This window comes from Pantherophis guttatus, chromosome 3, assembly GCF_059756535.1.
Source record: "Pantherophis guttatus breed Tessera chromosome 3, ASM5975653v1, whole genome shotgun sequence".
NCBI lineage: Eukaryota > Metazoa > Chordata > Lepidosauria > Squamata > Colubridae > Pantherophis > Pantherophis guttatus.
The window spans coordinates 37222199-37709785 of NC_142065.1; the positions used below are offsets into that span (position 1 = coordinate 37222199).

Genomic DNA, 487587 nt, shown 5'->3' on the forward strand with positions numbered 1-487587 from the left:
TGCTATAGTTAACCTTGTAAGACAACATAAGCAATAAAATCTGACAATTACAAAAATACAGTTTTCCATAAAATATAAAATCCATAAGCAACAATAATAAAACATTAGCAAGAAAAAAATCCAAAAGCACCAATCGTAAAACCAGAATCTTAACAGGAGTTATTTCAGGATAAAAATAAGTGTTTAGTCTCTTCCTGAAGCAGAGATGAGAAGAACTGACCTGCATTTCAAGGGAGAGGGAATTCCACCAAGAAGTATTCTTACTCTTGTATATTCCAACAGACTCAAGGTCAGACTTCATAATAACTCCTTTGAGGAACACTAGAGCTCCTGATTTGTAGCATGGAGAAAATAGCTTCAAATAGGTAGGACTAAATCCATGGGATAGTGCAACTATTATACATGCCAGTTGCCAAGCACCCGAATTTTGATCATGTGACCATGGAGATATTACAACAGTCGTGTGAGAACTGGTCATAAGTCACTTTTACAGCGCCATTGTAATGGTCCCTAAACGAATGGTTGTAAATCAAGGACTACCTTTAGAATCTTTCAACCATTGTACGTAGTTAATAAGGATATTGTGGTTGGGGGCATAGTAATGCTTCTGTGTTGGAAGCACCCAAATGCTTCTGTGGTGAAAGGATTTACCAGTTGCCCAGGGGACGCCCAGTTGGGGATGCCTTTTGTGTTCCTGTGAAATTGTCCACCAAAGTAGTACCTATTTATCTGTTTGCGGTCGTCTGCTTTTGAACTGCTAGGTTGGCAGAAGCTGGAGCGTGTGACGGGAGCTCACCCCACTCCGCGGCAGCAACAGGTCTCGAACTCAAGGCTGCCGATTGTTAGCCTAGCATTCTAACCTCATGAGCCACTGTGCCCCCTCGAGAGTATAGTACTAAAGACTTCTGAGAGATCTAGAGGACAGGGATTGTCACATTTCCCATATTTAAATCCCACCACGTACCATTCATGAGAGCAATGAATGCAGTATTTGTGCTCTATCTAGATCCAGATCTGAATCCTGACAGTGGGGTTGTGTCTGTGTGTGTATCCAGACAATCTGCTTTTCCCAAGGTTCTTTGTAATTACCATCTCACTAGCTTCTCTACCATCTTCCTGCAAAAGAGAAGGTTGATGATAGGGCAACAAGAATCCCAACTGTTGAGTCCTTGAGAGGTAAGGGATGAACTCAGTAGCTTCTCCAAGACAGCTGGCATTTCCGTCCTGCAATAAAGCAATGACCATTTCAAGGCCCTAGTTCTTTGCCTCCTCATCAGCCGCCTGCAGTGGTGGGATTGAAATAATTTAACAACCGGTTCTCTGCCCTAATGATTTCTTCCAACAACCAGTTCACCAAACTGCTCAGAAAGTTAACCACCGGTTCTCCCGAAGTGGTGCGAACTGCCTGAATCCCACCACTGGTGGCCTGTACTTACCAAGTGGGACACAAACGAAGCTCCAAACTGGCATCTGCAATATATTTATTTTATTTTTTACTCTCATGGTTACCACAGGGACATTTCTCTGAATCAGAAACGGATTTTTGTGCAACAATCCCGAGCCTTAGCGAGTGCTGCCCGAATGGCTGTGTTTTTGCCCAACAGATTTGCCCTTGATTATTTTAACCGTGATTTCTTCAATTAACCTAATTTCCGAAGGTTCCCCCTACGCCCGGTAAACCATAAATTAATCACACGGTCGGCTTCACACAACCCTCTGAAACGTGACTCGCTGGCGTGTGTCAGACGAACGGCAGCCTGGCTCAGCCATTGGCTCGGGCGGATCTTCAGCTTCTACCGCAAAGCAAAGTAGATCTGACGTCCGACTGCGTCCTAGGCCTCGGCAGAAGGAATCGAGGTTCTCGCCTCGGCGCGGAGTCCTCCGCTTCTCTAGAGGCCACTGCTGGGTTGGGCGCCAGAGACCGTCGATATCAGCGGCTCCACCCCGGCCGGAGAGCTGCTGACTGACCCCACCCATCAGCGCTGCTGAGCGACTGGAGCGAGGCGAGCTATAGACCCCGGCGGCTGTAGCGGCAAGGCCGGATCGTTCCGGGGGGAAAGAATAAAGGCGCTGGGCCTGGCTGCGCTGAACGATCGGGGCCGGGAGTCGAAGGCAGGATGCTGGCGCTCTTCACGAAGCTGCTGGACTGGTTCCGGGCGCTCTTCTGGAAGGAGGAGATGGAGCTGACCCTGGTGGGGCTGCAGTATTCGGGCAAGACCACCTTCGTCAACGTGATCGCGGTAAGATGCCCGGTGACGAGCATCACGGCGGGGCCCGGGGTGGGGTGGGGTGGGGGGAGGTAGCACCGAGCATTCGTCCCCAGGCCGCCCAGATGTGAATAGGTGTAATTGGGACTGCAGCTCCCAAGATTGCCAGCTAGGCCTTCGGATGCCTTGGCTCACAGTGCTGGTGCCGTAATCCCGGGGAGTATTGGGTGGTGGGCACCTCGTTGGGGAACGTCGGTCCCGATGAAGGCAGCTGCCACCTTCTCATGCTTGGGCATCTCTCAGTCTTAGCAGGAGGGAGGCCTCCCTCCGCCCAGGGAAAGAGAAAAGCCCCCTCCCCTCCCCCTCCATCAGCAGATCATATTCTTTCAAGGAAAGCCATCTACCCACTTGTCTAATAAGGGGGACATTACTGCTTTCCTTTCCTCTTCCCAGTGGTGAAATCCTCCCTTTTTCTCTTTCTGCAAAAAAAAAAAAAGGGGGGGGTAGTTGCTCTCCTTTCACGCTATTCTGTCCTTCCAGGATATCAATGGAAATAGCGTATTCAACATGAGCAAAGCCTTTCAGGTCACATTATCCACCACCCCACCCCGCCGTTCACATAGGTGGTGGTCCTGAGATGCGAAAGAGATCACAAAAAGGAAAAAAAAAAATTTGCATTTTGTTTTTATCCTAATACCTCAGTTCCGAATGTTCCCTCTGCATTTGATCTGTTTGATAGTCTTCTGCTTTTGTGGTGCCTGAAATGTATGTTTGAGTAGGTCCCAGAGGGGGGCGGGGGGTGGGGGGTGGCGGCGGCAGAAGGATGCTGTTTCATCTTCTGTGGTGAATGGTAATTTTATCTCCATCTTTCCAAATCAATATGTCAGTTAACACTATGTATGTGCATGCATCTGTGTGTGAGTGATTTTTTATTTTAAGTGAATTTAACATTACAGTAGGATTTGCTGTTGAAATATCTTGGAGGAATACATTTTAAGAAGCTGCTTTGAGGAACCATAACTGTACAGCTGCAGAAAATATCCTTACTCTGGATATTTTGACTTAGTCTGCCTTGCAGGTTTTTTTTCTCCTGCCTCCCTTCTATGCATCTGCAGTAATGGCTTCAAAGTATGCATTTATGGAAAGGGCCAAGGAAGACATTAGAGAGCATATGGGATGGAGAACATTGACCATTGGGAATACTGATAGCAATCCAAAGCTTTCCGTCCTCAGGGCCTCACACATAGCTGGCCCTGCATATTTATTCCTGCATATTTACACTGTTGTCTGTCAATTGTAAAACTGAACTTCTTTGATCTTATCCTGTTCCTGGGAAGAAAATTAAAGCATGGATCAGATCAGATTCACGTGGCAGCTTTCTCTGAATACTGAGCATTTTAGTTGGTAGAAGTCAGTAGACATGAAGATTGCACTAATATATGTTCCTATTATATTTTCCCATTACTATAGTTTTAATGGAGCCATTTTAAGATGCAGTAGTAGAGACAAGCTTATTGTGCTTTCTTTATTTAAAAAAAATCATGACTGGCATTTTTCTGTTTTGGGGCACAATATTTTAAGTTATATTGTAAATAATTTATTGTAGCTAATACTGGAAACTCAAATTTAACATGTTTCTAAATTAAAAGTTATATTTTCAGATACTTGATTTTGAATAAAATCTGTGCTCTAGAGTTTATGCTAACTGGGATTCTCTCTTTTGTTACTATTTTGTTTGTTGTGGAAGAATTTGTAGTTATTGATACATAATTTCCCAAGATGTTTGATGTTGTTTTTTGAATACTGGAGACCTGAGTGAATAAATTGATAATATGCTAAATAGGAAATTCTGCGAAACATGATGTGCTTTGTTACTGCTCACTGATTCAGCACTGGCTACTGGACAAACCACGGATATGGCAAATAATTAGTGAAGGTCCCTGCCATTGCTTGTTTTGAAGATAGAAACTTGTACCTGCATTTTCTAATGTGCTTGATATTAATTTTCTTTCCTACACTGTCCCAGGCATTAAAAGTCTTATTTTCTTTGAACTTGAAGTTGTGATTCTTGGTGACTTCATGAATATGTCCATGTAGTTTTCTTGTTAATCATATAGAGATGGCTTGCCATTACAATACTTTCTTGAGGAATTTTCTTCATTATCCAATCTACCCTGCAGCTCTGGATTTTCTGATAATGTACCATCCAAGTATTTTGGATATCAAGTTGGATAAGTAATACTATCTATCTGACACCTTAGGATAAGTAAAATACTCATCTCCTTTTATCTCTAAGATAATGAAGAGAAAGAGACAAGTAGTCCTTGACTTATGACACATTATTTTATGACTATTCAGAGTTATGACGGCCTTGGAATGGGTACTTTACATCTTATAAAGCACTTCTGCCCTTCATAAAATGTCACATACCCACATGCACAATCATATGACCAGATTTTTGGCATTTGGCAATTGACTCACCTTTACGACTGGCTGTGATTTGCATCGCTTTTTCTAGCAAAAAAATCCCCACCCATTCAAGACAATGGATTTGCTTAATAATCACACTGTTCACTTAATGACCATGTTAACAACTGTTGTTATTTGTTTAACGATTGCCCAATGTGGGTGTCTCAATTTAGGACTGCAAAAGAACTTACGATTTCCAGTCCCAATTGTAGTTGTAAATTGAGCATCTTAGTGGATCTTAGAATAATTTTAGTGATTATTCTTGGTATAACCAAGTGAATATCTCTGTCCATTAATAGCTTGATTTAAAGAAAGTGAAGAATATTTCCAGGCCTTGTTTGAGATAGATTTGAGCAAAGTCTTTTACTGTCAAGATAAACCCTTTCTAACCAGTTCCTGCAACTTGTCAATTCTTTATATTTTGCCCAGTTATATCAAAGTCAATTCTTAATATTTCCCCAAAACACTTTATTCTTTTCAACCACAGTTAAATCTGTTTATTATGAACCAAGACTTTATCAGTTTGTATTCTGAAATCCTACAATTTTTTTACCTTCTCATTTGTAACCAGTTTTTCATCTCTGTGTTCCCACCAATTTCTCATTACTGGCACGTAATACTTTTTACATATGTTTTACATATATTCCAGTGAATCATTTTGACTGTTTTATTTTGTTCATTACACTCAATTTGTATAATCGTCTTGCATGAACTGAGTTTATGATCTATTGTTTCTTCTGCTTCTTTGCACAATCTGCACTTTGAATCATTTGATTATTTTTCAATTCCGACCTATTTTATTACCCCCTTTTTAATATACAATTTAAGGCAGTGAACATATTTAATACTCTTGCCTCCTATTTCCTCATATGCTAATTCTGTGAGATAGCTTGGGCTGAGAGAGAGTGACAAGATCTCTAATATATATACTAGAACACCTGGTATTTTAACATTTGTTAAATACGTAACTAGTAATAATTTGATTGGAATGTATATCCAGTTGTCTTTAAAAATCTGATGTGGGTATAATGTGAAATTTCATGTCTTTGTAAGAGGGAACTCATTCATCCCATATGTGAAAGTGTGGATTGAGAAATCTTTGATTCAAGGCACTCCTCCATTAATGTATTGCATAATGTGGCCTTAGTCACATTAGTCTGACTATGTCTCCACCCATATTGTACCAATATTATACTGATACTGATCCACCTTACAGATTTATTGTACAGATTATAAAGAGAATGTATACTAAATGTTTAAAATATTTGTTGTCCAGTAATTTTCTTCCTTGCAAGCAGGTAAGAAAAACAACAGACTGTTGCATTGTATGTCATAGTTATAGTCGTGTTAATTTGTGTTAGAGTTACTACTACTACTACTACTATTATCATCATCCATCATCATCATCATCTTATCAGGCAAGCTAGAGCACATTTGCATCTTAGAGTAGCATGATTTTTCTAAACATCATCACCAATACAATAGCCATTTTGCAAATCAGGCTGACTGTCCTTGGACACATGCTCTCTCAAAGTCTTTATCGCAATAGTAACAGACACTTGAGAGCTGCAGACTCTTAAGTGATGCTATATAGAATTTTCCTTTCAATGTATACAATTGCTCTATATATACTTGTGTAAGGGGGGGGGTTAAGGTTAGAGGTTTGTTTAGAAAAAAAAGGAAGTTGTTTCTGAGAGTGTTTTATATTCCAGGGAAATGTAACTGAAAGCATATTATTTGTGAACATTGTGGCTAGAAAGCAGTCTTTAGGCTGTGTATTGTAGAATTTTAAAAAAATGTTATAAGTAGGACATGAGGATTTTGAGTAGAATTTTAAAATGTTAATTATGATATTAGTAAGGCACTTATAAGTGTATTTTAAGCAAACTTGTTCTGTCTTTTAAAAAGTAGCAAATAAATTATTTTTACAAATAAAAAGAACCTTCATTTTCAGCAAGTCAGGTTTTGCTCATTGAACATCTGATGTCATTGTGTTTGCTCTCTGATTGTTCAAAGTTTTCCAGGAAAACAGACCGAACATGTCTTGAATGTCGAATGAGCAGGGAGCTCATTGGTAGAGGGGAAAATTACAGGCTGATTTTTAGGCTAATCTTAAAAATAGTCACATCTGGAAGCACCAGTGTAAAGAAATCCCCCCTTTTCTTTTTTAAAGCAATGCATCCTTGACCTAGGACAGAGTTGGAGCCTGACAGATGTTCAGCTAAGGCAGTGTTTCCCAAACTTGGCTATTTTAAGATGCATGGACTTCAATTCCCAGAATTCCCCAACCAGTATGCCTGGTTGAGGAATTCTGGGAGTTGAAGTCCATACATCTTCAAAGGGTCAAGTTTGGGAAACACTGAGCTAAGGCAATATCAAATAGGTCTTAGGATAGCTATCATGCACAATACCATATAGGGGCTAAAAGCTTGTGGTGGAAAGTAGATGGTGAAGCTTTTCATAATTATAACCCCTTTCTCTGTGGCTATTTTTGGGGAATAGATGTAACAAACTGGAGAGTCAATTCTGGTTAGGGTAAAAGAGAAGACAGTGAGTTCCAGTAACGTCTTAGCCATGAAAGATAGTTAGATGACTTTGGGCCAGTCACTCTCTCTCAGTCCCAGCCACCTCACAGGGTTGTTATTGTGGTAAAAACAGGAGAAGGAAGTTGTGTTGGATATGTTCACCACCTTGAATTATTTGTAAAAATAATGTCAGGATACAAATAAAATAAATATTTTATTTATCACATTTGTATCATACGTTACCTTCAAAAAGTAACTAAAGCATCTGTGCCATCCAGAATCTTGAGATAGAATGATATACAAATTCTATAAATAAATGTTTTTGACTGTCGCTTTATCCTCATAATCCTTGGAAGTAAGTTAAATTGAAGGACAGTGATTGACCTGGCATGTTATACTGTACGTTAGCTATAGTTTTTCAGAATTGCCTGAGAACTAAGGAGTAACTTTAAGTTCCTGAAATTTTAAGATGCCTTTTGTCAGAGGCTTACTTTAAAAAATATATCCCTCAAGTGAAGTTTAATTTCATGTGAACAGGTTTTTTTCCCCTCGTGAATGATTACTTTGTCTTCTTGTAGTTTCACTGAAACCTGGAAGACCCTTCAACCAGCGGGAGCAATCTGCTTATTTATTTTGGCTTTTGTGCTCCTCTATTTCTGAAGACTCAGCTGCAGATTGGGGATAATAAGGAATAAGGGAAATCTCTTTTGGTCATTGTTGCTATTTCAGTGTCAGGTAAAAAATCATTGGCTACACCCATTTTGCTTTTTTATTTTATTTCCTCTCCTGTTGTGAAGATAGCAGGAGCAAGAGACAGAAGTACTGTCTGAGAATGGATAGAAGCTCACAAATTTGTTTTTCTTTGAATTAGAGCTTTATTTGGGGTAGGAGGAGCTATGTAGATTTTACCTCATGAAAGGCCTGTGTAGGTATGGAAGACTGAAAAATGAGCTTTGCACAGTATCAGTCTTATCAAGTAGGCCGGATAGGAAACATGACCAGATAGCCTAATTCTACTTTATTGTAAAGTTACATTAACAGAATCTTGCAAATCTGAAAAGTACAGTTCTGTCAATTTCCTTTACAGCCTCAGAAACTAAGGAGGATCCCTTCTGAGCCTCTTGCCCTGCCCACTATCCAGCTGTGGGCAGTGCTGTCTCTTACCTGACCCTTCCCTAGACAGCATCTCTTTGCCCCAGCTCCCAGGGTTTTTCTCATATACCATTACAAAAAGGCAGTTTGGCACAGAAATGATGAAAGTATGAAATAGGGGAAAGATTCAGTTTTGAGAAAATGGGACTAATGGTCAGGGTATGGAGAGAAGAATGGAGATAAGAGACAAAGATGAGTGAATATTGCCGGATATATTTACCACCATGAGTTACTTATAAATATGATAAAGCTGGGATAAGAAATCAAAATAAAGCAGGGATAAGGGGAAAGTGTGAAGCCCAGTTTGACTGAAAAACACTGTTTTGAATCATGTAATTTCTTGTCTGAATCATGGTGTCAGCACAGGCATGATACAATTTAGGTCAGTCCATGATCCATTATGGATGCTGTGCCTTGTGAATTGGAATGAAATTTGAAGGAAATTGAAAGATGGTTTAAATTTCTACATGGACTTGAAATCATAAGGGTCTTCAACAGTGATTGACATGAAGTTAAAGTGGAATTGTTCCATCCCCTTTATGTTGCTATGATTTCACTGGACGAATTGTTGGGATGCAAATGATACAGTGTTGATAATGGTGGTGAAATCAACGTTATGTCTCTAAAAACAGATTTGCTATAGTGGGGATATGTGCTAATCTGCACATAACAAACCTAATACAACCTATAACCTTGTTGAAGAAACAGTCATTTGATACATAGTAACATTTTAGGTGACTTGCATTGGACAAAATACAGATTTGTAAAATCTAAATCCCAAGATCAGAACTTGGCGTAGAAGATACAGGCTCAAACAAAGAATGTTAAGCTCTAGGATGTTTTACTCCTAAAAGCATTTGAGAAAATTAGCTCTTTTATTTGTGGTAATTATGATCAGTTGCTGAAAGGAGAAAAAAATTGGTATTAAATAGTTTTAATTTAATCTTAGATCATGTTCTTTAATTGTAATATGTAATTTGGGATGGATGTAAATGGCAAAAACATGCACTCTTCTCAGTGACGTTGGTGTCATACTGGGGTATAATGTTGCGTTTTGGTTAATGTAACCATCTGATGAAAAAGGGGCAAAATTAGTATTGCTAATGTGCTCATGGAAGAATGCCTGATCTAGATTTTAAATAAATATGTTTAAATGGAATGGAAAATTATTCTATTTTATATATAAATGACCAGTTGGCATATGAAAAATAATAGTAAAGGGAGCTCAGCAGGAAATCCAAGTCTATGCAAGACAAAAAAAATCAGTAGTCACTCTTGTATGCAGATTTTTTCAATATTGAGGACTACGTCCTCGATATTTTTAAAATTAAATGGAACTTTTAGAATAACATTTCAAGATAAATGTGAAATTCTGTCTATGCAGTTTAGGCAGAGGGGCCTTAAAGAAAAGAATGATGGTGAGGAGAAAAATGTGTGTCAGTGTTGTTTTGATATAGTACAGTAATGGTAGATTTTCATGTTTTCTTTCAAGTCATTATTTTAATTATTTTTCAGGTCCTTGTATTATCACTACAATAATTCAAGCAGAAGTTTATGTCAGGATGTTCCGCATTATGAAGTGGGAAATGATTTCAACATCATTATGCAAGATGTAACAGTTTCTTTGCTTTAACTGACAGGCAACAGATTCTTACTACTTTTTCCAGTATTTTCCAGTATTTAAACTGATTCTTTAGAATGGCAGCAAATACAATTTAGCTTGATCCAAAATGATCACATTTTAAATACCAAATATATAATATAGCATTAGAAATAAATAAAAAGTTTCCATGTTTTTAAAATTCTAATTTATGGTCATGCTTTCATTTTCTTGTAGAAGAGTCTCTTGCTTGCCTAGTCATTTGAACAAGTTGTACATATTAAGATGGATGATCACAAACCTGACTCCTCTCTCTTGCATTACAGGTAGTCCTCATTTAGCAACCACTGTTGGAATCTACAACATGGTCATTAAGTAAAGCGGTTGCAAAGTGAAACCACAACTGTGCTTATGATCTTACTGCAGCTTTCCTTTGTTTTATAAATCTGCAGAGTTTGTAAATGAGAGGATTAGTCATAAAGTTACTTCATCACTGTCATAACTATACATAGCTGCTAAACAAGACAATCAACCTTGCAACTCTCTTTTACCTCAAGTGTAGAGCAGTATTGGCAGAATAATTACACCTCTGGCCAGTGGTGAAATCCTCAAATCGCCACCAGTTCACTGCCTGCGTATGTGTGGTGTGCGCCAAAAGCACACTGTGCGAGCATGCACAGTGTGCACCAAAAGCACACTGCACGCATGCAGTGCGCACCAAAAGCACACTGTGTGTGCATGTGCAATGTGCACCAAAGGCAGGCTGCATGCGGAAAAAGAAGATTTCCCCAGGTAAGTAGAACGAGGGAGGGAAACAGCTGTGCCGCACGATTTAGCTTCGTGAGAAAGCAGGATTTCCTGCTTTCTAGCAGAGCTAAACCGCGCGGCACAGCTGATCACCAGAAATACCAGGGTTTTTTTTTTACTGCCGGTTTGCCCAAACTGGTAGTTTTTATCACTATTGGTTTGTCCGAACTGGAGCGAACTGGTAGCATTTCACCCATGCCTCTGGCCCTTTAAGATAAGGAAATGTAGCATTTTTATCTTATAAAACTCTTTTTTTTTACATAGAGACAAGGCCATGAGGGACTATCCCAAGTCCTAGGATAGCTGTGGATAAGAGGTATTTTCAGCCTAGGAAAACCTGCATGCAGGAACGTGTGTCAGAGCATTTTCTATGCTGACTCAGTCTAAAGCCATCAATCTTTTTGCAGAAGAAAAAATCAAAAAGCAAAGCTGAAGATAGCAAATGTAAGCAGACCGGAGGGGGGGGGAGATGTAAGGGTAGGAAAATAGTGGTTATGCTCAGTCAACTTAGATACTGACAAAGCTGTTTTAATGATCAACAGGAAACTGCACACAGGACTACATAAGCAGCAGCTTGAAAGTCTGCCATATCTTTACAGTAATTTCAATTGAACTCTGCACATATATGATCTCCCAAGTAATTTATTCATGAAGCTATTATTTATGTAAAGACCTCTTCCCCAACAGTGCTATAGCTACCAAAGGAAAGAGGACTTCTTTTTCAGTGAGGAAATTAAAGTGGACAACAATTCTAAATGATTCCACACAATGTTTGTAAGATCATACACATACCCCTCAATAAAATGGAGGGGTAAACTCGCGTTTAGTAATGTCTTAGAAAATACAAAGGAGTGTTCTTCAGCCAAATGAAATAACTGCAATCATTTGTTGGGCTTGACTGCGAAACTTAAAAGGTTGCTTTTGAAACTGTAATTTTAGCAGGCAGGACTATATCCTAAGGATATAGAAAATACTGTTGTAACATATAGACAGTCACAGCTATTGGTGGGGAATGAGAAGAAGGCTGCATCATGAGGGCATGTTCTTAACAAATGGTTAGCAAGGCATTTTAACTCTACATTGACAAGAAAATTATGTGTTACTTCTAGTACTGTCTCTCTTCAGTCATGTGTCTACTCATTCTTTTAGATCTGGCAGGAAGGGCATGCTCCAGGTGCTGTCTGTAAAGGAATGTCATTTGTCAGGACCCAGGAAGAGAGCTTTTTCTACCACCTTCTGGAACATCATCCCTTCAGAATTTGAACTTGCCCTGACATTGCTGGCCTTTCACAAGGCATTCAGAGGCTTTGTCCTTGAGCCTAGGGCTCTGATAGCATCAGGACACTCATGTCACGGCTTGTTAGGGTGGTTGCAAGTCTACTTGGCTGCTATTTTTATATCATTTTTGTTGTTTGTAACTTGCTGTTTTTATAGTTTTTATTCTGTTTTAATTGTGAGCCGCCTAGAGTCATGTAGTTGAGATGGAAATTTATAGATGAGCCTATAAATTCATTAACTAAATACATGGAGGGTAGTCTTTGACTTACTACAATTGAGCCTAGAATTACGATCGTACGTTGTTGCAGTCATTAAGTGAGGTGCTCACCTGATCACTTTGCTTAATGACTGCAGTCCTGGTTTTCCCTGTGGTTGTCATTAAGCTACCACTGGGTTGTTAAGTGAAATATGGGGTGCCTAAGAGGGAATAGGATGGCTCTGGGAGAGGTAGAGCAATCCCAGGCCTGTACTGCAGTATCTTCCTGGATCATTTATAGCCCTGCCAGGGCCTCCCTCAATCTCTGAGGAACCTTTGCTTTCTGGTCCACTGGGTCCCATATCCTTGAGCATCCTCCCCGTTGTGCCTCACTCCACTGAACTCTTCTTAAGATCATCTTTCCAAAGAGAGTATGGCCAATGCAATTCATGACTTGCCTGGAGAGGCAACTTTGCACCATTTAGAAGGTTGGCACCATTGGTGTGATCTCGTGCAAGAGAGATTCTGAGAGATCATGAGAACAGCAGTTGCAAGGTGGCCTCTCTAAAAGGCTGTATTGATTCTTTTGTTGATTCTCTTTCAGAAAAGCGATCATCAGAAATTACCTGTCCAAAAGAAAATCAGCTGATGCACTATGCAGCCACCTCATTCCATCTACTCCATTTTGGGAATGGCTGCAATGGATCCTGCTTCCAGGATGACAGGAAGTAGTTTTTGTATAGTAAGGCTGCTCACTACATCAACTGATTCTTTTTCAGAAAGGCACTTTCCAAAGATAATCTTTCTGAGAGAGAATTAGCTGATGCACTATATGGCCTTTTACAGAAGCTGTTTGTCCCATTCCAGAAGCAGGTGCCATTTTGGGAGTGGCTACAATTCATGCTTCACGAGAATTGTGGCTACTCCCAAAATGGTGTCCACTTTCAGGATGGCACAAAAGAAGGCAACCTGGCACACTGCCTGTTCTCTTTCAGAAAAGCAAGGCATGACCGGGAGTGGGGTGAGGGGTGGGCATATATGAATGTGGACCCAGAAGGATGGAAAGGAGGCCAAGGGATCCAGTGGTATGTGATGGAGGTGGAAGATAGGCAGATGGGGGCAGTTGAAGCATCCCTGCAGCTGGTTATAAGGGTGGGGGGGGGATTGCAAAGCACCCTAATTGTGATCACATAACTGCAGGGGTTTGCAGTGTCTGTAACTTCGGGTACAGGTCATAAGTCCCTTTGTTCACTGCTGTTAAGTTTTTTGCTGAACAAATGGTCTTAGTCAATGACTACCTGTAAATAAAATGTGGGTGTGCCCTATAGCTGCTTTTTGTTCCCAACTTTAATTTTCCCATATAAATTTTGGCAACCAAAAAATTGGAGTGAAATTCCATGTATGGAATGCACATACATTGAAAAAATGTATGGAATGCACAATGAAAACATAAGGAAATATTTAATGAATTAATCCTGACACTGCCAAGTCATATTTATTGCTAGGGTTTGTTTGGTTTTATTTATTTATTTTTTTGTATCCTAACCTTTAGAACTGGATACAGCAGTTTAGACATTTAGACAGATTTAGACATCAACTTACATAGCAGAAATCTTGCTTTGTCAGAGTTAATTCATGATTTGGATTATGGTTTGCAACTACTGTAGTATCTACTGTAGAATGTCATTTTGAATAGTGTACCAAGCAATAGTTAAGCTTTTTTTCTTCTTTGATATGACTAGGAAGTTTTAATATGGCAGAAATTAAATAATTGTTTTTTAAATGTAATTTTTATTAAATAACAAATTGGAAAGAAAAACTATCAAGAAATACAGGTAGTTCTCGATTTAAGATTGTTCGTTCAGAGACAATTTGAAATTACAACAGCACTGAATGAAGGGACTTATAATGTGTAACTGAAGTTATGGCCGCTATAGCACCTCCGCAATCGTGAACAAAATTTGGGCACTTGCAATCCACCTACCTTTATAAACAACCAAAGGCACCCCATCTTCTCTCCATCCCACCCTGCTGGGTTCCCCACAACAATCTCAAGGATTCTACCTGCTTCCAAACTGATGCCCACATCTGAGATGGCACCATGCGGCTTCCATGTAGGAAGGCTACACGGCAGATCGACTGTTTTTCAGAAGAGACTGCAGATCAGTACAAAGTTTCCATATTCTAGTGTGCTCTGTATGATGTTAAACTGCAGGTCAAGTGTGGCCTACAGTTTTATAATAAGTCCATCTCTTCCTTTAAAGATCAGTCACTTCCGGAATCATGTCACACAGCCATATGATGAAATGATCCATTCTGCTTCCCTAATCCAAGCTCTGGAGATCTTCAAAAGATAAATGAGGAGAAGGGTATGGAGTCTGGTGGGCTGGGAAGCAGGCTCAAGGCCTGCAGAGATCCGGTAGAGTAGGATGGTGGGGGAGATATTCAGTGGGGATTGGCAGTGTCCCTATGATCGGTTTTAAGTGTGAACAACTGTGGGCCACTGCAGCAGCTGTAACTTTGAGACCAGGTCAAAATTGGGGAGTCTACTGTAACTTTAAATGGCTGCTAAGTGACTGAAGACTACATGTACGTAGCTGCTTTGGATCCTATTTTATGCAAAATATGGTAGAAGTGGCTTGCTTCTATTTCCATAAATTTGATTAATTGCAGAATTATATCTGAAGCTGTTTTGCAGTTTGAGTTGATATGAAAAACAATTAATTTCCCTGCAGTCTTTCCCCTGCCTGCAGTAGCCTGAGAGGTGACAGAGCAGCCCTTTCTGTATATGTTCCTCTCTCACATGCTTGTCCTTAGACGACTGCTGTGTAGGATCAAAACAGTAGAATTATCATGGCTGTGCTATTAATTAAGCATTAATTAGACATTTATTGTTCAGTGACATTTCAGTGCCATTCTGTTTTTAATTGCACAGATAAATAATACTTGCTCCCTGTAATTTAAACTAGTACGATAGATATCCTAAGTGTATATTCCTAACATGTTAAACAGATACTTTGTATCTTTATGATTACTAAAGATAAGATTACAATACTATCAGCTAGTTGTAATCTAAGCGGTTGAATTTTCCAGCAACCAGCATTTACAAGTTCCTATCATTTTGGGGACATGTAAAAAAAGGGACAAATTTTCCTGGCCGGTACATAACAAATGGATAAAACTATGTATGAAAACAACACTATAAAAGATATCACTTTAAAAGGTAAATATTATTAAAGCAGAGATATGAGTCCTAAGCGATATCAAGGGCTTGAAAATCTTAGCTACTAAACAGAGAGAAATAGGCAGAGATGACATGAGAAATCTGATATTGTCGGTATCTTCAAGGCATCATTATATCAAGTATTATAAGCATTCTATCCAGATTTGCAAGCATCCTACCAGTACTGCTAAAAATTCCCAGTAACTGGGTATCTGTGAATCTGAAATTAACAGCTGTTAAATTTTTGCAGCTCTGGAAAATCTCAATTTGAGAATTCCATTAAGGGAAATCTATGTCACAGCATATATGGATTGTATAAAGCAGATTTGGGAATCCATTGTTGTCTGTTGTCACTGATTCTATGCTAGGATGGTTTTTGTTTATCCTCATGGTTTGATTGGTTATCCTAAATTATTTGTAAAATTATAGATATGTTGATAGGCTTTATATCCTATACTCCTGGAATTCTCATACATATTAAATAAATCTATACACTTTGGAACTATAATAGCATAAATTGATTTCTAAACTTTATTTAAGGTATAAATGAATAGAACAGAACAGAACAGAACAGAACAGAACTGGAAGGGCCTTGGTGGTCTTCTAGTCCAGCCCTCTGCTCAAGCAGGAGAACCTATGTATAGGTTAACCAGAGGACAACTGGTAAATTGTCCTCACTGTTAGGAAGTTCTCCTTAATTCCAGGTTGCTTAACGTGGAATTGATTAGTTGTCAACCATTGAATGAATATGAGGAAAACCATGAAGGTCTATCAGTGTCTTCACTCATTTGATCAAGTGCATGTAGATTAGATTAGAGGTCCCCAACCCCCAGGCTGCAGCCCACTACTGGGCCGTGGTCCATCCATTTTTCTAGGAAAGTGGGCACAGTTCCAGACAGCTAAACTGTGTGCTCATACCATCTGATGAATATATGACGCATGTGAATCCCACTGTTATATTTGGAAAAGATGATGATGGAAGCTGTGTCACATTTGTCACTATAGATAGCAAACCTCATTTTGGAAGTGTCCATTGTAATACATAGAAATAAAAATATGTTGCATTTCTGTAGCATGGCTGTATCTCTGTTACAGCTAGCTGCAGTTTTATTGAGCTTGCCAGTCTCCAGGTTTATTTTACTTCCGTACAATTTGCTGAGCATGCTTTTATTTTGGTATCATCTGCATGCCAAGGATAAATCATCAAGACATATGAATAGGTTGTGATAACTCTTGAATTATGGAAGTTGCTTTGCCTGATTAAATTTGGGGTATAATATACTGTATTTTTGGCTACTACTCAGTAACTCATGCAAGGAAGGCAGGCTAGTCCTTTGGCTTCCGATTCCCATAAACCTTAGCAATCTTGATGAATGAAAAAGGGCTGTGAAAATTGTAATCCAAAAAACTGGGCACAGGTGTCTTGACTCTTTCTAGTGCTGAAAGACAGTATACAATGTAATATTTTCATTTTCTTTTGTGTCCTGATTTAAGTGCTGTGGCATTTTGACATTTGGTTTTATATTCTTCTTTTATTTTCTGTGTGCTTTGAACCATTGGATTGGGCTGTAAAAATCAAACAACATATATTCATCATACATTTTTAAGTTTCTTTAAAATGGTCTTTGGCTAGAATTACAAATAAATGGTTCAAATGAATAGTTTTATATGACCTTAGGTTTCTAATTGGGCTAAACTGTATACGATACAATAGTTAGGCAGCTATTTTAAACATAAACAGTCATAAACAGTTGAATTGCTACTGGAATGTAGCAATACCTGCTGGTATAAAATTTTGTTATAGCTAATGCATAATGCTGTTGCCTTTGGGCAACAGAATTCACTGAATTAACCTGGACTATTAATTTTCTAAAAGCCTGAAACAATACCGAAATATTTAAAACATTTAATTTTTTCTAGTTTGTGGAAGTTAATTATGCACTTGTATTTTTGTCTTTTATTGGAAAAAACTAAAAGTTTGGATTTATTGTAATTAATGACCAGTTGTTCCTCTTTACAATAGGATGCCAAGGTTCTTAAATCTCTACTCTCAAATGTATGATAGACAATATTACATGGAATATACCCACACATTGAAATAATACATGATCTAAAATATATAAAATGTTTTGGTTCAGGATGGGTACTCCACTGCTTAGTTCTCCAGTGCTAATTGTGTGTGTGTATGTGTTTGCATACACTCCCCCTCCCTACTCACACACACACACTAAGAACTCAAGATCTCAAGAGGAATAGTGTCTAATTTTTTCCTTAAACCTTTCTCTATCTCTTATCCTTCCTCTGTTGGGGCTCTTCTTTGAGGGAGGCTGAAGTTTTGAACAATAGTACATTTAAATAATTGAGATGCAGATTTCTGTAAATTCAGGTCCCAGTGGTTATCTGTCATCTAATCATATTCTTAATCTCTCTTTTTCTCTTTTGCTGTCAGGTAAATTCTCAGTACTTACATAATTATTTAATAGCAAGAAAAATTGTCAGGTACTTTTTCCAATTCAGTGAAATGTTTCTAAGCTATTGCAAAACAAATGCTAGAGTCATTTTTTTTTTTTTTTTGTTTCTCTGATTTATGGAAGCCCCATGAATTCTGGCTCAAGGCTTTTGCATTATGATTAGCCTGGGAAACAAACTACCATAAATACATGTCAAGGATGAATGGATTTCAGTGGTGACTTTGTCACTATTGCTTGATTGGTTCAATCACTTTTTGAACTCTGAGCTGTGAAGGTGTCCTATGTGTTACAGTAAATTCAGTCACTGAACTCTTAACTGACTGAGTTAAATAACTATTTTCAATCATAATTATATAAATCACATATAAAGTAAACAATGCATTATTGCTTATAAACTAGAGAGTCTGAATTCACATGTTATACTAACCCAAAGAAAAATGCACACTACTTTATGATTAGCGAATGTGTGAATATGTCAGTCATATTCTACACTGTAACAATATACTAGAAAGGCAACTTTTTGGATATATCAAAAGATAGGAATGCAAGTGGTAATAGTGTTGCGTTAAAGCCTTCAGTAGTCAGCTACTGTACCTAGTCTAATTGTGTACATGTTGCTGATGCTGAAGGAAATCAGATTATGTTGAGGAAACATTCAAGTCTCTGATGAGACCATGGATCTTTTTATTATTAAGTCTTAGATTTTAAAGAGCCTTTCTTGCTTATCACATGTATTGTTCCTCCAAGAAATAGGGTTAATAGTGTTGTAAAGATCTAGTAGCTTCTCTTAAAAACAGTTTAAGAGCCCTGCTCTCCTCTAAACATCCTCAGGTTTGCTCCCAGCTCTATAGCCCAGTTTATTTATTAGATTGATATTCCTGCTTTCATTCAGGAGCTCAAGGCAATATACTGCTGATCCTTCTTTCAGTTTTACCACAAAGCAATAAACCTATGAGGAGGTAGGGTGGGTTGAGAGACAGTGACTGGTTCAAAGTCATCCAGTAACCTTCTCTAGCTAAGTTGTCTGAAATTTGAGTCTTCCATCTTCCTAGTTTAGCATTTCAACCATTGTAGCACACTGGATTGGGGAAGATAGTCTTAAATTTTCACTTAGTGTCTTTCAAATATATTTTGAATACTTGCTTATCTCCTCTGTTAGGAATATCATCATAATAAAAATTATCTAGTGTGCAGTATTGATTGTCTGTTTTAGAAAAAAAAACATTGGACAGAAAAACAAGGATATGTGAGTCTATTGCTTAAATAAAATCTTACCATTGTTGGAAAAACAAGGTCTAGAGTAGCATGTTGCATTAAATCCCAGTGCAGTGTGAGCTGGTTGGCCTATTGAAGCATGTAGCTTTTGAGCAGTCTATTATTATCTCTCTGGCAAGATCAGGATATGCCTTTTAAAATGAAAAGCTGAGGGAGAAAACACAGAGATTGAGAATCATGGAAGATTTGCTGATGTGCCAAATCTTTAAAAGCCAGAGGCTAAAAGCTCTCCATTTTAAAAATCAGAATTAGATAAATTCATTGCTGACACTTAGATATACTCGCAAGATTCTTAAATCTCTGCTGCCAAATTTAAAATGATAAATGTTTAAATGCTGGTCATTTTAAAATGGTAAATTATTGAAAGAAAAGAGCAATGGATAGATAAAATTAATTTCTAAGGTTATTCTGAGACAAATGTTGCAAGATATAGGGAACACAACAAATCCAGGACAACTGAAGATACAATAAGCGAAAAACCCTTATCTTTCATCTGAAATTGTTCAGTTTTCATACTTTGGGGATTCCAGTGTACATAATACATGTTTATATGCTTTTTTCCCTTTTGTCAAGATAAAATCACAATAATAAATAATAAGCAGATTGTAATAAATTCTATTCTACTTAACAAATGACAATTTACTATTACTAAAATACTATGTTTTGTGCTATATTTTATCTGTGGATTTGTTCAGTTGATTTCTATCGGATAAACAATTGAGATCCATAAAATACTTCCAGTTCTCATTTTCAAATAGGCTGCAGTCTGATACTGATTGTATTTTGTACACTTTCTAATATCCAACATGGAAATGAAAGTTAAGTTTACATTACTATACATCTTATGAGTATTAGTTGCAATTTTAATTATATTTGTATGCTTACTAGACTGTATAGCAGCAATAGCATAACAGTTATTTTTGTTAATTAAGGACACCAAGTGCTACATACTAGGTATTACAATGAACACCTGGGGTACCAATGGGATTCACTCAGTCTACTTGAGAATTGTCTATGGTCTATCCATATAGATAGGCGGTGTAGCTTTTACTTCAGGTCTTTGAGACTGCTTCTTCTCCTCTTTCTCCTCCCCATTACTTTATTTCCTGGATGGGATTGTTGTTTGATCAAGATGCTTGATTATCTGGAAAAAAAAGTAGCAGTCATTCTTATGCTATCTAGGAATTAAGATCCCTTCAGTCTCTGATTTCTATTATATCTTTCCGTGTTATAAGGATGAGGCTGCAGTAGCTAAATAGAAAGACACTTCTAACAATCTTTTTTAAAAATTTTATTTAGTCTGGACAGTTCAACGAAGATATGATCCCAACAGTGGGCTTCAACATGAGAAAAATCACCAAGGGAAATGTAACTATAAAGGTAAGATACAAAACATCTTAACTAAATTTCAGACATAGTGTTTGGGATACTCTAGATCAGCGGTCACCAACTGGTGGTCTGTGGACCACTGGTGGGCCGTGAGAAATTTTGGTGGTCCACAGAAAAATTATTTGCATTTTTAATATTGCATTAAATCAGGGGTTCTCAAACTAAGGCCCCTGGGACGAACACATGCAATGAATGTTTGTGTGGTGCAGAGAGTCCCCTTTGAGGTCTTTTTGTGTGGGTCGAAGGGGGGCAGAAATTCCGACTTGGGGTCTGCTTCGGCCTCCTGGTGTGGTGTTTTGACACCACACCAGGAGGGAAGTGCTGCTGATGGCGAAGAGCCGGAGGACCTTGTTTCAGTGGGATTGCATCATGGATGAAACTGGTTGACCATCTCAGCCTGCTGAACCTCCAGGTGCCGGTACCTGGCTTTGCACTCCTGCAGGTCTTCCCTCTGCTTGGAAAGCATATGCTTGTAGTCCTCAGTGAGGTGCTTCTGCTTAGCCTCCTCCTTGGTCAGATCCAATTTGAACTGAGTTGTTTTGCCAATTCTTTCTCATGGTGGCTGCTTAGTTCCAACAACTGCTTCCTGTTGGGGCCCTAAGGAGCCCGGGTGGGGAGGCAAGGAGTTGGCCATGCCCACCCAGTCACATGACCATGTAGCCACGTCCACCCAACTGGCCATTAGGCAGATCATATTAGTGGTCCATGGGATTTAAAATTATGAATTTAGTGGTCCCTAAGGTCTGAAGGGTTGGTGACCCCTGCTCTAGAGCACGGCTGTCACACTCACATCGTTACGGTGGCATCACGTGATGTATAGGGAGTGTTTTCCCCTTCGCTAAACCGGGCATGGGCATGGCCAGTGCGTGACGCATCTGGCCCACGGCCCGGGAGTTTGACAGCCCTGTTCTAGATTGTAGCCATCCAGGCAGATTAAGAAATTAAATTGAATTAACAGGAATTAAAATTTATCTTCTTTCAGTATGTAAAATCATACTGAAATAAGATGACTCTCTTGATGCTCTGATAGATGTTGATGAAAATTGATTTGGAGGAGATTGGGAGGTGTGTTATGAAGACGAAGCTGCATTTTTTAGAGGACTATACAACTGGAACCTTTCTGTAGATGAAGGCAGGTTGACTTCTTAAAGCTGGACAGGACCATAGGAGGGAACGTTACTAAAATGCTGGGCTACTTTCAGTTGGAGGAAGTGGGTTTTCAGAGCACGATGGTTTTAGTACTTGTTACAGATTATTTATGGTCCATATTAATCTCAGAGACTGCAGCATGAGTCCTGTATCCTGTTTTTGAGTTCCCAACTCTAGAGTACAGGGAGATCAGCTAAAATAAGGGCAGATTGATTGACATTTATTTATTAAGGCAAATTTTTCTGTAGATTATGTAGATTTTTTATCCAGCTTTTAAGGAAAAAAAAGGGATTTCAGTGGGAATTTGAAAAGGAGTGTCAGCAACATATCAATAGTTGGTATAGACTTATTACAATGATGAGAAAAAAATATGAGTGTGTTAATTTAGTGCACGTATCTCCTATCATTTCAATCTTTTTTGATATATATTTAATGCATATTAATAGTTTGAAGTATGAAGAGTTTTGCATGTTTTATGAATGTGAGAATGTTTCTTAGTAGGATGTAGAATTGCAGCTGAAGAATCCATTTTCTGGGCTATCTTGGTAATCCTCCAGCTTTATTTTGCTTAGCTATAAATGAATATGGTCGATGAAGTAAGTGGGGAGAATTGTATCATATAAATGCACTTAGGAAAATAGAATATGCATGTAGAGTATGGCGTATGCAAGTTATGGATAAATTAATTTGTAAAGCCTCATATCCTCCTCTTTTCTCATCCTTTTTGCTTCTCTCTCCGTATAGCTTTGGGACATTGGAGGTCAACCCCGTTTTCGTAGCATGTGGGAGAGGTATTGCCGTGGTGTCAGTGCAATAGTGTAAGTAATTCTTGTTTGCATACTAAGGGTATGGTAAGTAAGATGTGCTTGATGCTTCCCTATAGAGGGGCAGGAATAATACACAAAGAAGGATGGAAACCTGCAATTAGTTCTACCTCTTTAACAATAGTATGGCTAAGTGCAAGTTAGGCATCATAACAAACGTCTGCCTCCCCCTTTTCACAGCTGTGGATAGGGGACTTTCCCCTGATTTGTTCAATATGCTAGTTGTGCCCTTTCCTAGACCATGCATCTCTTCTCATAGTTACTCAGGTTGTCCCAAAGGTGCTTTTTCAAGAGGCAACTGGACTTTCTGGTTTTTCTTTGAAGACGTTTTGCTTCTTCATCTAAGAAGTGAAATCTTGGATGAGAAGCAAAATGTCTTGAAAGAAACACCAAAAAGTCAGTCAGTCAGTCAGTCAGTCAGTCAGTCAGTCAGTCAGTCAGTCAGTCAGTCAGTCAGTCAGTCAGTCAGTCAGTCAGTCTGTCTGTCTGTCTGTCTGTCTGTCTGTCTGTCTGTCTGTCTGTCTGTCTGTCTGTCTGTCTGTCTGTCTGTCTGTCTATCTATCTATCTATCTATCTATCTATCTATCTATCTATCTATCTATCTATCTATTTATTTGATTTATATGCTGCCTTTCTCCGGAGACTCAGAGCGGCTTACAATGCATTAAGCAATAGCCTTCATACTTTTGTATATACCTGCTTAGTAGGGCTTCCCCCCCGCCAAAGCGGTGTTCTTTTTTATACAAAGTCAGCTTATTGCCCCCACAAACCGGGTTCTCATTTTACCTACCTCGAAAGGATGGAAGGCTGAGTCAACCTTGAGCTTGGTGAGAATTGAACTTGCAGTAATTGCAGGCAGCTGGTGCTGTTTAACAGCACTTTAGTCTGCTGCGCCACCAAGGCTCTTGAAAAGCATCTTTGGGACAACCATGACCTGGATGACTGAGAATCTCCATAGACAGTCTCTCAGGTTCTAGTCACCTCACATGTAAACAATTGCAATGCATTCAATATGGCACCACCCCTGGAAGACAGCTTGGAAACTGCCGAATATGGTGGAGCAGATAGTTATGGAGGCATTTTTGTACATCTGTGTAATACCTTTGCTGCACAGACTGCACTGATTACCAGGAAACTTCTGGATACAATTCAAGGTACCTATAAAGAGGCTGAATGACAGATTGTGTCAGCGTGTTCAGGAAGATCTGACAAAATAGGCATGCTGCAAGACATTAAAATAATGTCTTAAACAGACTTAGGCATCATGCCCTTCAGGTTTAAATCATCTCAACCATGCCATTGTTTAAAACAGCCCTTGGAGATCTAGCCTTTCTTCTAAGCGCTAGGTCAGGAAATGTGTCTATTGTGGGAATTTAATGTATTGTTAAGTTTGGTTACCTTACCTGACCATGGATTGTAATATTCCGTTTGTATTGTATTAATTGTTTTATGTAATGTGTTGCACAGAGTTGCTATGAGTTAAGTGGCCTAGAAATCTGATTAATAAATGAGTACATAAATCAGAAACTCTGTTCAGAAGCAAAATTTGTCAGCTTGTGATTTATCTTCTGCTGTGTTTCACAGTTATAGCATGAGATCAATAACCAGGACTTGTTTCTTGATGCAAGGGTTTTCTTATGCTACAAGTGCTTTATTGGCCCACAACAACAGTCATCCAAAATAATTTAATCTTTGTCTTTAATTATTTTAAGCATTATTTATTGTGTTGCATCTATTTGTGAAACTAAGTTACATTGGCTATCATGTCCAGTGTAGCAGAAACTAGAGATCCATTCATCCAGAAATTCAGATGATTTTTTTTTCTGAAGAAAACACAAAATTGATTCAGACTTCACATGTATAGGTAGTTCTCAGGTGAAACCATTCATTCAGCTACCATTCAAACTTACAATGATGCTTAATGAATGGTAGTTATAACTGATCCTCAAAAGTTCTGGTCATTGCAGCACTGCGATCCTCTGATCAAAATTTGGGGTCACAAAAGTGTGGTGCTGTCAATGGCTGAGGCAGGAGAAGTGGCAGCGGCTCCCCAGGTGAAGGTGATGGCTATGCAGGAGATTCTGTTTGGAATTGTGGTAGTGGAGGGATGATGACTTCTAGGAGTCACAGTGTGCACTCTGCAGTTTTTGTTGTAAGAGCTTCTAGAGGACCAATTTACAGGCTTCAGTGAGGGAAAGAGCAAACCCAGCACTGATAAACCCTTTGCTCACTTTTGGCCCAGCACTTCTAGAGGACTGTTCTGCGGAGGCATCATGACTCCTCAGGGACACTGCCAGGGATGGCTGGCTGAGGGCAGGGCAACCAGAAGGCCTGAGATGGGAGAAGGTTGGCAAGAAGGAGAGTTGAAGCACACACTGTGGTTGTAAATGTGGATGGACTGCCAAGCACCTGAAGTTTGATCACGTGACAGTTCTCCCCTCCCTCCCCCCACATCAAGCTGTACAGGACAAGGTATACTGTATTTTTTGGAGTATAAGACACACCTTTTTCCCTCCTAAAAGGGGGTGAAAATTTAGGTGCGTCTTATACACCGAATGTAGCCCTGCCCATCCACTGGTCCCCACCCTTTGGCCTCTGCCTCACAGCAATTTACCTCCTTGCAGCAAGCAGCAAGAAGAAACAGCCCGTTTCAGCTTCAGCACAGCCTAATTAGCACAAACTGATTGTCCGTTGGATTGGCCTCCCGACTCAGCTGTTTCAGGCTGCAGCGATTGCCATTGCCTATTGCTGTGAGGGCCTCTGCTGCTTGCTTCAAGGAGGTAAATTTCTGGGAGCAGATTTTTTTTCCTTGTGTTAATCAAGCTATGCTGAAAATGAAAATGAAAGTAAAGCAGGCTGTTGGCTGCAACGAGGCAAAATTGCTGGGAGGCAGAGGCAGATTTCTTTTTCTTGTTTTCCTCACCAAAAAAGGTAGGTGCGTCTTATAGTCTGGAGCGTCTTATACTCCAAAAAATACGGTAACTGCTATTTGTCAAGCACCATCATAACTTCAAATGGTTGCTGAATGAGTGATCATTAAGTGAGGACTATTTACATTCCACCTCCCATATCAATTATTTTTAATGTCTTTTCTGCAAGCAAATTCTGTTTAATGTCGAGATATTTTGAGCGAATTAGATGATACTAATGTTGAAAATGTCCCTCTGTCCTTTGCACTAGTTGCATGCTTAATAATAATAGACTTTGGAATAATATAAGACTCTGTCCTTAAATCTTTCAAGTCTCATTCTGATAAAACTTTGGTGAATTTTTCTCATTTATATTCATAGTGATATCTATTGACACACCACAGAGGCATCAAGAAGTAGAATAAAGACATAACATTATAACATTGTGCATGTTATGGTGACATATATCACATATAGTGAATAATATTTTTGACATTACTTCCTCTACTTCATGGATACTTTGACACACCAATACAAAGGGGTGATTTGTGCTCTTTATAGGACAATATTTTTTATGGAATCGTAATATTGAACTCTTAAGCGCCCATAATTCAGAATATCCTTGTAACCATTGGATATATTTTCTCATCTTTACTGTTCTCATGTGTCATGCATAAAGAAACCACTTTTGTATTGGAATACTTTGACACAAAGAGTTGCGTATATACTTAATGTTGCAGAAGAGAAACTTCTTCAGGCTCCCATTTAATTCAAGATCTGATGGTAGGTTACAGGGCCAAGTTCTTACAGGCCACTGCAGATTTTACCATTTCAGAAAAGTTCTTTTGTTTTGTTCCTTTTAATGCTACTTTTCATAAAACCTCATTGATTCTTATGGTATGTGGGCAGAATCACTTTAATCTATTCTGCTTTTTTGGTGCAAGTAGCTAATGTTCTCCTTTTTGAGACTCAGAACAGTCAAAGCTTCTCAAATTCGTCACTTCAGACCACTCAAGCATTTCTGGAACTCTTTCCAGCCTACTTTTTTTTAACCGCGCTATAATCTCTATCAACACCAGCACTGTATTGTATTGTAATAATCAAAAATTGTATGGCAGAATAAATAGATCTTTCCTGTGACATGTTACCCAATGCCTTTAACTAGAAACACTGTGCCAGGGAGTTGTGATTCTTCTCCAGATTATATTTTCAAAAGGTATACTTTGCTCTAGTTTCTACATCATATGGGGAAATGTTCACACAGATATATACCCAGTTCAATAATATAAGTAGATTTAAAAAGACAGAATATGTGCTTGGGAGGTAAATGCTATTAGAGTTTGCATTTTTCAAAAACTTATTCTTACACTGAGCAACCTCAGCTCCAGAGACATATAATTTAGATGCTTGTTTCCTAATTCTTGGGATAACTCCTGGGGTTTTCATTAAAGAATTCATTAGGAAATAAGGATTGGCAAATGGGGAACAGTTGTTTCATGCTAAGGGTGAATCAAAGGGCCCTGAGATTTTGAAGAATTTTTGAAAACTTTGTTTTACACCGTACTTACTCCTCTCAATTTAGGAAAAAAAGTAATGGTTTCTAATTTTTGACAAAGACTGGAATTAGAGGAAAAGCTGGATTTTATTTGTTGAATCTCAATCTAGATAAAGCAGAATTGTGTGCACTTTATGTGTGAATGCTTCGCACGCACATGGAATTAGTCTTTTCAGAATAATACTATAGGAATGGTAAATTTATTACTAACCAGCTGTCTCTTCTGTTAGTCTGCTAGATAGAAAAGAGGGAGAGATATGGGAGAAAATGATGTAGTCTCATAAACAATTGGTATTTGTTTCTTCCCTGCATTCCCATGGATTACTTCAATTATCTCTAAAGGACTTCTTTGTTAGAAACATTCATCTCTGTTCATTCATGTAAAGTCTTATATCAATATTCCCTAATCATCCTTCACATATAACAAGTTTAATTCGCACAATTTTCAATTACAGTAATGCTGCCAGGAATTCTAGAAATTGAAATCCATATAATTGAACAATATCCAGTTCAAGACTACCCTTTTGTGAAGCTGCATCTTTATCCAGGGTCCTTCTGTTTCACCTATGGTTGTCTTTCCCCTTATCAGTGAGTGCAACCTCCAGTAGTGGCCAATCCCTCTATTACTTCTGCAGATGTACATGCTGAATTAGCTCTGTTTTGCTTGGGCCTCCCTTTCCATATAGGCAAGCCAGTAGGTAGTGTTCTGTGCCCTTGTTCACATATATTGGCAAATATTACAAAATAATCCACTCTCTCCTTGCTGTCAAGTAAATGAGCTGAATCTGGATTCTGGCCCAAATTGAGTTTTGGTCCCTGATGCAATGGATATTAATATACAGTATGTGGCACTGTATAAAATAGCATAATCAAAAAGGTACATTTCTGTGTGCTAAAAATTATAAGACTAGGTCTGGAGATACATTTGGCATCTAGCATGTTCTTTGATATTAATAGACTGATAGTTTGTATTTATTTATTTCTGAAAATGTCTTGGTTTCTATTTCCTGTAGACCAGATTTTGGGCTACTTCTCAACTGGGTTTGTAAAGACCAAACACAGTTGAATTCAGCTTTGTTGAAAATGTTGTACTGTATACTGTACTCCAGTTGGATTTTTATTTATTGAATTCTCCTTGAACACTCTATAACGTAATGTTTTCATGTTTTTCTATAACATAAAAAGTGAATCTAGAAAATTTGCAGACATTGTCCTATATTTTCTTCCTGCTGTTTTTTTTAAATGGAACTAGCCTAGCACATTTTGTCTAGTGAATAATTGAACATAGATGTAAGTTCGCCTGTGGTGAATGAAATTGCTGCGTGCAACCAACAGTTAGATTAACTGACTGTTGAATTACCCAATACCAGTTTCCTTTTGGGTGGTTGTTGGTGGTTGCAGTTCTGAAAAGGGTTGTGAATCAGGATGGTCCAATGAAGGTAGAAAGATGGGCAAATTCAGGAAACTGTTAAGATGAAGTAAGAGTAAAAGCCTAACTAATGGCAAAGGTTCTGTTTTCTTGGAAGTTTAAGAAGCTGATAAGAAATGACTCATAGAATACAAAATATCATCTATATTGAATGTATCTGTAAACAGAATCAGTAGTTTAATATACTGCCTTCATTCTCTGCTGTTATCTTTTTTTCTAACACTTAAGAACTTTAACATCTTTAGTAACTTCTTACTAAGATGTGGTTAAGAATATCTGACAAACATCCTGTCTACCCTATACAGCTCTTTTGTGTAATTTTACTTTTTAATGAAAGTAATCTTCAAATGAATATGAATGTAGATTGTACAAGTAGAATTGTGCATACTTTAGAAAAGATTGAGAAGGAAGTGCTTTCTGATCTTGAGCAATTACAACACTTCTCTATTATTCATTCAACAAGTTCTATTTTTTCCCCCTGTGGTGCTGTTTTAAGAACGGGCTTCTTAAAGCCGTGATGGAGACTGCCTGCTTTGAAAAATAGCAGAGAGGTGTTGTGTGAGGTCTCAAGCATGTCTAATACATTCTTTTCAAAGTATGTTCAGCCCTGCCTAAGCACTTCTATACACATATTTGTAGCACTAGAATCCCAGTGTAACTACCTCCTAAGGCTGTGATGGTGAACCTATGGCCAGAGGTGACACGCAGAGCCCTCTCTATGGGAACACGCACCGTCGCCAGCTGCTCTTTTGGTTTCCGGCCCGCACATGTGCACTGGCCAGCTGGTCTCTGCGGGTACCGGAGTGCCTGAAAATGGCCCTAAAAATGGCCAAAACCAGCCAAAAAACGGGGCATTTTTTGGGCTGTTTTCCGGCCTTTTCCAGGCCATTTTCCGGGTCAAAAACGGCCTGAAAAACGGCCTGAAAATGGCCCAAAAAACAGGCATGTGTGCGTTGGCCAACTGGTCTTCGGGTTTCTAGCGCTCTGGCGTGCAGACATGCATGCACATTATGTGTGTTCCGGTTTGGGCACTCAGTGCTGAAAAGGTTCGCTATCACTGTCCTAAGGTATGGACAGAAAAAAGTGAATAAAGATGCTGCCCAAATCCATAGGTTTGTAACCAGTCAGTTAATGAGACTAATAAAGTTTAATAATAATCTACTTTGTTTGCTGGAGGCTGGTTAGCTGAAGTTGTACTAAGCTCCTACATAGTACTTTAGGCTGCCACCTGCAACTGCTTCTATCACCTTTCCAGCTCAGTAGTAATGTGTTGTTTCATTCTAGATACATGGTAGATGCTGCAGATCAGGAGAAGATCGAAGCTTCAAAGAATGAACTACACAACCTGCTTGATAAACCACAACTCCAAGGCATTCCTGTAAGCTGATCCAATTCTGGAAAGGCTAAAATATATACAAATTAATTTATTTGATGGATTGAGTAAAAAAAAATAAATCATCTTAATATAATTTATTTTCAAAAACTACAGTCTAGAAGATTACGGAACCAACTACTTCTCATTTTCATGACTATTCCACATGGTGCTGAGATATTTCTTTCTAGGATGTGTAAGTTTTGATGGAAGGATTGTATTGAAAAAGTAAATAAAGGCAGTGGTGGGATTCAAAAATTTCAGCAACCGGTTCGCTGCCCGGTTGCTGGATGGGCGTGGCCATGAGGGCGTGGCCTACTCGACCTCCTGCACCATGGCAGGGGGGCCGTTTTCCCCCTCCCCAGGCTCCAGAGGCTTGAGCCTCCAGGAGGATGAAAACGGCCTCCCCCAGGCACCAGAAGCCAGGAATGGGCCTTTTTCTGGACTTCCGGTACTTCTAGTAGGCCCATTTTTGCCCTCCCCAGGCTTCGGAGGCTTTCCTGGAGTCTCCAGGAGAGCGAAAACGGCCTCCCCTGGGTACCGGAGGCCCTCCGGAGGCCAGAAACAAGCCTGTTTCCAGACTTCTGGTAGGCCCGTTTTTCGCCCTCCCAGAGCCTCCGCACACGCCCTGCACTTACCTGGCATCCAAAACAGGCCGTATGGAGACTCCTGGGAGGAGTGGGTGGGGTCAGCCAGTCCTTGGAACAACCGGTTCAGCGAACCAGATTAAAATTAACATCCGGTTTGCCTGAACCAGTCCGAACCAGCTGAATCCCACCCCTGAGTAAAGGGCAGAAACTACTTTTACAACATTGCAGGAGATAGGTGTGGCCCTCTTATTTGGAATGCAAAAAAGAAAAATATCACACAATTAGCTCCAAGAAAGTAAGGCTGAAGTTTACTAATGTAAATAATACTTAGTTTTTTAGGGCATCCACAGTTAAATATTTTCTCAGCTTCTGATGACTGCATGGATATAAAATCATGTAGTTTTCTTGGCAAACTTGGCTTGCTATCTTCTTCTTCCAGACTGTTTTTATTTTTAACACTTTAGTCTATAGCTCTGGAATGTTCTGATGGTCTCCCATCCAAGTACTAACAGAGCCTGACACAGAGCCAGAGTTGGGTAGGTGTTCCCAATGGCTACTGTTCAGAGAGAAAATAGAAGATAGAAATAACACACTGTATTACTGCACACACTGTAAAGATATATGTAAATCTAAGTGCAACTCTGAGTGTTTCTACCTTCTATGAATTAAAATCCTTTCCTTAGGGTTTTCATTTTTTTTTAGCTATAATAGCTTATTTGAGGCAAAAAATGTAAATATGTAACACATATTTGCAATTATATTAAATTATTATTATTATTATTATTATTATTTATTGAATTTCTATACCGCCCTACTCCCGAAGGACTCAGGGCGGTGCACAGCGCCCACAAATATACGGAGAAGGTCATTTCACTCCTTTCTTTAAACCAGCTGCTACACAGAAATGCACTATGTTGCCTTTTTAAAGATCTGTAATTTCCATTGCTTGCCAGATCCTTCAACTTTTACACCAGTGGAAGTATGGCCTTTAGCAAAATAAATGGGAGATAGATGTCTTTAGGAGAGAGTTTCATGGTCCAAATATTAATAAGAATAGCTCCTGAAAATTAGGAAGTCAAGAATTGTGTATGGTACAGATAAAACAGTTATCAATCAGGATGCTGCCATTTGAACTGGCCCATAGGGAGCATTGCCAAGGGTGAAGTAATTGCAGAGAAAAGAAGCAGATACTCTTTTGGGTAGCTAGGTTTTAATAGCATATCTGGACACTAGACAACTTTCTGTTTATTGGTTACAAAAGATGTATTGGCTGCCCCCAGGGAATACATTTAAAGGTTAATCAAATGCCCTCCCATGTGCATTTGATTTTTCCCATGAATGTCTTTCCAAGTGAACCACTTAAATTATTTTACATGGCTAATGTTATTATTCATATCTACATTTAGCCTTAAAACAATGCAATGTTTTGCTTTTTTTGTAAAGTCCATATAGCATTTTACAAATTGGTATTTTAAATATTTGTAGAGACAGCTTTCCTATTATCTTTTCCTCTTTCAAGCCAAGTTGTATTTTTTCCAGCTTCATGCTTGGCAGACTTTCCCTGGATTATAAAGGAAATTCTTGAATTCAGAAAGTGTATTGAAAACACTGGTGCACAAGATATATCTTGTTTGAACAATGGAGTCACTTCAGACTGTTCCATAGTTCTTTGTAGCTTGCACGTATCAAACTAAGAGCACTGCCCTATTCTGTTTTGCAGGTCTTAGTTCTTGGGAACAAGCGAGATCTGGCTGGTGCCTTGGATGAGAAAGAGCTCATTGAAAAAATGTAAGTGTTTATTGTTGTCTTCAGTATCTCCAGTTTGGCTGGAGTTGCATCAATTACTTGAGTTTAGTTTCTTGGAAATCACATCTGGATACATTCAGCATGATTATGCAGTATACAATTTTTATATAAAGGGCAGAATAAAAATATAATAATAATAAATGATAGTTATGGTATTATAAAATTGCACTGCTTATTTGCACAATCTAAAAGATATAAACAATATAAACATAAAATACTTGAGCTGGCTGCGTGACTTTGGGCCAGTCACTCTCTCTCAGCCCAACTTGCCTCAAAGGACTGCTGTTGTGAATAAAAATAGGAAGAAGGGAGACGTATTAAATATCCCAAAGGTGCTTTTTCAAAATGCAAATGGACTTTCTTGTTTTCCTTGAAGACATTTTGCTTCTCATCCAAGAAGCTTCTTCAGTTCTGACTGAAGAAGGAAAACATGAAAGTCCAGTTGCCTTTTGAAAAAGTACCTTTGGCACAACCATGGCTTGGATGACTGAGAATATCCATATAGTACTAGATACGTTCGCCACCTTGAGGTATTTACAAAAAATAATAAGGGCAGAAATTAAAACTAATAATAATAAAAATATCTAATACATCCAAGATTGAGCCACAGTGGCGCAGTGGTTAGAGTGCAGTACTACAGGCTACTTCTGCTGCCTGCTGGCTGCCTGCAGTTTGGCAGTTCAGATCTCACCAGGCTCAAGATTGACTCAGCCTTCCATCCTTCTGAGGTGGGTAAAATGAGGACCCAGATTGTTGGGAGAAATATGCTGACTCTGTAAACCGCTTAGAGAGGGCTGTAAAGCACTATGAAGCGGTATATAAGTCTAAGTGTTATTGCTATTCAGGTTACCCCAGCAAAGCCCTTCATGGCATAGGGCCAGATTATATGAAGGGCTATCTATCTCCAGTTGTTTCTGCCCAACTGTTAAGCTCCAGCAGAATGGGTATGCTTCGAGTTCCCTTGATTAAACAATGTTATCTGTTGGGGCCTTGGAAGCCTTCCTTCTGCATTGTTGTACCTGTGCTCTGGAATAGTATTTCCCAGAAATCTATATGGCTCCTGGTCCGATGATGTTCCATGACATCACTGAAAATTTGGCTTTTTGTAGATGTTGTGACAGGGTACTGTAAGTTTTTGCATGGCATGTATTATTTAGTTTTTTCTGAATGCATATCAGTTATTTCTTTTCATTGTTCTTTTGGACAGACCAGGATTTGAACTTTATATTTTTTCTTATGTATCTGGAGTCAGGTGTTCTTTAAATCAATGTAAGTAAGTAAATAGCATAAAATTAAAAATATCGACAGATACTTGCCAACAATCCCATGTTCTGGTCAGAGAGCACCCTCCTCTTCTGCAAGAATGAACAAGTAGGTCTTTCAAGCTTTCCTGAAGTCTAGAATGGATGAGGCTGATCAAATTCCTAAGTTCCTAAGATCAAGTTCCTTTGCAACTAAGAGTTGCAAAGAGTGGAGCTAACTACTGAGAATCTCTATTATGTGACAGTCCCATATAGACAGGATTTGGAGGAAATGGCCCTATTTGATCTGGTTGTATAGGCAATTTCCATCATGTCATCTGTTTGGCCTAGGGACATAATATATAGATATCTTCAGCATAATATTGATTCCAAACCCCATGACAGGAGATGACTTCCTTAAGCAATTTCATAGAGATGTTAAAAAGGAGTGGATAGAGGAGACATCCCTGAGACACTCCACAAAGAGTTCTATAGGTAGATCTCTCCCCTGCCACCAAATGGAACCAATCCTTCAAGAGGAGGAAGCACTGCAAAACAGAGATAATTCAGAAGGCTATCATTGTCAATGGTATCAAAAGATGCTGAGAATTCAAGGAGGATTATAAAGTCCAGATCCTGGTCTGTCCAAAAGTCATCCACAAGCCCAAAGTTTCCATGCTCTATTCTGGTTTGACAAATAAAGAGTCCATATCTATTGCCTCTAGGATCCTTTGCAGCTGTAGGATCACTACTTTTTCTACAATATTTCAGGTTGAAGAGAGGAAACAGATCTATAACTATCCAACATTGGATTGAGTAAAGCTTTCTGACTGGGGTCTGATTACTGCTCTTTCAGATATGAGAGAAACATATTCTCAGGCAAAAATTACACATACACACAAATTGCATGCGTCCACTCATGCACATGTAATAGATTTTAAACAACAAATCAAACCTTGTCTTCACAGAATCATTTTGAACAATCAGTATCTCCATTGTGTAAATAACAAACCAGTTCAAAGACCAAAAGTGAGCCATGTCTTCAGTCCAGATTTTAGTCTCTAGTAGCAGTTTCTTTCCAACAGAGCAAAATCATGTTTGACTCTAAGCTTGATGAATCCAAAGTTCTTCATAAACTAATAAATTCCAAGTTTTCAGTATATCACAGTTTCTTTAATTTTTTTTATGTTCACCAATCATTTTAACAACAGTTTGAGTAGGCCTTAAATCAGGACAACTGGAGTAGGCCACCCGGAGTCACTGTGTGTTGGGTAGACATAAATCTCCTTAATAAAAAAACAAAGCCCCAAATCTCTTCAAGCTTCACTTTTATTGGTGGGATTTTTGAAGAAATGTGGAGCATACCACAAATTGCTTCAGTCCTGTGTATTTTATTGCTGCAGTCTTGTGCATTTTATTGCTGCAGTCTTGTGCATTTTATTGCTGTATGTTTCTTCTTTTTCTCACACCAGAGCAATTTATTAAGCAGCATTTGCTTTGAGTTCCAGATTAATCAGTGCACTTGCTTGCTTGCTTATTGATTGATTGATTGATTGATTGGTTCGATTTATATGCCGCCCTTCTCCGGAGACTCAGGGTGGATTACAATGCGTTAAGCAATAGCCTTCATACTTTTGTATATACCTGCTTAGTAGGGCTTTCGACCCCCCCCAAGCGGTGTTCTTTTTTATACAAAGTCAGCTTATTGCCCCCACAATCCGGGTCCTCACACACTATTTTTTTCCCACACTATTGCAGTATCACCTTCTCCTGCTTTTTTAATCCAATTTGATACTCCCAGTTTCCTCTTTACCATCAATGTTCTCCCACCTAAAAAGGAAATATTTTCACTGCCAGAACCTTCCTGAACAATGACTCCTGAGATTTCTGAAAGAGGGAGATCTGCTTCTAAGGACATTCAGGCCTAATATCCAGGCAGTATTTCGGCAGACTTCTACCTAGTTGAACATCTGAAGTATAATACTGAAGCTTGCCAAGGCATTCATTCCTGAACTCGTACAAGTCTAACTAACTTGATTTATGGACTGTATTTTTTTCAGATGTACATTTGCTTTTTAGATTATTTGCCTTTCCAGCGCTGCTATGAATTAATGTCCGTCATTGTTGAGAATCTTGGTTATAAAATAAAACTTAATTCATTACATAGTTATATCTCATAATAGAAGTCCAAAGAGGAATCATTTTAATTTGTTGTAGAAAAGGCAGCATAGAAATTGGTGGCATTTTAAAGCTTGCCAGTTGTATTTGATATAATATTGTCATTTGCATTTGGTAGTAGTAATGAATAAATTGTGTAATAATTTTGTTTTAGTGAAGTTATTATATGAGTTTGCAAATCATCTGAGGCCTTGGAGAATAATATATTCAAGTATGGTGTAGTTTATTGATAATACATTGTAGGTTTTTTTCAAGCCAGGAAAGCAGGTAGCAGTCTTCGGAGATACTATCCCATGAATGCATATGATGATGGTGGTGGTGATGAATCTCAGAAAGAGCAAAAGACTTTGGGCAGAAGAGCCCAGAAGGCATTGCTCTGTATCAGCTATTTGCTTCAGAATTGAAATAATTGGAAAAGGGCACAATGACAAAACAGATTGCACACTACATGGTTTTAAGCGTTTAGAAAACATAGAGTACATAGAATCATAGGGCTAGAAGGGACCTTGGAAGTCTTCTAGTCCAGGAGTCTCCAACCTTCTAGTCCAGGGGTCTCCAACCTTGGCAACTTTAAGGCTTGTGGACTTCAACTCCCAGAGTTCCTCACCTGGCTGAGGAACTCTGGGAGTTGAAGTCCACAGGTCTTAAAGTTGCCAAAGTTGGAGACCCCTGTTCTAATCCAACTCCCTGTCTATGGCAGGAGACCTTGTACCATTTCGGACAAATGGATGTCCAATCTTCCGTTGAAAACCTCCAACAATGGAGCACCTCAACAACTCCAGGAGGCAAGCTGTTCTATTGATTAATTTTTCTTACTGTCAGAAAATTTCTCTTTAGTCCTTAGCATATTTCAAGACAAATTATAGGGCTAGAGCCATCCACAATTTTTATTTTCAACAGATGGTTTCACAACCCTATGGGACTAAAAGCCATCTTCAAAATCAAAATGCAACTGGATATCCCATTGTTTGAACACTGATAATAGGGTTTCTGGCCATGAAGCTCCTTCCTTAGATTGTGTGTTCTATTGTTATAGAACAAAACAGAGATACCACTTACTGAGAAAATTACAGTCCTGGGATAATCCTGGAAATAAAAGCACTATGAACCCAGATTGGGTCACAGAAATGCAATTTGCTGAAAGAAACCAACATACTCTTCAAGTTTTTCACTGCCTTTGCCACATGGTGGCACCATAGGCAGGCAAGTATTTCTCATTTCTCCTTTTTCCCAGATAGGCTGAACAATAGTTGGCAGGGTTCACATATTTGAGGAATTGTTTTTATGGTAATATTTTCTGCTAAAATAAGGAGAAGACTCAAGAAAGCAAGGACTCATTCAAAGTACGCAGCTTAAAAAAATAGAAGGGAATTGGGAGAGGGAAAGAAATATCCTTGGCCAAGTTCTGCCTATGAAGGAGCCAAGAAGGATTCTGCTATCCTTATTAGGTTCCACTTTCTTTGTAAGATTATGATTTTTGTTCCTTGGCACTTTTCAACACCCTGCAATAAGAAACTAATATTTTTCTGTAAAGGTGGTATAAACTAAGATAATTGTATCTGAAGGAGCCCATAATCTTATGCAGACCTTCTTAGGCAAGTGAGACACTGGAGTTACCAAATCTTCCCTAGTTGGTTTTTTCCCCTCTCTTGGCAAGTGAGTTTGGGCAGTGAATGATGAGCATTATCATGTGCCAGTGCCATTAATATTTTTGGTGGAAGTAGCAACCATTTTCCTTTGAGCTCTTCAGAAGATGCTGAGGTGAGAGAGGGTAACACGTACTATTTTATTTCGCTATTTCAGGGTATTTGGTGTGTTTTCTGTGAATGATGCCCAAGTCTGCTCATCCAGCAAAGTTACCCATCTGGGTTCGAATCGGGTGAAATCCAATTTTTTCCCCTACCGGTTCTGTGGGCGTGGCTGGGGAAGGATATTGCAAAATCTCCATTCCCACCCCACTCTGGGGCCAGCCAGAGGTGGTATTTGCGGTTCTCCAAACTACTCAAAATTTCCACTACCGGTTCTCCAGAATCTGTTAGAACCTGCTGGATTTCACCCCTGGTTTGAGTAGCCTGGATTTTGGGGGCATCTTGATCTCATAGATGTCAACAAATCCCAGCCTTTCTCAAGCTTTGAATATAGGCCACAATTGTTAACTGCCAGCTTTCACCCAACTTTGCAGCTTCAAAGTTAAGAGAGGGTTGACCACTCACTAGAAGGCAGTCTCATACTCGCTCTGCTATTCAAAATCTATGGATGCTTATTTATAAGAAGAAACTGTCATGTTGCTTCCCCACTCAAACTCATAGAATTTTCTGGAATAGCAGAGTTCATGTTAGTCCTATCTAATTGTTGGGTGGACTTTTCTACAGCATATTTTAATCAGATATGGCTGTCAGAGCTAATTTAGAAATCTGTTCCATATGCATACAGTAATGAAATCATGATTTTTTAACGATACCAACAGTGTGCAAATATGAAAACTTTCTCACATGTCTGCCTCTGGAACACATTGCCAGTTGGAATTTGGCAATCTTCAATATTTAAGAGCTTTCCTATTACTATTGTTATCCATTTATTGCACTTTAGTAATGGAAAGTTATATTTATTTTTATTATTTATTTTTCTCATACTTTATCCTGGAAATCAAGTTAAAATGGCTTTTATTTTTAAAGGTGGCAGGTTCTTATAAATGTTTCCGTGAAGCCTATGTGAATAATACTTAAATCAGTTGGCTGTGGGATAACATTCCCGAACTTATAGGAGACCCAGAGTGAATAGAGACGATAAATGTGGACAGCAGGGTCTCATGAGTAGTGAGGTCATCATTCAAAAGGAGATGTTCTGAACTCATCCTCTTGTCATTATTTTTGAAGATGCAGGTTGCTGGGACACATTTTATCACTCGTTTTGGCTGGCAATGATCATTTTATGTGAATTGTCCCTTTCTTTTCTAAGACCTCTGATCTTTCGTGCTGTTACTTCTTTTTTAGGAACTTGTCTGCCATCCAGGACCGAGAGATCTGTTGCTATTCAATCTCTTGCAAAGAAAAAGACAACATTGGTAAGCTGGAAAAGAAAAGGCTGGGAAAGATTAAAAGGTCAGAGTATGTAACAACTCAAAAGGTCCTGATGGGGGTTGAATCTGCAGCAAAATCTTAAGAGTTCCTTTGAGGAGACATCCAGTTGCTGGTTTTGCCCATAATGTGGACAGATTCAGCCAAGTCAGCTGAGTTCTATTTTAGAACCCTTTATTATGAGATTTCTGTACAGGGCTGTCTTAACAGCATTATGGGCCCCGAGCAAAGCAGTGTACTGGGGCCCCTACGACAACTACTCACAGGAATAAAAATGTAAATGGTCAATAAAATTAAACATATATTTATTTTATTGGCACTTTCAACAAAATCGGTGTTGAAACATTAAAAACATGCGGGTTTGTCTCATCATCTACGGAAAAAAAAAAGTGTTAATTTCTATTAATGCATGTTAATATTAATTTTAAAAATGCAGTGAAATGTAATAAATATGTTGCTGTATATATATGATAGAAGGTGCATTGAAGGGTTAACATACACAGATTAGTATGGGGCCCCTATGCTCGTGGAGCCCATGGGCAAGTGCCCACCAGGCCCATGCGTTAAGACAGTCCTGGTTCTGTATGCCTTTGGGGCTTCCATTCATTTCATAGTTGGAAGAGGGAAGATTTTGGTCACAGCGCCCTTTGCCTTCTATCAATTCTGTGGGTTGCAAGATTGAATTAGCCAACATTTGAGAAAAGATCTGGCTTTTAGCTGGGCAGACCTCTGCACATTTTATTTCACCACCAGGTAAGCAGAAGAAAGTTTAGCATATCTTTCTTTTCTTCTTGATGGTCATAAATTGTCACCTTCTCTTTGACAGATATCACCCTACAGTGGCTTATTCAGCATTCAAAGTCCCGGCGAAGCTGAGAGCTCTTTGTCCAAGTTTTGGATCGGGAAGATGCGATTGTAAAAGCCAGGCGCACCTCCTCCTTTCTCTTTCCCCATCTCCTGCTCTTTCCATCCCTCTTGCCCACCTCTTTTTCCCTAGATGGGTATTTTTAGGGGACACCAGAACCCTCTTCAGCTGAGATTGAACTCCTGTTTTTATTATAAAGAAACTGTCTGCCCCCCCTCCTCTCTTTTGCTCCTTACTCTGATTTTGGCACTGTTCTGTTGTTGTCAGTGTGTGTACAGTATATATATATATATAAATATATGTATATATATTTTAATTTTTTAATTTAAGCAATTATACTGTTACTAAATGGGGCCTGTCAGCTGTCAAGGGGGCAGCAGCTAATGGATGGGGTGGGAAAGTAACAAATGCAGTATTGGGGATGTCACAAGCAGCCACAGAACAAGTGGGATCTTGCTGGGTACAGAGCATAACTTTGGGTGATACTCTCCCTGCAAGATAGCTCTCTCCTTCCATCTTTAGCACCTCTTTTCTCCTTCTGTATATGGCATGATTATTGGGGGCGGGGGAGGCATCCCCAGGAGAGTCTCCTAGAGCAGTATTTGCATTTAATCGTCTGTGCAAGACTTTAGGGAAGAGCCAGTGCAGGTTTTTTTTTCCTTTGCCATTAAATCCTTAGAAACAATGGCCAGTTTGGTTCTTTTCCAGCAGGCAGGAGTGAAGCCCTTTGATCTGAGCTTTAAATCTCATTCACCTTGCACTTGAAGATACAGAACACCATCTCTTGTTGCTGCTGCTGTGTTTCAGAACCATACCTGATATATGCTGGATGCACTCCTTCTCTTTGAAAACCTGTAAGACAGCTTTCTTTGCAAGGATCAAGACATTTCCCTGAATGGAAGCAGGTAGTGCCTGATGTACATCCTGTGACTATGTAGATGACTTAGAATTCTGGTGTACTGCCAAAGTGACTAGGTTTGGATCGCCAGCATTCCCTGAGTCCATATTTTAGGCTGTCTCCTCCCTCAGACATTTGTGGATTGTTAAGGAACAGAATGACTTGTGTAAAGGTTCCATTCAAAAGCCTTTTGAGCAAGGCAGAGTTTATAGAATGGTTCACTCAAAGCACAGACCTTGTTTGAATTCTAGAGCAGGGAAGGAATGCAGAAGAGGCTGTCTTTGCCCAGAGCTCAAGATGAAGCTGTAAAAGCCAGGATTCTTTTCTCTGTATCCTTTAAGCTTAAATCCTTCCTCCTCCTTCCACCAATGCACAGAGAGCTATGGAAACTTTGCTTCTCAAACTCAAGGATGAAGTTTTAGGATAATCGAGTAGAAGAGGGAATTTCATTCTGTGAGTTTGTATAAGAAACCCCTTGGATTATAGCGTGCTTGAGTTTCTGGCAAAGGCCATGATATTCCTGGCTAAGGGAGGTCAGTCTAGGCTACTGCTTTCTATGTCTCCTTTTGACTCACTCTAGGACTTAAAGCAGAGAAGCTCAGGAAGTGAAGCTATGAAAATTATTTAAAGATGCGATAAGCTAATACTGTTTCTTGTAAAGATAGTTGATGCTGCTGGGTAGCTATATCTCTTTCTGTCCCATGTAAGCTATTGACAGGTATATAGTCGCAGGGCCCATCCTGCCATGAGCTGCTTCCCTCAAGAGGGGGAGGGTGCTTTCTAATTTCATTTTTTCTTTTCTCATCATTTTCACAGAACTGCACAAGGAAGCATTTTACTTTTTTAATTTAATCAATTGTATAGTGTCATTTATTCCTTTTTTAAAAATACATTTTTGGCTCATACTATGACCTCTGGAAAACAAATCTTGTAACAGTACTTTTTTTGGCTCAAAATAACAATAAATTAACAATTTTATGTTGGTGGTGGTTGCACTGTTACCTTTTTTCTTCAGGTGGTTTGTTCATACTTTCTTTCATGCTGTAGCCGAAGTTTTGATTCTTCTGAGGGTTTTTTTCTATTGTGGAAGAGCAAAAATCTCTCCATTGCCTTGAAAACAGAGACCACAATAATAAATAAAGGAATTTGTTCTTGAGAAGTTACAAATGTCATTCTAGAAAGGCTAGGAAGGAACCAAGCTAAATCTCTCCCAGTATTATTCTTCTGGTAAAGATGTGAGTCTCTTTGTGGGATAGCTTCAGTGAGATTTCTGCAACAGCATATTCTTCAGGTTGCTCAGACTACGATTCCCATTATTCTCAGCTAACATTCTCACTGACCATGGAAATAGTAGGCCAATAAAGGGAATAAATCTGGTGTTAAGAAACAGATGTTTAGGTCTGTTTCAGGGTGTTTTAGCCATTTTGCCAGAAATTTAGACAACACAGTAGTGTAGCTCCATTTCTAGAATGTAACATAACTCTTCTCTTATACCAAACTGACTGGAACCCACTAATAAAACTCAACATTTTGACTTTAATTTAAACTTATTTTTTCCAAGTTCTGATCCATGATAACTTCAGCATTATTTTAGAATCTGGTTAAGGATCAATCCAAGAAGCTATATTGTATAACTGATTGGGTGTCTCTGGAATAAAAACAGGAATGGTCTGAGCAAGTGCTAAAACAGCAGCTCAACTAAGTCTGGCCAAGTCATTATGAGAATTTTTGTGTAAAACAAGAATCTGGAGGGCTCCAGATTCTCCATATCCTAGGTCAGTCCCCATCCCCCCAACATAATGCTTTCCAGTTGTTTTGGATTTCTATAGATCTTCTGTAAGCATGATTGGCATGTTTCCCCTCGGGCCGTAAATAAATTTTGATTTGAATTGAGTATGATTAGCTGCTTTGAATTTGGATTAATTCCCCAGTCTAGTATGCTAATAGCCACTGAAAATCCCAGTGCATGACCTGTTTGCATTTTTAAATTAAACCTCCAAGGAATCTCCAAATTGGATTGTGTTGTTGAGGAAACTCCTACAACTTGCCATGGAAACCCTGCTTTCTGTGGTGGATAATGGGAAATATTTGACTATAAATTCTGTCTACATAGTTGTCAGAATTCACTGCCTCCTCCTATCGCCTATGTATATTCTAGCTCATGTCCTCTCCTGCAGTGCCATTTTTGCCCAACCGTGCATTGCAAAATAAAATTTTGGAGTGATCTATCAATTGAGTTGTAGGGCTGCCAGTAGAAACAATTTCCCTTTCCGTGATGATATACCTTGATTATGGAACCCTCTTCTATACTTGGTCTTGTTACAATCTTCACCTAGCAACTGCTCATGTCTTCCATACAGGTCCATAGTTAAAACTGCTCCACTGATATATTCTTACCCTTACGTACTGTACAGGCTGGGGCAAAATGACAGTACCTCAGATATTTTCCCTGATCTTGCGAACTATAGGAATATGACTGCTTTTTTTAAACCTTACATCAGCAACTATGCAAATCATGAAACAGTTTCTGCCATCTCATCCTTGTATACTAGGATCATTCGAGATTCTTTTTACAGTAACAAGTCTGAGCAATTGTCTTGGAAATAGCTGCCCTATGTATTTGCATGCTTTGGGGGTGGGGGCAAGGGCCGGTTGAATTGAATGAAGTTTACCCTTCCTGATTTCAATTTCTTTGAAATTCTCAACCCTTTCCTTTCTTTTCTTGCCCTCCCCCAGTTCTGCAATATTCCAGGAAGGCTTGATTGGTCTCTTTTTTTTTCCACCCTCCATTCCCCACCCCCAGTGTTCTGACCAACCAGGAGCTGTGACAACAAGCCTAGCATTGTTCTTGCTTGGCCCTTGCTCAGGGGAAGCCAGCAGGGAGAGCATAGTATGAATAGCAGCTTCCATCCATTCCCCTGTTATACTGCTAGATATTCAGGTCACACTAGTGCTTTGGCTACACACCCTTCAACCATCCTGGTAGGGCTTGGATCAAGAGTCATGAATCAAGACAGCAGCCTCCTCTCACTCTGTATCTCTGTCATAATTGTTCGGTCTGGCTTCAATCACTTGAGATTCCAGAACATTATCAGCTTCTTTGTTGGTAACAATTATATGTTAGCTTATATGTATGTGGTCTCCTGAGTTTTTTCTTAAAACTGGAGTGGCTGTCATTCCTACCATCCCAGCATCATCTCTACCACTGAACTACAAAGTGATGCAAATAAAAATGATTGAGTCATTTTTTTTTCCTGATACACTTTTATGTGAAGGCTACGTGGAGATCAGAAAGGATGTGTCTATGGTTGTATTGATGTTATGGCCAAAATTTGGAGAAGTGCAGAATTATCAAACCATTGCTGTTTCACTGTCTTCTGTGATATATGTACAGCTGCTGGTGCTGCTTCATCAACTCTAGCCCCGTAGACTTTGTTGAAGTGGGTGGAGTCTAAGTGATGTACATAAATAAATTAAATAAACAGCCCATTTCTGTGAACAATTTCTTCCTTCCCTCCCATTCCTTGGCTTTTGAGTATAAGCCAAAGAAGAGAGTGTAATAAATTAATACATTGTGGGACAAGGTTCTAGCAGCTTTTTGAGGATGGAGGAGGCGCACAAGAGGAATATTGGGGAAATCAGGCTGAGACTGTAGAGTTAGCCAAGTTGAGAGACATGCAAGGGGCAGGGTTTTTTTGTCCATGTGTGGCATCTTGTCATTGTATTCTCACAATTTTTGAAACTTCCAGGCTTTCTTGAAACAGATGTTTACTATGGCTCATCCAAAAAATTATTCCTCGTCTAGACTAGGGGTGTCCAACATGGGCAACTTTAAGCCTAGCGGACTTCAACTCCCAGAATTCCTCAGCTAGCAATTGAAGTACACCAGGCTTAAAGTTGCCCAGGTTGGAGACCCTTGGTCTAGACGAGCAAAGGGGTTTTTCCCTGTTTCTCAGGAGAGGGAGAATCGGGAGATAGAAAGGGAGAAAAGGCTGGTTGGCCGAAAAGAGATGATTCCTCAAAAGACAGAAAGCATGGCTGCCCCAGGCATTCTCCTGTTTGTTAATGGGGGCAGCAGTCCAAACATCACTTTCTTTGTACATAGACAGAGGCTTTGTCTCCATGGCAGCAGGCCCATGAAGGGACTGTGGGTGTCATTCCCTATACAAAGCCCTTACTGATCCCCTTGTGGCAGTTGCAGCCCATCCCTTAGCAACTGCCTCCCTCTCTCTGGGCGTTCCTCCTTTTTGAGGGTGCAATCCAAAGAAAGCAGAATACAGGGAGTTTCAACCCTCAGCAAACTGAGCTGGGAGTCTCTCTTCACAGGGAAATTAGGGGAGGAGCACCCCCGAACGCAACAAGAGCTGCAGGCCAAGCAAACACTCCTGAGAAGATGCTTGTTTTTTCTGCAACAATCCTTGAACAGAGAAAAACGTCTAGGCCAAGGAGGACTATTGAAGCTTTATGAAAATCTGAGCCTCTCCTCTCCCTGCTTGTTTGAAGGAGTTTAGCTATTCTGCAAAAAACCAGCACAGGGATGGCAGCTCCTTTTCTTGGGATGGAATTTGGATAATGGCCCCTTTAATGTTGGTCTCATTCACACATCAGAACATACCATACCAGCTGGTGGTGTAGTTAGATATTTGGCAGCTATTTTGCTTTGTAAATTTACCCTAGTTTAAAGCTTAATGGTTTTATTAACTATGTTAAGCAAGCTCTGATGTAATGTAAAGTAAGTACCCTGTCAAAAAGTCAGGCCATAAGAACATGACTACTTGAACAGCTTTCTCCACTGAGTCCTTTAGCACTATGGAAGGAACCGCTTAAATACTTATAATTCAGAAATGCACAGTGAATATTAGATTTGTTTTCCCTTCCCACATTCCTTCTGTTGTTCGCAGAGGTATTTCCCATCACTAAGTAGTTGACATCTATGAGTAAGAACTATATACAAACAAAACTCATAACAAAACATTCTGAACTAACTCACTCATCCTAGCTGTGTAACTAATTGCGGTTATTTGTCCCCACTACTTACGTCTAAAAATGAGGTAAAATTTATCCTTCTAAGAGAGATATTTCGTTCATGCGTAAGCTATAGTTGTAATGCTGTCACATTAATATTATGGCTTAGATTTATCTGCCTTTATTCTTCTTAAAAACTCATGATGGTGTGCCTGTTCCTCCCTTTTATCCTCACAACTCCGTGAACTAGGCTACTTTGAGATATACTAATGGAGCCCAATTTGCCACACGGTTGAACTGAACCTTGAACACAAGTTTCCTCAATACGCAGTCCACTATATCAGTTTTAACAAGTATAGTTTTTGCCTGGATGAAAATGCAGTTTGGGAAGAATCATATTGTTATCTGTTTAGATGTTACACAAATGCACATGATGGTAGACAGTGATTCCAATCAACTTTGGAATAATTACAAATCCAGTAATACTGGAGCATACCCAAACTAGCCATGCTTTATTTCAGTGAGTTAAAAGCAACCCAAGCAACGTGGTTAGTTTATGCTTCAGTATTGTACAGTCACAATGTTGTTGACTGGTTAAGTAACCCTTGAAAAGCTTGCCTTGCAAAGAGAGCTGCTGATAGTAAGAACATCACTAAAATGGATCCTCGGGCAGGTAAGTTCTTCCTCATTATAGATTTACAAGCAAAGTCTGGATAATCACTTCCTGCTTCCGACAGAGCATTAAATATTACATTGTATCTCTGCATAGCTCTTCCAATTCATACTCTGTGCAGAATGCGGACTTTATAGCATAAAAGCTATATCAACTATCAGGAATTCTGATGTGAAAGCTTTGCTTTAAGATACTGTATTGGAAGAAACTAATTGTGTTTCCTCTTGGACATATGACTGTACCTTTAAGACGGGGTGAAATAGATTCATTTTTCAAATATTAGACACTTAATTTCCATCAGCCCCATAATAATGATTAGATTGATTGGGTATTGTGGTTTAGTACTATCTGAAAAGTTCTCTACCTTTAAGAGCTGCATAACATTCAAGGATGTTGAGTATTTCCCATCTCTTCATCTCCATGGCAAGAACAATTTCACCTACTATTGCTCTAAATGTTAAAGTCACAAGATAGTCCAGAGCTAAAATTTAGTTTAGATTGAATTGCTCAATTCTATAATTATTTGATTGTATACCTGGAGTTAGACTTCTTTTCTTTTAGACACCAGTGTTACTAGTCTGACTTAACGATATTAAATCTCAGGAAATCAATAAAATAAATTTTGAACAGCAGCTAAGATACAGGAAAACTGTGTTCCTAGAAGGAGCAGGAGATCGATGCACTGCTATCCAGTGGGAGGGGTCACTAATACAGGGATGATCAATCTTTGGTCTAATTTAAAAAATATATATATTAAGAAAGGTTTAGTGGCTATTTGTTCTGTTTTCATAACCTAATGTTAGGGAGAGGGAAAAGAGCAGATCCAAAAAAACAAAACCAGAATTGATATCTCACTGTTTCCTTCAGACTTGTTCACAAAGTGATCTGAAACTGATGCCCTCAGTGGGAAGAAAAAATTGCCCTCCCTTGAATCAAGTGTAATAAACAGCCCACTTGTTTATTAGTTAAAGAATAATACATGGGCCTCTGTATAAAGTTGAATTCCAGTGTTCACAGTCCAAAATGGTGCTGGCAAGTCTGAAAAGAAGAGGAGCTCAACGCTGGAAGGCTCTATGTTGTCTACTGCCCCTGTAGTTTAAAACACAGCAATGGGTTTTTCCTTTAATGTGTTAAGTATTGTATACTCTGCTGGAAGGCTGATCAAGAGAAGGGCAAAATAGTAAGGCTGCACACCAGCAGATGCTACTCCATTAGGTGTTCCTTATTTATTTGTGGGGCTGCATTTATTGCATTCTTGCAGGGGAATGAGGGTTTCACTCAGGGGTGTCAAACTGAAGGCCCACAGGCTGAATCTGGCCCGCAGGGTGCTTAGATCTAGCCTGCGGGGCTGCGTTGGAAACAGCGAAGGACCAGCCTGTGGTGCCTCTGCCAGCAAAAGCTCCCTTTTCACTGGCAGAGCACTTGGGCCACCACAGATGCCCCCAACATGAGTGACATTGAGCTGGCCACACCCACCCCGGGCCCCCAAGGTCAAACACAACTGTGATGCGGCCCTCAATGAAATCAAGTTTTACACAGCTGGTTTAGAACATCCTTTGCCAACATATCAGGGGATTATAGTAGTTTTAATCCAAAATCTCTGACTGACTGTTAGTCACCCATAAAAAGCTGTGCAGTACCATATACCTGTTTCCCCAATTGGGCTTTTGAGCGCATGGAAATAAGGCCAAGCACTTACTCCAGGGTTCAAAAAAATATAAGACGGTCTTATTTTCGGGGAAACATAGTAGTGACAAAAATTCATCATTCTGGTAAACATTTCACATGCTACAAGAAATACTATGTATCAGACCTGCAACTGAATGCCAACAAGGCTTTCTAATAGGGTAAATTCTACATTTTTAATGCTACCTGAATATCCCAGTGTACATGAGAACTGGAAACCATATATTCACTACTATTAATCAATCTTCTACTTTGGATATCAGGGCTGTTGGTCTGATTTAGTCCTAAAGTTACTTAATGCTCTAAAAGAAGATAATTAAAATCTGAGAAAAAAATAAAAGTAAATCCCTGAGAACTACATACAGAGATTGGCGCAGGGAGTGTAAAAGCTCTTTAGATACAAAATGCCCCAAATATCATAATTTTGAATAAGTATCTTGGGCCTCTTAAGGACCTCTTGACCTACTACTAATTAAAAGTGAAACTTTAAACTGGAAGATCTTTGCAGTGCTGTTGAAATTGGCACAGTATTGACAGGTCACTTGTAATAGTTGGAATGAAGGTGGAGAGACATAATTGGGCTACATAGCCTAGGAAACAGAAATGAAGCAGAATGACTTTCAGGTAGTCTTTTAGTGATCATTTCTTCAGCAACCGTTTGAACTTGCAATGATGCTGAACAAGCAGTAGTTACTGTATGACTGGATCTCATACTTTTGACCATCCCTGCATTCTGGAGTCACATGACCTATCTGTCAGATTCCCACAACAGTCAGTGGAAAAGCTGACAGGAAGTAGAAAGTCATGGTGATGTGAGGTCATTGATTAATGAATGACACAATCATATGGTTTTTCAACTTACGATTGCATTGCTTAACAGAGTTTCCGATCCCAATTACTGTAGTAAAATTAGGACTGCCTATACCTGTTTCTGCCAATCTAATGTTTTCTTCATTGCTATTTCTTCACCGCTAATAGTTTTGCAGCAACCAAAACAACATACATCTATGTAGACATCACCAGATAGAGTTACAGAAATCAAATTGACTACAGGTAATCTTGACTTACAACCATTTGAAGTTATGATAGCACTGAGAAAATCGACTAACACTTATTGCACTTATGACCGTTGCACCATCTCCATGGTCACATGATTAAATGGCAACCAACATATATTTATGACAATTGTAGCACCCCAGAGTCACATGATCACCATTTACAACCTTCTCCGGGGGGGGGGGAGGTGTCCAAAAAGCAAAGTCAGTGAGGGAAACGATTTACTTAACAGTTGTGTTGATTTTCTTAACTAGTATGGCAGAAAAATGTCACAAAATTGGGCGTAACTTACTTAACAAAATCACATTGCTTAGTGACAGACGTTCCAGTCCCAATTTTGGTTATAAGTGAGGACTACTTTTATACTACTGTCACAAGGAGGTAGAAAATCTCAATTACAACAGCAAAGAGCCAGGAGATAACTGTGGAACAGATCATGTGCATGTGCCAAATGAAAGAACTAAAGCAGAAAAACAAAGCCACACAGTTCCTAGCGGTACAATCTTGACCCATCATTTTGAAGGAAAACATCAGCCTTCACTTTGAAATTCTGAGCCTCATTAATAGGAACCGGAGGAATTGTAGAATGAAATAAAGAAGTTGGTAAAAATGAGTGTGAAAAGAGACTGTCAAAGGTTAAGAAATGGAAGAAAACGAACTGGATGTCTGACAGAACAGAGAAAATTGCCAAGAAAGCTGCCATTGATGCCACAATGACTTAATTGATCTACACTAAAGTACAGCATGTGACGGTAGTCACCTGAAAGCATGGATAGATCAAAATACCCCAATCTGGGGCCTTTAGTGTGAATTTTTAAAAAATCCCTCTACTCCTTCTCCTACACACACACACAATACAAGGTACAGTGAAACCTGGTGGAAAATCCTAATTCCCTGGTTAGACAAGAATACTAGTTCATATAGTGTGGACAGATTCACTTTTTTGAGAAATACTGACAGAATGATCAATTGTCCTACCACATTTTGAATAAAGTGACTGGAACCTTTTTCTACTTAGTCTACTGGTTTATTGAGGCTAGGATAGTGCTGACTTTGTATACAAGGCTGTCTCTGGGGCAGACATGAAGAAGAGGACAGTAAGGTCCTGCATCAGTGCAGAATAGGTTAGTGTGTACTATGAACTCTTTTAAAACAGGTGATTTCTCCATTCTTGAAAGGGTTGCAAGTGGGCCTTTCCACAGCATCTTTCGCATTCAGAACAGCAGCCTTTCTAGTCGTGGTAGATCAGGGGAGTCAATGGCACCCTTGATAACTGTTCAGCAGAGAAGAGATAGCTATTGGTGATGCCTTGTTCATAAGTTCTTACAAGACAGCGCTGGAGCAAGCAGATGATAGACACCAGCTCCCACCTCCAGTGTTCAGCTATTTCACCAATTAATACTAAAAGAAAATCACAACTTTTGGTCTTGGGAAAAGGTAGTGGAAGAACTGCTGTTGGTCTACCACTAGGATGATTGAACTTAGCATGGAGTGCCAATGGCCCCTACAGGGGGAGGTGACTCTCGGGTCTTGTCAAAGAAAATATTTGAGGACATCTCGGTTTTGATTTTGCTTTCAGAACCACCATCACTGGAAGTAGTTTCTTGACCACATTCATCACAGCAGCAGCAGCAGCAGTCCATGAAGGCCTGCCCCAGGGGTTTGCAAAGGCATAGTAGAAGCACGGGAGTAACCGAACATTTGAAGAACAGGAAGAACTGGTTGACCAAGCTTAATAGGTCCAGGGTCTGTTTTGTCATGTCAGGAGACAGATAGGCCACAACAATATTACTGACATTTTCAGGAATGGTGCAGAGACCATAGATTACCGTCAGGCCAATCACTGTGCAGTTGAGTTGGCTCTCACACTGCCCATGCTTATTGCCACGGCATTCAGTCTTCTCTGTGCTGCTGATCCTTCTGGTGACCAGCTGGCAGCTGACGGTAAAGAGGATCGGCAGGCAGAAGTAGCATCCAAAATACCACCACATTCTAGCATTCTGATAAGTGAGAACCAGAGAATAAATGGACTCGGGCAGCTCCTGAAAAGGTTTCATTGTGCAGTAGTCAGACACTACACCAGAGACTAGTGAGGTATCCTGTGCCAGTTGCCAAAGAAGGAGTTCTGGGATTGAAAGGGTCATGGAACCCACCCAAATGACAGCCAGCTTGGCAATGATGGAATGGCAGTGTTCAATCGGGCGGAGCTTGGCTTGAGGGCTGGTAGCCGCATGGAATCTGTCAATACCCAAGGCACAGAGGCTGAAGGTGGTGATTCCCAGAGAAGTCACCTAGGAGCATAACAAAGAGAAGTGGTTGAACTGAGATTGCCAAAGAGAGAAATAAAACATTCGCCTCTCCTTAACTTTTAAGTTAGTGAGGAAATACAAACCTTTTTTTAATTTTGTGCAAAAGGATTTCAAAGAAAAAATAAACCCTGTCTCTAGCACAGAAAATTCATTTACCAACCAGAATGCAGATCCCAAATTATGCCAAAATAAAATGGGATGTACAAAACAGGGAAAGTCATTCCAGTCCCCAGCACTTTTTAAATGCTTTAAGAGCAACTATACACGTTTCTGCAATAATTCTCCAGAATAGAGATAGCAGCATGGGAGATGGCAAATACCCCCAAATGAAAAGATGCATATTTAAATATTAGAATATTTGTTATGAGAATTATGAGAATTGTTATGAGAATAATGATCCTATTTAATTCTGTAACCTGAACAGAATAAGTCACATTTGGGGGATCAGCTCTACTAAGGAATGTGTGTGACTTTCTGATATATCAGCTTTTATTCTTGAGCATTTCCATGTGGAGTTGATGCTGAAGTTGTATCATACACCATGTTTCCCAAAATGTTTCTCTACAAACATCATCATCCCATACTGATGTTTGTAACTACAAACATCAGTATGGGAGCTGCAACTTAGTAAAGATTGTTTTGTACAATTTTAAAACAAGTATATTGACTTTCCTTAACCATGAGGATATGAAAAAAAAGTTTCTAACTCTCTGTTTACTATCTTTCCTTAGCTACTTCGCAGTTCTTTGCAATGTATGAGGATACTTTGGATCCAACATTGTTTAACAAAACCAAATGTATGGACATTGATATGTAGTTGATTTTCTAATTCTTTATTTGATATTAAATTATTAAATATCCATTTAAGTAACACTCTTGCTTCCCTGCTCCATTTATTCCAATTGGTTTCCCCTCTTTTATATTTCTATTCTTATATTCAAACTGAGCAGAAGGAGACTTAGATCCTTGGTGGACCTTTGAATAATTGGCAGTAGGTCATGAAAGTTACTAACTCCTAACGATAAAACAATGCTAACAGCAGAAAGCCCATTCTCCACCTCAATTAGAGTCCTAAAATCAAGGGTGGGCTTGTAAAGAAAGAGAAGCATGTGAGAATTTCACTGTGAAAATAGGAACCATTTTGGGAGCTGGTACATTTTCAGATTGCTTTATACTCATTTCAGTTTCTACATCCCATAACTCCTGTTTGCAGCTGCCTTCATTTGGTTCACATGAAAATAGATCTTGCAGACTTAAAAACAATTTTGGCACTGTCAGCACTATTTGTACTTCTATTTTAATTTTAATCAACAAATGCAGAAGGGATGCACGTCTTATTCTTTACAAACATTCAATTTTAAAAACTATAATGTGAACATGGAACTAATTTCTGCTGACTATGACATCACTCTTTGTCTTTCTTCAGTATCCCTGTCTCAGCAGGTGCCAGCACATGGCTCAGAAGCTAAGCAGTTTCAAGCCTGGTTCGTTCTTGGATGGGAATCCACTTGTCAATAGAAAGTTTTAAAAAATCTCAGGAGAAAGCAATGGCAAACAGTTCCATATTACTGTCAAGAAAACTTCATAGATATATCCATGTGGTTGTTAGGAGTTGAACTGACTCAAAGACAGTCCCTAAATAATTACAGGATAAATGCTATGTTACTGTACAGTGACACAAAAATAAAGAGAATTGGAACATCTTTACTGACAAATATAATTAAAAAGGAGTAATATTCTCCCTCCCTCTCTTCCCAAGAATTATACATATAGTTGAATACATTGTAGAAGGACAAAGTCAAATTGAAAATGCACCCTTGCTTTAAAAACTTTTGGCCATCTGTGTAAATATTGTAGAAAATGTATATGGAAGTGAAAGAATAGATTAGAATTTTTCCCTTATAGTTTTTATGTTATTCTCTACTTCTAAAAAAAAATAATAATTCTACCAAAATGGATGTGTTTTCTAAAAGCTTTTTATCTCCCATCCCTTTATTCTGTTCCTTGTATATCATGCTTCCCTGATCTACAAGCTTCTTTTTACAGAGGGCAATTAATAAGGTAAAACCAATGGGAGAAACAGCTTAGAAGATCAGGAGAGATTCTTAGGTCATTACTTTGTGCTCCTTAAGCAACCTTTGGTCCTTTCCAAAAAAATCACTGTGTCAATGCATCTACTTTCTGAGCATCAAATGAGTTAAGTAAGTTTGTTGATGTCCCAAAGTAGCTTTTGTTAATTTCCGCTGCATTCAGAATCCCAGGAAAACATCCTTGTCTGCCAAAAGGGAAGATGGCAAAGCGTGGAGGAGAAAATGCCAAACACTGGGTGGGTTGGACAGACAATGTAGAACATGAATAAATATCAGCCGGGGGGTGGAGGAAGGGCTCGCCTCCTTGCACAACACTCTCCATTACAAATGCTGTGCTTTCCTTTGGTTCAGGAAATACTACGCCTCATTTGGACAGTTGTTCATAGACTGCTGAAGAGCTCTGGGCCCTAATTGCAGGCACCCGCTCACTTCTCAGAGGAAAAAGAGACATTCATTTAACACCGGAAGCTTTGGAAATTAAGCAAAGAGGCTTACTTTCTTTATTCTTCCTCCCCCTGCCCTCTTTCCCTGTCCCATGTCCTTTGAACTGTAGCCAAACCAGCACAAAAACAGAGCAAATCCAGGGTACAATCTCTCATGGTGTTTATTAAACTATGAGCTTTCAATGGATGCTTAAAAGAATTGAGGCAAGGCCATGTTCATATTTGTGGCCATCATCATACTGATGAATGCTAAAGAAAGATGGGGTTTATGGAGAACGTGTTTGAAAAACCAACCCAAATAAAGAATTTGATGTTCCAAGCAGTTACACTTATATGATTTGATGGACTTTGAGGAATACTGCGGAGGTTGCTTGGCTGCTTCTGCTGGATAGTACAACGATGTCTGAATGAATATCCAGTTAGTTTGTACCATCAACTTTCTAAAATATAAGTTAAGAGATTTCAAGATGTCTATGGAGATTCTCTGTCATCCAGGTCATGGTTGTCCCAAAGGTGCTTTTTCAAGATTCCCCACCATCCAGTCAGAGCCAAAGAAGCTTCTTGGATAAGAAGCGAAACGGCTTCAAAGAAAAACCAGAAAGTCCAGTTGCCTCTTGAAAAAGCTCCTTTGGGAAAGATTTCAAGATGGGTACCCATGTTAGCGTACTGCAGCCAAAACAGAAGGATGTCTTCAAAATGAATACATTTATTAAGCTGTAAATTGTTATTTGAAACTTGAGTTCTGCTGTTTTACTATAATACTATGATCTACTATAACACTGTGTGTGTGTAGCTGCCTTTGAGGAAGAGTTGACTTCTGGCAAATACCTGGACTAGTCCCTACAGTTTTCTTGATAAGGTTTTCCAGAAGTGGTTTGCCATTGCCTGCTTAGGCACACTAAAGAAAAAAAAAGCAGGACAAGTTCATGTTTGGTTGAAATTAAGAGGCATCTGGAGTAAAATTCGGGTATGAAAACCTTTGTGGAGAAAATACAAAGCTGTGTAAGATTCAGAGAATTGGTCTATAATGGAATTGCAAATTTGTAGCAGGGTTCCTTATGTGGCAGAGAGGGCTGGCATTAGCAAAGCAGCTGCAACAAAATCTAGTTCCATTTAAAATAACTGTCCTTAAATAGATGCTATCCAGATCTCTTAAAGTAGATCTCTACATTTTATCACATTTTACAGAATATTCCTATAGGGTTTCTTTTATGAAGAATAATCCAAACCTACAATCTTTCATCTACAACCTGAACAAGTCCCTGAGGAAAAAGGAAATGCAGCATGTGGTAATTTCTGCTTTGGTAGGAAGCTTTTTATATAACTGTGCTTAGAATCACAGCCATAAAGTTATTGGCATAACAGGAAAATATTAGAGTCTTTATGGCAGTTCTTGAATTAACAATTCAACTATCAATATTATAGGAGCAGCAGTGCAAATATAATCATCTGGGTTGATGTCATCAGGAGAATTTGGGTGATATTTCTATGTAGGTCTGCAAATTTGTACATTTAATTAACCAAGGACAAAAGTCAGTGAACAGTTGTTCCTATATGACCTAAATGTTTACTGTGACTCCACTGATTTGGATAGAACTATCTAGTGTTAATTTTAGACAATATTTAGTTATGAAGCTATGAGGATATAATTTATGAGTTATTCTGAGATAAATAAAACAGGTGCAAAAATAAAGACAAATATTCAATGAGATGACTGGAAGTCAATAGTGTTTACTTAAGAACCGTGGTGGCGCAGTGATTAGAATGCAGGATTGCAAGCTAACTCTGCACTCCATTGCCAAGAGTTCGATTCTCACTGACTCAAGGTTGACTCAGCCTTCTATCCTTCTAAGGTCAGTAAAATGAGGACCCAGATTGTTGGGGGCAATATGCTGATTCTGTAAACTGCTTAGAGAGGGCTGTAAAGCACTATAAAGCGGTATATAAGTGCTATTGATATTGCTAAGGCAATTTTCTGTGAATTCTATGAAACTATGAATCCTAAGGCAGCTCATAGTTTGAAGGGAGTATAGTATGGCAAAAGACATATCTGGTTTTGCCATTTTTCCACTGCAAATTATCCCTTTCAAGACACCTTTGCTATTTTACAAATATGGACAGCTGCATGTCTCTTAAATGCAAAACCAAACACAATGATACAGAACAGTTTTTGCAAAAGAGAAGCTATTGGTTCATATGTAGAATTCCATGCAGAATTACAGATGTCCTTTTTCCCTAGAAGATAAAAACTTGCCAAAATAAACAAATAACCAATACATCAGAGAATATCAGAATATGGTAGTTTAAATAAAAGAATGCTCTTCAACCTTTCGTAGAAACAAGATCAAATATCCTAATGCCCTATCTAACAGGAAAACCATCTGAATGAATAAATATGAATTTGGCCAGTGCTTAATGTTAGCAGGTCTGGACTGCAAAACCCCTTAAATTCACTAGATGGCAGCAAAGCATTAGATTATTCACTTCTCTTTGCCACCATCTACTGTCTACTTTTTTGCAGCCTAGATCTTGTAATTCCAATTTAACTTTCAACCTGATAGAATGACAGAAAACTGCATAGAAAACCTAAATCTGCCTAGATTTTTCACATTTAGCATGGTTTCTGGCAGTGATAGGATGTGTTGATTGCAAGAATAAGTACTTGACCTATGATTGTGTGTTCTTATTTTGCAATGGGCTTTTGATGTGTCCAACTGTTAGTGCCCTTGTCATATTACATCAAAGACTCATTGTCTTCCCTGCCTCCTTCATGTACTCTGCTGTCCCCTTAATCAAGCTCTGAATCATTCACAGATGTCCATCACCTGCTTTGCTCTCATATCCTCCTGCACTGAGCAGGGAAGCTATAGAAATTACGTTGAAATATTGCAGTTTCTAAGGATGGACAATCTATTCATTATGTTTGATAGAAAATAACTTGTGTGCAAAGGATCACATCTGTATGTTCACATCAGATATATACCATTACAGTCCATTTTCAGTCTAAACAAACTTTATTTTCAGTATGTCTAATCCAGTGGTTCCCAATGTGGGGCCCACGCCCCACAGGGGGGCAATTTGATTTTTAATGGGGACAATTTGGAACCTTGTTTAAACCAATTTAATGGCCTTTTAGGTTCCTCCATGTGTGTAGGAGTTTACTTTTTGAATAGTAAGAATTATATGTTCGGGGGGGGGGGGGACATCAGGATTTTAGAGATGCTTAGGTGGGGCATGGCTAAAAAAGGTTGGGAACCACTGGTCTAATCCTACCTCATTCCAGCTTAAGTATTATAGAAACACAGATGCACACCCCATTGTTTCTTGCTTTGTAAATGTTCCAGTTTTGCACATTAATAGGATGGCACTATCTTATAGTATCTTTTAAAGAACTCACAGTCCAAAATTCATTAAGAAGATTCAACAGAAAATGAGTGGAATGAATCAAAGATATAAATAATAATGAAAGGAGTAGAGCATTGTTTCAATTATTTTATTTTATTAAATGTGTATGCTGCTTTTTCATTTTCCCAGGATGGCTTACATAATATTAAATATTTAAAAAAACTTTTAAAATAGTCATTAAAAATTAACAATATCTATTTTCATATAGCACCCATAGCCAGTTTAGTTAAAGCCTACCATACGGCGTTCTAAACTTGGTTTCGGTTAGTTAATTTTGGTTTGGGGTTTTTAAATTATTGGCTAGCTGATAATTCAATGTATAAGTCAGAAAATATATTAAATCAATAATCAGGTTAAAAGCAACGTGTGAATCCAATGCATGTCCTTGAACACAATTGTACTCTAATTACAGTATGGTATAGGACCTAGTGTTGCTGTGTTCACAGAAAATGCCAACCCACGGTTAACTTTATTGAGTAAACCATGATGGATAGATTTTTCTACATGACAATCTGTTAGATGGAATGGTTAAATACTACTAAATAAACAGCCCACTTCTATCTTCTGTTGTCCCACATCCATTACACAATATTTTCTTTCCTGTATAATAGAGTATAAGATATTGAACCTATTCTCTATTTCCCTAGAGGACGGGACCGTAATCAATTAGTTAAAGCTGTAAGGATGTAGATTTAGGCCAGGTATCAGGAGGAATTTTCTGACTCTGTACACTATGCAGTAAACCAGTGGAATAGAAGACTGTCACTGGTGTATTCTCCTTTGTTTGATGTCCAGACAGAATATGGATAGTGGTGATCTCTCAGTGATGCTCTAATCCAGGAGTCTCCAACCTTGGCAACTTTAAGACTTGTAGACTTCAATTCCCAGAATTCCTCAGCAAAGCAAAGCTGGCTGAGGAATTCTGGGAATTGAAGTCAACAAGTCTTAAAGTTGCCAAGGTTGGAGACCCCTGCTCTAGTCTCCTGGATCTATGATACTGAGCTAGATGATTTCTGAGATCCCTTCCAATTTTGTAATTGTGTATATCAGGCCCAAGTCATTATTCCATATAGCCTAAACTAAATAGATATTTCCAAGTAAAGGTCACAACCTGATCAAAGGCTTGAGAATAATTGTGATGGTAGCACAGAGCCTGTAAATTAGTTGTAGGCCCAACCACTTCAGCAGGTTTTTATTGTTGCTGATCTCTGCCTAGGTTTTACTCCAGTGATGCTCACTTTTGGTGATAACCGTAGAAATGTAAGTCTGTTGGAAGAATGGCTAATAAATTTAAATAAATAAATAAACAAATAAACAAACAAATAAAAAAATAGCATCTAATGACAAGATTGTGGAAGGCTGAATTCAGTGTCTCCATCCTTGCAATCCTAAATGATATACTGAGATTTGGATTTATGGAAGTAAGGATGTTGCAATCATATCTAGTTAATTGTGTTTTTGTAAATCCCTAGTTCAGAGAAGTGAGGAAGAACCAAGAGAAGAAACAGTGTGCCTGATACCTTTTAAGTAAAATAAAATACACTGATTTTAAAGTATGCATCTTGGTTGCAGAATAATTTAATCTTGCCATAAGATGCTCCTTTATTTAAGAACACTGAAGTTGTTCTGAGAGTATTTTGGAGAATATTATCCAACAATCCTATGGCACCGTTGAAAGAAAATTAAAATGGCCTTTATCCTGCCCTTATTAACGAAGACTCCATGGTAATACATTTCAGCCAAATAGATTTTCCATGGAAACTTCACATCATTCAAAACACAACTCCACTTTTCGTCTCCTTTTCATCTTAGGAGAAACCCAACTCCTAGGGAATTCATGAGGGAAGACATGTAACCTTCATGAGTCGCAGAGCTGAAGTTTTGCACTACAGCAGGTTTTGTACAGATTTATGATCAGTTGTAAAGGTCACTTTGTTCAACATCTCCTTCTCTCAGCCTATCTTTATGAGACTAAGTTCAAGACTATGATATATACTCCAAACTCTCAATGGGTTTTGCTGGATATAATCAGGGATGCTGATAGCTGTAGTTCAGCAATATTCAGAGACCCATAAATTCTTCACCCTGGTTATATGTCTTCCAAATATTTGTCATTTACCTTGATTAAGGTAGTTATTAACACATTATTAATTTAAACAGTCTCTGGGATTTAAAAAAAAATTAGAATAATAACTATTGTTATCCCCTCAGAAGAAATCCAGCATTTTCAGGCAATGATAGCCTTTACTTGCTATCATTTTGTCCTAATAAAAGTAAAATTCTCTGGTTCAGAGAGAATAATTTAACGAAGACCATCCTTTCACAGTTAAATTATAACCAATTACAAGTGATAATCTTTTACTTCTAGAAAAAAAGCTTGACTTGTTTCCTTCTTCATCCTGGGTTCCTCTCCACTTCCTGCCTGTGCCTGTGGTGAGCAGGTATAATCTGAAATGCATTGTATCCATTGGGCAAGAATTTCTCTTAGTCTGGTTTCCTTTCAGAATTCTCAGGCTTGAATTAGAGAATAATTTTTACTCGGTGTAATTAAATGTGCATGATCTCCAAAGACTGATGACTTGAGTCTAGGTCTTGAAATATCAGGCTACAGGAGGCCTATATCTGCTAATTATAGATTAGATGCACTTGCTCTTTTTAATTAAGATTTTCTTTCTTGAGGTAATTTTAAAGCCCCACTTTTATAATCTTGATGTGAGAAGTACCTAGTTTTCATTTATTAATGCAGTATCCCCTAACCTGTTGTTCTCTATACGTTAGTCCTATCTACATGGAAGATATCAAGCTGCTGGACAGTCTATTAATAGTTAGAACATTAATATTAATGGTTGAATCATTAATATTAATTATTGATGATTGCATAAAAATTGCACATGATTATCTCCTGGAAATATAAGGCACAGCTTCCACTTTGTATGTCTGGGGTCAACACAGAAACATTCTTCTCATCAAATAATTGGCATTGAAATAAGCATAACTCTGCTTGCTTCCATTTTTCCCAAAGGCATTTTTGTCATCCTCTTTGAAACAGAGATGGTGTTTTCTATAGCTCTTCAATCAATCAATCAATCAATCAATCCTTAAATTTGATGTTAGGAAAGATCATCTTATTGTTTATTAGTAAGGCCAAATAACATGAGATTAAGTCAAATTCAAAACATAAAGCTGGCCAAGGACAAATAACATTATCCCTCTCTTCCCCAACTAAAGACACAAAGTTGTTGATGACACATACTAGAGGTTAGCAGAGGAAACTCTTACCTCCATGAAGGGCACAAGGCGACAGGAGAAGTTTCCCAGCAGTCTCTTCTTGGTAATTTCATTGAAGATGACCACAGGAAGGCAGAAGAAGAGGATGAGGAAATCCCAGAAAGCAAGACTGGCCAAAATGGAATTCCAGGCACTTTTCATATAGTAGTTATGCCAGACAATGCACATGACTGAGAGGTTCCCAACGATGCCCACAGCAAAGACAATGAGGGACAGGAACATGACAGCATAAGCGCTATAAGAGCTTTCTGTCACTGGATAGAGAGGGTTCTGTATCTGAAAACGCTTTCCTAGTGCCGCAGTTCTATTAACCTGGGCCTCTCTATTACCGTAGACAGCTGGGCTCTGTTGGTGGGGTTCAAAAGGATCTGTGCTGGATGGTGCTGGAGGCTTTGTTGGCTGTAAAGTGGCTGGTTTCGCAGGTCGAGGAAATTCTACTTTGACTCCTGGAATATATTGCTGAACTGACTTGGCATCATCATCTTTCGTTCCTCTACGTGTTCTTCTCCACCTCAGCTGTTCTTCTGAGAACTGTTGCTCTTCATGCTTGGCAGTTAGTCCTGAGTCTCTCATCCTGCCCAGTCCTCCAAGTAACTCCATCAGGATGCCTTGGGAGTTGATGTGTCTTTTTAAGTGATCTTCTCCAGCCTTTGCATCCATTCTGGAGGGTACACAGTTTTCTTCAATATACGGGACAGCTCCTTCTTTCATCAGGGTTTCCAGTGGCTGCAGAAAACTAAGCAAAAGCATACCTGTCCAAGGGAAAGACATCCTTCTTTCTGCACAACAAGAGGTAAAGAGAAGAGACGCAGAGAAAGCAATTCACCGAATGAACAGAGATGTCACTGCCCTCAGTGAAAAAAAGGAAAAAGTTTCTTCACTTTGACTTGTGGTCTTAAAAGAGGGCCGGGGGCATGGAAGAGAGTAAACGAGGAGATTGGAGTTTTAGTCCAGCTTGAGCGACGACAGAGAGACACTTTGGTCTGCTTTGCCAGCTCACTGCTGCTGTTTATTCCCTCAGATCTCTGGGCAGAATTAAAAAAGGAAAAAAAAAATCAGTAATTCATTTCAATCCCCTTTTGTTGGACCACAGGCCCCCTGGTGGCCGAGCTACAATGCCTACCAGGTCCTGTGAAAGGATGAAAAGCCTCACAGGCCTTGAGCCAGGGAAAAAACTGTGAAAAAAACCCACCTGCTTTAGCCATAGACCTTTGTGCAGACAATTCTATTTGTTTTTTGTTTTGTATATTTCCTTTTGTGGTAAAGAGGGTGTATTTCAGAAAGAATCAGCAGCCTCTCACTGAAATATTTCCCTTTGGCCAAACTCTAGGGAAATCCACATGGTAACCTCTAAAGTCAATTTATGGGTTTTTATAGAGATCCTAGAAAGATGCTTTGAACAAGGAGAAAATAAAAGAGACACTCATGTGACAGTGCAATAGGTTTCACAGCTGTCTGTGAGGGAACCAGAGGTGGGTTTCAGCAGTTTCTGATCAGTTCTGGAGAACCGGTAGTGGAAATTTTGAGTAGTTCGGAGAACCGGTAGTAAAACTTCTGACTGGTCCCACCCCCATTTATTCTCTGCCTCCCGAGTCCCAGCTGATTGGGAGGAAATGGGGATTTTGCAGTAACCTTCCCCCAGGAGTGGGGAGGGAATGGAGATTTTACAGTATTCTTCCCCTGGAGTGGGGTGGGGATGGAGATTTTACAGTATCCTACCCCTGCCATACCCACCAAGCCACACCCACCAAGCCACGCCCACAGAACCGGTAGTAAAAAAAATTGAAACCCACAACTGTTTCACATCTGTCTGTGAGGGAACAGTTCAGAAAATCAAGCAAACATGCCGGGACTGTTGGCTGAGTGAACCAAAGAACCTTTAGAAAACTTGTCTTTAAGCCACATGTTCCAAGAATATTTACTTTGTGTACATATTACAGCATTCTACCCTGTCACTTTTTCACAATGTTGGATCTTCAGTTTTTCTTACATTACTTTGCTTTCAAAGTAATGTAATAATTACAATTGGATTAAGATTGAGAATGACTCTGGTTTATATCCTGTTCCTGATGCTGCCATGAGAACTGAATTCTGTCTCTGGATAGGTTCAATCACTATCTGACAGCCTAAGCCATGGGTATCAAACTCGGGGTGTCACGTTGCTGTCACATGATGTTTCGTGATGTTTTTCCCATTTGCGGAGCTGGGGTGGGCGTGGCCTGCGCGTGACATATCCAGCCCATGGGCCACCAGTTTAACACAACCCAGAGAATTACTATGTGGATAACATTAGAGAAGCAAATATGGAACTAATGGTAGAAAGGTGAGATATAAATCCACACATAAAAAATATCAGCCTCCGTTGCTTGGTGTTATGGGTTTCTCTCTCTTGGCTTTACATATGGTAGTATAGCTAAACTATCGAAATGCAATTGAGATGCCTAATCTAATTGGGGAAAGATCGAGATGTGGTAGAGACAGTGAGCTCTCACTCTGTCGCAATAAGGCTTACTTTAACTTTCTAGATGTCTTAAGAAACTATTTACATCTATATGGCATTTTCATCTCTCCTTTTGTCATTTTGCTTCAAGAAATGTCATCCGTGTTCTGTATCCAGTCAATATGCTCTGTATTTTAAAACTGAATTATATGCTAAATATTTTCCTCTTCTGTTTAAATTACTTGCTTCTTAAAGAACCACACCAAGAAAAATTCTAGTTTTGTATTGTGATCCCCGAATATTGTTGTATCTGGCAGCTGAACCAGTGTGTTTTCAGCCCAGCTGTTGTGCAACCAGAAATAATGTAAGTGTGGTTTTCCAATTGAATCACTGGAACTTCTCACAGCTTGTGGATGAACCAATTTTCTGCATTAAATTATAGTTCTTGTCATTCCAACTAATGTTGCTATTGTCTGATCTGAATTTTTATGTGACACATCTGAAATGCAACAGGCTGGACAAAAGTGCTGTGAATAGAATAGACAGACATGGATTTTTCAAATTCTGTTCCTTCTTGCTGCGTAGCGTATAGAGCAATCAATGGAATTTTTTGTGTGTGTGTCACTTGCATGATTTCTTTCAGGAGGCAAAAGATTGCACTGGTTTCAAAGCTCTTTGATTCCCACAGTACAGAACTGGAAATGGCATAATAAACACACACAGAGAGACGGGGGGGGGGAGGGAGAAAGAAAGATCATTCCATGTGATCATTTAATTATATCATCATTTTTTTGGAAAATAGACTTAGTCTCTAGATAATGTCCAATTTGCTGGCTGGGCCCAGGACATCATAGATGCTGTATTATCCTCGATTGGACAAAACCAGTAAAATGTAGTCCAATCTACATTCTATAAAATTGGAGATAAGCAACAGAAAGCAACAAGGCAAGAAGAATAAGGATTAAGAAGGGTCTGCTTATAGACATTCAAGCACAAGACATAACGTCGTGTCAATCTCTTCTTGCAATGTACACACCTGAAACACAAAACCTTATTTACAGTGCTAATAATTACCTAGAATGACTGAATTGATTTTATTTGGAATGCTGTGTGTGTGCAATTGTTGCCTTTTCTCATTTTCCTACAACAAAGGTAAGGCATTTAATAGTTTTACCCATCAATGTTTTCATTTTATTGAATCCAACTGTAATTCAGCCCCTCTTTTAGTTCAGGGATCATGTATGATTGAACTTTCCCCCTTTTCCTTAGACTTTAGCAGGCACTCTGACCAGTATACTCCAGATAACAACTCACTGTCCATGATCATATCAAAGAGTTTCTCTGGTGGCTGGGCTTAAACAAGATGATTGCATCTCTCTGATTTGGCAAAAAAATATTCATTACCATGTTTTCCTCAGGGATACATGATCATGGTTACCAGCCATCTAGCCACAAGCCACATGCTGCTGATAGCCTTCAGAAATCCCACAGCTGCTTCACCATGGAGTCAGATCCCCCAGGCATTGAACAGGATGTAATCCAGCAGCATGGATGCCCAATCCCGGTTCCTCATTATTTTTTATTGGAACATCATTATGGTGGATCTGATTCAATGGCTCTTCCAAGTATGTGTCTATGGAGATTCTCAGTCATCCAAGTCATAGTTGTCCCAAAGATGCTTTTTTCAAGAGGCAACTGGACTTTCTGGTTTTTCCTTGAAGACGTTTTGCTTTTCACCCAAGAAGCTCAGAGCTGGAGAAGCTTCTTGTCGAAATGTCTTCAAAGAAAAACCAGAAAGTCCAGTTGCCTCCTGAAAAAAGCACCTTTGGGCTCTTCCAAGTACTCTCTCCCCCACTGCCCTATTCCATCCACAATTCTCTTAGCAGACATCCCTTTGGCAACTCTGCTTCTGGAAGTCAAAGGGAACAAAATTAAGGAGAATCATCTCAAACACCCAGAATGTTACAGTAACACAGAGTTCAGTTCACAAGAACACAGCTCTAGCCATAAGAATTTTTCTTGTTATATGTGTCTTCATCCACACTTCTGTTCTATGGCTCAACTAGCTAAACTCATTCTTCCTCAGCAGTGAATTCACCTATGACATGAGTAAACTAGCCTGGATAATGCTCCATTTTCATCCAGAGGTATAATAGCCAACATGCCCACTAAGAGACACTAAACTCTGCTTTTACTGGAACAAATCAAGTACAAGTACAAATCAAGGGTGGACATTTTTAGAAGAGGTTTTAGTTGATATCCTAATAGAACTAAAGGGCAAAAAGATACTATCTCTAAACAACAGAAAACATGAAGAATAGAGCTCCTCTCCTGTGAGGCTCTGGCAACCTTATTTATTCCTTTCATCCCCAAAGAGATTGTTGAGACACAACAAACATTTAACATCCTACAAAGGGGAGAAACCTTAAAACTACCTGTTAAGAAGATTGTATTTGAGATACGTATCAAAATCTTTTGTACCAAATCTAAGGCTCAAGTCAACAGTAATAAGATATGCTGTCCTGATTACTTTGAAGTCCTGTTTTCAACTGTATACATAGCCCAGATTATCTTCACCTTCCTTATGTTCACATCACCAACATACTCATGCAATCCCACTGTTTTCCTCCTATTTATTGATTGAAACTCTTGAAGGCATCATAATAAACATATCAAGATGGCATTTTGGACTGACTATGAAGCAATCATTCCCTAAGCAATACAATTCTACATGTTATTTAACCATTAACAAAAGCCTTAGGAGATATCAGTCCTTGTAAATGACAAGAGTTGATCATATGATCCAATCAGGCCATTTATGGAAGTGAGAAGGGCAGTTTTATTCTCCAAATAATATACCTTCCCGCATGGAAGAACCCTGGCATAATGGTTGCATTATGACAGATGTACAGTGACTTTTGCAGTTGCTCAACATTCAGATAATTAAAGCCTTGGTATTATCTCAGCTAAAGCCTCAGGCACTCCCTGTCCTAGCAAGAATCAGAGATGGAAATCAAACCTTAAATACATATGAATTACAAAACGGTTGTATCATGAAGATTAACTGAAGCTTTTAAAATGGCACTAACATGGAGTTTTACTTTGCCATCTGAATGAGGCAGCATTTTTATAAATTATATGTGGTATGGGGCCAGATTACTTGCAGGACTGCCTATCTTTAGTGATCTTTGTTTGTCCCACCAGATCTGGAACAGTAGACAAGCTCTGGGTTCCCTTGGTGAAGCAGGATCAGCTGCTAGGATTTAGGAAGCATACCTTCTCTGTCATGGCATTGCCTCATGGAAAAATCCTCCCTGGAAATTCAGGAGGTCCCACCCCGGCTCCCTTCTGCTCCTGCCCTCCACAGGCACCAGGAGCAGGATATTAGTGGAAGCCCAGTATGTGTGTCTGAGTACAGAGATTTTTTTTACAGGGGCTTTAACTTACAGTAGCTCATATAATTGATTCTAATTGTCTATTTTTATCTTCTGTTTGTCACCCAGAGAAGATAAGTTTTCCCCTTAGATTAAGGGGGGAGGGAGATTTATTTTACATTATTTTATACTGAAGTTTTGGAGGAGTTTTCCATCAGATAAATGATTACTTGCAGTCAGGTTTGTAGGAGAAAGGTTTGGGGCTGTGCACTGTACAGCTCTGCCTCATATTTACTTTATATATATATCTTTCAGGAAGAACTACTTGAACAGAATCAGTGGACAAGCCTCTGTTAAACACCTGCAATAAGACCGTTTGGCTACACCAGTTGCCTTGAGTTTGTATCTTTTCACTTCTGCTTTGAATATTCCAGGTTTGTCTACAGACCAGCAAGACTTGGAAATAATAAAAAAGAAAGCCTGAGGGCAGAGCTAGTATAGCTGGACTGGGAACACTCCCTAAATACCTTCCCTGCAAATGGCACAGTAATTCAGGGGTTTTCAAACAGATTCAAAAGCTATTACCGTACTTTTCGGAGTATAAAACACACTTCCCCCCCCCCAGAAAAAGTGGGTGGAAATATTTGTGTGTCTTATACAGCAAATGTTGCTGAAGCCCCGCCCCCACCTGCTGCCCCTCACACTTCGGCCTCTGCCTCCCAACAATTTACCACCTTGCAGCAAACAGCAAACAGCATGGGCAGCTTCAGCACAGCCTGATTTAGCACAATCAGCTGATTGGCGGTTGGATTGATCCCCGGAATACCGCCTATCAGCTGTTCCAGGCTGCGGGGATTGCCGCCACCCATTGGTGCCTTCGCTGCCCATCGCTTCTGTCTCCTATTGCCACCTCCATTTTCAGCCTCCGTGCATCCCATATTTGGTCTCCACGCACCCCATTTTCGGTCTCTGTGTGTCCCATTTTCAGCCTGTTCCAGGTGGTGGGGATAGACAATGGTGGCAGCGATCCCCACCGCCTGGAATGGGTTGAAATTGGGATGCATGGAGGCCAAAAATGGGGCATGCGGAGGCCAAAAACAAGATGCGCGGAGGCCAAAAATGGGCACGCAGAGGCGGCGATAGGTGACAGCAGCGATGGGCACCAACAGTTCTGATGGGTGCCAGCAGGAGTGAAATCCAGCAGGTTCTGAGGTTCTGGAGAACCAATAGCAGAAATTTTGAGTAGTTCGGAGAATCAGTAGTGGAAATTTTGAGTAACTCCTCTGGCTGGCCCCAGAGTGGGGTGGGAATGGAGATTTTGCAATATCCTTCCCCTGGATTGGGGTGGGAATGGAGATTTTGCAGTATCCTTCCCCTGCCACGTCCACCAAACCACACCCACCAAGCCACACCACTCCCACCAAGCCATGCCCACAGAACTAGTAGTAAAAAAATTTGGATTTCACCACTGGGCGGCGGCAATCCCCGCAGCCTGGAACAGCTGATAGGAGGTATTCTGGAAGGCGGATCCACAGCCAATCAACTGCTTGTGCTAAATCAGGCTATGCTGAAACTGACCACACTGTTTGCTGTTTGCTGCAAGGAGGCAAACTGGCAGAGGCAGATTTTTTTTTCTTGTTTTCCTCTCCAAAAACTAGGTGTGTCTTATACTTAAGAGCTGAAAAATACGGTTCTTAAAAACAGATCTGATCAAGAAGCAAAGCCCTGGTGATAGGGAATTGGCTGCTTTCAAATGAACTTGCGATTTTGGCTTTTTTGTCTTTCGTTTCTCATGTAACCCTAGAGAGGTTTATAGAAAATCTTCCCCATCTAACTCTGGATTGCCTATCCCGACTTGCAAAGTCTCTTGGGTAGCTTTGTAGAAGCCTTTCCCATCTATGATTACTGATCCTTTCCAAACAGCTTGTAAAGCAAGTTCAATAATTCAGGACTTTGAAGTGTTCAGAAATTGCAAGGAACATAAGAGCAGTTTCTCTTATTAGTGTTTGTCTTCTTTACAGTGACCTAGAAATTGAGCAATTTCACCAAGGCAATTTCCTGTCATAAAGAGAACTATTTTTAGTTCACAAAAAGGTTACACAACAGGGCTGATGTGTCATGGAATTTCTACAATGACAACAGCCACCTATTGTTTAAAGAAAGCTCCCAAAACTGACACTCCCACATGCATCTACAGAAGGTGGCGACATGGGACAGCTAGGACATAGCTAGACGAAGTCTTCAATCCAAATTGCATTTATATTAATCTGAGTATTAGATTCAGATCCTGACTCTAACCCCATAATTTTCTGATCACAGCCTAGTATTCCGAATTAATTTCAGTGTTTAAAATTCATTCCCTGTGGGTTTGAAGCCTTTGCTTAAAGAATTCTCAGCAACCAAGGGTCATTTGTTCACTGTGGCTCAAAGTATGTTTTGTAATTCAGAGCATTTGTGCTTAAGGACTAGAATGACTCACCTGAGTAATTCTATGCTTCTGATATTACAGGTGAGAAACATACAGCTAGGACATAGAAGTTGTATTCTATTATACTTAGCACTACTCTAGATGTATTAATGCAACTGTTATGTTGCTACAATGCCCAAGCAGGAGATACTTAGAGAATACAATTGGGGAAGGCATTGATACAGGAAGGGACACATGAAATGAACATCTTCCATCCCATCCCTGCAATATAATTTTATTTTCTTCTTCTATAATGTGAAAACCATTTTGTTAGACTAACTTTTGGGTATTTTTGTGCTTTTGACTTAAAGTTTAGTCCCTGCAATTTTCTTGGCAAGTTTTCTGAAGTGGTTTGCTGGTGTCTCCTTCCCAGGGCTGAGAGAGACCACGTGGCCAAGGTCACCCAACTGGCTTTGCACACTACATCAAACTGCTCTCTAACATATATTAATTACTGCAAAGTGTCTATCAAATTTTTTATAAGAACCAATTGATCAAATGATTATTCCTCAGCTCAGAACAGCACAATTTCCTTTGGTTTGAGGGCCACATAAGGTTTACATGGCACATTGAAGAACACACTTCAAAACATGGGCAGAGGCAGGACATTGTGTGCTAGGAGGAACAGGAGTTTTAAGGATGCAATATGTAGTTTGAACATTTTCAAGACTGAAGGCACCAGTTTTGTTCCTTAACTCCCGAATGCAAAAAAAAACAGCCCAAATGTTTTGCCCCATCAACTTTGAGATGCTTTGGGGATGCTGATGCTAGGCCCAAATCTAGCTCCTGGATTGCCCAGATTTTCCCAGAAGAGAATGACTAACCTTCTTATAGACAATTGCACCGGTGGTGTATTGCTAATACCTTAATCAGTCAGTTCTACTAAAATTGGCCCTTCCATTCTGGTCTTTTGGAAGGACCTGAAGACTTGGCTGTGGTGTGCCATCATGCCTGGGGCTTCAGTAGAAGCGATTAGCCTTGGCAATGGCTATATTAAATGGAATTATAATTTATATGATGATTTGTATGACTGTGTTTAATTGTGCTTTTTAAGTTAGTAGAATACTGTTTTATTTTATTTATTTTTTTATTCTTTTGGTTCTTGTTTTAATTATTGTGAGCCACCTAGAATTATATTTATGAGCTGGGTGGCTATACAAATTAAGTAAGTAAGTAAGTAAATAAATAAGCAAACAAACAAACAAATAAATAAATTTGCATGTTCATTTACTTTCTTTAGATCCAAACATACAGTATCTAGTTAGAATTTCTGATATCCATAGAGAAATGCTGATTGCAAACATTTCACCCCTGAATTTTTTCACTATTGAAATATTCTTAACATAACTCATATATCTTATGGTTTGTTGGTTTGTTGTCAATATTTTCATGCTGCCTTTTGATATTATTTTATGTTTTATCTTTAATATGCATTCTGAAAAGTCCTGCATGCTCTTTGGTCTAGTGGTTAAAGCACCTGGCTAGAAAGCAGGAGACTGTGAGTTCAAATTCTGCCTTAGCCATGAAAGCTATCTGGGTGACTTTGGGCCGTCACTCTCTCTCAGCCCAACCCACCTCCCAGGGTTGTTGTTGTTGGGAAAAATATGAGGAGGAAGGTATGTTGGACATGTTCGTCACCTTGAGTTATTTGTAAAAATAACAAGGGCGGGATACAAACAAATTAAATAAATAAATATAACACTTTGAAAAGATAACATCGTGGGGCTTGGTAACAGGCTCTAGTCTAGAAGAAAGAGCTGGTTCTGGGGGGAAAAATTCAGATATTCAGACCCAGTCATAGCTTGAATTTTTTGGTACTTTAAGATTACATGATGTTCTTCCTTCCCTCTAATCTCAGCAATTTGGATCCAGACCAAGTTGTTGAACTCAGACACAACTGATGATTTTGGAACAACTTAGCTATGATGTAAGTTCCTTAAATTAAAGTAACAATTTGGACTTAATCCAATGGGTTAATGACTCTGTTGTCTCAACAATATATCTCCACATATACTGGAGACAGATTAGCCTATTTATAAAAAGGCAATACTCCCTGTATTACAGGCATGAATGCTCTACTGGATCACATCCAAATGAATGTCTTTATAAGTATGCACAGTTAAACAACATTGCCTAACAGTCTCTTTGTTTTATCCAAAATGGCCCCCTATGCTAAACGTTTTATTTTCTCATTGCGTGTTGATCATGATGAGATACCAGATTCATCCTGTTTCGGTATTCCACCTAGAAGTGTACTTACTAGTTTATGCCATCCTCAATGCTATTGCACTGAGCTGCATGAACTGAAGCAGAGTTTGGATTTGGGGGTTGGCATCAGCATCTTCTTATGTGGGAATGAAATACCTTGTTCGGATCAGCATATGAACGCTTGAATAGTTTCTCTGCTTTTCCTTGTACTGGCATCAGATAGAATTGACTGTTCCAAAATACACACTGCTTTGTCCTATTATTTGTTTTGGCCCTCTAGGGTTATCTCTTTGCAGTGCTTTTATAGGCTTATTGCAGTTTGCTGTAGTGTTCATTTGTTCCCATCCTATCTTTGTCAAGGAGCAACAATGAACTCTGTCTACATCAATATTGCAGGAACTCTTGCCAAGGGAAGTTGACAGAGAAGAAATGGACTGGGTTTGGTTATAGTGAAGGCCATGTTATTACAGAGCAACCAGCTGAGTTGCAAGAAAGTTTTGTAACTTCTTCAACTCACAGGAGCCTGGGAATTTCTGTCTAAAAGCAATGGGAGCTTCCCCCAATCTGAAGTCTGTTTGTCTGAAGAACCTGACATCATATCATGTTCCTTTAATTGAGTTCTTGTCTACTTTCTCCTTCAGCAGAGATTCAGAAATAGTTTTGGAACTATGCAGCAAATGAGCATTCCCAGGATATCACAGAGAAGCCAATTCAAAGTGTTATTCCCAGAATACCCGTATTATGCACGTGGCTTCTTGTTATAGCTGATTGACATAGGATGCAAGCACAGAATGAAGAAATTCAAATTAACACCTGACTCTTCATAGCATTATTTCTTTAAACAACTTGACCCCAAATCAACTGATAGGGTATTATACAGAAGTCTATGACCTATTTTCTATTACCTCAGAGCACAGAAGGTGAAATAATAATCTTAAAGAAGTCAGATTTTGCCTTCTTTAGCAGAAGAAAGAATAATTAGGAATTTAGCTAAAAAAAACCCATACCATTTGCCAAGGATGCTTTGACCAGGCTTCCTGCATTGAGCAAGGGGCTGAACCCAGTGTCCTAAATAGACCCTTTTAAGCCTATGTTTTTTTTTATTAGGAATAGCAACCCACCAGATGACTTGGCCTCATATTGTTCAGGTTGTCCTTTTGGATCATGTCCTCTTCTATACAGTTGTCACAGTCTTACTATTGCATTCTTGGATAATTTTATTCCTTCCCTGGCCCAGCACACAGTTGCATTATTTGTATCTTACTCTTTTCCTATAAACAAGTGACCTTTTATGTTGCTCCAGGGAAGGATCATAACCATGAATGTGGGTATGGGTCAGTGGTGGAATTCAATTTTTTTTACTACTGGTTGTGTGAGCGTAGCTTGGTGGGCGTGGCAGGGGAAGGATACTGCAAAATCTCCATTCCCACCCCAATCTGGGGCCAGCCAGAGGTGATATTTGCCAGAGCCGGTAGTGGAAATTTTGAATAGTTCAGAGAACCGACAAATACCACCTCTGGCTGGCCCCAGAGTGGGGTGGGAATGGAGATTTTGCAATATTTTTCCCCTGGAGTGGGGTGGGAATGGAGATTTTGCAGTATCCTTCCTCTGCCATGCATACCATGCCACACCCACAGAACCGTTAATAAAAAAAATTGGATTTCACCACTGAATGTTACCCTCCCAAGGTTTTTATGAGGAGAGAGGTCTTATCTAAATTTACTTTGGATACTATTTTACCGATGAGCAAATAGATGTCATAGTGGATGGACATCCAAACAGACTCAACTTGTCATGGGCCAATGCTTGGCCCAAGCACTTTATGTATAAATGCGGTGTGCCAAAGATCATGCAGAAACTACTTTAGTTAAATCACCTTATCAGTGGAAATGATGGAAAGGACAGTTGGGCTTTGCTGTGATGGAGAATTGTCCCAATGCCATACTGTGTGAGGAAGACTTAGTGGAATACACATGGGAGGCCTTCCAACAAGGAGAGAAGAAATGATAATTAGCTAAGAAGGACTCCTGATTCTACAGTAAGGAATTATGCAATTTCACCTTTAGAAATTAGGGAGTCTCAGCTAGAATGAAAGATTCAAATTCAGGTTTGGGAGTCAAGAGAAGCATTGAAGTGGAACACCAGGTACCACTTTGGGACTTCTATTACACTAGATACCTAGTGTAATAGAAGGAAACTTCCCAGAGTTCCTACAACAGCCAGATCTTCTGGAATGAAAAAGACCCACAGAGAGGTTAGAAAAAGTTCTCAGGAAAGACTCCAGAACTAAAATTCTATTCTCTTAATTTTTGCAAAGGCTGTCCAGACCTGGCTCCCTCTTGCTCCCCACCCTGACCACTTTATTGCAAAGTTCCCCTGCCCTTGAATTTTTAAAATATATCTTTATGTGGCAAAGTAGGAACACTACTGCTTTGCTGCTAGGAAGCTGAACTATCAATTCTTCCTTGTTGCGATTCCCTGAATCTGCAGAACAAAAGAACAATCTTTTCCCCTGATGCTTTGATTGCTGTGGCATCAGAGCATCAATTCTGCAATGAGAAGGAAAAGGAAGAGAAAGAGTCTGCTTCTCTGTCAAAAGAGTTACTATGTGGAGGCACCCACGTGCCAATATCAAGAAAGCCAAGGCAAGCCACTGGGAATGGTGAGGCTAGTCCATATAGAAGCCAGCCAGAGAGACTTGCCTACTCTGCATGGACAGGAAGAACAAGAATCAGGGGTTCAACTAGTCAGGTCTTGCAGCGAATACAGTCCAGACTGAACATTAGCCTGTCCCAGTTGCCAGCTTGTTGCAATCTGGATTGGAATGTCTGAAGTTGGTTTAAGAAACAGGCAGGAGCCTCATGAGAGGCAAACAACTGAAGTTGCAGTAAGAATTGCCCTTAGTAGCTAGTTGACAATGATACAGAGGTTACCTCATGAGGGTATATAGTATTGGCAAAAGTAAGTGGGCTCTATTGTGTGGCGATAATGGTCATGTACATGGATTCAAGATGGTGCCTATAGACAGTAGTTTGTGCCCAGACTCTTTTATTATTTTTAAATTTAAAAAAGGAAAATACTATACTTCTAGAATCATATTTATTTTCAGACATGCTTTCAAATAAAAAACCGCCACCACTGGATCACTAAAAAAATATTCCCATGAGACTAGTCGATTTCCTGATAAATGCTTTTTTTTCCTGAAAGTGATCACCATGCAATTATTTTATTAATAGATCACTGCAGTACTGTATGCAAATATAATACAAAGATGGTCATGAAGATATTAGAAGCTTCTCGGGTTTCTTTTAAAGAAACTACAGTAGATTCATCAGCTTCACCACCAATTTGGAAAGAAAAAAAAAGTGAAGGCCTACATCGTAGTTTAGATACAATGCAACAAAATTCAGAAGTCTTTATTACAAACACGAGGGGTGTAGAGGGATGTGTGTGTGTGTGTGTGTGTGTGTGTTTGTGTGTATAATCATTTAAAACTTCCTTGGCGTCACTTCTTCCAAGGCTTCAGTAAAAAAAGAAATCTTCAGCAAGCTGCCATGAGTCAGTCTGAATCTCCTGCTGCTCTTCTCTGTCCAGCTGGAGAATTCTTCGTCCTTTCCCCCAGGGGTTCACCCTTCTACCAAGCTCTAGCAAATTAGAAAGAAAGATGCTTTGGATCTTCTTGCCCAAACCATGTGCCAAACCTGCAACAAAAGTTTTGCACACAGGGAAGATTTTGATTAGGTATTCTCTTCTAAGCAATGAAGCCAAATTTCTAGAAAGAAAATGACTTAATTGTGGGAAAGAAAGATACAGAGCAAGCAAAGAAAGGAAACAATCACACACAGAGAAAATTCCAAATGAAACCAATAGTCAACCTGTTTAAGTTAACTTAAGTTTAAGTTAATTACTTATTACCTCCTTGAATAAACTCTCTGGTTTCAGCATTCAACACACGGGATTTTTATTTTTATTTTGCAGAGATGACAGAGAAAGATCTTTTAGGCCACATGCTTGGATGTTCAGAATTAAGCTCTCTTTTTTTTGTCCTTCCAAGCACTTATTCCCAGCTTGATAGAATGTGGAAGATACATGAAAACCCCATTACCAAAGAATGTGGATTGTTTCTTTGCCCAAAGACTGTGCTCCATCTATGATGTTCCGGGTCTAGCTAGTAAATCAGAAATTATCTAGGAATTAAACCTAGCTTTCTAACAAGCTTTAATAGAATTAGCGATTAAAGGTGCAGAGGTTTTCAGTGGTTTTCCATTTCACTCTTGTGGGAAATAAACCTGGGATCCCATCTATTCAAGTCTGATGAAGAGGGTTCCAGATGCTCTAGAGGGCACTGTGATGCCATATCATGTCTTGGAATTTGTTCAGCTGCTCAGAGAACATGCTTGGTTCTTCAATCACATGCCTATTTTATAGACAGTAATGTGGTGTGTGTGTGTGTGTGTGTGTGAGAGAGAGAGAGAGAGAGAGATTATTCTAAAATCATGATTCCTTGACTGCTCCTTCTGCTTTCTTGTTTATTCTAAAGGGAGAGGCTCCCTTTTCTGCAATGTCTGATTAAGATAAAATAATTTACAGCCTGGCAACTTCCAGAGGTGCTTGGACTAGTCTTGAGAATTGCCAGGTAGTCGGCAGGGAACAGCCTCTAGCCAGATTACTGATTCAAGAGGAGAAACAAGAAAAGAAGGCACATCTGATTTTTTAAAGACACATTGCAGCTGCCAGCCACAGCAATTGACCTGCCCAGAACTTCTGGAAATTATAGTCACTAAAATATTTGGACAACCTCAGGCTGAAGAAGGCAAACATAGAATTGCTGTTCTGTATGAATAGATCAGGGGTGAAATCCAGCAGGTTCTGACAGGTTCTGGAGAACCGGTAGTGGAAATTTTGAGCAGTTTGGAGAACCGGCAAATACCACCTCTGGCTGGTTCCAGAGGAGGGAATGGGGATTTTGCAATATCCTTCCCCCAGGAGTGGGGAGGGAATGGGGTTTTTGCAGTATCCTCCCCTGCCACACGCACCAAGGCACACCCACCAAGCCACACCCACAGGACCAGTAGTAAAAAAATTTGGATTTCACCACTGGAATAGATGATAAAGGAAAACATATTATATAATTGTAAATCTTTATTAAAATAATCTGTGGTCCAACCAATGTTTCTGGGCTGTTGAATACATTTGGAATATTGAGTTACACTATATCAGTAGTCACATTACATAACTGCCACTTTCAGGGACCCAAGAAATACCACTTATTTACCATAATGCAAATTTGCAAGGTAACTTCATTTTAATTCCAGCCACCCAGAATGCAACTTCCATTTATGTGACTTTTGTCATGACAAAAGAACATATTTACTAAACACTGGGATGTACCACCCCGCTCAATAATATACACTGTCTGAATGGGACCCAGAGCAGTAGTGGGATTCAAAAACTTTTACTACCGGTTCTGTGGGTGTGGCTTGGTGGGTGTGGCATGGCTTGGTGGGCGTGGCAGGGGAAGGGTACTGTACAATCTCCATTCCCTTCCCACTCCAGGGGAATGTTACTGCAAAATCTCCATTTCTTCCCGATCAGCTGGGACTCGGGAGGCAGAGAATGGATGGAGGCGGGGCCAGTCAGAGGTAGTATTTACTGGTTCTCTGAACTACTCAAAACTTCTGCTCCCGGTTCTCCAGAACTGGTCAGAACCTGCTGAAACCCACCTCTGACCCAGAGATATTTTTGAAAATAAAAAAGATAACTACTGCTTTGTTTTGCATGTAATAAAAAAAATTTCAACATGTAAAAATGAAGAAAAAAGTCAAGGAAATCAATGGGAGAAGATGGCAAGGAGGTGAGAGGCAGTAGGGAGAAAGTGAGTCTGTTTGATTCATTCTTTGCATCTGTCTTTACACAAAAGGGAAAAAAAAATAGTCCAACCTGTCAAAAGCAGTACCGGAAAAGACCGATTAGGAATACAAGTCAAAATAGGCAAGAAAATGAGAAGACAACGGCTATCTACTTTCGACAAGTACAAATCACCAGGACCAGATGGGTTATATCTCAGAGTTCTGAAGGACCTGGCAGATGTGATTTTGGAACCACTGAACCAAAGCTTTCAAAGATCCTGGAGCACAAGGGAATTATCAGAGGACTGGAAAAAGACTGATGTGATTCCCATCTTCAAAAAAGGAAAAAAAATGGATCCAGGAAACTACAGACCAATCAGCTTGGCATCAATACCTGGGAAGATCCTGGAAAAGATAATCAAACAACGGATCTATGAACACCCAGAAACAAGTAAAGGTGTTACTAGAAGGCAACATAAATTTGTCAAAATCATGCCAGACAAATCTTATTGCTTTCTTTGACAAAGTGATTAAATTAGTAGACTAGGGAAATGCTGTGGACATAATATACTTCAGTAAGGCACTTGACAAAGTAGACCACAACCTACCTCTTGGTAAGGAAGGGATAGACAGCATCACCACCAGATGGATTCATAACTGGCTGACCAACCATACTCAATGTGTAGTCTTCAATGGCACTACATTTACATGGAGGGAAACATGCAGCGGAATACTCCAAGGTTCTGTTTTAGGCCCAGTTACATTTATTATTTTCTTTTTATTATGAAAAGGATTCTCCTTAATAGACACCAAGGAACATTCTGTAAGCACACAGGTACCACATTTGGAATTTCAGTCCTTGTAACAAACTAGGTTACAGAGTAGGTAAATAAAAATGTTTATCGAATCAAAAATCAAAAGCTTCAGGCTCTTTTCTTTGTACTCGTTTTTCATATTTCATATTAATTTAAAATTTAATGTTCCAGGCCATTTTATTTGCTACTGCATAGACATTTTATAGTCCAGATGCATGCATTCAACATTAGTGGAAGCCTTTTCATCTTTAGAACTTTGGACAAATATTAACCAGCCTTTAGGCATTGACTGTTCTTAGGTAACAAGAAACCCTTGTCCTCTAGATTCCAACCAAGTTAAAAATATGAGTGACTCACCCTCAAACAAATCCTTTGTTTCTCATCTGCATAAAAAAAGAAAAGAAAAAAAAAGAAAGAGATCAAAACAGTGGTCTTATTTACAAGCCCCAAAGAGCAGAAGGTATTAGTCTGTAATTAATAGCATGGCTGGTTGCATAAAGATAACTGCTAGAAGACCTATTTACTTGAAATCATTAGTACAGTATAGCCATTTCTAAATCTGGTGTGGAAGAGGGTGGTATAGTGCCTGTGTCCCTGTTGTAACCAACAAATGTAACAGAAACAATTTGAGCTGCAAATAATCTGTGTTTGCAAAATGGTAAAAATTGCTTCGTGAATCTTTTAATAGCTTGGAGATCGACCCTATCAGTCCTTAATATCTGCAGAGCAATTTATAGAAGATTACTGATAACTGAGTGACTGCTTCACTACGGTGGAGAACTGCTGCTTTTTATGCTGCAGAAACATACATTTCTGTAATAACATAACCAGGATACCTCCTACAAGAAATATTAATCCATGGATAATGGATTATTAAACATTATTATGGACATTTTTACACTTTAATCTTTTCCTCTCCCAAACCTGAAATAGTTTAGAACAAATTTGCCTCTGTTTTAAACTGCAGCCCTTGAAATGGTGAACCCCAAAAGCAAGGTTCCACCACATCTCCCATCAACCTTCATGTAAATCATCTGCCAGTTATAATAAACATCAACGCTTTATTCAGAATTGCTGTCAAGGCACCAAGATGCTGTCTTAACTGGTCAAGTAAACCAAACAATTAAATGCTAACTGTAAGAATAAATAGCTTAAGAGGAACTGGATGGGAAAGTGAAGTTGCATGGACAGAGGACTTGTGTGGCAGGACTTGAAATCATGAGTTTCTTTTAAAGTTCTAATCATGAACCTTCCTGTGGGTAGAATTTTTTAAAAAGCAGTTTGTGATTATCAGCCCTGACTAGCAGGGCAGGGCTGTTCATCCATCCCTTCATGTTTTGGGGAGAACTTGTGGTGACACAGAATCCATGTGCCGGGGGGGGGAGGACAATAGGGCATTCACCAGCCACAATCCCAAACTAATCATAAATTAAGATGTGTGAGGGCAGTTGCCAAGACACAATAAGGACAGCATTCTTTTTTTAATACCAACAAATTTTCTTCCAACCTCAAGGATAGGAGGAAAGCTGTGTAGATGAGCCATTGGACTTCAGAAATATAAAACAAAAAAGAATGGATCAAAGCACCAATAACAGAATTAAGTATTTTCCTGTCAGGGTCCGGAGGAATAGGGGTTGGGGGAGATCAAGGAAACAAAAATTACACACAATTCAGTAAAGAATGAACAAAAACTTGGAAACCACCAAAGGAATTTCCAAAATTTGTTTGTGTGTGTATATCAGTGGTGGGGTTCAAAAATTTTTACTACCGGTTCTGTGAGTGTGGGTTGGTGGGCGTGGCTTGGTGGGCGTGGCAGGGGAAGGATACTGTAAAATCTCCATCCCACTCCACTCGAGGGGAAGGTTACTGCAAAATCCCCATTTCCTCTCGATCAGCTGGGACTTGAGAGGCAGAGAATAGATGAGGGCAGGGCCAGTCAGAATTTTTACTACCGGTTCTCTGAACAACTCAAAATTTCACTACCAGTTCTCCAGAAAGACATTTTAAAACAATAAAAACAGTAAACAGTAAAAAACCCAGTAAAAACATCGAATTCAAAAAGCAAAACATTCAGCCAGTTAGCCATATAGCCAGGAAATGAGGCCCTTGACACAAGCAGCGCCCAGGCTTGGGAACATAGACAGGTTTTTAGGGCTTTGTGAAAGGCTTACAGGGTTGGGGCCATTCTGATCTCGGAAGGGAGGATGTTCCAAAGAGGAGGAGCCACTATGAAAAAACACTCGCCTTCTGGTCTTCACCAACCAAATTCTTTGGCTGATGGGATCTGCTTGACTTAGCTGGATGAATAGAGGCTATTGAAAAAAAGGTGATTCTTCAGGTACGTCTGTCCCAAGCCATGTAGGGCTTTATAGGTGACCACCAGCACCTTGAATTGCATCTGAAAACACACCAGTAACCAGTGCAGCTCATGCAGAAATGGTGCTATGTATTCTGTATATCTGGCGCCAACATTCTGTACCAGTTGGAGTTTCCAAATGGTCTTCAAGGACAGCCCCATATAGAGTGTGTTACAATAGTATAACCTGGAGGTTACAAGGGTGTGAATTACTATGAGCAGGACCTCCCAGTGCAGGTATAGGTGCAACTGATGGACCAACCGAGATGTGCAAAAGCCCTGCTGCTGCCACCTGCTCTTTGAGCAGGAGCCACAAATCCAGGAGGATCCCTGAGCTTGCACATTGGGTCTGTTTGGGACAGTGCAACCCCATGCGGGATCAGAAATGGAAGAACATTGACCGATTTATAGTGACTTCATTCACTCAGAATCTCTCTGAATGATTTGAAATGCTTGTTTATGGCTTTCTTGCCACCTGAGCCAAGTTGTCATTTATAAAATAAGCTCTCAGTGGAGTCCCTTTCTTTGTCTTTGTTTATGTCTAATGTCCCTTCCTTTACTTTCCCAGTCCCCCAACAATATCTCAGATTTATTTCTTTGTTAGAACAGGCCAATGTGATTTCAATCATATGTTAACAAAAGAAAAGTCTGATCTTGTCAGTTCTTCTACATCTCTTATGTTCCTTACCCATAATTCCATTTGCTTCTATCAAAACCAAGTTGGTGATGAATTTAAGCGTTTGTTTGCACAACAAACAGTGCAAAACTAGCCAGAACCTGTGCAAGTGATTCCAAGCCCTTTGCCTTCCATTTAGTAAATGGGAGAGATCAGGGGAACACATATATGAAGCAAGAATGAATATCACCACTATTCATGTGACCGTTAGTTGCTTTATATGTGTACTGTTAATATAAAGTTTAAAGACAGAGATTCTTCTGGATTGGCTGTGGATAAATCTGGCATATTCAACAGAAATAACCTTTACAAACTTATTATTTAACCACTGCATGATTTAATTGCTAGTCAGGTGAATTTAAACTATTGGTTGCTTAAGGTTTTGCACACAATGCCAGAGATGCAGCTTATCTCCATTTTTTAGAAGTAGAACTGTGCTCCTCCCTTTGGACTAACACTGGCACTACTGTAAGCATATTTAATAACTATAAAAAGATCAACTTTGTTTTAAAGTATAAGGTCATTCATAGCCCAGCATGTTTTAGAAATCCAATGTTTATTAAACTTTTATGGGCATAGAATATAAACAATACTTTTTTTTTTAATGAGGGACATTGGGTTGCCGCTCTAAGAAAAGGAGGGAGGAGATTTAGGGACTAATGAAAGACAACATGTTTTAATAATATCCTTGACTTTCTATAATATTTCTTAACAGAATGTATGAACCTTGCATACAATGGCATATTTCAGTACAGATATTCCTCAACTTTTGATTGAAATTTGTTAAAGAATGGCAATGTATTCAGGCTGTTTTGGTAGTTGCTGAAAATTCTTTTTCACAAAGATATGTTGAAGGAAAAAATAGTACCAGTAGGATCTACAATGCCTTTTCACCTGAATGGTTGCAGGAACTGGGTATGCGTAGTGTAACAAACAGAAGGTCTAGGAGTGACATGGTACATGGTAGCAGTCTTCCAATATTTGAGGGGCTGTCACAGAGAGGAGGTGGTCAATTCTCCAAAGCACCTGGGTCAGGACAAGAAGTAAGGGATGGAAATTTATCAAAGAGAAACCCAACCTCTCTTTGGATTAAGGACACATTTCATGTCAGTGAGAACAATTAATCAATGGAACTTCAGAAGTTGTGAGTGCTCCATCACTGGAGGTTTTTATGAAGAGGTTGGAGAAGCCTTTTGACTGAAATTTTATAGAGTCTGCTGTTTGTGCAAGGGGGTTGGACTAGAAGACCTCCAAGGTCTCTTCCAACTCTGTAATTCTGTAATCCCTGTGCACTTTCTTCAAAAGTTATTCTAGTGTTACTATTTCAATATACTTGCTTCAATATAATATGGGTAGGAAATTTGGTTGATAAGCAAATGAGAATGGGCTCAAACCAGTGGTGGGTTGCTCCTGGTTCACACCGGTTCTCAAGAACTGATAGTAAAAATTTGTAGTAGTTCCAAGAACCAGTAATAACTGGCCAGGTCACCGCTCGCTTAGCCCGCCCACCTCATCAGAGGCTTTTTTTTTACTTTTAAAAGCATTTTTTCTACAACCTCTTCGGCTGAAAAAAATGCTTTTAAAAGTAAAAAAAAAAAGCCTCTGATGATCCCGTGGCTCAGCTGGGATTGTCAGAGGCTTTTCAAAGCATTGTTTTCTGCAACCTCTTAAGGTTGTAGAAAAAATGCTTTTAAAACTAAAAAAAAAAAAAAGTTGGCCACGCCCACCCAGTCACTTTATCCCCACCAAGCCACACCCATAAAATAAGCCACGCCCACAGAACCGGTAGTAAAATAAATTAGAACCCACACCTGGCTCAAACCCCCTTCTCTTTAACTTTAGGAATAAATTTCTGGCACAAGTTTTTCTACTCATTCTGGGAGGTATCAGGAGTTGAACTTAGACCTTCTGCCCATAAAGCAACATGCTTTAATGTTGAGCTACAGCACCTCTGCTATTTCTGTCTCACTTTGTAGTCAGATTACTGATTACAGCTCAATGCAATAAACCAATTCCGTAGAAGTCTAGGATTGCCAAGTACAATTAAAGTGTTCTCAAGATTGAAAGTGGATTTCAGAGTAACTGTTTTTGCAGACTTAACTCGGAAATAAGCAATATTATCTTAAGATGGCTTTTTAAAAGTCAGCAAATATTAACCAACTGAATTGTTTAATCACTGCTGCATATGGTTTGTTGTGTCTGGACATTTAGGAAACAAAAAGTCTTCCTAGCATGTTTTCATTCAATTGGACATGGTATTACATAAGCAACATTTTAACATAGGATGAATATCATTGTGAAAGATTTTATCAAATGATATTTTAAAGAAAAGAGCTATTATTGAAGCAAATCTACAAATAACTACATCTTTTACCCTTTTAATTAAAAAAAAATCAAGAAAGATCTGATTAGGTCTTGTTCTTAGACCGAACCTAACATACACTCCAATTCAGAAGTAATCTGAGACTTAATCCATAGAGTAGAGTTGACACTTTATTCTGATTAAATTACTACTTAAACCAGAGTAGCTGCAATTAGGTTCATGTATGTTTATATCCAGAACATTAAAAATGGATAATTCATGGGAACATTAATTTCTATAAAAATTAACAAGGGTCAAGGCTGTTTTGTGGAAAAAGTAAAAAAAACAAAAAACCTTTTAGTTTTATGTTGATATGGAGGGAGGGGTCTTAAATATAAATTAGTGTTGTGAATTTACCATTTGCAGTCTTGTTAAAGATCTGCAAAATGACTTGTGCTTATTTATTTCTTGTATACTCTACTTTTCTACTCTGTTGAATGCTCAGGACAGTTTATACTTCTTTGACATGCACACATACCCTAATCACTTGATACCCTACTCACTCAGCATTGAGAAAAATCAGTAATTCATGACAAATATAATGAATTAATGATTTTTCTTAGTGCTGAATGAAGAGGGGCCAAAATAGAGGCATTGCAAATAGAAGAATAACCCCTCCCATACTGCAAAAGGAGTGTCTCTGATAGCAGAGGCATCTTTGAAGGAACTCTCCTACAGATCTGAACAACTGGGTTGGCCCACATGGATAAGGTGATCCCTTAGATGTCAGACTCTAATCCTTTTAGAGCTTTTTTGAGTTTTAACAGATAATATCAATTGTGCCCAGTAAGCAATTGGCAACTTGCGTAGATCTTCCAGTTTTGGCTTCATACAAACCTTGAACCTTGAAGCAGTTATCAGCCTAGCTGCAGATTATACCAAATGCAACTTCTGGTCATTTGTCAATGGTATCCACACTGACTAAGTTGCAGCTGACAAGATAGGATGTAAGTAAGGTGTGTTTTAAATGATACCTAATGACTCACTTAATCACATATGTGAGGTACTTAGAGGAAATACTAGTTGTGGGGAAAAAATAAATCTCCTTATCATGTAAGGAGGGGCACTATAAACAAATCTGATCGGTTTTAATAAAGAAAAGTATATTCTTTTGCTTTTTTTATGACATGCACTGTTATCTTTTTAATGATGTTGTATGACATAATTGCAGATTATGTCCAATACTTCATCCAACACATTTAACCAGTCTTAACCTCTTACTTTTGAATATGGGCATATAAACATAGTAATTGTTCAGAGGTGCCATCTTAGGAAATACAGAATGTGTGCCCAACATTTTTTACTTCTTGTTAGTATCCCAAGAGCCTTTGCTCCGGGAAAATAATGATAAGGTTGCATGACTAGTCCCATCCCCACTGGCCAGGCCATGGATCAGCTTCTACAGCAGCCAGTAAATATAAGTATCTGGGAGACATTGAAAATATACCTTGAACTCTGCCAATTTCTCTGTCAACTCTGTCCTGGTGTCATTTACTTGCTACTTTTTTTTTTTTTTTTTGCCTCAAATGGGCTCCTTATTCTATTAAGAGAACGAATTCCTTGTCATGTAGCTGCAGTAGCAACAAACCATGCAGTTAATACAAACAGCAAAATAAATTCATAACATCATCTATCGTTCAAACTACACAGCCACCCAAGCATTATTTCTTTTCAAATCTCCAAGGCACCATGGTACCCCCAGTGAAAAATAAGATGCTGCATTAAATGCTTTTAGTTTCATTCAGCAGTATCAGATTTTTCACAATACCACAAACACACCCTGGTGCCTTCTGTTTTGCAATATCCCCATGAAGTTGCCTTCATCGTGTCCCTAACCCAGGCATGAGACAGGCTTAAAAATCATACTTATTCTAATACCAGCCAAGGGCAGAATCTCTGGGTGTCAAGGCTGCTCAGATTTGCTACTCCTTACCTTAGGTGACTGTGACTAGGGACAGAAGTCTGTTGGTTGCTGTTGTTGTTTTGCAATGGGTGCCCCATGGGCCAGTTTCCTATTTTAAGACTGAGTAAGAATTCGAGGCTGTCAGAATGTCCTAAGGGGGGGTCAGTCATAATGTCCTTGTGGGAAATCTGGTTTATTTCAAGTATTGTGAGAACAATTGCCTTTGATCACTCCAGGTATTCCTTTGTAAGTCATGCCATGAAACATTGCCTAGCGGTTGTGAGGGAGGAGCCCCCTCAGGGAAGGATTGGCTTTTAAGCTGGAAATATTTACCCATTTCTAGTAATGGCTATTTGAAATCACTTACTGTAGTATGTAGTTTCTGTGCTGGTATGTCAATCCTTCTTCAAGCTTGGATGCAATTTGTTTTAGATGTGTCCTCACCTGTAATATTTTAAATGTATGCATTGTGCCTTTTCTCAGGGAACACATAAACAAATCAAAATAGGTTTTTAATATATTATGTAAACAGATAAATTAAGTCAGCCTTGTGGTTTGAGACCATTAGTTTTAAACCAAAACATTAGGTCTCTGTGATCTTTCTTTAACCCTATTTCCAGAGATTATTTTAGCTAGAAATAATCAGAGATAGAAACTGAAACTATAGTCATGCCAATCATGTGCAATTAAAATGGTCTTTTCCCAAATAAAGTTGCAGTTCTATTAGTTCAAGTAATGGGAGTGCATCTCATCATGCAGTGCTCGGGTCTTTCCAGCTGACAAGCTCAGCACCTGAACCATCATACCCGTCTATTAGCCCTACGTGACTTGTATCTGAGAAAACCTTGTTCAAATTGAGCTCTGCCTCTTTAGGAAGTTGTGTTGCAATGCATGGAGGAAAGAAAAAAGTAGAAATAGTTTAGCATATGAAGAAAGAGAAGGAGGGGGAGAAGTGATGGGTTGTTGTTGTTTTTTTAATAAAATCTCCTAGGAAGGATGCATTGTTACTAGTGAGTAAGTTTCATTATTCTTCTAAGAAAACATGCCTAGGATCAGGGTAGTCATGGATTAGAAAGAGCCAAATCTGTTTAACTCATGGTGTGTGTGTGTGTGTGTGTGTGTGTGTGTGTGTGTGTGTGTGTGTTAAAAATTACAAATCCCTTCTCATACTTGTAGGTGGTCTGTGTCTTTCTCAATCTTGAGGCCCCTTCTTGAGGCCCAGGAGTTTGAGGATTCTATGCAGGATCATAGTTTTTTTGGGTTTTTTTAAAATTTGATTTATATGCCGCCCTTCTCCGGAGACTCAGGGTGGCTTACAATGTGCTCAGCAATAGCCTTCATCCTTTTTGTATATTTATACAAAGTCAGCTTATTGCCCCCACAACTGGGTCCTCAATTTACCTACCTTAGAAAGGATGGAAGGCTGAGTCAACCTGGAGCCTTGGCGAGATTCGAACCTGCAGTAATTGCAGGCAGCTGGTCTTAATAACCAGCTTAATAACAGGGTGCCTTAGACCACTGTACTACCAAGGCTCTAGTTGTTGCTAGCACTGCACTCTTCTGGACAGAGAACACTGATGGTGTTTCTGGTACCTATTGCAGCCACTCTCCCAGCCTAGGAGTCACAGCCTCGAGTGCTTCTATCAATATTGGGACCACTTTTGCTTTTATTTTCCACATCCTCCTTCAGGCCCTGATACTTCTCCAGTTCCTCATGCTCCTTTTTCTTGATATTGCTGTCACTTGGCACCACTACACCTATTGTCACCACTGTCTTCTGATCTTTGTCTACTATCACAATATCTGGTTGATTGGCCAGTACTTGTCTGTCTGTCTGGATCTGGAAATCCCACAGGATCTTATCCTTGTTATTTTTCACAACCTTCTGTGGGATCTCCCACCTAGACTTAAGAGGGTCTAGCCCAGGCGTGAAATCTAAAATTTGTTACTATCGGCTTGGTGGGCGTGGCTTGGTGGTGGTGGGGTAATGTGACTGGGTGGGCGTGGCCAACTTTTTTTTTTTTAACTTTTAAAAGCATTTTTTCTACAACCTTAAGAGGTTGCAGAAAAAAATGCTTTTAGAAGCCTCTGACGATCAGGCAACTCAGCTGGGATCGCCAGAGGCTTTTAAAGGCATTTTTTTTCCTACAACCTCTTTGGCTGAATATAAGTGGGGGACGTGATGGCTCAGTGGTTAAAATGCTCAACATTAGCTGGAAAGTTGACAGTCCAGCTTCAAGAAATGAGTACTGCACAACAAAGTGAACTCCCATTACTTGCCCCAGCTCCTCCCCACCGAGCAGTATGAAACCATTCAAATGTGAGTAGATAAATAGGTACCACTTTGGTGGGAAAGTAGCAGTGTTCCATGCTCCTCAGTGTATAGTCCTGCTGGCCACATGACCATGGAAATGTCTTCGGATAACACTGGTCCCTCAGCTAAAAAAACGGAGATGAGCACTGCACCCAAGAGTTGGGCATGACCAGACATGCTTTATCTTAGCATGATATAAATATTTTAGAAACTCAGCAAAATTTTACTATGTTCTATGTTTGCTATGCACACACAGAAAGAAGCAGAAGAAAGTTTGAATATTAAGAAAGAGGAGTCAAGAAGACATTTTTATTGTTTAATTTTTTTTTAAATCTGAGAGATTGATAGTCTTATGTAGGGAAAAAAAAGAAAGGAAAAGAGGATTGAATTATTCTTGATTCTAGAGGAAAGAGGGAGTGTAAGTGATCCATGGGATCAAGTGGGTTGTGATGTAATTATCTGGATCAGAGGTATGTTAACATCAGTCCTTTGCCATGGTCCGATTATGCCCTCTTGACTCTGGTTTTTATTGTTCATCACACAGCCAGCCAGATGTTTAGACTGGATTTGGCATTTTTATCCACCTGTCCTATTGAGTCCCTCCCTCTGGGATATGCAGTTTTTGATGTTTATTTTTATTGCTTTTATTATTGTTTGAGAACTGCCCAAGTTTATATTGCATAAGATGAACAGCTATATAAATCTAATAAATGCATGTATGTATGGAGTTTTCTAACCATGTACTGCCATAATTTTGAGGAATTATTAGTAGTTTTTCCCCTATTTGGGAAATCCATCAGCTGATTCTAGAAACTATCCTGCACTAAATCTGCAAGGACAGTATCACTCCCTGGGCTCACTGCAAGTGGGGTTGGTGCAGCTTATAACTTTTCTGCCGACTCAAAGATCTGAACTATGTAGATTAATGCTGCCAAGAGAAAGTGCAAGTGCAACAGCCAAGATGTAAACAGAAGCAATATCATAATACTTTTTCCAAGCTATAAATAAATCAACTGAATTTATCAAAATTGAGCTATGTTACTGAATACTCCTGGAATCATTCAATACATTGTTCTTGACCTGCTCCATTGGAGTTTAATTTCTATAATTCTCAGCCAACTCTCTGATTGCTACAAAGCCTGCAGCCCCAACTCTCCCCCCTCCCCACAGCCATTATGTAGGTTAAGGGAATAGCAACATAGGAGTTGGTACTGTACATTGATTGGCATTACGTTGAAGTTCTTAGTAGGTGATTCAGATAAGTCCTTGCAAACTAAATACCGTAGGTTAATTTGTACCTACAGATTGCAAAAGATTGCCAATTACATCAAATCTTACTAGAACAGAGAAGCAGTGCTCTTATTTCTTAGCCTTTACTCATTTTCTTTAAACAAAGTGTAAGGTTTATTGTTAGTTGGGCAATCCCTTCATGAGGAACAAGTGACATTTCACAAAATAGTGAGCAAGTTACAGAATTCTTTGTTGCTCTTTCCCACAGTGACATTAAAAATGGATTTGATTTGGCAACCTTAAATCTTAAAATGAAATCACAGTTTAGTTTTGATTAATCTCTGCTTGCATTGCAATCTCAAGTTATGCATAAGACTTGAGTCAGAGCAGTAAAGGATGATGATCCTTATACGGTACCATTAGTATTTGAAAAACTCAAAAGTCTAACTTCTGCTGCAGTATTCCCTTTAATCCTTCTCTTTGTTATTTTCCCATTTCCCAGACAGGTGTGCAGAATGTTGAAGTTAGACGTTGAAGTTGAAATTCCTAATCTTTGAGGTACTACTAGGATCTTTGCTATTGGGATATAATAATTTCTCTGGAAATATACATATTTTGGTTGCTTTGGTTGCTTTTGGGTGCCCAACCAATATACATATTTTGGTTCTTTGGTTCTTTGGGTGCCCAACTATTTATTTCAGACTGTTTTCCCCAATGGATCATCACAGTTCCCTTTGTTTTGTATAGCATATTTCTCCATATGGAGGATATTCTCCTGACAGAAGTCTCCTTTTCTTAGCTATGTGGGTACTCAACCTAATTCCAATTGCAGCCTTTTGAAGGGTGTTTGCTCCAGGCAGGGGATATGTTCACTCTTTCATTGCAGAGAGAGCAAATTAGGTTCCATTGCCTAGGCAAAGATGTAGATATTCCATCAAAGCCCAGGACAATGTTTTCCTACCCAGGCTCTTTGACACTTCATTAAACTCCTGGCAGGATTCTTCCAGCTCCTGGCAGCTTCCTCAGTCTCCTTTTTGGTGCCTCATTAACAACCAACTACTCCCAGAAGTGCTCAGTAAATAACCTCTCAGAAAGAATGGCATTTATCATGACTTAGCTAGCAGATACTTCACAGAAACAGTGGTTTCCCAGGACCAGCTGATCCCTGTGAACAATAAAGCAAAAGTATGCACACTAGTTGTTTTTCTATTGTAAAGGGCATTAGTGCTGGCCAGAAATCCTAGAGCATGTAGAATTCTTTTCCTGCGGTGCCAGTAGGTACAAAGCAGATACAATTGGCATAAGGATGGAAGGGTAAGAAGTGGAAGAATCTCTGGGACCTTTTCTGGGGATTGAAAACGGTGTTTTAAGATGTAGGATTCTACATTCTACATTCCCCAACCTTTCAATTAGCTTTCCTCAACTGTTTTTGACTTTGACAATCCAGCAATGTAGGGTGACTGAAGTTTAACCCATTTTCATGACCTCTGTTTGATGAAGGTAGATCCAGATGCAATGAATTATTGCTCTATCAAATAAAAACTGTTGTTCAGAACATGTGACAGCACTGTACAATGAATGCATTATTTTATATTATTGATGCTGGCCCGCTATGTGCTGTATTCTTATTGCTTTATTTGTATTATGCTTAGGTGTAAAAGCAGACCAAATAAAAATACTAACTGCATTGATTTATTATGTGCCATCAAGTCACCGTACAGACATATTTTCTCCATGATGGTCTGTCCCTAGTCTGATCTTTCAGGTCTTCCAACAGTCCACTCTCACCTCTTGTTGTTGTTGTTGTTAGCTGCAAAGTCGTGTCCGACCCATCGCGACCCCATGGACAATGTTCCTCCAGGCCTTCCTGTCATCTTCCATCCTCTGGAATCCATTTAAGCTCACGCCTACTGCTTTGATGACTCCATCCAGGCACCTCACTCTCTGTCGTCCTCTTCTTCTCTTGCTCTCAATCTTTCCCAGCATTAGGCTCTTCTCCAGTGAGTCTTTCCTTCTCATTAGCTGGCTAAAGTATTTGAGTTTCATCTTCACCACTTAACTGTATCCAATTGCTGTTGATTGTCCTTTCTTTTCTTTTCTCCCATCTTTCCTAACATTAGAGCTTCTCTAGGGAAATTGATCTTTGTATAATATGTCCAAAGTAGGATAATTTGAGTCAGGTCATTTGAAAAATATTAAACACAGTGCTAAAATAAAAATAATGTAGGGTTCCCCACAAAAAAAATCACTGATGTTCACTGAAAACTATGCTACAGAATCATTTTCTAATAACCTTCCTAATAAGCACTAAAAGTCTTCTTAAAATATACAGATTTCCCATGCACTAGAAACAAAATTGGATATATATATCACATGAAAACTAGTAAAGGATTCTCAGACTTATAATGAACTTTTAACCTGGGGGAATCTACTCTACATAACATAACAAAGAATGCTAATAAATATACAGATAGATAGTCTTCAATTACCAATCCCAATTGGGACTGGCAATCCTGTTGCTAAGTGACACAGTTGTAAAGCAAATCCTCATGTGATCATGCTTGACTTATGTCAGTTTCAGCTTAGTCATTAAGCAAATGATTGCAGTTGTTAAGCATGATGCCATGTGAACAAGACTTGCAACTTCTTGTCAGCTTCCCCATTAACTTTGCTTGCTGGAAGTCAACTGTGAAGATTGCAAATGGTGATTACATAACCATGGGAGACTGTAAGCATTGTAAATGTGCATTTGTTGCTAAGCATCTGAATTGTGATCATATGACCATAGGGACTGATTGTAAATCTCCTTTTTCAGTGCCATTATAACTTTGAACAGTTGCTGAACATGTCAGTAATTGAGGACTACCTGTAGTCTGCATGCATTTAGAAATCCAGCAGAACGAAAATGGAGAAAATGCTTTCATTGTACATAGAACATGAGACAAGGAAAAAAAAATGTTTAAATACAGTAATTTAATAATAATAACTTTTATTTGCGGTCACAGACCAAAATACAAAATACAGTAATATCAAGCTTAAGAATAGGGCTTCAAAAATTTATGAGCATATAAATCAATGTGTTTGGAATATAAAATCTGACTCTATACCTCCTGCACTCTTTTTTCCCCATTGGTTCAGTACTGTGTATCATTTATACATTTTATGCAAATTTTTTGGAAATTATAATACTAACATAAAGTGAAAGTAGCCTGTATATTCTCAAGGCCAAATAGGAATATATCTAACTGAGTGGACATTCGAACAGTTAATTTACAAGTAGTGAGAAATGTTCATTTTTATTAGCCCCAAAGGAAAGAAAATGCAAATACTTATTAATTATTATTATTATTATTATTATTATTATTATTATTATTATTGTTGTTGTTGTTGTTGTTGTTGTTATTGTTATTGTTATTGTTGTTATTATTATTATTATTATTATTATTATTATTATTATTATTATTATTATTATTTAAATTAATAAGCTGCCTGACTTCCAGCGACTGCTTTATCATTTATACTGCTTTACAACAAATGATTTGAAAGTGGAAGGAATATAAATGGCAAGAAAAAGATCTCTGCCAAATTTTGTCTGATTTGTGTCATAATATGAATGATGGAAAAAGAAAGGACAAGAAAAGAAGAAAACGATTAGAGTCCTCACTGTCGTATATATGTGTAGAATTTAAAAAGTGTATGTAAAATTGCAATTACATTTCACTACTAACTAAGATGCTTGCTCCTGGGGAGGAAATCTAGACAGCATACTAAAAAGCAGAGACATCACCCTGCCAACAAAAGTGCGTATAGTCAAGGCTATGGTTTTCCCAGTTGCAATGTATGGCTGTGAAAATTGGACCATAAGAAAGAATTGCGACCTTTGAACTATGGTGCTGGAGAAGACTCCTGTGAGTCCCTTGGACTGCAAGGCAATCAAACTGGTCAGTCCTAGAGGAGATAAACCCTAACTGCTCTTTAGAAGGCCAGATCCTGAAAATAAAACTCAAATACTTTGGCCACCTAATGAGAAGGAAGGACTCTCCTGAGAAGAGCCTACTGCTGGGAATGATTGAGAGCAAAAGAAGAAGGGGACAACAGAGAATGAGGTGACTGGATGGAGTCATTGAAGCAGTTGGCGTGAGCTTAAATGGACTCTGGGGGATGATAGAGGACAGGAAGGCCTGGAGGAACGTTGTCCATGGGTCGGACACAACTTCACGACTAACAGCAACAACCAGCTAATAATTATAATAATAATATATTGAATGTGTATGCCATCCAACTTCCACTAATGGCAGTTCACAACAATCAAAGAAATTATAATAAAATCAAAAAAAATAAATAAAGATGATTAATAATTAAAAATGAAAGACAGATAAGCAAAAAGATTGTGTCTTTGTCGTGGATGTTGAACATGACATTCTTTTATCTGTTTAAAACAATCACTGTGTAGTACAAATGAACCAGGTTGTCAGTCCTAAATAATAAACACAAAATCTTTCTCTGAATATTTGGTTTGGGGGATGCTGAAGTTTTCTGATATTATGATGAAAATGCTTGTTTCTTCCTGGATTGATTCAGAGCATGGAATTATGCATGCAATCTGTTTGCCTTATTTATTGTACCAGATTCCAACAGTTACCACATAGTTGGCAAATGCTAGAAAATAAGTCAAATCTGAGTAAAGAATGGGGAAAAATACAACAGCTAGGGGGCAGTCACAGAATAGCTAAATTAAACAGAGAACACTAAACATTATAAAAGGGGCGATAAAGAGACTCTCTCTGTTGCTTATACAGTGCTATGGTAACAATGACAGGTTGTTATGTTCCAATTTACATCTGCAATAGGAACAGCTATGTTTTCAATGTTAGATCAAATATGGCAATTTTCTCTCTGATGTAATGTCATTGCATTCCCACTGGCATTATCCTAACTACACATCTTACTGTGGGAATGGGAAAATTGTGGCCTTCCAGTGGTGCTGAATTTCAACTCCCAGTAGCTTCCCGGAACATGGTCAATGGCAGCGTTGTTGAGAGTTGTAGTTCAACAATGTTTAAATAGCCTCAAGATCTTCACTTCTTTTTTTATAAGAAAATACCGTATTTTTAGGAGTATAAAACGCAGCTTTTCCCCCCAAAAAAGAGGGTGAAAATCTGGGTGCGTCTTATACTCCAAATATAGCTCCGCCCAGCTTCTCAAACGGAGGTTTCAGAAACGAAGCTTCAGAAAAAAGCCCCGAAACAGAGTTTAAGAGGCTTTTTTTCTGAAGCTCTGTTTCGGAGGCTTTCAGAGGCAGAAAAAAAAGCAAAAAAAAAAAAAAAAAAAAGCAAGGCACAGAGCAACCAAGGAACCTGTTGCTAAAATTCACCTCTGGGAACAGCTGATTGGGGGTATTCTGGGAGGGTGATCCATCTGCCAATCAGCTTTTTTCTTATTTTCCTCCCCAAAACTAAAGTACGTTTTATACTCCGAAAAATACGGTACTTTTTCTGAGAAAATTATGCTCCCATGCAATAAATACTTCAGTTTATGCTGTACAGGTAGTCCTCAACTTATGACCACAATTGCGCCTAGAATTTATGTTGCTAAGTGAGAAATTTGTTAAGTGGGTTGTGCTCCATTTTACGACTTTTCTTGCCACATTTGTTAAGTGAATCACTGCAGTTGTCAAATTACAACCATAGTAATATGGTTGCTAAGTAAATCTGGCTTCCCCATTGACTTTGCTTGTCAGAAGATCACAAAATATGATCACATGACCCCAGGACACTGCAACCCTCATAACGATGAACCAGTTGTCAAGCATCCGAATGTAAATCATGTGACCATGAGGATGCTGCAATAATCATAAATGTGAAAAATGGTCATAACCCACTCTTTTCAGTGCCGTTGTAACTTCAAATGGTCACTAAACAAAATGTTGTAAGTTGAGGACTATCTGTATACTCCTCATTGACTGGGCTTAAACATTGATTTCAATATAATTTGTTTGGCTTTATTTTATTGAGTTGTTTGAAATCAGCTATGGAAATCATGATATGTGTTTGAATACAGTTTGGGAACCCAGCAAATGATAGTCTTAAAATAGTATGCTATAATAGAGTTCCCAGCCTTTGAATCTTCTTCAGAGAACTAGATCTTTACTTAGTGAAGTGGCTGAAATAAGATAATTTGAACCTGGTCATTTGTATGTGAAGTGAGATTGGTGGGCTGATTTGTTTGATGATACGTTTGTTTGTTTATTTTTTGGTTTTCCATGATATTCTCAGGAGCTTTCCCCAAAACAAAAGTTCAGAAATGTCAATATTCTTCTTATCCTGCTTCTTCAATGTCCAACTTTCACAAAGGCTAAAACTAAGCTGCGATAGTTATGTGAAACTATCCTCTAGTCTTCCTTGCAACAGTTTTCAGAAACAGAAATGAAAATAAATTTGGTTAAATATTTCTATTACTTGAATGATTAATTTCATTTGGAGCCTGATCAATAGTTGTTCCTTGGCACTGATCAGATAACCTAAAATAAATAATAAAAAACAATGAAAGCTGTGCATAATTTACTAAGAGAAAACAAGAGGCATGACCCAATGAAAGAAAAATTTAAACTGGGGTAAAACTGTCATAAAAAAAAAGAAGTAAAATTGTGTAGATATAAAATCCCTAACATCAGTTCTTAAAATAACAAATCTTTTCCTGATCCCCAACTGCACACAGTAAGAGATGCCTATGATTTTTATCTGGGTTTATAGCAGGGGTGGGTTCTACTTAGCTTTACTAGCGGTTCACATCGCGGTAGTAAAGAAGTAAGTAAGAAGCTTCTGTGCATGCATAGATCACATACGATGATGTCCGGGTCAGTGGGCGGAGCCTCCTGCCAGTTTTACCACCAGTTCTTGCGAACCGGTCCAAACTGGAGACAACCCACCACTGGTTTATAGCAATAGCAATGGCACTTAGACTTATATACTGCTTAATAGTACTTACTTTACAGCAGGGGTTCCTAACCCATGATCTGTTGGGAACCCCTTCTGGTTCATTGGAAACTGAGCCACGCAAGTGGTGGGTAAGTGCACAAAGCCAAGAAAGTTGGGAACCTCTGCTTTTCAGCCCTCTCTAAGTGGTTTATAGAGTCAGTATTGTCCCCAACAATCTGGGTCTCCATTTTACCAACCTTGGAAGGATGGAAGGCTGAGTCAAGGATCTTGAGCCGGTCAGAATCAAACCACTGGCAGTCAGCAGAATTAGCCTGCAATACTGCGCCACCATGGCTCATCTTTTATCTCCAGTTGCAGAAGAAGAAATAGGTGATGTAAGAGATAATAGGATTGTAGTTCAACACATTTGAAAGGTGTTCAAGTAGGGATATAGCGTTTTAGTAGTGAAAATATTATTTTGATAAATTACAGCAAACCTGCGTATTTTACGGGAGGGGGAAAGGTCCAATTATTTTTTAATTGAAGAATTTTATCTTGTGCTTTTATTAACATTGTATATAGCAGAACTGAGAAAGCAATCAGTCAGGACTATTGTACATGTGAGCAGATGGGATCAACTGTCAGCAGTTTTTGGAGATCTCAGCATAGAAAAAAAATATTTCCACATCAGGTGGAAATATGGCCTTAATCCCCATAATCAAATGCCCCTGCAGTTATTTTTGCAGTTTTTTTAAAATCATAGAATGCCATATGACAGCATTTATGTAATATGTAGCCTGATGCTGAATATATGACCAATGTGAAGTTTAATCTCAGCCTCATTAACTACATTAACCCCAGCACAAATTCAGCTCAACATTCACCAGGTAATATTGGAACCAGACAATCCTCTGTTTCAAACTAATTATGAGTTTCACAACGCTTGACACTTGGCTTGTTCTTTGGTAACAGTCAGCATCTTTCCAATGTAGGGTATTGTTTCCATGTTGATCTTAAGAAAGAAAAGCGGTAAAAGAAGTAATGAGAAACTTCTTGTTGCACCAATTCCATTGTCAAGAATATTTAAGCTCTTTGGTTGCGCATAGCCACTGCAGTTAAATTAGGATATATGTCCCTATATGTCCCTATATGGAGGACATAAAAGGCATTTTTATTTTTTCATTAAGCTGTTAACTTTTTGGAGCAGACCTAAGGCAATGGACAAAATGCAAATATAAAGTAAATATAAAGTAAAATACCATATTAGTACTTACATTTTGAACAAGATCCATGAATATATTCATCATATAAAGGATCCTTAAATCAATAAAACTTCAACACAACAAAAGGATATAAATCCTTCCAGTCCCCACCAGTCAGTTAGAACTGAAGAAGCTTCTTGGATGAGAAGCAAATCATTTTCAAAGAAACCCCGCCCCCAAGAAAGTCCAGTTGCCTTTTGGAAAAAGCACCTCAGGTTCAGTACAACAGTAATGTCTAAATAACCATATTAAAAGTTAAAAGCCCTTTGAAACAGGATGGTTTCAAAAGATCTTTAAATTTCAAATGAGGAACTCACCTACACATTCCTTGAGAGAAAATCTTCCATAAGAAAGGGAATCCTAGAGAGAATGCCTTGGGGTGGGTTCTAAATTTTTTTACTACTAGTTCTGTGAGCGTGGCTTATTTTGTGGGCATGGTTTGATGGTCATGTGACAATTCCTTAGGATTTACCAGAGGTACTGGTCTACCAGGCTTGCTGGTCTAACTGCTTGCAGAGCCGTACCTGTCTTCCCATTTGTTTTTGGAGTGTTCCGGTCTACCTATTTGTTTTGGGAGCGCACCAGTCTACCCATTTGTTTTTGGAGTGCACTGGTCTACCACCACACTGCCTTTTACCACTGATCAGCTGTAGGGCGGCCCTTTGAAATGCTGTGGCAAGAGTTTAAACAGTTTTTTTTTCTTCTAGCCGATCAGCTGGGACTCGGGAGGCAGCGAATAGATTGGGGGGTGGTGGTAAATACCAGAGGTGGTATTTACCGGTTCTCCGAACTACTCAAAATTTCCACTACCGGTTCGCAAGAACAAGACACTACTGGTCTTGTTCCATCAAATATTTGGTCTTAAACATTCTCTGCTGGGTAGGGCTTCCTAAAACGGATTGTATGTGAGGGTGCACAGCAGTGGTGGATTGCTACCGGTTCTCCCCGGATCAGGCGAACTGGTAGCGGTGGCGGCAGGAGGCTCTGCCCACCTGCCCGGATGCTTCTGTGCATGTGCAGAAGCATCATGCGCACACGTGAGTGCACACGCACCCACGAGCAAACCGGTATAGCGATGGGTTTTGAAACCCACCCCGGTGCACAGTTACTTCCCCCCTCCTCTATTTTTCTCTGGATTCCTGTGGGATTCTTTCTCCCTCACTGCTTTCAGAATGACATTTATCAATCTTGAACCTTATTATATCCAGAGCTATTTTTTTTTATCAGTTACCCCATTGACATAGTGACATTCTGTTTTCCTTTGCTTATCAAATCCAGCCTATTTATAGTTCAGCTCTAGAGACCTTTGCTGAATTATTCACTTTCAGTTTTTACTTCAGATTACAAATGGGGTTCAGTCGGGTAAATACTCCAAGCCTGACTCTCTTGTAGGTATTGGACTCTATGTAGCCACCTTCTAGCATTTTGAAATGGTACAATCCTAAAACTTCAGATTACAAATGGGGTTAAATGGGGTGAATGTTCCAAGCCTGAACCTCTTGTAGGTGTATAGGACTATATGTTACCACCTCCTAGCATTTTGAAATGGTACAATCCTAGGCAGGTTTATTATCTCAGTAAGGATAATATCCTTAGAGTTATTCAAATGACCTTTCTTCCCAACCATAATAAATGAAAGGTATTGGGAACACATCCATGGTCTTCCTCAGAAGCTGTTTTTAGTTAAAAAAAAAAAAAGCTCTGTAATCCTGTCAGCAACTATTTTTTATAGTGATATACATAAAGTATCCTTTACAGTTCCTACAAAAATTGATAAATATACATAAGATCTGACATTGGAAATGGCAATATATTAAAAGTAGTGAGGAACACTTCAACTTGTCTAGGCATTTTTCAGGTGCCCACTAGAAAAACCTCATTTTCTTATGAAACAGCTGAAGTAGAATGTAAGAAACTCTGCTTCCTAAAGATTAAATAAACACTGCCAAGTTTTCTTACTACACTAAATGTGTTGAATTGATGATTAATAAAAGAATAACGTCATATCCACACAGTAATAGTTTTTGGAGTGCTGTTGTTGTTCTGTACCTTTTATATTTGCTTCTTCATTCACTCTTCCCCTTCCTATACACATCCAACTATACGTGTATAGATACTTCCCTCAAAATCATGCTTTACACATAATGATGAAATGGACTGTGCAATATGAAATATAATCTTTCAAGGTGCCTCAGGATTCTCTGTGACTCTGCTTATTGTTCTGATTTGACGGAGACCCCTGTGTGGCAGGGGTGGGTTGTAGTTATCTTTACTACTGGTTCGCAATGGGCCTCTGTGTGCGCATATGTGCAGAAACTTCCTGATGACATTGGGGTCAGTGGGCGGAGCCTCCCACCGGTTTTACTACCAGTTCTTGCGAACCAGTCCGAACCGGGGGCAACCTACCACTTCTGTGTGGAGAGTTTCTTTCCCACATAGTGGGAAAGTTCACACAGAGAGGAACTTTTGAGAGGCCAAGAGGGCAGCAGATAGTGCACCCCCACTATCGCTTTGCATTTTAATAGGACAGAAGGCAGAGTTCATGTAAAAATACCTTTTATTGTTCTGCTTTTAAAAATGCTCTAGAGAGAACTTCTCAGAGAGTTCAAAACATCTGCTGGCAAGTTGTTGGCCATCCCTGGGTGGGTTTGTAGCTGTTTTGGGCTCTCTCCCAAGGAATAGCTCTGTCGTGTGCCCATTCTCTTTCCCCTGAACCTGGGCATCATGCTATCTTGGATGAGGCCTTTCGTCCTTGGTTGTTTGTGAATTCTTGCCTACTTCTATAAACTATTGCTCAAGGGCTTTAGTTCTGCCTGAGGGCTGAAAAAAGGACACCCTTTCTCTCCCCCCTCCCCACCCCTCTCCTGCCCTCAACAAGCACCGGCCTAGAATGCCCCTTGATCAGTTTGCAGCCAACAGCTGTTTGGGGCTAAGCAAACAGTCAGATGAAAAGGACGTCTTCATTTGGCAGTTTGGAATGGCAACTAGCCAAGCATTGTTAGGGATGGAGGAGATAACTCCAGGGACTCTGCACATTGTGCTCTCTCCATTCGTGACCTCCCAAAGACCTGTGTATGTGTGCTTGCATCTGCAGATATAAAGGATTGGGAGATGGTGTAATGATTCCCTCCCAAGCAATGTTTACAGCACATTGGGTGGGGAAGTATCAATAGTCCACTTTCCGCTTCCATTCTGTTTGGCAAGGACTGGATCACAAACAAAGCAGATCAGAGTTGCATCAGAGCTTTTTAGAAAGGTAATGTCAGGCCAGCAACACCCCCAGGCAGCATTCTACCTCTTGGTGCCCACTACATACCTTGGACTTCACATTCCAATGTTCTTAGATATTTGGATCCAGAAAAGTTGGGGGAATCTGTATTTTGTTACTCATCTTTCCCACTGTTAGCCAGGTCTGCTATAATGCAACAATATCTATAAGATTATATCTACCCACCCATTGTCTCATTTCTACATACCCAAAGGCGACAAGAAAAGAAGATATTATATCAACATACAAATCAGAGATCTTTTAAAAAGATTCTAAGGAGACCAAGTGAATTACAGCAGAGCCCTCCAACTTTTTGGGCAGCAGGGACTGGTTTCATGGAAAGCGATTTTTCTGTGGACCAGAGGGTGGTTGGTTTCGTGTGCTGCCTGCATCCCGCAGATGGGGCTTCACTTGTTTCTACGGACTGGTTTCTGGCATGCAGGAAACCGGGAATTGGGGACCCCTGAACTACAGGGTCACTCCCTACCTATCTATATCAATGCCTGCCCATGTTAATACTGATAGTGGCCTCCCTCCCAGAAATTAATATATTACAGAGTCAGGATTTTACCTTACCAGTTCCTAGTTTCTTGTAGTTTTTTATCTTCAGGCAACTTTTTCTGTAGAGAAAATATCCAAAAAGCAGTCTTTTTCTTTTCCCAAAATGTAGTCAGAACGCCAAAGTGGAAAATATTACTGTATTTGTAGAAGGATTTCTATACTTCCTCTTTTCTGCTATAATTTTGTGATACACTGTCTATATCTGATCCAGGGCTTAAAGAAATTAGTATTTGCAGCATTATAGGAAGTGTCACTGATTATCATCCTCTGTGGACAAATTGATGGATGTTTTACCTTCTTTGAATACTGTCTGAACAATAAAACAGCATGGAAATTAAGTACTAAGTTTTACATATACACTATCTCTATTCATTTCAGTGGAAAACATTACAGTTAGACCCTTACTATTGTAGCTTGGCAAATGATAAATCATCCTTTGACAGGAAGGTAGAAGAATCTAGGGCTTGGAGGGCTTGCCTTCCAAGCCCTAGATTCACCTTAGATCACCATCTCTGATGCATATCTTTTAGTGCTTCCTATTGTCAATCATCAAAATGTTTGAATTCGACTAAGGTTTGTACATCCTAGCTGATATGTATCAATTTAATTGTAACTAGTACAAAAAGAGAAAGGGATGGGGTGGAAAGAGGAAAAATATAAATATAAATCGTATACCAAAATCTGTAGTCTGCCATAACGGCATGGTATTTCCCCCTTATTATGAAATTTATACGCCACGCAAGAGGTAACCCAAGGTGGCTTACAATAAGTAACGTTCTCTCTGCCTGTCTCCCTTTCTATATTTGTTGCATTTTTTCTTTCTGTTGTATTTGAAAAGGTAACATGTTATTTGAGTCATGCTCCACTCATGATGGTTTCATGTCCATGCAGTAGCAGCATGGAAGCGAGTTACCTTTACATTCTTCTAGGATGTTTTTCAGCTTCCCGATGGAGCCTATGGTCCTTGTATTCCCTAGAACAGGGATGTCAAACTCGCAGCCCGCAGGCTGGATGCATCACGTGCTGGCCATGCCCATGCCCAGTTTAGCGAAGGGGAAAAAAAGTCACGATATGTCACGTGATGACACTGTGACTACCCCTGCATTGTTTTCAAATTTGGCAGCTTTAAGATGTGCAACCTATTAATTGCATAGCTGGTGGCAAGGCCTCAATTCCCAGAATTAATAGCTGCTTGGGGAATTCTGATAGTTGAAGTCCACCTATGTTAAAGTTATCAAGTTTGAGATACACTTGCCCTAGAGGAATTCAAACAACTATCACCTAAAACTATGCCTGCTTAGTTTCTAAGCCAGACCAAGGTTATCCGTGTGCTGGTCCATTGCTGAGCCATGGTGATTCAAAAAATACAAAGAGTTCCTAAGTACGCTTTATGTACTCTTTATGGCTAGCAAGCTTTGTTCCTTGAGTGCCTTATGTGAAAATTCCTTTCACAAGCAATGATTGCTGCCTGCCTGACACAATCTGAAATTCTGCCAAGCCTCTGTGCTCATTAGTTTATAAGCAAAATTACCATAGTAATACTGCCACCCACTCTAGGGCCTTGGCACTGACACTCCCCCAAAGGTTGTGAAGGTCACCAGATCAAGTATCTGGGAAAACCGGGGAAATTCCCTGCTTTCTGAATATGTAAATGACTGAGAAAATGGAGTATGCATAGTCCTACCTGTGCCTGAAGCCTCTCATCCCTTTAATTAAATACCATCCTGTCTGTACTCTCCAGACCTTGCCACCAGCTATGCAGTTAGTATGTTGCAAAACCCAAAGTCAGGCTTATTCAGCAATCTTTTCATTGAAATACATTTTGAAGGATAAAAACCCTTTTTTCCAACACTCACAGATAAAGAATACAGCTTATATATCATCATAACATCGATGTGTGAATACCAATCTGTGTTCTCCAATGTTTTTGTGGTGGTGGTGGTGGGGCGGGGGGAGAAGGTCATTGGGCTACAATTTCCAGAATTTGTAGATTGTATGTTCATAACTCTTTTAAACTCTTGAAAATCCTTGGGTACAATTTCATTTAAATCCTCCTTTCTTATCATTGAATCTTCTTATCAATATAGTTTTTCTCTCCCTGTTCTCTTTGTCCACTGAAGTCAAGGGCTCAGTTAATAGAAGCAAGTGGGAAACCCAAACTACTGAAGTAACACTATTGAGAATATTTTACAGCCCTCTTTAAGCGCTTTACTGAGTCAGCATATTGCCCCCAACAATCTGGGCCCTCATTTTACTGACCTCGGAAGGATGGAAGACTGAGTCAGCCTTGAGCCACTGAGACTCGAACTGCCAAACTGCTGGCAGTCAGCAGAATTAGGCTGCAATGCTGCATGATAACCACTGCACTACCATGGCTCTTTTTATATGGTTCTCCCTTTTAATATATATATATATATTTTTAAAGAAACTTTATTGAGGTTTTTTACAAAACAGAAAAAATTAAAAAAATAAAAAAAAAGAGAAAAAGGAAAAACAAACATTCAAACAGAAACATAAAACACATAAGTATAATAACACTTTCAATTTGTATCGGATGTGCAGTGTTTTAACTATTTACATAAATAGTACTTGGTGACATTTCAACTCACTTTTAACCAATATTTAACACACCTTTAGATCTTTCTTTCATTTTGTCATGCAACCACTTGTACCACCTTTCCCATACCATATAGTAAACTGACTTCTCATCATTTAATTCATAAGTTAATTTAGTCATCTCTGCGCACTCGAGTATTTTCTTAATTGTAAGCTCTTCTGGTGGTTGAGTTTTCTCTTTCCAGTGCTGTGCGTATGCCAATCTAGCGGCTGTAATTATGTGGATCATTAAATGTGTCATTTCTTTTCTATATGACTTCTTTATTATTCCCAGGAGGAAAATCTCTGGTGTTAGTTCAATATCTTCGTCAATTATTTCTTGTAACCACCTCCTAATTTTACTCCAGTATCCTTTCGCTTCAGGGCATGTCCACCACATGTGAAAGAAGGTGCCTTGACCATGGCCACATTTCCAACAGTTGGGATGTATGTTGGGATATATTTTTGCAAGTCTGGCCGGGGCTAGGTACCATCTATGCAACATTTTGTAATGGTTTTCCTTATATGCCACCGCTCTAGTGAGTTTAAGATTTCTGTTCCATGCCTCCTCCCATTCCCCAAAATTTATATCGCGTCCTATATTTTTCTCCCATGCAATTATTTGGTTCTTTGTGACATCTTCGAACTTATCGTCGCCTAATAGATAATTGTATAGTTTTGCCAGAATCTTTTTATTTGTTCCCATCAGGACTTTATCCAATCCATTTGGTCCAAGTTCTAAACCGTATTGTTCTTTGTCTCTCTGATATCTGGATTTTACTTGTGAGTAGGTCCACCAATCTAAAATTATTCCTTGCTCTCGTAAGGTGTCATTTGGCTTAAGCCTCCCTCCTTCGTCCAAAATATCTTTGTATCTGCCCATTTTCTCCCTCTCCCACCTATTTGGGTGGGTTAGGGCCTCCATCGTTGAGAGCCAATTTGGAATTTTTTTGTAATATTTCTGCCTAATCTGAGTCCATGTTTGTATCAGGGAGTCTCTAATTTTATGTCTATGGAAATGTGTCTTCCTTTTCTTCTCCGTGTCCCAAATGTGGGCATGCCAGCCTTTTTGCAAGTCATGGCCTTCTAAAGTGAGAATCCTCTCATTTTCCAGGGTGATCCAGTCTCTTAACCAAACTAGCTTAGCTGCCCTGTAGTATGTTTCCCAATCCGGGAGTCCAAATCCGCCTATATCTCTTTTGCCCCTTAAAATTTTAATGGAAAATCTCAATTTTTTCCCCTCCCATATAAATTCCCTGATGATTTTGTCTAATTCTAAAAAAAAATTTTTATCTAAATTTATCGGTATATTTTGGAATAAGAATAATATTCTGGGGAGGATGTTCATCTTAATTGTGGCTATCTTGCCCAAGAGTGATAATCTTATTTTTTTCCAGCTATCTAGGTCTTGTTTCATTTTTCTAATTAAGGGAATATAATTGTCATCTTTCAGGGTCGAACATCTTGATGTAATCCAAATTCCTAGGTATTTAATTTTTTTGGCAACCTGTAATCCTAATACTTCTTCTATCTCGTTTTTCTGGCTCTCGGTTGTGTTCTTGATCAATACTTTGGTTTTAGTTTTGTTCAGTATAAAGCCTGCCACCTCTCCATATTTACTTAATTCCTCTAATACTTTAGGTCCTGATTCTATGGGGTCTTCAAGGATTAGAGCTACGTCGTCCGCAAATGCTTGCGTCTTGTAGGTCTCCTTCCTAATCTTCAATCCTTTTATTTCCTCGTTAGTTCTAATTTTCCGGAGAAGAACTTCTAGGGCCAAAATAAACAATAAGGGGGATAGGGGACAACCTTGCCTTACTCCCTTACTAATTTGGAATGTTTTGGTCCTATCCCCATTCACCAGGATGCTCGCCTTTTGGTTATTATAAATAGATTTAATCATCATTTCAAAATTTGTTCCGAATTTCATAATCTCAATTTGTTTAATCATAAATTTCCAGTTTAGATTGTCAAATGCTTTTTGAGCATCGACAAAGATCAGAGCCATCTGTTTTCCGGGGTGTTCTTCATAATACTCTAATGTATCTAGCACGATTCTCAAATTATCCCTAATTTGTCTCCCCGGTAAAAATCCGTTCTGGTCTTTGTATATCCAATTATTTAAAATCTTTTTCATTCTTTCTGCCATTATACCCATGAATAATTTGTAGTCAGTATTTAGGAGCGAAATTGGTCTATAATTTTGGATTTGTTTTAGGTCGGCACCTTCTTTCGGCACAAGTGTAACATGCGCCTCTTTCCATGACTCTGGAATTTTATGGTCTAGCAATGCGTCATTGAAAATTTCTACTAATTTCGGTTGGAGTGTTTCTTCTAATTTTTTATATATTTCCCCTGGGAATCCGTCAGGTCCTGGCGCTTTATTATTTTTCAATTTGGAGAGGGCTGTTTTTAATTCTTCAATTGTAATCTTTCTGTTGAGCATTTCTTTCTCATCATCAGTTATTTGTGGGAGCTCTGCTTTTATCAGATATTGTTCTATTTTATCATCCGGTATCTCCTCTTCTTTGTATAGGGATTCGTAGTATTCTCTCACCCTATCCCGTTTTCCTTCCTCGTTAGTCAATAATTCGCCCTTAGAGTCTTCTAAGGTATGAATTATTCCCCTTTCATTTTCCTTTTTTAATTTATAGGCCAGCCACCTGCCTGATTTGTTAGTATTCTCAAAAAGATATTGTTTCGTTCTTTTCATTCTTTGTGCCAGCTCTTCTTGCTCCATGATATTTACTTTATGCTTCCACATCATCCAATTTTCTTTGGCAGCTTCATCTTCTGGGTTATCTTGGAGTTTTCTTTCTGATTCTCCTATATGATTTAAATAGTCTTCCAGGATCTTCCTTTCTTCTTTATTTTTATGTGCAGTATATGAAATCGCGACTCCTCTCAGATAGGCCTTCATTGTATCCCACACTATTGCGCGGGATGTGCCTTTGTTTTCATTTTCCTTAAAAAAGAGGTTTATTTCTTCTTTGAATTTTTGTATACAGTCTTTGTCGCCCAATAATTTAGCATTTAACCTCCACCTCCGTTGGTATTTTCTCTGAACAAGCTTCCATCTAATTTCTAGTGGATTATGATCTGCCCAGTCATTTGGGTTAATTACAGCTGTTCCAATTTCTAACCCCAAATTCCTACTAACCCATGCCATGTCAATTCTGGACCATGACTTTTGTGCATTTGAAAAGAAGGTATATTGCCTATCGTTTGGATGCAAGGTACACCAAATGTCAATTAAATCTAATTCATCGACTAACTCGAAAAAGGCTCTCGGTAAATTTGTCCTTTTATTTTTTTTTTCTTTATTGCTCTTGTGGTCCTTCTCCGGATCCACAATGCCATTAAAATCCCCTATCATACAAATTTCGTTATATGCCATTTTCACTAATTGTTCATGGAGTTTCTTAAAAAATTCTCCCTGTTTTTTATTTGGGGCATAAATGCCCACTAATAATACCTTGGAATTCCCTCTCTTAATTTCAATCATGAGGATTCTACCTTTTGTATCTTTGAATTTCAATTCTGCTTCAATTCCTTTTTTTACGTAAATTACCACCCCCCTCTTCTTTTTCTCTGCTAGCGAATCAAATGTTTGACCGAATTTTTTATATTCTAAACATTTATTCTCTTCTTTTTTTATGTGTACCTCTTGTAAACACATTATATCAACATTTTGTTTGCCTAATTTTGTTAATATTCTTTTCCTCTTTTTGTAATCATTTAGTCCATTGACATTTACGGATATTAACTTCAGGTCATTCATCTCTATACCTCTATCTGATTATAGGTTCTTACGGCCCTTACTGGTCTTGTTTTCTTCTCTTTGGCTTCTTCTTCTTCTGTCTTCTCCTCTGCAGTTGCTTCGTTCGTATTCTGTTGGTGTGGGGCTTCCTCCTCCACTACTGCTGTTTCTAGTTCTTCCTTGCTACCCTGCTCTTCTTCCACACCTCTCAACTGATCAAGGAAATCTTGTGCTGTACTCAGGCTTTCTATTTTGATTTTTCTTCCTTGCCAGGTTATTAGCATCCCTTCTGGGAGAAGCCACCTGAATAGTATCTTTCTTTTATTCAACTGTATGGCTAGAAATCTGTATCCCTTCCTCATCTCCCGAACTCTTCTTGGTATCTGTTTTAGAATTATTATTTCTTTTCCTCGATATGTTATCTGTTCGTCTCTTGCCATGTTGTATAGAATATCTTTAACTTTTTTCCGTGCGAAGCGGATATGTACTTCTCTAGGGAGCTTGTTCCTTCTTGCGTAGTTGGTCTGGACCCTGTATACGTCGTCCAGTTCCCTGATTATCGCCTGTTTGTCTTGGTGAAGTGCATCCGCTATCAGCTCGGCCATCTTTTCACCTAGGTCTTCCTCTTTGTCCTCGACAACATTCTGAAATCGCAAATAGAAGGAAGCCTGGTCCATCTCCAATTGGATTATTGAGTCTTCTAACTCTTTATTTTGGCTTGTTAATGTTTGATCCACAATATCTAATTTCTTTTCAGTTTGGTCAATTCTTGTTTCAGCTAAAGACTTATGATCTGGAGCCACAGTTAAAACAAATACTGTATTTTTTCAAAAAATAAAAATATATTAAAAGGAAACAAGAATTGACCTTTTAATATATTTTTATTTTTTGAAAAAATACAGTATTGTTTTAACTGTGGCTCCAGATCATAAGTCTTTAGATCTGTTGTAACTTTGAGTAGTCACTAAGTGACCAATTGTAAGTCCCTGTATCTGATGGGGACTGCAAAAATGTGGATGATCACTAGATCAACACTGCTGCTTTCTCACAGTCTGTATTTTTGCAACCCAGATCTGGTAATCCTCACATAATGAGAGGCAATTGTTTTCAAAGCTGGAGAGAGACGTGAAGAAAAATGACCAAATTGTTCACAAAATCTGGGCGTGGTTCATGTACTGACTGTTACTGCTAAGGTGAGGAGCCCAAAGTACACAACTGTAAAATCCGGATTCAATAAGCTGCTATGTGGGGAGAAGGAAATTCCTTCATCTGTCTTGTTGTAGTAGTTTCCTTTTATTGTCTCTTATAATAATTTTCATGCTCATTAATATCCAGGAAAATACCTTGGATGTAGTTTTTTTAAAAAAAAAATTCTCTGGCAATCTTCCTCTTTTTCAAAATAAGGGGGAACAGATCATCATACTGTAGTTGCTGGCATCTCCCATTTAAAAAAGAACAACTACAATAGGAGATGTGTACCTGAGAGGTAATTTTCCTAAACCCCAAAGAGCTGTTGTCAGTCAGTCTTGACACTTGAGGCTGATTAATTTGCTGACCTAAGATAAAATGTTTTCCTCTCCTCCCACTTACACCAGTGGAAATGAAGCAGTTGAGGGATGTTTTGAGGACAGATACTGGAAAGTTTTACAAGAGCTCGGTAAAAGTTGCATACTGCTCAGCGTTAATCTTTTCCACCATGATAAAAGTGTGTCTCCCTGGCTTGTTTGTTGTGAAGGACAGGAAGCACGTGCTATTCCAAACACTCACCCCCAAAGCAAGTTGGCTAGAAAGGATGAAATCCTCCAGGCTGAAGGTCTTGGAAGGTATCCTTCTGGTATAAATGGAACACCTCTGCAGATATTCAAGAAGGAATATCTGTAAATTGGCTGACTTTGTATAAAATATACTAAAGTATGAAGACTATTGCTTAATGCCTTGTAAGCCGCCCTGAGTCTCCGGAGAAGGGCGGCATATAAATAAATAATAATAAAAAAAAATTCCAGAATAAGGTATTGAAGAATGTTCTTAGTTTTAGCAGTACAATTTCCCAAGAATTTGGTTGAAGAGGCACTTCAGCCTCCTAGGCTAAAATGGAAACATGTTTTTAATTAATGATGAATGGAGAACTGAAGGGAACTATTGACTCTAGCAGCACTATTTCTAAAAAAAATACTAAATTAGTAATACTAATAAAAGTAAATGGAAGACGGTTTGGGTCAATAGAAACAGTTAAAGATTATTGTTTGAGTCAATCAATACAGCAGCATTTGGGGTTTTATTCCATGTCTTTAAACAATGATAACTTCTACAGTAAGTGTAATTTAGTCTGTTAGAAACAATACACATTCTGTATTTTCTGAAAAATGAAAAATATCTTTTAACGGTCAAATATAAATCCGATAAAATATGTGAAAGGTTAAAAGGGACGTTGGTGTGTGTCTCAATTCACAGAATAGGTACATTGGGGCCATATTATAGACCCGTGATGGTGAACCTATGGCACGGGAGCCATATCGGTGGGCACGCGAGCTCAGCTCTGGCACGCATGCGTGTGCCAGCCAGCTGATTTTCGGGCCTTCTGGGCCCACCAGAAGTCAGGAAACACACTGTTTCCGGCCTCTGGAGAGCCTCTGGGGTGGGTGGGGAAGGTTGTTTTTACCCTCCCCAGGCTCCTAGAAAGGCTCTGGAACCTGGGGAGAGCAAAAAAACGGGCCTACCGGGCCCACTGTGCCAAAAGCAGGGGGAGCACGGGGGATGGGGCGCATAGAATTATGGATGTGGGCATGCTTGCATGTGACCCCCCCATGCTCCCCCTCGCTTTTGGCACGCGATGGCAAAAAGGTTAGCCATCACTGTTATAGACTGATTTTCCAGAATGCTATATGCCACATTTTTAGATTCTTCTCTTCCATCCCAATGGGATGGTCCCTATTACTCATATTTCCTTTTCCCCCCATTTTTTTGAAGACAGATAATCATCTTTCAAAACATGGAAATTTCAGCACCCATCTTTTTTATTTTTCCTTTTGGGCACCAGAAGCATTGTAATGCCAGAGGGCTAACCCTTAATTCTGGGGCTAGGAACTTACAATATATATCAGTGAACATTCAGGTGCTTACAGGGCTTACACTGAGGGTCCCAGAGCTACACATTCCCCCCCCCCCATAAAGGATTGTTGTGTATTCTGCAGGAAACACAGAAGATCTTTACTGTGAATAAATTTGAGGTGGACTTATTGTCTCTCTCCAGAGTGCCTGTAAAAGAATCCTGCTTTTTTCACAAACAGGTAGCTCAAGAGAAAAAGTTGGAAAAAAATGTTTCAATTAAACATCTAGTTACTCTTGGTAGTAATGTTGATTCAGATTGTGCTAAAGAGATAAATATTCCTATATCTGTAATGAAAGCCATAGGTACCTGTTACACATGGACTTTGATATTTAACTGTGCTTTAATATTTTTGTGCAGGTTAATTCCAAATCTTATTATATCTACTACTCTTAGGCTTTAACAACATGCAGAGAAGACAACTGGCCAGAAGCTTTTGGAGAACAATTCTGCAGGTATTCAGTAAAACCTCTCCCCTTTTCATCTTGAACCCTAACCTCAGAAGAAAGTTCATATGCACTTTGCTATGACTCAGGACACTAGCACTGCATTTAATCATCCTTGTACTGTACAGCCAGGTCTGTAGGACGGGAAGAGGTGGAACACAAATTCTTTTCCTACCAGCCAAACTAGGAAAATAGTCCCTTAGGCCTCCTGAGCCCAGCTCTTCATCTTACTACAGTCAATTTCTGTGACTCAGTGGATGATGGGAATTCACTAGACTCAGGCATGCCTATATCTATGAGATCGCTAAAGCAAATTAGGAAGCTTTAGTAACAATCTAAGGAGGCAACCAACACTATGGATGAATTGCAGCCAGGAAACCTGTAAATAAGTAGGAAGAAAAATTAAGAACCACACGGAGAATAATTCCTTCTTGAGTTATGAGCACCTTCAGAGCAAGAATAGATTGTCCCATTAGTTGGCTTTCAAACGGCTAAATAACTTCTTCCCCCAATGGGATGTGAATAAAGAAAGCAAAACCTACAAAGAAAAGTATTTGAAAAATGTGAATAATTTAGTTCCTTTTTTTTTTCCTTTTAATTTGATTTATATGCCGCCCTTCTCCGGAGACTCAGGGTGGCTTACAATGCGTTAAGCAATAGCCTTCATACTTTTGTATATTTATACAAAGTCAGCTTATTGCCCCCACAAACTGGGTCCTCAATTTACCTACCTTAGAAAGGATGGAAGGCTGAGTCAACCTTGAGCCTGGTGAGGTTCGAACTTACAGTAATTGCAGACAGTTGGTGTTAATCACAATGCTATCAGTCTGCTGAGCCACCAGGCCCTTCCACCTACCTCATGACATCATGGCAGCACTGCCATATCCACTGTTGTTCTTGGCTCTTTTTCTAAGTGCAACATTCGGCTGTCCCAAAGTTACCCCCTCTATCAAATGATTCTAGCATCCAGCCAATGTATTACAAAGAGTTTGGGGGGGGGGAACAAAATAGAGAAGAATCCCACCTGCTTTTAAAATGGATGGATATATATTTGCTTCTGACAGAAAATGCCTTGGGGGGGCGTTGGTTCTGTGCTTTTTGATGTGATGAGATGCATATGTTGCCTTGCCAAAGCTTATTGCTGTGAGTTAAATTCAAGCAATCTATTCTGTAGGGAAGGAAAATAAACATTCAACTGAACTCCTTTTGTATTGCAGAAGAACCATACAAAAGGAAAGATGATGCCCAGACTTACAGTCTCCATCTCCAGGGATAATTACATTGAAGTCCAAGTATAGAGAAAGCCAATTAGAGTTGAGGCCTTTGGTAGACTGGAGGTGTCAAAACCTTTCTAATACCAAATCTGAGAGAAAATGACTAGCCCACTTCCCCCATATCCAAGACTGGCCTAGGTAATAAGGCTACTTCTATTTCTGCATTAACAAAATTCTTCATGTGTTTAATTAATTAAGATTAATGATCTATGGAGCTACCTTTGCCAGCTACCTAAAGATAAACCTTGCCTTCAGGCTTGGAACTGATCCTGTTTTCAGTCTGTATGATCAAGTTATCTACTTGGCCTCAAGCAAAAAGCCGACACAGTTTTAATAAACATTGCCAGGAACCCCTGCCTATCTGCTGTGATTTCTCAAGAAAGATCATTTGGTGTGCACTCCAAAGTAAAGCTGATAACTAATTACAACACTGATGTTTAGCTGGAAAATCATTAAGGAAGAATTATGAGGCCAATGGTCACATTTCACCAAATGAGTTTGCTTAAGTCAGTCAACCTCAAGCCTGCGTCTCTCCAGATGAATTGGGTCACACAAAATGCCAAGTTGATGTAGCTGATGACCAATGAATAAGAGAATGAAAGGAGTTGTAAAATGCCAAAACATCTAGAGGGTATTGGTCAGGGAAAACTGTCTGGATTATAATGATGTTTCTATTCCAGTCAATACCTGTTTTGACAACTGATGCACCATTTAAAGAATGGTAAAATGATATGTCTAAATTTGTATGGCAGGGAAAATAAACCACAAATTAAATATAAGGTGTTACAAGATGCAAAAGAAAGAGGTGGATTGGGTCTATCTAAATTACATTTCGCAGCTTGCTGTTTGGTTTGAATGAAAGAGTGGGTGCTGCTCTTGAAGTTAGGAGGACATGACCTGGGATTTGGGTGGCCTAGATATTTTTTGATACAATAAAGTCTTGTTTAATGTGGGTTTTAAAGATCATTATGTTTGATGTGCCATACTGGGAATGTGGAATAGATACAAATCCATGTTGTACCAGAGAATACCTTTGTGGCTCTAAGCACAAGCATTTTATTAAATGTAGTAATAGTTTACTTCAAACTAACTGGAAAAATATACATGTCTGAATTAGCATAGAGGGACAATATATTGTTGCTGCTGGTGTTTACCTAATTCAGTGATAATTTTTCATGCAATTATTGAATTTGCTTGTAAATTCTTTTTACATCTTTTTTTTTAAATTGTGTTTGTTGGTGCTATGCAAGAAATGAAATATTCAATTACCCAAATGATAATTAGGATTCTTTTCTCAAAAGTCCCCCCAAATTTTAAAAATAGATCATTTCAAAGTATCTTTCCATGTCAAGCAAATATTGAAATTTCAACATTGGGAAGAATCCAAAATTATGACAATCAGCTGACAATCAATATTTTACATTTATAAAAAAACTGGTTCCTTATGATTACACAATTGCTATCTTTGGAACTAAAGAAAGCAAATAAAAATTTCCAAATAATTGCTTAACTATGAGATTGAATTTAACTAGGTGTGAATTTAGGGGAAATAGGAGAATTGGTATAAACCCAAAAGAAAAGCCTTGGTAGGTTTCTGCACCTGTGATCCTGGCACAGGCATATGAAACTCTTTTGAATGTTCATGTTAATATGATAGCATGCTGGGAGAAAGGAGGCAATCTCAAAGTGTCAATGCTGCCTATTGAGGATTGTTTCTATGGAAATGATCCACACCCACTTGCTAATGCCAAGTTATTCTAAATACACTCAGCTAGGGAAGAGTGACCAGCTGGCAGGTTTAAAACTGGCTTAGCAGGGTTTTAGGCTTCTTTCTTTCTTTCTTTCTTTCTTTCTTTCTTTCTTTCTTTCTTTCTTTCTTTCTTTCTTTCTTTCTTCCTTCCTTCCTTCCTTCCTTCCTTCCTTCCTTCCTTCCTTCCTTCCTTCCTTCCTTCCCTCTTTTCCCTCTCTTTCTCTCTCTTCCTTCCTTCCTCCCACCCCATAATATCCACAGCTTCTTGGATATATAGTAACCAATATATAGTTTCCCAATTTTTCTTCCTTGTGAATAGCATTACATGTAGCTGTATATGTGTAACCCATATAGGATTGTCTGGTTGTTGCTCAGAATACGATGAGTGTGCTGAAGTCAGTCAAGGCTTAATCAACAGAGCATAAAAATGCATAAGGAATTATGATGCAGGTGGACCTGACTTTCATTTGATTCATACTCTTTATCATGGGTTCAGGAATAAATATTACTGTAAAATGCATGTCATAAACTGAAATACATACCTACACATACACACGTGGCTGAACAAAGTAACATTGAAGTGAATCATGTGACAAGCATCATAAATAATTCTGTGGAAAATATATGAAATGACCTTTTCTAGCTGTGCTAAATCTGCTGCAGTGTGTCATCAGAACACACACACACACACACACACACACACAAAATGCAGCCATTCTAGCTATACACAAGAAAAGTATTAGTCCAGGAAGAGGAATCCAGACCTATATATGGTGGGAAAGAACTTTGAAGCCATGAAATGGCAACTTCTTCTTACCTATACTGAGATATAAATGACTTTCATAGGGGGGGGAAATGAAATATTGTTGGTTGGCATGCACCCAGGACTGGAACTTTCCACATCATAACATTTTATTCCTGATTCTTCTAGTTAATTTCTCCATTTTTTTAGTTGAAAACAAAACACTGTTTTATTCATATTCAGGAAGAAATAAACATTATCTATGTAAGGCAATATTTGATTCAACAAATTTAGCATCATACAAATAGTCTTTGAGTTACAACCATTCATTTAGTGATCATTTTAAGTAACAAGGACACTGAAAAAAATGACTTATGACTGGCATCCCAATGGTCATGAGATCAAAATTCAAATGCTTGGCATCTGGCATGTATTTACAATGGTTGCAATGTCCTGGGGTCATGTGATCATCTTTTCTAACTTTCTGACAAGTCAACGGGGAAGCCAGATTCATTTAACAACCCTGTTACTAACTTAAAACTGCAGCAATTCACTTGACAATGGTGGCAAGAAAGATTGTAAAATAGGGCAAAACTCACTTAACTGACTTGCTTAACAACTTTCTTTCTCTACATGCTCATGCTTTCTACATGGGGCTCCCCTTGAAAAGCACCCGGAGGCTCCAACTGGTCCAGAATGCGGCCGCGCGGGTGGTTATGGGTGCAACTCGTTGTGCCCATGTGACACCCCTCCTGCGCGAGCTGCACTGCTCCTAGTGGTCTTCTGGGTGCGATTCAAGGTGTTGGTTACCATCTTTAAAGTGCTCCATGGCATTGGACCTGGATACCTTCGAGACAGTCTTCTGCCACCAATAGCCTCCCACCCGCCAGTTCACTCCCACAGAGAGGGTCTCCTCAGGGTGCCATCAGCCAAATTATGTCAACTGGCGACACTCAGGGGGAGGGCCTTCTCTGTGGGAGCCCCTGCCCTTTGGAATGAACTGCCCCCAGAAATTTGTAAAATCTCTGATCTCCGTGTATTTCACTGTGCCCTCAAAACCATGTTGTTCCGCCAGGCTGGGCTATCAATGTAAAGATTTTAATTGGTTTTAAATGGGATTTTAAATTTGGGGTTTTATAAATTGGGCCTATTATTTAATAATTTTAATTATTTTTAAATTTTGTCTGTCTTTGTGTTTTTAATTAGGCTGTACACCACCCTGAGTCCTTCGGGAGAAGGGCGGTATAGAAATAAAATTAATAATAAATAATAAATAAATAAACTGTCTTGAAACAGAAATGTTGGGCTCAATTATGGTTGCAAGTAGAAGACTACCTGTATTATAATGTGCTATTTTATCCAAAGAATAGCTCAAGCAGTTATGAGAGAAGATGGATACATGCACGTATCTCTTTAATATTCCTCATTGTTGGTTTTGTTTGTTTGTTTATTAAAGTTCCAACAGCTTTAGAAGGTGTACAAGACAAGGAGATGTTTCATCAGTAGGCTTTTCACAATACCTGTTATGAAGGATGCGAAAACATCTTAAAAAAATGAAAAACATGAAGGAAACGTCATCATAACTCAGCAAGGAGACTTACTACATTTTGTATAAAAACAATGCTGTCACTTTGTCACAAACAATGCTGGGGGGCGGGGGAGAGATGAAACTTTTGGCAGAGAAAATGCCCATGCTCAGAAAATTCCAGCCTTTATCCAGTTATGGAAGAAAGGAGCTTAATCAAATGCACTAAGAAGTTGACAAGATGTTTCGTATGTGCTATACAGTTAAATAAAAATAAAACGCAAAATAAAAATAAAATGTTTGTGAAAATAATGGCCAGGTATAGGTGTTTAAAATTGCCATAAAATTAGCTTACATTCTTGTTAAGCAAATATTTGTTAAATTATGGTTTGTTGAATAAACCCTAATTGTCTGGGATCAGGTATATCATAAATTATAAACAAGTCATCAGAAATCCCAATGACTATAGTCACAGTAAGTCATACTTTAGCAAGATTTATTCTTACTTTGCCAGACATGCTTCTTAGATGTGATTTTGGATTCAGAAGTCATCTAGTTTTAGAGAAATACCATCTTTAGTTCTGAATGGGTTGTGTTACCTTGGATAAAACTGGCTTGTAACTTGGGGACATTCCTGAAGTCATAGACTCAAGAATGGGTCTTTATACAGCTCCATCTAATGTATCAGTTATAGTTCCTTCTGGAAGAGGAGGCCCTACTCATAGTTGTCCATCTCTTAATCTTCTCTTGATAAGGTTACTTCAATGTGTTTTACAGTACATGGGCCTAGCTTTGAATAATATTTGGAAGCTACAGTTGCTCCAGAATATGGCAGCTCAAGTAATTATGTGTGCCAATCTGATTTACTTATATAAAAGCAATACTTCAAGAGACGCATGGCTTGCTGGTTGACTTCTTGGTCAATTCAAAGTGCTAGCTGTCACCTATAAAGACCTTCATGGTTCAGAACCTGATATGCTATTGATTTTGTTCCCACTAATAGTGGGAGTCGTTTGATTTTTTTAATTATATAGGTTATTATTCCCAGAACGATATTGTTATCATTTTTTGATTGTATTATTTTAAACCTAGTATACAGAGATTGAGATTTATATCACTCAAAATCATTCACATCAGCCCAGTAAAATACATGCATACATACACAAATGTGCTCCGTTCCCACTGTATTCAATTTGCTTTTATGTTTCTCCTGACTGCACTATTTTTGTATAACAAAGTGGGCAGAAACATAGATTGCTTTCCGATAATCAGGCACAGCCATAAGCACACACCCACTAAACAAATTGCACAGCAACTCAGTAATAAAACCAGTCTGTTTTAATATTTCTCCATGTAACACCATGTACTATTGCAGTCTTTCGATATTTCAACATTTTATTTCTATTTGTGACTTCCTTTTGATTAATTTTTCTTGACGTTAAAATTTATAGCACTTATTTTATCTCCGTTTTTGAGATTATGCTGTCATTCACATACAGATCTTTAAATACTCCTCCCAGCATTTTCTCATTTCAGTTTCAACTCACAGCAAATCATTTCATTGGGTTTATTTATAATTTCTGTAGCTCTACTGCAAGCTCTTTGTTTAGTCTTCTTCACCCAATTCCAAAACAATGTTTTACTTCTACCAAAACCATGCAGCATTATGTCTGATGTTTTGAATGTTAACTTTTTTGACAGCATTCTTTGCAACTTTTTTTTTTCTGTGCAGACATTTGTTGCTCACCTTCATTTATTTTAGCACATATTCTTTAAACTCTTTCCTCATCTAGAGTCCTTTCCTTTATCATCTCACCAAGCATCCATTTTCACATTTCCATTAATATAACCTAAGACCCAGGGTGAAATCCAGCAGGTTTTCACAGGTTCTGGAGAACCAGTAGCGGAAATGTTGAGTAGTTCAGAGAACCAGTAGTGGAAATTTTGAGTAATTCAGAGAACCGACAAATATCACTTCTGGCTGGTCCCAGAGTGCGGTGGGAATGGAGATTTTGCAGTATCCTTTCCCTGCCACGCCCACCAAGCCACACTAAGCCACACCAAGCCCCTGCCAAGCCCACCAAGCCATGCCCACAGAATTATTAGTAAAAAAAAATTGAATTTCATCACTGCTAAGACCCTTCTATAAAATGTTATAACCAATTGCTGCTGCTGTTGTAGTTTTACTCTGTTCTAAGCAGCATGGGAAGCAACATCTTCTTTCCTTATATCCATTTCCATTCATTCTTTAGGGAGATTAATTTGTCTTCTAATACTTTTTCATACAGGACTCATACTTTCTCTTTCTAAACATTTATGTTTTTTTTCTTTAATTTCTTTCTTCCGTGTCCCTTTTATCATTTGACCCTATCAAAGAATGTTTAATTTCACATTCAGAACCTCTTCATTCTTATATTCTTTAATTATTCTCTATACCTTTTATTATAAGCAATCAAACCAATCATGTTTTTCAATTTAATTTCTGTGTATATGTATGAATAGCTTATGCTTAAACCACCTGTTCAAAATGGATTGCTTTTTTCAGTGGATATTCATCAAATGACATCTATTGTTGATTATATTGGGGTCTCCAAATGATTCCAAAATTACACTTTCCTGTAAGTGTTCATCTCATTCCCACTCATCGATGCATGTCACCACAATCTCTTCTTGATTTCACTTATTCAGAATGTTGTCCAATTTCCTCCAAAGCTTCTTGTATTATCATCACCCATTGAGGCATCTATCATCAATCTATGATAACAACTCCCAGATTCCCTTAAGACAACCTAGATCATACCATTCCATATTTTCTGGTGATACAAGATTAGGCACCTTCATTAAAATATATCAAATCCTTCCTTTTTTTTATTATACAACCCATTTTCTTTTCTCTTTTGAATCTTTCTACCACGTTTGGGTGTAAAAGAATCAAGGAGATTATTTCTGTTGGATTTTTCCAACAGAAGAAGAAATCCTCCAATAATTTCTCTGCCCTAAGGTGACAACTACCAATGAAAAAGCCCATTGAGAGGACTGTCCTCCAGAAGTCTTTTCTTCATATTTACTTGAAACATAGGGAAATAGACCTTTCATGATCAAACCATTAAAGGCCAAACATTGAAAAGCCATGATGGCACAGTGGTTAGAATGCAGTACTGCAAGCTATTTCTCCTGCCTGCCGGCTGCCTGCAATTTGGCAGTTCGAATCTCACCAGGCTCAAGGTTGACTCAGCCTTCCATTCTTCCGAGGTGGGTAAAATGAGGACCCAGATTCTTAGGGGCAATATGCTGACTTTGTAAACTGCTTAGAGAGGGCTGTAAAGCAGTATATAAGTCTAAGTTCTATTGTTATTGCTATTGACTGATTTATCAAAGCCATTTAGTAGCTAAAGAAGTGTGACCACCAAATTCAATTTGGAAAATTCTTAAATTCTCATTGGAAACAAACTTTGATTCAAATTATCTAAGTTAATGAAAACTTGGTGGAAAAAAATATTCAGAACTTCTCTGGTGGGTTGTTGTTACTTTGTTGATTTGATGTTGTTAATATGGACTAGCAATCTAGGCTGGAGGTCTCTGTGTTTAGCAACACTTAAATAAAAAGCAGAACTGAAACAACCTGAGAATTTTGAATACCAAAGGAGAACCTCAGAAATCCTTCCAGCCTATCATGACCAGAAAATTCTGTATGTTTTAAAAGGAAACATTAAAATGACAGAAAGTGTTTCTTTCCATGCTAGAATATCTGGGCTGAACTTCTCACCCTTCCTCCATTTGGTGTTATTGTTCTTAGATTAATATTTGAATAATTTGTCTTTCCCTTCTTCCTCGTGAGTTGTTTCTTTGGAATGTTTATCTGCTGTACTTTGATCTTTTATATTTCATTTACAATTTCTTTAATCCTCCTTGAATCCTTGGAATAAACATGTTATCAATCAAAATAAACAAATAAAATCATAGTGGGCAGCATAATTTATAGCATTTGCACAGAGGTCGTTATAACTGCTTTATTGATGTAGGTATTTTTGGATTCCTCTTTTTTTGTTTTTTTGTTTTACTATGCAGACTCTGGTTTTTTTTTATCTCATCGCTTCTCCAAGAGTGATTTACACAGAGCTTTATCATTTCATCTTCAGAATAACCTTAAGATAGATTGTTTTGAGACCAAGTTATTCTTATCACTAGGAACAATCAGAAAGCCTCTTTGGGTGGTAGACTGGATGTGTGCAAACTGGTCCAAGCTTTTACTTTTTGACCCACTGCCTAGAGCTGCTGCTTCATTGAGCCCAAGATTTTTAGAGAAATGTATTGTGAAGAAGCTGTGGGGAAAATGTGTATGGCTGCCATACCTATTTTACAGTGGGTTATTCTAGGGAGCTCTGATCCTGCTGATTATGGAGGCAGCTTGCTAGCTGGTCAAACAGCCAGTGAATGCCAAAGATCAGGAAAGGGATGCATGGAAGGGTATATGTATGAGTAGTCAATCCTCCGCAATCTCTTGCAGTAATACTTCTTATTTTTCATTGCTAGTTCAAGAAAGGGACATGTGCTAACTAGCTAATTGGTTTCTGCACTGAAGAAGTTCTTCATCTTAAGTCCAGCATTCTAGCTAATCTTCCCTTGGGGGGCATCGTCCAGATACTATATTGGACCAGGGGTGAAATCTAAAATTTGTTACTACCAGTTCTGTGGGAGTGGCTTGGCGGGAGGGGGGTAATGTGACAGGGTGGGCATAGCCAACTTTAAAAAAAAAAACTTTTAAAAGCATTTTTTCTACAACCTCTTCAGCCGAAGAGGTTGCAGAAAAAAATGCTTTTAGAAGCCTCTGACGATCAGGCAACTCAGCTGGGATCGCCAGAGGCTTTTAAAGGCATTTTTTTTTCTACAGCCTCTTCGGCTGAAGAGGTTATTAAAAAAAATGCATTTAAAAACCTCTGACAATCCCACCTGAGCCGTGCGATCATCAGAGGCTTTTTTTTTAACTTTTAAAAGCATTTTTATGGCTGAAGAGGTTGTAGAAAAAATGCTTTTAAAAGTAAAAAAACAGTCTCTGATGATCGCATGGCTCAGCTGGGCATGGGGGGGCCAGGGATTTTTGCTACTGGTTCTCCGAACCACCCGCCACCATCGCTACTGGATCAGGTGATCCGGTCCGAACCGGGAGAATTTCACCCCTGCATTGGACTACAACATACACAACCCCAGATTTATGCTGGCTCATAACACATAGCAGATAAATATATCTGGTTACAGTCCCACTTTGGAGGAGATTATTTGTCGAAAGCCAGGCTACCCATTATATCATACTGGCTCTCTTTCAGTTAATGGACCTCATCTTCATCTCAAATGTTATTGACCATAATTGCTCAGAGATGTGGGTGCTTTTAAAAGAAGTGTTTAATTGTAACAACCAACCAACTTCATTTTTAGAATCTAAAATTTAGCTGAAATGTCACTCTTTTTCATCCTCGGTATTTTCTTTTCAGGTATATGGTTCTTTTTCTCAAAGAAAATCCATTGAGGAGAAAAAGAGAATCATTACTTGTTGATTTTTAAAATTTTTATACTTTTTATTCCACCTTTATTATTTTATAGTTAGCTCATGGTGGTGAACATGCCTAATGCTCCTTTCTCTTATTTTTCCCACAACACTCTTGTAAGGTGACTGAGTGTGAATGACTGGCCAAAGTTGCCAAGATGGCTTTCATGCCTAAAGTGAGATTAGAACTCACAGTTTCCTGGTTTCTAGCCTGGTGCCTCAACTATTAGACCATCATCCATTTGAAAGCATCCATTGCTTCCCAAATCATCATTACCCCCACTTAAGGTAACCTTCAGCTGCCTAGACAAAGCTCAAGTGTACCCAATATAAAGTTTCAAGATAGGAATGTACCTACTGTCAAGGAGTGTAATTTGCCTAATAACTTTCTTGGTTTGTATTTATATAGCTCTTTGTTCAGCAGTATGTTAGGGACACGCCTCCCTGAAAGCTGGCACTAAGAACAGTTTTGCTGCACAAACCTTTCCCATACAATTATTGGGAAATCAAAGATATTGTCTAAGAATCTCTGGTTTGTAGCCAGATGTAATTTTCCACCTGTTTTGCTTTGTTCTCAAAGAAGCTGGAGCTGCCTCAGAAACAGGAGATTAGATCAAGAGATCTTAGACACACATTGCTTTAAAAAATTACTAGTACTGTCAGTGCTCTCCAAATGATGGATAGGTTGGCTTGTTCATTCAATATTTGCAATAGGTTTTTTGTATTAATACTCATGTCTGCACCTAAAAGATCTTTCCCTTATACATGAGCAAATGAGGACAAATGAACTTTCCAGAATGCAAAGGGACTCAACTAAGTTCACATCTCAAATGCTCAGGCCCACATAAATTAATAGATTTATGAACAAGCAAATGTCACAAATGTTATGAGTAATATGGGATCTGTGGTATGTATGGAAAAGAAAGAGATATGAGAGTAGGAGATATGGAAAAGGCAAAACACTATACTATTGGACGAGGGCAGATAATAATCTTATTTGCCCTCCCAAACAAAAGTTAAATTAATCAAATTCTGCATGTCATATAAATGTATCTATTTTATGAAAACAGGCAATTGGTTGACTAATTGATTATGAGCTATCATACCCTTAGTGATAGATAGATTTTCCTAGTTATGATCTTCCCCTAACCTGGACTTTCAGATATTTCATTGGTGCACTCATCACCACTGTACTTAAGTCCATCCAGCTTGCTTCTGGTTGTCCTCTTCTTCTCTTTCTTTCCCCCTTTTCCAACATTACAATCTTCCCCAGAGAGCTGAGTTTCTGCATAATGTGTCCAAAGAAAACAACCAATTTGTGGGATATTTCTAAAAGGGTTGGCCATTAATTAATAGCTGGGTCAACAGAGGGTGACTATTTGGATCAGCACAGTTTGACTTGTATCTGTGTAGTCACTCAGTGAACCAATTATATGAAGTACATCCTATAGAGAGTAAAGAGGATGATCTTGATGAAGAGAGGAAAGAACAGTTACCAAAGAAACAGGGAAACGTTGCTTGAGTCCAAACAATAAAGGAGAATTATTTAAAATATCTCAGATAGACACGTCCCCCTTAATTCACCTGAATATAAAAGAGGGAGGAAGGGAAGCACAACTAGGTTTACAAAACTGTGTTACTATAACCCTTTCTAAATAAAAGTATTTTAGTCAGTTTTTAGTCTGGTCTGCATTGTAGGGCTAATATTTGCTATGTTGTATATCAAGTTCTGTTACAAAACACTACCACATGTTAGATATCTTGTCTTGAGCCTTTCCAGTTAAGACATAATCTGTTCCAGAGGAGGAAGTATTAGAAGCTCAGTGCCATTCCCTACTTCTGATTGCTATAATCTTATTGAGCCAAGTAGCTGGACTACTGGGCTCCTTTGGCTCAGACTGATGTTGTTGAACATCAGCTCTGACTGTAGCAAATCCTTGTTCATAATGCAATCATAGATGAGAGGGTGGAGCTAGCATGCATTACCAGAACATGGCTAGATAATGAGGACGGGGAAGGAGTTTCCCGCTGGCCAGTTTTCACGTAGTATATAAGGCTTGACCTCAGGATAAGGGGAGTTTCTGTAAGAGATGAACAGGCTGAGCCTGAGGGAGGGATCAAACACGGCGTCAATCTTGAGTCCCTTTACACCCACAAGAGATCTAAGTGCAGCTCACCTTGAATTCCAGCTATTACCAATTTGTTTTGACTGTTAGTAGTTCAGATTCTTGTAGAGAACTCAAGCTGCCTAGACCCTGATTTCCCACACTTGACAGTTTCATTTATTTATATGTTATTTATCACATTTAGAAATAACCCATCTCCCTTACAGAGTGATTCTGGGCAGTGGAGTTGAAATGGTCATTGTCTACAGGGTTCTTAGAAGTTGTGAGAAGCACTGTTCCATAAATGGCTGGCGTACTGGCATTTACTGTCTTCCCAAGTGCATAATAATAGCCTTTCCAAATCTACTTGATCTCACTGCAGGATGATTATAGATTTTTCTGGGCTGCTTCTGAGTGATTTTTTAACCTCTCCTCTTTAGATCAGATGAACTGCAGGAACACATAGTTACCATAACAATCATGGGCTTCTCAGAGATCATATGGACCTGACCTGCATAATTGGCCACGGAGAAGAGATATGATCTGGTTTGAGGAACATTTCTATCAACCCTTATAATCAAGAGATCAGTTTCTCATGATTATGGGGCTAGCTAGAGTCATCAACCTCAGCAAGTGTATAGAAATGAAATGTGATTGGTTGCCTTCTTGAATGACTTGTGGTAAAATGTAGATGAAGGATAGAGGGAGGTCCTTATTCTGCTGGACTACTTGACAACTTTTGATGATGTTGACAACAGCAACTTTCAGACCTGCTTATGAAGCCTGGAAGTTAAAAGATATTTTATAGCAGTTCCACTCCTTTCTAAGTGGGTGGGTACAGTTGTTGGTGGAAATATATGACCTACAGAAGCTCTATTTTGATCTATGCAGGGCTTAGTTCTCTACCACCTGATATATACAGAATTTAGCAAACATAGTTCTCTACCAGGGGTGAAATGCTCCCGGACTGGACCAGATCGGCTGATCTGGTAGCGATGACGGCCGGTAGTTCGGAGAACCGGTAGCAATGGCAGCTGGAGGCTCTGCCCATCCACCCAGAAGTCATTACTTCCTGGTTTTAACCAGGAAGTAACCTGGTTTTTTGAGCCTCTGCGCATGCGCTCGGGCCAAGAGAGGCAGTGGCGGAGGCACTGCATGTGCAGCCCCAAGACATCTGCCCTCTCTCCTGGAGCGCCACTGCCACCCCAGAGCTTGCCTTAGCCTCTGCAGCCCACTGGCCCTTCTTGCCCTTCTCTTTCTGGGTGCAGTGCTTCTGCTTGTTGGGCCACTTCCCCGCAGCGCTACTGCTGGTGCCACCATGCTAGCCTCCCATGAGGAAAAAGAGGGAAAAAGCAAAGCAGCTGGCTGCAGAGCTGCCAGCTTCAGGAAGTGGCCCAACAGGCAGAAGCAACATGCCCAGAAAGAGACTTTGGCCTTCCCCCGCCCACTCATCACCTGCTCGCCCTTCGCTTTGGGTCAGGGTCTGGGGCCCAGACACACGCCATTCACCGAAGCCCCAGAGCTGCCGCCTGCTTACCGCCTGCCTCAACCGGGTCGGGGAATGCACCATTCCCCGACTCCAGCCTTGCCGCAGAGCCACAGCCCGCTCGCCCTTTGCCACGCAGCGTGTCCTACTCCTTACCTTTCTCCCGCAGCTGGTTGCCAAGGAAGGCAAGCACCCAAAAGTTACCGGAGCATGTGCCGGCTGCGCAAGCGCACACCATTTATTTCATTCATTCATCAGTGGCAGGTTGGGTGTGTGCTTGCACAGCCGGCGCATGGACCAGGGCGGCACATTCAAGAAGGAGAGCAGCTCCGGTAACTTTTGGGCACTTGCTTTCCCTGGCAGCCAGCCACGGGAGAAAGGTAAGGAGTAGGACACGCCGCATGGTGAAGGGCAAGCGGGCGGCGGCTCTGCAGCAAGGCTGGAGTCAGGGAATGGTGCATTCCCCGACCCATTTGAGGCAGGCGGTGAGCAGGCGGCAGCTCTGGGGCTTTGGTGAATGGCGCGTCTCTGGGCCCCAGACCCCGACCCAAAGCGAAGGGAGAGCGGGTGGTGAGTGGGCGGGGCAGCAGAATAGAAATTTAAAATGTTTTCCTACCAGGTTCTGTGGGTGTGGCTTGGTGGTGGGGGTCTTGTGACTGAGTGGGTGTGGCTGTGAGTGACATTGAGTTGGCCAGGCCCACTTAGTTACAGGAAACCCCTCCCACCAAGCCATGCTCACAGAACCGGTAAGGAAAAAATTTAGATTTCACCCCTGTTCTCTACCGTATATAGTTCTCTACAGGGTGAAATGCTACAGGTTTGCACCGATTCAGGTGAACTGGTAGTAATAAAAGCTACTGGTTCAGGCGAATTGGTAGTAAAAAGAAGCTACCGGTTTGTCCGAACTGGTATTCCCAATGATCAGCTGTGCTGCGCGATTTATATTTGCTAGAAAGGAGGAAATCCTGCTTTCTAGCAAATCTAAATCACGCTGCACAGCTGTTTCCCCCCCTCACTGTTCTACTTACCTTCTTAAGCCTCCTTTTTCCGTGTGCATTGTGCATTTGGTGTGCACTGCGCATGTGCGGGCAGCGAACTGGTGGCAAACCATGGAGGATTTCACCACTGGTTCTCTACCATCCAATATATATAACATATCCCAGCATTTAGGATAATGTATAATCAGAATCAGGCTGAAGCCAGTAGCATATCTCTACCCAGGATCAAATTGGTGATGAGGTAAAAATCTTGACATAGTGTTTAGAGGCTGTTGAAGTCTGGATGGAGAGAAACAGGTGTAGACCAGAGGTGAGTTTCAGCTGGTTGTGACCAGTTCTGGAGAACTGGTAGCGGAAATTTTAAGTAGTTCAGCGAACTGGTAGTAAAAATTCTGACTGGCCCTGCCCCCATCTATTCTCTGCCTCCCAAGTCCCAGCTGATTGGGAAGAAATGGGGATTTTGCAGTAACCTCCCTTGGATTGAGGAGGGAATGGAGATTTTACAGTATCCTTCCCCTGCCATGCCCACCAAGCCACATCCACAGAACTGATAGTAAAAAAATTTTGAAACCCACCACTGGTGCAGGCTCAAACAAAATAGGATGGCTAGTCATTCAGAAGCCTTCTGATTCTGGGATTATACTGTTCTATTGTTGATTTTCCGTGGGATTGCACTTCCTCCCAGACAGCAAACTTGCAATTTGGGGTCCTTCCTAAATTCATGATTTCTGGTGGAAAGGCAGATAGGACTTATGAGTAGGAGGGCCTTTGCCCACTTTGGCAGCTGTCTTAGAAGCATTGAAGATGATAATTAATGTCCTTACTCTGTCCTATTTTTTTTCTTCCATTCAATCTTGTCAGATTTTCCGAGATTGCCTGGACAAGTTCCTGCAGTTTTCTTGACAATATTTTTTAGAAGTGGCTTGCCATTGCCTCCTTCCTAGGACTGAGAGGAAGTGACTAGACCAAGATTATACAGTTAGCTTTATGTTTCAGGAAGGACTACCACTCACAGATTCTAACCTGATGCCTTAACTACTATTCCAAACTGTCTCGCTTGTCCCATATAGAGTATTGTAATACAATTATTTTAGTCTGCCTCTGAGAATCCAAAAACTTCAACTGATCATTGGTACAAAATGTAGTGATTTATATGTTCAAGGGACAAAACCGTTGCTGCAGGAGCTTCATGGGCAGTTGGTTTGTTTCATGTGCTGGTTATTGAGCTCATAGGCAATATTCTGTACCTGAAAACACACCTATATCCAATAACACTGATTATTGCTCATAAAGCTATGTAGCTCAGTACGTGACTGCCTATGATATCACCTTTCCCAGATAGATTCGGCCTGCCAATCTGAGTGAACAGAGAATGATTCCGAGTGACGAGAGAAGGTCAACTGATAATATAGTGGGAGGAGACACGAAAGAGAGCATTCTTTGTGGAGCTCCCCTTTGCTGAAACAGTCTACTCCCTAAGGCAAGGATGGCTCCTGCTCTATAGTTTTCTATATAACAATTAGTAAAAAATAACAATTGGTAAAAAGATGTATAATTGTTAGCTATAATACATAATGAAAATTTAGATTTACGTTATCTCTAAGCTAAGTTTAGTCCCATCAGATCTGGACTGCAAAATTCTAGATAGCTTTTAGATTTCAGCAAAGACAAAAACCTCTCATGTCTATTGGTGATTACAGCCCAGATCTGATAGTCCTAATAAACTCAGTGGTTGAACTCTGAAGGGCCTACTACTCCACATACTTACAGCAGGTATGAAATGACTAAATGTTTGAAATTTTGAAAGTGCATCATAGTTGTACGATGTGAAAATCCTTCTTGAACTGTATGAATTTTCCCAGATGTTCCAATAATAATAATAATAAAAGTTATCTTGAATATCTTCTTGTAAATTCCTTAATTTAAAGATTAGTACTAATACAGTCCATTTTTTTCCACTCACATACCTTTGCTATTAGCACACATGAATGTTGTCACCCCTTATTATCTATCAATGAATAGTCTTTATCTGCAGTATTCTTTATAACTGTTGTTATCTAACAATAACAGTAATCATGGCAATAAGGTTGGTGTGTTTGGTGCCTTACTAAAAGTTCTGAAAAAGCAGTCAACACAATAAGAATGGATAGAATATTGACTCGTCAATTGCAAAGTCAAATTACTTGGAACAACTCATATATTGGGATACAGTAGTATCTTTAACTATCTTAGATTCTTGGGAAGGATCCAATAAACAAAAATACCAAATCCAGGTGGAAATAATTTATCTTTTTTGTGCTTTCCCATTACTTAATGGGACTCAAAGTAATTCATTTATTTTATTAAGAAAAATAGTGCCTTGTCATTCTTTTGCAGCACCAATGCTCAAGGCAAGTAGCAATAGCACTTAAGACTTAGCTACTGCTTCACAGTGCTTTACAGCCCTCTCTAAGCAATTTATAGAGTCCCCAACAATTTAGGTCCTCATTTTACCAACCTCGGAAGAATGGAAGGCTGAGTCAACCATAAGCAGGTGGACTAATTCTGTCAGTCAGTAGAATTAGTCTGCAATACTGCATTCTAACCATTGTGCCATCATGGCTCTTAACAAACAAGTAACAAAATGTAAACATAGAACGTTATTAATACAATTACTTAATGTCCAAACTACAACATCTACCCAACATTTATTTCTTTTCAGATCTTGAAGGCATAATTGAAATGGACACTGTAAAAACTAAAATGGTACATTAGATGCCTTTAGATTAATCCAGCAGTGTCAGACTAAAAATCTTTATCCAGTTGTATCTAATAATGACTAAAGTATATAAAAGTACTTTAACCTCAGCCCATGACAGAGAGAAGCTTAAAAATCTTTAGCTGTAATATGGTTAAAGTAGTATTTCCCCCCTTTTTCCAATATAATCCTTGAGGTTTTAAAACCTATTGGACTTGGTTATCTTAAAACAGAGGTGCACTATATACTTATATTTATATTTCTTTTGCCCCACTGGCTTGATGTATAAAAAGTAAATAATTCTAAAAATGAACATTCCAGGAAACCTATTACTTGTTCTCAGTTCTGTACATATTGTCTTGGAAAAATGGGGCACAAACATCTTGAGAAGGCTGTCTTACTATAATGTACAAGAAGGCCTTACATACATTCCTGTAATATACAGAAATACTGTATGTTACAGGAATGTACTTGCTGTTGGAGGAGCCAAAGGATTCTTCCAGCAAATTTTTTCACAATAAAGATTAACAAGTTTAGACAGATTTGGGTTGGCCTGTTGATGACATATGTGGGAATTTACAGTATGACAAGTGAGAGATATCACTAACAGCACAAGGTAGGTGTGTGTGTGTGTGTGTGTGTGTGTGTGTGTGTGTGAGAGAGAGAGAGAGAGAGAGAGAGAGAGAGAGAGAGAACACACCATATTTGCTACCTCAGAAGGAAGAGGGCAGATAATGGTGATTACCCTGCAGCTTTTCTCTATCAGTGCAGTTTCTTTCTGACAACTAAATGCCCACTGTAGATTTACTGAGAAGTAAAGTACAGAAAGGGGTATGGGGTATGACCAATCATGGTCATTCACAACATTTTAAATGAAAGATTTAAAAGCATTTGGCTTTGTCCTCCAGATAACTTTAGTTTCATTGTGCCATGTGAAGTTTTAATGAACATTAGTCAGGCTATGGAATGTAAGATAGGTAGGGTTTTATTTGGTTTTTTTAATTGTATTTGCATATTTGTTCTTTGCTTCCAAGATGTCTGCAGTGTTGTAAAGGACACTATAAACTCACATTAGCTCACAACTGTACTCAGTAAATATGTTATAGATCAACTGCTTATTTTTCATTATTCATGTAGGATACTGTTAATCTTTCCTTAATGTTGAGACTTTTTAAATATATCATTTTTTTCCAATAGGTTTTCCACATGCATGCACATACCTGAGTTATAAGCAAATTCATTTTTGAAAGTATATTTATTAGAGAAATGAAGTTTGGAGAACAGTGGTAAGATGGCCAGTTTGGTTTCTTCTAATTAAGCAACCTACTACAAGCTGAAGGTTGTATTTTTCCTTTCAGTGGGCTATTGGGTATAGAGTTCTCAAAAGCAGGATGAACCAGGAAAACTAAAATTGACTTGTTTTAAAGCTGGAGTAGCAGCTAATATGAAGGTTTTTATTTATTTATTTATTTTATTTTTGGCCGTATTCAGAATTCCAGTTCAGCAAAACATCTGGAAAAAATCAAGCTGTACCATTCTTATTTTTATTTATTTATTTTGTCAAGCATGTATTTTGTGACAGATACAAGTGTAAACATAATTATAAATACATGAAAAGGATACGAATAAAAGAAAACATTAGGACAGATAGGCACGCTGGTGAGCTTATGCATGCCCCTTACAGACCTCTTAGAAATGGGGTGAGGTCTACAGTAGACAGTCTAAGGTTAAAGTTTTGGGGATTTGGGGAAGAAACCACAGAGTCATGTAGTGCATTCCAGGCGTTGACAACTCTACTGAAGTTGTATTTTCTGCAGTCTAGTTTGGATCGGTTTACCATGAGTTTGTATCTATTGTGTGCTCTTGTATTGTTTTGGTTGAAGCTGAAGCATTCATTGGCTGGTAGGACATTCTAGCAGATGATTTTATGTACTATGCTTAGACGTCAGACCGAAGACGGCGAAGTTCTTAGTTGTCTAAGCCCAAAATTTCGAGTCTGGTGAATTTTTTCTTCCACCTGAGCAGAATAGGGTCATTAGATTTTATCTGCAAAAATCCAGATGACCACTAGATTGGTACAAGCAGTCAGAAAAACTCAGCCTGTGTTAGTATTTGCAGAATATCTGCACCCCAGATATTTTAGCTGATCACAGGGGTTAGCGGAGAGTGTCTCTGGGAGGTCAGAGGAGGGTGTCTACTTGCTTGATTATGAACAAACAACATGAATTGGGAAATAAGTTGATGAGACCTTTTAAATGTGCAGGTCAAACACATGAATTATCATACCAGATGTTGGTTAAGCAATTGTCAATTTAGTATGCTGAAAAATAAACTTGTGTTTTGTAATAAAGTAACCAGCAGTAAAAGTTGAAAGAACGATAACATTTTGCTCTGCTTCTACTGGAAGCAGAACAAGACTGTTTATACCCAGAAATGTACACATAAAAAAAAATCAGTAAGCTATGGCACTGTTAATGGGCAGGACTGAGCAAGACCAGATTGGTATTTTTGGATGAGGAAAACCAAAAAATTCCCTGTGACCTTCCCACTTGCCAAAACCCATCTACTTTTTTCTCCTAGACAAAGTTGGCGTGGCCAACTCGATGTCACTCACGTCGAGGGGCACCTCACCAGCCTCTACTCGCCCCTCCCCTCCCAGCCACTACTCGCCTCCCCGCCCAGGCTCCTTAGGGCCTCAACAGGAAGCAGTTGTTGGAGCTAAGTAGCCACCCAAAAAAGAGTTGGCAAAACAGCTCAGTTCAAATTGGATCTGTCTGAGGAGGAGGCTCAGCAGAAGCACCTCACTGAGGACCATGAGCATAGGCTTTCCAAGCAGAGGGAAGACCTGCAGAAGTGCAAGGCCAGGTACTGCCACCTGGAGGCTCAGCAGGCTGAGATGGTCAGCCATTTCCAGGCCATGATGCAGTCCCACTGGAACAAGGTCATCCAGCTCTTCGCTATCAGTGGCACTTCCCTCCAGCCTTCGCCAAAGCCCCGCACCAGGAAGCTGAAGTCAGATCCCAATTCAGTATTTCTGCCTCCCTCCAACCCACACAAAAAGACCCCAAAAGGGGAGACTCTCTGCAGCAACACAAATGTTCATTGCACATATCCATCCCAGGGGCCATAGTTTGAGGACCTCTGATTTAGTGCAATATAAAAAATGCAAATAATTTTTCTGCGGACCACCAAAATTTTCTCGCAGACCACGAGTGGTCCATGGACCACCAGTTGGTGACCACTGGTCTATAGCAGAGGTCTTCAAGAGCTATGCTGGCTGGAAAATTCTGGGAGTTGAAGCCCAGAAGTCTTAAAGCTGCCAAGTTTGAAGACCTCTGGTCTATAGCATGCCACAAGAGACAAAACTGAGATCCGTCTATTTTAGCAGTTATAGCATTTATAACTGGAGGGCTCCAGGTTGCAAAAGGTTGCCATAGCCATTACTGGATTTCACTTCAAAAAATCATGGGAATTCAAGTTCTGCAAAGGATTTCCAAGAACTCTTGGTACCCTTATGAAGTTACAAACTATAATTCCTTGATTTGGGGATGGGGCCATGTTAATTTAAACTAAAGCAATATTAAAAAACGTTTGTAGTATAAACATGAGGCTAATGTTTGCTTTTCATTGTACCTTTTTAATTGATGATGCAATCAGAATAATGAGGTTAGTCAGTAATGGAAAGCTTGTTCTGTCTTCTTTTTTTGCGGGGGGGAAACAGGGCTGGTGAAGTTATCACACACCCCATGTACAAATGGGGCCTATTCTGCTATCAGAACAGACCAGCTTACTATCTAGTACAATAGAATACAATTCTGTTTGACAGTATGCCTAATCACAAATATAGTTAACATCTGTGTGCACGGTGGCATCCAGTGGTGGGTTGCTCCTGGTTCTGTCCGGTTCTTGCGAACCGGTAGTAAAAGCGGGAGGCTCCACCCACCCACCTAGACATCATAATGGATGATCTGCGCATCTGCAGAAGCGAGCATGCAAGAGCAAGCAAAGCGGGTGCACACACGTGCTCCCGTTGTGAACCGGTAGTAAAGGTAAGTAGAACCTACCCCTGGTGGCATCCTTCCATTCACTTAAATGCTTATTTAGCTAAGGTCAGGCTTATTGTTTCATTTGAACTTGATAAGGGGTTTATGAAATGTAGAATTGTTCTAGAGTAGAAATTCCAGTTTCCATATAACCCCCATAGGACTCACATTGTGTGGGGATGTTATAGTAAAATGAAGATTTTGGCTAAAGAGATGTGCCTGGCATAGGGTAGGATGGCAATGGATCAGGGACGGGTTTCAAAACCAGTCACTAGCGGTTCACTCATGGGTGCGTGGGTGCTCACGCGTGATGCTTCTGGCATGCACAGAAGTGTCTGGGCAGATGGGCGGGACTTCCGCCACGGCTGCTACCAGTTCCCCCGATCTGGAGTGAACCGGTAGCAATCCACCACTGCAATGGATGCACAAACCTTTTGGCTTTGCATTATGGCCCAGAATCTAAGAAACCTAAACCATAATATACAGGTTTGGGATTTTCTGCTTTGCAACTTTTGACTCACATGCATGAACTGGCTGGAAATTAAGTTGGTTTCAGATATCCTTTTCTAGATGTGTTCTGATTTGGCTATGATGATGGCCTAGAGCCCTTTCAGACACATATTTACTAAGATATGTAAATATGTGTCTGTTGGTTACTAGATAACCAATAACTTTTCTTTCCATGGGGTTTCCACTTTTATGTGATTCCTTTTGTGTGATCTGTGATGACTTCCCCTTGCCCTTGACAGTAATGGAGTAGTTAAGAGAGAGAGAGAGAGAGAGAGAGAGAGAGAGAGAGAGAGAGAGAGAGAGAGAGAGAGAGAGAGAGAGAGAGAAAACACCACTTTTTTTTACCACTTTGCTTAGAAGTTGGCAGAGTTATCAATTTCATCTTTAAAAAAATTCAATTTCAAATTCCATCAATAAGTTTATAAAACAAAAGCCATCAGCCTTCACCCGTTGGATGGTGAATTTATATATTTTTTTAAAGTTGTAAAGAACAGCAACTGGCTGGCAGGGTGGGTGGGTGGGTGGGGAATAGCCAACTGGAATGTCTGTGTTTTGCCTACAACAACATGACGTGAACAGCAGATGAGGTGAATAGCACTGCTTGAGTTATCACAAACTGGACAAAAGTGCTTTCAATGCACTAAATGGAACAATGAACAAAGATTGCATCCCCAATGGGATAGGGGAGGGAATGACATTGTGCATTCCCATCCTCAAGAAATAGTTATTGGTCTCTGCTCATGTTCAGGTACTCTGGTAGTGTTGATCAGCTGGTAGATTGATTCCAGATACACCACCAGAAAATAATGCTTATTTCCAAATAAACCAGGCAATAATTTTATTTTTATTTATTCATGGTGCTCATACTATTTTTCTTTTTTATTCTGCTGAAAAATCATTTCTGTGAGTGAGAACAAATTTAATGCTTTCCTTCTCTTCTATGATAAATTTACCTTTCTGAGACTGTAGAAGTACAAAGTAGTTTCCCTTATGTCACTTACCATATAATTTTTTGTTCAATAAGTGCAATCTTCGAGTCTTCCTTTTTCATCAGACTGTGAGTCAGTCCTGAAAATTAACACTAGTTGAAATACTCTAGCCTGGAGTACTTCAGCTACCTTTCTAGAAATCTAGAAAGAAAGGTTAGTGGGTCAACCTCGTTTGTAGTTGCTGTGCAGGATTGAGCTACTTGAATAGTACAGCTGTTGGGGCAATGCAAAGTGTCTATAGAACAATTGTGTTATGTAGGCTGAGGCTGAGGTGGCCTGAAACTCTGACATGACAGCAGGCTGAGTAAATGACTATATTGCAACTATAGAAGGTTTCACCGTCCTCCCACGTAGCAATTTAGTCAGCTGCTTCTTTTATTCTTTTGCTGTCTCTAAAGCAATTGTCAAAAGTTGATTCACTCATTATGATAAACTATTGTATAGTCTGCTTAGTTTTGGATTAGCATAATTTATGAACTCAGTCGCTATGGTTTGTAAACCAAGATTTAGGGTTAATGTGTTATGCCAAGGCTGTCAAACCCGTGGCCCGGGGGCTGGATGCGTAATACACTGGCCACGCCCACGCCCGGTTTAGCGAAGGGAAAAAAAGTCACGATACGTCACGTGATGCCGCCGTTATGCTGCGGGTTTGACATCACTGTGTTATGCGAACAGCAGCACCATGGCGTCGTTTAAAGCACAAACTCTTTCAAGTGATAATAACTCACAATAAAGGCTAAACTTCTTAAAATGCTGAGCATGGATGATGGGCCCAAGTCGTGTTGTTTCCTCCAATAAAATACAAAATTCCCCTTAAATATCAATCTGACATCAGTACAATATTAGTACATCTTCTTCCAATCTATAAAATTGGGCAGCAGAGTAAGTTGTGTGGCTCTTTCATAGTGAAATCTATCTTTAGTAACTCTTCAACTGCTAGATCTGGGATATAAAATTCCAGATAACCTCTAGATAGTAGGAAACATTCCATTTTCTATATATCTTTCCTTCCGTCCAGTGATAGTCTGGATTTTTTGATCTGGTAGCCCAAATTCTTCCCTACTTCTCAGTTACTATTGATCAAGTCTGGAACACATAATATCATCATTATATGCAATGCTTGTGGGCGAATGAGGCCCAGATTAGTTGGATCTTTGTCAGCAGCTCAAACACTGATGGGTTTTGTTGTTGTTATTGTTGTTAGCTGGGTTCACACATTGCCATAATATGGTTTATTGGGGTTTTGAGGGGTTAATGTGCCATTCATTAATGTTATGTGTAAACCTAAGCTCTTGTGGTATCTTCAGCAAACTGTTTTGAAAACCTGGTTTAGCATGAAATGTGAACTGAGGATAGGAGTAGGATCAAGTTGGAGGAATAGCCTGGCCAAATGCCAACAGGGTTTACACATTATGTTAACTATTCTTCATAATACTGTAGTTTGTTACGTAAGAGAAGATTGACCAACATAGGGAGCCATAAAACATAATTTAGAAACCCTAAATACTGGGTTAGCAAAAGACTAAAACAAATTGGAGCGAGTGGCTATATTAAATGTAATTATTAATAACAAAACACATTATTTTAAGTATAATGAATAAGACCAGCCAGGCAGAAATGTTAGGATCTTAATCTTTTCCTGAGAATGGTAAATAGCAATGTAGTAAAAAGCAATAAGAAGAACTAAAAGTTTAATCCCAGTTTTGAATCATATTATTAAAAAATAACATGAACAGGTGATCCAATTATGGGTTTTCCTATCATATCTGTTTTGATCCTCAAAACACTTTAGTTTCAAGATTTAACCTGAACCACAATGTTTTTCCTCAGCATTCTCCTTTCTCAGCCAAAAGAGACTGAAAGGTAGGTAGTTAGTGGTTTGAGAAGCTGAATAGTGGCATTCTAATGACTCTGTTACGTGACCTCAGGCAGGTCATAAAAACCTTGCATGCCTAAGTTATTGAATCACCAGTTCTATGTATCTGGTGGTAAGAAATGGAGCTAATCCATTATTATTGCTACACCAACAGGAACAAAGAGATCAGCTTACGTAAAAGAGGCAAGTTTGGGACAGTGGAATGACAACTCAGTAAGGCAGGTTGCTTTAAATGTGCCTCAACCCACTAGTTTGCAGATTGGCACACCCAGAATATAAATGCTTGATCATAAATCATGCATACTAATTTTGCTGGCAAATCTATTACTCTAAAGACTGACATATATACTTTCTACATTGGCTGTTTTCTTGCCCTCACACAGAACGTTCCACACCACTTTCCTTGTATTTATCTGTGCCTCTGATTTGTATGAATTTGTTGTTCATGAGCATGAGGTACTTCTCCACCCCCAAACATGTTTGGACCGTCCCTGATTTGAACTTATTTTTAAAAACCTGATCTTCAGCCTCTAGTTGGCTGCACAAAATGTTCCTCCTTTTTCTACCACATGACCTTATTCTTCTGCATATTTTTGAAATCAAAAGCCTTTCTACACTTTCAGAATTGTACTACTTGGAAACACCCAAAAGTGCTTTTTTCAAGAGGCAACTGGACTTTCTTGTTTTTTCTTTGAAGACATTTTGCTTCTCATCCAAGAAGCTTCTTCAGCTCTGACTGACCATCCAGTCAGAGCTAAAGAAGCTTCTTGGATGAGAAGCGAAACATCTTCAAAAAAACAACAACAAGGAAGTCCAGTTGCCTCCTGAAAAAAGCACCTTTGGGACAACCATGACCTGGATGACTGAGAATCCCCATATACTTTGAAACGGTAACTGCCTTTTCCAGGGAGCAAAGTACAGTACTGCAATGGGTTGAAAGTAATGTAAACTACAAATAAAAGCACTTTTGGTGTAATTAAATTGTATGACAATAGGAGTATTATGCAGATGTAGTTCAAGTGTAATGAAAGTGCTCACCAACTCAGGTGCTCACCTATTCGAAAATAAAACATCTTCAAGACATTACAAATTTGCCAGCCTTTTCTAATCTCACTGTGTCCAGATATATAAATAATAATAATAATTTTATTTCTATTTATTTTATTTTTTTATAAATAATATTTAATATTTATAATATTTTTATAAATATATTTAAGTTCAAATCCCATTATCCTTTTCAAGCATGGAGAAATTATCTATATGATAATTTCTGTAGAATACCATCCAAAAAATGTTAATCTTGATTATGGAAAGGTTTCTAACCTACATTTTTGAGAATCTACCCTGCAGCACAATCACTTCAACTAGCAATGGATTGCAAGGCCTTTCCCCACTCACTTCTAACTAAGGCATAAATATGCTCTGGCAACATTGCTTTTGTGTTCATACCCAGATTGTGGCCTTCATCTCATCCTTGACACAATTAAGTTGCCTTTTGCTGTACCAGTGTTTGTCCCTTTTTTGTGACATCATCAAAGTGCCAATTGTCAAACCACTTCATGGAAGGATTGTAGTGTTCAGGAAATCCCAAGGTTGGCTTAATGTAAATTTTTGTCATGTAAATTTAATGTAAATTTTTGTCATGCACATGATTGTGTTATCGGGCTGATTACTTGCATTTTTGCCCCATACAATGCAGATCTCATCTTTCCCCAAATTAAACACTGAATTGTGGACCATCTGTTAAATTAATATGTAAACCTTTCTGCAATTATATTCTGTACATCATTTCTCTACTGTTGCTCACAAATACTTCAACTGATCAGTCTGCTTTATTAAATATAAAAGTTTTAATCCTTCTAAAATTCAGAGCAGAATTCCAAAAGCAGGGACTCAGATCCTAAAATTCATTCAACTAAGATAGAGCAACATGCAAAAAGAAAAGGGGGGGAAAGCCCTTGCTCTAGGAGTGTGTTGTTTATACAAGATCATACTAAGACAAGAGTTGGGACAGTATTGGAGAATGGCTAACTACAAGATTTTATTGATATCTCATTTGCAGTTGGTAGTAATGCATTGCCAAAACAATACTATAAGTCATTTTGGGAAGTTCCTCCCAACATAGAATCCTTTCCCAGGATAATTGTATAGGATAGGTTAATTCAGATAAGAGAAAATGCTTCCATGAGTAACTCAATGCTAAGACATTTAGAGCCTAATAGGCCAAAGTTATCACTCTGACTAATAGCTAAATTCATCATCCAGAACACCTGAGTTATATGTAGTTGGCAACCAGTACTTGCCAGCAAGCTGGTTGCTGTATTTTGCCCCAATTGTAGTTTCCAAATGGTCTTCATAGATAGCATCATGTAGAACTTCCTGCTGTAGTCTGCAGATATAGTGAAATTAAACTTTAACAATATAGAGTTACTGTTGTTCGGATCATAGAAAAGTCTCCATAGAGATATTTGTCTATAGAAGAATCCGTTAGGATTTCAAAGAGAGGGAGGGAGGGAGGGAGGAAGAGAGAGAGAGAGAGAGAGAGAGAGAGAGAGAGAGAGAGAGAGAGAGGGATGCTTGCTTGGGGACATTGCCTCTCCTTAAAAGACAACTCTGAAGCAACCAGTAACTATTATGGACAAATAACTTTTCCATTTTGCTTGGGATCAATCTCATTGTATTATCCCATCCAGCCCCTCAGAACTCCAATCCAGGATAAGGCCTCCACAATATTCTCTGCCCTACTTGGGGTGCTAATGTACAGCTGGGTCTCATCAGCATACTGATGGGTACCACACCCTGAACCAAAGGATGATCTCTTCATATAGATGTTAAGCAACAGGGAAGAAAGGACAACCACAATGTCCTATGATGTTGAATGAATAGTTACTAGGTTGACCTCATATTCCCTATAACATTTGACTAGGACTAGCCCCTAAAGAAAGATGAAACCACTGTAGAACAATGCCCCAGCCCCCAATTTTTACAGGTATTTCAAAATAATACCATGATTGATGACACTGAAAGCCACTGAAAGACCTAATAGGACTAATAGGACCAGAAAGCATGCAATACTTGTATCAGCTCAGAAGTGGCCTTCTACAATGCAAAGTAATGTCCCTTTAGTTTCATGTACAGGCCTAAATCCAAGCTGAAAAGCACCCAGGAAATCTTCTTCTTTTAGAATACATGTAGCTGACTTCTCCTCCTCCTCCTAAAAGATGAGATAGTCAATAATTCCTGAGTATGGCAGGATAAAAAGAGGGTCTCTTAAGGAGGGAGTACTTTCAAGGCCTACGGCATCATCCCCTCCTTCAAAGAAGCATTGTTTATCAGTTGTGTTTAATCCCTGATCCAAATCATGCTGTTATGATACAAAGCATCCTATCCATATCATCAAGACATAGGTCAAAAGAACACTCAATTAAAATGGCAAGATATTACCCAGTTACTATCTGAGCAATTTTAGTGGCAAAACATAGGGAAAAGATATCACAGCCTTCAGATAGGTAATCTTCATGAACACACTTTCCTAAAATGGATTAGTAAGGCTACTGGTCAGCAACCTGTTTTTGCAGTGAGGAAGGAGAAATGAACACGATTTGCCCTGTAGAATAGAATAGAATAGAATTTTTTATTGGCCAAGTGTAATTGGACACACAAGGAATTTGTCTTGGTGCATATGCTCTCAGTGTGCATAAAAGAAAAGATAACATTCGTCAAGAATCATAAGGTACAACACTTAATGATAGTCATAGGGTACAAATAAGCAATCAAATCATATTAGGAAACAGTCAATATAAACCGTAAGGATACAAGCAACAAAGTTACAGTCATACATACAGTCATAAGTGAAAGGAGATGGGTAATGTAGTTGTTCTTGGTCAGATTCAGTTTGCAAATTCCTCCACGAGTACATCAAACACTGCACCTAGCTCTTCATAACTAAATATTCTTAGTAAATTAGGGAACCAACTGGGAATGGCACACAAAAAGAAACTACTCACAAAATTGTCATATTAAGAATGATGGTCACCTCCTGTTATCAGCAGTCAACCAGGCAATCATTGCACAGATCATTGCAAAAATCCTCCAGCGTCTACTGGAATTCATCCACAACTATAATTCATCAAGGGTGAACTGTTTTTATTCACTGCAAAGACCCAAGTGTCAGCAAATCTCATCTGGAAAGGAAAAGATCTGACCATAGAAAGAATTAAGAAAAATTCTCTCCATTTCCAGATCATCAAGCAGCCACTTTAAGGCAAATACAAGATCTAACATATCACTGCCAACATATGTCAGACCTAAGATTACTTGAGACAAGAAGGCTTGCCTTGGGGGCTATAAAATCCTAAGGCTTCCTACATCCTACCCCAGGGGTATGGAAGTTGAAGTCCTCCAAGAGCAGGAACTCGGATTCTTGACAGCAACACTGAAATCAATTTGAAGAGCTCAAGTAGAGGATGTATTAGATATTGTCCCTACAATTTAGTATGCAAGCACTCACACCATGCCACTTTTAGAACAACTCCCTTTCTCACTGGCAAGGTGGCCCAATAAATCAATATCACCCCCATTTGAGTCTGCCTGGTGGCTCAGCAGACTGATAGCATTGTGATTAATACCAGCTGTCTGCAATTACTGTAAGTTCGAATCTCACCAGGCTCAAGGTTAACTCAGCCTTCCATCCTTTCTAAGGTAGATAAATTGAGGACCCAGTTTGTGGGGGCAATAAGCTGACTTTGTATAAATATACAAAAGTATGAAGGCTATTGCTTAACGCATTGTAAGCCGCCCTGAGTCTCCGGAGAAGGGCGGCATATAAATCAATTTTTTTTAAAAAAATTGTCTCTCTGATATCCATGTTGAAGTACCTGGACACCTCCACCCAAGAGGGAAGATCTTGGGACATCACTACTCTTGCCCAAACTGGTTTTGGTAATACATGTCACATCTACCTGTTCATCCTACACCACATAATGGAGCAACAACACCTCATTAAAAATTACCTCATTTTTATCAACAGCAACTTATGTCTTAAGTATCTCTTGGACGTGCAGCATTGCATAATCACTGATGCTATCTATCTTTATAATGTAATGATAGAGGGATCTGTAGATGGTCACTGCCTCTGACAAACCATCAAGGTGATATTTATATGCCATAAAGGTGAAGGTCTCCTTCAGTTCTTGTTGTTTCTTTAGTCTATTCATGGTATCTGGATCAACCATATCTGCATATGTAAGATCACCTTTCTTATTATAGTTGTCTCCATCATAAAAAAACATTTAAAGGGAAGATTAAACATACAATTCTAGGACATTAATTTTTTGTAAGGTTCCATACTTTTATCAAATTTATAATAGGTCTTTTTAAATGTTTGTCGTATTTTGTGTTCCTAAACCTATATTCCTTCCGAAACATTCTAAAACCCATTAATTCCCAATATGGATGCTCTAGCTTTCAGGATTTTATCTATTCTATTAGCCATGACAGACAGTTTCCTCTTTATTAGAGGAACAAAATCTCTACGTTTGAGACTTGTAACATTTTGAATCAGTGGTGGGTTGTTCCCGGTTCGCACCGGTTCGCAAGAACTGGTAGTAAAAAATTGTAGTAGTTCAGAGAACCAGTAATAACATTGGCTGGCCACGCCCCTGAACCGGTCCCTGGCCCAGTCACCACTCGCTTACCCCACCCACCTCATCAGAGGCTTTTTTTTTTTTTTACTTTTAAAGCATTTTTTCTACAACCACTTCGGCCGAAAAAATGCTTTTAAAAGTAAAAAAAAAAAAAGCCTCTGATGATCCCGCGGCTCAGCTGGGATCTCAGAGGCTTTTCAAAGCATTTTTTCTACAACCTCTTCAGCCGAAGAGGTGGTAAAAAAAAATGCTTTGAAAAGCCTCTGACGATCCCAGCTGAGTTGCCTGATTGGCAGAGGCTTTTCAAAGCATTTTTTTCTGCAACCTCTTAAGGTTGTAGAAAAAATGCTTTTAAAAGTTAAAAAAAAAAAGTTGGCCACGCCCACCCTGTCACATTACCCCCCCACCAAGCCACGCCCACAAAATAAGCCACGCCCACAGAACCAGTAGTAAAAAAATTAGAACCCACCCCTGTTTTGAATGTTACTCTAGCTCTCCCCCCCCCCGCCTCTATATAAATTTATTCGGGTTTTTTTCCTATCCATGTAAAGGTTTCCCTGGAATTAGAATTGGCAATATTTAAAACCTGTAGTTTATATTGGATAACACATTAATCTTAATAGCTGCTATTGATCCTAAGCAAGGTGAAGGTATTAGAGACCAGTAATTAATACACCTATAGCTAAAAGATCAATGTTATCATTGTGAAATAGCCACAGCTGAAGTGAGTTACTGTGCCTTTGTGTGTGATTTTAAGATATGTCACTGAAAAATTGTGGGAAAATAGTACCGAGCTCTTCCTGTTCCCCAATTTTGAAATTGCAATATAAATAGTAAGTTCAGGTGCAATAAATAGTTAATGAGGGAGATGCAGGAGCAAAAGACATGCATTAGAAGTCTGCCAATATTTCTCTGTGCCAAATATTATGTGACTTTCTTCATCAGGATTAGCAGCTTCAGGGCATGGATCTAAATTCCCTGGCTGCTAGTTACATCTAGGCTTGCTTCCTAGGAAATTTCACTGACAAATTATATGAAGGTCTGCTCCCCAGCCTGAGGCCTCTCTTTTTTTTTTCCTGGCCTGGCAATCAAACCCACGTTTATTTGGCTTGCAAAAGACTGTTTCCTATTTTGAAAGTCAGTTTCATCGACAAAAATAAAGCTTTAGTAAAATTAATCAAGGATCTAGCCTGACAAGAATATAAACAGGGCAGCTGATTGTTCTCATCTGAATAATTTCTGAAGTCTTTCCAGAACTGCAAAAATATAGCCCTGATAGACAGACAGTCTAATGTTCCCATTCTAGCATTGTCCTTAATGAATATGCCTTGTCTGGTGGAGTCTCAGGGAACTGACTGGGTTGAGATTTGGTCTGGCCTTTAGGCAGAGTTGAAGCAGGCAGCTCAAGCAACTGATTTGGGTACCATGACATTCAATAGTTTAATTAATTTTGTATTTTGAGATATATTCTGCACAAATGCATGCCTGTTGCTTTTTCTGCATCAAGTACCAAAATATACCTTGGTAAACCTTGATTTGGGAAAGGAGATAATCTTTTACAACTTGGGCAGACTTTAAATATGCTTCTTCCATATAAAAAATGCATCTATGTGGTTGCCAGGAGTCAAAAAACAACTTGATGGCACATAATCAACCAATCAATCATATAGCATGACAGCAGCACCTAAACATGAAGTTCCTGGATCCTCATAGGTTTTCAAAAGTTGCCAAAAATTGTGATTTGTAATATGACTAAGAGGAATGTATTAAATACACGAACATTTAACCACACCTAATTCAATTCTGATTTTAATTTAATCATAAATGAAATTAAATAAGTATCTTTTTACATGCCTGCTTTTGGAATGTGACCTAAGCACATCATTTGAAGACTAAGTCAAAAATAAATGCTTACCCCTGGCCCATGGGTGGGTCTCATACTTGGGTGTGAGAAAGACTAGATTTTGTTGTAGGATGCTTTAGAATTGTCTACTCCTCCTCCTCTGTGACTCCGCCCCTGGTCTGACGGGTGGGTTCTACTTACCTTTAATATCGGTTTGCAAAGAGGGTGCGCATGCTTGCGTGGTTCTGCGCATGCACAGATCATCAAGTATAATATCCAGGTGGGTAGGCGGGCGGAGCCTCCTGCCACTTTTACTACCGGTTCTAAAGAACTGGACAGAACCAGGAGCAACCCACCTCTGATTCAGACATATTATCATGGTGGGTTGCTCCCGTTTCGGACCGGTTCTATAGAACCGATAATAAAACTGGAGGGAGGCTCCACCCACCGACCCCGATGTCATCAGAATGCTTCTGATGACGTCGGTGTTGCAGAAAAGCACGTGCGCATGCGAGCGAAGCGAGAGTGCGCACGTGGCCCCATTGCAAACAGGTAGTAAAGGTAAGTAGAACCCATCCCTGCATATTATCCTATCTTTATGTCAGGACTCAGGAGAACTGAGGCTGGTGCCTCTTTTAGGCCTTGATTAGGTTTTCAGCCTATAGTCCAATCTTGCTAAATGAACGTATATTTCACAGGAAGGGCTTTGTTTATAGTTGGATGGCCATCTACATGAAGTCTGCCTCCCTCAGATATATATGTTGCTGGGAAATCTTCAGTCACAAAGAGACTCGTTGTTCAGCCTGGGAAATTATTATCCTTGTGACTAGAAACTCGAGGATGTGGACTACTAATTCAGAGTGATAAGAGTTTCAAGGTTGACATCAAAGTCTTTCCAAAAACTCTGAACTAATCTGCCTTTCTGTAGCCTTTAATAAATGAAAATACCCTATAATCATTTCACTTATGGAGACCTCAGGGCTTCTTTAGTTCTATAAATTATAATCTCACTGAAAATAATTGTGTAAACTAGGAAAGTGATCTGTCTTGAAGTGGCACAAGGAGTTTTCTTTGGGAATTATCAAATCGTTTTTGCTATAACCAAATCTTATAATTAGAAGAATTTAATAATTATTTTCAAATGCACAATGAAAATGGAAATCTGAATTTAACATTGGTGTACTTGGAATTACATAGTAAAAACAATCAAAAATTTCTTGCACATAAAGCAGAAGGCCAAATGTTCAGGCCACAGGTCCTGGAGAGTATAATATTAGACAACTTGACCTCTAAATGTTGTTGGCTCCATGTGTAATAATATCCTCTTTTTTTACATAATTCTAGTAAGGAAGAATATGCATAACCAAGATTTGTTTGGGCAAAGATGGAAATACTACTACCAGTAGGTGTTCAGCAGCTATGATTTCATTGCCAGGAAGGGCAGATGAAAAGGATACTTCTGAACAGCTTTAGATGCAGGCAGATGCTCTGCTTCATTGATGACTAGATATAAAAGCTTATATTTGTTGTAAGGACAAATTGGAGGTGCTGCTGGTATGTGATGTGATTGCCTTCAAGTGGCTTTTTCTTGTTTGCTGATCCCAAAGGGCTTCATGATTTATTGAGGAATTTTCTAAGTCTCCAAAACAGGTACTTCAGTCCATATTTAATAATGATTGATTAATTCAAACTTAGCTTTCCATTGGCATTGTGAAATTTACAGCAGAATGATGACATGATTTAATTAATTAATTAATTAATTAATTTTATTTAACTTATATGCCGCCCTATCTCCAATGGACTCAGGGCGGCTCACAACAATAAAATCCACAGTAACCACAGTACAAAGTTAAAGTTCCCAATTAAACCAGATAAAAGTTAAAAACCCATATAAAACCCCATCAGTCCAGGCCAGGGGACTTATTTATCATGAATACAATAAATTTCTTTATTGATATTGTTCTTACTAATAAAAGGCTGTGTCTTATTATTAGCTACTAGCTTGCTAGAGAATACTAATGCCAAAAGTTGACAAGGAATAGAAGAGAGGTGCTTCAAATGTCATAGGTATCAGGGGTGGGATCCTACTGGTTTAACAACCGGTTCGCTGAGCACGCTCTCTTGCTTTGCTCTTGTGTGGGCCAGATGCGCGCTGCGCGCATGTGCACAGTTTGCAGAAAATTGGACTTCCGTGTTGCTGAGAGCAAGGAAAACAACTGAGGATCATCAATCTACTCTGCTACCCTGATCAGCTGGGCTTTGGAAGCAGAAATTTAGTTGAGTATGACACAGGGGCAGGCGGGCGGACCCACTTCAAAGAAAGAGAAAACCGGTTCGCTCACAGCTGAAAGTTCTCACAGTTCTCCCGAACTGGTCCAAACCGGTAGAATCCACCACTGATAGGTACTTAGGAACCATCTTTGCTTCTATCAAATCCATAAACAGCTACAGACATTGCTTTTTGTTCTTTACATTTTTGCTTCTCTGTTTTTGAAGATCTCATTGGCTCCATCCAACCATGCCTTTCTTAATCTTCTCGTCTCTGATGATCTACTTTTTCCTTCCTATATTTGTAATGCTAATTATAATACTCTTTACTCATATCTAACCTTATGGCTCTATATGGCTAAATCTATATGACTAAACCAACATAACATACTTGGGTTGAATAATATGCTCAACTCACATTTGTATTTAATCCAAATTCATTCAGCACACTTTTATTTATTACCTAATCTTTTCTTTATTGCATACATTTAAGTACCCAGTACATTCAATTTATTTTTATGTTTCTCTGGTTCTCTGTTTTTCATTTTTAACTGTATGCTTTTCATTTCCATGTAACAGAGTAAAAATATTTTGTTATGCAGACACTCACCACTCACCAATTCTTATTAATTTTTGTTTCTCTAAATGATGCAACCATTTTCTCTGTGTTCTTCACCTTGCTTCCACCCATTCATTATTATGAATCGCATTTATTCAGACTGTTGAAGATTTTCCCAAGCTTCATCTGTAGCTTCTTCCATTATCATTGAAATAGAAGATGCAACTATCACTTAACTTCCAAAGCACTGTTGAACCACACTATGATTAAATCCAGACAATATGGCTAAAAATCAGGGTTGATGAAATTTGTTTTCCATTTGGGCAGCTACTAGCTCCTAAACCATATATAAATATTTACCAAGTGATTCCATTCTACCCTCTGTTACTTGCAATATATTGTTCCTAGCAGTTTTCCTGCAAGTTCAGGTCTGCTTTTTCCAGATCACAAAGTATTGAACTATTGGTTATCTCAGATATTACCAACCAGCTTATTGCCCAAGCATGATGTCATGGGCTAAGAGGGAGAGACTAGGCCAAAGTCATCCAGTTGACTTTTATGTCTAAGGCAAGTCTAGAACTCATAGTCTCCTGGTTTCTAGCTTAGTACCTTAACCACTAGACAAATTTATTTATTTATTTATTTATTATTTAAATTTCTATACCGCCCTTCTCCAGAATAGGACTCAGGGCGGTGAACAGCCAGAATAAAAAACAATACATACAAAATTTAAAAACAATTTAAAATAATTAAATATTATTGGCCGTAAATTAAAATAGCCCAATTTAAAATCAATTTAAAATTAACTCAAGCCAGCCCCGCTAGTTGAAATAAATGGGTTTTCAGGGCCCGACGAAAAATCCGGAGGTCTGTTATTGTACGTATCTCTGGGGGGAGGTTGTTCCAGAGGGTGGGCGCCGCCACAGAGAAGGCTCTCCCCCTGGGGGTCGTCAGCCGACATTGTCTGGCGGACGGCACCCTGAGGAGGCCCACTCTGTGCGAGCATACTGGCCGGTGGGAGGCTATTGGTGGCAGAAGGCGGTCTCGTAAGTACCCTGGCCCTAAGCCATGGAGCGCTTTAAAGGTGATCACCAACACCTTGAAGCGCACCCGGAAGACCACCGGGAGCCAGTGCAGCTCGCGCAGGAGAGGTGTTACGTGGGAGTGCCTCGTCGCCCCCATAATCCCCCGCGCGGCCGCGTTCTGGACCAGCTGGAGCCTCCGGGTGCACCCCAGGGGGAGCCCCATGTAGAGAGCGTTGCAGTAGTCCAGGCGGGAAGTGACGAGTGCCTGAGTGACTGTGCGTAGGGAGTCCCGATCTAGAAAGGGGCGCAACTGGCGTATCAGGCGGACCTGATAAAAAGCTCCCCTGGCCACGGCCGTCAAATGATCTTCTAACGACAGCCGTGCATCCAGGAGGATGCCCAAGTTACGAGCCCTCTCCGTGGGGGCGAGTGATTCGCCCCCAATAGCCAGCGATGGCGTCAGCTGGCTATATCGGGACGCCGGAAGCCACAGCCACTCGGTCTTGGAGGGGTTGAGTCGGAGCCTGTTTCTCCCCATCCAGGCCCGCACGGCCTCCAGGCACTGGGACATCACTTCAAGGGCATCGTTGGGGTGGCCTGGGGTGGAGATGTACAGCTGGGTGTCATCAGCATACTGATGGAACTCCACCCCGAAGCCACGGATGATCTCACCCAGCGGCTTTACATAAATGTTGAACAGAAGGGGCGAGAGGACCGACCCTTGTGGCACCCCACAAGCAAGGTGCCTCGGGGTCGACCGCTGCCCCCCTGTCAACACAGATTGCGACCGGTCAGAGAGGTAGGAGGAGAACCACCGCAGAACGGTGCCCCCCACCCCCAACCCCGCCAACCGGTGCAACATGATACCATGGTCGATGGTATCAAAAGCCGCTGAGAGGTCTAACAGGACCAGGATAGAGGAGCAACCCCTATCCCGAGCCCTCCAGAGATCATCCACCAACGCGACCAATGCCGTTTCCGTGCTGTGCCCAGGCCGGAAGCCGGACTGGAGTGGGTCTAGATAGACAGCTTCATCCAGGTACCAGGGAAGCTGTTGCGCCACCACACTCTCAACAACCTTCGCAACAAAGCGAAGGTTGGAGACTGGATGATAGTTAGCCAAAACAGCCGGATCCAGAGAGGGCTTCTTGAGGAGGGGCCTCACAACCGCTTCTTTCAAAGCGGCCGGCAGGACCCCCTCACTCAAAGAAGCGTTAACAATCTTCTGGAGCCAGCCTCGTGTCACCTCCCGGGAAGCCAGTACCAACCAGGAGGGGCACGGGTCCAATAAACATGTGGTTGCGTTCAGCCGTCCCAGGACCCTGTCCATGTCCTCGGGAGCCACAGGATCGAACTCCCCCCAGATAACACTCTCAAGACCTGTCTCAGTCATCCCGTCCGGACATACCCAGTCAGAGGCCAGTCCTTCCCGAATCTGAGCGATTTTGTCATACAGATACTGCACAAAGTCCTCAGCTCGGCCCTGCAAGGGGTCATCCCGCACTTCCAGATGGAGGAGGGAGCGGGTCACCCTAAACAGGGCGGCCGGGCGATTATCTGATGACGCAATAAGAGCGGCAAAATAGCTAGATTTCACCGCTTTTATCGCCACTAGGTAGGTCTTAATATGAGACCTCACCAGTGTTCGGTCGGATTCGGAGCGGCTGGTCCTCCAACTACTCTCCAGGCATCTTTTCCGGCGCTTCATCTCCCTAAGCTCCTCGGAGAACCAAGGAGCTAGGTGAGTTCGGTGCCGGGTCAGAGGCCGCAAAGGCACGACACGGTCCAAGGCCCCGGCAGCCGCACTATCCCAGGTGGCCACCAGGTCTTCAGCCGAGTCATGAGCCAGAGTCTCAGGAAATGGCCCAAGCTCCATCTGGAACCTATCAGGGTCCATCAGGCGCCTGGGGCGGAACCACCTGGTCGGTTCCGCCTCCCTGCGGCGGGGTGCAGCGGTTAGAAAGTCCAGTCGAAGGACTCACTCCTATTTGTAACACATAACCCTATGAAAATGTCAAACAGCGGATGTTTGGAAGATAATTTCCAAATGGTATGTATTTCTAAAACTCTGCACATGTATTTGTGGAATTGGTTCATCGACAGTCTTACCCCATTAATCTTTATGTACACATGAGATATAAACAGATAATCTTGGTACTGGAGATTCTGGTGAATCTATGGTCTTGTTAAGAGCCAAAGCATTGCAAATTTTATTCTGGTTACAGGTACTAAAGTCATATAAATAAATGTCTCCATAAATATCAATGAATGTCAGCATATTTAATGAAGAAGCTGATATTCTATACTCATTCTGCACTCTGGTAAATTAGGTTTATTGTATATCTCCAGATATGTTGATGTTTTTGGAAAAAAAAATATTAGTAAAAGGTTTACCTATATAATCATTTAAACAAAGTATTCTCAACAGAGGAAAGATTTGTGGACTAAGATGGAGAAATGCATTTCCATCTTTGGTTTGTAATATGATTAGTGCCCTTATTGTATGCTGTTTTTATATAAGCATTGTATCCTAGTAAAAGGATAAAAGCTTAATTTACACAGCCCATGACCACATACTCAGACCTTCTGTTGGTTCCCTCCCCTCCTCTTTCAAAAATCCTTTATTCTTATGCTTTTGTGATAGAGCTTTAGGGCAATTCTGACTTCATTAAGGTGACAAGTACACTGTCTTTCAAAATTGTAGTTGTATCAGTTTTAATTGTGGGATGCTACTAAGGGTGTACGCTACAATCAACCTAGCATTGGGAAACTGAGAATTGCCTTAAGTTAAATGGATGTGGACCAACCTGTTTTTTCTTTTCTTCCAATGACTAATTGCTTGGCATTAGCCTTGGATGGTTATGGAAACCAAATGAACTCATCAGAGCAATGAGATAGTAGAGAGCATTGAATTGCTGGAAGAAAAAGATACCTCTACTCAGAGAAGCAGCTACTTGACCACAAAGCATGAAAGCCACCCTTATCTTGTCTCCTTTGTTGCCTGGAGATGGGTCTTATTTTCTTTGAAGACCAAAGTTCAGAATTATTCTTCTGAGTAGTTTGGAAAACTAAGGAAAGAAGAGCACTCTTTCTTAATAGATTCTTTTAAGGGTCTTGTTTGCTGAAGCAGCCCCCTTCTTTGTCATTCTTCTCATTGCTCACCTGTTTATTACCATCCAAGGAATATATTATGCTGCTTGATGAAATAAGATGACACATTTTCCATTCTAATCACAAAATCTGATCAAAGTGGTTAAGTGAATCTTACTTAATTTTGTTGATGAGAATAGAATGATTATTTTTTTTTTCACCGTGTCTGAAGAATGGCGTTAAGAGCAGAATTTTCCAACCATAAAATATTAGTAAAAGGTTTACTAATCATGGGTTGCTACTGAGTTAGGTTACCGATCATGGGTTGCTACCGAGTCCGTCACCTAAACCAGCTGACTTTCTCTATCCAGTAACAAAGCTATCCATTTTTTACTCTGAGTTTAATCTATAACATTTACAGAAGGAAAGATAAAGGCAGGTAAAGCTTCTTCTTCTTCTTCTTGCCTTTGTTACTATCCTAAAGAGCAAACTAAATAGACAGCAACAGTAAATGAGGAGAAACATCAGAAATAGTGTACTTTTATGGTTGCTAATTCCTATTGCTTTGCTGGTGTGAGTCTTGCCAGGCACCTGTTACTTACGTTTGAGAGCAACCTTGAAACTAATATTATTGGCTCCAGTTTAGAAGGACTTTGAACTTTTTGGATTATCTGTAGAGATTCCAGGCATTTGCTAGAAATCTGTTTCATTGTTTCAGAGTTTCATTTATTCTGATAGACTTGGTGTTCATATCAGCCCTAACTAGGATGACGAATATCAAAGCACTGTGTGAACTGCAATGCAAAATATTTACATGTAGACATATCCATAACATTATTCCTTTTACAGTAAGCAATAATACGTGAAGCACAGGAAAAAATAAGAAATGGTAAATCAAAGATATTAAAAGTGTGATTTCTTGTCGTGCCACAATCCTGTTAATATCACCTAACAGAATATTTTTTATAGGATAACATTTATTCAGAATCTTGCAAAATTTGTCCCTAAATTCATCCATTCTTTTTCCATTATCATCATTCACTGAAATTTAACATGCAACTATCAAAACCCTATATATTGCTCTTCTAATATGTGCCACAATGTAGGTACCTAGATGACACCAATTCAAACTTTTTGGTATCCATTTTAGCTTTTTTGTTCATACATCTACTTTTCTGCATGCATTCATCAGTTCTGTTCCACAAGATCAAACCACCCTCATTCAAATCTACAGTATTACATTCTCACCCTTTGTCTTGGTTTCACAAATACGCAATATACATTTCTTTCCTCCCTTTTCTTCCTTTTGCTAGTTCATGCTTTTTAAATCATTTATACCTCTTCTTACATTCCAATGTGCAGATTTTCATATACAATGGTTATAGTCAAAAGTATCAAGCATTGAAATCAGGAAATTCAGGCAGTTCAAATGAATATAAGGGTTTATTGCAAGTTTAAGCTCTCTACAAGAATCTGAACTACTAACAGTCAAAGCAAATTGAGGTAGATAAGAGTCAATGGAATTCAAGATGGGCTGGACTTAGATCTCTTGTGCGTATGAAGGGACTCGAGACTGATGACACATTTGACCACTCCCTTGGACTCAGCCTGGTCATCTCCTACAACAAGGCCCATAGATATTGACCTCTACCCCAATCATATCTTTGATCAATCATATGTTTAACCAGCTCAAATAAGTAAGGTTAGGAGTGGAGGAAAGCATCGCTGGAAAGCAACTGATTAAGTTGCGAACCAGCCCAAAAATAAATTCAGGAGGAAGTGGAGGAGACAATACTGGAGAATAGTTAAGCCAAACTGTGAACCAGTTAAATAAATAGAGATAGAAGTGGTGGAAAACACCGTTGGGAAATAGCTATTTAAATTATGAATCAGTTAAATATTAGACTTTAAAATTAAGTATTTTGGGAGTGACAAATTTTAGATGGAAATGTTGATTGATTTAGAAACAATTAAGAGAGGAGGAAAATATTCTTTGTTAAGATTATGGATATTAGTTGTCATTTAAAAGAGGTACAAACTCTATGTAATGGGTCTTAGAAATGAGGAATATATATGAAATATTGATTGTTAAAATGACAAAGATTTGGAATGATGTCTATTTGGAAATAATTGTTTAGAATTTAGGGTGACATAGTAGAATGTTTAAAATCTAAATGTTTAGAATAAGATTTCTTTTTCTTTTTTTCTTTTTTTTTTCTTTCTTTTTTTTAAAAGAGGTAAATGGATAAAATTTGGAACAAAATTGGTTGAGGGAATGTGAGTAATTGTATTTACTTTATACCGGATCAAATCCTTGCTCTAAAAAGATGTATTTTATGTTTCATGTTTAAAAAAAAAAAAAATCATATGTTTAACATAATACTGCTTAGTAAGATAAAATAAACTAGAATACCAGTTTTAAACATGCCCCTAACATACAAGTTTTAAACATGCCCCTGAACGTTGTGGCCATGTTGATGTATTCTAAGACAAGAATGGATATGGATGAAGGCTCATCTATGTTCTTCCAGACTTTCTTAGGTCTTCCTTTTGTCTTACAATTTTTCTTGATTAATCTTTAAAAGGTACATATTATCTATGTGGCTGTAACAAATCATTGCTGGTCTGAGTGCCCTTGTATTTCAAGCCTGAAATGGTGGCAGCGGAATTTTAAATGGGAAAGATCTTTGGTCTACAAAGCATGCTGCATATTTCTCAAAAGTGCACCCATCTTGGTAGAACTTGTGACATAAAGATATACATATTTCCAGTCCTGCCTTAAGGGCAAAGGTGAAGAGCTTTACAAACTTTTGGTGCCCAGTTTCTGTTTCTGTATGCTTGTTCCAGGAGACTTATCCTGTATCTGCTCTATTTATCTAAGTTCAGTAGGTACTTGTCTGTTTACAAATTCAGTTGCATGAAGAGTTGGCAGTGAATGACTGGTCAGGAAAACTATCTACAGACCTTCATTGAATTTTAGACTATATGTAGCTCTGAAAGCCAAGAACAACAGGGATGGGAAAGAAATCAATCAGGCAGGTTTTTCAACTAGCTCATTTACTGGAAGGAGGATTAGATTCGTAAATACCAAGCAGAGACTAAGCTTATGCCAAATTACTGGGTAGACTTGCCAGTTCACCGTACCCACCCAAATTTACACTTGAGCAAAGTACAAAGATCAAAATCTTCTGACTGAGGCAGGCTCTTTGACCTATGACCAAACCAAGGGGGGTTTAGCACCTGGCTTCTAAAGGAGAGGATATCAACTGGAAAATAGAGGGTGCAAGTGAAAGCCATGTTCTATTGTGACATAGGGATAGTAGGCAAAATGATGGTTTTGTCTTCGGAGATGCTTTTAGAAACTAGAGCAAGAGACATCTATTTTTGGAAATTAGACCAACATACAGGGAATTAGGCTGGGGTGGTTTCTTTTGAGCCTTAGAACGCTAATGTTGCTGTATTCAAATGTTGATGCTCTTCAGTTTCTTAGGAGTAAACTGTGTTCTGTAGAAACCAAACATAAATGAAATATATTTTCTTAACCCAGGGTCTGGATTTGTAATAATCAGGATGAACAACACTCTAGATTCAAAGTGAGATACTGAATTGCCTACATTAAAAAGAACTCCAATTTCAGGAGCTTGATGAATATAAGAAATCCACTTTAATGGGAGTCAGAAGGTTAAGAATATTAACAATTTCTGGTATTTTTTTTCCCAAAGAATACTTAAATTTAGAAGGGTTCCACTTAAGTTGTTATGCACAAATTGGAGTTTGAGATCTTGAGTATATATTTCTGCTTCAATCACTATTAACAGTAGTAGTATTTTAAGCTGTTTTTAAAAACATAAACCTCGTGTGAGACATAAGCATCTCTCTCTCTCTCTCTCTCTCTCTCTCTCTCTCTCTCTCCCTCCCTCCCTCCCTCTCTCTCTCCCTCCCTCTCTCTCTCCCTCCCTCCCTCTCTCTCTCTCTCTCTCCCTCCCTCCCTCCCTCTCTCTCTCTCTCCCTCCCTCCCCCCTCTCTCTCTCTCCCTCCCTCCCTCCCTCCCTCTCTCTCCCTCCCTCCCTCCCTCCCTCTCTCTCTCCCTCCCTCCCTCCCTCTCTCCCTCCCTCCCTCCCTCCCTCCCTCTCTCTCTCTCTCTCTCTCTCCCCGTGAAGTACGGGCCCATTAAACTATTATGAGGGTAAAGGTAGTGAACAGAACTGTTCCCCACTTATAGGTTCATTGAGAGTAGACTAAATCTGCCATCCTCAGTTCTATTTGGCCAAAAAATGAGGCTTCCAAAGAAAGTCTGAGCAACCAGGAGTGTGTGAGTGAAAACAGATTTTAAACTATCATTTGGGTGTTTAAAAAACAATTGCCAACTGTCAGATTTATTTATAGCATCTTTATTCTAAATTTCAGGTGGTTTTTGGCTTTTAAACAGAATTACATCATGTCGGAAAAAACATCTTGAATGCAACATTACAATTTACAAACTAAAAAAAAATGTTTTGTGCAAATCCACATATGCTGTATTTGTGCACATCACAATTAACCCATTTTCTGATGAATTATAAGCTAACTAAACCAGCAGGGCTCACCTTTTCAGGTAAGCCACAAAAAGCTAACCAAATCTAAACTAACCAAGCTCAGCATGTTGCGAAATGGAGCCTTAACTGATTCTATTCAATTTGTATGACCATAATGATAAGACACGGAATCCGGGAAATATGAGAGTGCAGAACTGAGTCTTTTAAGTCTAGAAGAAGTTGGCTCACTATAAAGTGGCATTTCTATCCCATTCAGGCTAAGCTGTTCTTCATTTGCTGGTTTCCCTGCCTAATCTTATTTATGTATTCATTCATCCAATTAATGTCTCACCTTTCCTTCGGGAGCTCAAGATTGCTTAGCTATCATTCTTCCTTCATTTTTTGTCTCATAAGAACATCCTTGAGATAGGTTGATCAAAGTGGCTGTGACAGATTGAAAGCTACCCATAATCTTCTATGGCTGAAGGTGGAGCTGAAGCAAAGTCTCCCTAGTCCCATTCCAGTATCTTAACCATTTTTTTTTCACACTGGTCCAGAGAGCAGGAGGTCATTGTGACTTTTCAGTCCTCTGGTCCCAAGACCATGTCAACAGAGCTGAGTCTTCTATCTGGCAGGAGGGACAAAGCACTCTCTTTATAGTCTTTCTTTTTCTGACCAAAGTTAAAGGCTAGGATGGCTCTCCCTTGGCCAAACTTCCTAAAAGCCAGTGCTTACCTAGGAGACCCTCATTACATTGGTGAAAAGAAGCAGCTGTTGAGCAGCAGCCATTCAGCCACTTTGTAAAGCACTCACCACAGACCTTGGTTCAAATGATCAAAAGTTAATATTGATAAATAATAATTTGTCATTTGGTGTGATAGAGAATTTAGAGACCTTCCTTTGCACCTCCCCATAACACAAACTTACCAGCAGCATCTTGTTTTTTAGCAAATGCTCACATTATTGTCTATATATGATCCACAGTCCATACCAGAGATACCTCTAAGTCATCCTTGGCTCCTCCAGGTAATGCAATAATTTTCCTCTTAGTACAATTTTTGCCGTGGATACAATTTGATATTCTTTACCAACTATCCAAGAGTCTTGAAGGAGCTTGTGGATGTCGTTCTGGACATTTTCTGTAGAGAAATCATGAAGGATAGATATAGTGTCAAAGAACTGAAGAAGAGTTCCTATCTTCAAAAATGTAGGAAAAATATGCAAAACATGGTTTCTGGAATTCTTTCGAAACCTTTTGCCATGTCTGAGGATTTCTGTCCACTAGGAAACATTGGGTGGTTGCATATGCTTTGCTCTGGGTCATGTGACTAGAATGGGGCCTTACAGTGGAGTCTTCCCCACCAGTCACCATTTTTTAACCTCTATCCACAGCCTCTCCATAGGGATATGAGGGTGGGGGATTAAGACATTAAATTGTAACTGTAACTATAACCATCATTCCTAGCTAGTTTGTGCTGTCCAGACTTCCACTGCATTCTCTAAGCTTCAGTACAACTCCCTATAGAGCTCATTAATTTCTTTTTCCTTTACTCCAAGATCACCCTACCTGTTAAACAAGTACATCTGGCTACTTGCCAGCTCTATCCAAATCATTTACAAGAAGAAAGGATGTAAATAGAGTAGAAAGTTCAGGCTTAATGCCAGGAAAAAGGGTTGGGGAAAAAAGGCTGAACTGCTTATGTTCAACACGGTGTTCATGTCTGAAAGGGAAACTCAGGTCCAAATCTTATTGTTCCATTGTATTTTTGCTAAAAACGTATGTTAAGAAATGGGATATATCACTACCTATTTTGAGGTCTTGTTTTCTTTCCAGTATATCCGTTACTATCTATTTACTAAAGGGAGAGGGGGGGAGAAGGGGAGGGATGGAGGAGGAAGGGGGGCGAGAGAGAGGACAGAGGAAGAGAGAGGGGGGAGAGAGAGGGAGAGACAACCTTAGGCAACCTGGTGGCCCTTGGCTCCTTGAGGATCACCATCTCCATTTTCCCTGAGTCTTCATGCCACCTGGTTTTGGGTCGACGTTCGGGGCTCAGGACCCCGGACAGCACCCCGGAGCCCGGGGAGCTGGTTGAACTTTTTAAGGGAGATTCGGGTTAATGTCAGGGTTCTAAGTAACACCCCCAATGAAAGAAGACTCTGAGGCTTGAAGTTCCTCAAAGTTCTATTTTATTAGAGATGTCATATTGGCACATCTGGGAAAACCCAACTCTGAAAACTTTCAGGTTTTCCCCACCCAAAGGAAAGTCCAAATCCCTGCCCAGCACCCACATATCTATCACATAGTCCAATCAAAGCACCATCCCAACTAGAGATGTGTCCCAGTTCCAGCCTGAGAGGAGGGAGGGAGGGAGGGAGGGAGGGAGGGAGAGAGAGAGAGAGAGAGAGAGAGAGAGAGAGAGAGAGAGAGAGAGAGAGAGATTGGTTTAGTGGTTAAGGCACCAGGCTACAAAACAAGAGGCTGTGAGTTCAAGTGCTGCCTTAGTCATGAAAGACAGCTGTATACTCTCAGCTCATCTCACAGGGTTGTTGTTATGGGAAAAATATGAGGAGAAAGGTGTGTTGGATATGTTTCCCAACTTCCTGTTATTTGTAAAAATAATAAAGGTGGGATATAGATATATAAATAAATAAACTATGTATTGGGGATGAGCTGATGACATTAATATTGTGGTGGATTACAAAACCTATTCATTAAAAGTTTAATAAGTAGTATATTTTGAAACAGGATTGCTGAAATAGGGAACTAAAATCTTGATGCTTTAAGATATGGATTTCAGAAGTGGGATCATAGTTTTCTGTAAGGCAAAGAATGAAAATATAAAGGCTAATTAACTAAGGCAGCAGTACAGTGTACATTAACTGAGTGCTAGTTACCCCTCTGGACACAGTGAAAATGTTACCAAAAGAAGAGAATATTTGTAGCTCGGGGTTGAACTTGGAATCCTTGGTGCTCTTTGAATTTGGTTATTTGCTTGAAGATGTTTTGTTATCAAACTAGGTAACATCTTCAATGCTAATAAATTACACCAATTATCTAAGAGTCTTGAAAGAGCTTGTAGATGGCAAGTGGCTTTAGACTAAACATACATGGGAACCATTGCACTACTGCTGTACTAAGAAACTTTTATAAAGAATTGCTTTATAACAGGGGTGAGTTCTACTTACCTTTACTATCAGTTCGCAATGGGAGCGTGTGCATTTCTGTGCATGTGCAGAAACTTCTGCACATGCGCAGATAATCAATTATGATGTCTGGGCGGGTGGGTGGAGCCTCCCAACCGCTTTTTCTACCAGTTCTAAAGAACCGGACAGAGCCAGGAGCAATCCACCACTGCTTTATAAGCAATCAGAAGTTGTTTCATCAGAAATTGATTACAGGATTACAAATAGTCGCACATACTTTCAGCTGTAGCTGGTAGCAAATTCCAATTGAGATTATTCCAATTCGAATTTCAGATAATTGGATTTTCCTTTGAGGCATTGGAGGTTAGCACAATTAGAAGCAGGATTTTCAACAGCATGACTCAGAAAGTCTCCTTTATTTTTCTTTCATTCCCTGAACATGACTGCTAAATTTAGGAGCAGGAAGGAATTTCCTTACCTCAGGTTGGCTCCTAGCCCATTCTAGTGGGTCTTTTCCCTTTGCTTGTGGCATGTGGGTTAGCTTTCTTGCTTCAGTAATTTGTAGTCATTTCCCACAGTGATTCAATATATTCCCTTGAGTCTCAGGTGGCAGCAATAGGGGGTCAACCTATTTTGCAAAGCACCAGAGGCATGACAAGAAGCAATGGATGGAAACTAATCAAGGAGAGAAGTAACCTAGAACTAAGGAGAAATTTCCTGACGTGAGATTGGAACAGGTTGCCTTCAGAAATTGTGGGTGCTACACTAGTGGAGGCTTTTAAAAAGTTATTGGACGGCCATTTGTCTGAAATAGTATAGGGTCTCCTGCTTGAGCAGGGGGTTAGACTAGAAGACCTCCAAAGTCCCTTCTAACGCTCTTATTCTGTATTCTATATTCTATTGGGGTCTTTGAAATTTTAAAAACTTCTAGAGTTCAGATATTGCTTGAGACACTACATGTAGGTGACTATAGGTAGGCAAATAGGCATTTTAAAAATATTTGCATATAAGGTATTAATTGTAAATACGCCACATACAGTACTTACACAAATAATAAAATATTAATCATGTAATATATAGACTTCTGAGTATTGGATAACTTGGAAATTATCCAATTGGATATTGTAAATTAATAAAAGAGCATGCAAAATTTAAAAAATTTGTAATTCTGTTGTCTAAAAAGTATGAAAAATTGCTCTGCTGTACATACAAAACATTTTTTCAGTTCATTGTTTACCTTCTGTAGTAAAAAATCTTCCATGCAAATGACAAATTAAAGACATCAAAATAGAAGTGGAATACATTTAGCAACCCTTGTGCCATATAGATAAGCCCAGTTCCATGTAACTGCCTTCACCAACCCAGTGAAGGTAATTTCAGCCACAAACTTACCGACCCAGCTAAAAATTCTGCGAATTAATTCCCCAACATTTTTTCAAGGTACCAAGAGGAAGGAAAACAATGTATATCATCAAACCCCACTTAAAAGTGACATCTCTGCTGCCATCATGTAGACAGAATATTAGTAGTATTTATTGATTTGAGAGATGAAATCAAAATCTGATCTATCTGTTCCACATGATAATCCTTTACCCAAAAATTCTCCCTGGAGATGGAAAACCATGAATACAGTGAACTATGAATGAATGCATACATTATCTTCATGTACACATACAATTATAACTGGTATACAATATTGAAGGTGATACAGGAATTATAGCCACAAAGCAATAATAAGAATAATATGAGTCCATATTCCTTTTGCATCATGGCTATGCTTGCTATACCAGAATGCAGAGAAAAATGGCCTATTGTGTCCTTTCCCTCTATTGACAATATATAATTACCTTCCACTGACCACATCCAAAACTGATATTTTTTTCTGTATCAAGAAGTTATGCAGATCCAGAGAAGAGGTTATCTACCAATTCTCTTTCTGGTGTGAGACAATCAGCAGTTGGGGAACTCCATTCTACTCTCATATAATTTTCTCATTGATTTTAGATTCATTTCATGTCTAGCTCTAGCTCCAATTCCTGCCTTGAGTCCTATTCTAAAAATGGATTAGAATGCTAAAGTTGCCCCACCACACTAAATCATAAATTAGCCAGTCAAATTTTAGCCTTATGGGGTTATATGCACCCAATCTGTGCAATCGTTTATGGTTTAATGTCTCATGCAAATGAAAAATATTAATTAAATAAGCCATTTAGCTGGTCACAAGTAAGCATGTCATGTAAACAGAGCCTTTGTGCCCAAGAGGCCATTAGCAGATGGCAGTGATGGTAAAGATTAGAAAGCCAGGAATCAATCAAAATGTGGTGATGAAAGAAGAAGGCGATGGGTGTCTAGCACCTGCCAAATGTTATTTTCTTTGCAGATCATGCATTGCCATCCCCCAGTAACCCAAACAACACAAGATTTGTTGAAGCACTATAGGCTTAATATTCCTTCCTGCTTGAAAGCCTGTATATGTAACCACCTCACTCATCCACCAAGGGCTCCCCCTCCCCCCTCTTTCTCTTTCTCCCAAATAATGTGGTCATATAATCCACATGGTTGAACAAATCTAACTCCACCTTTCATACTTAAGAGATCTAGTGACTCATTTGAAAAAAGCTGTTGGGGGGGGGGGGCAGGGCTGAAACAGAATAGAAACCAACGCTAAGTATCAGAGTTTGCTTTTATCCTCCATCTTATGTTCTATCACAAAAACAATCCTAAAGTTTGTGCAAGTGGAAGAAAAGCTACACAATGAATGGAGAAACCCTGAACTTTATTGTTACACGTCAAGCAGGGTGCCCTTGAGAAAGCCTGCCAAAGCCGTTTAACGTTTTATAGTGAAAAGTGACTGCAGTCGTGAATAGAAAGAGAAGGTAATATATATTACAGCAGGGAAGACTCCAAAAAAATAGAAGCAGAAGCTAGCAACGAAAACAACGTAGGAAAAGTATGCTAAAGATTGCAAGCAGTTTGTGTATTATTGTTATTTTCATAAACTAAGTATCTGTTTTTTAATTAAAAGCCTTAGGCCATTTTATAAAGGACAAATACTCTCTGTGTAAGTAAATCGTGAGAATAGGGATATGGCTCAGCATATTTGGAGGGTGAAAGAGAATAAATAACTATGGTTGTTTTCATTATTCAAATGCAATTTTCTTTGGTATTTATGACTCATTGGACATGCAACAAATGCCATAATCTGTGGGAAAATGATCCATATTGGGTAGTGTTTTCTACTGCCATATAGTATTTGTTTTATTATACAAGTATTTATAAATTGTCTTTCAGGACACCATCCTTACAAAACAGCTATCAGAAATATATTGTGTGTTTTTATTATTTCACATTGGAATAATGTAGTATGCGTAATCATACATGGGTAAATATTTCACCTAACAGTACTTGAATCATAGGAGTAGGTGAATAACAACTCATTTATTTCACAAGGAGCAGCACTCCGTAATCCTCACCAACTGTATTCAAACCCTAACTTCTGTAGTCTAAACTCAGTAAAAGCATGTGCCCACACAACAGGGAGCTGGGATACGTCTCTGCCCTGTATCCCCCAGAAACTGAACAGTATCATGAATCAGAATTTGCTTTCTACTGCTGTTCCTGGAAAAGTGTCTTTCATACGGCTTCCGCTTGTTGATGCATTTCTTACGAAACTGTAGCAGTTAAGGTGGTTTTTCAGATATGTTTACTCATTCATTTGAGAGAGAGATGGAGCAATTCAAAAAATCCTTTTATTGGACACACCCTAAATAGGGTCAGGTGCGGAACAGAGTACAGACTTGTCTGCCTTTAGCCTCCACTAGGATCAGGCTGTTCAGAAATTTTGTAAAATTCCATTTAGGTGCCCTGGAGCATTCATGATGAAGTGGAATCCAACAGTCGATAATTTGGCTTGGAAAGGCTAACTATACAGATAAACTTTCTCTGAAACAAATGAAATATTCACCTGTTTTAGAGCTGACGTCAGCACTAGGGCACCATTTTTAGACAGAAGTTCTCTAGAAAACTTCCCATAATACTTACTGTGTCATTAAAGAGCTTGTAGTACAGTGGACTAAAGCACTGTTATTAACATCTGCTGCTTGCAATTACTGCAAGTTCAAATCTCACCAGGCTCAAGGTTGACTCAGCCTTCCATCCTTTGAAAGGTAGGTAAAATGAGGACCCAGATTGTGGGGCAATAAACTGACTTTGTATAAATATACAAAAGTATAAAGGCTATTGCTTAACGCATCGTAAGCCGCCCTGAGTCTCCGGAGAAGGGCGGCATATAAATTAAAGCAAAAAAAAATAAATTAAAAAAAATGGATATTTAAAAGCAGTAAATGCTATTCATTTTTAATTTTTTTTTTTTTTTTTTTTTTTTTTTGCAAATGATCAAGGTTTCATTGTCTGGTGGGACTTTTATTTCCAAAGTATCCAATATAAGATTTTGTAACAGAGAATATATGGGACACAGTGGCTCAGTGGCTAAGACGCTGAGCTTGTCAATCAAAAGGTCAGCAGTTCAGCAGTTCGAATCCCTAGTGCCGCGTAATGGGGTGAGCTCCTGTTACTTGTCCAAGCTTCTGCCAACCAAGCAGTTCGAAAGCACGTAAAAAATGCAAGTGGAAAAATAGGGACAACCTTTGGTGGGAAGGTAACAGCTTTCCATGCGCCTTTGGCGTTTAGTCATGCCGGCCACATGACCATGGAGACGTCTTCGGACAGCGCTGGCTCTTCGGCTTTGAAATGGAGATGAGCACTGCCCCCTAGAGTCAGGAACAACCAGCACATATGCGCAAGGGGAATCGTTACCTTTAACAGAGAAAATAGGTTTCTTCTCTTAGAGATCCTACCTGGAAACATGTTTCTGTCACACTAATTTTTCTAGGAAGCATCCAGTCCCTGGAACAAATCTCCAGCATTTGCAATTCTTATTGGCACTTCTCGTTTAAAGCAGAAGATAGAAAGATAGAAAAATGAAAATTCCCTATCTTCCAAAGGAAAATATGTTGAATATTATACTAGATATGCCAGGAATAGATGTCTCTGCATCTGTGGAGAATAACTTAGCAGGAGCAAATACAGAGGCTGCAGCCTGCCTCAGCTCTTCTATTCAACTAAATCCCAGATGCCAAGAGCCAGTCAAAACAAAATTTAAAGTATTTTATAAAGGCTTTTGGGATAAAGAACTCTGCACTTGTGAGAATGTGTTTTTACATCCATTTGATATATCTATATTGGAATACAAAGCACCAACTCAGAGCAAATTACATACATTAAAGAAACGCTATGAATACGGGTTCTATATTTAATGTTAATTAACCTAGTTTGGAGACATCACTTGGATCACTGTTCATACCGAAAAGAGAAACCTAATGTCCAGTGATGGGCTGCAACCAGTTTAACAATTGGTTCTGTGAGCGCACACTTCACATGAGCGCCTAAACGCACTTGCGTGCAGCGTTCAAAATACAGCAATTTGAAGCTCAGCTACTTACCTTCTAAGGCAGCCCCGATAAGTAGAACAGTGGAGGCACGGAAATCAGCTGTGCCATGTGAATCAGCTGAGCTAGAAAGAAGGAAATATAGGACAGGATAGGGCGGGGGCAGGTGGGCGGGGCCAGCTGATCGTCAGAACTACAGGTTCGCCCGAACCGGTCTGCAGCAGCCCACCACTGCTAATGTCACATGGCGGACATGGTCAGTATAAAATACTCCTTTACAACCACTACCTGAACACCCAAGATATCCTTTACTTTGCCATTCTTTTTCTAATTAGGTAGACAGTATCCCTAGTTTTGGTTTCTAACAATTTTATAGTCCCTCATGTGGCTATTTTTGAACAAGGACTACCGGTATGAGGTCTATGTTGATCCCAATATATTCTTGGCATTAATGATGCAAGAAAATAACTCTTTCTTCGGCAGTGTTTTCTTTTGTTCTGTTTGTTTTCTACCTTTATTATTTTTTAGAAACAACTTAAGGTGGCGAACATATTGAACACACTTTATTCCTCCTATTTTCCCCACAACAGCCCTGTGAGGTGAGTTGGGCTGAGAGGGAGTGACTGAGCCAAGATCACCCATCTGGCTTCCATGGCTAAGGCAGGAGTAGAACTCACAGTCTCCTGATTTCTAGCCTGGTGCCCTAACAACTAGACCAAACTTGCAACTTCACTACTGTAATGTACATTAAAGAAATTTTAGGACAAATTTTAGGTCAGAGAGCTTAGAGAGCAGTGAGGGAATGATCCTCAGTGGTACCCATGGGTGGGCATCATTTTGACTATCTCACATTGTTGTTACTAGCAGTGGATCTTCAGCAGAAGCCTTTCACACTGCCCACTTCCTTTTAAACTTGAGATGCCAAGGAATTGATCTGCTACCATCTGCTTATAAAGTTCTTGCTGTACTGCAGTGCTATGATCCCTCCCTTTATGATGAAGTTTTGGGAAATGAGGCAGCCTCTATTATGATTCCAAAGCTATTATGCTAATAAGAAACATTTAACTATATGTAATATTACTAATATATCTTTGATATATCAGCTTCCAAAAATCAGTGCAGGATTAATGGATATCTAGATACTTAACTCTCTAGTTGTGCACTGATCATTGTTCACAACAGAATTGCCTGAAGAGACCAAAAAAAGCAGGGTCCTATGATTCTGGATTCAAATGTGATTTGGTCTTAAATACTTATGAGATGAATAGAGCTAGGCAACCATAATTTGGTATATTCTATAATGAAATCACTATACATGAATTTTCACACATGTATAAATTGTACAAATATCTCAGGTCCAAAGTATATAATTGTCAGCTTTCCAAGAAATGGTATTGCACTTATCTGTGGATGAGTTCTGCAAGTGTATTGGCAGGTGCCCTCATCAGCTTGCCCTCTAACAGTTACTAAACAACTGTTAAACAGTTGTCCATTATTGCATTGTAAAAGGCTTGCTTTCCTGGCATAAGAGCAAAACCCAACAGTTCACTGGAATCATGAAATGGGCACAGATAGTTTGTGAAAAGGGGGGGGGATTAAGTGCCCAAAGTACACTAGGTAGCCTAAATAAAGACTTTCCATAGCTATTTCCCTGTTTCCACTTAACTTTAACGCAACCAATTCTTGAAAATAACAAACTCATTCTTCTTTTCTCTTTCTTGTGGCCTTCAACTTGCCCCTTATCCTATCAGTGAGGCAGGCTTAGGTCATCTTTAAGAGCAGAGTGGCACATTAGTGTTTTAACTACTTTATTCCAGAATTGTCCAGCAACAGTCGATAAAATCGGATACTTTTCACTATTCCTGATGCTGGGAGCAAAATCAGGGAACCAGCAATCGGAATGAACAGAAAAGGATTTATCGGTTGTTTCAAACTATTTTAGGGACCTCCTCTCCCAGTCTCAGATCTGCCTCTTCTCCCTAAAGAGCCTCAGTCAGCCTTGCATGAAATGGTAAGAAATAAACATTAGAACATTGCCAGGGGCTGAAATTGCATAAGTGCAAGGCAACAGGGAAATAGCGTAAATTAAGCAATCCCCTCCTAGCTTTGCTTCTGAAACGCAGCACACAGGAATCTCAATGTGGCAGCTCATTACTTTGTAGAAAAGGGGAGAGAAGGGGAGAGAAATGTTAAGGTGTTCTCCCCATGAACCAGTGCCAACATCTTACTTCTAGGGTGACAAAAAAAGAAAAGTAAAGGCAGCAAAGCAGAGGACTCAAGCAATCACTTTTCCTAATAATCAGGGCAACACCATTCAGCCATGAGTTGGAACAGATGCTGTAGAGGTTTGATGCGGTCACAAACTGAGCCCTCACATCTTGCCTGATTACAATCAGAAGAACTTTAACTCTTCTTTACAAGTGAATCGGTACTACAATAACTAATTTATTCCTCCCGATATCAAAGGACGGTAGTTGAACTGCATGTGGAATGAGAGGCTATTATCCACCTCCTGAATTGTTGGCAGAGCTGACCGTATCCAGAGAGTATCAAACAACATCCATAGCTTGCCAGTGATTTCACACAGATTAAGTTGCTAACCATAGTTCAGAATATTCTTGAATAAATTACTCATCCCAGTATGGCTATTATATGTGCAGCCACTGGTTTCTACTGGCCCCTCAGGAGATATACCTTAGCATCAGATTGGTTGGGGAAGAGAGAATAGTTTGAATTCGTCAAGAAAATCCATTATACAGGACAGAATGGGATAGTTCCTTCTGTCTTTCCAAAGATATGAACATATGCAAAAAGATTCCATTAAAGCCTGCCTTAACAAACAAAAAGATTAAATGACCCAGAAGCTGTCCGTTATTGTGGAGACTCCTGAGCGATAAGACAAGGCTGCATGTGTAGGCTTGTCCCATAGCAATGATTGGCAACAAGCGTTCATGAAACAGCTGTCTTGATAGTTTCCATTCAGGATTGTATGCTGTGTACCTGAGCTTGCCTTTTGCCCTCAGCTTGACAACCATGCAGGCAGAGAAAATGGCTCCAAATGTGTTTATTGACCAAACAATGTAATGTTGCACTAGAGAAATCCTGACAGCAAGACCTCCTACTGAATAGAAATATGATGATACCTCTTGTGGTCTATTAAGTTACCCCTTAATTATCAAGGGCGTTGCTGCTGTGTGGGTAGAATCTGGGCCCGGCTCCATTAATAATGCAGTTAATGACAATACGAGATGATGAAAAAGAGAAAAGGGCTCAGTGACAGCCTTCGAAGAGGGCATAGCCAAGCTCAGGGTAGTTAAAGGATGATAAAATGGTGAATTGCTTGCTTTCTTTTAATGTGTTTGTACATGGGCAAATCATAGAACTGGGAGCTAATAACTACTTGTACACAATTCTTGCATTCTTCATTTATTGAACAACTTGACAACTTGAGTACAAAGCATAAGTTAGGAGAAAGAGGGCAAGATTGATTCTATAGAATTTGAACTTATAAAAGCTTCACTATCAGAAATGAACGATTCAATGCTGATGTTCAAAGAAGGAATTCTAGAAAGCTTTCCCCAAACTGGTGACCAGAAGATGTGTTAGACACCATCTACCATAATGTGTACGTATGTATGTATGTATGTATGTATGTATGTATGTATGTATGCATGCATGTATGTATGCATGGTATATATGTATGTATGTATGTATGCACGTATGCACATGCACACACACACTCATCTCACAACATGAATAAATCTATTAACAGACAAGTAACCTGCGTTGCCAAGTCAGTTTTTAAAAATCTAATTTCTGTTTGCTTGAAGAGAGCCCCTAAAATGCCCTAAAATCCTAGACCCAATCTTTCCACTGAAGTACTGCAAAACTGAGTTAAGTGAACAAAATTCACTGACAAGTCATCTCAAAGCCATGTAGCCCGTTTCCAGTGCTAATGCAGTGCTTTAAAAAAAATCTCCTCCAACATTGTCCAAATTATATTATGCCTTGCAAGCATAGGTGCCTGTAAGGCAAGAAAATCCAGAACTAAGTCCAGTTGGTTTGTGTAAGCTATAGTTTTATTTCCTGCAGCAATTTGAGAGTTCAGAGAAAACACCCAATTCTTCAGAGAAACTTGAAATATGCCAGTCAGACTTTGCGTGTAAAAGCAAAACCTGTTTTCTGAATGGGATTTAGCTTAGTTTTCTTCTTGCATAACAATTGACACCATAGGTGAGGTGTTTTTTCTCTCCAAATTTTGGTACCTGGGGCATGAATCCTCCCCTCCCCCTTGTACCTGCCTCACTCTGGCATTCAAAGAGTTTACCACTGAAAGTACAAAATGACTTATTTCAGGAAATGTAGAATCTATATTTCTTCACCTGTCAATCCAGTGTTTCTCAACCTCAACCACTTGAATATGGGTGGACTTCAGCACCTAACATTTCCCATTCAATGCTGGCTGGGGAATTCTGGGAAATGACGTCCACCCATCTTCAAGTGGCCGAGGTTGAGAAACACTGACTTAACCATTCACGGGAATAGTTATATAGTTCAGCAGCATCTGGATGGCTGATTTCAGTCTTGGTTTATTTAATTCAGTTTAACAACCATTTAAGTCATTTAACAATAGCGATTATTCAAAGTCATGATGGTGGTGAATGAGTAATGGTTATGACCAGTCGTCAAAGTTTCTGCCATCCCAGTAGTCCTGCAGTCACATAATGGCAATTTGAGCACTTGGCAACTGGCTGATACTTATGACAGTTGAAGTGTCCTGCAGTCACTTGATCCTGATTTCTGGTCTTCCTGGTTTTTCGAAACCAACAGGAAGTTGTGAGGAAGTGCTTGCTTAAGGACTCACAATCCTTGCTTAATGACAGCAATAGGGACTTTGTACCAGGGGTGAAATCCAGCAAGTTCTGACAGGTTCTGGAGAACCGGTAGCGAAAATTTTGAGCAGTTCAGAGAACTGGCAAATACCACCTCTGGCTGGCCCCAGAGTGGGGTGGGAATGGAGATTTTGCAGTATCCTTTGCCTGGATGGGGTGGGAATGGAGATTTTGCGGTATCCTTCCCCTGCCACGCCCACCAAGCCACGCCATACCACATCCACCAAGTCACACCCACAGAACCGGTAGTAAAAAAAATTGGATTTCACCACTGCTTTGCACCCACATCACTTATCAATGGAAATTCTGGTCCCAATTTCCATGGTAATTCATATATCACTGGTATTGTCTTCCAAACCCAGAGGCCCTCTCCATATACAGGGCTGGGTATTTTGAGGTGTCCATTGTACTTCAAAGGCCCATTTATACCAGACCAAGGCAGGGCTCCTCATGGAATTCCCGTTTGTCCTTACTTTTTCCCATGGAATGATTTTATTTTCTTAACAAAAGCAGAGATACAGGGAAATTATGTTTTGTGAGATGTTCTTTCTCCAGTGCATATACTAAGCTGTAAGCACTTCCTATGGTGGGTTTATTTTTCCAATGTACACTTAGGCATCTTTGGGGTCAGATAGGTAGGACACCGTACTGCATCTAGCTCAGAAATCACTTGCTTTGGGCCAAGGACGACCCATTAACATACCGTAAGTATACTGCTTAATTTTATTGATTTGTTTGTTTGTTTGTTTGTTTGTTTGTTTTTATTTATTATTTATTTATTTTATCAAGCATATAGAAGATAACAGATAAAAGTATAAACATGATTAAGAATACATGAAATGGGTTGCCTATGGTACTGAATTACTTAAAGCAGGATGACAGATTCTAATGTGAAAAAAAGGCTAAAACAAATTCTTTTGGTGGGGATAGGCCAGTGACTGCTTGATTTGTTACTTTGCTTCAGAAACTGAAGTACTGTAAGGAAGAACCAGATTATAAACCGAAAGAGTAAAAAGCCATAGAAGTACCATCTCATTCCTTAGCTAAGGCTCCAAAAAAAAGGCCAAAAAAAAAATCACATTGTCTTTGTGCAAGCTCTCTTCTTTAGGGTCCCCCAGGAACTATTTTCTAGGAATTGCTTTTAGGAACATCTACTATCCAGGTAGAGCTCATAGGAAAAGAGCTCTGAGCCAACCCGGCTTAGTACATTGAACAGGATAAAAGCAACCTGTTTTCTCTGAAATGCCTTCGTTCTCTTTTGACTCTCCTTGCAATCAATCTGCCACCTCGCTCCTGCTTCCCCTCCCCCCCTTCCAATTTGCAAATGTTGTACCAGAGCTGTGCTTATTCCCTGGTTCCGATCCCTGCCTCCTGCTCCACAGAAAGCCAGGGGATCAAAGATAATGACTGGAACAATTGCAGCAAGACGGAGCTCCTCTACTCCCTGGGTTGGTTAAACATTCTCCTGGCAGTATTGGGTAACAAGATCCACCACAGGATAGCCTTGGCAAACAGGAGACGCTTGCCAAGGAGCAGGATGCGTGACAAGCTGCTATTGCCTCCTTGCCAATCTCCTGCATTAGCTATTGACTGAAAATAAAACTTCACCCACTTCAGTCCCAATTGCCTCCCCCATCTGTTCTCAACTGAGTTTCATTATCTCACGTTGAAACTATGCTTCGTTCTCCCTGGCGTCCAGTTGGCCACAGTCTCATTGCCTTGAGGGCAAGCTAGTTGCTGGTGCCATAGAGACTCATGTCTCTATTTTATCTTATATGTTTATAGCTATAGCACCTCCAACATGCTGTATGCATCTCTCTCTCTCTCTCTCTCTCTCTCTCTCTCTCTCTCTCTCTCTCTCTCTCCCTCCCTCCCTCCCTCCCTCCCTCCCTCTCTTCCTCCCCCCTCTCTCTAATGAATACTTTTTCATTATGCTTTTTTGTGACTTGCTAATCATTTATCAAAACAAAATATTAATGTGTGTATGTGTGTGTGTGTGTGTCTAGGTGCAGGTGTATATATGTACGGATGGATGTGAGTAAGAGAAAACATAAGCATGTAGCAGGATCTACCAATTGTCTGGACTCAGAAGCAAAGCAGGTTGAACCAGTTTCTACTACTTAGATGGGAAGCCACTATAATAATAATAATAATAATAATAATAATAATAATAATGGTATATAATAATATTAATAATAAAGCATCCTGGAAAGACATAGAGGCAAATCATTCTTCATTGCTGCCAAAAATTAAATTTCTATGTCCATAAAGTCACCAGGGGTGAAGTTCAGTTTGAAGAAGAGTTTACTTTAGGTAATTTCTGCTTTGTAGTCAATAGAATAATTTATAATTTTCTGACTCGGAAACTTTCCCATATTTTTGATATGTCTAAGCAATGCTAATAGCAAATAGCATCTGGCTATATGCCATGACGGGTATGGTTGATGCACATAAAAACAGGTAGAATTTTTATTGCACTATCATGGCTGCCATCTTGTGTCTTTTATCCATACCCTGCAGTTGCCCTGTAGGACATCCCATTATTATATCTTTTTTTTCCCCCTTGCTGTCCATGTGATGGTCTAATGCAATGTAAACATTTTAGGAATAAGTCTGCAGGGAATTAGAAACATTCAAGAAAGAAGTTAAATCTTTATGTATTTGCAAGATAGAGGGAGGGAGGGAGGGAGGGAGAGACAGAGAGAGAGAGAGAGGGAGGGAGGGAGGGAGAGAGAGGTCTAGAATGATTCATCATACTGGCTTTTTAGAAGCAACCATTTAGTCAGGAGTTTTTGGCAACAGCCTACATATAAAATCTCACTTCAAAGTGAGTGTGCTGTGGAACTGCAATCACTCCATTTGGGGCAGATTAAAATAACTGCCTGGAGCAGCCCTGCCCAACCCAGCGCCTGCTTCCAGAATTTCTAGCCAAAGGCTGATCACTCTGAAGGAACCCAAGGAGGATCTAGTTTTGCCGAATGCTAAATGGCAGGTGGTTGTGGTCACTGTAAAGCAACAGACCTCTCACTTTCTTTTTCAAAAGTATGACAGTCCTGACATTTTTGATGTGTTGGAGAATAGGCCGATTATCTGGAGGGGGGAAAAAGGCCCCATACTCCATCTTCTCAAAGCAAGCAAAAACAAAATAAGTAAACAGATAAAAAGCAAAGATGTGCTGGGATGAATTTTACGTGTGTATTCCCACTCCTAAGAAAGGAAAAATGCATAGCTAAAACAGGACCAAGAGTGAATGAATACATGTTGGAATAAAATTTGCATATGGTAATCTGTATGCACAGTACCTTACATTTAGAACTATCTACTATGACTAAAGCAGAAATATACATTACATGAAAGCAGAGAGGATTGTGCCTTTCTATTCTCCTTCCCTTTTATACATTATGAGGAACAGTATAACAGTATAACTAACAAAACAAAGGATCTAAAAATGTCACAGATTTTTCCATTAATATATCATTAATGACTATGAAAGTATATTATGTCGCTTGTTAAAATTAAAAATCACTGAAGAACTTTGAGCCAATAATAAATATCAGAACCACACTCAACACAGTATAAACTACCAGCTGAAATTATGCACTATTTGAATTGATACTAAGAATCAATTCCAATTAAATATCCCATGGTTAAAACATAGATTATTTATATAGAGGAACCCAAATTGATGTATTAAGTTATTATCCAAGAAGTTTCTAATTTGAGCTGAAACTTATTGTCATATTTACTTTAAGGTACAGTTATTCTTGTAGCATAGTCCCACAACTTGGTTAACCATACTTCTGAGGAAAAAATCAAACAACTTTTCCAGGAAGAAGGATATAACATCCTTGTGACAGTTAGCATATACAAAGCTAACTTTGTAGACCAGATTTTCAAGAGCTGTGTGGTTTAGTAAAGTTTAATAAGTTGTAAGTTGAAATGGGTATTTAGCTTTTAAATTTTGTTTCATTCTAGTAATGTTGAATTTTACAAGGTCACTACCAAATGTTTAAGAAGATTCCACTTGCTCATTACATTATCATAATTCTTAGAGAAAGAACTTTATTTATTTATTAGAATTTGTCAAACAAAAATGAGAACAAGAATAAAAGAATAAAAATACAATGACAGGGACGATAGGCACAGTAGTGCACTTATGCACGCCCCCTCTACTGACCTCTTAAGTATGATGTAAGGTCCACAGAAGTCAATTTGTGACTGAAACTGTGAAAATTTGTAGCTGAAACAACTGGCTCAGGTAGAGCATTCCAGACTTTGATAACTCTATTGCAGAAATCATATTTTTACAGTAAATTTTAGAACAATTTACCCTGAGTTTAAGCAGTTGTAAGCACACATATTATTGCGATTAAAACAAAAAAAGTCAATTACAGGTAAAACATTACTACGTATAGTAGTAAAACTGTTCATTTTAGCAGTCAAAACTGGCTAATATACTAGTGATAAGACATTTTGTATAATGTTCCCCTTTCTTGCAGCATTTGATGCTTAAATGGACTGAGAAGCGACAGCGAGTGGAACAAAGAACCATCTTCAAAGAAAGGACTGTCCTTTTGTAGCCCTTCAAATAGACTAACAACTCTATAAAGTATGGGGACATATTCTCCCCTGCTTCTGAGAAAATCCAGAGCCAGAACCATTGATTGAGATTGCATAATATTTTCTTCCATTAAAGGGCCTCTCATTGTTCTGGTAATATCCTCTCACTGCTTAATTACCTGGGTTCCCTTCTACAATACAATACAATACTTATACTGGACTGGACTGAACAAACTCAGATTGCATTTTCCTAGCCTTGCATAAGAGTTGAACAGAAATTGCATGGTCGCTGTGTGATTTGCTTAACTGAGTATTGAACAAAGTCTGGCCTGATTAAAAACCCTGCCCCATCATAACATTCTCTGAATATGACTTTGGACTAGTCACTTTCGAATCTGGCCTACTTTTCATTGTTGGGAATAGGAAAAGGTGTGCCTATAGACTCGAAACACACATTAATTATAACAGGGCTGTCCTTTCCCAAATCTGGTCTCTGCAAGAATAGTTTATTCAGAAAGGGAAGCTCAGAAAGAATGGAAACCACAGTCTATGTGTAGAAGGAGAGGATTCAGCTCTGAAATCATTCTGCAAACATAGAACATGGTGTTTAGAGAAATTAGAGCACTTTTGAATGCAAATTTAGATGTGTCATTATTGTTGCTGGTGGAAAAACAGGATATTAATGAAACAAAAAAGGAATTGATTGTAAATTTGATAATGGCAGCTAGATTAGTGATGGCTAAATATTGGGGACAAAATTGGAATATTCAAAGAAATGAGTGGTATAATGAAATTTGGAGTATGGCAACAAATGATAAATTAACAACAGAAATTAAATTTTAAAAAGGGATGATTAAAGCAAACAATTATAATGAAATATGGGTGGATTTTATAAAAACAGTGTTGGTGGAAGGCAAAGGGAATAAACCTACTCAAGAATATATGTTTTTTTGGAGGGAATAAGGGCACAATTGGAATATACTGTATATCTTTTAGTTGTTATAAGAAGAAGAAATATAAGGGAAAAAATGGTCTCCTGGTGGGGTGCACTGTAATATTTGTATTTTTTTTCTTTTTTTAATTTAGATTTATATGTACTATGTTTGTATTATTTGTGTTTAAAATAAAAAATATTTTTTTAAAATCCTGCAAAAAAGACTTACAGCTCTTGCTAACGTAGCTCATAAATCCTGCTCAATCAATGCTAACTGGGTATAGAGAGACTTTGACAGTTTCATCTGTGTCTGTTTGTAGCTGCTAATCAAGCCCTGTAGAATCAGTTTGCCAATCCTTCTTTGGGAGTGATTTTCTGACTTCCGAGCCTAGCCTGAAGCTCTGGGAAGAGTGTTAGCCCCTCTCCCATACAGACTATGCCCCTACCCCATCCACTCAACCCAGGCTCTGGAAAGCCCTTAAGACCTGGCTCTCTTCCCAGGCTGGAAGGTTAATATGTTTGTTATGCAGTGTGGGGCTCCTGCCATATTTGTAGTTTATCGTTCTGATTGTTTTAATCTGGGCTGCTGGTGTGTTTTCACTGCTTTAATTGTTTCTTGAATTTTACCCAGAGTCTTACAGACTGGCTAGCCATAACAAATTGAGTACATTAAATTAAATGAAATAAATGAAATCTGTACTACCTCCCTCTGGTAGTCTTTCAATATTGGAAGATTGCTATCATGTGGCCCATTACTCTTCTCTTCTTTAGACTAAATAGCTCTTCTAATTGTTTTTTCATAGGATTTAGCCTTTAAGCCGCTCACCATCATTGTAGCTCTTTTCTGCACTCTTTCCAGGGCCTCAGCATTCTTCTTTCTTTTGTGGCAACCAAAGTTGGATACAGTGTTCCAGGTCCAATATAAGTGACCAGTGCATCAAAAAGCAGATCTATTGCTTTCTGGGATCTCAACATTGGTCCTCTATTGATGCAGCCAAAGATTGCATTGGCCCTTTTGGTGGCTGCATCCTCTTATCTGTGGCCTATCACGACATGCAATTCCCGCTCATGACTATCACTGCTAAGCCAATTATTGCCTATTTTGTGCCACTGCTTCCAGTTTTCCTACCAAAGTGCAGAAACGAACTTAGGCTAAACATACTCAGTTTTTGGAACACCAATGAACAAGGGCCTAATGTTCAAGTTTACAACATTAAAAGATCCTTTTGAAGCTTGGGTCTATCTTCTGACATATTATCAGTCTCCCTCACTTTGTATCATCTGCATATCTGATGAGCATCCTTTCTATTCCCTCATCTAAGTAAGTTTTTTAAATGTTGAAAAGCACTGGGCTTATTCCCCCCTTCTTTTTTTTTATAAAGAAAATAATGAAACAATGTTAGCTCTTCTTCAGTCTTCTGGCACTTTCCCTCTACTTCAAGACTTCTTAAAGATTACTGTGAGAGATTTTAGTCAGAGACTATGAAGAGAGACAGAATCAGAAAGATCCTTTAGCTTTTAGCCAGAAATTGTTTGGGTAGATTGCTTTATAATCTGCGGAAGAGGAATATTTTGATCCAAAATGGATTTTTAAAAATGAGCATGGCTTTACCCATATCCCAGTTTTAGGGCAGCTACATTTTTATTCTAATGAAGAGCATATAAAGCTCCTTTATATGGAACCACAGTTTCTCTGTTTTGATGGACAACATCTCTTCAGAAAGGGTCTTTTCAAGTTTGTTTGCCTTTTTTTAACTAGAAAGAATAACTGCACCTGGAAGCTTCTGTGTGCCAAGTTCTGTATAGCTGACTTGTATTATTATATATCAAAAAGTCTCTTTGGATATAATTTTAGAAGAGGGCTAAAGATTTCTCCCATACAGAAGAATCCTTTCATATTGTTTCTGAATGGACTATCGATACTGTTTGTTGTGACACTGGGGAAAAGAATTAGGTCATTGGAAACCAAACTGAAAGTTAATGGAACCTGAATTGTTTACCTTATTGTATACTTTATTCAGAAAACAAAAATTAATTATTGCAATATGAATGTGTCTCTCTACAGAACTAACTTTTCTCAAAGTGATGCCTTCCAGCTATGTTGGACTATAATGCCCATAGTTCCCAAGTAAATTGATCATTGTTTATGTTTGATGAAACTTCCTCAGGTTAAGAAAGGGTATTCTAGGATATCCAAAGAAATAAAGAATCCTTAAGTGGACATCTTTCTTAACTGTCAATAGTAAAAATAGGTTTTCCTTTTCCTTTCTATTCTATTCCCTCCCCAAAATCCAACCTCAGTTCTTCACTGCTCCCCCGGTGATGCACTTATATCAATTATCAAGCAGCACACAAGAATTAAAAACCAATGATTTATTGGTTAATTATTATTGAAAAGCAGGAGGCCTGTACATCACACAGGGCTCTCCTGTGGACACCAATGAACAGATGCAAACATCTTACAAACTCTTTTTGATTTCAAAATAAAGATTTTTTATTTGTTCAGCCCAGCTGAATATTAGCAACAATAATCATCAATTTTTTTAAAAAAAGCCCAGGGCTTCCTGATAAAATCACACAAACTTAGTTATGAAAAAAAATAGATATCTATGTACATTATATAAACATATATATATATATATAACATATAAATTAAGAGCAAGAAGAAGCTATTCATAGAGAAAGTTGTAGCACTTTCTAGGGAAAATGTTCTTCCTTTCTAGACACACATGTACTCAATCAACTGGCGAAGAGTCAGATCTGTGACTACTAAACCTTGCTCTTAGGATTGATGTGAAATCCATAATGATCTCAGGTTTGCTGTTGTCAATTTTCTGCCTGTTAAACAGGAGCATTTGCTGGTAAACAATCAGTTGCTGGATGGGAAGCTACATGTCCACCTGACTCTCCAAAGTGTCTATTAGGCTTATCAGCATTCCTAGGTTATGGTAGAACAGTGTCAGAACAGCATCTCAGTTTCCCGCAAATAGCTGACCACAGCATTCACCTTCAATCTGCAGATTACTTGATGTTTTGGGAATGGCCCTCCAGGAATAGCCAAGAACAGCATGTTCCTTCTGCCTCAATGAGCTTTGCGCACAGTCTTAGACAGCCGAAGGCATTGTAATCCTAATTCAGAGTTGGAGGCTGCCAAATTCCAATTGCAACAAAATAATAACGGTTCACAATAACCTACTTGAGCCAAAATATCAGCTGTAATTGGTTGAACTCCCTTCTGGGAGCCAGCATACACGCTTTGCCCCATGTAGGGCTGGAGTTTTAACACACTGCTTCAGATAGCAGTTTAATAGTTCTGGGCCCGTGACAATCCATTATCCTCAGAGGTGGGCCTCCAAGAAAGAGTGGGCCACTTCAAGTCCACATGAGGCTCTTGTAGCTGTTTAGCTCTGGTCTTGCACCTCTTCCTCCTTCCAACCACTGGAATTTTTCCCAAACTTGTACACAAGTCTCCGGCCATCCACACGTTCCAGAATTTCCCGTTTGTAGTAATACCTGAGAGAAGAGATAGTAAAGGCTTTAAAGAAGAGCCCCCTCCAAAAAAAAATCAAGGCCAAATATTTTTAAATGTTTCATGACGGATGTAGATTTGAGTCAGGTTTCCATAATACGAAGGTTTGGAACTTATTATTGCGTAAATTGCAATTTTTGGTGACCAGACTTATTTTCTTTCGTTTTGGCTGCGGAGGGGTAAGTGACTGAGACACTGCTGTAATTACACCAGCAGAGAACATAGGACCTCGATTTCTGTCCCTTTCCCCAAAGTTTGGGTTTATTTTTTTAAAATGGTAATAGATGTGCTCAGCTGATCTAAGATGTAGCTTTCCACCCCATTTTGAGGATCTGAATAGCTATAATCAAAGAGAGTCCCACCACAACAGCATCTGTTCATATGTTCACCCTGTTACCTCTTCATTTTATATCCTTACTAAGAATTGCAGTGCTTATTTTTGGCAACTTTGTTGATGTTTTTTCCTCAGGCAGACCATATTACAGGTAGTCCTCCACTTACAACAGTTCATTTAATGAACATTTAAAATTACAACGGCACTGAAAAAAAGTGACTTAATTATTTTTCACACTTATGACTGTTGCAGTATTCCCATGATCATGTGATCAAAATTCAGGTGCTTGGCCACTGATTCATATTTATGATGCTTACAATGTCCTAGGATCATGTGATCACCTTTCGGGACTTTCTGACAAGCAAAATCACTGGGGGTGCCAGATTCACTTAACAACTATGTTACCAACTTAACAACTGCAGTGATTTATTTAACAAATGTGGCAAGAAAGGTCGTAAAATGGGGGGGGGGGAATTCACTTAAGAACTGTCTCGTTTAGCAACAGAAATTTTGGGCTCAATTGTGGTTGTAAGTTGAGGACTATTTTGGTAGACCTTTTAACAAAATGTTAATGAGTTATTGATCTTTGAGTTTTAGGAAATTGTTTGCTTTTAATTTCTTGTGATTCTCTTTTAATTTTTTAATATAATTACTGTGTCCTTTGCAGAGTGACATGACCTTTTTACAATTATGAAGATTATTGATCAGTATATAAAAAAATAATGATAGATACCTCATGGCCCGGCTGAGTTTCTCATAGGTCATGCTACTATTTTTTTTCTTTTGTCCCCAGAGCTGAGCTACAGCCTCTGATCTCAGGAATTTGAAAATGCCTTCTCGACGGTCTTCCCACTTCAGCAAACCCTCATTTAGCTCAGGATGAATTAGGATGTCCCGAATAAATTCCCACAGGTGGATCCCTCTTGGTGCTGATTATGAAAAAGGAAACAAGACAGGTAAATCATTTGTCTGTCCAAATGACACTGCAAGCAGGAAAGGTTTCCAAACTGGGCATAAAAGATTAGGCACTAGGGCAGTGGTATCAAACTCAAGGCCCGGGGGCCAGATCCGGCCTACAGGTTGCTTAGATCTGGCCCACAGGGCTGCCCTGGAAACAGTGAAGGACTGGCCTCCAGTGCCTCTGCCAGTGAAAACAGACTCCTGGGCTCTGTTTTTGGCTGCAACAACCTCCTGCAACCCTCTGCCAACGAAAACAGAGCTCGGGACCAGTTTTCGTTAGCAGAGTGCTCGGGCTACCACAGGCGCCCCCGACACAAGTGATGTTGAGCTGGCCACGCCCACCCCAGCCACGCCCACCCGGCCCCCCGAGATCAAACACAACCCTGATGCGGCCCTCAATGAAATGGTATGGAATCATTGCATAAGAAAATGGAAAGTATGTGTCTGAGAAACCTCTATACCTCCAAGGAGACAAATAGTAATCAGATAACTGAGATGCTTTTAACCAGTTTGGAAGACAAGGAACTATAATGCAAAATGACATAATTCAAGCATTGTGCAGTTGATCAGTGTTTAAATTCCCTGTCCCGCTCTGGCATATCTGGCAAACATATGTTCATCAGTAAAGTTATTATGTTTCTGCATCTATCTTAATGGACCAAATAAGTGAGCCGCCTCGGAACCTAAAGTTGGCAGGCCAACATATGTAAGTCAAGCAAGATAGCAAGATTTTAAATATCATCTTCTTATTGCACCAAACAGCTATATTCTGAGCAAGAAGGGCATGGACAAATTTGGATTGCATTCACTAGCCAGATATCATGAAATCCTGCTCATGTATTGTATGATATCCACTTACAGTGTTTGTTTTTTTTAGTCTCCAGGCAGTCTCTGCTGTCTTTGCTGATCTTCCTTGGTCGTCCCCTTTTCCTTTTCTTGAGATCTTCTTTCTTATATTCTGGACAGCACCATGTAGGGGGGGAAAAAAAGATGCACTTGAAAACTTTTTGCCCCAATATTTTACATTCCTACAACTACCATATGTGGACTTGAAAGTCCAAGCATGTTCCCTAGAAGACAGTATGGTAAAGCAGAGCCAGAACCTGTACCCAATATAAATCAAGTCCTGATCCCTTACTCCATTATAACATCCTGGCCAACTGGTTTGTTTACCCTTGAGTAAATAGAATGTGTACATTTATGCACAGTCAACCTCTCAGCTACAATGTAAACAGAACTTATTTCTAGACAGAAGCAATGGGGGAGAGGAGGGGATAAAGTTAAGATGATGGTCACACATTTAAAAGGGATGTGGTTTTCATCATATGGTCATGGCCACCATCATTTTCTAAACCAACATTTTCCATCCACATAATATAAACATATGGGACAAGTGTCATTGCCTCTAGCAATCATGGTTTCCATTATTCTATTCTCTTTAACTGACAGGAAGGAGTTTGGTTAAGTTTTTGTGCTTTTTAAAAAAATTCTACTCTACATTTCTTTAAAATGGAATTGCAATAGAATCCTCCAAAATCAGAAAGCACTCGATCAGCTTCCAGGTCAATTGCTCTCCTACTCTGAGTAAACTATAACAGAACAGAATTGGAAGAGACAACATGAGAACAACTAGAAAGCAATTATATGTAACTTTCTCTTCAAACAGAAACCTTCCATAAAAAGCTACAGTCTTTGATGTTTCACAGGTTACAAATGAGGAAATTATATTTTTTTTCTCCTTTAGGCAAGTTTCCCATTTAAAATTAAACCACCATTCTCCATTCAAAGGGAGCAAGCTATGGACCTCCATATTGTTTTTCTCCAAAGAAAAAAGGGCCACCAGTGCCTCATTCTAAGCACAAAAACAAAACTAAGCAAATAGCCCTTACTCAGATCCTTAGAACTACAGTCTTCTATAACTTAAAAGAAAGGGGCTGGGATAGGAGAAAGATACAAAGAAGTTATATGTAGTTGCATTAATTTGAAGTGCAGAACAATTATTGGCTATTTGGATTTCTGAAGTCAATTCTATCTATGTATGTGACATCTCATTACATTGCTTCTGACTCCTTTTTCCTTTAGCAGTGTTATTAACATTTGATTTGGTCTCCTAATTGTATTTGTAGTAGTCATTTCCCAAAACTACAGACTACTGCTGTTGACTAGTTGAAGGGGGTTTGTATTATAAGAGAATATTTCTGGAATATTCAGAATTTGATTTTGATTTTAAATGCTTAGTGCTCAAAATTTATGAGGAAACCTTTTCTCATATCTAACTATAGCAATGGTATGTTATTCCTGCTCACACAATAATGAAAGAATAGGCTCTGAATATGCATTGATTACTCTGTTACTTTGGCCCGATATTCAACTCTAACATTTTATAGAATTAAGTTGTCGGACATCTATGATTCTATTCATTTTTTTCTCTTCATGTTTGTTCCCTTTTTATTTGTTTTTATGCCATCCTCTATCATCTACCCTTCCTGTCCTTTTGTCTTCCTCCTGTCTAGTTTGTCTTTGAAGATGCCAGCCATTCTACTGGCAAAATAGCTAGCAACAAAAGCATTTATGCAAGCATATCTGAAATCCTGTTGATCAGCTTGAGTCTTAACTCACCATCAGAAAAATTGCAGTGCTTTATGTCTATGGGATCAAGATCAAGATCACTTCCACCGGAGTCCTGAGATTGAGGGCTCTGAGACATTGTCCCTGGGGAGAAAGGAAAAGAAATTGAAAGCTCTACTCTAGACACTAGCTCTGGAAATCAAGCATGATTGTCAAATGTTCTGGATCCTGAGGATTCATTTATTTATTTATTCAAAAGACTTATATTTTACTATTGCTCCCCTTCTAGAACTTAGATATTTCTGGTATTAGGTACAAATATTCCCTCCCACCCCCATAAAGAAAATGGTTAATGGGTTGCAATCTGTTTATATGAGTGAATTTGATGAGAAGTTTGATCTATTAAGGCCAAAAGGCTTCCTGTGACAGCTAAGCTACACCCTGCAGGAGGCAAAGGACATTAGCAATTTGGGGAACATACAGTACCTGCTAGAGATGCAGAACTGTCTGGGGACATGGCTCCAGAGATGTAGCCAAGATCTGGCTGTGAAAAAATGGTCGCTAGTTTCATTTCCTCCAGATAGTCCTGACTGCATGAGTTCCCCAATTCTAAAGAGAGAGAGAGAGAGAAATCAAGGGTTAATCACATTCATAAAAACAGATGTAAACAGATGTAACAGGGAACCATTACAGGACAGAGCAGCCATTCATTATCCTCTCACCTAAAGAACTGGATTCCAGAAGGGCCTCCTGGGATACATCATCAGTCCTCAGCACTGACATGATCCAGCCAAGTTCATCTGAAACAGACACAATAAGGGTGTGGGAAAGAAAAATATGTTACTTCTGAATTAGAAACCAAGTACTTCTTCCTTGCATTGTTTTCCTTATAGGGAAGTGAAATAAAATAGGGGCAGTGTTTTTCTGGAAATTTATATTTGCTCCTAATAAATAATGATTAATCGGGGACAGGTACCAGACATTGTATTCTTGTAGATGACTAATTTCTGCTTTCTGGACTTTTCATTGTAATGCTCTGCTGTCACTTCATTTAGCACCTGAAGTTTCCCTCTCTCCTACTATGAATATCATGAAAAAGGTTTCATTGTATATATCTGAGGATGGGGATGAGGGCCAGACACCAGGGTGAAGCCAATAAGAAAAGGTAGCAATCGCTACTAGTCCAGAGTAAATTCACAGCCTCTTCTCTTCCTAAAAAATATCTTGCTTCGGGGAAATAGATTGGTTTAATACAGGACACTAATCCATTATGAGATTTTTTATGTTTTGTAAAGAATGGTTTATTGCTTAATGTGATGTTCAATCATGTGTTAAGAACCCATAATTCAGCAAATCTTTATTTACGATGAGGCGTGGACATTGTCATTTAATTTTACACTTTTACAATTTTACAACCCACCTCATTTTCTCAATTTTTGCATTTCTTCCTCACAAAGTGGGCAGTAGAGGGGGTAATCCCAATGCATTTCTGCCTTGAAAGGAGAGGGACACCAAGACTTACCAGTCTCATGCAGGCGGTCGTATAACTCATCCCCAAGGGGCCCAAAGATAAGTCCCAGCTGATCCCGTGTGTATTGGCAAAGGGTGTAGCCATCCATGTTGCAGCAAGAGAAATCTATGGCACTGGCATCATACTTGTTCTTCTCCACATGATAGCTGATCCACTCCAGCACCTGAGACCTGCTCCAGCTATGTGGCATTTCACCAAACCATGTTGGTTTGCCTGAGAATGGTAGAAGGGAGAAGCGGGGGAGGGGGAGGGAGGGAGAAGAGTGGGTTTAGTTGAGCAGGTGATTGCTTTGTTAGTGCCAGCCCAGCCCCTGGAACACTGTGCCTGAGCTGCACAGGGTGCGGCCAGTTCATTTACGCACAGGATTTATCTTGCTTAGTCACTGTGGTTGGGTTAACACGTACACCTGTCACCTGTTCCCTTATCTCTGAACGTGCCCCTCCCAGCTGGAATGAGGTCATTTAGGGCAGCAACTTCTCAGCTCTCTGTGCAGCCAGCCATGCCTCCATTAGAATACAGTACATAATCAACTGCCACAGTATTGGTGGCGCTGTTCAGTGCTCCAGTGGCCCTTGACTTATACAAGGCTATGTGTATAGCTTTTCACACGTAGGAAAAGCAGTACAGGTAGTCCTCGACTTACAACAGCTCATTTAGTGACCGTTCAAAGTTTACAACGGCACTGAAAAAAGTGACTTACGACCATTTTTCACAGTTACGGCCTTTGCAGCATCTCTATGATCAAAATTCAAATGCTTGGCAACTGGTTCATAATTACGACCATTGCTGTGTCCCAAGGTCATGTGATCCCCTTTTGCGACCTTCTGACAAGCAAAATCAATGGGGAAGCCAGATTCACTTAACAACCGGGTTACTAATTTATCAACTGCAGCAATTCACTTAACAACTGATGAAAGAAAGGTTGCAAAATGGGGCAAAACTCACTTAACAAATGTCTCAGCTAACAGCATAAATGTTGGGCTCAATTGTGGTCGTAAATCGAGGACTACCTGTATAGAGATATTACAACTGGCCTTTTGGCTCTGCAAGGTTTTAAGCCAGCCTTCCCCAATCTGTTGCCCTTCAAATCATCATCATAATTTGTATAGAATATGACTCTTTGAGAGCTGTATACAATGAAATTTCATTTTAATGTATGCCGATTAGAGTACATTTAAAGTGACAAATGTTCAAAGCATTTCAATGCATTAACCTAGCAATGGTTAAAGAGCTTATTCAAAGTCCCCAAGTATTTCATTGAAATCCATTGGCTACAGAAACTTAGGCTCCCAGGCCAATAAAGCAGAATTCCAAAATCCATTCTAGATATAAGATGCCCTCTTTTTAATGTTATTCAATTGCCTATTTGCCTTGCACCATCAGATTATGGACAGCTACCTGTTGTCTCAGTTGCCATGTTTGCGTTACTCAGAACAAGAGATAGGTTGTCATCTTCGACGAGGTGGGTTAGCAGATCAGGGTCTGGTGGGACCTCCTCTGGCTGGTACATGGCACTGATATAATTAGAGATGAGGTTGCTGATTTCACAAGATCCCGCCATGGAATTTTCTGTCAGAAAATTGAAACTGTTAGATTTCGACCAAAAGGGAGAGCACAATAAGCATGGGGGAACATGAATCACCTGCATTTTTTTCTTCTTTAACATTTTGCATATTTTTGTTTTGCAATAGTATCTCCTGGCTCCTAGTTCTTCATATTTTTCTGCAGCCTTTCAAGCCCTTGCATTGTCTCATCCAAACTAATGCCCTCTAGATAAGACTGGCCACCATGCCCATCGTACTCCATTCCAAATGAGTGGAATTGTAATCCAGTAATCTTAGAAATCACCAAGTACGGAACAGCTACCCTAATTGGTAAGATCTTTCCAGAAATATCCAAGACGAAGCCTTCTCACATAAGGACGATGTTCTAAACGAAGAGAACTGTCAACAAATCCAACTCTCATTTTACCAGTGTTTTAACTTTTTTGCTTGGAGAAGCCACAGAAATAACTTTACACTTGCAGTCCATCCCATTTCCATCCCTCTCCTTAAATTTGGTTAAGACAGCAACAACGTAAAAGAGGGGTGGGAAAACAATTATCACTTCAAAAGTTCTTTAATAATATGAACTTTCAGGGATTGGATTTTGAAGTTATTTTTCCTAGACAGAGATCCCGCTACCTTTATTTATATATACTGTATATATATATATGAATGTTTAGCCCACATTCCATGAAAAATAACCTCCAAGCATGGTCCCTGTTTTGTTATCAGACAGCATACATTCAACAAACCTCTTATCAAATTTAAATAATTCTCCATTTATCTGAGAAAAGGTTCTGATTTCTCAGAAATGAATTATTTCTTGAACTTTGCTCACTTCAATTTAAACTTTTCAGGCATTATCATTTATTACTTGCTAACCCCTCTCACCCTTCATCTTGCGCCCTATCTCTTTACAGCCATAGAGCAAAATAGAAAATATATCAAATATAGAAGAAAATTGCCAGAGAAATCAGCCACAGCCTATCCCCCCTTTGCCAGAAAATTGCAAATTGCTTGACAGTATAACATTAAACACAGTAGATATTTTTCTGGATGCTTCTCAACCTAACCATCCAAAGATATTATGCATCTATTCCATCACTGTTGTTCATTCACACACACACACACCAAAAAAAAATAGTGGGGAAACATAGGAGGGTTACCAGGCAAAGGTTCAAACTCTACCTCCCACTCCCTGTACATTTCCAGGAATCAAGAGAGACTGATAATGCGGAGGGGGGCGGGGGGCTAGCCAGAAAGCATCATCTGAGTCCATAGAAACAGAAACAGAAAAACTGACTGTCCGGAGCAGGACAAAAGCTTCTTTGATCAGGCATTTTGGTTCCACCACCAGGCAATCAGATACATTGGTAAGCTCATGAACTGCTCATACATTCAGTATCTTCTCTGAAGCTTGTGGAATAAATATATAAATAGGCATCAAATAAGGAACTAAATAAAATGCACTTCAGATGCTGCCACAACATCCCAAACAAGAACGGTGTTGAATACCGAGCAGACACAGCTATTCTACATCCATCCTTCTGCTCACTCACAAAACAAATACACCATCTTCCTTTTGTACCTACCAGGCAGGTGCTGCAGCAGCGGTTAATCCACACGGTTGTTGGCTAAAAAAGTAGCAGAGAGTGTTCAGTTGCTCCTGCTCACCTGTGCCCTGGTATTTGTGATCCCCTCCTGAGTATAACTCAGCCCCTCCCCATCGTTGGGCCTTTATAGGGCGCCTCTCCTGTAACATGATCTCCGCCTCTAGGGGAATTCCAAGCACAGGTACTCAACTCCCGCCTAGGGAATTTGCATATTGTGCCACCTGGGTCAATGCCAGCCTACCTTGCCGGGAAATCTGGGCAGATAGTTTAATCATTACCAGAGGAGCCCTGGCAGGGCCTATGCCAGTTTCACTCAGGACGATGTTTTTCTACCTTTCTTATCACTTGTGTTTGTTTGCTCATCAAAGCAGTAAACCACCCTGCTTTTTCCCTGCCCTGCTAAGAATAGAGCTATATAAATGGTTTGATAGGGGCAGCTACCTCCTGCCATTCCTGTGGAGGGTATCAGGTAGGGTTTGAAGGTGACAAACACACCATTATAGATCAGGAATGGCCAAATTCATAGATGAAGGTGGCTCACAAGGCTACTGTCTCCTGTGTAAGATTCCCTCGCAGTCAAATGCTGAAGTCAAAGTTTTCCCAGCACACTAAGCAACACTGCTTTCCACAACAAATTTGGCTTCTTGGTTAGGGACACAACAATACTTGTCAGTGTCAAGGATGCAATTATAGGTACATTTACCTGGAAATAATTCCAATGGAGTATGACTAAACTGATTTTATGTTAGCTATATATAGAATTAGGGCATGCTTTTTACTGGAAATCATGGGATTTCAGTAAGTTGAAACTAAGTCCCATTCCCATGCAATCAGTGGCATATTTACCCTTATGTTATGATTATTTAATGAGACTGCAAGTGCCAATGACCCCAAGAGGTCTTACTTCCTAATGAATGTTGTTACAAGTCTGAATTGAGTTCATACTGGATTTCTAACTCCTATATTGTCCCACCCCATTGTTCAAGAAGAAAAAGGGAAGTAGTTTAATATGGAAGACATTTGTGCCACTGTAAGAGATAAATCAAATATCTATATGAAGAGGCAAAATCCAGAGAGATAGGTTTGTGTAATTAGTTTTAATGTACATAAAAGCAACCCTTACTGCATTATAATATATGGCAGCATGGAGTTATTCCAAATTAAATGACTTTTCATCTGCTCTGAACTAACCAAGATTGGATCTAGTTAGTGTTTGACCAGAAGACTGTGGAGGTGAACAAAATGTCCTAAAGAAGGCAATTTCAAACCACTTCTACATTATTGTCAGCAAAATGATTGGATATGTCCATGAAGTCACCAGGTAGCAAGGTGAACTTGAGGAAGATCTTTATTCAATTAGAGCCATCTACGCTATTGAAAACCAAATAGAGGTGAGGTTTGTGGACTTCCCAGAGAGATTAGCTGCCCCCTACATGCTGGGAAACAGGAAGTAGGATTAAATGGGGGGGTGTTCTTTTCCCTGATTTAGCACAACTCGCCCCATAGACATAGGAAGACATAGACGTCGTTAGCTGGGAGAGTAACTTGGTGTTTATTCTTTGCTGTACCACTGCCCCCTTCTGTCATCACAGGCAAGACTGCAGAATGTTTTTCCAAGTGACGTAAGGAAGCTTTTAGCCCACACTGCCCTATGCAGTCAGGCTAGGAAATGTGGGAGAAGTTTTTTTAAATCAACAAAAACGCTTTCTAATCTATGTAGATTTCAAATTGACCCAACAAGTTAGAGATGGGCAAAAGGCAGTTAAGCATTCCTTGTAAAAACAGCCACAACTTCACTGAATTTCAGGGGATTAATATTCCCTTTGTACGTGGACTTCTCTTGCAGCTGGGTGAGATTGTGATAAGCCAGATAAACGTCTTGTCACTGAAAGCTGGTATTAATGGGTAAACTCTGCATTCATAGTAGCTACGGTTTAGTGGAAACTGAGACAGCCCACCAACTTGCCTAGCTGGCTGAGCCACTGGCAATGCACACGCCACACCCTATTGACGTCAAGTGGAGAATGTTGCTTGGCAAGAGGGTTGCCCCAGTGCTCTGGTGCCACTGCGCAGGCAACAGGTCAGACAGGGCAGTTCTTCCATCTGATTCTTAACAAAAACATTCTTCTTAACAAAAGTGATAAGTGATACAGGTATATCTCTGCTGATCTCTAGGCAGTTCCTTTGGATTCAAGGCAAGAAGATGTTAACTTCTGTATCACGTTAAATCTCACAACAGGATCACCAGTCGGTTATGGTTTACCTGGTGGGATGTGGGACTTTGGCAGCTCCATATAGTAAACAAACATTAATCACCTAGATAGTTTAACGCCATGAGGGGAAAAGCATAATCTCTTGATTTAGTCCAGAGGTCATGAGGATTGAGTCAAAAGAATCATATGGGTGAGCGGGAGGGGTTAATATCTTTTATACTAAATAGAGATAGTCCTTGACGTACAAGCACAATTGAACTCAAAATTTATGTTGCTAAGCGAGATAGTTGTTAAATGAGTTTGGCCCCATTTTACAACCTTTCTTACTATAGTTGTTAAGTGAATCACTTCAGTTGTTAGTAACATAGATGTTAAATGAGCCTGGCTTCCCCATTGACTTTGCTTGTCAGAAGGTCGCAAAAGGTGATCACATGACCCTGGGACACTGCAACCGATATAAATATGAGCCAGTTGCCAAGCATCTGAATTTGATCACAAGACCATGGGGATGTTGCAATGGTCATAAGTGTGAAAAGTGGTCATAAGTCCCTTTTTTTCAGTGCCATTGTAACTTCAAACGGTTACTAAACAAACTGTTGTAAGTCAAGGACTACCTGTATGATCTAGTGATATCCCTGCATACAGTATAAACCTAATTTTGGCTGATGGAAGATTTTACTAGTAATGAAGAAATCTTTGGATTTGCGGAAACTGTTAACTCCATCTCCTGCTTTATTTCTGCTTTCTTGGCAAGGAAAACAATCCACCTATGTCCATGCATACATATTGCTTGCAAGTTTTGTCAATTTCAGATTGAACTTGACCATAACAATTGTCAACTTCCTTTTCCTGGGCATCAGTGATTAGAGTATAAATTTGAGTTACCAGCATATTAAACGGTTGACTGCAAAGTCAAATTTAAATTATTTGGTCATTGATTGCATTGTAACAAAGTTTACCTTTACCAAAAGGTACCAATATACCTTTGCTATATCGTTTCTGAGTATGAAAGCGTGCTGTTCTTCATTTTCATGTCCCAATGTGACCTTCTGACTGAAAGTGTCCAATTCCAGGCCATCTCAATTTACTGGTGCCTATGATGTCAATCTATAGTTAATTCATTTCACCTTTCACTGTGTTGAGTTTTTCCATATTGCTTCTTATGTTCCATCTCCCTACTGTACTTCTGTCTTTGCAGCCTCACATTTTCTTTTCCTCCATGGCAAAATCAGCAACTAGATGTCCTGAGGGCCTTTATCTAACCACATCATAAACATGATTAGTACGCAAGACCCTCAGTTCTCTTTTAGCAGCATGTTGAATGCCACTCAAACTGATGGGCCCATTATTTAGCACTATATCTTCAATTGCTCTATACTGCCTATCTAGGTAGTCTTCTTGATAAAATATAGTTTATCACTGTTTTCTCCTGAGCAGTATGAAATGATGCTTTTAGTATTATCATTAAAATAATCATCCACCTCCAGCTGGTCCCCAAACAAGGTGCTTTTTTGCTTTAACTGGTCAGTTGGGATTTCCTTCACACCTTGGTTGACCCTGCTGGGAGCATATAATCTTGGTATGCATTTTATTCATCTCTTCCAGGAACACCCTCCTCCAGCCAAGATGAGGCAGTATAGCAGAACCTGGGTGCAGGAGGCCATTAAAGTACCTGACTTTTTCAGGCCTGTCGGGAAGCCTGAAAAAGATGTTCCAGTTTTAAGTTTAGAATAGAAGAGAATAGAATTTTGTATTGGCCAAATGTGATTGGACACACAGGGAATTTGTCTTGGTGCATATGCTCTCAGTGTACATAAAAGAAAAGATATGTTCATCGAGAATCATAAGGTACAACACTTAATGATAGTCTACAATAACTTTAATGAGTGATTTCCTTAAAGCAGTGGCATCTTTTTTAGGTTTGCTTGAAAAATGCCTGAAGATGTGGCTGTTTTAAATAAGTGCTATGCTTCTACTCATGAAAGACTGAAAACGCTTTCGAATATATTTTTTTTTATTATAGACAATTAGTAAATATAAAGAAGTGAGATCAACAAGGCACATTTGCTTTAAAGATGGCTCTGAAAATATTCTTAATATAAATAGATAACAGTTGCTCAGTGATATGACTCAGTATAACCCAACACTTTATGTAGTGCATCTCTCTTTGTGTGGATATTTTTTTTATTAACCCCCAAACCATTTCAATGTCAAATTATTAAATTCATATCATAATAAATTGCTTCTGTCTCTTTTGGACAAACATTGTCCAAAAGGTGTTGGAAATGTGACGTGTTCTAAAGACATTTCATTATGCCTGGTGGACGTGTAGAAAAACCAAAAAGTTCTGATTCAAATACATACAGTAACTGAGATTTTAAAGATGAATATAAAATTAAAAATAGAGGTTTTTCTTTTGGAACTGATAGACAAACAATTGAAAAAAAAGTGATAGAACTTTGTTTGTATATTTTTGGCTTATTCCCCCCCCCCCCCGCTTCTTTCTTTCCTTTATTCTATAGTGGTTTCTGTTAGTTTTTATAATTCTTTTAAAAAAATAATACAATTATATTTTTTAAAAAAATTAAATTGCCATGAGACTGCCTACATCCTGATTTATGATGGCTGCTGTTTTAGAAAAGAATTTTTGCCCTAACCATGGACAGTGCTGGGAAACAGGGATACCAGGCCAAGCAGGCCTTGCACCCTTTGGTGGCCTATTTTATACTAAGGCCTTCTTTGACCTTCGTATAAACCTTTACATGCTAATGAATCTTAGAAGAGCCCAGTTTTTGTTGCAGACAGCCAGTTTGGGCTAGTGGTTAAGGCACCAGGCTAGAAACCAGGAAACTGTGAATTCTAGTTCTGCCTTAGGCATGAAATCCAGCTGGGTGACTTTGTACCAGTTACTGTCTCTCAATCCAACTTATTTCACAGGGTTGATGTTGTGGAGAAAATAAGAGAAGTAAAGAATATTATGAATGTTTGTCACCTTGAGTTATTTATAAAAATAATAAAGATTAGTTTAAACAAGCTAAAAAAAAGAAAGCAGGAATACCCTGGTATCAGGGTAATTTATCTTGAATCTCTTAATTTTCCTTTGTTTTTAGTTGGCTGTGTTGGAATACAGGGAATGACAGGATTTGCTGTATAAATCATAACCCAGGAATAAGATTATGTGATATGGATACGGAACAAGGCCAGTGATATGAGGGGTTAGGAGTGGGAGGCACCGTGTTGTGGTGGTTCTCCTCCTTTCTCTCTGACCGGTCGCAGTTTGTGTTGATGGGAGGCCAGAGGTCAACCTCGGGGTGCCTCATGTGTGGGGTGCTGCAAGGGTCGGTCCTCTCGCCTCTTCTGTTCAACATTTATGTGAAGCTGCTGGGGGAGATCATCCGTGGTTTCGGGGTGCAGTTCCACCAGTACGCTGATGACACTCAGTTGTACATCTCCACCCCGGACCACCCCAATGATGCCCTTGATGTGATGTCCCAGTGTCTGGAGGACGTGCGGATCTGGATGGGGAGAAACAGGCTCAAGCTCAACCCGTCCAAGACTGAGTGATTGTGGCTTCCGGCGTCCCAATATAGTCGGGTGGTGCCATCCTTGACTATTGGGGGCGAGGCGTTGGCCCCCACGGAAAGGGCTCGCAACTTGGATGTCCTCCTGGATGCACGGCTGTCCTTAGAAGAACATGTGATGGCCATGGCCAGGGGGGCTTTTTATCAGGTTTGCCTGATCGGACAGTTGCGTCCCTTTCTGGATCGGGACTCCCTACGTACAGTCACTCATGCCCTCGTCACTTCCGCCTGGACTATTGTAATGCTCTCTACATGGAGCTCCCCCTGAAGAGCACCCGGAGGTTCCAACTGGTCCAGAATGCGGCCGCGCGGGTGGTTATGGGAACATCATGGCGCTCCCATGTAACACCTCTCCTGCGCGAGCTGCACTGGCTTCCAGTGGTCCTTCGGGTGCGATTCAAGGTATTGGTTACCACCTTTAGAGTGCTCCATGGCTTAGGACCTGGTTATTTAGAAGACCGCCTGCTGCTACAATAGCCTCCCACCGGCCAACTCGCTCCCACAGAGAGGGGCTCCTCCGGGTGCCATTGGCCAAGTAATGTCGGCTGGCGGCCCCCAGGGGGAGAGCCTTCTCTGTGGGGGCTCCTGCCCTCTGGAACAAATTGCCCCCCGAGATGCGGAGGATTCCTGACTTGCGCACCTTCCGCCGGGCCCTCAAGATGCTTTTATTTCAACAACCCAGGCTGGCCTAATTTTTAAATTTTAATTGTTAATTTTTTAAAACATTTAAATTGGGTTGTTTATTTTAATTATATGGGCCAAACTATTTAATATTTTTAAACTGTTTTTAAATTTCATATTTGTGGGTTTTATGTTGGCTGTACACCGCCCTGAGTCCCTTTGGGAGAAGGGTGGTATATTAAATAAATAAATAAATAAATAAATAAATAAATAAATAAATAAATAAATAAATAAATAAATAAATAAATAAATAAATAAATAAATAAATAAATAAATAAATAAATAAATAAATAAATAAATAAATATGGATAGAGTTTAAAAATGGGTTTGCCAGGCAATTCTGAAATTGTTATAAATAGTGTAGAAAGATTTTATGTTTTTTTTTTTAAGATCAACCAGCGATCAGAGTATACTGAGAATATATTAAAAACATAATTCTTCCCTATTTCTTAAGGTGGAGAGTATATGTTACAGTATATTGTAGAAATGTTTTTATTAAATTTCTAATCAGCATGATCCCAGTTAAACCAGCACATGATTTGTAAGTAGTTGCAAGGAAAGACAAAAGTAAAATCCTACAAGTCTTGCTAACCAGTTATCTGATGATGTATTTTTCCATTTATTTTTAAGTACAGCTGCCATCTTTGGCTGTGGAATCAGTTTTTGCAGTTCTATGAACTTCTGCAAAAATCCAATGCAAACTTGTCCTTTTTCAAAACAGGAACTAGCTTCCTGTTGCAATTACTGTAGTTGTACTTTTTCAGATTCATAAGCGGCCCTACAAAGACATCTTTCTGCATAAATATTACACTTCTCTATTTTAGGCTGGGAATAACATGAGTAATGGCACACAAATCTGATTGTTTTCTCATTAAACCTCTTCAAATTTACACTCTTACGACATGGAAGTTCTTTGTTCAACATAGATGACCAAATTACACTATTATGTAGAACCTCTGGTCCTTCCGAAGGTGCTTTACTACAAAGCCCAGCATTCCTCACTTCAAAGTTGCTGGATCTGTCAGCAGCTATAGTTAAAGGACATATGGGGTTTGAAATATATTGCACATTCACAATAGAACTAACTAAAAACTATGATATTAAAACCAAATAGCAATTTCAAGACAGTTGTAAATCAGTAGAACCTATTTCAGAGAAAAATATTTTGTAAACTGGGAGGATTATAATGAAATATACTAGTTTTTTTTTCTAAAATCAAAAGTATGATATTTGCATAAATACACAGACACTGCAGATTCACTTTTGTTATTGTTGAAGCTGCCATTGATGAGCTCAGCCTTACAGAAATAAATACCGTATATTCTGTGGAGTTACACTGTTATGGGAGAATCTGCAAAGCAACATTCTTGACTCAGAACTCGTATCAAATATCTTGTCAATCCTTGTTGATGGCGGCTTGGATTTTTTTACAAGTTGGCACCAAAGTTCAATTGCAAAATTAAGCAGTGTGTTTATTTTGTACACTTAACAGTTCCATAGGCTCACTGAACTGAGTGATTCTCAACATTTTTATTAAGTTACGTCAGTCACATCAGAGTCAAAACAAATCATACCTGCAGACAGAACCTGAATTACCACATCAGAAGACAAGCTGCCTTTCAACTCTGATATGACAAGGCAGATTTGGATCACTTATGCAGAATTATATATATATATATTTAAAAAGTGCGTAGGCCAAAACCAGGGCTATGGTTGGGCATGCTACATGTTCCCCTACTTCAGAATCTTACTTTGATTAATCATTTTTGTGTGTTAGTATCTAGTGTGCCTTCTAACTTATTACCATCTAATTTAAATATCTGATTTTTGGTTGGCTCATTACCAAATAAATATATGTGTGTATGTGTGTGTTTGTGATTTTAAGCTGCCCAGAGTTATCCTGTGGTAACATGGGCAACGAATAAATTTTATAAATAAATAAAATAACAGATTTTACTGCTCTGATTGCATTTTTGTATTACAAGAAAACTAGCCCATATCTTCCATTGCTGCTTGTATAGATAGAAGAACAAGCAATGAATTGGTGAAGTCATATATCCCTTTTTCCCATATATTTTTGTAGGATTGCCTCTACCATTGGATATGGCAAATCATCACCCTTTCATCATAGCGGTCATGCTGGAATGATTTTTAATCTTTCATAATGTCCTTAGTGATTCTTGCAAGACATATAGTTGTGAAATACGCTGAAATGTACCCAGCTTTGTTCCAGTAGCCCTATTTTTGTCTTGTTTTTTTTTTTTTTAAGAGCTCAAGGTTTTCTGTTCTCAGAATTTACTTACAGGCATATTTAAGGATCCGAGGACTTGAGGATTTAAGAAGGCCAATATTTTCACAGGGGCCAGTAAGCTTCAAATATCTGCATGTCAAAAATTCCATTTCTAAGAGCCACAATGTCATACTTATCATTTACTACTGTATGGGAACATTAAAGAAGGAAGTGACAGATAATCCTTGTCTCTAAAATCTGAAATCTTTAGCATTTAAATTTCAATATTTTGGAACTGACCAAAAATACTACTTTCACTTCAGTTGTCTACATTAGTCTTCAGTCCCACACAAAAAAAGAAAAAAGAAAAGAAAAAAAGAAAAAAGGAAGACCATCTACTTTGAAAGCATCTACTGCCACCTTCTGTACAATACGGAAAAAACAGGAAATGTCCATTTTGTGTGCTCACACATTGAACAGAACAATAGATATATAAAAGGCCCATTTTTAACCATGTTTAGCGTGACTGAAAATTCCCAGGTCCTAGAAACAGATACATACAGAGACTAAGCCATAATGATACACCTTTTGGTACTGTCACTGTACCAGTCACTGTGTTTTATGAAAAATATTTTCTGGTTTAACCTGTTGGGAAAATATACAGCCAATACAGCTTTTAAATAAACTATAATTAAAACAAAATGCCACATGCGCTCTTAGCCAGGCTTTTTTCCCTATCTGCATGCATAAGTGAGAGAGGGGGTGGGGGGAGGGGGAGAGAGAGGGAGGAAGGGAGGGAGGGAGGGAGAGAGAGAGAGAGAGAGAGAGGCAGAGCGACCTAGAGACCTTCCAAAGATGTTGCTGCCTAACAAAATACTATCATAGTAGCCAAGTCAGCCAAGTTCTTTTGGCAATGGATGGAGTATTTTGGGGTGATGAACCTATCCACAAATAGGTTTTCCCTACTTGGCAGGAAAAATATAATATTGACAAATCAAATAACAATTTGTTGCCCTTTAATGATGCCTCCAGTCTGTTGCCAAGGCAGCCTCCAGTAGCAGAGACGCCCTGAGAGATAAAAGTCATGTGAAGGGATAGCATACTAATCAGAAACAAATATTGAACCAAAGCATAGATGACTGCAGCTCCCTGGCAGCATAATGTCAGGGTAAATGATTGTTGATAGCTGCCTTGAAAGAGAGGTTTTAGCATACATGGTTAAGGAATGAGATTTGGATACAATTTTTTCTTCTTACCCGGGAATCTGTCTTCTTCTCCCCTGGGACTTCTCGCTGCTTCCATTTTGTCTGCCAACGGTTGTAGCTGGCAGATGGCGTCTGACCCTTTTCGAGAAAAACTTCTTTATAAACTTCAAGGAACTAAAATTAAGCAGAAACAAATGCAGCTCCTGGGGAATTAGTTCAGGCTTTGCTCGGTCACACAAGGGAGGTAATTTCCTGCCTCACCCCACAGGTAGTTGTGGTCACAACTACGAAAGAACAGCAGAGACTAGAGGAAAACCGCAAGAGGCACATGGCCTGCTCCATCGTGTGGTCACCAGTTCATGGCAGAGCTGGGTGGAGGGAGTGGTAGTGAGGAAGGAAATAAATAAACTGTATTTTAGAGCCTAGCCTTCTAATATATAGTTCCTCTAGTTAAAATGGGAAATGGTTGGTCCAATATCTGCAAAACAATGAAACAACTGACATTAAAGCAAATGCTGAATATGCCCTTGCAAAAATATTTTTAATGGGTGATAGCATACGATTTTATTCTTCTATTTTTACCATATTATATTGACACCTTCCAGATGAGTTGAATGAAATTTCCATTATTTGTAGCCAGCAGGTCCATAATGGAAGGTGGTTGCATTCTCAACCTTTTGGAGGACAGGAGCCCGCACTCTTTAAAGCAAATTAATTGTTTGATATTAGATAAAAACATTAATGTCTATAAATCATAAACAACATCCACAACAGTTAACAATTATGGATCAAATCCCTTAACTGAATACAGCTTGAAACCAACAAAGATTCACAGAGTCTCCGTCTCCACTTCAATTGAACTGCAGCGTAATCATGTGCTAACAACACTTAATATGTCCTTGTTCCCATAACTTCCTCAGCTTCACAAACATTAAAATACAATTTTCCCCCTTTATTTCATCAGTATCCTGTGGCAGCCTCAAGGTGTGCAAAATTTGTTTGGCTTTGCTGCCCATCACTTTGGAGAAAAGTCAGGAGATTCTGCAGTGAATAGGAATTGCAATGAGGGGACTTCTGGGGAAGAAATAGCAATCTAAAGATGGTACAGTGAGGAGCCAGTCAGTATAACAGCTCTTTATAATTCCTCTCTGGGCAAGGAGAAGACTTGAGATGGCCCACAAGTGCTCCAGATATTTGTTCCGTGCAAGAAGAATGAAAGACAGTGGTCTCTTGCAGGTTTAAAGCTCTGGGAGACAAGGAAACAAATCATCTTGCTGACCATTGTAGCATTTAAGAGAAGGTGATGAATTAATAAAAGTGTTATGATGAAGGGGAAATGACTTATTTACACTATATAGTTCTTTTTATTTAGGAACCCTGATGGTACAGTGGTTAGAATGCAGTATTGCAGGCTGACTCTTCCACAGCCTGGAATTCAATCCTGATGGGGCTTAAGGTTGACTCAGCCTTCCATCCTTCCAAGGTAGGTAAAATGAGGACCAGATTGTTGGGGGCAATATGCTGAGAGTGTAAACCACCCAGAGTGCTGTAAAGCACTATGGAACAGTATATACTGTAACTCTATTGCTATTTGCTATATTCTTATTTTTTTCTTTCTTTTTTGTTGTTGGGTTGAGGTCTGATCTTGGCGATTTGGTTGCAAACTTTTCATCCCCATTCGAGGAGACATCTTCAGTGCACTTTGGATTGTCCTTGTTTAGTTGCTGAGTCATAGTCCTTGGTTTTAAGTACCATCTGCAACTAGAGCCAGCCAATCCAGGGGTGAAATGCTCCAGGTTCGGATTGGATCACCTGATCCAGTAGGGATGGGGGCGGGTGGTTCGGAGAACCGGTAACAAAAATCCCTGCCCTCCCCCCCCATGCCCAGCTGAGCCACACAATCATCAGAGGCTTTTTTTTTTTTAATTTTTAAAAGCATTTTTTCTACAACCTCTTCGGCAGAAAAAATGCTTTTAAAAGTAAAAAAAAAAGTCTCTGATGTTCACGCGGCTCAGCTGGGATCGTCAAATGCTTTTAAAAGCCTCTGATGATCCCAGCTGAGTTGTCTAATCAGCAGAGGCTTTTTTTCTTTTAAATGTCTCTGACGATCCAAGCTGAGTTGTCTAATCAGCAGAGGCTTTTTTTCTTTTAAAAGCCTCTGACGATCCAAGCTGAGTTGTCTAATCAGCAGAGGCTTTTTTTCTTTTAAATGTCTCTGACGATCCAAGCTGAGTTGCCTGATCGGCAGAGGCTTTTAAAAAAAAAAAGCCTTTGATGATCAGGCAACTCAGCTGGGATCGTCAGAGCCTTTTGAAAGCATTTTTTTACAACCTCTTCACCGAAATGGTTGTAGAAAAAATGGTTTTAAAAGTTAAAAAAAAATTGGCCATGCCCACCCAGTCACATTACCCCTCCACTAAGCCACGCCCATGGAACTGGTAGTAACAAATTTTAGATTTCACCACTGAACCAATCACACAACCTGAAATCAGACCAGGACTCAGAAAGGTATTTAAAGGCCAGTGCTCCACCAAACAAGCACAATCCAAAGTGCACTGAAGAGGTCTCCTCAAATGGGGACGAAACATTTGCAACCAAATCGCCAAGCTCGGAGCCCAAACCAACAACATTAATATTCAAAGCTATTAATATTGAAAGATTTTCTTTCTTTTCTATTTTTCCTTTTCTGCACCTTCTATTTTTTCTTTTTATTCTTTTCTTTCTTTGTATTAATTTTGATTGTAAATTGAAATCCTTAAGTAAACTACTATAAAAAATAGGGGCATTTTTTTTAGGACTGCAAATTTTACATCAGTATGAACTGCCAATTCTAGAAAAGGTGACCTTAATAGTAAAGAAAATCTCCTAAATAGGGAATTAAATAAACATTTCCAGGTTTATTTAGATTTTGGTGGTCAAACGTAGGGCTAAAAAATGCACCTGATTGTGTGGATTTTTTTTAAAGAGCCAATAATATTGGTGGATAAGTACAATGTTGAGGAATGCATTGTGATCCTGCTTGGTAAGGATGTTCCCTGGACAAGATAGAAAGATATCACATTATCTTTTACTTGCTTCCATCATCTTCAGTTGTCATATCTGCTGCTTGTCTTTCCCAAAGTTTCCCAAAGTTTCAGGAGGCAACTGGACTGTTTTTTTCTTTGAAGCTGTTTCGCTTCTCATCTAAGAAGCTTCTTCAGCTCTGACCAGATAGTGGGAAATGGAAGGATTTATATTCCTTGCAGACATCTGGTCATTTGCATCCTTTTACAGGGTCATTGAAGCCCTTGGAGGTTTATCTGTATCCTCAGGGTCACCTGAGTAGTGCTCCTGGTTCCTGTAGTCTGCAATTCTTTTCTCTGGAAATCCATTCCTACTCCCACACCATTCAAAGGGTGTTCATCCCAAATTGTATAGCTAAAAGTCAAAGAAAAATGTCGAGTTGTCTCCTGAAAAAGTGCTTTTGGGATCTGGATGACTGAGTATCTCTACAGACTTTTAGCTATACAATGACCCTGAGGACACAGATAAACTTCCAAGTGCTTCAACGACAGTGGTGGGATTCAAATTTTTTTACTACCGGTTCTGTGGGCATGGTTTGGTGGGCATGGCTTGGTGGGTGTGGCAGGGGAAGTTTACTGTAAAATCTCCATTTCCACCCCACTACAAGGGAAGGATCCTGTAAAATCTCCATTCCCTCCCCACTCCAGAGGAAGGTTACTGCAAAGTCCCCATTTCCTTCTGATCAGCTGGGACTCGGAAGGCAGAGAATAGATGGTGGTGGGGCCAGTCAGAGGTGGTATTTATCTGTTCTTCGGACTACTCAAAATTTCCGCTACCGGTTCTCCAGAACTGGTCAGAACTTACTGAATACCACCTCTGTTCAACGACCCTCTAAAAGGATACAAATGACCAACTGCCTGCAAGGAATATAAATCCTTCCATTCCCCACTATCCTGTCAGAACTGAAGAAGCTTCTTGGATGAGAAGCAGGGGTGGGATCCTACCCTGGTTAATCCTACCCTGGTTTAACAACTGGTTCGCTGAGCGAACCAGTTCACTTTCTGCATTGTAGCCAGCAAGGAAAACAGCTGAGGCGTGGTAATCAGCTGGGCTTCGGAAATGGAAATATAGGTGAGTATAACACAGGGGCGGGCAGGCGGACCCACTTTAAAGACAGAGTGAACAGGTTCGCTCATGGCTGAAAGTTGGAGCTAATGGTTCACCCAAACCGGTCTAAACCCGTAGAATCAGTGGTGGGTTGACCCCGGTAAAACCAGCAGGAGGCTTTGCCCACTGACCCGGATGTCATCATAGGTGATCTGCGCATGCGCGGGCATGATGCGGACTGGTAGTAAAGGTAAGTAGAACCCACCCCTGGGTAGAATCTCTTTGAAACGTCTTCAAAGAAAAAACAAGAAAGTCATTGCCTCCTGAAAAAAGCACCTTTGGGACAACCATGACCTGGATGACTGAGAATCTTTACAGACTTTGCTGTTTGTCTTTTCATATTGTCTTTCTGCTTCTATAGGTCATTTCCTTAAAATTCCATTTTATATCCATATACAGTATACTGGACTGAAACTCCCAACACCCCATGATACTGACGGATGTAATTTATAGGTGAGTATCACATTAGATTTCACTTACAGTAACTTTCTTTCAGCAACCTATTCATTCTGCACTGCACTCTGTGGTTTACATTCCAAACTAATTTAATGGTTGTGGTTCATAATCTACTTTTTCTTTCTTCCTGTTGTTTTACTCCAGGGTTTTTTTTCAAAGTGCACTCTTCTTACTACAATGACTGATGTTATGTTGTGAATCCACATGAAAGAATTTTCTTTCCACAAACGATTGGAAAGAATCATAGTTATTTTAAAAGTCCCCCACTTATAAGAAAAAAGGGAAGAAAGTGGGGGAGGGGGTTTGGGTGAGAAAGATAGAGAAATAATGGAGCTGGGCCAGACAAAGAAACCAATTCCACCTATTTCCAAAGCTTTGTCAACTCATGTTGACAAAATTAGGCGATAGAAATTATCTTAACCTGTAGATATTTATCACTGAAGGGCCATGGGGAAGGGGAGAGGTACACAGAACTGAGGCATAGATTAAATTTAGAGCTAGAAGCAGACATTTAGAAAGTTAAATCCAAGATACTGTTCATGTAGGAAACCGAACTAAAGTATCAATCATGACACGATTGTCCAACCTCCACTTAAATGCATCCTGTGAAGAATACTGTATTTGCTTCTGCTGTTAAACTGTGTTTACTGTTTATTTTTTTTCTAGCATTCAACTGGATTATTATCTTGTGTCTTTTTCAGCAAAATAAAAGCGTCTCGGTCAAACATCTTTAAAACTATAGCCAACTAGGACTGTTTTAGAGTTTATTAGTGAGACCAGTACTAGCTGTTTCCAGGGGCATAAGTAAGTAAGGACTCCAGAAAACAAGGTGACCCTGCCAACTTCAGAGTTCCTTCATATTTGTGAGAGATGTTCCTCTGCACAGCAGTGTAACTGATGCAAGGAATAATGTATGTTAACTTAAAACTTGAAGCAAGAGACAAGAAAAAAAAATCTAGGAATGATCAGGGAGTGTACAAATGCTACAAAATAAATGAATTCTCACACAACTCAAAGAAGTGAAAAATTACAGATAAAAATTTATTAGAGCCAATATCAAATGATAGCTATTTTTAATTGAAATAAGCACATTGCTACTATCTTTTAATTTACTTAGAAATGTAATGTTTACATTTGTATTTTTTACATTTTCAAAGTTTACAAAGAAAAAAACTAAGTTCTTTTATCCAGCAGGTTACCCACGAGTAAAGATTACCTTTGGGGAGCTTTAATCTGAAATTTCCAGCATTAAATCAAAAGCAGATTGAAACCAGTCCTCTATACCAGCAAAAGTTTTGAAAATAGCCTTTATTTCTTCTACCCTTTAATCCCACAGATCACTCACAGCCATTCATACAAACTGATTTGTGTTTGCGTCTTTCTTCCTAGCTTTCTTCAGTGTTCAAACCTAAGATCTTTTTAACGTAGTTCTGAACATTAACATGGAGCTGTGAACCAGTGGACAAATATACTTCCATGGCCAATGCTTGAGCTGTTTCTGAGCCACTCATCATGGCCCGGTAGATGGGAAGGGTGTACTTCTGTTTTCCCTGGAATAAAAACAGAGTAACTTATTGATAAGCTAATAGCATCCTGCAATTTTTAGGAAAGTAACAATTATTGTAAGATATACTGGTGAGCCACATTTCTTTTCCAGTTACAGCAGTGTTTAGTATACTGAAAGACAGCTGGATGGTGATAACAAGGATTTTGTATCTAAGAAATAGACAAGACTGGGACTCTAATAATAACAAGACAGTTATCTGTTGCTAGATAGAAACTGAAAAAAAAAAAAAGATTCTGACAAAGCTACAGCAACTTTGTGTTTCTAGGAAATACAACAACATCAAGCACCAACCTGGCTGTGAAGAAAGTCTTTCACTTGATCAAAGCCTGCTTCGTGATTATTTCTGAGGACAATTTGGGACCAGCGAAGACGCAGCTCAGCATTCTTTGCTTTAGAGATCTTAGGATACAAGACACTCATCTTCTCAACATGCCCTTAATATGAAAGGACAATCAAGTTAATTTTTTTCCTCAGGAAAGAAATGACCATGGTGCTCTTTCAATTATTTTTAATAGTCACAGTGCTTGCCTTTTATACATATTTGATAGCACATGTCAGATTACTTATTACTTATTAAGCACTCCGGATTCCTGTTTCATCTCAATATACACATGCTTTCTGCTTTTTCAAGTACTTCTACTGATTTTTGAAGTGCCATAAGATTTTTGTATTTCTAATAACTAGCATGATTACCCGTTTGAATGCTATTTCTTTTATTTTTGTAATCACTGTCAAAGGAAAGACAAATTCCAAGATCTTTCTGTGCCTAAAAGCCCATCATACCCAGGCAATCTAGTTCCTGGAACCGCCCACTAGCACCCCATTATGTGAGCTTCCATAAAGCTTCCTTATAGAATCCTTCATTTTAGCAGAAAGTGTCTTACCATCTGGCAGAGGAGATTTCTTCAAGATATTATCTAGGAAATAAACCAGCTGGTAGGTCTTCCATGCAGAGATATCTAGTGCTCTAATTGCCTCCATATTGTGGTCAGGAGATGCCCAGAGTTCTGCCAGTTTCTCTGCTGGCTTCATCAACTCCTCTCCAGGTGAAAGGTCAGGAAGGTATGGTGGCCAGCCAGGTGTATTCAGCCATCGGTCAAATTCAAAACCTGCCACAGGAAGAAAGGGGAAGGGGGGGGGGAAATCTGCTTATTAGATATTGATATTGGAATCTATATCAGTAATGAAATTGCTACTAAAGGTTTCAGCAACACTGTTTAATTTCTGAAGTTCTTCAGAACCACAACAGTACATTATCCCAGTTCTTATTCCATCTGTGCCCAAGAGATATGTATTTTTTAGTAGCACAAAAAACAAACAAAAAACAAACAAACAAAAAACCCTATGGACATTCATGATGTCCCAGTAAGCAACTCACAATATCAGGCTTTTAGTTCCTCTGGGATACTCTGTCATGACAGAATAGACACACTGGGTCCAATTTCAAACAAAGCAACACATCAACAGCTGGAGTTCATGTACTCAAATATTCACATGCATTTACATTAATTTATTTTGATTCACACTGAAATTACCATATCCTGAAGAAGAATCAGTTGTCCCCTGAGGATTAGGCTTCTTTTAAGGATAAATGGCATGCCATATATTGGTCTAGACTTGTTAACAACATCTTGATGCCTTGTTGCTTTAAAATTCCAATCTATTTTCTGTGGTCTGCTACAGACTAAAGATAGATTCCTAAATAAATGTGCTTCCTGATGTCTTGTCTTTGGGCAAGATGCATGCTTCATTACACAGATTCGTAATCTGTGCATTCTATTTAAGAAACATTCAAGGTGGCATTACAAGCAAAATTGTTTAGCAGATTGCCAATGGCCAGTGTTTTTATAAATAACAGCATTTTGTGTATTTTTCCTTAGATAATAAGTAATGCAGATTGGTAGAATATATTCCCTACGTGCCATTTTGTTGATACCACCTTCTTATGCATTGCTTTAATGCAGGGATAAACTTGAAGCAGAAAAAGAGAAGATTTAATAGGCACTTAAAAGCCTCTCCTCCCTAATTAAACATGTTCTCCCAGGCTATTTTAATTTAGAAAGAAATGGGCATCGGGACTTTGTTTGTATGCAGTGTGTACATTTCCTTAAGGATGTTCTCTTCAACTGCCTTCCTCAAATGTGTAAGTTTTCAATTCTCATAATTTCCAATTTTGCATAAGTTTTAAACCAAATAAATAATTTGTGAGAAACTAAGTGATTAAGAAAGAACAAAGTTTTAAAAACAATCTGTTAACCTCTTCTTAGGGCTAAAGCTATATTTGTATGATTAAGAATGTTCCTGTTATCAGATATCAGAAACACTTAACATTTGGCACAATGACAATGTTCTGGACTGCAAGCCTTCTATATATGGTGGGAGCAGAGCACCTGCAACTATACACATAATTTGCAGAACTGAGGATAATCCTTCATGCATCATGTCTGCAAATTATTCCTCCCTCCAGTCTTGGAATTGCTGCTGACAGAGAGCAACTGTCTGACTTATTATAAGAGCATTTTCTATGAATGTTCACTATACAGCTGCTGCCGAGTTCAGCAGTATTGCCAGAAGGCCTTTTTCCAGGAACCAAGGCAGGATATTGTCCAACTGACTTCTTTATTTTGACTTGAACTGTTGTCAGGCAGAACCTTTAAAGAATGCATTTGCTGTTTTTAGTTTATGGGAACTAGCACACAATCTCCAATAAAAATACAACCAGATTGGGAGCAGAGGGCAAAAGAGTAGAATAACTCAGCAGAATTGAATTATTCTAGCAACTGGAGGCAGGAAAACATGAAGCTAATTGAGTTCAAAATGGTCTGGAGGACTCTGGAAGGAATTGCTACCTGGAATTAGGAAAAATTGAAAAATTTCTGCTAGTCAAAGCCTTGTGGCAATTCTGAATGATTTTTTTTTTAGCTATAACGTCTTTGCTGACCTGGAATGGTATCCACCCCTCGCTTCTTCAATTCTGGGAAATATTTCAAGTAGAAGTTGAGGGCGTCATCGGCTGTGATGCTCTGAAATTTGAACTGGTTCACATACGCCTGCCACAAAAAGAAACTAGCCTGAATTACTTTGAGACCTTCTGGTTCATCTCTGGGCTTTCAGCCCTTCTTTATCAATGTCTCACAAACGTTCTTTGCATATAAGACTACCCTGCCTAATTCAAGTTCAGCTTACTTTTACCTCTTTGGTTTTTATCTGAGAACTACATATCTTTAAAAGAAACTCCATCACCGTTTCAATTTCCCAAACCCTTCAAAACTTGAAAAGCCACCTTTCCACGTCATCTGGAAGACACACTTGCTTACTTTATTGGCTTGCCATTTCTTAAAACCAGGTAACACTGAAGACTTCCTATGCGTAATTTATGCAGCTGACTAGAATGACTTTTCCTGGAGAGGCATCTTAAAAAATTTAGCTTGCTCCCCTAGCATCTTAGCTTTGTTTCAATCCAAGCTGTATTATAACAGCAAAATGAACTCTGATTTGCTTGGGAATGGTTATTTAACTGAATGGCATGATGCAACTATGCTCCAAAAGCTGTTGGTTCAGTCAGAAATGAACGTAGACAGATATGCTGGATCCGACATTCTCTTCACAAATATGCCTGTGTGTGTTTGTAAAGAGCTGCTTAAGGAATTCCTACCACGGTATATGATTCTTATAGCACTCACTTCCTTGCCTATTTTTCTCAGCAACTGACACCAAAAGCAAATTGAACTTGGATCTGTCTAATTTCCTTTTAAAGCCATCAAATTGGTAACCATTGAGGTGACTGCAAATCTCATAGTGAACAATGTCTTTTACCCTCCTTCAATAGGGGAGAATAATCAGGCCGCTCATTGTCAAGCCAAATTTTTTTTAAAAAAAAATCCCCCCACCGTGCATAATTTTTTACACTTCTTTCATTTTCCTGGCACTATAATCATGTATCTCTAGCAAATTTTTCATCAGAACAGTTCTGATCTACAATAGTCTAATCAGAATATATGGTGAGATACAAAGATCTGAACTGTATACATCTTTCTAAACACAATACAAAGCAGCTTACTTTGAAAATACACACTGAGACATCTGCAAAGGAGAAACAAATTTCAGGCTAACACACAGTACCTGCAGAAAAGCATCAAACTTAGGTTGATCTCCCACAAGATGGGCAAGGTATGAGACAAAACAGTAGCCCTTTTCATAAGGAGTTTCATTATATGTATCTTCAGGATCAACACCTGAAAGGAACAAATATACAAGCTGAAAATAGCAAAACCAATCATCTTGTTAGTGAAATAATCAAATATAGAATTCAGCATGGCAAATACTTAAGAATTATCTCTCAATTAATATTCCCATAACTGATCCTCTTGAGAGAGAGATCAGGGGTGAAATGCTCCCGGTTCGGACCGGATCGCCCGATTCAGTGGGTGGTTCGGAGAACCGGTAACAAAAATCCCTGCCCCCACCCCCACCCACCATGCCCAGCTGAACCACACGATCATCAGAGGCTTTTTTTTTTTTTTACTTTTAAAAGCATTTTTTCTACAAACTCTTCCGATGAAAAAATGCTTTTAAAAGTAAAAAAAAAAGCCTCTGATGATGGTGTGGCTCAGCTAGGATCATCAGAGGCTTTTCAAAACATTTTTTTCTGCAACCTCTTGGTCAAAGAGGTGGTAAAAAAAATGCTTTGAAAAGTCTCTGACGATCCCAGCTGAATTCCCTAATCTGCAGAGAGGCATTTTTAAAAAAGCCTCTCTGACCATCCCAGCTGAGTCCCCGATCGGCAGAGAGGCTTTTCAAAGCATTAGAAAAAATGCTTGGAAAAGTTAAAAAAAAAAGAAAAAAGGTTGGCCATGCCCACTCAGTTACATTACCACTACCCCCACCAAACCACACCCACAGAACCAGTAGTAACAGATTTTACATTTCACCCCTGAGAGAGATGGTTAAGAGACAAAGGGTTGGCTACCTGCTAAAAGGATAAGTCACAAAGGCCTACAATCCAGAGTTAACTATGGAAGCTATGACTTCTGGGAGTTGTGGGTGTTGTAGTCCACACATATTAAAGTTGCCTAGTTTGCCTAGATTGCCACACATATCAAAGTTGCCTAGATCTAAACACTGCTTTAGATCAATACAGACCTGGTTCGATTTGCACCCTGAGCTTGTTGAGAGGATGCTCTTCCCCAACATTGTCCATGTGCTGACGAAGCAAAGCTCTCCCAGTAGCAGCTTCCAAGGAAGTATAAGCAGCACCTGATTTTAGGGGAAACCAACAGGAACAACTTAGGTTATGAAGCCTCTGGCAACTGCCAAGCCAATTAAACCAAAACTGCCACTTTAGTGCTCTGGAATCAACTGTCAAGCTGTATGGTCATTAGGAGAGCAGCCACAGGGACAAGAGAATGCACTGGTGCAACTTTGCCAGGCAAGGCAAATTCTATTGAAAATGCAATTAAAAACAAAAGCCCTAAACCCCCTTCTCTCAATAGGGGAATATATTGAACCATAATATAATTCAGGTTGCCAGTTCTCAAGATAGATATCTAAAAGTCCATTGGGTACATTTAAGAGGTATACAGCATCGTTCTTTTCAGTGGTGGGATTCAAGTAATTTAACAACCGGTTCTCTGCCCTAATGATTTCTTCCAACAACCAGTTTGCCAAACTGCTCAGAAAGTTAACAACCAGTTCTTCCGAAGTGGTGCGAACTGGCTCTATCCCACCACTGGTTTTTTTAGGCAGTTGAATTACTTAGATGCAGCTTGGTAACACTCCTTCTATTTAATGCAAAACAGAATTTAGATACTCTGGGAGCTCCCAGCCAAACATACTTGGAAGTTGCCAGGATGGAGAAGGTCAAACTATACCCACCACCCTGGACATTGATTATCGACCACTCACCATAGAGTGCTGCAGAAATCCTCCTTTGGGCATACATGGTGAAACCCTCGTTCAGCCAGAATTCCCCCCAATGGGCATTAGTGACCAGATTTCCAAACCAACTATGTGAGATTTCATGGATGATCACATCTGCCAGGGAACGATCGCCAGCCAAAAGACAGGGGGTCACAAAGGTGATACAGGGGTTTTCCATTCCCCCAAATGGGAATGAGGGAGGCATAAATAGGACATCGTATCTATCAAAAGCAAAAAAAAAAAAAAAAGCATTAGTCAGGAGAATAATATTCTGATATGTTCTTATATACAACATTGCAAGGTTGAGGTTATCCTGGACCTGCTGATTTCAGTTAGCAGAATCCAAATTCGAAGTAAATGTATACTAGGCTTCTCAGGCATTTCACTTTGCTAAGCTTCTGATGGTTGCACCAGTCCCAGTCTCTTAAATGAGAAATGACTCTGCTGCCTTTTTAAAATTCTTCTCCTAGTACTCTCTCTGGGTATTTACCCAATGTTGTTGCACTGAGCATTTTGGACCAGAGATTTATATTGAGGTAGAACTGTGCAGCTTTTCAGAGTCAAAGGCAAAAAAAGATATTGACAATACCTAAACTTATTAAACAAAACTTAACTTTTCGGCGAACTATGCTACAACTGAGTGCTATGTGAGCATCTCTGAGTGATGCAAAGCTTTTTTTCCCCCTTGAAAAGCAGCTGACAGATGAAACAAGAAGCTTGATTCAAGAGATGGACATACAAGGCATGGCTCTTTCCCAGATTCATCTATTCTTCACACCTCTTCAAGTGCCAATGGGTGGGAAGCACTGTTTTAAGGAGCTGCCCCAACACCGACTTGAGGATGCAAAGAGCCCCAGTTGTGTCCCCTTCCTTTTTTGGTGAAAAACAGACATATCTCTGTCTGTGCTTCTCCTTGGGAAGATGGATGTTTTCCTGGGAATATTTTCTTTTTTTGAAACAGGTTCAGTAATGAAAGGGTACCTTTCCCATACGTATGGTCCAAAAATCTTCTCTCCAGTGGTAAGAAATTCTTCAATCACACCGTCATACTCTTTCTTAGCAGCCTCAATCAGGCAGGGCTCAGCCCAGACGTGACTCCTGGGGGGAAAAGCAAAAATGGCAGGGAGATCAGCCTAAGAGGGATGAGAATATCCCTAACCCTGTAAACAGGGAGGCACAAAACACACTGTTGTGTACCCTTGGATGCCAGTGGAGTATATTCTGTATCAGACAAGAAGCAATGGAGCCATTCTAGCAGGAAACAGTCCCATTTTTAATCAGTTCCCACACAGAGTCAATATAAAAAATACAACTAAATGTAAAATGTGTCCAAAATTTCAGGGTCAGGCAGAAATGGGCAAAGTGCAACACGGCTTTTAGTTTGGAAACAGAAAACAATTATTAATTCTTCTTAAGTGTCGGCTGATCATATTTAGGGCCTGATGCAAATCTCAATTTGCGAGCACATGCACTCTTCCTCCTCCCAGTTAAAAAGGCTTGTACTGAATAATGCTGAAGAGCAAGATTATATTGCTGTTGCCACATGGTCCTGGGGAAAATGTGTGAATGTTTAAATGCTTTAAACAGCTGCACTCAGGAGCTGCATTTGTGCCTCTGAAAGCTTTGCAGCATCTATTCAGAATCGAATCTGAAGGGCTATCCAAATCTGTTAGAGAGGAGTGGAATAAGAAGCCACTTTGAGACACAAGGCCAATGGGGGTGGGGGGTGGGTGGGTATAAGGGCTTCTCCCTCTGCTCCACTACTCCCACCTGATCACAAGAACAGCATTTGCTCAACTATCCACCGGTCTCCAGGAAAGCTGGATTGCAGTTTCTTTCCTGGGATTCAACTGGAGAAAAGAGTGACCTCGATTATCCTCTTGGATTAAGATAACAGGTATGTTTGCAGCAGCCTTTTACCTTGGTCCCACTTCTGCTGAGACAATGTCCCCAACGACCAGGGCCACCAAATAAGAAGGGATAGGATGAGGCATCTCAAAGAGGAAAGTGTTCCCCTTCTGCTTCTCCCTGGTAACTGCACTCATCACAGCAGTGAAGCCTTCAGGGACCTAGAAAAAGGGAAAAAAAGAAAAACTGGGTAGTCTAGCTTTGGGAAGAAGGATTTTTGCTTTGGGAAAAACTGGCTAGTCTTGCTTTGGGAAGAAGGATTAACCTCTTTCATTTTCTTCTAGAAAGGAAAGAGTGATGATTTTTTGCCACAAAAGGACAGAATATGCAAATGCTATTCAGGATGTCCACACAAGTAAAATGCCATTGTGCAGAGGTCAGGATACATAGCAATGTGTACAAAGCAGTGGTGGGATTCAGCTGGTTCTGTCCGGATCGCGTGAACCAGTAGCGGTGACTGCGGGAGGCTCCGCCCACCCGCCCAGACATAATGCGCGACTACTGCACATGTGCAGTATTTGCGAACTGGTAGGTAAGGTAAATGAATTCCACCTTTGGTACAAAGCACAGGAGCTAGCATCCAGCAGTCACCCCCCCCCCCAACCTCTCAAAATCAAAAGTCCTCTTTTTGGAAAGTCCTCTTTTTGCAATGGAAGGTTCAAGAAGCAACAGTTATGCAAAAGAAAAGTGATAACTGCGGCAGTGAGTTCACACCAGGTTTTGAAAGCAAAATTAATATTATTTATGGTCTATGACACGGCTGTCAAACTCAATCATGTCACATGATGTATCGAAATGTTTTTTACCTTTGCAGAGCCAGGGTGGGTGTGGCCTGCGTGTGATGCCCATGGGCCGCCAGTTTGACAGGCCTGGTCTATACCACGGGAGATACATAGTAGAAAATATAGCTTTGAAAAACAATCATTGTTCCAGTCTCGTTAGCTTGGTTTTGCCTTATGTCTCCCAGCTATTGGGGCATATTCAAAGCAAACAAGATGAAACAGATTAATATGATGCATGGCCTCAGGCTTTGAAAGCCCTGAGGCAAACAAATGAGAGACAGCATTTAAAATATGTATATAATAATCTCTCCCGTAATGAATTCTAGGTTTTAAACACACTGAACTATGGGGTTTAAGCATGCTCTTCTCTTATACAGCTGGGGAGCTTCTTACCTTTATAATAGCTGAATATGAACTTTTAACTGCAGGAGTGTCAAAGCAGGGGAAAACAGATCTATTCAGAACAGCTTGGCCTTGAGTGTACATGTAGGGCTTCTGTTTCCCTGCAGTCTGCTCCGGCATAAGCCAATATACCTGTCAGGAAATAAAAAACAAGATTTCCATAAACAATGAGAATCTCTGAACATAAGCAGCATCTGCTTTCTTAGAAACTGGAGAAAAATTCTGGAAAGAGGGACTGGTTGAGCACACAAAAGCCAGAGGTGTAAAAAAAAACAAACCCAGCCTTATCTTCTGCGCAGGTTGATGAGAATCCAAACAGAAAATCAATAAAAGTGGGCACAGGATGAAACTGTTAGGCTCTCTTGATGCTACTCTGATTCCTACCAACCTTCCCAAAGAACTAACAAGTCTTCATTAGACACAGCCACCTCTTTGCCAAAGCAAGGATCATTTTAATATCACTCTCCACCTGATGCCAGTGTGAGCTGAGAATTATTTGAGGGATTTCCCCTTGCTGATTCCTTCTGTCCATCCTGTCAGGCTAGCAGAAGACACATGTTCCATGTCCATCTATTAAGGTAGGACCCAAGAGACGGGCCTTTTACTGCTGTGGCACCTGCCTTGTGAGACTGGACCTCTTCTTGATGTCCTTTGAGAAGTCCCTTAAAATCTGATTGCCAACAGGCTTGGGCGTCCCCCAGAAATGGGGATTTAATGAGATGAGTAAATTGTAACATCAATGCTCTTCCTACCCTTTTGAAGTTTTTAAAAATAATATTTGTTTTAATTTTAGAATATTTTTGTGATTGTTTTAATGGCTTTATTGAATGCTGCCCAATATCTGTGAGATGGGTGGCTTATAAATATGATACAGATTGATAGATTGATAGAAGATGGATGGATGGATGGATGGATGGATGGAGATAGATAGATAGACAGACAGACAGACAGACAGACAGACAGACAGACAGACAGACAGACAGACAGACAGACAGATAGATGATGGACAGAGATATTTACAAACACAGAAGTAAATGAAAATTAAAATTATTCAGGCTCTGGATTTGGAAATAAGGATTCTTTAAATACCCAAATCTTTTAGCTATGCAATCCAAATCTTCAGCTTTCCAGAACTGTTGCTGTGAACTATTTCTAACAGAATTAATCATCTGGGCTCACATGGTTCTCAATTTATTTTCACAAAGCATATTAATGCAAATCAATATTGCAAATGTTGGAGGTGTCAGGTTTAAAAAAGGTTACGGAAAAGATTTTTTTTCCCTATCTTACAGATGAGTAAATATGTAATGCAGCTGTAACTGATTTTTTTTTAAAATGAAACATTTATCAATATGAGCTTTGTCCAAAAAAATCTATGTTTTTTTCTTAATTCTAGTAACATTAAGGTATCTGCGTGCCAAATTACCAAATAAAGTATAAATACAGTGATTGGGGTGGGAGAAGACATAAGAACAGAAGCAGTGTCTTGTTAGATCAGACCCCTGGTCCATGTTTAAACAGTTTTTGAGTTAAGGCTGCAATTGGGACCAGAATTGCCTGTTATAAGTGATGTGGTCATAAAACATGATGTGATATGAGCACAATCCTTAGCGACAGCAATCCAAGCGGTTTTGGTTGTTTCATAGTAAGTGCACACAGAGTCATTAAGCAGGAATCCCCAGATAAAGAGTGTGAGATGCCACCAGGGCATGTGGGAGACCCTAGGAGGCCTGGCACAGGCCCTGCATGAGTTAGAAGATGTGGGTGTGTGTGGAATGTGGTCTGATGCAAGATCAGTAAGACCTGGGAAACAGCACTCAGGATGTGTGCATGTATGTGAGCACGGGGACACTGGGGAAAGAGGGCTTGGGGCAGATGTGAGTGAAGGAGGGAGAAGGAGAACATGGTGCGTGTGAGGAAAGAAAGACCAGGGATCTATAGAGATTCTTAATCATCCAGGCCATGGTTGTCTCAAAGATGCTAAGAGCTGAAGAAGCTTCTTGGATGAGAAACGTTTTCAAAGACAAACCCAAGGAAGTCCTGTTGCCTTTTGAAAAAAGCACCTTTGGGACAGCCAGGGATAGGGGAAACTTATCCGAGTGACTTGGGATCTTTCCTGCTGGCTTCCCCATTGATTTTATTTGTGGGAAGCTCACAGGTAAGGTTGCAAATAGTAATTACATGACTATGGGATGCTGCAAGCAAACTGATCAGTAAGTGCAACCTGATTGCCAAGGGCTTGAATTTTGTTCAGCAACGGCTGGAACTTCAAGGACCAGTTGCAAGTCCCTTTGTTCAGCACCACTGTAACTTTGAATAGTCAATGAATGAATGGTCATTACTCAAGGACAACCTATTGCTGTGATGGCGAACCTATGGCACGTGTGCCACAGATGGCACGCAGCGCCCTCTCTGTGGGCACGTGAGCTGTCGCCCCAGTTCAGCTCCGCTGCGCTTGTGCACGGGCCTCCCACTGGCCAGCTGGTCATTGGGTCTCTCCCGTGCATGTGTGAGGGTTGGGGAGTATGCGGGGGGCCAGGTGTGCATGTGTGGGGGGTGGGGCACATGCGCAGGGCCCATGTGCGCATTGCATTTTGGGGGTCCGGCCGCACTTTGGGCACTCAGTCCGGAAAAGGTTAACCACCACTGACCTATAGTCTAGCAGTCTGTTCTCACAATGGCCAACCAGCTACACAAGCAAGCCCAAATTTTTTGGAGTCTGGTGGCGCAGCAGACTAATAGCCTGTTATTAACATTCAGCTGCCTGCAATTACTGCAAGTTCGAATCTCCCCAGGCTCAAGGTTGACTCAGCCTTCCATCCTTTCTAAGGTAGGCAAATTGAGGACCCAGTTTGTGGGGGCAATAAACTGACTTTGTATAAATATACAAAAGGATGAAGGCTATTGCTTAACGCATTGTAAGCCGCCCTGAGTCTCCGGAGAAGGGCGGCATATAAATCAAATTTTTTTAAAAAAGTTTTCCAGTAGACAGCCTTTGGGCACAGTCATACTAACATCAAGGCTAACAGCCACTGATCCCAATGACTTCCATGAATTTGTTCATCCTTTTTCAAAGTCAGCCAAACTGATAGCACATCTCAAGGCAGCAAATTCCAAAGTTTAATTATGCATTGTGTAAAGCTAGATAGCACAAATCTCCTTAATGGGAGTCAATTCCACATGAATTGCATCATGTGTAGAGATATGGATGCCAATTTGTTCACACATACACCATCATGAAGCAATCAATTTTAGGGAAATAAAATATTCTGTTTAGGGAACATACAGTATCAACCTTTACAAGGAAGCCTTTCTATTGGATCTTTTTTCTGCAAACCGTCCTTAACACAAATCTCTTCCAATCCCAAATCCCCAGCAGTCATTAGATCACACTACCCATTATCCCTGATTAATGGTATTTGGGGATTATGCCATAAATGCTTTTATCATCATATAAATATATCATAATGGCCAGGTTTCAATCTCCCACAGCAGCTATGCGCTGGGATTTTGCTTTACAGAAATTTCCAAAGGCTTCCTGACTGGTAATTCCAGAAACTGTAATCTAAATCAGTGATCTCCAAACTTTTTCCTTCATTACCCAACACTGCTTATCAGAAAGTCCTTTTTATCGAATATAAGTAAAACACTTTAAATAAATTTAAACGTCCCTTTTGTGAATGGGTAGTGGCTTTGCCTGTCATTACCCAAAGAAAAACCACTTTTACCCAGTTTTAGGTAATTTACTCAGGTTTGGGGATGCGCTGGTCTAATCATAACTGGAGGACACCAGATTGGGAAAAGTGTCTTTATTTTTAAAGGAACACAGTCAGTACAGATTAAGTGGTATAGTGATGGTGTAGGGTTTCCTGCCTAAGCAGGGGGTTGGACTAGAAGACCTCCAAGGTCCCTTCCAACTCTGTTATTCTATTGTTATAAGTCAGCCAACATATCATAATTTTGAACCCATCTGTATTGTAGTCCCACTTTATTTAGAGGAATTGCACTAATCTGGGCCATTTTCATCTTGGCTTTGGAGTTTTCCCTAAATAGGACAAGAAGTGCCAAGATTAATTTCGCTCCCAGCAAAAATGGTAAAGGTTAAATAAGAGTACACAAGGGGAAGGCTGCCTCAGTTTTTGCTGCAGGTCTAGTTCACTCTTCCTCCCCATGGGTTGGACTACATCTCCTATCATTCCCAGCCAGTGTGTCCAAGAGAGGAAAGGGAATAACAGTTAGAACAGCCTCCAGGTGAGAGGTCTGCAACAGATCAAGGGAAGGGATGGCCTTACAACATGCTGATAATGATAATCCACACAGAGATAAAAAAGATTTGTGCTGCCTCTCTCCCTTCTTTGGCAAACAACTGAAATCACATCAAGGATCAGGATAATGAGAAGCAAATATTAAGAAGATGAAAGGCACTCAGGGTTAATACCATGATGACAACACTACAGGAAAGGTGATGGTCTCCCTTGAACTGAGCTGATGACACCCCCCTATTATTTTCTTGGCAGCAGGACAAGAGTTGTTCACTTTGTCTCCTTCGAAGAGGACTCTGGACTCTCTTCTAGTCTACAATTCTGGGGTTTCTTAGTGGTGTCTCAGCCTAATCATGTCTGAGCATGCTTACTCAAGGCCAGTTGAATTCAGCTAAGCATTGCCACGTATTAATTCATAATAGCAAGATAGGATGGCCATTTAAGCTTAAGAATCACGGCAGCTTCCCGTTTTCCTAGTCAGTTGAAAACACTTATTCACTGGGAATTTAAGACGGCACTCCTGAGCATGTGCAGAGTGCCTTTTTTTTTCCATTACGGAGCCATGATGCAGCAGCTCTACGGGCGAGTAATTAAGAGTCAAAGGGCAAGATTGAGCCTCGCTCACTCGAGAAGCGAAGGAACCGGGCGGAAAGCTCCTGAAAGCCAACCCCCTGTCCAGTCGCGCCGTCCGCCCCAGCCACTCACCCCGGGACCCCCTCCGGCCCGATAGGCGATCTCCAGCACCACCGCGTCACCGCAGGTCAGAGGTTCGGGCAGGGAGACATGCAAAGCTGAGCCGTAACTAGCGAACGGGCGGTTCTGGAAAGAGACGGGACGCAGCGCTCCCGGCTCTTGGCCCTTTTCTTCCCCTCGGCGGCTCTTCGGCGGTGCCAGACCCGCGCTTTCCACCTCCACGCTGGGATGCGAGTCCAAGACGATCTCGCTCACGCCATCCCGCAGGCACGTCAACTCCAGCCTCACCGAGCCTCGCAAATGCCCGGCACCCGCCGGCTCGAAATCGACGCGCAGGGATAAGTGCAGATGCCGCAGCTGGAAGGAGTCGGCGCTGCAAGCGGTCGCTGCGTCCCGGCCCGCCATGGTGAGCACAATCCGGAGGCCTGTAGCAGCAGCGGAGGCGGCGGCGGCGGTAGTGGTGGAGGCGTGTTGGTGGGGAGTGGCAAGACGCTGGGAGGCTCAACCCACGAGGAGGAGCAAGAGGAGGGTGTCGAGGCGTGGAGGAGGTTGCTGTGCGGACAAAGAAAAGCACAGAAAAAAAATGTTTTCTAATTCTGGGATATTCCGACTTTTAAGTGGCAATAGCAGAGATAGCTGGATTTGTTTGTTTGCTTGTTTGTTTGTTTGTTTATGGATGGATGGATGGATGGATGGATGGATGGATGGATGGATAGATGAATGGATGAATGAATGAAAATTTATATGGCTGCTCTGCTCACTTTCAGTGACTCCGGATGGCTAATAGCAATAGCACTTAGACTTATATACCACTTCATAGTGCTTTTACAGCCCTCCTCTAATATGGGTCCTCATTTTACCCACCTCGGAAGGATGGAAGGCTGAGTCAACCTTGACCCAGTGAGATTTGAACTGCCAAACTGCAGCTAGCAGTCAGCTGAAGTAGCCTGCAGTACTGCACTCTAACCACTATGCCACCTTGGTTCTTTATCGAAGAAAGATAAAAACCCAGTATAACAAATAGAAAGCAATACAAACCCCCCCTTCCCCCGACATCAATCAACTACTGTACAAGAGAGCCCTTGGCACTAACCCTTCTCTGGGGTTCAAGTGCTCTCTCTCTTAAACTCTTAGACTTTGCTGTGCAACATCTTCACTAACTGAAAAAGGCAGCTGACACCTTGATCCTGATTGCCAGTGCTCTTCAGTTTGGTGAACTTAGATTGCATGGCTGAGCAGCTCTTCTGGCAGAACATGGCCAGTGATGTTTTCCCTATAGATGGAAGCCATCCAGTGTATGGCCCAAGACCGCCAGCCAACTTTGAAGCAACAAATCCATCTACAGAGCAAAGCATGTGTAAAGCTCTGGAGAAAAGATGCTGCTTCTACCATGTTATCTGGGCACCGGAGGAACATGTATCCTGGTCTCTCTCCTGTTCCCCCAGAGATGGACCTACTGGTTGTCAGTCTTCAACACTCCCAGCAGAATCAACTGTGTAGCCTACACACCCATCCACAGTGCAGTGGTCTCTCCTGGATGTCATCACTGGTGAGAAGTCACTGGGGCTTTGTGGGACATGAGTTCTAGTGTGCTGACCTACTCTGAATTCCTGCTTAAGACATCCTGACCTGGCACCAGCTTTTGCTAATGACCTACTCCAACCTGTGGTTGATGACCCAACCCAACATCTGGCCTGCTCTTATTTTTTGCTGGAGACAGAGAATCCATCGATTCCAGGTGATTACCAACCCATCTTGATTACATCTACCATCCTTGGCATCCTCCATAAGATCCTGGCTAGGTGACTCCGGGATACACTCATATTCTCCCCCTTGCAACAAGCCTTCCTGAAGAAAGCCAACTCTCTTGAGGTGACAACTTTGTTCCTCTCCATCTTCCAAAGGGTCCACATTAGTCAAGTGTCTTGTGCAATGCTCTTCCCAGATGTTGCCAAGGTCTTCTGATAACTGATTTTCAGCAGATACTCCCTTGGGATACTTCCAATCCAACATCAAAGATTGAGGCTCAGGGGTTCCTTGCTTCTCCACTTTCATCCCACATTTGCAAAAGGACTAGCTTAGGAAGCTTGCATCAAATCGCACTGCACTATTCAACACTCTTCAATGTCAAGATGCCTTTCTCTCCCTGGGGTCACAGCTCATCTGTGTTAACAGGTTACAGCTGTGTAACCTGAATTCTCTAGTTGTTACTTCCAAAGCAGAAGTGTGGAAGAATCTACTCTTGCAATCCATCAACAATCATGAACTGAGTATCCCTAACATCGACGTAGTAACAAATGGCTGTTGTGCCCATCCTGGGTATTTCCTTAACTGTGCCTGTGGGGTATCTAATTGAAGGGTGGCCTACTCCCCACAAAATCCAGGGATGTGTGAGGCTGTAAGTCAGCTACAGAAATGTCTACTATGCCCTCAAAATGCTCAACTAGGATGAAGTCACCCAGTCATGTTCTTCAGCCCTTGGAACAACTTTTCTGGACTGAGACAGTGTCTGCTCCTAGATCAAGCCCATCATTCCATCCAGCCAGACGTGATTGTGCAGAGGATGCATCAACTGTGAATCCTTGACATTTCCATGGTCATTGCCTACCCAAATGAAAGAGTCCTGGGACTTTAAGATTGCAAAATATAGTCATCTTAATTGTGTCGCAGATCTTAGCTGGCCTGCTTCTTTGGTTCTAGTTCACCATCTGCCCATCATTTCCAACTGGGGGACAGCTCTACTGTCCATCAGTTAATGGGCTCCGTTCTTTGGGTTGGAATTGCTGGAACATTATGGACCTTTACTTACTTAGCATGAGTAGCTCGCTCAAATGTTATGATTTGGAATCAACACTGGCTGTTCCTGGACTTTTGAACAAAGCTGTCAAATCCCACTTTCTAAAATCTTTTACTTTCTAAAAGAACTCAGCCTGGACTTTAAGCAGACTTATTTCAAAGAAGTAATATAATTTTGCAACCCTGGGCTGCTATATCTGACATCAAAAATCAGAAAGAATTTGATAGAACTTTTTCAGGCTAACATATTTTATTAAAATTGGCAAATGGCCATAGCTAAGGTTTGCAGTGGTAGTATGAGGACAGAGTGGGAGGGGAAAGATCACCCAGAGGAGCAGGAGCAGGAAATCCAGGGTTTTAAATGTTGGGAGGGGAGTTTGATCAGCTCAGCTCTTTTGAGCCTGCTTTAAGGCATATGCACTACATTTTTACAGTGTTTCTGCCTTCAAATGATAGACTGGATTTTGAACGTAAGAGCTGAAAAAGGGAGCTTAGCTTCTGCACACAACCTTGTAACAATAGTACTTTTCCCATTACTGTTATATTCAGTTACTTAGGGGTAACCCGTTTAACTCGTCTTATGTTTGAACAGAAATGTAAGGTTGTCTTATTGGGTGGGATCTGATCATGTGACCTTTCAGGCATTCTTAAACTAAAGCCCCATTTAGCCTGAGCTTTAGCAACTTTGCCTGGAATTGATGAACGATGCAGTTCAACCACTTTCGAAGACCACTGCATTCCTGTTTCTGATTTATGACGTTGCTGCCTGCTGGCTTTATTTCCTCATACAATTAACTACAAAACAGTAACCCAGTCAGATGTAATGCCTTCCTCCTTGGTCAGATAGGCCGCAATCATCTAATGGCCGTAGGATATTTTTGTAGCCCTAATTTATACCTGTCAACTCAGTTAAGCAAAGACCTCAAACTCCGCCTTTCCCAGAGCCTTACTTCCTTCCCTTTCAAATTTGTGCTTGTTGCAAGGAGCACAAATTGCCACTAGGTGTCAGTGTACCTGAGCACTTTGCTCAGAGATGGTGCAATAGAGAAATGTCCAGCTACTTCTAGCATTTCGTTTTGTAAGAGGCTGCTGAACTATCATGATGAATGACACGCATCTGGTTTAGATATCCTAACTGCCTCCCACCCACCACCATACACACAGTGTTTATGGACATTCCTATTTTCCCCTGCCTTTTTTATTAAACTTATTTGGCAAGGGCAAGAAAATGTTTTTTTTTTTCCTTTCTGCATTTTAATTTTCTTGTAACCTTTAAAATCAGTATTATGCCTTCTTGTCTAGATGTCCTGATGATGACAATTCTAAGGATAATTAGCTGTTCTGGATGGAAAGGGGGAAATATCTTAATTATTTTATTTATTCAATAATATCTGGACTTTCCATTCAGAGAAAGGGCCCTCAGCATTTTTGAACTGTTTTAGAATAATAATAAAATTATGTTTATAATCATTTACATAATAATTGCATATCTCACATCTTCAGTAAATATACATCCCATAGAAGTCTGGAACAGGCTGTTAGTCATTGGTATAGGGTTTCCTGCCTAAGCAGGGGGTTGGACTAGAAGACCTCCAAGGTCCCATCTAACTCTGTTATTCTATTCTAATCCAAAAATTCCAGTGAAGCCCACTAAGAACAGAGATAGGTAAATTATTTTATTTATTTATTTTGATTTATATAGCCATCCATCTCACATGAATCTGGGCAGCTGAAAACAACTTATGCTTGAAAAGCAGGAAACTTAAAAGACCAGCCCAATAATATCCCAAGTTCCCATTTGCAGATACAGATCACAAAAAAAAAAGAAGACATTCTGGATTCACCTTAGCTAGTTCACTTGCTATAACATTCAACTTCTACAATACTGAGGTTGTTGCCCTAGATGGGTGCCCTCTAAATCGCTCTCTCTTTTTTTTTTTTTGGCCTCCTGAGATCTCTCTGTACATGATAGCTACATTATTTGAAGATAATAACCAAATGATAAATGGTTTCCTGCCATTTTCTGAAGGGGGAGATTGGCCAATATCCTGGAATCTGTAGATGGTTTGGCCAACATAGCCCCTAGGCTTGGAAACACTGAAACATTATTTAAAATAGGCATATTACAGGAATCATTCTCCAACTCTCCCCTTATATATCTGTCCTGTTTTCTGCCAGTGTAATATCGTCCTGGCTTGCTTTGTGATCCAGAAGTGCTTTAAATCCTTAAGTGTGGCCTCTAGGGAAGGCAGCCCACCCCTAACCTACATGGGGTTGAGTCCAATATGTTAAGGCAGCTTCCAGCATCCTTAGCCAGCAAGATCAATTGGCAAGTGCTTGCTAGGAATTCTGAATGAGGATGTATTTGCAATGCCAGGAAGGTACTAAGGAGGAAGCTGATTCTGCTTAAGTTTGAGCCAACACCTCCCTCGCCCCGTCCCGCCCCCAAGTGTGAAGCAGCTGGCTGAATCTGTGCAAAATGTACATTTACTTTTCCACTGAATATGTAGCAGCCAAGTTCCTGGATCAAAGGGCAGACATTCAGGAGAGCATATGCTTTGACATATCTCTTGTTAGAAACTGAAAACTGAACATGGTCGTATAGGGCTGAATAGGAACTGGAAAGGCTGAGCTTAATATTGTTCCAGGGCAGCTGCTTCTCTACTCAGGAGATGTGAGGCTATGGACCCTCCTGGACAGCTCATCCTAAACAAACCTTTTGAAATGGCCTGACCACCTATGGTTTCCAGGATGTTGGCCAAACAAGATGTTATGTTTTCTTCACTGGAGAAATGGACCCCTATTAACACCTGCTTGGTTCAGATGCAGAATTAGCTTGGCATATGTTCCAGCATAGATTCAGGATCCTGCAATGCAGCAGGGGGCATTTCTAGTAGATCACTGTGGTATAAAGGAAGTGTGCGCTGCGTAGTGAGTGAAAGTTTTTACTGAATTCTGATTTAATAGTGAGGACAGAGTTTCCTTGAGAGCAATTAGCACTGCTAATGGATAGTGGGTCACGCAAGGGCAGGGAAACATAAAAAAGAAAATGTGGCATTGTTTTCTTCATCCTCAACTCAAGGATTAAATTTATTAATACACGCCATGCAATGACTGATGCTGATGTCTTTTTTTCATAGCAATCCAGTGAGGTAAGAAAAGTAGTCAGCTTTCTCATGGGCCAACAGAGATGCTGGATAACAGAATACCAGAACAAAGATGCTTGCCGTCTTTCTGATCTTTTCTTGCAAATACATGGTTTCCAAATCGATTGGATTCTGCTGGCTTGAACTTGTATGAAAAGTATGCAACTGAGCATACTTAAAAAACATCAGATGAGGAAGATCACTTGTTTTATGAAGTGCATGAAGAGGAGTTTTGAAGCAGAATATGGATTCTAAATTATCAATGTACACGACAACAATATTGGGTTCTCAGGTATTATATTTTAATTTCCAGAGATTGCATTGTAACACCTGACTTTTGGATGTGCTGGTTTGCGCCAAAAATATAATCAGCATGGTCTACATGCATGTTTTCTTGAGTCAGTAGAACTTTTCATAGAATCATGTTTGAAGCTACCATCATCATCATCATCAATGTACCATACCACAGTTTTGGCAAATAAAGTTTCCTAATCATTCGGATGAGTTTATTAGGTATAATTTCCTCCAGCATAGGTCAAAGGTTGGGCTCCTCAATCAGTTTCCAAGATGAGGAACCTTTCCAGAGCAATTACAGTAGTCCTCAACTTAAGATCACCATTGAGCCCAAACTTTCTGTTGCTAAGCGAAACATTTGTTGAGTTTTGCCCAATTTTATGACTTTTCTTGCCACACGTATTAAGTGAATCACTGCAGTTCTTAAGTTAGTTAACACGGTTGTTAAGTGAATCTGGCTTCTCCATTGACTTTGCTTGTTGGAAGGTCTCAAAAGGGAGATCAAATGACCCTGGGACACTGTAACCATCATAAATATGAGTCAGTTGCCAAGTGTCTGAATTTTGATCACATGACCACGGGAATACTGGATTGGTTGTAAGTCTGAAAAACGTCCATAAGTCACTTTTTTCAGTGTCATCATAACTTCGATTGGTCACTAAATGAACTCTTGTAAGTCAAGGACTTCCTGTATTTGGTTAAAGTCTCAATTTCCATTGCTATACATCTTGTGCCTATACTTTATGTACATCCATGGGTAGAGAGTTGACATATTGGTAGATTCTTTAAAATTCGCCATACGTTTACTAAGGGTTTTGACTTTTTAACGTTGAACAATAGGGTTTTTTCCTTCTTTTTCATTTCTAAATTTATTTTACTTTATTCCAGTGGTAAAATCCAAATTGTTTTACTACCGGTTCTGTGGGCGTGGCTTGGTGGGCATGGTGTGGCTTGGTGGGCGTGGCAGGGGAAGGATACTGCAAAATGTCCATTCCCTCCCCACTCCTGGGGGAAGGACATTGCAAAATGTCCATTCTGACCCCACTCCAGGGGAAGGATACTGCAAAATCCCCATTCCCTCCCCACTCCTGGGAGAAGGATATTGCAAAATCTCCATTCCCACCCACTCTGGGACCAGCCAGAGGTGGTATTTGCCAGTTCTCCAAACTACTCAAAATTTCCACCACCGGTTCTCCAGAACCTGTCAGAACCTGCTGGATTTCACCCCTGCTTTATACCATCTGACTCTCCAAGAACTCCTAAAAGTTGCAACACATAATGCCAACATTTATGTGTCATATTTATGACAATACACTACAATGTTTATGATCCAATCTCTACCTTATAACCAGAGATATTAAAAACTCTTAGATAGTTCTGTTTTTATTGTCCTATTAGATGGGAGGGCATAATAGACAGACTATTCCAGAGGGCTGGTTCATTAGTGAAGAGCACTGGCTTCTGATTACTCCTCCCCCAAACTCCCCTTGCAGGGGAGAACCTTCCCTATCCTTACTTGGAATGCATGGACCAGATGGGTGGTTTGAAACAGATGCTCCTGCAGGCAAACCACACAGAGCCTTATAAGGCAAAACCAGCACTTTGAACTGTATATCCAGGCTATTGATACTTAATGCAGAGACCAGAGCAATAGTGTTACATGAAAACAAGTGACTCTCCACATACTCCCAAGAGGGCGATTGCATTTTGCACCAACTGTGGCTTCCAAGTAGTTTTTAAACAGCATTGCAAATTTGTACGCAAGAAGTGACGAGCATTAACATTACTGTTGCCAGAGCCTCTTTTTACTGGAAGGGCTGCAACCGGCATTTTCTTTTAGTATTTAAAATGAGAAAAATTGGGAGTGGGGAAAAAAAAGGAGTATTGAATTTTGTCTGAAAGGATTACCGGCCAAAAATTGATTACCCAATTGTGTTCCCAGTTACCCAACATACTGAAAGCATGAAATTCTAATAAAAATCAGAGTAATATCCTGAAGTTGCTCATTTTGTTTTTAAAAAATATGTGTCATTTTTGATGAATCCAGTTGATTCTACTAATCACGTTGTTGTCTTCAAAAATGGACTGATGGCATGTCAATTCTGATGATGCTGGCATCTGTCTAGTCAACAGAGTTTCAATCCTGCTCTCAAATGCCTTTTGATTCCCCTCTTCCTCTATCATTCTTTGACTAATTTGGTACAAATAATAACTCCATTACAATTTGTCTTTGGTGACTGAATTATGGCCACCCTTAATTCAAAAGCACACAAATTCAAGAGCTCACACATTATGTTCCTTTAAAAATGGCCTAAGGTATAAATCAAAAGCTGGTAGCTTCGTTGGCAATATAAGAGCTATATTACTGAGGCATGACATGTACAATCTACCAAGCTCTTTTTTTATTTGTTTTATGCTCCTTATCTCTATTATTTACAACCACTCTTATTAGGGACCTTTCTGTGACTGAAATCCTAGCTGCTGAACAAGGGTTTAGCTGGATGATAATCTTATCCTACTGTATTCATCACCTATTATTTTACTTTGATCAAGAAAATCATCAAATTAGGATTATAACTGAATGTGAAGACTGAATTACAGTTTGGACTTAATCTTGAGAAATAAGTACATTGCAATTGCACGTTGTCTTGATTTCCAGAAATGGATGGGATGATCAATATGAAGATAAGTGTGATCTAAACTTCTTGTCCCAAAACCAAGAAGCAAGTATATTAGGAGCCGTTGTGGTGCAGTGGTTAGAATGTAGTATTGCAGGCTAACTCTGCCCCACTGCCAGGAGTTCAATTCTGACCAGCTCAAGGTTAACTCAGCCTTCCATCCTTCCAAGATCAGGATAATGAGGACCCAGATTGTTAGGGGCAATATGCTGACTCTGTAAACCACTTAGAGAAGGCTGTAAAGAACTGTGAAGCGGTATATATCTTTAAATGCTATTGCTATACTCTGAGAAAATAAAAGCATTTCATACGGTAGGCAGTTTTCTTTTTCCAGTCATTTGCTTCTAATCAGATCTCCTTTATACTTCCTTGGTCCACTTGATCTCAAGCCGTTTTGTCCCTTCCAGATGTTTTGGACAATGTCTCCTTCCATCATTTTCTTGGGCTTAGCAGCAGCTAAACAAAACCAATACCTGAACCTGAATCCTTCTACATTAAAAATAAACCTATGATGATTAAAGAGTAGTCTCCCAACAATATTGCTTCCATTTAAGTGCTGGGTGAGAGCCAGTTTGGTGTAGTGCGTAAGGCAGTTGTCAAACTCGCAGCCCGCGGGCCAGATGCGCCACACACTGGCCACGCCCATGCCAGGTTTAGTGAAGGGGAAAAAAGTCACGATATGTCACTTGACGATGCGAGTTTGACATCCCTGGATTAAGGCATCAGGCTAGAAACCAGGAGACCATAAGTAAGTTCGAGTCCTACCTTATGCACAAAGCTGGCTTTATGATCTTGGGCCAGTCATTTTGTCTCAGCCCTAGGATCTTAAAAACTGAGGATCTTAATGTATTTTGTTTTAATTTATATTTTTAGTTTTACTTCATTTGCTTGATTTAAATTTATAAACAGGCTTCTTTAAAACACAAAGCAGCTTATGTGGCAGTGCTTGTTAAACCTGGGTAGATCCAAAATTGGGTAAAGGTGATTTTTCTTTGGATGACAACACGCAAATCCAATTACCCAATCACAACAGACACATTTCAGTTGAATTAAAATGTTTTACCTGCATTGGGTAAAGTGGTTTGGGATAAATGAAGGAAAATTTTGAGAAGCCATTATATGGAATTGCCAGATGGCAAGCAAAAGTAAACGTGCTTTGCTTTGAAAGTTAGCACAATCCATTACTATTATTATTGCAAAGAAAGAGCTGAATTGACAGGTAATGTCCGATGTAGAGAATGTGGCTTCAAAGAATGTGAAAGGTGATTGTCAGGTGAACCTACTCCACCTTCACTTTAAAATTCCACTTCCAGTGAGGAGGAGGAGGAGGAGGAGCCTATGGACTGGGTCTGACAGTTTTACCTGTGTATTATTAATCTGACAGTCCAGCAAGTCCATGGTTCAGCAACAGTCAAGATCAGTTAACCTCAGTTTCTTCAAAAATATATGCAGTCTTTTCTAAAAAAAAAAAAAAGGGGGAGAGGACTTCTGAAAACCCAAGAAACTCCTTTAAGATGAGAAAATGAAGATAAGGGGAAGAAGCAGGGATGAAATCCAACAGGTTCTGGAGAACCGGTAGCTGAAATTTTGAGCAGTTCAGAGAACCGGCAAATACCACCTCTGGCTGGCCCTAGAGAGGGATGGGAATGGGGATTTTGCAGTATCCTTCCCCGGGAGTGGGGTGGGAATGGAGATTTTGCAGTATCCTTCCCCTGCCACACCCACCAAGCCACGCCCACCAAGCCACACCACGCGCACAGAACCGTTAGTAACAAAATGTGGATTTCACCACATGTTGCAAGAGATATGCAACACTTCCCCCGCTGGAGTTTAATTTGGGGGTGGGTTGGGTGGCTAAGACCAGTCCCACAGCTGGACCTTTGAAGCAAAGCTGCCCCTCCCCCTTTTTCTCCGTCTTCTCCAACTGAAATTCCCCAGAGCGATCAGGCTGTCCGACTCCGTGCGCCGAGACACGCGGTCCTCCCCGTGAAGCTGGAAACCGCAGCTTCTCGGTGCGCCACGCCCGTCTCTGCCGGAAGATTGGCATTGTTGCCCCGAAGTGGAAACAACCGAAAGCTGGCGGAGAGGTTGCATCGGCGTGCCGTGCACGAGCAGACGCGCGCGCGGGCACACGCGCAACGCCTCGGCAAGAAAAAACGCGCTGGCTCCGTCGCTCTCTTCCCAAAGACTCTCGATCGGCGCTTTCTCAACCCGGCTCTCACACGCGGTCGTGGGAAGGAAGGGGTTACCCCTCCCCCCCCAACCCGGCTTCTCTCCGCCCTCCCTCCCTCCCCCCCCGAGAAAATCTGACACAAAGATAAACAGATTACCTCCCTCCTTCCTTCCCTCCCTCCCGCCAGCCACAATTTGTGAGACTTTCTGAAGAAAGGGTGTGTGTGCGCGTGCGTGTGTGTGTGTCGCGTGTGTTTGGAGGGAGCGAAGGAAGAAATCTGGGAAAGGGGGGAAAACCGGCCGCCAACGTGTGAGCGGCTGGGTGGGTGTCGCGTCACACTAGCCTGGCGTTCTCCCACCCACAGCAGCGTCCAACCCCGGCGTGTGCCGGCGGGGCCAACAGGTCCACGTAACCGCCCTTCCCAGCCGGCACCCCGAGACCGGCACCTCGTGCAGGAGGCGGCCACTTGGTGTCCCGGGGTGAACCGCGGAGCTGCACTTGCCAGCTTGCCAAGAACAGGAGAGGGAGGAGGAGGAGGAGGAGGAGGGAGCCCGCCTGCCTGCTTGCCTGCCTGCCTGACCGCCCGTCGGACAAGGAAGAAGCCTGGAGGCGTCAGCAACTACTACTACTCCAGCCCAGACCAGCCTTCGGGGGCAGCGCGGATTACCCCGCGAGGGAGAACTTCGGGGCAGAGGGCGGGCGCGGGGCGGGCTACGGGACGCCCCTTCGGGACCGGCAGCAACGACGCGCAGGACCACGGAAGAAGGGATGGCGGGCTCAGCGCAGACCGCCTAGCCGGGTGAGTGGCCGGGGTTGCCCTTCGGGCCTGGGCGGGGGCTTCGGCGGAGGGGATGCTGCTCTCCACGCGGCGGCCCGGAGGGTGGGGCGGGAGGGGCTGCCATATGGTCCTTTCCGCCTGCCAAGCGGCGAAGGTTCAGGCGGCGAGGCCGGGCGTCTTGCTGCCAAAGGCGAATGTGACTCAGCCGAAGGTCGGGGCGGCGGTGCTGGGAAGAAGCGGCCGGCAGAGAAGGCTCCCCCTGCACAGCCGGACTGGCGGAGGCCGAGGCCAGCAGCTCGTCAAGCCGGCCTGCCCGCCCCTGCAGACGGAAAGCAGCGCTGGGAAGAACCCAACTCGCTCCTTGGCTTCCTCCCGGCGCTCCCCGCCTGGACCCTCTCTCCAAAGAGGAGTTGTGACCCCCGCTCCCATGGTGCTCAGCCAGCATGGCAAACTGGGGGTGTCTTTAACTGTCTCCTTATTCTTGGGCAAGAACTCAAGGCTGCAGAGAGCCATGCTGGGCTCTAACAAGAGGGCTCCTCCCAGGCGTTTTTATTCTTGCCCTCCGCAGTTTTCCCTTGGACTGCTGAGTGGGAAGCCGACTTTTCCCAGGGGCGACCCAGCCCAGAGAAAGTCTGGGCCGGTTCTCTTCCACATCAGATACACTCCCCTCATCTCAGGCAGTGTGGGAGACTCGCTGGCTTTCAAAAGCTCCCCTTAGAGCAGCAGCCTTGATTTTTCATCATTAGGCTTTTCCCTACAATGCACAAAAGGGGAGTGGGTTGTTTCAATCAGCCAGTCTAGGGAAGAAGAAAGATGCTTTTCTTGTGGCTGCTTAATATCTAGAATTGCGGCAGTCGGAAGTGTCGCTAAGATCCAGTTATTCGGGAGCTGAACTGTTAGGCAGGCCAGTAGTTTTGAGGGGAATGCTCTTTTCAAGCCTCCCTCTTTTCACTGTGTCCTCTACCAGTGTAATTCCTTTCTCCATTGTTGCTGTTGCCCATTGAAGTCTCTGGCTGAGCAAAGAGGAGGAGGAGGAGGAAGAGTGTTATAACTCCTAGGAAATGGCATTTGAAATTATCCCTTTCTTTTCTGAATCAGAAAAATATTGATTCAAGAATTATAAAGATTAAATCATAATTTGGTGAGAACACACAACATCATGGGTCCTTTCCCAGAAAAAGCCAAGCCGAATCCTTTTTTCCTTAGACATGAACGTGTTTTTATTGTATGCCAAATATCTCTGGAGGTTTATATGTCTCAGGGAGAGGAGGTCCAGCCTCCTGGTCCAAAACACAAGGGCAGGGAGAAGGGCTTAGCATACAGTCTCCTTTTTCTCCCTATCCAAACTTAAGTCTTCCTCAGTGCACTTGGACGTCTGCTGAGAGCTTCTGAGCATGACACAAGGGTTAAGTCATTTCTGGTCATAGTGTGCCAGGAAATAGATCAAACTGATTCACATGAACTAAAAGGATGGTTGGGGGAAGGGAAGAAGGTATGTGATCATCAAAAGGCCTTCCAGTCTTTGAGGAAGCCGATAAATTCTAAGGAACATGCTTAGTGAACAATGAGCAGAATTCATCTGTTTGGAAAATCAAATGCCCCTTTGTTTTTCTTTTGCTGCAGTGTGTGTGTCCAGGGCACTTTATTGCTAGTTTGTTCTGAACTCTGTTCCTTTACGAAACGTATTGGTGTTTGTTGTTATGTACATAACAGACACATGCCAGGCTCATGATAAAAGACGCTTTGCCCACAGACTGAACAAGAGGCAGCCCAGACGCATAGCAGGCACAGACAAAGAGAAGTAAAACAGCAGGGAGAAGAAAACAATGTGTGTCAAAGGACCACCCATAGAAATGGATAAATAGGGGGTTTGAGAGGAAGTTGGCATACATTTTGATAACCCCACCTGCCAGACCAAAGACCAGATGCTCGGATCTTTTATGATCCTTACAAACTGCTAGAGGACTTTGATTTGTGATGATTGAAAAGTCTCTTCTAATTTTTGCAAGACGGCTAACATTTGTTCCTTAGACTGAGTTTATGAACACTCCAAGGTGACTATTTTTTTTTGTAAGGGATCCCATAAATCTGGGAGAAGGTACAGTATCATTTTCAGGGGTATGGGAAGAGGGGGGGGGAATCTGTCAGTCTGTGAAAAGTACATCAGACTGTAGCACACAATAGCCTCGTTTAGGGAGGAGGAAGCCAAAAGTGGCCACAGTTTGGAACAGACAAAGGTAGAATGTTTCTCCTTTCTGCTCCTAAGCCTGCTCACTTCTGTCACTTTTGTTTGCTTCCAACTGATTTCTTGCCTGTTACAGTTTCATCTCTCTGGTATCCAGGTTGGACATTCCAGGTGCCTTCACTTAAGGCAGAGAAGGAACTTGGGAAAACCTGGGAGCAGAGGGGTTGAAGAAAGCTGTCTCAGATTACAGTACAGGCAAAGGCAAGGAAGGTCAATATACTTCCATGTGATGCTTACCCATGTCCCAAGATTGGAAGTCCATTTACACAGCCATATTACCTCTGAAGTGCTGGAGAAACTGATTTGAACAGCAGCTGGCGTTGTGTTGAAGCAGCTTCCCCATATTCCCTGCTCATGACTTTGCTCACATCTGGTAATATTGCTGCTCCTGTGTGATTTGTGGAAGCTTTAAGATGGCAAAAGGTTTAAGTGAGTGCATCTGAAAGATACCAGACTGGGGAAATTGAAACAGAGTTTAAAATTGCAGGGCAAGGTTTTTGGATAAGGCTGTACAATCACCCTGTCTTGGTTCCTGGAAATTTTATAGATGTTCCAGATGACATCATCTCTTATTTGAAATCCTCTCTTGTTTTCTGTTTGCCTCCTTCTCTCTCTTTTTTGCCTTAGTGGACACAATGTTTATTAAGGGGAAACCCCCCCCCCAATAAGCCCATCTTATGATAATACTTGTCCTTCTGAAGGTGCCCCTTCAAAAAGATGAAGTGGTAAGAGCCTGATGGATGTTTCTGGGAGAAGGACCACTGTAATAAAGGCCCTCCCTGAACACTATTACCTAGAACGGGGGTGTCAAGCTCAAGGCCTGTGGGCGAGGGTGGGACCCATGGGGACACCCTGGAAACAGTGAAGGACTGGCCTGCGGTGCCTCTGCCAGTGAAAATGGAGCTTAGGAGGGCTGCACATGCCCCTCCCAAGCTCAGTTTTTGGCTGCGATGGCCTCCTGCAGCACTCTGCCAGCGAAAATGGAGCTCTCCCATGGCCACCCTGGCCACACCCACCTCCCCCCCAGGTCAAACACAACCCTAATGCGGCCCTCAATGAAATGGAGTTTGATACCCCGACCTAGAATAAAAGTTCCTATAAGTGAATGACATCTGTCAGCATTCTACCAGTATGATATGCCTTCTGTGTTGACTCCTAATGACTGCCTGGATTGGTTCCTGCAGTCTTCTTGATAACGTTTTTGGAAGTAGCTCACCATGCCTTCTTCCTAAGGCTGAGAGACAATGATTGGCCCAAGATGATTTCCTGCTTAAGGCAAGACTACAACTCAGTTTCCTGGTTTCTAACTTAGTGCCTTAACTACTTCACAATACTTTTTTTCCCTTTAATTTAGACCAAAGATTAAAGAGAAATATATAAAAATTGTCATGTATAAGATCGGGGGCTCCTGTTATCTCTCGCTAGAAAAAGCAGGATTAGATTCAATGGCACTTAATTGCAAGGGAAAAAAATCTAAATGTTATGAGAACCCTCCTTGTCATTGGAGTTATACTGGTGCACTTTTCTTCACCGAATTCTGTAAGCAGAATTTGAGTGGACATGAGTCGGGGGGGCTGTGGGTGTATCCTTTGTTACAAGTTCAAGCGAAAGGTAGATTATATTGCAGCCGAGGAAGCTGTATTCTAAAAGTCCCATGACAATAGCAGCAGGCCTGGACCCTCCCTTCAATTCCAAAATGCAGTTCCTGATCAAAGGATACAGACAGGTAGGCTGCCCATCCCTGCAACTGCCAGGGTCGAGGAATAGATAAGCAAAATACCATCTTGGGGAAGTAGAACTTCTGGGGTGTTCTTCCTCCCAACTGATCCTCACATTTTCCTTTTCAATATGCTCTTCCTTTTTTTCTCTTTCTCTCTCCTCACAGCACACTGTTCTTGCCTCTTCTCTCTTCTCATTAGCAACCATTACCAACTGATACTGTAGAGGAGTATGAGAATAATGTTGGGAGACAGGAAATGCCATAGCCATAGATAAAAGAAATCTGAGTCCAAAGGAGGGAATGGGGTGGATAGTACAATTTCTTTCTCTCTTGCCTTCAATTTTCAAAAGAGATTGCTTGCTTTTCTGGTGAAGTCTGTCAAGGAGGGAAGGAGGGAGGAAGGAAGTAGTATCCTCTCTGCCATATGTCCTTTCAGGAAGGAAAAAAGAGATGGCAAGAGTCCTCCGGGGTGCAGGGACTTGGAGCTTTGTCAAATAATCTGGCCAAAGAAATACTATCCAAATTAACCCCTACCAACTCTGCCTCCACTTGCCTTCAGCATGGTACAATCATAGCCTAACAAACCCTCATCTTTGTATCATCTTATTATACCAGCTCCCCTCCTTCTCGAGTTGTCTGGATTCAGTTTTTTTTTTGTTTGCTTATTTTTGTCATCCTTGTCATCATTTATTCTTCATTTTTTATCTTTTATTGTATACTTATTTTGATGTTTTGATTTGTGAACTGCCTAGAATTGTTGGGAGTTGGGTGGCATATAAATTTAAGTAAGTAGATTTTCCTGATTTTATCTTCAGCTCTATGAATGTTAAGTATTTATGGGCTATGCAAATGTAAAAACAGTTCCCCCCCCCCTTTCTCACTGCCAAGTAGCAGCTTAAATGAATGTAAAATCTGCTCCCCTTTGCTTTGGGAACAAAATCTGGAGACCTGTAGGGAGTGTGATTTGACACAGTTTGGGGAGGTGTGGTACCATCCCTTCTGGTGGTAACTAACATTAATCAAAGCCATTTTTCTCCAGGCCTTTGTCCTTTTCATCAGCACACTGTTTCATTACTTCCTTTCATCCAACTCTCTTCTCCAGTTTCTGTTTTGACACCAACTTCTCTCTCCATTCCCTCAAACTTAGAGGAGAAAACAGACCTCGGGTACTTTAGTTGGGGGAAAATTTTGCTGATTTGTTTTACAATTGTTTTGAAATGTCACTTGAATGACCAGTTAATAATAATAATAAGGAATGTCAAAGCTGGCTTTTGTTGCTTATTTCCCACTTTTCTTGTATTTGTCAATTCCAATTGCTTCCCTTCTCATTCTCCTTGAAGACTCCTTGACCATCAGCTAGTCAGGTTCAGTCCTCCCATTCTAGAGTGTCAGGGTTAGAGCACCTAACAGAAGTTATTTCTGACATGGTATCTTCCCATATTTCTTTATTTCATGGTGTTTCAGCATGAGAGATGCCCAAAAGGTTAAGAAGAATTTGCAAATGAGCCAGCCTAGAGAAGATAGCCAAAAATCTAGAGGAGACCCACCTCATCTCTGCTGCAGTGCAATAGATATTCTCTTGCCTAGCTGATGATATGCTGAAAAGGGATATAAAGCAAAGTCAGAAGATACAATCAATCACCATCTCTGTAATGGATTGGCACACTCACAAGTCAAGACAACATCTTTTGGCAGCAACTCAAAACTTGACCTAATAGAAGCAACATAGAGACTGAGTCACTTTAAGTGATTCTAGGATGGGTGAAGGACATTGATTCAATAGTAGAGAAAGACCCCCTTCCCCATGGATTGCACCGTGCCTCAGGGTATGCAATCCATTGGGCACAATTAGATGTATATTTTCACCAAATATTAAAGATGCTCCTTTCTGTGCATGTGTAAGATGAACATGATGTGGAACCATGGCAGGAATAGGAGTAGATTCATATAGAAAAACATTTTATAGATCCCCTCAATTCATTCACATACTTTTACTATCCCACCCATCCATTCACACACAATGCTTGCCATCCCATAGTCTGTTGTGAACAGCAGGACAGGAGAACGGAGGTTTTACAGACTTAAGAAAAATAGAAAACAGGGTGAGACAATTAGAACCTGAAAGCCAAGTACATTTAAATGTGTGTGAGGAAATGCCCTTCCATAAATCACTGCTCAAAGAAAGCTCCCGGCAGTGGTCTTAAATGGAATGAAAAGTTCTACTTCTTGGCATGATCATTTTCAGGCAGGACATCTATGGTATCTGTAGAATTCGTGTGGAAATTTTCTCCCTGGTCCTAAAGCCTTGTTTAGAAAACAACTGAGACTTGTGTACATCTGCTTGAGTTTACATAGTATGCTCTAATGCAGGGGTGTCAAACTCAATTTCATTGAGGGCCGCATCAGGGTTGTGTTTCACCTTAGGGGGCCAGGGTGGGCATGGCCAGGGTGGCGTGGCCAGCTTGACATCACTCGTGTCAGGGGCACCTGTGGTGACCCAAGCGCTCTGCCAGCAAAAATGTGCTCCCGAGCTCTGTTTCCAGCTGCAACTGCCTCATGCAACCCTCTGCCAGCAAAAATGGAGCGCGGCCCTCCCAAGCCCCGCGAAGGCCTCCTGCAACCCTCTGCCAGTGAAAACAGAGCTCGCGAGCGCTGCACACAACCCTCCCAAGCTCTGTTTTTGCTGGCAGAGGCACTGCAGGCCGGTCCTTTGCTGTTTCCAGGGCGGATGGAAACAGGCCAGATCTAAGCACCCTGCAGGCCAGATTTGGCCCGCGGGCCTTGAGTTTGACACCCTGCTCTAATGTCTTGGGAGAGGGAGATTGTGAGACCTCTAATCTCTGGCAAAATTGCTGCTCTGCAAGCTGCTTCTCCTATGATGGGTTTAATAACGGAACTGGCTTGCATGAAGTGGGACGTGTTATAGAACTCCCAACTGCAAAGGCTCAGATGTAGTCCTGGCTGGCATAGACGCTACAGGAGCTTTTTCCAGTCAAAAGGAGGGAGATGCAGGTAGCAGGACAAAACTTGCCGGTTCAGCTCAAAGAAGAGAGTAGCTCTTTGCAGCACACTTGCATCTAACAATCGATTATGCAGCTCGGCAGGGACGTTCGAAAGCTAAGCAAGCCGATTTGGCTTGGCCTGCACATCATGGAAAATGGTTTCTCTCTTTCGAGTTGGCAAGAGTCAGGAATAGATTCCTGGAAGTGGATCCTGAAAAAAAACTTAATAAGTTCCACAGATGATGGTTATTATTGGACCAGATCAGCACAAAAAGCCTTTTTAGCTTTCAGTTTTACTTAGACATCAATTCTTAAGTGGTGGGTCAGAGTTCATTGAAAGACTTCTGGAAGGGCAAGGAACTGTCAGCCAGGTCTGCCTTGAAGGGAAGGAAATGGTCTTAAAAGAAATGAAAAATAAGTCTTGATGGGGGAAATGTCTAACTGGTGGTCCTTAAACTGAGGCACAACTATATAAGTGCATTTTCTCATTTAACCATCTTGTCTTATTCAGTGTATATGTGTGTTGTTAGAGAGGGAGAGGGAGAGAGAGAGAATGTATGCCAGATAATACAGTTTTCCACTTCATCTTTTTCCACTGTTTTCATATTTTGTTTCCACACAAGATGTATTAAGGAATTCATAACAATATTATTTGGCACAACGTTTTTGATTGGCGGTAGCTGAAGCTCTTTTTTCTGGAAGGACTCGAGATTAGGTTTTAAGGAAACATGCATATACAAAGTGAAGGATTTGAATATCTCAGATAATCTTTATAATGCTTTGCCTTCTGCTACCATATTCTATAACCAAACTGCATGCAGGTCTTTGTGTTACTGGGAGGGGTGGTGGTGGTAGGCAAAGGAGGCAAGTGACAAAACTCTGCCTCTTACAAAAGGGTGGCATTTGTGTTGTGCTATGCATACTACAAGATATTGGCACCACGGTGCTTATTACTGAATGCCTATATCTGGGATTAAGTTACAGTAAAAGTTATTTTCTCCCAGATAAACCAAAGCACTTCTTTAGATCAACATTGCTTATCTGAAGATACCGAAACTGGCCAGCTAGTTCTGATGGTTTCAAAAACAGAGTCTCGAAGGATTTTGGCTTTGTCTTTTTGACAAGTAAATCTTGCGATCTGTATGATTGAGAGGGATGAGGCTTTAATATCCCTGGGTGGAATTCTTCCCTTTAATCCAGGGGTTTCCAGCCTTGGCAATTTTAAGACTTGTGGACTTCAACTCCCAGAGCTTTGCTGGCTGAGGAATTCTGGGAGTTGAAGTCCACAAGTCTTAAAGTTGCCAAGGTTGGAGACCCCTGCTTTAACAGATCACTCGGTGGAAAAGTAAGCAGGAGACTTTTCAGTGGCTGATTATAAGCTTTGGCCCTCCTATCAAGAGAGATCAAGGAAGCCCTTTCTCTTCTCTTCCACCAATAGGCAAAAACATTTAAAAAAAAACCAAAAAACAGATAGGCTGTTGGAAAATATCCAAGGGTACGGGATGGATACTCTTTGATTTATTTTTAATGATATTTTTGTTGATATTTTAATAGTGCTTTTTTAAATGTGTGTTTTAAAAACATGTATTACTGACAGCTGATTTTCACTCCATTTGATGTTGTAATCAACCAATAAATAATTTAAACTCCAAACTCTGAATAGTCCCTTGAATTGTGTTCAGGAGTCCATGTCTAGTTACACAGGTCGAGTTTGGTTGGTTCTTTTGCAATGAATTCATGGGTGTGGGTGGAAACCTTTTAGTCTCTGTGCAGCTTTCATCAGGAACCTCTGTGGTCAATCTCATCCAGGAAGTCCCGGGGCAAAACCAGCACCTGGCTGCCCAAATGTTATCTGGCTCTTTCCCACTGTCGGAAAAGCATGTTCCTGATGCAGGAGATAAATTTATAAATAGGCTGTTAGGATTCAGAATTTTTCCTGTTGAAAAAGCAACTGTTCCTGCTGTGGTAGCCAGAACAGGAAAAAGGTGCTTCCTCTTGCTGAAGTCTGTGGCATGGCAGATGGGATGTCCTTTGGGACAAGACTAGTGAAGCAGTGGAGATGAGGTTTCAACAGTGAAACTAGTCCCATCTGCTTTGGGCTTAACCGCATGCTGCTCAGCCCTGAGGGACAGACAAAGCCTTCTATGCCCACAAGAAGTGATAGTTCAGATGGGTTCTCTTCTGTCAGCCCTTGGGCCAAACCTATCCCAGAAGGCTACAGGAAGATTCTTGATGCTAATGTATCCCATTAACCTAGTGGCTGCAGAGGGAAAAGAACATGGACCATGGACCCTGAGCAGTGGTGGGTTTCAAAAATTTTTACTACTGGGTTCGGTGGGTGTGGCTTGTGGGTGTGGTGTGGAATGGGCGTGGCATGGTGGGCATGGCAGGGGAAGGTTACTGCAAAATCCCCATTTCCTCCCGATCAGGTGGGTCTTGGGAGGCAGAGAATAGATGGGGGTGGGGCCAGTCAGAATTTTTACTACAGGTGCTGCAAACTACTCAAAATTTCCACTACCGGTTCTCCAGAACTGGTCAGAACCTGCTGAAACCCACCTCTGATCTTGAGTCCTGCCAAGATGTTGTGAAGTCCCATAGATATTTCCCCTGCCTCCTCCTTGAATAGTCATCAGCTCAGAAAAGTTGGCTGTTTGATTTATAGATTAAACAAAGTTGACCAATTTGCTTATCCTGGCCTTTTAAGTATATATCTCCTATTTGGAGATATTGGAAAATTGGAGGAGAACTGCTCAGAAAACAGACTAGACAACATGGCAGAGAGTAGACAGAACAGACAACGTAGGTAGTGTAGAGGAAATGAATAGATTTCTCTTCAAACACTTGAACCCCAGTCCTTCATTGAAACTGAATGGTGAAAAGATTCAAGAAAGATAAAAGCAAGAATTTTCTCCCCTCCATCTAGAAGGGGGCATAGCTAACTTGTGGGTGCCATTATCCAAACATTGCAGCTGAAAGAATAAGGCTATCAAGGTTGTTTCTTCTGTTTTCTCAGTTTGCCATCTGTGTTACCTTTTAATGATAGGTGGGTGTTTTTTTCCTTGTTTAACATTTTGTCATGTTGGCTGAGTTAGGTACATGTAGCCATGTAAATACTTAAATAAATAAATAAATAGGGCCATGAATCTGCAAGATTTTATAAACCTGTTGAAATACAACTGCTGCTTTTCTCACATTTACAGAAGACTGAAACTAAAAGCCAATCTGTGGATTTATTAACATCTACAGTATATTTTACTCCAGCCTTTTTTCTTTTATAAAAACGTATCATCTTATTTGGATTGCTGAAAGCTTGCATGTTATTTTGACTTTGAATGGCATTTTGTTCAATATTCTTTTTTCTTGGTATGGAGAAATAGTGCAGCAGGATAACACAATGGAAAAGCATTCAGCCAAGCTTAAAAACTGCTTACTCATTAAGTGTTGCCTATCTGAAGTCAGTGAAAATACTTGCAAATGAGAAGCTTTAAGACTGAACTGTTCACTCTTTCTATCCATGTTGCTCTGTTTCTAATTTGTTACAGTTGTCAGAATTCCTGGAAACACATTTATTAGCTTATTTAAGCCATTATAATCCGATCGTAATGTTTTGATTAGATTCACTATCTGGATGTTTCAGCAATCTATTCAATCTGCTATGCTAGAGTTCTTTTGAGGATTAATTTACATTTAACAGGATTATGCTGTAATGCTTTACTTAGCTACCTGGAAGTAAGCCCAATTAACTTAATGGACCTCTGAGAAGACAGGTTTAAGTGAAGATTGTTCGAAGGATTTTACCCACATCACTTCCTGCCCCCCGCCCCCAGTATCTGGAAACCAACTTTACTAAACAGCTGTTTCTCTTACCTCTTGCTTATTGGACAATATTTCTCAATATGAAACCTCCAGTTTAGCAAGAATCCATATGCAGCCCTCCTACTTTAGCGACTGCCATAGCTTGTTCTCATCTAGTACCTCATCTAGAAGGGAGCAATAAGATAAAATGGCCTGTATCCATCTTTAAGCTAAAATGCTGCATTGGGTTGAAATGGGAATCTAAGCCAAAGAAATAAGGACTTGATCAGAGCCTCTGCTTCCACTACCAACAGAAGAGGCCACTGAATAAAGAAGGAACACTCTGAGCTTCCAGATGAACTACAAACTGAACTACAACTCCCAGCAGCTCTAATGAGCATAGCAAACAGTGAAGGATTATGGGAATTTTGCAGAGCTCCAAATATCAGCCTTTTTCATCATGTTCTTCTCCACAGGTCCATCTCCCATTTCCATTAACTCCAAGATACATGCCACATTATATGGGGATTATGGGAGTTGCAGTTCAACATATTTTGCATATTTGGCTGGAGAAATCTGGACTTTGATGTTTCTTTGAACAGAAATGCTTGAAAAAGGGACTTCCGGTTTGCGAGCTTCGGCGACGGCGGTGACTTTTTAAAGACCGCCAGCCCCGCCGCCTGTAGAGCCGCCCCGCGAACGAGGTGCGGCTCGAAAACTCCGAAATCTTGAAGATTGCAGGAGCAGAGACAGCAGGGTACAGGTTGAGCCCCTGTAACCCCCCCAGGGAATTGCTTCTGGGGGTGAAAACAGGTGTGGCTCCCTTCCAACCTGCGGAGACTCCGGGCGGCGTGGGACGATTCTGCCTTCAGCAGAACAAGCCGGCAGCAGCAAACTTTTAAAGTGAGAGGAATTAATTTTAACAAACAGCGGAAATATCAACTTGAATCCAGAAACTTGAAAACTGCAAGTATTGGTGCTTTGTTGACTTTTTAAATCAAAAGAGAAAGTGAGCGAGTGAAAGTGATTTGAAAAAAAATGGCGTCCAGCATTTGAGTTAACGAGCTAGTGAAAGTGGATTTGTGAAGCCTCCCTGCTTTGCTACAAAGTTGTAAAATTGCTACAAAGTTGCTCTATCTAAAGAAAAAATTTCTTTTGCTAAAATTTGACTTTGCTTTACTCTAGTTCCACCTGATTAAATCTGGGGGACTTCTTTAGAAGTTTCTGTGGAAGAGGGAAAGGAAAAAGAACTTCCCTCTTCAAAAAAACTAGCTTACGTGGCACGATGGCTTCAAAGAAGCAGGAAGGGAAGGCATCAGGGGGGGGATCCCCCACACATAAACATCAAACGCAACTTCCCCCTGCTCAACAGTTACAAACTCAGAAAAAAGAATTTGATGTGGCAGATTTAAAAGAATTTATTTCTAAAACTTTGGATGATAAATTTCAAGAATCACAACAGGAGATAGATGATAAACTTCAAAAATCACATCAGGAGATAGATGATAAACTTCAAAAATCACATCAGGAATTTTTGCAGGAAATTAATGAAGTTAAAGACATGGTGAAACAGAATCAAATTATGGTGACCAAAAAAATATCAGAAGTGGCGTCTGGCCTGGCAGATTTTATTGGGAAAGTTGATTTTAAAGTTGAAGAATTTAAATCAGAAGTTAATGTTAGGATGAAAGATAATGACTATAAAATTGATGAAGTTGACAATAAAATGCAGAGAATTGAAGATGAGATTGTTATGATACAATTCCGGGCGATGGAATTTGCCATACGGCTTCGGGGAATTCGAGAGGAGGAAAGACAGGACTTGAGACAAGTTTGCTCTGAAGCCCTGGCTAAGATTTTACAAGTTAATCCTGATTTGGTATTTCATAAAATAGATAAAATTTACAGAGTGAACTCTTGGGTGGCCAGGCAAAGACAATTACCCAGAGATGTGGTCATATACTTTACTGAGAGAGAAATTAGAAATGATATCCTGCAAAAATCTTTTCACACTTCTATACAAGTGGGGGGCTCACGGCTTGTAATTTTTAAAGAATTACCTCCTAAAATGCTGAAAGCTAGAAAAGAATTTGATTTTCTTGTTAAGGAATTGAAAAATTTACAGATACCCTTCCGGTGGGATGCACCAGCTGGGGTAATTTTCAGATATAAGGGAGAAGGATATCGGTTGAATACCGTGGAGAAGGCGCAACACTTTTACAGTACTATTCTTAAGGAAAGAACACCATCTCCACGTACATCTACAGTTTTGGAGATTAAGGAGAGTGAAGAGAGGCAATTGAAAGAACAGTCTAAGCAGGAATTAGAAAACGTGCAAGGTGCAGAAGGAGGTATTCTGAGTGAGCCATTGCTGGATTCTTCTCCAATTTTGGATTTGATTCAGTTGACTGAAGTTAAAGATCAACGTATAACTAGAGCTCAATCCAAGCTACTTAAACAAAAGCAACAACAACAACAGGAAAGACAAGATAAGAAGGCAGTTAAGAGTACTGCACAAGAGATTGGCGCTATGGGAGGAGCGAGATCGAAGCTCTCGGATGAACTTCAAGCATATTGCTCTGCGCTCCAGAAAGAGGCTAATGACCTTTAAGTGTTTATCTTGGAATGTCAATGGGTTGAATTCAGCACAGAAAAGGAAAAAATTATTTACATATTTGAAACAATTTAATAATGATATAATATGTTTACAAGAAACGCATATTACAACTCAAGATCAAAAATATTTGATAAACTCAAAACTAGGAGTACATTATATATCTTCAACTTCGCAGAAAAAGAATGGTGTGGTTATTTATGTAAATAAAAAATTAACAGCAAAAGTTATAGAAGTAGATCAAGATGGTAGATTTGTAGCAATTGAATTGTTTACAGCAAATGGGCAAATTCTTTTGATTGGAATTTATGCTCCCAACCAACAACAGGATTATTTTTACAAGATGTTACATACTAAAATATTGCAATGGGACTACAGATCTATTTTAATTATGGGAGATTGGAATGGAGTAATTGATTCTAAATTAGATAAAAAGAGCTTGGCAAAGTCTAGAATTAGATTACCACAGACCTTTTTTGATATGAAAGAAGATATGGAACTAAAAGATGTTTGGAGAATACATAATCCAAATGAATTGGATTACACTTTTTTTTCTGATAGACATAGATCCTTTTCTAGGATTGACTTTATCTTGTTGTCAAATGATCTACTTGTTAAGACAAAAAGAACAAAGATTTTTCCAAGAACTTTGACTGATCATAGTCCTGTATGGATAGAAATCGAGATGGATAAGGTTGAGAGACGTTCTTGGAGATTAAATGAGAACTTGTTTAGATATGAAAAAAATATAATAGAACTTAAAAAGCATTTGAAAGAATTTTTTGAAATAAATTTGAATAAAGGTACCCCAGTTGAAATTGTTTGGGATGCAAGTAAAGCTTATATGAGAGGGGTACTTATCTACATGAATTCTAAACATAGACTGTTCCGACAAAAGAAAAGATCTGAGTTGGAAATGGAAATAAAGAATAAAGAACAGCTACTTATTAAAAACCCAACAGATGAAAGAATACGAAGTGCTATAAAACTTTTGAAAGACCAATTCCAAATGCTTATGGCGGAACAAGTTGCAACAAGCTTACAATACGCGAAGCATAATACATTTTGCAATGCTAATAAACCGGGCAGATGGTTGGCCTACACATTGAGGAAAAAACAAAGTATGCGGACTATTGACAGTATCGATATTGGAGGGAAAGAAATTTTTCAACAAAAATTAATTAAAGAAGCTTTTGTGGATTATTATACTAAACTATATGCTAAAGAAGAGGTGCAGAATGGACTTATAGAAAAATATTTAAAGGATAAGAGAGTTACAAAAATTACTGATCAACAAAAGGAAAGAATGAATTATCTTATAACAGAGGAGGAGATAATAGTAGCAATTAAACAGCTAAAAACAGCTAAAGCTCCTGGCACGGATGGTTTGACTGCAGTGTATTACAAAACTTTACAAGCTGAAATGGTGGGACAACTTAGAGATTTATTTTGCAATATTCAACAAGGGGGTAAAATACCCCCATCCTGGACAACTGCTTATATATCTTTGATACCAAAGGAACAAGTTGGTCCTAAAAAACCAGAGAACTACAGACCAATATCTCTTTTGAACACAGACTATAAAATTTATGCGAAGGTATTAGCCAACAGGTTGATGCCAGTAATCCAAAAGGTGATTCATGAGGACCAAGCGGGATTTATTGAGGGCAGATACATGAAGGACAATGTAAGGCAAGTAATAGACTTATTGGAATATCTTGATAAGAATAAACAGATTTCTGCAGTGCTGGTCTTTTTGGATGCGGAGAAGGCCTTTGATAGAGTGGATTGGAATTTTCTACTAAAGACTTTAAAAAAGATGGGCTTTGGGGACCAATTTACACAGGCGATCTCAGCAATTTATCAAGAGCAAAAAGCACAGATTATTATTAATGGAAGTTTGACGACAGAGTTTAAAATTGAAAAAGGAACAAGACAGGGATGTCCGTTGTCCCCACTTTTATTTATTTTAACATTGGAAGTCTTGCTAAATACAATACGGGACTCAAAAATTTTGAAAGGTATAATGATAAGGCAAGAGGATTATAGAATAAAGGCATTTGCAGATGATCTGGTGGTTACCCTATCACAACCAATGGAATCAACAATCCTGATGAATGACATTATACAAGATTATGGTAGAGTTTCAGGTTTTAGACTGAATTCAAAAAAGACTAAAATGATAGTCAAAAATATGACACAAGATCGTAAACATGAGCTTGAAAGGAGGGCAGGTTTTGAAATTGTACCTAAGGTAAAATATCTTGGAGTTCAGGTTGCAGAATCAAATATGAAATTGTTTCAAAATAACTATGAGGTGTTGTGGCGAGAGGTTCAGAAAGACATGGAGACTTGGAAAAAGCTGCAACTGTCTTTACTTGGAAGAATAGCAGCAGTTAAGATGAACATGTTGCCAAGATTTCTGTTTTTGTTTCAAATGATTCCGGTGCTTAAAAGTGATAAACAACTGAAAGTTTGGCAAACTGGACTTAATAAGTTCGTCTGGAACGAGAAAAAGCCGAGAGTGAAATTGAAAATTATGCAAGATGTTCCAGAAAGAGGAGGCCTTAAACTTCCAAACCTACAGTTATATTATGATGCAGCAGCTTTAACTTTAACAAGTGATTGGTTTGGGGGTAAAAAGGCTGGAATATTGAATGCAGAAAGTTTTGATCTTGAATTTGGATGGCATGCTTACCTATTTTATGATGACAAAGTTGATAAAGTATTTAAAAGTCATATACTTAGAGACTCTTTGATGAGAGTTTGGAAGAAGCACCGACTCAAATGGGATTATAAAATACCGCTATGGCTGGATCTTGGTCATACCTTGTGGAATACAAATATAATGTCACTCCGGGGGTTTTTATACAAAGAGGTTCTTTTTACAGATGCGGGCAGATGGCAGCTGAAGACATTGCAGACACTGTTGGATGAAGGGATTAATTTAACCTGGTTACAATATAATCAATTACAATTGAGATGGAAAGAGGACCAAAAAACTGGTATTATGTTGCATGAGGAAGAATTGGTTAGACATATAAGAGAGAAAGGTCCAATGCATATTAAAAGGCTTTATAATGTTTTGCTAGAAAGGGATTCAGAAACGGAATTAGTTAAAGATTGCATGATTAAGTGGGCACAAAATTTTGAAGAACCAGTGATGTTGGAAACATGGGAAAAAATTTGGGTTCGGAATGTTAAATTTACACAGTCGCAGAATCTGAGGGAAAATTTTTATAAAATGTTTTATAGATGGCATTTAGATCCTAAAAAGTTGTCATGTATGTACCCTAATGTTCAGCCAAAATGTTGGAGATGTGAATGTTTGGATGCTACGTATTATCATGTTTGGTGGACCTGTAGGAAAGTTAAGGCTTTTTGGATAAAAATATGGTGGGTCATGCAGAATGTTTTGAAGAAAAAAATTCAATTTTCTCCACAATTGTTTTTATTGGGCATAGTTAAGGGTTTTACACGGGATGAAACAAAATTAATATTGTATATGATAACAGCAGCAAGATTGTTGATAGGTAAATATTGGAAGAATGAAGCTTTGCCTACTATCGAGGAATGGACTTCGAAGATGGCCAGTTTTGCAGAGATGGCGAAGATTTCAGCATATTTAAAAGATTGTTCACAAGAGACTTATGAATGGGAATGGAAAAGATGGATAGAATATGTTCAGAACAAATACCAAATTAGAAAGTATCAAATAGCTTTTATTTGAAAACAATGTATTAGAAATATTTTAATATAAAGAGACAAAGAGGGAAAATTATATAGGGGGAGGGATGGGTTCAGGTATATATATCAGTGTTATTAGTTATGAGTACATAATAGGGAAGTCTGGGGGGGGGAGGGTTAGGGAGGGTTAGGGAGGACGGGAAGTTTGGGGAGGGAGGTGGGGGGGTGAAAAAAGGGGTGAAAATGTAATTGTAAAACTTTTGCAATAAAAAAAAAAAAAAAGAAATGCTTGAAAAAGGATAGGCAGCAATCATCTCTTTGTATTTTTCTCCGGGATTCCCATGAGTTGCCAGGAGAGGGAGCAAATGCCTCACAGTATTTCCTCCAAGCATAGCCTTTTTTCTCTTCCCCTGATGAGTTAATTACAAGTCAAATCCTTTTTAGCCACTACTGTTAAATCACCCTCTATCCTTAGCAGCCAGTAAATTAATTGAAATCAGATCATGGGGGAGGGGGGTCTTCAAGTGATGGAAAACCCCTGAGACTCAGCAAATTAGGTGGATCAATAGATGACACTGCAGAGCTCGCATAATCACTCACATCTATTATGTTGAAAAACAGCACACATTCTTTAGGTCACGGGTGTCAAACTTGCCACGTCATGTTGCTGTCACGTGACATTTCGTGACTTTCCCCTTCACGGAGCTGAGGTGGGTGTGGCCTGCGCGTGACGGATCCAGCCCACAGGCCGCCAGTTTGACTACCCCTGCTTTAGGTCAAACAGGCAAAATACTCAGGTAGTGTATAGTATTTAGGGAGCTGTCTTGCTGCAGGGGTTAGAATGCAGTACTGTAGGCAAATTCTACCCACAGCCAGGAGTTCAATCCTGGCCAGCTCAGGATTGACTCAGCCTTCCATCCTTCCAAGATCGGTAAAATGAGGACGCAGATTGTTGGGGGCAATATGTTGATGTTGTAAACTGCTCAAAGAGTGCTTCTAAAGCCCTTTCTAATAGTATATAAGTCTAAGTGCTATCGCTATTAATACACCTGGATTGTTCCTTAAATTCCTAGGTAGAACAAGGTTTTAAAATGTGCTATAATATATATTAAAGTTATTTGCTCAAATTTAGTTTTGTAAGACTTGCAGCTACTAAAGGAAATCAGCCTCAATCTTATGGATGGGAGGGATCAACATTCTGCCATGACATGAGCCATATTTCATATCTTATGAAGACTTACCCAAGATCAAATTGCTTACTTCCTCTAAAATGTTAGTCTAGTGCTTGTTTAGTTAACCCATAGCATGGGTTCATGCTATGACAAATATGACTTGAAAATCAGAATATTAATCCAGGCATAAAGATTACATTTGTGGCCACTCTGTTGAATATATCCTGGTCAATTGATAATTGATAAATCATGATTAACATGTGCAACTACAAATTGGTGTAGTGATTAAAGGCACTGGATTAGAAAGCAGGAGACCAAATTCCAAGTCTGTTAGCTGAGTAACTTTGAATTGGCCACTTTCTCTCAGCCCCAGGAAGAAAGTACAGTAATAGTAACCTATTTCCAAAAATGTTGCCAAGAAAATTGAAGGGATTTGTCCAGGCAGTTGCCAAGAATCAAGATTCAAAGGCACCTAAAAAGCAAAAGAGAACAAAAACTCTTCATTAAAATGAATTCAGTTAAAATTACATACTCAACTGGGACTTCGTTCTTCTTGAGTAATATAAGACAGTGCAATAAATGTTTTGAGCATATGTAGCATATCCACCCAAAAGAATATATCAGACCTAGGGAAATCTACAATACAATATATCTTGCATAGAGTTAGCAAATTAAATGAACTATATGTCCTCTATATAATACCACATACACTTAGCTATTCTGCCTTTCCTCAAAGAAATGCAAGGCAGTTGTGTAGAAAGCTGGCACACAGGAAATTGGCAGTGAAGTCTGCCTACCCAATGTGATCCATGCTGGTTTAATCTTAAAATACACTCTGCTTAAAAGATTTAAATTTAAATAGATTTGCACTATACCCTTAGCTACGTCAAATAAATGTCTATAGAGATTCTCAGTCTTCCAGGTCATAGTTGTTCCAAAGGTACTTTTTCAAGAGGCAACTGAACTTTCTTGTTTTTCTTTGAAGACATTTCGCTTCTCATCCAAGAAGCTTTTTCAGCTCTGAATAGCTTCTTGGATGAGAAGCGGAAACATCTTCAAAGAAAAACAAGAAAGTTCAGTTGCCTCTTGAAAAAGCACCTTTGAGACTACATCAAATAATTGCTGAACTCAGATGTCAACATTACAGATTAACAGAGTTGGAAGGGACCTTGTAGGTCATCTAATCCAGCCCACCCCCCCAAGCAGGAGACCCTACACCATTTCTGACAAATGGCAGTCCAATCTCTTCTTGAAAGTCTCAAGTGATGAAGCTCCCACAACTTCCAAAGGCAACTTCTGTTCCACTGGTTGATTGTTCTCACTGTCAGAAAAGTTCTCCTTATTTCCTGGTTAAATCTCTCCTTGTTCAGTTTCCATTCATTATTCCTTGTCTGGCCTACAGGTGCTTTAGAAAATAGCTTGACATGAGCAGTTCTAAAAATGGTTAGTTGTCATTTACAGGTGTAAACCCAGCCTGTTTGGTTAGTTATGAGGATATGGCATGAATTCTTTTTATGCATACCCAAGTGTACGCCAAAACATAAGAGAGCCAACATAACAAACCAGGTGCCTAAGCAACAATCACAAGCACTCACAGGCTAGTACTGACTGCTCACTTCTCTCTTTCCTCACTCCTACTATATCTGCTACTGCTCCTCCAGCTACTACTCCTTGCAAGTCATACTGCTGGATAACAGTATCTTTTTTTATCTGTTTTAGGTTGCTTTATTTCCCCCAGATGACCACACCCAGGGGTGGGCTGCTGGGGGTTCACAGGGGTTGGGAGAACCTCAACTAAGATTCTGTGCAGTTTGGAAAACCCCCAAATCCCACTCCTGGCTGGCCCCTTCCATCCCACCCTGCCCTTCCCAGAAGTCCCCACGCAGCCTGTTTTGGATGCAGGTAAGTGCAGGGCATGCACGGAGGCTCATGGAGAGTGAAAAACAGGCCTACCTGAAGTTCAGGAAGGACTCCGGAGCCTGGGGAGGCTGTTTTTTGCCCTCCCAGAGGCTCGAGGAAAGCCTCCGGAGCCCGGAAAGGGCAAGAATGCCCCCTGCTGTGGTGCAGGAGGCTGACTAGGCCACTCCCACCATGGCCACTTCCACCCAGCAACCAGGCACAGAATCCCTTGCTAAAATTTTTGAAGTCCACCCTTGACCACACCCCAATGCCCCCTGTTGCCTTTCCACTCAGCTTTTATAACCAACAGTTGCTATGCTGCTTAGGGAGAGCCTTAAAGGGACACAGCAATAGCAGCACAGATGCTGGCCATTTTGTACACAGCCTGTCCTCTCACAGAATACAAGCCCAGAAAATGGGTTTATATATTTTATTCAATTTAACACCACCAAACTCCAGAGCAATTTTGGGTGGTTCAGAGTACAATGAGCAGAGTAAAAGTTATTAATGCCAGTTTCAGTGTTTGTATAATCTTTGCAAATGTATAAAAAGTAAGTCAGGTTAGAGGGGAAAGGAGAGAATTAAGGATTACGTCTCCTCCACTTTTGCTAATTTGCAGATATTTCAGAACAATAATAGGTGCATTTGCAAAACATAAGAAACCAGAAACTAGGCAGTTAAGTCTTACCCTAGTTATTGTTCACTGAATTAACTGCAGTTAGGTTAATCATGAGTAGCACCTTATGCACAATGCCAATCTCTTAGCAATGCAATACTGCTGCAGAAAATGACTCAATTCACATATTATGTTAAGCTAGAGGATTGCTGATTTTGTTTGGTTTACAATGTTGTGGGAAACCAGTGGCGGTTATGTAAGAATGTGTATTAAAATCTATTTCCTTTGAGCATCTGCTGGGTTCCTGAAGGAGAATGTTTGCATAGAATGGGCAATTGCAGCCTTCAACCCTCCTCCAGCAGGAAAAAAAAAAAATATGGCATTGCCAACATACAATCTTTCTGCATCCGTCCAGGTAGGTTTCAGCAACACCATTGGAGACTCTTTTTTCTGGAACAGCTGAGGAAGGGAAACCACACAGAGCAGAGAGAGAAGATGGAGGAGTGTATGAAGTCCAGATAAATCAACTCTATTTTTGGATCACCATAACTATACTAAAACCCCATTGTTCCAATAATAGATCAGTGGAATTGTGGTTAAAAACAACAAAACCATCCCGAATTATTCCCATCTTGCCTATTGTTTCTTCAATTTTATTATTACCATGATTATTCATATTACACGTAGTATATAGTTATGGTATACTTTTTAGATTATTTTTATTGAAACAGCATATAAACACTGATAATAAATAAAAGATCTAGATGTGGGGATAGAAGGAAAGCTCATCAAATGTGCAGACATCTGTGTCTTCTGTGAGGAATTGCTAATACTTTGGAGGATAGACTCAGAACTCAGAAGGATCTTACAGACTTGAGCATTGGACCCTACCTGACAAGATGCTATTCAGTGGTGAGAAAAGTAAGACTTTAGGCTGCATCAATGGAGGAATAGCATTAAGATCACAAGAAGTGATAATACTGCTTTACACTGCACAATTGAAGCCACACTTGGGATACTATCAGTGGTAGTTTGCCCCTGGTTCGCACCGGTTCTTTAGAACTGGTAGTAAAATGGTGCATGCGGCCCATTGCGAACCGGTAGTAAAGGTAAGTAGAATCCACCCCTGGATACTATGTCCAATTCTGGTCACCACAATACAAAAAGATTGTGAGATGCTGGAAAGAGAGCAAAGAAGAGCAACTAAAATGATAAGAGGTCTGCAGGATAAGTTGTATGAGGAGCGGTTAAGGGAACTAGGTATGTCTAACCTAATGAAGAGAAGAATTAGAAGTGACATGATAGCTATTTTTCATTAAATAAGGGGCTGCCACAGAGAGGTGGGGGTTGGCTTATTCTCCAAAGGTCCTGAGGGTAGGACAAGAAGCAATAGGTGGCAGCTCATTAAAGAGAGACCTGGATCCAACCGGGAACTAAGGAGAAACTTCTTGTCTCTGGAGACCTCCATCATTTTCAAGAAAAGATTGGACAACCATTTGTCCATGATGATATGAGGTCTTCTGCCATGGGCACTGGGCAGGGGGTTGCACTAGAAGACCTCCAAAGTCCCTTCCAACTTTATGATTCAAAGAGAATTTCCAGCAGTCCCAGACAGGACAGGATGGCTCCTGATAAAAAAAAATAATGTGATATAAATTCAGCAATTTCTGAAGGCTTGCATAATGTGATAATTAATCCCTGCTACTTTAGAATTAGTGATATGTGGGTGTAAAACAAATTGAAAAACATCAATATGCATTTTTTTTTAAAAAAAATAGCTATACATGGCAGCAAAGTTGTCTAATTATCAGGAATCTGCCAGGATCTTTTCCAACTAACCAATTTTATTAAACAGCATAAGTTTTCGCGAGCTGCTGCTTAATTCAGCAGATGCACAGAATGCTAGGTAGTATTTTCAGTTGACTTTGGCCAAAAAGTTAAATAGGGTCAGGTCTGATTAGTACTTGTATAAGAAACTGGCAGGAAACCTCAAGACTGTAGGCTAGACAGGGAAGTAAACAAATTTGAAGACGACAAACCACTTCCATATTATTGCTGAGAGTACAGTACTATATGACTGTCAATATTCAACCCAGGCATGGAACTGAATGAGATGGAAGTACATTGATGTACTTTTTGATAATTTAATGCTTATGAGTAAATTCATCCTCAAAAGAATTTTTTTAAGTAGACTCATCTGTGGTTACTGTACAGTATCAGTAAAATCAATTGTTGGTTTTCTTTGTTTGCTTTCTTCCTTTGAATCATCAGTGCCCCAGTAGGTGGCAGCATCATTTTAGAACAAATCCTCCTTAGGACAATGGGTGCCTAAATTGTTCTGAGCATTTTAAAGAAGCCTTGTAGCCAGTCTTTTGACTGTTTAGGTCAGGGGTGTCAAACTCAAGGCCCTATGCCTAGATCCAGCTTGTTGGGTACTTAGATCTGGCCCGCGGGGTTGCCCTGTAAACAGCAAAGGACCAGCCCGTGGTGCTTCTCCCAGCGAAAATCGGTGCCCAAGCTCTGATTTCAGCTGCCACGGCCTCCTGCAACCCTCTGCCAGTGAAAACGGAGCTCCGTTTTTACTGGCAGAGGGTTGCAGTAGGCCGTGGCAGTTGAAATGGAGCTCAGGAGCCTGTTTTTACTGGCAGAGCTTTTGCGCCATCCCCCGGGCGCCCCCGACAGGAGTGATGTTGAGCTGGCCGTGCCACCCTAGCCACACCCACCCCAGCCCAAGGTCAAACACAACCCTGATGCAGCCCTCAATGAAATCGAGTTTGACACCCCTGGTTCAGGTTCTTCTGAGTCATATAATTTAATGCCTCAAGAACATGTTTTTGAAATGTACGGATGTTGTTTTGCTGTCAACATTGGAGGTATTAACTGGACTTTATAAAGTTGTATAACATTTATGTTCAATAAGTGGCTGGGACGATATTTCTGGTAGTACAGTATGAATTTTTGGAGTACAGGATGAGATATTCTGAAGTTCTCCCCAAGGTTCCTGTTTTGCTTGGCATATTAAAAATGTTTTTAAGCTAGGCTGCTGGTCTAGACAAAGTCAGATGGGTCCTGCCCTTCATAAACTATGTGTGACTATCTAAGTAAGGTGTCTCCAACCTTGGCAACTTTAAGACTTGTGGACTTCAACTCCCAGAATTCCTCAGCCAGCTTTGCTGATCTAAATGATCTCTGATCTAAGTGACAATAAGTGTCACATTAGTTGGTAGACAGTAAATTTAGGTTTGATCTCATCTTTTCATACTTCACTTTTTCTGATAAAATCTGCAGCATATTTTTCCCTGGTATACGATCTCGGATGCTGTACATTCTAATTTTTTTAAGGCAATCTCTTCACTTGATTTATTTATTTATTTATTTATTATTCGAATTTCTATACCGCCCTTCTCCTTTCGGACTCAGGGCGGTGAACAGCCAAAATAAAAACATTTATACATAAATACGATTAAAAATAGATTTAAAATAATTAAATTTGGCCCATAGTTTAAAATTTATCAATTTAAAATCCATATCAAAATTTAAAACCAACCATAAAATCATAAAATCAAGAGAGACCGGCTAACTGAAAGAGATGAGTTTTTAGGGCCCGACGAAAGGTCCGGAGGTCGGAGATCACTCGTATCTCTGGGGGTAGATTGTTCCAAAGGGTAGGTGCCACCACAGAGAAGGCTCTCCTCCTGGGGGTCGCCAGCCGGCATTGTCTAGCCGATGGCACCCTGAGGAGGCCCTCTCTGTGGGAGCGAACTGGCCGGTGGGAGGCTATTGGTGGCAGAAGGCGGTCCTGTAAGTACCCTGGCCCTAAGCCTCCAGATTCCCTCCAGGTGAGTTGTATAACAATTCCCATACTTCCCACCATGTTTGGTGGGAGGGAACAGACCAACACGATTTGAAGGGTTTCAGGCTCAATAAGGCTGACCTAAGAAAAGAGTATCATGCTGCGTATATAAATCATTGAACAAATTTTGACGAATGCCACCTTCATAAAGTAGACTAAACCAGGTCATTTTGAATGTTAAGAAAAACTCTCTAGCAGTGAGAATAGGATGACGGTGGGTCAATTACCAAGGAAGATGCTGAGTTTCCCTTTGCTAGATGAGTTGGAGACATTTTAATTAGAACTCCTGCCCTTAAACAGAGGACTGGAATCAATGGCCCTAACTGCTTGTTCCAGTTCTATGAGTGAAATACCATTTTATTTTTTATCGTATTGGTGCAAATTGTGGTTAAGGTGCAGTGCTTTTAATCAAACTTGTACCATAGATATTTGTTAGTTTCTTAGGTTGTCTGTGTTTTTTGTATTATTCAAGCTCAGAAAAGAAGCTGAAGTTAATCCACTCATTCTGCTGACCTCCAAATACTGAGAGCAGAGACTACAGCAGTGCAAAAATGGAACTGTTTCAGCTACTCTGTTCTCTTTTTTCTTCTCCATGTGATTATAATGCCTGGTTTCAGATAGGGAAGTTGAAGTTTCAAAAGGGAACTTCAACAACTAATGAAATGCAGTATCCTGCTTTTCCTGCTGATCTCCATTATATCTACCCCAAGATGTAGACAATACATCAATATAATCTTTGGCCTTGAATATTTCAAGAGACATTTCTAAATTACTAATAATACTTCTGTATAGATATAAAGAGTGCAACAGTGCTCAAGGCACAGGTCCTGTAAGGTGTGTATCACCTTAGGTTCTAGCAAATTCCCAGGTGGGTCATTTTAATGTTTATATGTATATTTCTGATGTTAATGTTTGGCATTGTATCTTGTTTAGAACATCCTTGAAAGATTAAAACTCAATGAGGTATTAGGAAAAAAGTTAGGATTATTTAAAAGCTAAATGGCCCTTAGTGGCTTTAAAATGTTGGCTTTTCTTCTGAAACCAATCTGCAAGATTCCCATTGAATTACCTTTCAGTTTCTGATACTGTAAAATAAACAGTTTATAATAATCATTTTGGCATTTGTGATAGGTACATTGGAGTTTCCAAATAGAAAATTGTTTTTGTAGCTTTTCTCTGAAATGTTTATCATGCTACAGAGTCCACTACATTCCAGAACCATATCCCAGAACTAACTAATATATTCACCAGTAGATGAGAAAGAAGCTGTTATGCTTCTCATATCAAAAAGAAATTTATAAATGTAGATGGACTCCCAGAATTAAGGCTCTGCTGGTTGGGAATTGTGGGAGAGGAAGTGCAACATGATTGGAGAGGAGTAGATTGGGTAAGGCTAAAGATTTAGTTAGAAGGATTAAGATGTTGTTGGCTATACTTCCATCTTCTCTCCTTGAACTTTCTATCACTTTTAAGAAAAGTTCAGATATAACATTAAGAGCATCCTAGTTAACATTAACATGAATCTGAACGGTCTTCATCAATCTTATTTTTCTCCATCAACTACACTGCTCACAGCTACTTTGTAATGTAAGATTTCAGAGTGTCTATGGAAATTCTCAGTCATCCAGGTCAATGCTTGTCCCAAAGGTGCTTTTTCAAGATGCAACTGGACTTTCTTGGCTTTTCTCTGAAGATGTTTTGCTTCATATCCAAGAAGCTTCTTCAGCTCTGACTGGATAGTGATTCCAGAAGGAGTCAAGGAATATAGAGATGTTCTTGATGAAGCTATGGATGAGCTGTTAAGGGAGGAGAAATAGTAATTCAATCCTGAGAAAATAGAAAGGGTGTAAAAAAAACTCAAAATAAATCCACCTTGATTTTATTTGGTGTAAGATGGGGCAGAGAGAAACTTTGATAAACTTTCGATATTCTGTGGCTATACCTTACAACCAGTGGTGGGATTCAAATAATTTAACAACCGGTTCTCTGCCCTAATGACTGGCTGGGTGGGATGGCCATGGTGGGCGTGGCCAGGGGTGTCTGACAGGCAGCATTCATCCTTCTGCACCACCCTGGGAGCAAAAACGGGCCCCTTGTGGCCGGTTTTGGGCCTAGTAGGCCTCCCTGCAGCCTCTTAGGAGCAAAAATGGGCCGCGGGGTCACCCTGCCTCACCACAAGCTAAAATGGAGTGTGTGGGGACTCCTGGAAGGGGTGGGGAGGGAAGGGGTGGGGCCAATCAGCAATTTAACTACCAGTTCGCCCAAACTGGCCTGAACCAGCTAAATCCCACCACTGCTTACAACAATAAAGCAGCATGAAATCTTTGCAGTCTGTTTCCTTATTTGGCTTTCCTTAAAGGGCTGACATTTTAGCATTAGCTCTGTTATATATCCTTAACTTCAAACAATTCCTGAAATGGCTCTGAAGATTTTGAACTTGCTAGTAAGTTTCTTTTAAAAAAAAGAGTACATAGGTCTGCTTGCTAGATACATCTTCAGACCTGAACACCCCTTGGTATGCTGTCATTCACTAAAAAAAGTTGCTTTGTGTATACCTCGTATTTCACTGAAGTTAATCCAAATTTCTTGGTTTCTATGTATTTATGCTTGGGGGCAATACACTCTTCCCCCAAAATCCTTTCTTTTTCTACCTTCTTCTGTTATATTTTCATTGCAAGTGAAATAAGGTTTATAATAGCCTATTGTGTTTGTTTTATGTAAGGCTAGTTACTGATATTATTCAGCAAGTTCTGGTATCTCTTTCCATCTCTTCAGAAGTGATCTGCTACCTGCACTCTGTGTCCCCCATTAGGTTTTGTTTTCATTGCTCATTTCTGCTTGACAGCAATGTCATGCGCTCTGCTGCATTAAAAGTTGACCTGACATTTCTCTATAGTTTGCATTCAACAAAACCTTTATAATAAGAAGTTTTCTTGAGGATATGTGGCTAAAAAGAGAGTTAATCATTTAAGACAGGCAGAGATAGTTTGAGAGTGCCTGAATTGCCTAAGACAGCACACTGTTTCTCCTCTTACAGCCTGCGAAAAAATTGATAATGTAGGTCTTCAGCCTTGATCCAATTAAGACTAAAGAAATGCCAACAGTAATTGTATTGTAGTTGGAGTGGGAGTTCTGCTTTGCTGCTTATTTATAGACTTGTGTGTGGAATCCAATGCTTATTCAAAATAAAACCTGGCTGGGGAATTCTGGGAATTGAAGTCCTCCAGACTTAAAGTTGCCAAGGTTGGAGACCCCTGATCTGGAGGATGTTTGGACTGGAGAAGGCTTGCACAGCGATGATATTCTTTAGTGAGGTGTTGTTCTAAAAGAGACTATTAAAATTAACTGATAAATATCAGTATTTCCCTATTGTGGGGGAGTCAAGGCAGGGAGTTGCTGCCTTGACTCCCCCACAATATATGCTTTTTTTTTTTAGTTAGAACCCAATATAAGTAAAAGGCTGGTTTATCTACTGGACTGATTAGTTTGGAATGCCTGTAGGAAGGATACATTCTCTTTAAGAACTGAATGCATTGCATTAAACAGATCCTTGAGATTTTGAAAAACAGATAAAAAGCATTTGTGGTGCAGTTCATAATATCCACTCAGCTTTGCAAAAACAGATGTTTAGCATTCAGTGGCTGAATTCTGATTCATCTTTCCCTTTGTTGTTCATTAGCCATTCATTTCTTTGGGTTTTTGCAGAGGTTGACTTTGATTTTGTGCAAGCTGTTTGTTAACCATAACATGTGATGAAAGCAGAGGAACAATTCATTAATTCAGCTTTGGTTGGAAGTGATAAGAATTGAAGTCTAATATATCTGGAGAACAACTTGTTGGTGAGGAGTGAACTACTATTACTGAAAGCCGAAAAGGTAAATAGCAGAGACTCTAATCCAGCAAATTTGATTTTATTCTATTTGATATCTGAACCTGGTATCTGAAAATGGATCACAAACATGGAATTCAGTTCAGAAATATGTATTCCGGCTCTACTCTCTCTGAAAAAATTAAAAATACTATGACACATTTCTTGGGTGGCCTCTAGAGAAACAACTGGTATCCTCCTTTTGTGATATGCTTTGTCATATGGTATATGTAATCATAGGCTTATGAAAGGAGAAACAATTCTGGTTGCTAAAATCACTAGAATCGCACAGCTTACATAGTTGGTTTGCTATATAAATAATATATTTTATGCAATTAAATTCAATTGCACATGTTTTATGCAATTGAATTAATATGTATATGTTGTGTCAGACATGTTGCTGCCCCTCCCTCATTAACTGGTATGAGGGTATGAGACAGTGGTGGAATTCACATTTTTTTACTACCGGTTCTCGGGGCGTGGCTTGGTGGGTGTAGTTTGGTGGGCGTGGCAGAGGGAGAATACTGCAAAAACTCCATTCCCACCACACACCAGGGGAAAGATACTGCAAAATCCCCATTCCCACCCCACTAGGGGGCCAGCCAGAGGTGGTGTTTGCCAGTTCTCCGAACTACTCAAAATTTCCACTACCGGTTCTCCAGAACCCGTCAGAACCTGCTGAATTTCACCCCTGGTATGAGGGTCTTGATAACACACACACACACAAACACACACACAGATGAATATGTAATATTGGGAAAAATACAAATTGATTAAGTTTTAAATGCAGTTTCTGCCTAATTGCTGCCTACTAGATTTTTTTTCTTTATATATAGTATTATTAATGTGTATCAAATTTCAACACTTTCCTTACTGAGGTGTTTTCCAGATGTACTGGATCAAAACTTCCACATTTCTTGTATCTTGGATAAAAATGATGGAAGATGTAATTCATCACATCTGAATGAATTTGATTGCAAAAGCTTGCTTTCCAAGGGATGCCCTTAGAAATTAAATTTTAAAATTTAATGCAAGGTAAAATAACAAAAACAAATGAGACAGACATAGGATAAAATGCGCCATCAATATGTCTTTGAATATGTCTTTGAACTCAGTTTTGTGCTGTTAATCTTACTTACAGAATAAAAAATGATGAGATGTGGGACAGAAGGGGTATTAAGGAGATAGGGAGAGTAATAACGTGTTATATTCTAGGCAACATTTCCAATTATATAAAGTACAAAGAAAGGAAGACCAAAATGACTTGAAGAATGATGTAGCTGAACTAATAATTCATTTCTAACATGCTGATAACATCTTTCTAAGAGTTGGAACTATGCAGAATTTTTTGTGATATAACTGAGATGTTTTTCAACACATAAGGTATTTTGATATTAATATGGCATGATTTTTAAGTGAGTTTTAATTAGGCATCAATCCTGTTGTACAAACTTGGAGGAAAATAAGATTAGGTAAAAAAAGAGAAAGAGCTTAATATATACAGGTATGGCCACCAAAACATGATGGATGGAATATTATAGCACAGCTACATCATCTTCTCTGTGGTATCATGTAGGCAGTGGTGAAATTCTACTGGTTCACACTGGTTCAGGCGAACCCGTAGTAAAAAAAAGCTACCGGTGGGTCCGAACCGATATTTCCGACGATCAGCTGTGCCACGCGATTTAAAATCACTAGAAAGCAGGAAATCCTGCTTTCTAGTGAATCTAAATCGCGCGGCACAGCTGTTTCCCCCCCCCCGCTGTTCTACTTACCTTCCCAACCCTCCTTTTTGATTGGCACGTACTGCACATGCACACACACACACAGCGTGTATTTGGTGTGCATTGTGCATGCGCGGGCAGCAATCCAGTAGCAAATCGGGAAGGACTTTACCACAGCATGTAAGGATGTATACATATAAGCATGCATGCAAACACTATGAATTGATGGCTCAAACAGGTTTTTTGTTTCTTGTCAAGTCTTTGCAAGATCTAAATCTTGTTTAAGAGGGAGGTCTCTTTCCCTTCATCCTTTGAAGCCTAATCCAACCACACTGAAAGTAGCAGTGCCTTCTTAGAACGGGGTATGTTGTTTACATTCACTTTACAAAATTTGAGGAACCCTATTAGGCCAGATTCTGTGGTTAAGCATTTGGGCAGTTCTGAAGAAATAAGCAAATGACTCACTGGTAGCTCCTCAGAGCATTTCCGTAACAATTTATTATCTCTTGTTTCGGTTCACATGAATTTATCTACATTGACTTTGCTGCTGCTTGTGAGGCTGTTAAAACAACATAGAAAAAGGGAGTTATTTTTGAAAGTTGGATTTTAACATGACAATGTGGTTTATGTGATCTTGGTGCAGTTGCAGTTTTTTCAATAAATCGTGATTATTTTTTAATGCTAACATGTCATTCCAACCACTGAGTAGTATTATACAATATAGGAAATATCCTGTAATAAATGTGGTGATGTCCACCAATTTAGTTTAAAAATTACGTCTGGATTTCACCGCTGAAGTAGACTGTTTATTTGACCACATCTCACTGATATTACTGCAAAATAATTTGTGTAATGGAAAGTTTGGATGACCTTGAGGAACAAGGGGAGGAGGTGCTGCCAGGAAACAATCGGACATAAAAGGCAGGCGTTAACAGTCACAGAAGAAACTTAGAAGGACTGCCCTAATAGATGAAGCAGTTAAAACTTGTGGTGGGAATATTGTAATTTCAGACTTGCAAGACTTTGTTAATGTAACTTTACATTAAAGTAGATTTACTTCATCATGTTGCATCTTGTTTGAGAGAACTGACAACAATCTGCAAGTCCCAATACACCTATACTGTACAATCCATACATACTGTTTACATTTTGTCACACCTTAGCTATCTTTCATGGACTCTAGAACATGAAAACTATTTCTCTACATAATAATATATTCAACATTTTGCAGTAAGAAATGTTTCCCGCATAAAATGAAATAGATTAAATATTTCCTGCAAAATTCAGGGAACATTTAGGATCAATGACTGCAAATGAGAAAATATATGGCATATATTTTCAGGTCTATTGGTTTTCAAGTGGAGGGAGATTTCGATGAGTACTTTGATGATGTGTGTTTCAAATTTTGGAGGACTGTATAATGTGCTTGCCTGCACATTTAAATTAGTTTTGGTAGTTATTTGGCAGAAAAATAATTTAAATTTAATTAATTAAATAACATGGTTGATTTAATGGCTAATGTTGAAAAATATGCCTTGCATTAATCTAACTTTGTGCTTGATAAAATATGAGGCTACTTCACATATCTTATTACAACATAATGACTGATTTTGAACTGGCAGAGATAGCATGCTGATAAGCTAGAAACTTATGCCCCCTTCTTCTTTCAAAGAAGGTCATTATTAAAAGACTCTGATTCTACAAACATGGATTGAAATATTTCTTTATAATCACCAGTCTTTTCAATACACTAGGTATTACTGCCCTGTACAAGTTTTAGCCTGCAGATCCCACAAATATTTGCCATTTGGCATAAAGACTAAGGCTGAGAAGTGCTAAAATCCAGAATATCTGAATTGCATTATCCCTGAATTACTCTTATGAGGTGGAGAGCCTATAGCAATGACAGAATAATAGATAAACCCTCCATAATCATGAAATTTAGAATTTTTTTTCCTCAGTCAGAGAGATGGGGACTTCTGTAATTCCCCCCCCCCAATACTGTTTGTACAAATGGGGAGGAGAGTTATTTTAATTGATTGGCTATTTGTTGCAGATTGCTTAGGGATTGTTCTTTAAGATTGTGGTTTAGAGCAGGGGTCTCCAACCTTGGCAACTTTAAGACTTTGGACTTCAACTCCCAGAATTCCTCTGGGAGTCCACAAGTCTTAAAATTGCCAAGGTTGGAGACCCCTGGTTTAGAGAATATGACATCGCCATTTTTCAGCAATGCTGTTTCTTGGATTTGGGGAATCTAGTCTGATGAAGAGTCTGGAGAAGTAGGAACTTGCACATACCTGGGTAGAATTATGAACAGATGAGGATATTGCTCAGTTGTAATTTTTTTAAAAAAAATCAGACTTAGTATAGGAATAATCATGAAGAGGGCTATAAAAACTTGTGAATATACAGTACTAAACACCACCAAATGCTAAAAGATGATAGGATTTGAAATCAGTCTTTAGTAGCAATGTAAACCTAGTTTCCACCGATGGAAGTATATGAAATTTCTCTTTTGCTGTTTATGCATTTTCACATATGAAGCACTATTGGTAAAACCTGGTGTGAAAAACACACTTAAATACAGCTCTGCAGGCTTTTGTGTTTGTTCAGTGATCCTATAAAACCTTTATGGCACACAGCAATGTCTCCAGAGAGCTGTCCAACACCAAAACCTCCTGAAGAGCAGATCACCTCTTTGGGGAAACAGGTGCTACCTATTTGCTAGCGGTGGGTATTTTGGAGAAAATGGCATGCCTTGCCCTGCAGTTCCAGCTGATTCATATTAGTGGGCTCAAGGCTTTGTTGGGCTTTCTTGCACAGCCACTTGAGTGGGGGAAGATTTCACTCTCACTTCTGGCAGTCATGAAGCTGGGTCTGTGCATCCCAGCTGAGGCTTAACTAGAATGCAGCAGAACTTCTGTCACATTCCTTCATGTGATCCTTCAAACTCTTAGGCGTTTTGGATTCTAATTCCATTGTTATTAGAGATCTAACTTAGACTTCTTCCTCTACTCCTAATTAGGATAAGCCCCACCTTGGCTCTGCTTTTAATCCGTGATTTACATGTGCTTAACATTGTTCATCCTCTTGCTTGTTTATATCTTGCATTTCTGTTCCAAATAAGGAAACAGAAGCTGTTGCTGAAGAACTTGGGGCTTCAGATAAGGAATTACCCCAGCCTCACCCAACTAGTGCACTCAGGTTGTTAGGCAACCAATGCCCAGAACAGAATGGCCACATTGGCTAGGAATGATGAGAGTTGTATCCTAACAGGTCTGGAAAATAGCAGGTTGGAGAAGCCAAACTATTTTAATGTGATGCAATAATAAAAAATTGAAAACTTTAGAAAAACGGGTTTTGCTGCTGATATATATATATATATATATATATATATATATATATCATATATATAAAATTTGATTTATATTCCGCCCTTCTCTGGAGATTCAGGGCAGCTTACAATGCATTAAGCAATAGCCTTCATACTTTTGTATATTTATACAAAGTCAGCTGATTGCCCCCACAATCTGGGTCCTCATTTTACCTACCTTAGAAAGGATGGAAGGCTGAGTCAACCTTGAGCCTGGTGAGATTTGAACTTGCAGTAATTGCAGGCAGCAGATGTAAGTGGATGTTAATTAGTCTGCTGAGCCACCAGAGCTCCTTAGCCAGTAATGTGATATTACACATTACTTTGATTATTATTTTCAGGGACTCTGATGCAAGCTGGGTTTTAAGAGGCCATTCTCTCTTCGGAACATAATTATGCATGTACTGCATGTACTTGCTTTTAAAAAAGGTCTTTGGACTCCATACTTTGAATTTCTGAAGAAAGAGTGTTAGCTCTTTCTTCAGGGAAAGAACAGAGGGAGAGGAGGGAAGAACAGTCAATGTCTATTGGACTGAATGTCACTTGTCAGGGTTTAAGGCAGAGGTCTTCAAACTTGGCAGCTTTAAGACTTGTGGACTTCAACTCCCAGAATTCTCCAGCCAATTCTGGGACTTGAAGTCCACAAGTCTTAAAGCTGCCAAGTTTGAAGACCTCTGGTTTAAGGAGTGCTTAAGCCTCACTCAGATGTTCCCGAGGGGCAATGTCCATAAAGAGCTGCCAAAGTCCGTCTCGGTGTTGCTGTGTGAAAACAACAGCAGCTGCGTTTCTCTCTAGCTGGTCCTAGCTTCCAGACGCTCCCTTGGGAGTGTCTACTTTGGACGGCAGGCGAGGCTGCCGTGTGAGTGAAGGAACCCCCTGACTCACGATTCCTCGTGCCCCACCATGCCCTGAGGGAGAGTGTGAACTGGGGCGAAGGGAAAGGGCCCCATAGTGGCTTGGGGAGACGGGAAGGGGATCTTGAGGCATCCTCCCCTTGGCTCCAATTCAGTGGGGGTAGTTGATGGGGATCAGGTGTCAGACGGGGCTTGCTGCCTAACTTTCCCCACCTGAGGGCCTTCCATCCCCCCAGATATAAAGTGGACTTCGTCTCCCCTAATTCATAGCCAGCAGATGCTGGAAAGAGCCCAACGGAAAGAAAGAAGACAGCCAGATCCTCCCTCGCCCACCAAAGTGGGTTGCCCAAGTAATTTGTAGAGTGGCTGCAGGTGAGATGTTTTCTGTGCTGAAATTAGACAGCTGAAAGTGCAAGACGAGCCAGGTCTGAACTGTTCCAAATGAAAGTTTATGATGCCCCAGTTCAGTTGAGCGATTCCCTGGAGTATCATTAACATTGATTCTCCAAAATCTTCCCTAACTGCTTTTGTCCAAATGTTTCTGTCTTATGTATTCACAGCTCCTAGAATTTCACCGCTTTTATGATCGTGCTTTTGTTGCTTCATATAGAACAGAACATGATCTTCCAGCAGGGTTTTCTATTATTTATAGCATGCGTAAACTGTTATACAGTAGCATAAGATATATGAAAAGTTTCTAAGCAAGTCGTCACTATTTTCAATTAAAAGACTTTAAGAAACACACTGAGTCTATTTGCTGTGGAAAGTGATGGTTTGTTGCACCATAGACTAATTCTGGTTTTGCACAACAGGCTCACCTGTAAACTACTCCAACATTTATAAACTTAGTAACAAAGTTAGTTACTTAGTAACAAAGTTTATAATGTGGTTTCACACAACATGTTCCATGTTCTAAATCATGTTTTGCTTACAACCACAGAGTCACCATTCTAGATTTAGTAATAGTTAATTTGCAAAGCAGAGTGAAACTGGGAAAATGATCCTAAAGTCAGTGTTCAGAGACAAATAAATTCAAGGATAACTTAATCTAGATATTGCTGAAAGATGCTAATCGAGACTTCCTGGATCTGGTGTCCTTCAATGTATTGGAGTACTTTTAATGAGTATATCTGAAGAATACCAGGGTGCAGGGGGCATTGCTGACTGACAAAATATTCTGAGGTAAACTATTTCTTGTGCAAATTTAGTCTTGCCCCAGATACCATCTCTATAAATTGTACTATTCTAATACCCTCCTAAATTCTGCTCTGTCATTTTGAATCTCCTGTATGATTAGTGGAGTTAACCAGGATAGATATGTTAAGCAGACCAATTTGGCTTGTTTCTAAAACTTTACCAAACTCCATCTTCTGTTCAGTTTCTGGCATGTTGAAAGTCTTCAATATTTCATATTTTTATTAAAAGTTTTAATCATAATAGTAAAAGATAATGTAAACTAAAAAAAAGAAAGCAATAAACAGTGCAAGAAAAAAAATAAAGGAAAAAAACCTTAAGAAAGCAACTTCCCACCCTCAAGAAAAAGATAAACAACATCACTATCTTTATATCTCCTTTTAATTAACAAATATAAAATTCTTCATCTCATAACTTAACTTTATGGAAATCCAATGAGTAATATCTTCTTCAATCCAACTGTCAGCAAAAAGTTCAAAGAGAGTCCTAAAATAACATTAAAAATTGTAGAATTCGTCAACCCATATCTCAACTCTTAACCATAAGCAAATCCACATTTAGAAAGCATAGTATAGTTGCAGCATCCATGTATCAAAAGGCTGAAACTTAACATGACAAAGATGGACATTATCTCTTTTTAAGAGAACAAGCTCACAGATATTCCTTAAAGTAGAAAGACAATTAGATATTAAGCCAATTTAGATGCTGTCACATTAAGATATATAAAGTAGCTGTAGAGGAAGATTTAAACACCATATTACAGTAACTGTAAGCAAATCCAATACCATATTTTTCCAGTGCAGATGTCAGCAAGTACAAAATGAATCATACAAAATAACAAATACCATTTTAACACTGATCAAATAAACTAATTTTGTATTCTTTCTTTTTTAAAAATCTTGCTTTTTAATCTATTTAAATGATTATTGGTTCTTGTCTCCAATTTCTTCAAAACTTTAAGAAGCCTCAAGCCCAGAAAGAAGAAATTATTCCAATTACTCTCTGGAAATGGCATTCTTATTTCCTTTTTAATTTTTAGACCCTCATCCAACTTGTTTTTGTATGTCTACTGACTAATTCTTGTTCACATCCTTGAATTTTATTTGAAAGTACAATTCCTCCAAAATGTCTCTGAATGCCATTATAAAGTTGCATATCTTGTTATTTCTTTTTTTATATCTGTAATATCAGAAATAATGTTTCTTTCTCACCAAAATAGTTTATTCTTTAGAATCAATTTCAAAATTGTAATATTCAAAATAAAATATTTCAACATTTTTAGAGGCCGTAATCTGTTTAAAAATTCTATTGCCAATATCTTGCTTTGTTTTTTGCTGTGTATTTTAAATTATTAGAATAGAATAGAATAGAATAGAATAGAATAGAATAGAATAGAATAGAATAGAATAGAATAAAATAGAATAGAATTTTTTATTGGCCAAGTGTGATTGGTGCATATGCTCTCGGTGTACATAAAAGATACGTTCATCAAGAATCATAAGGTACAACACTTAATGATAGTCATAGGGTACAAATAAGCAATCAGGAAACAATATCAATATAAATCGTAAGGATACAAGCAACAAAGTTACAGTCATACAGTCATAAGTGGAAGGAGATGGGTGGTGGGAACGATGAGAAGACTAATAGCAGTACAGACTTAGTAAGTAGTTTGACAGTGTTGAGGGAATTATTTGTTTAGCAGAGTGATGGTGTTCGGGAAAAAACTGTTCTTGTGTCTAGTTGTTCTGGTGTTCAGTGCTCTATAGCGTCATTTTGAGTGTAGGAGTTGAAACAGTTTATGGATGTGAGCGGTCTGTAAATATTTTCACAGCCCTCTTTTTGACTCATGCAGTATACAGGTCCTCAATGGAAGGCAGGTTGGTAGCAATTGTTTTTTCTGCAGTTCTAATTATCCTCTGAAGTCTGTGTCTGTTTTGTTGGGTTGCAGAGCCAAACCAGACAGTAATAGAGGTGCAGATGATAGACTCAGTAATTCCTCTGTAGAACTGTATCAGCAGCTATATTAGAGCTTTTTCATATATATTAAGAATCAAAGACACTCACCTGGTGTTTCCAGTCTTGTTATTTTGAAGGCATCTGCCCATTTCAAGTAGTTAATAGGTAATTTCTGAAAAGTCATTAGTAAAGGAAGTGTCAACTTAATGTTCTTTGAAGCCTCCAATTACAGCTGGAGCAACCATGGCATATTACCTTGGCTCTTGCTTCTTCCACCCTTCAGAAACGGCTGCTTTGCAGTCTCCTCCTGAGAAGCAACCATATGGAGCACAGCTTGAGTGATCTCACAACCTCTCTTTGTCTAGAGAGAGCCTAAGAAGCTAATCTACTCATCGTTCCTTGTTCTTAGCCGCAGTTGTTGGCTCTACATCTTTAGTCTGTATTCTTCCCTGGAAGTCAAAAATTTTCAGTGATTTCTGATTGATCCAAAGGCTTTCTTCTTGCTGGTTCAAATATCACCATACCAGGGTTTGATTCTTTCACACACTTGATCCTTGGTGGAAGAATCCACTCATCTAAGTACTAGATTGTTTTGCTTTGGCTTCTGCTACGATTCTGACAAATTATTGCTAATCTTTTTATAAAAATTGACTGCTTTAGGAGCCTCCAAAGGATCTTCATTCCTTCCATATTTGGCCATTATCTTTTAGCTTCAATTTTAAACATCAGGAGCACATTTCTCTTAGTCCAGCAGGCACTTGCATAGGGTACAATGATAGTTAATGTTCTGGGCCCAATTCTTCCTTTGTTCAAGATGACCTTGATTGACCTTGTAAAACTGGTTCATTTTGCATTTCTTGTCCACCTTTGGGAATCATGCACAGCCTCCAGACTTGATTAAACTGCCTTTCCCAAAAAAGATATGCTGCCTGAATCTGACTGAAATTAAAAACAAATAAATTTTCGGGGGCCAATCAAGTGCTGAGTAGATTGTTATAAGTGGAAGGTGACAAGTAGGTTTACTGAATTTATAGTGAATATATATTGAAACTTTAATTTTTAACAAGTCTAAACCTGGGTTGAATTAGTAGTGATGTTTCCTGAAACTCATCAGAAATGTAATACCTGCGGATTGGTTTACAAACTTGGAGCAGGCTTTTTTTTAACATACGGTAACAATATCCCCATCTCATACAGTGCATGAAAGAACTGTTAAGAAAATCATTCACAGCAATTTGTGTGGATTGTTAGTAAACAATCTTGGTACCAGGGAACATCCTTGAAAGACCAAGAGGGCAGCATGGGGTTTGTGGTTTATAAAACTGAATATCAGGGTTGTTGCCTAGGCAAGGACTGAATTAGAAGTTTGTTCTCCTTCAAAAGCTGCTTTCCCCCTTGATCACATCTGTGTTTATGAAATACATTATGCCAGTTGCACAACAACAGCTTTTTCTTGAGTAATTTATATTTCCTGTTGCGAGCAGGCTGGTGTGACAGAAGAGATGTCAAGGGAGTGAAAAGCCACTCTGTGCACATGGTTCGGTATCTGGAAGTCCAGATTAAGCCAAATTCTGATTTTGTTACCCACAGGAAATTGCATCAGGATTTGGGCCCTTGCTCCACCATCTTAATGCTTTTTCCAAGTTTGAAATCAGAACTGGTTTGGATCTGCTGTGCAACAAATATTAATGTGCCAGGAGATAAAAGGGAAAGTTGAGCCTTGATATATTATTTGTCTCCTGTGGTTTTTAGGAATGCTATTTGTTTGCTCCTAATCCCCGAGTGTGTATTTTAAAATGATTTTTTAACTAGAAGGGAAATATTTTTAAGGTTTGTCTGGAAGTATAGTTACTCCAAGGCTGCTTTTCCATCCTACTCTTAGAAAAAGTATCAACAGTAGCTTTCCTGCCTTTCTGCTCCATGACATCACAAGAACCTGAGGCAAATGGTTTATTTCCAAGCCCATAAAGAGGAATTGAAGTTTGGATGTGAAAGAGAGCCAGGTATAAAGACAGGTTCATCATGAAGTCCCATTGACCAAATCATTCCTAGCCTAAGTAGATTCCCAGGGATACTATGAATAGAAGTTGAGGATACATTGTGTAACTCATACACCCAATACGATAAATGTCTGTGGTTATCCTAATTTGAATTTGGAACAGACCTTCCTTTGCTGAGAGCACCCTGCTCTTCATTTTGAGCTCACTCACCTTCCTGTCCTTTGTTTGTCATCATTGTTTTACAGCTTTCAGAAAAAGGATGCACTCTTAAATTAGAAGGACGCTATGGGCTCCTCCTCATTACAAAATAAAGAGAGTATATTATATATTATATTATATACCCAGTGGATTACATTGGATTACTTGTGACCAGATGGGCCTGTGATGAATTTTGAGGTATGATGGTCAGAACAATCCTTCCTATGTCCAGCATTTCACATTGTTGGTATGAATTGTATATGCATATATGAAATGCCTTAAGCCACCACTCATGAACTTGGCAACTTGGTTCCAGTTTTGGTGTTTGTGTGGCAGTGAGGGGGAGGGGATGATCCAACATGGCCAAATGGCAGAGGATAGTGGAAGGCTGTTGTAATTTCTTCTCTCTGTTGATATTGAAATAAGATTGAGCATTGGTAGAAATCTTTTCCATAGTTCAGCTTCAGAGATCCTTCCTGATCTGTATTCTATGAATGTTTCTCAGGGTTTGAAAAAGCAATAATAACCACCTGGGCCATGAGAAAAATATATATATCTACAATCCATATGATACGATCCCTTTATTAGGCCAAATGAAATTTTACAGAAGCAAGAGAGAGAGCGAGAGAGAGAGAGAGAGAGAGAGAGAGAGAGCGAGAGAGCTTTGAGTTTCCAAGAACTCTTATCATAGCAAGATAAGATTCTGTAGAAAAGCCAGAATTTGGGCCAAGGGTGAAACGATGTAACTGATTTTTGAGCCATGCTTATATACTTTACGGTTTTTAGCTGAAGTGAGGGAGAGTTTCCAGACTGAAAATCTACATAGTAGAAGTATATTGTACTGCAGAAAAGGTAGGAAATCTTTCTGGTTTGAAGATCAACTTTTTTGAATAGGACCTGGGATACAGTGAGTGGGATGACAATTCTTAAATGAGTGGAGTCATGAGTGAGATGGCTAGGATTTTCTGTATTTTCTTGTGTTTTGGAGGGTTGCATGAGCAGATTTATTTTTTTAACTAGTTAATGTTACAACATATAAAATACTTTTTGTGTGTCTTCTGCTTTAAAGTAATGGACAACTAGGTCACCAGTTAGCAATAGCTATATTCCAAGAGGCCTCTGTAAAAATGTTTCAGGGGTGCCCAAGGCTCTGGGCTTTCAATGTTGATCTCTGAAAAGTAGGGGGTCTAAATGTCTAAATCTACTATGTTTATAAAATAAAAATGTATATTATGAATTACAGAAATCCACTGGCTTAAAATTCAGCTAGACATACAGTTCGAGATATTTTAAGCTGTGTATGAAAGGCTGGCCTCTTTCCTTTGCCATAATCTCTGCAAGCACCATCCTTCTGCTCTATCATACCCTTTCTGGGTTTCCTCGGTTGTCCTTTGTTCCAGATGCCTATGACATTCTCTGATTTATAGCTAGCTGCAAAAGGATATGGGTCCTAGCTCCATTCATAGAATTAGTGGTTGCTGTGGTGATAGCAGTCTCCCTTGGGAAAATAGCTGAAGCTCCTTGGCACTTGCCCATTTGGCTAGGCCAGAAAACAGACCAGTTCCTAATTGGCACTGTAGCTAAGTGGGCCAAAGCAGCACACCCAGTGCTGCCCACAACGGAAGAGATGGAAAAAGAAGATTGCTGACTTAGCAGCCTGCAGATTGTTCTGATCATGGCATAGCTACAAAAAGCAGCAAAGAAACCACTTCCTTTTGACTTTACAGCATTGTCTTAGGATTCAGAGGACAGAAAACATCACATAACACACCCCAAAAAGGAAATAAAATTTGCCCTTGGCAAATATCAGAAAGTTAAAAAAAAAAGTTTTGATTAGTATCTAGATGTTTACTATCTGGAAATTACAGAGATGTTGGTTAAACTAGAAAATGGAATGGAGGATCCTGAAAAAAAGCAATGACAAACCATTTCTAGAATTGCATATACAGTACATACATACATACTGTACATACATACACACATACATACATACATACATACGGCTCAGCCTCCAGGAAAAGTTCAGTTTGACTTTCCAAATTTCATGTCCTCTTTTTGCTGGTGATGCTGCCACCAGCTGAGATTTGATTAAAGGCTACAAATCATCTTTGATATTAAAGCATCTCTTTTTGTGTGTGTCTAATAGCCACTAGGAGAGCTATTTCTACTATTGAAGCATAGTAAAGTTGTTGGAAGGACAAATGTTACATGTTGGTCTTGGGAATAGGTAAGAAAGCAAGTTTCAGTTGGTGTGACTATATTTTTACTGCAATTATTGCAATACAGAAATCTTCCCTTATTGTATAATATTGGTCTTTATTTACACTGGAGCTTTCTGGTTTCTGAAGCTTAACCATTTATCTGTTATCTAAACCAGGAAAGTATACTTGCAGAACCTGAAAACTCTAATACTCATTGAAAGGAAAACACTACTCAAGAAATCAAGTAGACAAATGTAAGAATTAAGTTCATTATAAAGTATGTTAAACAGAGAGTTCATAATATGAAAATAAATTTAATATAAAACTCATTAGGAAAACTAATTTTTAAACAAAAAAAAATTCAGATAAACCCACAAGTGGTCTCAACCTCAGAAACCTAATGACGAACCCTCAGAGTGCTAATAACCAGATGACTGCAAAGAATATAAATTCCATTCCCCACCAGTTAGAACTGAAAAAGCTTTCTTGGATGAGAAGTGTAAAAAACAAGAAAGTCCAGATCCCTTTTGGAAAAAGCACCTTTGGGACAACAGAACTGAAAGGTTTTTTGAATGATGTATGTAAGTTATGCAATAAATACATAAGAGGAAATCAAGATTATTTTAGTAAAAATATCTAAAGTTGTCAGGCAATAACTCCTGAGCAATACTACAAGCGCTAAAGCCTTATTAAGAAAATGAAGAGCAACTGGCAGCAAACAGGGCTGCCTTGTTGGAATTTCATAAATCCCACAAATATGCAAAAGTTAGCTTTTACAAATGGAACATTTCTTTGAATGTATCTGGTCCTCTTTCTCCAAATTGAGTTGAAGTTACTGGAAACTTCTTTTCCTTTAAATTGTTTGTCTTATCAAATCGTGGTCTGTGTTCATAGCTATTGTTTATATGGTGCTTCTGCAAAGTAAAATTTGAATATTGTGCTTATTTAAGTTGTCTTTCTTATGCTAGAGAAAATTAGGGTCTATTATGTGAAGATTGTACCTCCTACCCTCTGGTTTTAGCAAGAAATTTAAAACAATATTTTTGTATTTTTTGAAAACAAAATGTTGTATAAAAATACTGGAAAAAATTGGATTGTGGATTTGCTCTATCTTATTCTCCATGAACTGTCTACCAGCAATGTAGGCCATGCAATTAGTGAATGACATTTTCAAACAGAACAGCAAAGCAAAGACTTGCTGTGCAAGAGTCCCTATTAGTGCTGGGTCACACTTTTCTAGGAGAATGAAATCTAATTTGCTAAGCCTCCCCCAATACAGACTTGACCTAGATAATTGGCTCCATGCTTTGATTTTACTTGGTCCCCTTCCAATTAAGTAAAAGAAAGCAATTGCACTGTGTTAATGAAAATAAATAGATCACAGCTGTCCCACAAACCAAGGGCTGGAGGTGAAGATATGAAACGATAGATATGCCAAGTTTAGTCCAAGATGCTGAAAACTTGGCACAGCACACTGATGTATTAGGTGTGATCAAACTCACTGAGATTGTTGAGTTATCCTACGGACGGAGGTTGGTGAGAATAGGAATATTTGAGAAATATGACTCACTTTTTGCTCACCTGATGTTGAGCCACAATTGCAATAATTCCCAATCGGATCACAGGAAATTACAGGACTGCAGTTCAACATATTCACCAAGACACGAACAGCTGCTGTTGAGTTTGCCAAGATTGCACTTTTTCATTTGGAGCTTACTAATGCAGCTATAGGGAAAAATTAAATGATTGGATTGTGTGAACAAGGAGATTCTTTGTAGCTTCATTCTGCTTCCAAATCACTAAACTCCAGAGAATGTGAACATGAGGAATTATCTCATCCCCATCTCTTAAAAATCCTAGATAAGATATAAAATTATTTTTGTCCCATATACCCTTGCTTTCCAAATTAACCCCTTTATCAGAGGCAGCTTTTAAGGCAGTGATGCAGCTGACACTCAGTCCTGATATATTCTGACTTGTAAAGCTGACCATTATGCTGAAATTAGGATTTCCTGTTGTTTTAATGGTTATTTAATATTTCAAAATTTGCTTTAAAAATTAGGTAATTGTTAGTATACTCTGAGAAACTTTTTTTTTAAAAAAATTGGAACATCATCAAAAAAGTTATGCAATATGAATCTATCTCTTGTGGTTGTGACAGCTGCCCCACCAGAGTGTGAACCAAGTCAAGGAAAGATTTATTGCCTGTTGTCTTAAAGGATGGGATGGGGCATGCTGGAGATATCTGTAGTGGTGGTCTCATTGGCCCTATTCAGTTAACACACCTGGCCAGATCACCTAGTGACCCCGTCAGCTCTATTTGTACTTCTGGCATCATTCAATCATATTCTATAAAATTTGCTATTTGGGGAATAGAGAGGCTTCATCCGTTTTGTCCTGGAAGTATCTAATATACCACATGTATTTCATGATATGCCAGCTCTTCCCAATGGGCCAAGCAAGCATCAGTAAGTATACTTTGGTCACTGCAATAAGTTAATCTTTTGGTTTTGTGCTGTTAAAGAAAATATGCTTTTTCAGCCACTCTATTTCTTCATTTTATTTTATTTTTTTGCCTTGATGAGTAGGGAAGGGTTAGCTGGACAGGTTTTGGTTTTCCAGATCTGATGGTGCATTACTGACTTCTTTGGGGTTAAATTCCTCTCCCAATTAGTTGCTTAGGTCAACTAACCCTTTTCTGCTGTTCCCACAACATACCTTTGTATGTTGTGGGAACAGCAACATATGAATATTGTGGTAACAGGCCTATCATGTGACTAGTTGCAAGAACTGAGTAGATAAGACACAGTGAAGAAACAAAGGCAGATAAATGCAGAATAAAGAGTTACTTCAGTTCTTTCCTTCCTGCTCAAATTCAGAGGCCCAAAAGTGCATTTCTAGATCTTACATATATTTAGTAAAGTTGCCTTGGGTGTTTTACTGCTTCTATGCGAGTTCTGTCCAGGTCCCTGAAGTAGCCATTTGCCCAAGGCCAGTACTAAATATATATGGAAGATCATTGTGCATCACAGAACACAACTCAATAAACTTCAAATTAATATAAATATAAAATATACATTTTTTGAGGCAGCTTCTGCAAAGCAGTGTGTCTCATTGCTTTGGATAGCCATGCTGGATGTAACAACTTTTTAAAAACTCAGTATGTTACAGCAACATATATTGCTTCTGTTGTGCTGATGCTTTTAATGCAATGAAGATCTGGCATAAATAGCAAAAGTAGTTCTATTTTCTCTCCTCCTCCTTGGATTAAGGAGCAGAATGAGCCAAACCGATTCTCTTAAAATGATGGTCATAAATGTATTTCATCTGCATTTGCCTTGTCTGAAGAAATAGTCTGCAATTTAAAAACATACAGTATACTTATCAAGAGAAAGAATTATCACTGGAACCAAATGTGGATTTTCATTTTGGGTCTGAGCTCTTTATAGTTTGGTCTCTAAATGTCTTTATGGAGTTTTCTCTTACTTCGTATCATTCTGCAAATGGATTACAGGACTTTTATGATGCTGCAGCTACTAACATGATTAACACACTAGAAATCAAATAATGATGATTTCTAGTGCACCTTTCCAAAGCATGATTTCTTCACCCTTTATATGCCTATTTTAGCTATTTTTTTTACCTTGATTTTTTTTATAGCTATTTAAACCAATTTAGATCTTTCATGAGCAAGAAAATAAGAGTCTTAAAATGCAAAGCAAATGGAAAATATCTGTATTCTTGCTTGAGTTACATGAGATGCTGCCTGATATAATTATAATTGTATAATCTGAGTCTCTTTTCCTGATCACTGTCTTAAACTCTGATTTCATAGAGTAAGATCTAGAGTTAATGATTATTGGAATAGCATCATCCAAATCAGTAGATTTAAGTTTATGATTAGCTGCCCTGTCAATTCATTGGGTTAATTGTAAGCATGACTAAGACTGGATCTAATTTATTACTTTTAATTCTATGACTCTTCTAACATTAGAAAGACAATGTACAGAATACAGCCAGATTATTCTGTATATTTAAATTTTCTTTATATAATAAGATAGTGGATCATCTGAAATAATATTGATTTCAGCATTATTTATTTATTAAATTTATAGGGCTACCCAACTCACAAATAGGGCTTTGGGTGGTGTCCAATAAAACAGAATAATTAAAAATAACACTTAAAAATAAAACATAAATATAATTAAAAGCATTGAAGAGTGTATTCATGATCTTACATATAATAAAGCCATTTCATGGTCTCCCCACTTTTCACAAGCCTGCTGATCAAGCTATGTCTTAAGGGATTTCTGGAAAATCGTTAGGGTCAGAGCCAGTCTCATTTAGAGTGGATGATATTCCACAGGGCAGGTGTCACCACAGAGAAGGCTTACCTCCTGGATACCATCAGATGAAGCTGCTTAGTAGACATAAACTATAACATGTTTGGCCTCCTGACTTGATGGGCCAAATACATGTAAGGGGGAGGGGAAATAACCCCTCCAATAACCCAGCCTTGTTCCATGTATGATTAAAGGTCAAAACCAGCATCTTGAATTGAACCTGGAAACAAACTGGCAACCATTATAGTTCATGAAGCAGACGTGCAGTTGTAGGAGCAGACATAATTGTCCATGCAACCACATTTTGAAGCATCTGGAGCTTCTGGATAATCTTCAAGGGCAGTTCCATGTACAGCGCATTACAGTAGTCAATTGGGCGAGTACCAGTGCAAGGATAAGTGAGAGTAGTGCTTCCTGACCCAGGTATTGGTGCAAGTGCCACCTCCTCTCAACAGGAGTCATGACTCCAAAACATTCCCCAGATTGCACACAGATCTATTTGGATCAATGCAACTCCATCCAGCAGCAATCATGGTCAATTCCCAGATCCAGAAGCCCCTAAAACACAAACCAATCAGGCCTGCCAGGGTTCAGCTAAAGTCTCAGTTCCCCATCCAGATTCCAACAGCTTCCAAGTATTGTTTTGATGTTATAGCTGCCTTAATGCCTGTAATTAAGAATGGGGAAAGAGTAACATCATTTGGAAAATACATCATCATACAAATCTTCAGAAAATACAGGTGTTTAGTAAAACTATTAGAAACCTTGTCATAAGAATGGAGAGATTCTTTGTCCAGAAGGCATTTGCATTCATTTTAATATACATAAATCAATTTTTATGAACCTGTGATTGTGGACACAGTAATGGCAAACAACCTGGAAGGATGGCAAATGCTGCAGCTATCATATTCCTAAAAGCTATTCACTCATATGTCATATGTCTAGTTTTTTTTTTACAAAGTTTATTAGAATTCAGTGGTCATGAGTCAGTCCCAGTCCATTATCTTTTGCTGCTTATTTCATTATTGAAATTATTATGATAAATGAAAGCTTTTAAAATTATATTTCAGTTTTGTCAATAATTTTAGTTTCTTTTTTCCCTTGGTTACGTAAGCAGGTTCTGAGTAACAGAATTACTTCCTCAATCATTACAGGGAATAAAAAAGGTTCAAATCTATGAAATATAAGGCTGGAAAATATCAGCAGGTATTTCATACAGCAAATTGCTTGGATTTTTTTTAAAAAAACCCTTTAACTGTTGGAATGAAGTCTTAAAAATACCCCACAGGAGCTGTTCTTTCAGCACTACCAATATAGGTGACTGAAAACTCGGGGCTCTTGAAAATGAAAAGCTCACCCATTTTTTTTTGAACTTTCTGACAACTGAATTTTTATTAGAATTTAGCCCATGCCTGCCACTTCTCTCTGCTTCTTTTGCCAGATGAGAAGAAAATAGAGTGTTGATTACTGTTATTTGTGATTCTTTGGAAATGATGCGATGTTGACTGCAGGCAGCACATGTATCCACAGTTCTTTGTTTGTTTGCTGCCTTTTCTTTCAGTATTTTAACAGCTGTGTGTCACCTTTAAAATATTCAAAATATCTCCACATTTGCATCCTACGCATTCTCAATTTGGGTCTCATTTCACACATTTTGTCTGTGGAAAAATCATAATAACCCTTAACTATTTGTGCTCCAAAGAGATCAAATGGTTGGTAAAAAAAAAAAAAAGCATTTGTCTAGTCTGCACAGAACCCCCGTTTGTTATATACTTATTTAAAATAATGTCACTTTGATAGACAAGATTACTTTCAATGTTTGTAAACTCCAATACAGAGCATTCAGTGATACACAGAAGGGGAGGCAATAGGGTTAATGTAACGAGCAAATAAATTAGTCATCACCTCTTTTCACAACACTTTATATAAATAGTTGCGCTATAAAAAGTACTTATTCATGTCTCTTGCTGGCTCTTTTTCAGTAGATCGATGGGGGAAGGTACTTAACAAGCTTAGGCTTGTTGTTGCTTTGGACAGAATGTTACCCAATGTCATTTGTTATTAGCATCAACGTTGCTCTAGAGATTTGCTCTCCCTTCATGTTGTGAGACTGTTCATTCAAGATTAAGACATCTGGGTAGGGAGTGGGGTAAAAAAAATAAGCATCCAGGCTGTAGAGCTTGAAACCCCTTCACAGCCACAACCAACCAATAACAATTGGTATGTTCTATTTGTGCAAGAAGACCAAGGCATGTTTGGATTGTAGCATGGTATAGATTCATTAGTTTTTTTAAAAAAAAAATGGACAAAGCATAATACTAAAAACTATGTAAAAGCTTTGTTTTTGTTTCTTTAAAATTAACTTTGTTACTCACTTGGAGCATTCAAGAGAATTTATGCCTATAAAGGCATATTTGTAAGGGAAAATATATATCATCCAATTTAGGAAGATTTTTGCCATTTCTTTTGACTGAGAACTAACAAGAATATCTGGAAGTGTGTCAGTGGTGAAATCCAATTTTTTTTACTACTGGTTCTGTGGGCGTGGCTTGGTGGGCATGGTGTGGCTTGGTGGGTGTGGCAGGGGAAGAATACTGCAAAATCTCCATTCCCACCCCATTCTGGGACCAGCCAGAGTTGGTATTTGCTGGTTCTCTGAACTACTCACAATTTCTGCTACTGGTTCTCCAGAACCTGTCAGAACCTGCTGGATTTCACCCCTGAAGTGTGTGGATGCTTTTGACTGAAATTTAGAAATTTAAAAGTTCTATTTTCACTTTATTCTTTATTTCAGATTGAATTGAAGCTTATCTCTTTGAAAAATCTCACTCAGATCTACAGTAATGGTGTAAATGAAGTATAGAGTCAGATATTTAACCATGTTTTGGAACAAGGCAACATTCTTTTGTCAGGACCTGCTCATTTATAGATTTTTCTCAAAAATATTCTAAGGGCACAATTGCTCCCTTGTCATTGTCAAAGCTTGTATTTAGATGGAGATAAAGAGAAAAATGAATATTAAACAGCAGGAAGAGATGTCAAAAATTAGGGTACAGAGGAGGTCTATTTCAGGGAAAGAGTGGTAAATGGGGCCATTTTTCATTTCTTTTGGAGAAAGAGAAAAAATGAGGGAATTCTTAGACTCTTAGAAGAGATTCTTCTATGTGCATTATATCCCTCTCAAATCCTACTATGCTGCCTTATTTTGGCTGGGGTATTCCTGAGTGGCATGAGCAAGGAATGTACTGGCAGTGCCTGCCAAGAGTATATGTTTCCACTCAGTACACCAATGTTTGAAGGTCGTCCCAACTGCCCAGTTAAAACACACAAAACCCTCTTTTGGGCATCAGTGATGCTGGAGGTGGATGATTACTTTTGTGGCCACAGAAAAGGCATCATTTCTTTTCTTTTTTTTAAAAGAGTTTTTATTGAATAAACAAGATTATTACAATTCAACGTTTTCAGTTTGGCTTTGTGCAATTAGGCATCATTTCATACTATGTGGGAGAAAGTTAACATAATAAATTCCTGAATTTTATCAAGAAAACCCACATGAAGAAAAAATATTTGAGTATATAGTGCCAGATAATGGACTCATCACATGAGATGAGACCCAATATGCTATTGAGGAAGAACTCAATATAAAGTTTGGAGCATAAAATGGTGTTCATTACACAGCTAGATTAAACAAACAAATAAGTTGAAGTATGCTATTTTGCTATTATAACCAATGTTTCATAGAGTATTAAGTAATATATTAATGTTATTTCTGTGGGAATCTTGATGCTGACTGAATAAGCACCAGTCAAACAAAACCTGCTGAAGAAACTTTTCCATGAGTCTGAAAATGGCATCAATCCTTTGGAACACAATCCATCGATATTAGATCAGTGCTGGGGCCCTGCTGGCATTACATAAGGACTTAAAGATGTGGCTCTGTTATCGGGCTTGCTTGGGAATCTGGATGTATAGCAAAGCTGGTTCAATATTTATGTTAAATTTGTTGTTAGAGAATATTAGAGAACTTATGTAGTTCAGGGTTGAACAGTGAGACTTTCGGCTGATGTCGCAGTGAGATCGGACACAGAGAGCAGGTCTCTGTACTCCCATGCTGAGTTCTCCCCATTGGTGGGCTCCAAAAGAAGCCAAAGCCACCTTGGAGGGGCAGTGAAGCAAAAAGGGATGCCCTGCAAGGTCTCGCTCCGTAACCCCGGGTTACAGCTCTTCTGCTTAACCCGGGGCTCATTTTCCTTCTCAGCCAGAATGAGGAGAAGGGACAGCCTAAGACGGCTGCCATGAAGCTGGGACAGCCAATGACCACCTAAGCTTTGAGCTGGAGTGGATTTTGGTGAACAGTGTGGAACTGGATGAGAGGGATTTTTTTTTTTTACCCAAAAGGGAAATTTAGGATTTACTCAGAACTATTGAAAGTGCTGATCAGACACTTTGAGAAAATTACCAGACCAGAAGGAAAGAATTAAAGAGAGGGGGGAAAAAGGAGGACCCAGATGTCACACTGTTCACACATTGATATGTATATGTAATATAAAATAAAAAACTTGATACAAAAAAAAAAGGATTGAACTGTGGAGTCCTTTGTGTTCTCTGAACTTGGTTGTTTTTCTATAGACAATTCATTACCCAAGTAGGTAAAATTTTCAGTGCTAGCCTGAGTCATGGATTTGAAGTGGGTCACCATATAAATTGAAATAATAAATACATTACCCTGAATCATCAAGACACAACAATTTTAAGGCCTATCAAAATGACTACTTTACATTTAGATTAGGCAGAGCTGCATTCATCCACTTTAGCTAGAATTACCTTTCTGCGGTGATTACATCTTTTCTGTGCTGGCTTCTTCCTTGTGCCACATTTATCCTATGAACTAGGTACAATCTTTTTTCTACGGAGGGTAGAAATTTGGTACAATCTTTTTTTCTCTGTTCTTCCTGAATGCCTACCGTCCCTACCTACCATTCTGAACAGAGGGAATAGGAAAGATACCTTCAACCATTTGTCTCTGTTAGAAGACAGAAATGTGTTTAGTTGACTTGGCTTACATTTCCAAAAATAATCTTTGGGTGCAGAGGACAATACTGTCCTATTATCGTTATTAAAATAAGTTTTTAACTGTCCATCAATTTTCTTTAATATTAGGGAAGATGCAACTTGTTCTTTGTGTAGACGGCAAAATATCTTAGGCTACCTATGAGGGAAATATGTTATTCTCTGTAATATAATATATTCTATAATATAATACTCTATAATCTATAATATAATATTCTATAATCTATAATATAATATTCTATAATATAAGCTATAATATAATATTCTATAATATAATATCTTTATAATATAATATAATATCTTTATAATATAATATCATAGTATAATAATACAATATAATCTCTATAATATAATAATATATTGTTCTCTACAAGACCAATGAATGTAGAGAAAATTCTGATATTTAGTTCTGAAAAGTATAAATCCTCTTTGTTAGATATGTAGTTGCAGTGACATAAAAGGTACTTCTTTCACCATGATCTATGAAAGATTTCACTGAATACAGATGGGTCATATGAATTGGATCTGTAGTTGGGAATAAGGTCAGTTATAAATCATGTGTCTTAATGTAGAATATTATCACCTAAAGTTTTCAGCTTTGTATTTCATGTAATTATGTCACTGGGAATAGTTGCAGAAATAAGTGACTGGGACATAGTGTGGCCAGTTGACATTTGGAAAATCGAATTTCTGTAGTATGTATCTTTTCCAGAATTGTACTTCCAAGGTGGTGGCAGCTTCCCACGGAAATGAGCTACTGAGAATAGTGTCCTTGAAGTATCATGGGAAAAAACATTAAAATAAAATCCAGAGCAAACTTCCTCTGAGGAATTAACTCTCTTTCCTGCCCTTCCAGATGGAGCCAGCTGAGAGCCAAGATAGCAGCTGGAGGAATAGTCTGAAATAGTGATAAGGGGAAATTAAGATCAATGTCGAAAATACTTCTTTTCTTTTTCTTTTTTTCTCTCAGTATGATTTGGTTGTTAGGGGGCCATTGATAAATTCCTTACACTCTGAGAAGTTTAATAGGGTGGAGAAGGTTTAATTACCAGAAAAGTTTAAATGCTTAGTGACATAAATAAGCATAGTTTTGGTGAGTCTGCCTTCCAGCTCCGGAGTAACAGTTTGGCAGGCAATACAGGATCTTGTGTATGAAAGAAGGATGTTTTAGTCAGCAAACATCTGGTGAGAAATACAACTTGAATTTTGAATTCCTGCACGTACAGAATTGTAACCTATGAGGAGTGATAGTTGTATAGGTTAAGGGTGAGGTGAATCTATTGTTCCCCCAGTAATTTTGGCCTAATTTTCTCCCACTTTCATAAAAGATTTTTAATTTTAAATATCTTTTAGTATTTTATACATTCAATTTTAAAATTGGTTTTAAATAGTTCGGGGTTTTAAATTTGTCGGAGCCAAAATTATTTAATTTGATTTTATTTTACTTTTAAATTTTGTATGGATGTGTTTTATTGTTTGGCTGTGCACCGCCCTGAGTCCTTCGGGAGTAGGGCGGTATAGAAATCAAATCAAATAAATAAATAAATAAATAAATTTCCTCTATTTTACATTCACGCTGGGTTGAAATATGGAAAATTTTATTAGAATGAGTGGCAGGACAGATATTCCAGAGGGAAGCCATGTTGACATAACACAACACAACAAAACAAAAACTAGTGTCTAGTGGCAGCTTAAATTCTCCGATTCAAGTACAGCAAGATACCTGGCTGCACTGAAAAAATGACGCTTCTGCTGATAATTATTTACTGAATATAGGGTTAGATTTAGGAGAATTGATACTTTTTGCTGTGCTTAACATAAAATCTAATCCACCATCCATTTGAAAAATTCTAGTTAGTGGATTCTACCGTTGTCAGAGGCAGATTATTCTGCTGCTCGCCTGCTTTACTCTCTGAAATTCTATCTAATATTCACCCTGAATTATCTTTTAATGTTGACCTCTTGCTCCTTGCCCTGATTACAGTTTTAAAGGAGAATGAGATTACTCGGTCCTGTACTGTTATTTCTTTTCTCACATTTCTCTTTTGCAAATTAGGTGTAACAATTCTTTTAATTGTTCCATATTGGACTTAGCTTTACTGATAACATATCACTCTGGTAGCTCTTTTTTGAACTTGCTTTTTGTCCCTTGTAAAAATATGATTTTCAAAACTGGGCACAATGCTCCAGCTGTAAATTGGTTGGAATAAAATGGCATAGGAATGTTAATTATAAAATAATAAATAACATATACCTTATTTCTCTCAAAACACGACCCACTCCAATAATAAGCCCAACCTTAATTTTCAGGGGTGGGTGGGTCTAATATTACCCCTACCCTGAAAATAAGCCTGGGGAATGGGTGTGGCCAACACGAGTGGCAGCGTGGGCATGGGGGGTGGCAACTGTCCGACTGCAGCTGCAGCCCTCTGGCCCCTTGGGGCAGCGCAAATACCGCTTTTGTCCTTCTCTTTCTAGGCGCAGCGCTTCTGCTTGTTGGACTGCTTCCCTGAAGCCGGCAGCTCCGTGGCCAGCTGCTTTGCTTTTTCCTCTTTTTGGGAGGCTCACTGGAGGCTTTTTGGCAAACAGGAGGAAAATGGAGAGGAGGATTTTGCTCCAGTTCACCAAAAAGCCTCCATTCCAAACGCTGAAGGTTTGGAATGGAGACGACGGTGCATCCAGCTCACCGAGTCTGGTCTGCTGCACTTCAAAAAAAGTAAGACCGCCTCAAAAATAAGCCCAAGTGCTTATTTTCAAGTCTAAAATAAAAGAAGACTCGGTCTTATTTTCTCAGAAACACGGGTACATACTGATATACCTTCTGTCATTGGAATACAATGCTTCATGCTCTAAAGCATCTAGTTTCTTTTCAAATCATATACTGTAAATTCCATTATTCTGTTAATGCAGACCAAGATTGCATAGTCCTATTTGCTGCAACTCTATATTGCTTGTTCATATTCAGGTGGTAGTCTACTAAAACTCCTAGAATTTTTGTGCATATGCTACTATAACATTATATTATAATTCTATTACGTTATATATATTATAAAATATAACATGTGTTCAATAGAACCTTGAACAGAATTTTGATCCTGTAAGGTCAAGAAGCTGGAGATTCAATTTCACCTTGGGAGGCTCTGAGTTACTTGGGGCTCTCCCTCCCTCCCTCCCTCCCTCCCTCCCTCCCTCCCTCTCTCTCTCTCTCAACCCAACCATCCTCATATGGTTTTTATCAAAGAGAAAATGGGAAAAGGAATCATTTTGTATTTTGCTTTAAGCTCATAGAGAAAAAGTGGTATATAAAACAAATATTTGTAATATATTTGTTTTTCAGAACATTCGGAACATCTCCTTATTAGCGATGCCACTCAGAAACACAGATTATTTTTCCCTCCTCCTATAAGTGTTTCCAAAACATGTTATAAATAAACTTATTTCCTTCCTTTAGTTTGAAAGTAGTTCCTTCCTGTATGTAGAATGTAAAAGACTCACAATCTGAGATATGTTTGCCAAATTCTTTTGTATCTTAAGACTAAATTCTTTCTTTCACACTTCTGTTGTTTGGGGACAACTTATTTTCTTTCCCTGTTGCAAGTTTGACAGCAGTACATTTGCAGTTATTTTTCTTGTAAAGAATGATTAGACTTTTATGATCCTTTGCTAATTCAAAAACAGCTGGGAAACAAATCAAGTTATGTACAGATTTGAGGCTGTTAATCTCTGCTGGCCACCCATTGACGCTCAGCAGCAGCAACAGAGCCAGTCTAGTTCTCTCTTTTATGCAATGAAAGAAAAAAGAAGCTGTAAAAACATACAACTATTATATAATAATAAAATGTGTAGTAATATTGTATTATATAATTAAATTTTAAATAGTGGAATCAGTTTACAGAACAAAAAGAAAAATGGGAAATTAAACATAAACTATTGTGCCTCGTCCAAATTTATAAATGGTTCTCCAGTCAGGACTTCCACTGATAAATTGCTGGTTAAAATATTTTCAAACATAGAAAGAGATAAAAACAAAATCAAGGCCATTACATAATTAATGGAGAAGAGGCATTCTTCAAACTTTGTAGCGGAATCTTTTGTGTGCTATCATAAAAGTATGCAGTATCCATTTCCTTTGCCAACTCTTAATTTTTAAAATACACGTACTTATGTACAATATCTTCTGCCTGGATGAGATCTGTCACCGTGCATGACTACAACATATGAATCAGTCCTGCATATTGATTATAACAATTACTGAACCTATTTCAATTCTGTAACAGATTGAAAAGAAGAAAAAGTAGATAAATGGTGTGGCAGCAGAAGGAGATAGGAGAATAGGAGAAGGTTACAAGTATCAAGATCTGAAAACTGAAACTCAGAGATGAGGGCATAAGTTCACCATAGTTGTCCCAGTGGTTATCAGCACAATGGGTGCCATGCCAAAATAATCCTGTATGGCACCTATAAAATCTGCACATTGACAAATTTTCTGTCTGCCATTGTACAGGCCACACTGCTTGGATCTGCAAATATATTATACCAATATATGACAACATTCTAGGTTCTTGGGAAGAACATGATGTAAATGAAGGCCAACACCAGCTAAAGACTTGGCAGTTGTGATCTCACATTGTTGTGAGCAGATAATTCCTTAATAATTCATAGGTCCTTGGTTAGGACTTGAATTATTAAGTTACAACAAGTGTTAGACTATGAATCTAATTGTAAATTATCTACACATAGTAATAGTCTATTTTCAAATATTGATTCCCTCATGTTAATTTAGTATGATCATAAAGAAACCAGATTTAGCATGCTGTTACCCAAATGGAATATTACTTCTTTACATAATGCAGTTCAGTTTATAAACCACTGGAGCAGTTTACCAATAGTTGCATAGAAAAGTGTTAGTTTCTTATATCTTCCTTCTATCTATCATGCTAAATTACATAGTAACTAGGTTTGATTTGTTTTTCAGTAAACCAAATAGGAGTAAATCTATTATATTAATTTGATTAACTGTATAAATGTGAAGAAAAGGTTGATACGTTTATAAAATTGAAGAATAGTGGAACTGACAGTTTGAGATACATCAATAAGCCATATTTGATTTGATTTAAATGACCTTTGTTTATTGAAATAATTCAAATTCAAATATTTATTAGCAATTCATCCTTTATGGAAAAGCTTAATTTTTTTAAAAAGCTATGTTTAAGCTATTTTTATAGTTTAAAAACATACTTTCTACTTAATATTGTTTAAATGATAAATAAAAGCACCAAAGCTAAATTTAGCATATCCCAGAAACTATTTTTATTATCTTAGATGGTGAGCTTGATTTCAATATTATGTAGGCAGAAAACAGCAATTTCAGTGTTACACAGCTGGCAATCTCTTGTCTTATTGGTAAGTAATATTAAAACTAAATTATAAAAAAAATAAAACTAAATTTTAAAAGGTTGGAAAGTTTTTCACTTGCAGATGTACACATCCTTGTGCTGAACAGGTTTGGCTTTGAAGCTCCAGACTTAATATGCTTTGATTTGTGTTTTCTCAGATTGACCTTCCTCCATCCAAGTTTTGCTGATGATGAATGGAACAGCCAATGTGAATGCAGCTGGACGCAGCCATTATGCCTCCTCTATACCTATTCCCAGAGCTGCATCTCATAGCAAGATACATACTCTGGCAGCATCTCCTAAACTGCCCCCTAAACAGAACTGTGTGGGAGCATATTCCTCACCAAGAATATCATCTCCCAGGATAGGGAAGGCACAGGGAAGTTCAACCTGTGGAGCTCCTAAAGGACCGAAGCAGAAGCTAGTGGTTAAGGCTCCAGCTGCTGCAAGTCCTAGACCGGAGAAAACAGACATATCTGGGAGCCATGGTGAGACTGAGGATATGGACTCTAGCCTTATTTCAGGTTTGGTGTCTGGCTACAGTAATCCCTGTGGTTTACCAAAAGCCAATTCCAGACCCACCAAGATAGTGAAGAAAGCTGTTATTCAGACAACTGACAAAGTAAAGAACACCTCTAAACAAGGTGAAAGTAATAGCAGCCTTTTTGCTGTGAAGGTCCTCGGAAAGCCCAGCACAATTGCTGAACCGGCAAAGAGCACTCATCTGCCAGGAAAGAGCCCTTCATATCTCAACCTGTATAATGAGACATTAATGTCAAAGACTTCAGAGGGATCTACTACAAAGAGGCCTCAGAGCTGTCCAGCAAAAGGTCAATCAGCCTCAGAAGTCAACTGGAAGGAAAATGGAACACCCAAGCAAGAAGATAATCCTCAGACAATCTCTCTGGATACAAGCAACCTTAATAAGGGACCTGTGTTACATACAGCACCCATCAGTTTTTCTTCTGTGCCACAGCACAACCATCCCATTATGGCCGCTGTCGCCCCTTTTCATTATCGGTAAGTGTCACTGAGTATGTATTCCTAGATATAGCTTTCTTAGGATATATCTTCTTATTTATTTGATTTTTATCCTGCCTTTATTATTTGAATAAAGTAAAGATGAATAGAAAAAAAATCTAAATCTAGCTCTGCTTTCCATTATCCAAATATTACTAAATAAGATGTATTGTAGGAAATATACCATCCTTTTAGCCCTAGTTTTCTTGAGAAAGTTTAGCATTTGCATGCTACAAAAAAAATTATGAGCCAAGGTGGGAGAAGAGCAACTCCATTTTTAGACTCTAGCACTAAAAACAAGCTATCACTTAGGGCCAAATTCATTAACACAGTGAGACTTGTTAAGAATTTGATTTGAATAGATCTACATAGACAAGTGCTTGTAGCAAAATTGTTTTATTGCTTCCCAAGGTTCTCAGATAGCATTATTGCCTGACCACTGTAGATAGCTTGCTGTGGCATCCTGATGGCATATTGGATTATATGCTCATGGAGATATATATGTATCATAACAATTTCAGAATTGCTCTGACATATGCCAACCGCTGTCATATGCTAGTGCTGGTTCATTCAACTAAAATATTTACTGCACTCATTACATGTGATATGTGAGTCTGGGACTTGGCACCTTAGGTCAAAGAAATTGGTTCCTCCTAGAAGAACCTGCCCTTTGCTTTATATCAGGCAAGAGACAGAATTATGGTTTAATAATTCTAGCCCTTCTGTGCATTATGTTAAGATAGTTGGAGATATACAGTATAATAGGCCTATGCAAATTGGGTCCACTCCCATTTGAATTGTTGATTTAGGTTGGCAAGTTGATCTGACTGAAATTAACAATTTGATCTGGAAAATTAGTCTAATTCAACTTGGATCAGAATCTTAATAATTTGATTTGAACCCGTGTGCGCATATATAAAAAGGGCCTGAATTGGTCTGGATTGAATTGATTAAGAGGTGTCTGTTTTGATTTGAAATAAATCATTACTTCAGTTTGAAAATTTGATTTGATGACTCAGTGAATGGCCTTCAGACTGTTTACAAATTAAGTATTTGCACAGCCTTGATACATTATGGATACGAAGAGAAATTGATTGGTTGTGCTTTTTCTGCCTACCAGGTGGCAGGGTGAGAAAGAGAAGAGCAGCCTTCCTCAGAAGGAAGAGATGGGGGATGTGCAGCAGCCCAGCCCTCCCGAAGGGCCTGAACTCACCCTGAGAGGCATGAGTAAGTAAGAAGATGGGATCACTACCTCTTTAGTGGGGCCAGGGGCTCAGAATCCATAACACATGGATGCGAAAGAAAGTGGATCTGCTTTGGAGTGCTGCATGTATGATGCAACTACCTGTCTTAAAGCAGTAACCACATGCATGATTCTTCTTGGACACTGACATTTGTGAACTGATTAGTGGGGGAGAATTTCTAATCGTCATTTTCCATTGTCCAATACTGTTCTTCCTTCGGTTTTGAACTGAGGCTTTGAATGCAAAGCATGAGACCTCAGACCCGCCAACTGTATTGATTACAGTATAATGGTAGTCTATTATAACCATCAAAGTAGCTGATTGATTAGTCTTGATTAGGTTAGCAGAATGACCTTGAAACTTCCTGAATTGAGCTTAAAATACTTGACTAAACCAGAATAGGTTATTCATTTTGTATGGCATATTCATGCTGCTTTTTCTTGCTGGGAGATCCTTCTGAGGCCCAGTAGCCAGAATGTGTAAATTATTTAGTTGTGACAAAGTTGTCTGGGATGCATCACGAGGAGCAGAGGTGGGTTTCAGCAGGTTCTGACCAGTTCTGGAGAACCGGTAGCGGAAAATTTGAGTAGTTCAGAGAACTGGTAAATACCACCTCTGACTGGCCCCACCCCCATCTATTCTCTGCCTTTCGAGTCCCAGCTGATTGGGAGGAAATGTGGATTTTGCAGTAACCTTCCTCTGAAGTGGGGTAGGAATGGAGATTTTACAGTATCCTTCCCCTGCCACGCCCACCAAACCATGCCATGCCCACCAAGCCATGCCACGCCCACCAAGCCACACCCACAGAACCGGTAGTAAAAAAATTTGAAACCCACCACTGACGAGGAGGTTAGTCTACCTACAGAATAGGTTCCACAGAGTGAAAGAAGAGGGATTGGTGTTTTCAGAAATAGAATTCAGAGTTTGGGATTCTCTGCATAGTGCCTGAATGCATACAGGCAGTCCTCACCTAGTGATCACAACAGGGACCAGCAACTCTGTCACCAACCACAGCAGTCACTAAGCAGAAATCACATGACTGCAAGAGGCTTATGACCTCACTCCCATTTGGTCATTAAGCAAGTCACTGCAGTCGTTAAGTGAAAGATCATATGACTGCAACTTATGATTTTACTTCTACTTTCTCTACTTAACTCCGCTTGCTGCAAGCAAGTTGCAAAGCACAGAAATGGCAATCACATCACCATGGGACACTGCAGTAGTCATAAATGCAAGGATTGGTCATAAAGCTATTTTTTTCTTTTGCATCATTGTAATTTTGAATGGTCACTAAACAACAGAGTTGATAAGCAAAAACTACCAATAAATATTTTGCTCATTGTGATTTTTCAGTTTTAAGTAAGACTAATATTCAAATACATCAAACATCTATCTCCTGATGTATCAAGTGTTACAGATACTGTATGACAATTTCTCTTTGAAAATCTTTACAAAAATGTAAAAGGATTATGATTATCACCTCTTGTTTTAAGTAGTTTGCTATATAAAGAGTAGGTCATGCATTTTGGAAGTAGTTATTAAATAAAGTGGAATTAGGAATGAGATTTCAGAAGATCAGATGAGAGAAAAGAATCTGAGATTGCAAATCTACATTTTTGGGAGATGAGTGGGAAACAACTGTTAAACCCAGTGGGGGTGGGGGTGGGGTTACTTCTGCATAGCTGGAAATGTGATAACATATTTGACAAATACCCTTTTTATGACTGTGCTTGGCACTCTTACAGAAAAGTATTATATCCGGTGTTTAAGATCAAGTCTGAAAATATGATCAGAATTGTAAGACAGCATTTTAATAATCAAATGAAGGCTTAACTACACATAAATGCTGCAATATATATTCCCTTCTTCCGAAGAGAATTTTACTTTTAAAGCTGAAAGCAGCTATGAGCTTGCATACTTGCAGAGAACTGGTGAGAAGAAAGATTCTTTAACTCTTTCACCTGATGGCTCAAAATATTCCTTTCCCATCTGACAAACTCTTTTTCCAATTTTATTGGTAAATCGAGAAATGTATTTTAAAGAGACAGTGTTCTGATCACATTGCAAATTAAGTTCCATTTTTTAAAATTATGTGGAATGAACGGCACTTTTAAACTCTAGGCTATTCAGCAGAAAAATGTGTGATTCGTTTAATATATGGAACTGAAATACATTTTCGTTTTCATAGTAATTGTAGTTGAAGTCTTGAAATAATCCTGTAAGAACTGATTCTAAACATCTACCAAGGAGCATATTTCTTAGCGGAGGAGTCATTCTTGAATCTTAAATCCAACATTAGTCAGATAACTTAATATTATAGGTAGTCCTCAATTTACAACAGTTCATTTAGTGACTGTTTAAAGTTACAAAGGCACTGAAAAAATTATTATGACCATTTTTCACACTTATGACTGTTGCAGAATCCCCATGCTCAAGGGATCAAAATTCAGATGCTTGATAACTGGCATGTATTTAGAAAGGTTTCAATGTCCTGCGGTCATGTGATCACCTTTGGCGAACTTCTGACAAGCAAAGTCAGTGGGAAGCCAAATTTAACAACTGTGTTCCTAATTTAAGGCTACAATGATTCACTTAACAACTGTGGCAAGAAAGGTCGTAAAATGGGGCAAAGGTCACTTAACAACTGTCTTGCTTAGCAACATAAATTTTGGTCTCAGTTGTAGTTGTAAGTCGAGGACTACCTGTATTAGATTCACATGTTGACTGCCTTTTAAAAAGTCAAGTATGTTGGAGAAAGACATTACCTATGATAGGAGAATAGATAAAGTGTATTCAGGAATGGATATTTTGAGTTCCAGTATCGTTAGCTAAGCTTTTGAAGCAGAATTTACAAACCTGGTTGTGTGGAGTCCTTAATGATCTCTAAGTTTAGTCGTTTTCCTGCAGATGTGTACGGAAGAAGTTACCTAACTGTGTAATGAAATGTTTGCAAGAAAATAACAAAGCTCAGAGAGCGCCATAATTTAATCTTGAGCTACAAATATTCTCTTCTATTGAAACCTGGTTGTGAACAACACTTATATTTATGGGTATGAAATAACCTGTGTATACATAGGACATTTAAATCACTAATAATGGCTAATAATAATGTAAAGTGCTATATCACATCAGAAAAAATGCATAGGGTAGTCACTGATGCACCAGTTTCTTGGCATCTTCTGTCATTTCTACGTTCTATACAGCTGTATTTTTCAACAAATATATCTAGCTATATGCTGATATAGTTTAAACTGTTAAAAACCTGATCTGTGGGTAGAAATGTCTATGGAGGTTGTTAAATTAACGATGCTCTGAGTCACACTGGGTGCTAGAAATAATCTTAATCAATCAGTGACATCAATACTGTGCATTAAAATGGAATAAGATAGCAGGTTGCTTCAAAATTCCCTTTTATGTTAACAAATAATGCTTTGAATTTCAGGGTCTATTAGTAGGATAGAGGAAAAAAGAGCTATGTTTAACTTTCATATATAAGACTTGAATTTAAATGAATAAGGCTAATCAATATTTTGCTTTTTTACTCAAATTATGGATTTGGGGAGTCATATGCCACTCAGAGCCAGTATGGTGTAGCAGATAAGACATTGGGCTAGAAACTGGGAGACAGTGTTGTAGTCCCACTTTAGGCACAAAACCAACTAGGTGATCTTGTGCTAGTCACTCTCCTGATAAACTGAAAAGTAGTATCGTGGATGAATGCCTTTGTGTGTTTATGTAAGATCTATATTCATCAATGCGCTTCCCTACTTGGCTTATTTCATTTGGTGTTTCTATACCATGACATTAAGGTGCAGATATACAGATAGAGGAATGGATATTTTAAATGTGCTACTGTAAATAAAAAGAGCCAATCTGATATAATAGTTAAGGCATTAGGCTAGAAACTGGAAGACGGTGCATTCTAGTCCTGGCTTAACCACAAAGCCAGCTGGGTGACTTTGGACCAGCCATCTCTCTCAACCCTAGGATGCAAATCACTTCTGAAAAATCTTGTTAAGAAAACTGCATGGACTTTTCCAGGCAGTCTCTGAAAATTGGACACAATGGAGCAGAAGAAAAAAAAAAAAGCCATTCAGAACGAGTGTGATTAGAGTGGTACACAGGCCTTATACATAAAAATAAAATGTCCTTATTTGTTTCCCAAATGTTCTGCAGGATTAGTAAGTGATGTGATTTTCCTTTCTTTCGCTCATCCAAGTTTAGCTTTCGTTTCGGTTTTTGTATAGTCTCCCTTTTATGTTTTATAATACAAATTCCAATTCTGTTCAATTACAGCTGAAGGCTCTTAAGTTCATGACATCTTAGCCTCAATCAGTGGTTACGTTCATTGAGTTTTAAGCCATAGAATGGATTATCCAAAGGAAGACATGTTCTAGTCATGTGGTTAACATTATAGGTTAATATCCCATGCATACAAGTGCTTTAATAAATAAATAAATCATCTGAGGCTAATCAGCTAGTGGAGCTAATCATAAGTAGATCTTTGAAACCTGATGAAAATTCTCTGGAAATTCCTGAGAAGCTGATTCAGATAGATCATTACTAAAAAAAAATAGAAATAGAAATAAGTAGTATGGACCCATCCTAACTTCTTTGCGGACATTCCCCCAAATTGTGCACTTCATTGGGTTATTATAAGAGTAACCAAAGTTAGAACCTTGGTATTGTGAGCACAGGATATGTAATCTTTCTCTAACTTTTCTTCTAACAGAATCCCAAGTTGTTCCATGAGTAGCAATTGATAGCATTTTGATTTACCCTGTTTTCCCCAAAATAAGACATCCCCTGATAATATGCCGAATCAGGCTTTTGAGTGCATGGCAATAAGACCAAGCGCTTATTTCAGGGTTCAAAAAAATAAAAGACAAGGTCTTATTTTCAGGGAAACACTGTATATACCTCTTCACAGTGCTTTACTAAGCAGTTTACAAAGTCAGCATATTACCCCCAACAATCTGGGTTCTCATTTTACCAACCTTGAAAAGATGGAAGGCTGAGTCAATCTTGAGCCGGTCAGGATCAAACTCCAGACTGTTGGCAGTGAGTTAGCCTGCAATGCTGCATTCTAACCACTGCACCACCATGGCTCCTGTGTCATGAAAGGAAGTTACTCCTGCATTCATGTAATCACCAAACTACATGCAATTCACTTTGTGACCTTTCTTGTAGTCTTCAGGGTTTCTTATTTTTCTGTTAATAAAAATCACTGTGATATTTACTTTACTGTCATTCTGAAGCAGGAAATACTTGAATTTTCTACCTTAGGGTGGGAGGATCAGGTGGTATTAAAATCCCCAGGGAATATCAGGACCGTAAACTATATTGAGAAGTTGAAGAATATTCCAGAAGAAGGGAATTTCTGTTCACTTCCATATTGCTGTAAACTTCATGGATGCATCCAGAAAGGAGTCAAGCTCACCTTAAAGGAGAGATTACATTTTATACAGCATCACAAAATTGTAAATGAATATTCTAGTTTGGGATTTCCAATTGGGAAGTCCCCAAATCCAACCTAATTTATATTAAGGCAAAGAACTATTCTAGCCTTTGCTTCAATACATCTGATGAAAAAGAGCCAAACCTCTCTTTGGATAATCACTCCCACTGCCAGAGGGTTCTAATTATTAAGTTTAACATAATTTAAAAATGAATAAACCTTCAACACCCCAAACCTTATGATAAAAATTAAAATTGTGTTATAGTTATGTTTATGGTTTCACTAATTGATTCCTGCCTCCCCCACCAACCCCAAATCTGCAGCCACTGGATCTAAACCAAAGATGCTGGGAACCGAAATTCAGAAAAATTCTGAAGAATAGGACTTTCTTGTAAGATCTAGCCAAATCATTTTGTTTGGGAACAGGGAACAGTTTCCTATTAAATTTTGGATTGCTTTGCAGAAAAAGTCATTGGGCGGGAAGGTCATTCAGATCACCCTAAATCCATAGTAATCTAAACTTGGCAAGAGATTGTTGTCCTAATTGCAAATCAACCTCTCTCAACCAAACTGAAAATAGCTAAAATAAAGGGGTAGGAATATAGGTGGTTTGATTACACTTAAATAAAATGAAGTTTTCACTTCTACTTACTTTTAATTGGCATATTTTTGTAGGTTTAATTTTTGTGGTGTAATCTAAAGTTTGAAATCAGGCTATTTGGATGTAATATAGTTCAATCTATTGAACAAATCTTTAAAACGGGTTAATTCAGCAATAATTAATGTATTATATGAAGAGGGCCAATTAACCCCCTATAGTTCAAACAACAGACTAAGAGTCAATAGAATTAATTCATTTTGGATAAGAGTATTATATGAGCCCAGCCTTTAAGATTTATAAACTATAATGTACTGGAGAAATAAGCAATGTGCACTCTCCAATTATTGCTGGATTATGATATAGCATTCTTTACTATTGAACATGTTTTCTAAAGTTCTAAAGAGTTTTTAAAGTCCTCAACTTTTCTAAAGTTCTCCCTTCTATAAGAGTTGTATTTCAGCAACATCTGGAATAGTCCACTTTTTCGATGTCTAGTTGATGGCTTAGTGTGTAGTGTGAAAACAACCAATGCTGTTCTGAAATCTGCTTGGTATTTTCTCAAGTTTTCCTCACCTGTGAAAGAAACTTCTATTTTTCTGAATTTCTTGCATTTTTCCTCTCTAGTTTTTAAATTGAAGGTGGCAGGTAGTGCTACAATTGGTGCTGTTGTTTTCTGTTACACCTCATTTCCTCTCCCTGATAGCTGTGCAGATTTCTTAATCTGAAAATTCTCCCTAAGAGGACTTCGGTCATGAGTTGATGCTTTAGAGTTAAACTAAAATGTGAAAGTCCTTAGACTTAGATTGCTTGAGAGATGGCTGTTGAGTGAAAATCAGGACATGACTTTCAATGAGATAATTATATAATGAAAGATGACCGCCTTGGTCATTCTTTACTAATTACACACAAGAACACCATGAGTGTTTCATCAAAGTTCTCTTCTACTGTGATAACATTTTAATCCCATCAAATTGATTAAGAACTACTAAAAATGCAGAAGAACTTTCTGCACAAAAAATGCTTTTTCTGTTGGTAATTAACAGTATTTCAAAGTTTCTTCCTTACTTGTGATAGCTGCAATGATGTAAATGGGGGAGGACAAAGTGGAAAAGGAAACAGACTGGATACATCAAAAAGTTAAGAAAGAAACAGGATCAGCACATGCAACTGCCATATTTCAACGGACTTAGTGATTTACTGGAATAGTATTCATTACTAGATAAGCCCTTTGTGGCTTGACAGCAGTGGTGTGCAAGCTTTATGTCCTGGGGCACATTTTTAATTTTTTAAACATGCTTTTGACCTCTACATGTCCCCCGGGAATACTGCCAGTGAAACAGTGATGTCACTGTTCTGAAAAAGTCCCGGCTGTTCATTTGCAAGGAATATTTTTGAGGTTGAAGAGCACAAAATAAGTGTTAAATCTTAACATGCAAATTTTGCAAATCATGCAGCCAAAAATTGGTAATTTCAGTGGCATGGCTTGGGAATGCGCTGAATGCCTCCAAAATAGGATGTGGAAGGGGTTGTTGTTCATAGGTTGTGAGAGTCTGTGTTGGACAGAGAGGAAATGCATTTCCAGGACCAAACTGTCTTTCTCCATCTATTGTTGGCTCTGTGAAGAAGGATGGTGTGTGTCCAAATCCACAGAGGCAGATGGATTGTCAGCCGTTTATCTAGTGTTACTTGTAACCTGACTGCTTTGACAGATGGGAGGTCCATAGTCAGTTCTGAGATGATGGTTCATATCATGAGGGTGGGGGTGAAGGCAGAGAGAACACAATCATTATTGAGGAGGAGGTGGGGACTGCAATATGCCTAATAGCATGAAATGGGATGGAGGTGAACAAAAGGGCAGGCAGTGGCTTCCAGGAGTTATAAGTTATGTGCACTGTACGAGAAAAAAATTGCTCAAAATCTCCTGACCTTTTGGGAAGGTGGTTTGGTTACATCTCATCATTCCTTGTCTATTGTTCTCTGCTGCTTTTCTACATAGGCTTCCAGGTGGAAAAAAGGCAATCTTCACAATTTGGGGGGAGGGGGGGGGCTTTCTTGATATCCTGATGTATGGATTGATTTCTGGTTGCAAGATGCCTTTAATATTTTATAGCAAAACCAGGTATAAATGGCAGAGAAACAGATATTTCTGATGTCACTTGGGAATAAATACCATTTTCTCTTTCTTCTTGATAGCAGAGAATCCTACTTTGTTACAGAAGAATAAAGGCAATGTAATGAGAATTTATGAAGGTGTATATGCCTCAGCAACTCTTCCTTGAAAAGAAAAGGTGCTTTAAAAATAATCAGAAAGAAGGAATGCTGCATGAGCAAAATCAGTTCCAGCAGACCTTGACAGGCTGAGACTGGCTGTTGCCATGACACCTACCACTTGCACAGGAGGGTCATTGGACTTCAGCTTCAAATACTGTCTTATATTAACTGCTGGGGATTATCACTATATATTTCTCATTGCTAAATACATTTCATTGCTCTCTAAACCAACCTCAATCCTGGCCAATTTACGCTGCTACCAGTACTCATCTTCCTGGACGATTATTGCTAGACATTATCACTATCATTGATGACTATACATCCCACTGGCTGCTTCTATGCGACTGAGAGTAAAATAACCTTTTAGACTATGCAAAACTGAAGGTTTGTGGTTCAATAGTTAGTTGGTTTTGTGCCTTCAAGTCAGTGTTGAATTCTGGTGACTGCCTGGACAAGTTCCTTCAGTTTTCTTGGCAGAAGCAGTTGGTCATTGCCTCTTTTCTGGGCTGAGAGAGAATGACTGGCTCAAAGTCACTCTGTTGGCTTCATGCCTAAGGTAGGACTAGGGTCTCTTGGTTTCTACCCTGAACCTTAGTCACTATACCAAACTGAAGTTCAATATTCACATTTTTTCTTAGTGTCAGAAAACCAGATTTTGGGTGAAGCATGTTATGGAAGGTCAGCTATTGGATCATCGTATGGATGTCCCTGGGCTTCAGTATGCATATCTATTCCACTGAGGATTATTCCTTCTTTCCTCATTGCTATCAGACCTAAGTATCCTCATATAACACCATTAGAATGTTTTTTTTGGGGGGGGACTTTTAGTTAGTGCCCATGGGGATGTTTTCAAAAACCATTCTTTATATACACTATTTGGGCAATTTTAGTTTGATCATTCCGGTAAAAAAAAAGAAAGAAGTTTACTTCTCCAAAGCTTCTCAAGGATTGTGTGCCTGAATGAGGTACAATCTGTGCTCCATCCCTCAGAAGTCAAGCAGGCAATGCACAGTTGAGAAGCTGTGTAAAAACATGATACATGAAAATGAATAAGAGAAGTAGAAATTGAGTAGAGAATAGATTGTGAAAACATGGGAAGTAATGAAGTTCATTACGGAACCAAATGGGCCAAGGGAGGCTATGGATAATCGTAAAGAAGACAATTTTTTTGGATACATATTTTCTAGGCCACAGTGAGCCTTTTTATTGTTCCACATAAATTAAGTCCTAGAATATAGATTTATTCTAGACAGTTTTGTTTTGTCAGTTGTGTGAGAGGATGAACTTCTGATCAAGTAGCATGTAAAATGCAGAGGTCAGTGATTGGATTTATGACTCTATTTTGGGAATTAACAGTAACAGAGTTGGAAGGGACCTTGGCAGTCATCTAGTCCAACCCCCTGCTCACGCAGGAGACTTGTACTAGGGATTCAAACCACCGAACTGCCGACTTTCTGATCGACAAGCTCAGTGTCTTAGCCACTGAGCCACCTAGTCGGGCTGTTATTTTGCAGTTCCTTAGGATTTTGCAGACCCTAAGCATTGCAGATCCTAAGCAGTTACTTATAACTAAGTTATAGCACGGTGCTGAAAAAAGTGACGTATGACTGGTGTTTGCACTTATGATGGTTGCAGCATCCCCATGGTCACATGATCAAAATTTGGGTGCTTAGCAACCAGCATGTATTTACAGAGTTGAAAAAGACATACCCTTGCCATTGTGCCTCTGCCAGTAGCTTCCATAAGGTGGAGGGGAATAGCTTTTGAGGGAGGAACCTATACATAGACTCTCCATGTGATTTAGAATACTGTACACCATTTCTATCCAGGCTATCACTTAAAAGCAGTGTTGGAAATATGCAAAGAAGATGTGACTAACGCCCGTGATCCAAGTATTTCTATTGGCATGATTATAATTGTGGTAGAAAGTTTTGCTGAATATACCTATTTAAGAAATAGGATATTCACTTTATACTCAAGATTTTGCTTATTATTAATTTCTTTTGGAAACTGTTGATTGTCTTTCCATCTATTTTCTGAATTTCTGCCAGGCTTTGGCAACAAAGCAATCTATCATTGGCTGTAGTTAGAGTTGAATAGATAAATTTGTCTTGGAAGGGAGGGAAGGATGAGGTTTCCTAGGGCAGAGGTAACGATAGTTTTGGACAAGAGTCATATGATGAGAGGATTGAAAATCAATTCCCCTTTAATAGAGAATGAGTTACCCCAGTAACACAGCTCTCCCTCTTGCCACATGCAAAATAGGCCATTCCTAACATATTGAGAAATTTGACCTATTCAGACATCAACTCTATCATTTTCTTGTATTTGCCCTTCAAGTAATAAATTCCCCGTGCTCTTAAAAATAAGAGACTGCTCTGGAAGGGAAAGAATCTGAATCTTCCCACTGCAAGACAATCTGATCAATGTGGGAGTACTGTATTGTGTCAAATTTGTTTTTTCCACTCTCATGAGGACATATGATCCCTATGAGCCTAGGCTCAGCTGGGAACAGCTGTTTTGGACTGTAACCTTCCTGGGAGAATAGAAATCTGGGGTTCAGTGCCACGTCTCTACTGCAGCCTTTTTATAAGTTCCTGCTGTTTAATTTACTATGGCTGGAAATTGTAGCACTTGGTTATGTAATAGTCTCTGCTTGGCCCTGTGGGTGAAATATTATCTAGCATGACCAAGCTGGAAGGATGGGTGAATACTGATTTGGTATGGGAACTAGTTCCCAGTCCTCCTTGCTTCAGCTGCTGGAGGGAGAAGTATGAGATATGTGCCTCTCCCTTCCCATTTATGACGGTGGAAGGAACTTGGCAAGGACTGGGGCAGCTGATGCCTTGTCTAGTGGTGGTAATGTAGTTCCTTTCCCAAGCATTTAAAATTGACTGTGTTGTTTGCAAATGATATGGAATTCTACATGGCTCTTTTTTTTTCCATCTAGACTTTATAGCCCAAACATACATAATACCTGTTCAGCTAGGGGATACTTTTAGAGACAGCTTTTAGAGTCTCAAAAGTGTTTAGACATTGCTAACTTCTTCACATTACAAGGTTACGATGAGGAAGGAAAGGAACTCAAAAACTGATAAGAAAACAAGATTAACACAACTCCAACCCGTTGCCTATAACTGAATTACTTTGGGCATCAAAGACTTTGGAAAATTAAAGCAGTGTTTCTTATCCTGGGCAAGTTTAAAATAGGTGGACTTCAACTTCCAAAATTCTTAGAGTCTTAAGGCTGCATCAACTATAGTGTACTGGTTGTGTCAAGTGTTATCTTCAGTTGGTCTTCAGTTTTGTGAATATATAGATTCTATATATATGATTCATATATAGAATCATATGAGAATTTGAGAATATATATATCTAGATAATGCAAATTACATAATATATAATCATATGATTTTACACACACACACAGAGGACAATATATATGAGCATATATTGAATCCCTCAGGAAAAATCAATTTGGGAGAACGTGAAGCACGGAAAGAACCAGCAACTGCTGTAGCTGTTTTGCTGTTTAAAATCACAGCATAACAATGTATCTCTGTGTGCTCCAAACACATCTTTATGTAATAATTCTGTGTTTCTCTAGATATTAACATGGGTTTCTTATTTTATTAAAATATATAAATTACATGAAAACATCTCCTAAATAAGTCCACATTTATAATAACTATTTTCCCTTAAAGTATTTTAAGGATTTTTTGTGAAAATAATTTATTCCTCTCATGTAGAAAAATAAAATCATAATTGGGAGCCCATTCTGTGGACTACTTACACCTATGAACATAGAAGAATGCGAATGATGTCTTAAACTTTTTTGTGTAGTTAAATTTACAATTATGAGGAACTATGCAGGTATTTTGGGCTTCTCTTCTATTGGAGGACTTGATAGGAGTTTTGTAGTAAGATAGGATGGAGCAACTGTTTTGAATCCAAGCAACAATATAGTGTAGTTTGCCAAGTGTTACTCTTGGGAGGAAAGCACGGTGGATGGAAGTAAAGAGGATGGGATCAGCCAAGCTCATAGAATTGCTGGGGGATGAAATAAAGGAAAATCCATGTATATTTTGCTTCATAGAATAAAAGCAGGAAATAATGGTAAGAAAATAAATAAAGGGGAAGTTATTGAGGTCAGAGCAGAGCAAAAGGGTGGAGTTTCTTCCTCCAAGTATTTTTAGAATATAAAGATTTATTATCAATCATATGTATATAGCCAACAAGAGCAAACAGGAATCAATAAGAACAGGTTATCCATTGCCTATCCTTGTGGTGTGACCATTGTTTTACCTACAAGGCCAGGTATGTTTGCTGGTTTTTGTTTTTGTTTCGCCCTTCTCCGGAGACTCAGGGCGGCTTACAATGTGTTAAGCAATAGCCTTCATACTTTTGTATATTTATACAAAGTCAGCTTATTGCCCCCACAATCCGGGTCCTCATTTTACCTATCTTAGAAAGGATGGAAAGCTGAGTCAACCTTGAGCCTGGTGAGATTTGAACTTGCAGTAATTGCAGGCAGCAATTTAATTGATTTAGGTTTAATTGATTAAGTAGTCCTTTTGCTGGTTGTGTGGCATAGCTGTGCTTGGATGAGATGCTTAATCTGGTGAGTTAAAAAAAAACCCAATGGCCACATACAACATGTAAAACCTGGACAATTGGACGTCAACTAACCAAGGAGAGAACCAACTTAGAACTAAGGAGAAATTTCCTGACAGAATAATTAATCAGTGGAATGACTTGCCTCTAGAAATTGTGGATGCTCCAACAGTGGAGGTTTTAAGGAAGAGATTGGACAACCATTTGTCAGAAATGATATAAGGTTTCCTACTTGATCAGGGGGTTGGATTAGAAGACAGTCAAGGTCCCTTCCAAATCTGTTATTTTGTTATTATGGCTGTTGTTATTGTTTTAGTAGCAAAGCCTTTTGTGTGAACTCAGTCCAAGTGGGCAATTTATGTTTCAGCGCTTTGTACAAATGGGTTTACTCAGTAACCAGGTTAAGCATATTGTACCAATACAGTAACTGATTTTAAAGGGGCCTTGAGGCCATCCCGTTTAAGCCATTCACCCAGTCCCATTGCTACAGTATTTGACTGGAGCTCAGAGTGAGATATTTTAATGCTTACACCATAACTGTTTTCCCTCTGGAAACGTACATGCTCATTTTGTAGGAATATTTCCCATGAAATGTTGCCCAGATGAAATAGGGGAAACAGATTTCATTGATTTCTTGAGAGAAGGCCAGGTCCTTTCCTCAAGTTGTGTCTCACCAGGAAGTTGGGACTGAAAGTAAGCCCCAGCTCCAAATGGCAAGCATATAGCAGTGCGGTTTGTCCTCTAATTGTTTAACTTTCAATTATCTTTACTCATAGACTGCACAACTCTGCTTTCTTTTGCCACCACCCCTTTGAAGTCCATTTTAAGGATTTTTTTTAAAAAAATGTGAATGAGCCTGGAATTTGTAATAAAAGTGAAACATATTAGTTGAGCTCAGTGGCAGATGCACCATGACACAAAGATAATTGAGAAATAAAGCCCTTTTCTTCCTAGAAGCTGATGCCTGATGTTTCCCATTTACACAGATATTTTACTCCACCCCCACCAGGCTAATAGCTGAATCCACATTTATACTCTTAAAGCCGTTTTTTAAATAAACAGAAGAAATTCAGAAGCATTTCATCCATCTCAGATGTGTTTGTAGGCTACATGTCACTTTTCTCAACCATTGATATAGGGATGAGTGTTAAGCGACAAAAGTAGGAAAGGAGAAAATTGGGTTACCTTATTCTTTATCAGAATAATTAAGTAACAGAAAGAAATTCCCTTGTGTAATCTTGTTTTGTAAATTCAACTTCTGTTTTTCTTATTCTTTCTTTTTGTTTCAAATCGATGGCTGGCTGTTGGGATGGCTGTTGCCAAGGTAGCAAAGGAGCTGGCTCTGAAGAAAAGATAGAGGGATGTGCAGAGAATATAAAATCAGTGAGCATGTATGACAGAGAATAAAAAGAGATGATTATGGATAATTTTCACTTTATAACATCCATTAGCTGTTTTTGAGTGCTATTTTCATTTTATGATTTGAGATGCAGTGTTTACTGAATTTTGTTAGGTTAGCATGTATAAACATAAAAATGTTTATAGGAAGTCCTAAACTTCCTTTCAGCTGGTATGATTTGAGGGAGCATTTTATTCTATTATATATTGTCATGTATTCTATAATATATGTACAATGATGAGAAAGGAAATTTCTAAATAAAAAGATAAGTGTGTTGCTGTTTTTGCTATTTAAATGCATGCTTGGAACTGGAATACTTACATACCTACATAATTCTTGTGTGCACAATTAACTTTTTACAGAAGTTTCTTAATTTGTGATGGTTATATGAGGAAGGGAATATGCATTACAAATATGACAGGGAGTTCTGATTTTAGTTTGGCTTCCTTATAGGTTGGAGATGAATAACAAATCCCACAACAATCTGCAAGAAAGATTGTCGCTCTAAACTAATTCCATTTTCATGGCTGGCAAATATGTTCACCCTGGTTTAAAAGCCCTGCAAGAATTCTTTGATTATGGGTTATAGTAACAAAAAAATATGAAAACTATTCTGTATTCTCTTTTAAGAATTTTGCTGTCCTCCATCTTTATACTGTAATCAATATGTAGAATGGATGCTATTTAGGTTGTTCAGTGAAGCTATAGTTATATCTTTTCATTCAATCAGGACTTGAAGTAAATTTTTGGTTGTATTGGCCATTCATGCCTATGGTGTTATGTATAAGAGTTTTTAATTTTTTAAAAAACGTATTTTTTTACTTAAAAACAAAAGTGAGACTTCCGACATTCAAAATTGTCCAGGCTATCATAAATTCCTCCAATATAAACCCCATAAAGTCTGTGTCCTGGTCGTAACCTCCAGGAATTTGAAAGGGGAAAGAGATATCGTATGTTTCATGGTAAACAACTGAATGATTAATTGTGTACTATCAAATCAGTGCTTGTTTTATCAGCCACGTGGATAGGCCAGCGTGATCTGTCTGCAGCATAGCCCTTCGGATTTTCCAATGGTATATCATTGGAGAATAATATAGTAATCAGGTCCATCCATCTTGCTGCTCTTTTGATCCTTTTCTCTTTCATTCTACCTTTCCCAGTATTACAGATTTCTCAAGGGAGCTGTATCTTTGCATAATGTACGCAAAATGTGGTAATTTCAACTGGTCAATTGTATCTTGAATGAAAACTCTGGATTGATTTGTTTATGATTCATTTGTTTGTTTTCTTGGCTATTCATAGTATTGTTAGGAGTTTTATCCAATCCCAAAACTCAAAACCATCAAAACTCTTTTGATCTTGTTTCTTCAGAGTCTAATTTTCACTTCCCTATAGTGTCACAGGAAAACCACCATTTCCACATTTCTGATTTTTTGGCAGTATAGACAGATAACAGCATTCAAATATCTTTTCCAGAGTCATCATTACTGTATTACAAAGTGCTAATCCATGGTTATATTTCTTGGCTGCTGGTTTCTTTAGTGTTGGTGACTGATTCTAAAAGGCAAAAGCTATTCACCACTTCTATATATTCATTGTCAATTCTGAAGTTAATTTCTTTACCTGTTGTCATTATTTTGGTTTTCTCTGCATTTAAAGTTGTCCCACTTTTTCACTCTGGTTTTTGGTTTTCATTGCTAGATTTTTCTGATCATTTCCATTTTCCGCTATTATAACAGGGTCATTAACATAAAGAAGAATATTGATGTTTCTTCTTCCAATTTAAAACTACTCTCATCGTCTTCCAATCTAGCTCCCCATATTCAGCATACAGGTTAAATTCACTAGGAATTGTTTCATTCCTTTGCTAAACTGGAGCCAGTCTATTTCACCATGTTCCATCCAGACGATAGATGCTGCCTGTGTATGGATTTCTCAAGAGTGCAGTGAAATGTTCTGGGATTCCCATTTTTCTAAAGACATTCACACTTTGACATGGTTGATTCAATCAAAGCTCTTTATACAATGCATGAAGCATATTGACTTTTCTTTTTTAGAACATTCTTTGGTTTTCTTAATTATCCCCAGGGGTGGGATTCAGCCAGTTTGGACTGATTCGGGCAAACGGATGTTAATTTTAATCTGGTTTGCCAAACTGATTGTTCCAAGGACTGGCTGACCACGCCCACCTTACCCCACCCCTCCCAGGAGTCTCCACGCAGCCTGTTTTGGATGCCAGGTAAGTGCAGAGTACGCATGGAGACTCTGGGAGGGTGAAAAACGGGCCTTGTTCCTTGACCTTTTCTATCTAGATGTCTAATCTTTGCTTGGATGATCCTAATCATTATTTTGCTAATATGCAAAATTAAGGATTTATAGGTAGTCCTTGACTTACAACCATTTGTTTAGTGACCAGAGTTAGAATGGAGCTGAAAAGAACTGACTTATGACCGTTTTCACACTTACAACTGTTGCAACATTCCCATGGTTATGTGAACAAAATTCGGATTCTTGGCAACTGGCATGTATTTATGACAATTGCAGTATCCCAGGGTCATGTGATCACCTTTGTGACCTACTTCCATACTTTTTGCAATATCACATATACATATGAAAGGAGGGATATTTGCACAATAATATTGCAATGCAAGTTTCATCCATGCCCTCCCCAGGAAACTATACTGGTATAAGACCTATTTTTTCCCATATGCTGCTTTTCAACCTAAAGCTGTTTGCATTTGCCATGGATAGTGGTTCCAGTTAACTTATTCTGCAACGTTTCTCATGACTTAATTTGGCAATTTAATTGCATAACATACCCTTGCAAAACCTGAGGTCTCTGATGAGGTCAACAACTAATGAAGAACTTCCACTTGCAGATTTAAGTCAATTAAAAATTAAAATATATGTCAGTGTTTAAATTATATATAATTAAAATGCCTAATCTAAATTCATAGCCAGTATTTTCACCCCTGGTTGGTAGGTTGGTGTTTTAGACAGACCAAGAAGAGAGTTTAAGTCAGCCTTGCCAGGCACATGCTCTTTAGATCGGCTAAAGTGGAAATTCTCATAGTCTCCAGCTGCATGGACAATTCACAATAGATGTATTTGGAAGTTATATGTAATTCATTCTAAAATATTGGCAGCCGATTTATTGACTCTTTCCCAAAGTCTTTGTAGTGTTATATAAGAATCTTATCATATTCTCCAGATGTGTTGGACTGTAATTCTTGTTACCCTTAATGATGTGTCCAGCTGGGAATTATGATAGTTGTTGTCTAAAACATCTGGGGTATATTTAGTTATGGAATACTGTCCTGTTGGCTCTGCTGTGGTTTGAAAAAGCCGATGCTTGAATTCTCTCCTGTTCATTTCCATCGCCCCTCTTTTTCTTCTCCATTCTACATAGTAATGCTCTCTAATGTGATATATCCTGTCCGTTGCCATGGCATCCTTTGTGAGGTCACCAGATAAAGCTAATTGTCCCCTCCCACAGGAAGAATAATTAGTGAAGAGAGAGAGAGAGAGAGAGGATTGTAATCAAAGCCCACTTCCCTTAGTTTGATTTAGATAAAGGAAAAGCATACAGATAGGCTCCTGTCCTTTAACTGGGAAAGAGGCAGGGAAGGCTGGTTCAGACAATTAGCCTCAGGTGGGTGGTGTGCCATTTATCCGTTGCTTATTGGCTTCAATCCAGGAGTAGCTATGGACAGATTTCTTAAAATTATCTCTTAGCCGAACAGCATGTTTACTGAATTCATCCTGATTACACTCAAAAAAATGTTTTGAGAATCTGCACATAAAGAACAATGCTTTTGGAAAAGTGGAAAGTGACAGGGAGGCTCCTGCAGCTGCTTAAAAAGGAGATGGCCCCACATACTATCCATGAGCTACAGATATAAGTAGTTGTTTTGAAGCTGGACAGCAAGTGGCCCCATCCGCTTTTTAGGCAGCTGCAAGAGCATCCCAAGGGCATGCCGTCAGTTTATCACTGAAAATCAGTGACAGGATTTGCTCTTAATGTTTAGTTGGGAAATAAGTGTTTTAAAAATATTTATTAACAACATTTACGGTATATATCAGTAAAATGTATCTGCCCTAAACATTCTATTAGTGCACCATCTAGTGGTGTCAATTTGTGATCATCCTTTCTCCTGCAGTCCCTTCTTTAGGAAACCCCTTAACTTCCATCCATAGCTGGGTCCCTATATTATGCCACCAGGAATTAGATGAGCTGTCCTAAGAGCAGATTTGACAGATTAACAGAGTTGGAAGGGACCTTAGAGGTCAACTAGCTCAAGCAGGAGACCCTACACCATTTCTGACAAATGGCAGTCCAATCTTTTCTTGAAAGTCTCAACTGATGAAGCTCAAGTGATGAAGAGCAGCAGCAGCAGCAGCAACAGACCCTGACTTCCTAGATCAAGGGTCTCAAACTCACGTCGTCACGGCAGCATCACATGACGTATCGGGACTTTCCTCCCTTCGCTAAACCAGGCGTGGGCATGGCCAGCATGTGATGCATCTGGCCTACGGGCCAGGAGTTTGACAGCCCTATCCTAGATCTTTCATTGACTATCTGGTTTCTCCATATGGATTAATCTATAGATCCCATTATAACAATAGAAGAGAATAGATCAGGGTTGAACTGTGGAGTCCTTGGTGCCCCCTGAGTTTGGAGAGCATTAAGGACTCCACTGATACCTTTATCTGCAGCAAGTGCCCTCATTGATCACCTCCAACTAACACAAACTTCGCTGCCTGAGAATGATGGCATGTATAGTCTAAAACTTTTAGAGGGTATAATGTTGGAAGAAGGTGATGGCAACACTATCAGGTCAATTAGAAACAAAACCAAAAGCATTATCTTATATTGTAGGAAATTTTTAGTGATAAAGTGTCATGAAATGTCTGACAGCAGGGTGAACTACAGTGAACTTTCGGTCCCTGCAGGTTACTGACCATTAGACCTCAGTGTCACCCCAGTGACTCATAAATGCATTCATCACTCTCAGGTGACTAGACAAAAAGTTGAGCAGGGATTTTGAGGCTGCTTGAGAAAAACATATTTAGCTGAGTTTTCTTGTTTGTTTTGTGACTCATTGAATCTGAATCTGTGTCTGGCTCATCCATCCACTATGTTAGACCAGGTGTAATAGCAAAAACAGCCAAAGCAGCAGCATAAGTTTACTTTCTGCAGCCATGTCATTTTAATCAATTTTCTTGGCATTTAGATCAAGGTCCCTAATCAATATTAGACCTGATATTGCTTGTGAAGTTTTAAGAAGCCTAAGTGCAAAAGTTACAAAATAGAAAATCATTAAGGTACTTTTTGTGCAGACGAATTTCTGTTCAAAATATAGCACAGAATTGTGCCATACTAATTAACACGTAAACAGCTTCATCCTTCAATCCTTACCTGCCTGCCCACCTGCCTGTCTGTTTGCTTGCTTGCAAAGTCAATCTTGTTTCAAAACAGCATTGAAGCAGCTTTCCTTTTTCACATTTCTCTATAAGTATTACATATGGTTTATCCTTCCATGGCATTGCATTACATGTATCCCTGCCTCCAACTTTGTATAATTGGATGCTAATAGTGGAGGTATGGAAGTATTTAATATACAGACATCTCAATAAAATATTAAGATTGAATCCACATTTAAGGGGGAGTAGAGGAACCCAAGATGGGACTACTGTCAATTTCCATGCTGTATAGTGTCATACGTATTGGACAAGAAAATAAAGTGTAGAAAAGTTTATTTTTATAGTATATAGCTCTGTTCTAAATACTATTCCCTGCCATCTAACGAATGATAGTCCTTTACTCTGTCTTCAAAATCTTCAGTGTTTGCCAAGAAAATTGCAGCATCTGCAAATAGTGATTATTCCATTGTTCAATCTGTATATTATAATCAAAGATTTTAGCATCTTTGCTAAACATCCATTTAGCACAAATATCCACCTCACCCAAATCTCAGGTTGTATCTTTCTAACCCTGAGATCCTTCTATTTCTTAGAAGCACCCATTCACACATCCAAACCAAACAACATGCTGCAAAATACAATTTCAAATAAGATAGACCAGCGGCAGAGCGGATTGCTGAGTCTCAATACACTGAGCTTGCATGAAGCGAACTGGTGGTAACACTGGTCAAAACTCACCACTGATACAGTTGTCCTCCACTTACAACAAGTCACTGAGCGTATATTCAGTTACAAAAGATCCTGAAAAAAATCACTCAGATTTGAAGTTCCAGCCTCTGCTTCCTTGCCATCTATGGTCACGTGACTACATTTTGGGTGCTCAGCATTTATGCACATTTGCTACATCTTGAAGTCATGAGATCACAATTTAGGATATTTAGGACATTATTGCCAGAAAGTAGTTTCCGGCAAAAAAAACCATCCCATAGCGAACAATAGGTTCACTTAATGACCTCATTAAGGTCACTTTATGACCACTGTGTTCTCTTAACTACCCTGGTAAAAAAGATCATAAAATTGGATGTAGTCATGTGGTGACCTGTTTAATGACTGTCATGACTTACAATTGAAATTGTGGGCTCAATTTTAGTCATAAGGACTACCTTAAGAACTACCAGTTATTTTTAAAATCTTTATTCCCACAATTGTTCCATCTTGTCTCTTACCTCACTGCAATATTTCAAAGACTAAAATAAACAAGAGAGGAGAGAGTGGGCATTTCTGTCTTCTTCTTTTTGTATCTCATGGGGTTTTGTTAGATCTCTATTAACAATTATTTGTGCTTTCTGTGAACTATAAATTGATCTTACCCATTGTATAATTTCATTCCAAAATTCACATTTACCAAAAGCTTGAATAAGAAAGCCCAGTTCAAGTTGCCAGAGGCCTTCTCTGTAAGAAAATCAATACAGCTTCTTTTATATTATGTAGCTCCCAATATTCTAAAATGTCCAACAATCGTAGTTTTCAGCGGTTATGCAAATTTATGAAGTATTTTTTTGTTTTGCATTGTGTATGTAAGGGTGCTTTTATGGATTTATTGGCCTAAAATTATTTTCGGTCCTGGATAAAGGAAGTTCTCCACTTCCGTTGTTGGGTTGTATATTTGTTAATGGAGCCAAAGCCTTACACTTTGCTGTGTGAACTTTTGGAGAAAGGAATAACCCACTATCTGTTTCTTACATTATAACTTGCATGAAATCTAGTGGTTTTAAACAGGTCTGGGAAGAAGTGAAACACACTTTGTGGGGAGGGGATTTAAAAGCAAAATCATCTCTCTTTCTCTCCTCTCCCCCAGCCTATATTCTTTTTCTGAACATTTAAAATTTTGTCCCTGGCCTTTATTGTCACGTTATTGGAGTGACTTCAAAAAGGAAACTGAAAACCTTCTAATCTATAGGACAGGCAGAGCATTCTGTTCTGATTTGCCAAGTGAAAAAGTTCTGCTTCTGAAGGACTCTTAGAAAGAAAAGCCAAATTGCACGTATCTTGTTACTATATTTCACAGTTTAGAAAAAGCTGGCATCAAATACTTCACACAGAGAGACAAGTATTAATCTAGAACAGACATTTTATGCCCTGTTCTGCCCTAGAGATAGTATTTGAGATCAAGATGAGACATTGCATTTAGAGTTGCTGAGCGTCAGGCAGCATATAAATTTAATAAATTAAATTAAATTGCTTCAGGCATGAAAAAATTCCAATAAAAGATTCTTTTTTAGGGTTTGGGGTGAAAAAAAGTAGACACGAGGACACCTTTACAGGCCTCCTAAATTATTTCTAGAATTTCTCTAGGCAGGAATGTTGACCATTCTTCCTTATTGAATTAAAGTGCTACCTATATATCCTACAGTTGGCAAAAAACAATGTTGCCAAAAATATTGCTGTCCTTGTTGCAGGTCTTACTTTGTATCCTTTGTCTCTCTTCTGAAGATCTCACAACTAATTGTGTCACAAACATGCCCTGGTAACATATCTCTCTCTCTCTCTCTCTCTCTCTCTCTCTCTCTCTCTCTCTCTCTCTCTCTCTCTCTCTCTCTCTCTCTCTCTCTCTCTCTCTCTCTCTCTCTCTCTCTCTCTCTCTCTCTATATATATATATATATATATATATATTTATAATATATATATTTCTGTGATGACACTATGATATTCTCATCTTGTCCCCAGCCCATGAGTGAGACTGGTTGGTGTTAACAAGTTGTAACTAGTGTTAAAGTATTATTTCCTCTCTTGTTTCAAAATCACCCAAGGTCACCAGCAAGGTGTGTAAAAAAAAACCAAACACTTGCAGGCAAGTGAGGTAGATGGCAGTGACCGGAAATAGAGGCAGGAATGACAAATTTCATGCTGATGTAGGATTTTTTTATTTTTTTATTTTTTTTGCTGATTCAAAGATGGTGAAACTCCATAACGGAGAAAGAACCTGAATCACTAACTAACTAATATGAGGAGAGTCATATTTCTCAGCTAGTTACTTCTCTCTGCCAATCCTCCAACTCCATTCCAAGGTAAAACAATAAAAAAAATATATAAAGAGGGATAGAGGAATACTCTCAGATACAAATTCCTCAGAGCAGGGGTCTCCAACCTTGGCAACTTTACGACTTGTGGACTTCAACTCCCAGAATTCCTCAGCCAGCTTTGCTAAAATGGTCTAAACAGATTTAAGGCAGTCTATCAAAGATGCTTTAATAACTCATTGGTTTTTCAAGTCCATAAAACACATTATTTTAGAACTCTTCTTTTAGTGCAGGTTATTGTGGAATCCACTGTTTCCAAAGCTACAGTGTATAATAAATCTTCATTTCTCTTGGAGAGAAATGTGAGATTAGAATTCTCTTAAATACTGAGGTAATCAAGTTCTTGTACAATGCCTGAACAATGGCAGCTATAAGAATAATTTTGAAATTATCTTTTTTCTATAGAACTAGTACCTCTGCAACAGCCTTCTCCTGCCAGGTGTCTCTATCTTCTTTCTGTGTGGTCATTTGATAGGCTCTCTGGGGAAAAAGGGAATTGCAGTCTAATGTATCTAGAGGACATTTAGTGGGGAAGCCTCTAAACCCACCAATTGCCCTCGTATTATAGCTATATCCTTGGTAACCCCAAAAGGTAGGGATATTATGCAGAACATGAATCCTGGAACTCTTCCCAATATAGCTTTAATAATAGCTGTGGTATGATTCAATTGACCTCAGTGGAGGAGGAAGTGGGTTTACAGTAGAGGACTTAGTAAGATTTTTACCCAATCTCTCCAGGGGTGAAATCCATTTTTTTTTACTACCGGTTCTGTGGGCATGGCTTGGTGGGTGTGGTGTGGCTTGGTGGACATGGCAGGGGAAGGATACTGCAAAATCTCCATTCCCTCCCCACTCCTGGGGCCAGCCAGAGGTGGTATTTGCCAGTTCTCCGAACTACTCAAAATTTCTGCTACCAGTTCTCCAGAACCTGTCAGAACCTGCTGGATTTCACCCCTGAATCTCTCATAGGGAAGCTTTAGTCTGGATTTTTTTTTCTTTGCAGCTCCTGATTAGATATGGCCCATTTTTGTATTAAAACTCTCTCTTCCCAGCTTTTATGCCCCCTCATGCCCCCTCTCCAGAACCTGTCAGAACCTGCTGGATTTCACCCCTGAATCTCTCATAGGGAAGCTTTAGTCTGGATTTTTTTTTTCTTTGCAGCTCCTGATTAGATATGGCCCATTTTTGTATTAAAACTCTCTCTTCCCAGCTTTTATGCCCCCTCATTCTGTTCGGGTTTTGGACAGAGTTCTGATTTATGTATTACATATTTTCCATCCAACTTTCTATTTGCTTATGATATATGTGTTAAGGTTATGATGATGGTGATATAAATCCAAGGATCAGTAAGAAAACAATAGAAATATTCCCTTTTAAGCCTTCACTTGTAGTCTTAGTCCTAGGAGCACATTCATTCTATAGAAATGTACTGTACATATACCCAATATTTACTTACTTTTAATTTGATTATTTTTTATCCCATTCTCTCATATCTAACAGAACTCACATTAACATATACACTATTAACATATAACATATCCAAATGTAAAATATAAAGTTATCTAGCCTAATCTGAATCTTGTTTTTATCCCCGTAGTTATTGCTTCTGATCTGCTATATCTGTTCCTCCTTCTGTGATATTCTCTAGACACTTCTCTTCGAAATGTGAATTTTTGTTTATCTCTCAAGTTAGTTCAGATCAACTCTCTCCAGAACCATATTCAGAGGCCCATCTGTAATGATTCTGCACTTTTTCCCCATGTACAACAGACCAATATCAGATTTGTCTTGAAGATAATTTCATCAGATGAGACACTGGTTAAACTGCCCATTAGTGAGTTGGGATAAATTAATGAAAACAGGGATATTAGGAGATAAGGTGTATCTGTAAAATTAACTTCATACTATGGCTCCCTAACAGTTTAGACAGAGTGTACAAAGTGGCTGTTCACGATTCCTACTCAGACTGATAAGGAATGCATGTCCCAAACGTAAAGTATTCTGAACACCGAGAGCAGAAATGAAACCCAGAACAGCCTATGAGTAACATGGATGAGACATTAAAAGCCCCAAGTCACTGTCTATCCATGCAGAGATAAGAAGCCTACCTCATGTTATGTTAGTTGTTTTGGGATTTGAGGGCAGGCTTTGGTTGACCAATAACGCAGCAGTGACTCAGGACTGAGCAATTACTTCCTTTCCTAGTATTTTGTTTGATAGATATCTAAGTTGATCTGTTGAGTCTTGCCTGGGTTTATGTCATCAGATTGAGCTGTTTACTTAATAGCAGGATTCCTGAGGGTATTCCTTTCTTAAAATGGATAGCCGACTTTGAGTATTTCTTTTTCTGCCAATCCAAGAGAAAATACAGGAATTGTCTTGAAAAACCAATACAATTATGTTTTGTTGTAAATTTTGCAGCTTTTGCAATTGTTCTTTCTTCAGGTCAGTATTGCTAGAAGAGTTGTGTGTACAAAAATTGCAAACTTGTGAGTATTGATTTGCAAAGGTGCTTCATTGAAATCAATGACTTTACCAAATAAATATTTTTAAAGCAGTATTCTACCATAAACAGTTAAAGACAAACTTTTATCATATTTATTAATTTTTATTGTTAAAATAATACTGCTACCATCACTTTTAAAGTCACCTCACATTGACTACTTATAATACTTGGCAGTTATGTAGGCCTTTGGAGTAGTCAAAATATTTCACATAGATCATCTCACAAGAAATCTAGGAGACCGATATCTTTATCTATCATTGGAGAAGGTTCTTTGCCCAAGTCCAAGTGTCTGTTTCTTTGTTCTCTGACAGAACAAGATTTGAACTGCAGACTTGAGTTTTCAGTCTCTTTGTCACTAGGACACCTGCAGTTCTTAGTATGTGTGGAATATTTGTTAGACAATCAATCACTTCTCCTTTTATTATCAGTAACTAATGGCCTATTTCAATTGAAATTCTGCTTATTACTGGTTAACATCTAGCAGTATGAAATCAAGTTGGTTCGTGGATCTTCTCCTTCTTCAGGAATCTGCCAACCATTGAGCTCAGCAGGAGAATCTTTTCTGAATATTGTTGTTCTGTGTGGAATATGGACTTTATGACCATGGAGAAGAACCTTCTGGCCCTTTCTTAAATGACTTAATTGGTTTTCTGTCATTGGTTTTGTTTTGATTGGCATTTGCTTATCTTTTGAATCATTTTCTTCATTGATTCTGTATTTCTTTAAACATCACTGTTTTTAAATCGCCTTGTTGAATAAAATGTTTAACAGTAGCTGCTTCGAGACAGTATACAGCAAAATATTAATTATTGAATGAATGAATGAGCAAACTGATTCAGCACACACAATACCTGCAAACTACCCATCATAGACTTTACTCATAATTTCCATTTAGCTGACGAGGGGGGAAACTGTGGATTAGTGCAGACTGTACATTTTCCTTGGGTAAATTATATTCCAAATTGTTTGCAGTATGCTGCCATTTTTCTACACATGCTTCACATTCAACCTGAATATGGAACCTAACATACACGGCAAACTGCTGTCCAGTGTGAGATATTCATTAGCAAAAATTATAATCTTTTACACAGGTCTTTCAGAAATGAGTTTAATTGGAATCACCATACTATTAGAGCAGCAGCCTGAAGCCATATAGAGAAAGATTATGTAATTACATGGGAAAGGCAGTTTTTCTCCAAGTTAGGCACTGAGGAGTTTGCATTTGTGCATTCTTTTTCTCAACTTGCCACTGAATGTTTCTGGTTATCTTTTTATTTATTTATATCCACCCTTTATTATTTTTTTACAAGGCATATCAACACGTCTTGCTCCTCCTACTTTCCCCATAACAACAACCCTGTGAGGTGGGTTGGGCTGAGAGTGAGAGTGACAGGCCCAAAGTCACCTAGTTGGCTTTGGTGGCTATAAGACAGAACTTGAATTCACCATCTCCTACTTTTTAGCCTGATGCCTTAACCACTAAACCAAACCGACTCCATCATTGAGCCTTTCATACATAGCTTGTAAGGCCTTAGTAGGCATGTAAAATATTATTCAAATTTGAACATATAAGTGCATCAGGATTAGATCAGATCCAGCTGATCTAAGGAATATAAGAAGGAACCATAAAATATATGGAAAGGCGTTGGTTTCTAGTAAGGCGAATGGATATTCTGAAGGTGGCCTAAATTACTTTAAACAAACCTTTCTATTAGTGCCAAATGCTAAGATTCTTTCTTGGAAAGGGCCATTTGCCACTGGAAGGGGTGGAAAAGAAGACAGAGGAGGAGGCCCTAAATGGCTTCAGGGCACGAGCCTGTTTTGCACGGCTCGCTTCTCCGACAACGGCCCGTTCACCGCGTACGCCCGATGAGGATTCGCCGAGCCCACCCCCCCTACCCCCTTGCAGCGAGTCCTTTCTACCGCAGGCAGCTAGCTCTCGTTAGTGCGCGCGCACGCGTACTTATTCCTATGTGGACACACACGCGCACACCCCCTCACGCACAATTACCCACGCCTCCTTTTCGCAGAACCAAAAATAGCCTCGCGCGCTTATTTCGCCCACTCCCCCCCAGCCACCCACTCCCCGCTCCATTCTCTTTCTCTTCCCAGCCAGCCAGGAGCATCTTGCGGGCGGGCAGGAAAGGCCTTTTTGTGTGTGTGTGTGTGCGTGCGCGTGTGTGCCTTCGTCCCCTTCCTTCTCTTCGGCGGCGCTGGAAGAGAGAGAGAGAGAGAAAGGAGGGGCCGTGCGCTCTTGCGCCTCTGTGAGCGCGCCGGGGCGGGGAAGGTGGCACCGGCTGCTTTGATAGCGTGTCTCTTTTTCTGTTTTATCCTACCACTACCACCACCTCCTCCTCTTCCTCCTCCTCCTCCTCTTCCTCCTCCTCCCGTCTTTCCTTTCTTTCGCCTTCCTCCCCACCCGTTTTCTCCCTCCTTCCCGTTCCTCCCCTTCTTTCATTCTTTCTTCTCCCTCCGTGCTTCAGAAGCTGGGCTTTTAAATGGTTTCCTCGCGGCGGGCGGGAAGAAGATGCTCGGTAGCAGCGGCGGCGGAGGCAACCACCACGTCAGGAGTCTGCAGCAGGACGCGGAGCTGAACGGCGAGGAAGGGCCGGAGGAGCTGAAGGGCTTCAAGAAGGCGGCGTCCGAGGGGAGCAAGGCCATGATGCAGAAGCGCGCCAACCCCAAAGGCCCCGCCGGGGTGGCGCCCAAGACGGCTGAGCTGAAGGTCTTCAAGTCGGACAGCGTGGAGGCTCGGCTGCCGGTGGCCTCGAACCTGCGCAAGCAGAAGTCCCTCACCAACCTGTCCTTCCTGACCGACAGCGAGAAGAAGATGCAGCTCTACGAGCCCAAGTGGAGCGACGACATGGCCAAGGCGGCCAAAGGCTTCGGGGGCCGCAGCCTCAAAGGCGGCAAGCAGGCGCCCTCGCTCATGTCCAAGAACCTCTCCCGGTCCGAGCACTCGCTCTTTCAGGCTAAGTTGGCCCCGGCCACCAGCAACAAACCGCCGCTGGCGCCGCTGCCTTCCAACCTGGGCAAGCCCAGCCGCATCCCGCGGGGGCCTTACGCCGAAGTCAAACCGCTCAGCAAAGCCCCCGAGGCCGGCAGCGGCGACGACCCCAAGTCGGACGACGAGATCCTCTCCAATAAGGGCAAGACGGCGCAGCAGAAGCAGCCCCAGCAGCCGCCGCAAACGGCCACTCAGCCGGCCGGGAAGGGGGCACCGACGGAGGAGAAGGCTTTCCTGAAGGTGGATCCCGAACTGGTAGTCACCGTGCTGGGCGACCTGGAGCAGCTGCTCTTCAGCCAGATGCTCGGTGAGTCAGCCCGTCCCCTTCCTTCCCGTGGGGATCTCCCTTGCTGGTGAAGGTTATTGGGGCTTTTGAGCAAGGGAGGCACCGCTCCTTCGGAAGGCGAGGCTGTATGGGGGAGCCTGCGGGACTTCGGAGGTGAACTCCCCCATTGGTTTCCTACTCTCGGTATACACCGCAGCTGTTTGGTGCCCGGTGGCATTGAGTCTTCCAGGGAGCCAGGGACTTTGAGGCTTAGAAAGAGCAAGTACCACTCCAAAGAAAGGGATATCCTGGGTATGCCATTTCAGTTTGGTCATTTTCCAGCTGTCAGCACTCTTGGCTGGTTTCCTGCCATCTTCATTATGCATTCATTCTTGTTTTGTTCCTGGAGAGTGGATGCTTTTTCCAGGGGAAAGTGGAATCATTTCTAACCTGACCTCATTGGCAGGTTTGAGCTAAAATGTGTTGGGTTTTTTTTTTTTTTTTAGGCAAAAATGTAAAACGGGTAGTTGAAATGGCCGTAAAGAATATAAATTATTTTGACACCCCCCCCCACCCCCTCATGGTTCAGACAAGTCAAGGAAAGGATAAGAGGCAGAAACCGTGTTTCCTCTTTCAGGCAATTAAGCAGAGCAGGGTGAACAAGCAAAGAAAAATGGTAAAAAATGGGGCAAATCTAGACCCAGAGTTTAGCAGAACGGGGTATATTTGAGTAGAGAGGGATTAGTTTGCAGGGGCAAGGCAGATAGAACCCATGCTAAAATGGATGGCTCCCCATTTGTTCAGCTGGGTAGAAAGGGCCCTTCTCTGTGTTTGCAATTATGTCATGGTAGCATTCTAATCGTTCTGCAGGCAGTTTATGGGCACGTTCTATGGGAAGGGGGGAGAGAGGTACAGCTACTGTGACTGCTATATGAGCAACCATTCACAACGCTGGAAAAGCACAAATGGTGAGATGCAGCAGGCTGTTTTTTGTAATTTCCTATAGACAAATGTGCCCCTACGGTTTAGCAGATGTGCTTGGACGTTCTGTAAGTCATTACTGCTCTCTGATTGAGGCTGGTGGCAGAGGGGAGTGGTCACTAGCATCTCTACACCAGCTGCAGTTGAAAGTGGGGGCACACGGCTGAAGGGAGGGAGGGATGGGCTGATGCATCCTTGAACAGACTGAGAAGAATGGACTCTTGTTTGGTTACTAAGGTGATCTGCAAAGGAACAGTGTTGCTGCCGTTGCTACTTTCTCCACCTGGAATTTCTCTGAGACATCCGCCCAGGAATGGCTGCTTTGCAAATGCTGTACGCTTAGCATAGAGAGAGAATAAATAGCAGTACTGCCTAAGTACCAACAGTTTGGTTTCTATGCAACGGCTTGGCTCATAATGATCCATCACTAAGGAATACAAAATTCTCTTCTCCCCACCCCATAAATACTGTTGTCTAACTGATCTGTATGCAGAAGGGAGAGAATACAAACAGGGACATCTACATTTAGGAGCAGGAGATTTGGGAGGATGTCTAAAATACTGGGATTGGTGCTCTTAAACTGCAATCCTGCATACTTAGTTTTCCATAAGCGTATGGAATCCTGCTGTAAAAAATTTAGGATTATCTGTCTGCATTCTCCTGGGTCATGTGCTGTCTGTATCTTAAAAAATTACCACACCCTTTGGATTGACTAGCAACTGTTGCTACTATTTGAACTATTCAGAGAACACGATTTGTGGTATCAATAGCATTAGAATTTGGGGTAATAGACTAGGACCAGGAGTAGGAGGAAAAAAGACTGCAGTAGCCCAACTAGAAATATCTATATGAGAAAGGAATCTGGAATTAGGAGCAAGCTATGAAAGTTGAGAAGTCTATTGCTGGAATAACTGAAAAACACAGATTTAGGATTCTTATGTTACGGTATGTTATAATGTGAAAAGGATATGTCTGGGACACTAGCATTTTGGCAGAGGCTGTTTCTGAAAACAGAATAATAAAAGATGACATAAAATAAGTGTTATTAGAAAGAGTCCTAATTTGAGGGCCTAGCTAGCACATAAGTTTGCATGGAAAAAGTCCTGAGGTCAGTCTTTCAAATTCTTTAAAATTAGGACAAATCTACTGGAAACTCTGGAGTGCTGCTGCCTCAGTATAGGTAGTTCAGAGCCAGTTAGCTTGGTATTCAAGATCCATTCTCCCTCATTCCAGAGTAAGGAGAGACTGAGTAAGGAATGTAAGGTGTAGTACTTAAGGAAACTGTGAGTTGTTCCCTCTCAACCTAACCCACCTCACAAAATAGGGAAAAATAGGATGAGGAAGGATTATTACATATGTTTGCTACCTTGAATTACTTATAAGTAATAAAGGTGGGATAAAAATAAAAAAAGTGAAATAATGGATTTAAGTTACTGGAAGGCCACTTCTGACTGAATGTTAGAAAAAATGTCTACCACTTTGGCTATTTTAATGAAGGAGTCAGTTATATCGAGTGATGGTATATTTGTCTTTACTGGATGTGTTAAGCAGATGGTACACAGCCTTCTCTGAGGGATGCTTTAAGATGAATTATTATACTGAGAAAGGAATTGGATGATGGCCTAAGTGGCACCTTCTAGTCTTGCATTTCTGTGAGTATGGAAAGGATGTCTGATTTTTCAATTTGATACTATGTGATGTGGCTATCAATTTGGTTGGCTTCAAAAAAAAAAGGGTTGGACCAATTCATGGAAGTCGTGGGAATCCATGGCTATTAGCCTTGATGGCAGTATGATTGCCTCTGAACGCCATCTGCTGAGAAACTGTTGGGTTTCCTTGTGCAGCTTGTTGGCTACTGTGAGAATAGACTGCAGGATTAGATGGACCAGGAGTTTGATCCAGAAGAGCACAGCTTATGTTGTTCTAAACAAAGATCGTTATGTAGAAAAACAATGAGTACATTGGATATATTCTGTTATGTTTGAAGATGATATGAACTCAATAATGGCAATTCAAGTGCTTCTGAATCATTGTATTTATGTAGAAAAAACTGTACAAAATAACATTGAATATTCAAGAATGTTACTAAAGATGGGTAACATTGCAGAGCTATCACAGAGCTCTGAAGGATTCCGACCACAATTATTGGGCACTGGCAGAACTGAGAGAAAATACAGAAAACAGACTGAGATGAAAAAGATGATTTGTGTCAGAAGAGGAAGTTGTTGACAGAGCCACTGAACAAATAAGACAAAAAAACAAACAACAAACTTATTTGAAAATTATAAGTCTACAGAATATGGACAATATAGATAGATTAAACTTTTGCACACTGCCTCTTTCTGTTGCCTGTAGGAGTGTCTAAGTTCTCTAGTTTGCAGATTGTTATATGAGGGGAAAAATCCTTCCAAAATGTGAAAAGTGGTCAGTTTGTCATAATAGCTATTAGCCTCTATTATGAGTATGGATAAAGCAAATTGCCCATGAGTTTATTTTGTATTTTGAAATTAAATTCTTGTTTTCCACTTTCCTCAAGCACTTTCCTCTTAGGACATTTCCTTTGCATCTTTGGTGCCAAGGAATATCCTAACCTAGAATGATAGATGCTTATCATAGAATCATGGTGCTGGAGAGGACATTTAAGTCATCAAGGTTAATACTACGTTCTATGCAGGAATACAAATGAAAGGATCCAAAATAGATCAGCTTCTATTTATATGTCTAGGATAGGAGAATTCACTATCTTCCAAAATGACTTGTTAGGAACGACAGTTTAAACAGATTCCATGCCTTTATTCTGGGATAATATACAACAGGTCATGTTTTTCTTCAGGGTCATCCCATTTCAAGTATATGGAGAGATTCTTGTTGCATAACAATTGTCTTTTCTTCTCAAGGCTAAATGTGCTATTTACACACGCTCTTCTTGTACACACATTTCTAATCCCCTTTCATCTTTGTAACTCCTCTTTATATCAGTTTTGAGTTCTCCAATTTAACATGTGGTATCTTGAGCTGGGGTGTGACCAGTGCAGAAGAGTGGAAGCATTACTTTCTATGATTTGAAAATTATACTTCTACTGATGCACCCTGAAATTGTGTTTGTCTTTTTGGCAAGCACATCACAACTTGTGATTAAATATAATTCCAAGTTTTCTTTCATACATATTATTGCCTAGCCATGTATGTATCTATAAGTGTATAGTTGTAGAACTGTACATTTTATAAGTGTATATTTACATTCTTTTCTTTAGATGGAGAACTTTGCATTTGTTTCTGTTGAACTTCATTCTGTCACTTTGAGTATATCTCTCTAATTTATCAAAATAAATTGAATTCCTTGTGAACTTGATTTTGTTTATTCTGCTCACTTTTTATATATTTCCCAGGTAGTCTTTGTAATATATGTGTGCATACATACCCACACATATATGGTATTTTCTGCTATTTTGTGTATACATTTGAACCAATTGGTTATTGTGCATGTTTGTCACAAGATATTTTCAGGAATGGCTTAATTAATGTAGTACATGGAGTAATGACGAGCAATTATAAGGGAATAATCAGTTTCTTGCAGTTGACTTTGGTCTGCAGCCTTCAAACCTTGACTCAAGAGACACACTTAATTTGAATCATCCAGTCTTTCTTCAGTTTTTTTTTTTTTTTTTGCATCTTGAATTTAATTATACTTCACTGGAGAAGATAGGCAAGTGTCTCAAGCTTGATTTTGCCTAGTTTCTCATATTTTAATATTATCAATCTGTATTATTTCCACAGCTGATATATTTGTTGTTTTTTTAAAAAAAAAACTACAGAAATATATATGCATATGTTTTCTCTAGTGTATATACCTTTGTGCATATCCAGCTTGGATGCTTTTATTAATGTTTTCCAAATATACATGATTCTGAATGCAATGTCACCTGTTATACATGCTTTTATGTGCATGCTTTGTAAATTGCATAGCAAAGTGTGATAAAATGTAATTTTAGATGTATAAATTGTATATCAGTTTGTATATAAAATAGAATATGTATATAGTAAATATTTGTAACCCAAACAGATTTCTTCACTATCACTGTTTTTATTGAGAAGTGAATCTGTACCTGATCTGCTTATTAGAACAATAGAAAATCTCTTAATTTCTATTTCAATTGCATTGCATATTTATTGATTCCTTCTCAGCAATCTTTTCTCTGGGTTGGAGATCTGATATGAATTTTTCTTTTTCTTTTTAAAAAAGCATTAAGTTTATGTGCACTTCTATTCCTCTTTTGTCTTTCCCAATGTTTACATATATTTATGACACCCTAGTGATAATATTGTACTCCTTTAAAAACATTCATTCTATTCTGCTTTGTATCTATAACTTACCTAGAATCTGGTAAGCATCCTTGATGGTTTGGTGAGCAATTAAACACTATGTTGGGGTATTTACAACTTAGCTAATGTTAACTAAGAATTTCATTTATCATTTTATTGTTCATCCCTGTAAAACCACAAGAGTTTTGGAAGATTTTATGATATGCTTCTTATTCAAATGCTTTACATTATTTTACATCATCTACAAATTTGTCCACACCTTTTCTCAGGTTGTTAATTATTCTATTAACAAGAACAATTTCTATACACATCATAGGAGGCAACTTATTTTGCACCTATTTTACTGTAATGATACAATAGCTCATAAATTTCCTTTCCCTCATTCTTGTATGATTAATTTAGTTGTAATTTATTCTAGTCCCTTACTATTTATTTTTGTGGGGAGATTTTTGTGAAAGTCACTATCATACACTTTCTTGAACTATAAGAAACCAACATGGAATAGCCTAATATATTTTAAAATATGGCCTCAATTTGTAGTTGTTTATGCCAGAAGCTATAAATGAGGTTTCTCCTGCAAATGCCCAGAGATGTGGCATGAAAATAAGCCATCCATTACATGATGTGGACATTTCAATTTACAGAAATAAAAATTCATGAAAGTGAAATATTAATCTTTTAATACACCTCACTTTTTTGTACTACTTTGTTTCAGTATTGTATGGTGCTTACATATTATAACCATATTACTTCCCTTTTAGACAAAATATGCTAGCCATGGCATCCTAATTTGGATAGGTTGTGGTTAATTTTTGATAGAAGTGAGCAAGGGTATGAAGCTGATTATTTAGTTATATAGTAAATCTTCAGTTTAATTTTGGACAACATCCTAAATTTGGTTACTGTAAAATCAAAGTGGAAAATTTTGACCTCCTTACAATCATACCAGAGAGAAGAGAAAAGGGGGAATGTAGAAGCTAGGAACATATTCTTGTAACATTAAACCATGATTTAGGTTTTGACTGAATAGATATACTCCTTTGGGATGTATCAACAGATCAAACTATGAAAATAACCAATCCCCTTTTTTGTAAAAGAAATGGAGTTTCAGGTTTCTTTTATTAATTAATTAATAAAAGAAACCTGAAATTCCCTTTCTTTTTAATTAATTAATTAGCCTATAGGCCATATCAACGTACAGGTTCAAACACATATTACCAATAAAATTCTAAACAATTTAAAATGAGAGTAGGATAAAATACAATAATTTAATACATAAATATGTAAAATAGAATAAAATGACATAAAATTATGTTTCTGTATCACCTCTGCAATCTACCCCAACAGCCCCACATATGCTGATCTTAATTGGACCATTTTAGTCAGAAATTTTGCTGTATTAAATGACGTTTTCAGATTCTGGCCACACATGAGGTATGTTGTTTTTAATATGGGCCTCCCACTGGGCCATACATTTAATATGTGGATCAAGGAGGTTTCTTGTAAATTACTCCATAACTGATATACAATGTCAAACTAGTAGAAGAAGTTGGAGTAGAGATGTCCTGGGATATTTACTTTAACTAAAACTGGAGTAATGTATAATGTAAATATCTATTCAGTAAAGTTATATCTTTGCTAAGAAATCTAGAAATGGCTAACAAATGAGTGAGAGAACTGAAGACAAAGTACAGATTGCATCATCTGAATTGAGGTACATCCTGGACTAAATATAGATTGGCAGATGTATCCTTGGCATTAATTAGCCAGTATGTTATGTAGCGTAGAGCAAGTTGCTGTAAGTTATATATATTTGTTTTGGAAAGTGTCAGAATATATGATTGGTTATATGGCAATATGAATAGTACCAGGAACTGTTTAATTATATCAGTGGCTTGCATCAATTCTTGATCTCACTTTTTCACTGGTTCCTCAGCATCTAAATTACATAATTAAGGTACATGCTAAGCATACCATCCCAGTAGGTTTCAAATCTGTTAACAAGAAGCTGCCAGAAATAAAATACCTCTCTTAATTCACGGGGACTGCAAAAAACTACATGGGAAGATTCAAAAGCAGAAAATATAACTCCCAATCTGTAGTAAACTTGAAGTCAGTACAGTGATTACTTTAAGCCAGCCCAGGTTTTTCAAGGGTTAACTTTGTTATTTTGATTTTGGTGAGAAAGTGGATACAATGTATCTCATTCTCAGCAAAACATTTGATAAAATATACCATACAATTTGTACTTGGGCCCAGAATTCTTTAACATTTTTATTAATGATTTGGATAACAAGAAGGAAGGCAAGCTCATTAAATTAGTATATGACACAGAATTGAATGAAAGAGCTAAAATGAGCATGTTTTGGAAATAAGAGTTGAAAACCATAGTTTTCCTATTTGGGTGTAATAAGAAACTTTATTCAGTTCATACAGGACCTTCAGTGTCACAGCAATAAGAATGGAGGATGGAAACATTGCTAGGAAAATGAGTAGAAAGCTTATGAAAATCTCACCTAAATAAGGTGATGTCTAAATGGGAGAACTAGACAATACAGTGGATGGCAAGATGAATTTGATCTGAGACATCACCTATTACTGTACATCTCATCCTCCATGAATTTTATGAAGATTAAAAATAAGATAATCCTTAATCTCATTCTAGGAAGGGGAGGATTTTATGCATATATATACCCAGAGGTGATAGATGTAGTTTGACTTATATTTCTATCCGGGGTGAAATCCAGCAGGTTCTGACAGGTTCTGGAGAACCAGTAGCGGAAATTTTGAGCAGTTCGGAAAACCAGCAAATAGTCATTCTCTTGGCTGGCCCCAGAGTGGGGTGGGAATGGAGATTTTGCAATATCCTTTCCCCAGGAGTGGGGAGGGAATGGGATTTTGCAGTATCCTTCCCCTGGAGTGGGATGGGAATGGAGATTTTGCAGTATCCTTCCCCTGCCACACCCATCAAGCCACACCACGCCCACCAATCCATGCCCACAAAACCGGTAGTAGAAAAATTTGGATTTCACCACTTGACCTTTAGACTTCTCTTTTCCATAGTGAGAAATCTATAATGGTAGAACTCTGCTGTTTTGGAAAATCCTACAGTCACCTGTGATTAATATCCTCTTGACACTTGATGAGGTTGAATGGCATACACAATCCAAAGAGAGTATAGCATGAACCAAAAGCAACATCATAATAGTTTATTTTGAAACTTGTTATGTCTCTCGACCAAAATGCCCCAAGAGGAAAAGTGAAGAGGGAAGCAAGCTAAAAATTCATCTTAGTAAGTCAGAAGAATGGAATTCACCACTAACGGTTTGAATTAACTCTGGTAGCTGATGTCCCATACCGTAGATCCCTTGTTAAAGCAGCCTGAACATTGCTGACACTCCAGTTCCCCTTTCCAGGTTCTGTTTCTGCTTTGAACTAAGTTCATTAGTTCATTTCTCAGGCTGAGTCATATGACAGAGGAATTGTTTAAATTTATGTGTATAAACATTAGGCTTGGCATTTGTATATATTGGAACATGTATTATTTTAAACATGACCTATATCTAAAAATGCATTTTTAGTCTGTGCCTTGATTGTCTCAGGGTGATTATATATCTTCCTTTGTTTTTTTGGCCTTGCTTCATCTAGCCACAAATAGTGTTCTGAAGTAGTCCCTAAATTCTGGAAGACTGCCAATTTCTGTGGTTTGTGTGATAAAGTTAAAAAAACAGATATCAGTGTAGAAATTCTGCATTAAATTGCATGAGCATGCAGAGGCGGGCATGGGCAATGGGGAGACCTTAGTTACAGAGGAACAACTGATTAATTTATAGTGGATCATATAGAAACTGAAAATTGATGGATTTCTTGCAAAATGCCAGAGAAGATGGATCACAGTCAAGGACTAATATAATAAACTTTGTTTGTGGTTAAGCATGCATACAAAGGATTTCTTAAAGAGATTAAGATATTTATTGGAGAGGAATGGTTTTGAATTAACCATTATATGCTCACATTTGCAAAGCAGAAAGGAAAAATAAATAAGATAAACCTTCAATGTAAGGAACTGTCTGGTCATAGGGAATCTCCATTAAATCCAAATGTCTGTTAAATCTGAATATAAGCCATTTGTGCCATCTGCATCAATTTATGTCATTTGCATTTTTTATTTATTGATGCTAGCCAAAACCCCTTGGAATCTAGGTGGTTTATAGATATTAAAAGAACAAGAGTAACTAGTACATTATAATAGAATGTTAGAGGTAAAGGTAAAGATCAATATGAATAAATAACAAATAATTGTACAGGCTCCTCTGGTCTACAGGGAGACCCCAAAAGCTTTCTAGCAAAGCATTGACCATGATGATGGGGCCATTCTTACCATAGGGAGCATGAGAGGAATACCCACCATCTCCTCTTGAAATTTCTAGTAGATGTTTTCTGGGTACCTGGATCACATAAGCAGATTCTATCTGGGAAAGGAAGTCCCTTAGACACTGAGGCCCTGCTCCTTATAAAACTTTATAGGTAGTGACTAGCATTTTAAATTCACTGTAGCTCTCACAGTAGCAGTATAACATGGCAGTACAGTAGTGTGACTGGCCAGTAAGCACATGGGCCACACAATCAGAACCAATTGAAGTTTCTTGATGTCACATATAGACTAAGTTAGAATAATCTAGTTGGAAGATAGGCATGAGTGACCAACCCAATCTTCCAGGTAATATTGCATATGGCATATTAGTCCTTGGAGGCACACAGGCACACATCCTCCTGGCCTCAGTTTCTACCAGAAGTCCTGAGCCCAGAAAGACTCAAAATGAAACCTCTCTCCGGAGGAGCCCAACCCTAAAAAGAATCAAAGATGACAGAATCTTGAAATCAGAAGACTTCTGAAATAATCATTCTGTTTTCCCTTTTCTCTATTCAGAACCTGGCAGTCTCAGGCACAGAGTTAGAAATTCTGATTCTCCCATTAGGTCTGGGAAGGTGATGTGCAACGTGGTATTTCAGTAATATAATAGAAGTAAATGACATCACTGAAGTAACATTAAAATTAATTTTTTGAGACATATTATCCCAGGTGTTTTGTTTTGTTCCTTTTTTTCTTTTTTCTTTTCCGTGGCTCAGTGGTTGTGCCTTTTCTTTTTTCAGTCTCTTTTATAACATGACACCACTTTATTGATATTCTTATAACCAGATTCTCAGTTTATTTCATCAGAAGTCACTTTAATAGAGTTTATAAGTTTGCAAGGTCTATTTACCAACAGTAGCTTTACAGAGCATACAGGTTTAGCACATTTATCTTAATATAACCTGAAAGGTATTTCCTAGATATTTGAAAAGAATTTATGCCTATGTAATGGAACCATGGCTGTGTATTAACAATGCTGCAGTTTTGTTAAAAGATAGTCTTCCATGTTGAGATGAATTGAATCACGGCCCTGTTTAAAGGGGCAGGACTTTGACTGTGTAGTCCAGAATATCATCTTGACTTTTTTTTTCTTTGTCTCTTTATCAAAAACTGGGACATTAATTTAATAATGTTGAAATACTGTATAAAGTGAACTTATTACTTTAAGAGCAAAGAAATTCCAACAAGAGGCAAAGACCAAATAAAGACAATTGGGAATTGTAACTGTGTATATTATTGAGGTTTGGCTGGAGAGGTTTTGCATTTTCTCTTCCAAATATATTAATCATCTTGAGACAGGAAGAAGGGGGTATTTCAGCCAATAAAGTATTTATGTTAAAGGAGTATTAATATTTCCAAACCATATAAAAGAGTTTGCAAATAATATGCACAGAGTTTGGAACAGAAAAGTATCATGCATTGGGAGGAAACTGAACAGAATATTGCAGCAGAAACAACTACTTTTATAATGGCTATTTTCATTGTACAAATTATACATTTTTTGTAAATTAAAGGCTAAGGTTAGTTATGAAAGCTTGTGGGTTGTGGCTTTGGTTGTTATATGGACAACAGACTATTTAAGAAAAGCCAATAATACAAGGGAACTAAACATAAAAGCAAAAATCCTATCCATGTAACTTTCAGCAGGTCCACAAATATGTGTTCATTTATATTGGCAAAATGGATTGAAAATGTGAGAACCAATGTAATACAGTTTTATTAAAATTGCAATAACCAATTGGTAGAAAATCCCAAGGTGACCATGTAACCGTATTTCACTATTTGAACTAAATATTGTCTCTATGTTTAGAAAATAAATGAACCACCGAATAACAGTTGTTTAGGGCTATAGATTGGCCATACATTAAACTTTCAGCCTTCTGGAAGTATGAAATCACTAGCAGGAGAATTAATGACTTAAGTGTGCTTGGGAGGGGAACAAAGCAACAAATAATAACATGAACAAACTCGCATTAGACATTATGACACAAGTACGCCATGACCCACAAGTCATTAGTGTAATGTCATCGTGGCTTATTATAGATGCTATTCTCATGCCTGATGGTTTGTTGGTCTGGCATAATTTCTGTGTTATTTCAGTATTGGGGATTGTCCTTGATAGAAACTCAAGTCATGGTTTAAATGATTTGTTAATTTCAGTCACACAATTGCTTTACATAAATTGAATCAATGTGGCTGGATACTCTGCGTTCACGTAAACCTAGACTTCAGAACAGCCTTCCTGTCCAAAATCATTCTTGCCAGATTTGTTGGTTTTAAATACTCCCACCAGGTATGGGCCATGCTAATGAGACCATATTTAACACATCTGGTGGACCACAAGTTAGAGGAGGGATTCTAAAGTTTCACCAATTCAGTTAATATTATTCTTTCTTCATTTCTTACAATGCAAAAACCAAAGTGAAACAAAATGTTTAGAGATTTAGAACCAACAAAAGGGAATAATTTTTTGTACAAATCTGTATAACTTTAAAAGGGGCTTAGTAAATTCATGGAGAATGATTGATACTATTGATAGTCATAATGCTGTACTAGATCTTTGGAAGTTAGAATACTGTAGGCTACTTTTGTGTATAAATACAGTATTGTATTTATTTTATGTTTGTGTTTCACATTGCTACTTAGTCTGATATATGTTTTTTGCACTGTGTATTGTGTGCATTGATGATATTACCTAGTTGGGGTAATGAAACATCTGCAAGAAAACAACTAAGCTCAGAGAGCACCAAGGACTCTTCATATGTTTCAAGTGAATATTATATTCTTATAGAATTTCTCTTATTGCAACATTTTCCCCCATTTTTTTCTCATAATAAAATTTGCTCCATTTTTACCTCCACGGTCATGAAATGACAGATCAGGATTGACTAAGAGAACCTAGTCAACTGAATGATTAGGTGAGGTCTTTAAACTATTTTTTGTGTGTGTCTAACTCAGTTTTCTATCTATTACACTGCCCTGATTCTCTTCCCCCTCCATCGTGTCTAGGACAAGGACTTTATTCAATTATTTTCTTCCCTGATATTTTCATGTGAAGTGATTTGAAATGAATATTTATCTCAGATTTCATTATTGACACCTATAGAAACATCGGAGTGGAGCTGAGAATCTTATTATTTTGGCAGATTTATTCCAGGTCACTGCAGGGCTGAGAGCTTCCTCTTTTGAGAAGCAGTTGTTTGATTAGAGCTGTCATTTCACCCTTAAAGATGTTTAACCTCCTGTTATGCTTGCCACTAATATTTTTAGTTTCATCTCCCCAGTTTTTTTTTGTGATGTTTCCAGCTTCTTATTCCAAACAATATTTCCAAACGTGTGTATTTCTTCCCCCCTCCCTTTTTAAGTCAAAGTATATTTTATAGTATAATTTCTCTGATAGCTTTATTTACATATAAATCTACCAAGAGCCTTTACATACATGTGAGATTAAAAATTGGCTACACAATAATTTATTCTTTATGCATTTATGCATCCTATGTTTTAAAACCCATTTCATGGGGTTGTTAGTGGAAAAAGGAGGAGGATATGAAGCATTATGTACACAGAGTTAAATGATTCTTTGATCATGAAAGCAGGAGATAAGTAAATATAAATAAATAAATAGCGTGTATTGTATTTTATCATAGCTAATTGCATCCGAGCATTTCTATTTATATATAAATCAATATAAACCTATTAAGGAAGTTAAAGTTAGTAAATAACACTAAAAGATAACTAACACTGTAGGAGCAAGTGAGAATAAAAGACAATTTCGGAAAGGACTGCATCTGATTTTTACTACGCAGCTTCAATTCTGTTAATACAGTATCAAAACCTTCTTAGTCACATTGTTATTGCAATTTACTTTTGAGATTTCTATGTTGAGTGATAACATTTGCTTGTAATCCTGATAAGCATTTGCAGTAAGCAATATTACTGGGAAAATTATGATGCACAAGTTAATGTTGTGATAAAACCCTGTTTCTATGTTCTTGCATCCTTATGTTGCGTGCAAGTATGGAAATCATCAGGTTTGTATCATCATGTACATCTCCTGGCAGATACCTATACTTTCCCAATCCACATTGTTCTTTTTCTATTTCTGCTTGGTACAAGTTGTAGAATACAAGCATCATCAAATATTCCAGGCAAAAGCTCAGGATATAAGCATCATTTTCTTGGCAAGCTGGGATACGTTTGGGTGGACAAGTTAGGAGGTGACACCAAAAATATGTACATCTGGAGTTTGGCCACCCAGAAAGTGCAGCTGGTATAGAAAGTGGTATTAACAGGAATGTCCAGATAGTTCTGGTCCTAACACATAATGCCTGTACTGTGGGGCTGCTTTGGTTACCAATTTGTTTTGAGATGCAATTCAGGGTGATGATAATACACCATAAAGACCTATATGGTTTAGGATTATGGTTAAGGCGGAAGGTGGAACTAGTCAAGGAGAAGGGATGAGTTTTGCTGCCCTCTCCTGCTGGGCAAAGAATGAGAAAGCCAGCAAAGAAAGGAAGAAAGGATTATTTCAAGCAAGAAGAGAGAAGAGAATGAAAACTGAATGAGAAAAAGACCAAAAGAACGATCTCTGAGCTCACCAAATTAGAAGAAAAGGAAAAACAGAATTTGGGCAGCTCTTAGATGAGTTTCCTGTATGATATTTTCCTACACACGATCTTGAAACATCCACTCAGTAATAAGACCAAATATTGGCAATCTGGTTAATGAAGACAGCGGCAGTTAAGGAGCACAGCAAATATTTAAACAGACTAGAAATAAGTAAATGTTCAATAAAATCTTCATTTTCAATTCACTATCAATGTATGAGAAGGTATTGATGTTGCAGTCCTTGGGCTAATAAATTAGGCTAGATTTATTGCTAAGATGTGTGAAGTCTGACTGGTCAGTGGCAGTATCCAGTATTTCATATTCCCCAAACCTACAGCTTCACCTTTTATATATACTTTACAGAAAGCAGGCTGATAAATTTTTGAAAGTGCAAGCATGGGTGAAAAAATTAGTTTGTGTAGGTTAAATTTTGCCAAGGAAAACAAGGAAAGATTGGAAGACACTCACTGGGAAGATAGGATGGCAAGGAACTGGGTCAGAAGGGATAAAAAAACAAGATAAATAGCAGGATAAGTGTAAAAGTTGCACTGAGGAGCAAAAGTCAGAATGGGTATCATAACAATTGAGAGATGTAGAAGAGCAGATTATTTCTTCTTTCCACAAATTAAGATGTCTGTTTACCCACAGATCCTGATTGCAGCTTTATAATGCATAGCAAATCTATTCAGTACAAAATATGACTGCTTCGGTCACAGCTGAGATGCTTGTTCAAACGGTTTCTTTTCTTGGTGAAATGCTTGGAAGTAACATCCATGTCCTTTCACAGTGATTTCTGTATATTTTACCAAGGAAGGCAGAGGTTTGAACTAAGGAATCTGGAGTATTTTTGCTTAACGTGAACCAGGAGTATTTATATGTTTGCTTGTACTTTTTTTCTTCCTAGCATTTTCCCACAAGTGCAGGGTCCAGTGTTTTTTTTTTCCCAGATCAACTGATTTTGTATACATTAATTGTGATAGGATGCAAAATCACCCAGCTGGCTTTCATGCCTAAAATCGCCTAGAACTCACAGTCTTCGGGTTTCTAACTACTACACCAAATAGGGTCTCTATTTGTACTCCTGTACATGTATCAAAATATAAAAGTTATAAGTCTTTAGGCATGAAGTACAGAAGTTTTGCCTTTCCCATTTATTTATTTACTTACAATTATTTGTATGCTGCCAACTTTATCTTGCTGAACTATAACTCCAGCATTTTTCAGTTCAGCAATATCTGAAAGGTACTATTAGTTCCTCATCTTTTCCTTAGGCTTTTATTTAAACAATTCATTTTAAAATGCAATGCTGAAACATAGAGGAAGGGTTAGGAATGTTATTGACTCCACAATAGGAAAAGAAATTAGTAGGCAGAAATCTGAGAAGGCACCAAGTTTGTATCAAGCTGTCTTGGTGTATATATGTGGTTTTGGGTTTTCATCCTTTCATTTATTTCCAGAGAGAATCATTACTGTTGGCAGCTTCATTTGGGGATTCAAGAGATGAAAGTGCCTGTGTGGATAATGGCTGTAAAATGACGTTTTTAGAAAATACATGGCTTTGTCATGCATCTGTGGTGACCCAAGAAATCAGAAAGCATTGGATGATAGTTACACACTTCATCTATGTTTATTCAATCCAGTTATAAATCTTTGGAAAATAGATTGTGTGATAATTTTCATAATTAGATTTGCTAATATGAACTATCAGTGCAGACAAATATATCATTTGCAAAGCAATAAAATCAAGAAAGTATTTTGTCTCCAAAATAAATTCAGCTATAAAAAGAAGTAAGGTAAATTGATTCTACCACTGTAAACTTGGACTGTATATTTTCACATGATGGTTTAGGAAGAATAGCAATAAGTCCAAATGTTGCAGTGGCAAATATCAGCAATATCACCAAGATACTGTGGGAGATAACTTGAATCTTGTGAGATTTTGGCAGGATACCATGGGATACCATGGGATCTTCTTACACAAGATCTTGTGAGACATCTGTGTTTTTACATATGATATTATGCAAGATGTTCTGAATTCTGAGTTGTCCAGAATAATTTGTTAAGATGGGAAGTCATATAACTTTAGTCAATTAAATCAATATCATTAAGATCTCACTATTATCATCCACTATTCATTATTTCATAACCCAATTCAGTGTTTCATAACTTAATTCACTATTTCATAAGATTTCAGGTGTTTTTTTTTCTGGGTCTGGCAAATAACCTTGATCCAACAGGCACAAAATGGCTGATTCCCTTTTTCATTAGGCAAGTGAAGTGAGTTCTAATGAAGTAAGAACGGGACTGAATGAAAAATAAAGTTTTAACAAGCAAAATGCAATATTGCTGGCAGAGCTTTTTTCCATCTTGATCAGGTTACAATTATGTGATAAATCTTCCAGTAGGAACAAAGTAGGAAAACTCTTAGATGCGTGCTCTGAAAGGCTTCAGAAGATTTTTTGAATGTGGAAAGAAGGGGTGAAGCAATGAGGGTTCCAAGGAGAGGTTTCTCAAGTATTGGTGCTTACTTCATTCATTCCATTTAAGTGAACTTAAAATTCCCTGAGTCTTGGACAGGCAATGCTCTTATAGGATATTGCCTCCCTATACAAATGAAGGGAGGGACAATCGTCTGTTATAGAATCTTTGGCACATGGCAGATAGTCATACAATTTAACTTTAGAGTAATTTAGGAGTCATCTGATGTTCTGCTCCCCCAGTTAATGAGCCCTGGGGCTATGCAACCACTCAATGCTTCAATACAACAGCTCTTTGAAAACACTGTGAATACATGTATGATTATCCATTAGGCGATCATGTGGTTGAAAATAGTTTGCTAATTTTCTACAAAGCTCTATTCTAATAAAATTTGTGTGGCCTAGTTGGAATGTTTGTGAGCTGCTCCATGGCTGAAAAAGTTCTATAGCTATAAATAACAGCAAGAATGGCTACTATCTATTCACTGTATGCTGTTTGAATTAAGAACAGAATTGACCAATTTAATGGCAGTCTTCGTTCTTAAGTGTGTCCAACAAAGGAAATCTAGTGTATATGCATAGTTCCAGCTGGCAATTTCCTTTCAGCTGAAATAAGTATTGTAAATATGGAAGATTCAAGACTTCGTGGTTTTCAGTTCAATTTTTAATTCATTTTTACATACTTTCTAATTCAGTTTCAATTGAAAACTACAAAATATTCACAAAGAGTTTCCTATTTATGATTGGCTCAATTCCATATTCAGAAACCAGTCTCAGAAGCTGGTTCACATTTCCAGATCTGCTCTCTTTGTCTGAGTCACTTCCCCTCTTTGTATTTGCCTTTCCATTTCTGTATCACGAAGGAGATAATGTACTCTGCTTAGCTGTAGAGATTTCACAATGGAAACACCAGGCCAGTCTTAAGTAGGTTGATCAGCATCCCATTTTCTTTAATACTTTCATTAAGCAAAGTATATGATGAAATCAATACTGGCTATTGGGGGCAAATCACTGGCCCCCACGGAGAGGGCTCGCAACTTAGGCGTCCTCCTGGACGCACGGCTGTCTTTAGAAGAGCATATGACGGCCGTGGCCAGGGGGGCTTTTTATCAGGTTCGCCTGATACGCCAGTTGCGTCCCTTTCTGGATCGGGACTCCCTACGCACGGTCACTCAAGCACTCGTCACTTCCCGCCTGGACTACTGCAATGCTCTCTACATGGGGCTCCCCCTTGGGGTGCACCCAGAGGCTGCAGTTGGTCTAGAACGCGGCCGCGCGGGGGATTATGGGAGCGACGGGGCGTTCACATATAACACCTCTCCTGCACTGGCTTCCTGCTGTCTTCCGGGTGCGCTTCAAAGTGTTGGTGACCACCTTTAAAGCACTCCATGGCTTAGGGCCGGGGTATTTGCGAGACCGCCTTCTGCCGCCGATAGCCTCCCACCGACCGGTTCGCTCACACAGAGAGGGCCTCCTCAGGGTGCTGTCGGCCAGGCAGTGCCGGCTGGCGACGCCCAGGGGGAGAGCTTTCTCTGTGGCAGCGCCTGCCCTCTGAAATGACCTGCCCCCTGAGATACGCACGATATCAGACCTCCGGACTTTTCGTCGGGCCCTGAAGACACACTTGTTCCATCTAGCTGGGCTGGCTTGATCCCATCCTCTTAGTTTTTTAATCGAATTTCGGTTTTAATTGGGTTGTTTTAAATTCGGGCCAAAATTATTTAATTGTTTTTTTAAATGTTTTTAAATTTTATGTGCTATGTTTTATCCTGCCTGTACACTGCCCTGAGTCCCGCAGGAGAAGGGCGGTATAGAAATATAATAAAATAAATAAATAAATAATAATCTAGAATATAAATAAGAGACATACGGAACTGTTTATTGCATTAAGTTTACATTTTTTATATTATATTGTTGGATTAAGTCAAGGTTCTTGTATTTCAGTTTCTTATAATAATCACCTTGACTCTTTAAAGTAATCTGCAGTTAAAACATAGATGTGGTAGAATTTCTGTACTCCAACATCCAGGTGATTAGTATACACTTGTCCACCATCTCTTCATACTGAAGCTTCATTTAGCTATTGTATCTAATTACTTGCTAGTTCTAACTTTATCTTGGTCAACCTGGTACCTTTTAGTAATGCTGTTTATTTTTGTATTCTGTATTACTTATATAATCTTAGTTGAGTTTGCCTTTTGCTTGGTGAGCATTTTTAATGGTACAAATATCAAAGAACGGCGATGTTATGATGCTGGAGATTGAAGAAGGTTGAGAAGGCTTGGGCCTTCCTTAAAAATATTTAATACTGCAGAGGTGGGCTGCACTTACTTTAACAAAGGGTTTGCTGGTTGTGAGCATGCAGCACCCTCTTGGGAGAGAAATGGAGCTTCAAACATACTCCTAATCAACTCAGGCAGCTCCGTTGAGTACAGCAAGGGTGGCATGGATCACAGCTGGGCCAGCCAACGAGCCTGAAAGTTAGTTATAAATGGAAAGCATAGCACAGGGGCAGGTGGGCAGGCCCAGCCAGCGATTAGAGCTAAGAGTTCGCCCAAACCCTTGTGACCATGCAGCAGCCCACCACTGAATATTTGGTATATTTAGTCTATTTTGCACTTTACTTTGGCTAATCAATGAAAAAAGTGCCACCAAAGTTTAGTGTTTTTCTGTGATATAAATGCAGGGACTGGAGACTATAAGTAATCTTTTCTCCAAGAATGGGGAACCACAGGTTCAGTATATGAGTGAAATGTGATTTACATTTTCTTTCTCCCTTCTAATTGGTAGGAACAATATTAGCAGAAGTGCATCCAAAATAACCTACGACATCTATGCTTGATTTAGAGTGGTGCAGTGCCTAGAGGTGGAGCTCTCGCCTCACAATCAGGAGGCTATGAGTTCAATCCTAGATAGCAGCAGATACTTCTCTCTCTGGGCACAATGTGAAGATATCTGCTGCAAACTCCGCATTGGCGACAGGAAGGGCATCCAGCCAGTAAACACTCAGCTCCATTCAGTTGCCCTGACTCCACCCCAATACAAGGGATTACAGGGTCATTAAAAGACAAAAAAAATCTATGCTTGATTTAGTTCTATAGCTCTTTGTGCAAATCCAGACACTGCTCTTCTATTTTTTGCTTTCCTTCTAAATTCTTATGGTTATATAATATTAACAAAACCAAAAGGCAACTAGAAAATATAATTAATGCCATAAAGCAATTCATTGAAGAACAGCAACATATAGTAGATGCCATCCTATGAAAAAAGAACTCTTTTTTCAAGATCTTTTCATAACGTATGGGAGAATCCTGATAGGTAATAAAATTCTGTACCCTGAGATGCATACGTAAAAGGAAATGTGAACATATATGTCTTTTCCATGAAATATCCTGTCAGATGAAATAATGTTGATTGAAACATCAGTTCACGTTTACCTCATCATTTTTTAAAATTATCATTTGAAAAATAAATTGCAAGAATATTGTGTCCTGGGAGTAATTGTTCATAGCACTAGACTTTGGAAGTGCAAACCATTTACTAGCTTAATTGAGGAATCATAATGATTTGTTTAATAATGATTTATAAGCCATTACTCTTGCAGAGGATTTCCGGAGCCTGGTAATCTTGCAATCTAGGGATTCTAGAATTTGCCTTTTTCAAAAAATAAATGCAGATTATTCAGTCAGGATCAGTTCAGTAATACTATAGCTAAGTATAGGCCAAACTGTGCATTTGTGTATATCCCTTATGTAAATATTCCACAATTAATTTTCAATTAGGAAATATTCAGGAGCAATATCATAATGACAGAGAATGTATATCATATTATCTCCATGTTTAACTGGAAAAATGTCTGTAAACCTGGACAACTGCTGTTTGTTCATGTAATCTAGATGGACCAATAGTCTCAAACCATTTAATCAGTAAATCCCTACATTCTGGTCCTGCTTTCAAATGTGTAATTTTCATATTTTCTTGTGTGCATATTTTCCCACATTATTTTTATGAAGAATTTCATATAATTTTATATAATTTTTCTTGCTTGGAATCCAGTCATACACTTTAGCAGCTTATATTTACTAGGGACACTAGATATAATTGGACTGCTATATTATGCTTTAAGTGGGGCTTTACTTTAAGATGATTCAGAAGCTTCCATGGCTCGTCTATTAACAAAGAGTAACAGATTTAGCAGGGCTACCTGGTTTACCAGGACATGGCATTGGTTCCTAGTCTCTAACTCAAAATGCTGGTTATCACTTTTAAAGCCACAAATGGTTTGGCATCCAGATACCTACAGAACCACCTTTCCCATTCAGGTTTGACTCCATGTGTGATCTCTGAGAGAAGGAATGCTAAGGTGATGAATTGGACAACTTAATGTTTTCTCAATAGCTAACCTGAGCTACTGAGGAATACTTGAAATCATAAAATGAGGAATACCTCCAGTGTAGGTATTCTTAAAACTACTTTATTCCACCAAATACAATATTTGTATTTCCTTACTTAGATTAGATGGTCTGATTGATTTTTATTAATTGTAAACCATCTTGAGTCCTTTTTTGAAGTGGGCTTCTATACATTGTAGAACTACGTAAATTTTAAATTGAGACTATTCTGTCCTGATTTATCTCTTAGTATTATTTTCCTCACCATCAAAGCTGACACAGCCAGAACATAGAAAAACTCAAAGAAGTAGTGCAAGATCAGAAAATGCAGAAATACCTACCTGGCCCATTGTATCACCAAGAGTAAGACACGACTGAATGAATATCATCATTATTTTCTTCCTAATTAAAAAAGATAAAAATAATTTTTATTGGAAACGGAAAATATTTTTTCCTTCAGAGACTAAATCTTAAAACTACACAGCTGAGGAGTTGAATTTGGCTTTGGAACTATATAACAGTACTGCAGATGGTTATGATAGTAGCACAGGATGTGTTTGATGGAAGAATGTTTTTCCTATGATAAAACAAACTGTTCACATGAATATAAGTCATGTTTTGTGACTTACTGGGTAAAAGTGTGGAGTTCTGTGACATTTATATGCTGCTTTTCCTGCAATAGGTTTGTGGCCATTTGACAAACAGTTCTCACGGGTACTGGTATCAAAGAAATTAGATAAATATATGGAATATTTGGCTAAATCAGTGGTGATGGCATCAGATAGCTTTTTTTCCCTCAACATAAAGTTTTAGAAAATCAGACTATTTGTAAGTTAGGATTAGAATCCAGACCAAAATACCACATTCACATCTGGGAATTAAAAGACATTTGAAACCATTATCGCCTGGGTGTTTTTCGTGGACATGGAGACTTGCAGCAGCTCCTTCGCAAATGGGCTCGGTCCCTATCGGTTGCCTTCCTGAGCCAGGTCATCTGTGGTCTCAAGCCATTGGGATTGTGGGTGCAGACTTCAAGGATTTACAACTTGCCCAAGAAAGAAGATCAAGAAACATCGCAGCGACTACTACCAAAGATGTTTGGGTTCCACCTCCACCATCCAGGTCTTCCCAAGTCTGATCCTGGACACTGGTGGGCTAGTTTTTTCTTTGGAAAACACACCCATCCAGTGATCCACTGTGTCGGAATCTCCAGAGAACTCAGGAACCTTCCAGGTAGCCAATGGCATGATCACCTGTGACCTGGCCCAGGAAGTCATGAGGAAGCGCCACGCCAGCAAACCCAGCAAGTCCAGTGCGGGTTCCACAGCGTGAGGAAGGCCGGCATTCAACAGCTGCCGCTTCTGATTTGACCGCTAGGGGCTATAGCCCATTTTCCACTCCCCTTCCCTTTAGACTAGTTTAGGCTGCTTCTGAGTACTGAATTTAGACATAGGGTTTTTATAAAAACGAAAACGACAACTATATATATATAAAATCCACACGCACCATTCTTTTCTACTCACTTGAGGATCAACACAACTAGGTCATTTTTCCCACCACCTTGATAACACGTTTTTCTTTCGTTGAATGGGAACTAATAAAATCTGAGCAGCCTTTTAAACAAAAAAACAAAAAAACAAAAAAACAAAAAGACAGCTATACTTTTTGCAAAAGTGGGATATTTTAATGATTATACTATAAATTCTGAAAATAGGGAATTGAGGGAAAGAGATTGATTGTTTAATGATTTAGAAAGATTATGTTTCTTTGACATTACAGTGATACCCTCAGAGATGTAAAGGATAAGAATGGAAACTGTTCAGTATCTGGTCTTCTATTCTTTACCTATTTCTCATGTTCTGCTTAACAGATCAGAATACACATTAAATGTTTATTGCATCGATTCCTGAAATGGCTCATTGTGACCTGACTATCAGTACATAAATTTGTCTGACATTGTGCTTGTGTGTTAATTATAGTTCTGAACCTGAAGTCATATTTTTGAGTTTCCTTATAGACTGCTCCTGAATCTAAATCCATGTTTAGATATACATGTAGAAAATAGTATAACAATTTGTTTTTTAAGAGAGATTTTATTGCTTGAAACATTTCTTCCTTGTGTCCTTTCCATGTGGCCTAAAATAGAGAAGAAATAAAGAAGAAGCTGTTAATTAAACAATAATGGATTTCAGTACTGTACTGCAGGATTCTTCAAATGAATAAAATCACTTCAATATATCAGTTTCTTTCACTTCTTTAAGTAAACACTGTAGGAAAAAAAGATTATGAAATTGTTTAAAAAACATGAGAGGAAAGCAGCAACCAGCTCTACATTATTTGATTAATATTATATTTCAGATGAGTCAATTTTAGAGACAGAAAATATTGTGTGTGTGCATGTATGCACATATGATATCAAGTTGCATTATCTATGCACACATACATATATGCAGAGATCTCGAGTAAATGAAATACTATTTTCCATATAATTGAGACTGTATATAAGGATTAATTAATGATTAGAGGGCCATCTGAATAAAATATTCTTGGCAATGATTATATTTCATGTAATCAGTAGAAAACAATAAAAAAACAGCAACCTGATGTTTCTATTTGTCATAATGATTTAGGCTACAGAGTAGAAGTCACTTTTGGTTGGAGATGAAGGCTTCAGTTTTCTCTCATTCTTTAAAAGAAATTGTTATATTTATTTAAGACAAGGAAAGGCAAATGCCTACTAGTTTTCATTTGTAGTCATTTCAGCATCCTGAAACAAGATGTTAAAAAATTATTTTTATCTGCTTTAAGAATATGTATTGATAAAGAGATATATAAAATGAATTGTTAACGAAGAGTACTTATTCTATGGAGGCCAGTTCTTTTGTTATTTTACCAGCTGCTATCAAAACCTGAATCATAATAATTTCCATTAACCTGATATTCTTACAATGTGAGCCACACACAGATTTTGCCATATGTGTCAAAACACATTCCCTCAATTCTCAATTCCCTGAATTAGGCAGAATCATCAATGCAATAACTACCTGTCATCACATAACCTTGCTGCACCAAGAACTAGCAATGTTCATGCTGTCTTGGATAAAGGAAATTTCCAAGTATGAACAATGCCATCTCTTCTGTTACTTTGTTTTAATGAGAACAATGACAATGCCATTAAATAGAAACAAATGTAAATATATTACATTGATGTTCCTAATATTATAACTGCCCTCTAAATTCAAAATATTTATTTTTGGGTGATACTTTCCCCATGTTTGACGTATAAGGAACACCCTTCTGAATTACACCTAAATATTATGCTGTATTCATAAATCCAATAATAATGTATAACAAGAATGTCTTTAAGTTATTTCCCTAGTATTTTGACATTAATCTCTAGACTAAGAGTGCTTCTTCACTGAAAAGGGACAAACTTTGCAGAAACACAAATGAATAGCTTACTTTGAGGACGTATTATTTGGTGCAATACTGAAAAGTAGAAGAATTTCCATCATCAAAGTACGGTAATTGAAAGCCGAGGAGTAAGGCCACTAAATAAGAACACTTCTGTAAATGGGGGCTCATAAGAACTCATAAATCAGTGTTATTTATTTTAGTGTGAAAAAGTTATCTTGGTGCAAATACTGTGTTTTATTCAGAATTTGGAAATTACTATTTTAGAATTGACAACACACAATTCTGGAAAAATAGCCAGTACACAGTTCTGAAGTTTTAGTCCTGTGTGCGTAAATGAAACTCTGATACACAATTCCTTATTAAGGAGAATGAGAAGAAGGAGGAGAGGGAGAAGGAGGAGGGAAAGGAAAAAGGGAAAGGGAAAAAAAAAAGAAAACATTATTATGTTCAGATATCACACTTTGGAGGATTGAGGGCATTAAAGGCTAGGATGTGTTCCAGTTGGAACAGACCATTTTCCTACTCGCCGTTCAGACACTCCTTAGTCTGGGATACGATCACTCCTATTTGCTCAGCTGAGTGTCAATCAAATCCCTCTGGAGCTGCATCCTCCTCACTTCCTGCTTCCTCCTCAGACTTTTTCACTCAGCCTTTGCTATAGCATCGAGTGTCTGTTCTCTTAATTACATTTCGTTCTAAATTGAGTTATTTCCTCTCTGAATTGGCTAAATATCTTTTATTTACTGTTGAAAGAGCTGCGCTTCGTTTCCCTTCGTTTGGAGAAGGTTTAAGCGCGTAGCGGCGGTTCGGGGCTCCGGCCGCCGCTTGCGGCTTGGCTTGGCTGGCGCTGTGTTTCTAACGTTTTTCCCGCCATTGCCGCCATTGCCGCCATTTTGCTGCCAGTCACTTTGCGAGGCTCCGGTTTGCCTTAGTGGCCACTTGATCGAGCAGCTTGAGTCCCTGCCGGCTGGCATACTCATCAGCTGCCTTTGAAAGTTGTGACTGCTTTTTGGCTGCAGCTTCAGTCCGGCCGCAGGCGCTGTGTTTCGCCTGGCTTAGGACTTTTGGAACTTTCCCTCGCGGGCCGCCATTTTGAGCCCTGACCATTGGCACAGTTTTTGGAGCTCCGTGGCCATAGCGACCTGGGCTTTGGTTTCCAGGGTCGCTAGGTTGCTGGCAGGTGGGGACGCTGTCCTGATCGTACCTGCAATTCACAACGGCCTGCAGAGGGGTGCCTGAAAGTTCAGGGAAGTACACATTGCTTAAATTAATTCACATTCTTATTTAAAAAAAAAAAAAAAAAAAAAAAAAAAGGGGGGGCTGTTGCTTTGTTATATTGATAAGCTGGTTGTGATTGTTCATAATTATTGCATTTATTACAATTAATAGATATTTTTAAAAAAAAAAAAAAAAAAAAAAAAATTAATAATAATATATTACTGATTACAATAATAACGGAGCATATAGATATATATTTTACAATTTATATTGCTAATATTCCATTATATATTTAGAATTGATAAGTTCTAGTTCTAATTAATTAATTACTAATTAATAATTCATTGGGGTGATTGATCATGGAGGACAGGGAGGAAGGTGTCCTTTCTTCTGATATGGATAGGAGTCCCTCCCCCTCCCCAGTACCTTCCCCTAAACAGCTCAGGGGGAAGAAATCTAAGGCTTCTAGGCAGGCAAAGTCCTCCAAATCTGCCACAGCAGATAAAGATGCCCAAAGGAGGCATAAGGCATTAGAAAAGCAGTTTGCTAAGGCTAAGCAACGGGCCCAGGACCCTGGTCAAGGACCAATTCCTGAAGGCTTGAGCCATGAGGTGACCTGTGAGCCCTCGGCCTCTCATAATGTAGAATTGTTGGCCAGTGGTCTGAGGGAGGAAGGCCCATCAACTTCTCAGGAGGCTCCAATGTCTGCAACTAATCAGGCAAGGGCCAGTGTTAGGTCCCGTTCCTCTAGTTTTGCAAGCCATTTTTCTCAAGCTTCTAGGCCAGGCCCTGAAGCTACCTTTACACCCACTGCAGCCGGCCTCCGCCCTGAAGCGGGCCCAGGGTTCCCTCAGCCTGTGGATTTTCAGTCCTTTTTTACTCAGGCCATGTCCCATATGTATCAAATGGGGTTGCAACAAGCCACTGGTGCCTTCCCTGCTCCTACGTGCCCTACCACTTCAGCCTTTTCCATGCATCCCCCTGGTGCACAACATCAGCAGAGGTCTGTTGACTGTAGCCTTGTGCCTGAATCAGCCCGGGAGGACGATTTCCTGGAAGATTTTGAGATGTCGGAGGATGAAGAAGAGATTCAGGACAAGCCGGCATTTCCCGGTCTATTTAAGCCTTCCTTGTTTCGCTCTCTCCTACGCAAGGCAAAAGCTGCCACTAATATGGATTCCACACCTCTTCAGGGCTCCTCTTCTTCTAATCCATCTGGTCCCAACAGTAACCTGTTCAATCTGCCTCAACCTGATGAGGACTTTGTTCCATGTCCAGATCTTTTCTGCCAGGTTGTTCAAAAGCCTTGGGACCGCCCCGCCTCGTTGTCGGGTCCGAATTCATTTGATCGTAAGCTCTATGCCTCGGCCCCTGCGCTGGATGCCCTCCTGCAGTTACCTTCAATTGATGATCCGGTGGCGAGTCTTACATCGTCTTCCATCCTGGTAGGTGAGGCTGGGGATGGTCTCAAGTTTGAGGACAAACGAGCCGAGATGGGTTTTCGCAAAACACACCAAGCGGCGGCTTGGGCCATTCGTGCTGCAACCTCCTCATCATTCTTTAATCGGGCATCGCTGGTGTGGTTACGTCAATTGAAGGACAGGCTTCCCCCTGAGGACGCACGATTACAGCAGGACCTGGCCAAACTGGTCGCAGCTGCTGAATATTCGGCTGACGCGTCCTTAGACGCAGCTAAGTTTGCTTCCAGGGCATTAGCTTCAACTGTATCTTCAAGACGTCTCCTGTGGCTCCGTAACTGGAGAGCTGACGCCAAGTCCAAATGGCGCTTGACTGCTGCCCCTTACAAGGGCCCTGCCTTATTTGGCTCATCCCTGGACTCGGTGCTGGTCGAGAATAGGGATAAGAAGAAGGTGTTACCCACGTCCTTCCGGCGGCAGGACAGACGCTATGTTCCTTATAATCGACAGCCCTTTCGACAAGACCACGGCGCCGGGGGCGCCTCTTATTACAGATCTTCGCAGTCCCAGTACCAGTCAACTTCGGACAGGGCGCCCTTTCGTGACCGCGGTCGCCGACAATCCAACTTCAGGCGACCTTTCAGACAGTCAGCGGGCCGTTTTTCCAGGCGCGGTAAGTGACTCACCGCCTCTGGTCCCAATCGGGGGCAGGCTCCAGGCATTCTCTCACCTGTGGCCATCTACCACCTCGGATGCCTGGATTGTCCAAACTGTCACCGAAGGGTTACGTTTGGAATTCACCACCATGCCACAGGACTTTTACCTTCAATGCCCTTGGCCACTTCAGCCGGAGAAGCGTTCTCTTCTGTTGCTGGAAATTCACCATCTCTTGCAAATCCAGGCCATAGAACAGGTTCCATTGCATCAACTCAAGACCGGCTTTTATTCAACACTATTCCTGGTACCGAAATCCTCGGGCGATTGGAGAGGCATTTTGAACCTTCGACGTCTCAATCAACACATCTTGTACCGTCGGTTCAAGATGCATTCCCTCAAGTCTCTGCTGGGTTGCATTCGTCCGGGAGATCTGATGCAATCTGTAGATCTAAAGGAAGCGTACCTGCACGTCCCTATTCATCAGTCGCACAGGAAGTTCCTCCGGTTTGCGTTTGGAGACCACCATTTTCAATATCGGGCGATGCCTTTCGGCCTTTCGTCCGCTCCGAGGACGTTTACAAAGTTACTAGCGGCAGTAGCGGCGTCGCTCAGAAAGGTTCCTGTTCGTCTGGCGTGCTACCTCGACGATATTTTGATCCTGTCGTCTTCTCCCGAACAGGCGACCCAGGACCGGGAGCTAGTACTTCAGTCCCTTCAAAACCACGGGTTCACTTTGAATCTTGCCAAAAGCCATCTTGTTCCCACATCGAGTATCCTACATCTCGGAGCAACAATAGATTCAACACTGTGTGTGGTCTCCCTATCTCCCGACAGACAAGCCAGCATTCGGGAACTGACATCTCAAGTCTTACTACACCGGACTGTGACCTTACTGTCTCTCTCCCAGCTTCTGGGGAAGCTGATATCTTGCATAGACATTGTTCCGTGGGCGCGTTTCCATCTTCGTCGCCTCCAATGGTTCCTACTCCCTTACCAGAGACAAGGTCGAGCGGAGTCTCTTCTCAAGGTAAAGGTTCCAGCTCCAGTTCGCCTTTCCCTGAGGTGGTGGCTGTCTCCAGCCCTCAACAAGGGTTCTCCCTTTCTCGAACCAGCTCGGATGGTGTTGACTACAGATGCAAGTCTGCGAGGCTGGGGGGCTCACCTCGACCGTCAGCTAGCCCAAGGTGCCTGGTCATCGGCGGAAAAGCTGCACAATATAAATTGGCTAGAGCTCAGAGCGGTCCGTCTCGCCCTGATACACTTCAAACGCCTTGTATATCGCCAGGACCTTCTGATTCTAACGGACAATGTGGCCACCAAGGCCCATATCAACAAACAAGGGGGGACCCGCTCCTGGGCACTGATGCAGGAGACGGAGCGTCTTCTGTCATGGGCAGAGCTCCACCTCTCGTCGATAAAAGCCGAACACATCTCGGGGACTCTCAATCGAGAAGCAGATTGGCTCAGCAGAGACCAAATAGATCATGCCGAGTGGAGGTTGGACCCCGGCTTGTTCCAGGACCTGTCCAGGAGGTTCGGCCTTCCCCTAGTGGACCTGTTTGCGACGGCAAAGAACACCCAATTGCCGAGATTCTTTTCCCGCTATCCATGTCCAGCAGCGGAGGGGCTGGATGCTCTTCGGAGTCAGTGGCCCAGGGGCCTTCTTTATGCCTTCCCTCCCCTTCCTGTCATCTCCAAGGTAGTGCGGAAGGTCATTCACGAACGGGCGAACCTTCTACTAGTAGCACCATATTGGCCCCGTCGAGAGTGGTTCGCCGATCTCAAGAACTTATCAGTCGAACCACCGTGGAGGATTCCACCAGACAGGGTAGTACTAACTCAAGGAGCCATCCGTCATCCGGAACCAGAATGGCTTCAATTAGCCGTGTGGCATTTGAGCGCATAAAGCTCATTAAGGACAATTTGTCGGACGATGTTATCTCCATCATTCAGGCAGCTCGAAGGCCATCAACAATTCGTATTTATAATGCCTCATGGACTGCCTTCACGAGATGGTGCGGAGATCATCACGTAGACCCCACAACTGCTTCTGTTCCGGACATCTTATGTTTTCTGCATGCGGGTTTCTCCAAAGGCTTGGCCCCCGCAACTCTACGCCGACAGGTGGCGGCTCTAGCCACTGTCCTGTCAGGAGAATCTCGTGTTCCTCTGTCTCAGGACCCCAGGATCCGTTCCTTCCTCCAAGGGGTCTCAAACTTACGGCCTCCACCGATTCATCGCTACCCCACTTGGGACCTTACCTTGGTGTTGCAGGCCTTGACGGGTCCTCCGTTCGAACCCCTCGCTTCGTCCAGTCTACGCTATTTGTCTTTAAAGATGGCCTTTTTGTTAGCAATAACTTCGGCGCGCAGAGTATCCGAAATTGCGGCCTTGTCCATGAGAAGTGATCTCTGCATCTTCTATCCTGACCGGGTTGTTCTACGCCTCGACCCGGCTTTTGTTCCCAAAGTGAATACTCGTTTTCATCGAGCCCAAGAACTTGTCTTGCCTAACTTTTGCCCGAACCCGCGTCATCCGGCTGAGAAGCGGTGGCATACTCTAGATGTGAGACGGGCATTGAGAAGATATCTTAAAAGGACTGCCCCTTTTCGAAAGACTGAGGCTCTGTTGGTATCCTTCCTTCCCTCTTCCCTGGGTCAGAAGGTTTCTTCAACCACAGTAGGGAGGTGGCTCAAGGCCTGTATTTCTAAGGCATATGACTTAAGAGGGGCCCCTGTCCCGGGTGGTATATTGCCCCATTCTACCCGTAGCGCCGCAACCTCTGCGGCTTGGGCTACCCAGGCTTCGGTAGATGATATTTGCCGGGCGGCCACATGGTCTTCCCTTTCATCTTTTGTAAGTCACTATAGGTTAGATAAGTTTGCTTCTGCAGATGCTGCCTTTGGCAGAAGGGTATTACAGGCTGTAATCTCTCCACAAGGCCAGTCTACGGCTTAATTCCCTCCCTTTTCCTTCTAACTTGGGTATATCCCAGACTAAGGAGTGTCTGAACGGCGAGTAGGAAAATGGTCGTTGCTTACCTGAACGACCCTTTTGTACTCGACGTTCAGACACTCCGTCCCTCCCTTTCTTGGCCGTGCCTGGCTTTGGTGGAGGTCTGCTTTTTCTCCCTCTGTAGCTGTCTGCTTCCTGTGTGTCTACCTGATGGAGTTTCTAATGGTCGATTCTGCTGCTATTGAGCCAAGTTGTCTTCGTGAAAAGTCTGAGGAGGAAGCAGGAAGTGAGGAGGATGCAGCTCCAGAGGGATTTGATTGACACTCAGCTGAGCAAATAGGAGTGATCGTATCCCAGACTAAGGAGTGTCTGAACGTCGAGTACAAAAGGGTCGTTCAGGTAAGCAACGACCATTATTTCCAGTTAAGAAATATGCCTGATAAGAACAAACTTACCATATTGATGTGGAGAAATAATCTGGTGTCAGGCATTGCTCACCAATACTGAAAGAAATGGTACCAAGTCAGGGCCTGTTTGCCTTTCAGCCCAGCAGGGATGCAAGTATTGGGCTAAAAGTAATGTGTGAGATCTGAAGCCAGCTCTTAATTGCAATTCTAAAATAAACCACACAGATAAACTAATCTTACTTTTTAATATAATTTTGGGAGTTTTGTCCTTAGCCTGGCAGAGAATAACAAAGCTGAATGTAAAATTTTCAGGAACAGTCCTAATGAACAATGACAACTAATGACACCGTAGATTTTTGCCTCTCCAAATTAGCTTCCTTGTGATTCAGGGGACAGCTCATTTTGGACTCTTGTCTTCTTTTGTTACAATGTTAGCCTAGAACTCAAGTGTTGTATCCAAAGCTGCCCCCAAAGTAAAAGAATAGTGCTCATTTTCTAAATAAAATCCAACGTTCATTTATTTCCAACTTTGCACTGTTTTGACTGATTATGTGCCATCAAGTCATTCTTAACTTTTACAACTACATAGATCGATTTTCTCTATGATGATCTATCCCTAACCTGGATAGATTTTCTACTCATCGCTACAGTAACCTAGTCTACACACCCTCTTCTCTTTCCTTCTATCTTTCCCAGAATTACAGCCTTTTCTGGAGAGCTAAGTCTTCACATAATGTGACTGAAGTAGTCATTTGTGCCTCAAGTGAGAACTTTGGGTTAATTTGTTCAGTGATCCATCAGTTTATTTTCTTCGCTGTCCAGCATATTCTCTTCAACACCAAATTCAAACAGGTTAAAAACTCTTCTTATTCTGCTTCTTCAAAGTCCAAGTTTCACTTCCATAGAATGTCATGGAAAATACCATGATCTGCAAAATTTTGATCTTTGTAAATATAAACATGTTACAGCATTTGAATATCTTATATCCAAGTATTTCTGCGTCTACGAAGTACCGGTCTGTAGTGTATTTCAACCTTTAATCTTGATGATTGATGCTAAAAGGAAGAAGCTACCCACCATTTTAATATCTTTATTGTCAATTCTGAAGCTAGTTTATTCCAGTTGTTGTCATTTGTTTGGTTTTCTTTATATTTAATTTTAGTTCAATTTTTTCTCTGTGCTCCTTGACTATTAGAATTCATTCATTCATTCATTCATTCATTCATTCATTCATTCATTCATTCATTCATTCAATTTCTATAGCCAACTCAACCAACTGACTGTTTTGCATTTTGGCTATTAGAATAGTGCTATTAGCATAGCACAGGTTATTTTTTCTTCCTCTATTTTAAAATTACACTTATTTTCTTCCAATCCAGCTTCCTTTAATATATGTTCAGCATATATTAAATAAATAAGGTACACAATGCTGTAAACAGTGAGTTTCACCATGTTCTGAGCATACTGTAGCTTCCTAACCTGTATATACAGTAAGCTTCTAATAAAGACAATGAGATATTCCGACACTACATCCATCACCATGTCCATCATTTTATAATTTCTAACCATGTGGTTTTCTTGGTAAAATATAGTAATGGTTTATTTCTGCCTTCTCCTATGCAGTATGCCTTTAGCTAGGTAGCTAGGATGACTGTCACATCTTGGGTGACCCTGCTAGGAATATATATTTTTGGAATACACTTCTGACATTCTTCCTCATCCCTGCCAGGTTGAGCACACCATGCCATGATGAAGTGGCACAACAGGACTTCGAGGAAGTAGGTTTCTTTATCCACAATTAAATACTATTTAAATTGCTAAGTGGTGTATTTTGGTCAAGAAGTAGCTTTATATTAAGGATTCTCTTCCAATATTATTATTTGATGAAAGGTTTTCTATGAATAGGAAAGAATGATGACTGGAACTATTTGCTAGTTGTGGGAAAATATTGTTCTTGGTTCCTGTGATGGAGTGTACATTTTTTCAGAAAAATGCACAGTGAGTGTTTTATTCATTTAGTTCCACAATATACTTAATTCCATCAGTCAGAAAGGACATCTCGCTTGCTTGTCACCCTGAATAAAATGCACTCCTAGTTGTCTTTATTCTGCAGAACAGAGCTTGGCGCTAGTAATGCAGAACTTCTATGGCTTGAGCTGCTAAAACCTTCTTGTAACAATCAAAACATGAATGCCAAAGCTGCTGGATAGCTGGGTCTGTGTTCTCTGGGTGCTCAAAGGGAGATTGTGAATAATTACATCTAGAACAGATTTGCTTGCACGTACTTAGACAGCTTTTTAAAATCTTTCTCCAATCTTTTTCAATAGTTTTGCTTCCCAAGAGCATAATAAATTTTGATGATTATGCAGATTGATATTTTTCTTTCTTTCTTACTGAAGGTCAGTAGGATGTTAAAAAAATGTGGTAGACTGAGGCAATTACAATGTCAGTACTCTCTGAATACTCCTTTGAGACAAATTTACTTGACATTTATTTTTGCATTTGAGTTCCCAAATCTCCTGTAATGTCTCTTCTTCCTTGCAGGTATGGTCCTGAGTGGGTTCAGTGGATAAAGTTTGTTACCAAAATAATAGATCTTGATTTTAGTAAAACATTTGACAACTTTCCTATTACATTCTAATTAATTAGTAAATGTGAACTAAATGTTATGATTATTATTTAGCTTCAGAGAAGATACCTAAAAGGAAAGTTAGTTTTCTGGAACAATTTTCTCAGCAAAGGATGAAGTTGTAAAAATTCTAACAACTGAATTAGTTCCTGTTTAGAATCAGTACATCACTATCCACATAAGGCAAGATTTTCTAGCAGCCTTTCTGGCAAGAAAACAGGTCTCTTCATTGATACCAAGAAGCTTGCAACTGGCTGCTTTACATATGTCTCTTGTGGGTTTATGAATCTGAGACCTAACTATTATACCTGCCTAGAAACCTGTATTTAAGAATTTATTAATAGTTCCTCAATAAAAGCTAGCAATGCCATAATCAGTAATCTGCTGTAATGGCTAGCAATGACACAATCCCTTTTAAAAACTCTTCAGCTTTCTCAGTAAAAATGTGAGTAAGACGATGGAGGTAATGCTTATGTATTTGTTTCTCGTTCTTTTGATCAGGGCACTCAAACCTAAATCCCATAAAGATGATACAAAGGAACTGATCACATATAGCCTTGAGAAGAACAAACTGAAGGGGATAAAGATAGTGCTGTTTAAGTATTTTGTCAAAGAAAAAAGCAAAACAAGATCTAGTCTCTATCATCACAGAGGGCAGATTGTGGTATAATAGATTTAGGCTATAGAAAGACCAATACCAGGTGTACATCAGAGCAGTTTGACAATGAAACCAATTATATAGAATGGTGGAGTCTTCTTCACCCAATAAGCTTAGATAGAGGCTAGACAATTTTAATTTAAATTGGATTGCATAAAGATGGAGTTAACTCAAATGACCCATTCTGCTTCTATAATTCTGTGATTCTAAATGTTGTTCACTGAGTCTGTTCAGAAACTTTTAACAGTGTAAATTATACATGGTGGTTTGTGGGATGTAGCTACTTCCAAAGGTCCAATATCGTGTGCATCTCAAGGTGGGAAATGTATGGACATTATAGCAGGGGTGAAATCTACTTACCTTTCTTACCGGTTCGGAAGCGCACGCATGCAGACCTGTGCTTGCGCAGAAAGTAAAAAACCACATTACTTCTTGGTTTACTTCCTGGTTAAAACCAGGAAGTAATGACACCCGGGTGGGTGGGTGGGTAGAGCTTTGGTCCACCATCGCTACCGGATCACCGAACCACCGGCCAAGATCGCTACCAGACCGGATGATCCAGCCCGATCCAAGAGCATTTCACCCCTGCATTATAGCCTTTTGTGTTGTATCAACTTTAGTCTTTGTAAAGAATGTCAGATTTAGTTAAGAAATGTGGGAGGGCACTGAATCCAGCTAATCTGTTAATTTCTGATTGTGTATCTGGAACACTATTTTGGAGGAAGGGTTGTAGGCAAAATTGAAACTGTCAGGATAAATTTCCAACTACTGCTACATTTGATTCCTTCTCCACCTCCAAGCAATCCTTGGAAATTTAAAGCAAAAGGAGTATTTTGCTAGTTAGTGAATATATATATAGAAAACCCTTATTATGAACATAATTACCACTTCCTTTCCATTGTTAACCAAGGCAATTGTTAAGTGAAACATGCCTGATTTTATGATTCCCCCCCCTGCAATTGTTAAGTGAATTATCAGTCGTTAAGAGAATTTCCCCATTGATCTTGCTTGTTAGAAGCCAGGTGGGAAAGTCACAAATGATGGTCACATCACCCTGGGACTCTGCAACCATCATACATACATGTCAATTGCACTGTAACTGAATTTTGGTCACATGACCATGGGGAAGCTGCAAAAGTTGTAAATGTGACAACCAGCTATATGTCACTTTTTTCAGTGCCATTGTAACTTTGAACAGTTGCTAAACCATTGTAAGTTGAGGACCACCATTAAAGGTAGCCCATCATTGTTCTAAGCTGTTTGATATTTAATAACTATCAACATCAACAAAATTAAAATATTCCTTTCTATGATTTGGATACAATGTACCTCCAGATTCCTAAGACATTTTGGCTGTGGCATCACATCACATATTCATGTTGACATGTTAGTACACTATGAACTAATAGGAAAAATCATGATTCAAAATCATCTTAATACATTTAAGCACTAGGCCAAATCCAATGGGGTAATGGTCAAGAGTAAGAAGGGTTAAGTCATGTGAGCTGAAAAAGGGACAGGATTAGTGAGACTCTTCTGGCCACAGTCTATGTGAGAAGGATATGATCCCTGTATCCTTCTCACATACTGTGTCCAGAAGAGTTTCTTTAATCCTGTCTCTTTTCCAACTCACATGACTTAATCCTTCTTACTCTTGAACATTTTTCCTATTAGCCAATTCTCTTTTGGTTGGTTTCATCTGTAAATTTAATAAGCAAATTATCCTCTAGATAATAAAGATACTGAATAATACCGGACAGAGGAAGAAATCATGTGGGACTCTATCCAATATTTCTTTCTAAGTTAATGCAAAACCATTTGGAAACATTCTTTTGAGTGTGGTTGCGGAATCAGAGACCAGATGGGAGATCTGCTATAACAGTGACAGTCCAGCCACATGCTGCTTTGTGTTCTAAGTGAATTGATGCTGGGTTGTGATAAGCAGGAGCCACATTGGTGATGTCCTTGTGTGCAATTTTAGAAATCTTACTGTACAATAGTAAAATACTACAGTATAGGGAAAACTCACACATTGCAGCTCTTTTCATTCTGTGGAGCTAGCATTAAAAATAGCTCTTTATCTTGGAATATACTATATTGCAATAGCGTTGTGAAAAATGCAACAATACATGTTAAAATAAAAGCTTTATATGAAGAAACAATACATTTGTTGGTTGGAGATGAAAATAGATATGCCACAAATGGGTTTCCTAGGATATCCATTCCTAAGCAAGGCGGTTGGATATCTTGGGCTGATACTTGTTATGAGGAACATACAAGATGGTGCAGCTGAGAATTAATTTAATTCCTTTTCTAGACATAAACCAATGCCCTATCATGAAATAAGAACTCTCTTCATTCACCACTTTACAAGTGTAACACAGCAAATTGTTGTCACAGGAGCATACTAGTAGTAGTGTCTAAATAGGATCATCCACTCGCAATGCTCTTTTGTGCCCTTTTGTTTTTTAGTTTGCAAACATTTGCTCTCCACATCACTGTCCATCCCTGGATTAGCCTTAGGGACTGAATAGTACATGCCAGTGCCAGATAACTTGTGGAGAAAGCCATTTGGGGCAAGTCATTTCTTTGGAATCTTCATTGCTCTGACTTGGTGAATCTCACACAAAGCTGCTATTGTATGTGCAGTTCTGTTTCCTTCTCACATGGCATGCAATCAGGATTTCAGTAAAAAGAGATTCCACCCTGCCTGCGAATAAAATTCCCGTTGAAGATCAGCCATAAACAGCCTGTGTGGCAAGAACTAGCCAGTGACAAGGAATTCATTAACCTCAGGCAGCTAAAGGAGCCAGAGGTACAAGTATACCAAGTGGAAGGCAACAGAAAACTAGAGTCAGCATTGTTAACGATTGGCACTGTAGATACAAAAAAACTCAACAACCCCTTGATTAGTGCAAATGAAAGCATTCATTTTAGTTCATAATGATTCCTTGTAGTGTGTTAATCATTATTACTTGTGCGTACTTGGGCAGCTGATTGAAGGAAACATTTGTAGATTCTGACAACTCTGGAAGTCTTGGCACCAGCAATTTGTTCCTAGTAGAAAAATCCAGTACATTATCTGCAATTGTATTGGTACGTGTGTAAACTGTTGCAGTGATTTCCTATTTGGATTTGTTCTGTCTGTTCCATAATTGTGAGCTATTTCTGTCTCTCATGATTATCTCTTGGTCTATTAATTGAACCCTATTATGTCATCATTGTATTTAAATGGGAAAACTAGGAGTAAAATAATTCATATAAAATCTAGTAAATATTACATTTTCCAAAACTGTTTTTATCAAACAATATAATAAGGGATGTTTAGTAATCAGTTTACATATATAATTTCACTTCTGCTCTTCTACCCTTATATCTCTTAGGAGGCATTAAGAACTTTTTGTTTTAAAGGTTCAGTATTATATATTTTAGAAATAGGATCCACTGAGATTAAAACAAATCTGACACTATTATATGCTACTTAAAACAAAAGCAAATGAACTGGATAAATATTTGTCTTTTGGAAGCTGTAATTAGGTTAGATGGCAGGTTGGGGAATACTTCATTACATTTTTTGCTAACTAAACTCATGATTTTGGCTGCAGCAAGGTAACCAAACTGGTCTTTTAGAATTCATAGAAAGCATCTGATTGAGTAAGCCAGAGAATGAAGGCCCTGGAGAGTCTCGCTGGCTCCTTGTGAATTATTCACTTCCAGCTTGGCAGCTGCTAATCAATGCGCTTCACCTACTTCCCTTTTCACAATGGGATACTCAGTTTTTATGTTTCTTTACTCAGTTGTGCTTTGTTTTAGGACCACAGAGCACCATGTAAGAACAGGGGCCGTCCGGAGAGCTTGGCTAATTTAACCCCACATGAATCTGTCCTCACTCCCTCTCTCTCCCTTCCCCCCCCTCTCTCACACACACTCACAGCATACGTACATATTGTAGCTTAGACCACAGTTGGAGAAACTAAGTTCAAATGGACTTTTGAATATATTTTGCATTGATTTCTAATTTTGTTTCCTGCTGTGGAGAAATTCTTCAATCAGGCTGCATATCTCAAAGTGTACTACTTAAGCCTGATTACGCATATAAATAAGACAAAAGTAAATTAAGATATGCTTACTTTGTAAATTGCTCATTCAAGGAGCTTGGTAAACTGAAAAGTAGTAGCTTGGATAAATGGCTTTGTAATTAGCTAATGGGTTTATGTAGGATCTAATTTCATCAATGCATTTCCATATTTGGTTTATTTTATTTGGTTTTTCAATACCATGAAGTATTGAGCTGCAGATATACAAAAAGAGGAATGACAATTTTAAATGCATTATTGTACAGTAAATAAAGAGAGCCAGATTGATGTAATAGTTAAGGCATTGAGCTGAGAAGTGAACTGAGAGATCATGAGTTCTAGTCCTATTTTAGGCATGAAGCCACCCATGATGTTGGGCCAATCATTTATTCTCAGTCCTAGAAAGAAGACAATTACAAATCACTTCTGAAATTCTTGTCAGGAAAATGCAGGGACTAGTTAACACATATGTAGGGTTCCCTCCTCCCACCAATAAAAAATGATAGAAAACTGTTTTGAAGAGAACTTACCAATGACTTATTTATTACATAAATTTAACAAAGTCATCCCAAATACTTATAAAACCTAAAGATTATTGATAAAAGAGGACATTTCTCAGTGCAGCAAAGTAGCTGCCAATCTGTTCTATTTACAGTCAAGTACTCATACATGCATGGCATGTAGTTGGATCTTTGGATCTTTGATTTCCTGAATTGAATTATTGGGGATCTTATATTTCCTCAAAAAGTCTGGGAAAATTAAGTCTGATTGTATTAAGTAATTTTCTGATTCAATAGAGACATGGTTTTGACTATACTTTTGTTTTGATTTTTGCTGCACTAACCATATGATTCCATCCAACTTGCCCAAAATGGTGTTCTTTTAAGTGAGATTCCAACACTACTCAGACAGGCATTCATTCTTAACCTAACCTCCACTATCTATCTAGCTCTTACCTGCTCCTTAGTTTTATTGTACCTTGGAAGGATATTTTAAATAATGCATTTTAGGGTTTAAGAATTCCTTTCTTTTCATCTGCATTCCTTTCATTTCCTTCCAAATGAAAGACCTGCAGTGTTTGTTACAAGAAGCTTGGGACCATTAACAATTAAACAGTTTGGTTTCAGGAAAAAAATTGTCATGTAATCTACAACTCCTACACTGCAGAAACATTTGGACTACACAACTTGACCAGGGTAAAGCAATAGACGCAATTTACATAGACTTCTGCAAAGCCTTTGATTCAGTGGTACATGACAAACTACTGTTAAAACTACACTCTTACAGCATTTCTGGATCACTGCACAAATGGATAGCTGCATTCCTGTCAAACAGGCAACAAGTAGTCAAAATAAGGAGTGCCCTATCAAACCCTGCACCAGTTAACAGCGGTATCCCCCAAGGCAGCATTCTGAGACCCACTCTCTTTCTAATTTACATAAATGACCTTTGCGATCATATTATAAGCAACTGTGTCCTCTTCACTGATGACATAAAACTATTTAACACCACTGACAATACTGCTGCCCTGCAAAGGGACCTTGACTATGTGTCTGAATGGTCGAACAATTGGCAACTTCAAATCTCAATCAACAAATGCACTGTTTTACACATTGGCAACAAAAATCAGAATACTAAATACAAACTGGGTGGATATGACCTCGTCGACGACCCTCACTCTGTCAAGGACCTAGGAGTATACTCATTTCAAAAGATCTAAGCCCCAGAGTTCACTGTAACAGCATTACCAAAAATGCATTAAGAGTTGTTAAACCAATTTTGCAAAGCTTTTTCTCTGGTAACATTGTACTGCAAACCAGGGCATACAAAACCTTTGCCAGACCAATTCTCGAAAACAACTCATCTGCCTGTAATCCACACTGTATAACGGACATTAATTCAATTGAGCGAATATTTCAGAGGTATTTCAGGAAAAGAGTCCTCCACTCCTCTGTTCACAATAGAATACCTTGTGCCACCAGGTATATTTTGGACCTGGACAACCTAGAACTACACAGCCTACGGTCTGATCTAAGCTTAGTACAAAAAATTGTCTGCTATAACATCCTACCTGTCAATGACTACTTCAACTTCAACCGCAATAATACATGGGCAAACAATAGATACAAACTCAAAGTAAACTACTCCAAACTTGATTGCAGAAAATATGACTTCAGCAACAGAGTGGTCAATGCCTGGAATGCACTACCTGACTGTTGTTACATCCTCAAACCCCAAAACTTTAACCTTAGACTGTCTACTGTTGACCTCACCCCATTCCTAAGAGGTCTGTAAGGGGTGTGCTTAAGCGCACCAGCGTGCCTACCATTCCTGTCCTGCTGTTCCCATTTATTATTACTCATTTAATATGTATATACTTATATCTTATAATTATATGTTTATATGTTATGTTCATACTTATACTTGTTTTTCATACATGCTTGACAAACTAAATAAATAAAAATAAATGAATAAAATTAAATAAACTTTTCACTGGACTTCCAGTGCTATAGCAAACTGAAGACATCTCTACAAAAGTAGAGTCAAAGATCATGGCAAAGACAGAAGAACTGGTGAGTAGACAGGTTCTTTGGATCCTCTGGATAAGTAGAGGATGGGAGATCACTTACATGTGCTCCAGATGGTTGTTCCTCAATAGGAGACCACAGAGCAGTGATCTTCCAGGAGTTTGAGTGCTAGGAGACAAAGGGATTAGCCATGTTGTTTGCAACCATGGAGTAAGCCTTATAAAGGGCACTAACTCTTGTTATATGGATTTGTGTATAGATAAGGAATAGGATTTGGTGTGAGAGAGATCTATTTGAAACTTTATAGGTGGTGAAGGGTTACTGAATTGGTCTATACTTGTAATGAAGATTAGAAATAACTTCTTTATATATTTCTTTTCTTTTTTGTTATCCTATTCATTCTTTCCTCTTTTTTCATTTTGTTTGCACTTTTTCTTTCTTACTATTCTTTTTCCTTTCTAAGTTTACTTTATATTAGCTGTTATTATTATAATTTCCCTTTTGGGAAATTAGGGGATCTGTGTCACAAGGATTGACTATATATTCCTCCTTCCTCTTAAAACTGAATGACTAAATTTTAAAAATATTCTAATTTCAAAATTCATTTAAAATGTGATATCAATTATACAACTAAATAACCATATTATGGTTATATAAAATTATAGCAATAGCATTTAGACTTACATACCACTCCCCAGTGCTTTACAGCACTCTCTGAGCAGTTTATTAATGTCAGCATATTGCCCCCAACAAAAGCTCCTCATTTTACTAACCTTGAAAGAATGGAAGGCTGAGTCAACCTTAAAGCCAGACAGGATCGAACTCCAGGCTATGGGCAAAGTTAGCCTGCAATACTGCCTTTTAATGACTGTACCACTTATACATGCACACAGAGAGAGACAGATACACACACCACTATATGGTTAAAAAAAAAAAATCTGCCCCTAACAAACTACTTAAGAATGGGAGAGGGGGAAAGACAAGCTACCTGCAGGAAAGGTTCATTCCAATATACTTTATTTTCAGATAACTAGTAATGGGGCATTAATTTTAGGGCAAAGGTAGAGAGGTTACAACCTTGTAATCCTTGTTATCATGGCCCCCAAACATGTTTTTAGTGATTGCCAGCAGGTTTGACTGCACTGCCAAATTTGGTTAAATACTATTGCTGTTAAATCTCATTCAAGTTGAGCTTTAACTCTCATGACTTTATAGATTCATCCATATAGAAACATATAGCCGTCCTTGGCTAATTTCTGACAAGGTCAATAGGTTTGCAACGTGGATGACAAACTTCCAGGAAAGATACTAGACTGCTCAGTTGAAGGCACCTCTGAGAAGAACAAAAAGTCAACAAAACCAGCTACATAGAGTCTTTAGTTTTGCCTTTATGATGTAAATTAGCAACACTCTTTCCTACTGTTTTTAGGTGGCATATATTTAAATCATTTAAAAATGAGAGCTCAAAAGAAAGTAAAAGAGGACACACAGGAAATCATATACCAAACATAATCATCATTTTACTATTGTTAGTATCCCATTCACTGCATCATTTGTCCTTTGAATAAAACATTAAATGCAGCACTACCCAAAGCTTGTCCTCTTCTGCTTTGGTGCATGAGGAGATCTTCCTCTTGTATTACTTAATCTGAGTGAAATTAAAATAGTTGATTGAGAAATCGTATTGGTAGCTGAGTCCTTTCTTTTGGATCTTCTGAATCAATTGCATTTCTCATGTCCCCCAGGATTTTAATCTATAAAGCCAGGAGCTCTATGGCAGCAAAGGGAGTTGCCTTGCTTTATCTCCCAATATGCTGCTCAACCAGAATCAGGTGAAATTGCTATGGCAACTAGCAGATGACATTGAGTCTTGTTGCCTTGGAAACAAGGACAAAAGTCCAAGAAAAGGCCCATCTGTAATTTCATATTTCCATATGCCTATTTAAACTACTTTATTTTATTTTTACAAGAGAGACAGGTGATACGTACTTGTTGTTTAATATGGCCCCATCTGTGTGAAAAAATTGTTAGTGAAATTTTAGTAAAGCTGAGTGTTCAACTTCTCCTCTTTGCTTTGTTCCTTTTTAAAAATAAAAACAGTATTTTTTAAAGAATGGTTAGATATGTATGGAGGTCTGTGTGAATTCAGATTTCCGTCTTATATTTCTAAATACTAAATAATTTCTTTTAATCATTTGGTCTTCTTACATATTTTTTATTTGGGCTGTTTTATTGGGTTCTACCTGGCTCAGCATGAGACTTAGCTACAGTATTATGTGTTATTTTGCAGTTGGTTCCAAGGGGAATCTTGGTAGCAGTTACCTGGGCAAAGTAACTTAGCATAGTGATAAAGAAGAGGAGAAACCAACATTGAAAAGTGAGACTAGAATCCCTGCAGTCAACAACTGCAGTCAACAATTGTTAAGAACAGAATACTTACATTAGAGGCCTACTGCACAGGTTAAACCATGTATTTGTGATTGTGTATGATAATAGAGCATTTTATAACAGGTGAGGATTAGACCTGTTCCCAATATCTCCAGTGTGCCTTTGCTCTACTGCAGGGCTATCAAACTCATGGCCTGCGGGACGAATGCGTCACGTGCTGGCCATGCCTGGTTTAGCAAAGGGAAAAAAAGTTATGATATGTCTCATGACGCCGCCGCGAATTTGACACCCTTGCTCTACTGCATTGAGACTTGGATTACTTTTGGGTCCTACTCAGCCCATTCCCTCCCCTTTCCATTTTAGGCTGGTTCTTCCCCTCTTCCTTTTTTCAAGTTCTGATTTTTTTACAATACAGATTGAATCTACTGGTTGCTGGGAACATGCAGTAAATGTCCCATTTATCTACTAAATGGTTTTGGGGGAGGACTGTTTTTGCATTTGTAGTCCACACAAGAGCTGATATGCTTAAGGAGGTTCTGGTTGCAGAGAGAAGAGCTGACAGGCTGTATCCTAGTACAGTCTGCTAAATGGAGAACTTACTTGAGATTCTGTAGATGTGTGAAAACCTAATTAATTAGATTTATAGACTTTCTTCCCTGAGAAACTTTGAATCCCTTTTAAAAGTCTGGCTTGCTTAAGCCTGGGGATGTTCAAGTTTCAGGTTTCTTAACTCCTTTCCATTTATTAAGAGAGATTCACATGGATTAGCAGAAGCTAGCTTGGAAATGCTGATCTGGCTGAAATGAAAATTTCTGTCCATTGGTAATTGGTGAAGATACCCTTCTGTGCTGTCTTGCAGTCACTTGAATGATGAATTAAACCTTCCATGTCAGCACAATGTTCTGAATAAGTATGAAAAAGTAATGCGAACTGGGAACCACTTGGTAGCCGTTGGATTATGATTAGAATTTTTAAGTGGGAGTGGTGATTTCATCTTCACAAGCTCTATGTTTATAGCTTTCATATATTTTCTTTCTTTTTTCTTTTTTTAAGACAAGGAAGAATCATGTATTTCAACAATATGAACTGAAGACAGGGTTAGAATTTAAAAGAAAGCCAATGGAACTTTTAAAGGGCCAAGCCTTTTATTTAACTTTTGGTTTTCAGAGAGATTAAAAGGAAATATACAATACTTTTAGAATTAATTTGCAAAGAATCACCCATATATGATGAGCAAGTAACATGTCAGAGTTACCAAGAAAAGGCAATTGAATTGTAATTGGGAAACTGCTGAATTTACCATTTTGGGTGGGATAAGTGGCAGAGAAGATATTAAAAGCATTGTGGATTATTAATGGATGGATTTGTTTCCAGAATGGCTTTAGTTCTCCATTATCTTAATTTCTCAGAAATGAGGCCTGATCTCTCTTTTAAGTGTATACCCATGGGAAATGCTATCTCCCTCATTTAACAGTTCCAATTGTGTGCACTCTTTTAACTGGAAAGGCTGTTAGATCCTTCTCAAGTTACCAGCTCCAAGAAAATTATACAGCATGGAAACAGCTTCAGTGCAAAAAAGTCTGAAAAAAACTTTGTGAACATCTAATAGTGTTATATTTTAAAAACATTATTAGGGTTGTACTGCTGAATTGTTTGAAATGAACAAAATATACTGTATCTTACAGTAATTATGAAAAATTCAAATAGCAAGCAGTTGTTCTATACTGTGTGTTTTTTTCTGCATACATTTAAAATAAAACAAGATAAATTGAACTCAGTTATAGCAGTTTTTGGAGGTTGCATAAATTTTGACCTAAACAAACATTTAGACTTAAGAATCTATAATTAAATCTTTACTCTCTTCAGTACAACCTTCTGGCCTTTTCTTAATATACATTTATTATGGAACCTTTTGATTTTTTTCTGGCCAGATTTAGAGAAAATACCACAAGAGAAAGTTTTGCTGTAATGGGTCTAATTAATTCATAGTATCAAGCCATTCATTCAATTGCATGATAATCTGAAATATAACTGATGCCTACTGTAAACTGACTGCTGAGGTTTACCCCATAATCTGCACATCCCACAAATGCAGCAATTTAGCATTAGGTTTTATATTTCAGTTAAAAGTTGGAGACTGTTGTTGATTTGCTTTTAATTTGCATTCCCTCTATTCTCAGCTTTATCAGGTATATACAAATGATTTTGAGTTTTATTTTTGAATAATAATTATTGAGGTGCCTGTCTGTCAATATGGTACCTGGCTTAATTATTTATCTAAAACAGATGGTGTCTTTTGTGCACAGCCAACCCAATTATCATTTTTAAGATTCCCATTGGGCCTTAACCGTCTTTCTTTTCCTGATCTTCATCCATCTGGAGAGGGGGAAAAAATAGGCTTTTACCACAGAAAGAGTTTGGGGAAGAACACTGACTGAAGTAAAGAAAGATGGAGCTACAAATCATAGCAGTTTTGATTGGAAAACTTGATGGGTTTGGATAAAGCAGGGGGGCTGTGCAGGCATAAGAAACTCATCTTTTGAGAAAATCAGGTTACTGTAAGAACAGCTAAAGTAGATACTTTTCCATCATCAAAAGAAGGTAGAGATATATTAAGGACAATGGTGCTTCAGAATTGGTGTGAGTGGCACCTGCCCACTTCCTTTAAAAACCTGCATTTTTTTCCAGGAAAGGCTGTAGCTATGAGCCACCAGAAAAAGCCTTTTTGAAGAAGCTGTTTAGAAAAGTAGTTTAGTTCATGCTGGTGAAAAAAGCAAAGGGTAAGAAAAAAGTTCTTGCCTGTAGCCCTGAAGAAGAAAGAAAACAGACGGAAGAACTTCTGCATAGTCTTTTCAGATTAAATTGCGAAAGTACAATGTGCTTTTGGACCAGAAGTAAACATGGAAAGGATGTACTTGGGTTGTCAGCCTCAGCAATCCAATAGTTTGGCAAAGGCAGTAAGAACAAAGATAAATATCCCTCGTAATTTTCAAATGTTAATCTACTCTAACACATCTAGAAACACACCTGCAACAATAGATGGGTGCTAGAAGACAGTCTGCAGGAGATGCTTTAGAATTCATTAAAATTTGTCCTAGAATTCATAAAGAAGTTGAAAGATAGGTTTCTACTCTCGCAGTATCCAGAAACAAGGAGAAATATCTCAGATTGAAGCAGTCTGTAAAATACTTGCTGGATAGAGGCCCTAAGGGCATGGAGAATAAAGAACCATCCTGAATGTCAAGTCCTGGATTAGTTTATCAGGCACTGAATCTTAGGATGAAGACATTAAAGTTAATAGCAGAAATTCTACAAGATAACTTTCTATGTTTATCAAACCCATTTGCCCAGCATGAACCCTTCCATCAAAGGTTCCTTAGGTTTTCATACAGATATGGTTTCACCTGAATGCACTCTCTTTCAGTTTAATATCAACGTCCCTGGGGGAGGAGGAGTTCTGTGGGTACTAGGAACATAGATATACCATTTATCTAGGTGCCAGCAGTAAATACAGGAATGCCTACCTAACATTTCAGTAATATAGCCTTGTGGCGAACCTGGTAAGCTGGTACCACCCAAGGAGGAGCTACATCTGAGTCAATAACCACATAAAGACAAGGATGCTATTCCTGTTCTAGGAACTCCCAAGCTTTGAAATAAATCGTAGTATTCAGAAGGCTGATCCTTATCAAGTTGGAAAAGTTAAGGGCATTATTATAGCACTCCTGAAGTTGGTTCCATGGATTTATTTCTCCTGCAAGTTACTATGGTGGTTTTCTGTCCAATTTCAGGATCAGATCAGCAACTTTCTTTATGTATAATGGTACCACACAAGAATTTCCATCTCTGCATTAGCAGCTGCATGGTTCCGTTATAAGTTATCATTGTTGATCAACAATGGAAGTAGAGAACAGTATGACTGACCTGAAAGCATTCTCAATTAGATGAAAAGATCCATTGACTGGTATGACCAGACAAGATTCTAATAGAAACCTAATGAAAGAATTGAGGTGGACACAGGTCAAAGGGCTTTTAAAGAAAATTCACAGGTTCAATGATATAGAAGGAGAAACTTCTATTAATTGAAAACACATCGGTGACTGCTGACTGCTATGGCAAGCTACTTAAGGAACTACATCCAGAGATTTCAATAAGTCATGGATGCATCTCTGTCAGCCTCTTTACAAAAGTAAACAACAGTTATTAGTTGAAGTGCTTCTGATAACAGAACAAGATTGATAGCCAATTTGGACCTTGGCTATTACTACCATGTTTCCCCGAAAATAACACCCTGTCTTATATTTTTTTTGAACTCTGAAATAAGCACTTGTCCTTATTGCCATGAGTTCGTGAGCCACCTTGCTCTTTGGACCTTGGCTGAAATAATTATTTTATGTATTCCTATCCTTTGCAGCATTAGCCATGATGTGCAAGATAACCTAGTTGAGTAATTCTATTCATTACATTCTGGCCCAGGAGGCCACTTCTTGCCCTCATGGAGTTGAGTGAAGCACCTTCTGAAATGTCTGGGTATCTTGTCTAAAGATACAGTTCTACATGTAGGCTCAAAAGTAATTACCAATATATACTTAGCTACTCAATGGAGTAATCCTTGAACATGTATATCCTGCATTTGGTTGCAGAGAACACTTTGAGCCCTGGGAAAACAGATTCATCAATGGACTTGAGATAGTTTAAAGGGTGGCACAAAAGACTTTTGGCATAGTAATTACTGGACTTCCTGCAAATAAGGCTGCAGTGCAGGGGTGGGTTCTACTTACCTTTACTATCAGTTCGCAGTGGGGCCGAGCGAGCTCTTCTGCACATGCGCAGAAGCGTTTTGATGACGTTGGGGTTGATGAGCCTCCCATCAGTTTTACTACCGGTTCTAATACCGGTTCTACTGCATAAATAGGCAGCCCTTTAGGCCCTGTTTCTGCTAGATAAGCAAGGGTCACTGCTTTCAGAGTATTCCGTAGGGTACATTCCTTATCTTGCCCAATGATTTATTTTTTTACCCTATGGATCTTTTGTGACTCAAAGTTTTGGTAACTATCCTGTTTCTTAGATAGATTCCTATTAATATTTCTATCTGAAGGACAGCTTTTTCAGTTGTTCTAAAAATGGCTTGGAAGGTTAGTCAGATAGAAGCACTTTCAATTATCTTCCTGGGCATTGCTGCATTCTGTCCACTAAGTGATGGATGGATTAACTCTTTATATCATAAACCCTGGGAGTTACATGTTTGCATAAATTGCATAAATTATGCATGAGTTCACTGCATAAAAATGTGGCTAGAAGTTTTATTAAATTTTTCAGTAATTGATGAAGAACCAAAAATAGTTCAATTGTCATTCTTAATTGATAATTTATTCCTTTATAATAGCTGTTGAGGTTGGAGTGTAGAAGTGAATTAATTTAACAGGAGATATCAGCAAGTTGCTTTTTGCCTCTAGGACCAGTTGTGCAGAAAAATAGTTCAGATACAGATTTTGTGTTATTGATTCCAAACCATTTAGATGAGTTTGTGAAGGCATTGCAAAAGTTAAATATTAATAATCAGCATATGGAGGATGACAATGTATACATTTAAAAAATCATGAAAGCTTTTTATTTTTTCTCTATTGCTTATATTGTAGTAGAAATGATTTTATACTTTCACCATTAAAGTAGGACATGATAACTTTTCTCGTTCCCTTCAAATATAATAGTCAACTGACATAAATTTTATATCCATTATAGCATTTGGCAAATCTCCTTTCAGCTGCTTTGCAACAAATAATAATAACATATTCAGTTGATAAGGCACTGCCTTTGTAGGCATGTGTTTAATCATTCCAGTGTCCTTCAAGTTGGATTGATTGATTGATTGATTATATGCAATCAAGTTCTTTTTGGCTCCTGGTGACTATATAGCTTCTTCAAGAAGCTTACAATTACAGAGCTTATGATCTACAATCAGCTACCAAAATCAGGATTCTGTAAAACAAGCTTCCCTAACTTAGTGACTTTCTGATATATTGGATCAGAACTGCCCTAACTTCCAATCAGCTAGATTATTCGGGAATTGTGGAAGTTGTGGTCCACCCATTTCAGAGGATATAAAGAAAGGGAAGTCTGCTATAGGAAGAAGAGGTTTCTAAATGAAATTCTATCCAAATCCTAGTTTTTGGACTTTTTGAAGGAAGGAAGAAAGAATTGGGAAATATGAGATTGATTTAGCATCTGCAGCCATATAGTATACAAATAGCACTGAAGTACAGCACTCAGATTTATTTCTTGAATTATCAAACTTGCTTAGGATAAATGTAACTCTCGACACAGCCAAGAACTTTGTTTTGTTATAGGGATTTGGTATAAATGTCATCAGTTTATTACAGTATCTCTTCAGCTCTGTTTATAGGACTACCCATATTGGAACTAGTTGCTTCTACTGCCAATACTAGAAGTCACTTGCATCTCTAAAAAGACTAAGTAATTAGGAATCTGGAACTACTACCAGATCTAGGCCAGACAGATATGAATGATCACCAACCCCTTCCTGCCATCTAATCATCTTGATATTTGTACCTAAAAATAAGGATGGAAAAGAAATGTGTTTGGGATTATTTTTACAAACCAGCAGGCACTCCTGAAATAGACATGCAAATCAGAACACATGTACATGTTAAGTGCTGAAATGTGAGTTTTTCAGAATTAGGAAATGCAGTTTGTAATTCCCAAAATGCATGCCAAAAAAAAAAAAATACATTGAGGATATATAGACAAAACAACACATATTAGACTAGTAAAGTATTTTATATTAAGGAAAAGCATAAAACACTTTATATTAGAGGAAAACTATTTTCATATGAATTTTATATGTTGTTTTTTTTTTGTTCAGTTTGCTAACTCATGTAAAAATGGGAATAAAATAACTGAGCAAACTGGTTGGCCAATTCAGCCATCTGGTCTGAACATATACTGTCGCAAGAGAGAAAATCCTGTACAGGCAATTAAATAAAACCAACACAAATGCCTTTAATAAGCATTTGAGTATCAAGTGCCATTCTGGCCTATTGATGCTGCTTGGCAGTTCCTTCCTTTGATGTGAGCCTGTTGGTGGGAGAGAAGCAGACTCCATCTCTCTTTCATCCCTTTGTAGCCAACTGGTCCCAGTTTAGCTTCTATACTGGTTAGGGGCTCCTTCTTTTGCTCAAGGTTCAGATATATTTTTATGCTGTACAGTGACAACTCTCTGAAACTTTTATGATATCTGTTTAGTATATGCGCTGCTGCTATTCCCATAGCAACCAGGGAGTTCAGGAATAAGGGCATCAGCTGGCCATATTGTTGTAATTGTGGAAAGCACCTAAGGGTTTCATAAGGCAAAGAATTGATTTCTAAGGGGCAAAAATGTGAGACCTGATGAAACTAATTCATTTGTTTGATAGGACATAAAGCCAAGAGAAATGGAATTTTAAAGACCTCGTGTAAGATGTTAATACAAAATTCATTTGCTCTTATGAGAGATTTCTTTTTCGCAATGCAAAGAGAAGAATGTCCTCAAATGTGTAACCTACCCAGTTACTAGAAAATAAATGTATTTATATTTTTTCTTCTAAAGTAGGAGACTTGATATGCTGCTTCAAATATGTTCACACATAGTCAGATACCACATGATAAGTTCAAACATCAGATTGGTTTCTACTCTAGGGAATTCTGTAATCTTGTGGTATCTGGGTAGTTAGAGTTATACATACATCCCAAGGCACACCGTTGTCTCTTAGCAAAGAGCTTGTCACAAGTTGTTACCACACATGTTTAAATGAAATCAGGACATTTTCAAGTTGTCTTCATCTTTTTCAGATCTGTGCTGACATCTGTCCTATTATTATCTTCATGTCTATAATTTTGTGCATCTAATATTAGGAGACGCAAATTAGCCAGAATTTGCTTTTGCTGCATCCAGTCCCTTCAACAGCCGAGTATTCTTTGTACCCAGCTGTCTATTTCACCACCCCTTGCCTGTATGTAGCAAACATATTTTCACCTCCTCAAAGTGGGAGAGTGTTTGATGAAAAGGCCCTCCCATGGAACAAATTGCCCTCTTGGGCTACAGATGTGTAAGTGAGGTTCCTGGTGTTAGAATAGGGATGTTAAATTTTCAGATTTAAAAGGTGGGGGAAGGGGGGATATTCTCTTTGTTAGGGAAAGTGATAAGGGGGAAATAATGTATTGGATTGTTAGGTACATTAGATATAGCAGTCTTAAAGCTTTCAGTGGATAGTACATTGTTTCTGAACAAAAAAAAGTCTCTAAACTAAGACAACAGTGGGATTTGTTGGGAGAATTATTTTTTGCATAATAGAGATTTGGCTATGAAGGACACCGTTCTACATAATTCTGTTGTCCTTCAATAGGCTAAGTCTTTAGAAACAGCAGGAAGAAGAAAAGAAATAGTTGAATGGGTTGGATCACTTTGTGGAAAGTGCCATTTCTGGATGACTTAAACAGAGGATGGGTTTAAACATTAAACAAAACCATAATGTGTCCTGTTCAGCTTCATTTATTTATTTGATTTGTTGGTTTGATTTATATGCCATCTTTCTTTTCAAAAGGTTTTGGCTGAATATGTTCTGTGAACTGAGCCAATATAGTTTGCAAATCATAGTTTGTAGTTCAGCACAATATGTCAATCTGGTCATAAATGTCCCTGAAAATAGGGAGTTGAGATTTGAAGGACAAAGAGTCTTTCTCTACCTTTTGCTGTGCTCGTTTTCTTTTGCCAGACAATTTCAGGCAGAGGTCACTTACATCTAAACATCAGAAATTACACAGCCTGATGTGATGATCTCCATGTATTGAATTAGAAAGAAACCCCTTTCCAATAATAAGAGTATTTCAGTTTGGAAAGCTATCAGATTGCACACCTTCGCAAATGGTTCACAGAGCCTCTACGCTTTACTCTCTTTTTCCTTCTGCTATTGTTTCCAGGGTGCTATTTCTAAATAACCCACTGGGAAAATCTTGCCCAACCTGCAACCCAGAAATATTTATTATAATTTTTAGACTACAAGCCCTCTTAACAAATAAAATAACCAGGGTGAAATCTAAGAAAGCTACTTCTCTTTTCAAAGTTTCAAGTTAATTAAGATCTTTGAAGTCTCTCAGATGAAAAGAAAAAAGTTCATGGACCAGACCAACAAAAATAGACTTTTTCTTATCATTTAGGAGGAAGGAGATGAAACTCATGCTTTTCATGAGCATTGATGAATAAATAATGTCAACAGGAAATGCTAGTAATTATTTGGCACCACAACCAGGAAATCGTAGGGCTTTGGACAAGTTTGAAAAATAAATAAGAAAAATTCCTGAAAGAAGTCTGCCATATTATTGCCAAGAGGGCATATCCTTAACTGGTACTGTAAAATCTGCTCATCATTTTCCATACAAGTACCTGATTTGGAAGGTTCCAGACAGGTATAAGCTATGATGGCCTGCATTGTTACAGTATTTATTGGTTGTCCTTAGATAGCTCAAGGTGCTTATAATCATCTAGAGACATGATGGCCCAGTGATTAGAATGCAGTATTGCAGCCTAATTCTGCTGACTGCTAAGAGTTCAATTTTGACTGGCTCAAGGTTGACTCAGCCATCCATCCTTCCAAGGTCAGTAAAATGAGACCCAGATTGTTGGGGGCAATGTGCTGATTCTGTAAACCACTTAGAGAGTGCTGTAAAGCAGTGGTGGTATTCAGCAGGTTCTATCCGGTTTGGGCGAACTGGTAGGTGCGGCTGCGGGAGGCTCTGCCCACCCACCCGGATGTCATCATGTCCCATTTTTGATGCTCTGCACACGTGCAGAAAGTCCCGAGCATGCGCAGAGGTGTCGTGCGAGTGAAGTGCGAGTGCGCTCACATTTGCAAACCGGTAGCGAAGGTAAATCAATACCACCCCTGCTGTAAAGCACAATGAAGTGGTATATAAGTCTAAGTGTTACTGCTATTTCTATCTGTGAAGCCCATCATGGGGCTGGGTTACTGATGGGACCATCTCTCTCTAGTTGTTTCTTTCTGTCCCATCTGGTCCAGCAGGAGGGGCATGTTCCAGGGCTTGACTGTTAGGGAGTGTCAGCTGGTGGGGCCCAGGAGAAGAGCTTTTCCTGCCCTCTGAAATATCATCTTTCCAGAGAGCAGATTGGCCCCAACCCTGCTGACCTTTCATAAAGCCTCAAAGATTTGGTTCTATGCTCAAGCCTGGGGCCCTGGTCGTGAGATGGAGCCTGTTTCCTGGTTGTGTTGACTGATGTTTTGTAATTGTTCTCAGCTGCTGTTTTGTGTATGTTTTTATTATTTTTAATATTGTTAGCCACTCAGAGACATGTATCTGAGATGGGCAGCCATGTAAATTAAATAAATAAATAAATAAATAAAATGATTAAAAATATAACAAAATATAGTATAAGATGTGTGTGCGTGTGTGCGTGTCCATAACTACTGTGAAAATTGTGGCTTAAGATTTGTGCTTTTCCATAATTTTTTACATTAGCATTGCTACCAAATTCAGCATTCTAATACTGATCTAGTGACCTCAATTCTTTATCCTAAGAGGAACAAGAACTGATACTCACTGCATCATCCTTTTACAATAAGAATCTGACACAAGTTAGATTTTGGTGCAGTACTAAACTGTAATGTGTTTGAGATCTAGTGTTATAGATAAATCTGGCTATTATGTTTAATTATTGGAGCAATTTGTGAATCCAACAGATACTGCAGTACTAAACTTAGACTGAAGTCTCTTTTCTTCAGGCCAGGGATATCAAACTTGATTTCATTGAGCGCCGCATCAGGGTTGTGTTTGACTTCGTGGGGCCAGGATGGGCGTGGCCAGCTCGATGTCATTTGTGTTGGGGGCACCTGTGGTGGCCTGAGTGCTCTGCCAGTGAAAATGGGCTCCCAAGCTCCGTTTTCAGCTGTGATGGCCTCCTGCAACCTTCTGCCAGTGAAAACAGATCTTGGGAGGGCCCTCACGAACTCCATTTCCTCTGGCAGAGGCACCGTGGGCTGGTCCTTTGCTGTTTCCAGGGCAGTTCCGCGGATGCAGATCTAAGCATTCCGTGGGCCTTGAGTTTGACACCCCTGCCTTAGGCTTTCCATAGCATAGGCATTTGCATGTTGACAAGTATATAGCAAAGTGTGTCCTGAATTTGGCATTTGTATTAAATGAATAAAATTACAGGGAAAGAGAAAAAAAAAATAGGCTGGTCCGTGGTGAAACTTGCAGATGTGCATATGGTATGTTTACAAATATGCCTATACAGTACATGATGTTGTAGAGCAGGGGGCAGAACTCTAAAAAGAACTAAGCAGCATAATTTATCACATGAATAATCTCTAAGGATTTTTTTTTCTGAAGGCAGTAAAATGAAATGAAAGAAACATATATATGATTCACTTTGGCCCTGACAGCTATTGTCTGGGTCTGGAAGAGTGAGCTCTCAGAAGGAAAAACTATGTAAACGAGGAAATGCATAACAGAATAAATAGCCTCAGGCAGCTGTCAGAATTGATATTTTGGGGGATTTCATATCATTTGGAAAATGAAAATTTAGACTGGGCCAAGAATAAACATAGGTATAAAACTGAATCTCCCAAAGGAAATAGCCATTATAACTTTTGGAAAGCCTCCCTGAGTCTCCGGAGAAAGGCGGCATATGAACTGAACTAATAAATAAATGTACAGAATTGGTGATAATTAGGAAACAAGAAAGAGGAGAGCTGTATTACCATAGTCACTGGTGGCTCAAAGTCCACCTTTTTCAACTAATGAATTTTGATAAAAGGCATAAACTTTGGGGCTTCTGGAATGAGTCACAACTGACTAAAGATGTTTCTGAGAATGAGACATATGATGATCACTGCGAAGAACAAAAGACAAGTATGTAGACTGATCCTTAAATTATCTCCTGAGAAGGAGAGATAAGAATATTGTATACAAGTAGTCTGAATGGGAATTTCTCATGAGGAGACCATAAAACAGTGGTCTCCTGAAGGTTTTCCAGGAGCTGAAGGAGACAATATGTTGTTCTCAGCAGTAGCAGAGCCTTTCATAAGTAAAGCCAGCCAAACGCACTTTCTAATCACATTTGTTTAGAATGTTCAATTCAGGGGTAGGCTTCAAAAATTTTAGCAAGGGATTCTCTGCCTGGTTGCTGGGTGGGTGTGGCCATGGTGGGCGTGGCCTAGTGGGTCTCCTGCACTATGGCGCGCGGGGGGGGGGTATTTTTCCCGTCCCTGGGCTCCAGAGGCTTTCCTTGAGTCTCTGGGAGGGCAAAAATGGCCTCCCAGGCTTTGGAGGCTTCTGGAAGCCGAAAACAGGCCTGTTTTTCCTGAACTTCTGGTAGGCCATTTTCACCCTCCCTGAGCCTCCACGCACGCCCTGCACTTACCTGCATCCAAAATGGGCCACATGGGACTCCTGGGTGGGGTGGGGCAGGGTGGGTGGGGCCAGCCAGGAGTGGGATTTAGGGGTTCTCCGAACTGCACAGAATCTTAACTAGAGGTTCTCCCGAACCCCTGCAAACCCTCAGCAGCTCACCCCTGGTTCAGTTTCAACAACTTTAGAGACCTTCAAAACTGTGAGCTTAATTTGATATCTGCTGAGTTTTACCATTTTCAAATTTAAGAAATTTTAAATAGAGCATTAACAATTTAAAATAATATACAATTGGGAAAAATAAAAAAGGATTTTGATTTAAGAAAGTTTTAAACAAATTGGGAGACCAGAGACGTTTGGAATATTGGTTATTTTTTCATAATATATATAATTTCCCACAAGTATATAATTATATAATATTCATGGGAAATGATATATTGGAAACTGATGCTTGAGGCTTAAGATTGCAAATAGACACTGGGGGGAACTAAAGGAGCAAGTAGAAGAGTTAAAAGGCTAAGCAGACTGTAACATTTTCTTACCTCAAAGAGTTTTTTTAAAAAACAGAGCAGAAATATTAATAACTAATACTTCAGAAAGGACACACATTTCAACGGAGAAATTTTTAAAAGCAAAGAAAAACTTTAATAAACTTCTACCTAATATAAACATTATAGTAGGAGCCTTGGTGGCACAGCGGACTAAAAGTGCTGTTAAAGTAGCACTTAGCTTCCAGCTGCCTGTAATTACTGCGAGTTCAAATCTCACCAGGCTCAAGGTTGACTTAGCCTTCCATCCTTTCGAGGTAGGTAAAATGAGGACCTGGATTATGGGGGCAATAAGCTGACTTTGTATAAAAAAGAACACCACTTAGGGGGGGCCAAAAGCCCTACTAAGCAAGTATATACAAAAGTATGAAGGCTATTGCTTAACGCATTGTAAGCGGCCCTGAATCTCTGGAGAAGGGCGGCATATAAATTGAACCAATCAATCAATCAATAATAAATAAATAAATAAATAAAGTTTGAAGGCAAGAAAGACAACAAATCTGAGATTACCAAAATGGGAATACAAAAGACAATAAATATGGACATGGAATATTTGTGACAAGAAATTGTGGCTGATGCCTCTTTATGGGATTTACAAAGTAAGCCAACAAAAGCTTAGAAGACTCCTTTTAAAGGCCAAAGAGCGGTGAAAGATCAAATCCTTTGATTTAAAAGTCGAGATTCTACATAGCAAAAGGAAGAACTATAAAGCTGGACTCTTTGACCAAGGAAAAACTATTTGTTTGATATTTCTGGTAACCTTTAAAGGACTTTCTTCTGAACTAGGATTGAAAAGATGATGATTTCTGAATTGCATATAGATTAAAAGTTAGGCTATGAGGAGATGAGATCTTTATAATTTAACTTTAATAGAGGGTGAAAAGTCAGCACATTCGCTTATGTTTGGTGTTATTTATTGTTTATTGTTTTGTTTGTTGCTTTTTTCTTTTTTCTGCACCTTCTAAACTTTTCTTTTTCTTTTTTTCCTAGTGTAGTTTATTTTAGTTTATCAAAAATTTCAATAAAATGACTAATAAAAGGCATAAGCTTTTGTGAATTACATCAATTTCATCAGAAAGAGTAGACTATGTAGGATTTCATTGAAGTGAGGCACTGGTAGATTGGGAAGAGAAGACAGATTGGTTATGTAGATACAGATTACATGTTAAACAGAATACACATTTTTTATATATATATATATATATATATATATATATATATATATATATATATATATATATATATATATATATATATATATATATATATAATGTATGCATATATATATATATATATATATATATATATATATATATATATATATAATGTATGCATATATATATATATATATATATATATATATATATATATATATATATATATATATATAAAATGTATATATATATAATTTTTATATAATAAAAGACAAACCAAAAGAAAAAGAGAAAAAATGAAAGTGCAGGAAAAAGAAAAGAAAACCAAAGTTAAGGAATGACTTCTGACCTTCTTTTCAATGGATAATTACAACCTTCTTTTTCTTCCTCTCTCTTTGCAAATCCCCTCATCTTCTCATTGAATTTGCATCTTTTTAAATTTTCAAATACATACATCATCAATTTCATTTTTGTTCTTTCAACAAAAAATCCACATTAGGTTTCCAGTCTTTCAATACAAGTACATTATCAATAAACAATTGTAATGTGTTAAAACCAATTGTGATCGTTATGCCTGTCTGTAATTGAAATGTTTGATGTGTGGAGGTTTAGAAATTTCTTGGTCAATGGTGCTGTTAAAGTCCTTTCTTTCTAAAACAATCACTTTAAGGTCTGCCATAAAATGTCCTGGGAGGTTAAAATGGTTTGAATTCATTTTGTTGTTGTTTTAAGCCCTGATGTAGAACTTGGGTCTATTAATTCTTTTAGATTGTTTGTTCTGTTGATCTCAAATAGAATACATTGAAAGCACAGCAGTGCAATTATGCAAGAGTTCCAGCATGGACACATATGAACCAAACCTACCTTCTTCTCTCACGCACACAGGCTGGGTCATAGTGATATATTTACAACTTGTCTCAACATGTCCAGAGTTGGCTTTTAGGAGATGAGTTTTTAGCAGGGATATATTCAGACTTAAAAGTTTCAGCTAAAGACAATTTAGCTAGAAGCAGCCTACTTTGACTTGGACCAAGTCAGAGGTTTCCTGTTTTGACTTTAAGGTCTAGACTAAGAGAAACTTCATGCCTTCCATTGATCAGCATAAATAAAAAAGACAAACAATAGTAACTTTTTGTATGTATTTCAACCAAATGGGATGAGATTGGCCGGAGAGAAGAATTCTGGGGGTGGCATTTGTTTTTTCCCTTGAATAAACTGTGCACAATTTCAAACAGATTTAAGGGTTTCTTTCCCTTTACAGTATAGTCTCTTTCCCAATGATCTTATTTGAATAGAACTGGAAGACTTTGGGAAACTGATGAAAATGCATCACTTTTTTTTTTTTTTGCTTTCATTTATATGCCGCCCTTCTCCGGAGATTCAGGGCGGCTTACAATGCGTTAAGCAATAGCCTTCATACTTTCGTATATTTATACAAAGTCAGTTTATTGCTTCCACAATCTGGGTCCTCATTTCACCTACCTTTGAAAGGATGGAAGGCTGAGTCAACCTTGAGCCTGGTGAGATTTGAACTTGCAGTAATTGCAAGCAGCAGATGTTAATAACAGTGCTTTAGTCCACTGTACTACAGGCTCTTATTAGTCCACTTACTTGGCAGGTATTCCTCTTTCTGCTCCTTCTTACCATCCTGTCGCTTTACAGATGATTGGAACATAAAGATCTCTGGCTTTTTGTCAATTCAAGACCTCATTTCAGAAGTGCTCAAGAATACTGAATGATTCATGAATCTTAAATTCAGGTTGATTGCTAGATAGAGACCCTGTTTAACTTTGTATATTCAGTCTGAAGCTGCTCTTTTCAAGTTGTTATTCCAGTTTCTGCCAGATCTGATTTATAATTTTTAGCCAAGAATTCTCTCTAATGTGTTATATTTAAATGAGGAAGAATATTTTTATGTGGAAATACTGATATATGTGTTAATAATGTGTTTTGAGATGTGAGTTTCCCTCAGAATTCGAATAGGCTTGAATGTGAACTCAAGCATAGCCTTTAAAAAACATAGCCTTGTTCTATGGGATCAAATTTTGTCTCTTTGGCTTTAGCTATATAAACATTTCTTGGCATGTGACAGAGTTCCTAGTAATAAGAAAAGACATTTCCTATCGATTGTTCACCCCTGTAGATCCTTGAGCTTTGGGAACAGGTCCAAATATTATTGAATAATGGGTTCCAGAAGATATTCTCAGATTATGGATTGCTGCTTACAGGCAGACGAATTGGAAGGCTATATTTTCCCATGCTAAATTTTGTTAAGAATCTTTCTAAACTATTTTCTTATATCTTAGGCCTGTTACTGCCATCTTGTGGTTATATGTGGGACATACCAGAGTGGTTGATAATAGCTGCAGAAAAGGGTTGAAACAGGAAGCTGGAATTGCGATTTGTATTTAAAGTGCACATTCAGTTTTATCACATTCTTTATTAATTGTTTTATCACCTACCAATTTGTCAGAGAAAGATTGACCTCATTCTTTATAAATACTTTCTCTGTGAGTCCCTGCAGTAGAAACATCATATTATTATACCACTTTTTGTATTTTATTATAACCCTTTTACTGTAACAAGGCTATATAAGCCATTCAGAGTGCTGGTTTATTGGAGTTGAATATAAGTTTATTTTTATTTTTATTTATTTATCATATTTAGGGAGAGTCTATTTCCCCCACAAAGGGACTCCAGGCGGTGCACAATAAAAGCTGCAATAAGCAAATAAATAACCACTGCAAATATTCCTCAAGTCTCTGAAATGTTAGTGACATTGATAAATATTGAATAATGTCTGCCTTAGTGGTTACTCTGAATCTTCCATATCATTATTAATTTATCAGAATGATTTTCTTTCCAAAATATTTAATGCTTTCTCAAAGTTGGCAAGTGAATTCCTTAAAATACATTTATTCCATATATTTTTTATCTCATTTTCCTCCAGGGAGCCAAGAATGTGGATTCCAAGTTGCATCGTTTACCTAGTCTCACAAGTGACAAATATTATAAGAAATGTTTATCTTGGCTACATTGATACATATCATGCCAGCTTTTTCTTCCCTTATTTTGTTCTCATACACTCTTCTTCAAACTATAGCAATTTTGTATCTCTCCCAGTAAGCACAATGCTGGAGAATTTCATTAGAAGCTCTTACAGAAGACTCTAGTTAGAGTTTGTAGAAGGAGTGGCAGAACCTGGGGGGTGGAGTTAAACTAGGGATCAGCCTAGAATCCATATGTATATGGATGCATATTAAATCTGACTTCCTTTGAATTCCATTGACCCTTATCTAACCCCAAACAGGTGTTAACTGTTAATTGAGAAGTTTTTTGTGGATAGGCACGATAAGCAATAAATCAGTTTATTTGGACCATCAATGTGGACCTGATCCTTTGTGCCTGACAGAGTTGAAGCATGGACTAGCCAAGGAAAAATATTGAAGTGTTTTAAATTCAACTCTCATTTAATCTTAAAATGAGACGATTCACCTCTGGAACAGTCCAACCTGTGGTAAATGGTCCTCTTGACAAGAATGGAAACTAATCAAAGAATGTTCAATTGTATCAATTTTTTGAGCAATTATAACTTATAAAATCTATAAATGTAAATAATACCAGTTTTAAACAGCTTTAACCATACATTCCCATAGATGATAAAATATCTGTAGAGACATCTCACCTGTTACAAATTATTATGTTATGCTGTAAAGCAGGGGTCTCCAACCTTGGCAACGTTAAGCCTGGAGGACTTCAACTGGGAAGCCTTAAGCCTGGAGGAATTCTGGGAGTTGAAGTCCTCCAGGCTTAACATTGCCCCTGCTGTAAAGCACACATGAAAATGAAATTGAAATCCAAACCAGGAAGTATTTTTTTCTGATTTTTCTGATGCCTCTATGGCAGGGGTGGGCAATTGTGGCCCTTTTACAACCTGTGGACTTCAACTCCCAGAATTCCTGAGACAGCCAAGCTGGCTCAGGAATTCTGGGAGTTGAAGTCCACAGGTCATAAAGGGGCCATATTTGCCCACCCCTGCTCTATGGGTCTCAGGAGTTGTACTGGTGATAGAAATTGCTGGAGCTTTCCTTTGCAGCATACTAGTTTGCCATTCATTATTTAATTTTTTTAAAATGCAACAGTTGTACATTTGAGTTACTCTTCGTCTTCTAAGCAGCATGTATTGTTAATCTGCTTGCTACTGGAAATATCCATTTAGCCCTGTATAGACCATTGAGTGCTGCCTTTTAAGGCATAGATAATAAGAGATTGCATACATGGATCCTTACCCTATAAAGCAGTCTTTGCAGACCTTGAGTCATCTAAGTAGGGCCTTTCTGAATCCTAGCTAATGGCATAATAAACACAGCAACACATAGAAATATACACAAACACTGATAAATACACCCACTCACCCTACTAATAAGCCAGTACAGGATAAGTAAACAGAGACTTTGTTTAATTCTGATTTCCTCAAACAGTGAGCTATTTTGTATTAACTACCCACAGAAATCTTTGCAGGGAATCTACTGTGTTGGATGCTGCCTACCTTCTGTTCATTTCTGCAGCCCCATATACAAACAAGCATTGTCTACCAACAAGCCATGCTATAGGCCAGGGGTGAAATCCAGAAATCCAAAAGGTTCTGGAGAACCGGTAGTGGAAATTTTGAGTAGTTCAGAGAACTGGCAACTACCACCTCTGGCTGGCCCCAGCAGTGGGGAGGGAGGGGGATTTTGCAGTATCTTTCTGTTCTGGAAGCTACGGACCCCAAAGAACTCAGCACACACAAAGTCCGTACAAACCTTAGTTTACTAATTAAGGATTACTAATAAGTTTTTCTTAGTAGTTGTTCGAACACAAGTACAGTTTATATCAGTCTTTTCTGAACAAGGACTGTTAATTTAACTTCATTAACAGCTGACAAGAATCCAAAGAATAATAACTCAATTCTGAAACACGGTATTTCAGATAACCGTAATCTTATTGCGGTTGGCAGAATGCCCAGAAGCAATTTGCAGGAAAACTGACAAGAAAGGAGCAAGAGCCGATCAGATGTTTCTGGAATCAAGACGCAAAGGAATATGAACGAAGTTGTTTCCTGCAAATTGCCTCAGTCATTGTTCTTCCTTAAATAGTCTAGGGGAGTGGCCAATTAGCCCCAAGCCTTACTCTTGAGGAGACCTCCTCCTGAGGAGCCACTCCTGCCTTTTGGCAGCTCTGTGCGCTCGTGCATCAAGAAGAGGCTCCTCCTCTTCTTCCTCTTCACTTATGGGAGCTTCTGGAGGTTCTGAAGGCCCTGGCTGAATCCCCGCCTCTGGCACCACATCTTTCCAGCCTCCTCATTGTCTGACTCAAGTGCCAGCTGCACAGGCTGCTGGCGCATCACCACACCAGCCTCCTCGCTGTCTGAATCAGCTACTAGCTGCACAGGCCGCTGACGGGCCACAACACCTTCCCCTGGAGTGGGGTGGGAATGGAGATTTTGCAATATCCTTCCCCTACCATGCCCACCCAGAACCGGTAGAGAAAAATTTTGGATTTCACCCCTACCATAGGCTCAACAGTTCTGAAGCATGCAATTCTTCATCATGAGGACCAAATATCTCCTTAAAACCAATAGATCCACATTCAACATAGATATATAGAGTGAGGACAATTCTGGTTTGGATGGAATTATTTCCCTACACTTTAAACCCAACTTCAAGCCACTTGTTGATATTGAATCCTAGCATGAGGATAAAATAATTTCTTAAAACTAGCGGTTTTTAGCTATTTGTTAAAAGTTGCTATGCAAAGTGTATGATCTTTCTTGAGAGCCATGCTTCAGTTTTTGATTGAAGCGGCTCCTAGTTTTTGCAGGACTTTTTCTCCAAAAATTTGATAACCTGGAATTGAGATAAATATTGACAGTGAAAATTTCTGAAGTATCTATGTACAGTACTATAAGCAGTCTATAAGGTGCTGGTTTTCAGTATCCTTTCTATATTCTATTGTAATGCAAATCAGTATCTCTAGAAGGAAGGCAGCAGCCTTTACATTAAGCTACACATCATTACAGCTATGTCTGTTTAAGAAAAGAGGAAAATAAAAGTAATGTGCAGGCATTAGGTGAGGCTTTAGATAAACCAAATTCTGATTTGCTTTTACAAAATTAGAACAAACTGCTCAGCCTTCTCTGATAGTATTCTGCTCTTTGAAGATGAAAGGAAATCCTATTTTTGCATTATCTGAACTAGTTATCTGCTTGGACACTCCTTTTTTTTGTCAAATGATCTGGCTCTTTTTTAGGACAAAATAAGATATCAGATTGTCAAAATTTGTGAAACTTGAATGTTCTGCTTGGTTTTCCTTGCAACTATCTTCAATATAGAGAATATTTATAATCTGTCTACAACTAAATAATTGGCATCGGAACATAGATTGGGGAGGTAGATTGTGGAGTTTTTGAACAATAGCCAATTAAGGTCCATAAGTGCTGAACTGCTCTTTACATTGAAAGAAAATGCATGTTGATTTAATTTACGAGGCTCAGTATACTACTTTTCTTCATGGCCGAGTTAAGATGCGTTCCTCCTTGAATTGACAGGGGGGGGAAAGTATCAGTATAATTTGCTCTGCCCAGACCATCAAGCTTTCATCTACCCCAATAATGGTTGTGAATTATTTGGTGCTTTCAGCTTTACTTGGGAGAATTTAACAGCACAGCAATTGTGGTCGTCTCTGACCTTTGTCTCCCTCTGATTCATGGTTACCAGCTGTTGGGGGAGGGGAAGCCGCAAATTGCTTTCATTAAGGCAAGGTAGAGTAGGTTTGGGTGAAGGTAGGCAAGCGCATCACCTTGCAAGTTGCTTTGTCACTAGTATGGAGATGCTCCATGCTAGTACTTCTCACTGGATGTTTTTGAACATGTGTCTAAAAACAGAAAACCTCTGTCCAAAAATAGCCAAGCAGACATATTGGTAATGTGGGTGGAAGATGAACCAGGATGAAATGAGAGGTGCCTTACTGGGCTGGAAGGGAAAACTGAAACTTTGTAAATATAAGACCTATATAATAAATTTCACTCCAGCTCCCAAATATCCAAAATCATTAAGTGCTGCAAAAGGATGCCAGTGTTGGCAGTGATTAGCTAGTCTGATGTAAAGATGGGAAAATGCTGGGAATCTCATATGCATTTCTACATGGTGTTAAAAGTTGATTCCACTGCTCTAATTTATTCATTGCAGGCTGTAAAAAAATAAACAGATTTTTTTTTTTACAATTACATTTTTCATATGGCTAATTTCATACATTACTCCAACAAAATGAAACATTTCAGGTTGCAATCCTGAAGCTACCTTAGATCTTTTTCCATGAGAATAAATGGAAAAGTCCACCCATAAGTCCACCCTGCTTTGGATTTACATTCCTAGCCACAGCAAAAACATCCACAAACAATTTTACTCTAGTGCTAGAATTTTAACGTCAACTTTTTCAGATCAGAGAGGAAGAATAGGAGTTATTCCAATACTACTCACCTTATCAAAAAATAAAAGCCAAAACAGTTTCCTTTGTCCCACCCCATCCCATAGGAAAACAGCAGGGCATGGAAAGAGATCTGCAAAAGATAGCAGAGAAGCCTGTTGCACCAAAAAGCATTTATTTAAAAATCAAGGGGAGGGTAGAAAGCAGCATGTCTTATGCTCCTTAAAAGTGGAAGCAGCTCTTTCCAACAGTTTTCTCTTGGACCCACCACGTAGCTATGGTGCTCCCAGATTTCCCTCTACACTCTTCAGTATTTTCTCTTGCATATGCCAAGATGCAATCATTGTGTTTGTTGATACTTCCATGTACTTTGTTATAATCTACTCACAAACACAGCTGTCTCATCCTAATGATATAATCCATCTGGGCAGAAGAGTATTTATTTCTATTACAATACATACATACAATGTACACACAAACATATTGTTCACTAGCAGTTTATCAGTATGTCCTGCAAAGCCAAATTCTAGCCTCTGTCAAATTATCTGAAGTGTTATTTATTCATTGCTTGCTTTTGTATTACACACACAGACAGACACAAACACAATTCTGCCCTGTTTAATGTGTTACAAGATTTGTCCATCCATTCGTACTGTAAAGGATGCTTCATAAGGTTGGACATATATGTTGACATGCAGTTGCCACTTTCATTTAAGTCCCAAGATAGATTTGAAGAAACATCCACTTAAATAACCATGAACAAGCCAATAGAGAAAGAAAAACTGGTGATAAATTGGCATAGAATGGGATAAGAAAGAGGCTAATTTTAGGCTAACATCTCCACTTGTTGCTCTCTTTGCACTGCTCAAATCACTTTAAACATTCATTGGGGACATATTTTGTGAAATTTGGTAGCCTCATCTTGAACCATGATGACAACTTGATCATAAACACCAAAGTCTCACAATGTGTTACTGCTCTTGAATGGGGAAGATTTCCATGTTCTCACATGAGACTTCAGAGATCACTAGAGGGTTACTATTTAAAATAAATACAGATTTGGAATAGCTTTTGTGGGACTGCAGGCATGGTTTAAGGAAGGAATAGATATTTGACATCCCAAAGCTGCAGATTGTTAAGTGAATGAGCAGTAATTCGAAAAAGAAACACAATTCCAATTCATAATCCATTGTGTGCGTGGAGACTAGAAGTAAAATTAAAACCTGTATTTCAAAGCCAGAAATCCAGTCTTGTCCTGTCCCATTGTTCATCTCCTAAAACCTAACATTTATTGCTTATATAGGGAAATGCTAAACTAAGTTGGTTAAAAATTTTCTAATAACATTACCAAAAATATTTCTGGAGCAGCTTTTATTTGCTCTTGAGTCCCTATCATGGGACTTCCCCTCCCCCCCTAAAAGTGATTCAAGTGTTACAACCCCCTCAGATCCTACAGCTTGAAATAGCAAGGTAGTTGATTAAAGTCAATAATAAAATGACTGCTTTAGTAGTAGCAGTGTAGAAACCTGAGGTGAAAGTTTGATTGACACACATATTACATAGAAACCAAAATGATTAGAGTCCACTTCCAATCTATATCCACATACTTAATAAATCTCAGCTATATATAAAGACACTATGCTAAGCAAACTATCTACTTTCAGTAAGTTATTATAGTAAAACAAAAGAAGTTGTTGATAAGTGGTTGTGATGATCACCTCAATAGGAATTGTGCTTAAGCAGAGCATTTCCACTTATAGCTTGCAGTCATATCCTCAGTATACTTTGCCCAATTCTGGGTTGAAAGATACCTATCCCTATTCTAGGTTCTGCGTAGGCGAAGCTGTGGGGCAAACCAGCCATTTTTACTATCTTCCAGCAACTATCATCTAAGCCACAGGTGTCAAACTCACTGTGTCATGTTGCTGTCATGTGACGTATCACAATGTTTTTTTCCCTTTGCGGAGCTGGAGTGGGCGTGGTCTACGCATGACACATCCAGTCTGTGGGCCACCAGTTTGACACCCTGATCTAAGCCTTCCTTACCCCATTAATTAAATTAATCATTTTCTCCATATTTATACATATGGATTGTACTGTTGTCTCTAAGTAAACAGGAAGTTATTCTTTATCAGGGCATTTGAAAAATTCCTTTTTTCTTCCTGGATCCTTTGGTTCCATAACTATATAAATGGGGTGCCCTGCTCTGCTTCTCTGGGCAGCAAAACTTCACATTCCTGCATGCAAAGTCAGATTGAAATTCTTTAAAGCAATTCATATCCCAAATAAGGAGTTTACCTGATGCTGAGAAAACCAGCTTCAGCCACTCATTCCATCTGAAGTCAGCTGGCTGCTTTCCCGGAGTTCCCATTATGACTGCTGTTTTATTACTTTTTTTTTTTTAATTCTCACTCTTCTTTATTGCTTCTTTTCTTCCACAGTTACAACTTCAGATTTTCTAACCAGGTTGAGTATTGCTTTTAAAAACCTTTCGAGGGTGGCATATGATTGTACCCCTATCCACACAGTTTACAAGCAAATATGTGTAGGTTGTGTGTTGGGTTTCAAATTTGATTGTCTCAGGCCAGATAAGATAATGCAGAGTTGAATTGGAGTGAAAGGATTATTAGTATTAGCTATGTGGTCACTAAGACTTGAAAATGACTTGATGGCACACAATCAAATTATAGCGAGGAAAAGTGCAACTGTCTAGCAGTGTTTGATTCTTGTTCCCCTATTACAAAATATGTAAAGGAAGTATCTACTATAATATTTAGATTACTAAATCAAAAGATTAGTAATTTTCATTAAGTAATAGTCAAATCTACTCTATAGATGCCTTTCTATGGATCAGCCTATTTTGTAAGCTAATATAATGGCTGCCTATCACTGGGCAGAAGTATGGTGCTGTTACCAGAATAAAACTTGGATAGGAAAGATGATCAGGATTACAGCTGGCAAAGACTTGGACTATATCTTGAAATTTCCCTGTCTGTCTAGTTCTGAATGTGTGTGGTCTATATATCAAGCAGGAAACTTGGTGTATACTGGAATGGGAACTAATTCAGGAGTGATTCATAGAATATTTTATGAGTTGGTTTCATAACCTGCTGTGATATGCAGTCCACTTTTAAAAAATCGTGTATGTTCATATCAAATCTTGAATGTATTGCAAAGACATAGAGCTCAGGGGGATATGTTCCAATTTAAGGAAAAAAGGAGAAATCCATATAAAGGGTCAGTTATACCACTGAGTCCAAATGCTAGTTTGTGGACATCCAAATCAGTGCACCTCAGGCAAATGTCAGTTGAGCTTCCAATTAAACATAACCAGGTTCACTAAACCTTTGGCTAATTGGTTACATTTTCAAATTGCTATTTTTGTTAGGAAGATTTTTGTAATATGAAGTGTGACTTTGTCTCTGTGCAACTTAAATCTGTAATGAGAGAGAGCAGACCTTAAGCTTTTCTGTCTGACATCCCTTCAGATGTTTGAAATGTTGGCATGTCTCCTCTCAGACATCTTTCTGTGCCAAACATATTACTCCACAATAGCTGAATTTGCACCACACAGTTCAGTGTCTTTTTGAATTAATTCATTTTTGGGGATTGCAGAATATATAATGGGAAGCAACTAATTTAATCCAAATTTACATAAAACACTAAAGTACCAACAAAATTCAAGTTAATTTAGCTTAGCATGTTGTGCAAATGCAAGCATGCTTTAATTAAGCATATTATTATTATTATTCATATTTCTATGCCGCCCACTCTCCTAAGACTGTGGGCGGCTTACACCAAAGACAGTATGCTAAATAGCATATTGCCCCCAACAATCTGGGTCCTCATTTTACCCACCTCAGAAGGATGGAAGGCTGAGTCAACCTTGAGCCGGTGAGATTTGATCCGCTGATCTGCTGAACTAGCAGTCAGCTGAAGTAGCTGCAGTACTGCACTCTAATCACTGCGCCACCTCAGTTCTTTGTACAAACCTATCTCTCAATTCCTTGATAACTGTCTTCACTCAACTGTCTTCCTTTACTGGAAAAAAGACAATTCTGGAGTGAGTGACAAAATGGAAGATATGGTAGAAAATAAGGAAATTCCGGTAGTTGCTTGTCATGTGCTTCTTTGTTAATAGACTCCAGTATCTGGTTTCTGTGTGACATGTCTGCATTTGGGCCATTGCCTCTGTATTTAGTTTGGCTTTTGCAGAAGAGTTTTGAGCTTGTTTCTGATTTCCTCAATTATATTTTCTCAAGTAATTTTATTTTGTAAGGTATGTTAACATCAGTATAATAATAGAGGATAACAAGCCATGATAGTTTCTATGGAATGTAGTTCCATCAGCTGGATCACATGACAGGCTATTCAGAGTTTACAGAAGATCTGCTTCTGATGCCTCAGTAGGAGACCAGTAGTGATGTGTAAGTTAGTTGTTTTAAGAAATGGTTTTGTTTGCAAATAAGGTAATTCAAAGGCAGATATTTCAAGACCCATACATATAATGCTATAGAAGAGACTATAATGTAATTAGTGTTCATGAATGCTTGATCTAGATCAGGGGTGTCAAACTCGTGGCCCACAGGCTGGATGCGTCACGCACTGGCCATGCCCACGTCCGGTTTAGCGAAGGGGGAAAGTTGTGATACATCACGTGATGACACCATGATGATGTGAGTTTGACGCACTGATCTAGATTAAGCCTGTGGAACAGAAAGATTTTTTAAAAAATGTAACAGAAAATATAGCTCTCTTTTCATTGTCTGTCTGTCTGTCTGTCTGTTTGTCTATCATCTATCTATCTATCATCTATATCTATCAAAACAGGAATATTTTTACTAAACAAGAGTTAATTAGGACTTGCAAATTTCTGTATTGAATCTGAAACTTGATCGAACTTAACTTGGTGAACGGATGCAAACACATATATGCCATCATCTGAAATGGAATATGAACAAGTGAAATAGGTAAATACTATATTTGTGAAAAGCTGGGCATGAGTATGGTTGTAGCAGATGATAAGTAGTTCATGAATGGAGAGATGAAAGCCATGGATATGTGGAAAAGTTGCAGCTGCCATTCACTGTCTGAGTGATATAATGTTCTTTCAACATAATATCAACCTTGAACATACTATCCATTTTCCCAACAGACCCTGAATCCCAGAGAAAGAGGACAGTACAAAATGTGCTCGATCTGCGGCAGAACCTTGAAGAGACCATGTCCAGTTTACGGGGCTCCCAAGTAACTCACAGGTGAGATCTCTGCTCTTGGTTCCCTCTGCTCTTGGCTAAAGCACTGAAGTGACATTTTGGCGGATTAATATAAATCAGTTGGCCAATTTCTGTTTGACCTTTTATTAAATCAAAGGGCAAAAGCGCTAGCATGGCTCATCTAGTAAAAAGCAAAAAGCACCTCTATCCTAAAGGATTAGGATTTTGAAAAGCTGGCATTAGAAAGGCGGCCGTCCTATTTTCCATATACACTCTTCTTTTCTGCAGACCCTGCAGATGCTGATTTTATAAAATTATTCAGTTCTTTTAATTAAGTCAGTTCTGTTCTTTAATCTTGGGCCTCCTCTTTTCTGCATGCTGTGATCTGTGTTAATGGTATTAGGATGTATTTTGATGTTGACAGCAGTGCGATTAGCCTGTGTTTTGATTCAGAAAGTCAAGGCACATTTATTCAAAAACACCAAATACTGTATAGTGCTTCTAAATATAGAAGATTATTTTACATCAAACTCTACCCCTAATATATTAGGCTTGTTTTGATTTAACCTAATGTTTGAACCCAACTGTTACAACTTAGCCTTACACGTGAACCAACTGATATGGCTTAATCAACAAATCATGGTTAAAATATTTGGTTTCATCAATAATCTCTATAATCTTAAGGATGATGGAATTGTGACATTAGCACACAAAGCTGGAATCGTAGCGCTCCCATTCCTCAGACCTGAGCTTTGGCAGCAGCCTCTGGATAGTAAAACTTTCCCTTGGCTCCCTATTGTCCAAATGAGCTAATGCAGTGACAGCAGCTTTTTTAGACCTCCAGTGAGCAAACCACAGCTATGTATCAATGTAATTTGGTGGAAAAAAGGCAAGGAATTGGCTGGCAAGGTGATCATTCTCCAAGCACATGGAAATGGTGATCAGATTATTTTTACCATGTTAGGGAATGAGGAGAAAACACGGTTACTATCAGCTCACTTTTCTGCTCAGTTCTATAGTTTAACTCTCTGGCATCCCAAATTACATTCTGAGCTTTGCACCAGAGTGTGGAAACTGACTTTGCACCAGCATGAAAAGAAATGCTTAACCATAAAGCTTTAGTGTCTGACAGTGTGAATTTAGCTTCTTTTCTCAAGGAGCTTGGTAGCCCCAGGTTGAGTTTGAAATTACTAAAAGGCAGCTGGAATCATTTGAATATACTCTGCACATAAATCCAGAGATTAATGCAGGTCATAGATTTTGTGTGTCTGTGCGTGTATTTGAGTGAACTTCAAGTAATAACTGACTGCTTCTCTAAATGCAGTGCTCCCTCAGTGTTGCTCAGTTGGTGTCTTAGTTTCTGTCTTGTTTTTAATACCCCACACCACAAAAAGGCTCACAATGCAAAATAGAAGTCTCACACTGACTGCCTCACTCCATGTAGGGTGGGAACTGGCAGATGAACTCCACCCAGATGACTCACTGCAGCATGAGATCCAGCAAGGGAGGACTGCTGGGCTGCTTCCAGTTGATTTGTTTAGCTAAATGTGCTGGAGGTTGGATCAAGGGAGATTGCTTCATGGAAGAAATCCAAAGCATTTGTTACTTCTATAGAAGGCTAGTTTTGAGAGAGCTCGGCTAGGCAAGAGGGAAAGCATATGGATCTTGAGAGATGAGAAGATGCCAGTATAACAGAATCTCTGTGCATATCATTGGCTGCACATGTGCTTTCTGCCAGATACCGATTCAAGGCAATCAGTTTCTTTAAGGATGTTTAACAGCTGCATTTATGCTTATGCCCACCAGAAAGCCAATCATTCATCCATTCATTGCTTGTGATGTGTGCAAGAACTAGGAAGAAGCAGGTTCTAAAGAGTAGCTATTTTAGTCTCTTGAAGTTGAACCAAGAAGAGTCTTGTGACACTTTTTGGTCTAACAACATAGGTATTCATAGACTGTAATCTCTTCTTCAGATGCAGGGCAGGGATAGTCACTGACTGTGAAAAAAAGCATTTTAAAGACATACCATTATCTTTAGAATAAAAAGATATGCACAGGCAGCACTACGTGTACATAAGCCTGTGACTTGAGAAGCATGTCATTCTTTGATGAAATGACTTGCAGTCCACAAATCGTAAATTAGTCTTTAAGGCCCACAATGCTTTTCTTTTTGTTTCGGAAGGCAAGATTAAAGTAATCTTAAATCCAATGTTATAACTCAATGATTAAAGGACATACAGCAGTAAAAGACATTGTCTCACATTCAAATTATAACTTATATTCTTTCACAGTGGATTTCATTGTTCTAAATTCATTTAGCTATAATCACATAGCGGTTTCTGTGTATTTTTTCTGTGTGTCGACTAGTCTTTAGATGACAGGTCAATGAATAGTGGTGTCTATTGCTTTCTTTTCTGTTTTCATTGTAGGTATTAAGAGTTCTTAGATCTAAAATCAGTGTACTACACCCTAAACAATCATTTTTCTTCTCTCTTTGGATGCGTTAGGAAATAGCATCTTGACATTCAATTAGTCACAAGAAATAATAGTTAAAATTGAGTATGGTGACTCTTTCTCCCAGAATAATGAGCAAATAGTCAAGATTATTCATTTAGAAATGCTCATATATTGAATATAAAAGAAATGTCAACACTAAACCGCATGAATGTTGAGGTTCCTATTCTAGTTTGCCTTTTGCATTGGAACTCTCAAAGCTTTTCCTGAATAAAGTGTAAAGCAGGGATGCCAAACTCACAGCTCACAGGCTGGATGTGTCAAGCGCTGACCATGCCCACACCTGGTTTAGCAAAGGGGGAGGAAATTTGTGATATGTCACATGATGACACTGTGACAACGCGAGTTTGACACACCTGGTCTTTACTAGGCTTCCACAAGCACAGCAGGAGTATGGTAAAAACTCTCTTTGAACATTATTTCTTCTCTGCTTACACCAGTATGCTTCCATATATAAAGAAACTGTATTAGAGGGGAATACCCATTGATAAACTCATTTTTTTTGTATCGACATTTTATTTATCTGAAAAGTGTTCAGTGTGAAGTACACAAATTGATCATGTTCTCCTAAAAAATAGGTGTAATAAGTAGGGAAGAGATGTAGCAGCCTTTGCTACCTGGCAAGCTGGAGATACTATTATATTGGATATATTGTTTGAATGAACAGTAATTTCTTTGCCAATTTAAATTACTTACTTGAGAAATTAGTGCAGTTGAAGCATTCAAATAATAAATTCCTGTTTAAAATGTTCTAATAGATTTTTGTCAAGGCTGATGTGCTTGCCTAGAAAAGTCTGATGTTTAATCTAAACTAACCTTAAGCTAGGGATATAACATTTCATTATATGTTGCCAGGAAATATTGAGGAAGTTCTTTTGGGGGAAAAAATGAATATCTGGGGGTGTGTACATCAGTACATTGTACAAAATAATATATTGCTTTGAGCCAGGAGTTGGCACACCCATGCTTTTGTTGAAGGATTAAACCATTTAACAGAAGAATATAGCCCATGATCAAAATAATAGTGTGCCAAAAAGTAGGCAAATATCAGTTGGTTCTAAAGAATAGGGATATTTAGTAATATAACACTCATATTATTCCAATTTTGCCCTTTATTTCAAGTTTTAATGTGTCTGCAAAATTAAGCCGTTAATTAAGTCATTAAAAAAATTGAATCTTGAATTAAACCCACACACTCAACCACAATAGATGATAAGATGCTCCTTAATTGTGCACACTTTAGGGTGCATGGGACTAAATCACATTTTGAATGTGCCCTTAAGTAAAATATTCCCTGCAGATAAAATGTTTACCTATGCTACCATAGCGTCAGGTGGGAAGACTAGGACCAAATGTAAAGTTTTCATGCGTACATACAGGAATTTACTCAACTAAATTGTTAAACTACTTTTACTGAAGAGCGGTTGCAGTTAGTACATTTGTGGCTACATAGAGACTCTAAGCCCACAGGTGGCACACGTAGCCATATCAGTGGGCACGCGAGCTCAGCTCCTGTGCATGCGCGTGCCAGCCAGTTGATTTTCAGGCCTTCTGGGCCTACCAGAAGTAGGGAAACAGGCTGTTTCCTGCCTCCGGAGAGCCTCGGGGATGGTGGTGGGGAAGGCCCGTTTTGCTCTCTCACTTGGCTCCAGGGCCTCTCTGGGACCCACCCCCCCAGAGATCTTCCAGAGGCTGAAAACGGCCCATTTGACAACTTCCGGTCCTCCCGGAAGTTGACAAAAGGGTCGTTTCTGGCATTTGGAGGACCTCCGGGGGGGGGAGGCCGTTTTCGCCCTCCCCAGACTCCTAGAGAGGCCCTGGAGGTTGGGGACAGCAAAAAATAGGCCTTCCAGTCCCACCGGAAGTTGTCAACAGACTGTTTTCGTCCTCTGGAGGACCTCCGGGCGGCGGGGAGGCCGTTTTCATCCTCCCCAGACTCCTAGAGATCCCCTGGAGCCAGGTGAGAGAGAAGAACGGGCCTACCGGGCCATCACGTGCCAGGAGCGGAGCGAGCAGGGGGGGTCACATGCTCATGCATGGGGGTGGGTGCATAGAATTATGGGTGTGGGCATGTGCGCGCGACTCTCTCTCCTGGCACACAATGGCAAAAAGGTTAGCCATCACTGCTCTAAGCTGATTCCTAGTTTGACTTCAACCCAGATTCTGCCATTTCTTCTTACAGCCATCTAAAATTATATAACAGATGTAGTTGTCAGAACTGCTCCTTAATGCCTTTAGTTTCTTCTCTGTTTAGTGCTACTGAAAATTGTAATCGATACCCTAAATAGGTTTTACAGGGATTTTTTTAAAAAAATCAAGAAAAAATTCAGACTCCCTTTAACAAGTGAAATTCCAGACCTTGACCACATGATAGAATCATCCCTGTTTTGCGTTACTGCTCACCGTCTTCAGTTCTTCACTCCCCAGGCAATAACTTGTCCATTCCTGTCACTAGAGCTTCAGGACAGCTTCTTGTGTTCTAAATAAAACTCATACAAAGTAGCCTAATTATTCCCCTCCACCTCTTATATACCCAGCCTCACTTTCCATGAGATGGGTGGCCATATAAATGAAGGAATAAATAAATATAATAATTGTTATTAATTTTTGCTAAAGTAACTTTTGGTCATTGAAGGAACACATATAGTAAATAGATTTTGAAAATGGTGATTAATATTCTATCTTCTTTTTTAAAAAAAGAGTTATACTTTTCTGCTTAAAAACACGTTATGTATGAAATCTAGATATGCTAATTTTATTTTCCTGCTATTAAAATTGTTTCACGAAGCTTCTGCCATTTGAAGGCAAGTAATCAACCAGATAGAAGAACCAATTTTATACACAACATGATGCTGCAAAGGCTTATGATATCCTTGTGGTGCTGCCTTGCTAAAATCAGAAGACAGATGGAAAATGAAGGGATTCTCCTATTGAGAATTTGGAAGGTGTGAACTTTACTGCCTGGCCATGAGACTGAGCTAAAAGACAGGGTTTCAGAATGGAAACCACTGAGGTAGAATTGGCAGTGGATACTCGTGGTGTGAATTTTTGCCAGCAGGAGGCTCCCTTTTAAAGCTGGAAGTGTAAAAAAAAACAATTTATAATACCTCTAAGATATTATTTTAGGTAGCTATAGGAGCTGTTCTCATTTCTGGGAAAATATAATGGTTTCAATAGTTTGGGGGAAAATATAGAAACAATTATTTAGATCTAAATGCAAGGTCAGAAGTTGTGGAGAAACCTAGCCCATAGAATCACCAAGAGTCGGACACCTGACTGAATGGATAATATCATCATCATTTAGATATGTCTTCAGCTTTAATAAGAGTACATGTACCACCTGAGGAGCATGGATAGAAATTTATTTTTAAATGTGATATATTTTTATTAGCATTTAATTTCAGTTCAGTCATCTAAGCTCTGTTATTAATGTAATTACTGAAACTGTACATGCAGGCTTTGTGGCCTGACTCCATTCTCTCCCCATGTTGTGAATCCACTCCAGATATGGTTTCAGTTATCAATTTGTATTCTATGTCTGGTGATGGGTTTATTGAATCTAAATGAAATGCATGCCTGGGAGCTAGAATATCAGCAGGGCCCATTAACTCTAATGTTTGCCCTTATTTGTAATGGAAACGTAACGTTATCAGCTGGCTTGATCAGTCTTTCCTACATTTTACACACTAGTTCCAAGGCCTAGTTTTTATATCACTGTCCATGGTATGCCATGAATTAAGAGGAGTACTTAAACTGTAAGTTGTTATTCATCTGCATTTGTGCCACGGCTATTTAAAGCCTGTGATTAATAGTTATTCAAGTGCTCACTAAGAGATAATGATCTGCACTGGTTCTATTCAGAAGGCATAATGGTTTTACTGACAGTGTGGGTGAAAGAATAGCTTAGCTTGCTCCTTTGTAAAAGAATAATGTCAACGTGAAAATGCATTTCAGTACTAAGGAAAAAGAATACTCGTACTTTATTCCAATAATATAAAAGAAAAAGGTTCAAGAAAGGCAAAAAAGAAAAGGCAACTGTGTGTGAGTATGGTGGCTATATAAATTTGTTTGATAAATAAAAACAAACAAATGTGTGCTTATTATTCTTCCCAAAAATCGTAGATCCATATATAGAGGATTCTTCAATTGAACGATAAAGAGTTATCTTATCAGTGAGATGTGTGGCATATAAATTTAATGCATAAATCAAAAGTGGGTCCGACAACTGCTTAGTATGGGGAAGTTGCACTCTCATATTTCATTTGGGATGAAAATTTTGGGGTTTTGGTACCTTCTGATGAAATAACTGATTTTCTTTGGCCAATTAACAAGTTGGATGGCTGAATTGTAGTGCCCAACAATAAGTTTCCCAACTCTGTATATGTAAAGGAATTATCAGCAAAATACAATATCACAAAGGAGTGCGCAAGCAGTGGCAGGAATATTTGATGCATTTGAGAAGTCAGTTTCATTTCTCTAGATATAAACTATAACAAATCTATAAAAGGAGAGATGTATTATCACATTCATAACTCTAATATTATCATATCAGCAGCAGCAGTTACATTTATAAGCCCAAGAAATCCTATGTCTGCTTTAAAGACAGGCACTGTATTCAAACCCCCATTCTTTCTAAAGCACCAAATACTTTATAGTGCTAGAAAAAGCCCTAGAAAATATACCCATAATTAGACACAGAAATATGAACAGTTTGCAAGACTGTTGTATTTTGCTGATAATTACAGCATCCATTGCGAAGTTGAGCTTCACCGGGCAGTTGAACATTTGAAGCTGAAGATAAAGATATAAGAAAAGCTTTACTAAATTAGACCAATGGTCTATCTAATACATTGTCCTGCTTTCCTCAGTAGCAAACCAGACAATTTATGAGCAAGTCAGAGTTTTATCAGGATAATACTCCAACAGTTAAGCTCTGCAGGTTGGAAATGTTGGGAATTTTAGTCCCAATAAATATGGAGATACAAGATTGGGGAATGCTATTGTGCAGGAGAGATTTTTAAGTTTATTACGTGACATTGCAGTTCTTGTTGCAGTTCTAAAATGTCTGTGAAATTCTCCACTGACATTTCCTTCCTTCCTTCCTTCCTTCCTTCCTTCCTTCCTTCCTTCCTTCCTTCCTTCCTTCCTTCCTTCCTTCCTTCCTTCCTTCCTTCCTTCCTTCCTTCCTTCCTCTGGATTAAATAGTTTAAGTACTTGTCTGATTAGGTTGCTAAATTGGGACAGCGGACTGAAATCCAGGCAATCACTAGAGGGCAGTGAAGCGTTATCCTGCTGCCATCTACAATAATGGACATCTGGATTTTTGGAGTTTAAATCTGATATCTTTCAGCCTGCATATAAAGTGCTATGATTTTGTGCGCATATAGCTCTTAGTTGGTGGTGTAAATGCAATCAAATTACTAACTTAAAAATCTTTAGGCACAGGTAGCCCCCACCAGACTTTTATCAATAAAAAGAAATCAAATCTGGTTGGTGGCCTGCTACAGGGCTTAGTACTACCGATGTGACATTGGTCAAAGACGGCACCTGGGAGAAAATGAAATGGTAGAGAGAAACAGACTATGGGTTAGTGCAGGAGACAGTTTCGGTGTTTACTGATCTGTGTGAGCAATACAGTAGAAAAGAGCCAGGTAGAAAAACAGGTAACCTACAAATCGCACGACAGGGCTTTGAGTTGCTACTGTTGTCCTTTTCTTGAACAGTGGCTTTGAAAGAAAATCTTGGGCAGGAGAGCAGGACTGCTCCTTTCAAGGTAACCCCTAACTCTTTAACCTAGTATTTCTCAACCTTGACATGGTTAAGTGGGGAATTCTGGACATTGAAATCACATGTCTTGACCATATGAAACCACATGTGGTCAAGATTGAGAAACACAGTTTCAACCAAAAACTAAGGTCTGGAAAAAGGCCCTATCTGAGAGGTTTGCCTTGCAACTCAGATAAGTCTACTCTGGATTTTGAGAAATGTCTTGCTGAATCTCATCCCTCGTTGGTCTAATTTTCCACCTTTTTTTCTTCTCTCTTCTTGCAGCTCGTTGGAGATGACGTGCTATGATAGCGATGAAGCCAATCCCCGCAGTGTATCTAGCCTGTCCAACCGTTCGTCCCCTCTCTCATGGCGGTATGGTCAGTCCAGCCCACGCCTGCAAGCCGGAGATGCTCCTTCGGTCGGTGGGGGGTGTCGCTCAGAAGGCACTCCTAGCTGGTACATGCATGGGGAACGAGCTCATTATTCCCACACCATGCCCATGCGCAGTCCCAGCAAGCTCAGCCACATTTCCCGTTTGGAGCTGGTGGAATCCCTTGATGCTGATGATGTTGATCTTAAATCTGGGTACATGAGTGACAGTGACTTAATGGGCAAGACAATGACTGAAGACGATGATATCACCACAGGGTGAGTACCTTAGCCCTCTAGAAACATCAGCTGGCTATTTAAAATTAGGCTTGATGTTCTGTATATAGCAATATCCAAGGCAGATAACAGCCATGTTAATAGGTTATATTTCTGTATTTTTTTCTTCCCTTTGCTATGCAACTATTTCCTTGGCAGGTTAGTGATAAATACCCAAGACATGCAATAGAGCCGGATACATTTGTTGAAAATGTTTTTTGGTAGACAGGGATTTAGATAAGGACATTTATTGGATTATTATTTCCAAAGGAAAAAAGGAGCTTGTCCAATGTGATATTATTAGAGCTGATTCATCCAGATGGATAAAGCCCAGTGATCATATGGAACACATGTTTCTAGTCAAATGTTTCACTGACAAATGATATTTTCAAGCCTAAATGCCTTATTTGAAGAAGAAATGTCTATGCAATACTTTAGGACAAGTTGTTTAGCAGCTAACCATTCTGGAAAACACAGTTTTACTAAGTGAGCATTTTTAAAAGGATGAGTAACACATGATCTGTCTTGCACCATGTGGTAACCAAACTGTGGCTTATTAAACTGTGACTGGGTTAACTCAACCTATTGATCCATAAACAGTAAGCTAAAAACAAAGAAACCATATTATATAGCTCGGTATGATGTATGAACCAAGATGTGTAAATATTTTATAACTGAAATGCTACCTTTTCTGTCCGAAATTTGCTTGCATTGTTATATCATTTCTTTTCTCCACGCTCTATATTTCTTACCTTTAAAGAATGACAATGGATGGAGGAATTTGGGTAAAATGGGACGAAAGACTCAATATTTACTGTTTTTAACTTTTAAACTCATAACATGATCTCTAGGGTTGTCTCATGGGTACAGTATGTGTCATAAAAATACTATATAAAAATGCTATATATAAACTGTATGAAGTCAAACATAAAGATTTAACTGATGTTGCATCCTATCACTTTTAGCATCTCGTATCTGGAAAAACATATCCTAAATCATAATCTGAAATAAGCAAACTTTAAAGGGGGTATTAATAGTACTTTGAATTTTGAATAAATTATATTTTGATCCATTGCATCCTATGATTTTATTATATTTGGTAACATTTGTTAATACAGTGTTGAGCGCAATAAAAACTATGTGTTGATTTTAATATTGTGCTCAGCGTTGGGTTGCTTGGAAATGAAGGGTCTTTGTTTTTCTTTGGCTGATACCTCCAGCCAAAGAGAGGTCAGAGAGAGATGGATACTGACATAGTGAAATATTATGTCATACATTTTCCATTTTAAAAGTTCCAGAGCTCCATCAAGGGAAGGGATGTAGACATGGTCCTAAAATATATATATTATAGGAAATTGTGCTGAAGAATCCTTGTTGATCACAGAACTTTCGTCTACAGATGTGATTGTGACAAGTTTTGAATCAATTATGAAGCCTCTTAACATTGCTATTATTAGAATATAGAATAAACAAGGTAATCACTAATACAGATCAGGCAGAAATAGGCACTATGTGACTGAAGTGTGGTTTCCCTATGGAATATCAAGACTTCTTGTGAAGTGATGAGTAGCTTTGAGTTGCCAACAGATCTTTCTCTTGATCTTTGCTTGGTAAGTTTTTCCTCTCTATGAGAAAAAAATGCCATCTCTAAATTTTGGGGCAAATTAAGTGATAGATAACATAGTTTTAATCTAAACATTCTTGCTAGGAAAAAGATAATCAGTGTTTTTGGAATCAGACTATGATATCATCAGTTCATGGTACTGATTATCACATTTAAAGTCCTGAATGGATGGTGCCTGTTTATCTCTGGGAGTACCTCTCCTTGAGGATATCTGTCCAGCTCACCAGCTTGAACAAGATGAGTATGCATCAGGTCCCTTTCCTTAAATGTTGTCACCTGGTGAGACCTTGGAGATATCCCTCCCCTCTAGGTGTCCCGGCCCTTTGGAACTCAAGCCCTCTTTAGATCTGGAAAGCATCTACCCTTTTAGTAATCTGGAAGATTGTGAAGCCCTGACTGTTCCCCCAAGTAGTGGAGTTGATAAGTGTTATGGCACTGTAATGAGAAATGTGCTTCTTTGTGCATAAGTGATGTGATTGGTTTATTGTTTTTATTGGTTTGGTTGTGAGGCAACTGGTAGTATTACATATACAATAAGATAAGCAGCCATATAAGTATTAAAATAAATAAATTACTCTTTTATTGTATTATAAACTACCATATATATAGATTATATAGAGTATATATAAAATACTCTTTTTATAACTATTGCTTTTGTTTTCTTTTTTCTTCTCTTTTCCCTTTTTTGTATTTGTTTTTTTAAAAACAAAACAAAAGAATAAACTAACTAAACTTCCAGAGCAATGTTTTTTTAAAAATCCATTTTTTTAAACAGCTGCAACTTTTTAAATTAACAATCATAGAAATGTGGATTTGGAGTAATTACTGCTGTATTCTTCTGTGTTCTGAATTAAGGGACATTCTCTTCAAATAAAAGACAGCAGCCCACATGTCTATTGTAACCTAATTATTTAATTACTTGCAGAGGAAATGTCTCATTGAACATGGGATAGTGGCATGGGACAGAAAAGTTATGTGATGTCACCATTGATATGAAACAGGGGATTGGCATAATCAATATGCTGATGATGTGCAACTATACATTTCAACCCCAGGCTGCACAGGTGAAGCTGTCAGTGTACTAACCCAGAGTCTAAGGGCTATTTGGGTCTGGTTGGGCAGGAAGAGATCAGCTCAATCCTCAAAAATTGAATGGCTTGGCTGTTTGGGCTTCCTGAGTTAGGGATATTTTCAGCATTAGTCATGGATTTTGAGACTGGTATGCAATTTGGGGCACTTCTGGACATGCAGCAATTCCTCAATAGTTAGGCAGTAGCTGTGGCCAGGAGAGCATTTGCAGAGATTCATCTGGAGGCTGTTTGGGTTTGAATGGGATGGAACAGACTTTGGCTCAATACTAACAAGACAGAGTGGCTATGGCTGTGGTTGTTTGGACCCCAATGTCAGGGATATTACCATTGAGTCATGGTAGCGCAGTGGTTAGAATGCTGTACTGCAGCTACTTCTGCTGCCTGCTGCCTGCAGTTTGGCAGTTCGAGTCTCACTGGCTCATGGTTGACGCAGCCTACCATCCTTCCAAGGTGGGTAAAATGAGGACCCAGATTGTTGGGGGTAATATGCTGACTCTGTAAATCACTTAAAGAAGGCTTTAAAGGCTTTTTAAGTCTAAGTACTATTGCTATTGTTGGTCTTGAATGAGGATGCATTTCCCCATTCAAGACTGGCACACAACTTGGGGGTCCTTCTTCAGTTACAGCTGTGGGCAGGAACATCTTTGCACAGGTTCATCTTGTATGCCAGTTGTACCTTTTCCTAAAGGCTCTTCAGACAGTTGCTTATGCTCTGATCACCTTATGATTGGATTATTGCAATGTGGTCTACATGGGGTGCACTTACAGATGACCTGCAAGATATAGCTGGTTAAAAATGCAACCACATGAGCAATAATGGGCATTTCTTGGTGTATCCATGTGTTATCATTGCTATACTGCATTGTCATTTTATAGGACCAAGGAAGAAGTTTGCCTTTCTGTTGTGTCTCCCACCCTGTAACAGCATCTTCCCTGAGACAGAGACAGGTTTCTAGCAAGTTTGAAGTATGAAGTCCTGGCAACTTTCTTGAAGTTTTCTTGGTAAGATTTTAGAAATGGCTTGCCATGGCCTTCTTCCTATGGCTGAGAGAGAATATTCCAGGGTCACCCAGCTGTCTTTGTGCCCAAGGCAAGATTAGAAGAGTCTCTGGGTTTCTAGCTTGGTTTCTTAACCACTACATCAAAATTCCTCTCAGTCCCTATAGTTTTCTTGACAAGATATCGGAACTGGTTTGTCATTGCCTTTTTCCTGAGGCTGAGGATTCATATTTTAATTTCTACTGAGAATTGAAATGCAAGCATCTTAAAGTTGTCAGGTTTGAGAAACCCTGATCTAGAGGGCAGTTCTCAATTCACTTTATTTTTTCTCCCTGTTTAAATCTACTGCAGCTGCCTCTAAAGGCACCTGCAGCACCAAAGACATCTCTCTCAGTCAGAGACTTAGGTCATTTTTAAATAACTAAAACTTTGACAATTACCCAACTCTTCTCATTGCACAGTTAAAAGGCAACCAAGATCGAGAGGACTGTTCAGCCTAAATCAGTATATTAAAAACACAACTCAAATGGGCCAATTTATTTGTTTGCAAGTCTACAAGGCTTGCAGAAAATTGGCAGACATTCAGGACTTGTTGTTCCCGCCAGTGGATGAGCACAGAAATGTTTCAGTCTAAACTTGTCTGTGCGCCAGTAAGAAGTGTTTCTCCTGCCCTCTCAGTTTTGAGCTAAAAAAATTCTTTTCTCCTGTCAAAAATGAAAAAAGCCCACATATTTGATAGGCTTACATTAACGGAAGGCATTGAGCCACTGAGGTACTGTAACTATATCTGAGTCCATTTGCACAGACCCAATATCCAACTCAGTTTTCAGCTTTTCCCCAAAAATGTCATAGTTCCCTTGTTTTACCTTTTATTCTTGATATAACAAACAAAGAAAAGTTGCATTTAACCAGAACAAAAATAATTATGTCTTTATATTTTTAAAAAATGATTCATTGGGAGAAACAGAAGCCAAGATATAAGCCCTATGATAAAGCTACAAACCTAAAAAAACTAAAAGTTGTGGTTTTGAAAAAGGAAAAGTTGAGAATGTATTCATCCAGAACACAAGGCTGAGAAATATCTCTTTACTGCCAAGAGTAAGGCTACACTGTTGGCAGTAATATTGATTTAACAATTATTAGTGTAATTAAATTTATCTTTCATTTCTCCCCAAGTATTAGGAATTACTAATTAGAGTTATACATAAAACAAAACTGCATATGTATCATTAATATTTATGTTATTTATCAAATTTATTTGCCGGCCATCTCTTAGTTCCAGCAACTCTTAGTAGAGTCATTTGTCCTATAAAGTGGCAAATGAATGAGAGACCATTGAATCGTTTCCCATATTCTTTTTTTCTTTTTACTAATACTATATTATTATATTTTTAAAAAATCCTCTCAAAATTTTTATTCATACAACAATGTCATGAAGTTTGTTAAGGTAAAAAAAGTGAGTTTCATGGTCAGTGAATCTCATTACTATTGTGTCTTCTATTTAATATTAACTATATGGTTCTTTTTATTTTATTCTCTATAGTTTTTCCTTTTTTATTATTTATTTATTTATTTAGCAAATGATGAGAATATGACAGAAGAAAAGCAAACATTTTTCCTGTTAGTGATGCTTTTAATGCTTTTATCCTCACTTATATGCTGAAGCTAAGGTTAAAGTAGGGGTCTGCAACCTTAAACACTCAAAGAGCCATTTGGACCCATTTCCCATAGAAAAGAAAACACCGGGAGCCACAAAACCTGGGTGGGCGTTGCCAACTCAACATCACTCACTTCCACCAGTCACATGACCTCCCTAGCCACGCCTACCCAGTCGATCATTAGGGCAGAGAACCGGTTGTTAAAAAACGCCGAGAACCACAAAACCCTTTTGACATCTCTCGCTCCTTCCCTCCCCTCTCTCTCCCTCTCTCCTCACCTCTCACTCTTTATCTCTCTATGTCTCTCTGTCGTCCCCTCTCTCTGTATCTCTCTGTCTCTGCCCCGGCCACTTCTCCATCACCTGCTGTCGCCCTTACCTTCTCAGGCCAGGCAAGGAGTGACTGGGAGGGGAGGGCGAGTGGCAGGGCCAACCAATGGTGGGATCACCCGACAGGGAGCCACAGCAGAGGGCCCAAAGAGCCGCATTTGGCTCCGGAGCTGCAGGTTGCTGACACCTGGGCTTAGTATTTTCTCTGTTGCAATAGATGATGGTTTATAGTTGGCCAAAGACCATTATAGTTTTGAGCCAATACTTATGTGTTTATTTGCATTTGGTTTTATTGAAGTGGTAGGGCTCTTGTTGATGAATATGCACATATGTTCAGATCTTAATAATTGAAGAATGTGATATTATTCTACTCTATTCTATCTGCTCTTTGTGATTCTTTGGCAACGAAGAGAATAAGAAGGTAGCTGCAGGAGGCAAGATGGTGACCAGCAGAAATTCAGAAGAACTGTCTGTTTTGGTGTGAACCTGCTCAGCCACTTCTTAAAGTGAGGCTCTCTGAAAGGTGCTCTAGTATTTGTCTCTTGGGAATGTAGGAAACAGGCTTAATGCATACAGTCCTCAAATTTAACAATACATATATTTTAACTGATGTTTAACTCTATTGTTGTTTATTTTGCTGCTGCTACTATAAATGTTATAATCACCTTTATTATTAGGAATATGGCAGAGTTTGTCTCACCTACTCTAAACCATAGTTTTAAACTTAGGAAATTTTACAAGAGTTTGAGTATAAATTCATGGAACATGAATTTTATGGAATCTAGCAGACCAAGGCGTTTTGCTAAAAAGTTTTTTCTTTTCTTTTCATTGTGCACATGATTTCTGACTTGTTTGCAACCTAGTACTTAATTTGGGAGTGCCTAAAACATGTCAAGCAGCAGGACAAGTTCAAAAAATTGCTCAGTGGCTTTCTTCCCCAACTTTTTGAAAAGAGTCCAGCTCGCCTGTATTTTTTTTTTAAGAATGCAATCACAGCTGCACCCAAGGTTTAATTTGAGGATGGTGCATAGTAACAGAACTAATTATATTGTACTTAATATTTAAAATGTATTACATACCAAGACCATATTTATATCTGCCAGAGCTATGACACACTGAAAATAATTAAGGTGAAGTACAGTACTTTAAATCTGTGCAAGTACAATATGTATGCATTTTTTTAAAAAAACCCACACATTATTTTTTCCCAGATTACCCTGTAAATTATTAAGATAAATGCAACTCTTAAAGCAGGTTTTGGTAGTATGAAATTTATGAAAGTGTAAAAAAAAGAAAGAAAGGACTGCTTTAATGAATAGCGGGGTTGTTCAGCATTTGCATGAGGTTCAGCTCAAGATATAATTATTATTTGCTTCTTTCTATCTGCACCTGAAGACCTTGAGATCAGTGGCGACCTTATGATGAGTGAACTTCAACTCCCAGAATTCATGCTGGCTGGGGAATTCTGGAAGTTGAAGTCCACACATAATAGAGCATAGGTCAATAGTTACACTAAACAAATGCCCTTCTCCAGAATGATTAGAATTAAACACAAAAGTGATGAAATGTGGAGTGAAACTGGAATGAAGGAATTACTAAAGATCTTTTCTATAGAAAGGAAAATGCAGCAAGTTTGAATATAAAATGAAAGAGATATCACTTGTTTCATGTTCCCAAGAAAACTTTTGGCAGAATGTTGATTGAAAAGGGTACAGGATGGCACAATAAGTAAACTCTGGGAATTTGAGTCTGCAGAATGTACCAGTTTTTTGCACTTCAACAATATATGAGTGTGAAAAATAAAGCTTATTATGCATTTGTTGATTTAAGGAATGTGCATGATAACATTGAATAAGCTGGAATTGAAAATTGTTTGCTGAATTCAGTAAAATGCTTTTCATTTCTTTGACTTACCATTTCTTACCTCCTTTCTGCATAATGTTATTTGCCCCAGAAACGATTGGCATGGAAAGGCATGTATGTAGCGATAATACTATTAAGTCAATGTTTTGTACTGGCTCTTTTACTATATTAGTAGGGATTTCCAGTGAGTTCCAAACTTATTCTCACTAGAGAAAAGGTTGTGTGTGAAGATGTTTGCCTCCCTTGGTCACTCTGTTTTTGGCTAGAGGTCTCTTGTTACATAACTATTGGTTACTGAGGAGAAACTGCCAAGCATTATATTTCAATGTCTCGCTCTCCAAAGATGTGAAAGTCAGCTAATTCAATGTCTAAGCCAGGATTCCCTAAAATTTATAAGAATGCAAGTCCAACATATTTAGTGAGCTGCAGTCTGAGTTAAGCTCTTTAAATAGCCACCTGCACTCGTTCAACTGCTTCTGCCTTTAATTTGTCCTTCCTGCATTGCATGTTGTGGTTTTAAATGCTGACCCAGCAACAAACTAAAGACTTTCTGGTTTTGATTTGCTGATTTTGGAGATGCTAAGGGAGTAATGATAATACAGAAATGGATTATGAGTTTTACATTCAGATTTAAGTAGTGATCTATGGCTGTATTTCATAGGGACAGAATATATTTCTTCATTTGCGGTGACTCACAAAATTGAATGTTCTTCTCTGAATCTAAGGGGAATTGATCCTGTTGTGCTCAGCAGCTGTTGCTTTTGGAGTTCCCGTTGAACACTGCCCTTTTCTTCTACAAAAATAAAAACAAATTTACAAACAACTCCATTAAGCAGGATAAGAGGGGAGGGTCTATGTCTAACACCCTCGACTTCCAAAATGAAAACATTTTTGTGCTATGAATATAACATTATGGTCATATCTATACTAGATAATTTGAAGACAGAAGTACACATTGTAATTTCACAATTCTTCTATAGATTGACTGAAAAAAATTACCTATATCAGAATCAGAAAATTGACATTGTGTCCAAAATAGTATTCATGATATCACCAACAAAAGATCTGGTTGGAAGTTTATACTGGCTCTTAATCAGGGAGAAGCTGTGGATGGGAGAAGTGTGTAATGTTGAGTTCGCCATGCTTTCTGAGTTAATTATTGGGAGTATATGTGTAATATGGGGAAGATATTTTTCTATCTTGGCCCTGATCCTACAGAAGGTCCACTTCTTCCTTAATGTCATATGTGGACTTACTAGATATTTTTTTTTTGCTTCTCCTCTTCACTGTCACCGTCATTCATTTTCTAGTGGCTAGAAAAAGAGGACAAGTGAGGCCATGGGAGTTTTGGAAAGTGGGCCTTATCAGGTGCCAAACATGACACCAGTTTGATAAGGCTGTGATTGTTCAGCTAGAAGGATATGTTATTCTGGAGAATCTGATCATATTTAAACAAAGGATCATAAAGTAGTTCTTAATTGCCATATAAACTGTAGATATTAGGCTAAAAAAGGAAGGTCCTAGTTTGATATCATGTCAACTTCAGAATCAGTAGACTTAGTACCATTTTATTTTATATATTCAACTGAAATCTAGTGTTGTTTGTCTTTACTTTCTCTTCTGAGATAGGAAAATCAGATTACCATCAATAAATACAGGAGTTATGTTCATGCTAAGGAATGATTAATCTTAAGCAATTTCTACCTTTAAAATGTATGTATATGTGTGTGTGTGTATGCATGTATACACACACATACAAGCTATTTTTTAAAATTGCTACTAGAGTTATATTTCTTACTTTGGGCGGTATCCGATCATGTATGTGGATTCTAGAACGGTATTTCATTTCTCTCTGAAAAAGGAAACAGTTTATTTTATTCCCTCACATGGATGATGTTACCCAATTGAGTAATGAAACATCTACAAGAAAACAATCAAACTCAGAGAGCACCAACAACTTCATATTTCAACCCTGAGCTACATATGTTCTCTTCTATGAGTCATTTTAAGATGCATTTCAAGGGATAAAGGTAAAGATAAAGGTAAAGGTACCCCTTGCACATATGTGCCAGTCGTTCCCAACTCTAGGGGGCAGTGCTCATCTCCATTTCAAAGCCGAAGAGCTAGCAATGTCCGAAGACGTCTCGTGGTCATGTGGCTGGCATGACTAAACGCCAAAGGTGCATGGAACGCTGTTACCTTCCCACCAAAGGTGGTCCCTATTTTTCTACTTGCAGTTTTACGTGCTTTCGAACTGCTAGGTTGGCAGAAACTGGGACAAGTAACTGGAGCTCACTCCATTGCGCAGCACTAGGGATTTGAACCGCTGAACTGCCAACCTTTCGATCGACAAGCTCAGCAACTTAGTCACTGAGCCATCACATCCCTTTCAAGGGATAGTGATCCCCAAATCAATTTACGGAGGTTTACTCTCAGTTTGGTCCAGTATGTAGTTTAAAACCATAAAGCTGAGGAAGACAGGCAAAGGCTGAATTCCTGATTTAGTTGTAAAATTGTTTATTCCTCTGCTATTCCACTATCTCTCCTGGCTTTAATTGCTTTATCTACTTGTTTTTTTCTATCTGTCAGATGATAGGGAACCATCTTGGTAGTAAATATACGTGCTTGGATTTTTACTATAGCCTCCTTTTACATTCCTTACTCATAATCGGGAAGAAATTTCCTCATCCTTATTGCAGGTTTCCCTTGCTTTACATGTTGCTACCTGAATTTAGACAGTCACAACAAATGTGCACATCCTTTTGGGATGACAAGTCTCGTATTTGCAAACTCCTACATCGGTGTTCAAAGTAGAGGTTAATTTGTGACTGCAAATCCTTCCAACTTCTTAGTATTTAAATCTTATTTTAATATTAAAATAGAGCCTGGCACTCTTCCCTCTAGATTCTGCTCAGGTAATTCCTCACAGGTAGATATCACATCTTTGAAATATCAGTGGACATGACACACTGGCTCTGTGATTAGAAACTCCCAGGGTTCATTTTAAAATGTTTAGTTGCCACGCAGACAGGAATAGATGCAGTTCTGGACTGTGGTGTTGGAAAACCAGGAGTTAACTTCACATCAGTTTCCCAACTGAAATTATTTCCCTTCTGAGGTTATTTGCCTTATAAAAACATATAGGAAACCGTAACTTTTTAAAGCAGAGGAAATAACAGGCCTAGGAGGGGATTTTACTTTGGATAACAATAGGGTAGAGAAATATTAATTTATGTCCTTGCCTAAGTCCATACTCCAGGCTCTGACATATAGTACATGCATGCACACACTTACTTTCTTATATACAAACCCACACACAGAATCCTGATCACAGAATTAGAGACTTTTTTGCCATCTTCATTGTAAAATAGTATTATATTTTAGTTCTGTGACTTTTTTTTTTAATGTTCAGGTTTTAAATGCTAGCTTATCTGCATTAAAATTCGAGATCATTTTATGCATTTTGACTCACTAGTAGTGATAGTCAGGGAGGATCCTGATAGCTGCTTATCTTAAGTATCTTTTTGCATGGATATTATGATATATTACTTTTTACACTTTATTTTTGTAAGTTTGCTACTGGGTGTAATTGTTTCTAAGTTCTGTTTGAGACTTAGCTGTTGCCATTTGATGAACTAGAACTCTTATCTAAAGATTTACTTCCTCTCTTTCTTCCTGTAGGACAGATGTTCAGTGGGAAAATTATTCAGCACCAAACTAGACCAGGTAGCCCTTGGTAAAAATATATTTCATACCCTTCTATTTTATCTATCTTTCTGTATTCTGAAGCTGTTCCTTCAACGTATGTGGGTAGGTTTTTCTTTATCTTGCCCAGCACTCTCTTGTATAATATTTTTAGTTTTTTAATATTGCTTACAGACATAGCAGAAATTTGCTACTTGGTGTCTAAGGAGTGAGTGCAGATACTAGAGGATAGGGAAATGTCCAGTTCTGCCCAGATGTGAGACATCCGTCCCAGCATTAACATAACATTCCATGATTTTTGTCAAATGTACGTTTTGTGATATAAAGTTAAACGATTCTGTTTAACACTTCCTAGTCTCGGAGTATTCTAAAAAAGTCGACTCAGTAGATGCATCGATTTTTGTGGGTGATCTATGGATGCTTTGTATAACTGAACTACATATTACATATCTATTAAATAACTGTTAATATAATCCTTTCAGGCAGACTTGTAAATTGGTTTGTCTTGCCCCAGATATCATCCTGAATTGCTCCAAATTTGGAATTTTCTTTCTCTCTTGGATTAAAAGCAGCTTGTCCTACCCTCATAGTGATCTTTCTTTACTGTGCCTGGGTCATGTTTGCTTAAAGAATGAATCATTCTGGCATGCATTGATCCTATGTTTACATAGATTTCTCTGACTTCCCCATCTTGGCTTTGAATCTTGTAGAGCCAAACTAACAGAACTTTTCCTGCCCTCTGCAGCCATATTGCCTCAAGTGGTTTGCTCCTTGCTTTGGGGTTGTCTGATTAGTTAAACTCTTATGCAAACTACAGAATGAAGCTAGTCAAGCTAGGGAATTGCCTTTTAAAGCAGACCCTTGCACAATTACAGAGTTAGAACAAGGGAAAAATACCTATTTTTTTGAAGACATTAGCATTAATTGATCTATGTACAGTTATTGCTCCTTATCTTTCTTGATTCTTGACACTGACACTTGATTTGTTGTTTCACAGCGTTTTAGTAATGTCCCAAGCGAAACTGGGTGGTGTCTACAAATATGATTGAACAACACTATTACCCTTCTTAATCCAGTCAAAAGCATAACTCAAAACATAAAAACAAGTGGTCCTTAGGGGCTGAAGGCCTGTTGAAACAAAATATTTGTTATGCCTTACAAAACATTAAAAGGGAAAGGAGCCATGTTTACTTGGGGAGCAGCATGTTCCACAAAGTGTGGGACACACATGAAAACTCAGGATCTGATCTATGATTGAAATTTATATTTGTTGCAGATGAAAACTCTGCTTTCATTCTGTGAATCTCTCAAGTGTGGTAACAAAAATAACTGTTTAAATCTGATATATGACTCTGAAAAGTAACATAATTATTAGCAGCAGTTGAAGTAAAGCAGGGGTCCCCAACCCTGGGCCACTACCGGGCCTTGAGCCATTCAGAACCAGGTCATGGAAGTGGCAAGCATGTGCATGCATATGCATGCATCACCACTTGCGAGAGCAGCAGATAAACGGCAGGTGAGTGCGTGTGCATGTGCTCCATTTACGTGAGGAGCGGGTGGACATGCTCGCCACTCACACAAATGGAACTGCCCGTGCGCATGTACTTGCCCACTCTTCACACAGAACCATCCCCTTCCCCCCCCCTTTTCCACCATCCACAAAGGCAGAAAGGTTGGGGAACTCTGAAGTAAAGAACAATGTGAGCAAGCTGAGAATACAATTTTTATAATCTCTCTTTAAAAAAAGGGTATATTGAAGGTATACTTAAGGGTAAATAGGAACCCAGCTGAATGAGGGCATAAATCCAGGCTCCGAGTAACAACAACAACAACAACAAAAAAAAAAGAATCAGAAGGAGATATAATATAACCAATATGATCATTTACATATTGTAGCCCAATGTATAATTTAAATAAACAAAGTGCAAATTTCACATGTTTATTTTTAAACAGAGTTGGAATTTTTCCTAGTGTACCTTGGCCATTAAATAGATGGAGTAAAGAAATTGCTTTCTTAAGGGGATCATTATAGTGGGTCCTGAATGACCCAGAAGTGGTAATGATTTATACATGCTCTCTTTTTTCTTCCTCTAATTTTCTCTCTCACACTCTCACAGTGGAGGAAGGGAGCTTTGTCATTGATAGTCATTGTAGGGAACTTCAAAGAATTCTCTTCCATATCTCTTCTAAATCAGGATTAACATTGCACATGATGGGGGGTTGGGGAGACAGTTGTAAGTGCCTGTTTAGCCAGATGCTCCAGAACAGCTTATGTCTCTGGCCAATAAAACCCTTGAGATAAAAACATACTAAGCCTTCAACATGTTGGCAGTCACTAACAGTCAGTGAGATGGGGATTTGGATGCAGCTGTATTTTTCTGGACACATAAACATAACTTCTGGGATCGTCTTCTGGCCTGTGGTTTATGAGGCAATACTTCCTTAGTCTCACTGATTACCCTCATCTGACTGCTTTATCCCATTGTTTGGAAGCGGTTGTTACTGGATGTGTACAAGCATGCAACGAGACAAAGGATTGGTGCCTGTGTTAAACTGTTTTGGGCCTCTTGGATCAGAACTTCATACCTGCAGAGGGCAAGTGGAAATGAATTTATACGTAAGCATATGTAAGCACCTATAAATAAGCAATGCACTAGTTTCTATTCTTTTTGCGAGAGGATCAGAGTTTTAGGTGTGTGAGATCTGAGGAAGTTAAGCAGAAAGTAGCTTTCCAGATAGAAGGAAATAGTTTTGCAGTTTGAGTTAAAAAAGAGAAAGGGAAAGAAGTTTGTGGTTTGTTATTGGCTGTGGAAATGCATCCTCAGGGATTTGGAAATTGTAGGCTGTTACTTTAGAAAGTCTAGACTGATGTTGTATTAGCAATCTGTCATTATGCTTGCTTGCTCCTTCTTTATGACCTACTTTACATTAATTTGCAAATAGTTAGATGTTGCAAAACTATATCCAGTCATTTCAGAGTGAAATACTCTTTAGCTACCATTAAATTTCTTACCGCTTGAAAAGTCAGGAATATGCAACTCAAGACTTAACAGTTTACAAATGTAATACATGCTATTTTATCTAAAACAGTACTCTAGATTACGAATTCATTTGTTCATCAGTAAAGTTTTGTTCAACATTTTCAGGTATTTTGAGAAGATCTGTTTTTAAGAAGGAGGAAGTGTGCATTTGTGTGTTGCAGCAAAGATAGCAATCCTTCAGCTCCTGAGCCAAATATTTTTACTTGCACATGTAACCCATCAATCTTTTCTTTCTGGTTTATTAGTCCCAATAGTCTCTCTTTTGCCTAATATTGACTAGAGACAAAAGCAGCTGTTTGGCTAAGTTCTGTAGATTGAAGGAGTTCAGGGAGAGCTTCTTTGCCATTTCCCAGCATCACACATAACAAACCAGAAACCTTGTAGCAGCGCCTTTTTTGTTGGTCCAATATTTTATTCCTAGCACCAGACAAGAAACTCTCTAAAATGATTTGTATCTTGGCAATAGAAAAGAGTTAAAGAAAGCTGATGAATAATCGGGAGAATACTATAAGAAGCATTCATGAGGTCATTATCCTGTCAGAACTATTTACATTTGTGCCATGAACCAATCATACACAAGCTCCTGAGATTTGGTTTATTTCCTTCAATATGCTTGGATGTTCTATATCTATAAACATTTCCTGAAGCTTAATATCTAGCTGGAATCATCCACCTCTCTATAAATCTTGGTTTCTTATTGAATGTTAAATATCATAATACATAATGCATCCTGTATTTGACACTCCATGTCAAGTACAGGAAGCAGTGCTATGAAAGATCACCAAGCAGAGAATGTAATATCTTGGCTCTTTCTATGGAATGGGACAAGTAGCTGCCAACTCCCTACAGAACAATTCTCTGAGGGACAATTCAATGGGGGATATCTCAAGAAAGGGAAAAGTGAATTGTAGCAGGCCTTGTCTTGCTTTCGGTTTGAACCTTCTCAAGTTAGAAGTTGTCAAGGCTGGGGTGAGCCAGACCGTGAAGTTCCAGCGGCCAAGACATGCACTCCATCTTCCAAGCTGTGGAGCAAACATGGCACACCTGGATAGACCCTGCATGGATCCAGGCCAAGGGCATCGTGCATCTGTGAGAGGAGGCCTGCCACTGCTACCGCTTCTTCCTGGCATGCCAGGAAGTTAAGGTTTGCTTGCACTGAAAGGGAAAAGGCAGATTTGGAGCTGAGACCAAGAAAGGGGAGAAGGGAAGCATAGGGGACAGAAAAAGCAGATGCACTGGGGAAGACAAAAAAAGGAAAAAGCTCAACCATATACCATGCTCCTATTATAACTATATCTACTTGGGAGTCATCTTCACTGATTTTTAAGCAAATTTATCTTTCACCCCAGACATAGACATACAAATACACAGCCCCTCAAAATCTCCCTAGCTTATTCACCAGTTCTTAATTTTGTTTGCATCTAAGCAGGGCAAAGTTGGATATGTTGCTTGATTTGTAAAAGCCTCAGTTTGGACGATGTATCGCAATTGAATGATCGATTTGCAAAAAAATTGCAAAGGTCCATTCTAGCTCTGGTGGTCTCTTTTTAAGACAAAAATGACAATTTTCAGAAATGCCAGGTATGGCAGAGGCTTGCCTCGGAGACTGCTGCTGTCAACTCATTTTTTCTGTGTTTGTCTCCTTGGGGTGGAGTGGGAGCAAATGGGCCACTCCCAGAAACCCCCAAGGAATCCTTCATTGACCAGGTAGGACAATGCCAATGGACTGATTAGGAATTCTTTCTGGCTGAATAAATAGCCCTGGAGAAATCTATGACATCTTTTAAAATGAAGATTCCAAAGATCTCGAGCCCACAGCTTCTCCTTCCAACCCTGTGCATTTGGCAGGGCTGGAGGTGCAGGACCAATATCTGGATGTCAGTAGAGCAGCTGGCCCTTGCAGCAGGTGTAGTAGGATGAAGTGGCGGCAGACACACTGCACGCTCAGTTTGAATCCATGCAGAGACCACCTGTGTGCTACACTTGCTCCGTGACTTGGCTGATGGAATGCACACTTTGGCTGATGGGCCACTGGGTCTCCATGCTCTGGCTCATCCCTGCCTCGAGGACTTTTAACTTAAGAAGGTTCAAACCAGTGGTGAAATCCAATTTTTTTTACTACCGGTTCTGTGGGCGTGGCTTGGTGGTCGTGGTGTGGCTTGGTGGGTGTGGCTTGGTGGGCATGGCAGGGGAAGGATACTGCAAAATCTCCATTTCCACCCTGTGGGGAACGATACTGCAAAATCTCCATTCCCACCCCACTCTGGGGCCAGCCTGGTATTTGCTGGTTCTCCAAACTACTCAAAATTTCCGCTACCGGTTCATCGAACTGCTCAAAATTTCTACCGGTTCTCCAGAACCAGCAGAACCTGCTGGATTTCACCCCTGGTTCAAACCTAAAACAAGGCAAGGACCCTGCAATTCACTCGTTCCTCTCTAGAGTTATTCCCATATTGATTGTCCCACAGCAAGTTGTCCTGCAGCGAGTTGGCTGTGGCAAGTTATCACATAGTGAGTTGGCTGTGATGAGTCAGCCAGATGACTGGGGCAAGTCAACCATGCATGAGTTGTCCTAGATCCATATTTCTATGTCAAAATACTGGAATGTCATAATGGACATGCTTTGCGAATTTAATGGTTTTATGATAAGATACATAGAACGTTGTGCTGCTTAACAGGATGTTAAGATTATATTTTTTTAAAAGTTGGAATAAAAGCTGAATACATTGAGTTTACAGAACACAGGCAATATTAAACTAATAATCTAAATCTGCCAAGCAGCTAAATAAAAAGTGCTGGCTTTGACGTATTAAACCGTATATGGCCTTGCTCTGGTATAGCTTCAGGAAAACCTTCTCCATAGAGATATATGAATTGGAATTCCTCTCAGAATAATTAATCAGGGGTTAATATTCATTTTGAGAGTGTTCACCTTTCCACATATTTTATCCTACTTTTCCATTATTCAGAGGAATTAGACACAGATGTCTACTTTTATCCTTATTTATGGGGAAACCCTTGGCTTCTGCGATTAGACAACATAGTCTAATATAGTCATAGAGTAGTAGATAACTAAGCTGAACACAAAATGGTTTTATTTGCATGTAACATTCTTTTGTTTATTTCTAAACCTCAGTACTATCCCAGCGTTGATGCAAAGATAGCTGTTTTTAGCAAAATAGTAGTTAGTAGTAGTTAATATTCTATTAACTGGTCCAATTCAGAATTGATGCCAGTAGGTGAAAGTTGGGTTACCTTTCCATTAAAGGAATATCAATTTCCCATTTGTATTGAATCATTAAATATTTAGTGATGTATATACCAAAGATATAACTCAGTAACATATAATATAAATAAAATATATAGCTAGGTGTCTTCAGATATTGATAGATGGAAGTCATTAAACCTTACCCATTGGTTTCTGGTTTTAAAATTGTTTTAACTGTGGTAAACATCCATATGTCTATAGAGATTACAGATTTATTAATAAATAAATAAATAAGGCAAAGGAATTAATATAGATTTAAAACCATTACTGATTTCATTGTTTATGGTGAAAGATTGAGACAATTACTGAAGATAATTGATGAGGCTTCAGAATAGGGTAGTAAATATGGCTGTGCCAAGAACATGGGAGGTGGGGGATGGACATGGAAGAAAAGGAAAAGTGTGAAAGAAACTGGAAAGAAAGTAGAATGATATGTATTTAGCTAATTTATATGGCTGCCATCTTAACCAAATAATTCTGGTGGCTAACAAAATACATAGACAAAATGTAAAAGTTATATAGATTTTATATAAATATAAAATTTAAAAAATAATCAAGACTCCATGCAAATTTTTCTTGGAATATAGAATAGAACATACATAAGGGTTCAATTACTATCCTGGCCCCAGCTCTGAAGAAGTCAGTAATTATTCAAAGTGTTTTGGAAGGCCGGGGTTAGGAAAGCTTCCGTTCTGTAGGGTAGGCACTGCAATTGAGAGAACACTTCTGGGGTCCCACTAGCTGACATTGTTTTATAAAAGGACCCAGAGCATGCCCACCCTGCCAAGAGGGGCTCCTGCATTAGTTTTTCCTAGATAAATCGATTCTCCCACGTTTTCCCATTTCACCTACACTTCACCTTCCATTATTTTCATATGGTGTTGATATAAACTGGTTTTACCTGTGTCTTTATTTCCAACAGTACAGGTGGGACACCACCTTTTTTTTGTTTCTGCAGAATATAAAGTTCCATGGGGCTCTCTCCATGAAGTATTATTGCAAATTTGTCTAACCCTTTCTTTAGTCATTTAAATCAATGTGAATTCTACCAATTAGGCTTTATATGAACATATTTTTCCCTGGATGTATTGCCTGTCATTTATTTGTAAACTGACCTCTCTTGATTCAGCAGAGTTAACACAATGGTATTTAATCAACAATGGTATTTAATCAGGGGCTTGAGGGCTCAGTGGTTAAAAATGCTGATCTTGTCAGCTGGAGAACTCACAGCCCGGGTTCGAGACCAAGCTCCATGCAACTCCTGTTCCTTGCCCCATTTCCTGCCCACCTAGCAGTTCGAAAGCATGCAAATGCAAGTAGATAATAGGTACCACTTCAGTGGGAAGGTAACAGTGTTCCGTGTGCTTTTGGCATATAGTCATGGAAATAGTCTTTGGGCAACAATGGCTCCTTTGGCAAGAAACAGAGATGATCACCATTCCCTAGAGTCAAACATGACTGACAGGGAAGCTTTAACTTTTAGTTAATCAACAGTACATACCAAAGGTCCTGAACTGTTCAGTGGCAGCTTCTTATTATTCCCTGCCCAATAATGCTCAAGGCACTGATGACCCTGCCTCTTCTCTAAGATAAATATTGTATCTTTTTCCAGTGGAAAATAGAAAGTTGTGGCCATTTCATTGCTGAATTAATTATTTCAATGAAGAATTAACAGTTGCAGCCATTCCTACTGTCATACTCTCAATAATTTGGAGAAATCAGTCTGAAGTCATTCAGACACAATGAAAGATTTTGAGGGCATTACTTCCCAGTCATGTTCTTACCATTAGATTTGGAAGCCAGATGTCAGCTTTGGAAGCCATATTAGCACCGGAACTTCCACGCTGCCACCTTCTTGTGTGTGGGAAAGTAGGAGGGGGGATTTAGTAGAGGGAATGTAGTTAGACAAAATAGCATTCTTCTTTTTGGTCAAGGTCATGACAGTCCTGCATCTGGAGAAGGAGTGGTTGCAGTGATGTCTGGAGATGGGACAGATGGTGATTGGACCATGTGATGGACTGATGGGTGCAGGGGATGGATTTGGAGGTTTTGAGTTACTGAGGGAAAACCCAGAACTCTTAGATTAGGGTTTTCTCAGATGTGCCAATATACCTACTCTAATAAATGGAACTTTGAGAAAATGCTTGAGTTTTTAATTGGAATTTTGTTTTTTTGGAACACTGACACCAGACTGGAATGCCCTAATTTGGTAATGTGACAATAGACTTCTCTCAAATACCTTGTAAATTGTATTTTCTATGCTTCTGCATATGTAGATGAAATTTAATTTATGATTTTTATTATTGTAGGTTCAGCCTAAATGAAAGAAGTTATATAGGAGTGATGTCTAGGTTCCATAAATACAGTTTGTCAAAGGGAAAATAATGTGTCTATTCTTGTGGAATGGTGTAATATCTAATGCAGAGTTACAGGGAATGTTTAGCAGGGTAGGGAGATTTGTAAATATGGTGCAGAAAATTTATTGCTAGGTATAATTGGGAGGTCTGTAACTACCAAGCTACATATGTTGTGTCTGTTATTAATACAAATTGTGTCAATATGGAAAAGAAATATGATGCTTGCAGTTGATTTATTTATTCCACTTTATATCACAAAATCAATTACAGGCTCAGATGGTAGTTGAGGAATTAATCAGAAGTGAAAAATTATAAAATAAGTTAAAATATCCATGGTGAGAATAATAAAAAAAATAGAAACAACTAATCACTAATCAAAATTTTGAAATGCAGAAATAATAGTAATAAATAGAATAGAACTATGACACTAACAAAAAGGAAAAGGAAACATGGCAAATTAAAGATGACAACAACCAGTATTCTTTAGAAAAATTCTGTCATAGGTAATTTCGGGTAAGTTAGAAGATATGGAGCAAAGCAGTGACTGGAAAACAATCCAAAAAAAGAGCCTTGGTACTACAGTGGTTTAAAGCACCCTGTTATTAACACAGCTGCCTGCAATTTACTGCTGGTTCGAATCTCTCCAAGGCTCAAGGTTGACTCAGCCTTCCATCCTTTCTAAGGTAGGTTAAATGAGGACCCAGTTTGTGGGGGCAATAAGCTGACTTTGTATAAATATACAAAAGTATGAAGGCTATTGCTGAATGCACTGTAAGCCGCCCTGAGTCTCCGGAGAAGGGCGGCATATAAATCAAATTAAAAAAAAAAAAATCCCTCCAGGCCTCCATTCTTTTTACTTCACAAAAGCAGGGTATAAGTGAGGCATCTGGTAGGAAGAACATACTGGATAAGCCTATTCACACAATGGAAGGCTGACCTGCAAGTTCCAGCCAGAAACATATTAGTGACTAAGGTAGGCTCCATGTTCATGTAATGTGCTGATAGCATAGCATTATTACTATGCTACGGTATTGAAGGATGGTGATGTAGAAGGAGGTGTGTATTGCATTTTTAGCACTTGGCAACAGATAGCTTTGAGCATAATGTGTTTGTGCATCTGCAAAATGCTATGTCATTACATTCCTTTTGTTTGTTACATTTCAGTGCAATTCCCTTCTGAATCTCCAGGTTTTTTTCACTGAAATGAGATCACTAACAAAGCCATTTGGCTGGCAAGTGCTTTATAGATCAGCCTCTATTTTCCTGTTTCACAGGCCAACTTTGCTGGAGAGAATTCAAGACTGAATGGCAAACTGGGTGTTGCAGGCTGTCTATAGTTGGCACTTAATATGTATGGAAAGGAAAAGGAATGTTCTTTATTCTGCCTTTTTGATAGGTCTGGATCAGCTAGAAATAGAGTTAAGCTTAAATGAAAGGCAAATGAAGTTACTGAATTGTCACCTGTTAATTCTATACTGTAATGTTAGAACATGGTTACTGAATTATCCATTACTTTTCCTTTACAGATATGACCTTCTTCAGTGCAGTTTTGGGGGGCTACTTTAAACTAATCTTTTGTCCTATGGTGCTTTCAAATTAAACCTTTATTGCGACTACAGAATATATAGAATAACAGATTTGGAAGGGACCTTCGAGGTCTTCTAGTCCAACCCCCCCAACTGCCCTCCCCCGCTTAAGCAGGAGACCCTATATTATTCCAGATAAATGGCTGCCCAATCTCTTTGTAATGTGATGCAGTACCTACAACTTCTGGAGCAAGCCATTCTCTCAAGTCCTTTGGAGAGTAGATTGAACCCCTATTTTCTGTGACAGTCCCTCAAATATTGGAAGACTTCTATCTGTTAGCCCTAATCCTTCTCTTCATTACACTAGACATTCCCAGTTCCCACAACTGTTTATCATATGCTTTTTCCTCCAATTTCCTAATCATTTTTGTGGCTCTTCTCTGCCCTCTTTCTAGTGTCTCTTTTTTTTGTATCCTGGCGACCAAAACTAGATGCAGTGTCCCAAATGTGGTCTTATCAGTGCAGCAGAGGTGGTATTCAGCAGGTTCTGACCAGTTCTGGAGAACCGGTAGTGGAAATTTTGAGTAGTTCAGAGAACCGGTAAATACCACCTCTGACTGGCCCTGCCCCTATCTGTTCTCTGCCTCCCGAGTCCCAGCTAATTGGGAGGAAATGGGGATTTTGCAGTAACCTTCCCCTGGAGTGGGGAGGGAATGGAGATTTTACAGTATCCTTCCCCTGGAGTGGGGTGGGAATGGAGATTTTACAGTATCCTTCCCCTGCCATGCCCACCAAGCCATGCCACGCCCACCAAGCCACGCTCACAGAACTGGTAGTAAAAATATTTGAATCCCACCACTGCAATGCAGTATAAAGCAGTACTAACACTTCATGTGATCTTGATACTAATCCTCTGTTGATGCAACTGTAGTGCACTGCTCACTCATACTTAAGTGATTGTCCACTTGGACAACTAGATCCCTTTCCTAGTTAGTGCTGTTGAGCCAGGTGTTATCTATTTTATACTTGTGCATTTCTTGCATAAGTGTAGAACCTTAGTTTTTTTCACCACTGAATTGTACTTTGTTGGATAGAGCCCAGTGTTCAAGTCTATCAATATCCTTCTAGATCTTGAGCCTTCCAAAGTGTTGGCTATTGGTGTTGTCTGTAAATTTGATGAGTACCCCTTCTATCCCTTCCTCTTAATCATTTAGGAAGATGTTGAAGTGTACTGGACCTAAGACAGAACTCTGGAGTACCCCACTGCATGCTTCCCTCCAGGTAGATATAGTTCCATTGAGAATTACACATTGAATGCAGTTGGTCCGTCAGTGAGCTACAAATCCATCTGGTGGTGATGCAGTCTATTCCACATTTTTCTATCTTACCAAGAGGCAGTCTGTAGTTTACTTTGTCAAATGTGCCTTACTGAAGTCGAACTATGCTATGTCCACAGCATGTCACTAGTCCTAAATTATGTCCACTAATTCAGTTACTTTGCAAAGAATGCAATAAGTTTTGATTGGCATGATCTGTTTTTGGCAACCCATGTTGCCTTCTAGTAATAGCTTTGCTTGTTTCTAGGTGTTCGCAGATCTGTTGCTTGATTATCTTTTCCAGATATTGATATCAAGATGATATGGTATATAGTTTCTTGTGTCCATTTTTTTTTAAAGATTGGAACCACATCAGCTCATTTCCAATCCTCTGGTAGTTTCCCAGTACCCCTGGAGTTTTAAAAAGTATGATCCATCTAGTCCTGGGGACTTAAACTCATCTAGTGTGGATAGATGTTGTCTTAACATTTTCTTGCCTATTTTGATGTGTATTCCTAGTTTGTCTTTTTTAATATAACACACTGGTTTGATTTTATTCTATTGCTCGTATCTACATTATGTTGATTTCCAATCTGACGTGGTCTGTCTCCCACAAAGTTCCACAACTTCAATCCCTTCTATCATTTCATTGTTTTCATTAACAGTGAGGAGTGTCTCATATTTCAGCTTCGGTTGTTGTTGTTTGATGGAACCTTTTTGGGAGAATCTGGTCTGGTTGGTTCGGACAGTCAAAATCTTAACAGGAGTGAGTAAACCAAAGCCAGAGATCTTTGATGCTCCTATGAATTATACCAGCCTAAAGACTCTACTGGGAGCCATCCACCTTCTCAGAGTCACAGGAACTGGTCCCAGATATTCCCATGCTTTAGGCCAGGGGTGTCAAAGTTGCATCATCACGTGACATATTGCAACTTTCCCCACCTTTGCTAAACCAGGTGTGGGCGTGGCCAGCGCGTGACACATCCGGGCCCCAGGCCACAAATTTGACACCCCTGCTTTAGGCTCTCACTCAGTTGGAAAGTCCTGCAATAGGCAAGATTTTTTTTTTAATGAATAGAAGTATGCTAGTATGTTTTAAAGGATTCTAGGTTCATGCCCAGACCTGTATGATAGTATGTCTCCATGTTCTATTTTATATATGTCACTTTTCTTTTTGGATCTGTTCCCCCAATAAACTAAAGAAATACTGTAACTCTGTGTTGCTGTGATTAACAGAGTATTAGTTATGGGTTCTTTCTCCCTGAATGCAGTAAGCATCCTTACCATCCACCAAGGTATTGCTCTATGGACAGTGAATGCAAGGTTTAATTCAGATGCATTTAGAACCAGAACACATGGTTGATATGTGTTGATATGATATTCACGTCATTTGTACAACTGAATAGATTGCTTGAAGTAACCATTATGGGATTGCTTGCCCTTCCCCTTGTTTGCTTGAATGCTTTGCCAGGAAACTGAAGCCCACTTGGTAAAGTAATGGAATGGAGAACTTTGCTGATTATCCTGGACATTGTATGTTTGTGGCCACGGATGAACTTTAGCTGCTCAGCACAAAAAGAAAAAAGAAAAAGGGTAATGGCAGTCCCAGTCAGGAAAGATTAGATGACTGACAGCACCTCCTCCATCAGGAACGCTTTTGGAAAAGCTATCTATCTAGGTTGAGAGCTGAATTATCCTTTGATTCTTTGAATCTGGTGCTGCCAGTTGTGAGAGAATGAGAGGTCAACATAATTCTGGTGGTTATTATAGTAATGATTATTATTCTCATTTAAATATTTCCATCTTCATTCTGGTCCACATAATAACTGATAACTTATCTATTCCAGTTGTACAGTTGTACATCAAAATGTGAGAGACATTTATTTTTTATATGTTTATAATGCAACATGGGATTGAAAAGTTTATACTAAAGTTTCAGATCTAATATTCAGTTTCAAATCTCTAAGACATTGCTGTCTCTCAGCTTTATCAATATCAATGAAATAAAAAGGCAGGATGCATTATATACAGGATCTTAAGCTTCTTCCAACGATAACAGAAAAGGACCTTTTTATTTACCTCAATATCTTTACTGGTGCTATATTAGCACAACAATGCTTGACAAAGAGTTTGACTTTTAAAATCAGTTTTATCAAAATTGGTTATAGGCCTGTAACCATACAGACATGCTCACACAAACAAAAATAATATTGGTTGGTTTAATGCAGCAGCTTTTGGCTTAATGTATTGTTTGAACGTATCCATTGGGTTTCTAAATAATATTAGGCATAGGGTCATGTGAACCTGGCCAACTGATGATTATTCAACAAGCTACAGTATGAGCTACAGGTGATTGAATCAGTTATTGGTTCATGTTACCTAGTGGTGAAGAAGTAGTACTCTTCCTGGCTTACAAATAGGACATTTTCTGATCGCCTACTACAGTATAGTTTCAAAGGAGATGCTAATACAGAGCTCTGGTCCCTATAATATCCTACTCAGCAGCAGGCTGAACAAGAGTGGCTTTTTGTTTCAGTGCCAAGAATGTAACTGTGCTATGTCACCTGCTTGACATTGGTAAGGGTATAATTTTTAATCAGTTAAATGCTGACAGATTCCCAATGACTATCATTGGCTGCCTGAGCGCCAGTAGGGAATTGCTGGCCCAAATTTAGACATGAGCATTTTTCCTGCAGTCAGAGTAGTTTAACTCCTTTAAGAGGAAAACAAATGCAGAGTTTTGGCATATCAGGTCCTCAGAATGGCTTCTAACTGAGATTAAAATTCTGACAGAAAGATGATAGTATTAGGCAATATCTCTTTTTCTGACATTTGCCAGACAAAAATATTGGCTAATAGAGATAATTATTTTTATCTACCAGTAATTAGAAGGATTGGATAAAAGATTAGATTCACCTTGATCCTTCTCAAAGTCAGTTGCAGTGATTTTTGGAGTTAAATGCATGATTCGAACATAGCCTTGCTTTATTTGGTTCTCCAGCAGCTGCAGTGTTGACCTGCATAGTTTGGTACAGAATCTAAAGGGGAGGGATGTCTTTTCATCAAGGCTACATTCTAGAAGCCTCAATTTTATCAAGCCCTGGATAGTGGTGGTGGGTAGGAACCCCAAAGAGAACAGGTGTTTGCTTAAAGCCTACCACATTTTCCTAGCAGCTGTTCCCTCACTTCCCTGGCAGCATCAGAGCTGCGTAAGTCAGCCCTGCCTTCCTCCTCCATAGCCACAGACATTATCTTCTTCATGCCAATTTTTGTGAGAGAAAAGTAGCTTTCCAAGGCCGTTTCTTCATTCTGCTAAAATTGATCCTATCTTTTACCCTTTCAATTATAGTAATTTAATTGGGAGGTCTTCACCATCAGTCAGTCTGATAGGCCCATTGACTAATGCTGTTCTCTTCCACCTGTGTGAATGATTCAAAAGGAGGCTCTGTGTTGGGCCTCCTAAGCTTTAGTTTCTCAGGACAGAGCCTACCCAGACTTACTTTAAAGCCATTCCTGTACACTGACAATGTCCCAATGATCATATGTGTAGTGTTTCAAAGAAGGCAATTTGGAAGGTGAAAGTGGATGCATTAAGCCTTATAAATGCAACTTTAACACAATCTCTAGGTGTACTGTAGGCCTCAAATTGGAGCAGAGTGTGCTGCCTCAGCAATAGGTAAACTTTTACCTATTTTTTGAATTTTTAAAGTATGTCATGGTATTATGACAAAATGGCTATCATGATGTTATATCCTGTCACAAGCATATTTCCCAAAAGACAATTCTGATTGCATTCAAAATACTACCAGTTCTGTGGGCATGGCTTGGTGGGCGTGGCTTTGTGGGCATAGCAGGGGAAGGATACTGCAAAATCTCCATTTCCACCCCACTCCAAGGGAAGGATACTGTAAAATGCCCATTCCCACCCCACTCTGGGACCAGCCACAGGTGGTATTTGCCGGTTCTCCGAACTACTCAAAATTTCCGCTACTGGTTCTCCAGAACCTGTCAGAACCTGCTGGATTTCACCCCTGCATTCAGCCATTTGTTGTAAACCCCCCCCCCAGTGTACCCACTATCCCAAATAGTCCTATTGTTACTTTCTAAGAATGGTTCTGGGTCTACCTAAATTCAAGGCTCTCTTATAGATAAGGACACCATGGAATTAATTACTGTTTTCATTCTTTTTTAAAATGAAAATCATAGAGCAAAAAATTTAAATCAGGTGGGGTAGAAAGTCCCTGGCAATCCCTGAAAATTGTATGTCCCTGTATCAAAGTAATATTTGCCCTTTAATGTATAAATAACACTTTCAGTGAGGAATACAGACACTTTAGCCTACACGGTACAGTTTTCTACAGTAGCTTCAACTGAACTCCTGCCCTGTAATGAATGTTGTTACCTTAACTAGGTACACATAGTATTCCCTGTTTAGATTCCAGAAACCTTGGAACTCTGGTCTCAGCTGAGATGCTATAAGTGAGCTGACTTTCCCAGTTAAAAAACTGCAACCATGCTCTGTTCTCGCAAAAGGAGGAAAAAGTAGGGAAATAGAGGAATGGTAGTTCCAAAAGTTTGGAGAAGGTCAGCCCTCTCATATGATTGTAGAGCCTTTTTCTACAGCTTTGCCAAATACTGGTTAGAGAGTTGAAGAAAAGGTAGAATCTTTTAGATTTAAATTGGCTGGTTTAAACAAAAGGCAGACAGAGGAGTAAGGGAGGTGGTGGGGAAGATCGGCTTCTTCCAGTTTACTGATTTATAAGGCAGGCAGTTGACTCAGGGGAGCAGTAGAACTGAGCAGCACACAAGGAGGCTAAATAATAGATAGCTCTTTTAATCACTATATGCGCAGTGAGAGATGACCTGCATTTCTATGTGTGGTTCCTCTTATCAGTTTTCATTTTTCCCTTAATTTTATTGCTTAATATGATCCTTGTTAGTGTTTCTTCTTAGCCATTTTCAATGGATCGAACTGGGGGTGCTCCAAGGTACCAAATCATATTAGAAGTGATCCTTTTCATTCCCCTATTGAGGAATTCCATACTCCCCATGAATGTCTGCATTCATTAAAGCTATTTTATATCCTTAAAGTGAAAACCTGACTTTTCTCCATTGTTGGTGGTGGTGTGAACTAGTGATTTTCGTATTATTTTGATTTTTTAAACTGGTGTTTTAAATTCTGACTTAGTATTTTCTGATACTTTTTGTGGGTTTCTTTATTTCCTTTTGGTACAAAATGGGATAGAAAATTTTTACATAATTTTTAATCAGCTATATCAGGGGTGTCAAACTCACATTGTCACGCCATTGTCACGTGATGTATTGGGACTTTTTCCCCTTCACTAAACTGGGCGTGGTCAGCGTGTGACCCATCTGGCCCGCAGGCCGCCAGTTTAACTGCCCTGAGCTATATCATAGCTCATCAATACAATTTAGCAACAATAGCCAGTTTTTACCCACAAGTACTTACACCACATGTGCTTATATGCTTCTACATAAAACATGTGTATACATATCTTTGTACTAACATTTCCATATATGCTGATATATGAGATACCAAATCTAGAAAAAGGAATAGGATCTATGTTTTCCTAGGCAGAGGACTAAGCAAGATACAGTTCCAATCCCCTTGACAAGGGATTGGATAAAAAGACCGTGCCAAGGTAAAGGAAGCCCAAAGAAGCCATTCCAAATACATGGGGACAGTGTTCTTTCAGCTTTGCCCATGTGTTTTTTTCTACAAAATAAGTAATACAAAACTGTTGGGAAAAGTCAGAGCAGAAAAGATTTGCACACCAGAGCTAGAAATCTTTCTGCTTTATTAAATTGCCAAAGACATAGATCTTTCAGTGGGAGTGGGATTACTTCTTTTTGTAATTGGCAAGAGCTAAAAATATATGGGGGGATGCAAAGCAAGCAAAAAGCTAATGTATTAAAGTAACTTCCACTACTACATAGATATTCATTGTATATGCATAGACATGTAATATAAATGATTTAGCTTGCCCGATACATTTAAGCACATAAATTATGATCAAGTAATACTGCACATTAAATGAAATGGATCTATCCCCGAGACTATATATAATAGATTAATGCAAATCCTGTGCATATTATACATTTTAAACTTAGTAACTGATTAATAGGATTTTTTTTAAAAAAAATTCAGTATCAGCTAAGCTCTTTGGAATTCTTCATACCGCCCATTGTCCATTGGAGTTGGGCAGCCAATAAATTAAATAAAATCAATAATCATAAGATAAAATACACATGCATTGATGTACATAAGTGAAATGATGGTTTGTTTTTTTTAAACTATGGTGAATGTTGGTGCTGATCCTACTGCTCTTTTGGGTTAGAAGTACCTGGTCTGGACAGTGCAAGTATCTTGACAACTATTAGTTAAAAACAGAAAGTTGGAGAACAATCTAACTCTCTTGTGCTTTGGTGCTTTGGACTTTTGTAGCAGCACTTTGAACAAACTCATCTCTAAAATGATCTGATGAAAGTTTTTATGTTGTTTTCTTTGGAATATAGAAGTGGGGTTTTTTTACTGGGATTTTTTTACTGAATTGACAAGCTATCCCCCGGTTTTTATTTCTTTGTAATCTTCCATCAAAATGCTAACTGGCTCTTTCTCTGGTTTCTTTCTTTTTCTCTTTTCTTTTCTTTTCTTTCTTTCTTTCTTTCTTTCTTTTTTTGGAGATCAGTCAAGGTTGGTTAGATTCAGCCAATTATTTGAACTATAAAGATTAACAACAACAACAACAACAACAACAACAGAAATCACAATCTGGATTACTGCAAGGAGTTGCAATCTTAAACATATGCTAGATACAACCCACTGCTTTTGCTAGATTAAATTATTTTAAGAACTCCACAAATATACTAGTAGTTTTATTTCTAATTATCCCAATTTTCTGCATTTAAAAGGAAGCCCAATTCTGCATGCATTAAAATTGACAAGAAGCATTTGTATAATTTGAATAGTGATAGGGCTGAATGTTAATTGCTTCTATTGTCAGAGGTATTAGAGAAATTTGAAAATTAAATGCCTTGAAGAAAAGCTGCCTTTAGAAGCATTTGTCTTTTCTGTTGCACATCTTGAGATTAGAGTAAAAATAACAGTTTTGATCTAAGTCTGTTTGCTGTCCTTGAGAAGGTGACATTTGAAAAAAATCACAATATATCTTCATCAATATTTAAGACATTGACTAGCATTAGAGAAGAGTCATGAACTTGAAGTGCGGTGATCTTATAAACCTGAATATGGCTCATTGCTCTCAGATACTTTTAGTATCAAGCATGGCAGCAGCTTCTGTGTGTCTTTTTCTTCTTTCCTTGGTTGTTCTTAAGCATGTCTTGAAATTCCCTCCATATCACCTTAAATGTTTCTGAGTTAGATGACCTGATGTTATAACGTAGGTGTGATTGACTTTCCCATGGCCTTCTGACTCAGAAGTTGAAGCCCCAAACAAGGATCAACGTCAGCAAGAAATGGCCAGGCTGTTGCCATTCTCAGAGAGACTTTGACAGTGCTGCAGAGACCTGCATGTTAGGGGCCTTGCAGATTTATATAAGTCTGAGGACTATAAAGTGCTAAGAGTATGGGGTTTACAGGCAGACATCCTTATCCTTACCTTCTGCATTTCTAACAACAACAAAACACACACACACACACACACACACACACACACACACACACACACACACAAAACAACCAAGCAGAGGCAAATCGACATAGGAAAGGAAGTGTATTTTGTAGAAAATTAAAACAAAGGCAAACTTCACAGATATATGATGATGTTAGGCTGCTTTAAATTTAGTTGTCATTTTCTTTTTTAAATATTGCACTTTATATCAGCTCCTCCTCTCAGCAAATTGAAGTGCAAAGCACAACTTTCCTCAGTGCATTTTTTAAAAGTGACAAAAACTGACAAATCTGCCCCAACATTTCACATAAATAACACTTTCCCATCATCCCTAACTGTCATAGCTATTGAGTTGATAGAAACTGTAAGCCAACACACTTTCATGATACCAGGTTGATATGTGATGGATTGTAGCCCATAAAAGCTTGTGCTCTAATAAATGTATTATTCTGTAATGTGTGGCAAAGTTTTTTGTTGTCTTGCTACAATAGACCAACAAAGGTGTCCCAAATTAAAGATGCAGAAATTAAGCCTTTTTTAAATTATTTGATTTATATGGCGTCCTTCTCTAGAGACTCAGGGCGGCTTACAATGCGTTAAGCAATAGCCTTCATACTTTTGTATATTTATACAAAGTCAGCTTATTGCCCCCACAATCCAGGTCCTCATTTTACCTACCTTTGAAAGGATGGAAGGCTGAGTCAACCTTGAGCCTGATGAGATTTGAACTTAATTGCAGGCAGCTGATGTTAATAACAGTGCTTTAGTCTGCTGCGCCACAAGGACCTTTAAAAATAATAGCTTACTTAGGGTTACCCAACTCAGAATTTACTAGATTTGTACGTTGTGTTAAATTTAATATTATTTGAATTTGGCTTTGCTTGTTGCTTGAGCTCAAGCATTGTAGGTTATCTCTTTGCATCTTCATCTCTACCAATAAAATTCAATATTCAATAAAATACAAATCATAGATTATTTTAGTGTATAAACCCAACTGTAACGTTTTGCCTTTCTAGCTGGCAATCTAATGCCAGCTTTTATATGTGACTTTCATTATTCTCACATAGTAACCTCCTAAAATCCAAAGCTAGGATTTTTTGGGTGATAAATATGACTATCAAATTGAGTACATACAAACTTTTCCTTTAGTATTTAATATTAAATAAATAGGTATCCTCAGTGTTACTGTCAGAAGTGCTTGCCTGGCTGAATTAGAACATTCTACCTGGGTGAATTAGAACATTTTCCTACTAAGCTCTATTTTGTCAAAGGGGAATGAAGACACCTTATTGCTACAACATTGCTACAACAGACTGGTCCATCAATAGTTGATATCTGAAATTAAAACTGATTTGCTGATTTAGTATCAATTTAGATCAGAATGGAAGAGGTTGGTGGTGTTTCAAAGGAAGGAGGTATTTGCCGAATTTAAATGCAGAAAATATACCTTTCTCTTTTCCCCTCAAACTGTTCTCATTTTGAGTAGCAAAGTGTAAAGCTGACTGCATGCTTACAGATAACCAAAGAACAATCCAATGCAGCATCCGGCAGCTAGAGAAGAACGAGTGTGCTGTAGAACAAAGACATCTTGCCTGTTGCCAAAATGAAGGTTTTGCTTAGAATGGTTGGGGGGGGACAAAAGGGTTATTGGTGTTTCAGGGGGTTAATGGAATTAAGGTACTGCAGCATAGCGTGCACTGCTAGGGGACTTGCTTTATTTTCTCAGAGGGGCTTGCAATTTCGTGCTGCAGCTTGTGCTAAAAGGAGAAGCCCAAACAGCCCTTTGTCTGTTATACCTGCAGTGGGTGTTAAAGAGGCAGCCTTGCATAGCAGAGGGGACAAGAGGCAGCAACATAGGGAAATAGTGTACTATAGCTTTAAGCGTAGCTGTCAGGAGCCATCAGAGGAAAAGCAAGGGAATGAGGGGATGGCGAAGGAGGTACCAAGGGAAGGGTCTAATTTCTTCTCCGCCTTCCTTGCTTCATGTGGCTGCTTTCTGAGAGGTTGCGCCAGCACTGGGGAGCTTGTATGGAACATTTGTGCAGGAGTGTAGAGAGAACTTGAGAAAATGCTCCATGCCCCGTTGCAGAGAACAGGGAGGACACTCCGCTCAGTACACTTTTCCAGACCCAGCAGGTAAGGATGGGGTGCAAGTGGGTCTTAGTTGCTTTGCTGTGGGAGGTCCAAGCTCCTTAAAAGAAACAGGCTCAGGGTGCCTCCGTTGGTGTCTTGACCGGTGCCAGCTGTGTGTTGCTCTGATGGTGAAGTACAGGGTGCTAGAAATCCTCATCGGCTGCTGTGATCTGGAGGGCTTTGCCTGAACCGTGTTTAAGGAGGAACAATGGCATGATTTGGTGACTGGGTGGGGGCTCCTGGATCACTCAAATGCCGTGAAAACCATTCGGAAGCATTAGCTCATTGGGCGTGTATGCTACAAACTTAAATTTGAAGCTTATAACTTCCAATCCTTTCCATCGCTCTCAAAGTGGTGTGAAAAATCTACAAAGGGAGTGATTTCCTCCTTACTGCCGATTCAAGGAAAGCTATTTCTCTCTTAGTAATTCCATAAAGTCCAAAGGAAAATACTCTAAACATTATCTAAAAATTTCAGCCAAAACTGTAGAGAAAGAAAACGTTATTGTTAAAATGACTGTGGTTTTTTTTTCTTTGCTTTTTTATAAAATCTATTAGTTGCAGCATGCCATGTGCTGATATTGACTGTGGTCTGGAAAGTGACACCAGCATGCACACAGATGGGGAAGGGGCAGCTGGGGAGGCTTAGGGCATTTGACTGGCAAGGAGCCATGCAAGAGATGGATTCTTGCATTCTTCTGCTAACTGCAGCCAATTCACACAACCCTGTTTCCCTCCGTTGTGTTCTCTCCCAGTCCTTGCAGTGTTAATGGACCGTTAGGGAACCTGCAGTCTCTCTCTCTCTCTCTCTTTCCTTTAGGCCACCTGCTTTACTTCCTCCCTTTCTTTTTGTGTGTGTTATGATTTGAAATGTACCCGCCTGGTGACTCCCTGCAGCCCATCCTCTGTGAAATGTGATCTTGCAGGAAGGAGAATGAAGGAAGGGGCGGAGGCCATGAGGGAAGGAATGGGAGTTGGACAGTTTGAATTTGTGGGGAGCAGCCTCTGGAGCACGTGCTTGTGCGAGACTGACTTGCTTGCCGGGGCTCACGAGCAGCAGAGCCGACATGAGCCAAGCAACATTCATGGATGGACAGCCTGAGAGCCTTTTTGTGAGAAGAAAGGCAATATCCTGTCTCAAATAGGTTACAGATGGAATTGCAGCTTGGTTCAAAGGTGGCTTTCCAGAGGTTTTACTAACTGGGGCATGTGAAGGTTCCTCCAATGACATGGGAAAGAAAACAATAAGCTTGGCAAGAAGGGACATTAGCATCCTTGCTTTATGGAATATTAACTCCTGAAAGATTCTGCTGCAGGTCTGAGGAGTTATTGGATTGCTTACTTAGCACTAATTCTTTGAAAACAAAAGGATTCTTCACCTCAGTTGAATTTTTAAAAGTTGTATTTAATCTTGTAACTTGCATCCCAGAGTGCATTATAATATCGTCCAGATATCTATAAAGGGAGGGATGTTCTGCATTGGGCTCCAATTTTTAAATTGGTGTGTTTTTCCTCTGTCACAGTATAACTTATTTTAAAAGTAACTCATATCTGTTTGGACAATGGCTGCAAAGTAATACATTTCTGTCTTGAAATACTTATTGGTCTCTGTGTAAATCTTACAGCCAGATGTTCACGTTCTTTCAGATTGACTGTATAGTTATATTTCATTCTGAAAGACAAGGAAACTACTCTGATTATAGTCATTCTTGGCTTGCTAAATAGCTACATTTTTTTTTTCTTTCCACAAGGAAATGAGAGTCTACAGGAGGAAGTGGAAAATGGATACAAATTGGAATTCTTTGACCTGGATTTCCTTCTAAGAAAGAGAACTGAAGGTCCTCTGGGACCATCTCATTAATTTTTGATTCTGTTTTTTATTATTATTCACAGAAATTGAACATTACGTTTGAGTAATAAGAACTAAATTGTTTTCTTCTACTTTCCCTCATATATCTCTCTCTCTTTCTCTCTCTCTCTTGCCATAGTCTGTTAGGGAAAACGAAGATGTAATAACCACATAATGCTTTATGGGCTGATAATTTGGAGTTTTCTCTCAGAAAGTAGTCTTAGGCCATCTTTTAGCCACATAACATCTCTGAAATAAATTTGGTTGAAAGAGAGTACTTTCCATAGCTAAGATGTGTTTATTAACACCTAATTCTTCATAACACTGGAGAGGCTGTGTTTGAATGCCAATGCACTGCTTTGCATGCAGATACTGTATGTAGTTTGGTCTTTACCTTTCTCAGTGACAAAATTTGAGAAAAAGATCTATGAGCTGCGTTAAAAAGAATGATTCTTGGAATGATGCTTTGTGGCTTAATTTTTTGTCTTAAACAGCATTATGCTTTATACCCAATTACCTTTAAGCATGGCCATGGCCAAGAGATTTGCTGAAACAGCAAGAATTGTGCCTTCAGTATTTCTGAGTTAATAAGAACACAAGCATTTCCATACTGAATCAATCTACCTCAAGAGTGATGCATAAGAATCTTCAACACAGCAAGGCTAATCCTCTCCTTTGTTTTTTGTATCTGACCATCACAGATATACTGGTTTTGCAGATTGGATTTTTGCAGTTGAAGACTCTGCCTTCATTGGCATCTAATGCTATAATTAGAAAAGCACAGGGGCAGCTTATTTGGGGGCAAAACGATGAAAGTTTTTCTTTTATTTTTTTAACCTCTGTCATGAACTGGAATCAAACAGTTGTTTCATACTGGAATGGGAGCAAAAGAGTTGCTTGTTTTATGAAATTAATAAAATAATTAGAAAAAAAGTTGTTTTATCAAACAACAGCTGTGTGATCCCTGTTTTAGGGTTGTGAGCCTGTGCATCCCTAACTCCTGTCAAGGTTTTTATCTCCAGCTTCACTTTAAATGTTTTGATTCCAGAGACCCGAGGGATGAGGTGGGGCTGGAGAAGCCAATTGACTTATTGAAAAAGCAGTTGGAAAGACTGAGGGAAATAAGAAGTCATTTCCTCTGCAGTATGTGAGCATTTCGGTCATAATACATACTGCCTGCCAGTGTTTTGACTGCCCTCTGGAGTGAATTTATTTTTATTTATTTATTCAGTTTCTATAGCCACCCAACCCAACCAAGTATCTCTGGGTGGCTTATAATTCTTAAATTATAAAACAATAAAAACATCCAAAAAATAAATAATTGCTTTGAATTGGTCTGCAATGTAGAAACTGTGACCTGAATCTGTAGAAAAAAGATTTTAGATTTTTCCATATTTCTCTGATCACTGATGAATAATTACAGGTTTCTAACAGAGCTTGGAAAATTAGTAACTAATCATACTTATCCTGAACTGCATTGACATCAAAAGAGATTATTTTAAATTGATGTGTGGAAGATCATAGCAGGAAAAGATAGGAATAAATGGATTGCTGAGTATCAGAAATACAGCAGCTGGTATTTTTAGGCAGAGTTGAGAAAAATGAAAGGTTAAAAATATTGTATAATAGGCCTCAGAAGTTCGGGGAGTCCTCATAAAGGGACTGCCACATTTAGCAACCATTTGCAGTCATGAGAGTGATAAAAAGTAACTTTACTAACAATCCTCACATTTATGATAGTTGGATCATAAGCACAGTTGAAGTTTCCAATTGTTGGTTCCAATTGTGGTTCTCAAATGAGGACTACCTACCGATATATTATGCATGTGGGAAGAAGAAGAAGAAGATAGGAATGACGATTGAGTAACCCAAAGGCCATGATTGTATACACTCTCATTGAGGCTAGATTATTCTATTGTCCTGGCTGCATATCTTCTATCCCTGGAATTTGCTTTCTTTTTCACTTACAATCATTCAGGCTTCATTGGTTAGGTTCTGTGCAAGCCTGGCTTGCTTATTGATTAATAGTGCCCATTACTGTTGGATTAAAAGCCGCTTGTCCTTTACAAAGCCTTTAGCGAGCTTATTCCAGCTATTTCAGTTAAAAGGCCTTCCAGCCATAAACAGTATAGAGTTCTCAGATCTTTACTTTCTCTGTTTCTCGGGAAGTACTGCTTTCCTGAAACAGCACTGACTATAGTGGCTTCTGCTACCATAAATGAACAATTATGCTGAAGAACAAAGAGTGGTAAGCTTAGATCAGTGCTCTCCAACTGCGGCCTGGATGGGTGTGGTTTTTTGTGCTGCCTGCATCCCACGGATCAGGCTTCACTTGTTTGTGGGGCCTGGTTTCTGGCATGCCCCAGCCCAGTGCGGGTCCACAGACCAGGGATTGGGGACCCCTGGCTTAAATGTTCCTTTTCCTCACCAAGTCCAATTTATGTCTGAGTCTCATTCTTTAATTTAGCATCCCACCAATTGTTTTCTATTACTGCAGCCATGAGAAGTGAAGGCCAGATAATTTGAACTCATGCTATTTCTGCCATCTTTCTCTTGTGCCTGCCAATATAATATGACTTCTAATTTTACTTTACAGGCTGTAATTTTCCACATTTCACTAAGAAGGCAATGGGCCTTCTTTCAAATGTCAAGCCTGGCATTGGAAGGTCCTCTAAGCCAGTCAAGGGCCCTGACCTTTGTTTCCCCTTCTAATTAGGGCATTATAGAAAGCACCCCAGCAAAATTAATCTGGAACAGCATCCCACAGAGATCCATATAATGTTCAAAAACACATAGAGAATATGATAGTGGCTAGGATCCTCATGATGCTTTATTTCTTTGGTTCTTAGATTTATATCCCACCTTTTGCTCAGGGACTAAAGGTTGCATATAAAACACTCCCTTCTCTCATTTTTCCCCATGACAACAATCTTGAGAGATAGGGGTTGAGCTGAGAGGTTGTGTCTGGCAGAGGGTCACCCACTGAATTGCTATGGGTCACCACAGAGTCACCGTTGATTGTTGTTGGACTTGAACCTGGGTCCAATGCATTTTTGTTTAGTTTTAGTTTAAAACAAAAGCTGGGCTCCAAAGGTTTTCTCAATTTCCAGGTGCTTGCCTCACTCTTGATAAAAATGAATGAAAGAAAAATATTATACTGACCTTCCCCTCATCTAGAATCAATTCAAAATTCACTTGTCTCCCACCAGGACTTCCTTTTTTTGGTCTTGTTGAACAGATTTTCTCTGTGAAAAAGAGGGAAGACTGTATCAAAGACCATCTAGCTTTGCCTTTGCCTGGAGCTTCCAACCTCAAAAACCATGCAGAAGTCACTTTGGAAGTACTGATATGGAAATCCTACCTGAATAACAGAATTTCTGTTGTGAAGGTTTCCTATCAATAACCTTTCCTCTGACAAGAATAGGATGGTGATAATAAAAATTATGGAAAGAATAAGCAGGCCACCTTTCCCTGTGGAAAACCCTTCTGGCTTCATTGCAAACTGCAGGCAATTATTGGAAAAACTTCCAGGTTTTTTTTGTTTTTGTTTTGAGAATTCTTGGAAATATCAAACCATTGCAAAGCATGTCCAAGAACTTTGCCCAACACTAATTTTAAATTCATTTTCTAAACTATTTCCATTTTAATGCCAAGACAAGCTGGAGCCAGTACTTAATCATTCCTAGTTATTCTAGCTCAGTGTTTCTCAACCGCAGCAGCTTTAAAATGATAGGTGGACTTCAACTCCCAGAATTCCCTAGCCAACACCTTAAACCTAAAACCTGTGGTTCCAGTCCAAATGGTAACTTAGCCTGGCAGAGGTATGCAACTTTCTTCCTCATTTACTTACCATCTCTGGGCTATAAGCTAGCAAGGGTCACATGCAAACGGCTCACACTTTCAACAGATATCATAAATGGATGCTGACAGGTAGATGAGATGTATTTTGGCATCAGCTATATGTCTCACACAACTTTAACATTCCAAATCGGAAAAGTGTCTTCCCTTTAGCCCAAATTAATGCTATTTCTTCAGCACTTCTGGCTGGAAGATAGAAAAAGATACCACATCTATTATGGGTTTGTCCCTATGACTCAAGAAGGTCAGAACTATTGAAGGTGTTCTTCTGTATTGCCAGTTTTATACAGAAAATCAAAATACTCTCATTACACCACTCCACTAACATAATATGATTCACCAGTCAACATTATAAGCAATTTCTATTTTTTAACATCGACCCTGAAATAATACACAAGATAGCCAGGTTTTGCATGCAAAATCAGGAAAAGAACAAGAGCAACTAGAAGGCCATATCCTGAAGATGAAACTCAACTACTTTGGCCACCTAATGAGAAGGAAGGACTCATTGGAGAAGAGCCTAATGCTGGGAACGATTGAGGGCAAAAGAAGAAGGGGACGACAGAGAACGAGGTGGCTGGATGGAGTCACTGAAACAGTCAGTGTGAGTTTAAATGGACTCCGGGGGATGGTAAAGGACAGGAAGGCCTGGAGGAACGTTGTCCATGGGATCACGATGGGTCAGACATGACTTCGTGACTAACAACAACAACAAAAACCTGCCTGAGTATAGATAGCCAAAAATGGCTCAGGCTCAGCATTAACCATTAATTATGTTTTAACTTCTTGAGGGTAGGTATGCTTTGGTGTGTACGAGCTATGTCAGCTGTTATATTATATTCCTCTCAGATTTGACAGCTGTCTATAAACAAACTTTGGATAATGCTATTATTCTATCTATCCTTTTTTGTATTTGTGTTTTATGTTGCTATTTTAAAGTAATATTACCTGGATTGCTAATTTTAATCTCTTTTCTCTTTCGTCACATATGTGTAGTTTAGCATTTTTGATATAATTTTTTAATCAAAATTCTTTACTGTATGTGCTTTTCCTAATTACCTTAATATTGCCAGATTGGTTTTGGATATTTGAATACCAATTTTCTTGTGCTAGTTAAAGTGTGTTGGAAGCCAGGCAATAGTGTAGATTCACTCCTTTTGTTTTAAATTAAAGAGGAAAGAAAAAATATCGGGAACTTTGTAGCAATAGTTGTAAATGGATTTCTTATTTCTGCCTCTCCTATGCATGCACGCCTACCTCTCCTATGCATCTGGTTTGATGATTTGTCCTCCTGAAGGAAACATTGGGCTCTTCCCTACACTATGTGAGGCTTGACTTCATAATGACTGAGCCACAATAGCTTGAGTTGCTGCCTTCCTGTTGCTCAAGTTTGTAATTGACAATAATATATCCGAATGTCTATGTACACTTGAGTGAAGAAGGATTTCCTTTTTGTGTACAAACATCTCCATCTGCAGAAGCACTTTATTATTGGCATTACAAAATTATATTTCCTATGCTAACCTCTTGCTTTTAGTCTAGTGGCTATGGCATGAACCTCTCACACCACCACCACAAGCTCACCATTTGGTTTCAGCCCATGGTTCCACAGTTACCATGTATGGTCAGCCCTGAGTCAGAGAGGTTAATAGTTCTTGTTCCCCATTCCATGAAGAAAAGCCAATTGGACTGGCAAGTTAATTTTATTTTAACATGGAAATGGAATCCCAAAGGTGCTTTTTCAAGAGGCAACTGGACTTTCTGGTTTTTCTTTGAAGACGTTTTGAGCTTCTTCTTCCAGAGCTGAAGAAGCTTTTTGGATGTGAAGTGAAAGGTCTTCAACAAAAAAGAGAGGGGAGGAGGGAGGGAGGGAGGGAGGGAGAGAGAGAGGGAGGGAGGGAGGGAGGGAGAGAGAGAGAGGGAAAGAGAGAGACCAGTTGCCTCTTGAAAAAGCACCTTTGGGACAACCATGACCTGGATGACTGAGAATCTGCATAGACATGTATAGCGGCCTTCATCTTATCTGAAGTTTAGCAGACAGTTGTACAGGGACCCAAGTCAAAAGAGTATGGTGTACACCAGTCTGTCTTGTAACAAAGAAGAAGTGCAGGGAATTCTGTCCTACCCCAGTAATTGCCTTATTTTAATTAGTGGTAAGGGTGGTGCTATACTGGCCCAATTTTGTTACTTTATTGAAGATATTAGATAAAGTATTTTTATGACCGATATACACATATAATGTATAATTATATATTATTATAATATAATAACTTACGCAGGTAATCCATGACTTGCAACCGCAATTGAGCCCAAAATTTATGTTGCTAAGTAAGAAATTTGTTAAGTGAGTTTTCCGTCTTTTCTTGCCATATTTGGTAAGTGAATCACTTCAGTTGTTAAATTAGTAGCAGGGTTATTAAGTGAACCTGGCTTTCCCATTGACTTTACTTGACAGAAGGTCACAAAAGGTGATCACATGACCTTGAGACACTGCAACCATCATAAATATGAACCAGTTGTCAAGCATCTGAATGTAAATCACATGACCATGGGGATGTTGTAATGGTCATTTGTGTGAAAAAATGGTCATAAGTCACTTTTTCAGTGCCATTCGAACAATCATTAAATGAACTGTTGTAAGTGAAGGACAACCTGTACTACTTTTGTGTATAAATTTGTCAAGGAGTAAAGAATGTTACTGGGGCATTGATAATATTTTGCTTTAAATACACCGATGAATGCAATATCTAGCTAGTTTCTCCACCTTGCTGCCATTTTCTAATTGTCTTCAGTGTATACTTGTTACTTGAAAAAAAATTAAGTTAATTGGAAATAGCACTATATTGGGTCCAGAAATTTTCAGCTATGACATGAAACTGCAGAATGATATCAGGAGAAACCAAGTGAGGTTCCTCATTTGAATATAAAAGATTACACCCACAAATTTTGTCTAGAGTGAATGTGTGTTTTACTCCCAGTAGATTTATAGAAGGCAAATGCTAACAAAAATGAAATCTAGTTAGATTTTTTTTTCTTTTTAATGAATTTTTAAACAGCTTTGAAGTTCTTTCTCCTTTGTTTCCTTTATTGGTAAAATGTTATTTGCATTTACAACAATGGAGGATTCTTTGCAGAAACTGTTTATGTTCAGCAGTGGGTTCCAGAAGGAACATGAGACTATTCAAGATGGCTATGTCCACAAACTGATTAGTTCAGATTATTAATACAAAATTCCCATGGCTGGGATTAAATCCAAAATCTGTCCTGAAAGTCAGTTGGTTAAACAGATCAGCTTTGCACCAAACTATCCATTCATATTTTACTCTAGTAATCATTGTTCAACGCTATTTTCCAGTTTCATTTGAGGTAGCTGAATGTTTTTCAGGATGAACCAACTAACTAAATAGGAAGTCTAATGAGTTAATGCCAGGGATACATGAGTGTCTGCAGTACTAATACAAATTACAGATTTGTTTCTTTTGTGAAGGTTGTCATGAAAAATGTGATGTCATCCTAGAGTCTAAAGATGCCCTGGATGGACATACTTTGGCCTGTTACCCATCTTTTGGTAACTTTAAGATCCAATTAGTGTTGCACACCACAATTCAGTTCTGCATTCATATTCTGTGCTAATCATAATGTTTCTTGGTTTGGATTTATTGTAATATGGTAATCCAACCATTTTGTTGGATTAACCATTTTGTTGGATTAACCATTATGTTGGTCTAAAGGTGTGAATCTTTTATAAATCATAGTTAAAAGAGCCTTACACAATGTATAAATTCCATCCTGGAATCCTTATACTTGGTCTCTAAAGGATGGTCATCATTCTATACAGTCCTGTCTGTCATATTAGGTAAACTGATCAAAGTATGATTATTCCATGTAACAATTTGTTTATGGAATCAGATTTCATATCCAGCAAATGTTTGTGTCTATTTCATAAATATGTCTATTTATGAAGTGTGAAGAAGGTGCATGGTGGCACAATGGTTAGAATGCAATATTGCAGGGCTAACTCTGCCTACTGTCAGGAGTTCAATCCTGACTTACTCAAGGTTGATTCAACCTTCCATCCTTCCGAGGTCAGTAAAACGAGGATCTATATTGTTGGTGACAATATGCTGACATTTGTAAACCGCTCAGAGGGTGCTGTAAAGCACTATGGAGCAGTATATAAGTCTATTGCTAAAAGGAGGCCTCTGCTCTTCAATGTACCCAATGGTGCTGTTAGGATACTGAATTTTGTAAAGTGAAAGAAAAATAGAAGATCCTTTGACTTCCTTGCAAAACTTGAATAAATGCAATCTCCACCATGAGATTTTTTCAGAAAAATGTTTCACTTGAGACATTCCATCTTTCATATTTTTATATTCAGCAAATCTCCGGAGCTTGCTCTTTTGTCTTATTTGTTCTTGATGGTTAGGGTTTTATTTTTTCTGGGCATTTAAAACTGATTTTTAATTTATTTTCTGTTGTTGTTTTTACTGTACAGTATCTACTTTTAAAATATGTTTTCAGTTGATGTTGTCAACTGGTTCTTTTTTCAGTTTATTGTTATTACTTGTTAGCTGTCCATGGAGTAGAAATATTGAGGGGTAAGGTATATTTTTAAGATAAATTAAATTAAATTAAAAACAGATTTGATCTGTTCTAAATTTACATGGACTGTGTAATGTGTCCTTTTTTTGGGAGGTGGGGTTAAGCTGCCATGAGAATTATATTTAGGATTAACATAAGGAAAGATACAGGGCCACATATCAAGTCTTGGCTTTTTCTAATTCCTTAGCCATCTGGATTCACTCAGCACAGGAAAAAGAAATCCTTACGGTCATATTAAATAAAATGTGATGCCCCTGAGTCTGCATTTCCCATCCACAGGACCCGATAGCTAAGAAGACAAGAATAATACACAAGTACAATAGATGGTCATATTGATAAAATGTCCCCAGCCTTCTAGAAAATCTTATATTTAGCATTTTCCCCTTTCTGTGAAAGAGGTTTTGGGATTTTGTTGTTTTGCTTTGCTTTGTTTTTGTTAAATGAAAACTGTACTGTATCAAATCCTGCATGTTTATGCAAATTGTAGAAAGCTTTAGGGAGTTAAGAACTGGAGAAGTTTTACCAAAGACCTAACAATTCACCATGTCTAAACATAGATTCCTCGCAGCAATGGAGGTTAATCTTTGGAGTTCTTGCCACTCAGGAAATTAGTTCTCACATCCCCCTTTGCTTGCTCTCACCCATAAACTCTTTTTTTTCATGAGGTTTATTATCTCTCCTTGCAGCCACGGGATTTGTTGGCTAGATTAACTTGGCTTATTTAGAACTGCTTCAAACTACAGACATGTAATGAGTAGACGGCTGACTCCCCCTCATTGGAGTGATTGTGAGGTCAAATGAAGGATGCAAACAAGACAGAAAAGGAGTTTTGTACTCCATGATGAGTTGCCAAAATAACTTGAGTGCTTGTTAAGAGCCACATCTTGTCTTTAGAATCCTAGTTAGTACCTCTGGCTTTCAACCTGCCAAACCTTTTGATCCTTCTCAATTCACTGCCTTGTATGCAGCCCTCCAGAATTTGATGTGGTGCTTAAAACAAATTTTCTCAATGTTGTTATGTTCAGGAGCATCAATGAGTCAATTTAAATAGAGTTTAAGCACAAACCACAGTTATGTATGGCTTAAGGCCAGGCATAACTACTGCAAACTCTAATGAATTTCAGCCCCTTACAGAGATGAGATGTCATCTTAGTCTGAATGCTTTCAGCTGTTGGAGATGATACATAGATTTCCTTTAGTGCAGATCACAGCAAAAAGGAGCCTTCATTTTTTGAAGGCATCTGTAGGGAACAGAAATTAGAGAACCATTGTCCATCCTTCTAAATAAATAACTGCCAATCCCTTGTTTTACCACCCATGGTTAACCTAATCTTTTATCTCCTCTCCCATTTTCCTTTCTGATTTCAGTTTGGTCTCTAAGAGAAAAGGACTTGCATTTTGCTCCTTGGATCAGTTTTGGACACTGAGAGATGGCCATATTAAACCTTTGTTTTCTTAATCTTCATTAAATTTCTGAAGAGAATCAGTCCCTGAAAGCATAAAAATATTTTCAGTTGAGTCCAGTTTTTTACCTTGTTTAGGCTAATATTCTCAATGTAATTCCATATTCAATAAGATTGTGGATAATATATTCTTAGTTTTTCCCATGTTATATTGTAGTTTGTGCATAAATAAGAATTATATATATCCCTTTTCCATCTAAAAGAAAATGTTTATTTTTAAAAAGTGGAGGGGGAACTATTTTGTATCAGTATGTGCTGTGATAATTCCATTTTGATGGTGATGAACAATGATTAGAATGCATGTGTGAAAGCAGCATGTGAGTTGCTGGTTTCTCAGACACCTGAAACTACCTTACTAAATTCTGGTCCCAAAGAAGCTCAATCTAGTTAAGAAAATAAACAGCTTTCAGAGCCCTCAGAAGAAGAAATAGCAAATAGAAATGATTTCTTTTGTGGCAGTTAGTTGTACCACTAAGATAAAGCATCCCTATTATTCCTGAATGCTTTTTAAATATACTGTAAATAGCATTATATGGCATAAATAGTGACTCTACTAATATCTATAGAGTCAATATATAACAGTATTTTTCAGCTGGCTAGAGAATTCTAAACTTGGAATCCACACATCTTAAAGTTGCCTAGTTTGAAAAACACTGATTTATAAGACCTATAATTCTTAAAATGAGTGTAAATTATATGTTAGAATTAATTGTAAACATGAGCTACAAAGTTTGTATTGACTGATCTCCACTTTTGTGGACGTCACTGGAAATCTAACACCTAACAAATCTGGTCCCAAGACACGCAAAGCTAATTCCTGTTTTAAGCAACAGCTAGCTGGTCTTTTGAACCACAAAGGCATATTTTTGTTCTGTCCTTTTCACCCTGTTTTGTAACCTCTACCGCCACTGTCTTTCTTTGCTCCAAACAAGCTGAGTTTGAAAACAAGGACCTTCACAAACTGGAAGACTTGTTAGTGTTGGTGATTTTCCCAGTGGACAGAGGGTCATCCCCTCCATATGTTCATGCAGTTGTTGATTCAGATACAAATAGTATACTGTTCAACTGACTATCCAAGCTGGCTGCCTGACAGCCCCACTTTTTATCTGACTATGGTGAGGGAGAGTGCATAACAACATAGGTCATCAAATGATACGACTTCTCTCCCTCCAGAACCAGCACAGACTACATCACAGCCAAACGGAGGATGAAATTATTTTAATATATTTTGGGTTATTTTGTTGTTTTAATTTAAAGGGGATGGATTTTATATAGTCAGACTTGCTTCTTCTGATATCTCTTTCATCAAAAGAATAGAGTTTTCTCAGCTGTCCTACGTACCTATTAGGTACTAAACAAGAGATTTAAACATTTGGAAATATGATGTTACCTAGTAGTAATATTTAGCACCTTTTTGTTTATTTTTTATACTAGGAGAATATTATTCTGATTATACTGAAAGAATGTGTGTGTGCGTTCCTCAATTATTCATAGGGCTATTCAGAGCAAATTCTAGCATATCAGACATGTACAGTATAGGAATATACTATAAATGGAAATTACTGTTTAGGACTAGGACTGTAGAACTAATATAATCCTGATTTTTTTTTCTCATTGTTGAGTATTAACCCTGGAGCTTCAGTGTTTTTTCCAAGTAAATTAAAGTTTCTTTTGAGTTGAGCTTGACTTCATGGACAAAAACACAGGATGACTTGTCTTCTTTTGTGTTTTTTCCCTCCTCACATTCTAGCTTGGTCTTTTTTAATAGTGTCCCATCCAAGTCCCTGTGACATCCAGTGTTGCTTAACCAGGGTTTCAACCAGGGTTGCTAGGTGTGTCATCTATTTTACTTTAGTGGCTACATGACTACATCTATTTTTGGGAGCCAGAAGCTGTGGTTTGGCATTCCCTTCCGTCTCTAACTTCCTAAATTGGCCTGCAGCCATGGGATTTCTCATGGCATTGTTTGACATTGTTCCTCACATTAAAGTACTAAAGAGGGAATAACTTGTAGTTTATAATCTTCTTTTCCTTATCCTTTACTATTCAGGAAAATTGTGCTCAAATCCCTCTATCATTATTATGCCCAATACCTCTTCTAGACTTGTTAAAATGTTTTCCGGGCTATTATTGACCTAGTGAAGCAGTGACCTGAAAACAGGCGCTGCTTATTCTGTTGGAAGGAGTTTATTCCATGGGTTGCTGTGAAGATGGACTTTGGGCATAAGTGGTAGCTGCCATTCTAGCCTAAAGCTTTAGATCAATGCAGTGACTGAGCAGCATTCTTTACTTGAGGTGACTTGATTGACAGATTAAAAGATGGGCTTTTACACATGGTCTGCTAGGGTATTATCAACAAGATTCTCTTCCATTAATTACATTACAGAAGCTGAAGTATGAGAAAACCACAGAGCCAATTTAACAAAAGTTCCTAGATCAAGTTTTGTTGAAAGTCATTCCTGCCATTATATATTAAGTATTAAGAGTTTCTTTATAACCATGTATTCATGTGTTTTAGGACTGACACCTGGTTTTGTTAAGAGATTATGGACTGGGTTGTATAACCCAGTGTAATACAAAACAGAATATATAATAAAAGTGTGAGGAAGGGCTCAAATCTCTCATTTATTAAGTATTTTTTTTAAATTACTATTTATTGATTGATTGATTGATTCATGAACTCCTAAATACTTACAGCTAGGGTAGTATGTATGTGTGTATGTATGTATGTATGTAGTATTCAGAACAAGACTAAAACAAAACAAGAACAAAAGGGAGCTCTACAATCACCCTGCCCTGAGTCCCAAGAGAATAACCAGGTGTAAAGTAGTCTTCTGAATGTCCTAAGGGTAGGCCACACCAATTTCTGGAAGAAGAGGACAGGAATTGCAGGAGAGTAGAAATGCTTGTTGCATCCTGCAAGATGACATTGTTTAATTGATGGGCACATGGACCCACCCAGCTGAATAAAACTCAAATAATCAAAAATAATTATTGCAAAAAATTATTTATAGATAAGTCACTTCATAAATTATAAATGGAAAAAAGTTAAAATCCTTGATATATAATATTAAATCGTTTTTATGGTAGGGCCTATAACTCTGAGAATAAAGCTTTAAAAATTGGGATAGAGTAAATTTGCCCAGCTATGTAATTTAGCAATGATGCCTGTTAGAGCAGCAGTCCCTAACCTTTCTGGCTATATGGATCAGCAGCAGCAGTGGCGGCAGGAAGTAGGGATGGTTTTGTATGTGCAACCTAGGTTCCACACGTGCAAATGAAGCTTTGCGAGCTCGCCAGCCACTTGCACGATGGGCCACCGCCTGGTACCATTTTCTGGCCGGGGGTTGGGGAACACTGTGTTAGAGAGCTACAGAACATATGTGTCAGAGTTTATTTTGGTTAGGGATGATCTCCCTAGGATTTTTTTTCATGATAATCTGGATTAAAGGAGGCCTACAGATTGTTTAATTTTCAGAATGTACCCCTTATTTTCTATACTGAGTATTTATTAAAATACTGACTTCATTTGGCTATAAAGCATGAAAGAATTTACAAGTAAATGAAATCTATTGCTGTGTCTACCACTTCAGTCCTAGTCCCTACTGCTCAGCTGTTTTAACTCACTGCATCATAATCATGAGCAAGACTCATTTGTTGCCTGAGGAAGAGAGTCAAAGTGGCATCTAGGGATAAGTCCTTGCAAATAAGCATGAATATTTTGAACTACAATTGGATGGCTCAGTCAACGATTAAAAGATGAAGCTTTAGTCAGGTCCCGGTTTTTATCTCTTCCAATGTGAATAAACATTTATTTCATGGATATTGACAACAGTCTCTAATCTATGATCAATTTAAAATCTATGATTTTAAAAAATCTACACCAGTTTATATTTAAGCACAACCTACAGCTAGTACTGTATTCTCAATTATTTTAGGCATAATTTATGTAGACAGTTTTATTCACAGTTTGATAACATTTGTGCACAGGAAGCTTTGGGGAAGTGTGAAATCTTCCCAAATAAAAATATGCATGTTAATCCAGGTGGTACAGTTTGCATCAGATGTTTAAAGATTAGGTTGTGCCAACTTCCCTAGCTGAAACCCCATTCCAAAATAAGGTCAGACAGAAGCAGGAATGATCTGATAACTACAAGAGAAACACAGAAAGATCTATGGAACAATAATCTTTATTATTATTATTTTTCTGTATAAAGCAGAAGTGCCATGTTAAGGAGATGTTATTCCAGCTAGTCCTCTCACCATCACATGTTATGTTTCTGGAGGACAAATTCTGTAGCAAAATATTTATAGCCAATTCCCCAGTTACTCTTGGACTATTTTTTTTTTAATCCTTGGGAAAAAACGTAGAAAACAAAATAGGTTTGTATAGTTGGGATCTGTGAGTGAAGAGAAAGGTTGAATTCTTAGCCAAATGGGTTTGTTTGATATTTTATTCTGTACTATCCATGAATTGTTAAAAGTTATTTCGACTCTCTTCTCTCCCCCTATGTCAGCTATGGTTGCATATGTCTGTTTAAATTTTGAAACACAATGTTTATAGCAATAGCTAAGTGAACTACAAATTATTGGTACAGCTTCCCCCAGGGCACAGATACAGTCAGTTATGGGCAATTCTTTATCTACTGAATTTCTGTCTGACCTAGAGCTTCTAAGTAGTGTTGTATGATGTAGCTGAACCAGTTGCCTATTATCTCAGAGAAAATTGCCCTATGCACTTTGAGATGCCCTAGTCAATCAGAAATGACCATCTTTGATGGCTTCCAAGCTGCCATATGTCTGATAGATTATCACTTCCTGTTCCTTTTTAAATTGTTAAAGCAAAACAATATTTTATCAATTTTGCACTTGCCTAATCAGTGTTGGCATTTCTTAGAGGCTTACTCACTCCTCATCCTTCTTCTCCCAACTTCTACCCACTACGTGATTGGAGAGAGGGAAGTAAAATTAATCTAGAATGACCCCCATTTTTACAGTGATATTTTAGGACCTCAACTTTATGCCAACAGTTGGACAAAAGAGTTAAACCTCTGTTAATCCTTTTATCCTTATTGGCATAATACAGCTCAACAGAAGAATCCCCATTAACACACCCAAGACATTTTTGTGATGATTCTGTATAATGCAAATTTGATTCACTAATAATAATCAATGTACATAAAGCATATATTTTAACTGAACACATTTAAGACTAAATCATGGTGAGAAATGGTAGTTATTAGTTTCTAAGAGTGGGATATGCACCAATTTGAGAAGCTACCTCTATTTTCATGCAGTTCCCAAATCACAAGTTGAGTTCATATTACAAGGGTATCAAACTGGCGGCCCGCAGGCTGGATGTGTCACGCACAGGCCACACCCACCTCAGTTTCACAAAGGCAAAAAATGTCGCACTACGTCACATGACATCATGACATGGCAAATTTGACATCCATGATATATTACATTAAAGTTAAGTCTGTTTAACCATGTTTTGTTGAATAAGCTTTAATGGCTATTTCCTACAAAATATTTAGCTAAAAACTTTAGTTTATACAGTACAACTATGTTAACAGATTAAATTAAGCTATAGTTTTACTTCATAACTAAAAGTTAAAACTAAGCAAAACTAATTACAGTTTATATCTATCCTGTCATCATGCAAATGACATAATCTACGTCATTTGCATCAAGGTGTACTTTTTGGATTGTAATGGAAATAGACACATGATATAAAATGATGCAAATACAGTCAGAATCTCATCTATTGCATTCGAAGTCCAATGTATTAAGGACTGCTAAGTCAAGGTTTCACTGTAAAATAAAATTGAATCAGTAAATTTTATTTCCCATAAACAAGGTAATTAGTGGACTTTATTGAGCATGTTATATGACAGTAAATTTCAAAAACATCTGGAACAACATTTTACCACACTTGTTCTTTGTAAATGGTGGGATTGTTTTCCTTTTGTTCTGTTTGTAAGTTGTTTGCTAATTTAAAAAAAAATGAAAACAAATCATTACACTGTCTCCTGATTTAGAAATATCCTCCCAGCCTCAAGCATTCACCATCTGTTGAATGGTTGAACAGAGAGCTGAACATAATGATTGAGAAGTGCAATTCAAAGTTGTTCGTGAAGATATTTGGACGTGTGATAGTTTCATTCATACATAAAAAGTGTGCTGTTTAAGGTGATCAGGTTGTTATTTTTTCTCTCAATATTGTATGTTAAATATAGACCCATAACCAAGTAATTAACCCCTTTGTTAATTAGCCCTTTTCATACAGGACACATGGGCATGTTTGGAAAGCTTGCCTTTTTAAAGAGAAGCTCAGACATGGGTAGTTATTTGAATGCATCTGGGCTAATCAGCTTGGAGTTTAATGTGTAAAACACCAGAAGAGATGAATGAAGCCTTTTAGTGAGATAAACAAACAGACACATTGCTTTTCCTTCCCCCCAAGCACCTGCTCCTGTCAGCCTCTCTGAGCTGGAAAGAAGCTTCTTCCTGTTCAGGGTGTTCATGAACTCCTTGTCCCATGCGGAAAGATTGGCAATAGTTCCTCATCATCTTCCTCCCACTTGCCATTCCTCATTTTTAGATAGGATTTCTCAATGTTTTCCATCTGCATTAGTGATTAAATTGCAATGATAATTATTGCAATGTAATCAAACCAGATTAAATTTGCCTTATTACTTTGTGTGTGTGTGTGTAGACACACACACACATAGCATGAGTTGGCATTTTGAATAATCTTTGCGCCTCCTAGATGAACAGTGGAAATAATGGAAACTAGCAAGCCACTTAGCATTGTTTGGCCTACCTTGGTTAGCTAAATTAATAAAGGAATGCTAAAGTCCAATCTATAAATAAAATAGTCTGGAATGGCCTTCCTTAGTGTCATGCCTTCCAGATGTGTTGGACTAATTCCTATAATCCCAACTCATTATAATATTTGGCGGCTGGGAATGATTGGAACTGAAATCCAATATTCGTGAAAGGACCAGGTGAAGCACAGCTGATCCAGAGCACGAGCTCTTTGGCCTGGGACATTCAATATCTTTGGCAACTTTTTCTTTGGACTAATTAGTAAGATTTGGCTCATACTGGGTGTTTTTAATTAAACTAAACAGTTATAGTCCAATCTTACCACTTTATCTTTGCTTTTGTTTCAGGAAGTAGGATGGAACATCCTGTTTGTAGATCAATTTATTATTTTGCAACTGTTAGTTGTTACTCCTTGTTTTCTCTTCCAGGACGTTATTGAGTGGGGCAGATGCATTTGATTATATAGCAGTACCTCTGTGCTAAATGTTGCTAATCATTTATCTTTTCTCTGACTTACAGTTGGGATGAAAGTAGTTCCATTAGCAGTGGCCTCAGTGATGCCTCAGACAATCTCAGTTCAGAAGAATTCAATGCTAGTTCTTCGCTCAATTCCCTGCCTTCCACCCCCACGGCTTCCCGTAGGAACTCTGCCATAGCGGTAGGTAGACCAAAAATTATGGGGCCTGCCTGCCTGCCTGCCTGCCTGCCTGCCTGCCTGCCTGCCTATCTATCTATCTATCTATCTATCTATCTATCTATCTATCTATCTATCTATCTATCTATCTATCTATCTATCTATCTATCTTCTTAACCGTCTGCCTCACAAAAGGGCTTTTGAAAGTACTTTTGAAAAGCAACATTATGTTGTTCCAATGATTTTCATGAATAAAGTCCTATAAAACCATCTTCATTCTTTCAGCTAAAATCGTTGTAAATACTTTAAAATCATTATTCAATAATGATATCAAGTAATGATTTTTGGTGAAGTCAAGTCGAGCTTCTTTAGATATTACTGCTGTATTGGCCTACATCCAACTATGTGGTATGTTTCCAGTTTGCAAAATAGAATTCATAGAGTTTTGCAATAATTGTAATGATTCATATTCAAAATGTTTATAATAAGAAGCTGGTAAACTGCCTGGTCTTTCCCAATTTTGCCCTTTTTTATAGCTTCACAAAATTCCTTATTGTAATATGTCAATTGTTAATTGTTTCTGTTTTTCCGGGATCTTTGGTAAATTTTGTTTCTTCGAATATTCACCACTCTTTGCCAGGGGAATTTCTTCTCCTTTATATAATTTGAAGCAGTATTAATTAGTACTATTGTTGTTATTACAGTATTTCCATTTTCTAACTTCAATATCATTTCCCCTTTTTTTCTTTCCTCACAGTATACATTTTCTTGGCTTATTATTTGCAAAATCATTTCCCCCCCCAGAATTCATTGGTCTTTAATTTCTTTCATTGTTACTGTTAACATAGCTGCCATTGAAAAAGTTTAATTTGTTGTGAAATAATTTTGGGGGGGATTTTTTAAAAATTATTCTTTCATCTGTGCATCTTTTCTTAAAATACTGGATTGGATCTAAATCTAATTACAGTTACAGTAGTTGCATTAAAATCATTAAGATTAATATTAACCATGCATGATGTAGGCCACACTGACCATTCTGTCTACGTTCATCTAATTTGTTGAACATAAAGCTGGCAAATACTAAGTGCTTGCTCTGAATTCTGTCTTACAATGCATGAGGGGCCTATATGCCTTTCAAAACAAGACCTCTGCAGACCTCTTTCTTCAAATCAGTGCTTTCAAAGGCTTTAGAGGCTTTGATGGTATAAAGGCTGCAGCTGAGCAGTGAAATATGTGCTTTAAATGCAGGCAATCCTCTGGCATGCCCACTGTGAAAAGGATTATTTAGAAATATAGGAGCGAGGGCCCATGACTTATTGCCACCAAGTCATAATATTTCTGAACCAGACGGATGAGTGTGTAAACTTGGGGAGTATCACAGAAGGAAAGACTGAAATGTCCATTTGACACTTTTTTCTGCCCTGCAGCTACGCACAGATTCTGAGAAACGGTCATTGGCAGAGAGTGGTCTGAACTGGTATGGTGAACCAGAGGAGAAGACCCAGAAGAAGATGGATTATGACAGCGGGAGCCTGAAAATGGAGCACAGTTCCTCCAAGTGGCGTCGGGAACGTTCTGAAAGCTGTGATGAAGCTCCTGCGAAAGGTGGGGAGCTGAAAAAGCCTGTTAGTTTGGGCCCACCAGGATCCTTGAAGAAGGGCAAGACACCACCTGTGGCAGTGACCTCCCCCATTACTCACACAGCCCAGACTCTGAAAGTGGCAGGTGAGATTGTCATTGAAATTATACTGTTACACTTTTTATTTGCTTCCCAGCTGTCTGCAGAATCCAAGCAGGAGTGCATGACTATTTCTAGGGCACTAATAAGGCCAGAAATATTTTATTGAATCTACCATTGTTCCCCAGTAACCATTCAGTTATGTTGTTTTATTATTATTAGGAACTTTTAAACCAGCTACCTCCCAATTTGGTGCTCTTCAGATGTTTCAGACTAAGTCAAACTTCAAATAAAAAATAACCAAGCTTAGTTCTTTTGTCACATCTGTAGACGGAATCTTGCCAAACTAAGCACTTTACAGTACTGTTTGCATTTACAATATAGTCTGTAAATTATGAGAGTTGGGCTGTTTTCATCCTCTTTCTCACACACTCCTTTTCCTGGGAATCCACCTTCTTACTGCATACTGTAACCTTCTATCCCTTATTATCTTTTAGGCAGCATGGCAACTGAGTATTATGGTTGAAGGATTAGAGCAGTAGAAATCCAAGGGATGGATGATGAAAGCTATTCTGAGCAAAAATGTTGCAATTACAACAATTACTACAACTGAGTATTTTTTCCCATTCAGATGTGTCCAATTCTCGGAAACTGCCTGGACAAGTCCTTGCAGTTTTCTCGGCAAGATTTTTCAGAAGTGGTTTGCATTGCGTCCTTCCTAGGAAAGAGAGAAGGTGACTAGCTGCAGGTCACCCAGCCGGCTTTCTGCCTGTGGGAGGACTAAAACTCACAATTTCTCAGTTTCTAGCCTGATGTTTTAACCACTTCACCAAACTAAATCACAAATAATTGATACTTGTAGACAAATGTGGCAACACCTTTCCTTTCTATTAGCTGTATGCTCATATCTAAATACGCTATATGTTTACAGTATAGACCATGGTTTTTTATGGTTTTTGTAGGAGATAAAAGAGGTGAATTATCAACAAGACATTGTTAATTGGAAAAAACTTACACTATACCTTTTCTATCTAAGTGCTTTCAAGCTCATATATCAGGGGTGAAATCCAGCAGGTTCTGACAGGTTCTGGAGAACAGGTAGTGGAAATTTTGTGCAGTTCGGAGAACCGGCAATGCCACTTCTGGCTGGCCCTAAAGTGGAGTGGGGATGGAGATTTTGCAATATCCTTCCCCCAGGAGTGGGGAGGGAATGGGGATTTTGCAGTATCCTCCCCTGCCACGCTCACCAAGTCATACCACGCCCACCAAGCCATGCCCACAGAACCAGTAGTAAAAAAAATAGGATTTCACCATTGTCATATATGATACCCAAAACTCCAAAATGTCCAATTTGAGTAAATTATTTATCTTCCACCCAAAGGAAAGGAGCTTAGCAATTAGACTGGACTAGCGTGGCAAACATCTATTTTTTTTTTCTTTTTGAGGCAAAAAATTTACAAAATTAATCTAGTATTTGTTTTCTGGTTGAATATTAAGGCTATTATAACCTCATCTCTTCTTTTGTGCCTTGTAGTTAGTATACACACACATATACACAAATAAGAACATATCCTGACATTCCGGGAGAACTGTTGTATCACATTGCACCCAGCATTTCAAGGCAATAAGTTTCCAATGAGGCAACTACAATATATCAGGTTTTTTGATGACCTGCCATGATTATGGGAATGGATTAAGTTCGTATTGTGGAATGGGGCTTGGGGAATGGAAAGGGACAGAAACAGGTTTTGGCTATCTGGAGGGAGGCCCAATGGGCAAAATTTGACTCAAGCTAAAGGTAAGTTTGGTCTAGTAGTTAAGGCACCTGGCTAGAAAGCAAAAGACAATGAATTCAAGTTCCATCTTGACCATGACAAGAAAGCCCGCTGGGTGATCTTGGGCCAGTCACTCTCTCTCAGCCCAACCCATCTCACAGAGTTGTTGTGGGAGAAATAGGAGGAGGAAGGTGTGTTGGATATGTTTGCCGCCTTGAGTTATTTGTAAAAATAACAAAAAGATAGATAGATAGATAGATAGATAGATAGATAGATAGATAGATAGATAGATAGATAGATATACACAAACATACATGTGTGTGTGTGTGTGTATGTGTGTATGCAAGTCTTGGCGTATTCGGGTCTTTTCCCATGTAAGATTGAGAGTATCTTAGCAACGTTTCGACAAGGTGCCACTCGTCATCTTCAGGCTGGTGCCTTCGGCTTCGTGCCTGTGCAAGCAAAGCCTTCAGCTACTCTCAATCTTACACAGGAAAAGACCCGAATACGCCAAGACTTGCATAACTCTACCCGTGAAAATCTACGAAAACAAATATATATATGTGACCAGAAGCCAGACCGCAGCTGCATCATTAGCCACTTTAAACCCCTCCAATCCATACATGAAGCAGACTGACACCCACCATGAAGAGCTCGCACGGCCACAAACACGAAGCCAAACAACAACAACGCAGCTCACCAGCTCAAATCCCCCTGCAACTCAGACTAAGCTGAGCACAACCAAGCCCCCACCCAAACAGAACACAACCCCAGCCAATCAGAGCACAGCCAAGCCCCTAACCAATCAGAACACACCTCCACCCAATCAGAACACAGCCAAGTTCCCACCCAATCAGCTCACACCTCCACTAGCAGTTAAAAGGAAGAGACAGCTGCGATCTCACATTGCTCCTGGAAGCACGAAGCCGAGAACACCAGCCTGAAGATGACGAATGAGACTTCGTCGAAACGTCGCCAAGACACTTCCAATTTTACGTGGGAGAAGACCCGAATAACCAAAGACCTACATATATATATATATATATATATATATATATATATATATATATATATATATATATATATATATATATATATATATATACACACACACACACACACACACACACACACACACACACACACACACACCCCTATGTATGTATGTATGTATGTATGTATGTATGTATGTATGTATAATATGTAATAATAAGATTTCTAATAAAATAGAAATAACTTCTTTTTATTATCCAAAGATCTGTGTAAAGACACCTTTTCCAGTATCTATTCCAAATGTTGTTTCCTGATCAGTTCTTCCCTCTCTCAGGTAAGCCTGAAGCAAAAGCAACAGACAAAAACAAACTGTTTGTGAAAAATGCTGGCCTGCAACGTTCATCTTCTGATGCTGGCCGAGATCGGCTTTCAGATGCCAAGAAGCCTCCCTCTGGGCTTACACGAACCACCACGGCTGGCTCCTTTGGTTACAACAAGAAACCCCCTCCTGCAACGGGTACTGCTACAGTGATGCAAGCTGGTGGCTCAGCTACACTTGGCAAGATCCAGAAGAACTCCAGTATCCCTGTGAAACCCGTCAATGGCAGGAAAACCAGCTTGGATGTCTCCAATGCAGGGGAGCCTGGGTTTATGGCGCCAGGGGCCCGTACCAACATCCAGTACCGGAGCCTGCCACGCCCTGCCAAATCTAGCTCCATGAGTGTCACTGGAGGACGAAGTGGCCCACGTCCTGTCAGCAGCAACATTGATCCCAGCCTCCTCAGTGCCAAGGGGGGTATTTCTGTTTCACGCCTCAAGGAACCCTCTAAAATAGGGGCAAGTAGGAGCACTCCAGGGCCAGTGAATCAGACTGACAGGGAGAAGGAGAAGGCCAAAGCCAAAGCAGTGGCACTAGACTCTGACTCTGTCTCACTCAAGAGCATGGGCTCCCCTGAAAGCACCCCAAAAGCTCCAAGTGGCCACCAGATCCCTGCAAAAGAGGCTGAGCTGCCGCCAACACCACTCAGGTAGGAACAGCGGTTTTGAAAAAATAAGATGCTTCAGTTCACAATTATTTATGTAAGAGCAATTACATAATTGCAATTAATTATAGCTGTACAATTATTTATGCTTGTAAAGGCAATTATAAATATGAAGACAAGTGAATAATTCCTTCTGTTCTTGGATAGTACTCTGTAGTTCATAGTCTTCCAGTCACAGTAACTCTTTCCTGTCCATATTGGAGACAAGGTGAGCTTACTTTTGTTATTTAGTTACTAGGGGGGATACATTTCGATCAGTGCTTTATTTTGTGTTTTTTTCTAATTCAAGAATGCTGTGGGAATAAAATGGTGGAGTCTGGAGTGCCATGACTAGAACAAAGTGCCATGACTCAGACAAAATACATATGATATTTTGATAAAGCATGATAAATATGAGCTAGGTGGCATTCTGTTAGGTGGATCCATAGATTCCCTGAACAAGCATTTAAAGATTGCAAGATCGAATCTGGGTCGGTTTCTAAATTCTAAAAATTTCTCATTAGTTGTTTTTCATGAAATGAGATTAAGATGTCAAGTGAAATTTAATAGAATTTGGTTGTTTTTAATACTTACATAAATGATTTGTATAAAGAGTTTGAGGAACTTTGCAGAGATCCTCAAACTCTGAGGACCTCATAAAACTGAGAAACTATATTTTAATATTCTTGATCAAACAAAATTATGAGCAAACTCAGTAAGAGTCACCATAGGACCAAAAATAATGCAATGAGATATAATGGTGATTTTTTTCATTTAAATGCATTTAAAAAAATTAAATGCATTTATATAGAGAGAATATCTAACTTGGCAAATATAAAAAGAATCTTGGAATTCTGATTACAAGTGAGTACCGTATTTTTGGGTGTATAAGACACACTTCCCCCCCCCCAAAAGTGGGTGGAAATGTCTGTGTGTCTTATATAGCGAATGTTGCTGAAGCCCCGCCCACCCACTAGCCCCCACCCTTTGGCCTCTGCCTCCCAGCAATTTGCCTCCTTACAGCAAATAGCAAACAGCCTGGTCAGCTTCAGCACAGCCTGATTTAGCATGAGCAGCTGATTGGCAGTTGGATTTGCCTCCCGGAATACTGCCTATCAGCTGTTCCAAGCTGCGGAGATCACCATCGGCCATTGCCGCTGTCACCGCCCATTGCTGCTGCCGCCTATCACCTCCTTCACGTGTCCCTTTTTCAGCCTCCGTGCGTCCCCTTTTCAGCCTCTGTGCATCCCTTTTTCTGCCTCCGCACACCCCATTTTCGTCCTCCACATGCCCCATTTTCAGCCCGTTCCAGGTGGTGGGGATTGCCACCGCCTATTCCCACCACCTGGAATGGGCCAAAAATGGGACATGTGGAGGCCGAAAATGGGACACCCAGAGGCCGTAAATGGGGTGTGCGGAGGCAGTGATAGGTGGCAGCAGTGATGGGTGGTGGCAATTCCCTGGAACAGCTGATAGGTGGTATTCCAGGAGGCAGATCCAACCGCTAATCAGCTGCTCCTGATAAATCAGGCTGTGCTGAAGCTGACCAGGCTGTTTGCTGTTTGCTGCAAGGAGGCAAATTGCTGGGAGGCAGAGGCAGATTTTTTTTTCTTGTTTTCCTCTCCAAAAGCTAGGTGCATCTTATAGTCCAGAGTGTCTTATAGTCTGAAAAATACAGTAATATGAGAGTTATGGAATACTAAAAAAAAGTTTTTATTTTTTAAAACTAAAATTTAATAAATGCTGTATCATCAACAAAAAAAACAAGATAAATATTTCCTATATTTAGCATAAAAATCTGATATTTTGAACCATTTTTAGAGGTCTAATAATAGCAATAGCAATTATATACTGCTTCACAGTACTTTATGGCCCTCTCAAAGCAGTTTGCAGAGTCAGCATAGTGCCCCCAACAATCTGAATCATCATTTTACCGACCTCGGAAGGATGGAAGGCTGAGTCAACCTTGAGCCTCCCAGCAATTCCAACTGCCAAATTGCAGGCAGCCAGTAGTGAGCAGAAGTAGCCTGCAGTACTGCATTCTAACCACTGTGCCACCACAGCTCTAATTTCATGCTCTAATAAGCATGAAATACCATTTTCTTATGAATTTCAATTATACATCATAAGCATATGTGACATTTTTTAAGCCCACTGAGTCTCCATAATAGGATATTCTATTTTTTCATTCCATAGTTCAAGTACATAACGAATTCTTTCATTTCACTTTTTAGTTCCTTGCAAAACAGAACTGTTCCTTATTGTTTAGGCACTGCATCTATTAAACTGCAAATATGACGATTAGAATATCTGCCATACTATTAATTAGTGCATATTTCATTTTATATATTGCTAAGCAAATATTGTAGACAACTTAAACTCAAGATGTAATCTCTCAGAATCTTTAAGAATAGAATACATTTGTGCCTGAAATTCTGGCAAGCTTTTGCCAATTAGTGTTGGTATTAAGTTAGATGAACCAAAGGCCTGACTGAAAAAGCAGGTTTCTGTGGTTTTCCTGTGATTATATGTTCAGAATTGCTCTACAGCAGGGGTGTCAAACTCACAGCGTCACGGCAGCGTCATGTGACATATCAGGACTTCACTAAACCTGGTGTGGCCATGACACATCTGGCCCTTGGCCGGGAGTTTGACAGCCCTGCTGTAGAGCCTAACAGTTTCAATTCTTCTTTGTAAACCCTTTTTTTTTTAATTTAAAAAAAGTGTTACTCAGTGTCTGATTTGAGTCCTGATTGCATTGGGATGACTTGAGGTAATGGGAATATCTCCTGAAAAGAAACATTTTTCAGTTACTGAAATAAGCTATGATCCTGATATTCCCAAATCAACAGGATAATGAATTTGATGCATTTGATTCTTATACGAGTGTCAATGTAGCTTAAAGTTGTTGTTTTCTATATCATATGCAAATGTTTAATGTACTTGTGCTAGATATAATGTTTTCACAATACATGAAATGATCATGGCATGCAATGTCAGACACTATACCAAACTTTACCTTAATACTGTTCTCCTCTTTTGCAGGTCAGCTGCCAAAAGCTATGTAAAAGCTCCTTCTTTGGCAAACTTAGACAAGGTGAACTCTAACAGTCTAGATCTCCCTTCTTCAAATGATCTCCATCAGATGCATAGTGGTAAACTGCAAGAGTCACACCCAGCGACTGTAAATGTGGGCACCCATCTCACGTCATGCTTCACACCAAGCCCTGCTCCAGTCCTTAACATTAACTCTGCTAGCTTTTCCCAGGGCCTGGAGCTCATGGGTGGCTACAGCATTCCCAAGGAAACCCGCATGTACTCCAAGCTTTCAGGATTGCACAGGAGCATGGAATCCTTACAGATGCCTATGAACCTGCACAATGCCTTCTCTGTAGGCAGCACTGCTGCACCTACCACTGCCTCTACGCCTCCTGTTGCTGCTGAGGAAGAATCCAGTGAGATGGCCTGGACTGGGAGCCCAAGAATTACACACCTGGAAAGGTAAAGGAAGAGAAATGGGTTACCTTTGCTATGGGGAGAATATTTTTCATGATAGTGTTCCATAAGAACTTTTAGAAAGAGACCTTTCACCTTAGCCATGAAAGCCAGCTGAGTGACTTTCGGCCGGTCACTCTCAGCCCAACTCGCTTGTTGTGGATAAATTGGAGGTGGAAGGTGTGTTGGATGTGTTCACTACCTTGAAGTTATTTATAAAAATAAAAAAGGCTGGATACAAATAAAAATAGATAAGTTCATAAGTAGGTGGCACCACTTACCCAATATTGGTTAATCTGGTAAAAGTGAAGCAAGATTAGACCTGGATAGTTCTTGGCTGAGAGGCTACAGGTAGTCCTCAACTTATGACCACAGTTGGGGCTAGGATCTCAGTCATAGAATAAAGTGGTTGTTAAGAAAGAATCTATGTGACTGCTTTGCTCACTAACATCAGTTTCTCCAGGTGCAGTCATTGAGCGACTGTGTAGGTCGTTAATTGGACAGAATAAAAGAGCTACCTCCAAAGGAAGGCAGGCAGCTTTTCTCCTTGCATGGAAGGGACTTCATGCATTGGAATGGAGAGAAGAGGCAGAGATCACAAAGATGCCATCTCCATCTCTCCAGCACTCTGCAGGAATTCCATCCCCCTCCATGTGTGGAAAGGAACTCAAACTGAGATTCTGAAGATTCAAACTTCGTTTCTGCAGCCCAACAAAGAATTTCTCACTTCACCCTCTCTGCACATGGAGGGGAGGGGAAACCTTTGGCAGGTGGCAGTAGCTTGCAACCTGCCAGCTTCCCCATTGACTTTCTGGAGAAGCCAGCAGAGAAGATTGGAAATGGTGATTACATGATTGCAGGACACTTTGCAAAAAGTATCCTACAAATAGGTTGATCATGATCATGTGACTGGAGCTGGAGTGATGCAATATTTTATGATGGCCAGAAGTATTTTACAGAGTGTAGAGCATTCTTTCCAAGCCATAATATCTTCAAAATGTCATTAAACAACCAGTTATAAATTGAGGAATACCAAGGCTTTAAGCTAGACATGAAAGTTAAAAAAAAAAAAAGGCTTCTAAGAAACCACAAGTGCAAATTAGTTCCATACAGCCAAACAAATAACGGGAATGTGCTTGATTAGCACATTTCACCAGGTTCAATTTATGGGAATTTTTACCTAATTAAAAAATGAGATGAAAAGATGAAAAAGGATTATAGCATTCCAACGCAGGAACAAAACCCACCATAATTTTTAGTTTATGATTCTTTTGTTTATATACATGGCAAAGTTGCAGTGGCTCAGCTGGTGCAAATACAGACTCTGGGCTTGTGTGAAGCCTGATTGGGTCTATCCCCCAAAATTCACAATCAGTTTATTGCCTATCAGGCACCACAGCTGGATTTAAGCAAATAATGAACAAGCACTACTGCTCATTTTTCTTCCTGCAGCTCTAACCGTGACCGGAATACGTTACCCAAGAAGGGACTGAGGTAATTGTTCTTTGTGTTAACTATTATTTATTATCAGTAAAATGGTAAAAAATGTCTAACTTCCTCTACTTATGGAAAAAGATCAAAGAAAATGTGAGTTTATCTCATGCCAATGCTGTATAACTAAGAGCCAGTTGCATAGTTATTACTTAAGCAGCAAACAAGAGATTCTACAGCATTGGAAAGTCAGAAGGCCATAGCAAATCAATTCACTAAGGTAATTTATAATTATAGTCCACTCTTTTTCTGTTCAATATACTGGAGGTCTGGTTACAGCCTTGACTTCTTGACTCTGTTTTTGATCATATCTGATATAGCAATTCCAACTGTAATTCCGATATAGATTACATCAAGTTTCATTGGAATCAATTTAGCCATGATTAACAACTCTCATGGATTTCAGTGGATCGATTCTGATTATTTCTCTGATCATGTCTTTTGTTATTTTTCTGAAAGCTACAATTGAAATGTAATTGCATTATTGAAATAGTTTTTTTAAAAAAATATTTTTAAAGTGAACGAGCAAGACATTTTTTTGTAAAAAAGTTAAAACTTCAGTTTACAAGTGCATAGCGATATAAAATACTTCTTTCTGTTGTAGAGTTCAAATATATACTAGAATAATTGCATGCACTGTGACCCAGTCCTTTGATGGCTTATTTCAGCATCGTTGTATTGATTAGTATTAGGTCTTGATTTATCTCTTTTCATTTATTTCCTTTGAGAATGATGTCTTGGATAATGATGATGACATATCCAGCATCCATAAGAAAATACCAAACAGCTTATTATCTTCCTGTGAGCCATGCCTCCTTAACATAATTATAGAATTAAGGACTTATTAGATTCTCCCTGAGCAATTGTAGTCAATTATATTTTATAATTTTAGATTACAGTCTATTCTTTTAAACGGATTTCTTTGAATATAAAATTACACCATTAGTTTTCAATAATCCCCCATAGAGATAGAGCAGTGATTTTAATTTAATTTTTAATTAATTTCTTATTTTTTAAATTGTTTTTATTGTAAACTGCCCTGAGTCACTTAAATGAGACAGATGGTATAAAAATGTGATAAATGAATACATTTGCAAGAAGAGAATTGTAAAAAAAAAAAACTGCCTAATGCAATAGGAACTGGCTAAATTAATTATGTTAAACTGCATCATTGTGACATTTTTCAAATTATTTTCTTTCAAAATCCTGCCAGTCTCTGTCATTAATCCCCTCTCTATCTCTGGGTTTTGGCAGGTATCAAATCCAACCCCAGGAAGAGACCAAGGAAAGGCGCCACTCACATACAATTGGAGGAATGCAAGAATCAGATGATGCTTCTGAGCTACCCTCTCCTCCTGCTCTCTCCATGCCACTGGTTGGGAAAACTCCACTCACAAATGTTGGTTAGTCACCTTTCATTTTGCTTTTTTAGAAGAGGAAACCTTAGAGGTCAGTTGTTCTAAATCAGTATAATCCAACAGAAGCTATGCCATTTTTCAAATTCTATTCCTTAATTTTCTTCTTTCTAGCACCTTTCTAACCTACCCATAATGCAAAAATAGCCTCCTATCAGAAAAACGTGTTCAAGAAAATTTAGAGACAGTTTGAATAGCCTATAGAAATTGGATGAGACAATGATTAAGGTGAAACTTCACATGGAGACTTCTGCAACTCCTCCTGCAAGCTTTTGGAAGCTTCGGCATGTGACTAAACTAAATTTAAACCAGACATTTTTTATATCTGACTTTTCAACCTATTGCATCAACACAAGAGTTTTCTGGGGTTCAGAGTCTTCTGATTTCTATCCTGGTACCTTAACCACTATGCCAAACTGGTTCTCTGTTATAAATTACAGATCATGGTTTCTTTAGTTTATGCCTACTGAATTGCTAAGAGCACACAAGCAGCTAAGAATATGGAATAATGTTGTAAGCCACCCAAAGTCACAGTGTATGAGTTGGGCAGCCATATAAATGTGTTTAATAACAAGATTGTTGTTGTGTGGAAAATCAGAGGAGGAAGGAGTATTAGGTATGTTCACCACCTTGAGTTATTCATTTAAAAAATAGGGGCGGGATATAATGTATCTAAGTAAATCAATAGGCTTGATTTCAGGTTTGCTTAGTCAGTATAGGGAGCTTTTCCTAGCTTGATCCAGGAGCCCAGAATCTTACACAGCATTCTTGCTTCACATGTAGAATTCTTTGGCACTGTTTTAAGCATTTGTTTTTCAGAGTTCTGCCTCACATTCTTGGGAATGGGGTGGGGAGGTGGGGGTTGAAAAAAGGGGAAAAAATGAACATAACTGAAAAATATAGGTATTTTTTCATTAGAGAAAAATATGAAAATAAATAGATAGTTATGGTACAAGTCTATTTTGCTTCTTATGTGCACTGAAAAGCAATGAGCCCCCTGAGAAATTTGAGCAAATTCAGTTCTCCAATTAGGGATAAAGGTAATAAGATTTAAAGAATGATAATGAAATATTCTACATAATAAGCTTAGGTTCCTTTGTACACATATTATTTATCGTTGCATCTTCTTTGTCTCTCCAGTTTAATACAAAAATAGTGTTTTTTTTACTTTTGCAATTTTATTGTTGATGCAATAAATTTATTCTTTTAAAGTTTTTAAAATGGGAATTTATTAACAGGTACTGAATAGTCTGTACTATCTGTCAATGGGCTTTAGTCAATGAAAATTATTTCACATTTAAATAGGCCTGAGAGTCAAATATTCTCCCAAATCACCATAACAACCCAAGTCAAACTAGTAAAACTGATGCAACTACACAGGTGCAGATAAAAGATCTTATGCAAGGTGTGATGCACATTTGACTTGTCCTTATCTTTCCCCACCTCGATCCTGGCTGCTAGCCCCATATATAGTGCTCCTTGCTTCCTAGACCCCATCCCTAGCTTTGAGCTGCTCTGACTCCCCTCTTCTCCCTGCCCCCTTCTCCTGCAGTGAGTCCCACGGCAGCCAACACCCCAAGGATCACCCGTTCTAACAGCATTCCCACTCATGACTCCACCTTCGAGCTCTACAACGCCTCCCCCATGGGCAGCACCCTCTCCTTGGCAGACCGACCCAAGGGCATGATCCGCTCGGGCTCCTTCCGCGACCCTGTGGATGATGGTGAGAGTCCTGCACCCAGCTAGGAAGATAAGAGTCTTCTCTATAATAATGATGCAAGGATACAGTTGTAGTAATTCTGCATATCAGAACTTCTCAAGAGTACAAGCTGTGCTGGCAGGTGGCAGTGCAGGGAGTTGTTATTATTATTATTATTTTGTTTATGGGACAGCAAAACAGAGTAAGGGATTAAAATAATCTGATCATTTAATTTCTTAGTTATGCATGCATGCCCAGTATCATCAACTAGGATTTGGTAGTCAGGAATTGCATATATCAGTCTTGCATGAGCCATAGCTGGTTTCTAGCTTTATTATGGATTTTTCTCCCGTTATAAGACATATTTTTAAATGGGATATGGTAGCACTTCCAAATTGTCCAGAACACTTTACTATAAAGTAGCTGTCCTCAACATTTGCGACTTGGTGGCCCGGCAGTGAGGAGGGAGAGGAGAACCGGCTTCGCGAGCTGTGGGCCGGGGTATATGCACGTGCGTGCGCCGCTCGACTTGTGCAAGTTGAGCTACATACGTGTGTGCATGTGAACTGGCCCGCTGTTCATGAATAGGCCATGGCCCAGTAGTGGATCACAGCCTGGAGGTTGGGGACCCCTGCTATAAAGGAGACCACACTGCCGCCAAGTGGTGATAAAGTACCAGTTTACACAGTAGATATGGGGATGAGGTTGTAATGAGAGATTGCCTATTACCATCTGGATCTCAGTGTGGTTTTTTATCTCTGGTTCTGTAGTTGCATGAAAAACATAACTTCTACTTTGGCATTTATATCTTCATTTAAGTGAAAACTCCTACTCTAAGAAAAAGCATGAAACACAAAAACTTAAGATTTTCATCAGGAATTTTTGTTTGCTCCAGGAAATCTTGTAACCAAGCATTCAGAAGCAAAATAGTAATAATAATAATAATAATAATAATTACTGCCTCTGTTTCTGATCCGATTTCCCATGTTAGCCATCATGTGAACTCTTGATGTTGTTCAGCCACTCCTTTTTGGACATATGACCTTCCCTCCTCCCCAAACTGCCATCTTACCTTCCATCCATGCTACTCCTACTGGATCACTTGGTAACCAATCATAATCCATCTGAAGGATAGTTGTAGAAACTTTGTGACAAGTCTCTCTCTTTATTACAGTTCATGGATCTGTGCTGTCTCTGGCTTCCAGCGCTTCGTCAACTTATTCCTCAGTAAGCTTGCTCCCTTTGTTATTTACTCTGTCCCATCTTTCACTTTCTCTGTGTTTCCCCCTTTCCTAAGGGTGATCTCTAGCCTCAGTCTTTCCAAGAGAAAGTGTGGGTAAAGTTGACTGAGGGCTTGGCATTTGTCACCATTGGGAACAGTAGCGTGGTCTAGCACTATACTTTGCAGTATTGCCATAAATTATAAGGTCTAATGAGAAGAGGAGGCAGAGGAATGAAATAACAGCCAAATAAAAAAATGCCTGTGCATATGCTGGGTTCTTTGCATGGCTGGTCACTTGTGTTGCCTGATCACTTGTGTTGCCTCGGAATGCCTCTATTACTTTCACCCTAATTGCCTGCCTCTCTGTCTCTCCTCTACCCCCATTATGTGCTGCCAGGCTGAGGAGAGGATGCAGTCAGAGGTACAGTAACACCCTCACTTTACTTTCCGCTGCTATTCTGCTCTTGACCTTTGGTGGAGAGCCAGCAATCCTCCTGCTTCCTGACTTTCCCGCCTTTTCTCTCTTTCTTTTTCAGCAAATCCGCAAACTACGCCGTGAATTGGAGTCATCGCAAGAGAAAGTAGCTACGCTGACAACCCAGCTCTCAGCCAATGTGAGTAGCCAAATTGGTGCAGTAGCATAATGTGTCCTCATTCTATGGAGTCTAAATATTTTAAATTTTTTAAATTTCAGGACTAACCAATTATATATCTACTTACCTACCCATGTTTCCCTGAAAATAAGACCAGGTCTTATTTTCTTTCAGGCTCCAAAATAAGCACTAGGGCTTATTTTTGGGGCTGTCTTTTTCCCCCCATGTATGGGAAGCTCACTACTTCTCAGTGGTGAAATTCAGCCGGCTCTATCAAGATCACGCGATCTGGTAGTGCTGGCGGTGGGAGGCTCCGCCCACCCACCCAGACGTCGTCACATCCTGTTTTTTACCCTCTGTGCATGCGCAGAAGGCTCTGCGCATGCGTGGAGGAGGCACATGCTCACATTTGCAAACTGGTAGTGAAGGTAAGTGAATACCACCCCTGCTAATTCTGCTTGCTCATGGCAGAGTAGGAGGCTGTGTGGCACACTAGTGCTGCCGTCACAAGGCAGGGGAGGGTGGAGCTGCCCCATGCACCCCATAAAAGTTTACCTCAGGGTCCCCACAGCCAGGCCACTCACGCCCCGATACCTGCCTTGCCTCACAGCGGCAGCTCTGGCAATCCTATCCAGCAGAACTCCACATTGCACCCGGCCCATTTCTTCTGCTTGCTCGCAGCCGCAACAGAGCAGGAGGCTGAGCAACGCACCGGTGCCACAGCCACAAGGCAAGATTGGGACCTGCCCCATGTGCCCCTCACCAGCTTACCTCAGGGCCCCCGCAGCCAGCCCATCCACACTCCAACAGCTGCTTTGCCTCATGGGTGTGGTACCAACACACCACTCAGCCTCCTGCTCCACTGCAACCACAAGCAAGCAGAAGGGGCCGGTGACCACATGGGCTCCTGCTGCACATGGCTGTTGGTGCTGCTACCACAAGACAGGTGTTGGGGCATGGATGGCTTGGATGCTGGGGCCCTGCCAGTGCAGGGTACATAGGGCACCTCCACCACCCCGTGGCGGTGGCACCGCAAGCAACCAGACAGAATGGGCGGACAGCCAGCTGTGCAGGCTCTTAAGTAGGGCTTATGTTGGGTGTATGGGTTGTATTAGGCACATATATAAAAACATGCTAGGGCTTATTTTCAGGATAGATCTTATTTTTGGGAAAACAGGGTATCTACCTACCTTCCTATTGTATTCACAAGTAATTTAGGCAAGGTAAAAGAAATACAATGCAAGTTCAATTTTCACCAGAGTTACTGGGCATCCCAGCAAAGCTTAACTGTTCTAAACAAACGAGTCATGTACTCCAGAGTTTTAACGGGATTGTATTGCTGCACAACCGCAATAAGTTGTCACTGAACATTAGAGAGGATGTTAAGTTTTTGTGTTTGTCACATAGCAACAGCACCCTCTCTTGGCCTTCTATTCTTCCACTAGTACAGCATCTTTGAAACTTTTGGAATATTGGATTATATTCATTCTATCACCTTTTGGAAGCTGATCCTGGAAATATTATTTGATATCTTCCCTATGGTCTTCTGGAGTTGCTCTAAATTTTAAACAAAATTGTTTTTCTCTCAGTTCAAGTAATCCCATGTTATAGTCAAATCTTTCTCCTACTCCTATAACTTCTGTCAAAAGTACAAAATTGTACTTTCCACAATTTCCATTTTATCACTAATTTGTTTTACATCTCCAATCAATTGTTCTACAGTCCTCAATGTTCTGAATGTCATTTTCCATATTCCTTTTTATCTCTACAAATCTTTCTTCCATTTCCTTTTTAAAAGCATCCAAACTATTGGCAACTGTTTCAATCATTCTCTTGCCAAATTTTCTGCCATAAATCTGGCCTTATCTGTAATGAATCCCTCCTTTTTGTTCCTTTCTTTTTGCTTCTTTTCCTGTGGTTGTCATTGTAATATTTATGGCCAAAAAGTAAAAAGTATGTCAATTACTAGGGTAGTCTTCCTGTTTTTCTGTCTTTAACACTTTAGTCCCAATTAGCTCTTTGTAACTACAGCCATACTCTAAGGCTCATATTAACCTTATCTTATTTCATAAAATCTATCAAGTACCTACTTTCCTTAGTACTAAATAATCAACATTCCCAAGAAGGTCCAGTCTGATTGTCTAGATAATTTTACTATTTTCAAAGGCACTTCTATCAAAGAAAAGAATAGTCTTCTAGTTTTCTAAAATTGCTGTCCTCTTTATTTGTTTAAAACATTTTTAAATCACAATCTTATTTATTTATTCATTCATTCATGACCCTACTCAAACAGATGCTTGTTTAGACATCTAACCTGTCTAGATCCACACCTGGAAGCCAGTACCTGAAGCATCTTTGAAGCAAGCCAACATTCATTACCTGTCATACTATCTGCAGTTCAGAACTAGCTATGGGAGGTGAATAATAATAGAGCAAGTCAGACAAAATCCTACTGTTTAGCAGAGCTTTTGATCGACGCTCATTTTCACTCCTCTTAGTTACAGGTTCAGAAGTTTGGGACTAATTTTCATTCTCCTGCTGGTAAAAAGTTTGTCAGACCATGACTTTGATGTTATCTTATGTACTTTGATTGGGCTATGACTAAAATTAGCTCTTCTTTTTCTTACTAGGCTAACTTAGTAGCAGCATTTGAACAAAGTCTGGTAAACATGACATCCCGTCTGCGGCAGTTGGCAGAGACTGCAGAAGAAAAGGTGAGTCATTAGATCAGAGAAGAGGAGCAGCAAAAATTCACTTTAGCTTTCCTGTTCAAGAATAGTGGTTGTTTTTTAATGTCTCAGGGCTGTAGATGTTGAAAGAAGAAGAAAAATATAATTATTATTTAGTTCTCTTAGACAATTGATATTAGGCAATATGACCCAAGCTTAGCTGAAAGCAAAAACTTCCAGTATGGGAAAGAAAACCACCTCTGCTTCTGTGTCTAGAGACTTGGATCATAAAACTTTCAGTTTTGTTTATATAATAATTTGTTCTCCAGTATTGGGTATTTGTTAAAATATTAGTTTATACTTCTTCAATGGGGTGAATTATTTATATAAAAGGGTAAAGTTTACCTTGAGTCAAATGTGACTCTTAGCAATTGTATGGATAATCTATGTTGTATTTTGAGCCACAATATGGAAGTGGTTTGCCATTGTCTTCTGGGTCCCCCCCCCAATTTCCAGTCTAATCTGTAGCTCTGGTATTTCTCCTATCAGGTGTTTCTCTACATAGCTTTTTCAAGATTAACAAAAGTCATCCAGATACTGCCACTTGATGACACAATTTACAATTCAGGGGATCAATGTGCAGACTTAAAACACTTCCAGAGCAATTAACATAAAACAAGAAAATGAATCAGCCTTGCTTATTTAATACTAGACACTTTTCAGTTTCTCTGTTTCTTAGAATAGGTTTAGGCAGTCTATGGGATGTAAACGTTTATGTTTTTGATGGGTTTTTGCCCCAGTCATATTATTGTTATTTATGTCTCTTTAAAAGACACAAAAATCAGTACAATAGGTATAGTAATCCTTTTCTCATGCTTAATTAACTGTTTTACTGAAAGTAAAACTAGGACACTATACATAGAAAGTTAAACCATTCTTCCCTGAAAGAAACATTAGGCTGGTATTGTTTTGAGAAATTAAAATCCTGGATAGATGCAGCTTCTTTGTACTGTTTGGAATATAAGAAAAATGGCTTTTCCCTAATATTACTCAGAAGAATTCTTAGTGAAAGAATAAAACCCAAGGCATTAATACATTATGCAATGTCTTTCAGGACACTGAGTTGTTGGATTTGCGGGAAACTATTGATTTCTTGAAGAAGAAGAATTCAGAAGCCCAGGCTGTTATCCAAGGGGCCTTGAATGGAACTGATATTACACCCAAAGGTGAGGACAGCAGTTGATGCTCATGAACCTTGAGGATATTTTATCTGCATCTTCTCCATGATAGATTTGGTGTATATTTGTGTGTGTCAACATCAATCAATGCCCGAATCTACTAGGTAGCGGTGAAAGCAATATGCATCTTTCTCTAAATATAGGCAATCAATTCCTGGTTTTGAATGCATATTGCACTTATTACATCTCTTTCCCTAGTATTCTCCACTTCCCTATTCCGAATCTTGAGTTGGTATCTTTTAGATAAATAAGCTGATTGCTTTTCATGCAGAATCCTAACCTTTCTGAGATAATATTAAATAAATGGAAAGAAACTACAGAAGAGAGATGGGATTTTTAAAAATATGCTTCCTTGTTTTTCTGTTTAATATATGTCTGTGTTTTTACACTTAACATAGTTTGAAGTTCAGCCTGAAAACCGAAGGGAATGCAACATTGCACAAGTACACACGTCTGTAAGCACATTCTGAATGGTCTTTTCTTTTCCTTGTTGTCCAGAATTACGAATCAAGAGGCAAAACTCATCAGATAGTATATCCAGCCTGAATAGCATCACCAGCCATTCTAGCATTGGTAGTGGCAAAGATGCAGATGCCAAGAAGAAAAAGAAGAAAAGCTGGGTAGGTAAAGAGAGAAGTGAAGCCAAGGAAATTAAGTTTACTTCTACAGTTTATGAATATGAAATCCTGCAGTATTTTGTTAGAATAGGTAATAGAATGACAACCATGGCTATTCCAGGATTCTTATCTATAACAGTAGCTATACCTGCTTGGAGAAAATATTTTTGACAGAATTTTAGTTTGCATTATTTTGCTCTTGAATTCAAATATAAAATTGCTTGCTACAGGTGGAATTCATCCACTGCTAAGCTATGGCCTATGAAATATACACCAATCATATTTAATTATGATGGCCTATCAGATCAAGGGATGTCCATTTCATTATGGATTTTTATTAAAAACAAACACATGCACTTAAAAGGTACACAATATGCCTTTTTTCTGCCTACTCAATCCCATCTCTAAATTTTAAGTATTTGATGTTTTTCTGTTCTCATTCCAACAGTTTGTTTTGAGCCAGAATGTAGAACAGAAAAGTCTCAGTTATTAGGCTCCTCTTTAAACAGAAAAAAAAGAAAGAAAAATAATTGAAGTTAAACATTTTAATACAGAGAATAATGTGCGATTATTCTTAATTCTTCACAATTTTTTTTTTGCATGACAAGTCACTATTTGTGCTTCTAATGTGAGTCCTTATTTTTCCTGTATGTTACCCTTACAGCTCTGGTATTTCCCCACTGTTCCAAGGAGAGCTATACCCCCAGCTCTCTGCCCAGTATGTGTGTCTTCCCTTTAGGAAGACTGGATAGGAGTCTGTTCTGCCTCTGTATGCTGAACATCCCTGCTTCTTCTGGGCAGGGAGCTCTGAGCTGAGTGCATGATTAAGTCTTGCTCTACTGTTTTTTCCCTTTTCTTCCTTCAATGCTGATCTACAACACTTTTTTATTTTCAGGTATATGAGGTAAGCTTGGAACTTCCCTTCCACCTTCTTCCCAGTCCTTTCCTTATGTTTTACTCCTGACTGGTCACTCCATTGTATATGGGACAGCTCAACACTTGTGAAACTAACCGTCCCATTTGCTCATATACTTGCACTGCCAAGTCATACTGTAAGAGGCACTGCACTGGGATTGGGGGAAAGTTTCATATCTGTTGATAATATTATTTTGAATCTGCCCTAATTCACTCTGAAAAGCATTGTGCTTTTCACAAACTAGTATTTGTTAATCACTTTCCATTTGTAGTTTGTTTTTAAAGATTGTGTTCCAGTCTTAACGGTTTATAGAAGCATAATATAATTGTCATAAGAGAAGGAAGTAATATTTAAAAGAATACATTTAAGTATCTTCCTTTTTCATCATTTGAAATAGTTCTACAGGTAGTTGAAGAGAGAGAGAGAGAGACAGTACAAGTTAAACAATTCCTCTTATGTTAAGGAAAAGTTCCCAATTTAGAAATGATTGCATGTAATATCACCATGTGAATTTTTTGATAAATTATTAAAAAAAAATTTGTTGAAGGATATAAGTAAAGCTGTTTAAATAAGTAGTAACAAAGTAACCCAATAGTTTGATGATGATTCTCATATTCAGTATTAGTTTGTTTGGGTCTCTTGATATTTAGGCTTATTTAGTTTCAATGACCCAAAAACAAGATTCAAAAACTTATGACAGTTCTTCTATTTCTGTGTGGGCATATTTTATCAGGAATGTTTCTGCCAGGCAAGACCTCCCTCCCTAAGTGGCCTTCCATTTTGGAAACAGACCCATTGCTCTTACTAGTGAGGTCAGGTATTGTTTGTGGAATATCCAGACAGGATTCCAAGCATTCACAGCTTGCAGCAGGCTGAAACAAACAAAATGCAAATCCTAGAGGGTCTAAAACAACTCCCCATGGCCAACTTGCCATAGCCAACTCGCTGTGGGATAGGTTGCCATGGCCAATTTGTCACAGGACAATTTGCTGCAGAACAAGAGTTACACTAATATCGAAGAAATGATGGAATGTAATCATTAAAGAAAGGATGCCAAAGGAGGGACAGAATGAAATGTGAATGACAAAAATTAAAATATTTTTAAATTATTTTAAATAATTAAATTGAATTGTTGAATTGTTCCATGTTGAGTTGTCCTGTGGCAAGCTGGCAAGTTAACTGTGGCCATTTGGCTGTGGCTGTCCCATTCCGAGTCCTAGATACTAGTAACTGCCATTTGAAACTAAACCCAAGAACAATTCGCTGAGTTAGTTTTCTTCCCCTTTTGCTGGGAGGGAGAAAAATAGCATTTCTGGGATCTGCCCCAAGAATTATGTTAATGGGCAGATTAGAAGTATGATAATTAGAATAAACCCTATTTTCCATTACAGTGCTATCTTCACCCATTACAGTGGCTGTTCCTCCTGCTACTGTCTCAATACACATGTGAATTGATGCTTGTTTTGTGTCTGTGTGAGTGTGAGTGTGCATGTTGCATGCTCTGCCTGAGCATGATTAAAGTCATGCATTACTTAGTTCTTTCACGAGCAAAGCATACAACTATTTTCTTATTTTAAAAATCTTTTTTACAATATGCTTTGGAAAGAAAAGTCTGCTTTTTTGGTCTTTTAATAGCAAGGCTTTGGAGTACAAGAATATACTCATCTTTTAGTTCCCGTTTCTGATGAATATCTTTCCGTTAAAACTCCATTAAAACGTCTGTTAAAACTTCTTTTAAAACTTCTGTTAAAACTTTTGTTAAAACTTCTGTTAAAATATAAGGGCTTATACTGTCTAAGGGCAAAGGAAGCCTTATTTGTAAATGTGATAAATCAGTATCAGATTTCAAGAAAGACAGGCATGGAGAATTGACTGTTGGAGCATATTTAAATTCCAAATGTATAATGTCCAGGAGGATAGTGCTTTATAACTGGATGAATTTATAAGCATCACAAGGGTCTATTCACACCCAGTAAGTTTAGAAAATGTGACTTTGGTGTTGTGGCATTTTACAAATACTGCAGGTTATCCTTGACATGATCAGCAATACTGCAAAATCATCTTATTATTCCTTCCTGTTTCTTCCTAATCCTTCTCCGACTAAGACATAAATAAAATGGTGCTCTTAACAATGTAACTTAATGATAGAACTAATGTCTGAATGTGTAACAAATAGAGTGCATGTTATCAGTACACGACTTCTTTGCCTGTCATAGTGACAAGAAGAAATGCATGAATTCTAATCTGTCTCCCTTTCCCTTTCCTGATTTATTAATTAATTATTATTATTCCTCGGATAAAGATTTTAAATTTATATTTATACCTCATTTTTTGTCTATGATAGACCTATAGACATACAAAAAGTTCCCAAGCAGTGACTAGATCCACTGAAATGTGGTGACTACCACTAGAACCTTTTGAATGCTCAGACTTTCCTCAATATCTTTTTCCTCTGCTTTGAAAAAAAGCAACCATGTGATCCAAGGAATCAATTATGGCATGTTTATAATAAACTTGTAACCCAAATAAGTTCCCTCCCTAAATAGCTACAGGGAAAGCATCAGCTCCTCTGAGATGAGTATTTTCTATTCCTAAGTTTCCATAAAGAGATAGTGGTAGTGCATTATAATTAGATTATAAACCTGTTGTCCAAATGTCATTCTCTTCAGATTTTTGTGCACAGATAAAACCTTACCCTCGCTTGCTTCCCATGAGAAACAACAATTCTTGTTGCTAAAATTCCAGAACACTTTGAACGAATCTCTTCTGATACATTAGACATACACGACAATGGCAGCAATTATATGTAAGATCTCAGTTGATCTGTGCCATTGTTGTTGCTGATTATTGACTCTAGTGCATATTCAGACATGTCCAAGTTTCAGTCTTGGACTTGTCTGAATATAGTTTACTTTATTAGTGTGCAGAATAAGGTCATTTATTTATGTTCCTATACTAGCTGCTTGGGGGTGGGGAGAGAAGGACCCACCACATATCTGCATTTTCCCTAACCTGCAACAGATACATTATTGCTTTGGAATCTCAGGACATGCTGGGCTGGGTTTCTTTCAAGCAAACTTTCTTTCAAACAAACAGGGTTTATATATTTAGCTTCCCTCAAGGACTCAGATTTATGGTTTCCAATCATGCAAGCAGCCTGGTTCTTTTCATGGTGAGATAATAATAGTGACATTTAGAATAATTTCACTTCCTTGCCAGCAGCTGACTCAGCTTGAGGCATTTCACATGCCATGAGGTGAAAGGGAGCAAGCCTACTTTTGTCAAAAGGGCTTTCACGGCCCCATTCCCTGGCCCAACTTATTTACTTTGGCTTGCTTGAAAGCAACCAGTATTGCTGCTGAATCCTCTTAGGTGTGCTGGCTGATAGCTTGGGGAGCCTAATTAAGGTGCACTGAACACAAATCATAGATACTTCTTACGCTTTCAATCACCTTTTATATGCTTGCGTTCCTATTCTTTAAAGATGTTTGGAAAAATGCTTTTTTTCCTACTCAGTGCATGCTTATGGGCTGAATGCATATTAATCTGTACCTTAAATAGTAATTAATTAAATGTAATCTGTATTTGAATGAGTCTAAATTCTCTTAAAGCAGCTGTTGGCTTACTTAATGTTAATGTTAGAAACATATGGCTGGAATATGATATATGCGATTATATATAGCAAGTGTCTTGAAAAGTATTCAAAATGATTAGAGAGGAATTTCCTTGTTTTAATGAAGATTCTGTGTGGGCTTTCCTAACCTTTTCTATATCTGTATTTTCCTCTTCAGTTAAGGAGTTCTTTCAACAAAGCTTTCAGCATCAAAAAGGGTCCAAAATCTGCCTCCTCCTATTCTGATATAGAGGAAATCGCCACCCCTGATTCTTCAGCACCATCATCACCAAAACTGCAGCACGGATCCATGGAAACGGCTTCTCCTTCCATCAAATCTTCCAACTCCTCTTCTGTAGGCATGGATACCACTGAGTAAGTCCAGCCTCCAACTGTACTGGAGGCAGAAGAGGAAGGCTTGTGTGGGGCAGTTTGGTATTTGGGAAGATTAGAATGGGCAGATTAGATTAAGTTTGACATAACATTAATTCTGTGCACATACTTGTCTTTTATCCTCTGTTTTAATGGCTTTTCATTCCCTACGCAGACTCTTCCAGACCAATGAAGAAGAACCCGAGAAAAAGGAGGTTTCAGAATTACGCTCAGAGCTATGGGAAAAAGAAATGAAACTGACTGATATTCGTTTGGAAGCCCTAAACTCTGCCCATCAGCTGGATCAGCTGCGTGAAACTATGCATAATATGCAGGTAGGTGTTGTGGTCTGTTGGCCACCGGCCCCTCCAGCAGCCGAATCAGATGAGGAGGCAGTGTGGGAGTCAGGGCCACTATCAAGGCAACCTGAGAGCTTCGAGGGGGAAGAGAGAACGGAGCTGTCAGAGATAGAGACAGAGGCGGAGCCTGAGCCGTCCATCAGCCCTCAGATGGAGAGTCAACAGCCCCCAGGTCTGGAGGTGGCTGATGAGGAAGAGGAGGAACAGCTGGGTCCAGTGCCTGACACACAGATGCGCAGAAGGCAGAGGAGAGGAGAGCAGTGGAATCTTTGGGATGGAAGAGCCACCACTGCTAGTAAAGTGGGGATAAAAGTCAGGGGGCGGAGATGTATAGGTGTGGCAGACAACTATTCATCTCCCTGCCAGACAGACTTGTTAGCTTCCTGTGTGTGTGAGAGAGAGACACTTCTTGCTGGGGCTGCTGGTGCTCCTAATAAAGGGAACATTTATTTAACTACAGAGGGTTTGTCGTGTTTGCAAACCAGGTCAGAACAGTAGGTCTGATGCTCTGCAGAGCTGGTATTATGGCTCAGTTTGCAGTTTGTACATTGCTATGGGGACCAGTTTCTGAATGCCTGTTATGTGTTTTCATTAAATAATAAAACAATTGTATGATACATGCCCCTCATTATATGCAGCTGATACTGCTGATTTTATTTTTATCAGAGGAAGTACACTGTTTGAACAGTTGTGCATGGGTTATTGATCCTTAAATATTTTGATTAATTTCCAAATGCCTTTCCTCAATGTAAGGATTTTTAAAAAGGTCAAGAGCCTCTTTAGGGCCAGTGGAAGCTCTTTTCTATTTTTAAACTCATCATGGTCACAGTGTGACTCACTGCCCCACATATTTCTTGAGATTAAAAAATTAAATAAGGTCAGTTGCACACTTTATGGCTAACAAAACATGTTAGTTGAACCATTTCTTCTCCTAATAATATTCTAAACACATACAGTACGTTGTTTCAGCACAAGTAAAAATAAAACTAAATGTTGTTAGAGAAAGACAGTGAGAGAGAGACAGAGCACAAGTAAGAACTAATGTAGTTTTGGAGCTCAAATCAATTTTTCTTTTGCTTAGGAAACAGGAAAGTTCTGCTGTCCTGTTTATTGCTTAACTTTCACTACTGCATGTTTGACGTCAATGCTAATGAACAAAAGAAAGTCCTATCAAGCACCTGCTGTCTGGTGGAAAAGAAATACAAAAACTACATTTGGTTTTAAAGACCTCTTTTTCCAATGGTTCAAGCTTAGAATTTACTACTGAGTCTATCTCTGGGATCTATAATGTTGGTTGCCAGGTGCAATTCAATGTGCATGACAAAGAACAGTGATGGCGAATCTTTTTGGCACAGAGTGCCGGAAGGCACATGCGCCAGAGCACCGGAAACCCGACCAGCTGGCCAGTGCGCATGTGTGCCTCGGAAACTGATGACCAGCTGGCTGAGCTGGGGCGACGGCACACGTGCCCGCACATGTGCCATAGGTTCGCCATCACAGACATAAGACCTGGATGTCTTCAGGACTGCCTTCCCCAAATTGGTTTTGCTTGTCTTATAAGATCCAACAAAGCACTTTAGTTCGGTTCAATTGCCATCTTCCGAGGTTGGGTTTGGCAGTGGGCCCTTTCAGTTGTCCCTTTCTTTTGAACACTGATCCCCCTGAGATCAGGATAGTCCTTATCCTCCTGGGTTTCAGAAAGGCTGCCAAAGCTGGTTTTTTCAATAGGACTGTTACAAGTTGCTTCTTCCTGTAATTAAGATATGATCATAAGACTAATCAATCAATAAACTATTGCCGTTACTGTTTCTGTAATCAAAGTGTAATGAATGTAGAGTTTTATTTATTATGGTGCTGTGTTTTTGTTGTCTTGGTTTTAATTCTGTAATTTTTAACCACATTTACATAAATTGGATATGTAAGCTGCTCAGATCAGTTTGGATGGGAGTGGCGTGTGTAAGCCCTCTAAATAATGAATGGTATGAATGAGTGTTGTTGTTCTTATTAGGTATATCATCCCAGCCTTTGCTCTTTGTTCCTTTCCTTTAGCTGGAAGTAGATCTATTGAAAGCTGAAAATGACCGGCTAAAGGTAGCACCTGGGCCATCATCTATCCCAAGCCATGTTTTGAGCTCATCTGCTGCATCTTCCCCAAGGCGTTCCCTAGGATTACAGCTGAGTCATTCTTTCAGTCCCAGTTTAACTGATACAGGTAAGCAAAGAAAAGGGAAAAATAGGATCACCAAACTATAGATAGCAACTTACTTTTTGCGTCTCAATCATAATCTCACGTTGTTGTTTAATGAACTGTGCTTAAAAGATAGAATCAAAATTGGTTCATAGGGGAAAGAGAGGGTAATGATATATGCTATGTGAAATCCTGTTTATATCAGGGAGAATGGGACATGTTGTAATTAGGGGCGTGCACAAAATGGAACTTTTCTTTTGAACCCATAACAATTGGAAACCAGCTGTTCTGTATAAGGAATGGCTTGCGCAGAAATTGCTTTGCAAATTTCTGTTGGTAATATACACAGACTGCTGATAATATCACTTGTTTTATTAACAGAACTTTCTCTCAAATGGAGAATCTACAAGGGAAGGAGAAAGTGGAACCAGGGTAAAGAAAAGGAGATGCGCTTAGATCTAAAAAAAAGGAGATTCTGTGTTAGAATCCATGAATCTAAATGTGGGGGGGGGAGAGGGGGGGGAAGAAACATTCAATATTTGAACAGAAGCCCCAGGAGAAAAAGCATAAGATTAGACCCAAAGACTAATTTTACAGTGTATACACTTGCATGCATGTGTCTGTCTAATCTAACCATCTCATACACTGTCTTAAAATTGAATCAGAGGTTCTGAAGGAAAACCTGATATTTCAAAAAAAAAAAGCCATAGACAAAGTTCTAAAAATAGTGATTTATTTATTAAAGAAGATATTAAAACAGTTTCAAAACATACACCAGGGAAATAAAAATCACAGGTTAAACTGATAGTATTCATAGAATTATTAATCAGAAATTATTATCGGCATGCAAAAGCCAGTATTTATGAAAGTTTGACCAGAAAACAACATCTGTTACATTTCTAGCTTTTGGAATGAATGAGTTATTTAAAAAAGAAAAAAGAAAGTAGAAATGCCAGGATTGAGCAGAGTTCTTAGTTGTCCCATCAGGTTTTGGAAATAATTTAAAAAAATAATTTTAAAGAAAAAAATTCTTCTACTTCTGAACTCGGAGGGGGAAGAATAAATAGAATTTTTTAGTGGGCAAATACGGTGCAACTAACTCAATTTCAGTCTGTGACAGGCAGGATTTCTGAGTGATTAAAATGAGGGGATCAAATATAATGTTCTTGAATTTTGCTTTTCTAGAATTGTCACCAATGGATGGCATCAGTGCTGGTACCCAGAAGGATGAAATGGTACTACGAATAGTAGTGCGCATGCCACCTCAGCACATCATCAAAGGAGTGAGTACCATTACAAGAAGGGAGAGGTCACTGTTTGGGACAATATGTCTCATGTGCAACATATTTGGGGGAGGGGATATAACTTTAATGAGATGATCCAGTTGTCATTGTAAACATCCCCAGCCACATTGTACATCTGGTTTGGCTTCCAGGACTTGAAGCAGCAGGAGTTTTATTTGGGCAGTAGCAAAGTGAATGGGAAATTGGACTGGAAAATGCTGGATGAAGCTGTCTGTCAGGTTTTCAAGGTAAGTTGCTAATTAATGACAACTTTTTTGGTACACTTTCATCTTCAAAAACTTTATTTCAGATATCTATCTAGTATCTTACATACTACTAAGTTAAAAAGAATTTCAGAATAGCAGAGGAATGAGGCAGAGAGAAATGGCAGAGAGAAAAAGATAAGATGGACCTAATAAAGATAAGCACCATGACACACAGACCCTCTCTCTCTCTACACACACACACACACACACACACACACACAGAGAGAGAGAGAGAGAGAGAGAGAGAGAGAGAGAGAGAGAGAGAGAGAGAGAGAGAGAGAGAGAGAGAGAGAGAGAGAGAGAGAGTTTCTTCTTTGACCATTATATGGCCAAACCAGGGGCTGTCTGCTGCAGTTTAATCTTTTGCATAAGAAAGTTAATTAACTTTTGATCTTTCCGTACATGATATGAATAATACAGTGAATACATGAAAACTGTGAATTTTTCTTTTAGCTATGCACCACCTTTAATCACATCAGTCTAAGGAGGGCAGTTCATCTCTGCTATCAATCTTTACCATTGCAATTGAAGTTATTGCACATATTGATGGAATATTCATCTATATGACAAATTTAGATAAATACTTACATTTAATGTGGATTTAAAGTCAACTACAAAAGGAAAATATTAGTTGTAGAAAATGCAAAAAAAGAAAAGGGGAGAGGAGAGGAAAACAACAACATGTATTCTTAAAATAAATCAGTGTAGGCTGAGCATGCTCAGTGGCCACAGGACGTTGAGTGCCTGACAGGAAGAGAGTACAGTGGATCGAACAGAGTACATGATGCTATATGGGAGTTTTGTTGTTGTTTTAAGTCATATTTGTAGTGGCTGTTATTATTTATCTTTATACCCAAACTTATTTCTAAAGACCATGCATATCTTCCCTTTCCTTACTGTGTTCTTAGAATAAGTGTAGCATTAAGTTTTTTGAGAGCCTCACTAATTGGAAAACTTTCTGTCCTTTATTTAGGATTATGTCACCAAGATGGATCCTGCTCTGACTCTGGGACTCAGCATTGAGTCTGTCTACGGCTACAGCATCAACCATGTTAAAAGAATCTTGGACACGGAGCCACCAGAACTACCTCCTTCCCGCCGGGGTGTGACCAGCATTGCTGTGACTTTGAAAGGTCCTGCTTTTTTCCCATTGGTTCTTAACTGTTTATTACCAAATGACTGACAGAGAGGAAAAAACAACAAGATTAAGAGAGGCTCTGGAAAGCACTTTTAAGTCCAGAATTAGGTGATGATAGGTGATGAAGATGAGTGTAACACTGTAGCACTATGCTCAGGGGTGGGTTCTACTTACCTTTACTACCAGTTCGCAGCATCCTGCGCTCTCTTCTGTGCATGCACAGATCTCCTATGATGACGTCCGGGTCACTGGGTGGAGCCTCCTGCCGGTTTTACTACCGGTTCCTGCGAACCAGTCCGAACCAGGGGCGACCCACCACTGACTATGCTGTAGTAATTATATGCAAAGAATTGTACTTATTTATGTTAGTATAGCATTCTCTCTGGTTTTGGTATTAGATGAAAATAAATCTTAGTTTCAAGATCCCTTCAGATTATTATTTAATCTGGTATTTCTCAAATTGGGAGTCTAAATAATTAATGGTAGGTTATCTGAATGCCTTCCTCATAAGTCCTTTTCAGACAGACTTGTCAATTTGATGCAAAGATGTGTTTATTAAGTGCTTTGATCTGGCACATGAAAGACCATTGTAATGCAAAATTGAGGCTACTGTGTGATGTTATGAAGGTTTCTTGTGATATTCTTGGGCATAGGTTTGAAAGAAAAATGTGTGGACAGCCTGGTTTTTGAGACTCTTATCCCCAAACCAATGATGCAGCACTATATAAGCCTTCTACTCAAGCACCGGCGCCTTATTCTCTCTGGACCAAGTGGAACTGGCAAGACCTATCTGACCAATCGCCTGGCTGAATACCTGGTAGAACGTTCTGGCCGTGAGGTTACTGAAGGCATCGTTAATACTTTCAACATGCACCAGCAATCATGCAAGGTGGGAAACTTTTAATTGTTTCATTTCTGAGTAGTCACAAGGACAGTATCTCCAGATCTTAACTCAAAACTTTACATGATCTTAGTCATAGGTTCCTCTGTTATTTTAGTTGGGATAATTTATCCCTTATGAAATCATTCATTTTTCACTGTAATTCTAAATTTAATTTCAATGAAACTTTGTAGGTAGGTATAGTATTGAAGTCTTAATTTTCATGAATCTGTTCTTCCAGCCCTTTGTCAGTGTTCTATTAATATAATTAGAATAATTATCCATAATTATGTTAAGTTCTAACTAGTGATTCTCAGCCATAAGCCTACTAGCCAGTGAATTTTCCTGATATCCCTGTGTTGCTGTATTGTAATGTTTCTGAATATTCTCTCTATATTGATACAATAACATCTTACTTTCATTGTTTGCACCAGGACTTACAACTTTACCTCTCCAATCTAGCCAATCAGATTGATCGGGAAACAGGGATCGATGTTCCATTAGTTATTCTCTTAGATGATCTCAGTGAGCCTGGTTCCATAAGTGAGCTTGTCAATGGAGCACTTACCTGCAAATATCACAAATGGTGAGCAACCAAGATTGAGCTTACAAATACCAGAATATAAGAGCCTGGCCTATAAATTATGTAAATTACAAGAATTTACAGATTATGCTAAATTGTGATTTTTTTTTCTGCCTATCCTGTTCCTAACAATGATAGCTTTTTGTGAATGACATGACTGCATCATTATTTCAGGCATAACGCGTGAATGGCATTAAACCAGAGAACTTTCTCATCCTTAGTTTGGATGATCAACCTGGCATAGGCAGGAAGGGTTGAAACTTCCCTCTTCAGGATCATAGAGCAAGTTGAGGTTTGACTGATAGATCATCTCAAACACCTAATACTGTAATCAAAATAACTGAGTGTGTGTTTTATTGTGCCCCAGAGCAGTGCAATAAAATACTGTACTGTGCAACTACCAGAAAAAGGTGGCCACACTATTTTATCTTCAGCATTTCATTCTCTAGGAGTCAACACTGACTGGAAGGCACAAAAAAAAAAAAAAAAAAAAAACACCATCCAAAACAAAACCAACCCCTCCCCCCACAATGCTATTGAAAGTGGTGGAAGGTCAGAATAAAGAAGCTCTGAATATGTTATGAGCCACTTGGAGTCATTATGTCAGATAGACAGCCATATAAGTCCTGTAAATAAGCAAAATGTTTCCCCCATCAAGAATTCAAATACACTATATGCAATTTTCTTTCTCTTCCCCATCAGCCCTTACATAATTGGAACAACTAACCAGCCTGTTAAAATGACTCCAAACCATGGCCTCCATCTCAGTTTCAGGTAATTACTACAGCAATGTCTATTTAGAATGTCTCTTCTATATGGTCAAGTTCAAAGATTTACTGTATATTTGGGAAGTATGCGCTATATGCAGATTGTTTTCTGGGATGAGGAAGATGCAAAGTTCTTTATTTTACTCAATATTTTAGTCTAGAAAATACAATGGAAGAGGATAATTTGCTTGGGTTGAGTACTTTCCTGTTTTTTCCATGACCAACATATCATATTACTCTGTAGGATGCTGACTTTCTCCAATAACGTGGAGCCAGCTAATGGCTTCCTGGTGCGCTATTTACGTCGGAAGCTGCTTGAGTCTGACAGTGATGTCAATGCCAACCGGGATGAGCTGCTACGTGTGTTGGACTGGGTGCCAAAGCTCTGGTATCACCTCCATACCTTCTTGGAGAAGCATAGCACTTCTGACTTTCTCATTGGTAAGCCTAAGCTTGTCATCCAGTAAGCTGAAATGAATCTCACCATCATATTGCATCTTATTTCAGACTAATAAAATAAAGGTTAAGACACTGCATGGAAGCTTCAGCCTCTCATTTGAGTTCCCTGCAGTTAATTCATAGTGAGGAAAAAGCAATATGCATATGCTTAGAGTCCCTCTAGTTGTCTAATCTAGTTTTCTAGGTTATTCTGCTTTATTTATTCTTTATTAGAATATTATTTTATATAATCTTTATTTTTCTTCATTAGTCCATTTTTGAAAGCCATATTCATTGTTTTTATTTTCTGTATTATTGTTGAAGATTTCTTTGTGGGGTTGGAATTTATCAAATTTTAGTAAGCTTCTCCATTTAACTATAGGCTTCTCTGAGACATACAAGGGGCCAAAATGTCTGTAATTACATTCTAAAACTGAATGGCAAATCCTATACACCAAATAGCTTCTTGCTGTGGATCATAGGAACTAGAAATTAATGTCTTTTTAAAGGAGTAAATATATTCCATATTGATTCCTTTTAGCCATAGCAACTATGATAATGGAGTAATTGTCTTGAGACTAGATGTTAAATAGGTCTGATATTCCCCCACTGGCTAGTAGTTTACTTTCTTCCCTTTACTGTTTCCCAGGTCCTTGTTTCTTCCTGTCGTGCCCAATTGGTATTGAAGATTTCCGTACCTGGTTCATTGATCTCTGGAACAATTCAATTATCCCCTATCTTCAGGAAGGAGCAAAGGATGGGATCAAGGTAATTTTCCATGGGTCCTCATCTCTTCTAGAAGAACTAGTGATGTGGCTAAAGCCTGCATATCAATATGGACGTATGTGTTCTGACCTAGTCTTCCCCAGCAGCACGAAGCCGAATCCTCATCCCAATAAACCCCTTTTATTTAATTTACAGTGAATTCCTCTCCAGCAAAGTCTTTCCTCTCCCACAGTCTTTTAAGATAGTTTACAATTACTGACCTTTATCAGGCTTGAAGAGTGGCCAATACTTGGGCACTAAGAATGTAGTAATGAACTAATTGTGTCCTGCAAACTCCACTCCCCTTTCACTCCTCTTTTATTCTCTCTGGGAGGAGCCAGTCATCGTCCACCTGTGGCCTTACTCCCAAGTCAACCCGTGTTCTTCAGCTGTTCCCTTCGTCTGGCAACTCTGTGCATGCGCACACTGGGAACAAGCTCCAGCTGTTCATCTGCCTCATTGATATCTGACTCCAAAGGCAGCTGATAACTGGCATATGGCCCTGGCCCTCTCTCTGCCTCCGACGCAGAGCCCTCATCAGAGCCTTCCCCAGACTCCAGGACTGGCCCATGTTCCTCTCTAACCTCCTCACTGTCTAAATCTGCTGCCAGATCCGCTGGCCGCTGGCGGGCAACAACAATATGTTACTCAGCTACAGGTTGCTATTTCCTTTTACTCTGAATTATTCATAAAACCCTGCAGGAAAGCTGTTCCTTCCAATCTTGTCCTCTATTTCCTTGAATCTACTCTGTTCCCCAGTGAAGGAACTGGAAGGCAGGTATATGTGTATGTCACTTGCCCCTAGCAAGTGTCAGTATTCTTTCTCACCCTTCTGTGTTGCAGGTGCACGGACAGAAAGCTGCTTGGGAGGACCCTGTGGAGTGGGTGAGAGATACGTTGCCTTGGCCATCAGCCCAGCAAGACCAATCAAAATTATACCATCTTCCCCCACCCAGTGTGGGGCCCCACAGCATAGTGTCTCCTCCAGAGGAACGGAGTGGCAAGGATTCTACACCCAATTCTCTGGAATCAGATCCCTTGGTATGTTTTCAGTTTGCAAATGGGAATAGTCGCTACTGAGAATTAAATTGAGAGCTCAGAATCATCCAATCTGGGTCGGTCACCACAACCAGAGAGAAAGAGAGGTCCCATAAAGATCAGCTCCAACATAGGTCCAAAAGCTCAGAAGACAAAACCTCTGATCCCAGTGACCGACCCAGATGGGATCCTGCAACATTATCTTGAAACACGTATATTTGCCTTCATTCACTCAGAATCATGTTCCTGAATTAGTATCCCAGTTCTTGTCACTAATGGAAAGATCTATTAATTTTTTTTCAAAAACCATAGCTTATAGGAATAGAAAAGTTAATTTCTCCTCATCAATTTTCATTTTATCAAAAATTGACAGCCCTTGCTAATCTGTTAGCTTAATTGCTCTATGACTGGAGGCAATTGTAATGTTGTCAGAGTGGATATTTCTCCATTATGTCCCTCTCTGTTTTAGAATCCCTGTTCCTCCCTCCCCTCATGTCTTATAGCTGAAATAACACTAATGGACTGAATGCACAAGTTAACCTGGGGAAGACAAATCTCTGTTCTCCTCTGCCATATAATCAAGACTGCATTGTTGACCTCTTCAGAAAGCATAATGACCTTCACAAAAGAGAAAGTCTATCAGAGATCTTCAAACTTGGCATCTTTAAGACTTGTGGACTTCAACTCCCAGAATTCTGGGAGTTGAAGTCCACAAGTCTTAAAGCTGTCAAGTTTGGGGACCCCTGGAACTGATTCTGCTGTGGCATTATCATGATATGGCCACAAGGTGGCAAAGATGTATAAGTCAAAGAAAGAGCACCACATACCAACTGAGAAAACTACATGGAATAGTTATGTACATAATCATTGATGAGTTATGGATGATATAGGACAGAAGCAAATACTATCACATATATTCCTCTGTTGAGCCAAACAGAAATTGATGCTAGCAAGTGATTGTGGGACAGAGGTCCTGGAAGTAATGGCTCCTATAAAAAGAATATAAAATGTAAGATCCTGACAGAGTAGTACATGTACAAAAAATACGATGGATGAGTGATACTAGAGGGAGTCCCAAATTCTGGACTTGGAATAGACAATCTGTTTCTTCTGTTTTAGTTAGCCTGTCTTCACTGACCACATTTGCTCTTATCTTAATCCCATAAAAATATTAATGGGGTTGTAAACCTGGGTTATCCCCTTCCCACATCCCTTTCAGATTCAAAGTCTCATAGTATGTATTCTTACCTGAATAAAAATAAGACACATAGTATAATTGTAAATAAGGCTGCCAGATTATGAAAGGTAAATTTGCATTATGCAAAAACCTGTGTGTAAATTGCCATTGACTTCCTCTTTGTAGAACTGTACATATTTTCCATTCTCTTAGCTCCCCCCTTATCCAAAGCACAAATGATTTACAGTTATTCCTTCCTCTCTCTGTGGGAATCTTGGTACCCTATATACCCTATTGGTATAAAATAGTACCCTATTGTTTTCAACCTGAAGTACATCTATTGAATTATATCTGCACCAACCTGCCTAATAATAATAATAACAACAACAACTTTGTCATTGTACGTGTATACACAGTATACCCATACAACAAAATTCACTTAACACCCAAAGACCAAGCCCAACACACATAACAATCCCCAAACACCCCCCCACCCACCACAAATTGTCCACCCCAAACCACCGAAACATCCCCACGCCAGACCAAGTATTGCTGTCCAACAGCTCACTGATGGTTTATTTTATTTATTTTATTGTTGGATGCAATTATAGCTCTAGGATAAAAACTATTCAGAAAACGTGTGGTCTGAGTTTTAATTGTTCTGTATCTTCTGCCAGAAGGCAACAGTCCAAAAAGATTGTAAGCAGGATGGGAAGAGTCTTACTTCTGCTGCTTTCCAGGTGTATTGCAACAGTGCCTCCCATAATTCTCAGCCACTGTTGAAAAGAAGAGGAACACTCAATACATGGGAAGGCATCAAGCTAAGGAAAGTTGGTATATTTAATCATTACTTATCAGTCTTTTATCCTACCTATACAGATGGCAATGTTGCTGAAGCTTCAGGAAGCAGCCAACTACATTGAGTCTCCTGACCGAGAAACCTTGGACCCCAATGTGCAGTCTGCACTCTAAAAATAACTGGATGCGATAGAATGGAGACAAATGAGGCAATCTTGGTTGTCTCCACTCCTAGGTCTTCTTTCTTTTTTCTCTGGAACCTGCAGTCTGGAATGAACACCACAGAGTGGCAGGGAGGTGCCCATCACTTCCTTTGGGATCTGTGCAGGTGAACAGTGAAACAGGAGACAGTTGGGTCTCCTTTGCAAGACACTGCTCTCCCTCCACCTCCAATAACTCTGGTGGTAAGAGAATGGTGGGTTTTATTCCTGGGCTTTCTGCCTCTGTCATAAACTCCTGGTTTTACAGTATGATTGGGGAGCATCAAGAAATCCCTCACATCCAGTGTTCCCAACATAAATGTTCTTGTGTAAGGCAAGAGACTGGAGAGAGCCACACAGAGCTGGCTGCTGTATTTCTGCAGGGCAGTGCTAACAGGCAGGGCAATAGCCAACTTTGTAGAACCCTAAAATGAGGATCTTTTTATAAAATAAAAAAAAGCAAACCCCAGAAAGCATGAGAGTGGAAGCGTCATTGCTGCTCTTGGAGCCGTTTCCTGCAGTTGCTGCCCTTCGACTTTCCTGCCACAACCAACATAGGCAAAGACCTAGTAAGACTGTTAACTCTTGTCTTTGTACCCTCCTTATTTAATCTGCATGAAGGTCTTTTTACTTTCAAACTCCCAATAAACACTTTTTTCTCCTCCACTTTATTTTATTTGGTTGATCTGGGCCATTCCATTTGCTCTTTGGTTCTAGGAATTATGTTCTGTTTGTCATTTGCCTTTGGTTCCACAGGAAGGAGCCTCCTGAGTTAATAGTTTTTTTCAGTTTCAGTTCACCTTTTTCTTGTTTTATTTTTCTGTGAATTTCATTCCCACAGTCCCTCCAACTGAAATTGGTGCTGACTGGATGACTTCCAGTAACTTAAATCCACTTCCTGGATCCTTGCAGCTTGCATCAGATGCACACAGAATTGAATCAGCAGCACAACCTATGCACAATTTGCATGTGGACTCCCCTTCTTGTGCCATTTCGTATCATTTCTTTCTGAAAAGCACAAGAGGTCAGAAAACTGTGATCAAAGGGAGAATGGATCGTTATAGTGCATCATTTAATGGACAGCAACATCACCATTTTTTTCCAGTTTTGCACTGTTTATCAATGTGCTTGCAAATCTCTTTTCTTCCATTCATTTTCTCTCACTTTATTTTGGGGACACAGGGTAATAGATCCTTTTTATAGGAGCTGTCTTGAGTCTGTTGCCATTCAGATGTGCTGGAACTCAACTCCACTAATCTCCAACCAGCACAGTCCTGCTGGTTGAGGATTACAAAACTTGGGAGGGGGGGAATACATCTGGAAAGTAACAGTTTAACCAAGGCTGAATATAAACATTTAAACATTTAGCCTTGGATGTCATTTATATGATTTGCCAAACAAATAGCCATCAATACACAAGTATTCCCCTAACTAGATGACTTTGATTGCAACTCCAATCAATCTTGACCATCAATCTCTATCGTGCATTAAGTTTGGGGCAACTAAAGAGCATTCTCATATGAAGCGACCCCCCCCCCCAGGATATATTTTAAGTTTTAATATACTTAAAGAACTATTTAACTAGCTATATAAATCTTCTGATTACAGAATTTGTTTCAAGAAAATGTCAGTGTAGTTTCTATTGATATGTGTTTTACATTCAGAATTGAAATTATAGATGTCAGACCAGCCCTCGGCCTCTAATGTTCTATAAATGTCCTACTGATGTTCTTTGAGGCATGCTTGCCAACTTCTAGTCGAAAGAAATTAGACTATAGGAGGAGTCAGTGCACTCCACAGCCATAAACCCTTTGTAACATTTAGCTTTGATCAAATAAGATACAAGTCTGAATTTTAGCTTCTGTGGTAGGAAGATGTAATGATTAGGTTCTCCATATTGCAAATCTCTGCTTTTTCAGTAGTGCCATGCAGACATATGAAGAGATACCTTATTGAAAGCTTGAGTAAAGCATGCCTCCAATGCAAAACCACATGAATACCACAAATCCCCATCTCTGAACAGCAGTATGGCTGTTTTACTTTACTGGGTAGATTTTCTGCGCATGCAGAACTCTTTGACATCAGAGCAAAATGATTTCCTGAGGCAATTCAGCCTCACTTTGATCTCATGGCAGAGTGTCTCATTGATGAAATGGATCCCAAAAATCCACAGCAGACTTGTTTTTTTAATCTAAGCACTACATCTGTTTAGTTCTTATTCCAGAAGAGCCTGTGAGAGGAGACAACTAAAAAGTGTCAAATTTCTTAAAATGTAACCTCAGATCTTACACATTTTTTTTTCTTCCATGGGCTAAAATTTTAACAATAGAACACACTAACCCAGAGGCATCTGCAGCAGTGCTTTTGTCAAAGTGACTAAATGGGCATTGTGTCATTGTGATGCAAGCTCTATCTCTTTTGTTTGTGCATGAGGCCTTGAAACATATTTACAAAACAGACATGATGGCGTGATGCTTGTTTTGTCATCTCCCACCCACTGCCGATGCCCCTGGGTTAATCTTTCATCCTCTCATGGCTCCTATCGCTGTCTCTTGCTTTCCCTTATGGTGGAACCTGTTGGGTTTATATTGGCAAATCATTCACAAGGCCTGTAGATCAGAGGTCTCCAACCTTGGCAACTTTAAGTCTGGAGGACTTCAACTCCCAGAATTCCCCAGCCAGCTGGCTGGGGAATTCTGGGAGTTGAAGTCTTCCAGGCTTAAAGTTGCCAAGGTTAGAGACCCCTGTTGTAGATAGATACATTGTGCCAAATACCTTTGGTCTTATATAGTTCTGAGCATTCAGGTGATATTGCTCAGATTTTCAGTATTTTCTCTTTTTAAAAATGTGTTTTTAGGAAGTGAGTAAGAACATTTTCCAGCATTGTATGCTACATTTTGCACTTACCTAGTCCCTATATAGAATGTATATAGTGTCTTTTTTGTCCATGGTTTTTGCCATAAAGGCACCTTGTGAAATCAGTGCTGGTTTATTTTGTAAGTGAAATGTAACAATTCAGGATACACTTAAAAAGTTTCAGTGGAGAGTTCATTTTTATTTATTGTACCAAATAGCCATCCAAATTTTTTTATAGATACACAATTCTTTCCTCACCTTATCCCATTCTTCTATGGCCATTGAGGATGCCTAGTTTTCACTGGGCTGCTTTACAATATGGATTGTTCTCTAGTCCCCTCCCCCCATTTAATTTTGAACAATTTGTCCCTTCTTGGGCATAGTTAGGGGCCCAATTTGGAGAAAAAAAAACTTTATAGCAGGGGTCTCCAATCTTGGCAACTTTAAGACTTGTGGACTTCAACTCCTAGAGTTCCTGAGCCAGCTTTGCTGGCTGAGGAACTCTGGGAATTGAAGTCCACAAGTCTTAAGGTTGCCAAGGTTGGAGACCCCTGCTTTATAGGATATATGTACAAATAGTGATCATTGTAAAGAACACATGCTCCAGGTGTGGTCACATGCCAATAACAAGGAACAGAAGACCTGTCTAGGTATGCATAGCCCACCTCCATTTCTAAAACTGCTTTAACTTTTCCTTAATTCAGCAAACATGTAAGATAGAAAGATTTGCATTTTTGAACTAATGAATGCTTGCCAAGAATACTGGCCATCTGGGTAAAATTAGTATCAAATAATAATTTTGATAATGCAAGGATAGAATTTTGCACTGGTTTCCCTGAGCCAAGAGTATGAAATGAAATGATCAATATAATGTGTAACAAGTACAAAATTAATGTTTTCTTGGCTTCCTATGTTTTTGTAGAGCCTTTTCATTCATCATTTTCTCTATTTTATTATCAATGAAATCTTTTTGTAACCCTCCCATCTATTGAACCTAGGTTTTACTTGTAAACAACATCAGTTTCAAAGTGATCTTGATCAACAAAATTAGATAATTGTGCAGACTTTCCACCCTTGTCTCCAAGATTCTTTACAATTTGCTTATAGTTCAACACATCTGCATGGCACTAGTGGAAGAAGGCTGTACTAAGAAATTTCAAGGATTTTCAGTAGACAATAGTAATTCCTCTCATAAATATGACATTGTCTCAGATTATTTTTAGGTCTCCATGCCTCCTATTTCCTTCAAGCAGAATGTATTTTGTAAGATGAAACTGCCTAGAACTACCAACCTTTATGGCAGCAGTGACAAATGAAGTCCTCTTTGTGACAGTCTGTTCGCAATATGAATCTATCACTCTCTTTACCTGAATAAAGTGGGATGGAATAGATTAGAAACCAAGGAAGTTATGAATTATGAACCAGAACCTATCCCTATGTAGAAGAAGGGTAAAGGGGAAGGTTTAGCCA

At 39.1% G+C, this 487587-nt stretch overlaps 5 protein-coding genes across 16 annotated transcripts; 2 read left to right on the forward strand and 3 right to left on the reverse strand.

Moving 5' to 3' along the window:
* The first annotated feature begins 1768 nt into the window (after positions 1 to 1768).
* On the forward strand, positions 1769 to 39879 carry ARL8A (ARF like GTPase 8A). Its single transcript, XM_034414197.2, has 7 exons — positions 1769 to 2240; positions 20503 to 20583; positions 22486 to 22559; positions 29743 to 29836; positions 32141 to 32208; positions 38639 to 38709; positions 39549 to 39879. The coding sequence occupies exons 1-7, from the start codon at positions 2118 to 2120 to the stop codon at positions 39596 to 39598; spliced, it is 561 nt and encodes a 186-aa protein (XP_034270088.1). The 5' UTR covers positions 1769 to 2117; the 3' UTR covers positions 39599 to 39879.
* A 9991-nt stretch (positions 39880 to 49870) lies between these two features.
* On the reverse strand, positions 49871 to 61385 carry GPR37L1 (G protein-coupled receptor 37 like 1). Its single transcript, XM_034414199.2, has 2 exons — positions 60392 to 61385; positions 49871 to 51156 (listed from the first exon to the last, which is right to left on the reverse strand). The coding sequence occupies exons 1-2, from the start codon at positions 61169 to 61171 to the stop codon at positions 50347 to 50349; spliced, it is 1590 nt and encodes a 529-aa protein (XP_034270090.1). The 5' UTR covers positions 61172 to 61385; the 3' UTR covers positions 49871 to 50346.
* A 115700-nt stretch (positions 61386 to 177085) lies between these two features.
* Positions 177086 to 195968, reverse strand: ELF3 (E74 like ETS transcription factor 3). Of its 2 annotated transcripts, none has more exons than XM_034414200.3 (9): positions 195848 to 195968; positions 184128 to 184298; positions 182721 to 182942; positions 181921 to 181998; positions 181685 to 181807; positions 181250 to 181342; positions 179490 to 179588; positions 178404 to 178599; positions 177086 to 177320 (listed from the first exon to the last, which is right to left on the reverse strand). In XM_034414200.3, exons 1-9 carry the CDS (start codon positions 195891 to 195893, stop codon positions 177209 to 177211), a joined length of 1140 nt encoding a protein of 379 aa, XP_034270091.1. In that variant the 5' UTR covers positions 195894 to 195968; the 3' UTR covers positions 177086 to 177208. The 2 variants fall into 2 exon arrangements, with proteins under 2 accessions (XP_034270091.1, XP_034270092.1); XM_034414201.3 differs by lacking the exon at positions 195848 to 195968 and adding an exon at positions 185866 to 185970.
* Positions 195969 to 201442: 5474 nt separating this feature from the next.
* Positions 201443 to 216507, reverse strand: RNPEP (arginyl aminopeptidase). Its single transcript, XM_034414202.3, has 11 exons — positions 215968 to 216507; positions 210992 to 211132; positions 209829 to 209977; positions 208890 to 209006; positions 207894 to 208129; positions 207132 to 207245; positions 206112 to 206224; positions 204931 to 205039; positions 202874 to 203098; positions 202281 to 202423; positions 201443 to 201972 (listed from the first exon to the last, which is right to left on the reverse strand). Exons 1-11 carry the CDS (start codon positions 216358 to 216360, stop codon positions 201808 to 201810), a joined length of 1905 nt encoding a protein of 634 aa, XP_034270093.2. The 5' UTR covers positions 216361 to 216507; the 3' UTR covers positions 201443 to 201807.
* Positions 216508 to 226994: 10487 nt separating this feature from the next.
* Positions 226995 to 483927, forward strand: NAV1 (neuron navigator 1). Of its 11 annotated transcripts, XM_034414203.3 has the most exons (32): positions 227282 to 227841; positions 284762 to 285623; positions 286744 to 286850; positions 314705 to 315535; positions 385786 to 385888; positions 394412 to 394777; positions 446459 to 446597; positions 448001 to 448298; positions 451354 to 452047; positions 455087 to 455542; positions 456989 to 457030; positions 458282 to 458430; positions 459995 to 460165; positions 461316 to 461368; positions 461761 to 461784; positions 461900 to 461977; positions 464587 to 464670; positions 465740 to 465851; positions 466362 to 466483; positions 471188 to 471384; positions 471557 to 471716; positions 473790 to 473952; positions 475114 to 475211; positions 475364 to 475459; positions 476451 to 476610; positions 477269 to 477504; positions 477930 to 478081; positions 478781 to 478852; positions 479090 to 479286; positions 479933 to 480051; positions 480892 to 481089; positions 483143 to 483927. In XM_034414203.3, the coding sequence occupies exons 2-32, from the start codon at positions 284791 to 284793 to the stop codon at positions 483233 to 483235; spliced, it is 6603 nt and encodes a 2200-aa protein (XP_034270094.2). In that variant the 5' UTR covers positions 227282 to 227841; positions 284762 to 284790; the 3' UTR covers positions 483236 to 483927. The 11 variants fall into 11 exon arrangements, with proteins under 11 accessions (XP_087745424.1, XP_034270098.2, XP_034270094.2 ...); XM_034414207.3 differs by lacking the exon at positions 314705 to 315535 and having other exon boundaries at positions 227232 to 227841; XM_034414204.3 differs by lacking the exon at positions 461761 to 461784.
* The last annotated feature ends 3660 nt before the right edge of the window (positions 483928 to 487587 follow it).

Bases quoted from the DNA above. Each gene is read 5' to 3' on its own strand.
- ELF3 (XM_034414200.3), bottom strand. From the start codon at position 195,893: ATGGAAGCAGCGAGAAGTCCCAGGGGAGAAGAAGACAGATTCCCGG. The intron at 182,943-184,127 runs GTAGCTGTCCAT...TACCATTCTCAG, and splicing joins CATGGCAACTGAGACAACAG to GCAAACCAACATGGTTTGGT. The intron at 181,999-182,720 runs GTAAGTCTTGGT...TGTCTGTTTCAG, and splicing joins CGACCGCCTGCATGAGACTG to ATGAACTTGGCTGGATCATG.
- NAV1 (XM_034414203.3), top strand. From the start codon at position 284,791: ATGATGAATGGAACAGCCAATGTGAATGCAGCTGGACGCAGCCATTAT. The intron at 475,212-475,363 runs GTGAGTACCATT...TTTGGCTTCCAG, and splicing joins CTCAGCACATCATCAAAGGA to GACTTGAAGCAGCAGGAGTT. The intron at 479,287-479,932 runs GTAAGCCTAAGC...ACTGTTTCCCAG, and splicing joins CACTTCTGACTTTCTCATTG to GTCCTTGTTTCTTCCTGTCG.
- GPR37L1 (XM_034414199.2), bottom strand. From the start codon at position 61,171: ATGTCTTTCCCTTGGACAGGTATGCTTTTGCTTAGTTTTCTGCAGCCA. The intron at 51,157-60,391 runs GTAAGAGTTTCC...TTATGCTCCTAG, and splicing joins GCCTTGTGCCCTTCATGGAG to GTGACTTCTCTGGGAATCAC.
- RNPEP (XM_034414202.3), bottom strand. From the start codon at position 216,360: ATGGCGGGCCGGGACGCAGCGACCGCTTGCAGCGCCGACTCCTTCCAG. The intron at 207,246-207,893 runs GTGAGTGGTCGA...CCCTAAAATCAG, and splicing joins GATTTCTGCAGCACTCTATG to GTGCTGCTTATACTTCCTTG. The intron at 202,424-202,873 runs GTAAGACACTTT...TTTCATATTAAG, and splicing joins GAAATCTCCTCTGCCAGATG to GGCATGTTGAGAAGATGAGT.
- ARL8A (XM_034414197.2), top strand. From the start codon at position 2,118: ATGCTGGCGCTCTTCACGAAGCTGCTGGACTGGTTCCGGGCGCTCTTC. The intron at 29,837-32,140 runs GTAAGCTGATCC...TCTGTTTTGCAG, and splicing joins CACAACTCCAAGGCATTCCT to GTCTTAGTTCTTGGGAACAA. The intron at 32,209-38,638 runs GTAAGTGTTTAT...CTTCTTTTTTAG, and splicing joins AAAGAGCTCATTGAAAAAAT to GAACTTGTCTGCCATCCAGG.